This window comes from Pezoporus occidentalis, unplaced genomic scaffold (assembly GCF_034315485.1).
Source record: "Pezoporus occidentalis ecotype Australia unplaced genomic scaffold, CSIRO_AGI_Poc_V1 ctg59, whole genome shotgun sequence".
In the NCBI taxonomy this organism is placed as follows: Eukaryota; Metazoa; Chordata; class Aves; order Psittaciformes; family Psittacidae; genus Pezoporus; species Pezoporus occidentalis.
Genome location: NW_026915932.1, coordinates 4,023,033 through 4,541,596, shown reverse-complemented (window position 1 = coordinate 4,541,596; position 518,564 = coordinate 4,023,033). Strand labels below are relative to the sequence as shown.

General features: G+C 38.5%; 8 protein-coding genes and 6 long non-coding RNA genes across 43 annotated transcripts in view; 5 read left to right on the top strand and 9 right to left on the bottom strand.

Annotated features, from left to right (window-relative positions):
- Positions 1-6,307, top strand: part of LOC134174225 (uncharacterized) — a 16,288-nt gene extending 9,981 nt beyond the window's left edge. The window contains exons 2-3 of the long non-coding RNA XR_009968560.1: positions 4,232-4,350; positions 5,383-6,307. This is a non-coding gene — a long non-coding RNA (uncharacterized LOC134174225). The remainder of the gene's footprint in view (positions 1-4,231; positions 4,351-5,382) is intronic.
- A 49,330-nt stretch (positions 6,308-55,637) lies between these two features.
- Positions 55,638-57,419, bottom strand: LOC134174226 (uncharacterized). Its single transcript, XR_009968561.1, has 2 exons — positions 57,285-57,419; positions 55,638-56,131 (listed from the first exon to the last, which is right to left on the bottom strand). It is a non-coding gene; the product is annotated as an uncharacterized LOC134174226 (long non-coding RNA).
- Positions 57,363-294,253, top strand: SPHKAP (SPHK1 interactor, AKAP domain containing). 4 transcript variants are annotated; one of them, XM_062638983.1, is made up of 13 exons: positions 223,011-223,142; positions 242,227-242,329; positions 248,050-248,160; positions 271,584-271,643; positions 274,804-274,938; positions 277,629-277,884; positions 278,169-281,907; positions 282,156-282,158; positions 285,108-285,284; positions 287,192-287,278; positions 289,286-289,338; positions 289,423-289,607; positions 292,066-294,253. In XM_062638983.1, the coding sequence occupies exons 2-13, from the start codon at positions 242,246-242,248 to the stop codon at positions 292,207-292,209; spliced, it is 5,034 nt and encodes a 1,677-aa protein (XP_062494967.1). In that variant the 5' UTR covers positions 223,011-223,142; positions 242,227-242,245; the 3' UTR covers positions 292,210-294,253. The 4 variants fall into 4 exon arrangements, with proteins under 4 accessions (XP_062494964.1, XP_062494967.1, XP_062494965.1 ...); XM_062638980.1 differs by lacking the exons at positions 223,011-223,142; positions 285,108-285,284; positions 287,192-287,278; ... (1 more) ...; positions 289,423-289,607; positions 292,066-294,253 and adding exons at positions 57,363-57,387; positions 223,401-223,532 and having other exon boundaries at positions 278,169-282,344; XM_062638981.1 differs by lacking the exons at positions 223,011-223,142; positions 285,108-285,284; positions 287,192-287,278; ... (1 more) ...; positions 289,423-289,607; positions 292,066-294,253 and adding an exon at positions 223,237-223,532 and having other exon boundaries at positions 278,169-282,344.
- On the bottom strand, positions 80,932-161,870 carry LOC134174245 (uncharacterized). The gene is made up of 3 exons (XR_009968573.1): positions 161,825-161,870; positions 158,231-158,300; positions 80,932-80,963 (listed from the first exon to the last, which is right to left on the bottom strand). It is a non-coding gene; the product is annotated as an uncharacterized LOC134174245 (long non-coding RNA).
- A 4,106-nt stretch (positions 294,254-298,359) lies between the features above and the next one.
- Positions 298,360-301,553, bottom strand: LOC134174244 (uncharacterized). Its single transcript, XR_009968572.1, has 3 exons — positions 300,965-301,553; positions 299,385-299,464; positions 298,360-298,811 (listed from the first exon to the last, which is right to left on the bottom strand). It is a non-coding gene; the product is annotated as an uncharacterized LOC134174244 (long non-coding RNA).
- A 19,760-nt stretch (positions 301,554-321,313) lies between these two features.
- On the bottom strand, positions 321,314-350,516 carry CCL20 (C-C motif chemokine ligand 20). 7 transcript variants are annotated; one of them, XM_062638940.1, is made up of 6 exons: positions 327,366-327,772; positions 323,762-323,896; positions 323,292-323,559; positions 322,929-323,043; positions 322,129-322,206; positions 321,314-321,832 (listed from the first exon to the last, which is right to left on the bottom strand). In XM_062638940.1, the coding sequence occupies exons 3-6, from the start codon at positions 323,371-323,373 to the stop codon at positions 321,805-321,807; spliced, it is 303 nt and encodes a 100-aa protein (XP_062494924.1). In that variant the 5' UTR covers positions 323,374-323,559; positions 323,762-323,896; positions 327,366-327,772; the 3' UTR covers positions 321,314-321,804. The 7 variants fall into 7 exon arrangements, with proteins under 7 accessions (XP_062494924.1, XP_062494928.1, XP_062494929.1 ...); XM_062638944.1 differs by having other exon boundaries at positions 323,292-323,491; positions 323,778-323,896; XM_062638945.1 differs by lacking the exon at positions 327,366-327,772 and adding an exon at positions 327,099-327,114.
- On the top strand, positions 338,246-348,156 carry LOC134174209 (thiamine transporter 2-like). Of its 2 annotated transcripts, none has more exons than XM_062638939.1 (6): positions 338,246-338,808; positions 341,294-341,491; positions 341,839-342,655; positions 344,198-344,390; positions 345,402-345,543; positions 346,785-348,156. In XM_062638939.1, the coding sequence occupies exons 2-6, from the start codon at positions 341,342-341,344 to the stop codon at positions 346,869-346,871; spliced, it is 1,389 nt and encodes a 462-aa protein (XP_062494923.1). In that variant the 5' UTR covers positions 338,246-338,808; positions 341,294-341,341; the 3' UTR covers positions 346,872-348,156. The 2 variants fall into 2 exon arrangements, with proteins under 2 accessions (XP_062494923.1, XP_062494922.1); XM_062638938.1 differs by having other exon boundaries at positions 338,247-338,808; positions 341,326-341,491.
- On the top strand, positions 345,421-358,155 carry LOC134174208 (thiamine transporter 2-like). Of its 4 annotated transcripts, none has more exons than XM_062638935.1 (7): positions 345,421-345,543; positions 351,760-351,836; positions 352,948-353,101; positions 354,260-355,076; positions 356,279-356,471; positions 356,949-357,090; positions 357,903-358,155. In XM_062638935.1, exons 2-7 carry the CDS (start codon positions 351,814-351,816, stop codon positions 358,023-358,025), a joined length of 1,452 nt encoding a protein of 483 aa, XP_062494919.1. In that variant the 5' UTR covers positions 345,421-345,543; positions 351,760-351,813; the 3' UTR covers positions 358,026-358,155. The 4 variants fall into 4 exon arrangements, with proteins under 4 accessions (XP_062494919.1, XP_062494918.1, XP_062494917.1 ...); XM_062638934.1 differs by lacking the exon at positions 345,421-345,543 and adding an exon at positions 350,549-350,829; XM_062638933.1 differs by lacking the exons at positions 345,421-345,543; positions 351,760-351,836 and adding an exon at positions 350,549-350,829.
- A 2,692-nt stretch (positions 358,156-360,847) lies between these two features.
- AGFG1 (ArfGAP with FG repeats 1) lies at positions 360,848-397,379 on the bottom strand. 9 transcript variants are annotated; one of them, XM_062638923.1, is made up of 15 exons: positions 396,726-397,126; positions 387,755-387,848; positions 378,017-378,132; positions 377,330-377,492; positions 376,153-376,309; positions 370,317-370,433; positions 369,600-369,671; positions 368,490-368,699; positions 367,476-367,659; positions 366,687-366,766; positions 366,304-366,396; positions 364,792-364,839; positions 363,198-363,359; positions 362,507-362,598; positions 360,848-362,067 (listed from the first exon to the last, which is right to left on the bottom strand). In XM_062638923.1, exons 1-15 carry the CDS (start codon positions 396,890-396,892, stop codon positions 362,008-362,010), a joined length of 1,815 nt encoding a protein of 604 aa, XP_062494907.1. In that variant the 5' UTR covers positions 396,893-397,126; the 3' UTR covers positions 360,848-362,007. The 9 variants fall into 9 exon arrangements, with proteins under 9 accessions (XP_062494907.1, XP_062494908.1, XP_062494913.1 ...); XM_062638924.1 differs by having other exon boundaries at positions 363,198-363,356; XM_062638929.1 differs by lacking the exon at positions 362,507-362,598 and having other exon boundaries at positions 396,726-397,379.
- A 16-nt stretch (positions 397,380-397,395) lies between these two features.
- On the top strand, positions 397,396-399,209 carry LOC134174207 (uncharacterized). The gene is made up of 2 exons (XR_009968553.1): positions 397,396-398,452; positions 398,498-399,209. It is a non-coding gene; the product is annotated as an uncharacterized LOC134174207 (long non-coding RNA).
- Positions 399,210-399,333: 124 nt separating this feature from the next.
- LOC134174206 (uncharacterized) lies at positions 399,334-404,943 on the bottom strand. The gene is made up of 3 exons (XR_009968552.1): positions 402,765-404,943; positions 401,708-401,760; positions 399,334-401,026 (listed from the first exon to the last, which is right to left on the bottom strand). It is a non-coding gene; the product is annotated as an uncharacterized LOC134174206 (long non-coding RNA).
- A 10,833-nt stretch (positions 404,944-415,776) lies between these two features.
- Positions 415,777-419,943, bottom strand: MRPL44 (mitochondrial ribosomal protein L44). Its single transcript, XM_062638986.1, has 4 exons — positions 419,714-419,943; positions 418,884-419,352; positions 417,342-417,520; positions 415,777-416,099 (listed from the first exon to the last, which is right to left on the bottom strand). Exons 1-4 carry the CDS (start codon positions 419,896-419,898, stop codon positions 415,928-415,930), a joined length of 1,005 nt encoding a protein of 334 aa, XP_062494970.1. The 5' UTR covers positions 419,899-419,943; the 3' UTR covers positions 415,777-415,927.
- Positions 419,944-420,609: 666 nt separating this feature from the next.
- On the bottom strand, positions 420,610-444,432 carry MFF (mitochondrial fission factor). Of its 9 annotated transcripts, XM_062638914.1 has the most exons (10): positions 444,238-444,432; positions 439,667-439,884; positions 438,628-438,800; positions 437,738-437,826; positions 433,671-433,745; positions 430,238-430,396; positions 427,937-427,954; positions 424,634-424,696; positions 421,798-421,882; positions 420,610-421,459 (listed from the first exon to the last, which is right to left on the bottom strand). In XM_062638914.1, the coding sequence occupies exons 2-10, from the start codon at positions 439,881-439,883 to the stop codon at positions 421,328-421,330; spliced, it is 1,011 nt and encodes a 336-aa protein (XP_062494898.1). In that variant the 5' UTR covers position 439,884; positions 444,238-444,432; the 3' UTR covers positions 420,610-421,327. The 9 variants fall into 9 exon arrangements, with proteins under 9 accessions (XP_062494898.1, XP_062494899.1, XP_062494900.1 ...); XM_062638915.1 differs by lacking the exon at positions 427,937-427,954 and having other exon boundaries at positions 444,238-444,430; XM_062638916.1 differs by lacking the exons at positions 424,634-424,696; positions 427,937-427,954 and having other exon boundaries at positions 444,238-444,430.
- Positions 444,433-450,288: 5,856 nt separating this feature from the next.
- COL4A3 (collagen type IV alpha 3 chain) lies at positions 450,289-516,555 on the bottom strand. The gene is made up of 52 exons (XM_062638912.1): positions 516,246-516,555; positions 501,710-501,766; positions 499,668-499,757; positions 498,733-498,777; positions 498,208-498,252; positions 497,852-497,914; positions 497,044-497,097; positions 496,206-496,232; positions 495,891-495,968; positions 494,776-494,838; positions 494,263-494,298; positions 494,103-494,144; positions 492,593-492,670; positions 491,142-491,204; positions 490,898-490,954; positions 488,492-488,536; positions 487,092-487,145; positions 486,677-486,718; positions 485,274-485,361; positions 484,220-484,255; positions 483,731-483,895; positions 482,558-482,650; positions 481,724-481,819; positions 481,306-481,376; positions 479,543-479,731; positions 478,356-478,524; positions 477,381-477,473; positions 476,163-476,267; positions 475,561-475,658; positions 474,054-474,204; positions 473,810-473,923; positions 473,276-473,443; positions 472,092-472,181; positions 471,347-471,481; positions 468,802-468,900; positions 467,177-467,266; positions 466,660-466,799; positions 465,495-465,621; positions 465,141-465,221; positions 464,067-464,165; positions 463,059-463,109; positions 461,902-462,087; positions 461,106-461,236; positions 460,591-460,663; positions 459,225-459,296; positions 458,994-459,113; positions 457,414-457,512; positions 456,621-456,833; positions 455,794-455,971; positions 454,657-454,771; positions 452,529-452,701; positions 450,289-452,197 (listed from the first exon to the last, which is right to left on the bottom strand). Exons 1-52 carry the CDS (start codon positions 516,333-516,335, stop codon positions 452,113-452,115), a joined length of 5,022 nt encoding a protein of 1,673 aa, XP_062494896.1. The 5' UTR covers positions 516,336-516,555; the 3' UTR covers positions 450,289-452,112.
- Positions 516,556-518,564: the final 2,009 nt, after the last annotated feature.

The window sequence follows — 518,564 nt, the reverse complement described above, 5'->3', positions numbered from 1 at the left end:
TGCCTGGGATTGCTCCGACTCAGGTATAGGACCTTGCACTTGGCATGGTTAAACTTCATGAGGTTGGCATCAGCCCACCTCACAAGCGTGTCAAGGTCTCTCTGGATGGCATTCCTTCCCTCCAGAGTATCAACCAAACCACACAGCTTGGTGTCATCGGCAAACTTGCTGAGGGCACACTCAATCCCACTGTCCTTGTCAGTGACGAAGATGTTGAACAAGACCGGTCCCAACACCGATCCCTGAGGGACACCACTCGTTGCTGGTCTCCAGCTGGACATTGAGCCGTTGACCACAACTCTTTGTGTGCGGCCATCCAGCCAGTTCTTTATCCACCGAGTGGTCCATCCATCAAATTGATGTCTCTCCAATTTAGAGACAAGGATGTCGTGTGGGACAGTGTCGAACGCTTTACACAAGTCCAGGTGGATGATGTCAACTGCTCTACACCATTCATCAGTTCTGTAGCCCCATCATAGAAGGCCATTAAATTGGTGAGGCAGGATTTCCCCTTAGTGAAGCCATGCTGGCTGTCACCAAGCGCCTTGTTGATTTTCATGTGCCTTAGCATGCCTTCCAGGAGAATCTGCTCCAAGATTTTGCCAGGCACAGAGGTGAGACTGACTGGTCTGTAATTCCCTGGGTCATCCATTTTCCCCTTCTTGAAAATGGGGGTTATATTTTCTTTTTTCCAGTCATTGGGAACTTCACCTGACTGCCATGATTTCTCAAATATGATGGCCAGTGGCTTCCCAACTTCATTTGCCAGCTCCTTCAGGACCCACGGATGGATTTCATCAGGTCCCATGGACTTGTGCACGTTCAGGTTTTTAAGATGGTCTCAAACCAGTTCCTCTCCTACAGTGAGCCCAAGGTCTTCATTCTCACAGTCCCTGCATCTGCCTTCCAAGACTTGGGTGGTTTGGTGAGAGCCTTTGGCAGTGAAGACTGAGGCAAAGAAGTCATTCAGAACCTCAGCCTTCTCCGAATCCTGTGTAGCCAGTTCTCCCAAGAGCTTCCTGAGGGGGCCTACATTCTCCCTAGTCTGTTTTTTATTTGCTATGTACCTGCAGAATCCCTTCCTGTTATCCTTAATACCCCTAGCCAAGTTTAATTCTAACTGGGCCGTAGCTTTCCTAACCTGGTCCCTGGCTTCCCAGACAACATCCCTGTACTCTTCCCAGGCCACCTGTCCTTGCTTCCACTTACTATAAGCCTCTTTTTTCATTTGAATTTTCCTCAGGAGCTCCTTATCCACCCAAGGAGGTCTCCTGGCCCTCCTGCTGCACTTCCTGCTGGTTGGGATGCAACACTCCTGAGCTTGCAGCAGGTGATCCTTGAATATCAACCAAGAGTCTTGGGCCCCCCTGCCCTCTAGGGCTGTATCCCATGGAACCTTCTGAAGCAGGTTCCTGAAGAGGCCAAAGTCTGCTCTTTTGAAGTCCAGGGCAGTGAGCTTGCTGCACGCTCTTCTCACTGTCCTGAGGATCTCAAATTTGAGCATCTCGTGATCCCTGCATCCAAGGGTGCCCTGGAGCATCACATTTCCAACGAGCCCTCCCCTGTCAAGGTCAAGCACGGCACCTCTCCTTGTCGGCTCCTCTATTACTTGCAGAAGGAAGTTGTCTTCCACACAATGGAGGAACCTCTTGGATTGCTTGTGCCGCGCCCTACCGTCCTTCCAACAGATGTCAGGGTGCTTGAAGTCACCCATGAGAACAAGGGCCTGCGAGCATGAGGCTTTTCCTGTCTGCCTATGGAGTGCTTCATCCGCAGGTTCTCCTTGATCAGGCGGTCTGTAACAGATCCCCACAGTAATGTCTCCCATAGCTATATTCCTTTTAACCCTGACCCACAAACTCTCTGTTGACTGCTCAGTCCAATAGCCTATTTTGGGGACTATAAAACTATAGGAATTTGGCTTTGGTGACAGTGACATGTGTACATGCCGCTGACAAGAGACCTTAATTATTTTAGTCTGAATCCAGAAAGCTCACCCTGTAACCCCAGTGCTACCTTGGGCCTGGCTTCCCTCTGGCAGCAGTTCAGATTCAATGTGAGGTTGAGCCCAAAGCCAGGGGCTTTCAGGGTTGGGCTGTGAGGAGGGATGCCACATACTTCATTTCTTCCTAATACGGTGCTGGTGATGCAGAGGGTTGACCAATGTACAGGGAGGTCGTACAAGGGGGTTGTACAAGGGGGTCAAACAAGGGGGGATAAAGGAATTTTGCTGTTTAACAGAAAGCATTGTTTGCAAATACCTGTCGAGCTTGCCATGCAGTACCAGGACAATAGGCTATTGATAAGGGGAAGAAACAGATTGATAAGGGGAAGGAACAGTTAGTTCCAGTGAAGACCAGCTTTGTGGTTTGGACTTTGACCAGACTCCTAAAGAACATGAGTGACAGCTAGAAGTGAAAAGTTCAGGCTCGAGGAAGACTCATTTACTTCATCTTGAAGACCCCTACTCACAAGAGGAAGACTCATTTACTTCATCTTGAAACCCTTGCCCATGACCACTGCACAGGCACAAAGGACTTTCTAGCTCATTATAATACGAAGCGGGGATAGGACATGAATATGTATAAGCGTATTGTGCAAGCGTATGAATATGTATAACTTTAGAGAATAAATGTAGAGGGAAACAACACTGAGCCACGCATGCCTTTGGAGGAGCTATCCCCCATGAGCCTCAGAGCTGAATAAAAGCATACCTACTTTACAACTTTAACGAGTTGTGGAGTCTATCTGCGTATCACTGGGACCTTCAGCATGGACTGATTTTTTGTTCAGATGAATGTCTGAATATTGCTCATGTTGCCTGAAGAAATAAGCATGGCTGTTTTCTTAAAGGCTGTGCAAATAGAAATCCTTGGTGCTACTCATCTGCTCAGCTACAGTTCTGATACACGTTTCTAGCAGGGAGGCCTATAAATCATTAGCTTTTTAATAAATAAACAAACGAATAAATAAACAAATAAATACTATGAACTACCAAAAGTTGCTGACAACCTTTTTAGTGGAGTTACAACTGAATTACAACAGGATATGAAAGGCAAACTCTGACTACCTTTTGTGCCATTTAACTACTTAATAAATTTCAAGGGAAGTGGGCATTCAGGGCTGTAAACAAGTCCTTTACAGCCATTACTTCCCATATAGGCTGTAATCACTGTTTAGACATTCTGACATTAGAAATAATGTTTTGGAATGATCAGCTTCTCCTCCTGTGCCACGTGGAGGGGTTAGGTGAAGCCCCTGCATGGCCAAATCAATGGTTGAAGGACAAGGATACAAGGAAAGCCACAAGTCCTTCATCCAATTACAGCCAGTGTGTTAAGGCTGCCTTCTCCTGTTCTTACTGGTAATATCTAGATGGTAAATTATCATATCAAAATATAAATTTAAAGTAATAAACTGATAATCATCTCCAATTCCCAGTGGATAAACAACTTAATGTACTACAAATGCAGGAGATAACAAAATAATTGCAAAATGGTCAACTGTTGAGGATGTTTAGGAAGAAGCACAAGGCGAAAAACATTTTTCAAGTAGCTCTTGTTATAAGGAAAACATGTTATCAACAGAACATACCTTTGAACAGATACATTAGGGAAATTATACCCAAGCATATTCACTTGGTGTGTTTCCCTGTTCTGCATGTTCCTTAAATTGTGTTCCAGAAAGAGATTGTCACCTTTTTTGGTTTTACAGCAAAGCTCATTTCTCTGGTTGCAGGAAATTAGTCTGATTTGTCTGTTGATGGTTTGGGATGCTTAGAGTGCATACAGTGAATAGGTAATAGTGCAGGCACCCAGGAAGACTCTCAGCCCAAAAGGGCTGAAAATACCTGTTGCAAGAGGTTGAGTCAAAGCAAAAGAGCTGAATAGGGAAGAATCACAGGTTTCTGTCTGTGAAGCTGCAATGTGTCTGCCTGGAGCTGAGAATAGGTGAATGATGAGGCAGTTGGAGGTGACTAGGTTTTGCCCTGGGAGGAGGAGGGGAGTGGATGACATGCAGCAGTCTACAAAAGGTTTCTGAAAGGGGATAAGCAACAAGATCGAGTTTGTTGAGGCAAAATTGTATAAGATGGGAAATGTATTTTTGGTGAAGGTTTTCTTTGGTTTTTTTTTTGTTTGTTTGTTTTTTGGGTGGTTTTTTTTTTGGTTGGTTGGTTGGTTGGTTTATCACTGAATACATAGGAAAATTACATCTTACATATATTGTACAGCAGAAATTTGCAAAATGAGGACATGCCCTGAACCTGCAGTGGGAAGATGGAGACTGTTCTCAGGTACCAGGTCTATCTGCCAGAGGTGACCAAGCAGACTGCAGTGGAGGCTGAGGCAGGTAAGGGAGGTCTGGAAAGGGGTTGGAAGGTGGACTTGGGCTCTCTTTGGCAAGGTTGTGCCTGTAGTGAGGAGAAGGCACCAGGAGCCACTGAAACAGCTGAGAGTTTAATCTGAAAAGCAACAGCTGAGGAACAACAGAAGGGAATTAGGAGTTGAGTTGTGCTGTACCAGTGAATGAGACTTTATGGTGGGTCACAGCTTGAGAACTACAAAACTGTTCTTGGGGACAAAAAAACCCCCACTATTTTACATTTTTGTGAAGCCATCATTTGTCTCCTGATGAGTGCAGGCACAAAGGCTGATCTGTCAAGTCTCTGTCTGTTTTCCAAGCTCTGAAAACAATGATCCTAGTTCTAAAAAGCTTGCAGTCAAAACCAAAAGACAAAGACTAGTTCAAAAGAAACAAGGACAAAACATTTAAGAGTGTACACCTTCAAAACACCATTAATCATAAATAATGGTTTGCCTGACCTTGGCATTGCTCCCAGGAAGTCACACCAAGCTCAAGAATGCAACATAATGATGCACAACTTAAAAATATTGTATCAAGGACCACCTGGTTTCTTCTAGCTGAATGCCCTGCTGCCATTGTTCATTCATTCTTCACTTGACTGAAAACTCATGGGCTCATTGATGGATAGATCTTGATGGAACTGCTTGGCAAACTTGGGTGGTTTAAAGATGTTTAATAAATTAATAATTGAAGGAGGGGAAAAAAACACAGCTCAGAAAACCAGAACCATGCAAAGCTGGATTTTAACTTCTTGCATGAGAAACTTTGATGTGAACATAGGGCAGATTCCCAAGTGGAAGACTTCACCTCACAAATTCATGTGTCTTTTTTTTCCCCTGTTAAAAATGTAGTATTAATTTCCTAATTAATAGTGGGATGATTTTTGTTTTTATTTCCTTTCTCTATCAGAAGAGATTTTGACTTTTATAATATTATGTATGTTTGTAGTGTGTCTGTGCTCATGCAAGTCATGCACATGTAGGTATTTATGTCTATGGATTTGTCTTTCTGTCACAGATTGCCATGATTGCTACCTACTTATGGTTGAAAGAAATCAGGGCTAAAATGCAGCTTGATGGGGTATGGGAAGCTGGTTTTTATTACCTGGTGGTAATAAAAAGTGTCTCTTGAGTAACGACTCCATGTTCCTGAGGTGACCCCCAGGAAGAAAATCTCTACTGTAGATGGCACATTTTGATAGAAATCCTCTGATTCAAGCTTGTCTTCTGCTGTTGTGCAAATGAACATTCATAATGAAGCACTTGTAATCTTTAAGACTGAGATCAATGCATCTAATGAGCATCTGTTCGGTCAAATTTGTACTGAACAGCTTTTTCATGTAACTCCAAGTGAGTAAGAGAAACATGGTTCATCAAGTGTCTTTCCCCCATCCCGTTTCCTGATAATATAAATAAATCTTGCCAAGTTACTTTTTTTGAGAGAAAATACTATATACTCTCTGGCTCTCATTAAGCAATTGTGAAATTAACTGTTTCTCCTGTTCTTTAAAAATACCATTTGTATCTAATTATTCAAATCAGAAATACAAGGAGGACCACATAGTTCCTTATTGAGGCCTGAAGAGAACTTGCTGTGATTTCAAAACCCCAGCAAACTTAACAAAATCAAAACAATCTTAAATATTGACAGAGAAGAGGAATGTGGGTTTTCTTCTTCTTCTGAAAGTCTGCGGTTCTGCAAGTATTGATGTTTCTTAATCATCTAAGATTCCATATTGGTAAGCAAAATAACAAAATGGAGAAAATGTCTAGAATACCATCCGTAAGAAAACCAATTACCAGTAACTTTGCCAAGATGTAACTCAGGCAGACAGTCAAATGGGGAAAACAATCCTGCCTTAATCTTGTCGAGTGTTTATTTGTTGGTCTTAAGCTAGAATTAGGACTTGTAGATTTATGTACTGTATATAAAATGAAACAAATCTCTGCTAGAACACTTCTTTGCAAAGCAATGTTTGACAGAGGTGATTCTACACTGTAAGATTTGACTTTCAGATATTACCCAAATTATAGCAATTTCTCGATGAACCAGTTTAGCTATTCTGAGCACTGCAGAAAAGCACCCACAGGTGATACAAACTGAAGCCCTAACCTGAACATCTGCAGGCTTAAACCACAGCACTGCCAAAGTCCTATTTCTGTTGACAGCTGGAATCCCTTGAGACAGGTCAAGAGTTGCAATGTTAGCAAGGCTATATAGAAACATAAATACCTTAAACCCAAGCCAATCCTTCCCTCCTCCTACCCTATGTGTCCCTTCCATCTAAATTAGTGTTTCTTCTTTAGGTTCAAAACTGTCTATTACCTGTAGGATTTCTCCTGAGCCAGCTCCTACCCCAATTGTTTTACATTTTGAAAGCTTGATTTGCCTTTTGCTACTGAAACTCTGTCATTCTTCCAGGGAGAGACTGACAGAGCCTGGGCTATAAAGATTTTGTTCAGTTCATAATATTTACTGACTTTTCACAGGTGCTTTGCACCCAGGTGAGGGTATTTCAATCTGCTGAATGAGCCAGAACCTGCCCATGAAAGAAAGGGATGGGTAGCAAAGTGGAAGGGCATTACTGATGCCTCTGTGAGGCTCTCCTAGGTTCGATGGTTGGTTGCCCTGGAATTGGTTTCTGTATAGGTGGAACTGTGGGAAGGCTGAAGGGCAAGGACTATACATGGTATGAGATAACAACATGCTGTTGTAAATGGCTCATTTCAATTCTGCATGCCATGATGTATGTCATGTTTCAATGCTGCTAAGGCAAAGAAAACATTGCTGCTGGTAGAGAAGAAACTTTCCAGTTTTGCCAGCCCCAAATATATGCCATTAAGAGAGGGAATCAGAAGTATTGAACATTGCACTGAGAGTCTTTGATGCATCTGCTTGCTCCTAAACCATGGGGATTGTCAGGGCTTAGCAGGGATGTGGACTGAAGGAAAATCCCTGGTGATGCTCAAGGCCAGGTTGGACAGAGCCTTGGGTGACATGGTTTAGTGTGAGGTGTCCCTGCCCATGCAGGGGGTTTGAACTAGATGATTTTAAGGCCCTTTCCAACCCTAACTATTCTATGATTCTATGAAATGTGAGCTGGTAAATGACCTTCTACTTCCAAACTTCTACATTTTCATGTGAAAATAACAAAAAACACAGTAAATATGGGATCACAGAAGGCTCTGTTTCTAAAGGCACTTTTCAGAAGAACCTAATTTTAGGGCAAAACTAGCCCTGGAAATAACTTATTACACTTATTTATAAGATGCTCATGAATAATTTATGCTACATTGGCTTGTAGATGTGATAGCTTTTGAAATCATTAAGCTTCAGTAGCTTGCTTTGGAAATCCATTGGCTGGGTTTCATTATTAAAAGCTAATTAGCTCATTCAACTGGAACATATTTTGTAAAACAGCTATGCTAGTATTCTCTTTTATATTACAACAGATTATATTGATTCTAAAAATATTTCAGCAATGTCATAATGGAAATATTTAACAATAACATTGTAAAATTCTATACAAATAGGTAATTTCATTACAGCTTTAGCAAGTTTTCCAAAACCTTATGAGTTATCAGGAATATGACTTTTTAATGAAAATATGATACTAGAAATCTCTCATATGTGTGTTATTTATTTAAATATTAAAGATTATACTCTATAAATGGGAGGGAAAGTTTCAAAGTATTAATTTGGATGTGTGAGAGGCTTAAAAAGTTATACTCCTAAAGTTAAATTCTTAAGCCATGCTTGGAAAGGATGCAGGCAAATGAGTGTGAACAGTGTACCCATGACAGCAGGGGCAAGCGGAGGGGCAATGTGTGAGGCTGCTCCTGCCCCCACTCATGGGGAAATATTGTGGGTGTCAGTTATAAAGTCTTTTTTTCCATGAAAAGTTTTTTTATTAAACTCTCATATTGAGATAACACTGCATATTTTTTCCTGAACTTTTCTTCCTAAAGGTTTTACTAATGCCACTGCAAAAAGAAATAAGAGGAGAGGAAGAAAAACAAACAGACACTGAACACATTTTACCCCCACTGCTGGACCCAGCACAGCTCCACAAGCACCAAACCCAGGTAATAAATACCTCTCTGAGCCCCCAAGCACCTGACTGGGCTGTACCGATGGGGAAGTTTATCTTTGCATGAATACTTGTTCCTAGGTCAAAATAATCATAGTATACCTGTCCAGCACAATACCAGAGCAGCTATTTTGTAGGATGCTTTTCTTTCGCTATAAAGTAAAATGCCATTTAGATTCATTTGTGCTAGGGCCCTGGGTTTTGGGAGAAGAAGGGAGGAATAGGAAAATCACTGACACTAGGCATTAAAAAAAAAAAAAAGTCTAGCTAGATAGTAATCATCTGTGTTGCATTTGAAAAGTATTTGCTATGTAAATTATCCAAACATTCTTCTTTTCTCCCAAATATTTTGGGTTTATGTTTGTCTCTACTTCAAATTTAAACATGTTTAGACTTCAGTACATTTAAATCCCTATTACCAGCTTTTAAAAGGATTAGGGTAAATGGCTTTTATTCTGCAGTCACAATGCTATTGCTTTCAAATACATCTTCTTGGATTTCCTGTTCAGAAGTTTAAAAAAAGGGAAGGAATTTAAATAATTCACAGCAAAGCTACAATGTCTGCTTCTGCACTGATGAATGTTTCCCTTTAGGAAAGGCACTTCTCTTATTAATACAACATCTGGCTTTCATCTTGAGTAAACACAACAACTCAAATGTAGGAGAAAAAGAGTAGAAAAATGTGATTTTTTTCTGGTATATCAAGTAGCCAAAAGGCCTAATTAGCAAATCTAATAACTGGCAAGCAGTGCTGTTCAAGGAACTGCCATAAATGCATGTTCTGGGACAAAGTGTTTCAGAGGGACTACTTGGTCACCCAGAGAGCCAAGAGGAGTGAGATGGCGGGAACAGAAACTAGCATGGATTTATGATTCTGCACATCATAAGGGCAGTTATCAGTGCGCACTTCAGGGAATCTTAGCTGTATTAGCTGCAGCAAGAAAGCAGTATAGTCTCACTAACTGCTTTGTATCCTAGCCACATGCAATTTGGTGTGCAGCCACCCTTCACTGCCCTGTCCCCTTGTCAGGCAATGTGCCTCATTCCTGCAGGACCCATCTTGAGGTTCTCATGCTTTTAAACTGTATTTTTTTCAGAAGTAGCATTTGTGCTTAGAGAAAAAACAAAGACAATGTTTAGCCATTTTAGACTTTTATCATTAAAAAAAAAAAAAGCCAAGCCCCAAAATACCCATCAAAAAATTCCTCCAGAAAACCACGGAGGAGGGCAGAGGTTTGACACGCATTCCAGACATTTTTGTCTCTGTGGCTGCAAAGTGGGGCTGTGGGCATACACACATACTCCTGTGGAGATTCGAGCGCAGAACAGCATCTGCCAGTGAGGAAGGTTCTCTCTGAATCGTATTTCCTGTCCCTCTCCACTCCTATTGAGACTGCATAGATTTTCCCTTGTCCACCAATGAGCTGACCAGCCTGGCAAGTTGGTAATTTCTGTGCTGACAGTGTCAGTTATTATTCCTGCAGGATGCGAGTGGTCCGGGATGCTACGTATTGGGCAGGGTCTGCTGCTCTACTGGGATGATGGCACAGATGCAGCATGGGGCTGATACCACAGGGACATTCCTGAGCAGAGTTTGTTGCAACTTAAAAAATCATCATGTTCGCTGCAGCTGTTACCTGGAAGGTGAGCTCAGCCTGCAAAGGAGTAGTTGGCAGGAAGGCAGTTGGTTATAAATGCTTCTATAGTTCTGCTCCATTTGAGCTACAGTGTAGTGCTTGGATAGGAAAGCTCTCATAATTTAGAAGTTTTAAATCTAATTTTATGACTTTGGGAGGTAGCTTAAAACCTCATGTGTAATTTTTAGTAAGACTTTTTTTTTTTTTTTTTTTTAATTAAATCCTTCTGGTCTTGTTTGTAGGATGCACTGTAAGGGCGAAATCCTGAGAAATGCACCTAAGAGCTGTATCTTCCACAGGGACTTGTATCTTCTCCTTTTATTAGGTCTGCTCCTGTCAGCCTTAAAACTCTGCAGCTTCACAGCATGTCCCTATAACGTAAAATTCAATTCCCTCTTTCTGTAGAAGGCAAAACTGATACACAGACCAGATAAATTACCTGCCCAAGGTCAGAGAATCGCTGAGGAAACAGTAGCAGACTGATAAAACCATCTTTATCCCATTTTGATAAGCCTGAAAGTGGTCTTTGGAAAAAAGCATTAGCATGGGATATATGTAGCAATGGAAGAAAATATGCTTTTTTCCCTTTTCCATGTTATCTTGTTTTTTGGTTTTGGGGTCTTTTTGTATTTTTTTTTTCCTTTATCTTTCTGTGGCAAACCTTCACATAAATCTTTGTATATTTTGTACTTGAGGGATAACTATGCTACTAGTGGGCAAGTGTAAATGAGCCAAAAGTAAGTTTATGGGGAGCAGGCAAAATGTTCCAAATAAATTTGTAAGAATGCACCATCTCCTGTCTTGCAAAATGACAGGGATGAGGTCTGGCCCCAGACAGCCATGCTCAATTCCCACTCACCCCAGTTACCATCTTTCAGCAGTTTCTGAGGTGGATTAGTCTAGGAGGGTGCAGTCAAGTACTATTGTGAGGGCCTATTTTTATTAACTGAAAGCCAAGCCCTTATATGTTAAGACCTTAAGTTTCAAGAAGCTATTATTTGTTCACTTGACTTTTGCTTGGCAGATACAATATTGTCAATGAAAAGAGAGGAGTCGATTTTTCATTTTGGTGAAAATATAGAGAAAGATTTCTGTTGTGGGTTAGACTTCTCTTTCTTGTTGAGAAAAAAATCAGTATTTTAATTATTTTATGTCTCTCCTGTTCCTAAACATATAAACACCAGTTGCCCAGAACAATGGCATCGAAATTAAGTAGACATTTTGGTCATCCTTGCCCACAGGTTGAGGAAGTTGAATTTTCAGTACTCTCTTTTATTCTCCTGAACCCAGTTGCTGAAGGTTTTATCCCTGGTCCCTGAGAGCCAGTCAAGTCACTCACTCATCTACATTTTCACAAGCGCTTTCCTTCCCCGTCAGTTCTTAAAGGAACTCTGGCACTTCAGTGAATTTTTCTGATAATATTCATCAGTTTTTAGTGCTCTGAAGTGCTACAAAGAACTCTTGGGGAAATATAATATGACTAAAACAGTGATTATTTGAAAACTTTGTAGGAAAGGAAATCAGCTTAACAGAGATTCATGACTCCTTCCAGAGCCTATTCCAGTTCTTACCAACATCTAAGGGGATGCTGTCACCGAACCTGAAGGGAAAATGGCGAGGTGCTGAATGTGTTTTGATACCAAATGCTGCTGAATGCTTAGGTGGAACTAAATAAAGACAGACGGTCTCAATAGCTACTTGCAGCTATGGAGGTCTTGTGAAATTAGTAGGGAAATGCATTCCTGAATTCAGATACAGGAACTCTGAGATCTATTTATTCATCTTGAAAAGCATAAGATCAAGACAGCATTTTTAATTGAAACATGTAGAAGTTGTTCTTCTCCACTCTTCCTTTTATGACTGCAGGAAATTGCAACCTGGAAATAGCTAAGCCATGATTAACTCCTTCACCACAAGGGTCCCTCTCCTGCTGCCTTTAGTTCTCTGTTCCAATGGGTTTGTCTTAACCTTCTCTTCTCTTTCCAGTTAAGGTGCTGGACCTGGAGCTGGGAACATCAGAGCTGGCTCCTGCAGCATCAGCCAGCCCTGCAGGTGTTACAGCAAGATCAAATAGCTGAAATAATGATGGTGAAAGCAGCAGCAGGAGATGTGAGGAATTTTCCCCAGTCACGGGACTTTCTCAGCAGCACATATTATTCAGTCTTTCCACTTGTAATCATCACAGAGTGACTTTCTTTACAAGTAATAGAGGCACAGTCCTGCTGATATTGAAAGCACTGGCAAACAGCCGTAGATATCAGTGGGAAAAGACCTTGCTGAGTTTTGCCTCTTAAGTAAAACTTTAAATTGAATTCTTTTCCTCTTGCATATAACCCTCTCAGTAACATGAAAACATTTATTTCTGTCACCGTTGTTCTGGAAAACAAATCATTTTTTTCCCTTTGTTGGGGAGAGAATCGATGTTCATAGTCTGTAGAGGTACCATTTTTCTGGGGAAAGGGAATTTAAGGCGTTTTTCTATGTGTAGTTTTTCCAGGTGCTTAGTAAGTCCTGGGTAGCCCAACTGCACTCAGGTGTCACCTCTACCAAGTGCTGCCCCACCACTGTCATTAAAAACTAGCTCAGCACTTATGTGTAGCTTGGTCATAACTCATCTGTTGTGAAATAGTGTGGTTTGCTTGCTTTGCATGATGCTCTTCTGTGGGTTTTGGGGCTTTACAGAAAAATATAGACACAGATATTCTCATTGCATTTTAAATACTGTTGTAATATACCAAGAAGTCTCCCCCATCAGCATCCTGGTGTGATGGACTCTGAAAAGAGGTGCTGGCAGATTACCTTCACTGGGCCACTATATAGGCAAACCCCTTGTATTGCCCTGGTATCATTGCTTTCTTTTAGTGCAACCAGCACTACTTGGTAGTACAAGTATTGCAGCTCCATCAGTAGCAAAATGGAGCAGAAAGGTTGCAAAGAGTCTGACTTTTGAGCTCTGGCACCAACCAGATATTTTTGGTAAGGTTGGGTGTGGTGGAGGAGGAGGTCCAGACATGTGCAGTGCTTCATTGCTCCTTGGCTACACGTGGGGATGTTGTGCTTGCTGTTACAGATCAGCCCTGAAGGTTTCCAATTTGTTATGAACTCTAGGCTGAAAGAACTCAAGTCTCCAAGGAAATAATCTACACGTGTGTTATCTGCTAAAGAATGCTACTGCCCTTTAAATAAATTAAAGAATAATTGAATATTCTGTACGTGACTGGATCTGTAGTTCTCCAAAAACTGGTCATAGCACGCATTATTAAAAGACCCACAATTCAGAATTATTACTGAAATTAATTATGCAAAAGGCTGTGTGATTATTTCTTTATTATTTTTTGACTGTGTAATTTACTGTACATTAATAAAGAGAGGCAGGTGGGCAAAAAGAAATCTTTAATAGTCTTCTTTGCTGCAGTAGTAGAAACTGCTTTGTAATAGTGATTGTTCTGTGCTTGGTTAGTGGCTCTGTCTTCACTTGGACAAGGATTATCAAAGGCTTCTTTAAAAACAGTATGTACTAATCTTAATTTTATTGACAAATTTCTTAGGACAGGAGGCATAGTCTCTTGGTCTTTGTAGTAACTTCCTCTTCAATATTCTGGGGAAGGTAGAGAGCACAAGATGGAGCAAAGTCAAGAGCTGAGAAGTTTCAGATGAAGATCAGCTGAAGATCCAAACTCCTCCAGCAGAGAACTGTTGCAGTCGTGGGCAGTGGGACTGCCACCACCTCAGATGTTTTCTCCAGCTCCAAAGGCATCCATTAGAGAAAAATCTCTTGCTCTTGCTTTGCACATGGTTTGGAATACCATGGAATCGCTTTCCACTGAACAGGAACAGATGCACTATATCAGTGGTTGTGTCCTCTTTGGAACTCATTTGTTTCAGGTATCTTTAAATGGGAGTAAAAACGATAAAGGTGAGACCAATCAAGGCAATGGAACAGTTTTCAGTGAACATTCAGACACTGGCCATTTAGTATTTTTCCCACTCTTTTAAATAACAATTCTTTGCATAACATTGTCTATTTCTGTCATTTATTAAAATCTGTGATTGGGGGGGAAGAAAAAAAAAGCAATATATTTGAGCCTCAAAGAGTTCCAGCAGGGTTAAGTTTGTTTAAATTGTCAAATGTTTATTATTTTCTTTCAGAAGAAAATCTTTATGCTTTGTTGCAGAAGGATATTTTATTAAGTTCAGACAAACCAAACTGGCTTTCAGCAAATAGCATTTGGCTTTTGAATCAGGAGGAAATAAAACAGCTTGGTATGGTGTCATCATATTACAAAAGCCGTATTATGGCTACAGGTCAGAAATTCTGGTGTTTGTTTATTTGTATTGTGATACATATTGAATTTGTATTCAATGATACTGAATTTGTGATACATTATTTGACAGTACATTATTTGAGTCCCTGTAGTGTTTATTTCAGTCATAATTTCACCCCAGTCCAGAATGAAATGCAACTAATAGATGGTCCCTGTTCCTAGAAGCAAGCTACTTCTTAAAACGTCAGCATCCCCATGCGTGGGTACTGGCCAGGCAAGCTGCCCTGGGTGTGCTGAGCACATGGTCAGCCCCAGGCCTGCCTTCGGAACAGTGGTTTGTATGTCGTAAATGCAGGCAGCTGCTGGCCGCTTCCAAACGGGTGAGAGACATGGCTTGCAGGAATTACAGACATGCCCGTCACTTTGGGAAAGCCTCTTGCACAGCCTCCCAGGAGAGTCTGTGTTTCCCTATGGTTAGCATTTGCCTGTAACAAAACCAGACCTCTAGTCAGCCACACTGGTAAACATGCTGGCTAGCTTTTCCTTGTCACGGCTGTTAGGCTGCTGAAACCCTTGATGCCATAGCTGCATGTCCCACTAAGGCCGTTTTGCTGCTCCTTATCTTCCTGACTCTTTTAGGTCTGGAGGTTGTGGGTGGCCTGCGTGCATGGCCCTGGCTGGGTGCCACACGGTGGGAGGGCTGTGGCTGCTGCATGTGCAATAATTAATGGTTTCTCTGTCGGAGACTCCTTCCAGGTCAAGGAGAGCATGGCACGCACTTGCTTCCTGCAAAATGGTGTCACTAGCCCACGAAATTCAAACACCTTGCTCAGCTTCTCAAGCCTGAAATTGTCTCTCCTCATGTGGCAGAAAGCTTCTTGTGTGATGTCTCCCTACAGGATTGCTGGCAGAGGTGAGAATAACTGCTTCTGCTTCCCATTCTTAAACACCACTCTATGATGAGGCTGGCTCAGCCAGTGGTATTTTCATGCATTTATACTCATTCCTTCATTAATGACAGAACAATCTCATGGACAGGGACAAAGCAAGGGGAACAGAAGATAACTGAATAATTTGGGCTAGTGATATTCTATTTTCTTATATAATTATTATTTCTCTAGGAGTTGCAACTGATTGCAAATTTATTGGATTTTTATTTTTTTTTAACCGTATTAACAGAACCACAAGTGAGGGAATCTCTGTGACAACTGTGACCAACAGAAAATTAATTAGGATTCTGAGTCTCTAGTGCTTGTGTCTTAGGGCTCTTTGCTTCTTTGGATTAAATTGCATTAAATTCTATTAAATAGAGCAGGCAGCTTGGTACTGGAATCAAGCCCGCATCTGCACCTGGATTTTCCTATTAAAAGTGGATTCAAGACATATTAGGCAAGACATGGAAAACATATTTTCTTTTTAAGGTTTATAATTTTGGGCATTTACCTACCTTTGGTTTACAGTGAGGGTTTTCCTGTTTGTTTTGGAGGGCATTGTGTGGGGTTTTTTAATGCTTAGAAGACATCCTTCTGTACCAGTTGCCGGTCTGGGATACCAGGATGAATGTTTTTCTTGTATTTTTAATGAGGCTGAAATTAACATGGGCATGTTTGTTTAACAACAACATACACAGCTCTTTGCATGTGAAGGCGCCTTTGTGTACAACCATCATCAGCTCTTTCAGCAGGATCAGGGAATAAAGCTGTTAGTTAACTTCTCATGAGGAAGGAAAATGGAGCATTGAGCCTGAATCTCCTCTCATTTATGTCTTTGTAACTCCCTCTAAGTCAGTTGAATTATATCAGAAAGAGGAACTTTGGCTAACATTATTCAAGATCTTGCACACAAATAAGAGATACTTGAGCCTAGTCTAAGGACCAGGTCTTGAGAGCTGAAATTAATGAACATATAGCAGTAAGTCCTCAGGGAGCAGTAATAACATGGTAATTAAAAAAAGAAGAAAAAGAGTGTTCTTCAAGTTCTAGAAGGGGCTGGAGGGCACATGGCCACATAATTCTTTCTCTATATTCAATAGCAAATTTCTTCATGATAGCAATTTCAGATTTTGAAAATAAATGCAGTGGTGTATCAAAAGCATTGGCATTTCTAGAAGATGAGCGGTGGTTTCTGTTCCTTTGTGCTCGCTTGTGAAAGACAGACCTTGAGGGTGGCTACTTCAGTCTCAGGATGGAGATTTCAGAGATTTTGAGCTCTGTCACACATTTCTCTCCTGTAAACCTCGGTAGCTCACTCTGTTTCAGTTTTGCAGGTAGAAGAGTTTGCCATCACCTTTTCTCTGTCTCAGTTCCTCGGTGAGAGGGTGTTTGTTGGTCAAGGGTGGTAATAATTTGATTTGCACTGCCTGCTTCCACTCATACCTAATCTAGCAACATTTCAGGCTAGGTTTGCATTATATCTAGTGTGCTGGCTCTTGATGACACCTGGGGCTTTGGGGAACTACCTTCATGTAGATTAATTTCATGGCAAGAACTATTTTTTATATAACTCAGCAGACAGAGCCTGAGCTTTCTCCAGCCCTGCCCGAAGCACTGGGGAGCCTTTCTGTGTGTTGTGTCCCATGTTTCTTGATGCTGTGTGCACTTCTGAAAAATATTTCTGTGACAGAAAGACTGTCAGCTTTTCTTTTAAAACATGAATATCAAAACAATATTTCCAAGACACATGCCTGAGAAGTGGTTATATAGTTATTGTTAATATTTGGATGTTAAAGTGTTTGTCTGAGAACTGTCTTCATTCTTCTGCAAAAGTAGCTGGATGAACATCCTGCTTTCTCACTGCACAACTATGCATCCTGCTGTAAAAAAGAAAGGGGACAGAGCACTGGCAACTCCTATGCCTGCTGAAGCTCTGCAGCTGCTCTAGGCTGCTCTTCCTAAACTATCGCCACAGCACAAGGACAGCTTGAGAGACACAGGGTGTAAGGACACAGAGAGAAAACTACCGTATTCCCATGGTGTTCAATAATGGCTCTTCTCTTTAGACTAATGTCTTTCAAATATAACCCATGGTTTTCTATTGCCACGTAGAGTGGTATGAAGATGCTATGTGGTACTGAGTGTCAGGCATCAAGCAGTGTGTTTATCAGAAAGTGGGCACAGTGCCTCCAGTTGACTATTTCTAAATATTAAGAAGAATAATATATGGTTTGCTGAGGCTTCCAAACCTCCTAAAATCATTTCAGCTAGTGCAGGGGCAGATATGAAACAAGAGGCTTCAAAATGTATCTACAGACAATGAACCTCTTGGAGTCCAGATGAAGGAGTTTGAGAGGTGCCAGTCCCCTCCCTAGCAGCAGCCTCTGCAGAGCCACCACATGTGTGTCATTGCCTGAGGTGTCTTCTGCAGGACTCCAGCTGATTTTAGAACTGGTTTTACCTTCAGAAAACAACAATGTTTTTGCATCCCATGGGTGAGCTCTGCCTTTCCATTGAGCTGGGCTTTTGTTCCCTGTGCAGTGAAAAGACAGGAGGGCAGTTGAGTGTTCCCAGCTGCTTCTGGCCTTCTTCGTATTTTCTTTCCTGCTGCTATTTATTCTGCTGTACTGCAGAGGAGCATGCTGACTTGTACCTCTCAGGTTTAGGGAGATGCACACTCAGCACCCATGTGTGTGCCACAGGGCCTGACCCTGTCTGGCACTTGCTGCTGCAGCAGACGCTATAACTGGAGGTTGTATAAGTCTGACATATGCTCCCACCTAGCCCTCGTTAGCAAAGCATATGCTGATCACGTACCTTGCACTTGCCTACAGAGAAGGTGAAGTAACAAAATGGTTTGAATTTGGGGACACTTTGTAGTGTCCTTGAAAATATTTCTGAGGTGTAAGTGACTCTATAAACTAACGGGAGTGCAAAGCCTGCATTAAGATCTAAACCCCACAGATCTGAACATCACAATTAATTAAAGCCAAAAAAAACATGTGGTACATTTCATCAAACAAGGACTTTGTCAAGGAAAGCTTTGATTCTGCCTCTATAGCTTTTTCTGCATTTTCTTTAAATATGCTCTGGCCACAATCTGCCTCTCATTGGTACAGTGTGATGTACCCTTTGGAAAGACTTTTGATGTTTTTTGGAGGCATTTTTGTATTTCTACTTCTAGTTCTACAATTCAATACATATTTTAATTGATTCACTTAAATCTGGCTCTAACCCAACCTGAAAGTCTCTAGGCCTCAGGAATGACATTCAATTTTGAAAGCATCCCAGACTTGGCGAGGTAAGAAAAACTATTCTCTCATTAAACATAGGAAGGCAACATGTTTTTGGTTTGTAGTTTAATAGTCTTTCCAAACAGCTTCTCAACAAGTGGCTTTGGTCTTGTACAACAAAAGCATTCTTGGTTCTAACCATAGTAAAGGTTCTCATGAGTAAAGCAAGAAATGTTGTTTACAGTAAGCTGGAAGCCCCAAAAACCTATATAGGAGAAATTTGCATGATTTACTAATATAATGCAAGTTCTGAACACCTTAAGAGATCTGGTTGAATTGTTGGTTCCACTGAGTCTCAGATAACACACCAGGCACTTTGGGCATCCTGGAGTAGCACTGAGATTGTTCTCTTTCTTTGTCCTGCTGGGTGGTGGTGCGATCAGTAAGATATAGCAAATCCCTGATGTTTTATTTTCTGTCAGAAAATATTACTTATTGCAAATATTACCAACTTAATGAGAGCAGACGGTTTACTCTCTTAGCTGCATAATCCCAACGCCAACAGTCCCCAGTTCTGCAGCAGTTTCAAAACCATCCCAGAGAGCAACCTCCAGTAAGTGAGCAGGATTGGTGCAGGGTTTTTCTTTCAGGTAGCATCAGTAAGGTACCTTCAAATTTGATGGACCATAAAGAAAAACAGTGAGCCTTTATTACAACAGAGCAGTGACACAAGCTCAAGGGTGTTTGTGACGGATAGGGGTTTAAGCATTCACAGCTAGTGAGCAGGTTGAATGTTGTGAGATAAGTATCTATAAAGCTGCATATCTGACAACATGGCCAGTATTTCTGGGTTTCAACTCTCTGTGTAAACTATATTTCTGCTGCCTAAAATTACTATTACGAATGGAATTTATTTTTTTTTTTTTTAGATAAAAGAAGCTAAGAACAAAGATATGCAAATATGCAGATCTTCTAATGCACATGAATCCCCAGCAGAGCATTTTATTCTTTGGATGACTCTGCAAAGGACAAAAATGTTTTAATTGGATTATAGCCTGTCAGAACAATATTTCTACATAAATATGAAAAGAAAGAAAAAAAAATCCAAAAAGACTTTACATTGTTACAACTCTTTACTAGGAATGGATACAGACAAGAAACCGGTGCTGCATTATTAGCAGAATTATTTGTTCTTTCCTGATGGCCATTAACATAATCAGCAATTTGCGTACAAAAGAAAACTCAGCTTCCTCTCCTGCAGAGATTACAAACTGAATCATCACTGGCAGCACGCCTCAGATGTTACACACTAAATTCAACATTGCAGTAGGTAAACATCCAAAGAGTTAAAAGGTTTAGTTAGGATTTGTCTGCAGCACATATAAGCCTTTTTAACACCAGATGCCTTTTAACGTAAACAGGCAGACTGGAGTACTAGCCCAATAGAAGTAATACCTCAGAAATATCCTCAGAGTGGTCTTGTTTCCTCTCCTGCAGACAGCTTAAACCAGATACAGGAACCAAAAAACCTCAAAAGAAAAGACAACTTACTGACAACAGAAGAAATTTGACAAAGCTTCAGTCTCAGCTTGGGAATTCAAATAAGGTCTTATTTTCTCTTAATTAGGTTGACATTTGTGGCTAAAATGATCTACAGCAGGATTAAAAATTCTGGAAGACAAGATGGAAACACATGTTTTCCTTCTCTCTCCCTTTTAGCATAGCCTATCCTATGGTATTTCTACCCACTGTTGCCCATATTTCTTCCTATATTTTCTTCAGCTCCATTTTAATTTTTAATCACATTCAATGAATGACCTGCTTAATTTATGGATTGCCCATCTTCCATAGCATTTTTTTACACCATCATGACATCCACATAGAAAGCTTACTTCACCCTGATGCTTGTGTGTAAGTTTGTAAGAATTTTTCTGTATGAAAATATCATTAAGTTTGTTATATATCTCTCTTTTAAAAATAATCCTTTATTAACAGACATTCGTAAGGACAGGTAAATGTCATTGGTACTCATCTGTTCACTTTGTAACACAGTATTGTAGCTACCTTTTAATAATAATTTTAAAATAGGCATAAACTCAGGAAAACTGTATTTTTTTTTCATCTCAGTTCATCTTTTATTGTGGAAACCAGCTGGCATTTGCAGCAGCACATCAGTTGTGGCTTCATTAAACTCTGCAGCCACTCTGGTGAGTTTTGAATGTCTAATCCATTTTTCATAGCGTAACACAGATATACAATACAAATTAGGCACACAGATGATTTAAATTCTTACAGAAGATATGAACTTATTAAAAAAAAAAAAAAAAAAGCATTCAGAATAACATCTGCAGACTCAGTAGAAGTAAGAAACCAAGTCTGGATTTTCAAAGAATTACATGTCCCACATGAGTAGCGTTTTCCCATCTTTAACTTCATGCACATAAATGCCTTCTGAAATCTCTCTTGGCTGCTCTCTCCCTCCCCCAGTAATATTCAAGCTTTTAAGTTCTTTGTTTAGCACCTAAATCTGAAATACCTGATTTTTAACAGTGCAGCTGTGCTGGTACAATGGCCACTGCCAGTGCTCCAAGAAAATAGATGACATTGAAATGCTTGGCTCAACTTTTTAAGAGCTACCTTTGAGTACATTGCTCCTAGTGTTTATCTATCTGAATGGAGACTTCGTGGTCTCAGATATTTCCTACTATGAAAAAGAGGAAATTCTGTAGAACATGCCAGCAGGCAACATTTGTTCCACGGGGATGGGGCTGTCTTAGAAGCATCTTATGCATGCCAACAGTTCACAGAGGTTCTGGTGTCCTAGTGAAGACTGGTGCATGCCTGAGGGGTTTGGGTAAACTGTATGTGGCTGCTCTCAGGTGTCAGCACCTCAGGTGATTTCTTTTGACAAGTTCTTGAAGTGTGAAGGAGACCCTGCTACTGCAGATTTTTACTGTTGTTCGGTAATGGCTGCTGGTAGAAAGGTCTTGTGGAGACATTTAGAAACCAGGAGGAGATATTGCCTTGGAGGCTGGCCCTGCTCCTCCATCCAAAGTACTATATACTTGTCTACTCACAGGAAGAGGAGACAACGCCAAATTCCCTCAATTTCTGCAGTATATGAAGGACTGGCTTTGGACAGAAAGATTGGAGGTCTTTCTTAATATTGAAAACTTTGGTGGGCTGTGTGTGGAGGATGATGACTGATGGCACTGGTGTAAGGTAGCAGGAAATGTGCTCTAGTATGAGATCTCCCATTTGCTTGTCTTTGTTTTGCAAGATGGAGCAAAATGGGAGTGGGATTAAAGTAAGGATTTCGTGACTTCATTACTAGAGGTAGTATTAAAAAAAAAAGTATAAAACTGCTTTCTGCAAATCTTACAGAATCTCATGTGATAACTCAGTATTTATTACTCCAATATGTGTCAAGCAAATGTGGAGGTCTGCTCCATGGGACAGTAATAGAGGTGGGAGGACTTTAATCAACTCATTCAGATGTGTTCCCAAAGTCTTATATCCATCCTATGGCTTTATTTCCTTAGTTGTGGATGCAGCTTTGTATGCTAGAGGCCCTATATCAGATCTGTGGTGGAAGCAGTTGTACATCAAAAGGCAATCTTCACTGCTCTCCAAAAGCAAAACTGAAGTGGTCTGTGCTCCCCAGCCCAGAGGCTTTTCTTTGCAACTTTTGTCAGAAACAAGCCAGCCAGTGTTTCCGCTGTTGGCCCAGATCAGGACATTAACGAGTAGCCTGCTGATTAATACTTCAGCTGTAACAGCATCAGAGGTTTTCAAAGCAACAGTAAATTGAGAAGTAAAGTAGAAAACCGGCAACAAACCCAAAAGGGGGACAATCATTTAGAAGTTTGCATTTCCCTCTGCTCTCTACTCTAGCTGCATTTTTTTGGAGTTGCTTTCTTGTCAGCCCTGCTTTAATGGTTGGTTACGTGATTACTGCAGCCTGCCAACAGCAGCAAAAGATATAAATGTATAGATGAGTTTGTGGCATTTTCCCCTTAGTTCTGCAGTGCTCTTGTGGGCTTCGGGGGGTAGTGCTGTTGATTTTTAATAGAAGAATTGCTGCTGCTGTCCTGTACACTAAACTAGTAATTGCTTAGTATTGGCAAGCTCACAAACAGCACTATTTTTGGAAATGCAATGAAAAAAATACTCCAACATGCAGTCTGCCATGCTCTTAACTTCAAAGGGAGCTGGAAGCAGCGTTCATCCATGCATAACCCTCCTATACTTCCACAGCACTCCCGCAAAAACAAGACAAATATCATGCCAGCAAGAGTAGAAGTCTTTAGAGACATGAAGAAGAAGGAATGAAAGCCAGGACTTGATTATGAAAAGGTTGTACAGGGCTGGCAAGACTGTAACACTGTGTTCAATTGTGAGTTTTCCAGGTTCAAGTATCTCTGAGGGTTGATCAGCCTGGGGTGTGCAGAAGAAAAGTCCGTGATTCATCCACTGTTAACTAATTTATTTCTGGAAACTAGTTACAGAAGATTATTAAAGTATTCTGTAATATTATGATGGGCTTCTTTGTAAGTAAAAGAAGTTTAAACAGCCTGGTTAATGACTGAGTATAATTCTTACATTACTTTTCTTTATCCTGAGCAAAGTATGGCTGGCAGCTGTCCACAGATATATATTACTTTTAAAGACACGGTACTTTTCAGACTGGGGAAAATTCATTCAAGTAGTTCAATACAAAAGACCACACTTATAAAAGTGGGGGGTTTGTTTAGTGTTTTTTGGTGTTTGTGGTTTTTTTTTTTTTGTTTTGTTCTGTTTTTTTAAATTTCCTATTTCAGAATGCAGTTCTTAGGTTTTGCTTGTAGCGGCTGCATGGTCTGGCACTCCTACAACTCAGGCTTGTTTCAGGATAGATAATGTTGCTTAGCATCTGTGGTACTTTCTAATAAATAGTCACCTGATTCAACCTCTTATCAAATATATACTTCACACACTGTAGAGCTCAAATTCACTTTCCTTTCCTAAAGACTGTTTCAATGAGCAGAAATGAACAATAATATTGAGTTGAACTTAGTTCAGCGTTTTTCCTCAGGCTGGCTCTTTCTTGGACTTCTAGACTCTTTTCCAGAAAGAGCCTGTAATACGTATTACCTTGCTGTGGACAGCTCTACTAGTCTGTCTTCAATCTGTGAGGGCTCAGGAAGCTGGAAAAAAGTACTTCATATTCCTCAGTATCAGCACATGCCAAGGGGTCATTTTTTTTCAGCCAAACCCTGTCTCTTACATTCCTTGATATAGCACAGAAATATGGCAGTTAATATACAGGTTTTTATCTTAGCTGAAGCCCTCGTAAAAATGACACTGTTATCTGTAATCATCAAGGAGTGTCAGCAGCCAGATCCAAAATAACCAGATTTCTATGGTTTGCCTTCTTTCCGTCCAGAAGTGATACAGGGCTTGAGGACATGCCAGACAATACATTAGTATTTAGTTTTAAAAAATTTACAGTTTTTATATATGCATACAGATATATAAAATGCAAACATAATGTGTATATATTTTACATGTGTTACATAAACAAATATGAAATAATTAGACATGAAAGCATTTCCTTTTTTAACAGCCGTGCAGTTCTTTTGAATATGTATTTATTTTTATGAGGGTACTGAAGAACTCCTTTTTTCCATTAGGTATTTCTCCTAACAGAAGCAGATTTATTTTATTTGTCCAGCTATTGTCTGGTACAGTTATATGACTCATCCCCAGAACCCTGCGATATAAAGTAAATCATCTGCAATCCACATTTACAGCCGTTCATTCTCAATAGCACAGTCCCAAAGAGAGCTAATCTGGTTTGTTGGTTTTTTTTTCTTTTTTTTTTTCAGGAGAAAGTCAGTGTTTTCCTTTGGAAATGTTTTCACTGGTCATTGAATGCCTTTCCTGTTCCCTTTAGCAAGAGCACAATTAAGTATCTGATTAGATCTGTCAATGCAGTCAAAAGAGTAGGATGAGAATGGTTGTTCAGAAATACCTTTCTGCAGCAAATGGCTCATTTACTGCATGGATCCATCAGCCACATGACACTGTTATAACAATCAACCTAAACAAAGGTGGAATGGTCTTTTAAATATTCTTTAATTAATGATATTTTACTTTTTTCCAAAAAAGGAAAAATAAAAGGTTGCCAGCTGGGATGATTGGGATATTTTCCTCTGCCTGTGCGGCTGGCCTCTGTAAGAACAGTTCAAGGAACAGAGTTTGCTGGCCCGGACAAACACTCACTCCTGGCTTTTCTTTGCCTCCTGCCCAGCTGTGAGCCCTCAGGACACCCTTAAATGGTGATGATGGATGTCCAAGGACTGTGGCATGAGATCCCATGTATGGCTGCTGCACAGATCTCCTTAGCTCAGAGCCGTATTTCAGGATTGAGCTGGAAGGGGTGGGTTGGGTTTTGTCTGACATCCCTTGGCTTACATGCCAGTGAATTTGGCCCATCTCTTCCTTCCAGTACAACAACAGCTATACAGCAATCATATTGAAAATGATATCAGCAGTGGCTACCTCTAGGGAGCTCTGGAACTGAGGCCACGAGTACCAGTGGGATAGTAACCTGCAATCCTCCCAGTGTCCAACTGGGATTGTTGGCTGCAGCTTCCAAGCCAGCTGGTGAGAATGTGAAGTTTGGTAAGGAAAGAGGCCTAAAGGGGACTTTAATTATGCTAGAATACTTTGCCGAATAACAAAACTAATGAGCTGGTTTGCAGCATTGAGGTCCTATGTGATCCATTAGAAAAATCCCACTCATTTTCTTTAGGGTCAGGATGGAAACGTGACCCTACAGAAAATCTCATATTGAATTTCTGTTTATTTAATTACTGCAACTCAGCTGTAAGGCTGAGATTACGTGTCCAAAGACGTACTAATGTGAGCTCTTATTTTCAGGTTCTTCCTTTCACTTCATAGTTAAATGACATTCCTGTCCATCACAATCCAAAACAAAAAGGATAAGCTTTGCATGAGGCTACTTTCTGCTGTTTGCTTCAGAAGACAACAAAGCAGTCTTATCATCCACATTTTGGGGTTTGCTGGGTTGGGGTTCTTTATTTAGTTGGTTTTTTGATTTTCATTTTTTTTCTCGCTTTTGGAAGCAATGATCTGTAACAGCTTGGGAAGTATTGAAGTACATAGTCACCCTGCAGCAGTCTTGTCAATGCAGATTCTTTGTACCAGGCCTGTGGATAAAAATGTCTTTTCTAAATAAGGAACTGAAAAAATATTATCCTGTCCATTCTCCTAGATTCAGTAATATATTAAATATCCCAATAAAAGTTACATGATTCAGGCAAGAGCCTGTTGTTTTTCTGGTGTTGCTGAAGGAAGAAGAGTGACAATAAAAATGTATAACAGAGTTGCAGAGTGGCTTTCTAAGTGTTTTGGGGCTTGTAGCAAACCACTGCTAACACTCAGTATCTATAAATGACCTTATTTCTTGATTTATTTTGTATCCTGTTGTGTCTCCCTTTAATATCTTCATTAATTGCTTTAGCTATTCTACAGTGCTTACATACCTACATGGGCAATTATTTCATTAGTTCATTAGTTTCAATGTTTTTCATTTATACACTACTGTAAAATTAGTTCATTGAAGTTGTAAAACATTGATGGCAATTACATAATCTAAAGGCCAAAAGGCACTAATTTGTTCATAGGAATATTTAATTCACTCACATTTAAATTTATTTAACCTCTAAAAGAATGTTTTGCTTTTTTGATATTTTTTGCTGTTCTTACAGTTAATTATTTCAACCTGTATTTCAGCCATTAAAGTCACCTTTTATTGAGTGTTTTCACAGACTACTGCTTTTCATAGTATCTGTCTTTGGGTATTCAATTACAAAAACCTCAACTAGTTCCAGGAATCTAAGAAACTGTGTTTATCATATACTTGCTGTTTCACTGTTGTGTATCCCCCTTACCCCAAGTATTTTGCAGAGACAGATGCCACAAGTGTCACTCAAGCTGAAGCACTGACCCATCAGCCTGTCCAGAGGACAGATGGAGATAGATGGGTACAAAGTCCTGCAGGGAAAGCTTGATGGAAAAGCTCTGAGCCAGCCAGGGCACCACCTTCAGGGGTCTGAAGTTAACCTGATGCCAGGACACCACAGTGAAGGGTGGAAATGGGTCTGAATGACCAGGCTGTCTTCCTCTGTGTTGCGACACTTGGACACTGACCCAGTGGAAAAGGGTAACGGGGTGTCTGCTTGATATCACTGATGCCAGGAGCAGCTGATCATTTTTCGACAGGGAGCTGCCAATGATAGTCACTGTGGCTATGAAGACCAATTGACTGCTGTTCAGGGAGTCAGCTCTGGGACAGCAGCAACCATGAATTTTGCACCTGGAATTCTCCATGTGAATACAAATAAGGCTGTTATAAATCACCATAAGCTATTGAAGGACAGTTGGATGATAATTGCAGGTATTTAAAGTCTTTGGAGAAGAAAATTTTAAAAAGTGCTTACTTGTGACTTCTGTGCATTGAAGCCCATGGAGGCTTTATTGCTTTATGAGCTTTTACCACAGTAGTGGGTGTATTTCTGTGTATTGCTGGTTAATTGTGTATGTTATCCTCACTGCATATTTGGGTTTAAATTACACTAGATGTGTGTTTGACGTCTCTGCAGCGTGAGACATGGAGGAGGAATTGGCCCATAGCAAGGTACTTTTTGAAGGCGCCGATCATCACAATGATTTGTAAGCATACTTCAGACAAATATGCAGACACTAAATAGATTACTGCATCTTCCTCGGATAATGTTGCAGCTGTTTGGAAACACGCAACAGCTGTATGTGATCTTTGAGAAAAGGAAGTGCAGAACATTTATTTTCTTTGACTTTCCAGGGCATTTAAGGCAGGCTGCATTAAATTACCCATGTTGTGCTGTCATCATTGCACAGACATCACTAATCTTCCCTGCCCAAAAATGTTTGGAGACTTTTTTTGACAATAAAGTCAATAGTCTTTGTTCTTTTCAAGCACTGCAACATTAGCAACCTTATAACCTTTCTTGCTCTGTTGTTGTATTGACAGTAAAGATTATCTCCCTAGTTATTAAGTGATTCTGAACTGTGCAAGTTAACATTTGTCAGATCTTAACTGTGCAAGTATGAAACCCACATTTCACCTGTTGAATACTTAAAGTCCCACCAAAAAAGATACTTGGGCATCTCAATTTCTCCCTTAGACTGGGCACATTATTACTCGAGTCCAGAGAGTATCCTGCTGATAAGGTAGTTTCTCCCATCTCCCACATTGCAGAAAACTTCATTTATTCTTTAGTTGTATTTTTCTTCACAACTCTGAGAGTATTTAATATTGGGAAAAGTGGAGCAGCTTCAAGAGAAGTGTGTTTCCTTGCAAGTGATCTTGGGGTACCCATTCTCCTGCTGAAGTTGCTCCTTTTTTCCCAGTACAGTCAGATTAGTCCTATACAAACCATAGTAAGCAACTTCACCACTCAAACTCTCTGGCAAATGCACAAGATAGATAAAGTAATTCCCCTGGGAAATACCAGTCCAGATGCCCATGCCAAATTCTGTATCAAAAGTACTCAGAATGGGATTTTCCACATCCTACTTAAAGGGTCTGATCAGTGGGCTGAGAAATGGAAAGAACAAAATTTTCACTGCCTCTTCCTATGAAAGAGTCTGATTCATGCTCTCATATTTAGGAGTGGTTTTGTAGATTTAGATCTTCCACGGAAGGTCATGTTTCTCTCTGGCCTCGATGTAGGTCCCAGGTAGGTGTTTCCTTTGCTACTTCAAACAGAAGCTGACGTAGGTTGTTGCTTTTTTGTGGACCATGCTGCGAGCATGTTGTTGTTCCTATGTCTGGAAACTCCCTCAAGTCCATTGTAGCAAGGTAGCAAGATGGCAAGATATGAGTACTGCGAGGCTGAGATAAAATTTCACTCATGGATCTAGAGTGTCCTTTCACATTATTTTCATGTTTCTGATATCAAAGACAAGCTGTGTGTTGTGAGGAACATCTTCTTATGATTGAGTAAATGAAGCATAGTGAATTTTGATAAGATTTCATTATTTTGGGGAGACAAATGCTCATCATCAGCTTTAGATAGTTCAAGGGACAAGGAAATTAACAGGACAATTTATGAGGAGTACTAAATGTACCCATCAGAAATTATTTTTTTCCTTTATTATGGTGTGTGCACAGATTCTCAGGGCTTTGATGATATCTGTATCTATTACTCAGTTTAACATTAACGCAAGGTGAATTGAAGGAGGAAAGTAGGAGCCATTTCTGATTTAATATTAGTCACAAGTTGAATGCTAAGGTCTGATACCTGTTTGAATGGGACCTCCATTTGCTAGCTAGTCAGGAAACAATGAATTCCATTAAATAAGATTATTGGGTCATGACATCCACTATATTGTGAATTGCTTTTGATCAAGGAGTATACAATGGAATAACCTTCAAACAAGGTTGTCAACAAAGACAAAGGTGAAAACCACTTTACTATGAAGCAAACTGAACAACTTTCAGGTAAAATTTCCTTTGTCTGTGAAAGAAAGATTTTTAACTACAGACCTACAGACTGGGTTCAGAACTCAAAAAAAAAGACTTAAATTTTTTGTACATCAAATAGACTGCTCCACATGGGCTCAATATAGTGAACAGGCAGAGGAGTGCTCTGCCTATTAGGGTGAACAGACAGTCAGCTTTGACTGCTAACTCCCAATGTGTTTTTTTCTAAGGAAGCTATGGGCACTTCCAGCTTTGCAGGGGGACTTTCAGAAATCTGGTAAAGGGACAAATATACCACTGCAAAAAGGATAGCATATTTTTTACTGCCAGAAATGCCTGCTGCTTTAGACTGAACTACTTCATCTTCTTCCCAGCTGGAAAGGAGCCACAAACCACTGGTAAATTCATCAGTGAGTGAGTTCATAAGTGTTAAGCAGAAGATTAAGTTGAAAGCCATTTGCTAGAGATCACAAATTCAGTTATGAATGATAAACTGCAGCGAGTGCTCACATGACTGTCATATAACCCAAGCCACCATTTAATCCAAGTGTTTTAGGGTTCCTGACTATTCCTGAAGAAACAGTGCCCAGTGTAGGCTCACCATTCCCATCTTGCAAACAGCTTGAATACAGTTAATGAAACATGAAAGCAGCTCCTATTGCCTCCTCTGATCCTATATAGCAGCTGCTTGTTACACAGCTAGGTACCTTGTCTGCGCCTTTCTCCTGGCTTACTTCTAATAATGTGGAGGTCAAACTATCTGAGAACAGGGAAGAGCTGGCATCTTGTCAACTGAAGTCCTGATGGACTACATACAAACACTCTGACCATGTCTCAGTACAAGAAGCTGGAATTAGACGAGGCCATAAAAAGTGCAGGCATATTGCTACCACTGACACAGGCACAATTTTCATTACCTGATGTATTATTTAATGTAATGCTCAAGCTTTGCTATCACTGCAGTTTTGGAGTAATAACAAAGTGGGTTGCTAGAAAGGTAGTGGTGCTGGAGGGAAGGCTGTGCCTCAATGAAAATTGCAATATGGACTGTGAGAAAAGATTAGGCGGTGTAATTTAATCATCTTCCAGTGACTGTATGCAGCAGGGTATGGCTGATTTTATTGATAGAAGTGGTCAGGGCAGTGTGTCAAATGGGTGCATTTCAACCACGTGTGTCTCAAAACCCAGAAGGTCACAGGATGTTCTAAGCATGTGTGAGGGGAAATAATTTGAAACAATGTAAAATGGACAGTGATTAAATGAGGGATAGTAAAAATACATAATGTGAAATGTTAAAAGCCTTTTGCAAAAGATAAAGTGGCCCATTTAACAGTTCTGCTGATGCACACGGGAGAACAGAGTGTGTGTAAGGAAGACTAAAGTGAGTCACCTGGATGAAACATTTATGGGACCCAAAACCCCAATTGATTATGAAAAGGGTTCCTTATGCAATGCTTTTAATGGCAAAATACTCAGGGAGCAGATAATTTTTCCTGTCGATGGTAGTTCCAGTTCACTGGAAAATGGTGAGCATGATGCTAAATGCTCTTTTATCACAGTAGCAGTAGGAAAGATGTCATTAATAGTTATAATTATGCATATGCAAGCTGGAGCTAGTTTATTGCATATGATTTTTTTTTTTTTTTTAAAGAACTTATCAAGGCATCCAAGGGTTTTTGAAAATTAAAGAAAAGAAAGCAAAATCCTAACCAAGCAAAGCAGTCAGATGACCTGAATGTTCAGTGTGTCTGGACTTGGTCGCATTTAAGTTCAAGCGTCTGGTCATCATCTTAGAAAAAAATACTGGCAGAAGAGTATTAATTAGGACATCTATTTATATCTATCACTTCTTTACTTTTCATCCATGCAGGCTCAGAGCAAACTGAGAAAAATGTGTAACAAAGGTTGCTGGGCCTCTCAAAGACGCACAACTGCTACTGCTTATTCCATGCAAATTTCTCGGAACTTATGAGGAAACCCTTTAGTAAGTAGAAACCACAATGTTAAACACAGCTGCTCCATGTCACTTTTTAGTGTTCAGTATCAGTCTCAATTCAGAATGAATGTAGTTATCTCATTAGCAACTCAGAAGGTTAAATCGCTCTTTCAAACCTAAGCCTTTAGAATAAAAACATTTTCAGTTCACTGAAACCCAAAAGGCAAGACAGCAATAGTGAAGCCCTCTGTGTGACATCCTTCCTCCTCCACTGTGCTTGGAAAACCTGAAACCATTTCTGTAAATAATCTGTTATTGAACTTGGTTATAAAATTCATTGGAGGGAAATGCAAATGGCTGCTAATTTGCAGGAACAGAAAGAGAAAAGACCCATTCATTTCTATGAGACGCAGTGATGGATCATGGTGTGACCTACTATTGGGACTGGAAAGAAATAAGCTCCTCTTAGCATGGATTCGGTGATTATTTATGACCACTAACATCCATCACCAAAAGGGCAGGGTAGTGTTTTTGGTACTGCATCATTACTGTGCCTATTAGAAATGCACAAGAGGAGAGTGAGTGGAGAGCTGTCTGAGAGCAGATTAGCATACTGGCTTTTTGGACTGAATCTTCTTTCATAGACTGGAAAAGCATTGCATAAGAAAATTACTGTTCATTTCTTTAAACTTTTAGAGGGAGAGTTGTGATATGTGAGAAACAGATCCACCTGGCTTTATAGCATATCTTAGGAAATACACAAAGGAAGCAAATATGCTGCATAGCCCACATTTCTTCCCGTGTATGTCACCTGGCCCCTTTTCCAAAGCACATGCATATAAAAGGGCTATGCCAGGGCTGGCAAGAGGCATACTAAGAGAGGAACAGAATAGCGCAGCTAACGTATGAGAAGGCTGCATATGCTCTGTCACAGCTTGAGGTTAGGAGACAGGAAGCACAGCCAAAACAACTCTTTTTCATTTGTAATCTCTAGTAAGTGCTAGCAAACCTTCAGAATGGCAGCAGGTATGTGATGAGGGGCCTCAGTATCTGTAGTTCAGTGTAACATTAGATAAGTCAGTGTTTACTGTGGCCAAAGATTTAGCTTCTGGTAATGAATGTTGAAAACTGAAAAGAGAAAAAAAACACCTCAAAACCACCTTCATCAAGAGTGCCAAATTAAAAGACTTATTATTAGCACTGCAGTAACCTCATAATCTTTTACATCAAGTCAAAATAACTTCTTTCTTCTACAGCAGTGGATTATCTGTCCTTTCTGGTATTACTGTTCTTGCTGTGTGCTCCCTGTCACTTGGGACTAGGATACGGTGAGTGGAAAGATGATGGCTTTGGAAAAATGACTCAGCCAGTGCTCATTTGTAAACTGACAATTGTATACTGGAAAACATGAAGAGGAAACCAAGCCTGCTTTGTAAACAGTGGGAAATATCAGCAATATCTGATGCAACTCTTATGTAATGCCTGAGTGAGACACTGATTTCTGGGCAATGCCTGCAACGCTGTTAATAGAAACATTAAAAAACAGAATGTCAAAGAGAAAAAGCAATGTGAGTAAGGGGAAAAACAAGTAAAGCCCTATAAACTTGAGAATGCAGAGGCTCCTATAACAACTCACTGAAGAGAATTACATAGGTATTGAACACAAGAAACACAAGAAGCAAGTATCATGCATCGAGAAAAAACAATTCTCCATGCTCCCAGTTCCTTTGTATGAGAACTTTGGTAGACTCTTAAACATGGGCTAGCTATAAGACTGGGCCAAAGCCTGCCTTGCTCCCCTCACTGCCTCCCACAATCCAGGGTGGAAACATGGAGCAGTCACACACATCTGCTTTGGGTGGTCACTTCCCTGACCCTGTCACCCAACAATTCTGTCTCTCTTAGAGGTGTGAAATGCAGCTGCCCCTCAGTTAGGTCCCCATAGGGACTGCACAGACTGATTGGCTATTGCACAGAGTGGATAGTTATTAAACAGAGTGGGATAAGTTTGTCGCTGGGGTTACTTGGGAAGGCTCAGGCTTGGGCGAGTGTGAGCACACAGCACCATGGGGATGCTGGTCCCTAGCTGGGATATTGCTAGTGATCCCTGTTCAATGCTTTCTTTTGCATAAGATAAGAAAATAAACGTGTTAAAATTGAGGCATGAGCAGAGATTTTTGTGGGGTGACTCATGAGCAATTAGAAGTGATAAGATGCTTCTATCCTTTCAGTACCTACTAGGCAACTGTCTTTGACTTTGACATGCAAAACATGTGACAGATACCCTACAGAGCTAAGGTATTCCAATGTACCACAGAGAAGGTAAATCAAGTCAAAGGTTTGCTTTCACATTGTTGTATACTTTCAATACAGTTTCACCTTACTTGTTTTTTCGTTTGGTGTTTTTTTTTATATTGCGCTCATGTGCAATGATTATCTGCGCAGCTAAGCTACAATAGTGGTAGAAATCAGGCAAAGGTAAGTCTGAAATGATCCCATTAGGGGAGAGAAAATGCCTAGATCTGTGCAATATTAGTGGTGTCAGTCAAAACCAGCAAACCATCCAGTATCTGAAGCATGCAATAAATAGCCTTTTCTGGTATGCTTCTAAAATAGAATGAGGCTCTATTTCTGTCCTGCTAGGCTAAAAAAAAAAAGAAAAAAAAAAGTTTAAGCAAAGCAGAAATGAATTATTGATGAATTGCTGCATTGTTGATGAGTCCACAGTTCACCAAAGCAGATCTACTCTGCCAATACAGGGGTATTTGAAAGGTAAAGCAAGAGAATTTTGGAAAAACACCTTCTCAGCTTTTATTTCATTTGGAAATTTTCCCAAATTTAGGACCTGAAGAGCATCTGTGAAAGGTCATTTCAACCAGAGCTGAATTTTTTGGGATATTTAACTGTCTGTGTATAGTAATTATTATTACTGTAATAATTAATGGCATGTAGAAAACAGCTCCATCAGCCCACAGGTGGGTCTATGTAGAGCAGCCTTCCCTCTGGCTGTACGGCTTCTAGGCTATGAGAAGTAAATTGCAGTCATTGTCTTGAAACTAGATTTTTATTAGTAATAGTGCCAGTTCCATGCATCTAATCTGCTAGGAAATGAGTACATGTTTATATTACTTTTTCTGGATGCAGCCTTCGTATTGAGAATATTTCTATGTCAAAATCCTGCTTTGATTCAACCTTTCTATTTGCCAATAAGAAATCTCTTATAATTCTCAGACTATGTTCAACCTCAGCGCTCCCTTAAGGACTTCCTGGAATGACCTCTTCTAGAAAGCACCTCTTGAGGTGATCATCAGCAGTAAATCAAATTACATTTGAGCTCCCTTTTTTTTATCTGAATCAGAACTAAGTGACATTTGCAGCACTGATTTATCCTGTTTAAGGACAGCTTGAACCAACTACTGAGTCACAACACAGGCTTCATTCCTGAAGAAATTTATGACACTGATTTCTCAAGATGGAAATTGCAGCAGACGGTAACAGATGTTTAAATTGCTTTTCTTCTGTGAGGACCTGCACATCCAGATTAAGCGCTGAAAATTTCTATCGCTTTCTTTTTCATTTGCTTGGCTTCCACTTGCCTTTAATGACCAGAATAATTTTCAGAGGTGATCCATCAATGACTATGTATACATCTTGATTGAGCAGCACTATGCTATTGCTTTCAACAACATTTCTGTGATCCCTGTCTTGCAATTAATCTGAGTAAATAGACAGGGCTAGTCATGGCTAAAATCTACTCTTTTTGTGGCTTTTCAGGTGATTCTTAACGGACTGATAGCCTTCCCAAGTTGATGACTTTAAAACAATAGTACTCTGTTACACACTATGAATCCTGTGCAAGGTTCCTCTGACTCATGCCGTTCCACGATGAAGCACAGGAGTACAATTTAAGCAGAAACAAATTATGTTTGGTGCCTATTTTATAAGACTCTTGGTAAAGTCAAATCATAAAATTATTTATTTTTCCACATTGCCAGTGGTCTACTATTAGATTTTTGACGACTGCTGATTCTGATAACTGTGTGGTGTGGCCATCGAGCTAGACTAGGTTAGATTTTCTTCTATACCATGCAGAAACATAAGGGACCATTCATGTTTAAAGGTTTGGTGCCATTTTCACTAAACCTGATAGTAGTATCTCTAAACTATTCTGTTTTACAAGTAACTAAAACCAAAAGCTGGAACTTCACAAGGCCTGGGGGGAACAGATGAGTAGGAGAAGTGTGGAAAGGAAGAGAGAAACACTTGTCATGTTGTCTTTCTCCTAGCGGCACTGTGATGTGTGTATCCCTGAAGTGGGTGCTGTGGGTTAGGAAGTGCTGCTGCACCTGCAGGTTCCCCCCATTGCTGTGCACATTTGGCTAGGTCACAGGCTTTCCCAATGTCTCAGTTTACTCCTTTGTAGACCAGTTTAATACTGCTATGTAACAAGGACATTTGGCAGTTAAGTAATTCATTAACAGATCTCTTAAAGCTCATCAGTGAAACGCATTACAGAAATTACAAAGCATTACTTCTGAAGATGAAGAATGCTCTGCCTGGCTGCATCTCTTGCTATTTGATGTCTGTTCTTGACTCCTTTCCAGTTTTACTCTATTTGTGCTGTAATGCACTTTGAAGGGAGCACAAGAGTTGGCCTCTCTCTGGTTAGATCTTGTGTGCGGCCAGTTCACTTCCTGCATTTATCAGTGTCCATGGGTTATCACACACGCTGTCACCAAAGGAGTTCACTGAGAAAAGGTAATAGTAAAGATTGTGAGGGGTGCTTGAACTGATGTTGGGTCAGTTGTAGAATTTACTTCTTGTGAATTTAGATGCTTTGCTTTTCCACCAAACAACTCTGGTCAGAGCACGCTGTTTTCTTTGCTATTTTGTAGCAGTGAAGTTGTACTACAACCCTAGTGGCTCAGGCTTGGACCTCTCTTGTCCCACAACTGCCAACTGTGCTAGATGTTGTGTGGTGCATTCCCCTAACCACCAGGGACCAAGAAGAGACCACCAAGCTTGTTGCACTTATAGTTGTTTCAAAATTAAACTCTGGTTTTGAAATAAGAGCTTAGTACTTAACTTACTCAGCCCTGATTTGTTTGGGTTCTTTTTCCTTTGAGCACGGCTTATCACCTGGACTGCTCTGCAGCGCATGTCCCTGGAAAACTTGGATACTTGCTCCCCTACATGCACAGATTTTTCTCCAAGACAGCTTTTCATAGAAGTTTTCAAAGAAGCTTGTTTTGCTGTTGCTATAATGATTTTACAGTCTGTACCAGTTTTGTCTTTTGGACTTGACTCTGTGAATTCTTGCACAGCATCAACAACATCCCATAAGTGTCCAGAACTGGAATTACTCAGCATGTCAGGCATTAGTACTATAGGTATTCAATGTAAGAAGATTGGACAAAAAAATCCCCTAGAATTAATCAAAAGAAAGAGCAAGAGAAGCTGGTGCCAGATTAATGCAGGCAGAATTATCACTGCTAGACATCCCTGTTACCAGCTTTTATATTTTATCTAGACTGTGGTGATAAAGGCAGACTATCATTGTGTGTGCCAGATCTTATGCATGTCTTCCTTTAAAGTGTAAGTTTATACTGGATGGATCCTGAAGGTGCCTGATGCTTAAACTTAGTAATTCAACGGAAATAAAGTGCTCAGGAAACAAAAGACAAATGAGCTTTCCAAAACATTTTTTTTGTAATTTGATCCTCCCATGTAAACAAGAGACAATAAAACCTTCTGGGAGTCTTGTTAGCCAGCAGTCTCCAAACTGCAATGAAAGAAGGATTTCAAAACTATTTCACAATTGTGTTTGGATGAAACATGTGTTTACTGTATGTAAATGAACAAGACATTCTGTTCTTTTAGGGTTCATCAGATCTTCACTGTGTTAATCGGTTTGGTGTATGCAGGGAAGTGGTCTTCAGAAGACGCTGGACAGAAAAATAATAGTTTTTCACTGGAGGTTTCCAGACTTTACACAAAAAATATACTTAACTGCAAATTTTTGGCTCAGAAGGGGTTTAACTTGGTGCTCGCTTATTTTGCTAGCTAGAAATAATGACAAAATAAGTTATTTAATGAAAGAGATGTGAACTCAGAATTTCCTGTGACAGTAAATCACTGTTACATTGTTCACATTAACAAGCAGTATGTACTCAAAATGTGACTAATCCCAACATCTTGAAGCTGTTGATTTCTCTGTATGAGAATTCACTTTAATAGGTTGGATGCCTGTATATTGCCAGTCCATGGCATAGAATGTGTACCAGCAACCCTTTCCAATTAGCTAAGGGAAAACCCAAGATCAACTGCAGATTGGTAAACTGCTCTTTTACCCGGCTTTTTGTGTAAGGAAGCTGTGTAGTTACACACTTCATTTCTTTCTTTTTCTGTTCACAGTTAGGATATCACTTGCTGAGTTAGGGTGGTTTCACTATTGTGGTGGGAGTTTGCATCTTGGACATTTTATCTGGGTGCAACCAGAGAAGAAACATCTAAATGGGCATGCAAGTCTACTTGGGCCAAAAACTACTGTGGATCAGAGTCTGAGACATTAGTAGGGTGGTGAAATAAATCATTTTATTGTTCTTCAGCCTACTCTGCATTGCTGTGCAAACACCTTTGCTGTTGATAGAACTCCAGCTCAGGCACAGGAGTTCACCTCAGCTGGAACAGAGGATGTGCCTCATGAAAACTGCTGATGGATCTGTTTATCCAGGCTAGCAAGGGCCTTGTATAGTGTTGAGGAGCAAATGTGAAGCTGCGTAGTGATTTATTGTTCCCAGGTCAGCAAGTAACAACAGTTATTATGTGCTTAGACTGCTGACACTACATTATAACCTGCAAAATTCCTCAGTCTATGTTGGCTTTTGTTCTCACTGCCATTTCATGCAGGTACTCTGGCCAACCTGGCTATGCTTGGCTGATGGCCACAAGAAGCAGGGCGGGACAATGGCACAAGTCATCCTCTGTCTCTGGTCAGATGGGTCTTCATAATCCTACTACTTACTGTCTTAGTGATAACTCTTTTTATTGCTCTTTCATCTTCATAACATGAATCTTATGACTTCAAATAAATTAAAGATTATATAAGCATATAGCTTGTCATGAAATTTTGCTCCATGTCATGAAAGTATTTTTTTTCTTTTTTTCTGTTCTGTGTAAATATTGAACACGTTGTTTAGTTTCTTGCTCTGCTCCAGTCCCTTGCTACTGCTGTTTATAGTGAAGGGGAAAAAATGCAATCTTTGTTTTTCTTTTCATAGCTTTATTGCTGGGATGCTGTTCTGCTCAGTGATCACAGTTTGAACTACATGGGCATCTTTTTCTGTTTGATGTCTCTGAATCTAAATCTCATCTAAATCCATCAAAATAGTGCATAGTCACCAGTCCAGCAGTTTTAGAGTGAGTAAATCTCAATTCAAATATTGCACTAAGTAAGAGTCTTACAAATATACTGACTCCCTAGCACAGTCCACTGTTACCATTTATGATGTTAAGAGTATTATGGTACTGCATCATTTTTCTCTCCAGGCTTAAAGAAACTGGGTTTGTGGGATACTATCAATTCTTGCTGGAATCAGTGGGAGCTGAGAGTCCTCAGAACCGCAGAGTAAAAACTATGCCATTTAGGAGTAAAAACTATGGGACAGGTTTACCATGTGTAAATGCAAACTAGAATGGTCAAAGCAAAGATGTTCCAAGTTCTGAAAAGTCTGAAAAAATCTCAAATTTACAGTTAGGCCAGCTTCTCAGAGATATTAGATGTATCTACAAAATATTTCTATTTGGATCAAGAATGCTCTTGAATCAGGTCTTCTGATCACCTTGACCTACTGTGCTCTGGTTCTATTTGCATAGTGGTCTTGGAGTGCATGACCTGGGCTCTTTCAGAGCACAGATAAAGCAGAAAGCAGCTCCAGGAGGGCACCTGATGTTTTCCAACAGGTATTTGGCATTCAGTCCACGGGACCAGGCTGCAGTTAAGTAAAAGCCCTGAGACATGTAGAACGTGGTGTTAGGTCCTCAGCACTAATTGTTTTGGTCTGAGTATCCACAGCTATTACTTCCCACTGGTGCTGCTACAGTTATCACTAACTTCAGCTTGAGTTTGAGAGATGCAGAATATTCCTATTTGACACTAAAATCAACTGCAAATGCTCATCACTTTTGTGAAAATGAAAAGGATGTTCACATTCTTGAAATTATGTGTCCTGTGAAAGATGCCCAGCTTTTAAACCTGCATAGAATTTCCATTCTCTTTCTGTTAATACAGGAACAAAGTCTGGAGAGAGGGGGGAAAAAAATCTCTTTTCTTTTTTTGTGATGCATCTGAAATTACAGTATCACAGTATCACAGTATGCTAGAGATTGGAAGGGACCTCAAAAGATCATCTAGTCCAATCCGCCTGCCGGAGCAGGAACACCTAGATAAGGTTACACAGGAATGTGTCCAGGCAGGTTTTGAATGTCTCCAGGGAAGGAGACTCCACAACCTCCCTGGGCAGCCTGTTCCAGTGTTCCGTCACCCTCACTGAGAAGAAGTTTCTTCTCAAGTTGAAGTGGAACCTCTTGTGTTCCAGTTTGTACCCATTACCCCTTGTCCTATCATTGTTTGCCACTGAGTAGAGCCTGGTTCCATCCTTGTGACACTCCCCCTTTATATATTTATAGACACTAATAAGGTCACCCCTCAGTCTCCTCCAAACTATAGAGACCCAGCTCCCTCAGTCTTTCCTCATAAGGGAGATGCTCCACTCCCTTAATCATCTTAGTTGCCCTGCGCTGGACTCTCTCCAGCAGCTCCCTGTCCTTCTTGAACTGAGGGGCCCAGAACTGGACACAATATTCCAGATGGGGTCTCACCAGGGCAGAGTAGAGGGGAAGGAGGACCTCTCTCGACCTACTAACCACCGCCCTTCTAATACACCCCAGGATGCCATTGGCCTTCTTGACCACAAGGGCACAGTGTTGGCTCATGGTCATCCTGTCGTCCACTAGGACCCCCAGGTCCCTCTCCCCTACACTGCTCTCTAACAGGTCGTTCCCCAACCTATACTGGAACCTGGGGTTGTTCCTGCCCAGATGCAGGACTCTACACTTTCCCTTGTTATATTTCATCAAGTTATTCCCTGCCCAACTCTCCAGCCTGTCCAGGTCTCGCTGGATGGCAGCACAGCCTTCTGGCGTGTCAGCCACTCCTCCCAGCTTAGTGTCATCAGCAAACTTGCTGATAGTACACTCGATTCCCTCATCTAAATCGTTGATGAATATATTAAATAATACCGGTCCCAGTACTGACCCTTGAGGCACTCCACTAGTTACAGGCCTCCAACTAGACTCCGCCCCATAGACTACAACTCTCTGGCTTCTTTCCTTCAGCCAGTTCACAGTCCACCTCACTACCTGATCATCCAGACCACACTTCCTCAATTTAGCTGTGAGGATGCTGTGGGAGACTGTGTCAAATGCTTTGCTGAAGTCAAGGTAGACCACATCCACCACTCTGCCATCATCCATCCACCGTGTTATTTCCTCAGAAAAGGCTATGAGGTTGGTCAAGCATGATTTCCCCTTGGTGAAGCCATGTTGACTGCCCCTCATAACCCTCTTATCCTTGATATGCCTTAAGATGGCACCAAGGATAAGGTGTTCCATCACTTTCCCAGGGATGGAGGTGAGGTTGACTGGTCTATAGTTACCCGAGTCCTCCTTCTTGCCCTTTTTGAAGACCGGAGTGACATTTGCTTTCCTCCAGTCCTCAGGCACCTCTCCCGTTTCCCAAGACTTGGTAAAGATGATGGAGAGTGGTCTAGCAATGACTTCCGCCAGTTCCCTCAGCACCCGCGGGTGCATCCCATCTGGACCCATGGATTTATGGATGTCCAGATTGCTCAACTGGTCTCTAACCCAGTCCTCATCGACTAAGGCAAACCGCTCCGTTGACCTGACTTCATCTAAGGTCTCAGGGGTACGGGGCTCTTCAGGACTGCCTGCAGCAGAGTAGACAGAGACAAAGAAGGCATTCAGTAACTCTGCCATCTCTGCATCTTCTGTCACCAGGGCACCCATCCCGTTCATCAGTGGGCCTACATTGCCTCTGGTGTTAGTTTTATCTGCCATGTATTTGAAAAAGCTCTTTTTGCTGTCCTTGACCCTTCTCGCCAGGTTTAATTCTAAGGAGGCCTTAGTCATCCTAGCTGCCTTCCTACATCCTCTAGCAGCAGCCTTATATTCCTTCCAAGTGGCCAGCCCCTCCTTCCATGACCTGTAAACTCTCCTCTTCCACTTGAGCATACCCAGCAATTCCCTATTTAGCCACGCAGGTCTCCCGGCCCTCTTCCTTGACTTCCTATGTGTCGGGATGCTCCGATCTTGAGCTCGGAAAAAGCAATCCTTGAATGCCAACCAACTGTCTTGGGCCCCTTTACCTTCAAACAGCCTTGCCCATGGGATTTCCCCTAGCAATTGCTTGAAAAGGCCAAAGTTTGCCCTGCTAAAGTACAGGGTTGCAATTCTACTTGCTATTCTACTGCTCCTACCACACAAGATCCTGAATTCCACCATCTCGTGGTCTCTGCAACCAAGGCAGCCCTCAACCCTTACTGCTTCAACCAGATCCTCCTTGTTAGTGAGGATGAGATCCAGCAGCACTCCTCTCCTGGTTGGCTCATCCACCATTTGCAGGAGGAAGTTATCATCCATACACTGGAGGAATCTCCTGGACTGTGGCTGGGTTGCCGAGTGGTCCTTCCAGCAAACATCAGGGAAGTTAAAATCCCCCACGATGACCACGGCCTGTGACTGTGAGGCCGCTCTCAGCTGCCTGTAGAAGGCCTCGTCTACGTCCTCACCCTGATCCGGTGGTCTGTAACAGACACCCACAACAGTATCGCCCCTGCCAGCCTGCCCCTTAATTCTCACCCACAGACTCTCAACTCGCTCGTCATCTGTCCCTGGACAGAACTCGGTGCATTGTAGTTGCTCCCGCACATAAAGAGCAACCCCACCACCCCTCCTGGCTGGCCTGTCTTTCCTGAAAAGGACATAGCCCTCCATGACTATATTCCAGTCATGTGAGCTGTCCCACCACGTCTCTGTAATTGCCACCAGATCATAGTCTCCTGACTTAACACAGGTTTCTAACTCCTCCTGCTTATTTCCCATGCTGTGCGCATTGGTGTACAGACATTCCAAGGAGCGAGCTGAGCACACCGATTTCATATATTTGTTTGATAGGTTACAGTATTTTAAAGTCTCAGGTGTTCAGTGTTATTTTTTTTCAAACTGCTTTTGTTGCTTATTTATTTGGCTACCTAGAAATTCAACACAACAATGAAAATCTGAAAATAGTAACCATAACTAAATACATAACAAATGCATCATTAGGAATGTCTAAGAAACTCTTTTCCAATAGATCACAATGTCAGCTGTTTTATATTCATATGGTAATACAGGTCACAGACTACCCAAGAGAGTAAAATTATTTTCAAACAACATGTGAATACTTACTTAGCCGTGCATCACGCAGATGCTGTGAGTCTCGGTATAAAACTTATGCAGCTTGAAAAAAATCTGTTTAGACATTATGATGCAGGAATTAATGCCAACAGCTAAACATAGATCCTTTCCATATCTTATGGCATTCGAGTAGCTCTCAAATCACACAGTGCATCTTTCAGAACAATTCGGTCTTGTTTTAGGTATGGTTTTTATTGCTCTGTACTTTCCACTGGTTTCCTTCCATCTCTCTATTCTTATCAATCTGCCTCTTCTGTGTATTAGTCACACTGATATATGGAATTTGCAGCATCTGGTTGTTCCTGGATGTTTCCTGCTGTCCTGGCATCTGTTCTGTTCCTTTACCTCCTCTAGATGTTTTGTAATGTTTTACTCATGAGCTACAAGCCAGATAAGGGATTTTCATCCCTGGCTGCTCAGCCTGCTTTGTAGAATTGAAGGATGAGCTCCACAGCTTCCAAGCAGCTTGAAGTATCTCTGCTGGAATTCTGGCACATCACCTCCTTCATGGCCTGAACTACCAGAGTAAATAATCTGAAATTGCTTTTAATTAAATGCTCAGCATAAATGATAGCACAGTTAGTTATTAGACTGGCTAACAGAGGTTAAACCACAAAAGTGCTAAAATTAGCTTTGCATTGGATATACTTTTCAAATGTCCTATCTAGGCTGAATTTCTCAGGACAGAAAGAGAAGACTACTACAAAGCTTTTATTTGAGGGGCTAATGGGTCTACATCAGCACAGCTTCTCATTTCATTAGGCTCATTTGCCCTTGCTGGCCCCCCCACTAATGGCAGAAAAGGATTTGGCAGATATTCGGTAAGGCCTATTGTAGCTAGTAACATTAGCTCATTTTATGGCAAAAATTTAATTTCATGTATATTCTGTTTCATCTTTTCATGCAATATAAGACTCAAAATACAGTGTCTTTACTGATGCATAGAAGGAAACTGTAATTGTAGAACAGACCTCTGCATCTGTTGATCAGGGCAATGCTAACTCAAGCAGCCAGTTTGGGTGCCATACCTAATTGAGTTTTATAGGCATGAATAGGACATACAGCCCCTAACGTTTAGTAATTTGCAACAATACAGTACTTTGTGGTTGCCATGGGCTGTGTCTCAGAGGAGTCCAGAGCCACTGTAATGTACCTGCTGTTGACTCCAGGGCAGAAGTGAGTTGCTCTTTATCCAGTCAAAACAGTTCTGCTTTCCCAGAAATGCCCCAGCAAGTCACTGTCTCATGACTGGCTCCGGTTAGTCATCATTCTGAGACAGTGAACCTGAAAAAGTAACTGAGATGCAGGACTGGATGAATAAATACCTCAGGAAGGCAACCTGAACGTATCTGCAATGTCAATCACAGCAAGAAAAAAATGTTTTAAAGTAAACAATTAAGATTATATGACCTTCCTAGTCTTCTTCCATTGAAAGCTGGCTCAGTAGTTCTCCATTATATGGCTGAAAAACGAACTAAATCCATTTATCAATGTGCAGCCATCAAGACTCTGCTCAGGTATCAAAAGCCTGGAGATGTTTTAACAGCGAAATTCACTTTTTCAGTGCTATTTGGCAATTAGAGAAAACTGTGGTGTGACATTTTAGCTTTTAGTTGTTTTCATTACTTATTTTTATAATCTTACTTACTCAGCTGTTATTTTTCTTTAACCTGGAACCTTTTTTGCATTTTAGAATTTGTTCAAAGTCCATTGCTTCTAAAGCTATAATTAAGTAAAATTGCCAAGTAGAAAACTGATGCAAAAGCAAATAGTTCTGAAATATCAATGACTGTAGCCTACAATAGCAAAAGCACTATGCACTTTAGTCAACCAGTCACTTTTAATTGATAGTTGCTAGGCTGTATTTCAAAAATTCAGTGAAATGAATAGCATGCAGTTACTTTGACCTTGAAAAATAAATAGCAATTCTCTGAAGACACACTAAAAACATATAAGGAAGTAGAACTGTTGTCTCTGTCTTAAACAACATTTCATTCAATGGAAAAAAAGCCAAGATGATTTAAGATGTAGTATGCTGATATTTTCTTCCAATGGCAACACTTAAAATAGCTTGCTTGTGTAACCAAGCTGTAGACATTATTTTCACTATTAGCTCATGCTTCTTTAAACAGTATTAGTTGCTAAAGAAAAGAACTGCAGTTCCTTCTGAAAAGGATTTGTGTGGGGATTTCTCCCCACTTCCTTTCCAAAACCTACTACCAGGGTGGTTATTAGTGATATGCCCACACAAGAAAGTTCAGAACTCAATACATAAGTCTCCAAACCTGAAAAAGCAAACTTTGGTACTGATGTCTTCTCAGAGTGTTTTCAAGAAGCAGGGTCTGACAAGATATAACATCTTAGGTCTTGAGTCAAGGCTGTCCTAAAAGCCAGAATCATGCTCAGGTCTAATTTTTAAGTTTGTACCTTTTTATCATAGCACTGTTTAAAAAAAATTCCTTAACAAATCATTAAAACCCTGTTGCTTAAACACAAATGAAAGCTTGTTTTGATTAAGGACTGCTTTGCAGGCTCTAGATCAGTATTTGATCCTCTCAGTTTAATTCTACCAGTCATTTGTGAATATATATAAATAAATAAGAATCTGAATAAATATGAATATCTTCTGTCATGCAGATGAAAACAATTGTATTGCTTTAGTGCAGGCGGCTGTGTTCACACTCAAAGAATGAATGATGATGCTGCTTGGATGAATAAACAGATGATAGTCATTTCAGCCTTTGCTGCATTAGGAACAGTGGAAAAGAGATGCTCACCAAATCTGAAAATGCAGAAATAAGAAAAACTATATAATTTTCCCTCAGCATTTCAGTTTTTCAATAGAAAGATATAAAGGGGTCTTTGTAGAATGATGACAGAATTCCCTTCAGGGAATGGGACTGAACCTCCATGCAGATGATCAGAGAAACTTCCTGAACACTCATGACACCTGCCCTACTGAGGCAAAAGTGGTCATGTAAAAACCAGTCAAACAAGACAATGTCTTAATGGCAGGTGGCCACTATTAAAAAGGCTATTTGCCAGCGTGTACCACTCAGTAGTATGAAGTTCTTAGCCTACATCTTTATCCAACTTTATTGTGCAGTTAATGCACTGTGGTGGTTCTTCAGTTGTTCTTGGCTACTTATAATGTCTAAGGGATCATGGAGAACTGTACCGGGGCCACTCTACATTATATCACTAATGAACTGCTCAGCTCCAGAATTTCAAAAAGACAATCATAATGTTAAGGAAACTTTTCCTCCTGTTACAGGCACCATGGTCCTGTGCATCTGAGCCACTGTTTCTAAAAGTACTGTCTTTTTACTAGGGACTGTGTTTCCTTAGAGAGTAGCTGAGACCCACAATTCCAGTAGTAATCAGCTCCACCTTTAGTCATCACCTCTTGAATTAATTAGCTCTCTTGGGCTTCTCTGATTTGCTTGGTAGTTTTATGTAAAGAATGCCTTGTTAGACTGGGTTAAATAAACGTGGTATTATTTTTTACCAGTCCCCAAATCACGAAAATGCAGCAGTTAATACAGCTCCCATTAAAAATGCTACCATGTCTCTTCATTTTGTCAAAAAGAATTATTAAGGAGAGCAGGGGTCATGTACATTGCAAATGGGCTTCTGATATAGCAGAGTATTCCTGGAGGAATAAACACAGACAGCACTGAATTACTTTGTCATCATTAGAAATTGTCAGAGTCACATAATATTCCGGAGAGCAGACAGGTTGGCAGCTGCACAGAACCAGAAAAAAATGCTCACACTGAAAAATGAACTTTTTAGTCCAGCGCACATAGCTTGCTTCAGCTGTTAGTAATGAATAAGATAGGCTGCTGGGAAGGAGTACAGTATTCAGCTATTTCAGTGGCTAATGTGGAAGAATGTTTGCTGGCAAAAAGATTCTTCTTGGTGGACTCTTCTTTTGCACCTCAGTGAACTGCTAAGGAACTTCATTTGAGAAAAACTGATAATTAAGATAAATAATTTTCAAAAAAAAAAATGGAAAACCAGACTCATAATTATTAACAGCCCATTTAAGTGCTGTAAAATAAAAGCTTCTATGATTCATATTTTTTTTAAATTTAAAAATGGCATGGGCTAATGACAGTCATTTTTAAAGAAGTGTGAATTAAAATGATCCATTTGGCAAATGTGTATTGAAGAAATGCTGATACGCATTGTTGCTTCCTTTTCCTCATCTAATAAAATGCTAGGTATAAATTTTAGCTTGAAAAGTTTGCTTTCCTCCTGTAAGATTCATAGCTAAAAGATTTTGCTTAGCCACTGCCTTACACTTGAATGATGGTCACTAATATTCTGTTGAGACAGACAATCTTGAGGCTGCAATGCTTGCTGGGGAGATGACTGCACTGCTCTGTTGGATCATTTGGCTTCCTATTCCCTCTGAAAAATATATGTAACAGAGTGGAACTACTGTTGCCAAGTACTGTAGCATTAATACCATGGCTGGAAAGTTTTAATGGGCAATTATAGACTGCAATTAAAAAAAATGTAATTAAAAATAATAATAAAAAGATCCTTCCCAGCTCCTCGACTGAAACAATTAACTTTACTGATCTCAGCAATAATTTAGATGAGAGGGTTATTTTATCTATAACTGTTGCCTCGCAGCACAAACACTTGCAGTTGTGCCTGCCTCCAGGATTTCCTTTGCTGATCAGTCACATCCAAATCTTATTGGCTTCATTAATGCTGCAGTAATCCTCTATCCCTGCCAGTCTGACATCTTCACTGAGTCACATACCTCTTTGGAAGTTGCTCACTGTATTCACCTTTTCTTTCAAGACAGAAATATCTTCCATTGTCCTTTCCTGTCTGATTTCCATTAGCCAGCTAGAAAGTGGGTTTGACTGTCCAGGCCATGTGAAGTATAGCTCCTTATTTGTTTCTGCCTGCTTGTGTGGACAACATTTCTGTCTGTCTCCAAAGCAACTGAATTTTAATTGACCCTAGTGCAATATACCCTCAGGCAGGGCAGGTAAGGAAAATACCTCGTGAGTTTGTCTTCAGCCTCCCTAATAATCACTATACAAAGAGATCTCCTTTCTCAGAGTTGCCATGAGCCATGACAAATGCTAAAGGACTGTAAAAGTTTGACTGACCAGCTAGTAAAATAATTTGTTATACCCTCTTCCAGTTTGAAGGGACCTACAAAGATCATCTAGTCCAACTGAATCTGTTTCCTATGTAATTTCCCCTCAGTAAAAATTCAGGTATTTAATTTTATTTTGCTGGACTCAAAACTTTCACCTATATTTTTGGGATATATTAATGGGGAGGAGGGGAAAAAAATGCAAAACCCAAAACAAACAAACAAAACCAGCCAAGCAAACAAACAAAAAAAAACCAAACCCCAACAAACCCAAAACCAAGAAAAAAAGAAAAATCATAGCTTCTTCACAGTTTGCTAGCAATAATATAATATGTGGGACATAGCAGAGTACCATGGTACTGTACAACTGATTGTACATGCTCGCTCCTTTAGATCTTTTAAGTGATTTTGGAATTTGGACACAAACATCATTTCCATCTAGCCATAAGATGAAATATCAAGCCTCTTTCTTTAACTGCCCCTGGTAATATTTTCTTCACTCCTATAGTAAACTTCCACAGCAAATGTATTATTGTCCAAGTCACAATCACTCAGGAAATGGCAGGTAATTCATTGTTTCAAGAATTCTGGAATCTTTGAAATATATGTGTGTGTATGCATGTACATCTTATATACAGTAGAGATGAACTTACTGAATCTTATCTGTAAGTAACTGCTATCAGTGACTTGCAGATAAGTTTCCCTTAGCCTCTCACAACGGCATTGTCTTGATAAAGGGACAATATCAGTTCTCCATTTCTATTCTCACAGTTCATGGGGAGGGGAGCTTATGAAGATATGACATGCAAGGACTACATGAGGCCAACTACTCAGATCGCTCCCATCTGAGCATTTAGCAGATTTCTTGGTAACTAGTGTGCCGTCATGAAGATGAGCACAGGTAACATTGAGCCCATCTTTGCCAATGGCTAGGATCAGTATAAGAAATTGGAACCATGTGAGCATTTAACAGGGTAGAATGTAATGCAAGAGGGACAAAAGGGAGAGACTGGAATTACTAACATATGCAACTATGAATTTTGATAGTTTCTTGAAAGTTTCTTTGTCCTAGAATCTGCCGGCACTCTTTCAAGGCTTATTCTATAACTGCACTGATCCAAAGTAGCAAAGAATGCAACATTTGAAACATTTGGCTCATAGGAATAGCTTGTTGGAGCATGAGGCAGCTCTCTTGTGTACGCTTTCACGTCCTGCTACGAAAAGATCAAAACATTGTGAAGGATGTGTATTCAGCTGAGAAAGGTTAAAAATGCCACTTCTAGCTTAAGACATACTTTTGATATTAAATCTACTGCACATCTAAAACTGTCAGGTTACAATGAAATTTGTCACCTATATTTTACACTTCTATTAAGTGAGAACATGAAAATTGACCTCTAGTAAGTTTGACGATTCTTGTACGTATAATTGTTACCAGAATGATTTTATAAACCAAGGCTGTCAAACATGTCCTGCTGTAATCTTCTGGGAGACAGAAACCTACACTGTATTTTTTAAAGACGTTTTTACTGTCTTACAATGTTCTCTCAGGTCATATTAAATCATTTGCAGTGAATTATTTTGTTAGGCAGAAGAGCTTGTCAAAATGCTGAAACTGAGAATTGCTCTGTCAAGTTAAAGGTGCAAAACAAATATCTAATTTGTAATTGAATCTATGTATCCTTTGAAATGAAGCAGCTAATCTAAAAGTAAGCAAAGTGGAATGTTTAAAATTGCAAGAGACAAGTGATATCCCACCTGGCTAGTTTCTAACTTCAAAAGCCACAACAGCATAGCTCAGATTTGTGCATGAAATGCTGCAGTTAAGTTTTTCTTTTTTGTGCATTTTGTATCGCTGCATGGCTTTTGCCTTGGCACCACCTGAGCCAATACTTAACATTTGCTTAACTCTGTCTTGATAGCCTGAGCTTAATCCTCTCTTTAAAATTAGGCATATGCCAGAGAGTGAAGCTGAGCTACAGGCTTTTGCTTATGTTACACCAGAACAGATTGTAAATATTGAAAATAGCTATTTGGGATTCTGTGCCTCATTCCTAATACTTTTGGGAAGGCACAGAAAAATGTCTAGGTCAAATGCAAGTTAACTGAAAGCCTGTTACACCACTGAAAATGAGAAACCCAAGGATAAAAATTCCTACCCTTTGTATACTGATATGAACTTTGGATGATATTTAAGAAAATATTCTGTATAATACAAGATATTTTCCCTAGAACCTCTTCTCAGAAAAATAATGTGGATTAATTCAAGTGAGAAAGCAAATTAATTAAGATGAGGTGGGAGAGGAACTCCATGGTGTGCAGGACCTTACTGGGTGCCGACCACCATTAATGGAAAGGAATCAGCTGCATTGTGTTAGATCTTAAATGGAACTTTGCTTGACATTGGTGTGCTTTCTGCTGCTACCATCAGTTGATGCGAGCTTATTATCAATACTTTCTGTATTTCCCAGATTTCTCTCAGTACTGGTGCTAGGTTTTCAAGAGTTTACTATAATCCATTCCATCTAGGTACTACAGTACCTAGGTCATGACATGGCAATTAGTCACCCACCTCATGCTGAAACCTCTTGTTATGCAGATCTTCTGGCAATTCCATTATCTCTGTAGTTTTTCACAAAACACTGTATCTGGTAGGAGCTCAGCACCTACTGTGATGATACATGCTGTAACCAGGGCATTTCAGTCAGAGACTGACAGATTGTTCTGTCTGTAGTAGTTCAAAAGCAAATGTATTCAGGTTTTTCTTTCTACACTGCTTTGATGCTGACACCTATGCATTTGTTTACTCCTTGTTAATAAATACTATAAACTTTTATTGCATCTTTACTTCCAGGTTTAAAATGATCAAAAATTATATGTACTTTGATAACATGAAATGTGGCAGTTGGCCAAAATGTAATTTTGTTTTAAGCAGTTCTCCCTATTAATCTTCATGTTGTGTTTTGGAGATGTTTATTAGGTTTATTTAATTTTTTTTTTATTTTTTTAAATTGTGGTTAATGTTTGCTATGCTTCACTCTCCATTCATATTCACACGTGAAAATTCAGAGTAAATATTGTAAAGCCAGTGAAATTATACCTTAGATTCAGCTGTAAAAGGGAAAGATTAATAGCAGCTGCAAAATTTAGTCTTCAATCACATTCACATACAGTGGATTTGGCTCTTTGTATCAATTGCTACATTTTATTAATGGGTATTAATAACCAATTAAAACAACACAATGATGCAACAAGATGCACAGCACAGATTAAAAATAGTAGTCACAGAATTAAAGTGTAAATCTTTCTTTACTTCACAACCGAGCTCCCCCATGATCTTGCTCAGATTTCTTCTAATTTCTATAATTATATGTAGTATTAGATTATGATCAAAATCAATGTCTGAGTCTAAAAAAAACCCCATATTGTTTTAATGCAACCAAAAAAACCCATATTGTTTTAATGCAACAGCACTGAGGGCACTTCAAACAACTCTGCAGCTGTCACAGTTGGAGTATTATGTGTTCAGAAGTGTGAATCTCTGATCTCAAGTAATGTCTTCTTCATGGCTTACTGAATTTTCTTTTTTACTTATTAGTATGTACAGGTGACCTTATTTCTGATGTGAGTGTACACCTTTAACATTTGGACCTTCTGCTTGTTTGCTCTTTGATAAATGAGTCCTCTGTAAAAAGGACGCATTGCAATTAATGAAATGCTTGTACTCTGCATCTGTGTACAAGGTTGAGTGACTGGGAGTCATTACTGGAAGTGTTAAAAGAGGAAAGAGCAATATGGGGATCTATGTCCTGAGGGTATACAGTGCTCTGAGAATCTATTGAAAATAAACAACTTTGAATAAAAGTTACACAATGCACAAGAACTGCACGGAGTAGATACAAATACTTTGTAACCAGCAGATGGTATTCACTCACAGTGGCAAACTCAATAGGCCATGATTTTTTGTTTATCTATTGTTGAACAAAGACCCAAAAGTTTTTGAACTTTAGTAGGAGATTATCCGTTCAAAATGATGGTTGTACCAACTTCAAAACATGAATAACAGAGTGTGCTGTTGTGCACTGATAAGGTAAACTTGGAAACATTGCATCTGATGGGCAGTTGTTGCTTTCCAGCAAATAGTATATTACTCCCAAGAGATGAAGACAGTAATTTGACCCCATATATATTCAGTGTGCTCCATCAGATCTGCTCTGGAGAAGTCCTCTTTTCTTCAGGTGAGGAATGTTCTTTTTGGAGCAGATGTGGGGCAGATCCCTTGCATTCTGTCATACACTTTGCCACGAGCACAGTTATCCTCAGGTTGTACCTTAAGAAATGAAGTCTTACCACATTTGTTAAATGAAATCTGTAAAGTCACTTTACCTCTCTTTGCCTGAAACAGAGCTAACCCCTCTGGAGGTGCTGAAAAATTCATTTTAGCATCCTCAAACCAAAATAGGAAGAGCTGAGGGGGAGCAGTATATACTAGAATATTTATTATTGTCCTTGCCAAAGAAGCTAAAGCATGATCTTTCTGGACTCTATTAGTGGTTGAAGCAAACTGAATTTATGGGCCTTAGTCACTTGTTTATTTTGGAAGGGTATCTGAATACATATATAAGTATGTACCAGAATAGAGTCCAGGACACCACTTACGGCATTTAAATCCCATAATGAATCACAAGTTGAGGATATGATTCAATACCTTAAATTGCATTATCAGATTTGTGACTCATGGTCAATGACACCAAGTCTGGCAGTGTTCTGAATGATGCCTTCAGGAACAACGTTTGATCATTTTTCTTATGGTTGTAAGGTTAAGGTGCTACGCATTCAGGTCACAGTGCTATGTTATTGCAGTACAACCAGCATGTTGCAAAGAATGGTTTGTGTTTCAAAAGCACTTGCAAAGAGCTATTCTCCCTAACTTTCACCGGCTGTTCCAAACTGCAGCATAATTTCAAAGTGAGATACCCTCAAAATACTGAATGTTATATTGCATATATATATAGTTGCAGGTAAGAGTAAAAATGCTTTTTATCCCTCTGACTCCTCATAGTGTATATAGCTGCTGAGAGGCAGCAGTAGTTAGAGCTCTCCTAGCCTTCATAGCAGCATCTTGGCCTATACCCCTTCTTGCAAGACTGGCTTATATCCCTAATGTGCTTCAATGCTGTGTGACTGGCAGGAACAGCAACACTTGCGAAATGACAATGTTTCAGATCTATGTTTTACAGCTAGCAATTGCTGCATTAGCAGCAAGGCTCTAGGGATTCAGGCTTCTTAAAGCAAAGACTTTTTTAACAAGAAAAAGAAATAAGAGCAAGAAAAATGGCATTTTTAAGCAAGAAGATTAAGGAATAATCAGTTCTCACTGTAGTTACTCAGAATACACACTGGAGGAACCTTGGGCTAAGAGGAAGAAAGTAAGTAAATGAACTGATTATTCGTGATATAACCAAATTAAGTAAGTCTTTGGTTTACCTTCACAGTCCTGTTGCCAATTTGAGAGGAATTATGCTATGCCCAGTGGTATCAAAGGCTGTGCTGACATCGAGCCAACAGCAAATACTCATTCCCTGTTTCTGGTGGTCTATACGTTATCTTTACAACACTAGCCACAGGAATGATTCATAACTTTCTCTAAGGACTACTCCACACTGAAACTATAAACAATGCTGTAAGTCAAGCATTGAGGAAAATGTCTGTGAAAGAGTATGAACAGAAAGAAATCATAAGCAGCCTCTTTCTCATGAAGCTTGTCCACAGATGCTGACAGACACAGAATCATACAAGTGGCTTTGTTGCAAGAAAACCTCTGAGATCTTAAGGTTACAATTTGGATAACGTCATTAAGCGAAGACAATGAGCTTCTAAACCTCCTTCTGTGATTCATACAGTGAGTAGTGCCACCTACATCTAATCTGTGTCTGGCTGAAGTGCCAAAACATTAAGGTATGTGAAGAAATCAACCTACTGAATTTAGAGTGGGTGTCTTGCTTTGAGAGCAAGTAAGTTCTTAGGACAAACATTCCAAGCTGGGAGAAGCCTAGGATGACTAGAAGCAGAGTTGCTAGTCATGGTGGAAGTTAAACCAGATCCTCATTGCTGACTCCTTTTAAATACTAAAAGACACAAAGTTAGTTGCTGTAGTAGCGGTGGACACAAGTTGGGAAATTCTCCACTTAATCTATTTTTTCAGTAGAAAGTCTGTTCTTTCAAGATGGAGCAGACCTGGGTCCTGAGCCAGCAAAGCAGTAACACACCTCATCCTACCTGGATGGTAGATCCAGTGTGCTTTCTGATAACTTAGCTGTGAGTTTTTGTAACAAGTATCCTTGTGCTTTGCTTGCACATAGCTGATGTAGCTCAACAAAGTGACAAAGCCATAACATCATCTTCCTTCAAGTCGTTCCCTAAAGCTCTGCTTTCCTTACTAGAGGTTTGATGGCTTGCCAATGCACTAGGGCTGTTGCTATCAATGCTGATCAAATATTGGCCCATAATTTCAATGTGATTCTCCAGCTGCATGGACACGTGTTATCTCTGAGACTGTAAATGCAGCATGGCAGGAACTCCTGCTTTCTGTTCACAGCCAAGAAAATAAAATCTTTGCCCAGGAAATGGCTCCCAGGCTTAACGATAACAAAACTAGTAGTGTTCATGTAGTGACATTAAGAACATAATGAGCAGCCCTGGGAGACCTGGATGAGACTGATCGACATCCTGCAGGATAAACCTTTTTTTTTAGACAAGCGTGTATATTTTATCTATGCCTCAAGCTAGCAGGAAGCAGACCAGGTTGGGTACAACAGGTAATTAAGCTGTATCACTAGTTTCTTAGGTTTTGTTGTTTTTTTTTTTTTGTCAGAAACTGTTCTTATTTATTTCTGCTGCGTTGTAAACTCCTTACCAATGTTCAGGTAACACAGTTTCTGTGTCTTGGGCATGTTACAGTCTTAGTGTAAAAGAAGGAAGTTTAGCCTCATCATCTTACAAAATGGCTTTGTTATTCCAGGCTGGATAAAACTTGTTAAAACCCAAACAAGCGGTGCTGTGTACTCAGTGCTTTCTCTGCTGTGAAGTAGTGCTCATTTTTCAGAGGCAGACAGAACAGATGGGGTTGGTGATGTGTTGACTAGAATACACACAGTGAAACCTGTGCATCTGTCAGGAGAGGAATATATTGGTTTTGTACAGACAATCATTTTGCATTTACACAGATTTAAGCCTTTGATTTGGGCTCTTGTCTAGGAACAAGCACTTCAGTCATAGTAACCTGTTACTATGGATGGGTTATTGTAGGACTGAAATCTTTCTTTTATTAAAAAAACCCTCAACCTTTTGCTATTTACACCAGGAGTAACGGTGAAAATTATTCCCCGGGACTCTCTTACATCCCAGCTCTGGTAAGTGGGACTTGTTCAACATGTATTCTCCCATTCTTAAAATGAGCTGCCAATCTATCACACATCTTTACTTAAATAGTTCTAACAGTACACCTATTTATCTTCTCTTCAGCATAACAGCAATTAAAAAAACCAACACCCAAACACTGTATGATAAAATTAATTCTACCACATCACTGGTAATTTGTGTTAGTGTTTACCCAGTTTATACCAAGAAAGAAAGAAAATGTTCATGTTTGTTTTCTTTTGAGGAAAGGTAAAATAAAAAGAGTATTTAAACCCCACAGTGTCACTAGGCCACCAGAAGGGAGCAAGGATATTCTCTCATCTCCACCTGAATATCAAGTCTGTGACAGTAAGGCCTCATATGGGAATCGCACTTGTATTTCTCTGCTGACTTTTCCATCACTTCTAGATTTTACCATTGATATGCAAAACCACCTTTTCAATGTATTTTCAGTCTGAAGAGCTTAAAGCTGTTCTGTAGCATGTTATTCACTCTTACACAAGTATCCCTTATAGGTCTTTTCTCACATTAAGATACACAATATCAAAAAGAAATGCAAAAGAGAGAAGCACAAGAACAGCAAGAATTTTATTCCCACAGACTTTGCAGTTTTTCTAATTATTGTCCCAACCTGCCCCCAGGGAACCCCAGGGAACATGATACATCTATTGCTGTTGCTCTTTTGACCTCCAACACTGATCTGTTGCCCAATAAAATATCTCTCAAAGGACAGCATGGTGTCACAGCTGGTTTAGAACCTGAAAAAAACAGCTCTTTGCATAAACAGGCTCCTTTTAAGAAATGTAGCCAATGGTATGTATTTTTTATGGTATTATCTGCTAGCCAATGCCCTCCACTTTGTGCAAAGTACAGAGTCATTAACACAAGTGAACGATGTCATATAATGTAATATCCTCCTCTCAACCACATTTTAGATATACTTTTGTACTTGACAGAGTAGATTAAGTATAATAATTTATAAAGAATGACTGTAATACAAAAAATATTATTTTCTTTTGTAGCTTCTCTTTTCTTCTCTGTATCATGGATCTGCTCCCTCATACTGCAATAGAAAGGATACATTAAAATTAATATTGTAAGATGGGGTTTTCAAAGCAGACTATGGCAGTGAAGTGTACAAAAGCCACTGACATTCAATAGTAGCTAAGTCCTTAACCTCTTTGAAAATTCTCAGCCAAAACCTATTAATGCATACATCAAAGAGATAATACCCACAAATCTAAGAGTTATTTTCCTATCAGCCATTCATTCTCATTTCTAACAGGCCCTTCTTCCACAGATCCTAACCTCCTCTTAGGGTAAAAACCCAAATTGCTTCCATGTCCTTTGTAACTCAGAACTCGTCTTTAGCTTTGACTCTTTTGAGGTGTTTTTATATTTATATAGATCAGTGTCTAAAAGAGACAAACTAGAACTCTTTAATATTGCTTTTTCATCTTTGTCTTGTCTCATCGTTCACTAAGCGTCTTAAAATGAGCACAGTTCATCTAGATATGTTGACTCCTTCCTGTGAAGAGTTAATTAATTCACATGTTGTATCTCTTGCTTAAGCTCACATCTCATATTTTGACAAAAAATAATTCACCCCCACTAGTCTAGCATCCCACTTTGTCAGTCTTTCCTTCTAAAACACAGTGCTACATTATTTGTAGCACATAGCTTGTGGCTTGTCATGTTTTTTACTTCAGTCATTTGTACTAGTTTTTATCCCTCTTGCCCAATCATAGCATGAGGACTTCATTGATTAAATAAATCAGGTATAAAAATTGTGATCTGACCTGCATTTTTGCAATTAGCTATTCAAATAACCCACCAGAAGGCAGGGTTTAATTGTATTCACAGCCAAATGGTGCTGTAGCATCAAAACCTTACTAAGAATCTCCTTCGCTATATTGACACCTTGTGGCTGGTTCATCATAATGCAAAGTATTCATCCAGAGTAGTTTAAATAAGAGGGATTATAATATAAAACCTGTGGGGAAAATATTTTCATTTTAAGTACTCACAGTGGATGGAAGCCTGATAAAGAGTGTGTAGATCAAAATCCATTTTAACTTTTAGTCTGATCTCAGTCCAAATTCAAATATGTATGTCCTTCAGTGCTGAACATAGGGCCAAGAACTATACATTTCCCACTTTCACTACAATTCAGATCTCTGTGGAATCCAACTTTAAATAGTGTGCCCTGAGCTTACCTCAGTTTGCAGCATTTCCAGGTGATATGTTGTACTTCATCCTCCACACTAAATATAGTGGGATAAAGAAGGAACAGCTTTTGTTTCAATGGCACCATATGCAGTAATAGAATGAGATTCAAGTTATATTTGCAGAAGGAAATGAAAACTTTGAAGTATGCCTGGCAAATAATATTCTGGAAAGGTCAGATGGAATGAAGATGCTACATTCGAGCAGTATTTTTACTGCCTAGCTGATGAAGAGCAAATGGCACAGTACAGGAAGTCTTTTTTAAACAGGCAGATAGGCTGTGACATGAACCCGAAAGAGCTCATCTTCTCAATATGTAATCATTGTGTTTGAAACCACTTTCATGTAATCATCCTGAGTAACACATAACTACCATGAATTTACAAAGGAAAGGAATTGCTGAGAGGTTAATAGAGGGGAAGAATTTGAAAAGGATTCAGCTTAATCAGTTACAAACAGTGCTCTGGCCAGCAGTCAGTGAATCACTGAACAACATGTAATGATCTCCCAGGAAGACTTTGGTTTGTTCCTTCACAAAGCTGGAGACTCCCTGTATCAATCACATGAAACTCTGAAGTTAATGATTTCAGTGAAGAACGGTACTTGAATTATGACTTTGGTCTCCTGTGCTCAAATACTGTCCCACAAATTAAGTTATACAGTTTTTGGGAAAGAGAGAATTGGGCGTCAGGTAGTCCCACCTTTCTCCTGCTCGTTTTCAGTTTGGGTTAAGAGGAGGAGGCTGCTTATTGGCCTTGCTGCCCACCTGCAGATGAGTTAGTGTGAGCCACTGCTGGAGATGGCATTCACACCAGGAGAAGAGGTCCACAGTGACCTCAGGCAAATCTTGAATGGCTTTGGGCAAGACTGGATTGTTGCTGCATCTGAAGGAGCTGGGAAGGAAGAGAGCAGGATTGTAACACACAGTGATATCTCTCAAGTTCAGAAGAGGAGACTGTGACAGTGCCTCCACAGTCCTCCACAAGTATAACACTATCATGCGAGACTGGCCCCAAGATCTGGCAAAATCAAGGATGTGAAATGGTGGAGGATGGCAGGAAGGACTGACTGGATCTGCACCCTGTGCAGTTCTATCTCCATCTGGAACTGCACAACAGTTGTTTTGAGGTTTAGACAGTTTAAGAGTTATTATTTTCCTTTGTCTGTTTATTCATTGAGAAAAATCTGTGGTCCCTGACGGTCTTTTGACTATGTGGGAGTTTCTAGCAATACAACTCTACCCGGAAGCAAGTAGGAACTGAGTGATGTGTGGCTCTGCCCATGACAGAGCTTCCAGCAAGCCCAAGTCTTGCTGGGGAAGCCCCGTCCCTCACAATAGGTTTCAGCCAAATAACCTCAGCATGATGACAGCCATTAACACTAAACCTGCAAAACTTTATTAGTTCAAAGTTTGGTAGAGTTAAATGATAATTCTTTGAAAAGAATTACAATAATCTATTCATTGTCATGGAACAAAATACGACTGAAGAAATTCCTCTAAAAATAACTCACTGATACATATTTTTTGTTCTAAACTGGCTTTTTTTTAGAGATTCCTTAACTGAAAATTAATTTACTGACCACATAACAGTAGCTCAATGCCATAATAAGTACCCTCAGTATTGCCATGAAAGGAATTGCTAGAGAAGACACCAGTCTTTGAGGAGAGGTATAAAGGCAGCATGTCTTAAACATAAACTGAAACCTTGTGTCATTACTGATGGAAGTAAATTGATTGTGAACTTCCCTCAGCTCTCCATACATACTTATTCTCATTATTCAGAAAACAAAAAAACAGCTCTGTGAAATTACAGAACTTTTCTGAGTCAAAAGAGAACTGGCTTTTGAAGGAAGGTGGAAAAGACATGGAAAACATTCATGGGAAGTCCAGCACCGTGAAATACAGCAAAATGAGCTGCAGCTACCCTTCAAAGCTTGTGTGAGGACACATCTCAGCAGCAGGATGCCTTTCTATGCTTCTATAGGAGTAACGTATACAACCAGCTATCATGCAGATCAACCCAGAACTGTGGCCATTCCACATGTTCTTTGCGTTAAAGAGGCTTTCTGTCTTAGCAAGCTCTTCAATACCCAGAATTCAGCTTGCAACATACACAGCCCTCTTCACTATGGTACACCATACCCAATAACCAGTTTGCAGAAATGCATTGTATTTTGGAGACTGAGATAAATTCACTAACACACATGAGCTATTCTATGCCTGTTTTCCCCAGTGACAATGAAATTTCCCAAGGATTCTAAGTTTTAAATTTACTAAACCAGAATGACCAAGAAACACACTCTAGACCACACAGAAAGTCTGTGGTATTAGCAGAGAACTGAAACAGATATCAAAGTAATGCTCTGAACACTACACAAGTTTCCTTTCTTTCTTATTCCTCTCTTCCTCTTTCAGTCTAATGAAGACCTATAAAATCTCTTCACCCTTTTAAATCCCCACCCTCCTACCCTTTGGGATCCTGCCCAAACCCCTTCCTGTCTACTACATATTCTCACATCTCCTCTACTTTACTCTTCAGATAGATAACTACAGGAGTGAGCACAGCGGCTGTCTGGGTGACAGCCATCAACCCATATCTCTGCTCTGTGGTTTACGTAGCTTTTGCAATGAATACATACTGACTCACGAAAACTGTAACAGATGTGAGAAAACTACAGCTTCACCACCTGTTGCTAATGTAATGGATTTAATTACTGGCAGACAGCTTGAATTATTTTGAGGTCTGTTACAAAAGGAAGATTCTTCCCCTGTGTGGGAGACCCTTGTCAAGAAAGTTGTGCTTCCATAGAGGTAAATAGCTAAGGCAACAACCATGTGCAGTGAAACCCTCTGGCTCATTACAGACTCCTCCCTGACAGGAATTTCCCCTTGCACCATTCTTTGATGTGTTGATTATTTCTTTGCCTAATTGACCTGACTAATTTATCTCAGGCATATATTTTAAAAGTGTCCACAAACTGACCATAATTTCGTCTACTGCTTTTCCCACCATGCCGATATTCACCCCTGTACTAAGCAGTGCTTTTGCCACCATCATTCACACCAAAGGGCAATAAAACTCAGGCCATATTCACTCGAGGTACTTATTGCAACCTTGAGAGATATCTGTGAATATATCCTGCATGGGCATTTTTTCATTCCAGGAATGGCCTTGTTCAGTGAAATTATTTCTACACATCTATGTGTATATCTGAAAATTTTTGTTTTGATACCAAGAAATGTGAGACAATGAATTTGATTGAGCACTAGTGTGTTTGAGCTAGATTATAGCCTCAGTATGTGCTTCAGGCTGGGAGAATGGTAATTAATATTCTTGTTTATAGCATGATGTCTGCTGAGTGGCCATTAAGCTCAAGAGGTTAAACTGAGCATCTTGATTAGGTATTGACCTGGTAGTATTCAGTTGGAGAAGATAGTGGGCAAGCAGGAAAAGGAGGAATCTTGTGATATTGACTCTATTTACTGGCAAGAGAGCTTGATCTAAGATGTGAAACTGTTTATAAAAAATTTTGACAGAGTCCTTAGTTATTCGCATCAACTTAAGACATGAGTGTGGACCCTACTCATGGGAAAGAAAGCAAAGACCCTCTTCTTGCTCATGGTTCCTATCTGTTTAGAAAAAAAGAAAAAGGCAAGCCCTGTGCCCACAAGAAACCTCTGCTTTCTTCATGTCATAGCAAGGAAGCTTCAAGGAGGCATCTAGTAAAAGCGCATAGCAGCCAATGTGGGACACATAACAGTAGATACATTTCTCACACTGTGGAATACCACCGCATAAATAACTGGCTCAAGACACACTATAGATACACTGTTAATTTAAAATATACTTGCTTTGTAAAGTGAGAATTGTTGGAAGAGCAGTCAATGGCAGAAACCTGTAACCCTAGAGACAACGAGTAAGCAAAACAGAGAACCAGTTAAAAGGCAGCACTAATGACCTTATCTTGGCAAGCAACTAAAGCAGGTGCCACAGATTCCCTTTGAATGCAGCAGGATAACTTATATGTTGAACCACAATACATATGCTGTTGAGTTGTTGCCAATTAAGAGCTGGAAGAAAGAGAAAATAAAACCAAATGGAAGATCAGGAACAGGAAGGTGTAATGTAAAGAAATTGTGACCTTTCTCCCAGGTTTCTCTCACTTCTAGTCTTAAATCCTGATTTTCTGTATAGAGTGGTGTATTTAATTGTCATTATCATCTTTGTCAGCTGTGTTTGGAATGTCATTTGTGCCACTGTTATCAGCATTGCCTCATTGACTGCAGTGTGCAGCTCAGCTTTTGCTGGTCTTTTTTCTAGTCAGCTCTTGCCAGTCCCAATTTTTATTATTACAGGGCCATCATTAGTTGTTTTCTGTAGTAGAAACAAGCAAAGAAACAAACAAAAAATGCCCAAACACACACACAACCCAGGAAAAAAAAAAGAGAAGAGAAAAAAAAATGGAAAGAAATCCATAAGGAAAACAAGGCCTCTTTAAATTCAGCTCTCTGCTCTTCAGGAAGCTAACCAGTCCTCCTGAAAAGAGGCATCGGGGTTGCTTAGGAATAGGGAATAGAAATATGGCATACCACCTGTCAGATGGCTCTTTTCAGGTTATTTCCTAGATAAGTACAATAATTGCAGGGAAGCATCTTTTGTGGCTCTCTGCCCCCTTGCAGTGTCTAGCTTAGCACAAGGGGAAATGCTATGCTTCAGCTTTTGTGTTTTGGCTGTTGGCACCTCTTCTTACGGAGTTAAAATGCAACAATTTATAATTTTGCTTTACCTTGTATTATCTTCATCTAACATTATTTTTAAAATATTACTTTTAGTACTGTAAAGACAGATTTAGGAATGGCTGCCATCGGTCCAGACATAACAATAAAAAAAGTTTCACTAATGATATAGAACAAAAGTTAATACTCCTTATGAAAGAGATTTAGGTTATTAAAAGTCTAATTTCCCTAAGCAAGAGCGTATCACAATACAAGATTGTAATGGGAGGACCTGCACACACCTGTAAGTACATGTGTGAGTTTAAAAATCTTTATAACTCAATTCAAGTGAAATTATATAATTTTGCTGTCACAGTTACAGCCTGCTTCTTGATAATTTTTTTTTCCTGGAGGTTATCATAAGCGAAGAGCAAAGACATTAATCCTCAGACCTGCATTTCTTCTTGCGGCCATGAGGTGGCACAGGAGACCAGAAATCGCTGTAGGATTGCACTATGCGCTGTGATTTTGAGGCAGGGCTTTGCTCAGGTGAGACGGTTAGGAGATTGACGGACTGACAAACGAACTACCATGAGCCTTGATGCTTGGACTGGCGCATATTACCCCAGCATCCCGTGATGCCTGCTGTTTACCTTGACGCGATGCACCCTGAGGCTCTGACCTGCCACAGAAGCCCGGTTCCAGCAGATCACTGGCCTGGTGTGTTATCCTCACTGGGGTGAGAGGCAGAGGGGTGTGTGGCTGTCAAAGCCACTGCCCCTCATCTTTCTTTCTCTACGCATAGCTGATAGGCAGCATTATTTATGGTACACTTCTCTATGGCTCCTATATGAACTATCTGCTCTGAGCTGCTGATATTTACTATAAGCCCCTGGCAAGACAGCAACTGTTCATGCAGGTATACCTGTCTGACTCGCGTGAATGAGTGCATCTACTAATGGGTTTCTTGCTGGGTTAGTGAGTGGTACACTGCAACAGTTTTGGCATGCCTACAATGCCTAATGTGTGCTCTGGGACACAGCAGTAATTCCTTTCCTTGACCGGGAAAGGTAGCGTGGGTAAAAGTAAGAGTGCGCCGTGTATTTCATTTATAAGCTTTTCAGGTATTGCCTCTGTTAACCAGGGTCCTGGACTCAAAAAACCCATTTCAGACCTGGTAAGGAGAGGATATCTACAAGTATTCACCTGTTGTCCTTGGTGATCAGTGAAACCATCCTCAGGGCAGACCTGAGGTGTCAGAGGAATGGAAAAAGCTGTTTTATTCAGGTGGGAGGGCAGTGTGAGAAGGCCTGTCCCCATTACAGACATCTTGGACACTGCAGCAGGGCAACTCTGCTGAGGTCCCTGTAAGTATATGACTGAAATATGAGTCCATAGTGTGCAGCCTATGCTGGGGTGATCATACTCCAGGGAATATTACACCCTACTCTTGGATCATTTCTACTGCAGAACCCATTTCTTCACTTGGGCATTCCGTGGCAGCAGGGAGAAGGGTGAAGAGCTGTCAGCCTGAGTGAGGATACTTAATGGCTTTGGTTCGTTTTTATTGAAGGTTTTTCTAGTTTCTCAGGGTGAATGAAACAGGTCTAATTTTAGAATTATTTTTTGGTTTTAAGATTGAGCTTCCTTTCCATTTCCCTAACTCTGTGCCCTTGAAGGGTCCTAAAACTGCAGGCCAAAATTAATGGGAAAAAGCTGAAAAGAAACTTTGAATTCTGACTGCCAAGATCAGCTCTTCCTTAAGCAAGAGAAAACAAGGAATTTCTTCTGAAGGCACAGATATGTCATCTGTAGAGCATAGTACTAAACAAATAAACATCCAGGCTTTGGAGTTGTTTATTCGGGCCCAATGACTAAAAAAAAAAAGCATAACTATATAACTAGCCGGTTTAAATTATCCCTAATGATAACCTCAATGTCAAAGACTTCATGCTTCTACATTTGAATTTTTCTCTGGACACCATACATGCCCTGTATCACGGACCCCAGAATAACTACAAGAAGGTAACGAAACACTTGCCCTCCAGATGGCGATATATCTGTATTTGTCTGTATTTTTACCTGCGAATTTGACATAAAAGCTGTTGTTTTAGTTTCTGGATAGCAAGAGCTTATGATTTAAAATCTATATGCAAACAGTGCATTTCCTTGCAGTGTTTATTTATAGTAACAGCTATTCAGTGTATATATATGTATATACGTATATTTAAAAACATACATCTTTCTGTATGTACATAGATAACTCACAATCTATTCCTCACTGTAGTCTTGCATGTGTCTGCATTCTGTTCTGCTCTGCCAAGGCAGAAATCTTTTGCAAATGAATAGTGAAGATGTCTTGTTGGGAAGGAAGGAAGAGTGATGACAGCAGTTTAACTTTTAATTAATTAATCCATCATTATTAACTCCTGAGATTAAAACAGTTGGGTTTAGTTTCCACTGACTTTCTGATCCAAAGACAACTGCAGCCAGTGTGGCAAGGAAGGATGGATTCAGACAGGGCAGAGATGGTGCTCAGGTGTTTTTGCAGTGGGGATTCCCGTGGGTGCATGGGGTGGCCTTCCTTCTCTTACCATTCTCTGTGCCGGTTTCTAGCAAGCTCTGGAGTAGGAAAGCAAGGAGACATCCCTGGCAGTGTTCAAGGCCAGGCTGGACAGAGCCTTGGGCAATATGGTCTAGGGTGAGCTGTCCCTGCCCATGGCAGGGGGGTTGGAGCTGGGTGGTCTTAAGGTCCTTTCCAACCCTAACTATTCTATGATTCTATGACGTGCTGAAGGGAAATCTAGTTTTGGCAATAAATTACAAGGAGGCTCCTCCTTGCCTCTTGTTACTTGTAAAATATAAAAGGGTGAACTGAAAGCAAATATATCTCTACTAGACTCAAAGAATTGTAAAGCTTAAGTTGCTCCTCTACAGTGAACAGTTTGACTTGGCTGTACTCACACTGAAGTGGAGCTGATTTTTTCCAATGCATTCCACATTCTATAGCAATGCAAGATACATCATCTGCAGTTTAGATTTGGAAAAATGACTGACTGACAAAGCATTATTCTTATGAGTTTACTTCTTCATATAAACTGAAGTGGCATAGTTAACAGCATGCATTTTTGCCTCAGGATGCCATTTGGACTTTCACAAATGGCAAAGTTGGTTGACTGTCTGGTTGACTGTCACCCACAGTGCACCAGGGTTTATATTTGCCTTTCTGAATCTTAGATTTCTGCAGCCCCCTTGGAATTGTTCTGATTCACTGTCCCTGTGGCGCTTGTTAGTCAGTGAGCTGACAACACGAGACAATACAATACTTTTGGTAAAATATGGTGTTTACTTTGATGAATTAATGAATTATACAGTTGACCTAATATCTCTGAATATTTGAAGTGTAATTTTATCTTGTGTTTGAAATGTAAATCAATGATTGAAAAAATACACAACAGCACCACAGATACAAGATGAAATGAGTTAATGTATAATTCAAACAGTATAGCTAGGAGGAACATTTCTATTTTAATGCTATGAATGTTTCTAAATCAAAACCAGTTTCTGATGTCTGATTTTTTTTTCTTTGAGACTTTATATTGTTGTTATAGATAGGAATGGTAATTAAAAGCAACAGTGAATTATGAGTTTATTAAAAGCTGAGATTAAAAATTAAATAATGGAAGTACTATGATTTATGTACTGAGATATTAAGGCACATGCAAAGCAAATTTACTAAGAAATTCAAGCTGCTTCCATGTCAGCCATTTTATTCAATACAAACTTCATTTGCTGAACATTGCTTTCCAGGTTCCAGTTAATACTAAGTTAAAAATTCAGTTTGTGGTTCAGGTCAATATATTAATTTTTAAGAGTGACTGTTACTGGCCTGAGGTAAAAACCTGTGTTAGAGTTTGGCTAAAGGATTTTATTCTGCAGAATAGTAAAGATTGTTTTGGGTGGGCTTTCTGAAGTCAGAGGCTATTTTTGTCAGAAGTAGCATAGTCCATTTGGAAGCCACTTGCCTGACTATCATAAACTCAGATTTAATGCACATAAGAAATTATGAGCAGCAGTGCCTTTTGGAGCTGGACTTGCCCTTAGGGCTGCAGAGCACCCAAACCCCCCATCTTTCCTTAGGAGATCATTACTACAGCTTATATGTATTACACATATGTACATAATACAGGTGGTCAGTACTACAGCTAATGACCTCTGCCTAAGCAAGTTGCTTAGTCTGGCTTGGTTTGAGGTTCCTGCCTTTGTAGCCCAGGATAGAGCATTTACTTTGGGCACCTAAATGATCGTTTGCTTTTGGTTATGAATTGGACTTGTTTTAGGTTGTGTGCTGTGGCTGTTAGGTTTCAATATCTCATGAATTACATGACAGTAGCTCTGAAATGCTCCAAGATTTTGATTCATGCTCTGCACATAGAGTAAGGCTACTAGTATCTAGCCAGTATCTCATGTTATGTTTAATTTTGTAAGCCTTCTTTTTAATCTGGAGAGTACCATGATTATTCTGTTGTTGAAATACAGCTGAGGTCCTTGTACTTTCACTCAAAATGTAATAAGATACCAGTGAGCAAACTAGAAATAAGAGTGAAAGGATCTCTTTGTATTTTTCTTTTTTTTAAAACTCTTGGTTTTTTTTAATACCATCATGAAGATGAGATATGATGAATGCTCCCCCCTTCTAAAGTGCATTTAACAGGATCTAATAGAAGAGAGTAATTAAATAGCTAATTACTGTTGCATAAATGTTCTGAAACCCTACCATGTTTCAACTTTATGTAAACCATTTGGGAAAGAGCCCTAAACCTTCCGTGAATTTCTTAGGGATCTAAAAGAACTTTAGAGATGACTGTCCCACAGTGTTTCATTATTTTAATTGATGTAATTGCTATAAGAAACACTATCATTAGCCCACTTTCTGTTATTTATTTATAAAAAATCAGGTGTAGCACATGATATTTTTCTCAGGCCTTGACATCATCAATCAATAAAGAAAGATTTTCTTACTGAACAGCATGGTGACAAGGGCAATTGCTAAATATCATCTCACCTCAATAGGCAATCAGATAATTTTCTGTGCATTGGTACAAATGACGTGGATACTGTTCTTTTTGAGATATTATGATGCACAAAGAATATATTTGTTCTATTTTGTTGTTTGTTTGTTTGTTTTCTGGAAATCTACACAATCGACATAAAAACAAATGCATGTTCTCTTTTGGTTAACATTCAAACCCTAGGGGACAGGTTCATAAACTGTTGGAGAGCATTCAGCAGAGGCTCCATTTCTCACCTTTAAGGAATTACAAAAAATAAAGTTAAAAACAAGTCTTTGTACTGTCACTGCTTCCCACTGGGGCAGACAGACCAAGGTGGTCTGAAACTATGAAGGGGCCAATATTTAGCTTGCATCAAATGAACCAAAAAACCACAGGAGCAGAAAACCCTGCTCCATTCCTTTACCTACAACATTCTCCCTTATCTACAACAAAAGCAACATCTCAAGGACTGGCTAATCAAGTATGGGTTGCAAATTATCACCATCACAATCACTTTATTCCCTTTTCATTCTTTCTACTTTAAAACCTAAATTAGGTCAATCTGCAGCTAGATAACAAAATCTAGATAAGGAGACTTATGCAGAGAACGCAATGCATACCAAAGCTGATGTTGCTGTTATTGGAACTGATTACACCTTATCAGACATACTATTATACAGCTATTTTCATGGAGGGGATATTTTATCTGAGAGTACTTTGCAGCTAATGTTTCGAGGTTTTCACATAAACATCTATTGAAAGAAGAAGCTAATGGGTCAAACTGCTCCTTATTGTGGAAGAGAAAGCATTGAGGACTAACAATAAAACAGAGGATGTATGTTCACCCAGGCAAGAAATCGGTGAAAATTAGAGTCAGAGCTAAATAAAGAAGGTAACCATGGCTAACCCTGTGCATCTGCTAGCTCATATGTCCCTCAGCTTCTGTCCCCGGGCACCTTAAGAAGAGGAAATACGATCTGACGTAGAGTGGCTGGAGTATTTAATACAAAGAAATATTTGTGGTAAAGCACTGCTGCTCTTATTTAACAAAGCACTCACTTGGCTGTGACTGCTGCTTACTATATGAAAGACAATCTCCCTACTACTTAGCACTCTATTTACCTGTTTATTATATTTTTCACCCTACTGTTGTTTCAGCTACAAGCAGTTTGAAGCAAGCTTGTCAACTTTGGTTATTGTTTATAATGTTGTGAATCCTAGGTGCACAAAAGAAATGTTTATGCAAAAATAAAATGAAATGAAAAACCATAGAACTGCAGTCACGAAATGTTAAGGACAAATGCAACTGCTTCAACTGTTCCCTTCCTGTTTCCTAGTTTTGATACTCCTGACTACATCATTGTTCTCTATGAGATTGGTGAAATGATCCTAAGACAGTTACTTGTAGCTCTTTAGGAAGTTTGTCTTACACAGATTCAAGGTAGTGCAATAATACATAAACTTTTATTTTTCTTAATTGAGTCAGAGTCCTGGAGGTTCATACTCTTGAGTTGCAGGATTAAAATCCTGCTATAGGATTTGCCTAGATCTACTCTTGGTTATAATATCTTACTGACTTCACTGTGATTCAGCTTACTGAGTGCATTCCTGTTGACAAAATGGAGTTGTAGCTGATAACCTGAAATCAGAGAAGGTAAAAAAAAACAGCAGAGAGGCAACATGTAGGCAGAAGTATGCCTCTTTCATAATGCATGCAATGCTTGGAGTTTTAGCCCAGAGAATTAGGATTGCTGGAGATGGAGTGATAAAGCTTCCTTTCAAATGCCTATGAAAATACTAATCTGCCAGAAGGTGACAATCATGCCTAGAAAGGAAAAAGCAGTATTCTCATGACTGTGATTATCTGAAAGGAGTGTGAATACTAGGAATTAAACGTGTTCTGAACAAATATATCTTTAAAAGTCTGAAGCCTGCACCAACCCTGAGGATACATGTTATTGCTTTTATTGTTATTTCTAATAACATTACTGGAGAAGTAAATAGTCTAAGATGATATTTATAAAAAACTATAGAGGAGATTGTGGGTCCAGAAAGTAATCCTGTCATATAGGATCTATGCTGTGTATGTAAAAAGCATCAAAACTTTTTCTAAAAGCATTGGCTTGATTATTGTTTCATTTTGCTCACAATACCATACCTTTTTGTTTTTTTTAAGAATATTTTGTTTCCTTTTCTTAATTTTTCTCCTTTTCCTCAGGCCTTGTTTATTGACAGCCTTTGCACTAGCTGTTCTGTGTCCATTCATACTCTCAATTACATTTCATGAACTGCCCTTCAAAGGAAAGCATCTTTGTATGTCAGGCCAACCTGACTGCTGTACTTTCTTTGCCCATCTCTGCCATAGTTTCATACCTGTTTAGGATATCGTTTCTCCACCTGAGCAAATTTTAATGACAGGCTGCTACTCACAAGGCAGATGAGACTTAGCTCATGGGTGAAGTGTAAATTTTGATAATGTTCTCTTGTTATCTCCCACCGTGTCCGAGCAGAGCAAAGGCACAGGGCTGAAGGATCATGGATTTGCTCAAAAAATCTTGATAAAGTAAAAATAAGGAAAGTTTATGGTGCTTCATTTGGAAATGGAAGACATTGGGAGCTTTGATCTCCTGCACAAATGACTCTATTATTGCAAGTGGCTTTCAGTAGCAGCAAACTGCCATTCTGCTTGTAAAGACGTTCTGGGATTATGCAATAGATGCTGCTGGATAGCTGGAAATCCTGCTGAAGTGTTGACCACGCCATGCAAACCTTTCTAAATCACATACACGTGAAGTTTGACACAACCTGTCTGCAATTTATTGCCGATCTAGGCATCAATCTGCATTAACAACTCGAGTACAGGTTGTTTTGCAGGTTTCTTTGTTTAACCTAAATGTTAATAGTTACAGAATGGGAATATTTGTCATTGTAATAACTCTTTTCACAATCTTAAGAAGAAACAGTGTTATAAACAAGGCAGCTCCCATGGTTAATTCATCACATTTAGATGACTATTTTTTTGTATTATAGTTACAGATAGAGTTGTCTAATGTTTACAGGTAGCCCAAAGATCACTGAAAGTATTTCTTTGAATCAATATATCACTTTTAAAAGTAAGTGTTGTAGAACCTATTCATAAATAATAAACACTAACCCAAATATAGTTCATGGTCATGTTGTTGTGTTGGAGATGATCATTAAAATAACATTCATATAAATAGCTAAATTAGTAAAACTGAAAACAAAAAAATCACAAAATCAACATAAACATAACTGTAGATAATTCTATGTATATAATCCAAACATGTTGTAACCATCCCACTCATGTCTTCTGCTCATTGTCTTCACAAGTTGTGAACCCAGCCTTATGGTGTTTAAACTGTAGAACATTATTATTTCAAGATGCTCATAAACTGCCTTAAGATGGGTCTGTTCTAGACTTGGCAGGGTTCTGTCTTGTCTAAACTAACTGACTGGTAAAAATCACAACTTTGATTCATTATTTCCTCAGTTATAATACAGAGTATGGAATACAGCTCTGCTGAAATGACAGTAAAGTACAGTTGTTTCTCTTAAAGGCTTTGGCAGGGTAGATGGTGGCATAACTCATATAAAGATAAAGCTAATGATAATGACACAATATAAGAATACAGGGAACATGTCTTTGGCTTCACTCGGATTCACTTAGGAGGGGTGAGAACAGTAAAACAGGACCCATCTGTTAATGCTTGCAAATGGGACTCCACTTTTGAGGCAGTTGTCATAAATGACCAAACTGAAGGGCAGTAATACTAGAGAAAAAGATTGAAACAGCAATTGCAACTATTCTGATACTGCATTTTCAGTGAAATGTGGTATGGAACGTATTATCCTACAAACCTAGAATAAGAGCGTGTGCCCATTCTCAGAACTAGAAATACTCAGATCTGTCATTCTTTTATGAAACTAGTAATTATTATTCTCATACTGCATAGTTTGATAGTACACAGGGACAGGCTTGGAACAGTTGCTCGTACTGCAAATTACAGTAACACAATTGTACACTTTAAAGGAGTGTTTCTATTCTATGTAACCATGAAATTAATGTGATACAAAAATGTTAAGTTGCATTCTTTTCTAGAACTCAGCAATAGATTCCTTCCAAGAGTAGTACCCTGTACATCCATAAAAACTGCCATTGTTACAATTAATGTTCAAGAATTTTAGCATCACAACTGATTCTGGAAGAGAGTTACCAAATGTAATTTCCTGTAAAGAAAATGACTGTGATTTCTAGCTGTCTAATTAGCTTCACACTTTAGACCAGTAGTTTGCTTTACATCCTGCTGTGTTATTAAATGATCCTTAACTAAAGTAATCTTAGTGTATAGTGCTAAATTAAGATGACAATGGTTCTCTCAAGTGAAGTTCAAGAAACATCAGCTCTTCCGCACTGACACATTTGCCTAAGTAATGAACTGACTCCTTCTTAGAAAGAAGGATGTAATCACTAGAAGTACCACAAAGTAGAAGTTAGTTGGAAACCAGATATCATGTCCAAATATTCTAAGCTGTGGGGAGACAATTAACGGCATTTTATTTTCCAATCAGTGAAGAAACACAGTAGAACAAAGAAGAGTGGTCACAATTTAAGATTTAAGGTGTTACCCAAAGCAGAAGAATTATATGATGAAAATTCCAAGAATATCTGCAAGTGCAAGGCCTCTGAAGAATATAAGGATGTGCCCCCTATGAGTCAGTTGCTGTTTACCTGTTTCACTTTATATGCATTATTCCCTAAGATGGATGATCAGGAAAATGACCATTAGTATTTCAAAAAGTCCTTGAAGAGACTGGAATCATAGAATAACAGGTTAGAAGGAACCTCAAGGATCACCTGGTCCAGCCATTCTTGGCAAAAGCACAGTCTAGACAAGATGTCCCAGCAGCTTGTCTAGGGATCCCCCAACACTGGTGAATCCACCACTTCCATGGAGAGATTATCCCAATGGCTGATTGTTCTCCTTGTGAAAAGATTTCCTCTTGTGCCCAATTGGAATCTCCCTGGGAATAACTTGTACCCACTACCCCTCACCTTTTCCATGTGACTCCTTGTAAAAAGAGTTTCATCTTCCTTACAGCCATCTAAATACTGGAACATGGGAACTCCTTACAGATGAGTGTCCTTCCCCATGCAATGTTCAGAAATACTTAGAGGTACACCACAGCTGTTTGGAGGAATATGGAAGAAACACTGCGTATCACAGTATACATCAACCTGATGGTACAGAGCACCTGAAGAGAAGACTGTCAGAGAAAACAGCCTTCAGAAATTCTGACATGTCTCTCATTCCCTCTCTACACTGCTGCAGAAATTACATTGCCAACAGATGTACAGGGCCAGGCTCTTGCAAAAGTCTAGATGATCTTTAAAGTTCCCTTCCAACCCAAACCATTCTGTGATTCTACAGTAAAATAGGGGGTGGGGTTTAAATTACAAATATAGATTTTGTACCAAAGTTTGTGTCAAAACTGTTCCCTCTCCATAATTGTAGGGTCTGTATCAACTCTTTAACTGCTATATGTTATGCCAGCTGGGTATGGGTACTGTGCAGGAAAGGCATAGCATTTAGTCCTCATAAGATTGACAACAGTCGTGATTATTGAATTAAGCTTTAAGATATTTTCTGGGTAGGTGTTGCATTTTTATGCTTACACAGCCCCTACCAAGCTGTGACAAAGAGCTGTGCTACAGAAACAGTATTTTTTCAATTACTTTTACCAGTGTGGTGATAACAGTCTGACTGCAGAGCTTCAGCTCCTATAACCTAGTATCTCTGCAGGGACTTCAGTGATTTAAAAAGAACTTTGACCTGCTGCAAATCTAGCATTGCAACATCATGACCTGTAAGATATAAAGTTACATTTTAATTTTCTGTGTAAAAGTCTCTTTTAAAATTCACTTCTTATCACACAAAACAGTACAAGGATTGAGAACAAAATGCATAATTTGTTTAGAAATATTAACATTACTGTAAAGAAAATTGTTACTCTGTGACAATAGGTACTGCTTCTTTCCCTAGGAAGTAATCTGAAATCCTGTGTTATAGTTATGGCTTTTCCCCTTCCCCTTTATTTAGCTGCTTAATATCTGGAACATCATGAAATATATGCATCTTACAAAATGGCTGTTGCTATGGAGACTTCATATATTTAACTTGAGAAGAAACAGCTAAGCTTTCACTTAAAGGTGCTTGGCAGCCTTAACTCAGGGAATGCCTTCTCATTTACTGTCTTTAGACTTCCTAATTTAGTTTTGTTATGTATTCACAAAACAAATGCTCCCACTTTCATTTTTCTACCACATTCTGTCTGTATTTGTACAGAACAGATTTTTAGGAAATACAGAACGAGTACTTTCGGCTGAGGTAGAAATGGTGGCCTTTTTATATTTCTTGTTAAAAATAGTGCTGAATGTGCTTTAACCAGAAGAAATTGGTGCCCTGAGCATACATAGCAATATTACAACTGGGAAAAAAGTCTGTACTCCTCAGCTACGACCAATTATTCTCCCTTACAAATGCCTTCAATGTTTAGGACTGATCTGATGAGTTTGGGATGAGTGAAGACACCACTTTTTAAAGATAGCCTAACAGCTATTCATGATTTACACACAGACTGGGATAGAATAGCCAGGCTGAAGTTAAATGGGGTTCTTTAAAACTCTCAACACCAACCATTCAACACACTCAACTTTTGCAAGAGTAATTGTGCAAATCACCCAGAATCATCAGCTATGTTTATGCTTTCATGAGATTCAAATTTTTCTTTTATACTTGGGATGACTGAACCCTCCCATTTACACTTCTTCCTTTCAGAAGTGTCAAATGTACTCCCATATATGATGTTTCTTCAACAGGCTTCAGAAGAAATCGTGTTTACTGACAACGTCTACATATTAGGCTAGGTGGAATTCTGCTTCTTCTCTCACCAGCAGTTTTCTCTACTAGAACAGCTTATAATTGCAGCACAGCTGGGGCAGGAGATCAATTTCAGTTCAACAATTGTTGAATGATGTAAGGAGGTCTAGACTGGATAGAAATTACCTAACACAAAGCATGGCAAGTTATTCAGCCCTGTTTCAGGTTCTGGATAGACAGCTAATAGAGTAAAGTCAGGGCTCAGCCATATGAAGTCTGATGGCTCTGTGTTCTACCATATGCTTTAATATTGCTTGTGTATTTCTTTAATAAATTATTACAAAATTAATAGTATATCTTGCTCTATCTAAACACAGAATTAATCAGTGGTTTGGTTGATTTGCCTCAATGCTATTTACACTTTCTGGAATTTTTTTTCATAGTAATTCTGTCAGTAATTCTAAAGAATAAAATAGCAGTATTCATACAAAACACACAGAACTTGAGATTACTGAATTTCAGTGTGCTTAAAAATACTCAAGAGTATCTAAAAGGTTTCACAAAGCAGAATATTCACTGGGTAATTCCTGAATACCTGGGATACTTCTAATGTTTATTCCTCCATTATCTTTTCTATTTGAATTTGAACTATTTACTTAATTGCTTAATGTTTAATATAGAAGAAAAAACTTGTATGAAATTTAACTAATGTGTATTCTATCAGAAGGTGGATCATAGCTTTTAGATGTGATGTTATGTCCTGGGAAAAAAACAACTTTCTTAATAGAGCAAGTGACAATTCTAGAACTGATGCCTCAAGGTAGGTGAAGCTCCAGCAAATACTGAAATTAACAGAGAGACACAGAAGCAATTGCAAGGATGTAGAAGAAATGTTGAAAGCCTTTACATGGCTTTACTCGTAAAGGACTGCAACTAAGTGAATTTGGTGGCTGCTCTGGTGGTGTATCCATGGCAATGAAGTTTTAAACCCTCAGAAAATGAATATCGATGTAGCTTCATGGCTGCACCCTTAGAGGGACCCTTAACAATGATTAAAATCGTTGCCTTATCCACCGAGATCAGGTTTCCACATGACATGCAGAGGCCTAAATCAGTTTGGGAATGGAAGAAAAAAATCACAGCACAAGAACTTGCCTAGGGAAAACCAGGTTTGAGGTACTGACCACATGCTAAGACTTCCCAATCACAGGAAACATGCTTTCAGAATGGAAAAGTGCCCTTTGAATTTTTAAGGCTTTTGAGAGCTGCATACATTCAGTGTGGATGCAGTCGCACCACTGTGTTGAATAGTTGAAGACTGTGTTAGATTCTCAATTCTTCTGGATTCCCTCATGGTGTGTTGGAAAGAGTAATATTTTTTTCTTTTTTAATGAAATCAGTTCAAACAAGTGGGAATTATGCTTTCCACTGTACCATCATGAGAACTCTTGATGTGCATAGACAAACACTGATAAAGGATAATTCATGTAAATAAGCCATGAATTGAATAAAAGAATCCATCAGCTATTCTGCACAGATTTCATAACCAGTTTCATTTGTCTTTCATGAATGGTCCCTAGTGTCCAATTGGGTTCATTCATATATAAGAAGGTTTAAACTGTGCTGTGTAAACACTGGAGACTCCTATTGTTGTTCTCCACTAATTTCCCAAGGCAGATAGACTCCAAATGGGGTTATAGAAAAAGGAAAACTTAAAAATAAGTCCAACTTCTCAGCAGTGTTTCAGATTTACAGGAAGGGAAAGACTTCTTTTTTTCAGGTTAAAACCAACAAATAAAATATTCTAAATCTATTCTAGTATTATGTTATCTCTTTCTACAAACATACAATTTCTTAACAAGCCTTACCCTTTTTGAGTTTATAAGTTGTCCATTCTAGGGATTCTGAGGGACAAAAAATGAGTAATATTTGGGTCATTTACCCTCTTAAAGTAATTTGCAATTTTATTGAAAATGAGTATAAACAAACACCGTATGTTCTGCACCTTGAATTCCTCTGCATGGTCAGTGGGTCTTTGCTTTGCCCTTTTGCCTAGGCTCTGTGTGGTTGGCAATGGGAGACAGGTGCTGAGATGCCATTTCCTCTACCTAAAATTTGATTTTGATTTGCATTTTAAAACATGCATAGCAAAAGCTGTAAAAAAAAAAAACAACAAACAAACTGAACAAACAAAAAACAAAAACCAAAGAAAAAACTCAAAACACTCCCCCCCCCCCCCCAACAAACAAAAAACCCACCGAAAAACCCCAAAACCTACCACAGAAAAAAAACAACAAAACCCAACCAATAAACCAAAACACCTCAGGACAACTAAACATTCTAAGCTTCAAATAGCAATGTTAATTCCTAATTAAGGCAAATTTTAATGGTATAGCAAACAGGTTTAAAGGGCTGCAGTTACAGATCTATTTCCAGATTCCCATGTTAGGTCTCAATCTCAGATGTTAAGTACTTTGCTTTATTTTAACAATTTAGATAGTCCTGCTGGCTTCAAATAAGATTATGTTTGTGTTTAAATCACTGACAAATCAGGCCCTTAATCTGTGTATATTAAATAAACTGCATTATGTATAAAGAAACTCTCATGACTTGAACTATTACCTCCTGTGACAACATCTGAGTTAAGTCAATGCCAATGAGATCCACAGCTTAGTGTATTTGTAAAACACAGAGCTTTATGATTCATGCAGGGCAGCACAAAAACACGTTTCTGTAGCAACAGAAATTAATTTAATGTGCAGATGTGATAATATCCTGGAATAAGAGTTCCAAATGATTATCAATGTGTGCTGTTTAACTGATTTTCCTGTAAAACTGCCACTAAGATCTGCATTAATAGTTTCACAGTATTTTATGCCACCAGATAAAATTAGTTTCAATGGGCTGTTACTGTTTAAATTGTACTTGCTTACAATGTTTCAAAAAGCCTCCTGTAATTTGCGAACACACAAGGTGCAGCTATTTTTTGTTATTTTGTTTTAGGATTCATTTTGTGGGTTATCTGAACTTTTGTCACAAATTGCAGGGTTTGGCTATAATGTTAATCTGAAAGGCTGGGCGTTTCATTTGTCTCTTGCATGGTGCAAACGGATTTTTGTGCAAGTCTTAGAATAATTTTTATCTGATCTCAGTGACAAAAGTTTTGTTTTAGAATTGTTTCATTTTACAGAAGAGTTCAGCTCCAAGAAAACATAAGCCATATTTTTCCTTAGCTTTACATAGACCCACATATTTCAGTCCCTTGACCAGAAACTCAGAATCTGAGCAACAATTTTTACATGGATAATATCCAAAGAGACTCAATTTCCTTTACTCCTTAACAGCTGAAAAAAAAGAAAAAACAAAAACCACCAGAAGTTATTCTAAATCAAAGAGATTTAATCTTGGGCTAGTCAAAACTCTCCCTACTGTGAATTATATAGGTTCACTGAGGTCTTTGAAACTGTCACAATCTTCCTATCATCACTGAGGTTTGGAACTTAGAATAACAATGATAGTGGTAGGTTAGGAGGAAATTTATGTTTCTATATCAAGAAGTGTTTTTTTTCTGCTAAAATTTAATACTGCTGGTTTGAATAAAGATCCCTGCAGCTGACCTCTGCAAATATACCACAACTACAAAGCAATTAACAAAGCATTAAGACTACACAGATTTTTTACAGTCTGTTGTTATTTGGGTATGCTTTTATCCACTACTGAACAGCCACAAACAAATAAAATCTGACAATATTAAAAAAAAAAAAAAAATACTGAAATATTTCATTTCTGCTCCATTTAATTGTGCTCATTTTTCCTTCTGTTTTTTGGTAAAACTGGGTTGATATCAGTTGTTGCTCAAGAACCCAAAATTTGTATTTGGAAAGTTTCTGCTTCCGGAATTGCAGTTGGCAGAGTTCCTGTTGTGGTGGTAAATGACAGTTCAAATAGCAGTAGTTTCTATCTTATATCCATTTGCAAAGAGGACATTCCATTTCAAAGCTATTTCTTAATAACTAAAAGTCAAGAAATGAGATATTGCAAATCCCAAGAAAATACACAAGCATAATTGAGGACCTCAATTACTGTGAAAGAGAAGATGGTACTGGAAATTCAATCACACAACAAAACAGGTATCTCTTTAGTTCCACTCTAAGGTCAGACCACCATGACCTCAGTTGCTGAAGTTTGCTAAGCTTGTAGCAAGCAGCATCTTTCAAATTATATGGCCCTTTCCTTGTGTCAGTAGAATCTATATTGCCTTTCTAAATGAAACTCTAGTCAAATTACTTCTCCTTATCCTTATAGACTCTGTTTTGTTTTTAACTCTGCAAACACATTACTGGAAGCCTGTAGACTGCTAAACCAGAAAAAGTTTCTAACCAATGGAAGTCAAAATGAAAGTGCTTGGTCCTAAGCAACGAGAAAAAACAGGGAACAGAAAGGTTGATTATCACCTATACACACTTACTATCATGTTTAAATTGAATTTAGGATGAAGGATTTTATTTTTCTTTCTTGGAAGAATAAGGGGAAAGCGAATAATGTTTACATCCAATTTTTTTTGTTTGCTTATCTTTCACACCTTGATTTTTCTTTGTAGTCCTTGCGAGTTGGGTAGGGACAGATATTTCCTTTCACTTTAATATTACTTTCACAGTCTAAAGATACTTGCTACAGTAATTAAAGATAATTTTAGACTGCATACAAAAGAGCATTAATGTATTTCTCCAATATAGGCCCTGAACACACTGTGTGTTTGCATAAAGTCACAGGTTCCAGGTGGTATTTCTATCAGATATTTCAATGGAAACTGTTCACCCCAAAATTAATCTGACATTGCTCAGATAATGACTTTACAGTAAGACTCAAGAGCAGACTGCAACAAAAGGAACACAGTATCAATCTTCGGGCTATTTGGTGCTGCAGGATTCAAAGCATGGCAAGTTCAGCATGGTGTTTTACACAGGCCCAGTTTTACCCCACTGTTTCCAGTGCAGAGTCCTAGCAGTATCCTCTGCTAGAAAAAAAAAAAAAGGAGCCCAACTATTAACAGCAATGATAATTCATTCAAATAAGACAGATCCTTCCCTTTGCCTACCAGGAAACCCTTCTCATCATCTGACTTTTGTTGAATTTTGTTAATTTTGAAATAAAAAAGTCTGTACAGCAGGGAGACGCATAAGCAACTTCGAAAGAAAGGTTTATATTGAATGCCTGCAGATTACACCAACAGGAGATACTCCCTCTCTATATAGCTGAATGTCTTTCTTGCTCTGTATTTTTCTACTACTATTCTGCCCAAGATAATATGCTCAATATATGGGCAAGTATTCAGAAATCTATATTTAGAAACCTATAACCGAACCCTTAATTTTTTTTTTTTGGAGCTTCAGGAGCAATATGGTTTAGGAGTAACTTTGCATGTGGAATATTAATGTTTTTGAGCGAATTCATGCAGAAAAGGACCAATGACTTCAAAAAACATCCACAAAAACCTGTGTAAGTGAACTATGGATTGCCATAATAATAACTGTGCAACAGAGCTGGATGATGAGCTGCAAATCCATGAGGAATGATAGCTGGAAATGCGGTGCTTCAGTTTCCATTATTGTTGGCTTTAATCTACTATGTGGTTGTTTTAGGCTAATTTCTATACCACTTTTTTTATTTGAGAGTCAGAATAGTAGAAAAAAAAATTAATGTTTAAGATGTAGCATTACAAAATTGCTATGACATGAAATCCACATATTAAGACCAAAATGGGAAAAGCTAGTTACTTTTAGGTATGCTGTCTTTTACTGGGTTTCCTTTTCACAAGAGAAAGGAAACACAAAGAAACTTATCACAAAACTACATTGCAGGCCTGAAAAGTATTACAGATCTTTGAGCTGCATAAAACCACATATGTGGTATTGAGTATAAAGAATGTAGTTACAGCTATTTAATATCATCACCATCTTTCAGCTGAATTCAAAGAAACAATACCTAACAAAATACTGTATTGCATCAGCAAAGGTCTAATCTAACATATCTTTCCTTTGCCATTAGATATGGTCTTTTAACATAATTTTCTAAAGGGTGCATATTAAAGTTTTGCTGAGTACTTCAAAGCGCTTAGGGAGTAGATTTTCTTGCAGCAACTGGACTTGAAAAGGGCAAATTCATAACATTTCACTACATAGCTGAGCAAAACCAGATACTCGGGTTGTTTCTCTTCAGCAAGGTTAACTTCAGTAAAAGGCCATACAGTGAAGTGACATAAGGGTGAGTGATAGAAGGAGATTACTTATGCCTCTTGTGACAATTCAAGTGCTACATCTCTCTTTCTACACTAGTAAAGTTGCTATTATATACCCTTTCCCCTTTAGTTAAGAGAAATGACTGCTGCTTCATGGGAATGGCAGAAGAGCGGTAGGAAACAGTAAATGTTTAAAGACATTCAGCTAGTGTCTGTCTTTGGTTAGTCATAGCTGACGGTGCTGATTCAAGATCCAGCCTTTCCTGTAGTAGGGAAAACAAAAAATGTCACTGAATTACACAGATTAATGGCTTTGCATATAGAAAGACCTCAAGTTAGGAGACTGCAACACCACTCAAGGCAACCTTGCAGTAAAGACAAACCTCTACTATCAAACAAAATTGCAAACATTTCATATCTCCAAAGGTACCTCTATTAATTGGTTTTGTTCTTGGTGCATCTACTGCATGTTTTTATTGATTCCTGATGAAAAACATTCCAATTGAGGCAGATGTTTCTTCTCAGAACTCAGGTATGATGGACCTACAGCAGCATATTGAATCTTGATTATCTTCAAAACGGTGGAAAAGAACAAACTGATGAAAATATTTCCCTATAATTCTGTAAGCTACCAAACATCAGCAGTTCTTGGCTTTTGCTAAGATCAATGACTCTTAATGAGTAAAGTCTAAGTGAGATAAACTGAAGTTAAGTATTTACATTTGGGGTGATACATTCTCCTCACAGTTTGGCAGCCATGCCTGCAATGAAGAGTACTTTTGAAATAAAGATAAAGCACTGCACTCTTTTCACTAGATGCAGTAAGATTTGACAGGACTTCAGAAGAAGAGGAGAATCTTTAAGTTCAGAGAAAAAATAAGTATGTAAGGGTGCACTGTGAATCCAAGCTGGTTTAGAGCCAGTCAGCCCTGTGTGAAATTTTTATAGAATAGTGTGCTCCTATCCATGTTCTAAGCCAATATATATTAGAGAACTAACAATGCCAGCAAGTCCTGTCTTCCCTCCATCAGTGTCCTATTCCAGTTAAAATACATAGTAACAAAGGTGCTGCTCATCATTTATCTCAGCTCTCCATAGCTGAGATAGCTTTTGCAAATTTATTATGACAGTAGTCAGCAGAGCCTCTGGCTGTAAGTTTAAAGACAATGGGCATGATTTGAAAAGATTTTATACTTCTTGAGTTCGTATCTAAAACAGAGCTTGTTTTCAGTTTTGCTTTGTACTTCTCAGGACTCAAGCCTCTTGAATAGCCAAGTGAAATAACTGTCATAGAAAGAAAAGTTTTGATGTAAGAAAACATGAAATTTGTGCTTCTAGAACATCAAGGAATATGCTTCAACCTTCTACTCACTTTTGGATTTCAAGGTTGCTTTGCACACTTCACAGCAGCTTGCTTTGCACAAGTCTGGCTATTACTTCAAGGATTGTCTCAGTCAAAATAGCTTACCAATAACATGTATTGTTAGTTTAATCCTTTCTTCTCTTGACAAACTACTTGAAAGTCACCATAAATGAGCTTGCTCTTCACCACTGCCACAGAAAAATCTTTTTCAGAGTTTTCTGGTTCTTAACAGTGTTTGTTTAGGCACTCTTCAGCTTGTTGGTTCACTGGCTTGTGCTGTTATTTTTATGGGCTTATGTGGATATACAACTATTTTTGCTCAAGGATGCTGAGTGGACATATCATGTATTCAAAGCAGGAAACTAGTTACATTTCTGTCTCTTTGTTTCCTGAGGTTGAGGAGGAGATGAGGTTAATAGGATATGAGGAAAATGGCTATACTTGCAGCCTGCCATGTTTTAAACAAATTTTAATCATGGAAACACTTTTGATTTGACAAGCAAGATGGCTTGGAAATAGATTAAAACTGTCACTATTATCCTTTGTTTCTTTCATCTGGCTTTTGTTTGAGTTCAAGTGGCAGTTCTAGTAGAGCTGAGGGGCTTAGTGTGCATCACTCAAAAATGTTAAACAGAACATTTTGTGTGTCCTCTCCATAGTAGAAAATAAGAGTTTAAAAACAAAAGCAACCTAATAGAAGCAGAAGCTGATTAGTCTTTAATTCTCTAACATAAAACTACTTTTTTACAGCTTTCTATATAATGCAGAAGATTGTGAATGGTTTTATAAGACATCATTTCTTACAAATTGTTATAATTCAATAAGGTTTTTTAAATGGTTTTGTCGGAGTTTTTTGTTTGTTTGTGGGCTTTTTGTTTTTCCTTTTTTTTTTTTTTTGTATTTTCCAGAAGTGCAGACATTGCCAGTTAAAAGAAAAAACATTTCATGTAATAAGATTTATTTAGTACACATCATTTCTTCCTGCTGTCAACTGGAATTGACTGCCACAGGAAAGCACTGAAAGGAAAATATGCTCTATACGGACTTCTAAATTTGGAAAATCTGCATCCTCCCTTCAGTACAGATGCTCTGAGTCTTAACAATTCAGAGTGCTCTCCTGAAACAGCCTGTTCTCTCATCCTTTTCACAAACACAAAGGGAGACTCAAACCCACCAATTACCCGAGATGCCCTCTTGTTTGTTTCTCATTCCGTGTTCTCCAAAATCTCAAGAACATATTAGTCACTTAATAAATGGGCATCAGTGGTCTTTACATGAAATGGCAGCAAGACTGGATTAGTAGCAGTTTTCATTTTTTTGATGGAATTAGCAGTGCAAGATCCTTCATTACTAAATGCTGGGTATGTGAGTGTCAATGGTACAGTGACAGTGTTTCAAGATACAGTGCCTTCAGTTATTTTTCAAACTGCTCCAAGCTGTATTCTCATCCTCTCCCATTCTCCTGTGCAAAAGAGTTGTTACCCACTATAGTCTAAACCTTGGATACAAAATAACTGAGTAGTACTGTATTTGAGGGGCGGTGAGTGCTGCCATAGGCTCTGTCCAGGGCATTGACACCATCAACACACAGTAAGTGCCAATGTTGTCAAACACTTTATCTATAATCATGCTCTTCCATATGGCATGCGAGTCTCTACAGTGACAGCACAGTTGGTGCAGGAAAACCTTGACACTGTGTAAATACTGTTCAGCAATACACAAAACACCGGTGTTTTAGCAATATTTCTAACCGTAAATCCAAACCAGAGCACTGTACAGGCCATTACGGAGAAAGGTAGCTCAATCCCAGCTACTCCCAATATACTCGAGTTGCTTGGCTTTTTTAGTGGCGGCTCAGATACACAATTTCTGTGCTTAGAGGAAGGCCAGTGTCACTACTTCTACTATAGCAAAGTATACACATTAAAAACTTTTTCAGTACATCAAAACCACTGCTACAGCTCCATTCCAAAGAGAAAGAGCAAGCAGAGTTAATTTTCTCTAAGGACATAAGAATACTAACAGTTTGCAAGCAGAAGCTTCCCCAAGCACTTCTAAACTCGGAGTGTAAGAAGAGTAAGCAATAGTTGCAACTGTATGTATTAATGTAGATTAGTTTCCTGCAGTTATTCAGAAAAGGAATTAAGGCTGACAAGCTGCCACCCAACACTGAGAGACTATCCACAGGGAAGTTTTAGCAGAAATGGATTTCTAGAAACACAGGGCCTCCCACCAGCTTTTGGCCTCCCACCCGCTGACTTTAGCCTCTATCCACAGCCTCCAACCCCTTTTGTCCTCTAGTTTATTTCTGTCTGTGACCCGCTTCTTTCCCCCACCCTTTTTCAGCCTCTATTTTATTTTGGGACTCCAATGACTTTTACCTTCTACTTTATTTCCAGCTTCACACAAACTTTCACCCCTTTTGCTACTCTTTTCTAGTCTTCCTCCTCCTCTGAGCCTCTGCTTTATTTTGTGCCTCCTTTGGACCCCCACTTTAAGACCTCTTACCCTTTTTGACCTTGACTTTTTTTCTGACCTCTCACATCCTTTCAGTCTTCCAAACCTTTCAGCCTGTATTTTACTACTAGGGTCCAATCCCATTTTGACCTACCAAACACTTCAACCTTTATTTCTAGATCTCCTACCCACCTTAATTTATTTCTGGTCTCGCATGACCTTTCTTCTTCCCACCCTCTTTCAGTCACAGGCTGAAAGGTGGTGGGAGGCCTGAATTAAAGGCTAAGAGGCATGGGAGGCTCTAAGTGAGTGGGATGACAGAAATTTTTCATACCAGTAATATTAGCTTTAAAAAGCCATTTAGTCCATAGGTAGTTTTCTGAATATGGAAAAGCACACCAGTGGTTGGCATAAACAAAACAATGTCACTGGTACCTTTCTCATGGCAAGAACAGCCTGAAACCTCCTGACCAACACAGACCTACTAATACCTTATTCCAGACATAAATCAGAAGCCTAACAACAGCAGGAACTAGCAACTAGCACCTTTCTCTTCTGCTAAAAGGCCCCTGTCTGCACTCATATTAGTCAGTCCAGATTTTTAGCAGCGGGAATAGCAAATGTTAGCAGTGACCCATGTTCTGTGCTGACCGTTCAGTTGCAAATGTTTTGTTTTAACATTCATTTATTCAATATGCTGACTCTCAAACATACTGGAATTTCTGCTGTAGCTTCAAGGGATCTTGAAAATAGCATTCCTCTTCTTTAGATCAGTACGGCAATAAATAAAAAATGACTGATAGAAGTAGCACAAGGCTTATTTTCATTTCATCTTAAAAAAAAACAAAACAAAAAAATCCCTATTTTTCAAAAGCCCCAGGTAAAAAATAGTCACTTAAAAAAAGCAGATGAAAAAAAAACCCTCAAAACAGAACCAAAATCAACATATAAACATATGCAAGATTATCACGCTATGATCAAGTTTCTATAACTACAGAGTCTGAGATGCTTTCTGCAATTTTCTCAAAATGATATTGTCTCTTGCAACTAAATAACTTATAAACCCTATTTTTATTTAAATAGACTGCAGGTAAATGAGTAGGAGCTTCTTTGTTTTAGTCATTAAATTTAATTTATCTAATGTTTTTATGAACCTGTTTCTGTCAGTACAAGGTACTGACAATTTAAAAGGGGGACACAGACCTTTCTTCCTTTTGAGGACTAATTTATATCGCCAAGGGCAATTGCAGTCCACCTTTAAAAATGGTTTGTACTCCCAGTATTGATGAAAAAGCCATATATCAGATACACATTGGATTTCTCATTTCACTGCTCTCTCAGAATAGTCAAAAATCAATTTGTCTTACTAGGTCAAATTCTACTGTTTTGAATGAATTTGCATTTATCTTAAAGGGAATGCTATGTGCTAAAGACCAAAATTTAACCTTATTTATTACCTATTTCTCACTCTCTCATCCCCAGTGCTATGAATAGTAAACTTTCTGTTAGTGTTAACTTGTTTAGGAATTACTACATCAGTTTGCAATACATTATTTTTCATGGAGGAAATTTGAAAGACTGATTTTATACCACTGGAGTAAAAAAGAAACTTTGTTATTAAAAGCAACAAGTGCAAGAGCAAGGCTAAAGTCTCCTCTGAGGTACACTAGGGCTGGGAGTCCAGGGACGTGCTTTCTCCCTTAAAGATGCTTGAATGAGTAGCATCTACTAAGCATGTGTGACTGGGTTGTAAGAATTTGATCATCCCCTCAGCCTTTATCAAAGTTGTATTACTTTACAGTTAGAATTAAACTTGGCTAGGGATGTTAAGGATAACAGGAAGAGATTCTATAGGTATGTAGTGAATAAAAAACAGACTAGGGATAACATAGGCCCCCTCAGGAAGCTCTCGGGAGAACTGGCTACACAGGATTTGGAGAAGGCTGAGGTTCTGAATGACTTCTTTGCCCCAGTCTTCACTGGCAAAGCTCTGACCAAACCACCCAAGTCTTGGAAGGCAGACACAGGGACTGTGAGAATGAAGACCTCGCACCCACTGTAGGAGAGGATCTGGCTCGAGACCATCCTAAAAACCTGAACATGCACAAGTCCATGGGACCTGATGAAATCCATCTGCGGGTCCTGAAGGAGCTGGTGAATGAAGTTGCTAAGCCGCTGGCCATCATATTTGAGAAATCATGGCAGCCAGGTGAAATTCCCAACGACTGGAAAAAATGAAATATAACCCCCATTTTCAAGAAGGGGAAAATGGATGACCTGGGGAATTACAGACCAGTCAGTCTCACTTCTGTGCCTGGCAAAATCTTGGAGCAGATTCCCCTGGAAGGCATGCTAAGGCACATGAAAATCAACAAGGTGCTTGGTGACAGCCAGCATGGCTTCACTAAGGGGAAATCCTGCCTGACCAATTTGGTGGCCTTCTATGATGGGGCTACAGAACTGATGGACAGGGGTAGAGCAGTTGATGTCATCCACCTGGACTTTGCAAAGTGTTCGACACTGTCCCACACGACATCCTTGTCTCCAAATTAAAGAGACATCAATTTGATGGATGGACCACTTGGTGAATAAAGAACTGGCTGGATGGCCGCACACAAAGAGTTGTGGTCAACGGCTCAATGTCCAGCTGGAGACCAGTAACGAGTGGTGTCCCTCAGGGATTGGTGTTGGGACCGGTCTTGTTCAACATCTTTGTCGGTGACATGGACAGTGGGATTGAGTGTGCCCTCAGCAAGTTTGCCGATGACACCAAGCTGTGTGGTTCGGTTGATACGCTGGAGGGAAGGAATGCCATCCAGAGGGACCTTGACACGCTTGTGAGGTGGGCTGATGCCAACCTCATGAGGTTTAACCATGCCAAGTGCAAGGTCCTACAGCTGGGTCGGAGCAATCCCAGGCACAGCTACAGGCTGGGTAAAGAAGAGATTCAGAGCAGCCCTGTGGAGAAGGACTTGGGGGTGTTGGTCGATGAGAAAATGAACAGGAGCCAGCTTCAGTGTGTGCTTGCAGCCCAGAAAGCGAACCGTATCCTGGGCTGCATCAAAAGGAGCGTGACCAGCAGGTCGAAGGACGTGATCCTGCCCCTCTACTCTGCTCTTGTGAGACCTCACCTGGAGTATTGTGTGCAGTTCTGGTGTCCTCAACATAAAAAGGACATGGAACTGTTGGAACAAGTTCAGAGGAGGGCCACGAGGATGATCAGGGGACTGGAGCACCTCCTGTATGAAGACAGGCTGAGAAAGTTGGGGCTGTTCAGCCTGGAGAAGAGAAGGCTGCGTGGAGACCTCATAGCAGCCTTCCAGTATCTGAAGGGGGCCTATAGGGATGCTGGAGAGGGACTCTTCATTAGGGACTGTAGTGACAGGACAAGGGGTAATGGGTTAAAACATAAACGGGAAGTTTAGATTGGATATAAGGAAGAAAATCTTTCCTGTTAAGGTGGTGAGGCACTGGAATAGGTTTCCCAGGGACGTTGTGAATGCTCCATCCCTGGCAGTGTTCAAGGCCAGGTTGTACGAAGCATTGGGTGAGATGGTTTAGTGTGAGGTGTCCCTGCCCATGGCAGGGGGGTTGGAACTAGATGATCTTAAGATCCTTTCCAACTCTAACTATTCTATGATTCCATGATTCTACTGAAGTGAAAGAATTTTTCTACCCATTTACTTTTTTTTTTCACATTCACAAGCAGAAAAACTTAGTGGATTGAATGCTTACAACAGCCCTGCAAAACTGCGGTGCGCAATGTCGCAGCATTCTCACTCTAGAAAAGAAACATGAACAGAAATGGCAGGAAATGGCAATGAGTGTAACAGGGAAACTTCCCTTTTTGCTTGCTTTGTCCACTCCTCCTCCCCAACAGGAGTAACCCTCATGTGCCACCTACTTTTACTTCTCTTCAAATATACTCCTTAAAGATTTTGACCTTTCTCATCGCTCCATAGAGAGGAGACATTAACAGGAGAGGCATAACAACTGAAAAGTCTCACAAGAACTCCAACAGACCTATGCCAACATTACTGAACAGACTTCTCTGGACGTCAACTCTCATCCTCCAGGTTGCAATGCCCATGATTCAAAAGCACACTGAAAGTCATCAGTGCCTTTTAAAAAGCAACTGGTTTGCTCTTCACTAATTTGTTTGGCATTTTGAGGGGTTTAGCAAGTTTGTAATTAGCTTGTCAGGTATTTAGAATCATAGAATCGTTAGGGTTGGAAAGGACCTTAAGATCATCTAGTTCCAACCCCCCTGCCGTGGGCAGGGACACCTTACACTAAATCATATCACCCAAGGCCTTGAGGACTTGTGTCTCATTTTGTTAAAAGTCTGCTTACAAGAACAGTGTCCTGGCACACAGATAGACAAGACTGGGTAGAGAGGGGGTACCAGACACCTGAGAAAAGGTGCTGGCTTTACAAATATGAAAATTATAGGTAGAATAACAGCTTGTCTTTATTTTTTTTTACTCTGCTGAATTCATAGTGAAAGGAAAAATGTACCCTTAATTTTGACTTGACATTACAGGTAAATATTTATGTCCCTTGATGCAGCACATATAAAATCTATTTAAAATCTGTCATAGGAGGCTACTGTCTGGACAAGAAAATGGCATGGGTGCAGTAATGTGACACCAAGGAATTTATCAACACAGTCAATAGCATTTGGAAATGACAAAGCATCCTGGTAAATGCCTCAATATGAAGTGTTACTTTTTTACTGAAAAAAAATAGAATGCAATATGCAATTAGTATGTTTTGTTGGTGCTAATGTATGTCATATTTTTATTTGATCTAAACATTTATTATTATGCTGCACATTATTATAACATATCCTGGGCTGCATCAAAAGAAACATGACTAGCAGGTCGAAGAAGGTGATTCTCCCCCTCTACTCTGTTTTTGTGAGACTGCACCTGGAGTATTATATTCAGCTGTGAGGTCCCTAAAGTAAGAAGGATATCAACCTCCATGAAGATGATCAGAGGAGGGCTGGAGCATCTCTCCTGTGAAGACAAGATTGTTCAGCTTGGAGAAGAGAACGGTCTGGAGAGACCTTAGAGCAACTTCCAGTGCCTAAATGGGCCTACAAGAAAGCTGCAGGGGGACTTTTTACATGGGCATGTAGTGACAGGACAAGAAGCAACAGCTTTCAACTGAAAGAGGGTAGATTTAGATTAGATATAAGGAAGAAGTTCTTTACTGTGAGCATGGTGAGGCACTGGCACAGGTTGCCCAGAGAAGCCTGGAAGTGTTTATGGCCAGGTTGGTTGGGGCTTTGAGCAACCTGGTCCATTGGAAGGTGTCCCTGCCCATGGCAGGATATTGAAACTGGGTGGGCTTTAAGGTTTCTTTCAACCCAAACCATTCAATGATTATCAGAATTCATCATATGAATTTATTTGCCTTAGTAAACTAAGCAGAATCAAGACGTAGAAATAAATACACATCTCATTTTCTTCAGAGTGCAGCAGTGAATTAAAGAAAGATTGGTCATAACAAAAACTAAGCTTGATGAAAAAAAAAGGAAAAAAAGAAATTTTAAACTCTTGTAGACCATTTTCTAGCTTGATTTCTATATATAGCAATGACATTCTCCTGTTGCCTTTACATTTTTGCTTTCACTGTAACATCTCATTTCATGCTGTGCCTTTCTTACGCCTTAGTCTTGATGACATGTAAAAACAAAATAACGAATAATAGTAATTTTGACAGGGATACTAAACTACATGCCTCAGCCTTAAGCCAATCTCTAGTGATCAAAGTCTCACAGCATAATGGGAAAAAAAAATCTTTTATATTGAGAAAAAAAAGAATCTTCTGAAAATCACTATGAATTTCTTTTTATGGGAGTGACCAAGGAGCAATAAAGGATCTCTGTTTTTATCAATTACAGCTGTTCATTCCTATGATGTTCCTTACCAACTGGCAGATGGGAGAGATTTATGAGACAGAGACAGGCAGAAAGAAAGGCAGGCAAAGAAAGACAAAGGAAAAGATGTTTTAAAAGAAACAGGTTTAGGAAGCTTCACATTACAGATAGGGAAAAGGAAGTGTACTACTCAGTTACCTGCAAATGGAAGCTTCTACCCTGTAACTGCTGGTAAGAACCCAAATGTTCCACAGAGTCACAGCCTCAGCAGTAAATTGAATAATTCTCCTGTAAACCAGAGATGTTTCCACTAGCATTAACACTGTCATGTTTTATGCAAGTCAAAATTTAGGGCTGTAAACTTACTCTGCAACTTAGCTTTCATCAAATAGTTTCATACTTAGTACAAGAAAAACAAAAGTATATCTTTAGTTTAATCATATAACTTATTAATCATATAACTTTGGGGTTTAAAAAAGTGGTTAGCCCACATGTTTATGGCATAGCTATTATATGTTTTGGCTGTACCATAAATAAGGCGGGTAATAACTCAATAACAAAATAATTCAACATTAAAAGAAACAAAATGCTGTTCTGCTACATTTTCTATGTTATCTTCCTTTCTGTAATAATAAAATGGGAAAGGGTTTCTAGAAGTGAAATGAGAAATTTGGAAGATTTAAAGATTTTTAGTAGACAAGTAAAATTGCACAGAATGTTCACTCAGTAATGTAATCATTCAAAAAATATCATTAAAAGACAGCACTGAACACTTTCACAGTGCCCAAGGAGACACAAACGTTCTTTTGGAACTGCTGGGTTAAAAGAATATTGTTATCCTCAGCAATTACTAGAGGCAATAATTTAATACCCTTAATAAATTCCTTAATGGTATAAAGCACTCTGTCAATGGAGTTATCTCATGCCAAAATGATTAAAGTAAAATTCTTCACTGTTATTTACTACAGTAAACCAAAACTTCAGCATCAGAAAAATATCCCCATGTAAAAAGCTAATTTCAAGGAAATTAAAAAATTAGCCAAAATTATTAAACATATTATGGTCTAAAATGAGATTGGAAAGTCAGAAAAATCTCATATTCAAAACCCCTACAGCCATCACAAAGGCATGAAGCACTTTATTAGTAATGAGATCATTATACATTCCTAAAATCTACATACATTCACTTTAAGCTGTTTGAAGAAGGCTATCTTACTCTTTAATGTTCATAGGAATAAAGAGTTGAAGGCCTGTGTCTTGTCAAAAATCAACATTGAAAGTAAATAAGAAATCATTTTCTGCATCTGCAGATTTTCTTTCTCCTTTAGATTCTTAAATATTATTCTTGCTCATTTTAGTCTCTCAGTGTTAGGGATTTTGACATTTCTTGGAAATGGTGGTGTTGATTTTAGTGATAGTTTATGTTACTAATATTTCAGCAGAATCTACAAGATCTCACTGAATATCAGAATCTATATTTTGTTGAATAAACCAAATGAATAGCTAGCTCATAAATATTCACCAAGTGACTTGTTTGAATGACTTTCAAGCAATGAGCTTATAATGAACCATTCCCTTCCTTGACTTAGTCCTCATTAGGCTCAATAGCTAACCTGAGCAGGTCCGATTTTGAATGACTGCAACACTAATCAGAATATAAAAACATAAAACTAAAATGACTTCCAAGATTAGGTATAAAACTACAGAGGTTACAGTTAGTAGGATATAGAAAACAGTACAACCAACAACTATTGTACATTGCAACTTCTACAAAGATAGGTGGATAAAGTTTCTACCCATGTATTTATGCAGTTTCTCTCCTGGAAACTCTGTATAAAGCCCTTTGGAGAGAAACCTATTTAGGACATTTCAATTAAATAGTCTGTCTTACTCCCATCCTGCAGACACTTGTGGGGTTTCTTTTCTTTTAATACACACAGAAAACACCCAATACCTTGTTCTCACTGTGTGCTTGGGAAGGTTGCATGAGGTTTTACCTGTGGGGCTAAACTGGGAGGAGAATAAAAGATAAACTGTGCTGATAAAACAGAAAAAAAAAGAATAAAAAAGAAAAAAAAGTCCTCATTCTTTTCGTTGTGTCAGAGTTACCACATAACCAGCTTTCCATGTGACAATTCACTATATTCACTTTAGCCCTATCCTTAACTTTACCACAGAAAAGATATATCAGAACCAAAACCGACTCTCCATTTAGTTTAACTCTTAAGCAGGTGGGATTGAGTTCAAATACAATGAGTAATGTTCCTTTTACCAGCATGAAATTTAAAGATTTATATGACATTCACCACCCTGTCCTCCAGTCTTTCACGTATATAGGCATTTTTAAAATAACATGAGCTATTTGAAAATCTCTTGTAAAGACAAAGCATATTAAAATAGATACATCAACACCAGTTCACTTCCATGAATATCATCCTCTCGTGGAACCTGTTGTTTTACTCTGTGTCTAAAAGAAACCCACTTCAGGAGTTTCAGTTCAAGTACAGATCCATCCCACTTAAAACTAGCCAGTGATCACTCCATTTGTTTTTTTCAAATACATCTATTTCAAGTAGGAAAATTTATAACATGAGGAACTTATGTGAGAAATACTGACTTGTACATCTTCAGAGAACACTGATCATATTCCAAGCATCTCCGACACCAAATGCACTACTAAATATAAAGCAAATGTTCTACACTCACCAAAACAAGAAAAAAACTAAGTTGTGAATTAATTTAAAATTAATAGGTATCAGATAGCTAGACAGATAGCTATAGACATGGAAAAAATACTTAAAATTGTAATTTAACAATAGAAAAAGTTCTTATATAAAAAGCAGCAGAGACAGGTCTGAAGATTTTTTTCCCTTACTACTGGTGGTTACATTTCTTTTGCCTTTATCATTTTACTTTCAGAGGAAGTTGGCATAACAAATTTGGAATACGTTTTTGAGTATGTAATGTATTAGTTCAATACATTTGTCCAGCTGCAGATGCCAATTAGCGTTTCTTTGTTATTTCCTACTTCTGATAATCTCCTTTTACTGTCATTGCAAATAATGGCCAACGTATAATGGAACAAATTCTCAGACTATTAAGTCCCAGATGAAATGGGGAAAAAAAAAGAAGGTGTAACTGAATACAAACCACATAGAATTAAGTTAATGGGAATGGGCATCTTCTGAAAACTTGCAAAACTTTATTGTTGATTCAGTTTCAGCTTTTCCTTCAATAACTGTATGTAAGGAAGAAATAAACTGATCTGACATTTAAAGACACAAAAAAACAAAATTCCAAGGTCTGAAGTTCTACTGGCTCAGTAAGCAAGATTAGTTCAAGATAATTAAATGTGCAATTTTCTACAACTACCATGAGGAACGACAGTATTTTGAAATTACCATTTGCAGTGGTTTCTGATCCTGCAACATTGCTTCTCAGTAGGTAAGAAATTAATTCTTCCTTCTCTCTTTTACTTAACTACTTCTGTTCACCTAATGTAAAAAAAAAAACCAACCACCCCCCCCAAAAAAACTGAAAAAGAAAGCAACCACCCCACAACCAGATAAAGAACAAAAAATCCTAATGACAGAATACCCTCTAACTTTTCTGATGAAAATATTCTAAAGTGTCAACATGAGTCCATTAAAAATTGAACAAAGCAAAAATCATTTCAGTAACATTCTTGATGGCATGAAAATTAAAGTAATTGAGAAAAGACTATAGAAACAAAAAAGGCTTTAAACCATTTAGAATAGAAATACAGTCAAAGCAAAGGTTTAATTTTAGCACTCATAATTACGGTAAAAAGATACAATACTCTGTAATAAAATATTTTGTAGGAAGTTTCTCCCCTTACTTACCACTAAAACCCCTGTATCTTCCTTCCTTCATTCACCCGGCTTTCAAAAGTATCAAGCCAAGCATTGCCAAACTTCTATGAGGTTCAGCCATCTATCTTTTGTTAAGTCCCTTGGAACCAGCAGGTTACTGGGAAAAACTTCATCAGACTGGGACAAAAGCCATACAGTGCTGCACATGTTTACAGATATTTTAGTCCCAGAAGCTTTCTCACAAGTGACATTGGGATAATTGGAGGTATTTGTCAGCATATCCTAAATAAACTGGTTTGCTACATCTTAAATATTCTAATATCTTACAGCCTGTGATAATGAAATAAAACAGAATATAAAGCTGAAGATATGAAAGATATTTTAACCTGGGACTCAACTTCTATTGTTAGGTATAACCAGGACTGAGATATGAGCTTCTACCACCTCTGCAGGCAGTAGATTAAAGCAGACCCTGGTGTTGGGTTGTGCAGCTGGAGAGCTGTCAGCACCAACTGCAAGGCAGCCAAAGACATTCAAACTATTTCCACTGATGCTGAACCAAGTGGCACTCCGTTATCCAGCTCTCTAGTTCCAATATAAAAGGAACCACTTAGCTAAAGGTGTGATTTATAATATGGCCAGCAGTGAAATTGTAACCATGACATTAAAGTTCTCTGACATCTGTACCTGTTGAAATAATGAGATGGACTCTACAGACGTGTAGTGAAGAGGCACTTACTGTCATGCCAAGCAGTTGATTAGTTGGCTGAACTCAGTGAAAAAGCCTTCTGTCCCTGAGCTCCAAGTGATTGCTGCCCATCCTACTCCAACATGTTAAAATCCAGTAGAAACCATTAAACAAGAGACACTGGAGACATTTTATTTATTTATTTATTTATTTATTTTAACCTCACAAAAATGAATGATAGAAGGTTTTACTTTATAGAAGAGGAACAGACAAGCTGGAACAGTGAGCTGCCATCCCCCATCGGTGTGAGAGCTCCCTGTCTGGAAAAGCAGCTGTGATTCTGCTCACAGCTCTCTGCACCAAAATTATCAGAAAACAAGAAAAAGGAATGACAACTTAAGGAAACTTAAGGAAAGATGCAGGCTCACACCAAGTGGCTTAGTGATTATGCAGATGATCTGCATTTATTTTCCCTTTTTACTTTACAGTTCAGATGTAAACAAGAGCAGTTACTGAGCAGGGCTCTTGTCAAAGCATTCTCCCTAGCTCAATTTCCATCTTCTGTGTCTATTTCCGGTGTGCATTAAAATAACTTGCAGCATCAGCTCTGATCTGTAGCTACTGTTATTTTCATATCTAAAAATAATTCAATTTTATTTATAGCGTTGTTTTGACTATCAAACTGCTGACATAAACCAAAATCATAGAAACAGAATCAACGACCAGGCTTAGATTATTTTCAACCACAGAAAAGAAAGTTTGACAAAAGTGATGATAAATCAGGATGACTCTGCAAGAAAGCTTCTGCAAGGTACTGGCATTTTGATTTCATTAAGAAACAATAAACAGCCTCTAGCAATAATATGCTTCCACCTGACAGTTGTGCTATAACAAGTGTGTGTGTGCCGGTGATAAGAGTTATTTTCACACCAACTTGCTTTGGATGTGAAGCATTCAGACCTTGCACTGACACACCTGAAATGGCATGGATGTGGAAAGCTACATAGCCATCCCAGACTAGACAAAGACTAGGTTTGTGCTATGCCTTCATCTTTGTGTAGCCATTAAAATCTGTGAGAATTTATTTTTTTTTAGGATACAAGTATGTCTCAAGAATTCAGTAGCTGCATTTGGGAACTGCTTCTGGAAATTCGTAATATCATTTTCTGTGGAAAGTACTTTTTATTCTACTTTTAAAATTTTTATTATTTTAATTTTAATAGCTTAGTTTAAATGTGGAACTTTTGTCATTGTGTGTCATAGCTGGAACTGTAGAGCATTTTTCCCATTAAATCAGTGAATTGTGTCTGATTCATCCCTGACTCATTTTGCTAAAGTTCTTAAATATATCCAGGGAACCAGGCCTCACTTCAAGTAATTTCTTTCTTTTTTTTCATGTTGGTAGAAATCCCTTTAATATTGGCATTGCACACTTTAGGCTGAAAATAAAACACAATAAAATTCAGCCACTCAGTTCATTTTGAGAGTTTGAGTAAAGCCAAATATTGGAATTATCCAAGTGTGTAAGCATAAAGCTGAGGTGTTTGTCCTGAAGGCCCTACAACAGTGATTTCCATTTTTGCCTTCATGATCCATTACACTGTTCTGGCACTTCTGAATTGTCTCTAACACAGAAAAAAAACAACAAACAAAACAAAACAACCCAAAATCAGAAAGCCTCAGCATTTACCTTACTAGAATTTTTCTCAAGATTTAAATTTTGAGCTAGTTTGAAAATACTGCCATTTTAAGTTTTTGAATGAGAACCTCTGAAGGCATAATCTGAACCACAGTATCTCCAGACATGACAGCAAACTGAAGTCTCCATCACGGGAATATATTCACATCTGTAAAATTGCTGTTCAGTTCCTCTGTGTCATGCTTTTGAAACAGTCTGACTGGAAAAACAAGAAAGCTCCGTCATAGTTGAATATAACGATTTTGTATTTAATCTAATGCTGTGAAACGTTTATACAAAAGTTTGTGTTCTGCAGAATAGACTCCGCCTCTAGTATCAGATCTTTAAACATTAATAGAAAACTTTTCCAAACAAACCCCAAATCTCTCCTAGTAAAAAAATGTCTAATACGAGACTTTGCTGGGGATGACGTTTGCACAAGTGCCTACAAAAGGATGCTGGATACTGATGCATTTATAGGATTCTTTTTTTTTTCTTACTACTTCCCCATTTCTTCACATCTGCACATCAATGGGTGATCCTTTGCTACTAAAATATCCTTGAAAACATGTATAGCCGTAAGCTAAACAAGAGTAAATCTATATTGAGGGTGAGGAAACGTAACAGTTCATCAACTTATTATATGAGAAATTATCATATCAGTGAGAAATCCTTTAATAACACTGAGCAAACTTAATTATTAAGCAGGCACGAAAGGGTAGGGTAATGCTTATCTACAATTTTAAATGGATTTGCTGTCTTTAACCCAAAGCTCTCAAACAGTGTAGAGTAACAGAAAGAGTATCCACAGATTTGTTATTTATCAAGTATTTTTACAAAGCTGACTCTTTTATGACTAAAATCTGCTATTAGTTCATTTTTTAAATTCACCAATTCTGAAGGAGCAGCTCAATTTACATGAAAATACTTATTTTTAATGTGCTTCTTATGAAATGCTTATCAAGGTCAAGCACTATAATCTGAAGAGTGGAATATGTTATATCATTATAATAAGTTTGATTTTATGCTATTCAGAGACATTATTTAAAAAAAAAACTCCATAAATGTGCATTAGTTGCACTGAATTTTCAATTACTTCGGCTAACAATTCCATGTTAGCACATAACCTCTGGAAGTTTCAACCTGCCACTCCTATCCAGCACATATGAGATTATTGTCATTCCCTGCTGTTAACAGAAGCCTTCAGTAACATCTGCTTCTCCAGAAACAGGTGCCTTGTGCTTTACAGGCATCTTTACCACTGCAGAGCAAGTAAGGTAAGGGCAGAGTTGCCAGGCAAAGCAGCCGAGCTGCTGTGCTGGCACTGGTGCAATGGCTTCATTGCTCTCTTCTGCTCTGCTGGCTATGGTTTTCCAGCATAGGCACTTTTAAATGACATTTGATGAAACAGAAGCAAAAACAAGAGCATTTTTTGTGTGGAATGTGCTCACAGCTCCTTAACATGTAATTTCATGCCACTTGTTTGTATCATGCACATGCTGGAAGCTTGTTGCTTAGTAGCTCTTCACTCAACAAAGGCATGTTGCTAGAGAGCAAGACAGAAGCCACATTCATCCCACAGCTTCTGACCAGCACACAAATTGCAGGGTCCCCCCAACCACCCCTTCTTGCAGGGTGACAGAGCCATAACTCCACTCTTCAGATCTATTTGACCTGAAGCAGAAGCCATTCAGAGAGAAAAGAGTAAAAAAGAATTACTGATATTTTTTCCTCATGGTCAAAATGGTTTTACTTTTTCCCCTAGTCCAAGCCCTACCTGAGACTGTACATCCAGCAGGAGAGACAGCTATCCGAACATGCCAACAAAGACCTGACTCCAGTTAAAAGCAAACCTGCACTCCTCAGAGAGAAAGTCTAAAACACTAACACTGCTTTTCGCATTGTCTGACCCCAACTGTTACTGCTTTAGAAAGGACATAAGAAACCTGCTCAGAGAAGCCTACTATTGTGCAGGGTTGACAGACTTCTCCAGCCCTGTCTGTAGTCCTTCATGGGCTTTGAATGTGTGTTAGGGGTACACCTTACAAGGAGAGTGAGGCTTCCACCCTAAGTCAGGCTCAAAACAGGGGCAGAAAGAAAAACTGAAAGAGAGGTCACAGGTCAAAAGTAATGAGGACAGGAAACTTTGTGTATCTGACACTTAAACCGTAAGACCAACAACTTAGTTCTGGTACCACGGAGTAACATTTCATTACATTCATACCTAGCTCATACACACACAGGAGAAGAAGCTGATGTGTAAATTCTTAGTAAACTTCTGTTAATAAAACTTTTAGAATGAGTAGAACTCAGCCAGAGCAAGGGTACTGTCCACAACAGAATTTCTTGTTCAATTGCAGCCACTAGAAAGTGGTTACCCCACAGTGCAGGAACTGCGTGTAAATCACATTTCCCTTCTCAGTTTCAAGTATTCTAGCTGAGGGATACTCTGCAGTCACTATGAATTTAGCAACCCTCAGACCTTTTCTGTGAAATTATTTTGAGGGCAGAAACTCACAGCTTATTATCTAGCCTTTCTTGCATGAAGACTCAGCCTTTTTTAGTTGTTCTGACGTTGGTTGCTACCAGTTTCATGCCAAACTCCTTATTTTTTCATATAAGTGAGAGATGATAGTTTATCCTTTTGCAGTGTCCTCAGGCCAGTCCTGCCTTATTTAGTTGTTTCTCATGCAGAAGCCATTTTATAAATTTAATTAATCATCTTCCATTTTATCTGGGCTTTCTCCAGTTCTGATCAATCTTTTTTTAGATAAGCAGTGTTCAAGATGCAGACAAACCTTGGTTTCATAGAGTGGGGAAAGAGATTCTCTATTCCTGTCTCAAGATCCTCAATATTTGGTTACATTTTGAACACTGCTGAGCAATAGGATTTCTTTAGTGAATAATCACAGCCTGAAGATCTCATTCCACCATGGGGAACTTCTGATTTGTTAAACAATGAAAACAGAGGAGTCATTTAGCTTCTCTGCAGTGACTTTATCTTCTCTAAGTACTGCCTTTCTGCCATGATCATCTGTTGGCCTTACAGACTTTCTGGCTGGCTTCCTGTGCTGATGTGCTGGAAGGTTTATTCTTATTCTGGATTAATGATTTTTTGGTGGTGGTGGTTTTGCTTTTTTGGTTTGGTTTGGTTTTGGTTTGTTTGGGGTTTTTTTACCTACATTTCTGGATTAAGGTGAGGTAATAAAACAGTGGTGCTATAAGTCAGTATTCCTCTAGTACTGAATTTCCTGAATGCATACACCATGAAACCATTACTCCTTTGCAGTGTCACATTTAAGGCTTGAGTAAAATGTGTCTCTGAGTACGTTTACGTTATACAGCCAGGCACCTGCTAGAGAGCCTTACTCTTGCACAGCATGTACACTTATGAATTAAGGCTCTTTTTCCACCCCCCCCCCCTTTTTTCTTTTTCTTCATGGCTCGTAGTAGATACAGTTCTTTAGCAGTAGATTTAGAAATATATATTTATTTTTCATGCAGTGTTTGTATTTTCAGTGCATTGTTCTAAATTCACATGTTGCATTCCATGAATATTATTGTCAGTAATGATCATCAATTTCTGGTTTCTACAGTCTTTTCTTGACCCCAGATCACTGCTTGCTCAGCACAAGGAAGGCAAATATGGGGAGTTCAGGGAAGATTAGGAGCTGATTAGGCTGGTCCCCAGCTCTTGTCCTGAAGCTGTAGCAGGGTTGTGCTGCCTCTCTCCAAGCTGCTGCTCTGACCTGCTGTCTAGCCTACTCCAGCTATATGCTGCATCTTGCTTCCCAGCCCTCTCCCACTCACCACTTAGCCTCTTTTGTTCAAAAAAAGAAAAAAAAAAGAAAAGAAAGAAAAGAGAAAGAAAAAAAAAAGAAAGAGAAACCCCCCTGCAGTTATAGTTTTCCTGCACTGAACACCTTACAAAAAGGAGTAGATATATTTTTTCATGTTTAATGCATGCACTTAATTGCCTACAATACTAAAACACAGTCCTGCAAACAAAAAGCAGAGATTCTGCCAGTAATGAATGATTGCCCTCCAGTTCAACAAATGATTGATCAATCCTTACATTCATTTATTTCCTGGGCTCCTCCTTAGTGGACTTTCTGCAATAAAAATAACAACAGTTTTTTTCTAAATAGTTACTAAACACTGCATGCACAAATGTTCTTTACCATCTTAGTGCAACCTCCTGCTGCTACTTGGAAAGCTGTTCTGTGCCTGTAGCAGAAACATCATGTGCAATACATTAATCATCAGGAGAGATGGTGCCAATTAACTAGGTAATAGCTTTGCTAACATTTGTGCCTTTAAAGACTGGGAAACTGCTGAACTTCAAAAATCTTGTTAAAATATATTTTTCTTAAGAGAGTTCACTATGTCAATGTGTGACAGCACATCAACTGAAAATGTACAGGTTACCACAAAATACGCAAAATTAAGGCTACTGGAAACTCACAAGTGTCCCCACATCAATTTAGGGTTATTCACTACAGAAAAGGGAGCACATGCAGAGGTTTCACATAGGTGTACATCCTGGAAAAAGTCTAGTCTGGGGCCAGACCCATGAGCAGATGGAAGAAAGGCCAGGGGGTTGGTGTAGTTATGAATCACATGAGGCTGGACCCAACTGCTGAACAGGGTTGTGTTTTCACTGCACAACAAGACAGAGACACCTCCACGTGGAAAAGTAGCACCTAGCAGAGGCTGTTCTACCCTGTTGTATGTATTTTCTGATAGGAAACGCAAGTCTTTCACACACTGCTACTTTCTCCTCATTTTATCAAATGTATTTTTTCAGCTCCATAGTTTCTTGCTGCTGCCTTATGCTATATCGTGCCTGTCTTTCTTTATGGATATGTTACTCTGGGTTTTTTGTTTGGGTTTTTTTTTCTGTAAATTTGTGATATATTTGGAAAATATGGAAATGTCTATTATGTTCTTCTGCATCATCATCTTTAATGTCATTGACTGAAGAAACAATTTCCATTTCATTAACTAACATCTTCATCACAGAAAATTAATGGAATTTTTTGTCCATTTATCATTTGATGATTTGATGTTAGACTTAATGGTAAACTGCTACACAAATAATACAAATTTTACCTATAAATACAGTAATCCATAATTAACTAAGACTGGCTGCATATGAAAGAAAGGTGTAGGTGGATGGGAGGGAAATTCATAAGAAAACTGTAATTTCTTTTGAAAAAAAGTCACAATTTGTTTTTCGTATTTTGGCCATTTAGATTCATGGCAAGAATGATCTAAAGTTTTCAAATTTCCTTTTCATGCGCTATGACTTCAGACAGTCACTTCTCTTGTCTCGTTACTAAAAATAAAAGGGAAATAAATTTTGAGCCATAAAGCTGTTATCCTCTAGCTGAGCCCACATAAAGGAGAATAAAGAATCAATGACACTCCATCATTAGAACACTAGTGACAGCAGAGCTATTCCTTTTCAAAAAAGAATTACTTCAGCATTTTTTTTTGTTCAATGAACTGAATTACAGTGTTGAGCAGTTACAGTTCAGACATTGAGAGCTTGGAGATAATCCTAAAGAGGCCACATGATAAATATTGCACTCACAATGGTAAACACTGAATTGTTGCCTTCAATCCCACTAAAAAACTGCCTAAAACTCTCAAGACTTTTATGCTTGTTTCAGCATCAAGATTTGAAAGTACCAAAATTTAAAGCATGTAGATTTAAGTAATTTCTTGAAGACAAAAAAAGATACATGCTTTTTTTTACAAGTTAGTATAGTTTGTGGGGAAGATGCCTACAACACTACAGTATTTCAGCCACAGAAAGTTATTTGTGACAAAGAAAGAAGAAGGAGATTTTGTTTAGTCCAGTTGTCCTGGTTTCGGCTGAGATGATGGTGGTATCAAGTTGCTGACTGGGCTTAAACCAATGCAGCAGAATATATATAAAAGCAAGCCTGATATCATGACAAGCTCAAAAATCTAGACGCACAACACAGTTTTTGAACAGATGGTACTTAAATACAAGGGTAAACTATTGTTTATGTACTCTACAGTTCTTATGTCATTGATGTTTTTCCACCATGCCTTACGTTCCATTCAGGGAACTGCTGCCCCAGGCCCATCTCCAAAGTCTTTATTCTTATTCTGAATTATTCTTCTGATACATTTTGTGATACTGATATTTGCTTTTGATACAGCAAAAAGAATAAATAATGAAGAAAAAATAAGGCATCTGAGTTTTCAAAACTCTTTCATCCTAGCTGTTGTAAGATTCCCTGACCTTCTGAGATTTCTGTCCTGAGTATGCTCATTATAGCTCTAATGCTTCTTTTAACAAAATCAGCCAGGAAATGACCTGAAATCCTGCTCTGGTCCTTTTCTGTGAATAAAATATAAATCCAGTTCTAAGCTGTTTGAACAAAATACGCAGAAACTTGAGGAAGCTTATTATTTCAAGAAAAAAAAAAGTTGTATTCCCCCATCTCTTGGAAGAAAGAATTCCACTGGTTTAGAAATTATTTGACTCCTCCCGCAAAACATATGTAATTTCAAAACTGTTTTTCCATGGTTAAAATATAAGTTGATTTTCTTGAGCTACCCTTCCCTGCCAAGTTTTATTTGTCATTGCTTAGTACTGATCATCATCAGAAGTTTATGAGCATGTACAGCATTGTCATTGATGATATTGGATATTACATCAATTTCTGGCCATAACAAACGTAGCTTAGAATAGTTGTTTTGTTCATTTTCTCACAAAACAAACTGTTCCTTCCATTTCCTTCCTGATGATTCTCAGAATATCAAATATTATTTCACTTTTCTGGCTGAAAAGTAGTTTTCAGAGAGAGAAAGGAGCAGTATGACATGAAATTTCCCTGTGTCACCATCCCCCCTCCCCATGGTGGTGTTCTGACAGCAACCTATTAGTCTATCAAGTCTATCAAAAATATCGGCTCTTGATTTGCACAGCAACATCATTCTATCAAGAGAAATAGCGTGATATGGTCATCACAATAAACACAATATGAACAAACACAGCCGAGGAAGAAAACTTGGGTCAGTGTTCGTGTGTCCTGTGTGGGCAGATGATGGACTTGGCAGGCTGCCTTTGGTTCTGGGAGAGCTCTGTACCTGTTGCGACACCCAGTGGGAGCCTTCAGCAGGAGGGATTTTGTGAGAACTGTAGCATGAGTTTCTCACCTAAAATTCTAAGCGTCCTGCACAGTTCTGTGCCCTTCAGAACTGTTTAGAGGGCTTAGACTCTGTCATTCAGAGTTTGTCTTATCATGTGATCATATTAAATTGATTTATTCCATGTTCCTCAAATTTCTTTGACAGAAACTCACAAAAGCCCAGGGTTGCAGCCTTCTTTACACTGGAAGCACAGAAACCTGGACTTGCAAGATTTGGGAAGCAAAAAATCCAGATGTCCTGCCTCTGAAATCTGTGTCAATATACTACATAAACAGGGTTTTTCAAAAGCACCATCCTGGTTAGCATTCAAACACAGCAATAATCTTTCAGTTGCAGTTTGCTTTCTTGGTTATTTGAGAAAGAGATAAATTAATTTAGGTAATTTTGTATGGCCTAGCAGAAGTGACAACATAAGCCACTTCTCTAGGCTAACTACAAAAGCATGTTATGAAGATGTCTGAAAAGCACGAATCTGACACAATATCTCAAATCTACAAAAAAGTCTGATAATGACATAACTGAAACCTCAGATCTCACAGTCCTTCTTATGTTGAGAAACTGAAGTAACCCAAGGCTGTATGAACGAAGTTCCCAGCTGGCAAGCTGTTCAAAACCATGTGATACTGAATCATCCTCTCTTGCCCATGGAGTTGACTAACAACCATTGCCCATGACAAGCTCACATAAAATAGTTCCTGTATCACTTCTCTGCTCCTCTAGTATCAATTGATTTTATTGCCAAATGATATATTCTTCCAAAACAATACTTAATCTTCCTGCTTTACAAATATGGCAAACTGCATTTATACTGTTTCTTTGTAGGATCTTTTTCTTTTCTTAGAAATAATGCAAAATATAATACAAGGCTGAAATATTTTAACATCTTGCCTTGTTCTCTGAATTAGGGACTATCATCAAACTGCCTGTGCCAGTATATCCTTCTGTTCATGTGACACATATGTGGATATTTTGCATTATATGGATATATTGAATATCCTGGAACAAAATGCCTTTGCTAAGGAAGATATCTGGGGTAAAAAAAAAAATCCTCAATCTGACCCTATTGCAAATATTTTATCCTAAATGATCTTTTTTTTTTAAAAAAAATAAACTCTTCTGTGCCTCTGTAAAGCCAAGCCTCTCCGCATTAAAGTGGTGGTAAGTGCAATAATCAACACAGGGAAAACTACCCTCTTAAAATAGACTAGTCCATTATCTCACTTATTCAAGTGTATTACTCAGATTGCTCTCTGCAGACACCTACACCTTGCTGAAAAAAAGATCAGAGATAAACATCCTTTTTGCAATTTATCGCAATTGCATGTGCCCATGCCTCCACTGCTGCTCTCTTGTGAGTCTTCCATGTTACAGGTCGGATTGGCTACTTCTCTGGTTGGATCAGTGGCTGGGGAGATGGAAGCTTTTTCTGATAAGTCACTGGATATTCCAATAATAATGATTAATAATTTTGTCATCCTCTTGTCTAAAGCTGTAGGCTGGCGTGAGTTGAGGCATTGCTGCTCTGTGACCATTCTGTCCTACCCACCCCTGAGAGGTCACCAGCTTTCCTCAGATGGGCAGCTGTGTGGTCTCTCCCTAGCTCCTTTCGTGCAAAGCAACCAGCAGCAATTAGTATAATAGCATGAATTAGTATAATAATATAAACAATTTAATCAGCCTACTTGAATTAGACCCATACTTTCATTTAAAATGGATTACTAGATACCACACTGCCATGGGACCCTGTGCCTTCTGCAGCAGGACACCATGAGGAAACCAGCAATCTTGACCTAGCCAGCCTATCACAGTAAATTTCTGTCCACAGCCTCATGCTTCTTCTGCACTTCTACTTCCTGCTTCCTTGTGTTTTCCTTCTGCTTCAGTTACCTGACATCCTGATACTGAGCCTCAAAACAGGATTGCATATTTTTGTAGGTATTTCTGCACAAAACCACCTTGTCTCTTGTGCTCCACCTGTGTCCATGGTAACAAATCCCATCTTCCCCTTCTGAGAGGAATAAATTTGCTCCATTTGCAGTTTACATTTTTCACTGTTATCAGACCCATTAGCATTTTCTTAAAAAAATGAGTTTCAAATGCAAAACAAACTTTCCTTGTTCATGGGAAAGGGCTCAACTCAAATGGCTGACATTTGTTGAAAGCATAATGAATTATTACTCAGATCTGCATATCTCTTGAATAGCATAAAAAGCAGTCGTCAAAACAGACCTGATTCCAAAAGTCCAAATATAACTGCTGGTACATTCACATCCCAATAAAACTAGAAGTACTCCTCATTACTGAAGCTAACTTTAAAGAGAGCAATTGTGTTAAAATTGTAAGTCAACTGTCAGGCACAACTGAGGGAATAAGGAATTTTCGTGAATGCTATGTGCACATGGTGACTGATTCAGTATTCCTTTTCCAAATAGCTTTCACTACAATTCAGCAACGCATTCTTCCCTCTCAATGGCTAGATTGAAATCAGACAGTGATTGCACTTCACTAAACAGAAGCTCAAGTTTTTAAGAGCTGTGTGTAAAGAAAAGTGGATAATTCTCAATTATAAAGGGGAAGCTTCTTAAAAGGCTGATAGGAGAAGAAATTAAAGGAATGGAAAACAAGACAGAAAAAACTCCTATTCAAACAATCCGCCTTAAGATGTAAGCACATCACTTTTATGATATATAGCAGCAGCCCAAAGCTGCTCCCATGGGCCAGTACCTGAGCAGACCTTTGTCTCCAGGACCACACACAGGGATGGGCTGAGATCTAGCCTGGGAAACCAATTGCCAGGAAAATGGAGAGCATATAAAGAGACAAAACTCAGGATGGTCACAACTTCTTTTCCAGGATACTCCACCTCCTCAGACCCTGTGTCCTGGAAACACCTGGCTTTATGTCTCTACCGCACATTCCACATTGTCAGCTTAAAGCAGTAGCAATGCTACTGCTCAATGCTCCAGTAGCAATGAGCAGTATAACAAAGACAGAAAGTATCAGCTAATTGAACTGAGTAGTTACTACTTGTGCCTGCCTAGGCAGACCTTATGTTACATGAGCATTCATTGTTCTTGGCTGGTTAACTTGTAAAATATTTCACTTTGAAGGCTAATGTTCTTTTCCACCTCTAGTAAGTCTCAGGGCAATGTTCTTTTCACTTTGTTTGCACACTTGTGTTTTACAGCAACTTCAGGATTAATATTTGCCCATCTTTGATGCACAGGCTACCTTGCTAGAAATAAAACTTCTGATTTTCTTCTCCTCTGGATTTTATGCGGATGATCCTACAAGATCATAAATTATTTAGCTGTTACCTAACAGTGTTATATAGGCAAAAGAGTTTTTCCGCTATTTGCATTCATTTTTCTCCTAGATCATTTGACTATGCAAAGTAAAGCTTTAACAGCATGTGCTTTACATGATATATTAAAATGTTTGCAGTTATGTAATTCTGTAGATATCATGGCATAACCATATGCTTTCTCTGAGTTCAGAAATGTAATGCACAGGAGAACAACAAAATTCTTTGTTTTGGAGCCTGTCAACAGAGACAGGCTCCAACTGTCAAAACTGAAATAAACAGAGGAAAAAGAATTATAAAAAGCAGTTTAGATTTCTGATTGCCTTTAGCCCAAAAGGATCTTTTGAATTCAAAGGAAATGGTTATTGTACTTCTGCTCAATTAAAAACAATTAAGCTTTTGCACATTGCACTGAGTACCAATATCATAAACTTCTGAAAATCCCAATTATTCACTCTGGTATTCCAGATGAGTTAATAAAAGATAAATGGTGCACAATCTATGTGTGACTCATCCCAAAGATTCTCTTTGAAACACACATCCAATAAAAGCTATTGGGAAACGCAGCATTTTGTCATATTAATAGATTCCTTCCAACTGTAGGAAATCAGACTATCGTTGGTTGACAGATAAACAGTTCTTGTAATGTTACTGGTGCTCCTCTCTTCAAGCATACTAAATAACCTCAAGCCTAAAAGTAATTTAATCAGAATGCAAAATGTTATGCATTTTGCACAGGCAGATGAAGGCTGATAAAGATTACCAGGAAGGAACCTGTCAGTAGCACAGCATTAAAATGTGTTGATATAAGGCTGAAACAATAAATTGAAGCTATGTGAATGGATTATCTGATCCTTTAATTGTTTTGGTGAGAAAAGGTAAAAAGAGGTATATTATCAGATGTCTAAAAAGTCCCATTTATTTTTATGACAATAGTTAAATATAATTACATTAGTCTTTTTGTTGCCCATTTTCAGACAATACAACTATCAGGATGAAGGCATTGTTAGATTCACTGATTTCTATACACTCAGAGCTGATGCATATTTATAACCCTAATTGTCTAGAAAACTATAGTTAAATATTGTAAATAAACTTTTCCCCAAAAAAAACAACAAATGAAAAGGGTAAATAAGTAAGCCCCATAAAAACTAAGAAACAATCATTTCTACTCCATCCTGCAGCTTTTTTCACAAACAAGACTACCACTTTATACAGGGTTCTTTAGCTACCCCTTAGCTAATGACCCATCCATTTTCTCTGTTTTTGCCACTTCTGCAGCATGTTCAGTAAAGAAGAGGAAGTGTTTTCAGAATACAGCTATGAGTCCACTATTTCAGCCTGTCCGAAGAAGCTCTCATTTAGAAATTCTGAAAAGATACCTAGTAAACAGAGTAGCCACTGGTGATTCACTGGAAGCCAAAGTGCTGACAGGGATTAAAACAAAGCAATAGGAAGATTACACCTGAATTAATAAATTGGGGGATGCTCTCAGGTGGAGGCTTCTAAAAGCATCAAGAAAGTAGGAAAAGTTCCTTTTCCAAGCCATCTCTCCTACCTTTAACAATGACTTACGCTGAGAAACTGAAAACAGATCAGAGATCTCACCTCCCTAACAACAGATAATATTTATTGTTCTGAAATACTACAGGAGAAAAGGGTAAAGTTTGATGAGGAGCTCGTGAAATGTCACTGACACAGCAACACAAAGACTCTGCTTTCATTATTACTTATGCTGGCTGCTCCTCTCTTAAAACTGTAAACCATGGCCCCATCCTGGCTGCTGTAGCATAACTAAGCATAACTATAGTTCCACAGGATGTTGTGTACAGGGAAATGTCACATCAAACTATTCTAGCAGCTGCCCCGCACATCACTTGACTACCAGGTGTGGCATTTCTGCTTCCTTGGCCACCTGCTCACTCTGTTCATGTTGCTAATCTGCCATTCATCTGGTCCATGCTAGGCAGGGGCTTTTCCTGCCATCTCCTGGCTAATGAGTGCTTGATTTTGACCTGTAGTGTCATCAGCCAACCAAGAGCTTGCGCAGGGTTGCAACGTACATGTTTGTACCTCCTTCCTCAAATATATCATTATTGCTCAAAATGCCCTGGAGAAAATTTTTAGTTGGGTTGCTTACTGAAGAAACTTTCCATCAGATTGAGGCAAAAGCATTACAACCTATGATCTTTGGAAACAGGGACCTAATTACATAGAAGACATTTCACTGTGGCTTTCATTACTAAGGAAAAACTTATAAAAACTTATTGTGTGCCAAAAAGCTTGTATTTTCTTTCTTTCTTTTCTTTAAACTCTATATAATATAAGATACTGTCTGTCCACAAAACCCTATTTTGCTATACCTTATATGGCCTCATTATGGCAACACTATTTCTGAGAAAGGTGACAACTTTCTTGAAAGAAACAGCTGGGATTACTTTGGAGATGTAAAACTTCTGCACTCTGAAGAGGGTGCTTCTAAATATGACAAATTACACACCTTCATAAGCTCAGGGTGCAATGTGCTCTTAAAGAGTAAATTTGTATTTTCAAGGCTCATACACTATTAAAACACTGAATTTCAGAATTGTAGCAATATAAAACTACAGATAAAGAAGCAGCTCTGAGTTGTTAAATCCAAAGATACTCCATAAAGGACTTTAAAACAATTTTTCACCACACTCATTTTTAGCATTTTTTTATCATCTGACCCTATATAAATATATTTTACATGGTTTTACATGTATTACACATACCTAGAGAAAACCTATATGGCAAGCTAACTGAGCATGCATAGCAGGTTTTAAAAGAAAAAAAATCTAACCAGAATAAATCAGGCCATTCTGATTTTCCATTATTACTGTGTGCTTGCTGCACATCCCCTTGCTATATGCCTTTATAACTCTGACTAGACACCACATTGAAAATTCTGAGTGAGCATCCCTGAATTCTAATAAATGATTATTAGCAAAAATGCTGCCTATAGAAGACTTTGATTATTCTTTTCACAAGGAATTTGTAATCCAGACAAACATCCAGGAACTACAAAGCAGAAACATCAAGGGCATGTTTCTTCCTAGTTTTTCTTTAATTCATTTCAAGAGCTCTTTCTATGAGTTTTTCTGGGAAACAGGGAAGGAAGTAGTCGTACATCACAGGAAGATGTGCTAGACAAAAAGTTTAAGTTTTTTAAATATAGAAAATAGTGTGAAGTGTGAATATAATTTCTTTTTGGTTCTGGTTTTTTTTTTTTACTTAATTCTACAACTGCACATGTACTTTCTCTTGTAAGAATCCACCACACTAAATATACTGCATGAAAGTAACGTCTGTAGCTCAGAAAGGGAGAATATGCTGGAAGTGGTAGAGTGAAAAGTGCATCCTTCATTGTATTGGCAAAGCAGGCACTGCAGGCTCAACAGCTCTCAGATATATCCTGCTCCTACTGGATTTACAATGCATCCCCCCTTTGCTTCAGAGGACCCCCAGGTAAAAAACAGTCAAAAGGTCAACAAACAGGGCAAATCTCTCTATCCACAATGGCTTTTAAGGATGAACTAGAATAACATCCCAGTTTCTTACAGCAAGATGACTCCCAACCAGAAACCACATATCATTAACAGATTGAAACAATTATCAAATAGTTCATAGAAAAAGCAGCTTACAAAAAAAGTAAATAATGGGTGGACTTTTCTGAATAATATCCTTATTCTAGAACAGTGAAGCACTTAAATCCTATTTAATTTTTAAAAAGTGTTTAGGACCTTAGTCCTTCCTCTCTTTAGGGTGTGGAATACCACTAAACTGGTAAACAAAGCCTTCAGTAAATGAAAGAAACACTTAAAACTATATGGGTTAAAAGCATTAAGCATCTCATCCTGTACTCTCTGTGCCAATCTGCTGCTAACAACTGCAACATAAGTAACAGGGGACCTACAACATTAAAAATATTGGTCCCCTATGTGTTGTTTCCTTCTGCTTACAGCTTGGGTGTGTAATCTTGATGACATTTTAGTTTTCATTGTTCAGACAGTTGTAACATTAACTTAGACTGCTTTTTTGAAGAATGAGAGGAATGAATTTAAAGGATCTCCTTCCTCTTCCAGCTTTCCTGGATAACAAGTTACTATCAGGCAGATTTTTTTCTCAGTATCTATGAGAATTTTTTACTAACTTTGTGACAGCTTAGCAATTAAAATATCATTGTTTCCACCATCGGGAAACTACATCATATTACCCAAGATATTGCTTCTCCATTATTGCAACTTCTTGGAAGAATCTTTGATACGTGGTTTATGGAAAGAGCTCAAGATCTTACTGGAGTTAACTCCTAACCTTTTGTGCAGACATTGGATATCCCCATTAACCTTGGGAGAAACAAGGGTTAAAATGGCCTAGCTGCCACTGCAATGTTAAGAGTCACAAAAAAATGGATAACAGGAAAAAGAGAATACAAGTCACTCTCACCTCCTATAGGGCTCATCAGGTTTTCAGTGATGAGCTTATTTACCCTGCAATGTAAGACTGTTAAAAAGCTCCACATGAATTTGAGTGGAGAGATCAAATAATACCTCTCTGTACCAAGAGCCAAATGCAAAGCGGGAAGGAGGTTGCTCTGCTAGGTAGGTGACAAAGTGTCACGGCCTCTGTAGTCAGCTAAGACTCAAAGATATAAATATGCCCTTTCAATAGCATGTGCAAATCCCTATTGATTCCAAAGCAGCAGGAAAACGAAACGGGAGGCTGCCAAAAATAACAACCAAAAGTCACAAGAGACACAAATTCCAGTCTCCTAACAGCTACATCTCATTCTCTTTTTTTATTTTTTTTATTTATTTTAAGTTATATGAAGTAATGCTTATTTTACTGTGTAACTTTCAGGGTACTTTCAAAATTCTGATAGTTAAGTGGTCCTCAACCACTGTATAAGCTATGACACTAAGGGTGAAAAAAAGAGAGACTCAGTTAAACAACTTGAGCTGCACTATATTCCTCACATCAAATCTAAGTGTCAAGAAAATACATTAAAGCTTTGGTCTTTCTAATACCTGTGTGTAATAATATCACAAGTGCAGAAAAAGAAACACTTGATTTTTGTGTTCCAACAGCCTTTTGAGTCAGAAGTGAATTCATCCACAAGATTTCCAAAATATACACCAACAAGCTGAACTTTAGTAGGCATTCACACCCAGAGTTTACAGTTAATATAAAGTAGTAGAAAAACATCTTAAAATTTGCATCTCTATTTCCTTAGGAATTTGCACATATTAAAATATGTAGTTCAGTCTAGGTGCCAGCTATAGATGATAATGGGAAATTCTGTATTCCCTTGGGCCTATACCATTTCACTGGTTACACACACACAAAAGTATTTTATTCACAGTACACATGGCAAATTGTATTATCCAAATCAGCATTAAAACAATTAAACTGGTCTTTCCTCACGTTTGGAGAATCTCATGCAGATATATTTCAATAAAAAGGTGTTTCAACTTAAAACGCATAGGAGAGCTCCTCTAATAGACAAAACACACATTAGTCAGGACTAGATTCACTGAAATCAGCTCCATTTACTCTAAGCACTGAATAAATGGCATGCCTAATTTGTTCAAATAGCAAGTTGGAGGGTAAGCAAGAGACTAGGCACAGCTATTTCCAGTTGGAATGATTATTAGTGGAAATCTTTCATTGCGCAATTGTTTTTCTGTCCCATATAGGGTTCCAGAAGTAGCCTGACGACCTCTCTTTTACAAATCATATAATAAAAAAAAAAAAAAATTAATATTATATAGCACCTGCTCTTGTGGATTTCCCAAGGCTGGACTAAGCCTCATATTAAAATGTGGTGAGTTTTCACTGGAGTGTATCAAACTGACAGATCACAGTAAACCAAATCAAGCATAATTTTGTCAGCTGCATTGTAAAATAGGATATCAGGCACTTTGGTTAACTTGAAATCACACAACTGTAGCACAACATAGGTCAGAAGTCTTCTAGACTGACCCACTGCTCTAAGTGGGACCAATACAGAGCAGGTTACAGCAACTTACAGTGTCTTTGAGCAACTTTTTTTAATTAATTTAATACAAGTAACTAAAAAAAGGGGTAGGGGAAGAGTGAGTCTGAAAGCTACCTACATTTTAGTAAATAATTATGGCTGTCAATAGAAAATGAATTTTCAGTGGGTATCATTCACAAATACTACTGTATCGAGGTGAAAAAAAGAAAGATACTAATGGCTAGTAAAAATGTAATCAGAGCTATAAGGAAACCAGTAAACATCATTATTAGTTCTCAGATGGAGCTGGTGATACTGTGATATCATCCCCTTCCATTTGAACCAGACATGCCCTGTACTTCATTATAAAGTACGTAAAGTCAGGCAGAGGCTCATAGGATATGCACAGTAAAGGTAAAACTGTTTCTGATCCACATTTGTGCCACTCTCACAGAGAGTCCCAAAAGACTCATTCAGAAACTTGAAGACAGAATTCAACCATGCAGTTTTTAAACCAGTTTGCATTAACTTGTATATATTAAACCTCAGAATTTGAGAGGAGTTTAATTTCATTCATACTCTTTACAAAAACCTTAGGGAAATCTATCATCTAGAAATGATTCTCAGTTAAAGGAGTAAAACAAAACTGCTGAATGAAATGCAAGAAAATAAAAAAATCTCAATGTTTCAAGAAGGAATTACGGTTTTCTGTGCCATTATCCATTTGTTTGATGGCATTATTCTTAGATCTGTACCCCTGGCACACAGCTTTCAGGAATACTGCAAAGCTCCTTACAACCTTGGGCTACTTACGCTGTGGTTTTGATTACTGTGTGCTTGGCTAGTGCAGTTGAAGAATGGAGAAACAGACCTTTTGAGCCCATAAGAAGTTAGAGATAACAATAATAACAATAATTGCCTGGAAAAACGCAAAAAGCTTAGAGATTTAGCTTCAAAAAGAACCCAGCATGGAAGTAATGATGCAAAAAATATCTAGCTACCATCGCTATCATGTTTTGGAATCTTCTTTACTCATTCTTCTTCATTTAAAGGTCTAGTGTGATATTCAAGACCCCATTCCTATCCTTCACAGATTATTTTGAAAGATATTTGTTTTTGTTAATTGTCTGCACAGTGATATTCAGGCCAAATCATTATTATTTACAATGCTGTTAAAACCACTATTACAAATATTCTTATCTTACTTGGACCTTAGGGCAGTGTGCAAAACTGTACTCTGTAAAAGCAAAATTACTACTGCTTCTTTCAAGTAAATGGGCAAATCTAATTTCTACCTTGGGGTACAGCTATATGAAGAATTTGCCATACTAATGGCTACAGGTCCAAGTAAGATTATGAAGGCAAAATTTATCCCTGGCAACTGAAAATATTAGGTTCATCTGCAACACAACTAAGCCTGAGCAAAATGTGGCCCAAAGTCATCTAACAAATTTCACATGCATTTTCTTCTTGAATTAAAAATTAATCTAAATTTCAGGTGCACTTGATAAACTCTGTGCTAGTTGAAGTACAGAAAACCACAGGCAAGAGATGTGAACAGCCTAGGAATGCAGGATGCTTCTCATTTTCAGGCTTTCCTGTCATCAGCTGTCACACAAGGAATGGATTGAAGCTAGTGCCAGTGAATCTGCTGTCATTGTGACAGAAAATCTGGCTTTTAGGACAGCCTAACAGCCCTCCTCTGTTATCTGTGACCTAAATATTACTATTTACCTAGAGCAAAAACTTTGATCTGTTAAATCTTCAAACTCATCAAACCAAAACCCAGATCTCAGTTACATTCAGGAGTTAGTTTTTATGGAAACGTATACACGCACACACACTATGCCTCCGATTTCTACATGGAAACTAAAGCAGTCCTCTCAAGAGTTCCCTACCTATCTGTTCTCAGGGATTAGGCTAGCTCATTGTGGTTTTAAACAGAAGTTAAATTTCAGATTCCTTCCTCCTCAGCAGCAAATACTTTATACTGGCTTATAACCCACTCTAGTAAAACAGACCTCTTCCAAGAAAGGGGAGGGAATTTTAGAATAAGATAAAGTGAATATGCCACTCCACAAGAGGTTTAAAAGATGTAAGTTCTCATGTTCTTCTCCTAATGTTATATTTACTGAGTAAATGCATTGCACCCATAATGCACTTACAAAAAGTAGGCAACATGATTATCAAAAAAAGCTACTGTTTCCTCATATCAACTATCAATCTTGTTTCTTCCTCCTAACTTGCAACCTGGTGAAGTTGCACCATTGCCATTCTGATCTGATCTGCCATAAGGTGGAACCTCAATAACATGGTCCTAAACTGCTTAATGATCTGAGTTCCGTTCTGCCAGATCAGCAGACATGAAGGCGTTTTTGTCCATCAGAGGGAGAAAAAATGTCTGTGGGTGGATTTAAGAAAATCAATATATACTAATATAATACAGGAAATGTCACATCTGAGCTGGGGGACAACTAAATTAGACACAGAATGACAGATAAAAAGGAATCAAACACCGATCTAAAATTAGAAGTGACTTCTGGGAGAAAACAAAGCAAACCAAAACCAAACATATTAAGAGAAAACAACCAAAAAAGTTTTTCATACCCCCCACAACAGCTGAACTACCTGGGTGAAAAGTAAGAAAAAATTAAGAAAATTGTAACTTAGAAATAGAAATTAAGCTTGTACACTTACTGCAAACAAGCAGTAGCTAAAAGAGCTACTTTTGCAAAATTGTTTTCAAGCCTTTCATTTTATGTATTTTTTTTTTTTTTTTTACCTTTTCACTTTTTAGCTAAGGCAGAACAGTGTAAAGAAAATACATAGGAAACCTATCAGGAATCTCTGCTATTCATAAGCATGAAAAGTAGATTGGAAGCGGAGAAAAGGCTTCCTTTCTTAGCTCCACCTCTGACGCTTTTTTAGTATCTTCCAAATCTTACCAAATCTTTCATTGCACAATGGCCATTAAAAGCCCACTGAAAACAACGGAATTTCACTTAATCTATGCAGTTGTCTTGACTATCAGAATATGACTTTCCAAGGAGCAGGATGAAACAATTGACCTGATTTGTAAGAAAGACAATATTCTCTATGCTTTGACACCTGCCACTGCAGCCATAGACTTGTAACTAGTGCACGATTCCTCTGAAGAATGCCTACAACACCCATTTTTTGATTTGGGTTATACTGAACCCTGTGGGTCCTGAGAAAAAAATATGAGGGGCAAGTAAACATACAGCAACAGAGAAGTATGCTACTTCTTAAACAACACTCCAGCTGACGTGCACTGGATTTTGTTGGATAAAACCTCCTAATGCCTGATTCTTTGTTCCTACCAAAAATCCACTAGAACATCTGCAGACAAAGAGGCTCTAGTGCCAGCTCTGAGGAATTTACCTAGAGGCAATCTATATGTTATAAACCACCAATATGTGCAGTGGTCGTGCTCTCCTTAAGCATTTGCAAAGTTCTCTGCAGCAAGACGCTTCTTGCACTAACATTTAACTGTCTTTAAATTTAACAAGGTTGTTATTTTTAGTTACAGTCTGTAGAACCCTGTGACATATTTCTGCAGCAACTTAATCTTTCATTAGTCATGGAGATTAAAGCACTCAATTAGCTGTTTTGACACTTTTGACTGTGCTAAATAAAATCTTAAAGTATTTCCCAAAGATAATGCCTCCTACCTAAGAGATCTTTTAGAAAAATTGCACATTACAAAGAAGAATGGAGCCCTAATCTGTTTCATGGATAGTCCACCAAATGAAAGAATAATGCCAGAGGAAGAGACTCCATAGAAAATTAACAGTTGTGCATTAATTCGTGCTTAGAGTGCTCCTGAGTCTCAGTTCTGTGGAGATCTTTTCTAACATGAAAAACACCCACCATAGCTAGTGCAGAGAAATCCCTCAGAAATACGCTTGAGTATCTCTGCACATTATAAAATGCACTTGGAACACAAACAGGAAAAAAACAGCTTCCTCCTTTAAATGTCCCTACCTGACACACAGCAGCACCTTCTTCCATCCTGGCTAGACCCATAGTTCAGATAAATCTAGTATCCTTCTTTGAGTAGTAGCAGGTATGAACTGGGCAAAAGAAGGTGCATAAGACAGTCGATGGTGAATATATGAAACCATGCAGTCATGGAAGGACAGTATTTGCCAGGTTTTCACAATTGGATCACTGTGGCTTTCAGTGCAGAGAAGAAAGCTATTCAATCAAAGCCCTTCACACAGTTCAGCTGCTATTCTAGGACTAGAAGAGCATCTCCAGAGCTTGATTAAATCAATTTTACTATAATTAAAAACTTCCTATCACTGAGACTAGCTGGTAATATCACTCTGAATGAGTCACTAAGATTAGCCTGGATTGTTTGCTAATATGGGGAAACAGTGTATTTGACTCTGCTCTCATTCATGCATAGTCATATTGGGATGCATTATAGGTTGCATTGTCCTTAGGCTCATTTCACAGAAAATGAGAAAGGTTTTTAATGGTAGACATGGGAACATAAGGGCTAATGTGTTTATGGGGAGACAAACTGCTAGTGTCTTTAACAGGAAAATCCCTAGGAGAGGAACTATCATTTTTGGTTAGTGTAGAGACTCTAGCTCAGAGATACTGATTATTTTTTTTATTAGTTTCTTATTTTATTTAAAATTTTCCATCTGCTTCTGAGTGGAATTTTGGGTTTTGTGATAAATGCTTTGGGATTTTGATGGGGTGTTTTTTGTGGTGTTTGGTTTTTTTGGGTTTTTGGGTGTTGTTTTGTGGGTTGGGTTTGGTTTTTTTTTAGGTGGGGGAGGTTGGCTGATTGTTTTTTTAAGCTGACATTTTCTTTCTTATAAGGATTTTTTTGGTGACTGACAGCTGTTAGCCAGGTAAAGGCAAATTTGGGAAATATTGGTCAGGAAAGTTCTTCAGAAAGTCTTAAGTGTTGCCTTTGGTTGTGATTTTATAAAAAGCAAAATGCAGAAGATTTGAAAATGCACATCAATAATCATACTGTATTTTATGTTATATTCTGTTTTGCTTTTCTTTTTGATGTTGAAAATTGCTAAGATTCTTTTCATCAAAAGCTATGCCTGTACAGCTTAAACTGAAGAGATTTTCGGTTGAAAGGATGTGAAGATTTCAACTTAAAAGATGAAACAAGTTAGTTCTTCAAGGATCTAACCCTGCTGCTCAGGCTGATATTCTCAAGTCAGCAGAACTCAAGGTAGGAATAGATATTTTTACATAAGTAAAAGTCTGTGGTTTTGCTTATCAACAGCTACCTTTCTACTTTATCTGCCTTCTCACACCTTCTGGCTATTCAGCCATCATCCCTATGCTCTCCATTTTGTACATTAGATTTTGGAGACAAAAAAAAAATCACTTTGTCCCTAGAACTGCTCAACCAGCTATTCTAGCTAAAAATACTAATTTTCAAAAAGAATTTGAATTTGTTGTAGAGAAATGTGGTGTAATGTATAGCACAGCTGGTTAGTGCAAGCTTTAACAAGTTTTTATTCATTTTCAGATCAGTCATAAATAAATATAGAAGATTAAAAAAAAAAATCCTAGTTTTCAAATAGATGCATTTTGACAGAAATCAGCAATTGCTCTTTTTCTGTCAAAATTACAAAACAATTTAGCTGATACTATTTTAAATCTAACTGTGTGGAAGAAGATAATCAGTGCCATTTTTTTTAGTTTGGGTTTTTCTGGGGGCGTCGTTTTTGGTTTTGTTTTTTTTTTTTTTTTTTTCTGTTTCATTTCAAATATCATACATATATGAGAGAGACATTCCAGGCTAAAAGAGACTTGGCTGCTAGATACACATAGAAATGTTCAAATAAAAGTCTGAGTTGAAGAACGCTGAAGTCTTTGGGCAAGCTCTGAATAAAAACCAAACTGGCCATAAGAACACAGTTCATACCAAAAAAGACCTTCTCAATCAGTAATATTAGATGTAGTTGAATATGGTAATGAAATATTAATTTTTCCCTTTGAAAATATTTTATAAGACTGATGCAAAAAAATTATATTATCAAAAAGGAAATGCAAACATAGCAGCCACAAATTTAGCAACTCTGTTGAATTTTGCATAAGGAACTACAAACAAGTACTAGAGACCGAATAATACAGATAAATCAGAGAAATGAGTAAGCCTGGTTTTGAAAGCAGCTGTTACATCAGATCTGAAATGAGGCTGGGAAAAAAAAGTCCTTTGTCCCATTTCCTTCCCAAGGCACTCATGCTGCCCATTATGTAATGTAAATATGTGTCCTTCATCAGGGTGGGCTGATTTCAGAGGGCCTCTAATCTGCATATGGACATGTGTTTCCATGAATGCCATCGCGTATTTGCAACCTAGAGCAGAAAACTCCCCTATCTCTTGAAACAGGATAGTAATTCACAGAGAACATTCAAGGGATGAAGATACATATATAGCTCTTAGTTTTTCTCTTATCTGGTGAGTGGGCTAATTCCAGGTTCTTCATTATTAAATAAAGAGTGTGACAAAGAAAATTCAAACCACAGGGAGCTCAACCTGACAGGGTTGCTATTTTAACCAGTTTCTTCTCTCCCAAAGGAAGGTGTACACTCTTATGTAATCTCCCCTGGGTTGCCAAATAAATGCAAAGGAGATAACTGGAAAAAGTATGGCAAATGTTAGTGCTGTCATCTCTGGTTTGTGAAACCTGTGTGGCTGATAAGATGAAAATACAGTGAATACTTCTTAAGAGATAGTACTTTAAACAATCTTGCGACAGCTTAGAGAAGCCCCCAAGAAGAGGAAAATGTCCTCTTGTGTACACATGCATTTTGTAACAACCCCTTAAAGCAAATGAGCTAGATAAATGGTGAGGGGAGACTGATCATCACAGATATGTTTGGTAAAACTGATCTCTGTTCCTAAAATTGCAGCCCTGTTAGATAAGAGATCAGGAAGTAAGGACTGCAATAAAAAAAGTGAGGTACGATGCACATCCCACATCCCAGGGACACAAACCACAGACTTAGAAGTTTTCAAGATGGATGCAAGCATGAAGTGAGGATATCAGATCTTCAAGACATGTAGTATGACCAAAGGAGTCACTTTTCCACTTTTCATCCAGTATATCTCCTACATTATTGTTTAAATATTTTAATAAGGGGATTCTTTCAAAACTGAAAAGGCAAGATTTTAGTGAATGGAAGGTGAAGGTTATACTAGCTGATTATGGAAGGATTCCTATGAGCTTAGGGAGGGACACTTGCAGAGTCTGTGCTTGAAGCAGCTCTTTCACTCATTGATGTTACTGTTCATCAGTAAGCTGTAGCAAAGCTACAAAAGCCTGGCTTCCAATGGAAGAACTACTAGTAAGTTGTCCAGATACAGACTGGTGATAAGGAAAAGTTAAGCTGTTACTAAAAAAATGAAGCAGACTCCCTGAGTAATATGTAGCAATCTCACATTTGAGTGAGCACAGAAATGAAATACAGAGGAACTGGAAGTACATGTTTATGTTTGTGTGTTCACTTTATACTCTTCCATGTAAGGAATCATGAGGTTCATTCAAGGGGTTGCCAAGGATTTTACAGAATCTTTGGAGAAGAGAAGCAGATGGCCTCAGAAAGATAAGCGCTTCATACATTGCAGTAGATTTGTGAAACAGACCTGGGGATATGCTTCAGAATTTTAAAAGGTTATTAACTGAGCTACCACAAGCTGGGAAAATAATTCAAAAGTAGATGCAATCACTAATTGCTCACTTGAACTTTGCCTATGAAGTTGTTTCAGCAGGAAGAATATTTTTATGCTGACTGACTCTAAACAAAAGTTAAAAAAGGACATAATTTTGTAAGATCAACAAGGCAATTAGAGCTGGTGCTGCTTGAAATTCTCTCTGAGTGTTGTACATTTGAGTACATTAGGTGACAGCAACTGCACAGATACATCATACATGGAACATTTTTGTCTGAGGATTGATAATGACAAACACGACTGTTCATTTTTATTGTTTCACATACAGTTAGGAGGAACCATAAATAACAAAGCGGCTTTCAAATACTCCATAGAAGCTGAACTTTAGTTCTCCCAGTGGACAGAATGAGTCTTCATGCATATAAAAGCTACACAAGTAGTGTGAAAACTATAACCTACCACAGATAATAAAAGACTGCATCTTAACAAGGTATAGTAAAGCCATCTCTGGTCCATATCTCCAAATTAAAACAGAAAAAATAAATCTAAGCAAAACAAAGTCATCACTAGGTTCTGACAGATAAACAAACCAAACCTTTAGTCTCTAAGAGAACTTAAGTATTTGTAATGGAAAAGTAACTGGATAGAACAGGCTGAAATGTTAGTCATGCCAGTTGAGAATGCACAAAAGTGTCAAAAAATATTAGTGTAATCAACTACAGTGTAAAAGTCAATCAAATGGATTTCAGATCTATTCTGCTGAAATATTTAAAGAGGAAAAAAAAAAAGATGAAAAGTGAAGTTAAGAACTTTACATTTTCTACCACTGCAAGAGCTGTAAAACTAAAAGAAATCTGTTACTATGAGGCAACATCAGCACATATGAGGCATTACATATCCCTCAAAGCAGATACATAGGAACACACAGAATAAACATTTTGTAGGCTGCCAGCAGTGTTAAAATACAAAGCAGACAAGTGTCTCATTGCTTAAGCAAAACTGTGTGTTGGTTGTAAAGAGGAGTATACACATGCATACTTTGCAGCCAACACACAGCTGCTCAGAAACACCAGCAATAGAAGATTCTCTGAAAAATGGATTTGTTGCCAAGTTGTTCAGAACCATCCTATGGCTGGTAACACGAAGAGTTAGCTTCATGGGATGAAAAGAGAACTGCATTTTTTTCTCCTGCAGGAAGTTCATGTTCTGTGCAGCTACTAAAGCAAGATTTGCTCTAGAGGACTATTAAGTGGACAAAAATAAAAATGCCTACACTTTAGCAGGAATGCCACGTCATTCAGACTAGAAATGAACTGCTTACCTTTCGTTAATCTGCTGCTTAGAAGTTCCATGAATTCTCACATCAAGAGGCTATTAAGCAGTGTGTGATGATTATGATTATCCAAATATGAATTGAAAAATATTTTCCAAAGTAAGTTTATAAATACATGTAAATAGCAGAAAATATAACCAGAAAATACAGAAAATCAGGAATTTTGTTATAAAACATTTAGAGAACTTTGAAAATTATTCTAAGTGAAAATTCAGCTAGTTGCCATAGACATTATGCCACAGTTCCAAGATTTATATCAGAACATTTTTGATATATTAGGGAATTTATTTCCTTTTACCATGCAAAAATACATGCAGAGAAAAGCTCCAGGATCACACTGTTCTTGTTTATATTTCCAAAAATACTCTAAAATCTGCAAGTTAAGACTACTAATTTAAGCACATGGAGCTTTCCCCACTGTGAGTACTAAAATGTGTGCCATTCCCACTAATTTCCTTTTCAGCCTGAGATGAAACATTTGTAGGTACTGTATGTACCTAGAGGATTTTCCTGGCTGTACTTATTCCCCTGCCCAGGACTCCCAGGCTTTCCTAAGGAATATTTAAAAAAAATCCAGTATTTCTATTTACCCTTCATAATGTCTATTTGTCTCCAGATGGAATTACAGATGTGTGTTCATCTTGCCACATTATGATGATAATTTTTACTATATAGCCCAATCTTCTAATCATCGCTGACAGCCCTTTCCCCCACCCCCCATTTTACACACTAAACAGATTGATCTGTATTTCAAGCAGAAAAATTAGAATTATGCTCCCCATTAAAGTCACCCTGATTGTTTCTGTTTGCAGTGAGGTACCTACATAAACAGCTGAGCTCTATTTTGTGTTGAGGTTTTACAAAATAATACTTTACAAATTATGAAACTTTAGTATTTTTGATCTCCACCCAGCTAGTTTCCTTGCTTACCACCTGAATCAGTATAAGTATTAAGTTATGTGTGCATGCATCTCACGCAACACATTTATGCATTCCACAAAGCAAAAATATCTCCCTTCAGTGTTTCCCTTTCTGTGGCAGCCTTGTTCCTTCTGTCAATGTGGTCTAAGAATCTTTATAACACCTTTAACAGGAAGATCTAACAAAAGAAATGTTCCAGTACTTCCACTTTTGATAAGCTGGCCAAGACTCTAGGCTGTTGCTGGCACAGGTGTAATCCCTGACTGAGCATTACAAGTACACTAAGCAATTTTTCCTCCAGGATCAGATGAGTCAACTGCTGTTTGGCCTGACAGGAGCTCAGCATTGGCAGCTTCATAAAGAACTAGCAAACACACTCTTCAGCACAATTTATATTCCAAATAGGAACATAAATACAGCAGAAAACCCCAAAAGGCTTTTTGTCTTTCATGAAATCATCTTATTTGTGATGATGAGATTATGCATAAAGATTAAGTGCCATATTTTGCAGACTCTTGCTCACCCAAATAGCTTTTAGATGCATGTTTCCATTGGTCAGGGATGACATGCCATTGGGGGTTCACCAAACCAGGGCATTATTTTATTAAATGCTGAAAGCAACGCATATTTATGATGTTTATGTAAGCAAATGATAATTTACATTTTTAGAGCAAAAGACCTACATAGTACGCCATGGCTCTGCCTCTGTTATTCTTCAATTTCACTTATTTAAAAAGAAAACAGAGAAAAACAACTGAAATCCTAGATGCTGTTCTGATACTGACTGGTTATGCTGCAAAAGGGAAAACATTTATTTTCTGGAGTTTGAAGCCATTGGGGGTCCTCAATTCTATGCCTCACAAACAGCCCTGCCAAGTGTTGGGTTGGGCTGTGCCCAGTGTAGTCAGCCATTAACATCATTTGCCTTCCGTACCATCAGATCAAAATAAAAAGAGAAACAAAACTTCCTACATAAAAATTTAGGTAAACACTCACAGTTTTGGGTTGTCTGACCATACTCTTAGCCTATTTCTTTACATCCTTTAAAGCACATACTTAATACTGTGCTGTAAACATTGAGCACACCAGAATCTGTACTAATAAATACACCAAAGATATATACTAAAAAGAGTCAGTTCCTGTGTAAGAAATGGATGATTTGTATTCAGAACTGCATACTTCATATGAACTAAATTCTGCTCACTAATTTCGTTTTAAAACACTCTTCAAAGCAAAACTAGTTTTTTACAGTCAACTCCATTTAACCAAATGGATACAAATATTGGAAACCTGTGTCACTGAATCTATTCAAGGCTCACTGTGTTTCCTTTGAAACAATGTATTTTCAAAAATGTGACATAATACAAGTGACAAAAATTAGTAATGCAAAGATTTATGTGCTATTTATGCTAAATCTATTTTCAGACTGAAGAGTTGTTGCCGATATTTTTCTCAGCTGACCAACTGCCAATTTATTTTTCATCTGTATATTTTCTTTTTCACTGAAATGCCAAGTAACAGGTAACAAATATACCCACCCGACTATAGTCCCTCACCACACCACTGCCAGTATCATTACACTGTACAAGTACATGTATCTGAAGGTCAGAACTTGCACAACAATTCACTGAAATACAACTTTGCTGAAAATGTTGATAATTTCCATCCCTCCATTTTCCCGTCACCAGCAGCAAGACCGCAATAGCTTTATATATTGTTTTATTAAAAAGTCATTACCAACCATATTATGCAATGATGTTTTGCTTCACATTTAAATGTGACATACTAATACCTATATAAACAAGCTACTATTATGAATCTACCATAATAGAATAGAGCTCTGTGCAGTGTATTTTGGTATAAACTTTGGAAAATATAGGAAAACTAATATCAGAAATATCTCTGCACCTGCAGTACCTCAGGAACTCAGGCAACGGAGGGCAATAAGAGACACTTACAGTTGCCTTGCTCCCTAAGGAGACTTGGAGCAGAGGTGGCAGTTGCTCTGGGTCAAATTCTGATTTTTTCTAGGAATAAGCTATCCATGTTAGGACTACAGTAGGTATAGACTGCTCCATCTTCTATGCAGGTTTAATTGAGAGGGCTTCCAAAGAATGAGTCACCAAATACAGACCCTGTGCTGTTCTTCCTAAGCATCTTGGAACTGCTGGGAGTAGCTGGTGTAGGAGGCAGCACACAAGGCTACAGGTACATCTGACTTGACTTTGTAATACCTTCTAACATCCCTGATAAATGGAGAGCCAGAGCTGGTGCACTACCCCAAACAGCCTCCTGTGCCTGCACAGTGCTGCAGACAGCTGCACAGCTCGAAGGAGCCACATCCCTCTACATGGGGACTGTGTTGGGGCAGCTGGTATCAGCACACCACACCATAGTCTAACCACATGCTGCTCCCAGACCTCCAAATGCTGAGCAGCATTAGTAGTGCTCATCATGGGTTGGTATCACTCTGCACATCAGTTATTAAACCTTCCTAACACTCCTGTTCTTGTAGCTTACTAGTATCAGGTTACTGGGCTGCTATTGGGTTAAATCTATGCTAATAGGCCCATCTGGAATGGAGCAGATTGTGCCCATCTGGAGCATTGAGAATACGCTTACACTTAGCCCCATCAGCACAGCAGAGGTATTTCAGAATATATGAGTCCATCAGCAAGGCTGATTAGTCATACGCTGCACCATAACAAGATGGCTGCATTGCTTCTAGAGCCCTGGCAGCTGCAATGATGTATTCAGTGTGCTGTATCTCAGGCATGAAAAATCTGAAATCCATCTAATTGAAGAATGGCCTTGTAAATTCTGCTGTTCCTTATTCTTTCAGCCTTCAAAGAAAATATTTTACGGCAATATTCCATGATGCTCCCATCTTGCTACCACTTAACACACACTAAACCACTGCTGATGGTGTAAAATATAATGAATGTGTCTGATAACTCTTTAATAAACAATATGAGACAAAAGAAAACCTCAAAGTATTACTGGTTTCACAGTAACATTTAAATACAATGCAAGTGTCAATGTCATGTTTCCATTAGGTCTTTCCAAACTCCTACTAGCCTGCACAGAAAGACGATAAGAGACATAGCAAAGCAGCAACAGTATGCTGCATTCAGCACAAACCACACTTCAGCTTATAGAGAGGTAACAAGAAAACCAAAGCTTGGCTATGAGTTAGTATGGACTCTCTGAGCATTGTGTCTTGTGGACCCATTAGGTGATTTCAGTTTCCTTGCTTTTTTCTTATGGTGGTCCTTGCACTAGGTCTCTCAGACTCTCTGAATTCCTTCTCCCTCAAAACACCCTTCACAATGGCAATAGCTCTGAGCTGCTCAGGATCTTACTGTCTAAAATAAACCAGTCATTTAAAAGCAATTCCATTTGAGAGGTATTCTGTTCTGAGACAGAAACTCTAAATGATTAAACAGATTTTTGCAAATACATGTTTAATTTCTTGGAGTTCAGTTATTTTACAAGACAACTTATATTGTTTTGTTTGCTCTTGAAGTAAAAGAAGTCCAAGTAGGAGATGCTGCATCTTCAAATTAACATGGATGATGGACAGCAGACTGTGGTAACAATTTAGTGCTAATGTCAGAAACAAGCTACCAACAGATAAATAACGATGCTCATGTAACAGCCAGGCAGCTGAAATATGCCCTGCTCACTGCACTACAAAGATAGATTTTCTGAACTGTCCCATTCAATTATTCTTCCCTTGTTTCTTGTTTCCCAGCAGATAATTGGATTTTAAGAGAAGGCATCTCCGATTTCCAGGGCTTCATTTCTCTTCTCTTTTCCTCCAATTTCATATAAGCACTTCTCCCAGTCCTACACAGAATCGGCCAAAGTCTCCCTAAACCTCTAAAACCTTAACAAGAGTGAGGGACTTTTCCTGCTAGGTGCTGAGAGATGTTTCTGGTGTGCTGAAGGCATCACTGCTACCAGTGCTGAACAATTTGCAGGAAGATAGGACTAGCCATAATCAGTCTTTCAATAAGAATAAAACAGGATTTAGCTGAGGGAAAGGAATTTAAATATTACTGAAACACATATTCAAAGTGAGAGCAAACTTGTGACTCTTTCTATCCCAATATTAAGACTATTATTCAGAATGCATTCCTGTTAACAGCCTTCCTTCTGTAACAAAAGAAGGTATTATCACACACTGTAGAACAGTATATACATTTTATTAAAAACTGCTGGAGAAATTTCTCTCCTCAAGACTCATAAAGTGCATATTGCTTGGCAGTTTTCAGTGACTTTTTATTGTTGTTTGCTCAGTTTTTCTCTTCTTAGTAGAAAATAACTGCTTGTAACAAATTAAAGAAAGGTCTGAGTTGACTATGATGCCTTACTACCTCTTGGGTGGAGAGGAAGTACTCATTTAACCACCTTCTGAAAGACTGAACTATCAATTATTCCTCATTTGAAGACAAAGTCTTGCTTTCAGCTGAGAAAAACAATACTAACAAAACATTCTGGGCAATTCTCTCTCAGCATGTGCTTCCCCCTCAACTGAACAAACTGAGCACACTCTAGTTACTTATGTGTGCTTTCACCTCCCACACCAAGCCGGGTCGTGATTTCGACGTTTTGCTGATTCTTGGAGTGACGTGCCTACAAATCCCCAGGAAGACAGGGTGGGAATGGAGTCATAAACTGAAGAGCATGAACCCAGTACTAGCAGCAAAACACCATCAATGTGATGTAAGACAGCACATCAGCAAGTTCTGTGGAACATCATTATATCATTTTAAGTCCATTCAAGCTACTTTTGAAAAGCAAAGTCCGCAGTTGCAGACTGTACGGATATGTAATAACCCAAATAGTCTCAATAGAGCATACATAGTTGTCGGGCCACTGAGAACGATGTCAGAAAAAGCACTGCAAAAACAGATGATATTCTACACACAAGGTTTATTACCTTGAGAAATGAGTAGCACCTTCCATGAGTAGCCCATGGAAGGATCAGAATGGTTTTCACTTCATTCTCCCCTGAAGAGCTTACCAGATCTTTCTTTTTCAGAAACAGGCAGCTTCAGGCTGCTGAAGGAGCTCCCAGGAGCTGCTCTGGACTGCTCAAGAGTGAAGCAAGAAACCATAAACAGCAGCCTGTCTCTTCAGTTTATCTCTGTAGCTTGCTTGCCCTTCTGCAACACTGGCAAAGGAGCCCCCACTAGCAAAGGATGGTGCACACCAATATCAATCTGTTATGGGCATAGGCCCCAGTGCCTATGCCTATTTTTACCAAAAAATTATGCATCATGCTTTGACACACTGTCCACACACAGACATTATCCAGCTCTTCATAGACCCTCAGAATAGTGCCCTACTTTAAAAGTAGTAAAGCAGTGCATAAGTATGTACTACATAAAATCTCAAATATGGTCAGTAATTGCAGCATTACAGCCACAACAGTGACTTACTAATAAACCTTAATGAGATAGACCAGAAGAAAACATCATAGTATGTTGCCTGATCTGGTTGTTTGTTGTTTTTTTTTCAAATTAAAATACCCTTGCACATTTTGACAGGTTCAAAGCCAACCCAGGGCACAGCCATCTGGCTACAGGCCGGCAATGAATGTGGTTTCTGTCTGAAGAAAATGCCACCTTCAAGCTGATAGTAAACACATGTAAGCCAAGGCACTCCAGGAGAATTCAGGTATTTTCAAATCATCCTTATTCCTCAAACATCACTCTTTTCAGCTTTGGAAAGTGTCTTTCAGCAAAGCTATTCTCATCATCTTTGCACTTTATTTTCTATGAGTTGGCTAATTCCCTTTCTTAGTAGCATTGTACTGACTAAATAGAAAAAATACCTTGTTTTCCACAAGTGACTAAGGTCACATTATCCTTTAAAGGGCAATTTATATGAAGGTTATGGCAGCACTCTTATTATTGCCTAAAGGTATCTCTAATTCTGGCTATGCCCTTTGCTAGCATTATGCAATTGCCATAAGATAGGCTGAAAGAATTAAAAATAAAAATATACTGTGCTCATGTAGTCAAGACTGATACTCAATGATCTATCAAGTTTTTGTGACTCAAGGCTGTGTAGAACAAGTATCTCTAACCAGGATTACCTTAGGTAATCTTAAGGGACACATCTTAATTCAGTAAATTATTACAGCACATCTATTAAGTATTAGAAATACATTTTTTCCTTTTAAAATCTATGGTGGTTTTATTAAAAATATAGCCTGACCAGCTGCTATTCAGAGAAGTAGAAAGGTTAATAATGGGATAGATCTACACCCAAAATGGAGATGGTGCACACCACTATCAATCTGTTAGCTTAGATTGGCAGAAATTACGTGGAAAAAAAGAATCTCCATAGCAGGGAACGATGTACAAGTTTCTTCTGCAACAGCAAGCAGAAACTTAGGTAAAAGTGGTCTGCTGTCCCCACTGAAAAGGAGCATAATTAGAAATGTTAATATACATGACACCAAAAATAAAGATCATTCTTTCATACTACCAAAATTCCTTCAAAGAGCTCCTGGTGCTTTGACTTTTTTCTTGTGACATTAAGATAAAAGCAGGAAGAATCATAGCATAGTCTCTCTATGAAGTAAGCTGCCCTGCTAAAACTAAAATGGAGCCTACAGGAGACAGATCAGTAGGGAGGCCTGCATTCATCTGGACACAACTGAGATTACTTCAGAGTAGTATTGGAAAACTTCTGTTTAGAACCCAGCCTGGACATGATGCCCTTTAATTCCAGATTGAGATGTTGGAAAAGCACACAGAGCAATTCCATGTATCTGCAATGTGGATGTCATAACAGCCAACAAATTTAGGTGTGTACTTAAACACTTTAGGTTACACTATTTATTTAGACTTTAAGACATTCTTTAACTATTCCATTGCTTTCCTTTCATCAATGCAGGATGGATATATTAGAATATATAGAGGTTTAGGTGTGCTGGATTTCTCTTTATGCTTTTTCAGGGAGAATTTTCAAATGCCCTTTCTCGGTCTTTAATCTGCTGAATGATGGGTAAATTGTACAAATAGTTTCATCCATATCAAATCAGGTCGTTGTCACATGCTAATGCAAATAAGAAGAAATGACATTACTGTATCCCAGAGGTACTCTTTGAGAATGAGCTAAATCCAAAAGGTCTAATAGTCTACTTACATAAGCTAAAAAACTTCAGCTTTTGCCAGTGCCTTGAATTTAATTAAAGAATTCTCATTCAAAAGAGAATTTAATTGCTACACATTGGCACACAACCATCAAAGTTCTCTACCTACCTCATATCTATAGCACAGGAGTGTTACAACACAGATTCCTGGCATAAACAAGGAGGTTGCACCATTCTCAACATATAAGTGATCATCTATTTTCACATCAGTTCTGTTTCACCCTGCAAGGCAGCTAATGTGTTGTATTCATGTAGATCTCTTTCGTAGTATTTCCCCTACCACCCCCCCCCTTGTTTTCTTATGTACCATGTGTGTTCAACCACTCTGTATGGTTCCTAAGTGTACCAAATAGCCTATATCACTGACATTCTAACATTCTAAAGCCTGTGGACTTTTCCTTGAGATCTCACCTTTACCTTAGAACTAATGACACATAAATATTGCTTCAAACTTCATAGATCAAGAAAACCAAAGTACCCTGACGGCAAATGTAGGTATAAAGAAAAACCATTTATGCCTGCAGTCTGTTGAACTCATGTAACAAGACTATGCCTCAGGCATTTTATCTGTCATTTTAATGTGTTAACTGAATGGATTATTGGCTTATTTCAGAGAGTGAGCTGTCTCATTGTGAGAGGACATCTTGACTTTTATGTGACCTGGCTTTCTGCCTGAATAGCCAGACTTTGATTCAAATGCAAATATCTTCAGGGCAGCTTTCAACACAATCAGTGTGTAAAAGCCATCAATAAAAGGAACAAAAAATTACTAAAAATAATAAATGACAAGCATGTGCGATGTCTGTTAATGTCTTCCTGACCCACTTAAATAAAATAGAGAGCAAACAGCAGGTGTCTGGCAAATTGATCTTCAGGAGTGCTTACAAAGCATAACCTTCTCACACATAGTCATCTGCATCACTCCATTGCATGTTCAGCCCACTGAATAGTTCAGCTCTCTGTGCATTTCACCTTACTTTTTATTTATGAAAAGGAGTGTATCATTGACCCAACCCTGCTCTGTGATTCTCATTATTCAAGCTCTGTTTGTCAGGAGAGGGATGCAGGAAAATAAAAAACTAGGCAAGAATTTTCTTTCATCTTCTGCAGTGGAAATATATCCAAGTTAGAACTGGCTGCTGAGACAATTTTTCAGGCAAGCTCATACTAGAAAACCTTGAAAAGGTATTTTTGATGTGAGGAATGGTCCAGGTGGGAGCCGAAATCCTTGGCCTTGTATGGAGTGTCCCAAAATGACCAGGGACACAATGCATCCACACACCGTCCCTATCCCTTAAGGACTTGAAAGTTATAAATAATCTGCAGGATACACTTTACATAAAGAGGGACTGCACTGTCCAGTATGTAGCCTTCACTTACCTTCCTGTTTCAATGAAAGGATTAAAGATCTATCAATTTACAATCCCTAGGTAAATCTGCACAGGCAGAGTGAAATCTCATCTTCTTGATGAACTATTTTAGAGACACAATTATATACAGGCCTGGTTGTAGAACACAAATGTTTTCCCTGTCAGAGGGAAGACAGGCGCAGAGCCAGCATGAAAGCTTGTGACAGTGGGGACAGAGTGGCACACAGAAGCATTCAGGAAAAGCCCTTCTCCATTTACAGTGTTACTACAAACAGAATCTGACCACCCCTTCCCCAGTTACTTATCAAGTGAGATGAGCAGAGATTATCTAAACATCTTCTTGCTGTGTACCCTCCACTACCAAATTTCTCCGGAATAAACTGGTTAAGCACATGCACTCCATAACTAATACCAAATTATGCACAAAAAGCTGTTTATTTGGTTCACAGTATCAAAGATGAACTTTTTCTGTAATGCTGATCGAACAAGGGACTTTCAAGTGCTTTTCTTTACACAAAGTCCAGGAAGGTTTTTCTTATGCTTAAATGGAATTTCTTTTATTTCAGTTTGGGCCTATTGCTTCTTGTCCTGTCTCTGGATACTCCAAAGATGAGTTTGGCTCCATGCTTTTTACACCCACCCAGACATTTGTATACATTGATAGAACACTCCTTGCAAAGCTCCTGTTCTTCAGACTAAACAAACCCAGTTCTCTCAGCCTCTCCTTAATGAGAGATGAGCCAAGCCTTTAGTCACCCTCATAGGCCTTCACTGGACTCGTTTCAGTGGGTTTGTGTCTATCCCGAACTGGGGAACACAGAATTGGACCCAGTAATCCAGATGTGCCTCAGCAATGCTGAGTGGAGGAATAAGAATCAGTTCTTCTGACCTGCTGGAAATACTCTTCCTAATGTAGCCCAGGAGGCCACAAGGTCACATTACTGGCTCGTGGTCAATTTGGTGTTCCACCAAGACCTCCAGGAACTTGCATGCCAAACCTCTTTATAGCCAGCCAGCCACCGGTGCATACCGTACATAATACATGCATAAACAGATACAGGAAAACGATACACAATCCATCCTTTTTGAAGAATGTTAATGAATTGGGTAAGAGCAAAAAAAAAAAAAAAACAAAAACAAAACCAGCCACAGAGATAATCCAAGGGTTATAGCAAATGTTAACCTAAAAATGTTAGTCAGAAAAAAAGATGCAAGTCACCACACCAATGAACAGAGCTCTCTCAGGAAGGAAATATTAGGCACAAAAGGGGTCTCTACACCAGCTGGCAGCATGGCAGCATCATAGTAAAATGCAGTGTTTAGAAGCCAAAAAAGCAAAACCTGAAATTAGAATTTATGCCACTGAAGACAGAAAAAGAAGATTCATCTGTCGACAGATTCATCTTATCTGTTGATGAAGATACAGACACTTTATGTCCTTGAAGATAAAAGGTACAAATACTCTATCCTATCTACTTTCTTAATTTCATTTCATGCTCTGATCCTCTCTGATCATGTACATTTTACATGTATTATGTGCTTGGACCCTATTTTTGGGTTGGGTGAACCAGTTTCCTTTCAGAGCTGTAATTGTTCCAAGGAGTATGCAAAAGACCCTCAGTCTGATGGAACACCATTTGCTCTGTGGAGTAGTTCATCAGCATCTGAGCATCTTGCACCCTTAAACACTGCTTATACTCACTCAGGCCATGCCCTACCCCATTTAAGTCTCAAGCTCTGCTGCACCAGTTCTGAGGCCATGAAGAGCTGGAAGATAAAAAGACTCATCTCTCTGTTGACGTGTGAAAAAGCAGGCTCTTGTAATGCTAGGTATCATGCCAATAACACACAGCATGAGCACATTCTGCATGACATTAACAGAAAATAAATGATACTATGGATGTGTAAAGCCTACCTACCATAATGGAGAACGACAAAGGAAAGCAAGGAAAAGAGTAAGCATACAGCCCTGAAGGAAAGCGAGGAAAACAGTAAGCACACGGCCCTGCACTCTTTAAGTGCAACCTCCATACCCCACTCCACAAGCTCTGCAAGGAAATCAAAGGACACCATTGTTAACATAATAAGGGAGGCAGTAATCTCCTTGGAGATAGTCTTTTTAGAAGACAAAGGGAAACAGACACTGTTCTCCCCAGGGAGAATCCTGGCTTATTCTAACTTCATCTAACCTCATAAAGACAAGGAATAAACTTTGCCAGTTAGTAACAGAGGAAATTAACAACTACTTGGGACTTGATTTGTGCAAGAATTTATTGTATAAAAATTATATAAAATGGTATATTTTACCATTTATATGTTGATGGCTCTCATAAAAACGTAGGGACACAGACACGATGTTCTAACACTGGCAGCAACAGTATCTTTCTCCTTAACTGTTTCCTACATTATACTCAGGAATTTTCACACATGATCAGCGCTCAACCACCTCTGCCACTGAAGTCACACACGACCTGGCACAGTCGCTGTGCCTCAAGTAAGGCCGTGCGATTAATAGCCTTAAAGTAAATAGTTCCCATAGCTGATATATTCATAAAAAGTGAAATAAGGCATATGTTCACAACTCTATTTTTGCTTTGCTGCAGGTTGGATTTCCTAACCTTTGAGTAATTATGAAATAGAAAAAGAAAGTTTTGCAAGGTGTACCCAAGGGGAATGCATTGCAGACTCATAGAATTCTCAATGAAACTTCCAATTACAAAGCAATGCATAAAAAATACATGTAGATGTACACTGCCAAAGGCATTACAAATCTAAACGTGAAGATTAAGATCAAAGTTTATTTCCCTGGAAGAACATTTATTCAAGCAATCAAAAAAATTTTGCATAAATCCCATCAACAATCTATAGCAAAAAACAAAACACCCAAATGTAACTTCCTAACCAAATTATCATCTTGGCTCTTGAACAGAGAAATAAGAATTATCACTTAAAAGGAATGACAGGTTTATGGGTGGAAAGTTATGTTCAGAAAGCTGTGTGAAGCAGCATCATTTTTAAGCAGTCATCTTTCTTGATCTGAACCAAATGAATATTTTAAACTATCTTTCTTTCAATACACTGATCAAGCTTCCCTCTGAACAAAGCAAGGAAAAAATGTCTAAAAGTCAATATTTCTCTGGCACTATATCCCAAGGGCACATCCTCCAACATCACTGCCTGTCACTGAACTGTGGAAAAGTAGGAATGACCTGTGGTAAATGAACAGCATGATGCCTGGTCTAGTAAAACTGAATTTTTTTTTCCCCATAAAAGGATGACATTCCCACGACACTGAATACTACGTTCCAAAGTTCATTTCTTAGTGTTAAAACAGAGGTTTTGTTCATACGCCTGAACTGATGGGTGACAGCTCAGGATGGTGGGAGTTACCATCAGTTCTTCCATATTCAGTCAACAAATGGCTGGGCAAGAAGAACATGCAGCTGACAAAGTATATATGTGAAACCTCAAAGTTTGCTTCAATTCTGTCAATACAATTCAGATAATGTTAATCAAGATGTGCTTTTTTTAAAAATGCCTATGTAATTTTCAAGAAAAAATTCCCACCGACTTTTAAGGAAACTTCCTTTCATGATTGAAAACCTTCTTCTGAATTTTTCCACAGAAGTTTTGACCCTTCCTGTCAGATAAGAGGTTTGCTTATGTGATTGATTTCATTCATCTGTTACTTGCATTAACACACTTCTCCAAAATGCTGCTTTTATGGAGTACTTATAGCTTTGAGCATACCTTCCTTCCCTAAACTCTTTGTAAAACTAATGTTCCAGAATGACATACCTACTGATATATATGATTCAGTTACAGACGCACACAAAGATATCAGACTGAACTAAACCATCTCTCGGGACGGGATAACATCAGAACTGGCTTCGTGCTGCTTACTGGTACTCAGTAAGCCTTTCCTTAGTAAGTGCCAGAAGCCTGTCAGGGAGCAGAAAAACATGGGTTCCATACTGCACAAGTTAAAAACACAGACTTTGTCAGAAGCATTGTACTTCCCAATCATGAACATTCTGCAAACTGCAATGATGTTGCACCATCCCTGGAGACATCCAAAGGCCGGGATGGATGCGGTTCTGGGCTACCTGATCTAGTTGTAGATGTCCCTGCTCATTGCAGGGGGGTTGGACTAGATGACCTTTGAAGGTCCTTTCCAACCCAAACTATTCTATGATTCTACGTGTGCTCATTATTCAGATTCTGATGAGCAAAATAAGCCTTCCCCTCTTAAGACTCCATTCTGCCTATGGGTTACAAATAAAATAAGAAAGTTTCCTTATTGGAAGGAAATACCCAAATAGTTTATAAACTGCCTTATAAAAGAGTTTGGGGAATTTTAAGTAGGGAGATCATTAGGTACTATTTACCTCCAAGATTTTGAATGATTTTTGGGAGATGCTGAAAACTTGTTTTCATTTCCACCTTCAAAGCACATGAGAATTTAGCCTTAAAAAGAACCCCAACCAACCAACCAACCAACCAACCAATAAATAAATAAATAAATAAACCAAAGAAAAGCTTACTGGAAAAATATTTGCTAATGGAAATGTCTCAGTCCCTGCAAAAGGTCATTTTCATGGGGGAAAAATGAATACATCCGTTTCTTCATTTCTGTCTTCAAAGGCTATTTGGAAAGACTTTCATGTATGTCTGATTAGCAAAGGTGCAATATAATACTCAAGGCACTAACAGGGATTTCTAGCTTGCTATTTCTTTAGAGGCTTTTTTAAACCAAAGCAGAAATTCAAGTTGCCTGTTTCAATTTCAGTATTTTGGACAGAGACTGAAAAAGTTCCAGACCAACAAATCAAAAAGGAATTAAGCATTATTGTAACATACTCTTATCAGTTTGGGATATTTACTTTCAAGAAACTTCCTAGGCACAAACAGAAAAACATTACTAGTTTCTTGTGCATATATGAATTTAGAAATGGGAAGAAGTGGGAGCTGGCTCAGTATGATGCAAAATAGAAGAAATACCCAAAGGCTAGAAGTCTTTGGGCTGCCCCACCCCACTCTGCTGAGCTCTCCCATAGCTCCAGCAGCTCTCAGGATGATCAGGCATAACTGTAGGAGATAAAGACCAGGAACGGGAGGAATTAAAACTGAAGCAGGTAACTTTCCTATCACCCTGTTCAACTGATTTTTTTCCAGGCAGCTCAGCAAATAAGTTTCAGGATAGCAGATTGCAAGTCTAAGTCAAGTCCTTCCACTGATTGTGTTGCATTTCCCTTCAGGACATATCTGGACATAACAATTATCATGCTCCAATTGTATTATCTTGTTGAATATAAAACTCACGAAAGTTTTTTCCTGTCTTCTAGAATTAGACTTGTTTGGACCAGCAGCCAAAATGTCCCTGCTCACCGCAGGGGTATTGGACAAGATAACCTTTGAAGGTCTCTTCTAACACAAACAATTCTATGATTCTATAAGGTTATGATATTCACATGGCTTAAATGATGATCCAGTCTGGAAAACCCCACATCTATACAGTAATACCTGTAGTATTAGTTCTTGACAGTAGCTAAATTCTGTGTTACAGGGATAATATACCTCAATAGTGCTGAAAGTGGAGCACAAAATTACTTCTGGAAATGAAGAGCTATAGACAGTAATGAAGCTTTGGGCCCACCAGCACAAGACTTTATTAAGCAGGAGTGAGTTCAGTGGAGGGCCAGCCAAGATGTTATGGGCTCGAGCATTAGCCCTGTGAGGTGAGGCTGAAGGAACTTGGCTTGTTACTCCTGAAGAAGAGAAGGCTTCAAGCAGGGTGGGTTTAAGAGCATCCTTCCAAATAATCTTAACAAGAACGCAGAGACAGGCTTTTCACAATGGTGCATGATTGAAGAATGAGACAAGAGACACAAATTGAAACAAGAGTATCTCAGACTTAATACAAGGAGAGGAGTAGCCTTTTCACTTCAAGGACAATCAAGCAGTGGAACAGGCTGCCCAGGGAGGCTGTGTTGTCTCCATATTAGTTGTTTTTCATTAACAGACTGAATAAATCCCTGAGTAATCTAGTCTAATCTCAAATCTGACTGAGAAGGAGGTGGGACAAAAGACCTCCTGACATCTCTTTCAATCTTAATTAACCCATTATCCTATAATGGTAGGTTCATATGTCAAGATTTATAGTATTTTCCAAGAAACAAAAAAAAAAAAAAAATCAGCTACTTAGGCTGCAGTACTTATAGGAAATGAAATTGTATGTAACAGAGTAGCACTGAAAACCAAATTATAACCTTCTAGAAAAAATTATAATTTAGAATTTCATTTAGATGCTAATTCTACGAACTAGCATCATTATTTTCAAGAGGAAGGCTGTTCCCTTAGCTTATTAGTAGCACATTTGCATGAAAATGTGATCTAAGGTTCTTTAGCACTCATCTGCTCTTTCAGCTTATGCCTCATTTGAAGCCACAGTTGGTTTCTGCAAATGACTGTTGTGCTACAGAGAAGATGTTGAGTTCAAGTCATGAGGAGTTGCAGGAGGAGATAGGATACTTAGAAAAAAAATCCTGTTTCCATGAACATCTGTTGATCCATAAAAACTTGAAAGAGTAAAGGAAAATACAATTCAGAATAAAAAAATCCTGCACAGTCAAATAAGAACTTTCCCATGAGGCAAAAGTAGCTGGACCAACCAACTTTCAACCAAGGAGGGAGGGAACAGTCTTCAAAGAGAACTGAATACACTTACATCAAAAATATTTACTCCAGAAATACAGGCATAAGCCAAACTATTGGAGAGATACTGATTTTGGTGGAAAAAGACTTTTATCAAGGCCTGTAGTAACAGGACAAGGATCAATGGTTTTAATCTGAAAGAGGGTAGATTTTGGTTGGATATAAAGAAGAGTTTTTTTTACAGTGAGAGTGCTGAGATACCAGAACAGGTTGCTCACAGCAGATGTGGATGCCACATCATTGGAAGTATTCAAAGTCAGGTTGGACGGGGTTTTGAGCAACATGATATAGTGAAAGATATCTCTGCTCTTGGTAAAGGTCCCTTGCAACCCAAACAATTCTATTATTCTATGAATAGGTAGGATTAGAATGAACCCTGTCTTCCACAAAGAAATCTCTTTGCAAATGCATTTGCATTGTGTCCACTGACATGGGTTTACCTAAAGCAAATACTTTCTAAAATTATTACTTGAAGGAAAGAAAATTCTAACCTCAAAGGAAAAGATATACTTTCCTGGGAGACATATCCCAATAGTACATTAAACTGCGTGATTTGAGTAAATACAATCAAGAGTAAAATAGCTTTGATATGGTAGAATTTAGAGCTACTGAATAATACTGTTCCTCCCGATCTGCAAAGTTTTTGGAGCACTCAGAGTCATAGTAAGTTTGGCTACCACTTTTACAAAAGCTTTTCCCTTTTCCTACTATTCTGTTTATTGCAGATTATATACAGTAAGAGGACAAAAAAGTGAAAGATGAAAAATTCTTAAACATTATGGAATACAGTGTCTTTTCTGTTCCACAGATGATGTCTGCATTAACAGTCATGAATTTCTGAGAATACTGTCTTTCACATGGTCCTTTCCACCAGCTCAATTTTTTCATACAAATAAATTCCTATGGAAATATTTTTTCAGTATTTTCTAATACAAAGAATAAGTGAAGAATTTACATTATTAATAAAAAATATTTTCAATTGAGACATACCACTACCAAATTATTGTCTTTCTAGTAATAACATACAAATCCTAAATGCTTTCAAAGGTTTCTGGTATTGCTAGTGTTAAAAAGGCAATTTTTTTGTCTGTAGGAATGACACCTTTTTATTCAAACAGCATATCCTTCTTACTAGATTGCCAAGCAAGCTGACCTAGATTTTGAAAAAAAACAGGATCTAAAAATAGATTATTTGCTAAAATAAGTGTTGCAGAGAGTCCTCTACAGTCAGCAAGACTATAAATCTAATAAAAAAGGGCATTCTGCTGTAAAAACATGGCATTTCTGTTATGTGGCAAACTTCAACTCTATGTATTTAATGTAAGTCTCTTTATTTCAGTGTGGCAAAGTTACTAAAGCCCCAAAATACACCAAGAAAGTTGTGACATTTATATTAAAAATTTATTAGAATATATACAATGAAATTTTGTCTCTGATGAAAATCACAGAAAAGTTGCCATCAACATCAAAAAAAGCAAAGCTTTCACCCAAAGAATTCATGCCTACAGACAGATTCTGGACACTGGCCCTAAAAGCCAGAAACAGACTCTGGGACCTTTTTTTTTTTTTAGAAGTGGGCTCTTACCTGCTGCATAAGACTTTGATTTTATCTCCCACATTAAGATAAGACTTTCCCCTACGGAATTCAACCAAGTGACTCTATGGCCAGTTATAGCTAGGGACAGAATCAGCAGGGTTTAGCCTAGTGTTTGTTTCCAACAGATACACATGACAGCAATGAAGTGGACTGAGCTAAAGCATGCAAGCAATCCAGTCTATGTCAGTGACCACCATCACAATTTCACTGTAATGTCTAATAGCTGAATGATGTCATATTAAGCTAGCAGTAGTTTAAAATAGGAACTTTCTTCTGTCAACTCATGCCACCATTCAGGAAAAAGAATAGCCTGAACTGTGTCAGTGACAATAAATACACAAAAATAGAAAAGTACTGTTTGTCCGCTTTGGCTCCTCCCCAGAAGGCCCTGCTTTGGAAATCACCAGAGATGCCCACAAACCTGTAGCCTGGGCAATTTGCTGCCAAATCCAAATTATTTCATACTAGCTGGAGGTCTGACCTAAGAGCTAAACTGCATTTTAAGAAATTTCAGATTAAAATGTCATACCAACTGTCACATAGCCTCCGAAGAGTGTGGTGAAAGAGTTGCATAGAAGATATACGCATGCATTACTGCACTCACATTTTCATACATTCATGCAGACACTCTAAGGACAAACAGATGCCTGCAAACAAAGTGATGTGCCATTGAGCAGCTCAGCCTGTGAATAAGTAATAAAGGGTTCAGGTGGGGCCCAAATAAACCTGCTCTCATATTTGCCTATAGATTGTAGGAAATTTTCCTTACCAGTACAGAAAAGCACAGGAAAACAAAAGAGTGCTGTCAAAGCAAGACACAAAACCCCAAACAAACCACAATTACTCCTTATTTCACAGTCAGTCTTCCTAATGTGAAACTACAGGCCTACCTCCATACGAGCACAGGCATCCAGTTCTTTGCAACTCTTCCTGATTTTCCCAGGTGGAATTACAGACTGCGCTGTGTTTAGACCTGTGATGAATAGCAATGCTGACAAGGATCTTACCCCATCATTCAACCCAGCTGCCTGGGAACTTTGTAAGCATTGAAAGAGGATATTCAAAAGCCTACCACCATTTGAAAGGAAGATGATCCAATAAATTGTACCTGGAGAAGAGTAGTAGCATCTTTAACTGTCTGCCAGAATTAAAGAGTTGAGAAGATGAAAGAGTTGAGCCCTGACTTCTGGGTGCTAAGATCCTATTCAGCAGGTTTGGGGATGAATTTTTCTTGAATGCTAACCCTGCGTACTAGTTTGTCTTTTTTTGAGATTTTTCACATATATTTCAAGTAATGACTGTACCTATTATGAACAGACCAGTAGATGCTAGCTAGAGATAATGAATTGCTGAAGCCAGCTCAGGAAATGTAGTGGGCCCAGAAGGTTAGGAGAAGGGCAGCAGTGCCACAGGAGAAAAAGAAGATGCAGAAGATGGCCAAAATTCCAACAGGTAAGGAATATAGGCCAAAAAAGGGAGCAGGGGATTTTATTTATGGGTGAGAGGTGCCTTTCGGCTACTCTTTGTGTCCCAGACAATACATGACATTTGCTAGGAGAGAAAGGATCCAAGATCTACTCAATCAGTAGATGGATGTTAACAGCAGCTGGAAATAAACATCTCACTGGTTTTAAACATAAGCCAGTTCTTAAATTGTGTGTTTCCTGGGAGATAACAATTCCATGTTCTTTTAAGGACATAATTGCTTCAGCTGGAACAGTTTCAGAAAGCAATATCTTTTCTTTTTACAAGTGTCTTCCTTGACAATCTATCATTTTAATGAATGCAATTAAGATGAGAAAAGATCTGAGTATTTTCTAGGTTCAGTTTCAAAACAAGTTCTAAGTAGGCCATGTGAATCATGGTGTCTGCCAAAAGGTCAGCTTAGTATGATTTAATCAAATGTGTCCAGTGGGGACAGTTTACAGAAGTCACATACAAACACTTCCCAGACTCAGCACATAAATAGGCTTATTCAAAAATATGCATCCTCTTTGCAGCACATTAAGAAAAATAACAAAACCAAAAAAGTCAAGACAATAGCATGAATTTTTAAAGAATCAAATACTGCTTGTTACATGGTGTTACTGGCCAATTAGAAACCATCTAAATCCTCCTCATACATCTACATCTGCAAGCTGATCCTGACAAATGGCCAGAACCAGCCACAAATGAAGAAGCATTGTAATAGATGTTATCAGAGTCAGTACAGTCATTTATTTTAAGATATTTTAAATAATGTTTTAGCATAATATAAGTAACTGTAGGTTTCTCATTAGATATTTCAAAAATCTGAAAGATAAAACAAATGAGGATTTAATATCCACCAAAAAAAAAAAAAGTCACAAAAAATCCTTCATGGATAGTAAAACTGATGCTTTGCAAACATGCTAATTTAGAAGAACCAATTATCTAAATGTGTTTCACAAATTATAACTTAAATTAATTTACAGTATGATATACCAGCTGCAGTGCTCAATTAGTTTCTATAGGGAAAATTCTCTAAGCACCATCAATATGCACTATACTTTAGAGCCACATGAAAGTTTTTCTTACCATAATTAATTTCACATTACAATTACACTCAACGTATCTCTGCACTTGCCAGTTCCTCACCTACTATCAAATTAAGTATTTACCTGAAACAAGGAAAGCTGTTGACCCTGGAATTACAAGTGACTACAAAAAATTTTAAACTCATCCTGCTGATGGCAACAGCTGTAACAATGCCTTGTTTATCTCCTTTAGTTAAAAAAAAAAACACACACAAAAAGAAAAAGCAAAAAAACCCCTAAAATTAAAAAAAAATTAAAAAAAATCCTACTTTCAAGAAATATGCAAAGCCATATCCTGATGTTCATATTCAAATCATTTTTTCACATCACTGAAGACTTGAAGGAGATGGAAGGCTCTCACACAACTGTAATGTTCAATGAAAGTCAAAACACTTCTTCTTCACCCTGTGGATTTGCTGTTGATATTCAAAAAATCAATAGCTAAAATAACCTTAAAATGAGGGACCTTGTCATCAAGTGTAATCTGAGGAAAGAACTAATTAATATGCTCTAGATGTTAATCCCAACATGTATCAATGAATGGGAAGAGTAGTAAATCAATGGATTATGAACCAGGGTGTCTGAAAATGAAAGATTCATTCTGAGGTGCAACAAGAATATTCCTCTGCAGAAAGCCTGTTTTCTATGAAGCAAGACTAAACATTAAATCTTTTCATGAAAGCTAATATACCTCAGTTCTAAGATTTTGACTTTGAACCAACTGGCAGTTCTGTATATTTGCTGTTTCACATCTCCTGAAACTCATTGCAACATATCCCGTTCTGAGCTCAGTATAGTCACATCACCGCTTTCAGAATAAATGTGATTGAATCCTTCAGGCTTGTTTCAGAGACTGGATCCAAGTAATAAATTCTTTACATCAGTTAAAAAGATCGATTTGGGGAACACTAATTTAACAGCTCGGAGCGACTAATATAATTTTACAGCTAGCACTTTTTTAATAATTAAGAAGCTCAGTGTCCAGTTCAGTGCTGGTGGGAGGGCAACAATTCTGAAGACTAAGACTAAGTACACAATTACTGCATTCCATTCCATGTATCTTTTCATCACATATTTAAAATTAAGTTTCCATGCACATAACTGCAGGACATGTTATACACATGCAAACAGGTGAAATTGTAATTCATATCAGGTCTGGGGGAACAAATATATCTCCTAGGATTTTCTGACCTTGATATTTACCATTGAATTTTGTATATTTACTAAGCTGTTTTGATTCAGAAATTCTACAGAAAGTCTGACATCTAATTGGCATATTTAAACAATAAATGTAATGTACATATAATAAAGACATCCATTTTATTCAAATCAGTAAAACCACAATTCAAAATATGTTAAATAAAAATAGCAACAAATGTGTCCCACAGAGGAGTCTCAGCACAGTCTAAAAACCTGTAACTGCCTCTTTTATATATTTATTATTCTGGCAGTTCCATTTCAGCTTTAGAGAGAGAAAATAACTTACCAAAGTTTAGAAAGTTTAGTCTGTCAGCAGACAAAAAATTTTCTGTATTCACCCTATTAGGAGAATAGCAGTAACAGTGGTTTATATGATTCTTATCATTACATAGCATTAAGGGAAAAAAAAAGTTCATTGTTTTTCCTTGCAATAAACAAAAAATAAATTATTTGTATGATTTATCCAATACTATCAGAAGAGGTATTTCATGGTAGCGCAATAAAATATTCCCAGGATCAAAGCATGTACCAAAACCTACACAGATACTAAACACAGCATTTTTTGCAACATTGACCTCCCCCACCTAGTAGGTGTGTGGAGACCGGTGGAGAGATTCAAAAGAGACTGGGCTTCACTGGTATGAGCACATGGAGGAAACTCCTGTTAACACCAGCTGTGAATAAACATTGCCCTCACACACACATTCCATTTTAAATCTATGCATTTTAAAGCTTTCCAGTTAACGGAGTAGATTTGCATCCATTTTCTCCCCCCTCCTCCTTTCCCTACACACACCCATACCTGCACACCAGTAGATTCTGTTTTTCTGCACTATGAACCACAGACTAGACTATGGGACAATTGTTGTTTTTTTTAATTTTTGCATGGGAGGGAGGAATCAGGCAATTGATTTAAGCTACATCCCTGCTTCTGGTGAAATATTGAGGTTTACCTCATTGACTTCACTGGTTACGTGCTGCACAGTGCACAGGTTTCTTCATGCCTGGGAACTCTCGGGGGCAAATAAAGTATCCCTAGCTCAGCTACTAACACTGCTGCTAACAACCATATGGGCTAAGGTCACGGACCTAGATCTTGTCTGAAATCCGATTTTAATAGTAGTGCAAAGAGGCTTCAAGAAAGATACAAAACGTTAACACTGTAGTTTATGAAGCCCTTTCTGCATAGAAATATTTGTTTGTCAAAACCCCTAAGGAAAATTTTAGCAATAAAATGAAAACTGAAGAGGCAGGTTAGTTATTTTTTTCACCCTATATATGCAACATGGTATACATAAAGAGTAAATGGCATCCTTGACTTTGCAAGACTGTTCCCAGAGTATTTGCAGCTTCTAAGCAGCTCAGGCTACGTGGGAAATCTCAGACTTTTGTCTGGTTGTGTTGGAGTTTTTTGTTTTGTTTGGTTTGGGGTTTTTTGTTCTTCTTGTTGTTGGGGTTTTTTTGGTTGGTTTGGGGGTTTGGTTTTTTTTTTTGTTGGGTTTGGTTTGGTTTTTTACTATTTCCATATTTCTATACATTTCTATACAGCTGCCTTGGTCTTACAATTACTCTGGCCTGTACTTCATCCTAAAAACACAAATATTTGCACTGAAGCCAATCACATTAGTCATATGTTTATTGCTAAATACAGCTGGCATCGGCTCCGACACTGGAAAGTAAAATGGAACAGTATTTTCACTAACATTACAGTAATCCACATGCAGCCCACTTACACTTCCCCAAAGCTTTCTTCAATGGGGGAACTACTGAGCATGAGTTTCTTTGACCAATCTAGGCAGCCAGATTATAGATTTCCAAGTGTGTAGATGTGATCTCTGCGCCTCTTCTATTAATTTGCAATGTGACCCAAGATTGCTCATTTAGCCTCTCTTGTTGGTAGACAAGTCCTATGATACTTTTGTTCTCAAGACTAGAGGGCCTAAAACTGCTCCTAAACTCAAAGACTAAGTAAGAAACACACACACAAAAAAATATTCTGTTTCACAAGCTGCACTTTTCCTGAAAGACTTCTGAATTACTAATGTGACATTATATGGTAATTTATTTCATAAGATACTTTAAAAAGCCATCATGAGTGAGTCTACAGAAGAGAACAACTGCCAACAGAAGCAACATAGAGCATTTTCCAGAATCTGGTGAGATCAGACTGTAACTCATAGTACTGATAGCAGCAATAATAAAACTCACAGAGTTTCTGTAAAACTGCCTAGAAGCATATTGGATCCAATTTTCAACTATTCTGCTGTACATTTGTTCTAAGACAAGAAATATGGACAAATAGGAAACATTTTAAGCATGGATTCATTGTAATATTTTTTTTTTTTCAGAAAAACCTTGTCTTAAAATTGTTTTAGCTCCCTAGAATTTTACATTTATTTACTGCTTTCTGCAGACTATAGATAATTAATTCCATTTTATTCAGGAAGAAAATCATTACAGAGTCAGACACTACTTTCCAGAGCAACCTGATATGAAGAACATTGTAATTATTATGATCTGAGGTGAGCTGGTGCACATTATTTCTGAAAATAATCAGGTTTTTGCATAGCTAAGTAATTATTTCATTTGTTTGGCAACATTTGCATGTCACTCTGCCTTGCAGCATTATTGCATAATTAGAACATTGTGAACTTTGTAGTTAATTGTTTATAACTCAATTGACAATATTGTCTAGAAGATTTACTGCTCCACTGATACAAGAATTATTTCCCCTTCATGGCTATCAGTGACTGTCAGGTCAACTGATAAACAAGGTCAAATACACACAACTATCACCTATCTTGTCTGACTATTGAGAAAAATAGAAGCAAACTTGGGAGCCTGAGGGTGGTGGCTGTTTTGTTTGTTTTCGCGCTTGCCTTTTTTGAAATACCAAAGACCACCAATGAAGTTCACGTGCTATTTCTTTTGCCATCTGTGCTTTCTGAAATGTTTTGGAAAATATAGTTAAAAAAGGAAGAATTATAACAGCTTTCTATTTGGAAGAGTCAAATGGCAAAAGCTCAGGAGTGTCTGTTTAGGAAACCCAAGAATTTATCTCCTCTCAAGCAGTATTTTACTTATTTTTCCACTGCATTAACAGTTTACCATAGACTTTGGTTCTACAAAGCAGGCTGGGAGACATTTGACAGGATTATTTTTTGTTGTCACAGACATAATTACGAAATAGAAGCACGAAAATAGAAGCAATTATTTCAGGTAAATTCCAGTTTCGTACCAAACCAAAACCAAACTGCATTGCCTTTCCAGAGCTGTATCATCCATACTATATAAGCAAAGGGGGATAACAGTATATATGCTGTATTGTATATATGCTGTATTTTTTTATGCAGAAGAAAAGTACATCCTACCATGATAAAAAACCAAAACCAGGAAAGCCTTCAAAGTACAGCTAGTCTTTTGTCAGAACATCAGTAAACATGAACAGCAACAACTTCATGCTAGATCTAGCAACAGGGTGGAAACGTGCTGTTTGTGTTGAAAACATTGTAGCAGTCTCTGTTCAAGGCATATTAACAGGAACTCTTTGCTCTCAACAAAGAACACTGCAGTGTGACTAATAAATGTTATGCTCCAAAAAAACACTCCTATAGTCAAAATGCTTGTAAAATTACTGAAGAATGACAGAAAAACATTTTTAATCTACCCTTATAGTTACTCTGTGAAGCAGGAAAAGACTATTACATCTATTTCTAAGCAACTAGAAATAGAATGGGCAGCTAGGTGGGTAATTAAGGACCTGACTTGCAAAGATACAGAGGTATCTAAAGTATCTTGCTAAACTATCTAAGCAGTTCAGGTATCTTTTTACCATTTAAATTATAGCAGTAGGGCAATCCTTAGTAGTTCTATATATAAAGGTTTGGGGTTATTGCCTTTTTAATGTAATTGCTCTGCATTTTTCTTTTCTGTGACTGGAAAGGAAGATTTATAAGCTGCATCTTCTGAGCTTTATCTGACTGGATGATCCATTGTATCCTTTTATTATTGAGGAAATGACATTCTACAATATTCTTGAACCCTTCTGATGTCTGCAAGGTTGCAGGCACAGTGTAGTTCTAGCACTAAAATAGATGGGGTATTCAGAGGGTCTGCCTGACTAACAATCTCCGTGAACACAGGAGCTCTGCTCACATGGTTGCACCTGTGGTTTAGTAGACAAAAGAAACAGGAGGCAAGGGGAAAGACATGCAAATCTTCTTGCTTACCTGGAAATTTTCAGATGCAAGAAAGCATACACAAGGAGCGGTAACTCCTGCGGTGATTGGTACAGATCAGTTCCTCCACATTTAGAAAGAATTCCTGACCCTCAACTTCTGAAATCCTCTATATCAAGCTAAGCTATTTAGGGTTGACAGCAGAAACAGCATTTATTCCTCTGTGCTCACTTGGCTTTTCTTAAAGGCTTTGAGTTAAACTCCCCTCTAATCTAACTACCATGACATAGTAGAGATGAGTGGCATCTCTATACTTAGCACTAGCACACACGCAGATTGCAAATCAGATGGGCCTACTTTGCTATAGTACTGCATATGCTTAACAATAAACAGACTTTGTGTTTTGGTCTAGAGGAATAAAGAAAATGGTGAAGACAAGCAGGATATTCAAATCAGATCTGTGAAGGAATACAGGTGCCACCTTGAAGATTACTGTCCAAGTGTTAAGAGTGTTTGGCCATTCACAGGACACACTAAGAAAGCTAGTAATTCCTGAGGGATATCCAGGAGGACTGTAAAGGGAACAACTCAGAGTGGTGCAGCTGAACCACAGTATTCAGGATTTTTGTTCAAATGAATTGTGGTATTTAAGACATCAGGATGCCTACTACCTACAAATGGCCTTTTGCCTTTAACGCGTAACACTACTGTGGCCATGCCATGCCATCCAAAGCTGTACTAGTGGTGAGCAGCTTCTGTAATATTTGTGATTAAAAAAAGAGAAGGAGCCATTCCAAACCTTTCAATACAGAAACTTGCCACTCAAAGCATTATTTAGGGAAATAATAAAAGGATCTCCAATGAAAACTTTACCTCAGAATCTATATGGTTTATCTGCATAACATATCTTTCTATATCAGAGCCACAGATTTTGTGATGGGTGCAGCACCTTGGATTCCAGTGGAGCTGCTCCATGAATATATAGCAAACCATCTTGTCCCTGTGTGTACCACATGGAAGAGATCTTCTCTGGATATTAACATTAATAAAATTAGCATCCTAAATTTCAAAAAGATAGACCTTTCTGAAGGTAAAGGAAAAGGGAAAAGTCTATTTGACAGAAGAAAGTCACTGTTCTTCTGGCTAAATCTGCACTACTCAGATAAGGGAGTTACACTTCACTAACCACATGCATAAACAGAGTTGAGGATTTCCACAGTGTAAGGCATGCCAATGCTAATAACTTGGCACAAGTGAGTATCTGTTATCAGAAAAAAACATCCAATTGATTTACCCATAAGTTTCTGGTTTCAATATGTCTCATCCACATTACATGCAAAACAATATTGCAGCAAAATTGTACAAAAATACCAGCATATACAGAGAAGTATTAGTGGCAATGATAAACATAGTACCACAGAAATTAAAAGTGTATCCATGTAATTTAGGGGTCCAATTAATTTCTGTACTTATGAGAGGCTTTAACCTCCTCTTTTTTTCCATATACACTGAAAAAATTCAGCACCAAGAAAACTGTCTATAAGCTTCTCCCAGCTGTCTTTCTCAATGGATTTTCATCAAAAGAATAAAAAGGATTGCTCCATTGTAAATTGTTACCCAGATACTAACCCTGAATTACCAGTCAGAAGAATGCCCCAAACCAATGAAAAGTAGCACTTTGCTATGTTTAAAATGGTAACCTGAGATTCAGTACTTCTAAACTCTATCCCTGACACTGTCACCACTAAAATTCACCATGTGACACATATTTGTTCACCCTTTTCAAAGTCTGCTTATACCTTCTAGAAACAGAATAAATGATTGATTACCAATTGCAACACACATTTCCTTCCTTGTTCTTATTCTAGCCTTGAGTAATAAAAGAGAAGTATTAATCCCTTCTTACCAAGAAAAGTACTAATCCCTTCTTGCCAGTTTTAGGGTTACATAGGTTAATTTATATGCCCATTGTCTGAGATAGCCAAATAGAGAGCCTGGATAAATGCAAAAAACTGGATCAGCAGGAATACTTTAAATAAACCACAGTCTCAACATAAAACTCAATAAAGCTAATCAAAGCAAGAAACTGGTACAATAGTCAAAAAACATTTATATAAGTTTTATATCTTACAGAAAAAAAAAAAAATCAGTATTTACCTACATTTACATATAAAGTGATAAATATTTTCTTTATAATTTGGCAGTCATTTTGCTGAATTTATTTGTTCAATTTTAAAGCCACACTTCCTCCTAGCTAGGCAAACTTGAAATAACTGAGAACACAAACTTTACTGTTCAGTATTCACCAAAAAGTTTATTGCAATCTACAAACCAATTGAAACTTTTTGCCTGAAGAGCAAACTCTGATTTCAAGGGTGTTTGTAAGCATAGAAAGGTTATTGAAACATCTGTCTGTATAAAAGTATAAGAGAAGGAAGGGGAAGATTTAGGCTTCTCACTCTCATTGAAATTAATGATTGCTAGGTAACCAGTTAAACACATGGCAGAAGAAAAGTCAGAAAATAGCAACAGGAGTGTTCTCTACTCCAATGCTCTTTCATTAAACAGACACACCACAAAACACAGGAGGAAGAAGGCTGCAGGTACAGGAATGATGCAGTGAAATACAATCTTTTAAAAAAAAAAATCCTTCAGGAGTATATGTGATAGATCTTGTTGAAAACATGAATCCATTGTTAGATAGTGTGTTATATACAAAGTCAGCTGTGTTGTGGGCAGAAATAATTCCCATCCTTCTCTCAATATGTTTTAAATCTTCTGGTGTTTGACTTACTTGAATAGCAACAGAAATTAAGCCTCAGCCTACACTTCCATGCACAGCTGAGTTTTGAGCATGCTACCTGATACAGAGAGATGTATTTTAACTGATGTAGAATGCCTTCAGGAACAACAGAGGACTCTTATAAGTCCTTTGTACTGTTCTTAGCTCCCTGCTGAGGCTCTCAGCAGATGTGCAGTGACTAGTCAACACCAGGAGAGCTTTGTGTTGAGCAGGGTGATGCTGAAGCACTGCACAGAGGCAGGAAGCTTGGGTTCAGCTCCAGCCTAGACAGTCCCAAAAAGCAGTGAGCATGGCCAGTCCAGTTTTGCTTTCACTTCCATGTGAGCTCTACAGGGCAGCTCCACTTTACATGAGAGCCATTTCTTCCTCCTATTTGTGTTTGGAAAATATCCCTTTGGGCTTCTAAAAAAATTGTTTACAGAACTAATTAAGTGGAAACCACTGCTGACCTTTTAATACTAATTATTTCTGACAGTGATCTAGAATAATTAACAGGAAGAATCGAGCTATTAAAGGAAACAGCTGTAGTGTGCTGAAATGCTGTTCCTACCACAGTTGCCTCTCCTACCTGCTAAGAACTTTCTCATCCAGGAATCCCTGTGCAGAGCAAAGTCACAACAGTGGTCTCTATTCCTGCCATTGTCTCATTTTCTGACCTGGGAAATTAATCCAGAATGTCTCTTTGCTCTGCTGACAGCCTTACTGATTGCAAGGAAAATTAGGCTTGATCTGACTTGCACCAAGCACTGCCTCATCTTGCAACATGGGCAAGAGAGAATTAGATTTACCCTGTACTTTGGAAAACAAGTTATTCCAGCAGCATCCCTGCCCCCACCAAACAAACTCTCCAGTCCACAGTACAGTCACATCAAGGAAACTAGGTCTAAAGCAGAGAAACTGAACAAAGCAGTGAAACGTCATTTTTGTAATTATGCACAGCAATTACGCAGGAACCCAAGTTTTTTTGTGTCAGTAGACTGAGTAAAAGCCAAAAGGTTCACTTATTCATTAGTATTTTCCAGCCATTTCATACTTTGTTGAGCAACTTGAAAGCCTTGAGAGAACAAACCACTGGAAATTTTGCTTTAAAAGGTTAAGCCCAAATAGAATTGGTGGCTTAGGAAAGAATTTTACTTTCTGTAAAAAGCATGTATTCCGTGAAGTGTAATTAGAGCTGTGGGAATAACTGATTTGTCGGCCCACTGAGTGAAAGAAAAGAAGGGAAAAGAATTCATATTATGTTGTCAACACTGCTTCTCTTTCAAGAGCATATCAGAGCAGAAATGACCACAGTCAGGGACAACAGCCCCACTTCTACAGGTGGGTAATCCTAGACCAACAGTGCTACCCTTGCAGAAATGTTCTGCATATGCTAAGCTAGGTGCAGAGAAGTGGGTTGTTTCACTATGCTGACAGGTATTTCTAACTAAATTGAAGCCAAAATTGTTTCATTGCTCAGTGACCAACAGTGGCAATGCACAGCAAACTGCACGTCTCAAGTCTTCAATTGCTCTTATTCCCTATTCTTTTCCCTGAATTTTTCTGATGGAGAAGATACTACATAATGCAACCAATCTGAAGACACTAGTTACCTGTTCAAATCAAGCCACTGCATATCTCTCAGAAAATAATCATAATTAAAAAAAAAGTATGAAAAATCTATTTTTCACAGAAAAAGAAGAAATGTAAATGAAAATGACTTCTAAATATACTAATAACATCTTAAAATGTAACCACGCTGCTCAAAATGTAAGCAATGTTTTTCAAATGTTTAACATTTAAACAGAAAAGTGACTCTTTTACATCTGTGAAGGTACTTATTAATTGGTTATGAGATAATAATGCAGTAAAAAAAAATCCTTTTATCAGGATCTTTATGTAAGCATGTATATTTCTAATTTTGGATTCTTAATTGCATCAGGCCCATGAATATAAAAAAGTTCAACAGCGTTCTGAGTCTCATAGCTGCTATATACTTAAAAGTAACTCATCAAGTTGCCCCAGTTAGTTTTTATTGTTAACAAGATAACCAAGATACGCAACATTACTAAGACACACAGTTCACTCAATACAACTAGTGTCCACTTAATCCTACTTTTTACACACAGGCAGATGCTGTTTGGATTAAAAAAGGGAATGGCATCTAAAATTTTGCATGAACTCTCTTTTCAGTGGTAAGGTAATATGTTCACTGATCAGGCTGGAAAGACCACATCAATCACACACAATAATTTCATACCATCATATCAGGCTGTGTTGAGTGTGATTCAAGAAAGGATGAAGATCTGTAAGGGTGGTGAGGCACTGGAATGTGTTGCCCAATAAAGCTGTGAATGCTCCATCCCTGGAGGTGTTCAAGGCCAGGTTGGCCAGAGCCTTGGGTGGCATGGTTTAGTGTGAGGTGTCCCTGCCCATGGCAGGAAGGTTGGAACAAGATGATCTTAAGGTCCTTTCCAACCCTAACTATTCTATGATTTCTGATCCAGAGGGGCTAAGTTCCCTGCCCAGAACTCAGTACAGCTGATCTCACTATTACTTTGTCCCTCGCATTTTAACAGTATTTCTGCTGATGTCCCTGAACTTCATAGGAAAGAACACATCTCCTTATCCAAGTACTATTTTGTTTTAGCACAGGGATTCTCAAGAACATCCTCAGAGTTACAGACTGGGTACTTCTGCCATGTAACAGGAAATAATAACTGTTTTCAGCAAGGTGCTGCAACCATTAAGTGAACTAGATTCCCACCTAACTCTGTGTGTGTGTGTGTATGTGTGTAAAATAACAGTGAATCTACCTAAAGAGTCAAGACTAATAGTGCTGCTGGGAATCAAAGATATGCAAAAGCTCTCCTAAAATATGAATTAAAAGTATTAATTTTTAAGCGTGAGAACTCAGGGCAGGAAAGTATTAAGAACAGTCCTAAAAGCAATTAGGATTTATTTGGTGCCATTCAAAGGAGGAAAAGCAGAGGCAGAGTTGCAGAAATGGGTACTTGTTCAGAGCCTGTTCAAGAAGATACCTGTTGCTGCTTTGTCTAAGTCATGGACTGCTACGAGCGGAGGATGAAGAGGAAAGAAAAGGACCATGGGAGGCTCAAGAAACAAATATTTGCTCCATCATGGAAGAATTTCATGCTTCCCAAGTTTTTCTCATGCCAATGTAAGCTGGAGACAAAGAGTCTAAAGTATCCTAACACATTCCTGATTATTTTTGCAGAGGTCAGACTCACACCAGACCTCTGAACAACATCCCTTTTCTGGTGATACGAAAAGTACAATGTTGTCTCACTCTTCAGATTGCTATGTAAAATATTTTTAACCACACTGACAAAAATTCCCTACCACTCCCATGCCTACTTCCACATCCTAGGTAGGTGGTAATGTTCTCAATCAGTGTTTTGGTACTCTGACTTCTTCAATAGCTTCCTCATTTTTTGACTAGGAGTGCTACGTGCTGTGACAGGATAGTAATAACCCTAGTCTGGGCAAACCTTTGGTTGACTAAAAATACAGCCTGCTATTAGAGAATGCTGAGGAAACCCATTTGGTGTGCACCTACACCAGTACTCTCTATGAAAGGTAAGAGCAAAGCTCATTAATACAGGGTGAAATATGCAGACATATGCGGATTTATTCACAGAAATATATCATAAAATGGTTAGGGTTTGAAAAAATCTTAAAATCATCTAAAGTTCCAACACCCTACCATGGGCAGGGTCACCTTCCAGTAGACTAGGTTGATGAGACCCCTGTCCACCTTGGCCTTGAACACTTCTAGGATTATGCTCTCCTGCCACATTGAGCCTAGCCTGCATACCACTACAACTTTAAATGAGAAACTAAATATACACCATACCCATAAATGTCATTGATTCCTGCAAGTCCATAATCATATGGTAACCATGAGCAAAAATGCAGCGTGCTTTGAACTGCAAATATCTTTTACCTTCTTCTACCTCACAATATTAATCCCTTAGCATAGAAGTGTGCAGAGAATTCAAGATATTATTTGTTCATCTCCAAAGCTTTCTTGCCACTGGTATAAAGATAAATAAATCAATCACACCTGCCTTTGTCAGCCAACTCTGAAATACTAAAGTCACTGAAATTAGAAATGAAATGCAGCTGGGTTCTGATCTCCCAAAATCAACTGGCCAACTTTACTGGGTTTTAGCTCAAGCTCATGTTGATCAAGAAATTGAACACAGCAGCTATCTTTCCATTTTGTTTCACAGAAAGGCAAAAATATATTTAAAGATTAGGATGCAGACTGGCTAAAAATAATTAAGACATTTCTCAGGGGAAAAGATAGCAATTGTTCGGAAAATTCAATGAAGCTCAAAATGGCTCAGTGATATAATATTACATTTTATAATCTGGTAAAGGAGTCTTTCTGAAGGTCTTGGTTTTTGTTATCTGTGTCAGAAAACACCCAGGTTCCTGAGGAAGTCATGACTAAAGCATTTTAATATGTGCATATGATTGTTTTCCACTTCACTATTCATTTGCTCTCTTCCAATTTGTCACACCTTTCCTCTTACAACAGCAGCTGCTCCCCAGCCTACTAACTGGGTTTCTTGCACCTCACCTTTTAAATCAATACAGCCTGCAGTTTGAAACATGGGCAGAGATGCAAGTTATTCATTGGGTTGAACATATGCAACGACTAGTAGTTCCCACAGTGTGTAAAATTATAAAATGACTGTCATTATTAAAGAATTTTATTTTACTTCAGGTTTCTTCTTTTCCTTCTCCTTCTTGCTGTTAGTCCAGCAAGATAATTTCATTTTACTGGTTTTATTAGGAGCAAAGATTTATCTCAAACATTTTAATATGTGGGGTTTATATTTCAATACGTGCTTTTACATACATGGTTTTCAATGCATGTATCACTAAATAGCACAGTTATTTTTCCTGATTCTTTATTTCTACTGTTTGAAAGCCAGTATAATCCAAAGCCTGCTAACAGAAGGAAAGAGCATAGGAGAAGTTTTGCAGGAACTATGGTCTTACATTGAACATTGTTGAAAACTGTGGACTCTATTTTGCCTGCATGTTCATTAATCCCAATAGCTGTTCCTGGAAAAATTCTTGAAACCCTGCTTTTAAATACTGCATTAGAGATTCCAAATTTAAAATCTAGAGATTTTAAATACTGCATGAGATATTTGAGAAAGCTTTGTTTTGCCAGTGACATACATCTTCATTTTTCATCCCTCCACTAGGGCGTAATACAGGTGTAACTTATTCTTTACGCTTGTCTTTCAATTGAGAGAGTGTTCTTCTGAAAAGAGTTATTCTGATTGGTATTTGAGTGGGATGAGAGGAACAGTGAAGTGTTGTGTAACTCATAGCAAGAGTACTGTTCCACAATTGAAGACCAAGTTTATTCAACTACAAAAAAAATAACAAAAGGTTTTTCTGTGGGGCAACCACAGGTGCAAATCAATTTCATACAGACATCTTGAGTTTGAAACTCATCAAATTTTGGTTCTCTCTCAAGTTTTGACCTGTTTTGCTGCTGCTGTTGTGCTGTGGTGGTGTTTTTTTTTTAAATCCAGAGCCTGTAAAGCTAAGTGTCATTTCTATGTGGTGCCATATCCTCCTAGATGCTCTTAGTGTTTCAGCCTCCAGCACTCCTAAGGATATATAATTTACTCTGTTGACAAAATACAGTATATGTAAGCAGTTACTTATTAGTAGAGAATTTTGTTATTTAGCCGTTGGAAAAACACTGTTTATCAAGGAGATGGCAGCTCAACAAAGTTGAAGTTGTTTGACTCCATTTTTAAAAAGCTTTTAAATAGACCTCACAGTGTGGTAAGTAATTTGTGGACATTTGATCCAGCTTTTATATAAAATACTGTAAAATATATACTTTTATGATATAGACTACTGTACATAATCTAATCAGTTTTTCATGCTATTAAACTACAAGGTAATTAAATATGAAACAGAGATGGCAATTTTGTTTCAAGCCCCTGACCTGTTATCCTCAATCAGCAACAAACATGTCTGAACAGTTATTTGGTTTACATAAACATAGGTACTTATGAATAGTAAGATCTTGCACATTTACTTCAATTATGATAAGCTTCTGAATATATTTCTAAAGCAAAATCAAGGTCCCACTTTCTTTGCAACTGATATATTTCCATTACATATTTTATTACCTTGGTTTTGCTAGTTTGTTTCTTTGTATCTCAAATTCTTCTCCTACGTAACTCAAATAGGATGGATGCCCCTGGCAGCAAGCTCCTGTAGCTTGGGAAAACAGTAGAATACAAGAGTTCTAAATTAATTTGTACCAATATTTCTGAGTACAGTTGTTCCAAGTTAAATCCTTAATCCTAGTAGGCATTCTGAGGAATGCACACACCTCATTTAATCTGATGAGCCTTACTCTCTTCAGAAAAAAAACACCTGGTATACACTGCAGGATCACCTCATAACAGGCAGCAATAAGGTTATCTTAAAACATTCTAAAGTTATCTAAGCAGTCAAAGATTTCAAAACAGATAATATACCATCCTGGAATGGCATAGAGTTGAGTGTGAGTTGGCAGGGACAAGACCAAAAGTCAATCACAGCGACAAGTGTAACATGGTACAGCAGCATTCTGAATCAGTATCTGATTCATCCCGTATGGTTTCTTGGTGTGATTCAGTAATAATTGACGAGATTCCTAATACAAGATTAAATGAAAAAGATAACTAAACAAGCAAACAGTTTCAAAAATGAGAATTATACTTTGAGAAGAAATGTACTGTGATATTACATGTCCTCCTATCTGATCTCACAATACTTTATTTCCCTGACCTTTAAGCCTTAAATTAAATAAGAAAAATCTTCCTATTACAACAATGAAGAAAAATTACCCCAGCGACATTAAAAAGAAATTCCCTCTCCACTTAATTCAGCCAACTTTTTCACCTCTATGACAAAGCTGAAAGCCATTGCAGCTTTCATTGTCCTTTTGCATAGCTGAAGCAATAAAAAAGTTTTGACCAAGAAAAAAAACTTTTTTGAATTCAGATCTGTGGTTCAGTCCTATCTCTTATTATATGCTCACAAGTAATCACGATCATATGAAGAGGAAATCAGCAAGTATCCTAAAGTGATAGGATTTCCTTCTTTAATCTTTAGTACTGAGGCAAGAACAATTCTATCCTGCAGTGTCCCCAGGTATAACAATCTCACAGCTAAATCTTCTAAACTTGTCACAGTAAGCACTAATCTCACATTTTTCTATTGATAATTTTCTGTGATTGTTATCTAGTAGACATTTTAACACTTCCAGTGAAATTAAAAGAGTCAGAAATTAATTAAAGAGCTATAAAAACAAATTAAAGACTACCAATTCATAAACTTTGCTGATTTATCATTAACCTGAATTAAGCTTTTAATTTCATTTGCAATATTACTTGATACACTTACTTCACTTTCAATACAGAACAGTGCATTATCATGAATTTTCATAAAAAATTATTGAACAGAAACACTATAATACAGCAACAGCCTTATTAACTCACTCCAGAGACCCTTAGAAAGTGAAAAACTATGGTGATCAAATCACATGCCCCACACTGATACTATTTAAATGCTTCTTGATGAAAATACAACAAGAATAGCTAGTTGAAAGCTTGCAAGCATCACTTGTCACACCAGGCAGTCATTCTACTAACATGGAAAGTACTTCAGCCTTTCAGGAGTAGGAAACAAAGTCTTCCAAGATGTAAAGTATCTTTCTTACAAGTTTTAAATCACTTTAACAGGACAATAAGTACAGTTGAGGCATACACATATATAAATATCCTTAATAGCAAGGCCTTAATTTTTACCTCAGGTTCTGTCTGGCAAATGCTGAAAGATGATTTGCAGAAGTTCACTACTGAAATAATTAACAATGTTTTTTATTTCTACTTTATTTCCTGACACCCCATTTTAAGGACAAAAAAGAAATGACAGTTTAACTAAAACATTATCTCAAAAAGGTATGTGTAATTAATAGTGCCCTTGGTTATTTAAGAATTGGCTTGTAAGCATATGGTTCAACATTAACTTAGACTTATAATGTTGTGTACAAGCTAAACAGTGATGCCTTACCTTATTTAGGCCTGAATTTCACTTCTGCCCTGTCTTGACTGAAGCATAGCACTTGTAGCTTTAAGGATACCTGCAGTGCCCATTTAATAGATTCTGTTAGCAGAACAGATAATTGGCATGGTCCTAGAATTTTTAAATACTTTGCTGAATTAAGAATTGATTATTACATTTTGCAAAGTTCAAAGTTACATACATAAAACATAGCATAAAATCCTACTTTTAGCACAAGTGCCCTACTGAAAAACCCTTCTTACTCTCAGATGTGAGGACAGGCAATAATTTTCTAGAAGTAGTAGAAGTAGGCACTGAGTAGCTCTCTCTGGTCGTGAAGTGGGATGAACTGGGGCAGCAGCAGTGGGTTCCTACAAGCTTACTTAGCACTTCTTTATTTGGCAGCACAGCTGATTTTTCCCACCTTAAGGGTGCTCTGCAGAATAGGCTCTGATGGGGAGAAGTGGGAAGCCTTGCAGATCCGCAGCACTCTAGGGAGCAAACAGCACTTTGGGGAAATAGGAGAGGGCAGCAAGTGTCTCTTGCCTTACTTCTGTCCCTCTCCCTTCCAAAGGCTGACCTCTCATTGTAACTTCTATCCCTCTTTTGAAGAAATAGGACATCTACTGCCACCTTAAAGATCCAGCTCCTAAAAAGAGCTTATCCCTCTTTCCTTACTATCTTCTGTGACTCCTTACACCTGCCATTTCTCTTATGCCTGTGTGTTCCTAATTGTATCAGTTAGAGAACATATTAGGGGCTTGGAGCACCTACAGTTCCTATCATATACCTTCTCTGCTCTTCTTGCCCTATTCAGTTAGATTTAAGGTGAAGCCCATTTAATACTGTCATCACTTTCTTGTTCAAGCATCTACAGATTAGCAGTACACTGGCAGACACTATGAAGCTTTAATCCCATAAGCACCTTCCTCTAGCTAGTATACTAACAAAAATACCTTCTGTATCTACCTGGAGCTTGTCTTCAACACATTTTTAGCAGCAGAGTTCATCAGACAAATGCTACATGCCCTGGGTGTCACAGAGAGTATGTGCCAACAGACAAATAGAACGATGGCTCCCCATCAATAGACATATTAATTTGCTTCCATATCAGACAAAATACCAAAATATTTACATGCCACCTGTATTTCAAAGCACCTGGGACAGAAAAATTTCTAGAAGTTGTGCAAGTCTTTCTTTGAGATGCCACAGTTTAGTCTTCAGAGAGAACATCAGACCAAATACCTCTTCTGCAGCTACTCTTGTATGAAGACAGGTTAGAGCCTTAATTATTCCCTGCAACACTACCTGTTTTTTTTTTATCTGCCTTTCTCCCATTCTATTGTAAGTAGTGTTTGGCTTTTTTGGGTTTTGGGTGGGTTGGGACCTAGCATATTCCCCCCTTTACCTCAGGGACAACTTGGAATAATGGTGATGGGAGGATTTTTCCGAGTATGCTCATTATTTCCACAGCTGAAGCCTTCTGTCGGGGCTATCTACAGCTACAGGTATCATATTCAGCTACTTAAATCTAGGTTGCTCAAATTTGCAAATCAGAGGTTCAAGAAGTTGAATTGCCCAATTTGACCATAGAATTAGTATATGAGAAAATGAAGGTCTAATTAACACTAGGATAATCAGTTGGACCAATGCAAGTTCATTAACAACCTTTTTGCGTTTGTCTGGGATATTGGGTAGCACGTTGTAAGACCTACAGCATTCTTGTACTCCATCAGGATTAAAAAAAAATAAAAAATAAAAAATTAAAGCAAAACCCTAGAAAATCCACCCATACAGGTTTGGGGTTTCTTATTATTACTACTTTCACCATATGGAGTACATGGTATTAGCTAAATTGTCAATGTATGTGCCTAACAAACCTGATAATGTTGCAAAGCAAACTATGTCTGGGAAAACTGGCACCAGCTAACACCACTTTCTTAACTTCTTACAGCAACTGTGATACTAGATGCCAGCACAGCCTAAACATCAGACCTGCTTGCTGTATGTTCAGAAGATTAACACCATGAAGGGGATAGTGTTTAGCTCACACAGACAAAAAAGCAATCCCATTTGACCTGCTTTAACTTTACAGCTTTAGCGGAACTTTTCACTCTCATTTTATGCACAATAAAAGCTAAAAAGAATGTAGGTGTGATGGTTTCAGGTACCCAGAACCATTTTTCCTAGAAAAGATCACTTGACTTACTGCCAGTTCAGATGCTACCACCGGTATGCTAGATGTAGTGGGTATCTTCTTTAAAAAGAAGCAGCTCCTGCAGCCCTGGCCCAGCAGGCAGTACCTCAGTTGTTCTGAACTGATTTATATAACCAGGTGTCAGAAGCTGAATATCAGATCTAAGCTTCTTCCCTAGCTAACTAGGACGACAGCATTACTCATTCCCCTATTCAAAACAATGAGGTATCAGTGGAGGAACGTGATTCAGACCATCAGAACATATAGGTCCAAAGAGCAGAAATGATGTCTTTATAACTGGACATGACCAAGTCCTAATGAGGAGCAGAACAATTCCCAAAGAACACCCATATTTGCAGTATCAGAAAGCCAGATTCATGTTGCACCACGTAAAGAGACCTATCAACCCATTTCTTTCTCCCCCAACTAGCGGTGAAAAAAAAAGCCACACACAAGGATTCTGCCATAGTCACATGGAAGAACAAGCCTTCTGTTTCCATTAAGGGATAGCCTCTACTGGAGGAGTCTTATTCAATAAAAAACACTTCAACTCCTTTAACTGACCTAGAGGTGGAGAAAAGTGACTAAAAACATGGGTAAAAAAGTTAAAAAGGAAAGGTGAATCAATGACATGTATTCTTTGACTACCTGAAATGCCTATTCTTTTGCAATTGTGCAAAAATAAATAGCAAACACTGGTGCTCTAATACGCCTCTGTTCTGGAGCTTTATCAGTTCCTTTCTTCTGGGGCTTTTAGTAATTGTCTGATTCACAGAGATCCAGAATACTGGTTTAGTACTAGACATGCAAAAAAATGCAAGGTAAGTGTAATTCCTAGTCATTTATTGCTATTGCTTTGTATGTTCTTTACTGTTACTAGTCATTAAAATATTTGTTGTTTTTTTTTAAATATATTTCTCTCTATAAACAAATCCATCAGTGATATTGTGGAAACGAAGGTAAATGTATTCCTGATCCTTCTCAATAACATGAAATAAAGAATCAGCAAGAAAATCAAACGACAAAAGGGTGTTAGAAGTGAAGGCAGAGAAACAGCAAGCTCTTCACAGCCTATTCAGTTGTGTGTTTCTCTGAGACTGGTAGCCAGCAACAAAAGTGCTAAATATCAAGAAAAATAATAGCAGAAGAAATCATGTATCAGAAAAAGCCTGAAGCAAGCAAGGGCCTTTCTTAAAAGGCTTATATTCACACATGAATTCTATCCTCCAAGCTCAGGCTGAACTTGTAGGCTCCTCATCGCAACTGGTAAGAAGACTGTACTCTAACACAAAGTCCAGAGCAGTCAGCAGGTTTCCTTATGACAAACACACCAACCAGCACAGCAATAACAGTCTTTATGCACCCCTGTTATCCTTGCTCTTACCCTGAAGCTCTCAATTTCTCACCTTCCATATCAGCAGGTACTGAGTACTTCAGTTAAATTATCTGATTACTTTGATGGCATTTACTAAGACACACTCTGCCACCCTTTAAAAGTGGTCTCTCTCTTCCACTATTGAAATAGTAGATAACAGATTCTGAAGACTGTCACAGAAAAACTTCTCCTGAGTTCTTACCCTTAATACATCACATTTCCCTTTCCCAGCCAGAGCTCCCAGCAGACAGGCTTAATTCAACTCCCCCTAATTGCACTGGCAGTTCAATTAGATTCATTGACTTCAGCTGGAGCAGAATTAAGAGAATAGTGGGTAATTCAAAGCTTAGAATTATTTTTTTCTAAAATCCGTGCAATGAATCTGCTCAACCTAACTTATAAACTTACCTTTTTTTCATTTTTTTTCTTTTTTATTGCTATTTCTATTATGCATACAAGAAAGATGTTAGTATTGATGTTAAATACCTTTTAAGATTTTCCTTCTAAAATATTTATCAGTACAACTCTATGGAGAAATGCACATTATTGTGTAGGTTTAGAATCAGTTTCTGTAAAATCAGTTTGGGAAAATCATAGCTAGTTCATATGAATAGTGAATTTATTCTCATATTCAGTCAGGTGCAAAATTGTAATCTTCATTTAATATGAACACACTCTGATGATTTCTCCAACAGAGAGCAAATTCAGGGTGTTTCCCAAAGAGCTTTAACTGATGAGATGAAGGATGAATGTTTGAAATAGCTAAAAAAAAAAAAAAAAGAGAGAGGGGAGAAAAAAGTGTGTGTGTGTGGGGGGGAATAAGAGGGGAAAAAAGAGAAGGAAAGCAAAAGTTTTCCTTTTTTCCCCCAAATTCTGATGTTTGCAGCAAGATATTAAATTCTTCCAAGATACAAACTATGAGTAATTAAGGCAATTCTCATACCTTTCTTGCACACATACAACATTTATGAAAAAAAGGCAAGAGGTCTGTGTCAGAACATGGAGCCCCTCTGCTTCATCAAAACAAATAAGTCCCCAGTGCTCTTTGGGGACTGCATCTCTCTTGTATGAACTCCAGTTACCTACTCTGCTCATTTTTAGGCAAATGAATGCAGGTAGCAACCACATGTAGAAGATAATTCCAGAACATGGGAAATGCACAAGAGAAGTTCAAAACTAGTAAGTACACATTCACTTAAAGGCTGTGTTAAAAAAGCTTGTTACAATTAATAATATTATTAGTAATAATATTATTAATAACATTGCTTTGGTCAAAACCTAAATTTCCTATTCATTTCTTTTCCAGACAAATCTGCTGTTGAATTTCATAAAAGTTTACCACATGGAGAAACCCTATGGACTTCCTTACTTTAGTTATTGCGCACAGCTTTCAAATTGAACACTAGGGCTTTTTTTATTCTTTTTATTCATTCACTTGCATAAGAAAAAAACAAACCCAAACCAAACAACAACAAAAAGTGTTTTGAGACAAGATCCACTCATTCTCCCAAGGAACAAGTGAAGTTTGCTTCTATAATTTTAGCCCCATATTTGAAGTACAAGACACCGTAATATTATTTTCAACAACAAACAAAGCATGCAGGTATACAGAACAACAGAGGTGAAACTGCAACAGAATATAGCTAGTCTAACTCAGATAACCCAGCACTGCAATGCTGCAGCCTAAACTGCAGAACAAGCAGTCACACAAGAGAGTACTGAACAGACCTGCCAGCTTCATTACAGCACCAAACACCAAGCTGCCACCGCCACTTGTTGGCAGGGGCATGTGAAGCAGCCCACTTTGGGCTAGCTCAGGTAGGCCTTTTGCACATTTTCTCTTTGCAGCCGCGGCTGCAAAACATCACTTTCCCCAGTGCTGGACAGCCTCCAGAGCACAACCTGAATGCATCCACACATGAGGTGGCTGCAGCTTTTGGCTCTAAAGGGCTGAGGCATGTCGCTTTGTTTAAAACTCTCTGCACATATGTATCTCAGCACTGATAGTGCTGTTGCAGGTACCAAATGTTTTGACAGACTGACTTTGGGAAATGCTTGTTTTCAGCAGGGGTGTCAGAGATGTTCAGGGAGTGAAGCAGAGGGGGAGTGATTTAATGTAAAATGCTGACTAACTAACAGCCCTGCTTTGCACCTGTTATTTCCTTCTTTGTTTACATTAGCAAACAAAAATAAGGGGTTTGTGTATATTTAAGTCTTTGCTCAACCACTCTTTTCAGAGAAAAAGAAATAAACCTGCTCTTCATCTGTAAAACCCACTGGCTGATGAGAAGTATGCTAATGATATAATGTGGCTTGCTGTGAAGATGAACAGCAGGATTCACTTCAACACACATATTTGGTAAAGAAGGGATCCTTCTCCCTTTTTTTTTTTATTTATTACCAACCAGTGGCAAGCCCACATTTCTGTCTCCAGCCCAGTTCAGAAGGCCTTTGACTCAACCAAAAGTAGTTGAGAATCCCATTTGGCTTTTCTCAAGCTTTCAGAAAATATAGTAAAGAGGATTTCTGCTTTTCCTCCTCCATAAATTTATAGAATCAGCACTACCTCATTTTTCTTCAGTCTCATCAAATAGGAATGCAGCTGGATTTCTTCTGGAAAATTCTTTCCTTGAAGTATTTTGCAAAGGTTTTTGACCCTTTAGGAAAAAAAAAATATTTACAGTATAGTATTCTAAATTTATTTTTTTTTTTCCCATCTCATTCCTGTTCCAGCAAACATATGAGGTATTCTTAGATGATACATATACACAAACTATAATTTAGATATTTACATGTCTCAACATGCTGGCCATAGGAAATGGTGAAATTTGTTCATCTTGTATCAGACAAGATTCTGCTACTCTTATAGCAAGAAAATTTTCTTTAGCTACAGAAATATGCCTGCATGTTCTTGTATTGAAACAAGTGGAATGTGTGAACAGGAATGATATTTTTTGAGCATTTCCATTTTTTGTAACTGAACAAATAAAAACTAATAAAGGAAATTAGCTTAACATTAGCTTAGTGAAGTGTATAGGATCCTAGGCTACTGTGATTTTTTCAATTATAACCAAATAAAAATCTGAATGCATAGTTTAAAACCCATTAATGTTTGTGTCTCCCATGCATAAATGCATGTAAACTTACACACATCCTGAAAACAGAACCTAAAATCTTCTCAGTTGGTCCCAGCCTTGTCATATACAAAGAAATCTTACTCAAGTTGTAAACTATCACTACACCTACATAGTACTCATAGACATCACTTGTGATTTCTGTGGGAAAATATCACAGATACCTCCCTGATAAGAATTTCTCTTTCAAGCTAATTTATCTTTCATAAAGGGAATCTGGTAAAAACTAATTTTTTTTCCCCTTTTGCTTCATATCACATTTCATACTGAAACCCTAATCTAATTTTCATGATGTTAACACTACTGAAGTTGAGTTTTTCCGTTGTCCAAATGAGACTCAACTCATAAAAGGGTGTAGGGGGAATAAAATCAAAATCCACAAAACCAAAACCCACTAAGAAACCCTAAACTACTAGGACTTCAGGCAACTAAGTGTTTTGCTTTCTACCTTTACATAGGGTTTTACTTCAAAAGGGGACAAACTGTTCTTAACTGTATGAGAGCATGGAATTAGAGATAAGTCTTGAGGTGACTTTCGGTGTAACACAGCATAATGTCTATAGCCTGGCTTTAGAACAAAGTACATCTAGTTTGCAGATCTCAGTGTTATCTTTTATATAACTGACTGCAGATTTTAAAAATGTAATTGAACAGAACTAATATTTTTATTAAGTAAAAGATACCCAGATTGACTTTCCACTAAGAATTAAGAAATCACAACCTCTAATTTAGAACCGTTAGTAGCATGCTAAAACTTTTAGTTAAAGAAATTTTCTCTTTGTTTCTCCTGCTAATAGAATAGGCACCAGTAATCACAGTGTTTCCAAAAGTTCTCTTAAGGACGTCCCAGTAGAGCTTCCATGTGCTGTGATGACCAGGAGAGAGCTAAGGTGGAAACCTCAACACAGAATAATTTAGCTGTGGTTATATGGAAGTGCAGTGAAAGCTCTGGACATAGATGCTATAACAGACAGAAAAAAGAAAAAAACAAAGCACCCCAAACCAGAAATTTTTGTTTTTTTTTAGTGACTTTTTCCTCAGATGCAGATTTCCGTTTCCTTCAACAAATACTTTAAGAAATCTTATTTCAACACTTTTCTAAAGTGACACTTTAATAGCCAAATCCATTCATTTAGAGTTCTTCAATATTTCGTTCAAAATAAACCCTGAAAATGTTTTTGCTTCCTTCTGACTCATTTTGACATTGTGCTTTGGAAATGAAGTGCATTTCTGAGGACTATAGTAGAACCTCATCCTAAGATCTATGTCTGGCTGGTCACTCAGGGACAGCACTTTGCATTCTGTCTAGCTCAATGCACTAAGGTCTATCCAGTGAGAAGGATTTTCTTAGCTAAACTAGTCTTCTGAAAAAAAAAAAAGAAAAAAAAAGTATATGAAATAGTTTCTCTATTCTCAAAAGCAAATTAAGAGGGTTAGAACATTATACTCTTGCATGAAATTGTCCAACAACTTGGAAACCAACCCACTTCACAATGGAAATGGTTACAAGGGCAGAAATCACCTTTAGAAATACGAAATCAAGCTGTTAGAAATCACCTTTAGAAATATGAAATCAAACTGTTAGATGTTCATGACAGAGACACAAATTAGCTAAACACGTGCATATTTCTCTTCCTATGCAGTAAATATAGATCACGTAGACACTCACTTCAGCACACAGTAGGATTCTTGAATGATTTCCCTAACACTTATGTTGTCAGTCAGTTCTATTTGATTTTATCCAGGGAACTGGAATGTCAGCTTTCGAAATACTTTAAATGATAAAGACTCCCCAGAATCAACTTCTTTATTGGCATTATTACAAGAAAAAACTCCAAACCCCAAACCAAAACCAACTCTTTCACCTAAATGCACACTGTCACTTTCCAATGAACAGTTCAAAAGGATTAAAACCTCATTTGTTTTCTCCACAGTTAAGATAGCTGAAAGGCAATGTAGAAGCTGGCTTCTCTACATGTCAGCTTTCCACACAACATATGCAAAACATCCCTGTAGCAACAGGACAACCGGGATGAAAGCAGAATGCCATCCTTCTAGCTAAAAGCAAATCTTGCTGGAAAATTAGCTATAAGGGACACCACAGTTACTATGGGTGTCATTGTTTATCACATGGCACTCTATTAATTTGTTACTTTTCAGTATGTGTTTATTTACCTGTAAAGAGGAGAAATGCATGTATTAAAATCTTTTGTTTTAATAGACAGACAATTGGTAGCTTGAAAGACGGCACCCATCATTTTCATTTAGAGGAGTCTTTCAAATTATAATGACATAATAACTTGCATGTATATTATTTATCTGAGTATGTACAGGGCAAGGACAGCAGAGACAGCAACCCTTCAGTCTTCAAAATTCCAGCCCATGTTCAGGTAGAAGGAAATTACCTTAAAATATTTCTCAGACACATACATAACTCTTAGTCCCCTTAGAAGAAAAAGACAGGATGTGTTTTGTGTTACAGTTTTTCAGTTATGTAGCTTAAAATGTCAATGCTGGACATATTTACGTTATGTTTAATACCAAGGCTGGAGGCCTTATAGAGAAGCTGTGGGTCTGTACCATCAGCCCATGAATTCTTTGGGTATTATGATGAGTGCTTTGTGACAATACAGACAGTTAAAATAATAACCCATCATTCTGCCCTTTGGAAAGGTAAATATTTCACTTTTACATTCCTGTTTATAATTGCAAAGAAAATAATAGCAAGCTATTCAGACCTGCTACTCTGTGTTCAAATTTCCCATGTAAGGAACAAACCAGCCTTCTCCCATCTCTTATTTCTGTAAGTTTATAAACTGTTCCATTCTAATCTGTGAGATTCACAATAAATATATGGCTTTATAAGAGCTACTTTTTTTCTTTGATGGCAACTGAAAATCTATCAGGATTTTCTGATGTACTGCAAACATGGTAAGATGCTTGCACTGCAAACAGTTTTCCTGATTGTTAACAGACTTTAGTAAGAAATTCTCCAGCTAACACAAAAATACTCTTAGGTCTATAAGCTAGCCAAGAATGACTGTGAACCATGCTACTAAGAGAATGATTGTATCATTCCATGCTAGGCATTCTTGTCTAGTCTAATGCTATTCCATTTCGTGGTTTCTGAGCTTGGTACACAATGTTTCTTTAAGTAAAATTTATTGTAGTACTCCTCTGAAAACATTAAGAATATGGTGAAATGTGGAGCACAATTTATTGGGGAAATATAGTAAAGTGAAATGGTCTAATATTTTTACACATGAATGACATAACTGAATTTAACCATGCACTTGTTAGGCAAACAAGAAAAGTTGCCTTTATGATATAGGTTTGGGCCTTTAATTTTGCTCTAAATTTACTATTTCTAGGTATAAGAATATGCAGGAAATGTGGATTTTTTTTTGCATAAAGTAATAAAAGATAATAGAATAAATTGGGGGGAGGGTGTAAAATGAAATTAAAAGGCTATTTTCACTTTCTTTCATAAGAGGAAAATCTTCTGAATTCAGTTCTGATCAGACACCAATTTCATGCTACTAAAGCCAAACAAAGCCTACAAACTTAAATTATCACCAGGTTTCACCTTTTTTTTTCTCTGAAAAATTACATTAACAGCTAGGTTTCACCTAAATTATTAATTTGCTTATACTTATGGGTTAGTTTATGTTTCCAACACATAGAACCATAAAGATTTAACCATACATGGAACAAATTTAAATTATTATGTATTCCTAAGATACAGCATCAAAGGTGAGAAAACATATTAGTTATTACACTTACATTTTCTACTGTAGCTAAAGAAAGATCACTGAGTTGTTCTGTTGCTGTGATGTTACCACATTCAGTCACATGCCTACACCTTACAAATAATCCATTCCTTTTGCAAGGGCTCCTTTTCAGTTACTGAGAAATTCAGCCAGTTAGTCTTGACAAGTTACTTTCTAGTCTATTCTCAAAATAAAGATACAATTAAACAGTGGGGAGTTCCTCAAAATACAAAAAATACAAAACAAGTTAGATTTAGTGGTACAGTTAATGATTTTGAAGCAAATCACATTTTCTCAAAGTGAATCTAATGTCCTAAGAGTGGGTGGAAGGTGTGAAATAGTCTTTCCATGGGACATCTCTGTATGACAGATTAAAAACATCAGGCTCTTTTCTGCCTTCCATAATGGTTTCCATTTCTGCTTTTATTTGTAAAACTGACATTGCAACTGGGGCCACCCTATGTTAGGTTTTTCATATATGGGATGCTAAAGAAAATTTTCCTTCAATGTACTGTTACCACAGTGCTTGAGACTATAATCACAGCCATTGGAGAAAAATTAAGGCTCCTTCCAGAGCTTTATCTGGCAAGGTGCTCTTTGGGAAACCAAGAGCTTGTAAAGTTATGTAAGCCCTACCCCATGGTAACCCACCACACATACAAGTTTATGACAAAAAGTAAACAACTCTGATTCTTTTAGAAAATACATCATTTTGGAGGAAGCAGCCTCCATGCATGTTGTCAGGAAACATCAAAAGGAATAAAGGCACCAGAATAGATCAAACATCCAGCTAGGTCTTGCTGAGAGTTATATATACTTCAGAGATGGTTATGACTTAATGAGACTGGTCAGAAGAGCAGCATAAGGCAACACAGGGTAGGTCAGCACACAAGTTAGGCTTTTCAGCATGTGTTCTAAAGATTTCTCTAAACATCCAGGCTAGAGTACATTTCTGGCAGCCTCTATAAAGAATAAGTTCCCACTAACCCTGTCAAAATAGGAAGCAGTAGAACTGAATAAATGAACTAAAATTGTTATGAGTGTTTTAATTTATTATTTTGATCTTGTGTAAGTCAGGAGCCACAGCTTCTACCTCACACACGGCTCTTTCTTCCCTCCTCACACTATTTTTTAAAGCACAGGTGCTTTCCCAGCAGTGTGTTGTTCTGCTGCCAGTTCCTTTGTCTTTCTTGCATTGCCACCAACTGTACTCTTCTGGGGGTAGCTTTTCCTGCTTCTAACAAGATGTATTTCACAAGTCACGAATTAAAACACTCCAACAGGTCTGCTGACATGTATAGAAAAATTGGTTTTGTTAGAGCACGAGCAGAAAGCAGGAAAAGACTCATGGCCACCAGACAACTAGAAACAGAACAACTGTTGAACATTATTTTTTAAAAACAATTATTTGGCAGTTCTAGAAGCAATTTAATATAGATTGACTTAATGTACAGTTAAAGACACTGCAGTGGTCAGAGTATAAATGCTACTTCATGTCACTGTGTAAACCAGATAAATCTCTAAGCTGGGTATGACGGGCCTCATTATGCCAATTTGGAACACTCTGCGGTTACATACAAAACCCCTATTCAGTGTAGGGAGTAGATTAAATTCTAAACAGTTAATGTTTTGGGATAATTTTATCTTTTAGAAAATTTAAGGTCTGCTCCTACTAGGAGAGACGGTCCCATTTCACTCAAAGTATTTTGAAAAACATGTTAAAACATTTAAACACTCCCGAGTCCTGTTAAATGGGAAGTACTCTTCCAAGTGACCAAGTTACTTCTAAGGATGAGAAGCTTCACATAGTCCCACCTTAAAATGTTAACAGTAAATTAATCTCTAGCTAGAATATATTAATACTACAGTTTATTAAATGTAAATCTAAATGAGCAACTATGTTCACATCAATTCAAGGAAAGAGTAATTCAGTGCATGTATTTTGGGATCTATGCTAACTTTCCAAAGCGTATTGTAAAAGTTATCCCAGATTCTTTATTAGCAAATTTAAGTGCAGCAGCATGAATGCTTTTCCTGTGAAGATCGTTTTCCATCTGCATGCTCTATAATGATATTTTCCATATGATATATTTGCCATTCATAAATATTCATACATCTAGAATAGCATTCCAAGACCAAAGCCAAGAGAAAATAGAACCAAAAAAAAATCAGTCATAAAAATTCCTCTTGCTTCATAATATAATTAAAAATAGGGGAACAAGAAAGAGAATAAGCACAGCTAGTTCTACAATAATGTGATTAGATTAAGCAAGTAATAATTAATAATACATTGTGATTTTATGTTCTACAGTTGTTGATTGTTGTTAGAGAAGTAATTGAAGGAGCTTTGTTAACATATTTACAAACAGATATGCAGTGTACAGATAAGCACTTGTTTGCTGCCTAAGTCAACCGACATATACTTATGTAGGTTGACTTATCTCAGGCAACACAAGGTTGCTGAGAGCTGTTTTGGGTTCTGCCACAAATCAAAAACAAGTGGATATGCACACAATAATTTCTTTAGCCCCCCTACTGTTTTCAGATTCAGTAATTGGCTTAGTTACTCTTCATGGCACTGAATCTCCATGAATATAATTTTGTGCAGATTATATCCATTCCTATTAGATTCAATCATACAGATGTTTTGATGTCAATATGAAGTATTTGAAGCCATAGATACTTTCCATACATTCCCTAATGCTGTGTCCTGAATATCATCAGTTGTGCTAAAGCATGCAGAAGTATTTGTAGAGCTGTTAATTTGACCTAAATCCTGGGACACAGCCATTCTTAGAGACAGAACTTTTAAACCTCTCTCACATGTCCCTAATCTTTGGAAGCACCAACTTCCTAAGCAAATTCTGACAGCACCTTATGATGACAGTCCCCGTTTCAGTGTTGGCAGAGGCAGAGATCTTGCTCCTTTCTCTTCCAATTTGCCTTTCTGTTTCATTTCCATATGTGCATGTGACACTGTGTATTTTAACTGTTTCAAAATTAAAAATCCAGAAGGCAGAGGTCTCCTACATATCTGAGTTACATGAGATCCACTTCTTGCTAGAGTTGCCTTTTAATACTATTTCACACAAATCCAGTGACAGCACATTTAATCAAACACAGCGCTTCTTCATACAGCTTGGATTTCTTGTTTATTTGATTTGTTGTGTTTGTTTATTTTGTTTCAATTTGGTTTGTTTTTTTTTTTTTTGAAAAGTTCACTTGTATTCTCCATATCCAAAGTGTACATTTTCTCCAACTGCATTTTGAGCTTCCCAGATGACAGTGCAACAGACACCAGTAGTACTACATAGATTTATGTAAAGCTTAACTGAATGGTAGGAGTGAAGAGTATTCCCTAAAATTAGACTGACTGTTTCCATAGAAACAAGAGAGTACAAACAGAATTGTATTAACTTGACTCTATGAAGTCAAAAGGAAGGGCATTTTTATATGCTTTTTTGACAAAAAGACAAAAGCTAGCTGTTTCTTACTTATGGGATTTCACCTTTAGGCATAATTCCGAACCTTATTTTGTTTAGATGAAATGAGTTGCTGGTTTTGATATTGGGGTGGCTCACATCGATATAAAAGATAGAGTGTACCACTCTTAGTGCACAGTTTGCTCTCCCAGATAACACAAATGAGAGTTTGAATACAGAAACATAGTTTGGTGACATTTAGGCTAACATTCAACATTAAGAAAAAAAAATAATTCTTATTTCAAAATTGCCAGCAGTAGAAGACCAACCTCAACCCACACGTTGTTAAGAGTGATATGTTATCTTCTCTATTAAAGTGAAAGAAAAAAAAGAGGAGGGGGAGACGAGTGTTAGCAGAAAGTTTTAGAGTGATTTGCTAAACTGAACTACCTGATTTTGTGAAACGACTCTAGTCCTTTTCCCCCATTAGATGGACATTCCCTTTTGAGATTCTCCTGGAATTATCACCCCAGGATTTGACACAGGGCTCCACGTACAAAGAGAGTCATGAAGGATGACCACAATTCCTACTGGAAAAGCCCTCTCTTTCTACAGCTAATTATTGTGTAAGTCCTTCTTTTCACTGCAACCCACTAAAAGCCTCAGTTCTGAACATATGACTTCACATCATCCTGTTGCATTGATTGCTCACTTGTGTCACATGCAAGTTTTAACAATTACTTTCTATTAACTACAGTGAAAACAACATCAAGTATCACAGCCTGTAAGAACCAACAAGGCAGCCCCCTGACAGTGATTCCTACTTGAAAATTATCCAGGTTTTAATCCTAGTTGAATTCCATATCATTCTAATTTCATAATCAAAATGTTGACTTACATCAGCTTATATTTTCTAAAAAAACACTTAGATCAAGAGTATAGCCTGCATCAGCTAAATTTGCAGCCCAGAAGACGAGACAGACCCTTTCAAACTAACTCTATTTTCTGGTTGTTTAGCAGTACAATTATTTCTTCTTTTACAAACACCTTCTTTTAATACTTCACCACTGAATCCTATATCAAATATTCAAAAACTATACAAGGGATCAATGACTGATTGTTCCTCTCTACCTTCAGCCACCATACAAATACACAGCTTTAGTTTTCCTCACTTTGAAGCAATCCTTTGAGTGCTCTGAAATGTGCTATACAGATCAAGAGCCAGTAGGTTGAACAGTTCCTCAGGCAACCCTTTTTTATGTGAAATTTTTATTGAATTTTATGCACCATACTAGGATGCAAATTCTGGTACTTTTAGTTGCTATATTGATAAAATATTTTTTTTTCAGCCAGATAAGGGTAAAAAAAAAAAATAAACACACTTTCCTTTAGACCAGACTGAACGCATAGCTGGAATTCTTTTTGTTCCTCGTATGCTCAGATTCCATATCATTTATCATCATTCACTCTTTGTCCACATATTTCGTTTCATGACAGTTGGTGTACCTAATCAATCGTCTATATTTTGGAGACTAATTCAAGACTCCATTGCTTGTTTTCTTCTTTTTATTTAACCATCTATTCTTTCATATTTTTGTAGTTCCTTTCGCTCTTTCTCTGAGTGAAATTGTTTAGTGCAAGCTAGTAGCTTATGCATAATCCAATAAAATACTCTTATTTTGCAGTTATCTTTCACGTTTTGTTAATTTAATTTCCAGTAAATTCACCTCTATCCTTATTAATTTATCTTTGCGTGTCCTTCTGTGATGCGTATACATGCACTGTAACACAAGCAACTTGTTAATTTAGATTCCTGTGTACAAGAAGAATAAACTCAATTATCTGTGTCAGAGCTACCTTTCCATTACAGCTCTTCATTCTCTGTCAAATGTAAGGTGAAATATAACTTTTGCTATGTTTGAGGCACTCCATATCACATCCTTCAAGGATACTACAATTTCAGCAGTATAATACTACTATTATCCAAACTCTCAACTGACTTTCCCCAGAAGACAGCTTTTTATTCTTCAGCACATACTAGAAAGGCACTTTATAAGCTTGCTATTGTAATTTTACATGTGATTTGATAACCCTGTAACAATATCAGTCTACTTTATCAGTTTGGATAAAAAGTCACAGGTATTCAAGATTCCATGGCTTGGATAAAGTTGATTTATCATTTATGCAAGTGCCACTCCATCAACCCCTAGCCCACTACACTCTCTAGTCATACCAACTCTATCAGATATCAGAAATACCAAAAGTAAAACTTATGCTTATAAAGAATGAATGTTAATATTTCTCAGCATCAACATTCAGGCAAAAGAAAACTTTTCTTTTCGTGGCATTTCTCACCATCAATTTTGGAAAAACACCTCTTTTGCATACATGCAACTGAGCTAATACGTCTTGGAAGAACAAAAAATTTGACCTACTGACAGAATGCAGTCTTCAAACTTGCACCACAGAAAAGATATCTGGTCTGGGCCAATAGGGGCTTTTTTACTTCAAGTAATGAGCTGTATCTAGTCAAAGAGGCTGGAAATAATGCTTGTTAGGGTACACCTCCTTTATCTCTAGGACCTGACAGTGTCATTGAAACAGACTGATGGGAAGCATGAACTCCAAGAACTCCTGATGGATTGCTTTCAACCCCGCTGTATTTAGATTTGCCACCAAAGTGAAAAACATTCCTGACTGGGCAGCTGTTGCATAATTTATTTTAAAATTCTAGCAGAGCCTAAAATTAAAGATACTAGTTTTATTCTAGTAAAGCAAAGTGGTGTGAAGTTGATTATAGTACTGTAAGGCTACTAACAAAGGAGAAACAATAAAAAGCAGAAAGCATAATTCCTGAAAATTCTATTGATTCCCCCTATCCCAGACAGTATGACTGTAAAACTTGTTCGTAATTTCTTAACAAGTTATAAACTACATATAGGAAAAATATGTTCTGCACAACATTTTGAATTTACCAGAGTTCACATTACATAGTTCTGAATAACAGACACACATAACAATGCTACACAAGACTGGCTGGTATTTAGGGAGTCCAACTTCTCTTTTGCCTTTTTTTTTGTTAGTTTTTCAAGTCCAACCCATTAAACAAGAGTATATCTGTTGATAAGCAGATGAGCTTATCATCACAAAGATGAGCAACAAAACTGATTCTCACTGAACATCAAAAGTACTTCAGCTCAAATTACTTAAGAATACTTTTAATTGTGCTTTGAAAATTGTCTACAAAGACAAAGTACTTAAGTAATGAAGAACAAGGATTTAGGTTTAAAAAAAGCAAAGAGGGAGAGACCAACCAAATAATCAGGGTACCATATCATGTAGCTGTAATACTCAGTAATTTATTGCACTTCACATTTTCACACACAGTACTCCTGCCTGATAGTAATGCATTCATTAAGATCATTTATAGAATTAGGAAGCAAAAGAATCTAGGGATTTTTGAAGATCATACAAAAAGTAGAGCAGCAAAGCCAGTGTTTGGACACCTTGCAGACTTGCCAAACCAATTTAACAGCAGTGGCTTTCAATTCTCTTACTTGGAAGGGGATGGGTGAAAGCCAGGTATTAGCTTGTATTTGCTAGCTATCTGAAAATATAAGCTATCTGCAATACAAATACACTGTGCTTCAGTGACAGTGCTGGAAACTGGTATGTGGAAAACTTGAGCAGATAAGATCATTAGAAATCACTTACTTTAAAATTTGTTTGTGTCTTCTTTCCCTTATAAGGATCTCTTCTCATTTCACATTCAGCAAAGGACATCTGCCCCATCACCCACATCTCTGCCTCTGTTTTCAGCAGTTTTGATAATGCTGATTATGCAAACTCTAGCCTGCCACTTTTGCAACTGCTTTTGTGTTGGACCATGCTCTGGACCTGCGCTCTTCTTGCTTTCACATCAAAGAATTTTTAGTAGCATCTAGTGGTCTGCCATATGGACACAGTTTGGAGCTAGCAATACAAAAAATAGATCCTGTGCACACGGAACAATATATATGGAAGAATAGAGGAAGTAGGCAAAAGTCACATGCACAGACTGAAAAACTAAAGTGAAGGAACAAATAAAAGTGGACAAGAACACTTCCAGGGAACTCTGGCCAATTCCAGTCTTCTTTTTTCAGAACTACTGTAAAAGCTACTATATTAATTTTAAGGGTGAATACCTGAATACAAAACAACATAAATACTGAGGAACGGAAGAGAGTATTGCAAAAATTGCTCTTGATGAGTTACTAACAAGACATCAAACATTTGTTTTTTGGATTTACATGCATGCATATAGGCACACACACACGTTACTCCCACTATTTCCCCCCTCAGGCAACACATATGTTAAGAGAGAAGCACAAGCTTTGCCTTTTCCCTGTCTTCCTACTGCATTTCATCATTTGTGCCTTTTCCATGCAGACTAACAATTTCTTCCAACAATGCATTTCCATGTTACATGGAACATGTTTCCCAGCCTGCATTTGGAACCAAGGTGGCTTTAAAACAAAGAGCACCTATTGCAAGATTGAAAGGAGCAAGTTTTGTAATAGCCACTACATTACATTATCTAGCTTTTGCATTTTTCAAGGCATAAATATTCAATGTTCCATCACATTAAAAATGGCCTGATCAATTCAATGAAATTTCTCACGGAACAATTCTTCAAATACATAATGCTTTAATACTGAGTGCTGACAGTAAGCACAGCATGGGGCAGAACAACATCAGAGACACCATCTGAATGAGTTGAGCTGTACTGATGACTAGAGGTAACAATTCAAAGAGAGATATTTTTAGTTACTCAAAAGCAATCTTAGGAATGCAAAAAGACTACTGGGATTACTATATGCAAGGGCCTGTGGTGTTTTGTGTCTTCCATATTAAGTAGATTGTGCCCACTGAAGTCAGCAGACTTCATTTAGAAAGGTAAATTGTATTGAATCTTAGGCAGGTAGACTGGCATAAATCTATTGACGTAATCTGAAATATTGCCACTTGACTAAGTTAAATTTTATTAGATACTTGTTTAAAGTAAAGTTTTTGTCTGCCTAATGATTTGCTTATTCTTAATTGGGGAGATAAGTGACTCTGTAAATAGATCCAAAAACATATTGACAGCTGGTGGTACTGATACAAGTATTTGTACGGTAGCTTTTCCCTATAAGGTTCCATCTGCTGTGACTTCTCCCCTTAAAATTTATGTCATTAAACTTCACAGCTTTATAAACACAACCTGTATATTTAACTTCTTTATGTACTTCCCTGTAGCATGTCCAAATATACCAATAAACTAACATCTTTTGTATGAACACTTCTAAGGTATACTTTCTGTTAGAACTGTGTTTTCACTTTCCCACTGTAACTGGCTCAGTATTTTATGGGTTTTCAATGCTATTTTCATTGGCAAGGATTATACTCTGTGACACAGATCAGGAAAGAAACCAAAAAAAGAAAAAAACCTTGTGAAACTGAACCTGTGAAAAGGGAGAACTTAACACACATCTACTAATGTAAGAATGAAAATACTGAACTGAAAAGCAGATGCCCATTCTTCTTCCACTGCAAATTGTAACAACAATGAATATAGATTAAAAGGTGTTTGAGAGTGTCTTCAGAAAAAGCCACAGTTCAAGACACAAGATTAGAGTTCATCTTCCAGATCTTTCACAAACAAAAAAAAAAAAAAATGCAGCCTTGGACATAGTTTATTTGTGTATGTTAGGAAAGAATTTAGTGTCTTAACAAAACTGCAATATTGCATGTAATAGGCCTTTATGTCTTCCTCTCAATATCTGGTGTTTGTAACTTTTCTAATCAACACACAACATTGAGGTCAAACATACTTCCGTGATGGTCCTGCATGCCAATATAACAAGACTAATATCATAGAATGTTTTCTAACCTCACACAACACAAATATTTTAAGAAATATGACCTAAGTAATCACATGTACCTGTGAGCATCATATTAAAAGATAATTTCTGGTGAACCCATAGGGTTTTCAGACCTGTTAGTATCCATAATATTTCATAGGTAAAAGTACATTTCAGAGGAAAAATATAAGCAATATGTGAAGCTGTATAAATGCAACAAAAAGATGTGGATTACTACTATGTCTAACAAAAGATTAATACACTTGGAGTTCAAGATTTAGACAGTGAAATCTCAGATTCCCTAGCTCTTTTCATTGTGGCCTTGTAAGTGTGCTGCACAGCCTCTTATGTCAAGAACTGCATGGCACAGGGCTCCCAACCATGTCTCCTACTTCAGGGCACCTGCAGAGTAAGATCAGGCAGCACTGGAATTAGAAAGGATGCAGGGATGCTCTTTTACAAATGTAGATGCGAATTTTCAATTCCATTTTGTGGTCTGCAGGGAAGCAGGGGAATCAAATGTGACAGAACATTGCAGGAGGGTATTTCTTTTCACAGGATTTTAAAGGAAGAACAATGCATAATGCTGATGCTTTATAACTGTAGGCATGTTTTTCCACAAATAAGCTGTTTACAGTAAGCAGTCAAATGTACTTAGGCTTCCTCAGGGTGAGGAAAATGCAGAAAGAAACACATGGTTACAGAAATATACTCTTACGTCCAACATTGACTATGCCATTAATACACCAAATTACAGCAGATTTCTTGTAACACTTCAGGTTTGCCACATTTTGCAGAACATCAACCCTTCACCTACTCATTCTGACAATGTAATAAAATTAAAGGATAGGTAAGAGTCTCATATTAGTAGGAAGGTCTCTCCTGCATTTGTCCTTATTAAAATTAAAACTTCCTGCAAAACCAGACCTCTACTTAGCAAATTTTTGACATTTGTTTCCTGTATGCACCATAACAAAAGCACGTAACATAACACAGCAGGCAAACTTCAGCATTCGCCTGCAACACAGAAAATGCTGTTGAGTTCCAGGTACCAGGGTCACTAGAGTTCCAAATGAAAACTGCAAATAAAGGGTAATATGAGGCTATTCAGGCACAGGAAATGGATAGTACCTCCATGCTAGAATTTAAAAGATCCTTTTAATAAAAGTTTTGCCAAAATAGACCCATTGCCACAGAAAGATTTGTTTCTATGAACTTGTGTCTACTTGGAGTGAAACATGTTGAAAAAGTCCAGGATTTATTGATTGTCTCTAACTAGGATTGTATACTATGGGAAAATAGAGTTAAAAGCCAAAGCATAAACTAGGATGTCAATATTTTGTGTTTGTTAGAACTTGGCAATTAAATGTATAACACCACCATAAATAGAAAGGCATATTTCCTGCTCTCCCTGTGGGAGCTTTCATGGGTTTGGAGTCTGTTATTTTTTCTCTACGGGGTTTGTTGTTGCTGTTTGCTTGGGGTTTTTTTGAAGGGAGGAGGGTATGTGGTTGGATTTCTTAACATAAAAGTAATTCCAACTTGAAGCCTAATTATCCTTGTATAATAAACCCAGAAATTTCAAAAGACAGACTGGTGATGTTATCAGTCTAACTTGAAAGAGAAAGTTACAGTGATAAGGTGAATAAGATATAAACCAAAAAACTTTATCCTCCAGATTTTATGCAGGCAGCTGCCACCTATATTGCTTTCAGAGATAAATTTAGCATAGTCTCATTAGCAATAAGATTTAAGTTTGCAGTCTTATGTCTGTGGTTTCCAGGAGGCAAATTAAGGAGTTAAAATAATTTCAGGAAGTGGACAGTAGGAAATACTATATTCTATAATCTAAATACTCATAATTAACAAGAACTGTGTTGGAATAGTTGTGCTTCAATATTCCTGACCTGCAGAAAATCTTTAACAACGTCTGAGTACAGTGAAGAAGCCGCAACAGCTAGTCAAGCCAGGAAAATTCCTATCTCCACCTTTCTTATGTGCAAGAGAAACTGAATAATTTACCAGCTGTTTGTGCTGTTGTTTACAATTTGGGCAATGCAACATGACAAGAAAATTAATTATGCTAGCACCACAGGCTCATTCCCTGAATTCATTTGCTATGCACATTACACTTTGTGAGATCCATGTCAGCCTTGCCCAGACAAAATGAAAAATGCATGGGCAAGAAAAACCCATCCTACAGCCCCGCTGCGGGTAAGAATGCAGAACAATCAACCAGCACCAATTTTCATCTCTCCACCTCTTACTTCCTTTACTCCCACAAGTAGGCAATAGCCATCTCTCCCTGGAAATGCCCAAGTGCCCTCAGATGTGACTACACTCAAAATAAAGCAGTCATGATTTCACACCCAGGATCCCTCAGGCTCTCATGCTTCTCTATGTTGTCTTTCACCCCAAAACACTTTTGTTTCCTGGGCCTGCTTGCAGCACCATTGTGACTTCCTAAGCAACTTGCAGAAAAGCCACTAGCTCTCTAGTGCCAAACTTGTGCCAAAAAGTGCTTGACCAGAGTCTTTGCAATTGAATGAATCTCATTCCTGGCATAAGCCCCAAAGGGCTGGAAGGAACACGGAGAGTAAAGATATCAGCACAGTATTTCTGCATATTTAGGTTTAAAGCCACCCTAAGCCACCTCAGCAAAATTACTCACCTCTTGGAAGTGAAAAGAATATTTAAATGTTTTCTTCTGCTAGAACACAAGTCCCCAGTGCTTCACAACTAGCATTAAGAAACAGGGAAATTAGCATAGTCCAAATTCTCTAGGGTTCTAGGCTGCTGAAAATGTGCATTTTGTTGTTTCATATTAGTTTTAAGCAAGGACAGCAGCTCTTAAGTGACAGTTTGCTCATCCAAGAGCTGGAATTGCTTCGTTTTCTCTTTTGCTGATTTTGGAGCAGTTTGTGATACCAACAATTTTTTCACTTCAGTCACATCACAAAGCCTGTGTATCTCGGCTAAACGACAAATATGTCAAAGCAATTAAATTTCTTCATTGGCCTTCCTGAGTTTGCCAGGTACCTGGCCGAGAAGGGGCTGGGGCAGTACATACAGAATGAGGCAGGGATGTCTAAGCTTTAAGGATTTGTTTGTATGGATTTTTATAGACAATATGCATTTCAGAGATTATTGTAAACACAAATCAAAATTAAATTCTTAAATTAACATTATACTTTAACAGTATTCTGGCATCTCTCATTTTGGACAGTGTTGCCACGTTTTGATCAATGGCCCAATTTGACTCTTTGTCCACAAGTTAAACAAATTCTGGGAGTTACTGGGGGGAGAAACACCAGAAGGTGGCAGAGGCTCCCATCTATTTTTGTTCAAAGCCTTTCCTCCAATAGTAATTTTGTCTTTAATACTGGAAGACTCTCTCTGTAGAAGAATTACAAAGGATAAGATTCAGATAACAGAAAGTCAACCTATATTTTACAAAACATTTTTATATTTTTTTCCTCATGCATTCCATTCCTCATACATCTGCTAACATAAAACCTCTAGTTTAGCTCTGCCTTCACTCCTACACATTGCAGATAACATCCTGTCTAATGGAGACCTGTGTGGAGTTAATCACTGACCTATAAAAATAAGGAGAGTTTAGTCAGGTCTCTTAATGTCTGCATTCCAAAATATGTTCAAATGTTATCCAATTCCTACTGTATAGCCTTGAAATTTGGACTGTTTTAAGAAATGCTTTGGGGACCTCTTATTTATTTGCAATTATTTAATGTAAATTTGGCAAGTCATTTATCAATATTTATTCATAAAGAATTAACAGTTGAAGTATCGGTATATCACAGACACTTTTAAGGACATTATCTGAAGACTAACAATTTCACAACTACCACCTTAACAAAATGGTGAAGATAACAGCAGTTAAATGATAACCCATGCACACAAAAGCTTGAAGGTTCTGTATTTTCCAATATTTCATAATCAGTCACCAAAAAAGCATAAACCCAGCTTGTTCAATAACAAAAAAACATTCTACAACTTCAGCTTCCATTAATAAGCTAAAGAAGAAGAGTTAAAATTTTCCAAATGGAAAATCATAAAATCACCAGAGGGGCAAAAAAATTATAATTTCCAACTTTTGAAAGGATACAGCAGAGAAGCAATTTTATAGAATCCTGGGCTTGCAAAAGCTTCAATTACTTGTTGAGTCAGTAGCATTTGTTTTATTTTTTCCTTCTTGAAGATTTGTTGCTAGTCCTATTGCAGTCACTAACAGCACTGCTAATGAGTAAGGGTTCAGAGCTGAACTGCAGTTGCACTCAGAAAATAATGGCTAATGCAGAAGCACATTAAATTACATTATCAAGTTTACGTTTACTGCTCTTGATGAATTTCATATGACATTTTCTCTGTTTACAACTCAAGAATTTTTCTCACAGCTAGCTAAAGGATAAAATAAAAGGTAAAACTTCAAGAATGATGCCTCTCAAAAATATAATCATCCAAATTCAAAAAAAAAGATTAAAGACTGCAATCAGCCCTTGCAGACAATCATGTACCAAAGAACATAAAAGCACATATGCCCTACCAGGATATCTGCTACATGAGCAGTGTGTGCTCACTAGGATTCCCAATCAAGAAAGCAGTATTGTCTGCAAGTCAAAAAACTTGGCCAGCAGAGGCTCGACCTGCAGGACCAAGAGTACTAAAGAGTCCAACAGCAGATAGGGTGCAAAAGGAAGTTATTTCAAATAGTTCTTTTTTTTTTGGTAAAATCAAACTTTTCATACCATTCCAGTTAGTTTCAAGTTCAAAGCAGTCTTCCAACCACCACATTTGATTTTAGTTTGAAAGACGTCCATCTGCAAATAGCCTGCTGTGCTGCACAGAAGCAAATCTTCATTAGAATGAACTCAACAATATCAGATAGTTCCTTCCAGTCCAGTTTGTGCACAAACTAAGTGCTGTGGAAATAGGTTGCTGGAAAGATAACTAACTATAAAGTACATCACATTAATACTAACATTATTATGTTAGTATTTAGATAGATTGATAGGTAATAAAACTGGCCTTATAAATTCTTTCTGCCTTCATTTGCAATGCAACTGCATATATAAGAACTCTGAAAAACTGAGGCTTTAAGCCAGTGTAGGAAGTCTTACTATCACACCTTCCTCTTTTTATCAATACGTGGATAAGGATATGCTGTATCCATTAAAAGTCAGTATAAAGCTTTTCTGCTGCATTTTATTTTATCTATATGGATAGGCATTCAGCACTGTGGGAAGCAAAGTGCCTACCCAGAAAAACATGGCTGAGTTGTGACATTTTCGGTGTGAAAATCTCTCTCTCAATTCACAAAATCCATTCAGAAATCTTCTATCTTGTTTATGGCTAAATTATTAAAAAACAAAAAACAAAACAAACAAAAAATCCCAACCGATACTATATGAACAATATGCTCTTGCCACTCATTTTGAGCCCAAATTCTCCAGAATTTGGCTGCATTTGGCAACAAAGCTTTTTCAGTGAACACTTGAATGCGTGTGGTTAGACCATATTTTTACTATGTTATTCATGTCACACAACTGCTTTTTTAAAAGATTTTGTTTCCCTTGGCAAAAAAAAAAAAAAAATCTACAGAATATTGGTACAGCATAGCATATTTTTATATAATATGTAACAGCTATTCCATAACTTTATTTTCATGACCGGTATAGAAAATTTTAGCCTTTCAACATTTTTTAAGGGAGAAAAAGAGAACTCATACTACAAAATATGGACAATAAGAGATGCCTAAGTAATTGGGGCATATTAGCTACAATCCTGTGACGTGATAACCATGTTCAAATACTTTAAGTGAGAGCTCTGAATGATTTGTAAGTGTATGGATTTACAGAGAGTGTTTCTTTTTTTCTTTTTTTTTTTAATAGAAACTCTTTTCCAGCATTAAATTAACACGAACACATAGTATTCTCAGAACTATCATTCTTGAGCAGCTACTAGAATATTATCTCAGAGTTCAAGCAACAAAGTTAGGCAACAGAAATTCACAAGTCTTAATTCTATTATCATGGAAGAGGAAAACCAACTTAATGTAAAAATGTACAGTATTTTCCCACATTTAAGAAAAGCAAGGTTGCCAGGAAAATATGCTACCTATTCCTTATTGCAAAACCACCAACACAAAATTAAATAATTCCATTGCCAACAGAAGAAAGAAGAAAAACAAAACAAAAAAAAAAAAGGCAAACTTCCTAAAGAGACCTTAGAGACTTAAATACAAAAACTTTTTGTGTTTGTGCTCTTCAGCATTTCATTTCCTAATACTTCAGGCTGTATTGAGAGTGTTTCTAATGTTTCACATCCTTTTTCATTTTGCAATGAAACCATTCCCAGTCTCATGTTTGCGTATGATAGAAATAGGCATAATAAACACATAAAGAAAGTTTACATTATTTCTGAGCTGGCCTTCATCTCAGGGTAGGTGTTCTGGAAAGCTGAACAGAAATGTTACTACCCAGTTTTCTCTAATGTTTTAAAGTAATGAGAGGAAGATCCAGTTAGTCATTCACAAGCAGGAGGTCAGTTCCCGTTACCTCCTCTTCAAAATGGGCGTCCCCGCAAATGCAGGGTGAGGAAGTGAGCCCCAAGGCAGCTCATGCCTTGGCCCTGGACATGAGTGTGGGACTAAGACCCCAGGAGGGAGGTGATACAAGAGGCTGCAGAACAGGAGCTGCATAAAGAGTCAAGATAGGACACAAATACATGTTCAGCATGTTGGTGGTACTTGAACATCTTCTGCTTAACTGTCTTTCTGAGTCTTCCTTGAATGACCTGGGGCTAAAATTTTGTCTCCCTGCACCGTGTTCCTGCCTATTCCAGATGGGCTGTGGAGCTGTGAGGGGGAGATGGAAGAAATAAACTACTAATAGTCCACCTGTTCTGATATTACACAGGGAGCCAAACTTCAATGGGAAAATGGTTAAAAATGTATTTCCCTCTTCCCATACCGGTGAAATTGGAACTGTTATTAAACCCTGAGTCTGTATTAAACCCAAACCAACCACAATAAAAAGTTCTGCTCTTTTAGAACTGTCTGAAATTAATGTGTGCTGAATAGTTCCACTTTTGCCACAGCAGGCATCCTACTCTACAGGCATGAGAGGGGCATGGAAGCCCTGCCTTGCAGGGCACACTTCCCACATCTCTCGCTCACCTATAACACTGTGCAGGAGGAGCACCAGCACCTGGCTGTTCCCTCTTGAAGTCATGCTTAGCAAGTGAAGCCAATCTGCAGAATCACTGAAGTCAAAAACAAATGTATATGGACCATATGTATATATAAACCATATCTGGCTGCATATACCAGATAGAAAAAGGCAGAATTCCTTATAACAGTTCTTTTTAGGACACAGACTGCACAGATCCATTTTTAACATCATCTTTTAGACTGTTTGGCAGAAGACAGTACCTCCTTCCCTCCAGAATTCTGATGTGGACTAACCTTTCTCATGAACTTCTCTTCAGTAGCGCAATTAGCAGCAACAGAATATTTTAACAATAAATGAGAAATGGAAGAAGGATTTTATTCTTTTTAATGTTGCTAAACAAAAATGAGTTTGCTGTGACTCCACACATTTTATGTCTGACCCCTGTGGCAAAACAAGAAAAAGTAACAAAGTGTATTTTTCGGTTCCACCAGTGAAATGGACTTTCACTGCAGTTATTTGCACAAGTGCGCATAAGAGCTTCATCCAATTAGGAACAAAACCCAAACAACCGGACATGACTTGTCTGGCAATCAGGTACTTGCAGTCAGCCTCCAGATTATGCACACACATACAGAGGCACTTGACAAGTAATCAGTCTGGTAATCATATACTGTTATTATACAATAAATTTGACTAAAAGGCATAGGGAACTTGATGTTTTTTTTTCTGCTGCTGCTACTACTACCCAAACCTTATTAGCAAAGAAAAGTTAAGGTGTTTTTTTCTTCCATTTCTGTAACTTGTTATAATGGTGACATTAGGATCCCTGTTCTGATCATATTATTTTTAAGCTGTGTGTGCAGACACTTTCATGAACACATCAGGCTTGTCAAACCTACTATTCTAAGCATCTCCATCTTCTTTCTTAGCTGAACTATTTATGCAACCAATATTAAGTAAAGTATGCTTTACATATAAGTGTTTCATATCAGCTTAATCAAATGTTCCCAATTCTCAGTCACTCGGTACTGGCCCAGGTAACTTCCCTAATTTCTGTCTTCAGAGTTTGCTTCTATGAGTAATCTAACCACACTGAACCTGTTATAAAAAAAACAGTTTATTGAAGTGATATGTGGTTCCTCCCTTCCCTCCCCCGCAGTTGCATTTTGGTGACTAAATTGCGAATCTTCATTGTAGGCTGGATGAAACGAGTCTCTTGTTGCAAGAGACAAACAGTATTTCTCCCCTGAAAGGTAAGTTAATGAAGTGTGGAAATAAAAGACCTGTGCCAAAACCTTCCTTTCAAATAAAACTTCCACTCTTATAGCTGATGTAAACTCTCAGCCCACATCGAGCAACAGGGTATGTTGTCAAGGAAAGAATTTTGATTAGTTAAGGTCTGTGAATAAAGTGTGGGTGGGTGATTGATTTTTTTAATACAGTCCAAAACCTGGAAAGATGGCTTTTTTTTTTTCTCAGTAGTGAAGAAACTGAAACTGACATGTTGAAAACACATTGCACTTACCAGTTTAAGATGTCATTTTAGATAAATTTGGCACTGATATGCTGTTCAGTGGATACACCATCTGAGTACTACTGTTAATTCTTTTTGGAAGATTCAAGGGCAAAATATAGCAGCATCCTAAACGTCTATTTAGAACAATGGAAACATCAGTGGAATTAACTGGCAAATGCTGTAAATAAAGGGGATTCCACTTTATATATATATACTTGTGTGTATATATATATATATACATTATATATATACTTGTGTGTATATATATATACTTTTATGTACCTGACAGTATATATATTTATACCTGACAGTACACACGTCAGGCATTTGGTGGTTAGCAAAGTTAGCTTTGAACCAAGAAAGAGTCACCTAGTCACATATACAGTATTCTATCGCTAAATTTGAAATTTTCATTAACATAGCATAGACCTTTGTTCCAACTCTCATTTTTTTCCCAGTAAACTCAGTCTGAAATCTGTACCAGTTATTTTAAGACAAGTAGACATTTGTTAATGAAGTAATAGATAAAACACTATTTTGTTTTTTCCAGAAACTTATTAATTGTACCTCTAAACCTGTTTAACTTAGTTATGCATTTCTTTGAGCTAATAGCTACTGCATGTTTTCAGACTTTACTGCTGGCCTCTTTAAATGTTTTACCTAATGTTTCCAAGCAAAATCTATGCTTCATCTTAATTTTACTATCTGACTTTGGCAGGGGAAGGGGAGCAGGGAAGGAGGAATATTAACACATACCTTACTTTCAGCACAGATTGAAGAGAGACTATTTTAGTGTTTTAAGAACTTGTAAAGTAGCTTTCTCTCACATATACTGTCTATATGGCCAAAGCTTCAAGACCCATTATTTACCTCCTATTGTGGAATGGACTGTACTTGGCTTATTACGAGGTATGAATAAGTACTCAGGGGTTATAATCCTGCCTCGCATATGTCCAGTAGTACTCTGCCTCCACATAACTTATATGGCAGCTTGTCAAGTGGCTATAGCTAAGAATATTCTGTATAGCATTGCAAAGGAAGAGAAAAACTAGAAAGGGAATTCACCTGCACAATGTTGCTCGTAGTTGATAAAAAAAAAAAGGTTTTAAATTATAGCTAAGGAAGCAGTTCCTAAATGTATCCAATTAATTTTAGTTCCCTTTTCTTTCTCCTCTCAAATATTTAAAAGTAGATTGCATATCTCATAAACACACATCTTATTTAAATGTCATTAATGAAGGCAGACTTCTAAACACAAAAAGACTAAAAGCCAACAAAGATGTATTTAAAGAAAAATAACTTAGTGTGCAACCACCTTTTGCTACTAAAACTAGCCCACAGGGTATAGAAGGAAGAAATGCAGCTCCTTGTAACATGCTTCTCAAATTTTACCCAGTGAAGTTAGCTTTGAGAAAGGAAGTGAAGCAAAAGCAACAGAGTTGGAAGGAAGTAGCAGTTAGTCTCTGTGCAGAAAGAGGCCACAAAAATCAATGGCATTCACCCATGTGGATGCTTATTGCCTCTATTTGAGCATCACCCCAACACTTACCTATAACTGATCAGCTGAAAGAAAATTTACAGGAAGGGATATGAAACCAATAACAGATATCGGAAATGGTGCTGACTTTAATGACAAAAAAGTAACCATGGGTGCAGGAAACAGTACTCCTGTCCCAGGCTAGGAGAAGAAGGAAACACACAAACTCTAATTTGCTTGTTACAAAACAGTGTGAGAATCACCAAACAATATTTGCTTGGACACCTCTGAAAAAGCAGCACATGTTACTTTCCTGTTGAATTACCTTCATTTCTTTTTTTTTTACTTCTTTTACTTTTTTTACTTCTCAACAGTTGTTTTGAAAATACAATCTCAAATTCTAACTGGAAGCTTAAAAACATTCCAATATTAGGGTGCAATTTGCTTTGAAAATTATAACTACGTCAAGTTTAAAAGTACTAGGGAAAGACTTAGTTATCAGAAGCAAGAGGAAATTTCTTACAACAAAAAAAAAAGCTTCTTCTCACATAGTATCTTTAAATCTCAGCAGGAATTCCTCCCTGCCCCCCCCCCCCAAGATCCAGAGTAGCAGTTTTCTTTACGAGTAATAAGAAACTTCCATTTGGTTGGTTTTTTCTAGATCAGGTTTAATTAGAATACTGAGTTTTGTTTGGATGGGACTGGATTTTATGTGGGAGAAATGTAGATAACCAGAGGCTGTTCAAGAAGTCTGATTATTACTTATTTTGAGTCACTTGTTTTAGTTGCATTGGTGTTTCAATGAATTAAGCAAAGGTTTGAAAATTCTGGCTCAAATTATTCTTTTTAGTATGCATATTGCCTCTTACTTTGGCCCCAGTGAGAGTGCTCTAAAGAAAGATACGGCTTCACATCAGCCTCTTGCTACGTTCATCACCCTTTAGAGTGCTGTAGAAGAAAATAGTAGTGTCATAACTAGAAACTGAGTTACTTGATTTATTCCTCTTTTCTGTTTTCTCAGGCTTTTTGAATTTATCATTTTACATTTGTTCCTACTAATGATGTGCTCTCAAGCTATTTCCCATTACATACTTACTTTATTGTTTCAATATTGAACTATAGTGACTTAATTCCACCCACACTACACAATTTCCCTAAGGCCCCGTCTTTGTTATGACCAAATATATGGTAGTTTTTACCTCTAGGAAGTTAGTACTTTACAAATTTAAGAATAAATTAAAGAATAAGGAAGATATTAAGACACTATGCAAGTTCTTTGGAAAAACGAGAAAAATGACATTTGGAGAAAAGAGAAATACTACTTACCACTGTAGTTTATACTCTTGAATGGGAAAGTGCAGAAGCTTTCAGTTGTGATGAGCACCAGTCTGTCTCATCTGCATAAAAGCCTCCAATGTACATTCTTTGCAAGGATCCTAAAAAGCTTCTGCAAGCCAGCAATGACTGTTTCTTCTTTATTATGGGATACAGACAGGAGGGATGCACAACCCAGCCACACTGACTGTGCACCTCAGGGCCCTCTTATGCCTATGGAAGGTCACCACCACAACGCCAGAGAAGCATAAAAAGGCTAGCACCCAGGACAACCCCTGGTAACTCTTTCAAGGTGATTATTCCTTTTAAATGTATAGATCTTGCAAGTGAAGCATCCAAGGTTATTATGTCCGAGAAGTACCTCTTATGAGAGCAGCTATCATTTCAGTCAAGAAAACATTTAAAACAGGAAAGGAAGAAACAACATTCAACAAGGTAATTCAGCATATACCACTACTGCCCAAACTATTTCCTCTACAAACTGTTTTTTAAACCAGTCATTCATACTCAAGAGATAGGTTTGTGACCTACTTAATTTTCTGAAATAAGCCTCTGAAGATAAAGACAGTTCTTATGAACCTGTCCTCTAAATCAAAGCATTTGAAGCAGCTGGCAACATCCTGAGTCCAGATTAGGAAGGTACTTTGTAATAGACTTTGCTAAGCTCACAGACATGTGCCCACACCCCATATCTCAAAGATTTTAAGTTTGCCCTGCAGAGAAGGACTTGGAGGTGTTGGTTGATGAGAAAATGAACATGAGCCAGTAATGTGTGCTCACAGCCAGAAAGCCAAACATAACCTGGGCTGCATCAAAAGGAGCATGACCAGCAGGTCGAAGGACGTGATCCTGCCCCTCTACTCTGCTCTTGTCAGACCTCACCTGGAGTATTGTGTGCAGTTCTGGTGTCCTCAACATAAAAAGAACATGGAACTGTTGGAACAAGTCCAGAGGAGGGCCACGAGGATGATCAGGGGACTGGAGCACCTCCTGTATGAAGACAGGCTGAGGAAGTTTGGGCTGTTCAGCCTGGAGAAGAGAAGGCTACGTGGAGACCTCATAGCAGCCTTCCAGTATCTGAAGGGGGCCTATAAGGATGCTGGGGATGGACTCTTCATTAGGAACTGCAGTGACAGGACAAGGGGTAACGGGTTCAAACTTAAACAGGGAAAGTTTAGATTGGATATAAGGAAGAAGTTCTTTCCTGTTAGGGTGGTGAGGCACTGGAATAGGTTGCCCAAGAAAGTTGTGAATGCTCCGTCCCTGTTGGTGTTCAAGGCCAGGTTGGACAGACCCTCAGGTGATATGGTTTAGTGTGAGGTGTCCCTGCCCAGGCAGGGGGGTTGGAACTAGATAATCTTGATGTCCTTTCCAGCCCTCACTATTCTATGATTCTATGTGCTGCTAGGGTTCACACCAAACAAAACAGTTTTCTGGGGCATCACCATGTCCTTTTCCATCAGACACATATTGAGAAAGAGCTTCGCAGTGGCAGAGCTATGCAGGTACACACAGCTCCTTCTGCACTGCTTCCAGGTGGGTGGCAGCAGTGCCACATGGGCCTCCAACTGTGGTAGCATCTGACCAACCAGTCTTGATGTACAGAGAGCACAGAGAGGAAGCAGAAAAAGGCACAAATTAGTGAGTTCTCCTAAGGCTGCTTGGACTGCTCAACATCCAAGTAACAAGGAATGGATATTCAGACCTGTGTAAGCAGCCTAGCTCCTGGGCTTTTCTATTCATCTTTCCTTCCCTGAAACTGTTAACCTGCTTCTTCACAGCTCCTTTTGTCCTGGATTTGGCTGGGATGGAGTTAATTTGCTTCTCAGAAGCTGGTACAGTGCTGAGTTATGGCTTTAGTCGGAGAATGATGCTTATAACACATTGTTTTAGTTGTTCAGTAGCCCTTACCTTAATCAAGGACTTTTCAGTCTCTCATGCTCTGCCAGTGAAGCAGGGCACAGGAAGCAGGGAGGAAGCAAAGACAGGACACCTGACCCAAACTAGCCAAAGGGGTATTCCATACCACAGCACATCATGCCCAATATATGGACTGGGGGAAATTAGCTGGGAGGGGCCGGCTGCTGCGGAGGGTCAGGGCTGGGCATCGGTCAGCAGGTGGCGTATTGCTCATCACTTGTCTTTCTGGAGTTTTAATCCTCTCTTTGTAATTATTACTAGCATTATTGATGTTGTTATTATTATTTTAGTTTATTTCAATTATTAAACTGTTTTTATCTTAATCCACAAGATTTTTATCTTTTGGGTTTTTTTCCGGTTCTCCGTCTCCCACTGGGGCGGAGGTGAGTGAGTAAGCAGCTGCGGGGCACTTAGTTGTTGCCTGGGCTTAAACCATGCACCTTTCAGTAGTTTTCTCCACTGTAACATTCTGGATATATTCCAATGTAACTGAGCACAGAATTTTCACTTCACACCCAGTTCAACATTGTTTGTTTGAGTTTGGTTTTTTTTGGTTTGGGTTTTTTGTTTGTTTGTTTGTGGTTTGATGAGAGGGTTTGTGTGGTTTGTGGTTTTCTTTGCTGTTTTTTTATTATTATTATAGAAGACAATTTAAAAGTCACCTTCAAGTGATTTCAGTCATGTATAGACCAGACCTGCTGAGACTAAACACGATGTAAACCAAATTACATCTGAAATAGGAACACACTGTTCTAAACGACATATGGCTGCTGTACGGAACATTGTGTAGAACTTTAAAGGCTAGAAGCTGGGGAATTAACTCTGCATCTAACAATACAGGTTGCTATGGTTGCTCCATTTATTTGAGTATTTTTTAAAAACAAGAATGAAACAAGGTTTATGCTACATTTATACTGGCATCATATATTTTAGGTGAGCCATTTACAAAGTATGCAGAGAGATATGGCATTTTAACCTCAGAAAAAAATGTTTTAAAAACCAGACACATCTTTGCTGGCCCAAGCTGCTACAGTTTACATCAAGTGCAGAATCACATAAAGTGATTATCAAAACTCTTAACAGCACTTTTTCCTCTAAATTCAATCCAAACTAATAAATTTGCTGTGCCTCTGCCTTCTTTGTTCACTTCGCCTCTTACCTAAATGACAAGTCATGCCCATGTGCCGTGGATAAGTATAGCATAATGTCAGAAAAATGACAGAAGCATTCAAAGTTCTGACAGACAAATCATGGTAGATGGAACATTATTTTTTCTTTGGTTATTTGACAGTGTCATCTGTAACTCTAGCCAATTTTTGTGTGCTACTCAGAGTGACTGCTTTCCTTTTGTTGAGAAGATAACAAGAGCTAACCATCATCAAGTAAACAGTTAAGGCGCCCATTTTTGTGCAACTTTTCGAACACTCCTCCCTGCAAAACGATAGACAAAATGACAAACTGTCTGAGTAAACAGACAGACAGACAAACGCAAGTTAAGAAAAAGATTTGTGCTCAATGTTTTGTGATTCGGGAAAGTGCTATAATTACACTTCACTTGCTTTGCTCTTAAGGGCAAGAGTAGGCACTTGATTGGAGTTTCAGTATAGGGAACACCAGGCTTATGTGGCTGAATGCGCACAATCTAATATAGAAACAGCCTGCTGCATTACATATGACTGCAACCATTTCTCCCTTCTTTCTGGAAAAATAACATAAACTTTGTCCATGACATTTATCCCACATTGAGGCACAAGACTATGGTAGTCCAGTAGACTGGAGAAACTTATAAGAGTAAATACCTAGATTATGTATGTCTTCATATCATTAACTGTAGTGACACTAGCTGAGCAGTTCCAGTACCTTATAGATTGCAAGAAAAGGGAAAAATTGAAGGAATCTTCTATAACAGTAGCATTATCAAGGTATAAAAGATAGTCTTCTTTATCAATGTTACAATTACCAAAAGGTGGACTTGGTCTCAAAATTATTAAACACATTAATAAGGTTCATTTTGTATGTGCAAGATCACTGTAGGAGGACTGAAGGACTAAAGTGTTCCAGACGCATAGTCACATGCAGCATTTCTACCTGACTTTTCCTGTGATGCTGATTAAACCAAAATAACTTTTTGTTTAAAAGTGTCTCCCACAGTTCAGCATAGATTTCTGCATTCAATGGCTTTTTCTACCTTCCTCTGCTCAAATAAGGTATTAGTCCTTGATATACATTTTGCAACTATATCAGAGCCGCAGTACTCTTTGTCTCAGCGGTGGTAGGACGTGACACAGGGAACCCATATGTTTCTAACGCTAATTCAGCAACTAGCTTTCTGTATGAATTGGAGTACACTTTGCAAACTGGATGCTTAAAATCAGGTAGGTACATATCTAGAACTAGCATTAGCTGCATATGCCTAACAACTCTAAGAGAAAAAAGGGACTTCAATACCCAAAAGATGCTTAGTCATGACTTCCAAGGACATACATAGGAGACTGGATACTTTCTAAAGACAAAACGGAAGTCAAGTGCAATTATAGTGCTTTCCTGAAACATAAAACATTGAGCACAAACCTTTTTCTTAACTTGTGTTTGTTTGTCAGTCTGTTTACTCAGACATTGTTTGGCATTTTGTCTCTCATTCGTGTTGCAGTCTAAATTTGAGAGTGTGTTTACATTAAAGCATGCATGTTTGAACTTCTTAGCCTTTTTTTTTCTCTGCAAACTTTTTTTGGACTAGTCAAAGTGAAAAAAGCTCAAATCTTTCTCATGCAAGCTATGATGGATGGTATCCCTTTGGATTCTCTCTCTCCACTGCATAGAACGCTTCAGAAAGAGATCACTCTGCTGCAGCAATTCACCACAAAAAGTCTTATGCCTTAATGGAAGAGGAGTGCATTTTTAGCTTTCTTTCTTATGAATTAAAAGTTGCACTTAAAGTAAAAGAATAAGTTCCTCAATGGTCTTTCAGAGCATGTTATAGTCCTTGAGCTGGGAATAACATGCAAAATACTGCAGAAAATCTAACCTGCCACTTTCTGTCCTAATGCCAATGATGTAATCATCATTTTCTTGTCAGAAATGTTATTGTGTCATACAGTAAAATTTGAGAATATTAAAATACCAGAGCAGAGATTTGATATTAAAGACATTGTTCATGAAATTACTTGCTGCACATTGACAAAATCTGGAAGCCCTGTGGGGTTGTTCCTTTGAAGTGATAATTTGATTCTGAAAGGAAGAAATTTAAAGACATTATATACAGACTAATTTCCAAGTAATAGCAGAAACACAAGTCATGCTCAAAAACCAAAAATCCAAGTACCATAGCCTTTGAGAATTACACTGAACATGCTGATAAATGAAGTGTGAGTAGATGAAATTCCTTGTATGAAAAAATAAATATAGGGATTACAGAAGTCACAGAAAATTCTGCACAATCAACTCTCTAGTGCATTAATATTTTCATTTATATCAACTTGTAGAATCTTGTTTCTTTGAAGCTGCAACAAGAACCATACAAATTCTTCTGAAGCCATTAGGCACAGAGAGATACTAAGATGCACCTGTAAGTGCAGTTAAGCCAGAAGTCAGTGTGTAAATTAAATTAACTAAATTAGGAAAAAAAAATTAAAGTTTTAATATGGAGAAGCAAATGATGACTCAACAGCTGCTAAGGGCTAAATAGATCACTTCCTTTTTGATGGAGTTCTTAAACAGGATAGCATAGTAAGCTGAGAGAAGCTTAAAAGGTCACCTCCCTCTGCACTGCGTTCTTAAAAATTAGAATAGAAATACTGAGAGAAGCATTGTAACACACAGGTCCTCCTTCTCAAATCACACAAGCCAGCTTCCATGTAAGGAACTTACACGTGCTTCTATAGAGAAAAAGCACCAAACATATTTTAGTCTCCTCTCATCACACCATTGCTCCAAAGAGAGGCACATGTTTAAATTAATCTCTCCAAGGCTGTTTGTCAGATCCTTTAAAATCCTTTCTCTGTTTAGTCTCAGAGTGCTCTTCATGCACATAAAGGCCTTTCTGACAAAGGACCACACTGGCCACATCTAATCAAAAAACAAAAAAATAGGGGATGCCTAACTGCCATGAAGAATTCTGCACCCAGATTCCTTTCCATCCTTCCAGGATGGCCCAAAACCATGGCTTCAGCCTGTTGTTAAGAGATCTTTTTTTTTTCCCAGTCCTCTTTTTCTGCTCTTTAATAGTACTTCCCCTTGAGTAAATGAGAACATTTTTAGATAAATAAAGCATGAAAAGCTGGAATTATTATTTTGACGTTTCTTTTTGGTGCTGCTAAACCCATTTCTATAGTACATGCCAAAATCCAATTCTCATATGATAAAGCAACAAGATGTGTCTTATTCTTAACATCACGCATTGCATAAAGCTAGAGAGCTTCATATTGAGGTTATTTTTTTCATTATGTTAGAGATCATGCATCCTTAGCATTGTCACTGTTTCCTCAATCCATAGCTGTCAAACCTCTGATAAAAAAAAGTTGTAGGCTTTTTGCTGGGCAAACCTTTTATTAATGACATATTCCTCTATTTTGATTCTCTGATAAAAGTTTCTTGTTAAAGGACATGACTAATCTTCACTGTATCTGACCTCCACTTCACCTGCTTGTTGAAGATCACCCAGCGTGCCTAACAACTGTGTGATCAGACTGAATACACAAATGTGCAAACACTGAGATGCTGCACCAAAATAAGCATCAAACTGGAAGAACACTTAGGTAATCGTGGAATATTAGCTTGTTTCATTAAAAGTATGGGCAGCACCAAAATAAAGAAATTGTGCTTTTATGTAAACAGAATTTAAAGGGTAGGTATTTTTAGAGCAGCTGACTGGGAACATTTCATCTGAGATGTACTCTGAACACAGGGACAGGTCAATCATTTACAGTAATGAAAAGTCATAAATGTCTCTATCAAAGACTCATTTCCTGCATAATGAGGAGTAAGGGACTGAGGGGTCTCATAGGTGAATGCAGAAGGAATAGGTAAGCTATTTTTCATAAAATAGTTCCAAACCAAGCACTGAACAAGAGGTCAGGTTTGAAACCCCTATCTGACATTGATGCAGATGCTAGCTTGAAGCCATGCTGTGAATAAGTGTAGCATCACTCTCTGTATGGAGCAGAGCAGGTTCAACTACAACAGCAACAACAAAATTGCATAAAAAAAAAAATTAAAGCCTGACTATTGAGCTCTTCTGAGGTTGTAAAATCATGTGACTTTGTGCCAAAACAGCCACTAAAAATAACCCAAACAGAAAAACCCAACAGATCTATTTTGTCATTATTTCCTCTGGTAAGATTTCAACATGTTTAAGAGCAGGATCTTAATGGAAGATGATATTTTATAAGTAAAAACAAACAAACAAACAAAACCCAACAACTAAACAAACAAAAAAACTCAAACAAAGCGAAAAACCACCCAAACTCAACATCCTACAGCACCACTTCCCATGAGCACCACAAGGCTGGTAACTGATGGGCCTGATCCTTAGATGGTTTAGAGCCTAACCTGCACCAGATAACTTCTACTTCTAAATATAAGACTTATTCTTCATATATTCTTCCATATTCTTCTAAATATAAGACTTATAAGTAAATATGCTCAATGATGGGAAGGGGAGGCAATAAGAGATATAAAAATCTCCCTTGAGCTTTAAGGGAATTGAATACACAAGATTTTTGGATTGTTCTCAGATTTTTCAGAGTTAACTTTAAGTCACCAATTTATTATTGCCATCTGCCAGGGTTTATATGTAGATCTCTAAGGTATTCTGAAGTAGAAAAGAAGAGCTTTTACCTCACAGCGATATTGCTAATCTGCCTTCATGGCTCTTGAAATTAACTGAGTTTTACACAAACTGCAGTCGTCAGCAGGTGTTCTTTACTCTGGGACATATTTTACAGCTTAAAGTCCTTTAGCTGTGTGCTGTGATGTTATCCCATCTGTTGACTCTGTATTCATATTCACAGGACATAGAATGGTTAGGGCTGGAAGGGATGTCAAGGATTGTATAGTTCCAACCCCCCTGCCATGGGCAGGGACACCTTCCATTAGACCAGGTTGCTCAATGCTTGGCCCAGTCTAGCCTTGAAACCCTCACTGCTGAGAAGCTCATCATAGCTGCTTCCATGTCAGTACATAACTAACTGCCCACTATTTGCAAGTTTTATATAAAAAAGGATAAGAGCAAAGAATTAATATCTCTAATGAGAGGCATTTTAATGCCCTTCCTACCATTACATTTTCATGTTCCTTTAGTTGTATTAAAATCTCACAATGATTTAAAGACTTTTCTGATAGTGTTACACATTTTTGCCCTTGATTATTTACAAAAGAAACACACTTTCCCTCTTGTAATTGCTCAAGATAATATCAGGGCCAGGCAGGCTGGGGGCAGGCAGGGGCCAGTGCTGCGGGAATGGAAGTGCTGAGAATCCCCAGGGCCACAGCCACTTGCTGACGTCTTTAGCCTTCATTTGTCCAATACAGTCTCTGCATAACCTGCTTTCTGCTACCACAGACTCAGAATGGAAACTCTCTCATAAGAAATGTTTTTTTGCCTAATGTATTTTGGATATCAGGCGAGCACTGGCCTCAAAGTATTCAGTAAATTTCCCATATATTTTCTGCATTATTGTAATGAATTAATTTTAATTATTCTGATGGAAGTAGTCTTTCCAGCCTGGACAAGCACAGGTTATTTTTCACCTTCAAAGAAAAGCATAGTCTTGCACACAACAAATATCCAAAGGGTTCTCACATGCACTTTTTTATATGCAGGGGTGGACACAGCTCCAAAGTGAAAGGGAAACCTGCTGGGAAGTTGAAGTCTGTCCCATGGACATGTTTTAGAACATATTTAAAATGACACAGGTCAAATCTATCGCTGACTGCAAACCATGGGTTTCTTCCACTGGATCCAGAAGCTCTTATAGTAATTAGTCCATCTTTAGCACTACAGAGCTCCAGCCATCAGGAGGCTCTGAAAAGAATAATTTTAATTTAATCCTTCTCTAAACCACCCTTTCCTGGTTTATCAGGAATATGCTTCATAGTAGGGTAGCCATCAGACTGCTGCAAAGTGAACACAACAAGCATGTTTCACACACCTTAATGATGGGGGCAGGGGATGAAGTGTTATTGTTTGCTATAAGTAGGCCTTGATCCTTGCAATACAGCCACTTCCAAACTCTAAGATATAACCAGAGAAGTAGTAAGGGGATTTTGGCACTAGAGTTGAGATGAGCAGTGCTAGAGATTATGACTCTCTAGATGTCGTGGATCCCAGCTGGAGCTTTGCACAGATGACGCACTTGGCCCCATGCTCTTGATCATTCTGAAAGTGCCACACTAAAATGACAATTAAGAGCTGAACACTACTGGAGCTATTTTAAAGTGTTTGTTAATTCAGGTGCCACAGTAACACTAAAAATAAATTACAGCATTCATGCTAGCACTGTCAGAGTCAGGCAGTTTGAAGAGTACTCGGCAAACAAAACCTACCTTCAGCTCCCATCTTACTCTATCTGCCGCATCACTGGTAGGCCAGCTGGCTATGCCTGACACTCACTTAGCTCTCAGGCTCTTGTTATCTTAGCTTAAAAAAAAAAAATAAAATCCTATTATTCACTGTTCTGTTTTGAAGAGAAACGCAGCTATTTTCAGTCTGGCTATTTATAAGGATCTTACTATTGGCTGTAGCAGATGCTGGTTCTGATTCTGTAAGTTTACACACCCAAAAAGACTATGAAAACTGCAGTTGGGTCAAGAATTCATAAAAGGGTCACAGAAGAAATATCTAAACATCTAAAAGCACTAAGTTAATTTACAATCAAGCACCAAAACCAGGCAAGGTTGCAAGCAGATGAGACATGAAATCTACCGTTTCAACATTTCCCCTGGAATGTTCCATAAAACTGGAGGGGACTAAAGCTCAGCCTGGCAGGATCTGGATCTTTGTAAAACCTATCTAGATAGTAAAATAAATACTGTGTGTGAGGGTATTCTGAGGAGGGGGACAGTTATCTAAAGATAAAGCTTAGAATTTGAATTGTCGTTTGGTAGAATTCTGCACTTACAGAGGAAAGCCTCAGCTGGGGAAAACACAAGAAAAAGGGACCTTTGTTAAAATATCTTTATTTCCTTCACATCTGATCTTGCAATCCTAAATCCGTACTTCAGTCATTTAATGCAAGCAAGCTTCTTCTATTTCTATGAAAGGTAAACATACATACAGCTGAACTGCTAAAAACTTGAGGTCTTAAACACTACCACTAATTTAGGAGTGTAGAGCAAGGCAGGAAACATGAGTTGTTTAATAAACACTTCTGTGCAACGTCAAGACAGAGTTACTTATTCTCTATTCTGCTTCAAGTTTTGTGCTATTTGGTTTGCTTCCAAAAGGTGCAGCTTCTGACAGGAGGCATTGAGAGCTTCAGCTTTCATTAAAAACAAAAAAAAAACCACTAATATTCATGACTGAGAGAAAAAGTAAACTTCAAAGAAAAAAAGATCTAGAGGTGAATATAGCACTTTTTTTTTTTTCTCCTAGTTGTTTACAAAATCTGATAGAATTGGATGGGGTTTTCTTAATCCTTTAAGTAGCTAATACTGAAATTTGTACTTGGCAATTTTATCGCAGATCCATTCCAACAGAACTAGTATGAATACAGTTCAATTCACTTGTTACTGTGGATGACCACATCCCACGAACTGGAGAGATCCATTCCACTTCAAAAGTTTTGTTATTTTGCGCTGTTCTGCATATTACAAACCCAGCAAACTCCAGCAGTTACTCAAAGAAAGGTTCATAGAGTAGTTTAACTCCCCCAAAACAACAGCTTGCCACTAAAAACAAACAAGACTCTACACACAGTCACATATTGGTTATTTTTATCTTGCTAGTCATGAGTGTTAGCAAATAAAACTTGCTTTCTTTCAACAAATAGCTTCACATACAGACATATGTACAGAGAAATCTGGATACTTAAACCCCCACAAAAAATGGAACATAACAATATTCATTTTCTAATGCCAAAATTCTTGATTATAAGCAAATCACTAAATAGCAGTAAGCAAATAATTGCTGTTAAGCATCTATTTAATTTATTCTAAGGTCTTATTTGTAGTACTGTACTACACAATATTCTCAAGCAATGCTCAGACAAATGGCAAAGTCATAGATATTCCCATCAGTAGAGATAATTTCAACAGGAAAAAACAGGGCCGCCTGAGAATAGGTGAAAGAGGGGCTATTCGTGCAGCTGAAAAACTTTGGGAAAGCCCATGAGCTAAATTGCAGCAGAGAGATATAAATGAAAATCATGAGAGCAAGCAATGCTGCCTGCAGGTAGCATTACAGTGTCTAGCATTATAAGGCATAATGTCATAACGGAAGTATCAGGCAATTTTTAAACTTTGTCATATTGCAAGAAATGGAGCTGAAGATTTCCCACATTATCGGTCCCACACTAGCAATTTGGACTAGGTATTTTTTGAGACATTGCATCAGAAGTATTCCTGTCATTTGTAAAAATTAGCATTAGTGGAAACTTCTCTTTTCCCCTTTAACAGAATTCACTACGAAACTATTTTCTCAAGCAGCTTGCTATGCATGAGTGTTCCTTGTCATCAGGAACTTGTTTTTCACCATTTCTATGAAAAATACTACTTAACTGTTTCCATGCAGCTCAAATGCTTAGTCTCCTGGCACTGAGCAGCTCAAGCCTAGGCTGTTGAGGCAATAGGCACAGAAATGCAAGCAGAAACACTCTCTTGCTTCTGGGTTTCAGTGCTTCTGCTCCTCTCAGCCAGGCAACACAGTGAGGAAGGCAGACTGGCAGGTGGGACAAGAGCCAGGATGAAAGGGTGGAAGGAAGTACAGACTGAAACAAGGATGCTGCAGGTGGAATACTAAAAGCACAAAGTAACTTTAATATTATTTCTTTTGTTTTGACTTTATTTGACTGGTAAGTTTGTAACCTTACTGTCCCCCTAGATAGCTTTTGTGATATGAATTCAAATGTTTTATGGATTTTTTTTTGTGGTCTATATTTATCTGTGCACTGTCTGACTTAAAGAACAACATGACCATTTAAATAGTCATGTCTTCATCTGCCACTGTGAACCTGTACAAACCTCCACATATGTAGGAGTCTGCATCTCTGCAGTGTTTTCAGTAAAAAAATATTATGTTTGTGTTCATACTCAATACAACTTTTCAATATAAAGTGGCAACATATAAACAATGCTAGTTTAAAAGTATGACTAGGTATTCCTAATAGTACTGTTACTTAGATGTAAACATCTTTTATGGGATAACCAAGTATTCAGTGGCTTCCTAATAGCTGGAACAACAAATCATATGGGCATATCAAGACTGAAGAATTAAATGATGCTTCTACACTAAAATCCTTTTTAGACCTTGACATCACTAACCCATTGGAAATGCACATGCACCCCAGGTATCTGACTGACATGGTTGACATTTGTGATGTTGAAGCAGCAGATTGTTAACCTCTGCTATAACTAGATTTAGTCTGCAATATAAACCCACTATTCCTTCTGCTCGCAAAAATAGCTTTAAAGAGGCCTGTGCCAACACAAGTAACTAGGATGTAAATATCATGTAAAATTGGTTTTAGAATCATGTTTTGGCACAGCTTCTCATTTCTCCCAAGACCTGTGAACTCTACAGAGATACTCTTCATTACACCTCACTCACTGTAACTGCTTTTTTGGGTGCTATATCACATGCATTGATCTTCTCTATCTTCATGCATTTACAATGAAAAATGAGTGCATCAAAAACAGTGAGTCAATTCAATTATACAAATGACTAGCAGCACTATATATACACACTTGATACATCATCCCATCAATCCCCCAAAAAATGAGAAACCAAAAAAGGACCAGTGCCCCCATACCCACACTCTTTGTTCTTGACCAGGATTTGCTATCTTTTGCCTCATTCAGTCTTTCCCTTGGGTTTGATACTGGCCTAAATAAAAGGATAATGACCCTGGATATGAAACCTTCTTGCTGTCACACAAACAATAATCCAACAAATCTTCTGTAGATTCAAATTTTCTTTCTGACAACTCTATTTATACTACTAGCAGTAGCTGCTGCTTTCTCTGAGCCACATCATCATTGCAAGCACCAAGCCAGCTTTAAGCACCTGGGAACTGCTGCTAAGGACTTGCCTAGTACTGTTGCATATCACCTATAGCTTCTAGGAAACAGCCCTTTTTCATTAACCCTTAGCACTCCCATTTTCAAAATTACAGGGTCATGATTCTTTTAGAAGTTTATGCTTGCATTTCTGCAGCTTGTATAGCCACTGTGATCTAATAAATGACCGTTCAAATTCATAGGCAAGGAATGGAAAGCCAGTGGAGTAAAACTTGGAGAGAAACCTGTTAATAGATCACTTGGATCTCAGCACGTGCATCCCAAGCAGTGGTTGTTCTGACTTGAATGAAGTTGGCTTTCACGCAGGTAATTAGCACCAAAACATGACCAGTCAGGGCCTCTGCTACCTCACCACTGAACATCTGATTGACAGAGCAATTAAGATGCTTGAAGCCATCTTATGCTAAAACTGGCCATGTGAACACAATTAGCTGCTGTATGCTTTGTGTGGCAATTACAATTAGAACAGTAGCTACACATCTCCCAGGTATTTTTCACATAGACCCTCTGCAGGAAGATAACTGAATGAAGTCCTTTGGGAGATCCCTATTCAATCTAATCACAGGATAAAGCAAGATATGTGAGTGTAACAGAACTGTGAAGTCACTGTGCACCTCTCTCATGTCCATCACCAAGAGATGACACATAATTTCACTGCAGTGAAACACAGAAAAGCACAAAGTGTATCCATGTTCAGCACTGATTTGCATGAGGTCATATGAACATGATCATTATTCCTATAAAGAGCACATGTGTTGTAGCAAATTCAAACTGCACTGCAGGAGGATGATGAAAGGGGACATCTAATGGAGTCCTGGATTGCATAACCTTCTATTTCTTACTCTTCCTAAACACCAGTCTGTTCTTTGTTCCTTATATATACATTCCAGAGTCCCAAGAACAATAAGGAGGAAAGGAGAAGCATGGTATGAAGTGTGTCAGCTTACATCCAGAGTGGTTGCATTAAATCAAGAGGGAAAAATTACTCTGCCTGACTTTCAGCTGTTACATAAAGGTGTCAACTTGCCAAAAAAAAAAAAAAAAAATTTAAAAAGTAGGAAAAAAAAAAGAAGCTTCAATAGGCTCTGGCTCTCCCAGACAGTGATTCAGAGTTCAACACCTACTCAGAAATCCTCTGAAGGTATTTCCATTCCTCCTAGGCAGACTAAGAAACAAGCTGGCAAACACAGAAATGCAAGCAAAACGGCAGATAAATATCCCTTCTTTGGCAGATTGGAAATAAAGACAAAGCCTAAAGAGAAAGCCATCTGATAAATTGCTAGTGATTGCTTTTAAACTGCCCAGGAATGATGGCATTTTATCACAGCATCACGTTAATAAATGGAAAATGCAATTGAGTCAGACAGTGGGCAATTTGATTTTTCATTTCTCTTTGATGCTTATAATTCTATCTCATATTAGCAGCAGAGAGTGTTGGGCTATGACAGCAATAACAGATAATCTACTATTTTTGCCTACAACATCATGAAAGTAGCAAGTCGTGATAACCCCTAGCAGCAGCAAGGACTGAAATGGACACTTTCACATGGGGGCTTTTGCACCATTACTGACATCATTACACTGACACTCTGCAGAAATCAGATGGCATTTTTCAGCATAATAGAGCAACATCACTTCAGCAAAATGCTGAACTACTCTGCAGCTCTGGAAAGCCAGGAGGGGCTCATTTTTACAGAGGTAAATGAACTGAATTCTGCACTTGTATCCCAAAATCCAAGCCTTCGTGCAGATATTCTCCCAGTTTTACTACCACTCAGCAGTCTTTGCCTTCTGTCCTGACCAAATATAAATTGTGTGGATTAGCTGTTTTAATACCTGTACGAGCTACTTGAGCTAATGGCTACCCAACTTCCACAAGCATAACAGCACTCATATCACAACCCAGGCACATACTTCACACATTTCCACTTCTAGAAGTTCTTGAATTAATGTAGGTTCATAATTATCCAAGCATACGCTTGATTGTTTTCAGAGCAGTCATTTTATTTATTTATTTTTTTTGTCCAATTTCCCTCAATTAGGTCAATTTAAAAGTTTCCAGCTGAAACATTCAAAGACAAATACTCTTGTGACTGCTACAACAACAGACAGTTCGGAGCACAGCATAAGCGCAGGAGAATTTACCTGTCTGGGAACACAAAATAAGAGAGTGTCTTGAACTTCATAGTTTGATAAATTAATTTATGCCTACTTGTCTCCTGCTGGCTTCATACAGTGAGTACTCTGTATTTCTGAATTGTGGTACAAAGGCAACTGCTGTAATACTGAAGGGCATTGCCTATCCAATGCTCTAAAACACAGGAAGAGATTACCTGCAGTAGTAGTGGAAATGTCTAGCAGTGAGAATTTTTAAGACTACAGTGGACAAACTGCTTCTGACAGTTGTGTAAGTATAGTTGACATTCCTTTCAGAAAAGTGCATTATCTTTCACGGGTTTCCCCAGACCCGTTATTGTAGAATGTCACGGCATAGCAACATTTAAACTACAGTACAAATTTGTAAAACAGCAGCAGTTTGGATACTTTTTAATTTGATGTGACTATATGGCCTTCTGAAATTCCTTCCAGCCTGAATTATCCTCTGATCCTCTGCACAGCTATATAGATTGCCATATATCAAACTGTCTCCCTCTGTACTCCACTGATTTTAGAGGTCAAAGCATCAAATATGGAGGACTACACAGGAGACTGGTAACACATGCCTGCATCTAAACATGTTTTTTCTACTGTACATTTTATACCCTTAATCTTCGTGTGTATGTATACATCCCCCCGCTTTTTCTTCTGACTTCACTGCAGTCTGCTTATACTCCCCTTCTATTTTTCTCATCTGTTCTCTTTTCCACTCGAAAGCACCATATTCTAAGAATTTCAGTGGATGTTTTGAATTTGCCCCAAATTTTTTATCATTCTGAAAGATCTTCACATCTGACTGAACTGTATTTAAAGATGAACACTCAGAACAATGAAAAAAAATAATTGAAATTTAATTTGTGGTAAAAGTAACATCTTGGCTGTTATAGCAATAAGCTTTTATGTAACTTTGTGAGGCAGTAAACACTTTTCCCTGTACAGAGTAGTTATGAGTACGTGATACATACAGTTGGCTCTAAGATAACACAGAAATAAAGAAAAAAAAAAACAAAGAAATTATCACTTTGGAAAAATGCAACAATTCTTGAGTTCAATCTTCAGTGTAAGTAGCTTCATAATCTCACTAGTATAAACGAGCTTTTGATAAATGGTGTAATTTACATGTACTTATAGCATGTTATAAACCCACACAATATTTTTATTTCTTTCTCTAGAATTTGCTTCTTAGCAAGTGTTTTCTGACAAGAAAAACAGCTTCATAACTCCATAAGAATGAGAACATTTGGGGATTGCTTCTGGTGACAGACAAAATTTAGCTATGCCCGAAGCACCATTAAAACTGTAAAACAAGCCTATTTCTTTTTCTAAAATTTAATGATTCACATAGCTGCTATCTTAAAGACAATTTTATTTTTTCCTCATTATAATTATTCTTAGGTTAAGAAGGATGCTGAGAACTGAATTGAGATGTAAAAACCATGCAAAACACTATACTTCATGCAAAAGAGATCTCGGTTAAGTTTAAGAGGTTCATGTGATTTGCCCTTGTCCATACAAGCCAGGGAGGAGAGGAGTTTCTTCTAAATCACATGGCATCAATAACTGTATTCCAATCACAAATCAACCAAGTCTGATCAATATAAATCTTAGTTCAGTCCTATGTTTATTTCCTGCTGTTTTCCTTTAAATTAAACATAAATTAAAAACAAAAGCAGAGGTTGCTTTTAGATGTTAAATAAAAAATTAACAAAACTCCCAATTAAAACCAAACAGAAACCCCTCACTCCCTTCCCCCAAAAATCCCAGCCACTACACACCACAAACACACAAAACAAATTTGTAAGACAAAATTCCTGTATTGCACACAAAGCTGAACCCTCTTCAGATCCCACTGGCATGCATGACATGTATATCAGCACTACTTTTTGGTTCACTGAAAGCAGGATCTAGGCACCTGTGTAGTTGGGTGGTGTTACATGAATTTAAGTTATTAGAAAATGAAACCAAGGTTACTGAATTAAAGAATTTTAGTGCAAAAGCTCTACTATTGCCATTTTCCTGTGTATTATCATTTTAAAGAAATATGCCAAAACAATTATTTCCTAATTCCACCCACAAGAATGAATAAAAGCCAGCTGATAAAGACTTTAAAGACTTTTAATGTGAGCATTTTAACAAGCTTTAAATTACTTTATTAAGGCAGAACAGAGAAATTTCGTTTTTCAGAGTTATTTCATAAAAGGAATTAAATTCTCAGTTTAAAATCATGACCACATTTTAAAGGAAAAAAAAACTGATTCTTTTAGGTTAAAACAGCAAAAAGAATTTTTAAGAACCAACTGAATTAGAAATGCAAACCTTGAAACTGGTGGTTCCACTGCTTTCGTAAATTTGCATTTGCTCCTGGATTATTCCACATGTAGAGCTATGCTAATCCTTCAGAATACCTTTACTGACATCAGGATAACCTTACTAACCAGGCTTGCGGACATCCTTCCCAAACACTAGTCACTTGGAAAGTCAATCTAACCTGAAAGGACTGAGAATTATGATCATATTACTTGAGTCTTTAAAAGCATTTTTATAACATGTTGAAAAACAAAAATAAAAGAACAAGGTTATTCCTGAAGAAACTGTAAGTAATGTTCATATTTCACCATGAGGAACACAGTTTAAAACCTACATTATGAGTCCTGAAAAACACTCATTAAAGCCACTGACTTACTCCTTTAATATAAGGGGGACTTCCCCCCAGTGGTTGTTTTTTGATGAAAAAACCTAAATGTGCTCTGATTAATATCTCCTCATTTTACATCCCATCAGAGTCAAAGATCAGTCACTTGTGTACATAAACATGTAGCGAGAGACCCTCTTCACAAGGACTTCCAAACATTTTGATACATGACATCTGACACAGAAGAGTTCAGGTAACATACAAAACATTTTGATGTTCCACTGAGAAACATCAATAAACTACAATCAAACTGAACATATTTGCCTCAACAAACATGATAAAATCATTGCATAAATGTTGGATTTGAAGATAATTATACAAGATACCAGATAGCAGATATGCAGGTATATATTAAAATATTTCTGTTTTATCCAAAACCATACATATATACCACTGTTTGACCTTCAGATTAGGCACCACATACTAATGTGCATTTTTTAACAGTGTTTGAAGGTACTGGAGTAACACTTATTTCCCTATGCACCCTCTTGCCCACCCTTCTCCCTAACCCCATGTGTTTAAATGCAGCCTATGAAGTATAAATAGCATGGCTGTCCCAATAATTTCATAAAGCAGTCTCATATATCCAAGCAAGCAGTATTTATTTGAGTCTTATAAGACACAAACTGTGCTAGGGAAATTCAAGAGTTCTGTCATTGGCACTGGAATGTGCAAAACTGGATGTTAAAATGGATTCAACAACAGAAATATAATCCTGATAACCACAGGGCTTAGTAACATTACCCGGTGTTCAGCTTTATACAAAAAGAATAGGGGAATGGATTTTGGCTTGGAGAAATTTCAACATGTACTATGGAGCAGTGCATAAATGCATACTCCTTAGGTCTACTCCAAATATTTTGTAATATGTATATACAAAGCTCAACCAAAAAGATCTTCAATGTGGCATAAAGTAAGAAAGTAAACCATTCAGAGAAGCAAGACATAATTCAGTTACCATCACCTTAGTCTTTCTGCAATATTTATGAACCTGTAATTGAGAGTCATGGAAAAAAAAACCAAAACAACAAAGTAGGTTTAATTTTATCAAGCTTTAATTAAACTACTGAACTACTAACTCAGTTTAACAAAGCTGGGTTTTGGCAGCAGTACTATTACTCCATTTTGACTGTTTGTATAATAAGTGAAATTCAAGTCCTACATTCAGGAAATAATTTAAACGTAACTTAGTTGTAATGAGGGACTACCCTTAATGAGATCTATACATGCTTTATAGTATTTCACAGAAGATGCTTAAGGATAGATGTTTAAAACAGTATAAAAATAAAATACGAAGAAGAAAAAAAGCACCAAGTCAGAAATTTAAAGCCCAAATTTGAGCCTACTCCCACTTGGGCTATGCTGCTGCTGTGCTATAGATTTGAGCTGCTTGTTGGGTATTCAGGTTGCCTGAATTGCATCCAAAAATATGCTGAGCTATTAACATGGCAGATGTCAGAGAGTTGCACAGGTGGAATCTCTGGTGTGTTTAGCAGGAAATTTTAAGTTTAAAATTGGCTATGAATTTTAGGAATGTAAAAGCAGGTTTGTATGCTCCAATTTGAATCCCTGTAAAGGCACAATGAAACAATCCACTCATTTCTGAAGTATAAATATTTTGGCAAGCCAAAAAGCTGCAAAAGTCAAATAGAAGTTCTGCCCTACTGTATATGCAGCTCACAAGCAGGAGTTGTGAATGGCACTAAAAATTAGAGGAAAGGAACAGTCTCTATCCCTAATCAGCCACTCCCAGGAAGAGATGCATTCGAAAAGACTGTACAGATGCTTCTGAGAGCTGGAAATTGAGCTATTAGTGCAAAACTTTCAGGTAACACCATCACAATTTAAAACACAAAAGTCATACATGATAATTAATATCAAGAGTTATACAAAGACTTTGGCCAAAATATCCCCAGTAGGTGGCATGATCACTAAACACAAAATGTCCAAAATCAGCGTTAGCATGTCTATGTACACACACCCAGCCCCAGAACATAGCTGCTATATGGATGGGTTTAAAGGGCAATAAGAAGTTAGTGCAAAAGGAGTCTGTCTGCTAGCTGTTCTCTTTTCTAAGAACATTTCAAGAGCACCCAAGGAAAAAGGTATGGGCTGGATTAATTACATTTGTAATACCTGTCTCCGCCTCTAAAAAAAGCCCCCAGAATCTTATGGCAAATGTAGAGTGCAAAAAGGTAGAATTTTCTGTAGAGTGCAAAAAGGTAGGTATTTTTTTGTAGAGCACAAAAAAAATGTGCCAGGGTAACACAGCACATAAGGAATGAGCTCAAGATTCGGGAAGAGTTACATTTCCCATGTATGTGCATACAGACACACACACACAGGGCAGTTTTGTTGTTCAGGAGATGCAATTAGAAGAGAGAATTCACAAGGAAGAAAAACTTTAATCCTGCAGAGGACCAAAATTAGCCTGCTGTGCCTATAAAATGTCTTGTATAGAATAAGGCATTTTCCAGATTCAAAACCAATTGGCAATTCCAGTTTAGAAGGTTATAATTATAGTCCAGCTTCACTCTGCAAATAGCGGAGCTGGCACAGTATTTTTCATGCTGTTAGATGATCAGGAGAGCAAATATGATAGAATGACAAAGAAAAATCTATGGAGAAAGGTGAGACAATTTTTAAGATTACTGAATTATCAATTACTGACAGCTGAACTCCTAAAAATCACACTGGGATGGGGAAGGGTGGGTAATGCTGTCTGCTTTTGAAAAATCTTGACCATTGAAAATGTCATACAGGAAATGGAGGAAAAGCCACCAGGCACATCATAAAAGCCAAAGTTACATGTGATAAAGACTCAAAATGCGAATGTGGTAGAATTGTGAGGTTTTGTATGGGATTTTTAAACAACTCTTCACAGCAATTAAATCTGGAATAACTTAGGTTTTTGCAGTAGTTTTTAAATTTAAATTGTCATAATTTTCAAATGAATTATGCAGTAACTTGGTACAAACTTCAGTAAGTAGCAATACTGCACCATTTTAAGTTTAATTCTTAAATCAAATTAACAAAAGTTCCTGATTTTAATGCTAAAAATGGGATGTGCATGACAGATATTTTTACAAATTCATTCTATTATCATTTGTGGTCTTGATTTCTGCTGCAAAATACTTGACCCTAGACGTAATATTTTCAAAATCAAATACCTACTAATTAATGTTTTGGGGTTTGAGGTTTTTTGCTTAAAAAACCAAACCAAACCAATCCACCAATCTTTCCTATTCCAAAAATAAAAGAATATAACTATCCATTGCTTATCTACTTGATAATAAATACAGCTCAGCTTTGGAAAACTGAAAGGTTAGTAACAGGCACTAACTAATCCTCATAAGTCATCTTTATCAGTATTATAAAACATTTCCATTTTTGTCAGACCTTTTGCCATATTGCTGCATACTTTCACCATCAGAATATCAACATGCAAGAATGAACTTCTTAATAGTAATCTTCATTTTATCTATAGGTCTTTAAACAGAGATAATTTTTTTCAGACTGAAAGCTTATTCTTACTTTAACACACATCTTTACTGTCACTAAACTACTGCGGCCTGATTAAAGTTTAATGACATGTCTACTCTGGTGATGAGTCTCTAGAGACTACCACCTACTGACAGACCTATCTAAGTTTCGAAGACAGCAGAAGTGCTTAAAGTATATAAAAACAGTAACTGTACAGTGACAAATTTGAAGCACTGCCTTCTTTAAAGCCTGTGATGTTATTGCACGCTTCTTAGGTGGGGAGGTGGGGGAAATAAACAAAAATAAACAACCTCAACCAACCAACCAAACCCACACAACACCACACACACACCCACCAGGGTAGATTAAAAATTACACAGACCTCGATTATGAGTAACTAGAATTTCTAGAGGACCACTAAGAGCTTTGCCTTTCAGAGGTCTGTTTCATCAATTTGAATAGCATCTTTGTCACATAACCAGTTTAAACTGTACTGCAAAAATCTCCAAAGTGCAATAAAAAAGCATTCAACATTTGCAATAGCTTTCTTCAATCTTGTTTGTTCATACTACAGCAAACTAGTGACAAACTAGCTTTTCCAAAACTGGCAGAGCCACTTCTACAGCAACTAAAAACACTAAGAATCTCCTTGCATCGGAGAGATAACAATGGTATTAGCAGTACTGTATTCTTAAAAAACTAGAAAAGAAAGTGGATTCTTGAATAGATATGTAGATTAAATTAATAGCATATAAAGAAGAGATCAACCTCAGAAATTCATTTTCTATTGAAGGTCTTTGACATTAAACAGTATGTTCATTTTTAAAAACTTACTATGTCTATAATGTCCAGATGAAAATTCATTCTGGACAACAACCAAAAAGCACTAGCTTTCGCAAAACAAACTTTCATACAAAGCTTATTTTCTCACCTCTGAGCAACAGTCATTTTACTACTTCTGTAATAATTTCTTCATGGTTGGGGCCAAAGATGCTATTACCTTGTTATACCACGTTAGAAATGCATTGGTGCAACTGTGAGCAGGATCTAATCCAAAGTGTTAAAATAGTTTTAAAAAAGCTTTCAAGATACAATAATTACTTTGCATGGACAACAAATAAGCAGCTAGTAAGAGTCAGTGAAAAGTCAGTAACATCTTCAACTATTAGAAAGAATTTACCCATAAGCCAAAAGGATGTATTCTGCTATTTTTAACATTACAACTTCAAAAACAAAAATAAGGCTACATATTAGCTATAAATCCTACAATTGTCATTCCTGAAGTAGGAGAGCCTGTGACAACATGTTCTTTCTTCATATTCTCTGGAAACTGAAGGCTAGATGAGGCTTGTCATGCTTCCAGCTGAAATTTCTTGGTGCAGGCAGTAGAAATACAACCCTTCCAGTAAGAACCGGACATACTGTGCATACGCCATGCACCTAGTCTGTGCTTACACTTGTACATCCAAAGCTGCCACACATTAAATAGATACTTCACATGTAATAGTACATTTTCTATAAGTTAAACATTTCTGCACACGGTGCGTTTTCTCAGCATATGCACTGAAGTTTTCAGCAGGCAGCAGCCCAGGGGAAGCTCAGTACAGCAGTTCTTGTTGGACTGCCCAACATACAGAAATGCTGGACAAATTGTGAATCCACACAGACAAAAATGAACAGCCTGAGGAGACTCCAAGGCAAAAATCAGTGCACACACATCTAGAAGCAAAATCAAAAGCCCTAACAACTCTCTGAGGGAAACAACCACCCATTAGACTAGCTTCATATTCACCTCCTGCCCTGATCTATTTATGCATTTTCACACTCCTCTGACAAAAGACTCAGAAGAAACTGTTCACTCAGCTATATAGTTAGTGGATGAAGCCTGTAAAACTAGTGTAATCCTGGAATATATTATAGCCTGCCAATCAGAACAGTAATCCAAAAATTAACAACCTGGGTCTAATATCCTTCAGAAAGTTTACAGCCGTATAAGCAAACTGTCAGGAGGATTCTCTAGTCAGCCCAGACAATCCAAGATGGCAAAAAAATCTTCTTTGCTGAAGCTATGCCATTGTATGAAAAGGTTTTGAGAATCAGTGGGTTAGAAAAGTACCAGAATGGGAACAAAACTCACGTGGGAAAAAGTACACCCTTGACTCCATTCCATACTCCAAAGCTAATTATGCATTTTGAATAAGAGCTACGATGTCCCTTTGAGCCTGCAGTCATGAGTCTGAGGCCAAACAACTAATTTTCAGTTCAATTTCAATTCAACTTTCCAGATGTAAATAGTTGAGTGCTGCACAAATATACACAAACATATCCCAAAGCCAAAACAACCTGCAAATGCTTAGAGCTTTGTGGAGTAGTTTTTTCTTATATCAGATCATATACATTGCTGATGACATTTTACAACTCAAAAAGGTGAACTATAGTTTACAGCAAAAAATGCCACATTTACTCCAATCTCATTATTTTCACATAAGAATATCATACTCTTGCATTTTAAAACAGTATCAGCACTATATTTGCATAACTTAATAGTTAGTAACACAGATCTTTTTACCATAATGAAAATTTAATGGCAATACTTATCTAGAACAATTTTTAATGTAACATCTAAACTGTAAGGGCCAGATCCTTCTATCATGTTAGTTTACTGTATATTAAGTCAATATCAGACCCAAACATCATTTATAGCAGCATTAGAGGATAATCTCATAGGAGGGGTCACTAAAGTGTGACTCCTTTTCTTACTATACTGTTGGGTTTGCAGTCTGCAGGGTTTTTTTTAACCAATCAAACAAAATCCATTATGGGTTTTCTCACTTTTCATATAGGAAGCGGTACCAGAAAGAAGCTAAAGAAGTCATCCATTTCATATTGTAACATCGTTGTTGATACAGAGAAAACTCCGGGAACAATCTTGCCAACAAAGTTTTCAAGCTGACAAGCAGGTATTCTTTATTGCAGCGCCAGGAGACACGGGGGATAGCTCCTCCTAACGTGTGTCTCCCCATTGCCACACAAGCCGTCCCTTTATAGCCACTGGGCATACATACATATTCATGAGGCTACGTATGGATTACATAATTTTCCAGAAAGTTCCCCGCATGCGTACAGAATTGTGGTGGTGGTCTCTGAGGGTCGTTTACTTCTTCCAACGATCTTCATCACTTCCGGCAGCCTTTGAAGCATGTGCAGTAGATGTTCATAGCAGTTTAATTGGTTCGTTAGCACCAGAGACATAATAATCCTCCTATCCTCCTACTTATCAGTTAGTTTAACTGTAGCCCATCCTGGACACCTGCAGTTCCCAAATACTCCTTATCCCTGTGTCCTGTTCTTCTAGACTGTTTTTCTTAAACTATGGCACAACTATAATGATTTATCTTGTGAGAATTCTCAGTATGTTCTCTAGCTGTACTCTATCTTTTTTCTCTATGTATCAGCAAATCAGTCATTTTCCATTGCTACTGTTACAAAGCCATCAAACTTAACATTACTTAAATCTAATTCTAAAGGTTTCTATATTCCATTTTGTGATTTTGTGCCCCCTTGTTTCATTGTGCATCTTATTCCTTTATCCTCCATAAATGCACGACATAAAATGCAATCAAGACTTCTGGTAAACAAGTACAATTAACATTCTGAAAGTTCTCTGAATTTAATGCAGTCCAAAAGTTTCTACAGGCAAAAATCTTGATTTACCATTTTCCTTCATATCACTCTCTTTCTCTTTGCTGAAAATGAGAGGAGGAGGAATAAGGTGTTTCAAAATTTTACATGAAAAGACAAAGTTTGTTTCACCCTTTCCTCTTACAGTCATAAGCAGCTCATCTAATTAAAGCAAAGTTGCATTGAACATCCATATGAATCACTCATTTCTCAAACACACCATTCCCTAGATGAGTCTTCAATTATATTTTTAAATGAAGCATCTTTCTGGTTCCAGCTAATGGTGTGATTAGCAACTGGAAATCAGATACACAGAGATACACGTGCCTTGCTTAATTTTTGTTAGTTTCCTACATCAAATGGAACTTAAACACTGAAGTGCAAATTCACTGACAGAATCAAAAGGCATATATTCAAAAGCAGAGGTTTGTGAAATTAAATGCCTGCCTTCACACACAGTTATGCGATCTTAATTTTGATTTTTCCTCATTTTATTTCAATTTTAATTGTTTCAGGACCTTATCAAGCTCTAAACACTCCCTCCTTCTAACCAAGTCTAGATAAATTCTTTCTATTCAGAGCCGTAAATGAAATTTCCTTTACCTTCTTGAAATCTTCCCAAAGGGTACCTTATTGTTGAAGTTCTACATCTGTTTTATTTCTAGATCGTCCTACAAAGAAATTTTCATTCAAAAGTGTTTAAGCTCTTGCAAGTTTAGGCTCTGATGCAATCCTGGTTTTCGTGGATATCTCAAAAAGTTATCCTGTAACTAACAATTTTACAAGGTTCCTGAGAAAATACAGGGGATTACTGATGCAGGGACAGTATTATTTGAATTTGTCTAAGAAAACAATAGGTCTAAGCTACATGATAGGGCTGTGCAGAGAGGCTTTCATGCCTGTGGCTCAGCTGTACCTGTTACAGTGGAAATACGCGTTTTGGTTTAACAACTGGTATTTATGATACTGGAAATAACATTAGCTACTATGGTGATGCAAATTGATTTTATAGCAATTCTGAAGCAAACTTTCAACTCTATAGGATTTTGTACATGACTGTCGGCATCTACATACGATCTCCCCTCCCACAGCTACTTAAACAACTGTACATGGTAATTTAGCTTCCAAAAGTATCAAAATCAAGAAAGGTCACAGTTAGCAGGTTTAAGTCCTTCTGGATTGCACAAAGGTTGCTAGCTTTTTGTTATTCTCTTGAGATTTCAGCCAGGGATGTCCAAAATGCAATTGAAAGACAGCATACACTCAAGAAGAATTTTTGTATTGTTTTTCAGTAGTAGCAGCTGCCCTACTCTTTTCATACTTTAATGTCAGTATAACCTGTCACTTATTCAAATATATTGCATAAAAAAATTCTCACATTGCATCTCACAAACATATAATCCACCCAGAACATTAATACAGAGCAGTTAGTATATGCTTACCTGAAAAATCTACCAAAAAAAGCAAACCATTTCCTTCATATTTTAATTGCATGTTCTCACCACCTATGCAATTTTAATACCTAGTAGACACTAGGTCTTGCAGAGCACTATATAGCTACAGAGAACCCTATAAAATTAGACTTTATCCATTATCCACTGCATTGGTCTTTGAATTTCTTTTGTCAACCTCTTTTTCTGAGCATTTCCAATTTTTCTTGTTTTCGCTTGCCTGTCCACATGAGGAAAGAAGGATAGTTCTTATTCATAGCTGCTGCGAGACCTTTTCAGTATGTCTCATAGTTTCAACTCTTCTTCTAGGAGCATACAAAATATAATTCTTATTTAAAAAGTAACTACTCCCAGCACTGGAAAATTTCACCCAAGAGAACAGTCAAAAATATGAAGCCAGAGGGGAACACTACGCTGGAGTATAAAACTTCCAAAACAGTTTAGTAATGAAAAATTCTGAGATATTTTTCTGAGAAAAAGACTGAGAATTCCAGATTCCATTTTTGGTAATTGTTCAGAGAATTTTAAAATTCTGCATGTATTCTCAAAACAAAGCTGACCCATATAGTCACAGCCTTTTAAGCACCAGCACTGAATGACCTCTGGAATTGTAGGAAGGGACAAGAGCAAGCACACAACAATGCAAAATATATTCTCACAGCTCATATGACATAAATTTTAGATGCTCAGAGAGCAGGGAGAAGCCAAGAGCATTTTTTCATCTTTATCCAAAAACCCAGAACAACATAGATGAACCTGAAGTGTGTATTTGTAAATATGTCTCCTTCTGTCTGCTGTATATGTATCATCACCTTTAGATGCCTAAAAGATTTCAGTTAATGCTACAGATGATGGCTCATTGCCTGCCAGCTGGTTATTATTATCAGCTTCTAGCCCAATTCTGAATAAAAGTGAGTGCATTAGCTTTGACCTAAAAGGAACTGAATGCCTCCGTTTGAGTTTATTGCAAACACCAGCTTCTTTCTCTGTGGAATGATAGCAGTTGAAACACTCAATTTCAGGAGCTCTGGCTACGATTGTTTACTGGCATGATAATGACAATAAACCATTCAGAATTTCAAAAATCTGGGAACAACTTAATGTTCTTGATTTATCTTCCATAATTTAAATACAATCTCCTATCCCCTTCTCTTCCCCCTATCTTTTCTGGGAATGCAGATTGGCTGAAAATAGAGTGTAGGTTTGGGAGTTAGAGAAGATTGAATATTTAAACTTGTATAGTAACTCAAAAATTTTGAGGTTATATTAGAGAAATATCTCTTTGTAATTACAAATACGTATACGGATGAAAAATAAATACATCTACCACCCATGTTCTACAGCAATGGTCTACCTTTATTAAATGGGGAGCCATGTCATACAGTCTGGAGGTGATAAATGACACTGATCCTTTTCTTACAACTACATCAACGGCTATCTTTGTCAGACTCATTTTCTTCTCAAGCTTCTGGCCATTGCTAGGGAGAACCGTGTGACCTAGATCTGTTCTAACGTAAATTGAAATAAGTAAAGCTACTTCTTTGTTGCAACATGTTACAACATCTCTCCAACACTAGCTGAAGGAAAAGGACTTTGATCAACAGAACAAGATTTTGTAATTAGATCACCAAAGCAGTAAAAAAGAAGAAAAAAATGTATTTGACAAGAAGCTCTTCATCTGCAACATACTAACAGAATAAAACTACCTACCTAATCTTCAATGTGAACAGTTTAACAAGTGTACCTTTACAAGCAAAAACACTTGAAAACACTTGATATTTTGGGTAAAAGATATGTGTCTGTCAAGTACCAGAACTCAATATATTTAACAACTACATAAAGAGAATTATGCAACCTCATCAATAACCTGATAGCAAATGAGGTAAAAAATTATGTATTGTAATCAACTGCACAATAACACAGCAAACTGTAATATGCATTTTGGTAAATAAACTGTTTGTAGACAAATATAAACCATGTTAAATGATCTCTATTTTAAAAAACTTTAAGTAACTACACAAAACCTACGAAGCACTCCTTTTACATTCACTGGGAAAGGGAGTTACTTTAATTGTAAGGGAATAACTACACATTCAAGACAAGAATCTGTGTGCACACAACAACTGCACAGCAAGCATGGACAAGGAGGATAAATAGAGGTGCATAAAAAATAATGTTTGATTAACACTAGTGCCAAAGGTCTCTGTTAGGATCTAGTTGTCCCAAGTGGATTAACTTTTCTTGTTACATAAGAGAGGTGGCGCTGTACTAGGGATTTGACAATATCTCATTTATTCTGGAAACATTATGCCTCCATCCAGAAAATGCTCAGATGTTGAGAGCTTTTCTTGATCCTGTTTTCATACCCATGCACTGCACGCTAAGCTTTCCACCTCTGTATTTCTAATCAGGAGAGCTGTGTAAAAAGCAGTTCATAGAACAAGAAAAGCCAAAATACCATTATTCCCAGCCCACTACAACATTTATCTATCCCTCAAAATACCATCCAGTTACAGAATCAGTATAGACTGGATAGATTTCTGGGGGCAAGCCAACTCATGCATAAGCCCAGTTTTCAAGGACCGCTTTTTGCTTGAAGAAAAATTTGAAGCCACAGAAGCACAGAATTGCTCAGTTTGCAAAGGTTCTCCAGGACCATGTGCAGAGGAGCTTTGATTATCTCCAAGAATGACTGGAACCAAATCAGTCTTTGTTTAAGTTTGGCTCCCTCTGACTTTTCAGGAATGATTGGCATATTTTCTCAGGTGACAGTCAACTCTGGTGCTATTGTTTCAGTTTCTGTCATCCCAAATTAACGACTCTGCAGCAGTTTACTCTGCCTGTCTTTCCAACAGAAGGGCTGATAAATCATTTTTAAGTTGCTCTTTAGATTTTTATAAAAGTCTAAACCAGCAAAATCTTAAGGCAAACAACTGAAATGGTCTGTATCCTTAAAATATCAGAATATTGCATTCTCTGGCTGTGATTTTCTGTTACCCAGTATGGGAACAGTGTCCTAGGCTGACATGTAAAAGACAGACAGCTAACTAAAATGGCACAGGATGCTCTTCCTGTTGCCAATTCGTATCTAAAAACTGACAGAAAAATATACTCCCAGTGACAGCTCTGAAGTAAGTCAATGTGTGACAGCAATCAGTTCTCTTCTGTCAAGTCAGGTTCCAGGAAGAAGTATAGCTTTTTTTAGGCTATGTGCCAACACTGTCAAGGAAGAAGAACAACGGTGCAAAGTAGCACTTGGCTATTTCCCTCAGAAATGAAGATTATGGGCTTTCAGCAAAGAGAAGAGCTGGCTACCTGAAATCAAAAAAAAATTCTGGTAGATTGTGAGGAAGTCAATCATAATGGCTGGCCCAAAGATATGCTCTGGAATGGTGAGAAGAAGCAATAGAAGAGCCTGTGTCTGTACAAGACAGGTTTGAGGAGTTATTAATGCAAAAATATAGAGAGAAGGAATCAAACTACAAGAATCAGAGGGCTTCACATCAACTATAAGGATGTGATAAAAATCAAAGCAAGAACCAGTATGTGTGCAATCTCAGTTTTACCTGCTGGAGTAAGGGACAGATGAGTGGCAGCACCTGTGATGGAAAAATAATGGTTCAGAACCATATCACACCAGGGAACAAAGACCAAATGTAAAGGTGAGACAGATATTCTCACCTCTCATGAGGAAAAAAAACTCTCTGTCTCCTTTTCTTTCACAGAGCTCTTTCTTCTGACAACTCACAAGAGCAGACAATCTGATATTAGGGAGTAGAAAACCTGTTATAAACTTCTGGAGTACTAACATCACTGATAGAAAATAGTTATTTCCTCTCTCTGGACTGTCCCTAGAGAAAGGTGTCTCTGTCCTTGTCTTTCACAACAGAAGCAAAACGTTTCAACAATACTGAAGAAGCTATTATGAAACCCAGAAACAGGAATGTGAAAACATTATAAATTTAAAAGGACTTATAGCAGAATAGTAATAGAGCACAAAAGTAAAACGAGTAAAAAGAAAAAAAAAAAGAAAACACCAAACTTAAAGGAATAGAAGTAAGGGAGAAAATGGAACAGAAAAAGAGGGAAAGAATTGTGCTCTACTAGAGAAAAGAAGAGTAACACAAGAGTTAAGGATGGAAGATGGTGTGAGATAGTCAAACAGAACATCTGTAGGCAAGTTAATGTGTTGAGCCTCTTCAAAATCCACAAAGATGATAAGTAAAATATAATATAACAAGGAAAAGTTTACCCACCTTACCCCTCGTGGTGACAAGGTTTAAGTAAGTACGTACATAAACCCTCAAAACTAAACAGGAGATATACAGAATGGAGAGAGTGTGTGATGCCTGGGATGTGTCCAAAAGGAGGCATCAGAAAAGTCAGATAAGAAATCTGAGCTCATTAATGACTGAAATAGCCATGTTACATGACTGGTAGTGTCTGTTTGTGCTGTCTATGTGTGTCTAGTCTAGCACAGCCCCATGATCAATTGTACTCTTTAATTATTAATTATTTTCTGTTCAGAAAAACAACCAACCAACCACAACCAGTTTGGATGAGATTAAACTGCTTTAAAAACTAAAGGATTTTAGGCATCAGCCATGCTCTACCCTCTGTCCATGGGACTAGCAAACAGGTCTTGACCAGCTTTAATTAACATCCTAAATGCAAGCTAAGAGAAAACTTGGTAGAGTCACATGTGAACTCAGTCTGAGGTAACTAAGTATCTGGGGCAGAAGAAATGCTTGAACATTGACAGTGACAGAAAGAGGATAAAATAATGATGGCAAAGGAGGAGCAGGCAAGCTAATGAATGAGAAGAACATGAAAAATTAGAAGTTTGATGTCATCAGAATTGGATTTATCAGAAACTGAATGCCATGACAAGGAAGAGAAAATAGGACACTTGAAATACAGAGCTTGAGATGTAAAGTCAGTAAAAACAACTTAAAGCTGATAGATGAAATTAAAGTAACTGATCAAATGGAAGCTGATAGAAAATCTTAAGTACTGCATGAGTAGGGCAGTGGTGTCTGTGAGAGAAGAGCTAATGATTCAACAGGGTTGAGGGACATGAAAGACCTAGGAGTCTGAGTGATGCCAAAATATGCAATATGCATGGTGAGAACTGAGAAGAAAAAAAGAATATTACAACATGTTTCCAAGAACAGAGGGGTGCAAGAGCATTAGAAGAGCATGAGAAAGTTATAGCACAGTGCTGAGGGAGTCATGTCAGACAGGCTGACATTCAAGTATTAAACAGAGTAATGTTTCATGTAGACAACCAGTTTCAACTCTAACTTGGGCTTGCATTTAAGATAAATGCTATGGTTTACCTGGCTCTGGATTTCAGAACTTTTCACTCATTCAGAGCCTTGGAAGATCCCTCAAGTTTCTATGCCGTTACATGGGCTGCCTTTCAGCATAATTCAAATGCACCACTAAGAGGCTGCTATTTCTCTAAGTTTTCTCAGCTTCTCCACTTTCAGTATAAAACCCAGTATTTCCTTTTGGTTTGATTCCCATTTACCCTTAACCATGACAATGTAGCTATCAGCCTTGCCATCTCTCATTTGTCACTTTACAACTTGACAGGTGACTGCTATGACAGTGGGGATGATCCATATCTATAGCATAAAATCTTAAGAAATATTTAAAAATTAACAACAAACTGTCACCTCTTGGTTATGCAAATCAAGAACAAACCCTTCAGGTGGCCTTTTCAACAATGAAAAGTTTTGGTTCAGTAGTTAAATGATACCATGCCTCTGGCTGCAAAGTTGATTAAAGAAATTTCTGCACTGTAAATTGGAAGAGAAAAAAAAAAGTTTATATATAAAATAATTCCTTCTACATGCCCTAAGCCCTTCCAAACCTCAGTGAACTTCACAATTTCATAGCACTGTGGCAACTAAAGAGAATAGCAAAGTGTAGCAAAGACACAGGAATTACACATTTCAATAAGAGAAATACTGAATCTTTATTGCAAATTAAAAAGATGGTTGTCAAAGCTCAACTTTAGTTGCCCTTGCCACCTGCCCTTTGTCTTTGAATTCACTCAGACAATCCTGGAACACTACAATGACTAAAGAAGAGGGCTCACCATACCCAAGTCAAGGTTCTAGCAGTATTTCTGGAAATGTCTAAGTTCTTGCAATGGGTTTACTCAATTCCTCTGTCGAGCATGGTGCCTGCTAACTAACAGAAGCACAACATGCTTGATAAAGCAGACCTTGGGCTCTGACCTAGATCATAAACGTACTGAAAACAAATCTCAGCAAAAGCGGTCCTTGACAGCAACTTCGGAGTTATGACAGTTGTCTCCAGTCCTGCAAATTCACACCTGAGCCAAAGAACTCCTACTGTACCCAGGAGGTTCTGCATACTCTCCACCTTGGATTTCACAAACAACTTGTTTGGACCGTGCATCAGTTGTGACTCAGATGCTTTTAATCTCACCTCTGCACGACTACAAACCGATTCTAATAATTTGTACTGCACAGATTCTCAGATGCGGGTGTGCAAACACAACAAAATCAAGCCACAAGGCATTCAGTATTTTCTTGGGGAAAAAAAAACAAAACAAACTGCTTCAATTGACAAATAAGTGTAAAAGAGCTCAAAACCGGATAGAAGTTGCAGTTAACTAAGTAGGCTCCTTTTCTAAATCCCTAAGTCTTGCATCTAAGACAGACAGAAAGAAAACCCCGTCATTTAAACCACGTGGTTTACGGGGCTGGGGCTCTAAGAACATCATGACATTCATAACGAGGAGTCAGCAACGATCGCCTATTTCTCGCTGGAGTCACCCAGCACCTCGCTGTCACGTCCCAGTTCCCATACCACAAACACAGCACAACCCCAGCAACTTCTTCAGGCGTCCTGAACTCCGTGCAGCCCTCTACATCACTTCAGCGAAACCGAAGTGACCCCGACCAGCCGCCTCCAGCATCTCTCCCTCCGACTCTCCGACTGGGCATCAGCAGCCCGGCGGCGGGTCGCAGGTGCGAAGGGTCTCAGGGGCGGCGCTGCGACGGGTGGCAGCTCTCGCCTGGGCAAGCCGTGCCTGAGGTGCCGTTTCGGACCCGCCGCGGTCCGTACCACCCCGCGCAGGGGTCCAAGCTGACCGATGCCCCGCGGAGAGCAGCCCCCGGCCCGCCGCCACCGGAGGGCCCTACCGTGAGGGAGGGACAGGGGAGGCGGCCGGAGCGGGTAGGGGAGGAGTGAGGCAGAGGGCAGGGCCGGGAGTCGCCGCACCGCAGAGAGCCGGGGCAGCGCTCTTGCTGGCCCGACACCGCCGGAGCGGAGGGTCCCGCCGCCGCCGAGCCCGCTATGTCCGGCCGCTCCGAACCGGCCGCCGCCGAGCCCGGTCGCTCCCACCACGCCGCGCCCAGGTAGGGCCCGCGCCCGCGCCCCTCCCCGCGAGCAGCCGCCTGCGCGCTTGGGGCTGCGCCGCGTCGCAAGGGGCTGCCGCCGCCTGTGGCGAGGAACAGCTCCGGTGCCTTCTGCCCGGCGAGTAACGGCTGCCTGCGGACCCCGCTCGGGTGCCCGCTGCCTGCCCGGCGAGTGACGGCTGCCGCCGGTGCCTGCCCGCTAGAGAGCGGCTCCAGGCGTCCGCGGGTCCCGGCTGCCTACCCGGTGAGTAACAGCGCTGAGCGCTGGCGGGTCCCCTCCCGGTAAGGAGCCGCGCCGGGCGCCCTCCGCCGCGGACCCCTGCCAGTGCTTACCACGGCAGACCGCAGGGAAGCGGTGTCCCCCGTCTGAGAGCGGTCGAGAAGGAGCGAGGACACAGCGGCGGCGCGCCCGCGGAGGCTCCGAGCTTCGCTCCTGCGGTACCTAAGGGGGAACGCGGCCGAATGACCGCTGGGAAGGCGGGGGGCGGCCGGGTGTGCGGAGCCGCTGCCGGAGAGAGAGGCCGGGCTGGAGCTTGGGGAGGAAGAGAGCAGCCGGAACGGACACTGCAAATTCGTGTCCAGCTGCAGAGGGGATGGGGATGTGCAGCTACTCGCCAGAAGGTGGTCAACCGCCATGGCTTTACTCCTACACGAAAAGCAGAAACTAAAGGGCTTTTCTTAAAAGAATTAAAAAAAAAAAAAAAAGAAGGGGGGGGGGGTATTTGTCATCTAGTCTTCCTACAACAGCTGGTTTCCATACCGCAGCTTCTTAAGAGTTAGTGTTTAATAAAATACCCTTAGGATATTGTGCTTAAGCCACTTCGATGCACGTACGCTACCTAGTGAATCAGAGGATTTGACAATGGAAGAAAAAAACTAAAAAAAATCACTGTACTTTTCTTATCCCAGCTTATGTATTTATAGCCCTTATGAACAGCAGATTAGAGCAAAACTTCCTTCAAGACGGAAATTGATGCACAGATAGAAGTAGCCTACCGGAGATGCAAGATGTGGTTGAGCATAATTTTCAACAATCACAAGTAAATTGCATTTTGATGATAGCAGACAGAAAGCGTTATAGAAATTGTACCATTCAAGTATGATACAGACTATCAGAGATAAAAAGCATATGTTGCAAATTATTACAATTTGTTTTGGTTTCGTTGCTTCCAGTGCAGGGTCCCAATGGGAAATGAAGGGTACAAATAATAAAGTTCAGAGAAAACACAGCCATAAAAACAAGGTAGTGAAACCTGAATACTCACGAGGAACTGGCCTGGGGACAGAGGGTCGACAGCACTTAAATGGGTGATAACTACTTGCAGGAGAGATTGCTTTTGTTTATTTGGAAGAAACAAAATGCTTGAAATCAATCCCCCAAAAGAGAGTTGACTGAGTAATGTTTCATATCAATAAACATTTACGGACTAAAGCTTAATAATGTTTTTGCACTTTGATCTGAATTGCCTGATGCAGAAGTAGCCCTTCTCGATTTTTGCCTTGGCTTTTCAGGGGTGGTGAGAAGGATTTAGTTTGTTAATTGTGGCTAGTAATTTTATATGCAACTTTTACACACCAAATACCAAGGTGATTGTACAAAGTTTAGGATTTTATGGGAAGCCACAATTTGAAAGTCAGGGACTCAGAGTGTAAGACCAGAGAGACTCTTAAGTTACCTGATCTGACATTTCACACTCCACAACAAAAAATGGGTAGAGTGTGATCTTGACCCCAGTAACCTGGGTCAGGATAAAACAGATATTCCAAAGAGACAGTCTTAAAGATATTAAGAAACAGAAAAGCTACCACTTCCCTTGCTTATGATCTTGCTTTCATTGTTACATGTTTACCTCCTCATAGGCATACAAACATCTGCCAACTCCACAGTTATTGCTAGGCTTTTCATCACTGTGTAAAGCTGAGGAAACCAGTTCTACTCCACTCCAGAACTCTGCCATCAGAGATCTGCCATCTCTTCACTTCAGCTAGGCCTATTACCCAAAAACCATAATCTATTTCTGTAGTAAGGCCAAGGCTTATCTTACTCCTGTGAACAGCATACATGTTTCTTCTTTCTAAAGAGTGATTTTTTTTCTTCCTTCCATAGTTTAAGCAAGTCAGACTTCCTTTATCAAGAACCACAGTTATCTTTGTCATCTCTTTTATCTCCTGCAGCTGCTATGTTGACAGCTGCTTGTTATTTGTTAATCAAGGCAGCCATTTCTTTGCTGAACAACTATGTAAACTTCATGCTTACTGTGAATAAGGGTCAGAGGACTCTAGGAAAAAAGCTGACCAGAACAGCAAGTAATTTATTTACACCATTTCTCTATTCACCAGGAAACCCTGGGGAAAAAAGCACACCTGAGAGTCCAGGGGACAGATAACTTGTCCTCACACATCTTCAGCTCATCATGTCCACAATATTTGGGTAACTTTAATTGGGAAATAGTTACAGCAGCTGTGAAGAAATACAAAGAGTGTTAGCATTTAGGACTTAACTTTACATACCTTACCAAAGAAAGTTTTCACTACTGAACTGTTATAAATCAAATAGTATTTTGCATCTTCCCTACAGATTCAATTTGGGCATTGGACTGTTTTTGTGGCTACTCACACCTGGTCTCACCGATGCTGCAGCTCTGCCCATGTTGCTTACTCTCCTATCACACACATCACTACCTGAGTTCAGCATAAACCAAAAGTGCATATTAGTTCCAGCTCAATACCTTCCCTTGTTTTGGCTTCCATATCTGAGGCAAAACATAAGCCCCAGGTCTGGATGCCTTGCAGCCACTGTGGAGCACAGCAGAGCAGGCTAGTGGCCTTTGGGCATCTACTGGCAGTAGCTTCTTGCAATGAATGCTTATCCTGAGGATCAAACAAGCAGCTGCAGAGAACTGCACAGAACTGGTAGCTATCACTTTTTCTTCAAGCAGCTAAAAGACATATTTGGTGCACATCACACTCTGGAAGCTGGAACTGTGGTCGATAATGATTTTTATTGGGTTTTTTTATGGTGGAGAAACAAAACCACGTTAAGACCATACATCTCACACTTTGCCTCTTCAGGTAAGAGGCAGGAAGAAAACCACTTGAATTTCTTATGTATGAGCCAGGAACTTTTGTCCTTCTGTCCCTTGTGTAAGCCAGTGACTATTTGGGATGCTGTTGAACAGCTGCCTAAGGAGATAGAGCCACTAGTTTTGGTAAAAACTGCAGTTTTTCTGCTCAAGCTTATGAAATTAAGTGTATATACATATGCAATTTTTGACCAACGCTGTATATCTGAAAGTAGTCTTACCTGACCTTCCAACATGTCTTTTGGACTGGCATATGTTTTCAGCACACATTTTGTGTGAATACTAGAAAGAGAAGGCAGGATAATCAGTGTTCTTCAGTTCATAATGAGAAACAGTACTGGAGCTTAGAAGCAATATTAGACTGAACACTAATTCAGAAGAATTAAAATGCTTATCCATTTCCCCAAACAAAGTTGAGAAGTATAGACTGTATATTTTAAACCATGAGAAGACAAGCCCAAAGAATGTTGGCTAAAAGTTTTGTATCACCAACACAGAATGAAATATCTTTGCTACCTATCAGTGGTACCTGGCATGGCAGAAAACTTTTGCACATAGAGCTCAGAGAATGGTTAAGAAAAGCCTTTCTAGTTTTATATGGTTGTATTGAAAACCAAGCATTTTTTAATATTGATGAATATGCTAGGGTCTACCACAGATGCAAAGAGGTAAGTTAAGATATTCAAAGAAGAGATCAAAAAGCTGCTGCTGTATTAGACCTTTCTTACAGACAGTAAGCATGTGGCACCCACTCACTGCCATTTGTAACTTATACGGTAACACTAATGTCACAGACTTCAGCTGACAGCTGTGCTTGTGGTCCAGCAAAGCACACATCTTGTATAACAGAGAAAACAGATTTGGTGGCTTACTAAGATGCTTTTAGAAACAAGTTAAATATAGCTTTGATCCTTTAAGGAGAAAAAATTTTAGGCAAAGACTCAAATTATGAAGTTCAACAGTCACAGGTGTAAGCTAGAGATAACAGTTTCTTATAAAAAATCATAAATAAATAAGAACTACAACAACAAAAAGAAAAGCAGCACATAAACCAACAGGAATCAGTACTAAGAATTTATTTTGAAACAACTGTCAGTGATGAGTGGAATGAAATTAGCAAAGAGACAGAGGATGATGGGTAGTATTTGGTGAGACTGGTGAGACATAGCTTACCGGTCTGGTCTCCATATTTTCCACCCGTATGAGTAGAAGAGAAACAAATTTATTACAGATCTTCTTTTAAATAAGAGAAGGGAAATAAAGAAATTCCCTGAACAAGAGTGTAATGTCAGAACTTCATTATCAAGAGAACTGCATGCATTACAACAGTAGATGATATCACATATGAGGATGAAATTTGCTTTTCTGCACTTGTGTAGAACCAGTACTGCAGCCCAACCAGAGAAATTAGTTTAATACTTGCTGGGTATGCTTTTCATTTGCAAATTAACAATTAATTTACCAGATGCTTTGAGTGAAGTGGCCAGAAAATTTATCTAATGCTATGTGATCATTTTGGATTTCACTATCTTCTTACAATGTCAGTTTGATTGTCAGTGGTGGGAATTCTTGAAATGACATGCTGCATCCTGTTTTCATGGGGAATTACTTTAAACAGTTCATTAACCTAGCTAACCTATGTTGTCAAACATAGGCAACAATTATCAGATATGTTTTCCTTCAGTGAGGTCAGGGGAGAAAAATTTCAGCTGAACCAAGAAGGAACTTAAATTGTTGAAGGTCATAAGTCTGTGGATGAGGAATCTTATCCTTTCAGAGTGGGTGACAAGAGGAGGGAGCCTTAAGATCATGGAATCAGCTAGGTTGGAAAAGACCTTTAAGATCAAGTCCAACCATTATCCCAGGACTGCCAAGACCACTACTAAACAGTATCAGTGAGGGATTTCTTTACTACTTCACTTACAGAAGTAGTAAATAAATGATCTGTATAATTTCCATTCTTTGTTTTACTAACCCAGTAGGTACTGCAGTGACAAAACCAGATTACTTATTTCCAGACTTGCATCTCCACTTCTTCCTTTATTTTACCAATTTCATCTATTCTGAATTCTTTAATCAAGGCTACCCTAGCCTCCTACCTGAACTTCACACTTCTTTTCCTGAACACATCCATTAATGTCTTTCAGTTCCTGCTCTACTCCCATACATCACTTCTCCCCTTTCTGACTGCAGCATCAGTCACTCTGTTCGCAGTTCTGTCTACATATATCAACCCATTTTTCTCCATCATTCAGTCCCCTCCTCTTTGAAGTGTCTTTCCCCCAGGAATGAGTGGAGAAATCCTAAAAGGTATCAGTGACAGTTTGATATGTCCATAATTTGTTGCTATGCTGTTCACTTTGTAAATGATTTAGACTATGACCTCCTTCCACTAATCACTGTAAACACACTCATCAAGTTAGCAGATCTGCCATCTCCTTCCTCAGTCCTATGTTAATTACTCTTTCTTGTTACATTTCTTCAGTTACACCGTGAGTAGAAGGGAGGGAGGCATAGTTAAACTGGTGGAAGCCTTTATTGTACTGTGGATGACAATAAAACCTGCTTCAGGTCACTTCCTCATGCAGCTGTCATTCCCTGACAAAGAAAGTTGTAAACCAAAGCAGCCTCTAAAGAACAATATTTTAAGCCATGATTGGCACCTTAACAGCCAGAAGTCAGAACAGTAACTACCACATTCAGACAGCAGCGCGTCTTGTTGTGCTAGAGGTCTTGAGGAGCAGGAACAGGCTGATAGAAGAGCTCTCTCCATTGAGGGTACCAACTTGGGATCACAGGGATTCTGGCAGTGTTTTCTCCAGGTACACTGCTCTATATTATGCTTGTTCAGGCTTGGCTGGAATGCTGCTGCTGCCTTTCAGAGAGGATGCAGAAACAGCTTCAACATGCAGAACCAGGAACTAAAGCACTAATAGCCAAGTAGTTTGGAGCATCCACACAGAAGTGGAATAGGCAAGTTTATTTTTCTCTCAGAAGGAAAAACATGAATAAAACTTCTACATCAAAACAGTAGCTTTAATTACCAACCCATTGGGTAAAATACAGCAGCAACTCCACCTCTCCCTGCATGTTGTGCCAGCTGCTGGCCAGGGCTGGCTGTGCTCTCTAGGGAGGAGCAGGAAAGGAAAGCCAGCCTACCACTGGTAGTGACAATGCACTTTGAAACTGTTCACGTATATCAAGAGCTCAGTGTCAGGAACTTGTGGGAGTTCCTTCCTTATTTTTTTACCACATCTTTGCTTATTAGTGTATTGCGTAGTGCTTCAGACTGCACGTACAATGCACCTTCCCTTCTTTCTGCTTCACTGAAAACAGGGAAAAAAATATACTGGATATTTCTGGGTTTTATTTTAATGGCAAGTACAAATTTATTATGTGCAATTTAATGCTATGATTGCTAGGATTTATTTGGTGCCCAATATGAATTTTAAACCTTCTTTTTCAGTCTTGTCAACCTTGGATCATTTTCATTAATCTCTTTAGTTTCCCTCATTATATTTCTTCACTTCAAGACTTGCCTGATTATTATTAAATATGTCTGCTGCCAACACCCATGACACATAACAGGTTGTCAGTGTCTTTTTGTCAAAGATATGTTTCTTTTTGATTGTGGCACCACAATTTATTATATATCTAATTATTCTTGACTGCTCCATAAGAAAGTTTGCTTTGTAAATTGTGGTTCAATTTAATTTATAGCTGAAAGAAAAAGGGCTTTAAAAAAAGTCTAACATAGAACCTCATTCTGCAGTGCACATGCCCCTGATAGTGAAATTCAGAACTAGTCAACAAGTATAACTGTGTAACTCTTGTGGTCACTTCTAAGACTGGGACCTACCCTCTATGCTGTATTCTGAGCTGGCTGCATGCACTTGTAATAACCAGTTTCTAAGTATTACAGGAGTTTTATTGTTTTCTGGAAAAGTTTTAATTTATTGTGTGAAGTGATGAAAATCTGGAATTCATTGAAGACTTCTTTGTGTTACAGTTAAAATTTTTCAAACAGAAAAATGCATGGAGTTTTGGAGCCTAGACTTGGATAATAGTTTAATTTCACTGGCTGCCCCAAGGATACATCAGAGGAGCATGTGGTTGGATATGGAATAGAATTAGTTACTTAGTGGCAACTATGTAACCAATTAGATTTGTAGGTTTTTTTTGTTGTTTTGGTTTTTTTTTTTTTTTGCATGGAGGTTAATTTTCTTCTGTATTGGCAGTACAGGGTCTCTGGGTTAGGCGAGTCGGGGAAGCTTGAGTGTAACCGCTCAGCCCAGGGACCCATTTGTTGGAAAATCAGCTTTCAGCAGGCCAAAGGGAACGGCAGTGTTGTTTGTGTAGTAATCAGAACTTACTTGGATACTGAAGTTTTACTTCAGCAAAGGCTCAGTTTACTTAGAACATTACATAGGAGTGGACTTGTATTTTCTTTCAGCAATGAAAAACTTAGATAGTTCTCTTGTAGTCCTTGCAAGATTGCATAGTTATCAGAATTCCATATACAAGGCACAGCACATCACCAGCAATGGAGCTGTTCATCACATGCAGTGGCTCTTAAGAATATTAAAGGGAGAAAGAAAAAGTGTCTCTCAGTTTTCTGAGCTGTGTTTAAATTCAGTTCAAATCCTTTCCCCCTAAGATTCATTTATAACTGTCTATGCTATTTCAATTTGAAAAGTGAAGAGATCAAATCAGCAAAGTAACATTTCAACAATGTACTTAGAGATTGTTCTTCCTCTATGTTATCAAGGCAGTGTCTTCCTTCTCCATGAAAAATGTGCAATACCATTGTATACATTCAATAAAAAAGAACAGCTCATTTATTTTGAAGAGGAAAAGATTTGCATGCTGTGATACTGAAATGAAAAACCCATCATCCTCACACAAATTCTGGAATAAGGCCCTCCCATCAACTAGAAAAAATAATTGTTCCTTGAATATGTAGAACTACAGAAGTAACAGCACAGCTGTTAAGGAGTTTAGTTAAATGGTCACACTGTATCTGCCAATAAATTCAATCCTGAGCACAATATATGCCATAAATACAGTGGAAACCCATGGTCACAGTATTCACATTCTTCAAAGTAAGTACCATATATGAACTGTATCAGTGGCATGCATGATATGATTAAAATATTAATATAATTACCAAATACAAATTTTTGACACTTTAAAAATTACATATATGTAATTTTTTCATTACATAAATTACATTACATAAATTAGAAAGAAAAAGACTGTGGAAAGCAATACTATACATTGTGGAATAGCTATATCTAAGTATAAGAGAGAGGTGTCTTTGGGTACTACCATTGGTAGCAGGTTTTTATTTCATACAAGTAAAATTAATTCATAGATAAGTACATACTTGCTGAGTGCAACAAATAATTTCCTGATTCAGAAGACATGGCTTTTAAGGTACTCTTTATTAGAAAAATAATTGAGTTGCCACTTCAAAAGTAGAGATGGATCATCAACAAATAATACAAATAATAATCCAAGTTGACTAATTAAAATAAACAAACCAACCAAACTAAACAAACAAACAAGAGGTCACAGGATGGGGTTTACTTTGGCATGCATTGCTTTTGGAGACACAAGAACTAGAACTATTGGACTGCATCTAAAAGTAACTTTGCAAAACCTGGATTTAGAGTTTATACCGTTTTGTTTTTTTTTTGTTCCTTTGAATCAAAGGAACTTGGACTTTGCAGTGCTGATCAGAGTAAAACCTAAACACACACAAAGACATGAAACAAGAGGCAAACTTTGCTCATAATGAAGCTAATATGAACAGCATGCCAGCTGCTGGGCTCTGCTGAAGCAGTGTAACATCGCTGCCCCAGAGTAAGCACCTTCATCTTTCTTAGTATTGTGAGTTACGGTCATTTGGGGTTTTAGGATGCATTACAAAATACTAAAATTTCATGCTGCAATATTTTTATTTTTTATAAAAGAAACCTGGACAAGATAATGGTTGTGATGCACATGGTCAATTTAGATATCCTTTTTGCTGTACAGTCCAGCTACATGGTCAGCTTCACTGCAGATATTGTAGGATCATTCCTGGATTGTGGTGAGAATGAGCTTGTCTGTATCTGAACTAACATCTAATTGAAACACTTTTATCTGCAAGGACCAAGCGTGAAAAGAACTAGTAACATCAAAGAGCAATTTAATCTTTCTCAGATTCCCTGCAACCAAATTGCCTCTTGATTTCTCAGTGGATAACTGAAAACCCATGTCTACACTTGGTCTGGGTTATATTTTTGCATTAGGTGTAAACGCAATACTAATGTAATACTAATTAAGCAAGTACTCATTACACACTGCAGGTCACGATAAGGACATGATAAAGACAATATTTGTAGTATCTTGACAGAATTATACGAAATCATTTTGTATCATATTAGAAGCCAAGATAATTAGACGTATTTTCATTTTGTTCACATCTCGAACAATGTTATTTTGCTTTTTAAAATATTCCATGCTTTTCAAAAAGTGGGTTTTGAGGCCTTGTTTTCTATCTTACCGTAGATTGCTATTTACTGACATATTAGCATCAAAATTGTTAAGATTTTAGTTCCTTTGTGATATTAGTAGTGTATCGGAATTGTTCAGGAATATTTCAGGCATCTAAAATAAAATAAGCAATGTTTTGAATAAGCAATGACAGAATGTATTCTTTGGCATTAAAATAACTTCAGAATATATCCTGATATTTTAACTAAATAGTTTACATATATGACTGCAGGTGGTCATAGAAACAATACTGTATTAAAGAGAATAGGAAATTTCTGTGACTATTTTAGATGAAGACACTTATTTTTAGCCTATTGTCTTACTTATCATTAATTAATGCAAAAACATACTGTTTCCTGAACACTACTATAATCCTAAAATTTTGAAAGATTTCGCAGGAATCTAAACCAGTTTGGCTTTCTTTCAGATAAAAAGGGCTGAAAACCAGAATGGAGTTGAGGAAATAATACATTTACTAGTTAGGTACTTTTGAAAGTTCTTTAAATACTCTTAAAGTAAAATATTTACCATAATCAAATTGAGTTTAGTGGGCACCACCATCACAGTTACATAGAGTAGGTTTGAACAATTGTTTTTTGAATATAGAGATATGTGGGTGAAGCTGCCTGCTCAAGCAAGTAAATGACAGTAGACTATGAACTTCCTTATTTTTTACAGCTGTAGAAATGATTTTGAGATTGGTTAATGTTATTTCTGAGAACTGAGGAAAGAGCATAGACTCTCCATGGAAGAATATCTACCAAAGCTTCCAGATTTACTTACAGCAGAAAAAAAAAAAAAGAAAAAAAGAAAGAGAAAAGAGAGAGTAAGAAAAAAGAAAGAAAAAGGAAAGAAAAAAGAGGGAAAGGAAAAGGAAAAACCCTGTAATGGTTTTATGATGAGTTCTGTAGCTTACTGGTGGCTGGGGAGTCTTCGGGCAGTTGTAATAAATATTTTATTATAATTTCCTTTAGTATTCAGTAGCATTAACTTCTGTGATATGGAACACTGCATCTTCAACTACACTAAGCTGAAGTCAATTCTAAGATCTCATGATTTGTAATGAAGAACACTATGCAGCATGATAGCCTCTTGACTGATCATACACACACTTTTCTTCCAAGAGCTCAATCTGTTGTATAATTCAGATTCAGAGTTTGTTGAATCAGTTTGTTTTCACCATCCCTTTTCAGTGACAGTTTTGCTCTTTACCTTTTTTTTTAATTGGTTGAAAGTGATTTTGTGACAGTAGAAAATTTTCAAGCTTTTCCCTAAAATACCTGGGGACAAGTCAGTCCTCTGTTAATCTCAGATTTCCAAAAACAGATTTATTATTTCGCAGGAAATCTGGTACAAAGGATTTCAGAACCCGACAAACATTAGAAACACACTGTTCAAAACATGAAAGCAATGTTCACCTTCCTATCACACACAAAATCCTGAGTACCTACCAAATTTCAATTACACTTTTACAGTCTATTTGATTTGTAATCAATCTAAATAGGAAAACGGTGGAACAGCGAGCAATTTTTGATTAGCTACATGTATTTTCTATCCAAATAAAATCATGACATGCATTTACTTTTAAGTAATGAACATCTTTGTCACATATACTTTCAGTATCTGTCTTGAATTTAAAGAATGAAAAGCTTTTATAGAGTAGATCTGAATATTTGAAAGGTAAACTTTAAGGAAAGGTGTCAGTGAAATACTTGATTGAACACTCTGCCTCTTGTTGCTTTAATGCTCAGAATCAGAAATGCACTGCATGGGTCAATGGCAAAAGCAGGTTTAGAAGCTTGACTGTGAGGTTTGGCTATATAATATAAACAAGATGCCGGAAAATACTCAGCAAATCAGTTAAACCAAGATTAACATCCTCCACATGAAATCACTCATTTCTTCCTATGTCACGTTCTACTGGTTCCCCTGGAATGCCAACCTGACAGTTTGTGCATAGCAAAAGGATGAGAGGAACAGTCAAAGGACACAAGCTCTTTGTTAGATACAAGAGACATTTAAAACAGACTAAAAAATTACTTGGTGGTTTATGGCATGAAAGCCTAATTTGCAATATCTTTGACTTCATCTTGAAAAATGCTGAGAATTTCCATTTCTAGTTGAAATCTGTGGGAGCTTCTTGCACATTTGTCATGTATTTAATTTGGACCAAATTTCACCAGATTCCAGCTACGTCACAATGTTTTTTCTATTATCTTTAAAAGAAGTAAGATCAAATAACGTCACACCCTTGGCATACTACACTGTGCTGCACTAATAATCTATATTAAGAATAGACTGTGGCATCAAAAGTGTAGTAATAATGTAAGTTGCTTAATAAATACACAGTCATGAACTGTCTTGCTTGAGGTGAAAACCAAGCATTTTCTCTTTGACCTCCTTTCTATAGCACAAGCAAAAGTGCTGTTGTATGATACACCTGCATATGCTAAGTGAATAAGGAATTTTTTGTGGGACAACTTTTTAAGAATATTTTCTTATATTACATTTCTTCTTGCTGACTTAGTAGGCTTAAATAGTAGCAAACCTATTGCTTTGCTGTAGGGACAATGAAACTGTTATTTCTGTAATATTTCTGCCTGTATATAGTGCGTTCAGTCTTTATGTCTCTAAAACCATCCTCCTGATCAGCACTGCAGTCAAACCTCAACAGCGTCTTAGTTTCCCACCTAGCTGGAACTCCAGAAGTGAGTATAAATCTCAGATCTACACTCCTTGCTTTAAGGCAGAAAAGCAGTCTTGACTATCTTTCAGTCCACTTCTGTAAGATGCAGTCCTTTAGCCCTCTGAGAATCTAAGGGTCCGTTCCTTAATCTCTCCCAGGTTCAGTTATTCTTCCTCATCAGACCTTGTCGAGCCCCTAGTTGTTGATCCAGGGCTTCTTTTTATACCTTCTAAAAATCCTCAAAATTAGGAACTTTTCAAAAATTATTGTTACCAACAGTGCACCCTACATATCATTCTAGGCATTTTCTTTCATTGCCTTGTGCACCCTGCCAGGAAGAAATCTCATGGTTCCTCATGTGCTTTTTCTGTAGTCTCTTCTGACCAAGGTCCAAACCTGTCCTTTCTAGAAGGCTTTCTTAGTAAGTAGCCGTTCTACCAGCATAACAAAGGTCCACCTGGAATTGTCCTTAAGTCATGTCAAAACCAGGGATAGGTGGGAAAAAGGCAGGATGGCTATCAGCTATATGCAAAAGCCCAGTTGACACTGGGTTGTTTCTCTGTCAGCAAACTACTGTAATATAGCTAAACATCAAAAAAACCTCAACACGGTCAAAACCTCAGCACCTGTCATTCAGGTGCTGGTTGCCAACTCTACGATTTGATTGTCATCTCTCTCATCTGAGTATGCCCTGCCATAACTATTGAATGTGGGGACATTTGTCAGACTTGTGCATAAAACCTTGGTTTTTTCCTTTGATAATTCAACCAGTAAATAAGGGAAGGAAGGACTAAATAGATCATATAAAATTTAGTTAGTTTGGTTTACATTCATTCTTCAGTAAAACATGTCTGTTCATTTATAGTATTTTTAAAACATGATTTGAAAGAAGGTTGATCATTGCTAATGCTTGCAGAGGCTTTCAGATTTTTTTATTTTTTATTTTTCTTTATTTAGAGCAGAATAAAGCCATTCAGGGCTCTATGAACATATGAAGATGGAAGGGAAAGGCTTTTTTGTTGTGTGGTGTACCATGGTATGGGTTATCTTTTCTCTGCCCCTGTTTTTCATTAAAACATAGCTAATGACCTGGCTTTTTGCATCTGTGTCACAGATAAAAATTAAATGTAAATCAAGAGTACCCAACAGACATTAAGAAATGAGCAATCTGAATATAGAACACTTAAACTTCTACTCTTTTTAGTGCAGATGTGTAAAACTACCAACCCAATCCCATACCTGTTAGACACTCAGATCTGATAACGATGGAAAGTATTCAGTATTTTAAGTTCCCTGTGAAGTACCTTGCAAGATCAGACCCTGATATTGCCAGTGATTATATTCTGCATAAGGGTTCTAAATCCATAACAAGAAAGACATTTGTTTGAGGTATTTATAGAACTTCTGTTTGACTAACCATCTGTGCTATGATGGAAGTATACACATGGTTCAGACTGAATAAAAAACTATTATATGGATTAAAATAGTAACTTTGACACTGCTACATCCGAAGATTTTACTGCTAGTAACTGTTGACCTGTTTACATGTAAAGGTGAAACTTTAAATTGCAAAATCTGAAAGGTAGCATGAAGAAAGAGTGTGACTAGTCTGTCCACTTCAAAAAGGCTTTGAAGTTAAGGGATGCTCTTTGAATGTTGCACGCCTTTTAGAATTGCTGCTTGCTTAGTGTCTGGATTAACGTAGCTGCCTTCCTCAGTTTCCGAGAAGCTTTCAGATACATTTGTGAGTGCAAAGGTAAGAATATGCTAGGGTGTTTTGCCATGTTTTCACTTGTCTCAAAGTTCTATTCCAAAATGAAATTAATTCCCTTTTTTGTTGTTCATGGTATTCAGTACAAATATTAGCAAAACATTTACAGATGTAGACAACTATAGCTCGGAGTAAACTGCACTGACAAACCTTGCAGTGTTCATTCAGTTTTGCTTCTTTCATCAAGATTATCTTTTGCATGGATCAGTATGTTTTATATGTTCAAAATGCTGAGATTAGGAATCATAATGAAACGATGAAAAGCACTAGGCTATGATAGGATTGGTTCAAAAATTATATGTAATGGTCACTTATTATTTATTGAAATTGCTCCTTAGGAAAGATTATTGCACAGCAAATTTTTGGAAGCTGGTTATGCTTGTGCAAGATGGTAGGAAATTGAAGTTTCTGATATTGCTTCACAAGATTAATTTTCTTTAGGGATAACCTGGGGAATTCTTCAAATTGCCTTATCTTAGCTGATGTAGCACCATCTGCCACATCTGCAAAGAAGCTAATTATTTTTAGGAGAAGATGTGGTGTTTTGGGCTTTTCTTTTATTGAGTCTTGAGTCATCAAGGTCAGTATTTTTTAATTATTTAGTAGGAAAATAGAGGCAACTGTTTTGCATTTTGCTCAATAATAAAGGATATATTATTGCAGTTAGTGCCATAAACCCTGTAACTATTTGCTACCATCCTCTAATTTAAAAAAAAAAAAATTGTATTTTTCATGAGAGCATTTAGCTTTGTAAGAGAAAAGTATCCGTCAAATTCATGAATCAGTAAGGCAGCACCTGGTGGCAAATAAGAGACTGTGGAGACTTTTCTGGTAAAGGAAATATTAATGTGAAAATGCTGTATTTTTGAACACGGGGTCATAGGTCCAGGTTCCCATCTTCAGTTTCAAAAACTAAATTGTAAATTAGGATCTCTCACATGAGCCATCCTTTAACAGAGATTGCTTCTTATGCCCGCGGCCTGCCGTGATAGTTCCAAATCAGATGAGCCCATCCAAGTCAGATAAGCATTCTCCTTCACATAACAAGGGAATCCAATGCAAGGTGAGAATTAGGACCTAAAGCCTTAATCAGCTTCCTTTATCTTATACTGAAAAGGCTCAGATCTTTACCATATGCCTTACAAGTCTCAAAAAGACTAGAGCTTTGTATAAACTCTTAGCATGAAGTAATGAACATAGTAGGTGAATACAGAGCTATCATTTGATGATGAGATAACTACATCTCCACAGCAGTTTCTTTCAGCCTCCTGCTGTCGAGAAACTAATGAGAGCAGGCAGCTTCTCAAAGACAGAATAGTTTTTCTCTGGGGAGTTAATGAAAAGTAGGTTTATCTTACTGGATTTGCTACAGAGCGAAGGTGGCAGAGCTGTATGGCCTGAAGAGGGTCTCTTGAAAAATCACATACGTTTTGAAAAATAAAGCTTAGAAGGGGATAAAGAAAGAGAAGAAGAAACCTTGATCTGGGATAATTGAAAAAGACATGTTGCAAAGCAAAACCTATGTTCCATGTTGAAAGAAAGACCCATGAATCTAAAGGTATCTAGACAGAACCTCATATCCTGCACCTTCCTGAGTTATGGAAGACTGGGGTGTGTAACGTTTATTTCACTCATCATGCGCTTTTAACAAACTTTTCTATATTTACAAGTGAAGAGTGGTCTTATTTTGGAAACAACACAGATTTTGAATGATTAAGAAGATTTTAAAGATCTTTTTCATTTTCCATGTGACTAGGAAGACAACTTCTGTATGGAACACATAATGTGTTACCCTTTACTGAAGCACCATCCAGAGATAGCACAAATTTATTTATACTCCAGAACATGACTCCTCAACCATATTTTCCAGCTACTCTTTAATTTACAAATATTCTATTTGCACTGCTTCATTAAGGTCCAAAAAAGACCTTCAGTTAGTGGCCATGCTATCATCTTTGTTGCTTTTAGACTCAGCAACACTTGATGCACTAGAAGTTCCTTTCCCTGCACACGGTGTAACAGAACCAACAGACATTACCAGCATATCAACTCCCTGTAGGGCAAAGCAATGGCAAAACCACTCAGTCTTTTTCTCAGTGAAGAGCAGGAGAAAACAATGGCTCTTGTACTTCAACCTTCAGACTTCATTTGTAATTTACTATTAGATTGCAGAAGTGATACATCTTATAAAAAGAGGCAGTGCACAGCTGCTTCTGTGAGTACTGAGTTGTACTTAGTACAGAGGCTAGACTTACCAAGGAGAGTACTTTACTTACTTATACAATATCTGACCCTCTGAATATGTCAGTTTATTTGTAATGAAGGTAGAAAATCAGAACAACTTCATATGTTTAATGAACCTTATTTTGTTAAAGAGTTGTGTATAAGGCCTATAAAATGCTATTTTGCTTTGTCAAATGCCGGAAAAATTACTGCCCAGAAAAGTTACCATTTATCTACATAGTATGAGCATTACAGCAGAATTTTGTAAACAGGCAACAGTCTGCCTCTTAGATAAAAATGTTGCTGGTATCTTAGAAAGTGTTAAGTGATATCACACTTTTCAAGTGAAGTCAATTAACCTACATGTCTCACTTCTGCATCTGTATTCAATCCTCCCAAGCAATTCAGGAAGCTTTTTCCCAATTAGTAATTAATAAGTGCTAAGTTAGTTTTATGTTTTTCATTCACTGCTCTAGATCTAGCACATACAGATACTTTTTTAAAAAGTAATAATTACAGAATAACACCACATATATCAACAAAATTCTTATTGACAAAGTTACTTATCAGCGAGAGTTCACAGGTGGTCCTATATTCGTAACTGGTCCTATATTCATAACTGGTCCTAAGCAGTATCAGGTGAAATATACATATACAATCTTTAAGAGAAGGGTAGCCTTACTGATGGATTGGGGCTAAAAGTAGAAGCAGCCTACTCTTAACATACTGGCTTAAGCTCCAGCAAAGGTGACTTATGAAAATGCGTTTTATTTTTTAATTGAGCATACAAGGAAATTGCACATGGTCTGTTAGCCTGTTGGAACTGATGAAAGATTATTTATTAAGCCATGGTTGGTTGTTACAGTCTATCACAATGTGTTCCATATCTTCTCATAGATGGCTTGCAATAAATTAAAAGCACTCTAGCGACCCAATTTGGGAAGCAGAACTTGAATGTGTAGGGCATTCTTTCCCTAGTACATTTCTGGAGAAATATCCCTTTAGCACTGAGTCTTCTTTAACTGTAAGCACATCATGTCCAGAAAGAAAAGCTTTGGAAAGGTTACAACAATATGACTGTGTCATGGTTTAAACCCAGTCTGCAACTCAACCACGCAGATGCTCACTCACCTCCAACCCCCTTCCTCCCCCCAGCTCCTGAAGGGATGGGGAGGAGAATCGAAAGAATGTAACTCCCACAGGTTGAGATAAGAACAGTTCAGTAACTAAGGTATAACACAAACCACTGCTGCTACCACCAATAATAATAATAATGATAACGGAAATAACAAGGGAACAGAATACAACAGCTCACCACCTGCCGACCTATACCTAGTCCAACCCAAGCAGTGATCTAACCCTTCCGGGTAACTGCCCCCAGTTTATATACTGGGCATGATGTGCTGTGGTATGGAATACCTCTTTGGCTAGTTTGGGTCAGGTGTGCTGTTTCTGCTTCCTCCTGGCTTTCCCTCCTCCCTGGCAGAGCATGAGACTCAGGAAGGCCTTGGTCAGAATAAACATTGCTGAGCAGCAACTAAAAACATCAGTGTTATCAGCGCTGTTCCCAGGCTGAAAGTCAAAAACACAGCACTGCACCAGCTACTAAGAAGGAGAGAAATGACTGCTACTGCTGAACCCAGGACAGACTGTTACATGGAAGGAAATCTTACAAGACTAACCTGAGCTATTCCAAAATAAGTGTGAAGGGTGGTACCAGCTGTACATGCAAATGACTTGGCTGGGGGAACTTGTTTCTATGATTTTGTATTTCACATCTGCACAGTCCCAAAGCAAATATTGTCACCTCTGTTGTAAGTTAACTGATTCTCAAAACAGAGAATGTGCATGGCTTACCTTTGCTCTAAACCTGCTATGTATCAAGCTATTCCATCTAGATTACAGAATTCAACCACTCCTGTTGTGGTTTTTACAGTTTAATTACTACCCCTCTACCTCTATCCAGGCAGATAAAAATGCAGCAAACATTTCTTTTTTCTACCGAGCTAATTAATGCAGAGAGGATTTTATTTGCTGCTCCAAGATGCCTGCTTGTAAAAACAAGCTAGTACCACTTTTTACAGTGTCATTCAAGAGAGGCAGATATGATTATAGGTAGCCATATGCTATCCTCTAATCTTCAAAAGACATTGGTCTGCTATTTTATATCCAAAGTATGTAGCTCAGGAGAGTCTTCCAAAATGAAAAAAAAAAAAACAACAAACAAAAAGTAATAAATAGGCTAGTGACATCAGCAAGGAGAGTATAGACAGCTTCTTATAACCTAGGTTACATCTCTTTACTGAACTGCATTTTGCTATCAGTTGAGGTATCTATGTAGCTGAGTCACTGGAAAGGTTTTGGGGTATCTGTTTCTTTTCTATTCTTCAGCAACTTTGAATCTCCACTGATGCATGAAGTTCCAGAGCACCAAGGCAGCAGCACAAACAGTTCGGCAAGCAGTTTGGGAAGCTCTGTCACAGCATGTAAGAAGGTAACGTCTACGTTTATGTTATATTCAAAGGAAGATACATCCCAAGTTATAGTTTTGCTTTTTAGTTTTTGTCATTATTGGAGAACACAAAAATTAACCAATACCTAAGAAAGAAAGAATGATACAGAAAAATAAATTTGGGGGCTGTTATAGTATCTTGCAGTTTTGTCCTACCGGTCTATCCTGGTCTGGTCCTAAAGTATGTTACACATATATGGGAGATAATCTCCCCCTGCAGATTTCTGTTTTCCCTCATTAACTGGGTATATGAAATAAAAGCAGTGCATGGAAAGAATACCTTCAGGACTGTTCTTCAATAGGTGGCAAGTTTCTGGGACCTAGTCTGAGGGTCCAGAGCTTTGCTTCTCTCAGGCCAATACAATGGAGGGGTCCTTCATGAAACAGCTTTTCTGCCTTCCCTCGTATCTGACTGGGAAGGTTTTCAGCAAACCAGGAGGTCATATAGATTTGACTGATGCTGGCTTTGTTGCCTCAAAACAGGTTTATATGTAGTTATGTAATTTGGGGGGGGAAGATGCCTATTTGTATGTAATTAGAAGGAGGCAGAAATGACTGACATTATTTTGTGTATGTAGGTAATTTCAGTACAACTGGAAAGACACAGGTGAAGACCATGGATGACTGCTTTTATTCCTTCTCTGCAGCGCCAGATTATGGCTGTATAGTCTGAGGGAAAGAGGCACTACCAAAGACCTACCAAGGAGGGCAGGACATCTTTGATCTCTCACTTTGCAATAATCCTCAGAGACTTATTGTCTCCCACAGGCATAATTCTAGAACTGATGAGAAAGCATTTGTTCTCACAGAAATGTTATAAAAATTCACATTTCATTCAGTTTTCCCACAATCCTTTCTTTCTCTTTTCCTTCCACTAGTAACAATAACATTTTCCATTTGTGGTTTGTTAGGTGGTTTTGTCTGTTTGCTTGTTTGTTTAAAGAACAACTACATATATTTATATATGTAAGCAGAGAGAGAGAGAAAGATAAAACATGTAGAAGGTAAAGATTTATCTTCATCATCCTGAAGAACCACACTGTGGCTGTGGGGTGTGAGTATAAATTTTGTTAAATGTAAAATCATGATATAAAAAAGAACTCAACAGAGTGATGTGTACACTGGGACTGAGCTTCTCTGAGTCCCCCCAACATGGGAAAAAGACAAAGTGTCAATATTTCATTTGGTCAAAGGGTTTGTTTCTTTGCAAAAAATACCTGATTTTTAAAAAAGTGCTGCTGACTGTAACTGGAATCTTCATATAGGCAGAAAAAGGCAGTAAATCCACTGTGTGGGAGGAGATCTTAGATTTTAATTTAGTTTCAGAGTTGTCTATTCTATGTAAGACTGAAGGACAGTGGCCCAGCACTGAAGTGCTACACCACTGTGTTTACAAATGCTTCCAGCTTGGTCACCTTCAGAAACACCTCTCTTTTAAAGTCTAGCCTTTACCACAAGATTTTGAGTGGCTTCACGTGTCTGACCCCTTAGATTTTGACTTTTTATTGTAACACAAGTCAATTTGATGATTGTTGGCAAAAGTAAAAGAAGTGATTCGCTTCTACCAGTTCTTCTGACAAACAGCAGGATGTTTTGGGCTTCTTTACAGCATTGTCACAGAATATGTTATCATAGCCTTTTTTCTTTTGTGTGTGTGTGTGTGTGGAAAAGGATGAAAAATTATGAAAAATAGCCCATTACCCTCTTTTTTAGTTTCTGCTAGTTTTAGTGATTTTTTAAGTTAGATGTGTAATTGGTGGTGGAGTGGAACACTATGGGTTGCTGCTGCAAGGGAACAGTTTACACAGTTGACTTGCAGGTTTGAGTAATTGTATTTGACATGAACGGCTCCTGTCAGAAACCATATGAGATGCGGCCTACTAGAATACAGACCAATCTGAAAAACTGCAGAAGATGCGCCCCTTGATATCTCATCTTATTCTCTATGTCCCACTTTCATATCTTTTTTTGATGAGTAGTAATTAACCAAAGCAATTAAGCTGATAAGCCATGAAGGCGCAGATGTTTCATTTGTGGAGCAGAGCCTTTCTAATGTTGTCTCGGTTATAGATATTTACTGTATTTTAATGTCTTATGATCTAAATCAGGGAGCAGGAAGCTGTTACACTAAACTCGTATGCAATATTTTCCTCTGGGAAAGAATGACTTTTCTAATCCACACTGCTAGAGGCTGATTTAGTTCATTGATTCACAACACACTGAGTAATGCTGACGGCTGAGTCTCTAGATAATAATGGAAAACTTTTTTTTTGGAACCATGAATTACTGCTGATTTCATATTTAGTGCATGATGCAAATTCATCCTGAATTATTTGCCAAGTGTGATGATCCTGCTCTGAACCAGATATACAGCAGTATAGTGTGTGCAGCTGTTACACATAAGTATGGTCAATGAATACAGTTCTGCTTTCAATTGTACTTTTGCAAATCAGAAGCAACCTTGCTGAATTCAGCAAAATTGCTAAAATGTATGTCAGTGAGATTGGCCCAGAACTTGTCTCAATTAGAAAAGAATGAAATATAAGATAGGAGGGGAAATTTTGGCCAGTGATACTGTTTGCCTTAAAAGTGCAGGCTACATAAAGAAGGATGCTGACTGACAGCTGAAGTAGTACGGGTTTAGGTTTCTTACCCTTGGTACAGACCAGCTCAGTATATTTTGAAAATATGCTTATATGCAAAAATGGCAATCTGAATGTACTGATAAAGTTACATCTCTGAGGGATACCAGTTCTCACATTGTATTTGATTAATTAGCCCTATTAATTTAGACCAGCTCCTTCAACTTTCGATCATTACAGTCATACATTAGTTTACTATAAGGACTTCAGCATAAGGACTTTAAAAACATGAATATTTCACCAAGATTTAATACATATGCAAACTCTCATTTTATATAAACACATGCATCTCATCAACAGGAAAAATTGCCTCACAATAGCAAGATGCAATATTACATTCATTCTTACTGTATGTTTGTCTTTGACTGTGATAACGTTGGTGTCTTACCAAAGAAATATGCCCTAAAGTTCACATAGCTTCTATGCCCAGCTCATTTTGTGGGTTTATCATCTACAATATACATCTGCTATGATCTAGCTATTCCGAAACATTGAGTGTGTGCAGCAAGTCCTTATGAGACAGGAAGTTTGTTTCTACATGATAATTTCTGGTTTCTCAGAAACTGACTGAGATTTGGGAATAAAAGATCTAAAGTGATTAAGGCTGAAGACAAATGCACTCTGATTTTTAAGGAAGTGAAACAAGACTGCTTGTAACAGCAAAAGCTATTTGAGCTAAAGAGAACTATTTCCTATGTATGCAAAATTATGTTTTAACAGGTAATTAGAACTTCAGCCCTTGAGGATGAGAAGATCTAAAATCAGATTAAATCTGAAATCAAATGTGCAGATATATCATAGAATAGTTTGGTCTGGAAGACACCTTAAAAATCATCTAGTTCCAATACCCCTTCCACTAGACCAAGTTGGTCAAAGCCCCATCCAGCCTGGCCTTGAACATTTCTAAGGATGGAGCACCAACAACCTGTTCCATTGTCTCACCACCCTCACAGTAAAGAACTTCTTCCTAATATCTAGTCTAAATCTACCCTTTTTCAGTGTAAAGCCATTCCCCTTGTCCTGTCACTACACACCCTTGTAAAAAACCCCTCTCCAGATTTCCTGTAGTCCCGCTTTAGGTACTGGAAGACTGCTCTAAAGTCTCCCCAGAACAAGTCTTCTTAAAAAATCCATTTTTTTAATGAAAAACTCATATTTAAAAAAAGAAAACCCATAAATATTTGCCAGAGGATGGTAATTTTTGGATGATAAATTTTGGAAAAAATGCTTGATTCTAGATTTTAAAAACCAACTTGCAAAGGCTCAGTATTTCCACATTTGAAAACATTCCTTAAAAAAAAAAAGAAAAAGATGTATATCATTTGTAACACTAATAGAAAATTGTTTCTTTGGGAGATGAGATATATTATTTTCCATATGAGCATTAGTTATGGTGGCAGGAATCTTTTTCACTGAGACAGGAGGTTATAAAATTTATTGAGTGCAGAGTCACTTAACTGGTAAACAAGATTAGCTAGCAGTCTCTCTGAAGAGACTGGTGTTGATGTGAAGCGTTCATGAGCCTTTGTCATTCTCAGAACAAAGTCTTTGGGAACAGTACTTCTTCTGAGTACTTTATGAACCCTCAATTTATAATCAGAGGCTCTTTAGAAGAAATCCCATAGCAAGGCTGGAGTATCAAGGATCATGGTGGAGGGCACTGAAGAAGGGTACTGAAGCAGGCCAAGCTTACAGACTATGGTGTTCCCCATTACCTCCTTATCCATCCTCTGCTGACTTTAATTCAGAAATCAATATAGAATAACACAGAGAGTGCAGTATTAATTATCTAACTGGCTTGCTGTCAGAAAGATAAAAATTGGAGTGGGTGTTAGACTGAGCGTGGCAATAAGCTTACTTCTGGATTGCCCCTGAGTATTAGAAAATTGTGTCAACTGGCCTGATCAGCTTTCCACAGTCATTTATCTTCCCTGAGAGATGAAGAGGCCTCGCAAGTTCTCACTTCTCTTTCTGAGGAATGGATCAAGGCTTATGAGTCAAGTGTTCTAGAGTAGGACAAATGCATGTCAAAGCAAAATGTGCAGCAATGTAAAGGAAAGTACTTAGCATAGATTATTTTTTTTTTCAGGTAGAGCAACTAATTCATATTTTAAAATAACATTATTAAAATTAAAGGCTAGAGAGCTAGAGTACAGCCTATTTCCATGCAACGCAAGAACTGCAAGAAGCACAAATAACATATACAACCATTTCACAAACATAATTCTTAACTTTGCTGCCCAAAGATGACAATAAGCCGCATGAAATGTTCTATGAGTTGCATCATTGTTACAGCTCTTGTTTACCCGCTGTTACCTAGCTGTTTTAAAAATACTAAGAGTCACACTTTTTGATCAAAGACAGTACAGATTCAGCAAGTAAGGAATTCAGTTCAATCTAAACATCAGACTTGCAAAACTGGCTTTCCCTTTTTAGAGTCCACAGATACCTGTAAGCCCCTTTTGGTGTTTGAGCAAAGCTTGTGGCATAAGCCATAGGACTGAGTCAATACAGAGTGATTAAAAGCAAGCTGACTTGCTCAGTACTCATTACAGCAGGTCTTAAGTACTTTACCTCCTCACAAAGGAGAAAAATAAAGAGTTTGTAGCATAGGCAGTCCCAGAAAGGAGGCTGCTGGTAAAATGGACACTACTGATCTATCATGGAAAGAGACATAGTAAATCATAAAGGTGCAAGTTTGCACACTCTGGTATAGTTAATTAGTTTTCCCAGCGTCTATGTTTATCACTTTAACACAGAACAAAACTCCTAGCAGTATTTTCCAATTAAAATATTTGGTTTGGGTATCTCCTTCAAGTATGTCCAAGGGCTTTCAGTTCTGAAAGAAAATAGGCTGATTCTTTAGGGGATACATATATCCCTTTATTTAAGGTGCATTAACTGTACATGTCCAAAAGGAACAGGAGTCCCAGTCTTGCCCCCCAAAATTCTGTAGGCAAGATTTCCTTTGAGTTACAACAATAGAGTTCAGGGCCCCAAAACAAAGTAGGAATGAATATTTTTTTAAATTATTTTAATTATTTTTAACTATTTTAACAGATTCTCTGCAGTAACAGTCTGCTAGAATCAACAGACTACTGGCTGCAGAATCAGAGGACACCATGCCAAATTGGCTTTCTGGAAGACAAGTCAGAAAGCAACTGTGCCTCAGTAAGTACTCACACCTCTTCTGGGGAAAAGTCTGTTGAGAGTTATTTGGGTATGGTGTGGGGCCGATTACAGTACATGTTAACTTAAAGTCAGTGACTAAGTAATACTGAAATTATAGCAATCTATCTCTAGTTTCTGTAATTTCTAGCTTTCTGTTAAAAGCAAACCTATAAAGCAAAAATACATACAGATTTCTATACAGAGCACATTAGTAAAGATTATTGGTTTCCCCACGTTTGGCCTTCAGACTTTGTGGCCCTCCTTACTTTTTTACATTCATAATCTCAACTAACAAGAGAGAAAAATAAGCCAAAGAGAAAATTAGTCCAAACCGTAACTTGTTAAGAGGCAAGTTGGAAAAAGCAGATGTTTTAAAGCCTGCTCAACATTCTTGAAGGCAGAGAGACACAATTAAAGAGAAAACTCTTTCCATATTAGATGAGGAGAAGCAGCTAAAGAACTCAAACAGAATTATTTTACATCTGAAATAAAATTTTAATTTCACTGTTGTGGGTTATAATGCAATTAAGAACAGCTTTTAGTTAAGAGCATACATGAAGAAATAGGAGTTATTTTGCTTCATGTACTGTCTACATGAAACTGGATGGAATAGTTTTTTATTTGATGAAGGACTTGGGAGAGCAGATCCTTACTCAGAAACTCATTTGATTGATAATTCCTGGCCCCAGCTGAGCCAACAAGTACTTCAGAAGAGAGCAGTTTTATCTCAGACAAGATGTTCCCAGCACTGCTTGTGCTGTGCACAACCTAAGAACTGAAGGCTCTCATGGAGTCTGCTGGGATTCCCTCAAGGACATGAGCATTTCAGTTGTAGCTGATGAACCCTGACGCCTGCTGTCAAGAAACTGAATCTTCATCCCATGGTGGTGATGACTGGAACCTGTGTGTCTTGCTTGGGGGTGAGGCAGCATGCTTGAGAACAGCAGGAGCAAAACAGTCTAACTGCTGCAGTTAAAAGTTGGGAATATGGCCAAAGGTTATAGTGCTCAGTGCACTGTCATGCTGTCCACTGCACTGTTTTCACAAGACAAAGTGACCATAATACACAATCTAATCAGAGTGTGCTAGTAAGCAACTATACAAGGTATAAGCAGAAAAACTAAACAGACCCCTGTGTGTCTGTGTCTGTTTTGAATGCTGGGTTAAACAAGGAAGGGGATATTAAGGAGTAATGTTTGATGTACTATTTTCCTAAATTCCAAAAACTAGACAAGAGTTTCCTGTTCTTCGACCATTCACTCTCAAAAGAGTCACAATATTAGAAACATATTGTTCAACTGCAGCTGAAATGCTGTCACTTGAACAGTATCCTGAATACACTCACAACCAGAATGGGATCACCACTATCCTTGTTTGATACAAGGAAAAGATTGCTTTTAATGCAAAAACACTGACCACAGTCACTTGGTTTTACTGTTTAGCTAGCTGCTTCATACACATTTTTTCTCATGAAAGCACAGATAAGGTTTTATCTAGCGCTGGTCAGTCCCCCTGTAGGGAAAATAAGCATTACTCTTACCATTCTGCAGATGTGAGAGAAGAGGTAAAAGTAGAGAAATTACTTTTCATTAGAATCCCAAAAAGAGATTCTGAGAAGAGAGGTTTCAGCAAGTCACAGACCCAAATCCCATATGTGTTGAATGCCTACAATTTTCCCTGGCAAAGTTATGCAAGGTGAAAATTTTCTCTTAATCCCCTCTTTGTTTAAGAAAAGACAAAGACAACAAAGATCTTTCCTACGGGTAAAGGTGCTTCTTGAAGCTTTCAGTTCCCTCACAGTTCTTAATGACATTCTAAATTACAAGACCCTGACCGCTTTCTCACATGGGAGAAATATTAGGATACGCTTTGCAACAGGGATCAGCCAAGTTGTCTCCCATTGCCTACTCCTTGCGTGTGCATATAGGACAGGCAGCTTTCCCTGTATAGCTTTCTGAACACAGTGCCAAATCTACACACACAAAAACTTTTGCAATCTTCAAAGCAAAATTTTGTACCTAGTTGTTTCTGCAATTTACGGTTACCACTACAGAAGAAAAGAGATTATGTTGAAAGAATTTTGTATTAATGAGCTTGAAGTGGAAGGTACAATAAAGCATTGACTTAGAAGCAATGAAGTTAAATATTATTTGGAACATTGCTGTTCAAATCAAGAGAATTTTGGTGGCCTGAAAGCTTAGTTCTTGATCTGTCCATGGAAATTATGCTTCTGCATTACTGTTAAATAGTTACTCATAAACTGTTACAAGCATAGCTGGTTTTGTTCGTATTCCTTGTTAATTTCTTCTGAGCAGTAGTACAGTACAGAATTTTTATTTTGATGCCTAAAAGGTTGCACAACTAATGTAAATGCAAGCAGTAAATTAGGAAACTTTGAAATTGGTCATTAAAGATGATATGTGGTAAGAGTGTAAACACTTCCACCCCACCTCACCCCAACCACCACTGAATCGCTCACCTCACCTTAGGTACATGGGTGGTTCATTTGGCTATGCACAGTACATGAGCAAACCAGGAACACAGAATAATTAACTGTGCAAGGATTAAGCATTAGTTCAGTATCATACTCAGAATGACCAAAACATTTCATTCTGAGTCCTTTCCAATAAGTGAGACTAAATGAGCAGAACTGCAGGAATGAGGGAGTAAGAAGGATGTGAACATGGAATAGTTTCACCAGCTTCTCAATTAGCAGGCAAACCAGACTTCCCTTAGCAGAAAATATGTTTTATCTTCTCTTTCATGTGTAAGACTTATAAATTGCTGTTGCTAATGGTGCCAGGGATGTTTTAATAAAACCGCCTCTGAAAGTCGTCATCAGGTTTGCAGAAGGAAAAGAGAAATCTCAAATGTACTATATCATTAACAGTTGCTTTTCCCAGAGATAGTTGGTAATACATTTAGCTACAGTGTTCAGTTTTCATTTGGAAGAGTTCATGTTTAGTTATAAGGGGTCTAATCTTACTGTAACTATAAATGCAACAAGACCATATGAACATAGCTTTCATAAATGTTATATTCATTATGTCCCATTACAGATTAGCACAGTTTGTACAAGTAAAAATAAACTCACAGTTGTCCTACATATGCTCACCAAATATACTGACATCAATTTACTAAAACACTAAGCATTTAACTCAATTATAGCAAACTACTTTTCAAAGAAGCTTTTTTTTTTTTTTTTTAAGCAGAATGGGCATTCTGATATGTGTAATAGTCCATTAATTTCCAAGCTAATTAATGAAAATTTAGCCATTATTATATGAAAATAATAAATTGTATCAGAGGAACAAACAGGATTTCACATTTGCTTAAGTTTGGAATCTCCTGAGCTCTGAAATTTGTTATTTCAAAATCTGATTTGAAAATTACCCCACCATAATAGAAGGAATACTAGTGTGATCATATTTAACCCAGTGTTTCTGGTCGTCTGCAAAGATGAACAATAGAAATCATATGGAGAAATAATAGTGAGTGGTAGTGTCTGTTCTCCATTTTTATGCCAATTTAGCGGTAGGTTGATGAGTTGTCTTTGACAAGAAGTGTTATATATATAAGGAGTATGATGTGAACAGAGTTTGAAAGATTGTCTTCTCCTGACTTTGTTTTTCTGCTTTTGGTACATGATATTTTTGTCCAGTTCTGTGCTTATATTTAGGAAATCAGATTAGATGCACTGAGGTTGAGTCCAGGGGGACAGGGTTAACCTGATTATTAGGGCTTTCTACAGAGACCAGTCAGAAAAAGTCAGCTGAAAGAGATTTCTGTGTTCTTGAAGTGAAGGTTCAGTGTGAGAGAATGAAGGTAAATCCCAGGTAGCAGTGCTGTTTGTTTTCATTTCTGTATTGGAATGAAATGTCCTACCAGCTCTCTTTAAAATGTCCCTGGGTTGAAGTGTGCTACTCTTCTTTTTTCAGTAGAGACTATCTCATTTTGCCATGCTCTTGGCTTAAAGTTTAAATGCCCTCAAAGAACTTCAGTGACGTTATGCGTATTTTTCCTCCTCAGAGACTAATTGCTAACCATTAAGCTTAGTTCAATTAACAATGATAGTTTAGCAGCAGTTTACTGCTGTACATTAAATACATAATTTGATGCTAATATAATTAGATACAAATTTTAAAGCTAGTTTAATTATGGAAGTTTTATTTGTTGCCACTGAATGAGAACTTAATCAAAATCCACCTAATAAAATAAAATACATGGATTCATGAGACATAATCATTCATAACCTACACATAATCACTTATAAATGTAATTAAAATATCTGTAATGTGAAATTATTATAACTCTATGGAGAGACCTTATAAATTTCACATAAATATATATATACCTTTGTCCACTCCACTATTGCCAAATATCTTTCTCTGGGCATTCATCAAATGTTCCCTGCTTTGACCATGCTTTTAAGCAAACCTGATTTAAAAATAAAAAGCCTAGAGGTACTTTGTCTTTACTTCCTAGATCTGATTATTTCATTACCAGTGCTGAATATTTGTAGTTGACTTATGTTAGTACAAGTTAAGAAATTTAAATTCTTCCTAAATCATAGAATCATAGAATAGTTAGGATGGAAAGGAACTTAAGATCATCTAGTTCCAACCCCCCTGCCATGGGCAGGAACACCTCACACTAAACCATATCAACCAAGGCCTTGTCCAACCTGGTCTTGAACACTGCCGGGGACTGAGCATTCACAACCTCCCTGGGCAACCCATTCCAGTGCCTCACCACCCTAACAGGAAAGAATTTCCTCCTTATATCCAGTCTAAGCTTCCCCTGTTAAAGTTTTAACCCGTTACCCCTTGTCCTATCACTACAGTCCCAGCATCCCTATAGGCCCCCTTCAGATACTGGAAGGCTGCTATGAGGTCTCCACGCAGCCTTCTCTTCTCCAGGCTGAACAGCCCAAAAATGACATGATTTACAGTTTATTCTACCATTGGATTCTCCTAAAGTGCAAAGTTTTAATCTTGCACACAGAAAAGTAATTTATGATTCTTCTTAGCACTTTCTAGGATTTGATTTTTTCTTTTTGATGCCTGTGCAGTGAACATGATTAAGGTGGTATTGCCACAGTGCTAGACATGTATCTTAATCATCTTTAGGAATTTTTGATGTAAAGAGTTATTTAGAAAATAAGTAGGATACAAACCAAACCAAACAAAAAAAAAAAAAAAAAGTTCATATTAGTCCTGCAAGACATTTGGCATTTATTTATTTACCTCACGATACACAAATCATAACAGTAAATTTTCCAGAAATTCTCTGGATTTTCAGAGTCTGGGCCAGCAACAGATAGAAAAGCCATTAGAAATTATATTTGCACTGAATAAATATCTTCTTCCAAAATGGACTGAGCTTCCAATAATCTCCCTACAAAATGTGACATCGTGCCCTTTCCCTCTTCACATAACTGTTGTGTCCCAGCACAGAGGCTGGGAAGCAAGCCTTCCCGCTCCACACAACCTTACAAGGAACTGCACTTGAGAGCCACTGATCTAGGAAAATACACCCTTCTCTTCCCAGGCAGTGTGTGTCCTTGTGATGGGTAATGGCTTTTCCAGACTGGCAGAAATGCTGAAAACTTTTTGTCAAGTAGCCTGGAGAAGCAGAGACACAAACTTTACGCCATTAAATGGCACTGATAGGTAGGGAAGGGGGAAAAAATCTCTACTTTTAAATTAAAACAAAGCAGTAAAAACCAGTGCTCGTTTCTTACTTAGCAGCAAGATACCAGTTTTTAAAGAATCAGTATGTCAAGGACTCCAAAGCTCATTTTAAAATAATTTTATGCCTCCTTAGAGCTGAAAAGCAAAAAAAGAAATAAATATGTCTTTGCAGGCAGATGGGTGAGAAAACAGTTTCAACAGAGTTTAAAGATTTCAATCATTCTTGAAATAGTCCAGCAACTTTGCTGCTTGCAAGTACTCCTACTCTGTAACAACATAAATGCTTACACCAGAATATTCCGCACAATTATACGTATAATGTAGGCTATACGCATAGACATACACAGTTGCATTATTGGTTAGATCCAGTCCAAAGGAGCAACAAGAACACATGGCCAGAGTAGAGGGAAAGGGAAAGGACAGCAGCCCAAACTTCGACAAAATTCAGTCTAGTTAAAGTACCTTCTCATTTAATTGTTGGCAGGTTTTGTCTGACTCCATGCTATTTGCATTTTTTCTCCAAGTGGTCTGATGAGTGCTGGTGGTAGTACAAAGGAAAGTAGAAGACAACATAACTAGGGAAGTGGGGATGTTGGAGACAGTAACCAGCCACTCTGTGCTCTTAGGCCACATGGAAGAACCCTCATCCATTGAAAGAATGGAAGGAAGAAGGAGGGATAATTGCATCTTAGGTTGTTTAATAGTTAGTTGGGTACAGAACATACCCAGTCTAGGAGTCAGAAACTGGCTTCTCAAGGAAAGGAAGTGATGCTTATATTAGTGAAGAGTGGCAAGGCTGTTTTCTTGGTGAGAAATAAAAGATTGTTAAGAAAGCAAACAGGTGATGTAATTAGGGATCACATATTCTATGGTCTGTTTACTGAGATAAAGGATGTCATTTTGCCATCATAGCAGCTGGATTTTTAGAACTGGCGGGTTACCTTGCTACTACACAGCTTTGCTATCCTAAGCAGGTACCAAAGCATTGCTAATTTCATTGCAGTTTAGCCATCGGGCCTTTAACAGGTTCAGGAAGAGGTTAAGGATGTCATTATGCACTAATTTAACCTCATCCAAATCAGGGCTTCTGTGGTCTTACCTCCGCCTCTATCCCCTACTTCATCTTTTTCCCTGCCCCAGCATTTGTACGGAGATTTAGTAAGTCAATTCAGAAAGAAAACTAACTATGAAATTAAGAAATTAGTTTTTCTGGCCAATTCTTTCTTGAATCATATCACCATATTGTCACAGCCAAATGCCAGTGCTCACTCAAGTGATAGAACAAAAACATCCAGGAAACAGCTCTCACAAATTAATTCAAACTGAATGATAACATATGCAGAAAGGGAAAATCCTTGGCAAGTTATATTTTAAGCAGAAAAAAAAAGAGAGAGCAGTTTTCAGTTGAATTAAGGTGGATTATGAGTGGTTTTCATTCATTTCTTCACCTAAGTATTTTTAAAGATTTGGTGCTACATATCTTTATATGTTTATGTGCAAATATACAAATTTATATTTTACATCAGTCTTTGATACTACAACTACTTCTAAGTAACTTTCTAACAGTAGTGCAGACTCTGGATCAGGGTGTTGAAATCTAAGCACCGTGACATTGTGTATCTCTTAGTCAGGGTCCCTACCTCCAGTGTGTTCTCCAGAGTCTCCAACGAGTGAAAGCATACCTTACTGAAGGGTGGAGTGTGAGTCTTACATGAGTTCATAATGGAGACTATGTCTTCACAGGATTGGTAGAAGTCTGTTAACAAGGTTCTTTATAGCCAACTATGGAAGTGCAATCTTGAATCCCAAAAGAGGGGTTTCTGGGGGGTGGTTGTTTTTCATAAAATCAAAACCATATGCATGCTCCTGAATAATGACCGTACACAGCTGAAACAACCGTTTTGTTTTATTATGTTTCAATGAAGTTTTACATTTCCTAGTAAACATGGCAAAGTCCTATTTGCCTGCATAAAATAGACAGACCTATATACTGAGATGTTTGCTGTCCCTCACAAGGTTGCATGCATGCCCTCAACAGTATGTCATATAAATAGGGGATTACAAGAGTATTTATTTTACCTTTCACTCAGTAATTACTCAACCATCTTCAAGAACAGTATTGTCTCTTTCAGAAATCAAATCTATCCATTGATTTCCAGATCTAAGCCATAATTACTAGAAGTATTTTTAGTTTTAAGTCCCATCTTCCTATTCAGCCTGACAATACCTTAATTGTATCCTGACAAGGAGCAGGAATCAACAGCTGCAGGCTAAATTGTGGCACTGAGTCTTAGTCCTTTCTCAGGCGTGCGTGGGTGTTCATGCTACTGTGGTAAGGAATTGTACCTTCCTGAGAGCCCCTCTCTTGCTTGCACAAAGAAATAACCCTCCTCTTCACCAAGTACTTCCTGCCTTATGGAGCCCAGTGCTGGCAGACTGAGCACTAACCTAAAAGACCACTGAAAGGAGTACTTGTGTAATCTGTAAAATGTGTTTCTTTTTTTGCTTTTGTAGATACTTGGTTCTGAAAAATATATCTTCACATAGGAGCTAATATTAAGGGAGAAATTAAATATACCCTTAAAGGCTTGTATTTCCACATTTTCAGTACCATACATGTATTTTATACAGCATCTGAAAGCTGCCTCGTGAATTTTGTGGCAGGAAAGATTGGTAATAGATTTTCTTCCCTTTCCTTCTAACTTCAGACTTGAACACTCTTTACACTTCTGTCTAGATCTGCTACCTCCTTTCATGTCCCTCTGTGATACTCATACAGCAGAATTTTCCTATCTGTATTTAAGAGAACAGGATGCTTAGCCTCACTCTGACTAAGCTATAAATAAACACCAGGAGGACCAAGTGTGGTATTGCAGCTGTATCCTCTTAAGCATTTCACACTAGCATATTCTCAGTGCCTCCATGGTCTGCTTTATCAAAAAACTGGGTTCTTTTGGTTCCTCTGGAGTGGACATCTATAACTACTTGCTGCTCTTATAACCACAGGCTCCCTCTAACATGAATTGCAATGTGAGGCTTATAGAAATTTGTTCAACATTAAGTATACAGGCCACCAGAGAAAGCAGATGGTGCATGTGGCATAAATATTTATTGGCATATTTTCTTTAAGTCATAAATGACAACTAATTACATCAAACCCAAAGGAATAAGCCTTAATGGGAAGAAAATATTCACAGTTGGTTTTGAAGCAACCGATTATGAAGAGATGGGATGATCCATTAATGCAGTCCAGCTATTGAGATAGGGATAGTCATTAAAATATCAAGAACAATCCACCAAGTCTTTTGAGATATGCACCTTCTGAATAGGAATTTGGGCTAAATTTCATGTACATTGCTGCTAAAAATGCTGGAGAGAAAGCAGTATAACACATCCTTCTGACAACATATGCTGTGTACTTAAAAAAAGAATGGGGCTGGACTGGGGAGACACTGGAAAGTGACCTCAGGACCTTATTTAGGTCAACTTGGGTGACTCATAGAAGATAGTTTATAGCAGGTTGTCTGCTTTTGGAAACACTGCCTTAGGGTTTGCAAGGAGAGCAGTTGAAAACCTCATCTGCATATTAGATAGCAGTTGTGCAGCTCATGGGAGATATTTTTACATAAAATCTGAAAGGAGCAGTTTGATTTTTGTGGTCAAGTGGGGGAAAGGGGGAAAATATCTACTCACAGCTAGAGGGAAATTGTCAATCACTAATCACGTAAAGCAGTGTACAACAAAAGGAAGACCCAGACTTGGCTTCAAGTTGATGTTTCCTTATCCTGCCCTACATTCTGCAGAAGTTCTGGGCAGAGAAACTGTCAGTAGCATGACTTGATCCTACTTCGACAAGGAAGGATATTTTTGATGGTCTGCAGTAGCTTCACTTGGTGACATGAGAAAGGTACCACTGAATAGCTGAGGGATACCTGTCACAAAGCCTTTTGAATTAGATTACGGTGTGGAATGTGTGCAATGAGCTGCTTCAAACTCTGGGACAATTTATAATTTTGCAGTTGTAAATTCTCCTACCTGTGTAATGCTACTGCCTCACACTTCCATTCATGTACATCCTTTTGCAAGCAGCGACATGGTATATCCAGTACTTTCAAACCCATGTTTTTATTTCTACATTTCTCAGCTGGTTCCTCTGCCAGAATCATTTTGGCAAGCGTGGAAATTAATGCGAGACAAGCATTGCATCCAAATGTTAATGGATAATTAGCTCTGTTTTCCAGAAGACGCTTTTTTATTCTGAGTCACTATCAGGGTATTCCAAACACCCGATAAAAGACGTATTCCAACTCAAGACCTTCTTTAACCATTTAAATGTAAAAGATCAAATTGTACTGTGTAGAGGAGGGAGCTGCATCTTTTATACCATTTGCAGTCTTCTATCTTTCACAAAGTTAAGCTATGCATATTGGTTATAACTGTTAAGGACTCCAAAAAAGAAGTGATGATAGCCAGTGTCAGGGAAATAAGTCGCCAAAATTTAGTCAGTAGAGGAAAGGAATTTGTAATCTAAAAGCAAATAACTGCAACATAAAAGCAACAACTGGTAATTTTCAGTTTCCTTATTTCCTTTGAAATAGCTCAGATCTCCACAAAAAGGAGATGTCAATCCTTATAACACATACTCCCTCAATAGGCATTTATCTCTATGCTCAGGGAAGGGAAACACTTGGAAATTACCTCATTATGTTCTTCCGTCCCATGACAGCACATCAATTCAATAGCAAGGCAGGAAAAAAAAATCATGCCTGCTTCTACCCAGAGGTGGATTAATAGGAGGCTAAATAACAGTAAATGACCAAAAAAATAAAATAGTGGGAGAACACTCTATAGAATATGACCTGACACTTGCCATATTTCAGCTAGCGGTTTGTGAACAGGTGAGATCTCTCTCTCTCCCCAAAACCACAGGAAAGTGTCTTTTCCTTTACATGCTTTTTGATGTAGGTGTCACAAGTCCCACTGCTCTGAGTGAAGACATTATGAAGCAGCACAGTACAAAACGAGAAGGAAGCTGAATGAAGATCACACATTAGGCATTCTGAAACTGTATGCAGAAGAAAGCCGCACACACACTCCTACTTCAGATAATCCTCATTTCCTCTTAATTAGAGGGTGTGTGACTGAACAGTTATATATTTAAACAGATGAGAAATTTGTGAGTGGGCCCAAGTTAGTGCAAAGACCATCTGCCCCCCAGGCAGCCTGTCTAACTGCTTCTGTTCCAGTTCAGTCTGCTGATGGCTGCAACAGTAAAGTTTCCATCAAGTAAAATGAGCAGTTGTTTATTACACAGATAAACTCACGTACCCAATGACAATGTGAGAACTTGAAAAACATACTAGGTTTGGAAGCTCTTCTGTGTAGCTTTGTGCTTTTAGTATTCAGAGCATGAACCCTAATTTCTACTGTAAGTTACACCTAATTGCAGTTGAGTGTTTTGCCGTAAGTGTTTTCTTCTCTAGAACTCAAGGCCTTGTTCAGACAAAGTGATTGTTCATGTGCCCTTTGAACTGAAAGATCACCTACAGCTGTCCATACAACATCCTGAGCTACACTAAGAAAAAGTTACCAGGGGTAAGCAAAAACAGGGATAGGGGGTTCTGTTTTGTAGATGTTTACCTTCTCAGAGTATCAGCATAAGTTAAAGAACAATCAGGATCACTGTTACTGACATTACAGAAAACACCAGTCCTGACAGCATTTGCAGGAAACTTGCTTAGGCTGAGGTTTCTAGCTCCTTTTCTAAAAAGATACAATCCAATCCCCAGTTGGGTGCCAGTATTTCTCATCCCTTTGTTATTCTGCAAAGAAACTGGGAGCTACAAAAGCCCTCACATTAATCATCACTATAGGAGCTTCCAGACCCCCTTCTGTAATATGAGACCAACGTAGGAATGATGCCACAAAAAAGCACACACAAATGGGACTGTGAGGCAGCCTTGCTCCCATTTGCGCCACTGCTCTGGACGTGAAGAAGGACATGAAGAAAGCTGATGTTGTCCTGGTGGGAGCTTGTTAAGAGGAAAAAGAAAGTTTGGACTAGAAAATAATTTTAACTTCGAGCTTTATCATTTCAGATATGAAAAATTGAAAGCTAGGAGATTCCTGCTTTATTTAAGGGGTTTGTTCTAAACCCCTCTAAAACATTGCCCAGGTATTTTTTTTCTCCAGCCACATGCAAATAAGCATGTGGAATGAAGCCTTTTTTTTTTCGTTCTGTTTTTTTTTAAGATACAGAGCTTAAAAGTGGGAATGACAACACTGATAATCCAACTCACACATGGACAGAAAGTTCTTGAGTGCTGCTATTTAACATACTAGAAGAACGTCCTCCATGGTTTAAACAGCTCTGTGGTCTGGCTCTGGAAATACAGAGCTTGTGAGAATGGGCGAGTGCACTGATTTACAGGTACTTCTGCCTAACACACAGAGATAAGGATTGTTTTATAATTCTGATACAGTAGCCACCGCCTCCACATTCCAGCAGACTTTTAGCAGAGATATTCCATGTTCTTTTTAACTTATGGTATGCAAATGTGGGCAGAATCACGTTTTTCTAAGTAATTTTTCTATGCATTCAGGAAAGGTCAGTATCAAACCCACCAAAATGAGGTTTCTCTGTTAAAATCACTTCATTACTAAGTTTAAAGAATTTCCCAGCTTGCTTTTTAAACAGTGGATTTGGCTAAGACAAGGCCTTCCAGATCTATACATCCCTCCCCCCTACCCTGCTCTTTTTTTAACCCTGAAAGTTGCTTAGAGAACTCTGTGAGATGAAATTACTTATCTTTACTACTTTATATTGGATTCCGGAAATCAGACATAAATCTGTCAAAAATTACATGCAAATAGGCAAAACATTATCCTAAAGCAGCTGTGGGTCTGTGTGCATAAAAATATTTTGACAAACTAGTTGAATTAGATTTAAATTATTCTGACTGTTTTCTCTTGGGTTTTTTTAAAGAATCAAGAGAATACCAAGGATTACAGCTTGAGTAAAGAAGCATAATTATGGTTTCTGGTTGCCTGTTTACCAACACAAATAATTTGAGACTCAACTGAGAGCAATCAAAGAGTAAATTCAAGTTGAGGAGAGAGCAAATAAAGGAGAAGTGGGGGAAAAAGGAAATTTCAAAGTTCAGTTAAGGTTTTCTTTCTACTTATGCAGTGGCATTTAGGGTTTCGAGAGCGTATATTTAAGATGTCAAATTAACTGATTTGAAGAATCTTTTTAATGCGACTGAACAACACATTCTGCAAGCATGGTGATTCATGATTTCATTTTCCAAAAACTGTGAGATTCAAGATTATACTATCATAGAAGACTTTTTTTTTTAATGGATGCTAACACAAAGCAGTCCTCTAAATATAGGCAGAGACAAAGGAGAGCAGCACCAAATTAAACCCCTACTCATGCAAAAGCAGACACACCTCCAGGCCCCCTCCTTTCAGGGACACATTTAGCAACATAACCTTCCCTGACGGCTCTGAAAGGCTCACATAAAGACAGAGGAGTCCGGTGTCTTGATGAAGTCATGTCAAACAACCTCCCACAGCAACAGACTCCATCAGTGGAAGTTGAGCACTGGCTTCAGCTTTTTTCTGACCAAATTTTAAGCCCTGATGGTCTGTGGGAGGCAGGTGAGAAGAACAAAGATGGCTGAAGGGTGGGTAGCTTTGATAAGGAGACAGACTGTGCTGACAGTGGGAGGAGGAGGAACTAGTTTTTCTGCCCCGCAACTTTTCTTCTTGTAACTCCTCTGCAGTTTGCAGGATCTGGTATCTGAAGTGCTTGGCATGCCACATAAAGCTACCACTCTGTAGGCTAGAGATTAAATCTTCATTTCCAATCAAGGCATAATTTACAAGAGCAAGTAGTCAAGGCCTCCATGTGACAACCAGTAGTCACTTTCAAACTTGCTGGATGATACCTAATATGACAATAGGCCAAAGATCCCAGAGGTAAATGTTCCACAGGTTACAGGAATAGAGATGAAACTGGGAAATTGTGAGTGCATCAGCTGGGTCCGAACCCAAACCTGGCTTATACAACAGAGAAACAAGACAAAGCCACACCTTCACACACACTCTACTGAAGGGGAAATGACAGTGAGAGCTTACACCTCAAGATGCTGAAAAGTTAACTGTGAAATGTTAATAGGAGGCTTTTCTAATCCCAGCACTCACATAACCAATCAGAAAATCATTCCAGACCACTTCATAAGAGCAAGCATATGTAATATTTCTCATTTTTCAAGTAGTCTTGCTGCTTCAGAGCTCTATGCATTTATAATCTGTCTAACAGCTGGGGCAGAGCTGCCCTGCAATTTGTAAAGCACGTGTGAGCGGACAGATGCTGTGCAAGTCTCCTTCGGCAGAAACAGAGGTCAGCCCCTGAAGGTTTAGTTTAAAATAACTGAAGCTTTTGGCAACCATATGCTGTCTTTACTATAGAACTTAAGTCAGAAATGATGAAAAGAGAGGCTGGTGAGCCACAGCAGGAACAAAGCCCACAATGAAAGACTGAGCTGTGAGGCTGGGCGATTAGCCTTTTGTTTGAAGTGTGAAGCGTACCATTGTGAGGGGACACAAAGTAGATGGCATCACTGTTCTGGGCTAATCCTTGATTCTGACAAGCCCTGCACTGGTGGTTCTGGTTTTCTGCTTTCATGTTAGTGTTTTCCTGTTATTTTTGTCTTATCTTCATCGGCCTTTGTGTAACTGAACTAATGTAGGTTAGTAGATTTAGGGCTGTACAGAGACGATGTGTTCCTGAATTTAGAACGTGTGTTGTGAACTCAGTGTCCAGAACAGGGTATGCTATCTTCTAAATTGCAATGGAAACCACTATTTGCTAAGAGTTTGTTTCACGTGAAAGATGTCTCTAAAGAATTGCTTCAGTCACAAAGTGGATATTTTATTTTGTACGTAATCTAGAGATTTCTACAGGATGACTGTTAGATATGCACAATAACCTGCATGGAGCTAAGAATACTGTCACAAAACAATATCCATTATAAAGCTGTAATTTCCATTGCTTGTAACATTGGTCAGCTTGTAATATCACTTGTGTGCTGAATGCAAATACTGTTAAGGGAAGGATGAAGAGTTCCTTTTCAGAGGGGAGCAAACATGATGATCATCTTATGACCCAGAAAGCCAGAAGCAGCACTGGGGCCAGGATATGCATGGTGGGGAGAAAGAAGAGTTTAAGGCATTATCCTGATCAGTTAGATTTTACAAACCTGATTTTTGTTCTTAATCATTGAATCGACTATGTATGAAAAGACCTTTAAGATCATCAGGTCCAACCTTTATCCCAGGACTTCCAAGTCCACTGCTACACCATGTCACTAAGGGCCTGTTAATGTGTATCCTGATAAATATTTATCATACAACCAAGCTCAGTCAAAACCCATACTCAGACCTGTGTGTTTTTTTCCTTAATTCCCACATCATTTTCTCAAAAGCAGAGAGAACTTGCAGAATGGTATTGGGTATAATAATAAGGAGCTGAGCATTATTGAGTAGTAAAGGCAAGTAAGAAAGAACTAGCTCATTCAATTTAAAAATACCCAAATACACTTTCCAGCTATTGCTGCTTTAGCTTCTGATCTAAGAGCCTTGTACATAGTTGTATAATTTACAATTCTTCTTTCTATCCAGCTCATAGATACACACATGCTTTTGTAATGCCTGCCTAGTCATACACCCCAGAGACCTAGATCAGGTGGAACTTGAGTCTGATCATTCTCTCATAGTCTTTGCTATGGAATATTTTCACTTGACATCTTTGCCTAGCAAAATCATATGCATTTTTAAATTAGGCCTACATCATTTACTTACTCTTTCTCAAGTACTGAAAATGCCTGTAGACTACCATAGAATGGTTTGACATGCACAGATAAGCAGTATGGATTTATGTACTTATAACTTTTTAATCTCCTTTTTTTGCTTTTAGATGACCTACAAGTGTCTTTGCGAAAAATAATTGGTTTTTATAGTAGTTTAGAGTGTACCAAATAAGACTGACTACATGTTAAAAAAAAGTAGTAGGCAAATACTCAACTGTCCCAGAAATCTGAACATTCATTTAATAATGCACCAATGTTATTTTCTGTATATATCCAATAACATAATTATTCCCTGCTTCAGTTGCTTGTAGGATTAAAGAATGAATCTGTTTGGCTTTGTAGACTATAGGCAGTTACGTTTCCTGGCTTATCAAGACTGGCCTGGGCAAAGACTGCCAAGACACTCATAATTTAGGATTGCAGGGAATTAGTCTTTCACCTCCTTTTCATTGTTAAATAACTCTTTTTTTCCAAAGCACTACATATTTTTTTGGTGCAGTTACTTAGCAGAGCCTGGTCTACAGTTAACTGCAACAGTTAAAACATTGCGGTGTTTTAACAACTGAAAATTTCAATGCTTTGTATGAAATCTTTTCCCTGGAGGCATCAAAACTTCAGAACTACTATTTTACGAAGATTTAACTTTGTCTTTCTGGAGCAGCCTAGTCATTGCGTACTGTTCCAGACTGGGCTGGTATCTGGGTAGCCTGTTCTGCTGAGCAGGAGATCAGAGGAAGCTGGAAAAGCGGAAGGAGCAGGACAGGCTTCTGTGCAACCCACAAACTGGTCTCAGGTTCTTACTTACCGTTTTACTTAGGAGCTAATCCTCCTTGAAAATAGCATCCCCTGTAATGGTCTGATGGAACCATAGTTTTGCCCTACCAACAATCTTCAAATGCAGGAAGTGGAAAAAAGACAAGATCAACTTGAACAAAGCTCAGTGATGGTATCAATTGTGATTTATTGGTTTATATTTACCATTGTTTTATTGGGACTGGCCTTGAAATCAGATTTCTTAGCTTTAACTTCCACAGTTACATTGTCTAGTCCTCTGAGATTTTACTTTACATTTAAATGAGTACAGAAAGAAAGAGAAGTAAGCATGAGACACAGCAAAAAAGCAATAAGACAACTAACAAAGACACATGAATTGCTTTTTTTTTTTTTACAGAAATGTACATTAACTGTAGTTCTGCACAACCAGTACTACTTTCTATTCATTCTGCAGCAAGAACTACTTTTGACTCCAGTCTGTAACTTAAAATGGTGACAGAGAAACATAAACTTTTTAATGGTAATGAGAGAAAGCAAAGGGTAGAAATATTAGGCACAATATTGCTTTTGGCCCCAATGGATGGCAGAGTCATTTTTGTGAAGTAATTTTCACACCCAATATGTGCATATTCATTGGACAGTCATGAAGTTATTGGTACCAAGATTTCCATCAAACACAGGGACTTTGCTCAAGACCTCAAATTTCTGAAGCTACAATGTAGAAAGACTTCTACTCTCCAAAGCCTCAGTCACAGTGAGCTGCTAATAGCAGCTTTTCAGCTCATGAACCAGAATTACAGTGTACAAAATGTACTGAGAGGTGCAGACATTGGCCTCGGGTGTCAGTTATGAAAATTTTCTTTTTAGTAGATATGATGAAATGACCAAAGACCCAAGCTTCCAAAACAAATTCACACAAGCAGCCTCCTTTCACACAAGTCCTACAAAACCTAGATGCTAAAAAATGCCTAGGCTCTCCAAAGTTATGAGGTTAACTGTTAGCTAAAGGGTAATCTCATGTGATATATTAGAAGATTTATGTAGAAATCATCATTTTACAGCTACTTTTTTTGTCTCCCTAAAAAAATAAATAAACCATGCTTGAAAATCTGTTGAGATTTAAAGACTCAAGAAGCTGCAAGGTTAAAGAACAGTGGTCAGTAATTAGGGGTCTTTAGAGACAGGCTATACAGATATATACATGTACGTGTGTGTGTGTATGTGTGTGTATAAGTATACGTATCTCACAAGAAATCCAAGAAGTTTTATGTAACCACATTAGCATAAATAATTCAAATGAAAAATAAATGCAAGGGTCTTTGGGGGAGCTCTACATATCAGCATTTCTATAACCATCAAAACAAACCACCTTGTTGTACAGACAGAAAAAAAAAACAGTGTCTGCATTGCTACAGTCTGCTGGAAAAGGCATTTTTTGCCTGTTACAGCTGAAACCAAGACACTAATATAAGTAAAAAATACGTGAATGTTCTGGTCATTTTCAAAAAGACAAAGCTCACAGAATATTTCTGGACAGAGACGGCCTGTTGCCACTCCTGTGATATTTTCTGTGGCTTACAGTTTGCCTTGCCGCAGATGCATGAAGTAAAACAATATTTTTTCCTAGGGTTTTTGCTGACTTCAGCTTCTAAAGGAGTAAATGTGCAGTGGTACATTCAATGAAATAGACACTACTCCAGTGAATGATGTGTTACACAATAACTGTATTTGGTTATTGTGCTGGGAGCAAATTAGGGTGATCTAAACTAACTTTGTAAACCCAGAAGACTCTGACTTTGGTCTAATAAAAGTTTAGCGCAACCGTATTGTTTTTCTACTTCTGCACAGATGAAATTAGGATGAGAACAGAGCTCATAATTCCAAAAATGCCATTACAGACTTATTGTTAAGAGCAGAAATGAAGGAGGTCAGACACTCCATTAAATTCTTAAAAACAACTGTCACAGCAATCATGGTTCCTGTAAAATTTCACAAGCCTCTTCAAAAACTGTATCTCCATGGTTCTACATTTAAAAAAAGATAAAGTGTTCAGTGATACAATACTGTGTAAGAAACAATACACATCTTGAGAACATCAATACCTGCTCATAATTTAGAGGGGAAACAATGTGGAAATGAGGTACAAGCCTTTAATTTCTCAAAGGATAATGCTAAATAATCAGAACGTCATTGCATTAATCTAAGATGCATGTTACTTACATTGGGCATGTTACTTATATTACAGAGATGCATGTTACTTACATTGGGCACAAGGAGCAAAGGAAGATACAAACAACCACAGTCAGATGCATGTTAATTTAAAATTCACATTGTGAGTTTCATACCTCATCACCAAAAAGAGAGGAGACAGCCAACTGCCCTGACATACAGCTGTCTTCCAGCTCCCACCACTGGACTCCAGTCAGCAACATATGATAACATTTAAAGTGAACAAAATAGCTACCGAGTGTCACTGGGGAAAGCTTAAAGTGCAGGAACAGCGCAGTTTGAATTCACCTTTCCTATTGTGGAGTTACTGTCGCTGCTTCAGTTCAAAGCTAGCCTGCTAGTAATACCTAGGCCAAACCTGAGGAGGATCAGCTGTATGGATGCAGTGGTAGAGTTACAGGGGCAAAATGGTTTGTACCACCTGAATGCTGTCCTACCATCATTTTGGCATTTTGATGCCGTCTTTAACCGCATGGTTGTAATCCACTAACATACAGATTAGAAATGAAGAAACCATGCTTAAGTGTGTCCTTTAGGTCACAAAGTCATAAACTCAGGTGTTAGAAAATGGCAGATATGTAGTTCTCTGCTTCTTCATAATTCTGTGCCTTTTTGCAGTCAGCATTAATCAGACAGATACTGCGCTGCACGAATGTGGGCATACGAGATAGAATTAAGGTTGCACAAGCCATCTGTTCTAACTTTCAAGCCTTTTCTTGTCTCTTCAGTTTAAATTCCTTTCTTTTAAAATAGATACTGAAATTTATTTGGGAGGGTGGTATATGATTTATATGCATTTAGATTTTATGGGGGGAAATAAGCACCTCCTTCAGCACTTCAAACAAATGTTGTTCCTTTACAGTGCAGAGCATAAGACTATGGCTGTCACTTTTTTTACCAGAGTAACTGTACCACTTTGGTGCAAGGGACAGCTATTATCCCAGTGAAAGGAAGGAATATTCAGTACAACCTCTTCCCTAAGAAGAACCTGGAAGAACTCATGCTTTGTGGGAGAGAGCTATTTCTCTTTTCATAAACTGCTAGCAGCATTTAGCCATTGCAGCACTTTGCAAGAAGCTACTACTGTTGTGGCAGGATAAGCCTGGTTTTCAAACATCTCTGCTGAATTAGTATATTTGACACAGAAGAAGATTCGAAAACAGGCAGATTTTCTTCTTAAAAAAAATATATATATGTACTAGTTTAATAAAAAAACAAAACAAAAAAAAAAACAAAACAAAAAACCCCCAAACTGGGGATTGTTTTAATCTCACCAAAGATGATATTTCAAAGACAAACCCTTCTTTCCATACTGTTGATACAGACAATAGGAAGAGGCATTAGCATTTCTCAAAACAGAAAATAGTATGGAAATCTTGTATTGGGGGAATCTGCATAGCAAAAAGTTTACTATTAGCAAATATTTTATGGATATGTAGCATACCTCTTTCTGCCAGTATAGATGCTCCAGATTCAAGTTCAGTGGTACCTGTTCACCAAAAGAAAAACAGTGTTCTCACTTGAGCAAACAGGTAGATATTAGCACCTAAGAGGGAAGTTGTTGGGTCACTATCTTACTACATAAAGCCAGAATTCGGGTGTTTTTGTTTTTTTTTTAATTTGTTGGGGTTTTTGGGAGGTGGGGGGGGTTCTTGGTTTTGTGGTGTGTTTTTTTTTAATTACATAATACCATTTAAATTTTGTTGTTTTCTCCCCAAAAAATAAGTATTTCCTAAGCCAGAAAAAAGGCAATATCTTGACAGTTCTGCATGTTTCCAGACAGTAGCTCAGTATGAGTGGAGAGCAGACACATTTTGGAAGTGAAAAGACGTGACATTCAAAGATACTGTGATTAGGACAAGGTTAGATTCTAGTTAAACTAAACTAAAATGCATTAACTTGCACCTGTTCCAAAGGAAAAAGTTAGAATTAAGTTGAGGTTAACAAATGCTGACCTGATTGACCTTGGCTCTTTCTTCATAGTCTATGTAATATTTCCTCCCTACAGATTATGAACTAATCTGCAGTGTTTTTTTGCCTTGTTTTGATGGAAGTGTCTCTGATAATTACTAGAAGCTCATCAAGCAATGCAAGCTAGTGAGAATTTAAATTTTATATTACATAAGCAGAAAACAGCGAGAGATTTTTCAGATGGATATTTTATCTTTGAGGATCTCTAGTGAAGTATCTCTAAGAAAAATACCCTCCCTGTGGACTTTCCAGAAGGTACTAGTAGTGCAGAGCCTGTCAGGATGGAGCTGTAGAGTTAATGTACGATTACAGTAGCCATTTAGTCCCGTCTCCTGCTCAAAGCAGGGCTAATCTCAAAGCAAACAACAAAACGGAAAAAGTAAATGAGCTCTTCAGTGTCTTTCACCAGTGCAAAACTATTTTTGTGTAAAAATTGTCTATAATTAAAACTGCAAAATCCACGGAATAGGAAAATGCTAAGAGACAGCATTTGCAGTATAATAAATCAATGTCAATGGAATTTGATAAGTGTATTTGCAAACTGGATTTGGTACTGCCATATGTTTTATTACAAGTTCATTGGGTTCTGAGGTTCTGAAAACAAAAAATATATGAAAGAAAGAAAATATTACTTTAAATAATAGGTATTCTTGCTTATACTGTTATTTCTTCTACTGAAGCATTAGTGAGTTATATGCCATCCACACCTCATGAAATAGAGATGATGAATTTTTTTGCTGTTCGGAAAAGGCATACCTTTAGGATGGTAGACACTGTCACTAGTAAGAATGCTAGTGTATACCACAGCAAAAACATATACCATTGTACCAACACATAGATAGTAAATGACAAAGCGAGGTTTACCAGAGAGTTAAGTGTTTAGTTGGAAAGTACATGCAGACACGGCTGCTTCTGCACAGCTTTTTCATAAAGTTTTCGCGCTGAGTCCAGTACAAGAACCTTACTACTCTGGCACGTGTGCTTTGAAACAAAGTTCCTAAATAACAGCCCTGGACCCATACCTTTCAGCATTCCTACCCTGGGTGCTAATTTAATGATTCCCTAAGCAAATGCATCCATGTGTACATGTGGCTTCAGAACCATGCATCATTGCATGCACTGAGGAAGTACATGCGCAAATCAATAGTGTAATTTTCTAATTCTTTGTAATAATTACCTATTGCTGACATGTAAAATGCCTACATGTAAAATACCAGTGGAAAGTAAGACAATTTTTTTGTCTTTATAATTAACTAACATATTTAGGACATTACATAGCTACCACATGACGTTGCTAGGGGGCATTTTCAATACTTTAGCTTAGAAATTTTTATAACTATTTATTAAAATTTAGCCAGCCACAAAATGTAGATGCTTATCCTGATTCCTGACATTGTCAGGTGGAGAAATATTTTTTTCTAAAATTGTAAAAATTTGGGAAAGTATATTTTTTAGTTCATATAAAGATGCCATTAAACTCTATAAAAGTATAAAAAGATTTCTTTTTCAGTGGTTTTTTTTTGTTGTTTCGAATGAGAGGTCTGGCTGGATCTTTCCATCTGGCGTGCTGGCTGTTACTGCAGATGGTCATAATCTGTACATATGGTATGTGCATATATAAACTGAAATCAGTGTTGTCTTGAGGTAAAAGCAGGCACACAAGAAGAACGTGGATGCCTAACACAAGAATATTTGTGAGAGGGATAATTTAGAGCATTTTATTTTTCTAGGGGAAATTTACATAAAATTAGGGAAAAATCATTTACTGTCTGCTGGAAAAGAAATAAAAAATAAATCACTCCACTGTTAAAAGGTAAATTCTGGATCTGCAGTTTATTTGAAATTGAGTGTTAGCTTCAGCTCAGCCCTGAATCTGTGCCACGTTTGGGGTTAAATCAAGACAACACCAAACTTTCACAAACTTCTGAAGATATATCTGCAGTGCTCAGAAGTAGGACAGGCAGCCTGGGTTTCAAGACCCTACTTCTGACTTGGAAACAAAGCTGGAAGAGAGATTTTCTTACCTCTGAAGATTAGAAAATGACCTTCCAATCATGTAAAAAAAAAAAAAAAAAAAAAAAAAAAATAGAAAAATCAGTAAGAGAAGCCTTCAGAAATTAAATCGTCTTTAAATCTGAAGTTTCTGTTGAAGTCAATCTGACTATCATCAAATGGTAGCTGAAACTCATAATGATCAAAGAAGGGGCAGAAGACCTTGTCATTAAAAATAGTAATTTGCAGTGAATCACAGGTAAACTTGTAAGATGTTCTGCTACCTATTGTAGTGTGCAGTTAGCCCAGCTAAAAACTTCTGCTTGCATGTTGGCTAGCGAACCAGGTTAAAAAAGTTATATCCATAAAGTCTTCTACGTAGGAAGTTTAGAAAATTAGGGAAAATACTAAATGATGATGTAGGGAAAACTCTAAAAGCAACTCACAATTGGACTTACAAAATATTTAACAAGAAGTGCCTGAAAATCAGAAATGATTGGAAAAGCAAGACATGAAGAATTTATCTGATACACAACCAAATGCATTTTTAAACATTTCCTCTATCTTTTCTAATATCCTCTGTATTAAAGCTAGTTGGTGCATTTGCCCATTTATCAGACAAGCTGGCAATGTCACAATTTTTTTGTCACAAATTTTTTTGTTCCTTTGTTCTGCTTTCCTAGTATCTACTCTGCTATTCTCTTTGCTAACCTTTCAACCTTTTTTGTGCTGGGAGAAGGCTTCATGTATTCAGCTACATGTATTCATGTATTCAGCTTCATGTATTCAGCTACAAGGCTAGAAAAGGAAAATACATTGACTTTAAAAGGGTTGCTGCCATTCCAATATGACTTTAAAAGCTACTGATTCTTTTTCTCTCTTATTACAGGTTTGTTTTGTGAATTTGGATGCAAACACAGATGATTGCAGCGATGAGCAAGTGAAACAGGTAACAGATTTTAATAACATGCACAATGTGCCTAGTCAGGATCTCCAGGACTCTGTGGTACAAACCCAGATCAAAATTCTATGGACAAATGGAAGCCAGCCCTAGATTTTTAACCCTTACAGAGAGCAATGCATCAGGAGTCTGAAATTATCTCAATGCCAGGCCATATTTTTTAGCTTTTCGTACTTCGATCCCAGAAATATCTAATGGATTTTTGCAGCCTGTGAATTTACAGCTGTTATCATGCGAGTAGACTTCTTGCTTAGCCTTGATTTTATCAGAGAAGGTATCAGAGAAGAGCGTGGATATGTCATGCATCCAATTTTTCAATTTGACATAATATTACATAAAAATAATTTCTGATGTTGCTCTTTCTTACTGCCAAAAAACCTTTGAGAAACTTCTAGTCATTAGGTCATGTTCAGCTGATCATTCTTACTCAGTCCAACTTCAAATAGTTTGATTATGTGGCCTTGAGGAGGGTTCTAGGTAAAACAGAACTAACTAAAGGTGCGTTTTACCCATTTAACTGAAAGTTTGGAGGGTAAAAAAAAAAGGATTAAAAAAAAAAATAAAAAGCTCTGTTATTTTACAAGCATTAAGACAAAGTACATCATGGTATGCTATTTAAAATATATGCCATTAAAAAAGAAAATTCTAAGTCACATTTTAAAGATACGATGGCCTGGTCTCAGTTTTGAGTTTACATCATCCTTCACCAATTCATTTTTCATTTGGTGTCTATGATCAATACAGTGATACGATTGCAGTATAGGGTAAGAGAACAAAGGTAGACTCTCCTCACAATATCCAGGGAGCTCCTCAGCAAAGCATTACAGTTAGTTTGCTGATACCACTTTTAACTCACAGGGGAACGATCAATGCTGGGACCTTGTCACCTCCTGCAAGTCATTCATTAACAGGAACTGTTTTTCTATGCAGTTTTCTGAATCCTAGATTTATAAAAATTCAGATGGCAAAAATAAATGCAGCTTCTTCCAGCAAAATTACTTTTCTGTTGAATCAGCCGGTTAACTGTGCAGAACAGCTTGAGAGATTTAACTTCACTAAATCCACAGAAGCACTGGTTGTTTTCTAATAAGCAATGGTTTTGTTTGGTTTTTTTTTACAGTGTTTATTAAGGAACAAAAGGTATAGCAAGTGATAAGAAAATACCAGGAGTTTCTCTCTCAGTCTTAGAGCTGGATATCTGCAAAAGCCAACTTAAACTAGCTTTATGCAGCTAGCCTTTACAATGCCTGGAGATTAGATTACTCCCTCACAAGCAGAAATCATCTGCAGCTGCATAATTTTTACTTATCAGCCCTACAGCAGTGGTCCACTCACTGCCTGTGCACTCCGCACAGCCCTAAGCTTTTCCGTGACAGCAGAGCCCAGTCAGGTCCCTGCAGTGCTCCACACCAGCATGCCTACAGCTGCTGCTCCTCACCTGGCACACGGGGGCTACATAGTGTAGGTAATAAAAATTCACTGCTAGCACAGATACTGTGTATTCTTCTCTAAGAGGAAACTTGATCATCAGAGTTTTTGTGTATAATATGCAGTTTGTGTAAGTTCGCCTTGGGTTGAATGGATTTTTATACAACACACTGATGTGATGAAAGCATTTCATAGAATTTTAAAGATGTTAGCATAGCTGTTGTTCATATGAAATATAACTATTTCCTAATATGTACTGTTAGGATTTTGCATTACCCATTGCAATGGGTTAAACTGGGGCATTTTGCTTTGTAAAGTAATAATCCTTCCAGACTTCGCCTTTTTTTTTTCTGAACAAAAGTTATGGAACTGAAGTAAGAGATAAACAAAATGCTATGATTTCCTACATAAGAAATCTCATAAATTTGGCAATTTAGGCAATAGAAAAATAGAGATATGTATAGAACTGTGTATGATAGAAGAAAGGCTATCATTTGAAGAAAGAGAATTATGAGAACTTCGTACTATACTGAAACATCAGTGAATTGAAGCACTGAATTTAGTCATGTCAAATACAAATACTTAGTCTCATCTGAAGATCACTCTACTGAAAAGTGAATTGTTCCCCAAAACTGAGTTAGCTTTGCTAAGCCAGAAATTTTTATTATATCTAATTCACTCTGAGGAAAAATAACAGTACTGCTTATTATTTTTGGCTTATTATTTTGAAGATGAAAAGGAAAAAGTGGGATATCATTGAACTGCACAGTAACTAAATCATATGGCTGGGTGCCAGAGATCTGTAATCCCCTGAACGGCTTTGCCATTTTATGCACTTTTCTAGTGCATAAAATGGATATGGCGTTTACTTCTCTGTAAGGCATCATCTTTGATTCCTTGTTCATAAAGCAAGCACAGCTAGATCCGTGGCAGCAAAGAACTGCAAGTACTCTTAGGGTAGGTATTGTACTTTTGGTCTGGTCTTTGTACAGGAATGAGCAGATGTCTCCTACACACACAGGGGACTCCCAGCAGTATCATAATATGAATCTCCTGTTACATAGCATCATTGATGTTGTGACTATTACCACTTCCGGCTCTAACAAATACATAAGAGGTAGAAAATTACTGTATCATTACAAATGAAAGGTCATGAAGGTGTCCACTGGAACAGCAAAGAAATGAGTATTTCATCTCTGTATTAAATACCTCCATTATTCCAGGTCTAATATTGCATCAGTTTGATCAGCAATTTCCAGCTAACTTTCCCTTTGGTTCCTTGCTTGTCATACACTTGGAGGAAAACTGGAAGATCTGCCCTTTTCTCTTTGCCATGCTTACTAAATCTTTTTTGGTTTAAATAGTAACAGGCAGTGTATTTTCAGTCTCTTAGGAACTCACTTGTAGCAGAAAGGCCAAGCATTTAGATGCATAAATACAATCAAGCTGTTTAGCACATGACAGTGTAAGGGATGAAAGACTGTCCTGCTGGACAGTTGTGCAGAAGTTTATACTATCACCATTGTCTTGCTTGGTAGCTCAAAAGAAAAAATGTGCATTTTAATGCTGCCAGTTCCATTTTTAATCAACTCAAAGAAATAAGTTCCACCAAGCTTTCTAAAGGGATGCCTGTAACTGGTATTTCATTTTGACATTTATGAATAGAACTGTGCAACTCAGATTTCATTACCTGAAAGAAAATTTATCTTTCACACTACAGCGGTTGATCAGTGTCTCTCCAAATCTCCCCAAACTCATCAGTTCAATGAATGTACAGCCACCAAAGGAAAATGAAATAGTCCTGCTGAGTGGATTAACATCAGGAAACATTCAGGCCGATTATGAAGTTCCCCAGGTAGGAATCAAATTCATCTTTAAAGTTATATCACCCCTGTGAAGGATGGATTTGGAAAATGGAAAAGAGGAAGCTGAGTGTGAAGAGATGAGTGTGAGTTTGCAAACATAAAAATGTAAATCTAACAAAATCTTAAGTGTGTGTGTCAAGGCAGTGGATGGTGGGGGTGTGTATGACACAAATATAGGAAAGAAACCCTGCTATTGCCTTCTAGATCCTTCGGATGTCTGGATTGCAGCTGGTAATGCTTTACACCATTAGTGGCTGATCCTTCAGTGAATGCAGGCACTGGTGGCAGAGGTGATTGATTCATAAGCCCACATTTCAAGAGTGGCAGGAGTCAGGAAGACAGCACAGAACAGGGAAAGGAGAAATATAACTTTTCCTGTGCACATAACCAGATTGAGGCACAGCTCCTACAGGCTCCCTTTCAAGTGAAGTCTTGCTACTTCCCACTTTTGTTCCCAATCCATCTTCTCCCACACATGCACCTCAGAAAAGAGCTGACGATAGGACTTGAAAATCCTACTGGCTACTGTAAACCTGAATGTGACAGTGGAAAATACCAAGCTACTTTAACCATGTCAGAGCTAATACCTCATTTAGATTCTGTCAACTTAAAAAGTAATTAACACATTAATTAAAGCTTAACATTTAAAGGAGCTAAAGGCAAAATTCTCATGCTAACTCTTTCATTCCTGTTATTGCCAATTAAATGTTCCCCTTCTGTGATCTGGAGGCTGAGAATTCCTCTTACTGGCACCACATAGAGAAAGGAAGGAAACATAGCATTTGCTGTAGGAAAAAAAATAAATAACAGGCACTGAAATTAACTTGTGTACAAAAGTCTTTCATGAAGCAGGTCCTGAAACAGCTGTACGTAAACATCATTGCATTTTGTGTTATACCAGGAAGCTGATCTTTAAAAGGAGAGGCTGCCCATTCATTGAGTTTTCTTGCCCCTTTTGACTATTGGCCGAATTTGGAATGACTAAAAAGAAATAAGTGCACAAGCCTGTGGCAGGAGCAGTGGAGCTCCAAACCCCACTTCCCTAGAGGGGAGCCACTGCAGTACACACAAGGGTGTTTTGAGGCCCGAACAAAATGACTCAAGTTCTCAAGTCACCCCCACTTCCAAAAGACTGCAGCCATTGAGACTGGCAGCCTTCCCAGAGAGACTGCAGGCAAGACACAAATGGGAACTAACCGACATCTTGATCTTGTAAGATGAAGAAAGCTTTGCATTGAGACTGGGTGAGATTTATCGGTTAGATAAGTAGACGCTATATTCGTCCTTACATCTGTTTGGCTTTCCAGAGAATTTGTTTGTAAAGAGACTCGCATAGTTTTCATACAATAATTATTCTGCTCCCCATCAGCCCTTTTCACAAGTAGAACCCTGCAAACTGTGGACTGGAGCAACAGCAGGGGAACATTTGATCTAAGGCTGCATCTGCTTTTAATAACATTTTTCACAATATGGTGTATGCTGAAGTCTGATTCAGCAACAATTTCTTAGCTATCTAATCTGCCTTTTCTGTTTTAACACACTAATTTATCTGCTTTTCTGTTCAGACACATTTTTTAGGTGGCAAGAAAGTGCAGGCCAACAAAACTTGTTATTCCAACACAATACTCATCCCACTCCCTTTATTACTGATACTTGCTTTGCATTCATTTTCAAAGACAAAAGGTCTAGGATGGGGTCACATTATGCTAGATATTTTGCAAATGCACAGGGGGTCTAGGACATCTTTTGCACAGCTTAAAATCTACTGCCTCAATCCAGAGTTGGTTTGGATGGCTCCTTCCTGGGGGCCTGCAGCTAAAGCATAAAGTCACAAGCTGCAAAAGCTAGGCTTTGCTTCAGAGTACATCCATACCACAAACGTAGCCCCATGCAGAGGTATCAGCTTAGCTCTGTGGTTGTATAAATATCCAACATTTTTTAAATTAGTCAAATGAGAATAACAAGAGTTCCTTTCTCTTAGTTTTTGTTCAACTTTCAATTTAATTGTACAGCATCTCTGGGTAAGACAGTTTTATTTAAAGGCTTAACACAGGGCCCAGTGAAGGCCCATTTCCAGTGGGAGGTTCTACTGATCTAAAACAACAGAGCTTTGGGCAAATAAGGAGAGGAAGAAGAGCAGAGAAACAAAATAAAACGCCATTTGAAAACAGTCTGTAGGAACATCTAAAGGCGACTTGCTCTTAACAATCTCACCAGACAGTACTTACCAGGGTGCCTTTAAACAAGTGTTGCTACGGAAACTACCCTGAAAAGGAATTCATGCCCACAAACAATTCCCTCAAGGGATAGGTAATACCAGGTGGTATGAGGCCATTAATAACAGTATGTCAGGTGGATAAATCTGACATGACTAAAAGCAAGTAAGTCTGTCATTAAAACACAAAGCTGACTGAAAACAATTTGATAATTTCAACAAAATAAAGATGCCCCTGTGATACAGCTGGGTTCTATACTAAAATGCTTGCATAATAAAAGCTATGAAGTCCAAGCAGTCTTATTTTGGCATATATGTAACTGCACACTGTGTTATAAACACCTAAATGGCAAATTGCATTGCATCTTTGCAACAGAACATTCCCAAGATATTTACAGAGAGGGAAGCTTAAAATAAGTTTTATTTTATAATTAAATAACTATTTGAAATTCTTTTCCCCTCCAGTGTCCTTGGCTGGCAGATGTCTGCTTGGTTCAGTGTGCACGGGGGGACAGGAGAAACAGCACAAGCTGCATCATTTTTGAAATAAACAAGTTTCTGATTGGACTTGAGCTTGTTCAGGAGAGACAGCTGCAGGTAGAAGCTCATGTCTTAAAGCCTGAGGATGACACAAACTGCTCCGTGTCCTCAATAGAAGAAGATTTTCTCACAGCATCTGAGCACCTAGAGGATGACAACGAGGCTGATGAATGTAAAACGGGTAAAACCAATGTGACTGAGCATAAATCTGCTATTGTTTCTACTCCAAAACAGCCATGACAATGCTCACATAAATTGCACTTCATGTTAATTCATGCATATATTTGTTTGTAATTTAGAAAATGAATGGCCATTCATATTTTTAAATTGTTATTCAAAGACAAAGATATATGTTCCTGCAGTAGTTTTAGAGAGCAGTAATGCATTACACAGTTGTGCAGCCGTTTTCATTTTAAAGTTATGGGGTACTCTGCAAAAACCAATTTCTTGTTTTCCTTTTAATAGGTCATGAAAAGTTAAGTGTTTCAGAAGCATCCTCAGATGTCAAAAAAAGTAAAGGAAAGGGATTTGAAAATAGCCACTACAGAAAAACCAGGTTGCCATCTATTCTTGAAGGGAACTGCATTAATGAAGATAATGCAGCTACTGGAGTCTCTGAAGCTGTGACTGTTGTGCCTGAAGATGCTGTCTTACAACCTGACAATAAGGCAGATCAGGAAACACTGTGGCAGAAGGAATTAGCTGGAAGAGCTACTTCATCCTTTAGTACTAATAATTTGACCAGTGAGGTTGAAAATTCCAATTCAGCACAGGTGCTGGAAGATGTATCTTTAACCAAAATGGTTAAAGAGGAGCTAGGGTCTCTTTGTGACTCAACAGGAAAACACACCAGTAAGACAGAGAGAGATGACTGTGCAGGTATCAGGAAAACTGATCCTCTCCCACAGGATGAGCGGGCAACTACAGGTCAGTATGCCACAAATTTAGCAGAATCTGTTCTACAAGATGCATTCATTAGACTGTCACAGTCTCAACCCAGTTTTAGTGAGGAGGCTGCCGTCAGCATCTCTGTAGGAAGCTCCTGTAAGTCGGAAGACGCACCTGCTTCCCGATCATGGAATGAACTTCCAAAGATTGTCATAGTGCAAAGTCCAGACAGTTCTGAGAATATGTCTGACTGGCCAGGGTCTGCCTTCCCCAGCCTGTGTCACTGGACTGAATCAGAAAGTTCTGCTGAAGTTTCAGATTACTTTGAGGAAGGACATTCAAACGGACACAGCCAGAGTGCACTGGAAGTGGCTCTGGCTTGTGCAGCTAGTGTTATTGGAACCATCTCTAGTCCCCAAGCTGCAGAAAAATTCAGATGGGATCAAGAAGCCACACAGCCTAACAGTGGAGCAGTTGATAGTGAAGAACACACAGCATCTTCACAGCTACTTGACTGTGCTGGCACAGAATATTCATTTCCATCTGCACTGTGTGGCATGACTCAGGTAGCAAGTGCTGTAGCTGTTTGTGGTCTGGGGGAAACAAAGGAAGAGAAGTACCCTGCTACTTCGAGCGGACTTCTGTCTGCTGCTCAGACTTCTGCAGCCATTACTCTACATTGCAGCATAGCTTTAGGAAGCAGCATGGAGAAACTAAATTATAGCATTGCAGAGGCACTTCTCAAAGAGGCGTCAATAATTTTGACAAAACCCAACATATACAAAAATGTAGGGCATTTTATGGAATCCATAAATGGAAAAATTATTGAAACAGCAGCAAGACCACAGATTCCACACACTAATGAAGTAATCAGGGATGAACTTGCACAAAACTTATCCAATATTATTCTACGACATTCTATGGAGGAGGCTAGGAAAAGGAGGCAGCTACACCCCTGTTCAGAAAACTGCTCAAGTTCACAAGACATGTTCATGGAGACTGCAAATGAGTTGCTTTTTAACATAGTATATTTCACTTTCAAGAAGATGAATGACATAAGACAAATTGAAGAGTGTTCTCCTCTCTTTTCCGGGGGGACAAAGACAGAGAAAGTAACAAGAGCAGAAGGATGGTCAACACAAGCAAAAGAACATGAAACTTCACACAGCCCCATGGATAGCTCTGCTGTTAAAACATTTGGTACATCCTACAGCACTAGTTCTAGCAAAAATCTTGTAAATGTCACAAATACTAGGAAAAGTAATATGAAAGACGTAAATAGCAAGGAAACTGCTCCACTAGATTCAGAACCAACAAGTAGAGCTACAGGGCATAATGCACTTGTTGCAAAAACATCTCCCAAGAAAAAATACCTGAAAAGAGCCACACGAGACTGTTACAAATCCCCAAATCAGAGTAATAATAATCATCAGAAGAAAGACTACAGATCATTTTCAGATAGAGAAAATACCTTTGCAAACAATGAATGCAAGCATGGTGTTCAAGAACAGTTGTCTTACAGTACTGTCATGAACGTAGAAAACCAGGCCAAGCATAAGTCTAATGCTGTGCTAAATGATGATGTCCAGGTTAGCTTGTCTTTATTAGGAAATCATGTCTTGCTTCCTTCACAGCCTGTGCTACAGGTGAAACATTCAAGGGACAAATATTGTATAACGGATTTTGCAGAAGAATTGGCAGAAACAGTTGTCTCTATGGCAACAGAAATAGCTGCCATTTGTCTTGAAAATTCAAATGGAAAGCAACCTTGGTTCTGTGCGTGGAAGAGAGGTAACGAATATCTGGTGACCCAGAGTTTATCTTGCAGAACCATGAAAAGGAAAAAGGAAACCCATGGTAATGGTTCAGTTGTTCGGAAGAACAGGGCACCTAGACTTAGTGAGATCAAAAGAAAAACAGATGAGCATCCTGAGCTAAAGGAAAGATTGATGAATCGGGTAGTAGATGAATCTATAAGCCTTGAGGACACACCAGATTCAGTCAATATCTTTGCTAATGAAGTGGCTGCCAAGATCATGAACCTCACTGAGCTCTCCATGGTTGATGGCATCTGGCAAGGTCCGAACCACCCCAGGAACAGGCTGCACTGTGAAAGATGGAGCCGAGCCAAAGCCTCAAGCTGTGAGAGCATACCTGAGGAGGACTCAGATTCCAAAGCCTCTTTCAGTACCCTAGGCCTAATGAACGCCTTTGGCCAACCTGTCAGCCAGACAAGTTCTGTCTCAAAGCAATCTAGTTGTGAAAGCATTACAGATGAATTTTCAAGATTTATGGTGAACCAGATGGAAAGTGAAGGAAGAGGTTTTGATTTACTACTAGATTACTATGCAGGAAAAAATGCAAACAACATCTTAACTTCTGCTTTGCAACAGGTAGCCAAGAAAAATGGCCATCTTAATGTGAGACCAAGTTGCCCATCCAAACAGTCCAGCACAGAAAGCATAACAGAAGAATTTTATAGATATATGCTAAGAGAAATAGAAAAAGAAAATAAAGATAACTTATCTTCCCCTCGGAATTCAAAAGACTGGTGTGGCAGTTTGCTATCACCTTCTGTACGATCACCTTTTTGCTTTAGGCAATCATCAATGCCTGACAGCAGATCATCAGGTTCTAGACTAACGGTTAGTGTCCCAGTTAAGGCAAATTCATTAGATGGATTTGCCCACCATCACCAAGATTCCTTAAGTGTACAGACAGTTAATACAGTGGCTTCCTCCAGTCTTTGCAAGTCTGACTCATGCCTGTACCAAAGATGCAAGACTGACCAGATAACAGATATGTTGATTCACGATACATGGGCAAGTTCTATTGAATCTCTAATGCGCAAGAACAAAATCATAGCAGATGAGGCAGAGGCTGCAGAGGCAGACCAGTTTCACAGTGATTCCCCACCACATGTGGAACAATATGCAAACAGACTGGCTGCAAATATTGTTGAAAGTGGTAAAAATTTAATTGTTGTCCAGCAGGATTCTTTTGATTATACAAGCCAAGAACGAGTGCTGGAAAGCAAACATCCTCAAAGCACAACTCAGACTCAATCAAAACCCAAAAGGGATGGAGTAAATTTTGATGAGAAAAAACAGCATATGAAGAACCCTGGATGCCTCCCTGCAAGTCAGCATAGGGAAGTGCCTTTAATTCAGATAGAAACTGATCAACGAGATGAGCCAGATAAAGGCTCAGAGTCCTTCATTTCATGTAGCCCTTCTGGAAAGGAGCATCAAAGCAAAGAAAAGCCTCCAGAAGCTTTTGATGGCAAACACACAGTTTCCAGTTCCCTACTAAATAGGTAAGTGACAAAATAGTAAAATCAGCACATTGCTTTTGTGTTTGTTTTAATTTCCCAGTAAAAATCATTTTGCTAAACAAAGATAAGAGGAGAAGCACTTTCAAAGAAATAAAAGAAAGTTATGCCTACAGGTTTCTCATGGCATAAAAATCACCCAATCATATATCACAGTGCCAGTTTCTGGAGCAAAGTTACATTGTACGTGACAACGTGCTTCCAAGATTCAAATCTAATACTTCAGAGACAAGTAAGTTTTCTCTCTACAGTTGTTTAAGTCTTACATAGTTAAGACAGGAAAGATGGACAAAGTTTGAACGTCGATTTAGCACTGACAGAAGACAGCAGAATTTGACCTCTGCTGTAGTTCTCTGCTATGCTTGTTCATATAACTAATGCTTTGTATACATGGAAACAAGACTAGATTTTTGAGACCTTGAAGTTCGTCTTTGTGTTTACAGTCTGGAGATACAAGTAATAAAAATTCTTTAGTGGAAGAAATAAAATAGTAATTAAAAACACCCCTCACCTCTGTTAGTTCAAGACTTCTCTGGTAGAACTTAGAGAAAATAATAAAATTTCATTTTACTACATAATGCAAATGTAGAGGATTGCTGTGGATGCTGAGGTTAAGAGCAAGACTCTCAAGACCTCGCTTGTTTTTAACTATACTTGGTCATGTGTGTTACTTTAATGGTATCTAAATTGCCAATCACTTGGATCACTGCGGCAACTATTATCTCAGAGTGCTTGACATAGTGAATGCTAGTGCTAGAAACCATTTTGCAGCTCATTTTATTCTAGGAAGTGCTCCGTTTTGGCTTTTGACAAAGCTCTGCTTGAAGTGTGTATGGTAGCCATTAGGTGGACAATTATCACAATGTCACTGTTCTTTCATACTGGCTGTCCCCCACTAACCTTTCTCTTCCTTTAAATGCAAATTGCTTTTAGTAGGATACATTTAGAAATGTACATATCTGGAATCTTGACTTTTATTTTTGCACAGTTTAAGAGCCCTTTAATAGCTTCTCCTCTGCCTTTGATGAAGAGTTCCTAAAGCAACTATGGGAAGTTTGAAGCATTAGGACTGGTAGGGCAGAATTAGTAACCAGAGGCTACACCTACATGAGTATTTTGGTTCAGCAATGCAGTGCAGGTCTGAATCAGCTTCTCTTCATTTCCATGCATTGGCTTTCTTTGCCACATGCAATGCAGATTTCTTATAAAGGATTCTCAACTAGAAGCTGCACAAGCGTGTACCAGATGTTCTCATAACCCTACCAGGAAGGCAAAGCTTCCAGTGTTTCTTCACAGGGATTTGAACTGCTTGTGGCATAGATGTCTGGACCAAGTCTAGACTAAAGTAAAAACCTAAAGATATATAAATAACATAGATAGCATGAGCACCAGTTGTTTTGATCCACTCCTACCGCGTGAAATTACTTGCTAGTGTAGATATAGGCACATAGGGCTCCAGGCAAAACATCAAGCAGACATACAGGCAACTAGAAAAAAAAGAAGGGGGAAGGGAGGGAAAGCTGTGCAGGCCTTAGGAAAAGGTCTTCAGCAAGTTAAAAAAAAGAAAATAAAATAGTTGTTTCTTGTATGCAGGCAGCGCAACAGACCCAGTCCTGTCACAGTTACACAGAAACTGTTCCAACTGACTGTTCAGAAGTAGGGAACTGTCAGTTCAAAGTATTGCTAGTCTGAGATGTAATTGCATAATGAATCAAACACAACCCAAAATGCCATGTAACGACGCCCACAAAAATCTCTCATATTTTGGAACGAGCAATAGGTGCTACATGCCCTGGATTAAAAATCTGAGTAGCACCTGAAGCCTGGCTGCTCAGTTACCACAGATGCCTAGTTTTGTACCCGAGGGCTCAGGGATGACAGGCATAGTTATTTGACAGATGCTGACTGCCTGGAAGAGCAGAGGCCTTCAGGCAAACAGGCCCTTTTCTCCCCGTACAGGAGGCTGCCTCTCTCTCTAGCATCCAGCATTAATGCAGCAACTTCTCAGTTGTAGCTAGAGTGAGGGCAGGACAAAATGAACATATCCTCAATGATATTGTCTCAGTATATTCTTAAACAAATTAATTACTTGGGAGCAGTAGAATTTTGGGGGTCACCTCTTGCTCCAATTGCAGACAGGGTGCCTCAGCCATTACTGTAAATAAATGTTGGAAGGTAAGAACTCTGGAGGGATCCTGAAGTGGGTTGCCAGTACACATTATATTGTCTCAATCACACAGCTGCAAATGCAGACCATCCAGTAAACTTAACAAAACTACAGTTTTGTACTAACTGCTATTCTGGTGCTGCAGTTATATAACTATTTTTTTCCTAGCATCCAAAAAAGGGAGTTTGGATTATAATATACCTTCTGATCTACATATCAAAAGTCTTACAGCAAGTATCACAAAGTCCAGTTTGGCTCTGAAAAGTTACCATAAATATAGTTTTTATTTTTTCTTCGTGTGTTTGTGGGAATGTACAGAATTGTAAAGCATTAAGCCACAATATCTCTTAACCCTGTATTTTCTAAACTCAGTCTAGACCTATGTATGCAGTCTGGTTTCTGACTACCTGCTGCACACCTATCTAGAAAAAGAATACTTCGTCCTTCCCCAGTCTAAACGCTGGATCCTAAGGAATACAGAAGCCTAAGAATCATTAGTGATTCACAACCCCCACCACCTTCATACTTTTACTTCTAGACGTCTTTTGGATCTGCAATGTTAACAGGGTAGAAAACCCTGTCAAGAACCCTGTCAAGAAACCTATTCACCCATTAGTAAGACAGGGAATTAGTGCCAAGATATATTTCCAAGAAATGCTCATACTGTGCTAACATATACCAATATTTCTATCACTGAAATGACTGAAGTGCACTAAGCAACAGGCCTGTTCAGTGAGCAGCTCTTCTCTGCAGGTTGAAACTTTTCTATGCATATTTCAGCATAAGGTTTACTATGTTTTGTGTTTGCTTATAGCAGTCATAAGATCTTTTTTTTAGGAGCATCTCAGACCATATGCTCAACTGGAGTTTATGCATAAATTATAAGCCTGTCCAACCTCTTGCACCTGTATAATGTTGTGGCTTGGTTGATTTTAATGAGCAGCATTGCCTGAAGATTGGTGGTACCACTTTGTTTGCCTATATTAACAATGTGCCTTCCTTATCACCCTACCGGCAGCAGTCCTCAGAGCAAACCAGATGCTGAAATCATAGGAGAGACAAAAACAGCCGAAGAATTTCCAGTCCACCTCAGCAGCAGTGAAGAAAGCACTGGCAGCTGGTCCCAGCTAGCTAACGATGAGGACAATCCTGATGACACAAGCAGCTACTTACAACTCAGCGAGCCATCCCTAAGGTACCCATATTGTCTGTTCTCAGTATAAAATATGAGCTAATCAACCAGACCAATGATCTGGCTACCACATATCAGGAATGAGGTTCAACAGCTTCAGATTTATTCAGAATACTGTAAAGAAAACCTAATAACTGAGTTCATCTCCTTAAAAAAAAAGAAAAAAAAAAGAGAGAAAAATTAGCCACATTCTGGTTCTCAGCAAGATTTCTTTTTTTTAGTGTAAGCAGCTAGATTCAGACAAAGAGAAAATTTCCTGGCACCACTCCAATGCCTCAGTCCTACAGTGAAAGGGCCATCAGACAAGCTAATTGTTGCAGTCTTTCCTTTGATGTATTTGCTATTTGCATAATGTTTATTTTGTCATTTCCTTAGCTGAGATTGATGACACTAATATTCCCACCAGTTATCTGTACACCAAGAAGAGCAGAGACAGAGCCTTGATATGCTTAGGATGGCACGGGGAAGCAGATTAACAGAGGATGACAGAGTTCTCCTTGGGTAGGCATAAATTCCAGAGCTCCCATCACAGTGTGCTGCTTTTTGTTCCTATTCAAGTCAGGACATGCATTTACAAATGTTATCTAGTCCTTAGAGTTTGTATAAAGTGATGTTAGTGTGACTTCAGCCCTTTCATGACTTCAGATTGAGCAAGTTCTTAACATGCTTTTAGATTAGGTTTTAAAATACTGTAAAGTATTTACATCTTTCTCTTGTGTATCAAAATGACAAGGAAGGAAGTCACTATAGTAATGAGCAAAGAAAAGAAAAAGCCTCTGTCAGAGAGCACTGTTGGATAGCTGAAAAAATAGTGAGCAAAACCTGCCTGTCAGTGTGGGTGAACATTCATCATCCATCATTATAGTATCAACCTTTAACAAAGTTCTTGGTCTGAGAGAGCTAAAGTATTGTGCCTCTTGGCTCTGCACTTAAACAGAAATTGCTACAGCAAGTCTGAATGCATGGCATTCTGACACCGACTCAGAAAGACCTGATGGGGAAAAGAGCTAATCGATCTTTCTAATGTAAGGAAAAAAGACTATTAGTTCTGTTGGGGTTTTTTTGATAAAAATTAAGCGGTTCATGTTCACTTGCTCACAGAACTGGCTTGTGCTAATTCACTTGCAGCCGGCAAATTCACAACCTGTTCACAAGATTAACACAATATCTGCATACACATTCACTATCAATTTTATAATGATGTTATAAAGCGAACTGGTACTACTTTCTCCAAATATTCTCAGATGTCATACTTCATCCTTATGAAAAAGCCAAGGAGAATACTTTTTCTTGTTACTGGTCCCAGTGGGCACTGGTTATAATCAAAACCTGTCTTTCAGAGTAGTCAGAAACATAAAGGGCTGTCACTGTACCTGTGGGTTCCATCAGATCCCCGATAGTATTTGAGGTATGATATAATACACTGAAACTGTTGCTGGTTACAGGCATGGAGTCACCCAACAGGTAAGTAGTATGATGGGCAACCAAATGCCTTGCTATAACTCACCATGTTCAGAGGTATCTCAATCTCTGCAGGTTCTTCCAGGGCATCTCCGTACCTGGTAATCCTTTTCAAGGACTCACACAGACTGCTTTTTTTGTAAGAGGCCAAATGATCATTGCATAAGGCATTCACAAGAAGATAGTCCACTTTTTTTATTTCCTCCAGTTTAAAGCATCACTTGATACATGCTCTATCTAGAACTATTTTTATAAAAGCCTCATTATTTTGAGCAGATTAGTGTGCTTCATTCTGGGAACCGCTTGCTGAGTGGAATGGATTTTGTGGAACTCTGCATAACAGAGGGCACCTCTTCACTTTGCTTTGTACATAAGTAAATTACAAAAAAGATGTATGGGAACATATTCAGGGCAGCTTGGCACTAATATCTAAACTTTTGCTTTGTCAGCAATGGTAACAGCAGTACTACTAGCAGTCTTGGCATTATGGACCTGGAAATTTATCAGGAGAACGTGCCATCTTCTCCTACGATTAAGTAAGTAGTCACTGAAGTGAGATTTGATGTTTAGTCCAACTTGAACTGCAAATCATTTACACCATCTAAAATGAGCCAAGCCCTGCTTTGCACCTGCTGCTGAGCCTGCTGTTAGCTTCAGAAAAAGCACATGAAGGTTTCTGTGCAGAGTTACAACACTAGAGAGTGAAAGATTACCCAGGAAAGTTAACCCAGGCAGATCTCTCAAAAGAGCATGGATCCACCAACTGCTCTGACTAAAAGACAGTTTTCTGTGGTATGGGTTTCTCATTGTGTTAACTTTCTTCTCCCAGTAACTTCAAATATTGTCAAAACTACTGTAACAGCAAGCAAGGTCAAGCAAATAAGAATCTGTTAAAATAAAAGGAAAAAATCTGATAGCATTCTTTCAAATAAAAATAATAATTTGGCCCAAAGTACATCTTACCTATTGTTTCTGGGCATGTTTCTACTTAGCATGCAATTAACTTATCAAGAGACGTGTAAGTACCTACTTAAAAGGTTCTGGCACCCTGAAACCTGGTGTAAACTGCCAGCTGGTGAATGTCACAATGTAGTCAGGGCATGGTCATTGCAGAAGTGTACAAACCATATATCAAACATTGAACATGGGATCTTTGTGAAGTCAGTGACATCAGAAAATCTTCGCAGCTTGCTACCAGATTGTACTACAACTGCCCTGCTTTTTCTGTAAAAGGCTCTTTCTTTTTGTAAGAAATCTGGGCTTTCATATTTCTGTAGTTATGTACATTCTCTCTCAGCTGCCGATTCGTAGACTAACCTTGTTAAAACATTCCAAACTTCACAGTAGACAGTGATACCTCCTGCACATATTCCTAAAGGTGACCCCTTTCCCTAAAATTTCTGAGGAGCAAAGGGATACATTTTTGACTCCCCTCGTTAGCTTTCAGGAGCTATTCTCAGCTGTTAGCTGATAGGCATGAGAAGCTTGTACTTCCACAAATCAAAATCAAGGCACAGAACGCATCTGCTTTTCAAACAGAAAACTGAAAAAAGCCTGATGGGAATTAAGCACCTATGATTCTAAGTCATGACAAACCATACTGCCCTTTTATTCTTTCCTCTCACATCTTGCAGTAACCACTACATGAGAATATATAATCTTGATTCTTTGAAGCTCTGGGGGAGGTTCTGAAATCTCATGAATGAAGGTGGCAAAGAAGTCGATAAAGAGTAATGTCCTATGCTAGAAACAAAATCTTATACCTGCAGCATTCCCCCTGATTGAGGGCAGGATGGGACAGTTTGGAAATGTGTACTGCAAATGCTATCCCTCCACAAATGATGAAACAAATGCAAGAGCTGTGGCAGCAATAGTGAATTTGCAGCCCCTTGCTATATATATATAAGCATGGATATTGTGTTCAGAAATGGAAGCTGAAGCAGTGACTACATGCCTGGAGTTTGTTTCCTGTAGTTTAGGAAAGAGATGATACACAAGAAATTTAACATCTTTGGAAATTTTTACAAGGTGTAAACAGAATTTGTTTATCCAAACAGCAAATACATTTAAAAACAGCAGTAGTTGAAGTAATTCATAGTTATGATCGTGTTTAATTATGAAAGATAAAAGTAGAGAGCAAAGCTGGAGAGGATTCAGCCACGGAGTATAGCACTGCAAAATGTAGACACTGGAAGTTCAGTATTTCCGCCCAGGTTCTGAGGTCTGCTGTATCTTATCATAATGTCATTTACGTGTCATGAAAAATGTAAAGATCTGCAGATCCTGGTGAAACATAATACACAGCACAACCATTACAAGTACTCTATCCTATTACAGTAAGAATGATGAAATTCCCATAGCTTTTCCTGATTTACAGATAAAAATAAATACATTCAGCATTTCATTATTCCATCCTATGTAACCTTTTTCTTGCAGTTTTCTAGGTTTTACATTGAGGGAGAAGTTTATCCATCATGAAGCAATGTTGTAGACTGTTCCTAAATATCACTAATAAGCTTTGTTGTTGTTTGTTTGTTTCTAAGTGAATTAATAGAAGAAAAGGTTTTCCTTAAAGAACAGACAGAAAATACAGAGGGTAAGTTGAACCGTATCGATTGAAGCATACAGGCTGAAGTTAACATGAGTAATTGCACAGTAACTGCTGGGATTATTTTTCCAGAAAGTACTTCTGGGCTTTCAGTGGGAACAGCTAATTGTCAAAAGGACCTACTGGTGATAAACTTTGATCTGGAACCAGAGTGCCCCGATGCGGAGCTGCGAGCCACCCTGCAGTGGATAGCCGCTTCTGAACTTGGAATTCCAACCATCTATTTTAAGAAATCTCAGGAAAACAGAATTGAAAAGGTAGTATTTACAGAAGTGGGCATGCTATTAATTCATTTTGATCACAATAGTTACTATGACTTCTTGAAGTTAGTGAGCTTAATGGGAGATGCAAAAACATCTTCATTACAGCAAGATGGCAATGCTATTGTCTATTATAGAAAGGGAAGAATGGATTAAATGTGTCAGAATTGAAGGTATGTGAACTAGTAGATTGTCCATGGCACAAGAAATAGTAGCACCATGAGACCTTCTCCAAAGCCTCTCTAACATGCTTTGATGAATCTGTTCATTTTTTCAGTGGTGTTAAGTATCAACATCCAAGTCAGAATTAACAGAGAGCCCTTTATGTGGCTGCACTTGAAGAGTTGCAGATGGCTTACGCAGAGTTTGAGCATGTAGCTTAAAAATCACTAGCGTGTGGGCAAGGTTCTGCCTTGCCTGCAACACGGATTAGGGCAGCCTCAGGCAGGTCTGAACTTGTGCCTGACAGTCCTTAGATTGTTACAGCTGGGGATACAGCAAGGCATCGCAGGGGCCTGTGGCCAAAGGCACTGGCTTTATAGTCACTTTGGGCTCATAGAAAAGGATTGCTTGTCACCAGGGAATGGACCCACTGCACAAATGTACAGAAGAGGCTAACTGCAAAATACAGAAAGCTAACTTGTGTTAGCTCAGGTCCACTGTCTAAAATAACGAGATTATGAGGCTTCTGCACCAGAGCTGATGGAAAGTTCAGAGAATAGGTAGGATGGACTTAGCTGTGTACGCATATCCTTGTAGTATCCACTACCTTGAGAGAGACAGTTTTAGCTCAGGCAGTGACCAACCAGTGTTTCCAGTGGAGCTGTATTTGCAATCACATCTATTACTTGGAAAATTTGGCTGAAAATTAAAATATTTTGCATCATTGTATGAAAATTATGAAGTACCTCCCCTGGCTTAATAATAAAGTATTATGTGTGCCAGTATCCTTTTGCTCCTACTCATGCGTAGCTCAGCCTCTGCCATTTTGAAAGCAGACGTCTGATTCCAGAGAGAGGCAGACAGACACAGCCTACTAGAACCAAGAAATCTCTGAGGTATTAGTCCAAGCCAGAGCAACAAGAGCAACACTGAAGTCCAAAATGGTAACAAGAAGTGCAGACTGTTCCTATTCCTGAATGATTCATTAAGTGCTCCATTGTGGATAACCCCAAATGACACCCACAGTATTTCAGGAATAACCAGAACAGCCCCATTTCCAAGGTCAGTAAGAATAGCTCAAGCTTTGGGCTTTCAAAAAGTGTCTTAGAATTCCAAGCAATTAATAAAATTAAAAAAAAGTATTACAAATCACTATTTTGGTCTCTTATGGGAAGATCATTTTGAGTAGCAGAGATATTGTTTGATTTTCTTGAGTACATGCATTTGGGAATCATAAACATAATTTAAAATGCATTCAGCAGCAACAGTCCAAATTGCATCTAATTAAAGAAACAGCTGTCAGCTTTACCCATGTGCTTTGGCAAACAGCTAATTCAATTGCAAAAATACACTAGAGAATAATGAAGCACATCCTGCCTACAACAGTGCTTTTGGAAGTCACGTGCCTATTAAATATCATTAAAATACATATTAAAAGTTTAGGCTTCAGTATGTAAATAGCAAACAGCTACACTAACTAGAGACACAATATTTTCTTGTGTTGTTTAAAACTGGAATCACAGAAGGATCAAGCCAATTAGATATTGAGTGTGAATTTCAAAGAAATTAAAAGCTTTGATTTTCATTTATGTGCTTCAGAAAAAAAATGGGACCAGATGTATGACACTGTGAAGCCCTTGCTTGTATAAAGTGGACAAAATTCAGGATTTTTTTTGCAGCTGCGTAAGAATATATATTTAATCTCTGATTGATCTGAAAGTTAAAAATCAAATACCGGTACTTTCTGTGATTCAACCACAATTGTAGCAAATGTCTTCTTGTGACAGAAGTTTACCTAGAATTTCCTCTCACCAGTACTATGTGAATATTTAATACACTATTGGATGGATATGTGGAAATCCAGAAAATTAAATACAAAGTAATATTAGCAAATGGTAAAGAAGTGGGATTTTTTTTGTTTTGTTTTTTTTTTAATTCTTCAGACTGGATAGTCACACTTCCATTCTTTTCACAGTGAGTTGTTGGTAACAAGGAAAGTTGTGATCCTTTACCAAGCTCACTTTCACTGTTCTTAATTTCATTGCAATAAATAAGAAATAATTGCAGCTCATCTAGAAAACATTGAGATGTGGCCAGTCTTTGGGGAGCTATAGGACTTCAGCAATGAAATTTTATAAATAGAAAGAAACTGTATGTTACTGTGTAATGAACTGTGCCCACTCCCACTCACAGCGGTGCATTTTCAAAGGATGGTTTGTGTGTATTAATTTCACAAAACATTAGCAAAGCATTAAGCAAATCCTGAGTGTGTTTTGTTTTGGTTTTTTATTAGTTTTCAGATGTTGTGCAATTAGTTCAACGGAAGTCCTGGAAAGTGGGGGATATCTTTCATGCCGTGGTGCAGTACTGCAAGCTCAGTGAGGAAGGCCAAGTGGTGACACCAAGCCTGTTTGATTGGCTTCTCGAACTGGGTTAAGAAAGTTCAACCTGTTCAGCATTTTTGTTTTACTCCAGTTTAAATAAGCAGTGGTTTGTGTAATGCTCTGATTTCTGAATGCCACTGAATAAAATGAGCAAAAATATACAAACTCTAGAGAAACAGCACATGGCTGTTCCAGAACTGAAGAAGCTAAGTGAAACCAAGGTGTATTGTATCTTTCTGTATCATGAGGGGCTCGTGACATATTGTGCTATAGGGTGTACTGTACCAGAAGGGGATGGATTTTTTTAGTCTTCTGAATTAATGGAATATACAGTAAAGGCTTAATTAAATGTCCAATGTGTTCCACTTTCATCAGTTGGTTTAAATCGATCAGCCAAAATGGGATAGTACACAAACATTCAGTTTTTAATTGCCAATATTTTTACAGCTTAACTATTAGAACCAGAGTGTGTTCCAAGATGCCTAGAGATGCACATATCCCTAGACAAATAATTCTTTTTTTTATCCCTATAATCTAGAGGGGTAAAAACTTTTGAACACTTAACTTGCCATTAGTCAACACAATAAAAAGCTGCTGAAAGCACATTTTAGTTTCTTTCCATGTGATTCTTTTCCATAACCATTCCCAATTCCTGTCTTCTTCTCAAGGAAAGAAAATCTAGACTCTCAGTTTCTACCCTTAAAAAAACTGTCTCCTTTTCACTTGGACGCAGTGCAGTTCAGCATAGCTAGGCATAGTATGTCCCTGAACACAGCTCTGTGAGCCAAGGCAGCAGGTTTCTAAGCCCTGTCCTGCCACAGACCATGTCCTCTCATGACCTTGGGCAAGTCATTTCACCTCTGTGCCTCAGTGTCTCTACCTGGTAAAAGGGAGTAACGATAGTACAATTGTTATGTGAAGTGCTTCTATTTAAAGCACTATGTAACATGCTACATATCAGTTAAAATCAGTGAAAAAATCCTATTTTAATTTTAATTTTACCAAATAAATTGTTACTAAGTTGAAAAAAATGCATATTTGAATATAGTACCATCTCATAAAAATCTTAGTGTTATTTTTTGTAACTTCCAAGAAAGCAAAATGATTGTTAGAATTTCAGCAGACATACTTGTTCGGTTTGGATATAAGTGTTTGGACTATATGTGATAGTTCACATTACTATAAGATTTATATAACTGTTTGATAAAATAATCTATGGTATCGTCTTGAGATGTTCTGTTAGTATCATGCACTTAATGATGCATTCTCTTGATTCTGCCAAAGAGATTGGTTTTGAATTTAAAGGTAATTGTATTTATCACATCAGAGCTCTTCTATTATTTGTTTCTTTGAAAATATTTATCTTTCCTCTCTCTCTCTACCTAAATAGCATAATAGAAAACATGCCTGCTTTTCCCAGTAAAATATTTAAGAGATGTTTTATTTTTTCCATATAACAGTATATGCTTCTGTAATATTTCTTGGGAAAATGGGAAAAAAAAAAAAACAACATCCTTTTGCACTAAATATTTTTGAAAATTTTAAAATAGTTTAAAATAATTTATGAAAGAGCCATATTCTCAATTTTATCTTTAAAACCATTCCTAAACTTGCATGATTGCATCACTCATGAAACACAAATTGTTAGTGAATCAAAATCTAATGTGGAACATTAAACAACAAGACTAATCTACATCTACTCTGCAGCATACACAAAACAGTGAAGGTTGCTTTACTGTGAGATAAAGGTCATTTTATTGCATACACTGAACACTACTGTGCAGTCACTGGGTAGTAATTCCCACTAACATGAGTGGCAACTCTGAATGCTCAGCATTTCTGAGGCTGAAAGTTAATAAAAAGCACCAAGTATTATAGACTTAAAGTGCTTTGAGTCAATAAATGAGAAAGTGTTTTTATTTTTAAACCAAATACAGTTAGTGTCAGTATACAAGTTTTTTCTGTGATAGAATAAATGTTTACTTATCCTACAAAGCACAAATATAATGACGGAGTTGTACCAGTGTGATGCGGTTTCTCTGTACAATAGTTCTTAATGTTGCAATTTATTCAGAAATAAATTTGTGTTATAACATGTGTTTTCTTTGCCTTCCTAGAAAGTTCATCATGTACTATGGGGTTTTTGACTTATTAAATAACATTTGCCTGCCATCCATGTAGCATCTCAAGGCTGTCATTCTGAATGAAAATCTTGACCCATGGCCCTGACCAAAAGAAGTCAGGGCAAGTTCCATGTCTTACCTCAGCATCAAAGCTACGGCTTTACATAGGTTCCACAATTCGTTCAAGAGATACAAGGCAAATCATAGCGGTCTAAATATCACAGTAGAATAAAAAGGAAGTACGTGTTCATTGCTGTGAACTAACCCTCAAATAACTCCCAACATAGGAAAATCTCTCCAGCTGCTTTCAGTACCTGCAAAAGCAGGCAGGTGGGTCAGAGACAGAAGTTCAGCAGTTTCTTCTGCTTGTTTAAGTTTGTACAGGTATTTACTGCCTAGGTATAAGGGAATTTATTTCTACTTCTAAACAGAAAAGGAAACCAAGACTTAGCTGGGTAAATCAGAGCATGACTTATCCACCACTAAAACAGGCTGAAAAAAAATAAAGTCAAAATTAAATACACATAAATAAGAACATCATACTACATGCAATTTTAGGTGAAAAATCACAGAGCAAGTTATCTACAGTTCAGCCTCTGTGTACACATAAGCATGATGCAGGTTGTTAATATCACCAGGGTGCAAAGGGAACGGCTACTCACTATCTTTCCCAATACAAACTAGGACCCAACAAATGGAACTCACACAAGCCTCATGCAATGCAAAGCAAATAAAAAGGGTTGACACAGATGAGAGGTTACAATACTTGTGCTTAAGTTCAAGTGGGAGCATATAGGTACTTGAAAAAGATGCACCACAATTTACTAAAGAAGTCAAACCCCACGCCCCTTGTGAGACATCCTGGCCATCAGAGACCACTTTGGGAACAGCAGAGATGCTTGCCTCAGCACCTAACTCAGCCAGACCTGCCCCACTCCCCTTCTCACCCTGCAAGGCGGTTTCAGGACAAGGTGCCTTCCACCCTGGAGCTAACTTTACCACACACCTAATGAAGAGCAGAATTTGGCTTGCAGACACATTAATTCAAACTCAGGAGAAATTACCTATTGAAAAATAAGTATTTAAAAACTTCATTTTTAGTTTGGCTTTGTTCAGGGTGCTTTTAAAGGTGAGATCACTAGAAGCTGAAAAACTATAACCTGCTTCAATTTTGTCATTCCACCAAAGACTTTCATAGTGTCTTTAAGGAAATTAACCATTTTATTGGTGTCTGATTAAAATGGTCACCTGTTTACAGGCCATCCTATCAAATTCAGCAGGTAACTTCTGGACAGGCCAATTTTACTATTTCTCCAGTTTCATGCAGAGCTATGTGACAGACAAGCATAGGAATGTCACCATGAATCCTGAACTCTTACTTTCAAAACTTAGAGAATACAAACCCAACCAAAAACCAACAACAGCAAAAAAACCCAACCAAAAAACCAAACATTGACATATAGAGCCCACATGGTCTACTTAATAAACAACAAAAATTTCAGCTGAGAAAGAAAGCACATCCATACTAGCCAATTTAATAATTTTAATTCAAGGCAGAACCATTCCTAAGTGAAGGTTAAAGCAAACTCATAATGCTACTATTTCAGTTTTTCAGATCCACTCATCACATCAAACAGGCCCTCAGAAAACAACTAACAGCTGTACAACATTCCTCAGGACAGACACTTGAATTAGGCAGCTGGACTATCAAACTAATTAAAACAATTTGCCATGAAGACAGATCTGACTGATGGATACTCCCCCCCAGCATCTGCTGAAATTTAGGCAGTAAAGTGCAGCAAACTGGAAAATATAACCAAGCTATATAATGGTGGACAACAAATATAATCAAGGACTTATTTCATATCCTTTCACTAACTACCCAGGAACTGCAAATTCTAACAGCAGAAGGAGGCAAAAGAGAGATTCTCACAAGATGCCACTTTAAAAAAAATGAGTATGAGTATTATCCTCACTTATTCAGAAAAGAATTTGAATCTCAGGAGATACAGAAAGTATACATCAACAGTCCAACTACATATTGTGCGCTTACATGGATATCTGTCCTGGTGACATTACATGATACAGGCTAAGGGCTTCTTTCCCAGAAAAACACACTCACATATTTATAGAGGTATATGATGGAAGGATTCAGAGGTCTAAAGGACAGAAACAGTACATTAAATATGATTTCTATCACATTTATCATATGTCCTTACTAAAGCACATTTCAGGAGTCTCCAGAGGTCATCCTTTTCAATGAGGTCACAGTGGATCCAGTTTGCCAGCATTTCAGGATAATGTTGAAAGCCACATCCCAATCCAAACACCCAACAATTAAAGTAACCTCTTGGAGATTGTAAGGTATGTACAAGGCAAATGTTTTTATAAGATTAAAAAGGCACCAGACAATACAGTTAAAGCATGCACATACACTAGTTTGATAGTGCAGACTGAAGTGGAACTAGAGAAAAGGATCAAACTGCTACCAGAGACAAAGAATGGTTTCAAGGTGATATATCTATACAATGCACTCCCAATGTATACCTCTATAATATATTAAATCTTCATATGGGTAAACCAAGGTGCAGAAAGCCTAACATCAAAACATTTGTATGATGGTACCTAGATTACTACTGAAGTTCTTATGAGGTGCCAAGCCAGAGCACTTCTCAGCAGTGCCGTGAGCCATGAATCACACCAGATGTGAAAGTATTTCATATCTGAGCAGGAAACCTGGATAACTCGGCCTGAAAAGCAATTTTACTCAGTGCATCCAGGGAAATGCAGAAATAGAACCCAGATGGCCTCCCAGTCCAACTCTTAGTCTCTGAAACCTCGTCACTCACAATTTCATATAAAAATAGGACAAGAGCTCAAGGCCAAAATCTACTTCAGATGTTTGATTCACTGGGTCACTAGCATACTATGAGAGACAAAGCATAAAGGAAAAGACAAAAGAAAGTAAATAATCTAGCCTGAAAGACTGAGGAAAAAAAAATAAAAATCAAACCTCTACTTTCTAATCACAGTCCAGATTTTTTTTTTTTTTTTTTTTTTGCTTTTTGATGGTTACACAACAAGTCAAATTTCAAACTATGTAGCAGTATTTGTACACATTTCATTACACATTTTCCTCCACCTATAAGCGCAGGTGCAAACTGATCCAGGGACACTGGACAATTTTCAAGTAACAGAGAACTGCCTTGCCCTTCCTGCCCCTTTCAGTTCGGGATTACTGAGATACACTTCTGATGTCATAAATCTTTGCACAAGACACCAGGAAACACCACAAGCATTACTGTAACATTAATATCAGCCACTTTGCTTACTGGTAAAGGTTTAATTTTAAACTATCTGCAGCACACTGCTTAGTTCTCCCCCAACATGTCACTACTTGAAACAACCAGGGTATTTGCCAAGTGATAACAGGCACATTTGTTTCTTCATTTGCACACAAGGATGCAGGCAAGCGTAAGCACTCAGAGATAGTCAGAACACATCAGCATTAGTAACTTCCTATTAAACATGACATCTAGAAGTCAAGTCCATAACCACCCAGAGATATACAACATAAAGCACTGCACACTTTGCTTCTTCCTTTTTTTTCTCAATCAACACACATACTTTCTTTGATCCTACCTTCTTTTCATCCTTGTTCCAAGACTGCTGTAAGACACTGGTCAGCTCTGCTCCTTTGCTAGTCCCCCGCAAAGACCAGCTGCGGTTTCAGGTGCTCTGTTAGGAAGTGGGGAGAGCTCTATACAGGTGAGACCTGTTGGCAATTGCTAGCAAGAGGTCAGCCTAGGTGAGAGCTCATTGAATAGTGATAATTAACTTACAGAAATTCCTCATATACTCCTCAGATTATGTCATGATCCTTGGGTCCAAATCTTTGGTGCATAGAGTTTTTTCATGTTGGCCATAATCTTTGGCCTAGGATTCAGGGTTGGAGTCACAAACCTATTACTTTTTTTACCTCAGATGCAAATGGGAGAATGAAGGCTGAGCAGAAAGGAATGGAATGAATGGAAAGATATGCCCAAGTGTGAAGGGAGGGGTGAGTGGGAGTTGCAGCATGCATGAAATAGTTAATAGCAATGCAAACCACAAATGGTTACTGGTTTTCTCTGGAAATAGTGAGAGGGACATTGCATTACAAGCAGCAAAAGTAGCATTTTTACTCAATTATTTATTACACACACAAAAAAGAAACCACCAAGAACCCAAAAGCACTCAGAGAAAGTGCATAACAACACCCCTTTCACAGGTGAGAGTATTTATGTTTCACATGTGATGTATTTTGTTTTATTAAAAGGGGTACAAGTTAAAAATTATACACAAAAGGATGGGGCCATCATACTGAGTTCATTAACACTAATCATTTCTCTGAGGTGATTGAGGTAACCAAGCCACTCTTCTTGGCAGTACACAATAAAAAGGCAACATGCACAAACTGAAATACAAGAAAACATTTCATTTTATCTTAAAAGAAAACAGATCTGAAAGACTGAGTTTGTTGACTATGTGTCCTGGGTTCAGCAGCAGCAGTCATTTTTCTCCTTCTTGGTAGCTGGTGCAGTGCTGTGTTTTGACTTTTGGCCTGGGAACAGAGCTGAGAACACTGACATTTTGGTCTGGCCAAGGACTTTGTGAGCCTCATGCTCTGCCAGGGAGGAGGGGAAGCCAGGAGGAAGCAGAGACAGGACACCTGACCCAAACTGACCAAAGAGGTATTCCATACCACAGCACGTCATGCCCAGGATGTAACTGAAGAGTTACCTGGAAGGGCTGGGAGTCTGCAGGGTTGGAGGAGGCATCGGTCGGTGCTTGCTCGGGCTGGGGGGGGGGCGAGTTATTGGTCAGCTGGTGGTGAGATGATGTATTCTCTTCCCTTGTTATTTCCTTTCTCATTGTTATTATTGGTGGTAGCAGTAGTGATCTGTGTTATACCTTAGTTACTAAACTGTTCTTATCTCAACCTGTGGCAGTTGCATTCTTTTCAATTCTCCTCTCCGTCCCTCCAGGAGTAGGGGGAGGGCAAGAAGGGGGGGAAGTGAGTGAACGAGCTGTCTAGCTGGGTTTAAACCACTACACTATGAAACTCAAAAAGTAGGCATATACCAAACTGGATCTTTCATTCACTTTAGTCAGGCTCATATTCTGCAGGAGTTATCTTTGCTGCCTAGTAATAAAAGCAATTGCAAAGGAATCATATAGGTGTATCATAAAATTATCCATTTTTGTTAATACCTACATCAACATACTACACAGAATGCCAAGGCACCAGGGAAATATTTTTCTGTCCATGACTAGCAAGAGACACTAGGACCTACAGCAATTTATTTATCTGAGGTCATCCTGCATCCCATATTTTGGTAGTTCCATCAAAAGATCAAAGCAATCACAAATATTCTGTACCATTCTTTTCCCTACTCCCACAACTTTTTGTCTGAAATGAGGGAAACCTGAACAGAGTTTGGTGCCAAATACACAAAAGGTGTGCTCCCTTAAAAAACTTTGCCTTTTGCTCATCTAAACCTCCTTCACTTCAATGCATTGAGAGAAATGGCTTAGTCACTGGTTTGGTGCTGGTATATGCCCGTAGCAGAGATGGTAGGGTAAGACCCTGCCTTTATACAAATTTGTTCATGGCCCTATTGAGTATGTACTAAAACCAGTGTAATAACAGAAATATCATCAACTTTCTTCTGCTTGGAACAAAGATTTGATTTTGTCTTGTGCAGCAAAAGTGGTAATCATAGAATAGTTAGGGTTAGAAAGGACTTTAAGATCATTTAGTTCCAATCCCCCTGCCATGGGCACGGACACCTTGCACTAAATCGGGCTGCTCAAAGCCCTGTCCGATCTGTCCTTGAACACTGCAGGGATGGAGCATTTACAATTTCCTTGGGTAACCCATTCCAAAGCCTCACCACTCTCACAGTAAAGAACTTCTTCCTTATATCTAACCTAAATCTCCCCCATTTAAATATGAATCCATTACCCCTTGTCCTACCACTACAGTCCCTGATGAAAAGTCCCTCTTCAGTATCCTTGTAGGCCCCCTTCAGATACTGGAAGGCTGCTATGAGGTCTCCATGCAGCCTTCTCTTCTCCAGGCTGAACAGCCCAAACTTTCTCAGCCTGTCTTTGTATGAAAGGTCCTCCAGGCCCCTGATCATCCTTATAGCCTTCCTCTGGACTTTCTCCAGCAGTTCCATGTCCTTCTTATGTTGGGGACACCAGAACTGTACACAGAGACCTAATCTATATAGTGTTTCAGAAAAAGGAAAGAGATAAGAAAAACCAAACATTTCAATGTTAACGAAGTCAGGTATTCATCCCTGGGAGGATGGACTTCTTAAGTAGCTTGCTGACTGCCACAATTCTAAGGGATCAAATAGTCAATAACATGACAATATGGAGAGGTGGCTTTTGGTGAAACCTATAGGTGTAGCACACCTAGATTATCTAAGCTCAAACTGGAATCATTGACTGATAGTTTTTAGTTGAAAGGAATGTTCTTTTAGTAAAGGTATCTTCTTAGCCAGACTTCTCAATCTTAAATATTAATGATTTTACCACCACATTCTTTAACAGTATTTCTGTGTCATGGAACAACTGGTGGACTGGATGTCACACATAATCAAATAAGAAAAGGTGCAAACCACAAACAACTTACCTTTGAAATTTCGCCTCTGTGCCCTTCTAGTTTTGCAACGCACTTTTTTGTTTCTGCATTATAGATTTGCTGATCCTGTTGTAGTAGATTAGGAGCCATTCGCGATTGTCATGCTTAAGCATGCATTTCAATAAGAACATTTTAATAAGGTCAGAAAGGCCTCATCCTCAGGCTTGATTTCAATAGACATAGGAGACAGTTTCCCCCAAGGATAAAGTATCTCAAAAAAGATCTGTAATGCAATTGGAAAAGGTTGTTTTCTTAATGGCTTCAGCTTGAAATCTTATAAAATGTAAAAACAAATATCCACATAGAACATGGACTACTGAAGTAGATGCATGTACAATATGTTCGGAAAGCCTTCATTAGATTTCAGATATTCATTCTATTTAACAAGCTATTAATTATATTTAATAAGCTACATTTCAGCATTAATTGATTACATTTCAGCAAATTTTTTTACATTGTCCTATGTCTTAATTCAGCAACTACAGCAAATCAGATCCAAGTAGTTCCACCCATTTAGTGTATCCTGTTTCTGAAACTGCAAATCAAAACAGTTAAGTATGTAAAAATAATATGGTATTGTCACTGTGCACTACAATATAACACTATGCAGGTGAATATTAAAAGCTATTTATTGTAATTCCTAGAAAAATAATAAGCATATAAAACTGCTTATTTCTTATTTCACTACTTCTTTATTATGTATTCTCCTGCTGTGCGTTTAGAAAGCCTAGGAGCAAATACACCTTTACATTTCCAACTACCTTTTTCATTTAAGAACGTAAGAAAGTGAACCTGTTGAAGCAAGTCCAGAGGAGGCCACAAGGATGATCAGAGGGCTGGAGCACCTCTCCTGTGAAAAGTTGGGCTTGTTCAGCCTGGAGAAGAGAAGGATGCGGGGAGAACTTAGAGCAGACTTCCAGTGTCTAAAGGGAGCCTACAAGAAATCTGGAGAGGGACTTTTTACAAAGGCATGTCGTGACAGGACAAGGGGGAATGGCTGAAATTGTAAAGCTGAAAGAGGGTTGGGTTTAGATTAGATATTAGGAACAAATACTTTACTATGAGGGTGGTGCAACACTAGAACAGGTTGCCCAGAGATGCTATGGCTAGCCCATCCCTGTAAGTGTTCAAGGCCAGGCTGGATGGGGCTTTGGGCAACATGTTCTAGTGGAAGGCCTCTACCCATGACAGGGAAGTTGGAACTAGATGTTCTTTAAGGTTCCTTCCAACCGAGACCACTCTGATCCTGTGATTTATGCACTTCACTTACCATCAGTGGAGGCAGTTGCAATAACTGGCCCATGTAATCAAAGCAGACATCTAATATTTCCTCATTGAGATCTCTTACAGTTGCTATATGTGTCCCAATCATAGCATTTCACATCTGCATAGATAAGCAATAAGCAAGGGTAGCATTTTTGTATATTTTGACTAATTTACTTGACAGACATCTAGCTGATCCATAAAGTAATATGTACAGGCCCTTTCTGATGTCTGACAATGTATAAACTTGAAACCTGGATATAAATCAATAAGGTGTCACTGTTTAATCAGTTTAAGGAAGTCCTATGTATTTTTTATTTCATTGTAATGATTAAAAAAATCCTTAAAATGTATATTGTTCTCTGACTGGACTTCACTGAAATGATTAAGCTTATAGGTTTTGCATTTAGTTGTCAGTTCTTTAATTAATTGTGTTTACTGGTTTAAAATAACACTCTTCCCTTTATTAAATATTTATTTTTATATATAAAGTAGCTGTATTCAATACCTACTGAACTTTCTTACCATGCATGTTTTATCCATTGATCCAGTGACAATGAGAGAACAGTCCCAATTGACCTGCTCACTGCTAATTTCTCCTTGGCAACCTTTTAAAGTATATAACATCCTACAAAAAAAGAGAATTTAAATTTTTAGTGTGTATCTTGATATACACATATAAATTATAAGCAAGTTTATAAAATAGTACAGTTAAGGTGTCAAGTCTTCATTCACCATTTTATCCATTAAAGCAATTATATGAAGCTGTACAGCTCATTTTGGATTCCTGTACTATATCAATTCCATTTTTTAACTTTGAGACAGAGTCAGTAAGGAGTAAAATGGAAAAGTTTCCTTGTCTTTTTTGAAAATATTTTAGTGAACATATTTCCAGTGAAATGTGGTGACTTTACAATGCCACAGACAAAATTCTTGTATTCATCTACATACAAAGCTCACACAGCAAGTTTTTCCACATTACTCTCCTATTCTCCTACTTCAACAAACTGCAAACAGTACACCTTTAGAACTCTATGTAATCTAAACTTTTTATAAAATCCACAGAAGATCAAATGGAACTTATTCAGTCACTTAACATGAGCATGTTCCCAAGTAACAGGCAAATGACAGCCAAACTGAAATATGATTCTTAATCCTCATTAATCCTATACTTTTTCCTGCACAAGACTGGCAATACTAGTTCCACTAAATTTTTCAGCTTTAACTGAATAGAGGGTACAATTGCCATTATTGCTCCCTATGAAATAATGGCTTATAAGGCAATGATCCCTTAAAAAGATGGATATATATATTAAAGGATTAGTAAATTAGGTTATTATCACAATGCTAGCATCATTGTATAAGTAATAGAAAACTGTGTTAACAAATGGGTAAATTAATGACTAGAAAAACAACTAAACGGGTGACTGAAATGTTTTTATTCATTGCAGAAGATATATAAGGGTAGCTAAATTAATGTATGTGCTAAATGAACAGCAAAGCAAATCTCTCGAGCAATTGAATTTTCTATTTATGATAACAAAAACTGGATTATACTCATGTCATCTGATAGAACTACTCCTTTTACTTTCTTCACAGCATGAGTCCTGCACTGTTGTAATTGTGTACACCTTTTTACAATAAAACCAAAAATGAGCAAGCAGAAAACAACAATGGAAAACTTCTTAATTTTGTGAATTTGGCCATTTTAATATTTAAAAGCTTTAATTTCTGGAGGTCATAAAGGTAGTACAGGCTTCAAACTTCAGTGTGAGCATCCAATCAATAAGCAGAATAAATAGCAACATGTGGGTATTCCAACAACTGCAAAAAATCAGATGCATCACTTAAGCAGTGAGCAACTGTTCAATGATGTCATCAGTGCATATTTTTCATATTTGATTTAAACAGAATCACATTTGTTTACCAACGCATACTGAACTCAGATGATTCATTTACAGTAAATTGAAGTATAGCTTGTCACTGGTGTTGGTGAATAGGGTTGGAAAAATGAATGTGAGCATACTTACAAGCTAAAGCTTCACACATTCCACAACTCTTTTGTGTTATCAGGGCTCTGAGGAAGAGGAAGTCAAGTAAGAGAAAATGCTTTCCTCAAACTATAGGCCCAGGCTGCATATACTAAAGGAAACTTTTGCACTACCTATTACTTAGGATTTATGTAAGAGAAATGCTTTGAAACAGCAAAAACAGTCAATCTGAGCCTGTGGAATCCCAGCGAACCACACAGAGCAAACAGGCATCACAATACAGAGGTCATTGTATGGCTGTCCTCTGCTGATGTTTGCAGGAAGAAGATCCATACAGATGTAGTATACAATATTAATGTTCTCAGCGTTACTTTATGTTGGTGTAGAAGAAGTCATAATTTACAGTATAGCCATGTGTTTTCACAGTATCACAGTATCACAGTATGCTAGAGATTGGAAGGGACCTCAAAAGATATTAATGTTCACAGGAATGTGTCCAGCGGGTTTTGACTTTCCCTGGGCAGCCTGTTGGTGTAGAAAGAAGTTTCTTCTCATAATTTTGTGTTCCACAGTATAGTTTGCCATGTGTTTTAATGAACAATGGAAGGTATTCTAGCCTATAGCAGTAGCTTCATTAAAACGAGAAAATCTGTCTTTTGATAAGTAAGACTTTTTATAAAATACTATAGCTTTATCATTCTCTTCACATTTCCTTAATCTGTTTTGTAACTGCAGTCACTGTGAGATCACCTTGTGAGATAAACTCTGGAAGTTTTGAAATTATTGTAAGGGTTATACTGTTATTTATTTCAGTTAGAAAACTAAGAAAACAAGGAACACCTTCAAAAACATAAGAAAGGCAAATATACACTTAAAGTGACTATTTCTTCTCCTTTCTCTATATGCCATAGTTTGGCGGTGGTATCCATGCTTCCGGTTTCCACCAATGTGCTCTGAAGGTTAAATGATACACATAGCAAGAAATGTTGGCTTGAAAAAGGAGATTGTTTATATGTTTTTTCTCAAAAAGAACAGGTCAGAATTAATATTTTTAAATAAGACAAAAGTCGGACTTAATATTTTATGGCATACAGGAAAATTGCAGGGTTCTTCCAACAGCTCACTAGAAGAGCAGCAAATCCTTATCATGTAGCTCTGGATGCCTACTCAAATCAAATGGACTAATTGGCTGCTTTGCAGTGGCAATGTGTTAAGAAGACTGGAAGATTTCCTGTATTGTTTTCTAAGCCTGGATTAAAAATCACGTTGCTTCATTATGTGTCACAGGGAGAAATTATTTAGTTCACAAAGTTTTAATGAAAATCAGGACTGAACTAGTTTGTTAATGTTTTAACAGTGCATAGTTAACTGGCGGAGAACTATGTATTCATATCAGTAACTGTAATACCATAAAGCTTGCAATCTTAATTAACAACTACACACTTCTAAACCTCCTTCTCTAACTCCAAGAAGTTTTACTCATACACACATTTGCACACACCTGCCTGAGCACTCATCCTCTCTCATAGGATGAGTGGGTTACAAGCACACCCCCCTTTTCTATGTGTTCCGCTACTTGCTCACACCACCCCTAGGAAACTTGAGTGCTCTAGCTTTAGTTGAATGCATGCCACTTCCTTCAATCTGCTGATCCACATGCTAGGGAGAAGGCATCCAAATTCAGATATGTACATACTAGGAGGGGGACAACAGGGCCTTTTTGTTGAACCCCATACTGACAATCTGCTAGCTGGACACAGACTAGTGTATCTCCAAAAGGAAGACTATGCTTTCTGTTCTAGGCAGAGACTATGATGTCTGGGATAACTTCTGGAAATACCAAAGCAGGATTTGACAACAGCTCCTTCCAGCCTAATATCTGCACACACACCCACACCCCACACACACACCCCCCACGCCCCACGTTGTAAATTGTCTTTTTTTATTTTCATCTGCTTCTTTCTTTTTTCTTTATTTAAAAAATCTACTTCTTTATTTCAAAATTCTCTTTTTGATTCTTCAGTTATTGTTCAATCCAATTGGCTGTCCTCCCTAACATTATAATTTACAGGCTTCCTCTCTAACTTGATCAGTTTGAGGCAAAGACCCTCCAGACAGCTTAGTGTACCCACATTTTCTGTACACTCATACTCTTATTTTAACAGGGGTCATTACCCATGTTGTTTGTCAAAGGCATCACCACAACATCATATTTATTTATGAAAAGGCAAGAAGAAAATCTCAATAACTTCCTCAATTCATTCTTCATATTAAAAAAATAAAATAAAAATCATGCAGTCATCTTCCAATTCTCTATAATTATTCAGTATGACTATTCTGCTTATAAATAGGGAGTGCCATGTAAAAAGTGAAACAATAGCCGAGGTCTCTGGTGCATTATCACTATGCCTCTTTCATATTTTTTTTCCTTCTTTTTTTACTGAATAGCTATGGATGTGCCCTTGCCAGCAATTTATTTTGTAATAATGGCCTTTCAGAAACAGGTCCTATTCAGAGAAACACACAATTTGCTGCTGGCTATTATCTTCTACTAATTACTCTCTGGCACTACTCATACCACTTGGGTCTAATCTAACCCCTACTGAAGTCAGAAGAAATTGAGAGGCTTTTAAATATTTAGCTAACTGATAGATGGAAACAAAATCACTGCAGCCTGTCTCAGTAAGCAAACATTTTCTCCATTATAACGGATAACTGTCTCAAAGTATCCAGAGAATCAAAAACCCACTGAAACAAACCTCACCTTCCACCAAGGTGAGCCACCATTTCCACACTAGTTATAGGCCTTGCAATCTATAAATTTAAAAAAAAATATAGTTTCCAGAAATGGTCTGTTAAATAATGGTTATATAGATTTTTGCATTAAAAAGTATATTCTGGATTGAACTTAAGAGTTCCGGTGGATTTGCCCTGATCTTTTAAACCAGAATTCTGTGCCTATTGCCAACAGCCTCCTAATACATTGGAAAGGAAACTAACCATTTTTAACTGTTAACATTTTATATTGTTTTCATTTCATGTATCTTTGACATTTCAGTTTACCAGTTAAACCCTAAAATTTCAGAAATTCATTCTTCTATGGTTTCATTTAGTTCTATACATGAAGTACAGATGTCAGCATGAAAGACAGCAATACAAGGAATGATGTCCTTCTGCACTGAGTTCTCAAACATGAAAGGCAATTCATGACAGCTAGAAAAAAAATTCTATGTAAAAAGATCAAGAATAAACTGAAAATTCTGATTGTTATAGTATTTTTTTAAAAATATTTGAACATTAAGCCAAACAAGGGAAATTGTATACAGATTGAAATTGTTTTCTTTTTTTAGTTTGTTCTGATGTTTTATTCTGTTTCTTAAGAACTGTCAGACTATCATTTCTTGCAGTGCAGAAATGTTCACAGTATCTGAATGTGTGAAAAGATGCAGCAGAATAGCTGCTCCTTCAAATGTCAGCTCACAGGGACTTGGAACCCACAGCCATCAGTGATGGTGTCAGGAAACATAAAGGGTAAGAAACATCCATCAGTAGTCATTATAGTTGCCTTACGTCCTCTGAAAAAGTATGATAGCGTTTTCCTGTTTCCATACCCCAGTTTTTAGGTTTTATCAATAGATCCAGTGAAAATCTTGTCACTAAATAAAAACAAAAAATCAACCCTCTGGTATCCAAGACAGTAGATCTCACAGAAATAATACCTAGTTGATGAAGCTTGCATACATTTTGGTATATTTTGCTGCACTACAAGATCCTGGAGCAGGATTCCCGTAACAGAAGTTATGTTAAGGGCAAAAAAAGACATAATTAGTTTCTAAACAAGACACTCTGCCTGTCTGTTAGCACAGAAGTGTTTGTAACTGATGAATAACCTACATTAGGGACAGGTTATCTGCTGTACTTCCAGATGTATCTAGAAGTTATGTCATTTTCTCAGATAATATCTGTTTATCAACAGTTTACAAGCAGTTTACCCAAATTTCAGTTGAACCCCACTCCCACTGAAGTCAATGGAAGTGACCAACTGCAGTCAGAAGTGAGGTACCCAGAAAATGTGGCAGGGGACACTACATTGAAACCTAAAGGTTAGCAGGAAAAAAGGTCTTTTCTTACTGAATTTTGAATGTAAAAGTAGCTCAAGGTTGTTATCAGGTTTTCATTTGCTATATATTAGAATCATAGAACAAATTGCTTCTCCATTTTTATGTTACAGTTTAGTTATTGATCTTCACAGGGATTTTTGTCATACATTAGGTTTTTTGACATATAGAAAAGGATTTTATTAATTGCTCTTTTAAAAGTAAAGATTAATACCAGACTATAAAAACATATATTCACATAAGACACGTAGCAGGTTTTAGGGTAAGGTCTTTTCATTTAGAAGGGAAACATAATGCTCCAAATAGCATAACAAGTCTTTAACATTTATCTCCTGATGTTAACTGTGTATTGCTTAATGATAAACAGGACATCTGACAGTGAATAAAGCAACATAATTCAATATAAAAACAGGAGTTCATTTCTCCTGCTTGCAGAAAAGTAAAAATGGTTCACCTACACACGATCTCTTCTCCAGGAAACAAATGACAGTGAAACTTCAGAGGCTAATGTATTATTCCTTTCACCTAACAAATGGCAATTCTAATCTAGGGCAAACAGTTACTGCAAAAAAAGACGCACAGGTTTACATTTGACATTCATACAGCGGCACCCTGTGGATTTTATAGAAATTACTCAATAGCTGTGACTTCCAAATCATAGACTGGTTTGGGTTGGAACGGACCTTATGATCATCTAGCTCCAACCCCCTGGCGTGTGCAGGGATCATGTGCCAAATAATAATGGACATGTAATACCAAATGGAGAAATCCACTCCTGTTATGACAGAAGTGTTGTTTCTCCTTAACTGAAGCTGCCACTGTTTTTCTAACATTGTTCCTAAGATCCTTTAATCAGACCTTATATATGTTTCATGTAAATGATATTATAGCCGTGATAATACATATTAAGGTTTATTAAACATTACTGAAAAGGGTTTCAAGTATTTCCAATGAAAGTCAGCTTGCTATGATACTTTGGAAATGACAAAAAAAATCATAATCTGGTATGTTTTTATATACACTGGCTAGTGTATCATAGGGTTTGCATTTGAGCAACTTGCATCTGTTATAAGATGGCTTCTGCTAAAGTCAAGCATAACAAAATCATAACCTGGGAAATCACAGTTGCTGACAATGGAGAGATGTTGAAATACAGCAGTAGTCCACTAAGTCTTCCATAGTGTAGTGTAGGTCTTCTCTGTAGTGTAAGAATGAAGAAGAAATGATTTATGAGCAATACCACTTCATCACTGCCATATTACCAGAGCTTCAACTTTTTGTCCTTACGTCTAGCTTTCTTAGCTGCCTGTCTCCAAAAGGAAAATGAAAGATGTTTAGGGATCATCTACTCAGAAAAGTAGGGACTGATCCAAATGGAAATAACAATGGTCAAATAAAGGATGGCGAAAAGGTAAAGAAAAACAGAAAATGTGCTTTACATTAAGGAAACAGCAATTTCTGTTCTCTAGAGAAAGTAAGACAAGCTGTACTTTCAGCTACAGCAGTGGGAATGGGCAATCAAGTCACAGAAACAACAAAAATATTTTGCCACACTATACAAGTGTCTGCATATGAGAATGGATAATTATGGAAATTTATGGAAATTAGATCCATGGCATTTTTACAGCTCCATGCAGGCAGCTCTGAACAACAGATATATTTAACAGCTATGAAAAAAGGGAGGGAAACAAGATGTGTTTATGTTAAATTTCAGAACATGGGACTAATTCTGTTCTTCCATTGCCCAGTGCTGCAGTTGCTTCATCCACAGAACCCTAAGCCAGCAAGAATTACTTGCACAAATGAAACAATAATCAAACCCTAAGGCAACATTAAAAAAAGTACCCTTGTGGTGCAAAATCTGCTACAGCAGTTCCTGAGATAAAAATCCACAAGTCACTACAGCATACTATTGCTAGCTAATAGTTTAAAGCCTGAGAAGCTGTTACAAAGCTTGTTTCTTTGCAGGGTGCCTAACACACCACCATCACCACAATTACTGGAAGTAACAAAAAGATGGGCTTATACACTTATTTGATGTTATGCTCCAGTGCAACAGGAAAAAAAAAAACCTCATTTCCAAAAAATGCAAACACAGGGAAGGTTTTTTTTTAGCAAAAAAATAAAACTCTCACTCCCACCCACCTCTTGTAATTTATTAGTACCTCAGAAGCACCTGACTCACGTTTCATTTACAAGCTTTAAATGGAACTGAAACATAAAACAAGTTCTTTTCACATACTTCTAACTACTCTTGAGTGACAGAAAAAAGCCAGCATTGATTGGATTTGCCTGCCCCTAGTATTTCCAAATACAGAATCTCAAACATGCCACTTTACCCAACAAAGAACAAAAACATTATTTACACAGGAATTTGAACAAGTATTTAATGATTTGTCAGCCTCTGTGACCAATAAACAATTTTAAAATCTTGTGAAAAGCAAGGCACTATCTCAGTTAAGAGCATACCTTAAAAGGGAACAAACTTTTTAAATTTAAGATGCCTTATTACATACCTCTGGTTTCAAGGTTAAATACATAGATCTTCGCAGAATTCACCCAGATATGTATTGCTGATCATGCAGAGAAGGACTTGGGGTGTTGGTGGATGAGAAAATGAACATGAGCCAGCTTCAGTGTGCGCTCACAGCCCAGAAAGCCAACTGTATCCTAGGCTGCATCAAAAGGAGCGTGACCAGCAAGTCGAAGGAGGTGATCCTGCCCCTCTGCTCTGCTCTTGTGAGACCTCACCTGGAGTATTGTGTGCAGTTCTGGTGTCCTCAACATAAAAAGGACATGGAACTGTTGGAACAAGTCCAGAGGAGGGCCACGAGGATGATCAGGGGTCTGGAGCACCTCCCATATGAAGATAGGCTGAGAAAGTTGGGGCTGTTCAGCCTGGAGACCTCATAGCAGCCTTCCAATATCTGAAGGGGGGCTATAGGGATGCTGGGGAGGGACTCTTCATTAGGGACTGTAGTGACAAGACAAGGGGTAATGGGTTAAAACTGAAACAGGGGAAGTTTAGATTGGATAGAAGGAAGAAATTCTTTCCTGTTAGGGTGGTGAAGCACTGGAATGGGTTGCCCAATAAAGCTGTGAATGCTCCATCCCTGGCAGTGTTCAAGGCCATGTTGGACAAAGCCTTGGATGGCATGGTTTGGTGTGAAGTGTCCCTGCCCATGGCAAGGGGGTTGGAACTAGATGATCTTAAGGTCCTTTCCAACCCTAACTATTCTATGATTCTATACCAAGCAATAGGTAAGGGGTTAAAGCCAAAGCAACCAACACAAAACATCTCCCTTTTCTCTGTAAATATAAGATAATTGCGTAGCACTAACAATTTTAAACAGCTACACATTGCCATCTGCTGACACAATAAAGATACAACGATTATTTCATACTGCAACATACAATCTCTGGAAGTGATTTTATTTTAATTTCCACAGTTACATACAATTAAACTTATTCTTTTCTGATAGACTGAACCCTGGATTTGAAGTCCTGAAGGGTGTCTCTAATAATTATTCTTAAAAAGCTTACTTATTTAAAAATTAATTAAAGTGCTGTTTGTAAGCTGAAAATCAACCCACCAAAATTCAACTTCATAATAATGGCAGAAAGTAACGATGAGGAATACTACTGTATGTAGCAGAATACATAAAACCCCAATAATTTTCACAACATGAAGAACAAGTAGACAAGGGTATGAGAATATTTTGGGCCTTTCCCAACAATGAATTTACTTGGGGTCTATTTACAGGTTTTGCTTAAACATAACTATGGGTGTTGCTGGTCCATGAAGTCTTCTTTGACAAGTAAAAGAATTATTTGTCTACATTTAAAACACATCCTTGTACATAAGGCTGTGTAAACAGGAAAAGTTATACCTCCCAGCCTTTTCAGAGAATTCCTGACAGACATAACCAGACCAGACTCGGTCACTCTGAACAGTGCAGAGGTAATTGAAAAGAGCCAAGAATTTGGTCACAAAGATCAAATTTTTTTCTCAGGCACAAAATATAGCCATAAAAACATACAACATCACAACTGAAGAAACCCAAAGTGGGTTTTATAACAAATAAATGAAAACTATTTGAAAAGCAAACAGTCACTTAATTACTAAGGAAAATAAGGAAAGAGGGAAAAAAATTAAAAAACCTAATCAGCTTAATTTTTTTAAAGAGAAACTCAGGACAGCTACTTGAGTATAAAAATACTGTTTCATAAAATGCAGAAGAAAAATATGTATCTGAAAAGAGATAACCAACATGGAATCATTAAAAGAGACTATATTAATAGAAGTAAAAATTTGAGTCAACTGGAGTGAGTCCAGAGGCGGCCATGAAGATGACCAGATGCTGGAGCAACTTCCCTATGAAGACTAGCTTAGAGTTGGTGATGTTCAGCCTGGGGAAGACAAGGCCCTGGGGAGAACTTTGAGCAGCCCTCCAATAACTAAAGGAGCCTACAAGAAAGCTGGAGAGGGAAGAAGGCATGTAGTGACAGGACAAGGGATAATGGCTTTAAACTGAAAGAGGGTAAATTTAGATTAAAAGAAGGAATTCCTTACTAATTTGGGCACAGGTTGCCCAAAGAAGATGTGGTGTCACATCCCTGGCAGTGTTCAAGGCCAGGTTAGATAGGTCTTGAGTAACCTGATCTAGTTCCAACCCCATGGCAGGGGGGTTGGAACTAGATGATCTTTAAGGCCCCTTCCAACACAAACCATTTTGTTTCTGTGATTTATGCAGAAATTACTGTAGAGCATCAACAGGGGGAAGCAGTGAACACATTTTCATTTGCTAAATTTCCTCATAGCGCACACTGCTGACATGGGTCAACAGAAGACAGTTATGCTCAGTGTTTAACAATATGTGACTTTTCCAGAAACACCCATATGGCTCCCCACAGCTTCACTTTGAAGACATTCCTTTGGTTTTTGAAAGCCAGGAAGTAAAATACAATGGCTATTCCCAGATTTACTTTGGGACATGAAGGGGGGAAAAAGTGGTCTATTGGTTTTTCATTCCCATTTGTTTGTTTAAATTTTTTGTCTTATTTGTATGTGGAAAGTCCTGAAGCTGATAAGAAATACTTTCATTGAAACAATCTGAACAGTTTTCCAAGTGAATTGACTTCCTTGGACCAGCCCTATTCAAAAATAACTTTTTCAACAATCCCTAATCTTGGAGGTCAGTTTCTTAACAGTTTTTTGTATTTGTTTAACATAATATGTATCCACCCAGATTATAATTTCAGAATATAAATATTTTTCTGTTCTTTTAACACAAGTGACATAAATAGTGAACATGGCATGGGTACTGCTTCCTACATTAACACCTTCTTTGTTCTTTGTAAACACACATTCATGCAGCCTTTTTGGTACCTTCAATATTACTTGACACCAAATAGAAACGCTACTTTTTTCATCAGATTTAAAGGCTTCATCCTTCTAAACAGCATAAATGAGTATCTGCAGTTCAACTAGAACTTATGTAGTAAGCAGCTCTTCAATTCTGTACTTCAGGGTTGCATTTGCATCATTTAATCAATTATTGTGATATTCTTAGGCAATTTTCTTTTTACAGTTTTGCATATCATAAAACAACAGGCTTTATTTTTGTTGTTTGCTTTTCACAAGACACAGAAATGGACAATGCAGCCCCAATCTAAACAGGGGAGAGGGAAGTAGGAATGCTGCAAAGCTCCATGACATTATTACCTGGCAGTTCAGCACATTCTGTCCTCACTTTTTTGCTGTAAATCTCCATCTGAACATGCATGCTTCACAGTTCATCATCATTATTGCATTAAGAGGCAATAAAGATACTGGAAGATAAATCAAAAAACATTTTCACTTTGTTTCCTAGCTTCTGTAAGCAGAAGATTCAAGACCAGTGGAGTCACAAGAGAAGTCGGTTCCTCTCCACTCTGTGACAGCTATCCAGACTGTCCCAAAGAGGCACTGGTGTAATGGCCTTGTTTGCTTATTCCTATATAGTAACTAGAAAAAATTGCTGACCTCCTGAACAGGGGACAAAGAGCTAACACTATACTGAAATGAAGGTTTTTCACAGAGTGCCACCCAGGACAGGCATGTCTGAAAATAAATACATACTAACTAACAGTATGAGTTTCTGACCAAACAGAACCAGAGTTGTATCATGGGTAGGATTACCAAAGAAGACTTTAGGCACCAAAGGTAAAAACTGTAATGACAGAGCAAAGGAAAGGGCTTAAACACAGCTGATTACTTGAGGACTAGTCAAGCAGAAAGTCTGATGATACAGCACTGAGAAACCTGTATCACCAATCCTTGACTGTCAAGCAGAAATGCAATTATTTTTGACGTTCAGGGAAGTGAGCAAATAGTGTATACTTTAACAAGGAAATTTTTTAGACAGTAGTAAAATTGTTGCCCTGAAATTTTTTAACATCCCAAGAGTGTTCGCATCCTCTAAGCCATGAAAAGCCAGCTTCAAAGAATCTGCACACACACCATAGAAAATTCAAAAAAAATATCTACTCTGGAAAGAAAAATGATACTCTGAGACATTCATACAAGATGAAATAATCAGGTTTTACATAGAGAGATGAGAAGTATTGATGTCATCAGCCCGAAGAGATAACTTATACATCAGTTGCTCCCTGTGCATTTTTGCTTATGTCAGCATTTTGCAGGAATGGCAGAAAGTTAAGATACTGTAAACCTCAGTATCAGTCAATATTCCAAAGCCTGTGAAAAGCTGCAATATACAGTTATCTAGAGCACTGGAGACAACCGTGTTGGCCACTATAAAGCAAAATTAATCCAGTCAATGAAGAGCTTCCTTTTGAGAAGCCTGGGTTCTTCCTGCCAACACAGGTTCTGAAAATCTCTTTCTTGAGCCAATGTACTGCCCTGAGAAGGATAACAAGAAGCAAGTGTTTCTGACTCAAACACACTCTTGCTTTCAAAGAAGAGTGGGTTTTAGGCTTCCTGATTTAAAGTTGTATCATGACCCACTTGTTCTGAAGTAGGTCAGTCTGTGGTATGTTGAAATAAATGAGAAAGGCCAGCCCAAGAGTAGTCTGAGTGAAGGGAAAGACACAGAAAGCCACTTCCTATTTCTGTTATGCTAGTAATGGGTACAATGAATTTTTACTAAAGGGGAGTTTTTGCATGCTGCCCTTTCTCATAATTGTCAGGTCTGTCAGGTGCAGAAGGACTATGCTCTGATATTTCCTTGTTTCTACTTTGAATTGGGAAGGTTTAGGTAATTTTTTTCAAGGTTTTGTTCTGGAATAGATAACCTGCTTTCTCTTACCCAAACCAACACCACTATGCACATGTACTTCCCTGTGCATTGTTAGAGCTCCTTCTCACTTCTGCTCTGCTATTTCCAATGCTAATCACGACACCACAGCCATTAAAAATATAAAACTATATTACTTGTGTAAGGAATATGATCTTTTGGGAGTCTGCTGTTTGCTAGGTAAGAGCTATTCTGGGAGAAAGAGCTGACTATGTTAACAGAACAAGAAACGTGTTCCCTTTCTCAAAGATTGTTTTTCATCTTTGCATGGCTGTTTTCATCATTTTTTAAGTTATCTCAAATTAAAAGGAAAAAATACTATTTGCCTAGAAAGTCTGTCACCTACAAGTTTCTGTTCGCATGAATGGACGCATGTGTTTTTTACCTACAGTGAGTTAAAAACAAATACCACAAAGGAACTGTAGTTCTCTTCTTAGCTTTTTCTTAAATCTTTTATTTCTGGCAAACTGCCCACATATCACAGGCAGTCAGGCAAATTCCATACATTCTTACTTGTTTCATTCAAGTTTCACTTAGTTGAAAAACTTTTTCTTTGTTGTCTGCTTTTTAGAGGAGATCCTTTCCACAATATATTCATCTTTTTTCCATGGTCCAGACTGTAGGAGCCTGAAGATGCTTTGGATAAGCAAAGCTGACAGTATCAGTATTCTGCAGTCAGATTGTCTGACCTTCAAGATGAAAGTGAGTTATTTGGATGCACCTAGTGAGGAAAATAAATAAGCACTTCTATACATATCTAACATGCAACTGAGTCAAGCCATTTTGAGTTGGGAGGAAGCAAAAAGCTCCTAAAAAATAACAGAATTTCTAGTAAGGCTGCAATAGAATTGCAAAATATAAATAACTACTTTTAAAAAAAAAACACATCTTTGTTAAAGTGCAATTATTTTTATCTCACTGTTGTTTTTCAATAAAAAAGTTGAAATAACTCATTTGAATTTCTATATTTCATTTTTATTATGCCAGTAATTCATTAAGAATTTCACATAAACATCATGCTTCCTATATATCTATATGCCTCCACTATTGCATTCTCTGTTTCTTGTTTTCTAAGTTTCTTTACCATCATTTTGAAGTACTTCGTATGGATGTGCAATATATATGCATATCATCCATTCATTCTAATTAGCGTTAAAACAGTACTACCCACTTTCAAATTCATAAAACATTTATGCTTACTTTTGTACCAATTTGGAGCGTGCTATAGAGTGAGCAACCCTTAGATTTGCAGTATCTCAGATATCTTTTAGATTTGGCTTGTCTCTGCAAGACATTTTGACCATTTATTCCTAGTCATTATAATACGAAACATTCAGATGCCCACTGGAACACATAAACATATTTTTAAACCAGCTCTAGTGAACATACATTTGAAAGAAGAAATCAAGTAATAAATTATATAGCTAAGATATAATTATTTTTCAGATCTGCATGACAAACTTTTAAATGAACATTTTGATTGGTATTCCTTAAGTACAGCTATATAACAACGGTTATTCATATATGAAGAGATGGACACATCTGAGTGAACAGTTGAAGTAAGCACACTGACCACTCTACAGCTCTCATTTATCTGTCACATTAAATCTATCATTCTCAAATTGCCATTTACCTACTTTGTAAGTTTGTAGTGTTCTCACTAGCTTTGTGCCTGATGACTGATGTGGCAAGCATACTAAACTACCAGTTTAATCTTGACACTGTAATTGACAATTTCACTGCAAATTGGACCACTTACTTTAACCCATCTCCACTGACACAAGTCTAATCAGATGGCTGGACTGGTCTTATCTGCTTCTTACAGATTTGTAATATTTCTTTGCCCGTGATACCTAATGATGCTATCTGCTGTTACCTCAGTATTTGTTACATGAACTCTTGGTACAGAGTTTATCCCCTTGCAAGCCATATTCCTTCAAGAAAAATCTGTGTTTTGATTAAATTTTATCACCCAGAAGATATAGGAAGAGTCTAATGCAATTTTGTTGTACTTGACCAATTTTGTGGTATTTGACCATCCCACACATAATATTTTTGTATAGACATAAATGTTTTGCTTTGGCTTATGAGCACATGCCCAGAAGAGAAGATAGGTATATTTGTGGTGCAAATTGTAACTGAAGTTTGACTCAGAAATCAAAACTACTCTAGGATCTGTTTCATACACTTTAATACATGTCTTCACTAATTGTGGTGCCCCCAGTTTCACTATCTCAGTGTTTCTTGTTTCCCAATTCACTTTATTCTTTAGCTATTTAGATATTAAATTGATCCTACCATTCAGGCTTTCCCACCGGGGAGCCCAAGTGCTGGGCTACACTGTTCCTGTTTCTAGAAGCTGATTTGTCTCACTCTTACTGTAAGCATGTCTTACCAAGAGAGAAATTCTTCGCAGGCTGAGAAGCACCAAACTAACAGAAAAGCATATCTGATATCTTAATAAAACTATTTATGTGTGTCTTCTCAGTCACCATAGCACAGGAAACAGTTAATGTTAGCCCCTGAGCAAGCTAAATCAGCTCTGAAGCCCGTGGGACATTACATCCATTTCCAGAAGAAAGAAGTGAAGAAGGAAAAAAAAATATAAACCAGATAAAGAACAGACACATCTTCAGATTCAGCTAGAACGGCAATCTTTTCAGTGAAAAAGTGGCACAAGATTAGAATTTCTGATAACAGAAAGCAGTGTTCACTGCAAGAAACCTTCCCTTTAAATTTCACTACAGCTGCTACTCAAAAACACATGCAACTAGCTTTGCTTCCTCGTCTTTTGTTTTCCAAGGCTTTCTCTGTAATTTTGAGGGCTAGAAAAAAGAATCACCGTGAAGCTTAGATTTTTTAGGTAAATCAAGACAGATGAGGAGATGGAGTATTGTGAAAACCTAGTACACTGAAATGAACTGGATCCAAAGGTCATACAACAGTTTTAACAAAGAGATTAGGGTGCAAACCCTCTTTTCCTCACTTTTGTATGTGCAGCTCTTTGGTCATGACGGTAGGTGAAATCCCTCTACTATAGGACATGCATTGTAAGTGTATCCACCAAAATTCTATATACAGAACACTATATAGAGCATATTGTTTTTTTTCAAGAGATCTCAACCCAGACTATCAATTGTCTCCTTGATACAAGGTAGGGGAAAGAAGGGGAGAAGAAGAGTTTTCAATTTAAGTTTATGAAGTAGCAAAATTTCAGGAACGCAGACGTAGATAGAAAAGCTTTTGGAGGTATAACTGAAGTCATATAAGCAAAACTATATAAATCCTGTTTAAAATTTAATAATAGCCATTAACAATAGTATTTAGTCTCTACTTTTCCCGTGACATATTTCCTTTTTAAGCATAGAATATTCTAAATTTCAAATGACGTTTTTAAATTAAATATGTATTTTGGATCACATAATCTGAATAATGATATAAATTCAAAGAAGCTAAAAGACTATTAAACAAGTGTTTGGGTTTTTTTTTTTTAATGTTAGTAGCTAAATGAGCGGTACACTATGCTTAATACATAATAACAGCCACAGTACCATTTTTCTTGTATATCGTATCTACATGTTCAAGTGCCTGCAAGTCTTGGTGAGCTTTGAGTGAAAGCTAACTGTACTTGATAATGCAGAAGGAACAAACACAGCAATTTAAAAACTTTTAACAGAGTTAGGGCTGCAACACTGGACAGTTAAGGCTGACATTTCCCATTACAGAGTTATTACAAGATCATAGGAAAACAGATCATAGTTTTCCATTTATGTACCATCATACCACTAAAATTATTTAGTAAACTTAGCATAGACAATGCACTAGTTTTAGTCTGAAGACTAAAAACTTCCTTTATGATTCATATTTTGGCAAAGGATGTTGCCTGTAGCCTGCTATTTTGAGTAAGACTGTCAGGGTGTAACAGCCGAGCTCAGCATACAGAAGGCTTGTTACAATTGATCGTCTGTATTGTTCCAATGTTTGTCCAGCTGGGTGTATGCCCTTAAAATCAAGTGACAGTGTCATAAGCCTAAAGCCCTTCTTGGTGCATGAATTCCCCGATTCATTTCTCAACTAAATTACAGCTGAACAATGCACTCCAGTTCATCAGAAGCGCAGTTTAGTTACATGTGGGCTCATGGGTACTGATAACTGAAAATAACTGACCAATTATCAACACCCCTATGACAGAGCTAAAAGTGTCATTGTCACTAAGCACACCCAGTAATGCTTGGTTTTCAGATATATTTGAAAATATACATACTGCAAACAAAGAAGGCCCTTCATCCATTTTTCTCTTTGATTTGTGCATGGCTTTACAACCCACTTTTGTGTGGAAGATGGAAAAAACAAGAGATGAGGAACGAAAAAATAGTCTTCAACTGATTGAAGGTACCATTAAGTGAACAGTAATTCAACAAATAATTTGTTAGTACTCGCCCAGCAGATGAGATGTAGCATGTTTATGTTTTAACAACAATATTAAATCAGCAGAAGGTTTGCTATTCCTTACAAAAAAAGTCACTTTCTATACAATGCTAAGTTATTTTGTTGCTTTGTGCTGGAGTGAGAGAGAAAAAAAAAAAAAAATTAAGAAATGAGTAAATCTAATTATGATTCCATATAAAAAAAATGTCTGTGAAATATCCCAAGCTAATGAAATGCTGCAATGTCCTGGCTGGGAATGCCGTGAGATTGCTTTAGGAAAAAAATTAAAAAAGGAATTAAAAAAGAAGAAAATAAATAACACAAAACAAACAAAGAATTGCACAAATAGGATTTAAAAATAATACTACAGCAGACACAGGAATGACTGCTCTCAATGCAGTGAGAACAGGTGGCTTTGGAGCTGGAGCATGAAGTTCTGCTGAGACTTTGAAGGGAAAGCTCTCACATCCATTATTCAAATGATATCCAAGCAGTAGGAAAAAGCCTTGTTGGCAATTTGCAATTTAAAAAAAAAAGAAAAAAGTTTTTTTTTTTAATTATATAAATGAAAGGGGAATAGACCCCATATGACCATCTAATATTGCATCTCACATTATTCAACAGAATTCCACATGCTGAATTAGGAGTTAAGGGCCAAAGATACAGATGAAAAAGAAACTTACCTACACAAATGCAGAACAGCCCCACCAAAGTTAGCAGGTGTTCCTGGAAACTGGAACAGAGCTGTCAGAATTTTTAATAAGCCACTGAAGGTTACTTACAAAAAACATGCCTCTGATATGATGATTTTGGTAATGCAGCACTTGCTTTTAATACCTATTTGTATCCTCAGGAATGTATGGCTAGACATGTTAGTTTTACATTAAATTTCCTACCAATAATATAACAACCTTATTGATCCATGTTAATGAGCATAGAAACCAACTTTCCATATTTTCTTTTTCCTCCAATAAGGCAGGTTACAAAAAAATATTCAATCATCAGAATAAGAGGAACTAAAAAAGTCCCATGAGTCATAGGTCTCTGGGTAAAGCATCTGGGGTTTGATGGCAACAGAGCCATGTCTGACAAGAGGAAGGATGAGCTACAGAAGCAATAGAAAACTTTTAACAGGTGTGAATGCTCTTGTGTAATGGTTTCAGCTGGTGGCTCATAAGCAAAAGAATTCATTTCAAGGGGAAGTTACCATTTTCAATTAAAAAATAAACATATCACAGAAAGCAGATTTTAACATTTATTTTTTCAACTCCAATTTTCATTTTTTCACAAGCAGTTTTGTTTAACAATAGTTCAAGAAGTACTATAACGCTAACTACAGTTAAAAGAAAATATTTTGGCACAAGACAGTGCCAAAAAAGTAACAAAATAAAAACAATAAATAACCCACTTTACACATGCTGAACAAAACAAAAATTACATGCAATAAACTTAAAATTCATACTCTGTACAAACACTTAGGGTAGCCCTTTCTAAATAGTACTCATACCATACTAGTGACATACACATATTCATAAAAATAGAAACTTTAACAAAATGCTTAATTCAAGCAACACAGTGATGCAATATGAATCAATTCAAGAAGTTAAATGGTCCCAGGGAAGCCAGAGATAGTGGTAAGCACACAACAGTGTACAAGATGACGATCTCAAACAAGATGTTGAGCGAAGGAGTTCCTTAGCCATGCTTGTTTAATTTCCCTGCTAGAAACCGTATCACATTGACATCTTCTTGAGCTTATGGCTGTTAAAAGAATGAGAGAACACACATAAATAATGACCTCAGCCACAGGTCAGTTATAGATTTCTGTCTCCAAGGTATAGCACCATCTGAGAGTACAACTCAGGCAGAAAAAGGGACGTGTGACATAACTGTCCCCAAGAAGACTCTAAAAAAGAGTAACTATGTTTGACCAGAGATGGAAAGACAAATATTGTCTGCATTGCCATCAGAACTGGTATTCAGAAGATGTAAGAAACAGGCTTTCATACATGCTCTGTTTTCATAGGATGGTAGTATTTAGATTTTTAGATTCCTACCTCAGGAAAAGAAGATGCTTCTTCACCCACCCCTCTTTAGGATTTACACAGGCGTTCAACCCACTGTAGGTGTGGAAACTGGAAAAGAAACAATGATAAAGAGATCAGTAAGCCATTAGACACCCCTGCTGTTAAATACTGCGAAGATGCATTTGGTCTAAAACATGCCTCATAATTACTCTATATAATAAATAATAGCAACTGCTTTTGTAAATGCCAGTTAGATATGGGATGCTCTACAACCCCTCCAACACTATATGAACAAAAAGAAACAAACCTAAACGTAACAGCTGCTTCAGTCATTTTTTGCATCATAAAGTTGTGCTCAATTTATTGGAAGTCTTAGGACAAAGAGCTTTTCTGGATGCCAAAAGTAATTTGCGAGACTAAGGAAAATAGTTGTTATCAACTATTAGGAAGGCTAAAACCTTGTGGGAAAAAAAAAATAGATCTCCATGAATTAAGCAAACTCTTGTCATTTATGTGTCTGTTAAGAGGTTTTGGCAAGGGAATACTCTCTGTTGGCTAGAGATGAAGTGTGTCTTTGTTTGCACAGCTGAATCCTAAAATGTCAGATTTATTATTTACACTGTACGGCTGTCCTAAGAGTTAATAGTCCTTATCAAATAGAGGGTTTGTTTACAGGAATTACATATAATTTATTCGGTTAATTTAACCTTTTGAAAAAGCAAGAAAAATTGTGCTTATATTGTTGAAATTACTGTGTCTGCCCAAACAGACATCTTAAGACTAATACATGTCAGAAAAAAAAAACCCAGATCTACTAAAAAGTAACTTACATGATTGCATGGATATCGCAGACTTCACTGGAGAGCTGTTCAGTATAACCCTTTAGGGCCCACCGAGGTAGACGCACCTTGGTGTAAGACAGGCAGCAATCCTGGTTGCTTTGTGCTGAAATGAAGCAAAATAAACCCCATTTGGACCATGCTGCCTAGAGCACTCACTGCTCAGCTCGCTGACTATCCAACTCCTCATCGACAGAAGAGGAGGATTAGGCAGCATATTTGGCTGAAAAAAATCCCTTCCTTCTCACCCTCATATTGCTGCCAGCTGCGAGCATGCACACCCCGACATGGCTGGTGTGCTGCAGGGTGGCACGCAGAACCATTTCATGGGGCTGAATGCCCAAGCTCACTTACCTTCAGAGGTGCCACACAGGAGTAGTGCCAGGAGCCCCAGCATGGAAACCAGGACCAAGCTCTTGCTGCTAAAGCCAGCCATTTCCACTCCACACAGCAGCTATGCTCTAGTGAGTGCTCAGCTGCTGCCTGCTCGTCTTGCCAGCCTTGCCGCACCTCCACCTGCTTATAAAGGGGTGGCAGAAGCCACGGGAATTCACCTGCGGGCGGGTTCCTCTGTCATCAGTGGGTTTTCCCATGTCAATTTCCATCATGCCTAATTTGGCCCCTTCCTGGGGGGAAGTTATAACTGGAGATAACAGTGTGCTGGGGAGTATTTTTTTTCTTTTTTTGTTGACGTAGGTTAGAAAATTCAGCCAAAAAGAAAAGGAAATATAAGGCTGTGAGGTAATGGTTCTGTGGGTGAAGCATTTGTGTTTTTAGGGGTAGGAGTGTGGGTTGTGAAATGAGGAAAGTCAAATGTAGGTAACTCTCAGTGTTACCTACAGAAACTGCAGATCTGCTGTGGTCTAGTTTATTAAACCGAAGTTGGGGTGAGAGGGAGGTGGGCCTAACCCATCCAGTTTCATTTCAGTATGGCATGCTCACAGGAGCTGGGTAAGTATCTGCAATCATACCAAAGCCCTACATTAACATTTACTGGTTGGCCAATACAGTAAAGACAGACTTCCCATATTACTGCTTTCTGAGCTCTAGACTGTAATATTTATGAGGACATGTGACCAATATTGAGTACTCATGGAAATGGGTTTCTGTACCCATATATTCACTGCTATCGCTTTCTACCTGTTTGTAACACATCTGAACTATTTCGTCTGGAAACAGAATTAGCTTAAAGCCAACTTGAAACGGGGTCTGTATTTTCCACCGAATCTATACTGTCCAGAATGTATTAATGTTGCTTTATAAGCAATAGCTGTGCCTTGTTACTTTCCCATGCCAATCTGTACCTGACAATTGTGACTCCTGAACATTCAATTAAAACACACACAATCTTAAAACTGTCTCACACAGTTCATGAGAAACCCCCAGGGAGAGGCTCTGTCATCACAGCAAGTACACTGTTTGAGCTGGTACTTTCCAGTGATGTTTAGCGACCTGTGTGAAATGAATGTGATGGCTACAGGCCATGTCCTGGTCAGCTGGTATACACAAGAGGTGCTGCCAGTTTCAGGTGATTATAGAGTAACCTGAGCTGTAAGTAGCTTTTCTTAAGGTAGAGCTCAGGGATACGGTCATTAGTTTTGAACTAGACACCTCCTGTTTTTCACAGACTACCAGCACCTTTCATGAAGGGTGCATTCCCATTATTTCTTCCTAGAAATGTAAAAAATCTGAACTCTGGAATAGACTATTATTCAAAGACACTAATCTTTCAACATAACAGCCAGAATTTAAGGAAGATCATATGGCTAGGGTACATATGAGCAGTCTTGCAGCATGCATGGTGTCACATATGTTGGAGATGCTTCTCCTTAGGGCCACTGGCACTGGCCAAGGGTCATAGAAAGAGGCAACAAAGATTCCATGCCCTGAAGTTTTGTAACTTCTTTATGGATCATAGCGAAATCTCATAAATGTACATAAACATCAGCGCTCTCTATATGCAGCTATTTCTGGACTGCTTTAAGGATTATCTGTCAGCATAGGCAATGCTACAAAATAGCTAACTAGAAAGGTAATGCTTGAAATAACGGAAGTTTAGCTTGATAGCTTTTTCCTTCCCGTAAAGATAGGAGTAATTAAACACGAATCACAACTATTTCTAGTTTGACAGGTATCAAGAAGCATCAGGTTTGAAATATGCAATTCTCTATCTTTTCCCCATCAAGCACCACTTTCTTTAAAAAAAAAAAAAAAATAAATAAAAATCCTGGCTGTCCAGTAACAACCTTGGATTTTTTTGCTACTTCTTATTTTTAAGCAGGAGTTCACACCATCCAATCTGTATCAAGTAAGTGCCTTTAAGAAGATTTGAAAATTAGGCATTGCGTTATCAGCCTGCATTCCTCTACTTCCACTCTCCCATTTCTCTCTAGTGTTGATACTTGAAAAGTCTCCAGCTACTTTAGACAGAGAACTTTCTAAGATTGTCAAGACAGTAACCACATCTTCTTATCCATGGATTAGTATCAAGAGCATCAAAAACACTAGGCAAACAATGATTTTTAAAATTGCTAAAAAGTTTTCCAGGAAAAGATATGTTTGTCTCCTGTCTTGCTAAGGCACTTGTTGCTCCTTAAGTTCATGTCTCCTTTGTTAGTTTGGAGACTTGAGACATAACTGATTAGGATGATTATAATGCTTATTGATTAGGCAGCACATTTTTAAAAAGCTAAAATATTTTAATTGGCTAATAAAAATACCACTGTTATTAGGAATATTACTTCACAATTACAAAATCATATTGAGTTACAATGCTGTTGTTTACTGTTAGCACAAATATAGTGGTTAAATCTATTGATTAAATTACTATAAAGAAAAATTAAAATATCATAGTAAGTGCTATTAAATTGCAATTATGCTGCCTTGTCTCATGCATTGAGTATTAAGGTACAAATCTATCCTTCCTTACAAGTTTATGTGTTCTTGCTCCCACCTCTTGTACTGTTTTTCAGCCATAGAGCTGGTGAAGATTCTGGTGGGTTATCCACAGGGATTGCATCCACAGGCTGGCTTAACCACTGCCTGGAGGCAGCCACACTTTTCCTGTCAGAAGGTCCTTCCATTTCTTGCTCTCCTTAATTTTATACCTTATTCCCCAGTTTTTCTTTTCCTTGAACCCACCGTTTCACCACCCCTGCATCTCTTTTCCTGTGCCATCTCACACGTAACTCACACCTAACTAATTTTCCTCATTGATCCCAGATCTATTACACCCATTCCAAACTTTGCTGTTTCTTATGCCATTTACTAGACAAATACAGCTGAACATGTGATTACCAATGCTGTTATCTAGTTGTAGGCAGCCTTGTATCTCAAGTCTCCCTTCTCACTCTACAGCTCTATTTCTTCCCCATTCAGAAGACAGAATCTTCTCACTTGAGCTTTGACACCCCTACCTATTCCTAATTGAGCACAAGCAGTTTGGATACCAAAGCAATGACACCACTCAGTTAATGCTCAGCCCATACTTCTGTCCTCAGGCAATTTTCATTGCACCTCTGGTAGGAACCAGAGGCCAGACCGGTGTCCTGTGTTACAGCAGAACTCTTCCTCATGGTACATCTTTTATCTCGTTGGTTTGACTTAGGAAATCAGGTTAAAATTTAGATTTTAAACAAAAGCCATGAGGAGGGCCTCAGCTTCAGGAACCCTGTGTACAAAGTCCCTTCAGTTTATTTGCACAAAGTAGTTTAAAAAAAAAATAATCAAGAAAGGTTTTTGAAGTTGCCTGCTAGGTCCTACTATGACTCATAACCATATCTTATCAGTCTTTACAAGTCCATAATGCAAACAGAAGGCAAAAAAAGGTTAACACTTATGTGTTCAAGGGAAGTGATTGTTCCCTGTGGATGAGGGGACGGTGACTGTTGTCCACCCTGACCCAGTGAGACTTTCAGCCTGGTTTCCCTTAGCATCTGCATGACCAAATAGTGCTGTATGGACTGGCCAGAGGACAGGTGAAAGACTGGTACATTGGTGTCCAGCGTGGCCACCAGCACCTCAGAGACTGTTCATGGGCATTGTGGATCGTCATTGCTGGGCCAATACATTGTGTTTGGTGTTCTGGTACTGATGCAATTAGGAGGCTGCACGTGGACCAGGGGTCAGGGAGGAGGCCACAAGGTCAAGGGAGACCGTTACTTCCCTGCACTGGGGCCTGCAAGGCTGTGTGCAGAGGCCTGTGCCCAGGGCCTCCTCAGAGGGGCACAGCCAAAGCACAAGAAGCTGCAGACACCAGTTGCGGAAAGGGAAATTCTCATCAGACGTAATGAAAACCCCTCTTCACAGCAAGGTAGGTGAACTTCTGGGACAGGTTGCCCCAGAAGGGGATGTGAAAGCCCGGTTTGAATACCCTTGGAAGTACTCAAGCCTCAGCTGGACCTGGACCTTCCCTGAGCATGATCTTACAATTGTGTTCCTTCCCAAGCCACAGTCAAGCCCACATTTTTTTCTGTTTCTGTCATGTCTGTCTTTTCTTCTCTTTTTAGTTTCTGAACGTGTTTCTTCCCGACTTTCCTTTGCTGTAAGTTTCTCAACTTCCCTCACTCCTGTCAGACCTCCTCAGATCCCCTCACAAACCCTGCTCACTCTCCCTCCCTGTGGCTGCACTCCCAGTAAGACAAAGCACTAAAACACAGATCAATTAAGTTTTCAGCCTCTCCTAAACCTCCCTTCCTGTTGTTCCAGAGGCCAGAGGGAACATGGCAAACCACTCCTGTGTGTACTATAAAAGATAAGGTAAAGATAGCCTAGGTTCCTGTGCTATGGAGCCATTCAGAGTTGTGAAATGAGAAGAAATGTATCAGGGAAACCAGAGCATTTTCCAAGGCAATACTGGGAAACCAATAATTCTGAGCAGTTTGGGGATGTTAAAGAGGAGATCTGGGGAGTCAGACTGCTCTTGGACAGCAGCTGCAGAGGTATAGCCTCTCTGTCCCTGCTTTCCATGATCATCGGTCTGCTGTCTCCAAGCAATATGTTTCTTTTCTTTTAGCAGAAGGCTTTTACTCACAGAAATACCTGATGAAAGTCTGAAGTTCTGAAGGGACTTCATAGTTCAGCCATGGTAAACACCACTGTACCAGTGGAAAAATGGGCATTATTTCTGAGGGATGGGCCTGCCCCATCACTCTCACCATTGCAGAACAGTACAGAACCAGACCACCTCGTTTCTAGGTACATGTAGAGTTGTGACAATAAAGCTATGCCTCTTTCTATTCCAAATCTTGCATATGAGAATATGCCTCTTTTCATTCCAAATCTTGCATATGAGAAACCATATGAACTGCACATGACTGGGAAAGCAGTTTGAAATGCTTTGAAACTGTGGCCCCACAATAGTAATCTATCTAACTATGCAGCTCTGCTGTGAGATCCTAAAAGCCATACAGTGCAAGGCTTAAAACACTCTTCTGAAGAGAGACAGAGAAGGAATTTTATAATCATTAACTATTTGACTGATAAGCTACAGCTTATAATGACTTCTTTATGGGTTTAGGTCTAATATTTAAAACAAAAGCTTAAAAAAAAAGAAACAAAACAAACCATAAAAACATCCCTCACCTAACCTGATGTCAGATGCTGTCTACAATATCTTTACCTGTCCACTACAGTAAGACAAGAAACACACTGACAGTTTCTGACTAGCACATTAATGAAATTTCCATTTCTATTCATCCTTGCAAAAGATGTTATTTTATTATATATTACTGCTCTTGTCTGGACTGCTGGAAATAAAACAGTATAGCAATACAGCTGATGAAAAAGGAAGAAAAGAACCAAAGAGAGAAAATTCCCTTCTGTAATTTCAAATGGTTTAGAAGACTTTTGACAGAGCAGAGCATGAAAAGGCACTAGATCAAAGGAACAGGGCCAAATGCGGGGTTTAAAACATTGCATAATCCCCAGTGATGAAATACATACTAATCCCAAGCACAAAAGTTCCACAGGTAACTTGCCCAATATCTCTGGAGCCTTAGAGGCTATGATGCAATACAGTATTTTCATGCAGTTCATTTTCATGACTGACAAAAATCCTTATCTGAAGGAAGAAACCAATTTTCACTAATTATACATTGCACTTCATAAGAAATAGATCTAGAAATACTATTGAATGGCGTTTGTTTGATGCAATTATGGACAAACTATATGCCTGTTGGGAGAAATTAATCTCTGATGTATCAAAAGTGCAGGTTATGAGAAGGCTGGTGCATCCGCTGTGAACAGCCCAGCACCCCTCCTAGCTTGTTGCTTGCCACAATGTACATACAGGAGATGAATACTTGGTGTTCTGAGGGCAGGTTTCCCTCTTTCAAAATTAACCCTCCATTGTAGCCAATCACCTTTTCACAGAAATGTACCTCTCAAAGTTGAAGGCAAAACCCATAGTTGGAAAGAAGCATGGAAAAAAATACACTACTGGATTTCTGTGGGTTTTGGTAGCAGGGCTTCTAACGGAGTGGCTTCTGTGAAAAGCTGCCAGAAGCTGCCCCTAGGTCTGGTAGAGCCAATGCCAGCCAGCTCCAAGCTGAACCCGCCACTGGCCAAGGCCAAACCCATCAGTGACAGGGGTAACACCTCTGGGATAACATATTTAAGAAAGTGGAGAAAAAACAAACACCCGGGCAGAGCAACAGCAGCTGAGAGAGAATAGTGAGAATTGGTGAAACAAGCCTCAGACACCGAGGTTGGTGAAAGTCAGGAAGGAGATGCTCCACACCCCAGAGCAGAGATCCCCCTCCAGTCCTTGGTGAAGACCATGTGAGGCAGGCTGTTACCATGGAAGGCCACAGTGGAACAGATACCCACCTGCAGCCCATGGAGGACCCCATGCCAGAACAGGTGAATGCCCAAAGGAAGCTGTGACCCCATGGGAAGCCCGCAGAAAAGTGTTTCAGAGCAGCCCTGTGGAGAAGGACTTGGGGGCGTTGGTCAATAAGAAACTGAACATGAGCCAGCACTGTGCCCTTACAGCCCAAAAAGCCAGCCTTATACTGGACTGCATCAAAAGGAACATGACCAGCAGGTCAAAGGAGGTGATTCTGCCCCTCTGCTCTCGTGAGATCCCACTTGGAGTACTGTGTGCAGCCTTTGTGTCCTCAACATAAGGACATCGAGCTGTTGGAACAAGTCCGGAGGAGGGCCATGAGGATAATAAGGGGGCTGGAGTACCTCCCATAAAAAGGCAGGCCAAGAAAATTGGGTCTGTTCAGCCTGGAGAAGAGAAGTCTGCATGGAGACCTCATCCAATATCTGAAGGGGGCCTACAGGGATGCTGAAGAGGCACTCTTTATTAGGGACTGTATCGACAGGACAAGGGGAAATGGATTCAAACTTAAACAGGGGAAGTTCAGGCTAGATATAAGGAAGAAGTTCTTTTGGGGGTGGTGAGGCACTGGCACAGGTTGCCCAGGGAAGCTGTGAATGCTCCATACCTGCCAGTGCTCACAGGCAGCTTGGACAGGGCCTTGAGCAATCTGGTCTAGAGGGAGGGGTCCCAGCCCATGGCAGGGGACTTGGAGCTAGGTGTTCTAAGGTCCTTTCCAGCCCTAACCATTCTATGAAGGTTTTACTCATCCACACTTGACATAGAAAGCTTGATCTCTCTGGAGTACTTAGTTCATGATTAACACAGCTGGCATTTTGTCATGTGTTACTAGAAGTTTAAAAATACCCAGTAACATCTGCTTATTTTTGATTGCTAAACAAAAAAAAACAAACAAGTTTTATTTTAATAGATATTAGTTAACACTATTGAGTGGCTTTGTCATGAACATTGGCAGAGTAGCTATGGGCACAGATCTTCTCCAGACAAATGTTGCAATCACTGTGGATTTTCAGTACTACACAGTTACATTAGAGGGACTTTCCTCTGTGGAGATTTAAACCAGGGTTTCGCAAACCAGCTGGTTCAAACTTCCCTCTGTCCAGGAGTCCTGCTCTTTATCCATAGGAAACCAAAGCCCTAGATCCTTCCATCCCAACTTTTTCAGGTTCTTTTGCATAACACCACTGAGATACTGCCCTTCTTATCTTCCTATGCCCTTAAAACTTTCTGGACCTTAGTCTCAACCTCTTGATTTCTGCAAGAGGTATTTGGGGCCCTAACAAAAGACAGCCTTGCCCCAGCTGCCATTAAGGAAGTGCCTGCTTTTCCTCTTTCTAAAGGTTCCCCTTGGCTGCTTTAAGCGTGTATTTCTTGTTCTCATTTTCAATCCCTCTCACCTTATTGCTGGCCTGGACAACTCCAGCCAGCCTCAGCAGTACCCTGATGGTTAGGCCCTTGGCCAGCACCTTAAGTATGGTGCTGTTCCCAATCATGCAAGACTGCTCACAGGCTCCAGGGCCTCCTGTAAACAAGGGCTTATTCTGCAAGAGCAAGAGCCAGAGCCAGAAAAGCTGCTGAAATGCAAGATGTTCTAAGACAAGCAATCTGGGCTTGACAGAAATCTCCTATTCCAAAATGAATTGTTTTACAAGAACATCTTTGCCTCTAGTAAGTAGACTTAGCCTTCCTCAGATCAAAGAACGGTCCTTTTTTAATTCATGTTTGTACACAGTGAGCACCAAGGGACCTGGGAAACAGGGCCACGGCTTCAGGGTATGACACATACACTGTAACTGCTGCTTTGGAAGGGACTAACAGGAAGATGAAGGCACATGGAGAAAAACTAGGACCATGTAGAAAAAAATATATATATTCTTCATGAAAGGGGCAAAATGCAACACACTCTGCAGGCATTAAAACCAAACAAATTTTAAAATCAGCCAACCAGAGCAAACCCCTGCAAGTGTTTGGTTATCCAAATTCTTCTTAGCTGGCAAGAAATTAATCTATTAGAAGAATTGTTATTTTCAAACAAACACTAGCAACATGATGCATTTAAGACTCTCTCAAATATCATTAGAAATTTAGCATTAAATGAGGCACCCTGCTATGTATGTGAACTTGTCAAGATGTGACAAATATTCTTCTCGCAAGTCTTTACACTACCTGGGCTGTTGCAATGATTCAAAGTCTCCCACAGTGTCTGTAATGAAACACACCTTGAGGGGGGGAAAATACAAAAAAGGTGGAGCGGAGATGCTGAGGTGAAACTTCCTACACAAGTTGTGCAAATGCAAATGTTCATCTCTGAAATGAGACGTCCATCTATGACGACAGGGCAAAATCTGCCACTATTGGGAGGTTTGTAGGGTAAGCGTTCATGGGGCCATGCCTCAAAGTGATCTTTCAACATGGAAAGTTGCTTAGAAATCCTTTCAGGTTTTTCCTCTCATCTCTCTTTGGCAATCCATTAGTCACTAAAAGAATTAACTAATTTACATGAGATTTCTTTGACCTATATATAATTTCCTTTTTGTTACTTAACTGGAGATGAAGAAAACATGCAATCAAAGGAAGGCTAAAACACAAGCTAAGACTACACGTTGAATTAGACTATGTAGCATCATTACTAAAAATACAAAAAGGATAGCAGAGTTACCAGGTCCAATCATCAAATAGCAAACTTGGAGATACAGCAGCGGTTTGGTGCTAGGATATCATATACAAACATCCATCTGTGACTGGACTGCCTTCCAAATTCTAAAGGTGAAGCTTAATAGATTATTTTATTCTCTTCCTCATGTCTGAAAAGTGTAATTTTTACCAGTTTTTTGTTACAGTGTTGAACAGTGATTATGCTGAATTAAGAGATTTTTTTTTCATTTCTAGCCCCCTAGAAAAAAAAACAAACCCAAAACAACCAAAAAAAAAAAACCCAACAACAAAACAAGCAAACAAAACCAGCTAGAGTTGGCTCAAACTCCATTTTCAAAACCTTGGCTGTTTCGTTGGCCATGTGGAGCTCACAGCTGTCATGGGAGTGATCTGTGGTTGTCACTGATGAGAAAATAGGCCACAGCTTTTAGAGCATTTGGTACTTTATGACAGCAATTGTTTCATTCTTGCATGTAAGATGTAACTCGTGTCAAGGAAGTATTAAGCAAAATTAGCCACAAAAAAAATAGATGTATTTCCCTCCACCACAATTTGCAGAAGTTCAGAGCTCAAAGCCAACTTGTGAACCATAATGATAACCTCAAAAAGATGGTGAAAGACACCTTTGCAGTCATAAGAATTCAGCCACTTCTTTCTCCCCTTCATCCTGAAATACCAAACAGCTTTTCTCCCTTTAAACGCTGATGGCTTCTGTGCCATTAGAAGAGCTGACAGACAAACTGTCTGGGGGCACAGGGAAGCCAGATCCCAGTACACCCACCCATGGCCAGCCCTTGCACAGAAGTCAGCTGCAGACCTACTGACACCACGTAAAATTTTAAGTAAATTAAAATCCCCAGAGAATCCCACTGACAAAAGTAGTAGCTCCTGTCCTCTGATGATGATCTGGAAGGAAAATGTAAGGAATACAAAAGGAACTACATAAGGTATACCCTATTCTCCTGTAAGCCTTTCTGTCCTGCTGTAACATTAATTGAATGCAACAGGAAGACTTTCTCCAATTTCCAGTAAACTTTGGATCACACTATTTGTAGGATTTCCATTCTCTGTTTTAAAAGTTTCAAGATAGTATTTTGTTATTGGCATATTGCAACAGAAATAAATTTGGCTGTTAGGGCCACGGCAAGAGACCAATGAAATATGATCTGTCTGCTCAATCCTAGAAATTTCATCAACTGTTCAATCAACTAATCAACTTGCTTGATTTTTTTTGTTGCTGCTGTTGCTCAAAAAGTAGTTTTGAGCCAGAAAAACCATTAAACTGATAACATTTAATTTGCTATCATGGTCAGACCTAAAAATCAAAGAAGATACCTCAAAGCTCACAAACATCTTCAGCTTGAACAATGAATTTTTTATCAGAACAGTATCAGTAGATACTTTCCCATGCTGAATTGTTTTCTGGCTCAGCTCTGTGGCTCCTCTGGACCACCCTGCTTTGCATCCCTCAGCTGCAAGAGCAGAGTGTACGTTGTGCCTATCAGAACAAGAAAGTCAAGGGGGATCTTGCTCAACTAATGAACCCAGTCCTCAGACAACATGAAATGCCTTTATTTGGAAACCTACCAAAGCCTTGGACAGGATTTTGCAAGAGACATGGAGCATATCAGAAAGCTGCAATGCAGGTCACTGAGATGCAAATAAGGATGCCATATATTCCTTTTACAAAGACTTTACAAAGTCTTGGCAATGCTCCCAGGGGGATTCCCAGTGTAAACTGAATACTACTTCCCCAGCCTCTCACAATTATGGAGATGTTGACCAGACACATTTAATTCAACAATGAAACTGTAACCAAAAGAGAAGGAAATCCAACCATGACTTGTATTGCAGAAACTTAAAGATACTGAACTTAACTTTCCCTGGCCAATAACAAGGGATTAAGAAGGTAAAGCACTCCTTTCAACCCAGCACTGGCCCAGAGTCAGTAGTGTACAAAAGGGGACATAAAGCATGTCTCTGCAAGCAAAGTAGGTCTGACCAGTCTTCATAAACTCATCACGAAAATTCTGCATGTTCCATGCTATGTTTGTAGCTCCAGGCCTTATCTGTGAAAACACTCAAGTATGTCACCACTAAAATTTGACATGTAAGAAAAAAAGAATTAACCTCCCAGGTGTTCCAGGGTGATAATTAATGACACACTCCAGATCCTGCCCTGCTACCAGAAGCTACTACCCTGTATGATGCAAATGGCAACGCACACTCTAGTGACATGAATAAGAGTGGCTGGATAAAAAGAAAACGGCAGTAGTCTTATGTAAGTCACAGTGTAGTGAAATATACCCTTATGTCATTACTTTTAAGTAAGGAATCACTTGTAAGTTTACTTTTCAATTAAGTACCTGAAATGTTAGTTTGGTGGAATATATTCTCTATCTTGCCCCTTGGAGTAATGCACTTTCTATCAAATATTCTAAACTAGACTTCGCAGAAGCATTTAAGCGTCGTGATGAAAAACATTTGAACTCAGCATGTGAACATCTCTCCACCTTGGGAACCAGGCATGAGATTCAATGAGAAGCAAGTTATGAAAATCATCACCCATTCATTGCAGGATTGACTCAGGCTGCACACAGCAACTTGTTCCCAAAATGGGCATGTAGTGCATGAAAAGAGATTAAGATCTGCTTTTCCATAAATCAAAAAGTGAACTTGCCCTGTGAATACTCCTGGGTCTGAGGAATACAACAAAAAGGAAGTTTAATCTTCATAACTGCCATTACAGCCTTTATGTGCATGGGCTCTATTTGACCACCAATTGAGAAAAATCTTCAGTATTAGCCACAGTAAATTTTCTTTGCTATCACTCTTTCTTTAAAGGAGTATAGGACACATTCTTTAAAAAGTATAATCCTTCAGTGTGATTTTCAAGATCTCTTCTCCCGAGTTAAGCTGGTTTCAAGAAACTGATGTGATTTGGGAGCTAAAAGTCAGTGTCTAAGTCAGCACTCAACCAGACCATTTGAGAGAGGAATGTACCTCACAGAGCTGAGATGAAGCTCTCAGCTTTGGTGCCATCCTGTGAAGCATCAGGGACAGCAGAGGGAGGAGAAGGTACCAGAGTGACAAATGTTTGCAGTCTCCTTCTATTATTGCCTTTCTTTTCCCTTCTATCCTTGGAATTTTCCTGTCTCCTTGATACACTAGAGATCATATCATATTAACTCTTTAGGATACACTGCTGCTAGAAAACTCACCTGTTCTCCAGATCTTAGTCTTTTCTTTCCCAGTTGAAGAGAATTGTGATGCCACCTATAAACAGATCTCCTAGCCCACCGCCCCAAGCAAAGGACACTCCTGCTTCCAAACAGACTACATTCAAACTCAGCATGAAAAGCAGTTTTCTTCAAACCCAACAACCAAGCCCTGCTGCAGGCAACTTATGACAAAGGGCTCAAATTGACCAAAAATTTGTATAAGCCCATCACAGTTTTACTGTCTTCCATTTGGCATTCAGATGTGAATCAGTGAAAAAGGATGAAATTTTAAGAAAATACAATATAGACTAAGTAGTATGGAAAGAACAGCTAGTAGAGGATAAAAGAGGATCTGAAAGCACAAAACAAATGTGCATCAATGGCTGGAAGTTACTTAATTCTTTCTCATTACTACATTACACAAAAAAAGAGAATTTTAGTGTGGGTTTTTGTTTTTTTTTTCACAGCGCTGAGAAATTCAAGTTGAATTCTTATCTCAGTAAGTCATTGCAAACCCAGAGTAGTGCTACTCAATTCAACAGAAGTTCCCTGCATTTTAGCAAGAACCCTTGAGAATAGAAGTGAATGCTCCTTTCAGCTGCACTGTCACCTCCTATAACTACAGGTTCAGTTAGAGGCAGAACCAAAATAGCTCTGAAGTTGGTGTCAGACAGTGAGAGGGAAAATGGTAAAAAGAATTATGTCCCTTTCAGGCATTCGAAGGAGGTGATCCTGCCCCTCTGCTCTTGTGAGACCTCACCTGGAGTGCTGTGTGCAGTTCTGGTGTCCTCAACATAAAAAGGACATGGAACTGTTGGAACAAGTCCAGAGGAGGGCCACAAGGGTGATCAGGGGACTGGAGCACCTCTCATATGAAGACAGGCTGAGAAAGTTGGGGCTGTTCAGCCTGGAGAAGAGAAGGCTGTGTGGAGACCTCATAGCAGCCTTTCAATATCTGAAGGGGGCCTATAAGGATGCTGGGGAGGGACTCTTCATTAGGGACTGTAGTGATAGGACAAGAGGTAACAGGTTAAAACTTAAACAGAGGAAGTTTAGATTGGATATAAGAAGGAAATTCTTTCCTGTTAGGGTGGTGAGGCACTGGAATGGGCTGCCCAGGGAGGTTGTGAATGCTCCATCCCTGGCCGTGTTCAAGACCAGGTTGGACGAGGCCTTGGTTGATATGGTTTAGTGTGAGGTTTCCCTGCCCATGGCAGGGGGGTTGGAACTAGATGATCTTAAGGTCCTTTCCAACCCTAACGATTCTATGATTCTATGATTAGTTTCCCAGACCTCAGAAAAGATTCCAAGTATACAGCAGCATCTCAGGCAGGATTAGATGGATTCATGGACAACGGGGGCAACACACAGATGATAAAGGCAATAGGCAGGGGTGGCCCCTCTAACACCACTAGTCCCATAACTTTGATTGTTGAGGAGTAGGAGGCAAAAAGGCTGCAAAATGTGGCCGAGGTTGAAGAAAGCCTAGCTGGGCTGCATATCTGACCTATCAGGGAATTTAAAGTTTTTCATAGTTACTGTATCTCCCTGGAATTACCATACCATTTTACTGTGTATACACTAAGAAGCTGGCTTCCTCTGAAATTATTGGATAATTCACTGTTAATTGCAAATTTATCATTTTCCTACTGAATTGGTTGCATTCCTAAGTAATTATTATATCATAGAACACCAGGTTGGAAGGGATCTTAAGGATCATCTGGTCCAACCTTTCTTAGTGAAGTGTTACCTAGACTAGATGACCCAGCACCCTGCCCAGGCAAATCTAGTGTCCAGTGTTGGGGAATCCACCACTTCCCTGTAAGATTATTCCAACGACTGATTGTTTTCATTGTGAAAAATTTCCCTCTTTTGTCCAATCGGAATCCCCCCAGGAGTACCTTGTACCCAATTACTGCTAATCTTTTCCATGTGACTCCTTGTAAAAAGGGAATCTCCATCTTCTTTATAGCTACCCTTGAAGTACTGGAACATGGCATAAGATCTTCCTGAAACATTCTTTTTGCAAGGCTGAGCAAACCCAGCTCTCTCAGGCTTTCCTCATGTGGCAGGCTTCCCAGTCTTCTGATCATCTTTGTGGCGCACTAGGGCATATCATCTTCTCTGGACTTACTCCAGCCCATCTATATCTTTTTTTATAGTGGGGACCAAAGTTGAACACACTGTCCCAGGTGTGGCCTGAAAGGTGGTGAGTAGAGTGGAATAATGGCATCTTTATCACTGCTGGTGATGCCTTGTTGATGTAACTGAGCATCCTGTTGGCTTTCTTTGCCACAGCTGCATGCTGCTCATACATCTTGAGCGCATTGCCCAAACATGTATTATATCCCTTATTCCAGACCTAAATGTTGTAGGACCAGGGTGGGAGTGGATCTAGATTTGTAGGTACACACTTAGACTTGATTATCTTAAAGGCCTTTTCCAACCTAGTTGATTCAATGATTCTACTTTTTGTGCAAATCTATACATTTAAGATAGTATACTTAACTGTTGTGAGTCCCACAGGCTCTTCTGCAGGTGAGTATAGGGCCATCTCCATCTTCAGTAGAAAGATCTGAGAAATTTGCTAACAAAAAACAGTCCTTGGGAAGGAGAGCAGAGGGTTTTACTTTTAAAACCTGCCAGAATGGTATGAAAACCCATATATTTAGTGGGGAAACATTTATATCTTACAACACTGGTAGTTGTTCTCCCTCATCTGTCATTGCCCACACATAACTACTGTTCTGCTTTAATACAGACCAATTTGAAGCACAGGTGGGTCTCAAGCCACTTACCCTATGTCAGATAGATCCAAAATTATTTGTGAACAGGATGAGCTTTCTTGGTTTTCTGCCAGCCAAACAACAAACAGTACTGTGGGTTTCAATCTACTGCTGCCTTTGGGCCAGGACAGGGCAGGATTATCTGGCTGTTCCTTTAAGGATGCTGAAAGCAAGCCAGCTGGAAATGTTTTCAAAGGAGGTGTCATCAGAGCAAGGTGGAATTCCAGTAGAACAGGAAAGGCACAAAAACCAAGTAGAGTCCAGTAGCTGTAATACACACAGGACAGCCAGGAGAAAAGCTGGAAATACTAAAAGGGAACCTCTCCCTTGGAAGTAAGAAAGGAAGAGCTTCAGCAGACAAGGTATGACTATATATGAACTTCAAAAATCAAAAATCCTGCAACAATAAGGGAAAGAGGGAGGAAAGAAGAGAGCAGTCTGGTGGGGAACTGGGGGGCTGGGTCAGGCTGTGTGGGGAAAGAGCTGACAGCTCTAATACTACCCAAAAATTGGTGGGGGGAAAAAGAAACAGAGGACTGTTTTGCTGCTGAATGACACCAAGACATCCCATCATCTCTCCAAAAGTTAAGAAAAATCTAGATTTATAAAAGACAAATCAACTATAAGGGGTAGCTGACTGGGAGCAAGTTGGATTCCTCCACCTTAAGCACTGAGGTACAGTTCTTGTTGTCAGAGATTTTTAGTTATGAATGCAGAAAGCATCAACTATACCAGCAGCTGGTAGAGGCGAGTCTGCAATAGAGCCCTTCATTGATGGCAAAGGGCTGGGATCTAAGGCAAGAACTCACCTTGCTGTGGATGAAGCAGCACGCACCTCCCACTCCCCAAGACAGCCCTCAGCCCACCTCATTTCCGAGCTCAACACCAGCGGCAGGTTTTTTCCTGCACAGCTGCTTAAATTGAGTGGCAAACTTCTCATCTGACTTACCTTGCAACCTAACACAGCTGCCTCGGACTCTATCTACAGGCTAGAGTTACATGTCTAGCAGAAAACCCCAAACAACACATGCTGGGACTGGAGGGTTGCAGTGACCAGGGCACACCTTGAGTTTTTCCCTATATAGCTCAAAACAGAAATTACTATATGCAATGACACAGCCCTGGCACAGATGGACAGAATCAGAGGTGCAGCACACAGCACCCTGTGAGCCCTGGGAATACAGCAGTATGCCACACTCACCTCCCAGGGCTCAAGACATTTTGAAAGGATCCATGAGACCTGCTGCCTTTGAGTCACACAGACTAGCAGGGGGAGAGCAAACATGGCAAGATCCAAGACTGGAGTGGAGAATCTAGGCTGGGAAGGACAAAATATAACCTGGATAGGTCACAGAGCTAACTTGTACAAATATTCTTCATTACAGTGCTAGAGATGCACTTCATCCCCCCTCTTCTTGATGCCTTTCTCAGAACCTGTCAGTACCACATGAAGCATTCACATGATGTGTTAGGGTACTGTAACACTTTAATGATTATCATGTGAAAGAGGATGTTACGATGACTAAGTGAGTATTATCCTGGGCAGGGCCAAAACTGGTCCTGCCAAAGCCATGCTTGCAGCAGAAGCTATTACAACTGGGGAGGAAAGAGGAACATAAACACTTCTTTCTTTGAGCGCTCTGTGTCTCACATTCTTCTCATACACGTTTTTCCTTCTCTGGGATCAGTTTGCCCTCTAGTGGTTCACACTGCAGAAATGCATTAAGTTTACTGCTGCTGTAAATCATGACATGTCAGTGATTTCAGCCGTTATGCGTAAAATTAAATAATTCAAATTCCCTTTGATCTGCACCCATTTCTTAGTACATCAGGCCATTAGAAAAATATGCACCATGGAGTGAAGTTAGAAAAGAAGATGCATAATGCCTGCTGTCTTATACATTATGTATCACAACCTATAAAATGATCCTCTGCCCATCCAATCTGGAGTGACATAGCCAACAGATATGGGATTTTTTGGGACTGTTTTTGGAGAGATCTTTCTTCAGCTTTTACAGAAACTAAAGAAAAGGAAAAAAAAAAAAAACAAAAAAAATTTGGAGAAAAACAAGCAACCTCCAGACCACTCCAAAAGCTAAATTGTACACATTTAGACTCTTGACATTGCCTATACAAACATGAATATGGAGTATAACTTACTGGTTCCTTTGCATACCCCCAATTACACTCATTTTGACTTCTCTTTGGGCTCTGTACAGCAGAATTGCAAAGTTTAATTTATTCCATCAGTCTTGGCTAGATACAAGAACAAAATATCTGCTTCATTTGCTTTTAGAGTGAACTATTATCTTCAATGACTTCTTTTATAGATAGATTGAAAATAGAATGTCTGTATCAAACTGCACTTCTGACACAGTTAATTCCACCTTAGGATGTGGCTTGACATCCTTTCTATATTTATTAGTGACTCTCATCTGTTAGGCTGCAAAGTTACCAGCTATCCATAACAGCAAAACAATACACATCTAGGGGGTGAAAGAGAAGACACAGCAATTGTGAACTAGTTACTTGGCATTCAACAAGGTACTTGTCATGGTGCCAAGTGAAATTTCAGTGCTCAGCTGTCTTCAGCAACTTTTGTCTAGAAAGGCTTTTCCTGTGGTTAGCTTAGTCAGTGCAGGTTGAATGACAGCAAGGTTTATCTCCCAGTTAAAGATATCCCAAACCATTCTTTATACTCTACCTACAAAGACAAAGTAGACAAATGTAAGGAAAAGCTGTACACTTTAACATCATGAAGAAAAATGTTTTCCAAATTCCAGCCTCTAAAGAGCATCCCTGAGCATTAGAGACCACAAAATCAAAATCAGTTACAAGATTGCATAGGCAGCATCATCCTTCTAAAACTTCCTCCTCAGCTTCCCTGCAGAGGCCATGGACTGCTGGAAGCAGGAGGAAAGCAACACCTGGACTTTTCCCACCCTGATTCTCTGCCTCTACGGATTCCTCTCCATGCTGAAACCATCAGAACCTTTCCTAACACCGTATCTAACAGGACCAGAGAAAAACCTGACCACAGATGAGGTATGGTTTTACTCTCATGTACGGAGCAGAAAAATAGAAAAGTAAAACTTGAAACAATTTTTTATAAGATTAAGAAAAAAAAAGAGAAGAAGAAGAACCCAAACAACAAAAAAAACCCACAACTGCAACCAGTTTTGGTAGGTTACAGCTTGCAGCAGATAACATAAATAAAAAATCCATTTAAGAGATTTAAGATCCATTTGCCCGCTCAACAATCACATGTTGCTTTAGGGCGGATATATGTTTTATTAATCCCTTCAGAGCAAAAGCTTCCTCCTACATAATCTTTTAAAGATAAATGAGTTTCATTTCCTCAAGAATAACAAAACATATATTCCCTCTTCTAGGTTACAAACCAGGTTTTCCCAGTTTGGACATACTCCTATCTTGCACTCCTTCTCCCAGTCTTCCTCATTACAGACTATATGCGCTACAAGCCTGTCCTCCTCCTCCAAGGCATCAGCTTCATCGTCACGTGGCTTTTGCTCCTCTTTGCACGTGGAGTGGTGGCCATGCAGATAGTGGAATTCTTCTACGGGATGGTGACAGCCACCGAGGTCGCCTATTACGCCTACATCTACAGTGTTGTCAGCACTGATCACTATCAGAGAGTGACGAGCTATTGCAGAAGTATCACTCTGGTTGCAGCCACCACTGGTGCTGTGCTGGGACAGCTGCTGGTTTCCTTAGCAGATGTATCCTACTTTCACCTTAACGCCATTACTCTGGCTTCTGTGTCCCTGGCATTCCTGTGTTCGTTCTTCCTCCCAATGCCCCAGAAGAGTATGTTCTTCCACAGGAAATGCATTGCAGAAGCTCTCCCAGGAACACACAAAACAGTGGCTACGGTCAGCTCCAACAAGCCACTGAGCTGTCAAGAGGACAAGAGCTCTCCATCTGCTGACGTGGGACCAGCCCCTGAACAGCAGGCTGGTAATGCCAAGCCACAGAATCATGTGCTCAGGGTTCTGGTGCAGCTGAGCAAGGACTTGAGGGATTGCTACAGCTCTAGGAAACTTCTCTACTGGTCCCTGTGGTGGGCTCTGGCTACAGCAGGCTTTAACCAGGTCCTGAATTATATCCAAGTGCTGTGGGACTTCAGAGCCCCCTCTCACAGCTCTGCGGTGTACAACGGAGCTGTTGAAGCAATTGCAACTTTTCTGAGTAAGTCAGTGTCTAAGCATCTATCATAAAACCAGTCTCTAACATTTTACTTCAGAACACTTTTAAAGGACATTCCATCACTTACACTCCAGGAAGTCAGGGTATGCATTCTGCATTCAAGACCTAGGTCGTTGAGGTACAAAATCGTTCAAATGAAAGTTATGCTTGTTTTTTTGGTTGGTTCAGTTTGGGTTTTGGGGTGTTTTTTTTCAGTTTTAGGACTGGGACAAACTGGAACACCCAACTTTATCCTACCAGTATGAAGAACATGTACAAGTCACACAGACTCACATTCAGGTGCTAAATCCACTCAGGGACACCCATCTTTCTTTGAATGAGGTTGTTGGGTGTTTCTTTGCTCCCAGACAAAGTATCACACAGCTTTTATAACAATGGTACCAGTTTATACAGATGAGAATTTTTTCATTTTTAATTTTTTTTTGCAGAAAAAACAACATAACCGTTTCACGCTAAGATCTTTTTCTAGTTAAATACTCTTATGCAGCATGACCAAAAAAAGGAATTTTCATTATTCCAGGATACAGAGATTTGCAGGAAAAGAATTTATTGAATTCATTATGCTACTGACATTAATCATTACACTTTTGCTCTGGAAGCAGATGCCCACACCAGGCAAGCAAAGTGATGTTATTGAAAGGTAACATCAGAATATACCACCCTGAATTGGCAGTGTTTCTCATATTCTATTGTGCTGCTGTAAAGAACTTGCACAAGACAATGGGGTGTGATCCACCAGGCAAAAAAATAAACACATCTATATCATAACTCATCATTACAGTTATCAAGGAGAAACAGATACTTCAAAGATTAAAAATTACTCTTGTCTTGAAGTAGGCAACAAAATAGACCAACTGAATCATGAATTAGAAGCACTTAACTCCTGAAGTGTCTGCTCCTTGATGAATTCCTTTCTCTCATGGAATCATTTATTTCTCATTGCAGAGGTGCAGAAGTTTTCAAATTCCAAGAGGCTCCTAAGATGAACAGTCAGGTGCTTCCTTTCTCAACAGATGCATCTTTATCGCAGGCCCACCAAAAGCAAACTGTCAATCCTCAGTTCCCTGAATAAACTCAGTTGGTATCACACAAAACTCCCTTTTCTGACCACTTAGCCCCTTTATGAGCTGCACAGAGCTAAACTATTAAACAAGAAGGTTTACTAGCTTACTTATAAAGTACAAGCTGGAAGAATTGTTCTTCTTGAGCTCCAAACTGTGTCCCTGATTCTCTCTCTAGAAATATAGGCTGGGTAGAGACAGCTAAATAATGAATCCTTCTACATAACAGTTTATCATGTGAAATGGAATAAAATATAAAGAATGGAATGGCAAAGACTTAATTTATGCAGTTATCTAAAAATGACCAGTCACCTGCATGACTTCAGAAGTAATTAGAAGTGCTTTCAAAACACTTCAGAACTACTCTATTATTCAGCATCGCCTTTTGGCATGAGTGGCAAGATTTGGAGATATATACTATAGAACAGATACAACATTTACATGTTTTCTTCTCTTTTTCTAGGCTCAGTAACATCTTTCACAGTACAATACGTGAAAATTAATTGGAACCTTTTCGGAGAACTGGCCTTAGGGGTCTTCTCTACAATAGATGCTGTTTCTCTGCTTCTCATGCACTTCACTACCAACATTTGGGCATGTTACGCTGGCTATCTCATTTTCAAAGCATGCTATATGCTCCTCATAACAATAGCAACGTAAGTATAAAACCTTACAGTGCTGCCGTCGCACACAGAATACTAACAGTGCTTCAGATTTGCTTTGGGCATCCCTCCTTTTACTCAGAGGTAGCTGATCTAATGCTGGACATAACTGATTAGGTAAAGACAAGGACACTTAAATGTCTAGTTATGTAGATTTTGTTTTTCTAAATACCCATGAAAGAAAAACTACCAAAAGGACATTGAACATTTACCAGGTAGAAACTAAACAAGGTACAACATATCTTTATTACTAAAGGCAATAGTAACAGCAAAACATATACACTATTTTCCTCCTTCCTGACATGAAAGATGCAAATTGAACAGTAGAGACAAGAATTCTTTGACAACCATCCTTTAAGATCCCCTGATATCTCAACGACCTTGCTGATAGACTTTTACCATGCTGCAAACAAGAATGCAAGAAAGTGTTTGGCATAGTGTTTCCCAGCGTAGGTTTACACATAGAATCCTTAATAGTATTATGATGTAAAGCAGGAATAAAAGGAGAATATTAGATAAACTCAGACAGTATCTCTTAGGAGAGCAAGCTATTTTGTTGTCAGAAATATGAAAATAGAATAACAAATATTATATTTAATCTGTGTAATAAATATAACACATTTTTATTACACCAGTTATTTTTTTGATTGGAACATCTTTAGACATACCATACTATTTTAGTAACAAAAATGCCAGATGCATATGTCAAAACCCCAAATTATTCAGATAACTTTTGAAAAACCTGCTATACTGAAATGCATTACAAGATTATGCCTATCTATCTTGAATGAAACCAAGTGAATCTTCTATTTTCATTTTGGTGGTTCTTAGTACATTATAGTGGATCACACCTGAACCATTTCAGTCCATTCTACAAACAAATGAAACATCATTTACTCCATCCTCCATATATCATCTGCTTGAATCGTTTCCCTTCATCAAGTAAATGGAAGGCAACAGCTTTCCACCCAGTGTGAAGTAATTGATATGCCAGTCTCATATTAGGTTCCAGATCGCAGTCAACCTGAGCATGGAACGTTATGCCTTGGTGTTTGGATTCAACAACTTTATTGCACTGGTGATTCAGACCATTCTTACAGTAGTTATTGTGGATTCAAGAGGCCTGGGACTGGACATAGTGATTCAGGTAAGTGTTATTAACTTACTTCCTGTTTACTTAATTAAAAATTAATTTACTTAATTTTGATTAAGTAAACAGGAAGTAAGTTAATAGTAATTTAATTAATTTAAATTAATTTACTTAATTTTCAAAAGCTTACCAAGAAAGAAATTGCTATTCCAAAGGACAATTTAATTCCCTCTTTCTTCTATAGAAATCTATACATCTTGCTTTTCCCTCATGCCTACCATAATTATTCCCTTTCAACTTTTAGTGCAATATTTAGGATTACAGATACTGGTCTTTAACTATTCAAAGGCAAATACAGCAGAGCATAAATAATGAGGCACTGCTATCTGATCAGATTGTTAATTAATAGGACACTGAATAGCATCCTCTGATTTTCTTAGATGTAGAATCAACATGGCTACATGTTGTTAGGAAAGTTCAAGGCTGTGAAACACAGCCTAGATTAATGAATTAATTTCAGCTCATGTGAAAAGGAAGGACACCTGCCTTCTCGTTCCAGAGCAGAAGCAAACCTGGTCTGTATCTCAATGTGAATAATAAAGTGTCTTGCCCATAGCTTGCGCACTTAAGTTGGGGTGGGATATGGTATCTCAAAAGTGTCCCTAACTTCAGTCAGCCCAATTCCACTCATGTCAGAATGAAGTGAAATGTACCGACTTCAGCACTTTCTTAAATGCGATCTCAGCTGAGGCAGCTTCCTACTCTGTGGAAGAAGACTAAAGCTATTCAGATATTCCACACAGTGAAGGCAGAAGTAATTTTAAAAAATTAAAGATTGAATTAAACACTAAAACCAAAACTTTGAAATTAAGGACAGGAATATGAAGACTTCATAAATAGCCTTGCCTCTGTTGTTGGAAATACTGATCAAAAGTCACTTGCAATATTCATGACCACAGGTAATGAAGCTACTTCTATATTTTGCACAAATAGTAAAAAATCCTGTTCCTATCCTTTACCCCCTGATGTTAATTAAGAGGCATAAGAATGGAAGCAAGGGGCAGTTCTCTATGCCTCAAAGATCTGCTGTTTGCTGGAAAAGCTAAGATTTTGCTTAATCACAAAGTAAAAACTTGAGCATAAAGAAAGTGTGCCAGAACACAGGTAAACAAAAGAGTGCTTGACATCTCAAAAAAACCAAAACAAAACAACAACAAAAAAACAAATAAAAAAAAGCAGCACTGTTTCCCTAATGTGTTTTTCATTAATTCCTTTGTCTTTTTCTCTCCCCCTCCCAGTTTTTAATTTATGGCAGCTACTTTGCAGTCATAAGTGGAATTTTCTTGATCAGAAGCATTTGCACACTTGTCTCAAGCAAATGCTAAAGGAAAATAGCAAGATCTTACGAAGAGCAACTGTAGCTGGCTATATAACATGGCTGTATGAGTCAGGCAGACAACCTCACATGGCCAGGCCCTAGCAGGAGAAGAGTTTCTACTGCAGCATGCAGGGAACAGCAGTGCAATCTGAATGTACAACACAGCCCTGAAAAGCTATGCTGAATCATTACAGCATTCCATTACAACATATGCCAGCTAAGAGATCATCATAATAGCACTGTGCCAAGAAGAAAAAGATAAGTTGCTTTAGGTTCTTATTTACTTACTTACAAATAGCTTGATAGAAGTTATTTACATACAAGGATAGAGCAACCATTTTGGCATTCCACTGTACACAATGGCAGAGATTAGAGTTAACCCTGCCTTGCTTATTCTAGCTCTTGTATATGGTGTTGACAAGCTGCTTCCATGCACCTTTGCTTATGCACAAAAGTTAAGGGGTCTATCTCCCCACCAAGGAACCAAGGAAGAAGGGGCTGTATTTGCATCATTATAGTCTTTCCTAACTACAGGCAATTTGATGACAGGCTCCTCCCTTCTAATTTAAAAGCCCATGTCAGAAGCAGGCATTTTGCACACAAGGGTTCAGAAAAGCAGGGTTTGCACAACCTACCTGAGAAGTTTCACTAAAACACTGCTAAGCCACACTTGTTGCTCAGCCCACACTTGAAAGCCACGACCTAAACACTGCTATGGACTCAGTACAATCTCAACCCAGAATGAAAAAACTTCAGAGTCAAAACAAAATGAAACCCCTTCCTCCTTTCCTTGTGCTTCCAGTAAAATTAAATTCAGGACTGAGTGTCTTCCCATTTCAACAGCAAAAGAAAAAAAAAATATCAAAAAAGGACTGAGTAATACAGACTAAAACCAGAGAACTACATTGTGGAGAAATTTAGCTTATTCTGCACAGGAAAACTCCAGATTAACACAAACATCAAAAGAAAATTTATAACTGAAGCGAAAAGCTAGCATCATGTGTGCTTTTGAGTGCCAAATGAAGGAGGTCCATTGATTTTGTCCAAGGATTTGGCAGGATCAGCATCTCAGAATTTATCAAGAAGCTTCAAGTCCTACAGCTAATTTAGTCCAGCACAAAGGACAGTTAGTCCAGGAGAAGAAAAAAGGGGCTATAAATGAGTTTGTATAGTGAATACCTAATATAAATTATATCCATATGTTGAAGTTATTTCTGTACTGCTATTTGCTTCTAGCTTCCAATACCTACTTCTAATAAAAATAGATGCTACTTGACATTTAAAGAATATTATTCCTGTAGACACACAAGCTATCATTTCTACAGACCTATGTGCTTTTCATACAGTTGTCATATACTGCAACTAGACAAACTGTCCAGAGGTGAAAACAGGCAGGAGAGAATCAATTTGTTTCAAGTAATAAGAACAATCAGTATGACTTGACAAAATGAACCCAGCTAATTTTCTAGGCTTTTAGTTTACTATCGTGTTTTGCGTGGGCACTCTCTGTTATAAACTGCTTCTAAGCAGAACAGCTGTAAAAGCAGATTTACTTAGTCTCCACTAAGTAGTAAGTATCTTTTATTACTGCAAAATCAAGGGCATGATATTCCTGATTGAAGAAATGAGGACAAAGTCCAGTAGAGCAAAGACTGTTTTATTTCACTTTTTCTTGTGAGTAGGAATCTTCTCTTAGAATCATAGAGTCATAGAATAGTTAGGGTTGGAAAGGACCTCGAGATATCTAGTTCCAACCCTCCTGCCATGGGCAGGGACATCTACCACTAAACCATGTCACCCAGACTACTACTACTAAATGCTCTTGAGGCATTTAGTTCAAGAACTAGGTACTAGTCCTGGACTAGAATCTAATTAGACTTTGTTTCAATGAAAAAGAACATGTTATGTCCAGCTCCACAAACTGCCTTTGGTACAGAAAGTTAACAAATATTTCTGTGTCACATCTCATAAAAGAAAAAAAAAAAGGCAATAATAAGCTGCAGGAACGAATCTAGAAAAGTTGGTAGAAATAACAATAAAAATTCCTCCATTCTGAACTGGTCAGAACTCACTGCCTTCCATGTACATGGGATGCCAGTAAGGAGCAAAGCAACCAAGTAGACACAATGTATGTGTTTTGCAGATGTAGAAAGTACTTTTTGTAAAACAGATAAGACTTAAAAAAAAAAAAAAAAAGAAGAAAAGAAAAGAAAAAAACTCTATTCCTATTCTCTTGAATTTCCAAAAGAAAGATTCCTAGGTTGGGACTTTGGAGCACTGGGGGAATAGAAAAGGAAGATGACAGCTCTTCAAATTGTTATGAAGGACATAACACATTGGAAGCAGAAGAGAACGGTAAGACCTTATGTTACCCCATGTTTTCAGCTGTGAATCAGTGTTAACCCAGGAACCAGAGACTTCATCCAAAACGGTAAGATGCACACATCTACCTGTGTATTCTTGTACTTACACACTTTGAAGTGGAAGTAGTTGAGGCTAAGCAGGTTATAAGGCTGGAACCACAGGCCCTAGTTCTGTAGGAAAAGGAAACTGAACCAATCCACCTGTCCTTGAAGGTTTTAGCATTCACTCTTTATCTTTCTCTCAGCATACTAATGGACTCCACGCAAATATGAAAAACCAAAGCCAAGCACATCGCTCCCCATAGCTACACCCCCCTTTCAACACAACACTACCTACCTTTGAAACACTGGTAGGTTTGGGCACTAGTCTTCTATGAAGGTACAGTCCAGCGAGCTGATAAGGCCCAGTTCTGGCCAACAAGGCAGCAAACAAATTGTATCTTTGCATTCAAAGCAAGAAGGTATTAACCCAGCACTGCACAGCTTACCAGAGAAATGCTAGTCAGCAGCCACCTTTCAGCAGTCCAGTAGACCTACCCAGCAGCATCTTCCCACTGGTTCTTTCCCTTTCTCTGTAATCACTGGTAAAGAAATGCAGAGGCAAGCCTGGCTTCTCTGAACACTGCCTGCCTGGTTGCACTACCCACTCCAAGCGGTGTGAGAGCTTTCCACACCTGTAGAACAAGACCAGGCTCTGTTCAGCTCACAGAGCTGCTCTGAATAGTATACAGAGCCCCTTGTGCCACAGCATGCTCCCACTGTCAATACCCACTCCAACAACAGGCTTCACAGTTAACTCTGCCCTCTGACAAACAGCGGAAGGTGTAGGGAGCCCAGCCTAAAAAAACAATTAAAAAAATACAATAGAATAATTAAATTAAAAATAAATAATCACTGAGTTAAGGAAAGCAAAGCAGCAGCATTTCTCTGAAGTACTTCAGGTTTGACTTTTTTAGCCTAGAGGATAGACTTAGAAGCTCATCTTCTTGTCAATTTACTCTTAAATGACAGATTGGTCCTTATACGGAACCAATTCCTGGGCAACTAATAGTATGAGTTGTTGGATGTCCTACCTCCCCTCATCCCCAGCAAAGCCAGGACAGATAGAAAAGACCCCATGAGCCCAGAGGCCACCACACTATGCACAGGAGTAGGTCAGGGTGAGTCCAAACTGTAAAATGGATGCTGTGTTTTACCCATGAATCAGAGTCCAAAGCTTTCAAAGGTATTCAGTAACACAGAAATGCAATCATGATTGCATTCCTGCTATGTCAGTTTGTATTAATCATTAGCCACTGTGAGTCTTAAAGCTTTATCTAAAAATTAGATTAGTTTGCTGACAAAACCTGTAAAGGAAAAAGCTTCCCCTGCAATCTTCATGGATAAATTCTGCAAGCAAGAACTCTGTTGAATTATTATTACATAAAGTCTGTTAACATTTTATGAAGTCTAGAATGAACTTCTAAGAAACAGGCAGAAATTTCTTACTACCTGCAATCCTGAAGGGTGGTTTCTGACTTCTCTTTCAAAAGACAGAAGTCATCCTAGGAAGAAACTGCACATGAATCCACAGGAAATGCACCACAGCCGCAGCTTTGACAGGTAATTCGTTACTTTTGGAGTTATTTGGAAGCATGCTGGCCACTCATTTTCTCAGTGCATTTGCAAGTAATGCAAGATTATGCTGATGTTACTGATAAGTCCAGGTTTTAATGTAGTCTTATTTTGAAAAGGTAGCATATCAAAATATTTCAAAGCAGATCTAAAGATAGTATAGGCTGTATTCATTAGGGACTGTAGTGACAGGACAAGGGGTAATGGGTTAAAACAGGGAAAGTTTAAATTGGCTATAAGTAAGAAGTTCTTTACTGTAAGGGCACTGGAATGGGTTGCCCAGGGAAGCTGTGAATGCTTCATCCCTGGCAGCGTTCAAGGCCAGGTTGGACAGAGCTTTGGGTAACATAGTTTAATGTGAGGTGTCCCTGGCCATGGCAGGGGGATTGGAACTAGATGATCTTAAGGTCCTTTCCAACCCTAACTATTCTGTGATTCTATGATTTTATATGCAGCAATTTGTAAGAGAAAGATGGCAATTAGAGGCAATCATTTAAAATAAAGTTTTAAGGTTCAGACTGGTTTTTGTAACATTCCTCTGAGGTCACAGAAATACTGCCTTAACAACATACTATTTATGCTAAGTTTTAATAAATACAATCACACAGTGCAAGTATAAGCATTTATGAAAGTGCCTGATGTAAAAAATTCTGCTATTTAAAAGGAATAGCTTGTATCAGCTTGATTAAATATCAATGTGTTGCTTTCATTCTGTTATGTTTCAGAACATTGTTTTGCTTGCTTTCCAGGAACAGTGGAATTGACTTTCTAAGGCAAAACAAGCAAAATAAGCTTCAGAAACCCCAACCCCTAATCTCTTTAGACTTCTTTTTGCAGCCAACTACTGTGAAGAAACAAATCCCACTTTTCCTTTTGATCATTACTTTCAAAAATGAAGTCAATATTCTTTTTTTCTAGGACTGAGCAGGTACCATGAGCAGATAGTTTCTGTATCTTTCTTTCCCCACTAAAATGACTAAAGTGCAAGAAATATGGTAAGTATTAAAGCATTTTGAAGAAACTGAGCTTAAAATGGGTTGCAAGCTGACTGGTGGCTTTTTATTGTCTGCAGAAAGGCTTGTACTTCTATTGTTCCACTTGGCTCTCAGGCTGCAAATTAACCAAAAAAAAAAAGAAAAAGCCTTCTTGAGCATGCTGACATAGAACCTTAATCTCACAGTTTCACTCATTCAGAAGTGAGATTGTAATGGAACTTCATCCTTTCACTACGATACATCCACTCAATTCTGTCACTAAAAACAACCTTTGGTAGACAATACAAAGGCTGGAGCTTACTGCCACCAATGCACTTGGATCAAAGTTGTTCATTTACAAGCTGCATCTGTAATCACTGGCAGGTTTAGCGAGAGAAACATTAGCAGAACTGGGTGTCACAGACGGAGTCATGCACTTCACTCACAAGAGGCAAGAACATACTTTAATTTCAATGGTAAATGTGACAGTGGTTTTACAAGACTCACTAGCAAGGTACGTTTGATTATTTACTGCGTAAGAGGGCATGGTAGAACAAAACCGTCAGTGATACCTCCCACTGAGGTGCAAGATTCAGGAAGGACCCTCTTGCTTTATCAATTCCTTCTTAGAAAGAGGCTAAGTGCAGCTAGATTCAATCCTAGTCCCAGATTTGGTCAACAGCTATGTCTAAAGGATTATATATTCACAATCAAGCCTTTATATCACTTCATTTAGATTTCAAAGTTAACGTGCTATTAATCATTTATCCATAATTTGTTGCGGCAAGGAATTTCTTAACCTCAAGGCATCCCTACCTGAGATGAGATCCCCATGTGCAGCCTGCTGCTGTGCAGGAGAGCTGGACATGGTCCAGGCTGCCCACTATTTAGAAAGCAAGATAACTGGATTATGGTCATGTTTGCATACCAGCAAGAACTCTGGGTCACCATTCCCGACAGCCCCCACCATTGCCAGCCATCTGCCAAGCCCAGAGTAAGCTGCTGGTTATGGCTTCAGCAGGGCTGTGGGTAAGGACAGTTTAAAAGTAAACTTGCAAATGAGTTTTTAACAACTGTGAAGAGAATCTTTATAAAATTCCTGTTGTGCTCTATTTTTTCTTTCTTTGTTTAGGACTATGTATTGCTGGAAGGGAGCCGTAGGCCGCAGCTGGATTTATCCCACACTGATCATATGTGCAAATGGATTCTTCTCCACGATGAGGCCATCAGAATCTTTTCTCACTCCTTATCTAACTGGACCAGACAAAAACCTAACAATTGAAGAAGTAACTATTCTTTTAAGTAATAATTAAATGCTTAAAGCATTAACTCTTACTTGCATACCAATAACTGAAGGCAAGATGAAGTGTTCAGTAATACATGTATATTTTATGTGGAAACTCATATGTAAGATGCTTCTGGAAAAGATTAAGGAGTCCCCTCTTTTGCAGAAAGTCAAAACTGAAGTCCCTACATTCTTAAGACTTTGAAACCACTATTATGGTTGTTCAAGAAACTGATATTTTCAGCAAAGTCAGGTCAACTGGTTCCTCTCAGCCTAGAACCTCAGAAGAGGGGCAACACTAAGACTTATTTATATTTACCACAGAATGGATTACACTGACAATGACACAGTGATTGCAAATGATAACCAAGGGGACTTCCCCAGATGAGCTGTTGGATTGCTACCTACATTACAGGGCTGCCCTATACATTCATTAGCCTGTGGGGCCAGATTCATACTTTAAAAAGCTGTAGGGTTTGGGGTTTTTTTGTCTGTTTACCTGCTGGGGTGTTTTGTTGTTTTTTTTTTTGGGGGGGAGGTTTATTGTTGGTGGTGGGTTTTTGTTTTGGTGGGTTTTGTTGTTTGTGGGGGGTTTTGGGGTTTTTTTTTTTTTTTTTTTTGACGAGACCATGTGCTTCAAGTTGCCTTGCTCTGTTCCTCTGTTCAGCACTGACTGCCTTGGGTGTACACTTCCCCACAACAGTGGGCATCGTTAACAAGTAGCTGAGTCATGGAGCTATGGTATAATTAGGAAAGACAAGATTGGTTCACCCACATACAGCTAATATGAAGAACAGTAATTCCTGATGTGCAGTAGCAAATATTAAGGCAGAAAATAGGCTTTTACTGGAATTATTTTTCAGCCAATCTACCTATTTAGTGGAGCCTAGCATTACTGTGTTTGCCTCCTGAAGGAGCTCATTTACAGTTTCATAATTTGCTTACAGATTCAAAGACTCACAGAATCATTAGGGTTGGAAGGGACCTCTGGAGATCCCCTAGTCCAACCCCAAGGCAATTTAAGCCTGCGCAATTCACACAATCCAGTGTTTCCTGTTACAACTGTGATCCTTCAACACCATGATCAAAAAGCCTCAGAAACATTTCAAATTAATTTAGTAGAAAAAAGAAAGAAAAGTCTTCTTTTGTTATCTTCTAGGTTACAAACCAGGTTTTCCCAGTTTGGACATACTCCTATCTTGCACTCCTTCTCCCAGTCTTCCTCATTACAGACTATATGCGCTACAAGCCTGTCCTCCTCCTCCAAGGCATCAGCTTCATCGTCACGTGGCTTTTGCTCCTCTTCGCACGTGGAGTGGTGGCCATGCAGATAGTGGAATTCTTCTACGGGATGGTGACAGCCACCGAGGTCGCCTATTACGCCTACATCTACAGTGTTGTCAGCACTGATCACTATCAGAGAGTGACGAGCTATTGCAGAAGTATCACTCTGGTTGCAGCCACCACTGGTGCTGTGCTGGGACAGCTGCTGGTTTCCTTAGCAGATGTATCCTACTTTCACCTTAACGCCATTACTCTGGCTTCTGTGTCCCTGGCATTCCTGTGTTCGTTCTTCCTCCCAATGCCCCAGAAGAGTATGTTCTTCCACAGGAAACGCATCGCAGAAGCTCTCCCAGGAACACACAAAACAGTGGCTACGGTCAGCTCCGACAGGCCACTGAGCTGTCAAGAGGACAAGAGCTCTCCATCTGCTGACGTGGGACCAGCCCCTGAACAGCAGGCTGGTAATGCCAAGCCACAGAATCATGTGCTCAGGGTTCTGGTGCAGCTGAGCAAGGACTTGAGGGATTGCTACAGCTCTAGGAAACTTCTCTACTGGTCCCTGTGGTGGGCTCTGGCTACAGCAGGCTTTAACCAGGTCCTGAATTATATCCAAGTGCTGTGGGACTTCAGAGCCCCCTCTCACAGCTCTGCGGTGTACAACGGAGCTGTTGAAGCAATTGCAACTTTTCTAGGTAAGTAAAGATCATTACCAATTACTTCTAACCTGTCCTGTGCTGATGGTATTCTTCAGCAATGTCATTCATACCTTTCTATCTCTTCTAATAGGGCCAAGGTCAACAGCAACAACCTCCAATATATAATACCCAAAACAGTGTGCACATTATGCTTTTGGTCTACAACTTTATCAGTGGAGTCTTCGAAACTCATCTTAAATATATAGAGATAAGCTTCCCTTTCTTAAGGGAGCCTCATTCCGCCAAAGCATTTTAAGTGTTTAAGATCACAGCTGTTTAGACCATGAATTTAACCCAAAGTAAACACTTCAAAAACCCTGTGCAATGACACCTTTCATATGCCTCCCTCAAATATAATTTAAGCTGGGTGGTTTAAGAATTATAAGAGCATATTAACAGCTACTCTGCTCTAGATAGTCTGTTTAAGACTGTCAACTAAAGATCACTTCAGGGTAAGTGCTCCTGAACAAATAAATATACTGTGACTGCATCTGTATCCTGATCAATGCCTCAGGATTGGAGACACTGGGAAAGCAGAGATTACAAAAATCCCAGCAAACCCAAAAACTCACAAACCACAAAAACCACAACTGAAAACAAAACAAAAAAAAGCCCCATGAAAAACTAGAAAATGATTCAAGGCCTGGAGTTCTTTTATACCATATTACAGTCAAGTTTTTTACTATATGTGAAGGTCAATAAGGCATTGAGAAATGCAGTTCATAAATTTATCAAAAACTACAATTACATTTTCATTGAAAAATAATAAAAATATATAGATTAAAAAAAAAAAAAACAAGCATGGAGTGCAACAGATTTTCTTTTCATAAAGATCTTTCCATGAAGGAAAAAGTCCATTTATATTTTGGCAGAAAATGGTTGGTAGGATTGTTCTCTCTGCTCACAGTTGTCAAAAAACAAAGCAATAATAGACTGTGCACTGCTGCCCCCAGCCTTAGGCATGAGGCACTTTCTCAAGAGGACTACAGTTTGTGCAGGCTCTGTAAGCAAGGAGAAAAACACCCAAACCAACAGAAGTCTCCCACACCACTAGCAGAAAATACAGACCACACCATTACCAAAGCCCATTGCAACTGTAACAGTCACCAGAGCTCCTGGTGTGATCCATTTACACAGTTATGCAATGGTTTTAGAAGGATAAAGTTTCAGAGTTCCAATTACTACTTTTACATTTTTAGGTTCAGCAACATCCATGGCAGTTGGATATGTCAAAGTAAACTGGGATCTTTATGGAGAACTGGCTTTGGGAATTTTCTCTGCAATGGATGCTGGTTCTCTGTTTCTCATGCACTTTACTGATAACATCTGGGCATGTTATGCTGGTTACCTTGTCTTTAAAGTATGTTATATACTCCTTATAACAATAGCAACGTAAGTATAATACACAACTGTTTTAATTAATTTAAATCAGTGTCACACTTTCAAATTTACCTGTATTGAAAGCTTTCATAGAAATAAATTTTTTAAATGGGTCATGACAGCAGCACATATTTCTAGCTTATAAAAATTATGCTTATATTTATGACCTATTACAACAGGTTATTCCAAGTCAGAAACAATCTTATCCTACGCCTAGTTCTCTAATGATCTATGTACAAGTACTCTCTAAATGATCAAATGATCATGCACAAGTCTTAAACTAAAATATCCACTCAAGATAAGTAGGATGCACAAAAGCACCGAAGCCAGGCTTCTGCCAAAATGGTGCTGTTGAAGCTTAATAGCTAAGGCTTTGTCCTTTGAAGAATTCACCGTGCACATTAAATTATTCCCAAACTTCCCCCCATAAGTAAAACTGCAGATGTATTTGTTCTCCATGATTTTGTTCTCCTGCACATTCATTTTCAGGTTTCAGATTGCCGTCAATCTAAGCATGGAGCGTTATGCTTTGATGTTTGGCTTTAACAACTTCGTTGCACTGGTGATTCAGACAATTTTAACTGTTCTTGTAGTAGATTCAAAAGGTCTGGGACTCGGTATCAGCACCCAGGTAAGCTACATTACTTGTGCTGCTCAGTTCCTCTCCCTTCTTCCAAAAGAGGGTTCTACTCCACGATTAGCCTTTGGTAATATACTGGGTTATGTCCTAGCTTAGGGCAGTTACTCACTTGAAAAACAGGTTCATCTGAAGTGCACTGGCAGTAGCTACTGCGACCTAGTTGTCCCCCAGTCCTGCTAATTTTGCTTTTCTCTAATAATTTCAAGAGTGTTTTCATAGAGCAGAAGGGAAAGACCACCACCTATTACTCACTATTGTTTTTGTTTTGTTCATTTCTTCAAAGGCTTCAAATTCACAAATTTACTGTCAGAATATCCCAACAGAAGCAGGAAGCAAGCTGAAAGGCAACCTACAGATTTATTACTAGGGTAATTCTAAGATACATTGTTTCCATGGATGCACATTTAAGTTACTGTAATTCTGAGAAGTTAGTGATCCCACAATTTCCCATTCAATTTCTAAATATGAAGTTTAAACTTGTGTACAGAATGAGGTTCAAATCTTTAGCTTCCATCTTTTCAGAGAAGAGCCAAGAAGTGCAGGATAGCTGTCCTCCTCCCTTAACTGACGTGGGGAGAGGAAGCACATAGTACAGTATCCTCCTCTCATTTTACAGCCACAGACTTCCTAAAGTATGAAGTCAAGCATCCAGACTTCTTGAATCCTTTCAAGATGGGATCATTTTGGGGTGTGGGTAGCATGGAAGGGAAGGCAGCAGCAGAGGGACACTCTTAAGTTACTACCTAAGAGTAGAAGTAGTTTTTAATTTTTCCTTATCTTTCTTCCCCACTGCCATTGCTCAGTTTCTCATTTATGGCAGCTACTTCACATTCATAGCTGGAATTTTCCTAATCAGAAGCATATACACCATGATTGCCCTCAACTGCAGAAATACCAATGTGGTTGGTGAAAGCAGTGATCATTAACAGAGACAAAAGGAATGGCTGCAAGCTACAGTGCAGAAGGTGGCATCATCTGAACTTTTTCAGCTGGAAGTTGTGACACACATTTTTAAAGCAAGTTAAATAGCAATAAACCAGTTGGTTTTGTTTGTTTTTCCAAAAGATGCTACTTCTGTGTGTTCCAAGGTGGATTACTGCAACACCGCATAGCATAGCAATACTGCCACTTCAGTTTACAGCCAAATGCAGTCATTTCAGATTGCACAGAGACACTGCACTCCTCAGAAATGTGAAGTTACAAGAACGTAAGGAAAACATAGAACCATAGAATAGTTAGGGTTGGAAAGGACCTTAAGATCATCAAGTTCCAACCCCCCTGCCATGGGCAGGGACACCTCACACTATATCATATCACCCAAGGCCTCGTCAAACATGCCACTACATACAGATATACTGCTACTGATGCAGTAACAGCTGTACTATAACTTTGTTGGGGATGCACAAATACAAAACACTAACCTTCCTTTTTAGTGTCTGTCCTGATAGGCCTATGTGTTAATTAGGTCTGATAAATGCCATGACCAACCCACACTTACCTTCAGAAACAAAACCCCTCCCAAACTAGCTTATTATTTTATACCATGGAGAGACATTTCAATTTCTTTCCAAGGCAGTCTTATATCTAAACTTCTAGTTGTGTTATTTAACTAAAGCTAGTTAGGTACTATTTTTCCTACTGATTCAATAATGCCCACTTTGGAGTCAACTGTATCAGACAGCAGCAAATTACATTGTCTTTACCACAACTTACAGATTTGCCAAGAGTCAGAAGTAAACCAATGTTTCCCCAAAGTCATTAATTCCTGTAAAAACATAATTTTAAAAGCTGCTTGAGCTTGCCTTTATGCCCCAGTAAGTTTTTCCTTCAAAAGAGCAAAATACTTGCATCTTATTCACAATTCTTTTTCAGGAATTCTGACTAAATTTGGTCCTTTGCAAATTTATCTCTTGCCTTAGCATTTGTTTCAACATGGTGCTTGGGGGTCTGCAGCCATTAAATAAGTCCAACCTGCAGCACCTGAGCATCACATCTGCCTTGTAGAACTCAGGATGCACCTCTTACAGCATTGTCTTATACACATAAGAGCTGACATAATAGGATTGAAAGTATTAATCTAGGTGGTCTACAAATGAATTTCTGTAGAAGGGCTAAAGTTAAATGCTTTGATTCTAAAACAGAGGATACTGAAAAGCTAGTGAAAGTATAGCTTTTTAGCAACCATGCTAGTTGCATGAGCAATTGTGAGACCAACTGCAGAGGTTTCAAAGACAAAACACAATCACAGGAAAAGAATTAATTTTGTAAATATAGCTATTTTCAAAATGTAATCAACAAAACAGCTATGGTGTCAGTTTCTGCTCAACATAAAGGAGACTCAAAACAATTCAAGATCTTCAGCTACTTATCTGGAGCTTGGAAAACTTAGCGAACAAACATTAAACAGACATGGTTGTGTATAATGAAAGTTGCCAACCTTTTACCTGTATTCAAGCTACTTACGAAAAATAAGGTATTCTACTATTTCTGCAGCATAATCTAAAACTACATGACTTGCATGCTTAAATGCATTTCAGTATCTCTTAGCAGTAATCATCTTCATTCCTCAGCAGTAATTTCAATAGATGCTGATGAATGAAGCCTTACCCAAAGCTTCATTTATATTAAAGTGCAGATCACAGGATTGTTTCCCTTCCATAAGTCTGTTCATCTTGATGAGACATTTGGTAGATTTTATCCAGTTCCCTGCAATAAGCATAGTTAAGTGTTTAACACATCCTTCTGAATCCTTGCAGTTCCCCTGTATTTCATAATTCAGTTCTCTACTGAATTTACGCATTAGTATTCCAAAACAAGGAAGATAAACAACAGGGAAGCACTACAAGCTACTTATACTTTGCTAAAAAACAGTGGCGAGAGCAAGGGCATCACTAGCATCCCGGAAACCCTCAATTGCTGAGGATTTATTTAGTGAATTTCACAGAGAACCTTGGGAATTAAGCTATACATCATACTCTCATATATATCTCATATACTCTCATATACTATCATATATACATACAGCACTCCACATCAGAAGGAAAAGACATACATCAAGTCTGTTTTAACTCTAAATACGCCAACAGAGCAAACCCATACACTTCAATAACAAATGCTGCTTTAAGCAGATTATTGCACAAGCTGCCTGTCCCCTTTGGGATCTCCAAAGCTTAAATAAAAAGAAAAATAAAAAATAAAAATACACACACACACAGAGAAACTACTACCTCCCCACAGACAGGCAACAGAAATCAAAAGCACTGGCATAAGAAGGGTTTTTACAAGCAGCAGTCAAGTCTTTCAGCTCCCCTACAAATAAGCAGACCTACCAATCAGCCAGAAAATGACAAGTGAAAATGTCTTACCTTTGAGAGTTTACCTCACATGGACTTACACATCCTTTCCTCAAAACTATATCTGATCTTATTTATTCCTGTTATCTTGAAGGGTATTATGATTTTATTCCCCAGTAGTCTGAAACCTTTAAGCTTGCAGTCGATGTATTCATCGTATATTTACATTATTTGTTTAGTTCCAGTATTACACTTGACTTTAAGCCAAGTTCTCCCTTAGTTTAACACACCATCACCAACTAATCTGATGCAGAGTTATATTTTTCTTGAACCTTATTAGTGTTACAGAATAAACAAGCCAGACATTTCTTCCTTGTCTACAAATTCCATGCTAGTAAGGCAGGAAATATTCCAGTAAATAAAAAAAATAATCAATTAATATTACACAGGAGGCATTACTTATATCAATTTTTAATCAAAAGAGTGCTATTACAGCTGTGGTACCTTGGCCTGCAAATACACACTGTTGTGATCACAACTACGTCTTGTTCAAAGACTATCATTAGCTACATGTAAGTATGTGCCTTTTCCAGCTAACCACTTCCCCAGTAACTACCCTCCTTACTGCTTTCAGTGTCCTTCATTACAGAGCTACTCTGTCAAAATAATCCAAGTTCACTTAAGAGTTTCCTGTTTGATATGTCACTTTACTTGGGCTAGAACAGCAAGCTTAATCACAAGGACACAAAGAAACATATCCAGAGTGAGGCATGTGAAAATTTTAAGCTTAACTCAACCTTTAAGCATTTTGCTTTTGATAATTCCTCTGTGTAAAAGTCTCACAGTAAATACATTTTAACCCAATAAAATGTTACTGCACAGAAATAATGCTACATGGGTTTTTTTTTTCTAATATTTATTTTTTTCACCTGCAAACTGTAGCAAAACATGATCAGCTTTATTATGCAGACAGGTATCCCTCTAACATTAGAGATTTAGGCATGTATAAATAGAAGAGCTCTTAGGAAAGGAAAACATTGAGAAATGAACAAACCTTCAATTTAACTTCATGACTTCCAATACCAATGGTTAAAATGATGTAGCTCATTCATTCCAAGAGATACAACAGCACCTTAAGTGGCTGATCTATTCCCCAGTAACATTTTTCACATAACAATGTGTTAAAGTTACAAATACTGATATGCACAAATAGCTATTTTCTAAGAAAAATATGTACAGTACTGCAGCATAATGAATGTGGTATCTGCAATAACTTATTAGCCAATTTTAATATACATGATACCGCTACTTTTTACCTGCCAGCTCATAGGATCAAGGATGTTACCATAGCCCTCCATTTTGCACATTATTACCTGGGGGGGGGGGGGTTGATTTTCTTGGGGGTTTTTGTGGCTTTTGTGGTGGTGTTTGTTTTGGGATTTTTTATTAATATTTTTCATTTTCTTAAAGGTACACAATGCAGGCTTTTATTTTTACTTCTTAAAGACTTCTTTTGTGTTTAAAGCTAATATCAGTGAAACAAGACAACAGTGCAAGAGGCGCAGAGATGTTATGTGACCATGTAAGAGTTCTTTTGGGTAAAGTGTCTATAAGGCTATAAGAAAGGATTGGTTGATGGGCTTCCTGTTGGGAATTGTCCTGTTGGTGCACCAGCCTAGGGGGGAATAAAAGAAGAAAATTAAGATGAATATTTAAGTTTTTTGGTTTTGGATTGTAAACCATTAATGCAAGATACATTAAAAAAAACCACACCCTATTAGGATAAATTTTTCTTATGTTGCAGTCTTTTTCCCCCGGTACTTCTCAAATTATACTCCTATAAGAGGAAGGTATACAAGTACCTCTGTTTTGATCTGACTAGCCTTACAAATGCCATGTCATTGTCATACTGAATTGCATGTAGGAGATTCATGTGCTACCTTCCCTTACTTGAAGAAAAACAAAAACAAACAAAAGAAAAAAATAATCCAAAACCAAACAAACAAAACCCAGAAAAAAACCAAGCCACAAACCCAAAATCTTTGTGTGTCTCTAATTGAACTGTTACACATTATGTCTCTTCAGACAGAACTTAATATCATGCAACAACTCACCATAAAAGGGTTACTAGGTACTCCAACAGCTGCAACTTGTCCAAAAGAAGTTACTAGAGGCTTTGCCTGTCCAAATGCAGCAAAACTTGCTCCTTGGAAAGACAAATGAAAAATATTAATACTAGTAGAGTACAAAGAGTTCTTTGAGGCAGCTCCTACACAAAAATAAGTGGAAGCTTGGCACGACTGATCCTACTGAAACACTATCAGGAATCTGAAGTGTAAAAAATATAGCTGGGCTTTGTTTGTTTTCAAACTTTTTGTTTGTTTGGAACTAATCAATTTCGATTTCTACACATGCACTTTTTTCAATGTAATTTTATCATTTAAATAAACAAGTACTTCCTAATCTTCTCTTGCCTGTGTTCCGTGAAGTTAGAGAAAATGTTACAATCAGTTGCAGAAACTCCAAAAATGAAGGCAAAGCAATCCAATCCAGCCTGCTTAAAATCCCTTCTAAGCCAAGGAATACTTTTAATTTTAGTATCAGATTAGGGTAAAATTTCAGTTACGTCATTGCACACAGACAAGTCAGAAAGCACAACATGGAGCCAAAACACAGTGTGGGAACACCTCAAAGTTATCAAGTTCACAAAGAAATAAATATGCAGCCATTTTTGCTAACTTACAGAAAAATAATTTTCTCTGTGCTTCCAATTTAAACAACATTATCTAAAATGTATCGACCTACCATTTGGCTGCTGAGCAAAAGCAGTCTGTTGAGAGAAAGCTGCCTGGGTTGGGAACGTGGGCTGCTGGAAGTTGCCACTAAGACTAGTAGGAAGAAGACTGTAGGAGGCAGGAGTTCCAAATCCTGCAGGCATGCTCACGGATGCAGTACCAAATGTTGCTGCTGGTAGGCAAAAAATAACAGTCAATTATTTGTAAGAAATCACTTTTTTTCCATGAGACAAATTACTATAACGTCATGTTAGGAAAAGCTTCCTAATGCCTCAGTGACCATACAGTAAGTTAGGTTCAACTTCTACAGCCACTGAACTGATTTGTTAGCTTGGATCATCACCAACTAAGTGCATAATTTACTCCTGCACTTTAAAAATGGAATCATTTAAGATTTGCTAGATTCAGCACACCCAGATATACCTTCTGACAAGGAATTACTTTTGATGCTGTCTGCATTATCATACACTTCCCCCACAGCTTTTCTGGTAAATGCATGTATCAGAAGCAAGCACTTTCAGGCAGCATAAGCCTCTCTGGTTTTCTGCATCTGAGAAAAGCATGAAAGGATCTTCCTACTCAAGCTGCATTACAGGAAGTTACAAATGAAGAATAACAAAAAAGTACTAAGGGATACATGCATCCCCTCTCTCTTCATCCCATCCTCATTTCATAGGAAATTCTCACCATGCAGATTATTTGAACACAAAGTTCCATGTGCAAATGCTCTTACTGTGGAGGTAAGACTTCAAACAAAAAAAAAAAAACCACCACCCCAAACTTCTCATCTGATTCTCTGCTAAACATTTCAAGTAAAGAACATTCAGCTCATATGCAATTGCACATGCCTTCAGCAAATAAAGAGGAGTACATCAAGTGCGAAAATGTAGTAACAAAACCATTATTCACTCTTTTGGGAGTTATTCTTGAAAGGAGAAGTGTAAAGACGGGAGTTTTTTTTGGTGCAAATACAGACATCAAGCATTTTATTCTAGTTAAACACTGGATAGGACTTGGTTTTTTTTGATGGTGCAAGTTAGATTTTATGCAAGCTCAACTGTTTAATAAAAAAAAAAGACAACCAAAAAAACCCAAACATGTATTAAACTAATACAGTTTAACTATCTGTTGAAAAATTTACCCTAACAGTATTCAAGGTCAAGACATTATACATAAGCTGTTGACAAAGTACATGCAAAACTAATGTACTAACATTGTTCAAGTTACAGTCAGCAGAGAAGCTATTCAGCAGGAAAACTTGCTAAAAAAGGCAAATGAAAGCACAACAAAATGAGCAGTGACTTGGGATATCCCAAAAGGCATCAAGCTGCTGTTGGTAGAAACCTGAATCACTCAACTTGTTAGCATTATATTGTGACCATGGAGGATATCAATAATGGTTTTGTTTTAGTTGCTTAATAGGATGTTCAGGTATGCTCTTCTCTCCCCTTACCCAGTTGCCAAATGATCACACCCATTCCATTTTTAACAAAACGGAAGGTCTTCCAAAATTCCACGTGCAGAGAACCAGATAGCTACCAATAAGCTTTTACAAGCAAGAACAATTAGCCACAAGAAACTCAATACCAAATGTGGCCACCTACCAAAATGAGCCTGAGGAAATATGTGAGAGTGCATTGCTCCCGAGAGGCCTTATGGAAGCCACAAAGAGACCAGACAATGTCAAATCATTTACACACTCTTGAACAGTCATTTCTTAGTTATATATAGAAATATACACATATATGTACCAAAAAATTCATCTATAGCACGACTAGCAATAGATTAATCTGGAAAACCATTAGAAACAAATGCTACAAAGCAGATCTCCCATGTAATAAATAGCAAAGTTCATGCAGAAAGAAAGCTTAGCATAAAAATACAAGCTACAAGTTTACACCTAACACTGAAAGGATAGAAAATTATCTTTACATACAGCCACTATCTCTGTCACCCAGTACCTAACATTGGTATAGCTGCCACAGGGTTAGAACCTCTGCAAGCCAGGGATAGCAGTTTAGAAGGTGGAAGGTCAGAGTTACCATATTCAAACAAATTCATCTAAAGAGGCTACAAGTTCTTAACCATGATCCAAATCAGAAAGACATTCTGGACATTAAACAGCTCAACAAGTTTAACTGCATAATAACGCAAAAGGCACTGAAACAGAATTCTATTTCAGCAGAGAACAGGAATTTGAGCAATTCAGTTTTAACTCAGCCTGATCAGTTTAGTTCAACCTGTGTAAAGCTCTGAGCAAAGCCTAACTCAGTGTTAAAACTCATACATCAGCAGATTTAAAACTGTGAAAGTCCAGTTAATAGATAAAAGTGCCAAAACTTAGCAGTGCCTTTGAAAAGGAAAATTAGGATAACCTAGCAGTCATCTAAATCCAAGTTCAGCTTTTTAAAGAAAAGCACAAGTTTGTTTTTTTTTTTATAAAGCATTTCAGGTTTTGTTTATGAAATTATGATTCTACAGAATCCTCCCCAGAAAATTAATGTAATTCATGAGTGTAAAGATTATATTTAAACATATGTTTTACTGTTACAAGACAGAAAAACAAAGGATACTAATGTACTGAATAAGCAGACTGGTGAAGAGCTAACACCCCAAAAGTCATGATTCTCCTGGTTTTAGCTCAAGCTCTCTGATTTTGAGAGCTTTAAGGACTTTGAACTAAAGAAAAAACGCAAGTGTACAGCTTAGCAGCAAGGCTTTCAAGATTCACGATGTAAGGGCAACCTGCTATGAAGCATGCCTCAAAACCAAGGTTATAGTCTAAGAAGGCACCCAAGTAGTAATACACAGATGCAAACAGGCTAGGTAGATCTTAAAAAACATGGCCACCTTTTGAAACAGAAAAATAACATCCTCTGCTCAATTAAAAAAATTTTTTTTTATCAAGAAAAAGTTGATTTCTGCAGCCTGTTCATAAATATTGTACTCTACATTGAACACACACACACACACCACAGCAAATAGACTAGAGATAGATAATACAGAAAAACGTTCAGAAACAAGTTACCCAGCTATGAAAAAAAGAGAAAAAAAAAAGAATCAATGCAAGTCTTGAAAGAAAGTTTCTCAAACAGTTAAGTGTCTTTTTTCCTAACCTGTTGCTCCTCGGCTATTGGTCTGGAATGGATTTGTTGAAGGTACCACTGGGGCAACAGGGGCAGCTACAAATGGATTTGTGGAAGGTGTTGCTGAAAGATTAAAGACAACTTATTTAATAACATCTTTTAAAAATAGCCAATCTGACTCAATATATTAAGTTTATACAGCTTTTATAAAGATACATATCTAAAATTATATGAAAAATAGGAAATGATAATAAAATGCTTAATATAAAAAGCATCATAACAACTGTACTTTTTTTGCATCTTTTAGTAACTGCAACATCACTTGTGTCGAAGTATAACACTATCAACAAAAAAATTAATAAGATGCTTTGTTTGCTAACAGTCCATAGAAGATTTTAGTAACACTTCTATACCTCCAAATGGAGCAGGCACACTCGAAGATGCAGGCTGTGTCTGCGCAGTAGCAGCCACGGGTACTGTTCCAAAAGCATTGCTGAAAATAATTCATACGTCACTGATGTCAGAATTGCTTGTTTAACACTTAAATACTATTTACAATTACTGCTGGCATATTAAAAAAAAAAAAAAAAAAAAGAAATGCTTAAGTGCAGTTTGCAAACTGCTACACAATTCACTGATGCACAGAACTGAGCCCCTGCTGCCAGGGTCAAAGATTGTAACTACTGCTAAGCAATGAAAAGTCATCTTCACCAACAGCAGGACAAAGTATTAAACAGAGGCCAGTAACAGAAAAGTTGCAAAGCAGAGGCTATGGGGCACCTGCAATACCAAATGGAGCTTTAACAGGCACTTGGTATTTATTACTTTTATGATATAAAAAAAAGTGGTGGCACCATTTACATTATAAATAGCTGAATAATTCTTTTGCCAGGGATGATGCTATGATTTTCACTCTGCATGCAATCTGTACAGGAAAGCGTTACCATCCAACAGGTTTACCATGCAATGACTAGAAAAGCGCAGAGAACATTAAGCTGACAGAAAGTATTCTTATTTTTATAATATCTCATCAAACAGTACTGCTGCTATTTAAAACACAGGACAGTTTCAGAAGTACCTCTAAACTCATTCAGTATTTCCCTATTTAGGTAAGAAATAATAGATTCAAGAGACAACTTTGAGTTATTTTTGTGCATACTGCTGGAATCCACAAAGAAAGTCAGCTACTTCTAACAAAGTACCTGCTAACTTTACTGGTGGAAGTATATGCGTTACTAGAGGTTGCTGTAGAGCTGAACACGCTGTCTAATTCTGCTAAAGCAGCATACTTGTCTGAAGATGCACTTGACTGATTTGGGGCTGACAACGCAGGACCTGCTGATGCTGACACTACTGTACTGAAGCCACTTCCTTGCTCACTACCACCTAGAAAGAAAGAAACCGGATTAGAAGTAATGAAGAAAGTTTCATATTTTGTGCTCCCAATGTTGAGAACAGAATGAAAGTTTATGGAGAGTTTACGTTTCAGACTCAAAAATGAAATATGCTCCATACAGGAGAAAAAACTGTATATAACCAGCCATTAGCTATTTGCAAAGTGTCATGCTTTTATAGATATTCTGTAGCTTCAAAGAGCTTTTGGTTTCCCTGAAAAATATTAACTCAATGCTACCATCATCTTCAACAGGAAAATTTCATAAAAGACATACCCTCAAATAATCCATTTCAGAAAAAAGCTCTACACTGCAAACCAACACATTTGTTTACACACCATTTGAGAAGAAAAAGGTTACAGAATAACTAGGATTTTTTTCCTCCTTAAAATCAACTAAATCCAAGTATCACTGCTATTTGATAAAAAACTTTAAGCAAAGTCTTTAAGGCAGAGAGGTAAGAAAGCTACTTGGGCAGTTCTCTACAACTGTAGCTCTCCATTCAAGAGCCTTTGCTATATGAAATATAGCACGAATATAAAAAATATATTTATACATTTATATATTTTCATCATTGCGGTAATAATTATTTAGATATTTCCACTTGGGTTCCCAAAGAGCAGACTTCTGATGCAGACTTTTGAAGGAAACTTTAGTCTTAAAACTTCCATCTTATGCATAAAGGGTTCACTGATATGAAATTCTACCGATAATTTAAAGATAAGACATTTTGAAATACAGTTACTACTTTAACAAACACAGCCGTCCCTGTGGTACACATACAGATGTAGAATAAGCACATCAAATAACAGAATTCAATACCTTGCCCTGCGCTGAAGATATTATCTAAATTAGCAAGAGCTGCATATTTGTCAGCTGACTGTAGACTGAGTTTATTCACTGCAGCTTTACTGGCTGCAGTTGCTGTTGTGTTGCTCTGAGAATCATTGAAGGCTCCAAAATCAGCACTGGGGGATTTGGGGAAGTTATCAAAGTGAGCAAAGTTAGCATTCACTGATCCAGCACTTCCACCTGCAACAAATGAAATTAAACATGATCAACACTCCAAAGCTAGAGAAAGTTTTTCTAACTGTAACTGAAGGCACAATAATCCCACCTCTTTCTGGTTGCATGAGGCAGCATTTCCTCACCCCACCCCACCTGTATAACCCCTGCCCATTTCCTTCAAAGTTACATCGGATCATCAGAATTTTTTTTTCTGTTTTTCAGTCTGCAGATCGGGGACAAAATAGGCCCAGACAGCTTATATCAGTCATAATTTGATCTGGAAAAACTATATGCTGTTAGCTGTTAAAAGTAATTTCAACAATAGTATTTCGTTAAAGGAAAAAAAAGTGCATTTGCTTGAATGCTTAATATTCAAAATGCAGAAGCTTCATTTTCCTGACATACATTTAATGAATACCTACTATTTGCATTTACTTCCTAGTACAATGTTTAACCATTTCAGATGTCAGTCATCATTCTAAGCAAAAAAAAACAGTGCCTAGAAGTCCAGAAGTAGTATGATTTCATGCCAAGGATTAGAGAGTTTGGGAAGAGATGAGGGGGAAGACACAACACAGCTCTTTTTATACCAAGTCCCCACTAACATCAGATGCATAAATTAATTTTAAAAATCTGATTTAGGTCCACACAGCTGAACTTCAGTTCAAACTTTAAACTATGAACTTCCATCTCTTCAGTGTCCAGACAATTTGATCTGGACAGGTCACATAAGTTTCAGTAAGGTGTTCCATTATGTGTATCACATTTTATAACAGTTGGCTGAGGATTCCACTCATACTGCAGAACACACAATTTTAATAGCATAATCAACAAGTTAAAACATATGCAACAGTAAGAATGAAAATGCTATACTACAATGGCACAAAATGAAGCAAGCTGAGTTTTCCACTGCGTGGAACTTACTGTGTACAGCCTGGAGAGGAAAAGCTGAAGTAAATTCACCAAAACTGCAGCTAGATGAAAGCGTTCTGAACGCTGGAGAGCCAGAAATTGTGTGTGGGTTAAAGTTAACATAAGGAGGGAGAAAGAAAATTTTAAAAAAAGTTTAAAACAACACCACACTCAAAAGAAGGAACAAAAAAAAAAAAAAGGAAAAGAAAGTCAGTCAGCCAAAGATCTAGACAAACAGCAAACGTAAGCTCAAGCAGAAGTTCTAAAGCATGATCAAATTAAAGGAAAGCAAAATGAATCTTAGCAATAGGCTCTACACATGAAGCCAGGCATACTGAAGTGTGCGCATATGTTATACATACACATAGGTACACACTTTTTTCGGTACTGTGATGTGCTTTTGGGTCCACTGAAACACTTCTCTTACAAGATGGTCAATTTAATATTTATCAGAAGCAGTGTGGTTTAGTCTTTCCGTAGTTATTTCAGATGTAGAGCTAACAAACACATAGTGCCATAAATCAGACTTCTGCGCAGCATTGGGTAGGTGGGTGGGTGGGGGAAATAAAAATCAACACCAAATAGAAGGAATTCATTTTGAGTTTCCCCAGAGCTTCAGATTGCTTGATTATATTAAAGCAGGCAGATGCAAGAAAACTTAAGTACCTTCCAACATAAAGGTAAGGATTATTTCAATTAAGTATTAATCAAAAGTGCTAGGAGTTCTACCTGTATTTTGGGGCTGAAAAGACTGCCTTGCTGTGGGGAAACCTCCAAAATTACTCGAGCCATTAGACTGTCCAAATGCATCAAAGTTTGCAAAACCTGCATTTGCAGAGTTCTGCGCTGTAAATTGCAAAGGAACAAAACATGTTAATGGATATGGGAAATAAACACAAGAACAGATGTATCAACTGAATTCATGGTCATGACAGCCTCCAAGGGTTACGTCCTACCTTGCAATTTTTTTTACATGAAAAAAAATTATACATGGTATTCAACAATTGAATGTGGTCTTTGAACAAGTTTTCACAAATCACCTTCACACAGCTGTACCAGTTAATGCTACTTCTCACACATGCTACTATTCACAACTGCATGATCCAAGAGTCCATTTCAGCTTAACCCTAGTGTTTGCAGTGGTGGCTGGTCAGGGAAAAATAGCCTAGAAGTACAAAATACCAGATGTACACCTGTAAAACCCCCAAAAGGTATCGTTCTAGTTTATAAAACTAGAATTTGTGGACTCACTGAACATTTATTTGTGTATAAAAATTAGAACAAATTCTTACGACATACTGACAATTTGAATTCCTCTTACACAAAGTGCTTCTTCCTTGGGTGAATTTAGTTTGGCACCACTTGAATAGTCTTGGCTATGTTTATAAAATTCATTTCACTGGAAAATTCAGTTTTTAAAAAACAGTACAGAAATGTGGAAAAATCAATACCACTGTTAAGACAGCATTCATGAGAGTGTATCCACAAAATTTCAGGTTTGGTGGATACAGAATTTCAAGTTTTGCCTACCTTTCATGCCTTACTATAGAAGAAAATAAAAGTGAACAGCCATCTAATTTCAAACAGCTGGACATTCAACATCTATAGATTCAATAGTAATTGCATGCCTAACTGATAAGCCCCACAGAAAGTCTGAAATTCTCTTATTAGCAAGGAGTAAGGAAAAAAAAACTGGTTTTAATCAGAGGCAAACCAAACCCTTATATATAAGTAACTTCAATTACTACATAAAGGAAGCCTACAAAACACCTTCTAGAGTAACAGATAGTAAAATGTCCTATCTTGGGGTCAAGATTTGTTTATTCTGGACAGATCTTGCACATTAAGCATATACAGAACCAAGAAATTATGCTGATCATTTGAGTACTATTAGGAAAAAGCCAGATAATGCTAATAAAAAGATTATTTCACTTAATTTCTATTAAAAAAAAATCTGTACTACAGATTTATAAGCTAAAAGGACATTTTTATACAGATTACTGTTATTTCTCAATGCTGCAAATATAAATGAAAATGCAACTATTTCCCTTCACAGCGGATACAGGGAGCAAGGGTGATGGCCGACTCGATACCACTTTTTACTAGAAGTGTGCACGCACATTGGGTTTACATGGCATAGCTTTGGTAGCAGGGAGTTGCAGGGATGGCCCCTGTGAGAACTGATCAGAAGCTTCCCCCACTTCTGACAGTTTCAGCTGGCTCCAAAACAAGCCTGTTGCTGCCCAAAGCTGAGCCCATCAGCAATACTGATGGCACCTCTGTGACAGCATATTTAGGAAAGTATAAAAACCACTGTGTGGCAGCAGTGAGAGAGGAGTGAGAAAAATGTGAGAGAAACAAAACTGCAGACACAAAGGTCAGTGAAGGAGGGGAGGAGGTACTCCAGGCCCCAGAGCAGAGATTCCCCTGGAGCCCATGGTGAGGCAGGCTGTCCCCTGCAGTCCATGGGGGTTCATGCATATGGAGTAGATATCCACCTGCAGCACAGGGAGGACCCCACACTAGAGAAGGCAGAGATGGCCTGTAAGAAGTTGGAGCCTGTGGAAAGCTTATGCTGGAGCAGGCTCTTGGCAGAAGCTGTGGCTAATGCAGTGGATCCCACACAGCAGCAGGATTTCTGGCAGGAGCTGTGATCCTGTGGGGAGCCCACCCTGGAGCAGTCCATGCCTGAAGGACTGTACCCAATGGAAACGAACCATGCTGGAGCAGTTCTGTAGAACAGTAGCCCACAGGAAGGGTCCACATTGGAGAAGTGTGTGACTGTTTCCCACTGGGGGGGAAGGGACCCCACAATGGAGCAGGGAAACAGCATGAGGAGATAAAAATGGTACAGATGAGATGTTATAGACTGACTGCAACCCTCATTCCTCACCTCCCTCAGCAGGAGAAGGCAGCAGAGTCAGAAGTGAAATTGAGCCTGGAAAGGCAGCATAAACCACCTTTTTCAGTTGTATTTTTCACTATCCTACTCTATTATTAATTGACAATAAATTAAGTAATTTTCCTCAAGTGAAGTCTGAGGGAAGGGAAGGGAAGGGAAGGGAAGGGAAGGGAAGGGAAGGGAAGGGAAGGGAAGGGAAGGGAAGGGAAGGGAAGGGAAGGGAAGGGAAGGGAAGGGAAGGGAAGGGAAGGGAAGGGAAGGGAGGGAAGGGAAGGGAAGGGAAGGGAAGGGAAGGGAAGGGAAGGGAAGGGAAGGGAAGGGAAGGGAAGGGAAGGGAAGGGAAGGGAAGGGAAGGGAAGGGAAGGGAAGGGAAGGGAAGGGAAGGGAAGGGAAGGGAAGGGAAGGGAAGGGAAGGGAAGGGAAGGGAAGGGAAGGGAAGGGAAGGGGTCTTGTGCAAGTTCTGTCCAAAAATATTCACCTTTAAAGTGTGCTCAGAGAAAAACTTGACACAGAGGAAAAAAAGTTTCAATTATACTGTCTGTATTTCAAACACTTAGACTCCAAATTCCACAGTTACTTTTTTTAACTTTCAACCAGTAGCTTTTTAAAAGGAATAGATTACTGCACCTTGTTTTAAAATCAAGGTGATGTTTTCATCCTGATACATCAATTGGATAAGGGCTACTGAGACTGGTTAACCAAATAAAGATTAAGCAAATATAGGTTGCCCCTAGAATTTACAATTTTTTTTTCCTTTTAACCACTCACATGAACAGAATACTATGTCAAGAATCTTAAGTATCTTTTGGGTCTAGTTTAAGAACTGGAATGTATTACATTACAGGCTACTTTTAAGAATTTTATTGCATCAGCTGACACAAAGTAGAGTTGAAACAGTAGAGCTGTAAAGATATTAATCTTGCTTTATGTTATGCTGTAAAGTTTAAACCTATGTAAAAGTGGCATAAAGGTAAAGACCAGGTAAGATCTGTACTTTCCTGTACCTGAACAACATGTAGATTGGCAATTCCAAAATTCAGTTCTCCATGCAGAAACACAAGAACCACCACAAGCAAGTTAAGGAACTGCAGCAGATTGCAGAGTGGCATACATTTACAACTGCTGTTGTGACTGCAGATCACTGAGGCTGTACAAGAGCTAGCTGGTTAAAGCTAGCTCAAGTATGACAGCACCAGTAATTGCAATGCACGCTGCCTCTACAATCTTTGCATAGTTTCCTCTGCAAGGTTTGCACTAGGATGGAAGAAAGGCATGAAACATTGCAAAACCAACCTAAATAAAGTCCATATATATTAAATTACAGAACTGAAACTATGTCATACTCCTGTTCTTTCTTCTGGGTAAAGCCCCTTCCTTTATACCAATGATAGAGTTATGTTGTGTCACTATGCCTCTTAAATCTTTCGTGCAAATATTCCATTAGCTTATAGAAAGTTTACATGCCAAAAATTTTTATCTTGTTTTTATCACATTTTTATAACAATTTTTATCATAGAGAACAATTATCTACCATCATCTTCAAAATCTCATAATTTTGCAGTAGTTATGAAACCTCATTAATTAAATACAGACAGTAAAGAGAAGGTCAGCAGGTTTTCATTTCAACATGGAACAGTGTCCTGAGACAGCTCAGTACATTAGAAAAGTCTGAGGTGGGGCAGGGAAACAGGCAGAAAAAAAAAAAAGGAACATATGTCTTAATTGCAGAAACAGTAACTTTTACAGGAAGACCTTAAATTTGCTGGTGCTCTTTAATGATTTTTTTAGTTACTCCATAGTGTACATGAAGGGAAAGACAGAAGTCCATTCCCTGTCAACAAGCCCTAAAACAAGAACACGGAGCCATAAAACAAGAAAGCCGTGCCAGGCTAAGTGCAAGTTCTTTCATTCTCTGATGTAGCATGTGATTACTAACAAAAATTACATGCTTATAAGCTCCTTAAATGAGCCTTTAAAACCCATTTTTGCCAAAGCTGGCAGACTGATCAACCCTCCTTCTGTTCCAAAGAGAAGAGTCTGTAACATTTCATTATTAGTTTCAGTTGACATTACCGCGTGGTAGCACACACAGAACAACCCTCACAAATGTTTTACCCCAGCAAATCAGAAAACACCCTAGGATAAACTGCAGTACACATTCCATTAACGCATGCTCAGAATTAGATTACTGTCTTTCAGAAATTGATTTACCAGCCCTAAAACTGGTTTGGGTTCTAAAACTTATGGAAGAGAGTCATGGGAATGAGCAAAATGGTTAATTACTGAAACAGAAAACTAGTCAGTAAAGTTGAGTATTCCTCTCAATTTTGATTGTTCATCACTTATTTCAAATTGAAATTAACATCATCTGTCATAAGATTATACAGAAGCGTTTATATTGCTTTTAATCTCTTTAAAAATTACCCAGGTAGATTTGGAACAAAGTACTGAAATACTGTTTTAATGGAATTTTCATCTCCTGAAACCCACAAAAAGTAATTAAGTGTATATAAATATAAAAATCATTGAGCAATTAGTTTGGAAAGAAAAAGTCATTAGAAAAAACTAAGTATCTGCAGCCTCTTTAGTAACACTAGCCAGTCACTGAAAGTTGTCCCAGTTAAACATACCTCCAAAAAGATGATTAACATGAAATACTAATTTTAAGGATTTTACAAATTACACTGCAGTTGCAATTCTTATCCTGTATACTGAATTCAGCCAGTTATTCCACTTTTTTAAAAGGTAACTTTGAGAAATCCTTGATACTTTGCTCAGTTCTTCAGGTGTGCCTTAAGACCCCTCCATTACAACTCATCTCAACTGTTAATAATTTCAGGATTGATTTACAAGAAATATCTCCCACTCTTGTTGGCTCAGCAGCATCGGTTTCTCTCAGAAGAAAAGCTCATTCAGGCAATGCAGGCAAAGTTACTTTCCCACAATTACAATGCAAGTTAGCAACAACATACTTCAGTGACCGCAGAATCAACTTTTTCTTTAGGACAGACTTCTATGGCTCAAGATCTTTGGCTAAAAATAAAGCCTGAGGGCTCAATATATTTTACTGAAGTCATTCTTTAAGAATACAAGGACTACTCCCATTCTCAGTCAATACATGTGCCCAAAACTTGTTTATTCTTCTTGAAACTGCAGAATGCTACCCAGATGGGTAGTATTTGGTTTTCAAATAGACACAAACAAAAGAGGAGGTTATCCTTTAAACTGAGGAAAGCCTTTGTTTTGCTTTTAAGAAATTGTCAATGTGAACTCCCTTTAAAGCCTCTGTATCAGCAGTCTTTCCATGAATACTTTTACTAATAATTTTCAGAAACAAAATTGGAGATCTAATACCAGCTTCTCCCTACATTCTGTTACTCATCTCTCACTCTCTCTCCCACAAAGAATCTTAAGTTCTAGTAGTAGGCAGAAACAGTGCAATTGTACATATAGAAAACAGCTTCAGCAACTCCCACTTAACAAAACAGGATTATCAGCCTTTAAATCTTCAACCTGTCTATAAAGATCTAAAGGAAAATCTTGTGCAATACAACATTCGCAAAGCACAGAAATTATACACCTCAGGAATTTTAGACTGAACTAATCAAAAATTAAAACTACATTTTATACATTTAAAAGGGATGCACTGCTCAGAATTCTTACCTGTATGACTGTTGAAGTGTGCAAAATTAGCAAAATTTGCTGTAGCAGTTGACTGGGGAGCAGCAGCAGCAAAGATATCCGAGCCAAGGTCACTGAGGAGGTCAAATTGTTTCTTTTCTTGTTGCTGCTGTCCTTGAGATCGAGCTACAACAGGAGACTACAAACAAGTTTTTGATTAGCTAATACAAAAAAGCTGATATTTTACCATACTGATTTTTGCAAAATACTAGAAGGATGGAGTAAGCATATTCCTTTAACAAGCCATTTATTCCTGAAGTTTAAGATGCTGTGTACCGCACAGATCCTCCTCCCACAATATAAGGGAGACAATCTATTTATGCTTCTACAGTAGCTTTTAAAGGAACTTTGCAGCAGATTCCCATGGATTAATAGGGCCTAGAAGAATAAAGTAGCAGCATACAAGCAGCTTCAAAATTATGTATTTGAAACTGCAAATACTGCACAAATACAAGCAATAAAACTTAATTTTACAAGGGAATATAGTTATTCACTGCATTCTGAAAAAAATCCTTAGAATTCAGTGTAGGGAGAGAAAAATGAAGGACTTCATAGCAAGGCTGCAAGCTGCTGATTTCTAAAGAGGTCCATTCAAGAATTGTCTGTTACCCTAAAGGTAAAAGAGATTTTCAAGCAAAACTGTTTTCCCTCCAAAACATATGTAAAGCCAAACACTATGTTGCTTGGCTTTACATAACAACATACAGACACTCCCCCAAAGCCACTCAACACAGTTACAAAATGCACAGGAAATAATGACAAACATCACACTTTTCACCCACATATTCACTACTAATCTCATGGTTAAGAGTATCAGGCATTCTACTGTTTTCAAATTAAAAAAAAACAAATATGAAAATATATCACATTAGCTTCAAACTTCAGAGATATTTAAGTAAAAGTCTACGATAATTAAACTTGTCAATCACACTAGAAAATTATGCTTTCTGCAAATAGCCATTCTTAAAAAAAATAAATCAATTTGGCCAATAGAAACAAGCTTAATTTAGAACCTGATCTGCAAACAGTTCAACAGAATGCATAAAGCTGTCTTTAGTCATCATATCATTAGGTAACAGTTACAATTGCGAGAATTCTGCCACTAAAAGAGAAAAAGGACTGCTTAACAGTTCTGTGCTTTTCAGCTGCCATTACTCACTTGGCTAGGTGTGCCCTTGTTTAAGTGCAGTGCAGGTGCAGCTTCTCCCAAGAGAGATTTGAGTGGCTTCACCTCAGGTGTGCTGCTTGTACTACTAGCAGAAGACCCCGATATGGATGCATGCACTGATGCCACCACCTTTGCTTGCTCTGGAGGAACATACCTACATTCAAAAAGAGCAATGGTTTTTACAAGTTTAACATGAAAAGTTCTGCTTAACACTGATAAGACTAAAGCATGGGAACTGGTATATCTAAGCTCTGCTATATTAACCACTGACTCCAAAACAAGTATTAGCAGTAGCCTACAAAATACCCATTATTTAATTATGCCAGATCTTTTTAAAATGGACTAGAATTCCAAGTCATCAATATTTTGTAGCACTTATTTAATACAAGCCAGGTGTCTTCCACCCCTAATAAAAGCCTGCAAAATTCTTTACTTTACCCTGTTGTTCACATCCCCTTAAGCCATTTCTGTACCGCCAACACATGCTACACACCAAGAAACTGCTGTACTTTTTTCTGCTTACTGTAGAAGCTCTGAATAAAGTCCAGAAATCATTTTACTTTAGACAGCTATGCAAAGAGCACACAAGAAGGAAAGCACACTCAAAAATACAAGGATAACTGTCCACCTTCACTTCTTGCTATACAGGCAACATTTATAATTGTAAATCTATCTTACCATCTTTTCTTTTCATATTTTTCCTGTAGAAATTCCTTTACTTTCTGTGGATCCCTGAAGTCTGGAATTGCTGATGATCTATCATCGAATAGGCCTAGCCAAATCTGTTTGCACACCTTATAAAAACAAACAACAAGAAAATAACACAACCACAGATTAATCAAAGAAAAATAAATTAAAGCCTATTTAGGTTTACCATTGTTAATACATCATTAAAAACTGCACGGCTGCATATTTTTTGTTACAGACTGAGCTGCTTTAACAACCAAGTGGTGCACCATGTACTGGTCTAAATACTTAAAGTTGAAAGACCATCTGTCACAGCCAGGCAAGCAACTCCTAGCATAAAATTTCACCCCCAAATACTGCTTTTACAAAATATTTGTATCAGGCATTCATGAAGGGGCAAAGCACTCGATTTCTGCTTATGATATTTAAGACTCTTCTCCTTCACCTAATGCTATACATTCCCTTACCTGTACTCCAGGATTTAAACTATTTCAACAGATTCCATATGCCCTAAGCCCCATATAGTAGCTCCCAAAGGATCAGTATTTATACTTATTACTATTTGAGTATAGGAACATTGTTTTTAAAGCAGCCTTTCTTACCATGATGTATACTATACCATAGAAACTGCATTTAATTTACTAAGGCTGACAGAAAGGGAAAGTACTTTTGCTCTGCTTTAATTTTCTAAACGTAGTTGTAAGTAAGCAAAAGCTGAGCCAGTTGCAAAATTCTCAGTCTGCTCAGCTTCAATTCTTGAGCAAAACAAGAGGAAAGGTGACTTCTCAAAATTAAGACACGGGAATTGTCGCATTTCAAATGTTTTCTTTAAGCACTTAAGACTACTCTGAAAGTTACCTGAGTATGCACCCAAATGATACAGCAAACATCAGCTACCCTCTAAAATAAGACTACTGTTTTAGAACAGGTTTCTTTCAGAGAAGCTGAGTCAAGAAAACTTTGCTTTTATGATGCATACCCCTTCTTCCCACACCCTTTCTGAAACAGTCCTCATCATTCCTCTCCACATGCTTCCTACAAACATTGCCCTCTATTGCTGCAACAGTGTCAGGTTTTCAGCATGGTCCCTCATGACCTTCAGATGAGGCATTCTCTAACAAGCAAGAGCTGCAAAAGCTGACAGCCCTGGAAGTTAGCAAATCAAGGCAGAAGCTGTGATACTGCCACTACATCTTCCCCAGTTGTCTTCTTCTTTACCAAGCTAGCTAACTTCACCAAAATTGCAGCAAATTAGCATCTTCTAGAGCAGTAGCTGTCAGACATGACAAAACTTATAGGTCAGGTTCAAAGATTGCTCAGGATTAGAAAGATTTAGACAGCCTAAGTAGATATTTCATACCTGATGTCTTGAACGCCTGCATTTCCAACACTACACAGTCCTTATTGTCGTCTACTGGATAGAGATAACAATGGGAAGCAGACCTAACTAATGACCAAATGATAGCCCTAAATTTGTGAATTAGACACTCATTTAAAAATAAGATCAGTAGTTCCTACTTCAAATAAGCTCAGCTATTTAACATTCATTCAGCAACTGTACTCCATAAAAGGTTTAACTTCAATAGACTGATTTGAGTTAGCAAATTTAAAATCATTATTTGCAGTATGGTAACAGGCGAAATGAAATGCTTTTCACCTTTTTCCCTCTCCCAGTTTTCTGCTTCATCTTCGCCCTGGAGGGCCTAAGTATTCAGAGTGGAACCACAGTCAAAAAAAAACCACAACAAACACATCTCCATGTCAAACAGTCTCAAGCCTTCCTGACCACTAGAGACCATTTCGAGGAGAAATGAGACAAGGCCCTGTGTGAATTGAGATCATTACCAGCTATAGCAGATAACAGTTCTGTGAATATGCAAACAGATATGAAGGAGGACTATGCTGTCCCAGACACACTGTTGGTTTAAAATGAAGCAAGCTTAATAAAGGCTGCATTGCACTGCAATTTTTGCCAACCTTCAGAAAGCATGCTTCCAAAAGCGTTTCCTGGAACAACAGATTTCTTCTAAACACAAAAGCAGCACCAACTGAAATATGCCTTAAGTTACTATTATAATTTATTTAATTAAACCTGTCAGGCACTCGTTACTGATTCTCTGTTACTTGTAGCAGAAAGAACATTACTACTAATGGCCAACACACAATACACAACTAACAAGCAAAAGAACCTAGGCTTAGTAACACACTCTTGATCAAGAAGTTGACAATTTAACAGAGTTTGACAGCAGTAACTATGCAAATACAAGTTAAAATATTTACCACACCAGAAATGCAAATTAAATTTCACATAAGTTTCTTTACCTCAAGAGTTCTTCAAGAAAGTAGTTTCTCAGAAGTCTTAAATACAGACAAGTTCTTTTAGAAAGACGAATTTTATGAAGTTTTAGAATCACACAAGAAACTACTAAAAAGGCAGTTTTGTCTATTTCTGTGTGATGAACCACACAATGCTTTGAACATCAGCAACCATTCCAAGCAAGCATTCAGAACACAATAAAAGGCCCCTTGTCTTTCCTTATTTGCTGGTGACCTGTATGCTCTACTTTTGTTACCATCATCTGACTTGACAGGGATCCACAATACTTCACTGATTATGCTTCAAGTGAGTCATAACACACAATTTTCAGCTACCTACAAAAAAGTAAACGGCAGTGTGATGTGCACTACCACAGGATGAAATTAAAACTGGAAATTAAACTAAGAAATATTATTGTCAGAACTTGCATCGCCATAAGTTTTTTTTTTAAATAGTTACCTTTAGTTTAATCTTAAAAGTTGCTAACAGTACTGTGTCGTGGGCAAGGAAAAGGCTGCTGTGAAAAATGTATTTTTTACTGATGAGGCCATTGTCATTTTTATTTCTAAGCTATTTAAAAGTTACTCTTATTATAAAGATCAAGGATATTTATGCCATATAACTTGCTGTTGAGTTATGGTGGGGAATGATCATTCAGCATTTACATCTTGGGTACCCTGATTACTCCTCACTAATCACAGCTTTTACATCCACTATCTGAATTTGAAAGTGCTTGAGATACTAGAAAGATTGATTTTTCTACATTTCCACAATGTGGTTGGTTGGTAGGGTTTTTGCTGTTTTGGTTTTGGGTTGTTTTATTTTTTTGTTATTTGGGGTTCGGTTTTTTTTTTGTTACAATTAGAATGGTTTGAACTTCAGTTCTATGTTCTGTCTTGCCTGACAGCTGGCTAGACATGACACCTGAACAAATTAGCAGAGTTATTCGCAGCATGTGCTGACTCTAGCTCAGTCACTTCTTGCAGGACATGGGGAAAAAAGGTGCAAAAAGGCAGTAAAGGATATACAAATCTGCACAAATCTGAGCTTTAAATTACCATTCTTCATGGTCAAAGTTCTCTTCTGTTTCGATACAAACTTACTATTCGAGAGAAGGAAAAAACACCACACACAAAACAAACACACAAACAAACAAAAAAAACAAAACACCACCAAACAGCCAAGGAAGCAATTTTCAAGGAAAAATTCAGAACAATATGTTTTGAGAAATTTGAATTGCTATCCCAAAGAGCACATTTCAAAACATTTCTCTATTTCAATATGGGCTACTGCCCAAGTTTCACGATGCATCTTAAACTCCATTTTGACAGAATTACTTATTCCTTTGCTTTTACAGGTAACACGTGAAGAAGCATCTCAACTCACCACAAAGTTATACAACATTACTGTTAAGTTACTGTGCCCAAAAATTCTATGGCTTTCCAAAATCCTTCTACATCACACCGTTTCTGGTGATATCATATTCCAGTTCAGCTGTTTAATACCAATATTATTCTTTTTGCAACAGCAGCAAAAGTAAGCCTCCGCTCAAAAGCTTTGTTATTCACCAAGAGTCTTGCTATGCTCCTCCTTTTGATAATCAAAGCTTTATTAAACAGAATGCTCTGCTTGGAGGAGAAGAGCCTGACAAGCTGAAGCCAAGAGTAAACATTCAAGTTATGTGGAAACCCCTAGAAACAGTGGAACATATCCAACAATCCATAACCATTGTCCACTGTCCCTGAAAAGTATAATTAGTCCATGTCCCACTGGTTCACCAATGCAGCAAGGAAAAAGAAAAAAAAAGGCAGCATTGAAGTTGTAATAATTAAGTGTATGCAGCATTTGAAAGTCTACTTGTGTTGAAGGGTTGACAGAAGCAAGACTGAAGTTTTGCTTGCCTCTACTACACAAAGTAGTAACAAAACAAAGTAAAGCGTTATCTTGACAGGTAATAAGAAGTAGAAAACAAGACTTGGTAGTTATCTTCATTAAATTTAAAAGTTCATGAGAATACTTTTACAACTGGTTTGGGAAGAACAGTACCTGTTCTCTGCCAACAATCTCTAATGCTGCAAGGGATGTCATTAGATATTTGGCAACTACATACCAGGAAGTTCAGAATTAGATCAGTAAGTACAGCATGAAGCAAAGAGGGAAAGAGAATCACAACCAGCTTCAACCTACTCACCCTGACCTGGATAAAAACCCAGGAGGAAGCAAAGCAAAAACTGCGAGTTGCCATAACTTAACTATATCACTGAAAGGAAAAACTGGGCCAAGCACATGTCGTATGTTATAATGAAGTCTTTATATTTCTCTTCATACCTTTGGGTTCCCCGCATCTGCACTCAACAGCTATTCTATTTGAGAGAAGTTGTTTTCTACACTACTTTCTAGCTTTGACAGAAAGGAATAAAGAAGTCATCCCATTCAATGCACATCCAGTACTCTGCAAGATTAAGTTAAACCAGAAAGGCTTCTGGTTTAAAACCCAGCCTCCTAGTAACATTTCATGCTTTCAGGAGTTCCAAGCAGGGCTCAAGGGCTAAGAGGAACATAAACATACCTGTTTCCACAAGAATTTTGCTTTTGGTTTTGCTCCTAGTTTTGTTGTCATGTTTTGGGGTGAGGGGGTTGTGTGTTTTTACAGAGCTGGGAAGGTGGGGAAGGACAGGCACATTAAAAAGCTGCTACAAAAGAAAAAAAAACGAAACAAAACCAAAAAAAAAAACCAACAAAGCAAACCCTCAAAACAGCAGTATCCATCAAATTTTGGAGAAAGGCTGAGATAATCTGAGATTTCAGTTATTTCTATTCCAGTGCTACATATTTCAAACAATCCACACTACCATAACCACTTTGTCATAACTATGTCACTGATACACATCCTCCAGTGTGTGTGGGAAGGCAGATAAGGGAGCAACAAAGACTTTCTGCCTGCACAACACATTGAGCCACCACACTTTAGAAACTTCTCTTAGCATAGTTGTGCTCGTTAGGAGTAATAGGAATTCAGTTCGGCCAGCAAAAATAAGTTTGTGCTCATGAAGCTGCCTTCTCTTATGTGCAGTTAAGGCAGCATGGCAAGGAAAAGCTATGACAGGACAAGTACTGCTGCTGGTAGAAGCTGCATTTCAACTAGACAAAGCACACCGTCAGACCTACAGCACTTCTTGTTTAGATTCAGACATACCATTGCAGGAAGATTACACATGTCAGTCTAGTTTTAAAAGCTCTAATGAGATATTACATTTCATGAGGCTGGTAAATGCCAAATTAGATTTTTTCCTTCCCCCCTCCCCACCCAATAAAATATCCTCCATTATGCACCATACATAAAGCTGTCAGTGCAAAGAATTACAGATTACCACACAAGAAAGCTATGTTCCAAAACATAACACTCACCACAGGAAGAAATATTTGGAAACAGTTCCCTTATGTAAGCACATTATAGCTTTGTTTAGTAATTCAGCACTTCTGATACGAATATTATTCAGTAATCTCTGTAGGCTGAAAGAATTTTATACTGCCAGTATACCGATTTCAAAGTCAGTCTGGGTCCAGAAGTTACAGCTGCTTTCATAAGCACGTACTGCAAGGTAATAAATCCTGCTAACAAAGACATTGTTCTATACACAATCGGCTCTTGTACCTCTATATCGTATTAGCAGAACCAGGGATGTACTACAAGGACACCTGACTGCACAGCTCATGCTGTCAGGACTCATCAGCTCCAACTCAGTCCTGCTCTTTCCAATTCAGGGTTTCTAGGCCATATACCACAGTAAAGTTGACTCTAGCAAGGCATTTTGCTAAGGCCAGACACCAGCTCTGAACCAGCCTCATACTGCTACGAGTTCTGCAAAAGTGTGGGAAACTGGCACTTGCCCAGGTGCTATCAAGAGTTAGGAAGACCTGCACCAAAACAAAATTCAGCACTGTTAAACTAGTTCCAAGCAGCTGAGCATACCTGCATAGTGCTCTGCTTAATACCTCAGGTAAATATACATGGCCTTTCCTCCCAAAGATACACAGACTTTCCAAATACAAGACCAATACTATCTAAATAATTTTCTTCCACCATATACATACCAGATTAGGCTATTTGGAGATGTTAGAAAATACCTGGCACTTCTGAAAAATGTAGTAGAAAAATTAATTATGTAACTGATTTGCCTCATAATACTATTTTTCAGCTTCAGGGGAAAGTGTCTGAATATTCATTAACAGCTCTATTGGCAACATGAGATTAGTACCACCTCCACTTTCTGCTAACAGCGAGTTCACTTTCTACTACCATTGCTCTACTGAATCAGATGGCTAAGCAACATTATCATTTGATTATGAGTATTCAAACAGATTCATCCCCATACCACTCTCTCATTATTCTTAACATGAGAATACAGTGTGAAAATACATCACACTGTTCTTCATGAAGAGGAGGAGAAGGAGAAAAATCCTACCCAGAAAGCCAGAATTGCTTTATCCTTCAAAAAGGCTTCAGAAGGCACTTGAGTAATATCAGCTCGAAGCTGTCTCCACTCTTGCTGCAAAAGTGAGCTAATCCAAACACTAGCAAAACCAGAATTCAGACATGTTTTACAACAGCAGATGAGCAAGCAACACTAAAACATAGATGTATTCTCACACAGTAAAAATCCTTAAATCTGTATTTGAAGCAGTTAAAAACATCAAAAAAAAGTTCATGTTATGTATGCCAGAAAGGCATTCATTGAAGATGTATATACAGGGAAGAAGATAGTGGTGCACACCTGAACAGCTGCTCTGAATAATCTCTTCCCAAAGCAGTGGCTGCGAGGAAGCCTTTAGGAACAATGTTTTACAAAGGTGTCAATTTGTGACAACTAGAGAAAAGTTACTATTTCAGATATTAGGATTATTTCTACCCTTTTCTTAAAAAAAAAAGAAAAAAAAAGCCAAAAAAACCCCTTCACCATTATATACAATATATTGACCTTATAAGTACTCTTGGAAGGAGAGTGGAAAAACTACATCTAAGAACAACTCACTACTTTATCTCAGGGAAGCTTTCTTGCTCTTTTCCTTTCTATTCAGAAACAGATCCCTATTGTCAACCAATCATCTGGAAGCCAAAAAGCTTACCACAGAGGCCTTGGCCATGTTGGAGAAAGAATGGCAGGTTAAAGTGGGACAAAAAGTATTTTACAAGCTACAGAAAAATAAAAGAAAAATAGAATACTAGATTGCAAAAACTAGAGCTTTATATATATAACCTGCAGAACTAAACCAACTGTTACAACACCTAAGCCATTCACTGACTGTACTTTGTTTCACATGTCCATATTCTAAAATGATGGACAGTTCCACATTTGAACAAGTTTATCCTAGAAAATTTCACCTTTTACATACATAAGAGCCACCTATGCTGCATATAGCAAGCTAAGCAAAGAAGGTTTGTTGTTTTTTTTTTGTGAGTTTTTTCTGTGAAGTCAGATGAACTTCATCTCAATACTTTGGAATATTCACCTGCATATAAGATAAACTGCAATACCAACAAGAGAAATCAAAATGTTTACTGCAACACACAGTGTGACAAAGTGAAAATTTGTTTAAATTGGGTTTTAAACTTCTAACAGTGTTTAAAACATCATTTCTGATCAGCGTAAGCACTTGTTAAATCTACCATCTGCAACTACAAATAACTATTTAATGTTACTTTGGAATTAAGGTAATGCACTGCTATCCAAAAACCCAAAATTAAACTCTGGATGGCATTTTCATTTATCAGGTAGCTCACTGAAATCATTGCAATACTTCAATTAGAGGAACAAGCACTACAAACAGAAATACCCCCGCTTTTGAAACATCATATAGCATTGCAGAGATCAGTGAACGTTTTTTATGTCAGTAACAAATTTCAGATCAAGTAAGTCTTCATGATTGGCAGACTAGTCAGATCTATAATGAGAAGGACAACTACACTAATTAGCCAAGTACGATCACTTAAAGTTCCAGATCAATGAAAACTGGAAGTGGTAGCAATCTCTAACTGTTGCAGAAACTAAAATAGGTGTGGAGGAGGAGAGAGGAAAGAAGGGAGGCACACATAGACACACATTTTCCTGCGAAGCCTTAAGTGAAGCTGAAGTTCACAAGCTAATCTTGCGGAAAAAGACTCCAACATACTATATCTATACCCATAAAAGATTATTATTCTCCCTCTGCAAAAAGTCATCAATATCATACACATATATACACACACACGTGACATTATACAGCTTAAACATGCCAAAACAATTTAAAAAAACCCTAGTCAAAACTATTATAAGTATTTTATAATGACAAGAGTTTAAACCCTGTTCCAGCTCTGTCTAGAGGAATCATCCACTAACGGTCATTTCAACAAGTAACACATATTTACCAGGACAGAAAAAGAAATAGCTGCTTCTATTTTCATTCTTCAACCTGACAGTTACGAATGAGCCAAGTTTAAGGAAAGTTAAGTATCAGCATTTTGTCTAATGATGGGATTTATGCCCACAAAGCTCTACAAGAACGTGTTCACAAGACACTCTGCAGCCTACAATCAATAGTTTTACTAAAACAGAATACAGATACAGCAAATGTGAAATAGAACTTTTTCTAATTCAGAACAGCAGCAAAAGCTGACTCTAAAATCATCAGTGCTATAGCAGGTATGAAAACACAAACTCCATCCTCAAATTAAAGACAGCAATAGCCACATTCAGGGTCTACGTGCCCCACACATCCCCATAGAGCCAATGCACATTTACCTCCCAGATTTTGTTAAAAAATTATTAAAAAAGAATAAAAAGGTAGTACATTAGAACTTCTCCTTCAGAGCTGCCCCAAGCCAGTCCTAACCTATAGACATTTATTAGGTAACAATCCTTAGAAAAGAAAAAATAAAATTTCATGTTCCTCCCTCTCCAAGAGCCTTCAATGCTGATACACTTTCATTAAAGAAAGAGGCTACTGAAACAACTAGAAGACTTTCTGACACCTACTCTGAAGAAATACAGCTACAAGCAACAAATGTATTTTTGTCACAGTGTGCTCTTTCAGGAAACACTGCTGCAGTCAGTCTCAAGGTCTGGGCTCGCAGGAAGAAAAAAAGAAAATGCATATTGCCTTAAGCAAAAGCAAAAGAAAACCCAATTCAGAAATACTGATCATATGAATCTAGATTGTCTGAGTGGGGCAATAACACGTAACACTGATGATCAGCAACCCAACTGAAACAGCCTCACTTCAAATGAAGCTGGCTTCAGACTTCAGGCTACATTTTGCTATGAACAACAACAACAAAAAAAAAAAAGAAAAAAAAAGACATTTTCCTTAAGTACTGTTTTAAAGTTTATCATGTGGTTTTCACGCTTTCACATTAATCCCCAAATGATACTTACTTCATTTCCATGTTTCTGCAGAAACTCTATTTCCTGTTGTGTGAAAGTAGTCATTGAAATTGACTTCACTCTGTGGGGTGGATTCAAGCCCCGTCTAAAAGAAGAAGCAAGTAGTAATTTAGTCAGTATTCAGGAAGTTTGGCATCATACGATCACTTTTAACATTACAACCAAAAGTCAGTTTGAAACTCAGGAGCCATCTCTGTAAAATGCACCCATTTTGGTACTGCCATGTAACCCAAGGCTGTATAAGATCATCTTAAAATAACATTCATCATGCAAAGTCGAATAATTGAGCTTTAGGGAAGACCAATGTTTACAACTGCAGATGCAAACTCACTCTGATCTTTCTATGCAGACTTAAGAAAACAGAATTAGACTTTTCTGTTTACAACCTAATCTGTTTCCCAGAACTTGTTCACCCTTGCTTCTACCTTCCACCTCCCATTCTTCTGCCCTTCTGTTGTAGTTTTCTCTCCCTCCAACTCCTCCCTCACTTCAGCCTATTCTTAGTACAACTTCTACCCAATCACTAGATTTCTTCAAGCTAAACTCCCCAGCTCAGGTTCTTTTTCTCTTGCTTTAACCTATACTTCCTGTTCCCTGACAGCATCTCTTTCTAGTTCACTTTTGGCCTTCCATCCACAGGTCTGTCTCCCTCCTCCTGAAACTGCACAAGTCACAACAGCAAAAGAAAAAAAACAATGTTTTTATTGTGTTCTCAAATGAGAGATACCATTACTCATGTAATAGCTCAAAACTTCAGCAGCTCTGCCTTAAGCAAAGATTGGCACTATTCTCATACCCATGCCAGAGACTGCTGAAGCAAGGCTAACAGAAACTCAAATAATTTGTGCTGCCAAAGCCTGACATTGTCAAACCCAGTTCAGTCAAAATCTGCAAGCATAGAGAAAAAAAACCTGCTGAGCAACAGTGCCAGTATAAGAAAAAGCTGTCTTTCTTTTCAAACTCTTTCTTTAAATACATGCGAAATACTGCTTTTGCCCACAAATACTTAAAATCAAGCCGTGTTCTGCTCAGTGGAAACAACATTACGTCCTACATACGCCAAACAATGGAGACACTAACTTAGGCAATACAACGGGGCTAGTTTAACAGTCAGGCCTGGATTTTTGTAACAAAAAGAGAAGATAAATTAAAAGGAAAAAAAGACTATACATTAACTATGAGACATCAAAGAACACAAAATTCTGTGGTTATATATATGAACAGAAAGTTTCCAGAAAGGAAGCTGGGGGAAACTTGCAGAATGTAATATGGACCTAACAAACAACTAACAAATCATCAGATAAGAGTTAGCTTTATTGCTCATATTTTTGACTACGCTTTAATTATAAATTTGGTTCACATTGCTTTTAGGAATAAAAAACCATCCCACCACTGGCATCCAATTTAAGACTACTAGTAGTTTTCTTTAAACTCCATGATTGTTTCAAGAACACTATAAGTTAAATTGTGATAAATCAAAACACTGTATGACAAAAATCTGATGACCCACATAGTAACATTTTACACTCGAGTCTTACAGAAAAATTTTAGCCAGGTGGTTGGCATCCACTTGGTATTTCACAGAAATACATTCCATCAAGTTCTGTATTACAATCACTTGCTTTCAGATTAAGTATAAAATTGGTTCCATCTACCTTAGCCTGTTCAATTTACTCTCCTCCTACTAAGGAGGATGTACAATTAGTTGTAAACTATTTCATGACTATTTTAAAAGCTAGGGTTATTCATTAACACATTCACATGTTTTTCAGCACAGGTAGTATATCTAAACTTTCATGCTAGGTTCTGCTAGAAATTGATTTTTTCAATAAGTATAGTTTAAGTGCTATTATTGTACCTGTGTTTGCAATTGAAAGGCACTGCACAAGTTTAAGCAGTACCTACTCTACGCTGATCTGCTACAGCTCTTCAAAACATTTACACCAGCAAACACTTATACTCAGTTCTGTTAAGCAGTAATATCAAATGTACTTAAAGCTTGGACAAGATTTTGTTTAGACTCACTAGAAACTTCCTACATGCCTCTTGCATTCCAGTGAGGACTGCTCTAGAGTTTTAAGGTTCAGGTTATAAAGTTTCCTGATTTACATATTATAACCATGATGTGCAATAAGATGATGATTTTTATTTTTTTTTAATACCCTCTAGCTAAAGGAAGACACTCCCATTCCTAAAGCTCAGATCACAACATGGAAGCATTAGGTGTCTTGCATGATGAAAAAGACCATGTTGCTACATCCATGGTCCAGGAGGACTGGAAAACCTGAACATAACTTTAATAGCCATAAATGCAAAGTTAACAAGCAAGCTGCAGTATTATACATACAAGTGTTCATGTTTATTTAACATGGCAAGGGGTGGGAAGAAGCCTGTGAAAAGCCTCCTCTTATGAAAGCAGTGCAAGCAGTCAGAGTGGAACACAGAATTCAAGACAAGAGGGTGCATTTTTCAGCATACAAATATAGCCCACAACATATGTATTATTTTCTTTAGATAAATTACTTTGATTCTACCATTAGAACAGCTAAACCTCAACTTCTTTTATTATTTCTAACTAGGATGAGCCACTTTCAATAACATTATACCCATGAACTGACTAGAATGTCCCTAAAACAGAGCAGTTGTGAGATTTATGAAGCAGAACTCAAGAACTAAGCCAAGGTACCAAAGGTACTCTTACTTGAAAAACCTAAGATATTTTATATGCTTCCTTACCTACAAAGATTACTTGATGACCCAAATGATTCACAAACAAGTCATCTACATATGGGGGAAGCTTACTGGTAGACAGCCAAGTATGATTATCCCTTCTGAGGAATTCACAAGCCTTTCTTTTTGTATTAAAAAGAAAAAAAAAAACAAAAAACATAAACCTCAAGAAAGCAAAGCAGCATCTACCACGTGGTTTGTTTCCTCACATGTATTTTCAAACTTAAACAGAGAAGATTTAGGTTAGATATAAGGAAGAAATACCTTACTGTGAGTGTGGTGAGGCACTGGAACAGGTTGCTCAAGGAAGATGTGGATGCTCCATCCCTGGCAGTGTTCAAGGCCAGGTTGGACAGGGCTTTGAGCAACCTGGTCTAGTGGGAGGGGTGTTGAAACTAGATGATCTTAAGATCCTTTCCAACCCTAACTATTCTATGATTTGACAAGACCTTTGCATAGTTGTAATGCTTTACAATTTTCCATATTTACCAGAAGATAAAATGGATTATAGTCCCTTAGTCCAAATTAATAATACCCAAGTTTAAACTGACCCGGAACAAATATTTGCAACCTGCACCCATGAAGCAGTACCATTTACTCCTTTCTCTAGCACAGAGTTCCTGAAGATGACAGCAACCAAACACTCCCTCAGCACTTGATCCAGGTCACAGTTACCTCCTAAGAGACCCTCAGGGAAGATGACAGAGTAAGACTATTCCGTCATCTGCACTCATCCAGTACACCATAGCCAGAATATTCCACATGTAGATCCCACTCATCACTGCCACTTTCTACATGCTCAGTGGCTATTTCTGTGGAATAGCACTGTGACCAGAACTTCCTGCTATGAGATTATACTCCACTGCTCCTGCATTTAGTCCAGGCTTCCACTGACACAGCCTATCATAGGGGCAGCTACAGAGAACACGAGTTCTCTGTTCCTCAGAGAGCATTGTTAAAACTGGTGCTCTCACAAACAAAGGAAGCTTTAGACCACTGATACAAGATTCTGAAGTCCGGCAATTGAAGCATTAAACATTTAAAATGCTGTCAATGAGCACTGAACATTTGTTATTAGCATAATTTAGTAGCAAATTATGGTTGAACTTGTAATTGTTGGCAGAGTGGCCATTCCAGATGTCATCAAATCTGTCTGCAAAGGCCAGGGCTGGGAGGGGAAAAAAAACTTAAAGATTGGGCTCTGCTGGAACAGAGGGTCACTTCCAAGGAGAAACAGTGGGCCGACAGCTACACAACACCTCTCATGTACCCCTGTATCACATTCTAACATGATCTTAAATCTAAGCCAGTAAAATCCAATTCCCTAAGAAGCAGGAAGTTACTGATTCAAATTCAATTGCCAAAGCATCAGAGCACCCTGTGTCCCAAGGCGTCTGGAAAAAAAAGCTTTACAATACCCATGTTACAGCATCTGTTATTATTTCTATGCTACTGCTATCAGCAAAGAGAATATAAGCAGTACTGGCCACTCCTTATAGCTGTAGACCTCTCTGGAGACCCTCCCACCATCTCACAAGCTCATTTATTTTTAACAGCAAAAGGCTCACACACACATTTAGAAGCATAGTCAAGGTTAGATTAACCTTATTCTTAAAAAAAAAAAAAAACCAACAAAAAACAACAACAACAAAGAAAGACACCACAAAAAAAAACAACATCCTTTCTGAACTGTGAGGTATTCACAGTGGTATAGACAATCCCTTTGCTCTCCGGCCATGAAACTAAGAAACACAGTAACATTGGAAATACCCTTAATATATATATATGCACATGTAAAATACACAGAGCCATTTTCCAAACATGCTCCAAAATACATATATATGTGTGTGTGTAGAACTAGAAAGTCATACCAACATAACCAGAGTCACCTTCACTCTAACAGTTTATTTAAAGCATTTTAATTTTTGCAAAACTTCTTTTGGGAAAAGGGACAATAAATCACCATCATTGCACATACTTTTTTCTTTTTTTTTTTTTTGGGGGGGGGTATTACTTTGTTTCTAGTATCTGCCATCAAATACTCCTATCCCAGAATTAAAATTTCAGCTAGGAATATTATAAGCAGCTAAAAGACCACATGATCCAATAATTGTAAGAAATAGCATTAAAGAGCTTCAACATCCCCCACAGTAACCATAACACTCTAAACATTCTTTGTTGCTCCTTCCTGACACAAGCCCAAAGTGCAAACATCTGAACAAGAGACTTCCTCAGTAAGTTGGGAGGAAGCAAAAGCTAGGAGTGTCCCAATAAACACATTAGGAGATATATATTAAAAAAAAAAAATAAAAAAAAAAATCAAGGTTAAATAAAACATTTCTACAGTACAGAACTTGTGGAAGTGTACACCTACTCAAACAGGAATATTTTCCATTTGAGAATTTAAGAACATGTTCTTTTCATGAAAGTTAGGAGCAGGCTGAGCAGTACAGAAGTGCTTAAAAGCACAGATATGCAGAGACAGCTGAGAAGCAAGGCAAAGAGGCATTTGATAAGACAAAAGGAAGGCTGCCACTGTCAGCAGGACACATGGTAGTACCCAGAAACACAACAGACACAGCTACCAACATAATCCTTTGAACCAAAGGACTTCTGTCAAACCAATAGAACCCCTCTGCCAACATTACAGTGGTTTTGCTGTAACAAAGAGAAGTCTTGTGGTTTTGTATTACCGTAATCCTTAAGCCAAGAAGACTGCTCCTCTAGAGCATTTCCTCCTACTCTCAGGGAAGAAATGTTCATGCATACATTTCTACACATCCTATATTCTTGCCAAACACCAAAAAGTTTAATGAGGCGCAGCTTCTGTAATGCTAGCGTGCTTGCTTCCCACTCCCCCCCCCCGGAAGAGAATTTAAACAGCAGACAAGCAGAGGTATTTTGAGAGGAAGCCACTATGAATATCACTGTCCATGAACTTTCTCCTGCATATACAATTTTGCACAGGAAAACTTCTGCTCTGGTAAACCCAATCTGATGAGAAAACTTAAACCCGAAGTATTACAGAAAAGGACCTGCTCTGTGTTACTCATACTTTTAACTTGACAAGACTCACGTTCAACATCTGTCAGAAACAGATCTTTTCAGCAAAGTCACCATTTCTCTCATCATTTTTAGCAGTACTTGGAACAAGCCAGACTTTTTTTTTTAAATAGTGAAGAAAAATTGTTTTTTTTTTTAAAGCAAAATCTGGTAAGAAATAGCATTGCTCTCTTTCTACACACAGAATCCTTGATGGAAACTAAGGATGGATCCAAAATGAAGGTTTGGAGTTTGAATAGACTGTCCTTGCAAGACAGTGAAGAAACACTTCAGAAAACTTAGGGGGAAAAGGAAAAAAAAAGCTATACTTTAGATTTAAAAAGTTTGGAGTTAGCTCATGGAGAACAACATGCCTAAGATGATACCAATGTTAGCAACCACTTTTAATCAATTAAGAAACCTTTCTGAAGGAGACTTGTTAATGTACCAGTATTTTAACTTTTCATTGAGCACTTCATACTTAAAAAAAAATAAAATTAAAAAGTCTACTGGACTCAACTCTAAGAATACTTCTTGTACTAGATCAGAAAAAAATAATTAAAACAAGAAGCAATGCAAGTCATTCACATAGCATACAAACAAGACTGAGTAATAAGATTATTAAAGCCTTACAGTAAAGCAAGTATTATGAGGCAGAATGCAAGCAGCCATTAAGAACTACAGAAGAAATTGTACTTTTATGTTTGCTTGTTTTTTTTTTTACAATTTGCCATTATGTGGTTTCTTCCCAAGTCATTTCTCTCCACTGTGGACTTCTACAGTGAAGAGAATTTGGAAATAAATAAGTTGTACAAAGGACTTCTCCGATAGAAGTGTTAAAAATAACAGTTTCTAGTTATGAAACAGGCATGGCATAGCTCTACAACTAGTCTCATCCCTAACAAAAATATCCCACTGGCTAGGTTCTAAGGTGTTAAAGGATCACATGTAATCATGCACACAATTTATGAAAGCATTTCCAAGTCAACATGAAAGAATTAGCCTAATTTTATTTCAGAAGAATGCTTTAAGTCCTCTTGACAATCCTTTACTCCAGCTGTAAGCATAGGTGTTACTAGCTGTATCAACTAAAAATGTTGTTTGTGGTTTCTTTTTCATAGCAACACACAAAACCACTGCATATTCAGAATGAGTTATTTGCATTTTATTATAATACCAATACATTAACAACTTTTCTTCATAAGGAGTCTTTCTTCCTTTAAGTATGGTAGCATCCAAATAATGGCAAACTTAACAGCACGTGACAGCTGTCCTCTGCTTGCTAGCTGTTTCACTGCATGCATATCCTTTTGGTTACTATGGACTATGGACTTCAGTAGTCCATACCAACACAGCCGAGATAAAAGGAACAAGTCCTACTAAAAGCATGCAAAATATCTCAGCAGTACTCATCACATATCTCTCTACTAATGTCAAAAAGCCTGAAAAATAAAGAAAAAAAAAATCTTACGGAGCAGTTTTATTATGCTGTCAGTTTAACTGGTAAGAACATGTGCAACCATTAAATAAGCTCTGTGCAGTAGCTTAAAATAGTTTCACATGCCAGCACAAATAACAGTTTGCTAACAGAGCAAACAATAGCCAGAGCTGGTTAAGTAGCATGTATATGTCAAAAACTAGAGTCTCTTTTCAATATCACAACCTGAATACGTTTTCGGTATTTGCGTCAAGCCTGTCCAAAAGTCTACAAAAAAACAGAAGGAAAAATACCCCAAGACTAATTAGCTGTCTAGTAGTATAAAAGGCAGTTTGTTCCATGTAAATTCAGCAGAGAACTAACATGTTTGCTTTGTCCTGAATCTCAATATAATTACCAACTTTGTTCTAAAACACCAGACCTTTTACTTGGAAGACCTATGTGGGGTAGTCAGTCCCTCTCAGTAAGGGGACAGAAACTTATTTAGGCTCCTGAATGCCTTTTCTTAAGTCAAATACAAATCTGTATCCTTTGACATCCTATTTATTACTTACACCACTCTTTGATTCTGCTCAATTTCATAAGCACAATGTCACAGTAACATAAACTAGCAAACAGATTTAACTATGGAAACAGTAACACTGAAGATAGTAGAGGTTTTCTCTTCCCCCATGTTATGCATTACAGAAATTCAGAACTGACTGATCTCAGCTCTTGGTTTCATACATGCTATGTCAGAGGAGGAAGGGTGGAAAAGGAAGGAGGAGTGGGGAGGCCCATAAAGGAATGAGGAACAGGAAAAATGCAGTCCACTTTATCAGAGCTAATCCCTTTCCAAGGTTTACTTTTATAGTTTTTAGGAAGTAACAGAGGCAAGAGCAAAGCCTTCTACTACTTTTCTGATCAAGTATATGAAACTATTAAAGCAAGAGTTTATCTTCCAAGGTAGAGTTTAGTGAGTTGTCCTACAAACTACTATCGGGCATAATTTGATCTGTAAAAGGCTAGGCTAGCGGTTTAACTTAATATTATACTTTAAAGTTAAACGTTAGGTTAATTAATTTTTAAAACGTTACACTAGGTATTCACAATAGGATTACTCTCCCTATGTCTTCAAGACTGTCATGAAATGGAACTGTTAACCACGTGCCCCCTTCTCTTTCCAAAAGTATTCTCCTCACACATACTTTATTAACTACATCTTTAATGATACCTTGGGATGGGGGGGGAGGGGGGCGGGAAGGAGAGAGGACGGACACGGTCTCCCCTTCACTTGCGTGCCGTGGGCACGCGCTTACACTCCCTACGTGCAGGAAAACACCTCCTCGAGAGCAGCGATAGGCTAAACTCCGGACTGCTGCTGCCCGCCGGCCACGAAGGCTGCCGTGCTGCCCGGCCCCGAACTCATACACCCGGCTAACAACCGCCATCTCCCGGACTGGGGCTCCGGTGGAGATTTTTAAGCGAATACCCTGGGGAAAGCCTCCCGACTGCTCTCCTCCGACGCGGCTGAACCACCAGTCCAGTGCTGTCGGGCGGCAGGGAGGAAGGGCGAACCCAAGAGGGAAACGGCCGCCGCAGCGAAGCCAAAGGCGAGGCGCTACACCCCACGTAGCGGCTCGCTGCGCCGCCGCCCCAGCAGAGCCCGGAGGCCGGCCAGGGGCGGAGGTCACCCCGCCGGCGCAAGGGCTGTCCTCCCCCACCCTGGCCGGCTTGGGGGATGGAGCCGAAGGTCCCCCTGCCCACACTCACAGGATGCCGGAGCAGGAGGTGCACACGAAACTGCCCACCGTCATGTCGGTGTAGGTGGGGCCGCGCTGGTCGCAGTCGAAGCACTTGCGGTTGGGCGGGAGGCTGCTCATCTCCCGCAGCAGCTTCAGGTGCTTCTCCTCCTGCTTCCGCTTGGCGCTCGCGGCCATGGCCCCGCCGGCGAGGGGACGGCCCGGCAAGGCGCCGGGCCCTACTCACACCCCAACGGCGGCGGCGCTCCGGGGCCCGGCCGGAGGGAGAGGGGGCCGGGGTGGGGGGAAGGAGGAGGAAAGGAAGGGGCGGGCAGGGCACCAGCGCCCGCCGATCAGCCGGGGCGGCAGCGCGGTTGCCGCTTACGCCGGCCAGCGGCCCCGCGAGGGAGGGAGAGGGAGGGCGGGCGGGAAGGGGGCGGGCCGAGGGCCGCGGTCCGCGGCGAGGAGCAGGCCGGCGACGGCTGCGCCAGGCCCGGGGCGGCTGAATGACGAGCCCAGGCGGAACCTGCGCGACACCTTTATGAGATCAGAGAAGGAGATGGCGGCGGCGGAGCCAAACGCGCTCTCCGGCGACAGCGCCCTCTCTCGCGCGGGAGGACGCACTCCCCTCTCGCCGAGACCCCAGCCCGGGGGCGGTGCCTCTAGCGGGGTCGTGTCACCTGCCGTGACTCGCCGCGACGGGCAGGGGCTGGTCCTGCCGGGAACCCAAGCGGGCAGATCTGAGCACAATGTCTGGCTCGCCCCTGTCCGCCGTGTGCTCGTGGAAGGCTGCCCGCGACGCCCCCCACCTTCGGGGTGAGCGCGAGGCGCGGCCATTTGCCGCCGGTCCCCCACAATCCCCTCAGAGCCAGGAGGTGCGGGCGGGCTAGGGCCAGAGGGGCTGTTCGTAAAGCAGATAACACCGGCCCCGCCTCGGCGCTCCCAGTGAGCCTCTGCCGTGCCCTCTTCTCCCAAAAGTCCTAAAATCCGGCCATGGAGGCTGAGGTGAAGGCGGTCCTTTCAGGAAGCGTTTCCCAGAGGGGGCAGCCAGGGAGTCCCTGCCGGCGGCCGTGGGACTGCCGCGGGGGCGGACCGGAGGGTGTAGCGCTGCACAGAGGGGCTCGTCAGTGCGATTTTCGCAAGGCAGCAGGGTTTGTGAGGAGGACGTTGACATGGGTCTGTCTTTTTTGCCACTAAGATGGGAAGTGCGCATTTTCCCCTTGGGAATTTGGCTGTCGGTGGCCGACTGGACATTTACTCATGAAAGGAAAGAGAACAGAGCCAGCAGTCACGTATATCTGCTGATATCCTTGAGGAACCCTTGACTGCGGCTGGAACTCGGATCTGCTGCTGATGTATAAAATGTGGTTTTGTTCTTTACAACGGTGCCTAAAGGAATTCTTTTAAACAGTGTGCAAAATCAACGTAAAAAATATATATATAAAAAAGAATCATGTACTTATAATTTCACGATTTAAGTTGCAAAACTGCCTGGCAACTCTATGTGTGATTAAAATCTCCTTACGGTTTAAAGATTCCCAACGCAACGTACTTAGGGCCGGGTTTTGCAGCTCTGACGTCAGTACATGTGTTAGCTCTAGCTTCTGTGGGAGCAAGATGTTCCGTTTCCTCATAGGTTTAGTTAAGAAAATCTAGGACTAGGTGTTCAGCATCAGTAGTTTGACATTCCTCCTCTGATCTTGCTGGATGTGCTGATTTACGTGAGCTGATCAACCAGACCTAAGTTTTAAACCCAAAGTATAATGCACTTATCTCAAAGTTTTCTATTATGGATGGCAGGAGCTGTTCACATTGAAAGATAGACGCTGCTAAACCATTAAATACTGCTTACATAGCATTCTTAAAAGTAAACACACAAATATTTCCAGTGTTGTAATGACCAAATTCTCACTACTTCCTCTGATTTTTCACTTCTCTCTGAAATGCTGATATTATTCTTATGCACAAGGTTTCCTTTCTTTTTCTTTGCCTACTACAAAACATACTAACATTGGAGATTTTCCAATGACCTAAATGACCTAAAGTAGATGACCTACATTTAGGGGAAAAGAAGGTTAAAGGCTGAAAAACAAGTTGTTTGGGTTTGTTTTTTTTCCTGGAAGATACTTTGGAGAGCAATGATTGGCCACAAGGCCTGCTGTAGGGAAGAGTTGGGCTTTGTTTCAACCAGAGGCAAAGGGCCTTGTAACTGAAGCAAGAATGTCCCACTTCCACTGCTTGTGTCCCAAGGTACTTAACATGAATGTCACACAGGAACAGTTGTCAATAAAAACAGTACCTTTGTCATGGTCATTAAAAGGTGGAACTGAGCTCCCAGGGAAAATCCAGGTCCTGAGGCTTAAGTCACTCACAAAGCTCCATAGGAGTCCTGCAGATTTTGTGTTACACTAGAGCAGGCTCTACTTTGTTTCATGAAGAAACAGTTCTGAAGTTATTTATGGTCAGCATCAGTGTGGGCTTATGCTAGCAAATAAATGACCTCTATTAACATTAATTTGGTTTAGAAATCACCTTTTAAAAATACCAAAACTTTCCATTCTGTATCTCAGTACAAAGTTGACTTACGCCAGGAAACCATATGATGAGACTTCAGAGGCTTGTGAGGATACACCATTTTACAAATACCCAGAAACTCTGTTGGATTTGGGTACTTCTAGAGACTGTGAGCATATCTGTTCCAAACCTTGAGTTCCTACAGTCAAGCATCTAAATCTTGTTTCCCACAGGAATCGGTGCAGGAGAAATACAACCACCTATGTATAAACGTATGTGTTATGCTGTTGACACATATAGGTGTGAAAGCTAGCTACATTAGCTTCCAGCCCTGTTTCACCTCCTCACAAGCAACACTGTAACTTGCATCACTATTCTGCTCCCTGCTTTTCTATTTCTTGCTGCTCGCAGCTAGCACAAGTTCCCTCAAAGCAGATGGCTTGTGTTTTCTCTAAATTACTAAGGGAAAAAACTCACAAATAATACACATGAATAAAAACTCCGTTCTTCAGCATTACTCTTTGGTTTTCTTCTTCCTGATAGATTTTGCTATTTCTCTACCCCAGAATCTGCTTTTCCTTTCCTACAGTTTCTCTGTCCAAATTTGTTCTTCGTTCTCTCTTCCTGATGACCAGACTTCTGTGGTTGGAAAGATACTGGCCAGCTGTTTATTCCAAAAGTGCTTAATCCCTGCTGCACCTGCTACAGCTTTTAGCATTAAAAATAATTTTTAACAAGAGATAAAGCAATGATTTCTTATGCTTGCAACATTTCACAGAAAAAAAAAAAAAACAAAAATTAAATCTTAGCCAAGTCATGGGTAATAGCAGAGAGATGTTGCTTTAGTAAGCCCAAAAATATGAGCCTATAGAGTATAAATTATAATATTCAGGCACATAATGTATGGGATTTATTGTCAGTCAAGACCAAAAGAAACAAGAGTCTAAGAATGTACATTTGGAAAATGGATAAGACATTCTCTATTTGTCACTAGGACTGAGGTCAATAATATCCATTTTAAAACAATTAGCCCAGCAGGCTAAGTGATGTGAAAATTATCATGCTGAAAAGCTAATGGGCTATTAAATCCACCCTGCTTCAGTACTGATGGGCATACAAAATTAATCCTGGGATTAGGTATATCGTATCTGTGGTAAACTGCTCCTGCAATATTTGAAGCGATTTCTGAGAATGCTAAGGACACAGCAAGTGTAGCTGGCAAGAAAGTTCACTGATATGCCCTATTAAAGATTCAGTCAACCGAGCATAAACCGGTGTGTCTGTGCCTGGCCTTATCTAAGCCAGAGCTTTTTGTTAATGAATAGACACATTTTAGTAAGAGATCAAACCGAAAGAAAATCATGTTTATATAATTCATTATTGATTGTTGACAGTTATTTAAATCTAGAGAATTTAACTGCAGGAAATGGTCAGTCAAATATGATTGAATTACAAAATTGTTTTTATTTGAAAAGCCATTTTCCTTTGACATTTCCCACTCACTGCTATGACATTAACACAGCAGAAAAGGTAAATGATTGATAGCCCTGCCTTTACCCATAACAGCTGTTCACAGGAAACAGACCTCACCATAAAGACACAGTCACATCAGCTTGGTTTCTTTGTAATGCACAAATTATTGGTCTTTTTTATCTTTAATTAGTGTGACATACAGGTACTCCATTTTGAGTAATGTAGGGTAGGACGCGATTTTTCAGGTTCCACAGCAATGAAAGTCTGAGAATCAAAGCCGAATTTGGCTCTGAAGATGATGTGGAAGAGGCTGAGGGTATGGGGTGAGAGACACAAAGCCAAGAGCTAGCCCAAAAGCAGGAAGTAACAACCCCACCACCACCACCAAAAAAAAAAAAAAAAAGCACAATTATTCTTTAGATTCCTCTCTCAACAGTTTATGACCTATCTTCTATAGCTGTGTTGATACAACAGCTTTTGCACTTTCCAAGTGAGATAGATTGAAGCTGTGTAGAGCCAGGTATCAGGCATTAATAGCAAAACACGTGATGTCCTTGCTGCAAAGTAAACTAGAATTTTCCTCTTCATCTGAACAAACAAGACAGGTTTCAAGAAGAGGGCCATAAAGGTGCAGAATGCCTCTCCAAAGATAACACAACAGATCAACATCAGAGGTGGTTAAAAAGTCTTAAGTATCTTTTCTCTTAGCTTGATGTTCTGCTCTTGGTGATAATTGCTAAGAATGAAAGCTCCATCATAAATGAAAATTTAGATGAGCTTCTTGCAGTTGTTAATTTTTCTGAATTGTTTGAGTGGGAAATCTGAGTTGAAATTAATCAAATCAGTAACATCCTAAAGTTAGCATTGCAAAAAACATGGTTCATTTTGTCTGAGTTAAATCTATTACCCTGTAGTCCAGTTGAATCTACTTGAAATTTTTCAGTGGGAAGGACTGAGATTACCTGGATGGACTCCCATCCTGTACCCCTGTCTTCAGTTTTTCGAGTTAACTAAACTATTAATTACCTCTGTCATTGAAATACTCTCCTTTGGCTTTCTTCATCTTCTTCTTTCATTTTCTTCCCATAAAACTAATATATATATATATATATATATATACACACACACATATACCCATCGATAACATAAAAAAAAAAAAACAAATTCTGTTGATTTTTAGCTATTTAGAAAGTTGTTCAGAAGAATAAGCAGCTTCTGTGTTACTTAATTTGTGCTTATGGTTGTTAACAAAACAATGTGCTCTCCTAGCTGGACTGGAACTACTAGGGGACCTTGTGAGCCCGTCTTGCCTAAGATTACAATTGTTTTACTGCAAGATTTACAAGTCCCTTCAGGAACTGTGTTCAGTAACAGATTATATTTTTTTTTTCAGTTGGAAAATTTTGAGTGCAGGATTGCTTCAGCTCATAGTGTAATCCAGTCTAATTAACAGGAGGTTTTCATATCCAAGGAAGACATTTCAGCAGATTTACTTGTTCCAAAGTTACAGAATTTTTTAGTATTTTAACTGTAGTGAGCAATTTTGATAGCTGAGGAGGCATTATTCTCTTCCTGCTTTCTAGCTTGGTCAGTGATGTCGAAAGGTTATCAATATTTCAACCTTGCCCCTTTATTTGACACAGTTCTTGAATTTCCATCATGCCTTAAGTGTACAAGATCATATTTCAGTTTGTAATCACAGACTAGTTAGTGGAAAGAACATGCCTATATACAGTTGCAGTGAAGGCAAGGCATCTGTCATAGGAATATCTTCTACGTGAGGTGAATGTGTTTTATTTTTAAGTGCATCTTTACAGTACCTTTATTTTTTAGGGTATGTGCCAATGCTTCTGTTGCTAATTTTGATTTGTATTGGTTTATCATTATTCTATAAGATCCTGTAGTTGTATGAAGCTCTATAAACTGTATCACAAATCACAGGACTTATTGTAAAATGATTGTTTCATGTAGCCTTCTGAGGAACATGGCGGAAGAGAGTGGAACCCTTTAAACTGAAAAGGGAGTATATTCATATTTCACCCTATAAACAGCAATAGAAAAATAATGGTAAGCCATATCATACTTTACATTTGCTGGAACTGCCCATGGGAATGTTAGCAATACACAAGAAAGCCAAGAGCCTAAAGGCCCAAGTGAGATGTTGTGGAACCAATATGAATAAAGTGAGAAGGAAGCAAACAAATTACCTTAGGAAACAAAGAGCTGAAAGACAGACCTTGATGGTGGAAAGACAGTGTAAATCTGTGTAATTTATGGTTATAAATTAGAAGAGGGAGGGACAGAATCTAAATAGATATCTAAACCACCAGTAATTTCTGTAGTATTTTGCTACATAAAGTACTAAACCAGGAAATACTTAGTCCCAGCTCTCTGAACAGGAACAACTTAATTTTCACAATAAGGTTTCTATAACAACTTCTTTCTTGACCTATGAATGAGATTTGTATCCAAAGCCCGGTGTATTTTCAAGTTCAAATCTTCCATACCTTTTCCACTTGATGATGAGCATTTCCTGCTTGTTTTCTGTGTAACTCCCATGGGATTGAAGAGGCCTTTGTTCCTTTTCACTAAGGAATATAAATTATTGATTAGGCAATTTAATTTGTGGAAACTATGATTGGTTAGTGTTGTCTTAGAACTGCCTTCAACTTTGCAAAAAGAAATACAGGTAGTTTCACAAGCATCTGCAGTGAGGAAAACACAGTATTAAAATAGAAATAGTATTTTCAGCCAGTGTTCTATTATTTCCCCATACTTTACAAACCTCACATATTCTCCTTCAGACTTTCCTAAAATTTTAATTCTTTTAATAAACATCACCTGAGGGCTGATTTGGGGAACATTAGAGAAGAATTAGCTGTTCTGAGCAGGCATCCTTCAGGGCTCACGGTAACCTTGAAGCAGCGTTTACAAGTAGAATCTAAACACAGAAAACATCCTAAACTTTCTAATTCTCTAAGTCAACCTGAATATATAAAGAATGAAAAATGTCAAAAGGGAAGAAAACAGAAGGAGCCTAAGATGCCAAGACAAGCCACAAAGTAGCTGTCATGCACTCTGTTGTCTGCAACACTGAAATGGTAAGTCAGTGACTCCAATGTGTTTCAATCTTGCCTGATAAGCAGTGTTTTATACACTGCACCGAACCGATCAATAAACAGAAGAAGTATCAGAATAACTAAAAATCATGAAAATATCCATTTAGATTTTAAGTGGAATGAAAATGAACAGTATCATAGACTAAAGCAATGAAGATGGACATAACAAAATAGGCAAATTTGGGAAATAGAACTTTCAGATGTCAGATATTCAAATAGGAGAATAAAGAAAATTAGGTATGTAATGTGAATAAGGGAAAATTAAGTTCTTCAGTCACTCTGTTTCTGAAATAAAATATTTTAGAAGTGGACTACAAAAGGAAACCTAATCCTTCAAATTTAGTGTAACGTTTCTCATTACTGTAATTTTAAAATCTGAGATATTGCCACAAAGTTTTTTTTCATGAATCCCCGAGAATTTGTCTTGTCCAAACTTCAGAGTAGAGGGCTTTACAACTGGCAGCATCAACAAGTTAAAAGTAAGAGTAATAACAAGATGCACAACAAACAAAAATCCTCCAGAGAATGTAGCACAGGCTAGTGCAGTTGCAGTGAATAGATATGGATAATCCCTGGTAGCTGGCAAATATCCTCTTAAGGGAGGTTTTCTGCAAGAGAAGCCTAACCTCAACCCATACATGGGAAAAATACTGCTAAAACTAGTAATGTTTTAGCACTTTTTCTCCATGTAATTTAATTTAGGAAGTAAATGAACAAACCTTCAATATTTTATTTGGAATCATTAATTTAAGAAGTGAAGTGAACCCGTGATATTAAGGCCTCTTGTACATTCTGCTGTACAGCAAGAGCCCCTGCAATTTCTTGCCTTGAACTGAATGTGTTCAACAACGCATGCCAGAGTTGTAGATACAAACAGCTTAAAAATGAAACAAAATTAAGATTTCTTTCAAGAATGCATTCTCTGGTTACGTGGCAATGACGAGGATGTCTCTTTGAAACAACATGTGTGAATTTCAACTGAGAATGTAGAATATGAAAGTATTTATGAATAAGAAAAACTCTTTCTTAACCAAAAGGCAAAAGAGAAATGCTCATCACATGTGGCTTATTCAAAATGAGTTGACATAAAAAAGAAGCTTCTTTCTTAACATGACAGCAGTATTTAATATTTACTTGCTACATGCTTAAATAATAAATTAAATAATATAAAATAATTTCAATATTATATATTTTTATATATTTATATATATTGTATAATTTTTTAAATTTTAAATAATTGAATAATTAAAACCAATAACAACAGGAAAAAAAACAACATCTAAAACCAAACGCAAAACCCAAACTCCATTAACAGTTAAGATGGTGGGCATAGTAATATTCCACATATTGTGTTTTGGCAGCTGACAAAGTGTTCAGAACATTATTGCAGCCTGGCTAGAACAAAACTTTGGTTTCGTTTGCAGGGGTTTTTTTCAGTTTGGTTTGGGGAAAAGGGAGTTAATGGAAGAGAATGAATCAATAATATTTGGGATAATGTCTGCTCAGAGCAACACCCTAGTTATTAAAAAGCAGCATCTGACTGACAGAAACACAGGAATTTGAGAAATGCTGCCCCTGATGTGCAAGAGATTTTTAAACAAATGAAAAACACTAAAACAAGTTTCTCCAGACTACCATGGATGAGGAAAATTGCAGAGAAAAAGAACCTGACCATTAGACATGGCAGACAAAACTAACACCAGAGGCAATGTAGGCCCACTGATGAACGGGATGGGTGCCCTGGTGACAGAAGATGCAGAGATGGCAGAGTTACTGAATGCCTTCTTTGTCTCTGTCTACTCTGCTGCAGGCAGTCCTGAAGAGCCCCGTACCCCTGAGACCTTAGATGAAGTCAGGTTGACAGAGTGGTTTGCCTTAGTCGATGGGGAATGGGTTAGAGACCAGTTGAGCAATCTGGACATCCATAAATCCATGGGTCCAGATGGGATGCACCCGCGGGTGCTGAGGGAACTGTCGGAAGTCATTGCTAGACCACTCTCCATCATCTTTACCAAGTCTTGGGAAACGGGAGAGGTGCCTGAGGACTGGAGGAAAGCAAATGTCACTCCAGTCTTCAAAAAGGGCAAGAAGGAGGACCCAGGTAACTATAGACCGGTCAGCCTCACCTCCATCCCTGGGAAAGTGATGGAACACCTTGTCCTTGGTGCCATCTTAAGGCATATCAAGGATAAGAGGGTTATGAGGGGCAGTCAACATGGCTTCACCAAGGGGAAGTCATGCTTGACCAATCTCTTAGCCTTTTATGAGGAAATAACACAGTGGATGGATGATGGCAGAGCGGTGGATGTGGTCTACCTTGACTTCAGCAAAGCATTTGACACAGTCTCCCACAGCATCCTCACAGCTAAATTGAGGAAGTGTGGTCTGGATGATCAGGTAGTGAGGTGGACTGTGAACTGGCTGAAGGAGAGAAGCCAGAGAGTTGTAGTCTATGGGGCGGAGTCTAGTTGGAGGCCTGTAACTAGTGGAGTGCCTCAAGGGTCAGTACTGGGACCAGTATTATTTAATATATTCATCAATGATTTAGATGAGGGAATTGAGTGTACTATCAGCAAGTTTGCTGATGACACTAAGCTGGGAGGAGTGGCTGACACGCCAGAAGGCTGTGCTGCCATCCAGCGAGACCTGGACAGGCTGGAGAGTTGGGCAGGGAATAACTGGATGAAATATAACAAGGGAAAGTGTAGAGTCCTGCATCTGGGCAGGAACAACCCCAGGTTCCAGTATAGGTTGGGGAACGACCTGTTAGAGAGCAGTGTAGGGGAGAGGGACCTGGGGGTCCTAGTGGATGACAGGATGACCATGAGCCAACACTGTGCCCTTGTAGCTAAGAAGGCCAATGGCATCCTGGGGTGTATTAGAAGGGCGGTGGTTAGTAGGTCGAGAGAGGTCCTCCTTCCCCTCTACTCTGCCCTGGTGAGACCGCATCTGGAATATTGTGTCCAGTTCTGGGCCCCTCAGTTCAAGAAGGACAGGGAGCTGCTGGAGAGAGTCCAGCGCAGGGCAACCAAGATGATTAAGGGAGTGGAGCATCTCCCTTATGAGGAAAGACTGAGGGAGCTGGGTCTCTATAGTTTAGAGAAGAGGAGACTGAGGGGTGACCTTATAAGTGTCTATAAATATATAAAGGGGGAGTGTCACGAGGATGGAGCCAGGCTCTACTCAGTGGCAAACAATGACAGGACAAGGGGTAATGGGTACAAACTGGAACACAAGAGGTTCCACTTAAACTTGAGAAGAAACTTCTTTTCAGTGAGGGTGACGGAGCACTGGAACAGGCTGCCCAGGGAGGTTGTGGAGTCTCCTTCCCTGGAGACATTCAAAACCCGCCTGGACACATTCCTGTGTAACCTTATCTAGGTGTTCCTGCTCAGGCAGGGGGATTGGACTAGATGATCTTTCGAGGTCCCTTCCAATCTCTAGCATACTGTGATACTGTGATTAATAAATCATCACAAACATGGAAACAAAATTATTACAGGTGCTATTATGGAAGCATAGTGTTTCCTACAACCTACGTCTTTTAATCAATTCTCTTGTAATTGTTAGAATTTGTGTCACAGTCTAATTTCCTTGGAATCATAGAATACAAGGTTGAAGGGACCTCAAAGATCATTTGGTCCAACCTTTCTTTGCAAAGTATGGCCTAGAACTAGATGTCCTTGCACCCTGTCCAGACCAATCTTAAATGTGTCCAACCTTGGAGAATCCACCACTTCCCTGGGAACATTATTCCTGGCTGATTGCTCTTGTGAAAAATTTTCCTCTAGTATCCAGTTGGAATCTCCCCATAAGTAACTTGCACCCATTACCCCCGTCTTTTTCATTGTAAAAAGGGAGCCACCCTTTAAATACTGGAACAGGGTGATATGGTCTCCTCTGAGCCTTCTGTTCTCAAAGCTGAACTCAGTTCTCTCAGCTTTTCCTCATATGGCAGGCTTCCCATACTTTGATCCTTTTTGTGGCCCTTCTCTGGATCCTCTCCAGCCTCTCCAGAACTTAGAGCTCCCTAACTTTACCCTGACTTTCCTAAATTATCAAGATCTACTTTCTGAATACACAGGGGTTTTGCATCCTGCTCCCCATTGTGTGGGGTTGTTTCAGATCTCAGTATTTTACTATTTAAGGTCTAGCTTTTAATTTTTTGAGGTTCTATATGTCCATTGACAGCTTATAAATATTTCCCTGATGCCAGAACAAGCACCCTTCTGCTAATTTTTCCCCCCGCATGCACCTTTGTGCACACAGATAACTGCCCAACTGAAATGCTGACACATGCAGGCAAGAGATAGAGGAGTGTGCCCAGCTGTGCTGATTAGCTAACAGCTGCTATTCAGTGCTCGCCACCTAGCTCTAGGTGCAGACCATAACTTTGGTGATTCAGAGTTAGTATTATGAGTGGAATCTTTCAAAAATAAAACAATTTAGGCAAAGCAATGATTAACAGAAAAAGGCTTCACAGTAATTAACAAAAAGTTTCCATTTTTACTGACCTAGATGTTTTACATCCTACTCTCTCCACCATTGATAGAGATAACTACGGATTTACCTGTCAAAGGGTTTAATTCTTTTTATTTAATCCTCATTATAAACAGAGCAGTTAACAACAGACAATGAATTTCCAGAGTATTATCCACAATCTCCACTTTACTCCGAGGTACCATGTGTTTTATTTCTTTGCTAGAGCCTCTTAGCATGGCCAGGCAATGGCCACATTTGCTCTGTCTTCTCTACAGCCACTTTCATCCCCTTGTATAACAAAATCCAAATAACCATTTGTCAATGCGAACTCTTTGAAACAACATCTTCCTGTTTGAAGGATGTATTGTTATTCTTCAAAAATGGAAATTATGTTGAAGTACGAAAGGCATTCATTGCAAAAGTCAGATAATTCAGCAGTGGATTCTGTCACTTAGCAGCAAATCTCTTTGCAATAGGGGGATATTTTTCTCTTGAAAATTTTGAAGAATTAGAATTTTATCATACCTTTCTATTATTATTATCATTATCATCCTCATCCTCATCTAGTCCCTGATGTTTTTGGTTACTGGGAAATGATGAGTATAATACTCCATTCAAGAAACAAATGTTCAAACTCGTTATTTTTAAATCATCTGTTTTTATCTCTCACGAGGTAATGAGATCAACCAAATTCAGTCTGATCCATGATCATCTCCTGAACACTTGATCTGGCAGCCAAGCTTGCAGTAGGCAGTTGAAATAACCAATTAAGAATTGACAAGTTCAACATGAATCTTTCAAAGAACTAAACCATTAAATAAATTACCTACCTCTGACACCAGGGATCAATCAATAGTTTTGCTGCTGGTCTAGATTTCCATGAGCTTCAGCAGCCAGCCTGCCTGCCATTGATGTGGCACACAGAGAGAGAAATTATCACAAACCCCACTTTGACACCATGCACTGAGTGTCAGTATGGATTCCCAGCAGCTGGGAGACAAACATGCAGTGCCATAGGTCTTGAAATGAAACTATCTAGGGAAGGTTCACCCTAAAGTAATAAGAGCAGCAACAGAAGCAATAATTAATTGCCATGTGGGGATCTGCCAATGTTAATGTTGGCTTTTCTTTTCATTTTTTTTTCTCTCCAAAGTGCTGTCTCATTGCCTGGTGGATACAGGTTGTTGAACATGTCTGCTTGACTGAAAACAGCTGAGACAACATCATATGACATTTGAGAGAGAAATTAAACATTTAACATGCATTTCTACTGCAAAATGAAAATAAAAGCAAAACCTGTCTGTACTCAGATATTATAAACAGCAAATGATAGGTAAATCACTCCAACCTAAAACCATTAGCCCTCTAGTGATGAAAAACCAAACAAATTACAAAATAGTTGTCCTAAGCTCATTGCCACAGTCATTACTTGATGTAGGAGGTCTGTGTAATGGAATAGGCAACTTTCAGATACACACTTTAAGGTTAGGCAACCATTTTTCTTCCAATGGACTATAATAAAAGTTACTTTGTAAATTGCATATCATATCTATCACTTGAAATTTGAGGGAATAATTTCCATTGGTATTCAACTAGCACTCAACAAGTGAAACAATTTCCTCTTCGGACTCTTTTCCTCTCTAAATATTCTCTGATGTTGGAATTATTTCTCCAAACCATTTTGTTACATTATCATCCAAAGCACTGATATTTTTTGCCAATAACTTTGAGAATAAAGCTGTGGACCAAGCCACAACTTTATGACAAATTACTGAGCTCTGGTACTTGGAATCCTTCCCCCTGATTAATCCTCCTCTTACAGAACTAACTCTGTAGCACTTCTCCAGTTTCATTAGTATTTTCTTGATTACCTAGGGCTCCTCCATGAAGGAGCAGACTGCAGAATGGTATCTTTAAACTTAAATTACTCTGAATTTTCTCTTACAGGTTTAGGTCGAATGTAGGACAGGGGTGCTCCACTAGCATGCTTCCTTCAGCTTCAAGGAACACATAGTGATTTTTCATTTAACTTGACTTAATTATTTATTTGATCTGACAATATCCCCTGCACTACCTCAGAGATATTAACCGCAAGTCTAGATACATCCCCACAAACTGTCAGCTCAGTGTGGGACTGGGTCTATTATCACCTACTGCGTACTACGTAAATGGTGGCATCATTCTCTACAAACGGTTAAATAAACAAGAGCAGAACACTGAGAAACTTCCAAACCTAGAAACTTCAGAAACTGATCTCCCACGTCAGTCAAAAATAATCCTTTTCTCACTTCCATGAGGTGGAAAAATCGCCAGCAGCACTTCCCCTCCCACCATGTAAGTGCTAGCCACAGCCTACATAAAGAGACAAACACACTGGCATTGACAAGCCAAAGATTTGATTCAATACTTACCTAAACACATGTGAATCATAGAACTATAAATCTGTTGCCAAAAGTGAAAGACTCTACCTAACTGTTGTCTCTCTCTACTGAAACATCTTGCATTAAATATCGTCAAAAACTTTATTTGAAGCTGGACAGCAAATATTCTTTCAGAACTTTATTTCTGCAAGTATGCATGTTTTTAAGAATTAGAAATGCTGCATAAATATTGGTTGAGCCATTTGAATTACTATTACATTTTAATAGCTGCACCTAACTATTGATACAATTAATTTTCATTGCCTACATAAAGTACCAAAATTAAGTACTTTAAGCCAAAATCATACCTTCAGGACAAACAGTATTAAACTACAAATGTCAGATAATGATTAGTCTAAAATGTGTTACTCAGATTATAAAAACAAATGTTGCTCTGATTTATGTAAGCATCCCAGACAAATTAGGAGAAAGCACAGGACTGCAGAGCTACTGAGATGCCCTATAAAGGGGAACTCTCAAGTACATTTGAAACTCAATGAAATATTTATCTCATTATGATTAAATGCAAAATTCTCCCACCATCAATAAAATCAGGATTTGTTCTGATAAAGAACATTGCACAACTGGCAGTGAATACTTACAGAGGTAAGGCATAAATTTTAATTTCCATATCAGAACAGCGAGGTTCTGTAACTGTCCCCCGCTGGAGCAACAAGAGCAAAAGACCTAATACTTCTAAAATGGAGTTCTCTGTTTAGGAAAAGGACAATATGACATAGCTATGACAGTGATGATTGCTTTGATGATTCAGAAAGTCCCTGATAGTCATACACAACCTGTACTGTAGTAATTCATGTAACATATGCGAACATAGAACTGGAAGATCAAGAGCGTAGCCACAGACTGACAGAAACATTGTACTTGACATAGAAAAATAGAAAGGGATGATAACATTTACCTCCTTCCCAGAGCTACCCTTTTCCCAAAGACCAGCCCCAGTTTTTAGGTGCACCACGAAGAGCTGCACTGCAGTAAGCCCCATGATTTAAAGAATCACCGTCAGTTTTCAGTGCTCTGATTCTGTAATGCAGATGAGCTGTGTTCCCACTATGCAACTTTGCACCATGACAGTGGCTGTTTACTTACTGATCAACTAGTGACCATTTTATCTTCCCGATCCATCAACAGTTTCTCAATCAAGCTGAAATGGCAAATGCAAACCTATTAGATCAGTGGAACCAATTTGAAAAAATGAAAACAATCTGTCCTTAGATGTTTGCTTCTCTACACTAAATGCGTCTCTTATATTAAAGTTCAGAGCTCAGATGTAAAAGAAACCAAATAGTTAGAGCCTGTTTAAAGTTTACCACAGCAATAGTAAAGTTAAAAAAGAGTAGGGCTCTTCTAGTGTTTCTGTACTGCATCATCTCTCTCCCCCTGCCTTTTGATGTTTTGAATTCTTCATGTTTTTTTATAGCAACATAACCCCAAAGCAGCTTATTTAAATTTCTGATCTATTATGAAAAACAAAAGAGTTTGGTATAGGAAATTTCAATAAAAGCTTTGTTTTTTTCACCAGCAATTTCAAACTCTGAACTGAACTTTTGATAACTGTAAAGTGATTGTATTTTAATCACCTGCCTTTAAGTCACAAGAGCAATCAGCACAAGAATTATTCCTGGACAAAATTACAGTAAAATTTCTGGTTATTGTAACCAGAGAAGCTGCAGTTGAAAACAAGGAGATAATACAGTGTTCAGTCACATTTCTGAACAGCTCGAGACACAGGAGCAAAAGCACATACTGAGAACAGATATAATGTAATAAAAGTGCATGAACGCGTACTAAGAAGTTTTCACCAATTACTTAGCTGAGACCAATACAGTAGAACTTCTCTTACCTTTCTCAAAATCGCTTTTAAAAAAAAGAGAAAGGATGTAGATGACAGAAACAGAATAATCCAAGACTGTTCACACATTGAGTTTCTTCAACGTTTGGAGTAAAACCAAGTTTAGACCAAAATCAACAGCACAACTGATACTGCTTTTAATGGATTAACAGCTAGTAGTCCATCTAATTGCACTTATACCTATGTCTAAGTATATTAGCATACTTATAAAAATTAATACAAAGATTAAATGGAAAAGAAAGCTAAAAGGAAGGGTTATCATATAGTATTGTGCTTTTGTCAAAACGTAGCTGTTAGCACACACATTAAATCGTATTTCAAGTTAGTGCAGAAATATTGTTGTTATGGTTTCCCAATGATAATTTTCACTTAACAAAAAAATCCTGATCATGACATAAGATTTGAACAAGCTAAAGGAACAATAAATGCAAATGCAGTAACAAATATCTGCATCAGATAAGGTTAAAAGGTAGCATACAGAAAAGCATCAACAAGCTGACACCTGAGATGATGTTAATCTATTCAAAAACTCCATAAATACTGAAGAACATAGCCTTTTCTACTGTTCAGTAAGTTTACAAATAATGACATTCATAACCATAATCAATAACTTGTTCAGTGGGTTGCAAAAATAAACTGTCCTCATTCCTTTCTGTGAGTCAATTACTGACATGCTGCTTGATCAATTGTCTTCTCTGAAAGAGAAATAAAATATGATTTAAGAAAGGAACAAGAACAGGGAGACATGAATGCTCTTTTATGCAGCAACCATGTCAGAACCAATCCATCTTACAAATTCAGACAACAAAATTATCATGGAATTTTATGAACGTTTCTAGTAGAAGAAAAGTTGCTGTTTTCACCTGACTTTGTAGATACTGATTTCTGTATGTCTAAGCATTTAATGCCACTTAGCTACTGTTTATGGCTACTGATTCAGAAAAAAAGAAATATAAAAGAAGTTACTAATCTGAAGTATGCAAATGACCCCACTACTGCAATGGTAAATCCTTAAATATATGCATGAGTGTCTGAAATTAAAGCACAGAGACCACATAAAATGCTTTTCTGAGCTTTGGAAGCTTGAAAATAGGACATGTTTTTTTATAAAAACTCCCTTTTCGCTCACACCTCTATAAAAATCCAGTTCTTTCTTTCCATGTCCCCAAAATGTCTATTTGAGCTTAAGAAATTCCATACCTGTACAACACAATAAATTGGCTTATCTTTGCATTACTCAGGTTTTTTTGCCACACCTTATTCTGTGATACACTTCTCCTAAGACTTATGGCCATATTGCAAACCATAAAGCCACAGCAAACAGACCTTAAATATTCCTTTAAAGTAAACTGCCAGAAAACTGCTTTTCTCTCTCTGAAAATAAATAAATATACATGTAAAAATAGTAGGTAGATCAAACTTCGGCAGTAAAAACATCCACCTTCACAACTGTCCTTTTAAAATAGGTAAAGGTAAGAGAAATACCTCATCTAGAAACTAAAAATAGCATGAGTAAGTTCTAACCTCTTTTCAGGTTTTGCTATTATTCCCCCTGGTATATAGTGACCTTATTGGCTTTGCTTATATAAGTGATAATAAATTACCTAGCTGGAATTTTTCACTTAACACAAGCAATTTATGCATGTTTTATGCTAGACTGATCCTTCCAATCTTTTTTTTTATATTCAAGCTTTCACACAGAGAGTCACCCATGCCAGAATGCAGAAAAAAGTTTTCCCTGCTATCCAGCACATAAGCTTTTTGTACATGCTTAAGATGCAGGTCACACCAAATACCAAAGACACACATGAGTTGCAGACAACCACTGAATTAGTGAATACATTAATACATCAGTTTCCATTGAGTAAACCAGAGTCAGAAGTTATTCTCAGGCCAGCGGCAGCAGGGAATGCACCACTTGTGCTGTACCACAGATGTGCTTAGTAGCTGCAGCTGCAGCCTGGGACCTTCTGACTGCCAAGCGTCTTCCACATAAACCCATCCTGGGGGACCAACACAAGCGATGCACGTTGTTAGGGACAGCAACATCAAACCTGTCTGAATGGGCACCTCCTTGTTTCTCCCATCCCCAGTCAGTGCAGGCACATTTACCTGTTGTTATTTTTCACAACCAGTTCTCACAATGGGACAGGGCAGGAAAAGCTTCTTTAGCCACTGTCCTACACTGAGCTTCTTCCTTTGGAGGCTCAGTCCCAGCGTGTAAGTAGACTCTCACTCAATTTTAAAGGAAATTATTCCAAGAGTCACAGTCCTCATGCACCTGTTGTCTTCTGGTATACACTGAGTTGTCTGTGACATTTAACAGGAACACCATGCAAGTACCCAAGTTACTTCTAAGTGACTTTCCACTTACTTGGAGTTACATTAGAACAGCAACAGATGGTGCAAACAAAAGACACACTAATTTCACAGAATCCAGTACTTTAGTTACTTGACTGCTTAAATTTAGTGGCCAAATGACAGGAGAAAATGGAAGTACTTGGACTAAACAGGAAAAGTACCAAAAAGAGGGGGGAAAAAAGAGGAAAAAGAAATAAGAAGGCTGTAGCTTATCTTATAGCCTGTCATTAAGTCATGATCTCCACTTTGGGTTTAGGCCTTCACAATCCTTATTTACACTTACTGCTAGTTTTACAAAAGAGAAATTTTAAAAATTTTTAAAATGAAAAATACTCTTTCAGAGCAAACTCCAACAACAGAAATCCACGTGTGCCTCAAAAAAAACTTGTGTACAAGCAGCAAGATCTCAAAAGTGCCATTTGCACCTTCCTTGTCTTTTTTTAAATTAGGTCAGTTTATCACCAACGTCATATTTGATATTTTCACAAGGTCAAGGACAAATGAATTTAGATTCAATCCAAAGACTGCTGCTGCATATGTCATGAGACTTTGAGCAACCTGGTCCATTGGAAGGTGTCCCTGCTCCGGGCAGGAAGGGTTGGAACTAGATGATCTTTAAGGTTCCTTCCAAACCATTCTGTGATTCTGCAATTCTATAATTAATACCCTCAAAACAATCTCCAAGGAAGCATTTATGAAACTTTTCTTTCTATGCAGTGAGATTTTGTCACACAATATTAAACATCATTAAAACTGGTCCTCCATGATGTATGGAAAAGCTTCTCAGCCAAAAGCCAAAAAAATAAGAATAAGAGTACTTATATTTAGGAAAATGAGTAAATATTAAACATTGTGCAAAAGACTTTATTTTAATACCATATTTGATTTGAAAGTTTCAAGCACAGAAATCAGAAAGCCAAACTGCATTTTCCTTTCCTAAATACATCTATATTCAACACGGAAGCCATCAATTCTTAAGAGAAACAGTTATCATCTAGCTACTGCTAATAGCCTTTTCAGCTGCCAGTCCTTGTTTGGGTTTTGAGTAATCCCAAGGCCTCCTGTTCTCTGTATACCCATAGAGCTTCCGCAGAGCCACGCGGGCAGCTTCTTCCTCTGCTGCAAGCAGTGTTTCACCAGGACCTTCAGCTATAATCTTCTTATCGCTTGGGGGGAAAAGAAATAGAATTAAAAACATTTTCTTCATGAAATCCTGAGCACTACTGCCTACCTCGAATAAGGGCTGCTAGATTTTTCCTTTCTCTAATGTCTGTGAATACTGAAGGGAATTTCTATTTACACACAAATGTAAACATTTCCTTTGGTCTTTCCTGCAAAGATAAGTGACTGTGTATTCAACAATGGAAACTCAAATCAGAAATGCATCCATTTCCTGGAAGAACACTACTCTGTTCCTTCAGATTTCCAACAAATCACTGCTTCTTTACAGTTGTCAATTTGTTAGCCCTGTTAAAATTATGCAAACTCATGACCCTGGTTAACTTAAACAAAGAAGTGAAATGCTGCTGTCTTTTCTCCTCTCCTGGTAGGACAGCATTTTAAAACTTCTTTAAAAGGATTCACAGAGAAGTTCCCTATGTTATGAAGTAGGTACTTAGCTCTATTTAATCAACATTCATGGCCATTGAATAAGAACAGTTTCTGAAGAGATAACATGGGTTTCAAAGAAAAACAATCAAAGTTCCTTTCATTTATGTAATAAATCTTAGAAGGCACATAAACCAAAGCACAATAAATCAGAACAAGTTAAGACATGCGTTTATCTGCAGCTCATTAAGCAAAGCAACAATGATGTGGGTTTTGGTGGAAGAAGGTCCTGCTCTGGTTCAGAGGAACAAAATCACCCCTGGGCAAGACACAAGGACAAGCACTGACAATGCCCGACACAAGCACACCAGAGCTGACTGGCTTTTTCCAAGTCTTGTCTGGATACAGACACTCCTCTTGCCTAGTTTATAGTGCCAATGATTTGAAAACTAGAAAGTTTATCTGGAATATAAAATAAGGCTCTCTTCAATCCCACCTCTTTTGATGTCTGTGTCTCTTTACCCTTCCCCAAGCCCTGGATACAGCTGTGGTACCTCCAAAGCCATTCAGTTACGCCATTCCGAAAGTTCCTCTGCAGGTTACTCAGAACATATACCCAGACTCTTTTTGTATGCCCAATTTAGACTCTGAAGCCCTTTAGTCAGAGACTGTCTGTTTATGCATCATTACAGCATGTAATGATAAAGGCCAGTGCTTTCATGCCTGATTTCATATGGAAGTCACTTTAAGATTTTTTTTCTGTAACAATTTGACCAAAGAGCACAAGTAGAAAAGAAAAAGACACTCCTCCCTCCTCCCCAGCTTAAATCCATTTCACTTTATATTAATATTGTACTAACCAGTACAACCCAACAAAGTACACCGGCAGAACCGTGCTGACTCCCAACTGTCTGGTAATTCTTGGTTCTGGAGAAGAGATATTCCTCTTGGTCAGTTCTTCCACTAGTAAGCCCATAGGATTTACAACTTGCCAGATCTCAAACAGGTCTTTTCCAATAAGTTGTGGGATAAAAAAGTCCTAAACAAGAATATTTGGAAGTTGCAATTAATGTGAAAGGTAACAAAGGCTCTAGCTTCTGGTGTATCCTAATAAAAATACAATATGAAGATTGTACTTTTATTAACATTAATACAGTTGACAATAAATTGCTGACATGAAAGGTGAAATTGCCTTAGTGCTCCACACAGCTAAGCACAGGTAACCAGTGCTCCTATGCTCAGCAGCTCTGGGTCTGATTTAGCCACTGATGTGCACCTTGGGCAAAGTCAACCGCCCACATGCAGAGAAGGAACAGCACCAGCATGAGAGAGGAGCTCCAACAACACTTACACACAGCTCTGAGCACCAGCAACTCAGTGCTGCTTACAGGCTAGAAGCTATACATCAGAAGAGTGCTGCAAACAGGTTGAAGGGAACTTGCAAACCCACCTGTTCGGATCGCTCTCCTGCCTGTTACAAACTACTTGCTCTTACAGAGACCTCTCAAGGGTCTTGTATCAGAAATAAGATTTTAACAGACATTTATCCATTGCAGATGAGAAGTAAGTAAAAAGGACAACTGAAAGGACAGTAGCTTCTAGAACTATTTTGTTGCACTGCATTTTAATTGAACCTTTTTGTATGAAATATCTTTAGGTGCTTGCACTCCTCCATGCAATATGAACGCAGCCCCTGCTTATTTTGTTTGGGGTTTTTTGTTTGGTTGTTTTGGTTCTTTTGGGGTTTTGTTTTTATTTATTTTTTTTTTAATTGAAGAGATACGTGATCCTATATGGAATAATTCCAATATTTGATAGTACAGTGCATGGAATATAATGCCTTCCCCTCACAAGTGTCAGCAAATACAAGAATATTATTATTCTACATATCAGAAGCATATGATTTTATCTACGTGACCAGCCCGTGCTTCTTAAAGAAAAATGAAAACAAACAACAGAAAACAGGAAAAAAAAAGAAACACAACCCCAACCAAAACCCTACCCAACCACCACCACCGCCCAACAGATCTCAGTGTTCAGTTGTTTTGTTACAGGTATGGTCAAACTTCTGGCAATCTCCCTTAATCTCTGGCCATCAAGGTTCAAGAAATTTATTCTTTTTTTTTTCCTTTTTAATCCCCTGTAATTTCTGATATCCTTTGATGTTATTGTTGTCAGCACAAATTACAGAATTGTAGAACGGGCTGGGTTGAAAGGGACCTTAAAGCTCATCCAGTTCCAATCCCCTGCCATGGGCAGGAGCACCTTGAACTAGAGCAGGTTGCCCCAAACCCCATCCAACCTGGCCTTGAACGTTGCCAGAGACGGGGCAGCCACAGCTTCTCTGGGCAACCTATGCCAGTGTGTAAATCTACCCATTTTGAGTTTAAAACCAGACTCACCCTGACAAAGATCCCAGTTTTCTCAGGCCCGCTGCTGCCAAGCAAGGCTCCTATTACAGCAAAGAATGTCCTCTGCAGCACATCTGGGGGGGCAGGAAACTCTTTGCAAAGCGTCAGGTCCTGTATAGACAGGTTTTGAGCCACATAAGAAACAAGTTCCTGACTGGTAAGAAAATCAACAAGTGCTCCTATCCCCTCTGCAGGTAACTCTGGGTAGGCACCTTCAAAGCACTGCATCAGGTAAGAACGTGAAAAAGACATCCCTTCTTCAGCAAGTTTACTGTTATCTTGGAGATTAAGAGCAATCGTTTCCTTATCTAGCCCAAGCTCCTGGCGCCTTGCCTCTTCGCTTTCAATGTAACAGGAGTTAACAAAGGCAGTCTTGAGAAGATCCAAGGAAAAATTTTCATGCAGCCGGTGGCTAAAAGCTTGTATCTCTGCGTGGTAATCCCAGTTGGGCTTCTCTGACCTACACACGTGGAAAACGAAGCAAATTCAGGAACAGAACAAGAAGTTACCCGCACTGCCAGCATCAGGGCTTTCAGACAGTTAAAGACTGAAGACTAAAACCAGTACTTAAACCTCTCGTGTCAAACGCCATTCGTTCGCATCTGTCTTTGCCTGCCAGGACGGGCCCCTTGCCACGTTCAAACCGGGAACCAAGCCGACTTGTGGAGCTTAAATCACCCTGCTCCAGAGCCTGACGAGAAGGTGCTTAAATGGTTCTATCTTGCCTGTTTCCCGGCCGCTGCCCTCCCTTCCCCCGGCCCCGTGTCCCGCCCTGCCCCGCTCCGCCGCCCGCCCTCTCTTGCGGGCCGGGCCGGTCTCACCGCCGCTGGGGGGGCGCATTCAGCCGCTCCTGCTCCAGGTAGGCGCGGAGCCACCGCTTCTTTACTTGGCGCGGCGCAGTCTTGAACGTGACCCGCCCGGTCCCGGTCCCGGTCCCGGCCCCAACTGCGGCCCCGACCCCAGCCAGCAGCTGCCGCGAAGCCCGCACGAGCAACCGGGCGGCCATGACGGCGGCTGCGTCTAGCGCAGAGATCCGTCTCCTCCGCGAAACACGGCCCCGCCCCGCTAGTTCCGGGCAGAAGCGTTCCTAGCAGGGGACATCACGGAGCGGGCCAGCAGCGGCGGCGGCGGAAGCAGCCCTCGGAGCACAGCTCCCGACGGGTCATGTGACCGCGCTGCGCGGTGGGAGCGAACGAACGCCGCGAGGCACCGAAGGCAGCAGCGGGACAGCGGCAGCGTGGGGGACCTGCGGCTGTGATGCGGGGCCGGGGACCCGCCAGCCCTCGGGTACAGAGCATCCGGGAAGCTTCGAGCAAAGCCGCGTCGCCGTGCACGGGCCCGCAGCTCCTGCAGTTGCAGCGGGGCGCAGGCTGGCGGCACCCGCCCAGCGCGGCCGAGGCCAGCGGTGTCGGGGGTCCTTCTGCGGGGAGAGTTTCCACGCAGAGTCCGATGGGCGCCGTTTTCTTGAGAAACAAGAACATGGGATGTTTAAACAGACCGCAGTACATGGGGACACCTGGCTAGCTTCCGCTGCTTGTGTCCCCACCACACACACCAGGAACAGCGCCACAACACGCAAGAGATGGCAGCCCTGCAGCTGACTTCTGTATGCGCACCTGCTGCTGTTGGGTTGTTCGGACCATCGCTACTACTTACGTCAAAGACTCATAGTTTAGACGAACCCTCAAATTTTTCTTAAAATTATATCAAACAATGGTTTTGATGGGGTTTGATAATTTTATTAAATATACTACATCAGTATCTTGTACTCCATAATCTTGATCGCTCACACACTGACCTGCTTAAAAATGTATTTTATAGAAAAACATCTGCAAAGTTAACACTAAAAAAAATACATATTACACACCTCTGGACAATCTGCATGTTAGCAAAAAATTCCTCTTATTACCTGACCTGAACATGTGCTTAAACAAGTAACACACTCATGAAACGACACACCCCTTGGAATATGGCACACCTCAAACTACTCAGACTAAAGGAAAACTAGTGCAATCATGTTTAATTGCATCTAACAACAGAACAATAAAGCCTACACTTTTTACTCCTTTGTTTTTATATTTTTTTTCCAAATCCATTCCATTTGTTCTGTTCCCACCACAAAAAAAAAAAAAAATCCAGTGATTATTCCTGTAAATCACTGTCCTTACACTGCATGAAGCAAGCTTTGTATCAGATGATCCATATTTACACAGAAGCATGCAAAGAGGGATACTGCAAGTATTTGCAATGCAAATCTGTTAAATACATTATAACTGAACAACAAGGTGTTCCTTTAACACTGCAAGTCTATAGCCTTTATCTGTGGTGGAAGTTTCTAGTGTATGAATTATAAAACAACATACAGTTCAGAAACAGAAACAAAGAATTTTGTGAATTTTCTGTATTTTCAACAACTAAATCTTTCCGAGCTGTCTCTAGCGCCGAAACAAAAGCCAGCTGTTGAGTAGACAGAAAGCTACAGTTATTGAATACATGATCATTTCCCTCTTAGCACGCTCTTTGTTTTCTTCTTCCAGAAGTTGTAGGCGGCGATTAAGTTTGATTATCTAAAAATAAATAAAGGTTTTTAATAGTTCATTAAAAGTTGTCAGACTTTCTAGAAGCTTCTGAATAGTCATGTAAAATTAGTATCTCAGACAGAAGGATTTTTAAACACTTGATAATTTGACTTTCTGCCTTCAATCAGTGATCAGATATTGCTGTCCCTAATAAGTAGGAACAGAAACACAGCTGCGCTCTCAAGATTCCCAGAACAATATAGGATATGTGAGGGCAGTCCAGCAGGGCTACAGAGAGGATTCCTCATTGTATCCATTATGGATACCTTTGCAGCCACACAGAAAACATGTTTCCCCGTTTTATTATCAACTAGTGCTTTACATACCTGTCGTCTTAAGGAAGCAGCATCTACAACTGTCATGTCATCTGGTGTTCCCTCAAGCATAGTATCAAAGCTGGAAAGACCAGATCTATTAAATAAGGGAGATAGTAGACACAAAGATTAGAAAGTACCAGATTTTATCAGCATTGTAGTAGATGCATTTTTTGGTGATGACAGACAGAAGAATGATAAAACTTTTTTTCCAGCTTTTACAGAATTGTCTATTTCAATAGGATCCTAACCGAATAAAGCACAAACACACATGAATCAAGTTCTTGACTGAATCTAGGTATATCGCTCCCCATGTTTAGATATTTTTGAAGGTTCTCCATGCAGACAGACTTCTTCTGTCACGTGGTCTCTCAAAAGACTCTTTCTAGTCATTTAACTGATTAATGAAGCCTAAAAATTGTCTGAGCTAAAATGCCAACATTGCAAGAAGCCTGGCAACAGATTAGAAATAACCAAATGAAGACTTGGAGAGAACTGGGTGTCTTATGCTCGGTACCTACTTAAATATCCCAAGTGGACACCTAGTGAGGTTAATGATCTCAGTCACATTAATCTCAGTATTTTAGGCACAGAACTTTGCAAATAAAGAGTCTAGTGCCAAGCCACTGCTTGCTCCACTTTGCATAGTTTGTTCCTAGAGCACCTCTCAGTTTTCTTAATGTAGCAATTCAGAGAAAGCATTACTCTAACCCCAGGGTTAGTTAACTAAGTACAGCACATTTATTATTGGTTGGGGAGTGGCAGAAGGTCTGCATAAAGTATGTATTTGATCACCTAAACTGAATAAAATAATGTCACAGCTACCAAATTCTCAACAAAATACACCTAAAAGAATCTTTAGCATTTAATGACAGTTATTGGTCAACTTCAACTAATATGAATACAAGTAGAATTCCTGAAGCTTGCAGAAAGCACTTATGGGCAGATACTACTGTTACACTGCATGTTCTTTCATCACTTTCAGCAAACTTCTATGGAACACCCTCAGCTCAGGCAAGATTTCTGACAAACTGTCAAGTTTCCCTGTATCATTAACTTTGTTCATTAATATCACTGTTCATTAATATATTGTTTCTAAATAGCAATTGCTGTTTCTAAATGAGAGCTGCATTTGTCTGGAGTTAGACAACAAGAACCTTGAGCAACACTGTATAAAAGATAGGAAGTTAATTTTAGAATCATAGAATCAGTTAGGTTGGAAAAGACAAAAGGTCATCTTAAAGAGATGATCAAGTCCAACCGTTACCCCAGGACTGCCAAGGCCACCACTACACCATGTCATTAAGGGCCTCATCTACACAGTTTTTTACCACTTCCAGGGATGGCGACTCCACCACTGCCCTAGGAAGCCTGTTCCAATGCCTGATTACCCTCTCTGTGAAGAGATTTGATCTGTGTTTTTTTACTTTGAAGGGTATACAGTGAGAGGGAAAACTTCTCCAGGTGGGATCAGGCTAGAGACAGCTTTTAAGTAAAGGACAAGTCAAATAACTAATTCTCTGTCTATAGAGTCATGGCTGTTTTAAAAAACACACTATGGGACAAAAAGGAAAAAAGAGTTCTGGCAACTCCTTTTGTTAGAAAAATATTTCCTCATTAAGACTATTATTAATTTCATTCTAAGAAGACTTCAAACATTCACTTCATTTATGCTACTTATACTACTTGTAGTTCTTTCAGTTTGGGCAATATTAAAAAGAACAAAACTGCTGAGGTTTGGTTTTTCATTTCCTCAGTGTTGTGGAGCTCACATTGCTAACTCAGCAAAGTTATTTTAAAGTAAACTAAAGTTAATTATTATGAACATTCCTACTGTTAAAGAAAGCCTGCAGCTTTGCGTGCGCGCGCACACACACACACACACACACAAATAGAGGTTTTCCTTACTACTACAGCTCCTCTGAAAGCCAAAGAGATGTCTGAGGAGGGTCTTTTTGCAGCCATTTTCTAATTTGTAGTAGATGGTAAAAAAAATTAGAAAATTCCACCATATCCAGGCTGCAGTTGTCCCTCACCATCTCTTGGGAAAAACAGAGAGGTTCATCATTCCAGTGAGATGGGCACACCTCCTTCCCAGGTCATATAAATTTAATATAAAGTCACTATATATCACTACTGCTCTAGCAGCTTCCAAACCATTCCAGGTATTACATTGGGAGGGTTATCAGCAAGAAATCCCTCGAGATAATCTCTTGGACTGTTACAAAAACTTAATTCCTGAGTTAGAGAAGAATCGCCTGCTTGAATCTAGTGTCTACTTAAGCACAAAAGCAATCTCCATTTCAATGAAGACACAGAAGCAGTGACAAATGGGAACAATAGATGTGGGACTCTTTTTTTTTTTTTTCCCTTCATCCTGAACTATGTGTCAATCTTGCATCCAGTTTCACTGAAACAGTGTCAATCCACCAAGACAATGGCAATGAAAAGGCATCCAGCTCCAACTAACAATCACAGGCATATCATCTGAGAACACCTGGAAAAAATAAGGTGACCAATTCATTCATCAAGACCAATTTTTCTAGCAATAACAATATGAAATTCACTGCTAAATAGCAAATACTGGCAGTGTACTGCTGATGTAATTTAAGAGCCTCCCCTGACACACTGAGTCAGAATTCTGCAGCTCACTGTATCTAATAGGCAAGTGAGGTCTTTGCAGGTGACTTTGGGTGAGTAAGGAATAAAGGCCTGAAGAATCTAAAGTTGAGGGGGCAGACAGAAATAAGCAGTGTTTTAAAATAAGGACACTAGACACAAGGGAAGCAGAAGTTTGAATTTTAGAATCTAAATCAGTGGACCATGACTAACAAAAAATACTCTTTACCTGGTGTTGTCATGATGAGGGTTAGAGGAAGTGGTAGCAGCTGACCCACCACGTAACACTGGCCTACAGCAGGTTTTTGTAGATAGAAAGCACAGGACAGAAACAGGAAATGACAAAGAGAGATAAGAGGTAAACCACATAGAACAAAGGAACATCAAAATTCTTCCACTCTAGATCGTATGATGTTTAAACACAATATATCTATTTATTTTGTTGTATATTACACTCTTATTTCCCTGAAATTTAATCAACACTGAATGTTTAGCTAAAACATGCAGGCAAAGTTTTTGATGATACTGCTTCATTCATGGAAGACAAACTGTTGGAACAGAGGTTTGGGAGGAGGTTATCAGCCTTATAAAATAACCCTGGGAAACTTCAGGTTAAACCTCACCTCCAGATCAAAACCCCATGCAACAACAATAAAAAAAAATAGCCTTGTATCTACACATAAAAAACTTTTTAATCATCCTCTCTTTCCTCTAGGGAAATGGGAGATTTGTCGTTTCTTTATTCACCTATGCTAGATGTAATTCAGAAAACGTGAGCTAGTGTCCAGGAAGAGGTGATTAAATGCTTCAAGTAGACTGTATGAATATCCTTGCAAATGTTGCTCTTTCAATTTATTTTCCTTTTCTTTCTAGGCAGATAGGAAGAAAAGGTAGAGCATTTTATGTTGCTGAAACTATGTAATATACATTCACTTTCCAATAAGAAGTTACCGTGTTTACAGAATACCAGCAGTACCTTCTATGGATGAAGGTACTGGACAAAGCCAGTACTATGTGGTTTTCAGTGCCCCTGGTAAGAGGCATTAGTGTGCCACATCTATGCTGTGTAACAAACCATTCAAGAGCCTGGAATCTTTTTTTCAGTTTCCTTCATTTTCCCAAAGCCAATAAGAGGTATTTGTACTATGCATTTAACCCATGTATACTCCAGGCTATGAAATAAAAAGAATCTAGGTAGGTGAAGATACAGCAGGTACATGTAGAAGGAAGAGGCTTGGTGCTGAGGTGGCTGGGAGAACACCATGGCCTGGCCTGAAAACAGGCAAAGAACCATGCAAAAATATCACAACCCCTAGTTTCATTTACAAGGACTGGAATCTAGGAGCCTTAGTAAACTCTGCTATCTGAGACAATACTTACTGGGACTGGGACCTACTCTAATCAGCACCAAAAAATGCACGCCACAATGTTTTTCCATCTTGTACGTAAGATAAACCAGTATGATGTGTTTTACCAAACGGAAACCCCCATTCCCAATATGTACAATAGAAGAATATCTTTACCTAAATGCATGAGGTCTTGTAGAAAGGTATTGAAAAGGTACTCCTATTCTTTAATCAGAGAAATAATTCAGCTAGCCTCAAGCCGTGTCTGATGCATGCTAAAACTAAATACTCTGAGAAAAGAGTAAGAAATTCAGCAAACAGCAGCTATAGAAAAGGTAGCAGAATTTCTCTGCAAACAGAAGTCACCTGTAATTGGTGGATACATGAATGCCAGCTTGTCAGTATCCAGCAGGCACTTCCCACACCATCTGACATAGGACAGTATTTGTGTAATTAGAAAAATAAGCCTCAAATGCTCTCTTAACTCTTGGCTTCTGTGGTATTTTGTGGCAAAGTTTTACAACTGTTGCAGAACTAATCAATACTTATTCACACTACCCATCCCCAGGAGAGCCACAGGCCTGAAAGTAGCTGAAGGCTATAACAAGAAACAAAACTAGAGCACACTCTGGAATCTGTGCAAATCAGAAATTTTAAATACAAATCTTCAATCCCACTTCCCAACACAGCCAGCCTGTTAAGAAGCTGCCCTGATTTCTTCCTTTTCTTTGCAGTTACCATTTTATTTCTTTACAGGGGGACCCAAACAGATCACCAGAATATTCTCCTGCCTCTCCCACATTTTTTACTTGCTTGGTTTTATATATCAACAATAAAAAAAAAACATTCTGTAGATCACAGTGGCCTCATAACTGAGATCAGCAGCAAGTTTTTTGGTAAATACAGAATGCACAAGTATAATACAGTCAAGATATTAAATACATGGCCTTCTTGTTAAAAAGGGAATAAGAGTATATTAAAACAGAACTTTCTGGCTACTTCTTTCAATTCCATTCTAAACATTAAGACATGATCAGAAGAAGCCATAAGTCCAAGGCCATGTATACTCAACACTTCACTATTTCACTGCAAATACATCAGCAGCCTGTAACGTGAATGGAATGCACAGTAATATAACTTGATCACAGTGGGGGAAAAAAGGCAATAAGGCAATAACCAAATAAATCTGGTCTGTCTTCCACTGCTTAGAGTGGAGCATGCAGTGGAAATACCACACTAATGATGCAATCATAAACACATGGTCTGAGAGGAAAATAACAAGGTGTGTACAATCTAGGTACCTGCTTCCAACTTCCATAATTTCTGTGCAGGACAGGGGACTTAGACCACCATATTCTCTTTGTTCAGCAGAGGTAGCAGCTATGTCCACCTATTGCTGTAATTTAAAACCCCTCTGAAAATCTCAGAAAGGCTGTAAGAATGGGCACTAGGGCTTTACAGAGATGCTCTGGACATTAACTGGGTAAAATGCTCAGCTTCTGAAGTACAGAAAAGATTGGTGGACTGAAGAATCGAAGACTGGATGAAACTGCTCTCCTCGCTTGGTGCTTTATGCCTTTACTTCAACATAGCAAAGGGCTACTGCTTTTCCCAGGCTCCTACAGATTTGCAGACCATTTCATTTTAGTTTTGAACTGTATTACCACACTCCCAAGTCACATGTAGCCCTCTTCGATGGTGTTAACTCACATCCTATTTTACTTCTACCATGAAAAATATCATTAACTTGCTCAGGATAAAGAGTGATCTCATAACACCTCAGGATATGATTATGTGCTTGAAGTCTGACATCTAAGGACAGTCTTTTTAGAAACAGCTATCCTGAAGAAAGCCAATAGAAAAATAGAAAAGCTATTGATCCAAAAGATGAAGAATACAGTATAGATTTCAACACAGCTCTATTCAGATAGGAAATTGCCTTTCCTCCTGCATTTAAGACATCACTAAAAACCCCTTAAATGCATTTTTTTGTGTGTTTGCTTTTTGTTTGTTTGGGTTTCATTCGTGGTTTTGTTTGGGATTTTTCTTTTTTTCCTTTGTTTTGGTTTTGTTGCCTGGAGCATGAAAGATCAGTCTTTAAGAGACTGACACTGGCCATAGGGCCTTCCAGTCATTCAACAGAAACTGAAACAGAAAAATGGTTAGAACTGGAAAACAAAACTGACCTATTGCCCTTGTCCAAGCTGAAGGAAATGCAAGAGTAAACAGACAGTGTAAACAGTGATCATTAAATTGTTGCCCATTTAAACAGCCTACTATACAAGCAGTGCCAGCTAAGCTAGGCATAATTCATTATCTGCAGCCATACAATCAGCACCTACCATTAGCAGTTTTAGTAGATTAGAAAATAATTTTGTAAAAAAACAAAACAAAACCAAACAAACAAAAAAAAAGCAAGCCATGAAACAGGTTAAAAATATTTCCAGCGAATAACATAGATCTTGTTCATTTCAAAAGATCTCTTCTAGTATTAAGCATAAAATGTTTAAATAGATAAGTTTTTGAGATAGAAAGCACATTACACAGAGCAAAAGAACAGAGTGCAGGTTTGGAGCAATTTAAAATGAATACTATTTTGCAACCATGCAAGTGGATCATCCAAATTTCACATTCCTAAGCCAGCTGTACAATAGCAGTGGGTATCTAAACACCCAATCACAGAGAATACACTTTCACCTTATTGAAAACTTCATTATTTTGGCACCTATTTGTTCACAGGTGACTAGAAACAGGTTTCCTGGTTCTTCTAGGAAGGTTAGTAAGAACATATCAAAAATTAACCCAAACCAGGAAGAGTAATGCTGGTTTTGAATGATTCAGAACCCTAGAAATTTTCTGATAATTGAAGTAAGTTGAAAGTGTATGCTTTCCATGTATACGTGTATGTTTTCCAGAATCCAAGAAAACATGGGGAAGATCATGCCTAATGGAAGCCAGGAATAAAACCTATTGGTTTGAGCTGCAGACTAGGGGAAGGGTTAGAATTTCAGTCTCTATGTTAACAAGAACTCCTGGCACAGTATCCGTAAGTGCTATTATTCACGGACAGTTGGATGCCTCCTTTTCTGGTACTTCTAATTTTGTAAAACAAAGCAAACTTGTAATTCTATCTTTTTAATACTCACAAAGAGAAAAGGTATTACTGCTGTTCAACTGCTGACAAGCATCAAAGTTTTTTAAGTCCCAGTTTAAGAACATAAAGGCCAATAACAGTGGAGTTCTATACAAAATGTTAATGCAGGCATTTATATACCGTCAGGTCAGCAAACATGGTGAGCTACAGGAGGTGCTTGTTTGGAAAGCAATTGCAAACACACAGACATTCACAATAAGATTGGCTTGATAGTCACATTTTATTAGCAAAACAACTAGAAGATCACTTAACTTCACACTACTAGCTATGAGGAGTGCTGCTGGGATATTAGCAACCAGAGGCAGAAGGCAAATTTCAAAAGAGCTTCCTAGCACAGGCCACACTGATGGGCTGCAGGAGGAATGAGCTGCTCCTCACACTGTTCTTTCCAATTACCTCCTCTAATTCAATGTCTTGGCAAGCTATAGAGGTCTCAGCTAGCCCTACGCTAGAGACTGTGTGCCATTTTTACCTGACCCTCTGTGCTAGCACAGTATTGAAATGAAAATTGGTTTTTGTAAATGAATTTTGCCACTGTTAGTCTTTATAGATGTTTCTGTATTGTTAAACATACCATTCTTGTAACACTTCAAAGTGGCAAAACAGTCCAAGTGGGCAAAACTCCCCTGAAGAGAATAGAAATATTGCACAATTATTGTCTTGAGTCTTGTTTTGGCTCATTACCTCATGTTAACTTACCCATAAAACCAGAGGCAGCATTAATCAGAAGAGCAAACAGCTTCTTAGTATACATTGCCTTTCGTGCTCTCAGCACCCAGCAAAGAGGTCACCATCAGTTGTACATCAACCAGATATAACTATTCCAAATACAAACTGAAACAGCCTAAAGCCTTGACACATTATCAAGAGCAGGGTCTACAATGCCTTGCATAATATTCTACCCTGTTTCTGCATATTAGTTTTAATGCTTTATGACAACATCAACCCAATCTTACTGATTTGCACCATTGCTCACCAACAGAAAAGCAGAAGACAAGGCTAACTAATTTGCAGGGTTAGGGTCAAGTATAAATTGCAGAAAACAGCTGACAATCTGGGAACAACAAAACTATTTGCAGTCACAGACTAACACTTCCTCTTTTGATTTTTATTTGGAAGAAAACCAAAACAATGCTATATTTGACTGAAACAGAAGCATTTTGAAATGTGAATTTTGGACAATTAAGTTGCTTATGGATAGTGGAAGCAAAGGAAAGCAAACCCAAATAATTTCATCTCATTATTTTGTCAACAAAAACCAAACTCCACTAAAAAGGAGAAAAGAAAAAACAAAAAGCAGCAAAAGCTGGCAGAATCAGTGACAACCAATCACCTGCGGTTTTCATCCAGCACATCCAACACCTGCTGGTAAGCCCTACGAGTGGAAGACTGGATAAACGACAAAATGCCACGAGCAGAGTAAAGATTAGTTCCATCTTCAGGTAACATATTGGGAGGACAGATACGAGCCTGTTGCAGTGATGGTGTCACACTGTTTGTACAAGCATAGTAAATGGAGAGAGAAATACTGTAGTCAGATTTTAAATTAATAAAAGCTTTTCAGATACACCCCATTCCAAAATGCTTATTGCTTGCTTTTGGTTTACCCTTCTCCCACCACAATAAGGCAACAGTCCCAAATTCTAGTAGCACTGGGATCATGAGCTACATTCATATATATTCTTCAAACGCAAATAATAGTCCAAGGACACAGTTTTGCTTTGTTATATAAGTTAGTTTTAGAAAGTCCTTGATCAACTACATCTGTACCTGTTGAAGTCAGTATTCAAGTCCTCACTGATATCAGAGAGGAAAGTGTTTTAAAAGCACTGCCATTTAAAAAAATAAACCTTACACATCTCTTTTCAAAACACAAGCCTTTTTCAAATGAGGAGAATCTCACACAGCCTCTTCAACAAAATTTTTCTTCAAGAGGCGACTAAAGATCAAGACCGTATTTTGTTTTGCACTTTGATGTGCATTGAACACAGTTTAAAGGCAACTGCAAGAAATTCCAAAGCAAGCACAGAATTCGTATGCCCAAGACAACAAATGAAATGATCTGGCTTTTTGACTAGGATGCAAAAGTAAGAGTTAAAATACACAGGACTGAAATTCAAACATGACCACTTGGATTATGCAAACCTCATCTCTGTCAGACAGAAATTAGTTCTGATAAACTGCTTTTGATTTGCTCATGCTTCTTTACATTCAACCTGACTTTACCCACACTTTCCCTCATACATCAAGAGAAATTTCTAATATATTTTATTCCAAGAATAAGCATTCATAATTCAACACATTTCCTTGCTACTTGTGATTTGCTTTAGCAGTTTTTGGATTTAGAATGGCAATATCTTCCCGCTTTTGGAGTTTTAAAGAAATTAAGCAAAGCATTAGTGGCCCAGTGCTTGAAAGCTGGTTTAATATTTGGATAATCTCTGGATGGGTCATGACTCTATAGATACTCTTACTCTGAAGAGAGCTGCTATGCAACTGGCTGGCACCAAGATCATAAAATAGAGTAAGAAAGAAAAATCAATTGAAAAAAGGCAGATTCAAAGCATGTTATGTCACCCACAGGAGAGTTCAGCGATCCCATGCTTCAGGACACATGCAAAGACAGCAGTGGCTGGTGCTTGACTTATTACCTAAGCTGCAAATATCTTTTCATGCTCCTGTAGAGTACATTTGGACAACAGAAAGTAAAAAGAAGGAGACATCAATCCACATCTGTGTCTTCTTTACAATTTTTATCACTCTCCAGGATTTGTAGAATCCATCTTTCTTCTGTATCTATGATGACTTCTAGTTTGCAATCAATGGCAATGGTCTCATCCCCACATTATACTTTTGAAATGCATTAGAAATGCCAGTATTCACTAGAAAAATACTAAGAAGCAGGGGCAAGTATGGAAATATTGCCATTAAAGTGAGTTTGTAAAATTTCTACTCCTTTGTGGATTTGCTGGCTTGAGGCAAATGATGGTAGAGTTGCAGGCTTGAACTCACAGCATATTTCACATTAAAAGTAATTTTTCCTATTCATCATTTCAGAGATCTACAGAATAGGTGGAAAGACAGCTTAAGAAAAAAAAAAAGGTTAACAAACAGTATTTAGACATACTGCAAATTAGAAGATGTTGTGGAATTCCTGTTGTCCAGAATGGCATTGCTGTAAATACCACAGTAATGTTATTAGCATACAAAGTTTTCTCTAGCTACTGACCCCCCCCCCCCAACTATTTAACTAAAATTGCACAAAATTCTCTAGAAGAAAGTTAAAGTTACATGTTGGATTCAATGGTCTTACAGGTCCTTTCCACCCTAAATGATTCTATGTGCTGATTAAATAGAAACTGTGTATTACAGGGAAAATTCAAGGCAGGCTTCAGAACTGGATAATTCCTAACCTCATGGTCTAGTCCCTGCATTACTTTATGCTTATTGTTGATAGGTAGCTTGTAAGAAAAGGCAGTTTCAAGAGTTTACTTCATTTTAAGATATTATTTAATTCTTACTTACAAGAATATTTAGTTTGTTAAATGATTTAATTATTTAAAAGATTTAAAGCTATTTGCTCCTGGATATGAGCTAAACTGTACAGCTACATGAAATTACTCTTATCTTCTCCATAAAGAGAATTGGTAATTTTTAAATCCTTCTAAATGTGCATAGTTTGAGAAAGACCTCTCTCTTCCTTTCTGTTTGAAAGAAGGAATAATTCTATGAAGGTCTCAAATGTCAGGATTAAGGAATATAGAGGAAAAGAATACTAGTACAAGGAAAATCCTGTAACATTTAGTATGACTGCTTATCCTAAGACCTTGTGGCTATCCCACTTCTCTCTTCTGTTTCTAGCTAAATGGTTGTACTCCTAGGTATATTCCAGGTTCTGAAAAAGAATTCTTATATACAGCTCCAGACACTTATTTTAGCACTCCCTGGTTACAAACACTAGTCGACTCCAGAGTCTGGAACCTAAACAAACATGGAATTGCAGAAATTACTATGGAAGAGCACAGTAACATTCTACTTTATAGTTTTTAGTTTAGTAATCTCCCCTAAACCTTCTTAAAGCATGTGTGATGTAAAGAGGGTTTAATTTAGGTATTTCTCAGACTTACAGTTCTGGAAGTACTAAATGAGAGGAAAACAGATTAAACTAATTAAGGTTACTTTAAATTCAACCACACACACTGTACTCTTGTTACAGAGAGGCACACCATCACCTTTTCCCCCTCAGCTTGCATGAAGAACAGAATTTCTCAAACTGTGAAGCTGAATGCTCTAGAGATGTGTTTTCCTGAGGGAAAGGCCAGAGCAGAAAAAAAAAGTTCAATGCCATCCCCTTTTCCATGCACTCTTGGTAGTTTATCGATTTCCAGTGTGCAAGTGGAATCCTTGCTTTCACCACTGGCTGACAATGGCCACCAAAAAACGTTGATTCTCCAGCTGTTCAAAAACAGCCAAAGAATCAAGAAAACGTAAAGAAAAATGAAATTTCAAAATAGCTTTAAAATCAGTTCTTAGTTAAAGCTGCCCCATTCACTTGCTGTCAGGTATTTTTCCCTATGCTCTTTACACAGGAAAACTATTTGGCCAAGTTTGAGAAACCCTGTAGCAAAATTAGATACAGTGTAGCAAAGGCGTTTCAAATTTTATATTCTAAGCTACAGATACTTAGTCAGAAGATTAGTATTGCGCAGAGCAACATAATTAAACACATTCTTGATTTTCATATACTAAGTAACATTTAGGCTTACGTGCAATCCTTAGTCGAAAGAGGTGACTGGAACCGTGGCATTTTATTTCTTGAGACAGTATCTGATCTGTGCCACCTTGAATAATAATTGTAATCTCTTAAGTAAGCATCCTTATAAAGGGATTGTAATTTAGAGAGCTAGATAGTTACTGTAAAGAAGGTGCCTACTTGTTAGTCTCAGGGTTTTTAAAAGCATTTGAGAATTACTGTCTTTGGTGAAACTCAACTTCCAAAAAATTCCCAGATCTGTCTCTGCATGCAACTGAATGACAAGGAGAGAAAGACAATAGAAGAGAAACTGTTTGTACCATATAAAGAACACTGTGATAGACAGCAGCCAACTTTTTCACTTCAACATGACAAATAATTCCAGAACATTTCATCCTGTCACTTTGTAGATCATGCACTGGAATGTGCACAGTAGGTCTGAACATTCTTTCCAAGGAGGACAACAGTGTCCTTGATTAAAACTGGAGTATTATAGTCCCGTTTAGAAAGTAAAGTTTTTAAAAGGCAATGCCTCATGTACCTTTTCAATGGAGTCCTCATCATGGCATCCAAGTAGACTATCATGTCTATCAAGGAAGTTGAATCGAGGTGAGATACAAGCATTAAAAAAAAAAAAACACACCAATAAACCAAAAGGGTTTGGTGTTTGTTTTTTTTTCATAGGAATTAAATATTTCAAGTAAAATATGGACTCTCTTTCCTATCTGAAGATGTGAACCAGGCACCAACAAGCACAGGAAGAAGGAACTGATCTTTGTCAAAGACATTATATGAACTTATAAGTCAAGCCAGTTTTGATGAAGCAGCTACGTATCATGACAATAATTAGAACAAAGATTATTTCTTTTAGCCAACAACTGGAAGTAACTTTACAAGCAGATGGTTTCTTGTGTTTTTGTACCACTGGAAAAAAATAGTACTTCTAGATGACAGAGAAATTGCAAGGTGATCTAAGTAACAGGTGTACAATTACATTTCCTGTGGTGTAAAGAATACATCTGTAGTAGAATTTACCTACTTAAATCTGTCTAATCTGTCAACAAGAAAGCTAAACTTAGAAGACATGCACCACATTTACTGTGAATCTCTTATTAGAGATAGTAGTCCATGAATTAGGTGATACCTATTACTATCTAAGGTAGCATAACTTACATCAAGCAGGTAGGCTTTCTTGTAATACCTATTTTGAGCCATACAATAACACATCTGCATGGGCAGCTTCTCTCAGCAGCTACCACAGTGAAAGCAGAATGCCTCCTTACTAATTTTGTTTGCAGAATCACTACTTCTGGTTTTATTTACATGAAACTCACAGAATTAGGTGGGGTTTTTTTTTTGGGGGGTGGGTGTTTTTTTTTTTGTTTTTTTCCGTATACAGCATATGTCCTGTGGCCCAAATTGTGAGGAAACAAGAGCCAAGAGATATCTTTTTCATCAAGCACAAAAGGCCGAATTTGTGTGAGCCATATAAACTCCACCATGAACACTGTGAGTTTTGTAATCTGAATTCACGGAATATTCTCCTGAGAGTTAGCCAGGTACATAGTCACATTCTCCACTTGGAGACTGACAAAACCTGGGTGAGGAAGAAATGCCAGACTTGGCATCATTGACGGTTCCACAGCATGTTCAAAGTGATTTCTTTTTTTGGATCATATTGGTTCAGAAGGTTAGAAGCAGCAACGATGACAGAAAAAGCAGCAATTTCTAGGAACCTCAACGATTTCAAAGCAGATGGTCTACAAATTAGGCACAGCATATCTTCTGTCATAAGAAAACAAGTACTTGGGAGGCCAAGAGATAAATGAAGTTCTGCTAAAATACATTATCTGCAGGTCAGCAAGCGTGGATGCTGCATTGAAGATTGTTAGCTTCTTCCACATGGGCAGAAGAGAGTGCAGATACAGAAGGCTCAATATTAACTAGCTGTTATTTTTCATATAAACAAAGAGAAAAGAACCTGGATCAATCTAAAACTTATATAATTTTCCTAAAAGACACTGATAATGGAAACTGCTTGGCATCAGAAGTTTGACATTATTTGACAGACTATGCATGCGCTAGCATGGACACCAAGAGAAGTAAACTAATCTCCAGATCTGTCATAATTCCCTGGCTTTTGTAAATGATAAACTGAGTCACAGATCCCATCCTTTTTAAATTTAAAGGATTCTGGGTGCATATTGTATTGCTAAGCCTCTGAAGGACTGCTAGTAGGCTCATAAACTGGGACAGCAAATAATATTCAGACCATTTAAAAACAGTAACTCTAAATATAGCTACTGAGCAACAGCAAAGCACACAGGTGAGTTTTACAGAATTAGGATTTTCAGATTCAAGAAGTCCAAACATATGTGAAAAATCTGACAGCAACTGGATGCATCCAGTCAGAGCTGATCTTGACAGTTTCTCAGATGTCTGACTGAGCAGACACAGCCCATGACTTTCAGAATACTAAGCTAACCTGGGAAGCAAGGATAATGGAATTTCAAAAAATCCAAGAATTCATATACCATCTGTTTTTCCTTTAAATGCAATACATGAAAGAGTGGCAAAGCAGAGCTGGTAACATGGCAAGGGGTAACCTTTTTCACAAGGAACTTCCATCACACATGAAGGCTATTCCAGCAGGCACCATGTGCAAACTATCAGACAGGCAAGTTAAGGCCATTCCTACAGTGAAATTCTAGTATGTCCGGTCCAACAGGCCGTAACTGGATGACCACAGGATACCATAGAGAACTTGGGCACTTAGTTGGCTGATAGAACATTTGGAGACAGAGTTGATCAGGAGCTTAAGGATATGAATCTAGTTTTGCCAGGTCAGCAAATAGATATGACTCAGCAGACTTGAGTACCTAGACATGTGCAATCTGTAAGCTTTTATGAAACAGAAGTCTGATTAAGAAAGAAGATATGCAACAATATTCCCATGAAGATGTGGAGGAAGAGAAGGAGAATAATAACATGTCTGGAACATGCATCAGAGTGCATGTACCAGTTTTAGACTAACAACTAGACAAATATGAAGTACATATGATACCTCCTCGCGCTTCTGCTGTAAACAGAAAACACATTTCTGGGGCATAACTCTATTTTAGACTAAAAATAGGTAGACCCTAAGTAGGCCATGCACTTACTTCCCTCTAGTTGTTGAAAATGAAGTTTATGGTGATTTAACAATAGTGTTATACAGTTTACATTGGGACAGATGAATCCCATGTTTTAGATCTTAGATTTAAGATACTTCCAACAAGGGAAAGTATTATTTATGGTAGCTATATTAAAAAAAAATAAATCCCAAATCTTTGTTCGCAAAGTCAAGCCATGATGATGATAATATTAAAATTCATATATAAAAGATTCCTAAGCATTACATTGCAAAAACAGTTATTGCCAGATGGAAAGATGCTATCTCTCAGAATAAATGGTGAATAATCAAGGATCATCATATCTAATAAAAAAAGTACAGATATTCATTACTTCACAAAGCACCATAAGAATTGCTACCCCAGATGGTAACAATAGATGAAGTTTCCAATTCTAAATGCTACTTGACATTTTGGTCTCAAAAAATTAAGCTATATACTTACAGATTCTAATATATTAAGTACAGAGAATAAGTAGTTTTTATTTGGTTTCAAATATTTATGAATACATATATATATTCCTTCTTCTATGAAGGAAAACTGTTACAATATGAACAAGGAGAGAACCAGGAACATGTTGATGCACAAAGAACTCAAATTCCTGAATATCTGGGGGATGGGACAGAGAATTACACCAGTTCAGAATCTGAAGTAACAATTCATAGTAACTGGTGAAACCAGCTGTGAGCCCACAAACACTGCAAGAAAATATTTCATAAACGAGTCATCTCCCTAAACAAAAAGCATAAAAATTAAGAAAAATGCTGGCCTTCTGATCTTTAAAATTATGTACTTGCCACAACATACAAAATATTAGTTGGAAAAAAACCCAAATAACAAGGAGATAAGGAACAACAAAAATATGCAATAAGGCTGTAGTTGTGCCCCTGCACCCTGCTGCTCTACTCACATGGAATCATTTCGGGCCAGCTGGCCGTTCTGTCGAGTGGCATTTTCGCTCATGGAACGTTCTCTCTTCAGTCTTCCCACTGCACGGATCTGTGTAAAAAGAGAGAAAGGAGAAGATAAAAGACAGGGAATTCCAGGAGGCACTTAATAACTTGCATTGGAGATTTGCAAGTTAGATCTGCCTGCAGATACAAAGGCATGTTTTCGTATTTCACGGTGATTAAGAGGAAGACAATTGGTGACAGGATCTGATGCTGGTAACATGTAAAACCAAGATACAAACTTGTTGCAATTCTGTTTTCTATCCATGTGATCTACTTCCTATCACCAGAGAGAAATCTAGTTCTACTGTACGAGTCTACAGAATATGTAGCTTCCTAAATATTTTTCAGTTTTAAACATGTCAGTTACCATCATCCACCTAGATGCTAATGTCATACCATTCTTTGAAGTCATTTTTCAGTTTTTTTTAAAACTCACTAACTCTATGTGTTGTCATCTGGTCATGAATCCAGAGGTTAACTATACATGTTAAAAGAATCTTGTTTTCTGATAACCTGCAAATAGAAAAAAATCTGCAGCTTTCTCTTTAATCAAAAGGATTTTTTTTTTGTAAAAGTATTTTAAGTAGTTCTAATTATGAACTTGTAAGGACTCTGGAAGTACTCTGTAAGCTTACTGAGCATGGCAATCCCTAGCATCTGCCAGTTAAATATGGAACTTCAGAGTCATAATTAGAACTACTACAATGCTAATAAAAATATATTTTACATTTTCCTAACTTATGTTAGCAGAAAGTAGATCTGCACCACAGTAAAAAAATCACCAGTTATTTCACTTTCTTTAGTAGAATGCTTCTCAAGTAATTTAAAAAGCAAAATAAGTACTCGCCTCTTCATTCTGAGGTGTCTGCTGTAGAGGTTTTTCTAGGTCCAAAAAATCTAGTGGTCGATCACTAAGCGAAATAACACGGGGAGGAGTTTTCAATGCCAGTGGTTTGAATGGAGTAGACTGAAGAAGGTCAAGGTCTGGTGGTCTGGAAAATGGAATGTCTTCGCTATTACCTGCAAGAACATTAGTTGTCAACAGAAAGCAAGCTGTTCTGAGGCATGAGGGCTAATGTTCAAAAAGGTATCACATCAGTTACTTCCCCTGACTATGCTATATAATTAAGCATACCTTTAACAGGGCTTGTCTGTTAAAAACTACTGTTAAGGTCTCATAAAGACCATATTAATTAGCACTTATCTGAGCAGTTTCTCTGAGAACAGTGATTCTGAATAATCCAGAGCAACATCAATTGTTACCGCAAGTGAGGGCACTTTTGATCTCAAGACATACTCCTGTTAATAGCATATTTGGTTAGAAACAAGGTGACTGGGGATGTGAATATGTCACTCTTTCAATGTGTAAAATATACACACGTCACACACTTTGCAAATTATAAGCAATCCCAGATCTGTCACTGTAAATCCCATGACCATAAATCCTAAAGAAGTATTAATAGATTCCACCAAATAATAGACAGATCCTTAAAATAATTAACATTCTCATTATAATCAAACACATTTTGTATGTTTAACAGGTACATCCCCAGAACTTCTCATAGTTACTTTAGCTTTTAGTAAATTAAAAAACATCAGGTGTAAATAAATAAACATTTTTTTCTGCAGTAAGATAAAAAGTCAGCAATTAAACTTCCTGTCCATATTTTGCTAAATGTCTCCACCACAAGCTATACCAAAACTATCCATGTAACATTTTCAAAGTTTAAGAAACTTCCCAAGTCAAAGTTGATGAGCAATAAAAGTTTGAAAACCACAAGGTTTTTATTTAAAAAATGTATCTATAAATATTTTTGTCCATGCAGAAATTTAGGAAACTAATTTAAATTCTCACCTATTGTTCTTTTATCGAGATGGAGACATACCTGCCACTACAATCCGCTCTGGAACCTGCATAGTTACACTGGCATTTGGAAATCCTTCCTCGTCGCTCTTCTCAAGGTCAGCATTTTGAGGAGCTACTTTGAGTTTTTCTGGGACCCTCATGCGCTGACTGATTCCTTCGGTATATTCCATTTCATACTGAAGGCGATTAATTTCCGCCATCTCAGCAGCTGGAGATGGGAATGCAGCCCCACTCATTCTGACAAAAGAAAAGCAAAAGCTGTAATAGCAATACAGGAAACCAGCAGAAAGTATGCAAAGGAAGCTCTTCATTCATTCCCATTACAGGGCAAGTGGTAGGTGATCCTACATAAACAGGCTTATTTTGAGAAACAAGTTATACGACAAATTTCATTGGAAGTGTGGTCAGAAGGAGTTGAGAGGTGAGGGCAATGACAGAAGAACAAAGTGATGCTGTAGGCAATGCTCAAAGCTGTACTGAGGGTCTTCAAATTGAGTTGTGACAAAACAACCCACAGAAATTCTGCACAGAATGTACAACTCCTGCACTGGCTGGCAGAAAAAGAAACACAAACCAACAAACCAGAAATAATTGGTAGGATCAGTATTTACACAGATTCAGTGTACAGAGATTTGAGAAAATGAAGTCTTACAAAACTGCATGTTAAAATAGGGGAACAAAACAAAAGGTTAGGGTTGGGCGGCAGCTTTCTGCTAGATGCGAGTCACCCAGATCTCACTCCACCTTACGAGGATAAAGCTCCTTGTCAACAGCCTGTCATATCAGCTTGTAAACCTAGCATATTCATAACCCATTCCCAATCATAGGCAACCCTGTAAACTTCTCACTTCTGATTTTTTTCTGAAAATTGATAACGTTTGCAGAGCAGATATAAGATGCACAGAGAAAGAACAAGACTTTATTTAAAATCAGAAGGGTTTGCCAATACTTTATGTATACATTTTCCTAGAAAAATAAGGGCATTTCATATGAAACAGCAGGGGAATTTCCTAGAAACTGGGCTGTGAGAAACCCTAATATGGTAATTGCTGGGAGCTGTATCAAAGACGAACATAACTGGGTTTTCTGAGGTTTAAGGTAGAGAGAAAAATCCTGGAGCTGCACTTGGAGGTGGGCTGGAAAGAGGCTGCTGATGGAAGCCATGGGCTGGAAAGGGAACTCAGGTAGCTGGAAGAAGTAGTTCACCTGGGCAGTGACCTAGCTGATGGCTCAGACTGAGATTATGGTTATGGCCTCCATTCAGAGAGGGACATCCTGGAGCTGCAGTTGGAGCAGGGCTAGAAAAGGGCTCCCAGCAGAAACTATGAGCTGCAAGGAATACAGGGTTGCAAGAATCTTCTCATCTAGGCAATGGCTGAGGGGCCTTGTCAACAGCTCAAACTGAGACAACAGTTATTTTTAGGGTTAGGATTGAGAGAAATACATACTTCTATTCATACATTTATACACATAATATGTGAATATAGTTTAGCAAAAAAATCTTCTAGTGCTTGCAGTAGTTCCCTAAATGAAGTAATCTGTCTTGGCAAAAAGGCAGGCTTTGCCATGATAATTGCAACTACATTATTTTACTGGTTTTGGCAACAAGGCCACGTCTGCTGCTGCGTGTGTGCTTTTATACGCTGAGCATGCAGAACTTAACAAACAAAATGCCTCAGTGCAGACCATTATCTGGCAGATGAGACATACCAAAGCTGTTCCTCATACAGAAGCAATACTTCCCATGTTTATCAGTAAAACCTCAAACTAATAACAACCTTCAGACAACAGAAAGAAGCACACAGAAGGATCTGGATTGTGTAACACTGTATTAAATGCACACATTTAGTATATTCAAGATGTGATCCATTTGCCAATCCATCCTGCGATCCTCAGTGTTATTTTCAGGACATTCTACCACTAGAGATCAAGTGAAAGAAACTCATTCACCTCAAAGTCTCACTGTAATACAGTAGGTGAACTAGGGGTCAGGCAGAAGGCAAGAAAGTCACTGTTCTATGTAAACTTTAAAATAAATAAATAAATAAATATTTAGAAAGGAAATACCTGAAGTGATGCAGATTTAATCCACCTGTATTAACTTTTACTGTTTGTATGTATCTAGTAAAAGAAACTGGAAAGACGCATTCAGTTAAAACTTTACAGGAGTTTAAGAGGTGCTTAAGCAGCTCTGTCACTTCAAATTTCTTAACATTTTACTTTGAGGGATTTCTGTTTCTACCTTTTAGTACTGCAAACTCTTGCAAGACACTGGCTAGAGCAGCCAGTGACATGAACAAAGTACACAGTCTTCTGACATTTCCACATTCCAAAAGGTGCTTTTCATTTCAAAACATAGTCTATGATCAGTAAATCATTCCCAGTTCCACAGGAGTAAAAATCATAATGTCAATAAAGAGACTGCATTTTAAGAACTTAGAGTACTCAGAATATCTACGGGCAGCAGCTTAAAGCACAGTTATTGCTCACAAGAGTTGACAAAAGGTGTTTCACCACCGCTTGTTCACTTTCTCATTTGGAAATACCTGTATGGGTCTAATTTTCATCATCAAGTACCACTACACTGCAGCAGTGTTTACACCAGTTTTCCTAAAGCCTGACACTGCTTTGTACGTAAGCGACAACTGCTTTCCAGCTCCAAGGTAAAACACGCACAAAAAGAGGACAGCATTAGAATGGTTGCTTTACAAACTATTTATAAACTAAATAGCACTGTGTGGGTTTAGCTGTACTTGCCAAGGACCTATAGATACAATACCTCCATGTTTTCCTACTCTTGCCTACTTCTCATCTACTTTGCATATTTGTATTGCAGAATTGTATTTGCTTTCAAAGTGATTTCAATTTTTACCCCTTTTACAAAGGAACAGCAAAACGGGAAACAGTGAGATTTCAGCAACAGAAAACTTAAAATATTTAAATAGAGCTTGCAAAGAAAACCCCAAGCTATTTAAAGATAACAGAAATCAAACTTACATTTTCTGTAATGTTCCTGTTACACAAAGGCATTTGATAGAATTCATGAATAATAAATTGGGGAGAAGGAGGGTTTTAAAATTGATATTTACAGAACTAAGTAGCTCTAAAGAAGCATGAAGATAGAAAAGAAGTCTAAGAATGATGAGACAATAAAAATACTATTACAATCACAGGATAAAGGACAGAGAGCAGCTGAAGTGCAAATCACCATCAGAGGCTAGGATAAGGGAAGAGGGAGCAAGAGAAGTTACATAGGATGAATTATATGTGTTCAGAAAGACAGAAGGGTACCTCCCTCTGCTAAAAAAGAACATCAGCAGAAGAGACAGGGATGAAGCAATGCATAAGAGCCTGAAGGAGTTCATCAGCATTCTGGCAATAATCAGACATCAGCCGTATCTGTGCTGCAACTGGGAATGTTATGCATGCTGTGGATGACCAAGTTCATCAGAGATATGTGAAACCAAGTACTGGTAACAGGACAGCTGTGACAGCACTGAGACAGGACAGGCTTTACAACCTACACCTAATTGTAACTTCTCCAGCTACCATGCTGCTTGTTCCTGATGCGGATACTTAACAGCTAGTCTGTTCAGGCACACGTAAGCTACAAAGTGCTCCTGTGGCAAGTGTCTAAGATATCCTTTGACAAGTAAAACGGAAGAGGAGGACACACACTATAGCACCCAAAGGACCCTAAAATAGTCAGAACATGTACCACAGAAGCATATGATTGGAGGCTGTGAAATAAACAGAACAATTGGAGGGAAGGGAGAGCTGGGTATAGGCTAAATGCCAAAAGTTCTGCACAGTTCAGTTGCATGTGCTGAAACTTGGAAACTCATCACCCCCTCTCCTTAGCACAAGGATGGCGAGAAACAAAACATGTATCTATTCCACAGGAACAAGGCAGCAGAATCCCAAGAACATCAAAGGCTGCATTCCTTCAAGTTTGTTTTACTACAGTTGGAGGTTTTAACACAAAACATCTTTTATTTTTCTCTCAACATTAAAAATACCGGAAATGTTAGGAGGAAAGCCATGTCCAAGTCTGACAACCATTCATCTGAAAAAAAAAATCACATATTCACTGGGTTGCAGCACCAGTAAAAGCATTCAGCCCAGACTGGCTGGCCCGGTTATCTAAACGTTTCCAGTAACAAGCTGGGAGCACAAGACTGGGAAAGCCGGGAACAGTGGGCGTGCGGGACCGTGCACCGAGAGGGATGGGGCGGCCACCAACGGGGCGACAGGAGGAAGCGTTCGGGGAGATGAAGAGTGCCCCGGAATCGGGTGAAGGGATTAGGGGGGTAGGTTGGCAGCGGCGAAGAGCCGGACTGGGACACGAGCAGGACGGGACCTGCGTCCCAGGGGCACGGCTGAGATGGGACACGGTCGCAGGGGGATGACACGGGCTAAGGAGGGCAGATCGTTCTGAGAGATCAGGGAAAGAGCAGGCTAGCCCGCCGCAGCTCCGCGGCCAGGCCAAGGCCCCCCCGGGACGACCTGGAGACGCTGCCGCCAGGCCCCGGCAGCCCGTACTCACCCAGAGCGGCAGGAAGTCGGCTGGCGAACCCAGCCCTGCCCTACCCTGCCGGGCCGTTCGTGCTGCGCTCCGGACTCGCGGGCGGATGAGGAGGGGTGGTCGTTAAGCGGTACGACACGCCTTCCCCCCACCGCTCAGGTAAGACGCAAACCCCGGCCTGCTTGTCCCCATCGGGCTCCCGTAAGCACTGCCGGGCCCGAGACCTCGCGTCATGTGACCGGCAGAGGGCGGAAGCCACTCTCTCTGCCGCCTCGCGTGCGCGGGAGCCGGAGGGCATCCATTTTTAGTGAGGGAAGGCGGGAGCCGCGCAGGCGCTCTGGGGCGCGTCCCTGGGCGGCAGCGCAAGGGCACAGCGGCGGAGGGAGGCCTGTGTCTGGCCGGTGGTGTCATGCGTTTCGCCGCACAGGCCTCTGCACGGAGAGACTGCTCAGCAAACCCGTCCCCGCAGCTGCTTGTCGCCATCTCCCTGTCTGCGCGACGCGTGCGCAGCGCAGCCCTGGAGCGGGGGGGCCGTGTGCCTTTGTAGTTCCTCGGTTGAGCATGGCTGTAACTAGTGGTGCCCAGGGGGAAGGAACTTCCTTAGGGCAATGCTCGCTTCAGAGCTGGGCCACCACGTGTGCTGCTCCTGTGCCCAACAGCCCGCTCCTGCCAAAACTGCGCCTTGCAGCCCAGCCATCTCCAGAGTGTTGACTGTTAAGAAACGTTTGCTGTCAAGAAGCAGAGCTGCTCAGTGTCTGTGCTGTGGTGGATTAACATACTGTGTAATATGCAAACATAAAGCCTAATTATGTGTTAAGTGGGTGGAAAATCTAGCTTGGCGTGTGATGAACCTTGCACACCACCCATCTGTGCAAGGGCAAAAGGCCAGTTGCTTTAGGGAACATTTTCCAAGAGCGAGGTAGTTGCCTAGCTACCGCTCAGAGGCAACTGCACACTTCACAAACCCCAGGCGCTAGTTCAGCTGCACGCCAGACAGGCTGGTAACCTTCACAGCAGCTGTCCTGTAAAACGGTGGCTTTCTTATATCAATCGCCATGGCACTAGCATGACTTAAAATGTGTCAGCAAATGTGGCTGATGGAACCATTCATTTCCTGCCCCACTTAATAATCCTGACCAGCCAGGTGCATCTCCTTATGTCAGCAAAACACTTCCAAGGGCCCTAGGTGACCCTTACTGAAACTGACATAGCAGCATTGGCTGCCTATGAGCAGCTGTTCTCTTGAGGTGCAGGTTATGTGAATTTCCTATTCCTTAAAGAAAAATAAACCTCTAGATTAGCAGATCATATTTTTAAAGAAAGTAGTCTCTGAGCTTTCCCTCTGTTCTCCTTTATGGTCACAGTAACATTTTGGAGGTCAAAATGAGCAGCCAAAAGCATTGAAGCATGTGTCGATCCAAGGCTCACAACTTGCTAATTCAGTTCTTTACAAATACCAACAGCACTGGTTTACAGAGGGAAGTGGTCTGAAACATGATCTCTCATTAGATGAAAAGTTGTATAGCACGGAGAATTACACATTAGTTGCCTTTCAATATATGGTCTTACATTTGACCTCCTGAAACACAAATTGCTGGCCTAAAGCACAGTTTACCAGGTAATCCCCATCATTCTGTACAAGAGTCCTCTCCTCAGTTTTACCTCTTCTCCAGGCTCTGAGATTTATGAAAAAAAAACCAACCAAACCGAAACCCAAACCAACCAACTCCCCCAAAACCAACACAAAAACTCAAACCAAAAAAAAAAACACTCTAAGAATTGGTTCTTGAAGCACACGAGAAGTATGGTCTGTCTCCCATGCTTGCCTGTATATACTTTTGTGTTGAGATCAATTACATAACTATTTTTATTCCATTCAATGTATGACTGTTGTTCATACATTGGCTTCACAATAAAAGTGGCCACAGACTAGTCATTTGAGTAGCTCCACAGGAAGTTCTCCATAGGAGACCTGGTGGTGATCTCTAATGCATCAGATTATGAATAACCAGTAGTAGGTCACAATTATGTAAGCCTGTTCAAGCCCCACATATTCTGTCAAATCTCAGAAAGAATCGCATCAGGCTGTATTTACTGTACCCTTATTCCTTTCAGGTTGTTCTTTCCATTTTTGCGTTGTGTAGAAGCCCTAGCACAAATAATTTTCTTTGACAGTTTTCAAATCTCTCTGCAGATATCCTTAATTTTCTTGTTCAGTGATTTAAAAGGCCATCCTTAAGAATGTTGCATACAACACTGTTGCATCAGTTTGATTCTCAGAGACGTCTTCCTTAGTTTCATACTGAAATTTTTAATAATGTTAGGTGTATCCTTTTCTTTCTTCTGCACACAATCTGCTTGTTTGTCTGCATGCACTTACAGAATGCCTCTGGGTACTGTCTTCTGCCTGAGGAAACACTACAAGTCCTACTTTTTTCTAGTTTTTAAAGGTTTTGTCTTCCTTGGTGACCAGTCTCTTCCCTTCTTGAACCTGGTGTTAGAGTAGTTCTCTGTCAGCAGACTGCAAGAGTGGCTTCCTTCCAAAGAGGAAGACAACCCCAGCCTAGCAGGGCAGCAACCTTTCCAGCAAAGGCACAGTCCCACCATACTGTGCACAGCAGCATAGGGCTGGGGTGATGACATTAAAAGGTTCTTTTGACTGTCCAGCAACCATCAAGCAAATGCAGGGTGAGAAGTCAGATCCTAAGTCAAAGACAAGTGAAACAGGTACAGCAGGTGAGAGGACCGGGCACAAGCCTGCCGACAGCAGAGTTCAGGCAAGGGCTGGGATAGAGCCAGCTTTTCTCATCTTCCTAGTTCTTCCTCAGTGTAATCAGAACCCTTTCTCTCATACTATTCCTATTAACAGCAACTTGCCACCCAAGAACACAGACAGCATGCAGACATGCAGCTTGAGTACCTACACTGAAGCACTAGACTTCTAGCATAGTCCAAGGAGGAGAGGGGGAGTATCTTTTTGAGGGCAAACTCCACGTACTGTCAGATGACACTATTTTCTTTATTCATAGAATCATAGAATAGTTAGGGTTGGAAAGGACCTTAAGATCATCTAGTTCCAACCCCCCTGCCATGGGCAGGGACACCTCACACTAAACCATCTCACCCAAGGCTTCGTCCAACCTGGTCTTGAACACTGCCAGGGACTGAGCATTCACAACCCCCCTTGGCAACCTGTTCCAGTGCCTCACCACCCTAAAGAATTTCCTACTTATATCCAATCTAAACTTCCCCTGTTTAAGTTTGAACCTGTTACCCCTTGTCCTGTCACTACATTTCCTAATGAAGAGTCCCTCCCCAGTATCCCTATAGGCCCCCTTCAGATACTGGAAGGCTGCTATGAGGTCTCCACGCAGCCTTCTCTTCTCCAGGCTGAACAGCCCCAACTTCCTCAGCCTGTCTTCATACAGGAGGTGCTCCAGTCCCCTGATCATCCTCGTGGCCCTCCTCTGGACTTGTTCCAACAGTTCCATGTCCTTTTTATGTTGAGGACACCAGAACTGCACACAATGCTCCAGGTGAGGTCTTACAAGAGCAGAGTAGAGGGGCAGGATCACCTCCTTCGACCTGCTGGTCACGCTCCTTGTGATGCAGCCCAGGATACGGTTGGCTTTCTGGGCTGCGAGCACACACTGCCGGCTCACGTTCATTTTCTCATCTACCAGCACCCCCAAGACCTTCTCCACAGGGCTGCTCTCAATCTCTTCTCTGCCCAACCTGTAGCTGTGCCTGGGATTGCTCTGACCCAGGTGTAGGACCTTGCACTTTGCATGGTTAAACCTCATGAGGTTGGCATCAGCCCACCTCACAAGCGTGTCAAGGTCCCTCTGGATGGCATTCCTTCCCTCCAGCATATCAACCGAACCACACAGCTTGGTGTCATCAGCAAACTTGCTGAGGGCACACTCAATCCCACTGTCCATGTCAGCAATGAAGATGTTAAATGAGACCGGTCCCAACACTGATCCCTGAGGGACACCACTCGTTACTGGTCTCCAGCTGGACATTGAGCCATTGACCACAACTCTTTGTGTGCGGCCATCCAGCCAGTTCTTTATCCACCGAGTGGTCCATCCATCAAATTGATGTCTCTCCAATTTAGAGACAAGGTTGTCATGCAGGACAGTGTCGAATGCTTTGTGCAAGTCCAGGTAGATGACATCAACTGCTCTACCCCTGTCCATCAGGTTTGTAGCCCCATCATAGAAGGCCACCAAATTGATCAGGCAGGATTTCCCCTTGGCTGTCACCAAGCACCTTGTTGATTGTCATGTGCCTTAGCATGCCTTCCAGGAGAATCTGCTCCAAGATTTTGCCAGGCACAGAGGTGAGACTGACTGGTCTGTAATTCCCCAGGTCATCCATTTTCCCCTTCTTGAAAATGGGGGTTATATTTCCCTTTTTCCAGTCATCGGGAACTTCACTTGACTTCCATGATTTCTCAAATATGATGGCCAGCGGCTTAGCAACTTCATTCACCAGCTCCTTCAGGACGCGTGGATGGATTTCATCAGGTCCCATGGACTTGTGCGCGTTCAGGTTTTTAAGATGGTCTCGAACCAGTTCCTCTCCTACAGTGGGCCCAAGGTCTTCATTGTCGCAGTCCCTGCGTCTGCCTTCCAAGACTTGGGTGGTGTGGTTAGAGGCTTTGCCAGTGAGGACCGAGGCAAAGAAGTCATTCAGAACCTCAGCCTTCTCCAAATCCTGTGTAGCCAGTTCTCCCAAGAGCTTCCTGAGGGGACCTACGTTCTCCCTAGTCTGTTTTTCATTTGCTATGTACCTGTAGAATCCCTTCCTGTCACCCTTAATACCCCTAGCCAAGTTTAATTCTAACTGGGCCGTAGCTTTCCTAACCTGGTCTGTAGCTTCTCGGACAACATCCCTGTACTCTTCCCAGGCCTCCTGTCCTTGCTTCCACTTACTATAAGCCTCTTTTTTCCTTTGAATTTTCCTCAGGAGCTCCTTATCCATCCAAGGAGGTCTCCTGGCCCTGCTGCTGCACTTCCTGCTGGTTGGGATGCAACACTCCTGAGCTTGTAGCAGGTGATCCTCGAATATCATCCAACAGTCTTGGGCCCCCCTGCCCTCTAGGGCTGTATCCCATGGAACCTTACTAAGCAGGTTCCTGAAGAGGCCAGAGTCTGCTCTTTTGAAGCCCAGGGCAGTGAGCTTGCTGCACGCTCTTCTCACTGTCCTGAGGATCTCAAATTCAACAATCTCATGATTCTTGTTGTGTTTTTTTTTCCTTTTGGTGTAAATACTATCATGCATGGGTAGTGGAAAAGATCATTAGCACTGTGAAGAACCAAAAAAAAAAAAAATTAAAAAATAGGTCTTTCATTTAGTGAAAATATTTTTATTTGGCTGTATTTAGCAGAAGGTTTGCTCTCCCTCCCCCCACCCCCCACCCCATTTGTTTCCTCATTATATCTGATTTCTTATGCTTCCATTTTCTCAGTACAATATATTAACACCTTGCACCTCATCAACATTTACCAGTTGAGGCTTTGGGAGCATTTACAGACATGAGTTAACTAATCCTCACAACAATCATTAGCAGTGGTAAGGTGGTCTGCATTTTCGGAGAGAAGATCAACTTTTTTCAAGTTTCTCTTTGATTTTCAGTGTCCAGTTTTTATTATGCTAGGCTTGATGAACAGATGTGTCTCCGCAGTTGCGTTCCATGCTTTTCAAAGGAAGGCTGGTCGAGCACTCAAAATCTAAAGCTATTTATGAAAATCTTTAATACCTTGTTGAAGGCCACACAAAAAGTGAGCAGCAGAATCCAAAACTGGGAAGAAGGCACAACTTTCAGCTACGTGCTGTAACTTGAGACAGAACTCTTTGTAACTTACCTTTGGAATTGAAAACCACAATCTATTCCCTTCTCCTTACACATTATCCCCCACTGACCATTTCCAGCAGGCTTCAACCTCAGGTACTTACATTCTGCTTTTTACTAGCAAGTTTTACATTTTACTTGAGTGTCTCCACAGTCATCAATTGTGTATCAATCACATACAATGTCTTTGGGTGACTGTGATGGCCTTAATGGGAAAAGAAAACAAACCCCCACAATAAACCCACAAAAAAACAACAAGCAACAAGCATGATTTTATCTTTGAGTATTTAAAGCAAGCTTCATGGAAAAATCTAGTATGTGACTGTTATAAGGAAAACACCCTCAAGTCCAAACTGGTCCAAACAGAAGACTAAATATGAGCTTGACATTAATACCTTCTTATCAGTAGTGCATTTGCATAGAGATTCTTCATAAACACCTGCAAATTCACAATTATACCTTGCAAACTGTTCAAGCAAACAATAATTTTACAACATCCGTTCAGTTCATGTAAATGATATCTTCACCATTGGAAGATACTGGCATGAAACACAGACAAAACCTTTTCTTAGTTCGGTTAACACTGAAAATTGAACAGACAATCACAATGCAAGTATTTTAACAAACAATATAAAATTTCACTGGCTTTAAAAACATCTAAATGAGAAATCTTGGTTATTTCAAATGAATTAATTACTAGACCCTATATTTAAAATGATGCATTTACAGAAATTCAGATGAATTAGGCTTCTTCTATAACACGAAATACTGGAATTCTGATAGATTGTGCAAGTATTAAAAAATATTAACATCTTAAATGTTAACATTACAATTTTAAATAGCCTTGCAAGTGCAATGTTATAAATATTAAAAAAAAAAAAAACAACAAAAAAATAAACTCATAGCTACAACTTTATATATGGGTAAATGAAAGTGCTTTTCAAGTATTTATGTTCATTTACAGTTGGATTCTCTAGTATATGTCAGTGCTTAGATGGTACAATTTAAATATCAATCTTTTTAAATTTTGAATGCATGCATTTAACTGAATGGAATGAATGGTCCATTTGCAGAAATTTGTGATAAATATTTCAATATAGAATATAATTTGTGATAAATATTTAAGTAGGACTGTTATAAAATGTGAATAATATTATTTTTGTTATCTATAAAATAACTTGAGCCAAACAGTAATTTTTAATTCCATCAAAATCCCAAATTATGATATGGTAAACAGTTGTTCTTCAGTAGAGACAAAGGCGTGTGAGCATAACAGAGGCCAAATAGTGTTAACTTCTGAAGAATTTAAAAGATTTCATGATCTGTGCCAAAAGCCATGGAATATAATGGAAACTTGCCAACACTTTCAATTAGTCAGCCCTTAGCCACAGTCACTGTGGAGAACACAGCCTGTGCCTATCACCACTGTACTGTCTGCCTAGTGTGTGGTGTACCTACTTTTCTGGCTAGTCAAGAGCCATTATTATTGCAGTGATACAAAAAAAGACTGTATTCCTGTTTGACAGTCAGAGGAAGGGTGAGGTAAGTGGGGAGATACTTGTTTATTAGACAGGAAACCAAACCAAAACAACCCAAATGAATCATTATATTTTTAAAAGTGCACTGAAAATATTTCCTATTGAACCCTATCTTTCATAAGTGCCAGATTTTAATCTTAAATTAGACCCACTTGAACACTGAACATATGTAAGTCAATATTAGAGCATTTAGTTTGTCCTGTGGTTTGAAAAGCACATGACACAAGGCAACATTAACATCTTCCATTAAAGATGGGGTGATGCCACAGTTTTATCATGAAGATGCAGCTCAGAAATGACAATAATTCAGCAGAAGCCCCTGCAGACTGCCATTACAAGCCTTCTCCATCAAAGTGCTTTGCATTTGCCAAAGACAGAAGTCCAAAAGTCAAACTGTTGCCCTACCTCAACACAGTGCTGCACTGGCAATTTATAATTTCTTTTCAGGTACAGTTGGACTATAATAAATTATAGCTCTTCTGAGTTAGGCAAATCTTTGTAATAAAAACAGAGTTTCATGTTCAATCAAGAGTGGCCACTGTTTAGACTGGTCTCTTCATGCAGACCTGACATCGGCTGATAATATTTTCTAGTTCTCCCGCTTTCAAAGTCTGTGGCAGAGGTTTCCTAAATGAAAGAAAACAAACATTTACTTAAAAAAAAAACAAACCCCAAGTGAACAATCAAAAAGCAACCGAACACCAACACACCAACAAACAAAAAACCAAACAAGGAGAGATGATGAAACGTGGGATAGAGAATTCTTGACAACACTGAAATCCTTGCCTCACTTAACACATCTTTGTGTTACAGAATGACTCAGAACCTGACAAAGAGGGATGTCTAAACTGAGGGAAATTAGTAGCGGAACCCCTACATGTTGTGCAGACAGTTATTATCTCCTTGGACACTTGCAGCATGGATGCGATGCATGTGGATGCAGCGAAATACAGTTTACCTGAACATTCTTCTTGGATTTAACGATGCCAACCAGAAACTGTAGGAATTTGTATAGTAGTTGCACGTCCCCCTGCCATGGCACTCTATGAATGGAATGGCTCTAAATTCTTCCAAACAAGATCCAGGAGATGCCAATGCTTGGCCAGAAGCTTCTGAGCCGGCACTTGTGTACTGTAACCACCAACACATTTTTTTATGAGATCTGGTCTGTCAGATTTTAGTAAACTGCAGGTAAAAAAAAAAATCTCTTTCTAAAACATACCATATGTTCTGCGGTATATCTTGGACAAAACAAAATGAACACAGATTAATTTTATTAAACTTATGATGAAGCACAGAAGCTTTATGAAAATTCAAGCAGTTATGGCATTTCCTAAGTGCCTGCAAAGACCTTTCTCTGCTCCATGAAAAGGCATGATACTAACTAGTACAAAGACTAGAATTTATCTGGCTTCTGTCCACTTGAGGACTAAAGTAAGCCAAACGCCCTGTTTTGAGTGTGTTCACCTTTTTGGTTGCATTGATTACTTCTCCAAACACTAAAAGTGAAGATGGCATTTTCCTTCTTTGATCACAGAATCATAGAATAGTTAGGGTTGGAAAGGACCTTAAGATCATCTAGTTCCAACCCCCTGTGCCATGGGCAGGGACACCTCCCACTAAATCATATCACCCAAGGCTCTGTCCAACCTGGCCCTGAATACTGCCAGGGATGGAGCATTCACAACTTCCCTGGGCAACACAATTCCAGTGCCTCACCATGCTTACAGTAAAGAACTTCTTCCTTATATCCAGTCTAAACTTCCCCTGTGTAAATTTTGACCTGTTACCCCTTGTCCTGTCACTACAGTCCCTAATGAAGAGTCCCTCCCCAGCATCCTTATAAGCCCCCTTCAGATACTGGAAGGCTGCTATGAGGTCTCCACGCAGCCTTCTCTTCTCCATGCTGAACAGCCCCAACTTTCTCAGCCTATCTTCATACGGCAGGTGCTCCAGTTCCCTGGTCATCCTCGTGGCCCTTCTCTGGACTTGTTCCAACAGTTCCATGTCCTTTTTATGTTGAGGATACCAGAACTGCACACAATACTCCAAGTGAGGTCTCATGAGAGCAGAGTAGAGGGATCATGCTCTGCTGGTCACACTCCTTTTGATGCAGCCCAGGGTACGGTTGGCTTTCTGGGCTGCAAGTGCGCACTGCTGGCTCATGTTAAGTTTCTCATTGACCAACACCCCCAAGTCCTTCTCTTCAGGGCTGCTCTTTGATGTTGGTAAATGCTTGTAGAAATAGCTCTAAAATAATTTACAACAGTAGAAAATTGGCTAGAAAATAACATTTAGGTTTGCTGATACTGGAAATAAGCAAATTATTTTAACCAGATGCTGTAAAAATTCTCTTATTTTTTTTGAAGTTTACTATTATTACTACTTAGGGCCAAATCCCAGGAGAGACAACACTTTTCACACTAGACCTGAAAGGACTTTAAAGCAGAAAGCAGGAGGGTTTAATTCTCTCTTTTACTCTCATTTGCTGGCAGGCATGGATAACAAAGATGAAGTGCTACATTCCCTACTATAGATACACCCTTATTCCCATAATGAGTTCTCAGTTTGCAGTCACATTATGAACTTTCTTCACTTGTATCTTCTTGTGGCACCAAAATTGCTGAGGTAGTTTTTCAAAACAGCGTTCTGTATTTGTTTTCATTTTAGCTTTCTGTGGAGTTCATCCCCAAGATATGATTTATAAAAGAATGGCCTGGCATGGAAACGTGTCAGTTATTTCTGTGTATTTGTGTTTAGGACGAGTTTGACCACTCCACTTCCTTAACCCCTTTCCTAGATTTCAGCATGACCATGCACTTACTTTTGTTATACTAAAATCCTGTGGTTCTCTTTTCATCTTTTTCCCTTTTTTCTCTTGCCACCTATTTTCGAGGTCAGATTAGAATAGATTTTCATATGTTTCTGGCACTGAATAAGAGCTAATAAAATGATTCTCTACTTGGCAAAGGAAAAAAAAAATCCAACCAACCAATTATTAAGAAGCAAATGAGGTGTGAGAAGATGAAAATGGCAATGAAAGCAAGATGAGGTAAAATTAATAATTCAAGTCTTTCTATCCTTACCATAACAAAAGAAAAACCCTTCCAGAGAGATACCCAGCCTTCTGGACATGCAGGAACTACAGTTGTTTGGCTGTGAACTGCTATTACCATTGCAGCTCCTTCACAGACAACACACCTGCAAGAAGAAAGGCACATGCATTCAGTGCAGATATTAGGGAAAACATGAAACCAGACAAAAATTGTACCTTCTAGGATAGTAGCTACCTAATGGCAGGGCTTAGTATAAATGTTGCAACTCACACAGATTTTCCTGTTCAGTAAACAGATAAGTAAATTGAAGGCAATCCAAATGCTTTGCTTTGCAATTGCTTTACAGTCTCTACTATTAACACCAGACAAAAACTGGTAGAAAATGGGAATTAGTCCCACAACATTTGAGCTTCCTGATTTTGCCTTTACTGAAGTAACAAGCTAAATTTACCTTCTTCTTGTGCTCACTACTATAGGTTATTACAGTTTAGATCAAAGTTCTGTACCTTTATTTGCTAAGATCAGAAAAAGTAATCTTTATTTCCTAGAAAAACTACTAGATTGCAACAACTGGGTAGGGCAGGCTAGAAGACAGAGTCCAAAGCTTGCCTTCCCATGTTTGATTTTGGTACACTTGGTCTTTCATGCTTTTAGAGCTTTTCCTCTTGAGATGCTCTTCATCCTTCTCAGCTGTTCTAAAGCAACTAAAAAGAGACACATTTGCACAAGGGTATTTCATTTCAGAGAACCTTCAGCCCCAATTTACAATGCTCTTCACCAATTACAGTAAACATGACACATAATTGAAGGCAGAACATGATTCGTACTGCATTCTAAATAATGAAACTGTCTTTATTTCATTTTAGTCTTCCTCCAATTACAACAATAGATTTTGACAAAAATCATTCCTATCAGTAGGCTTGTGTGCCATCTTCTCAAGTCAGCTATGCATATTAATCCCTGTGGCATACCCTAGCTTTACTTTAACCTTTCTTAGAGTACTACTGAATGCATGACATAATCAGGTGAGTAATCAAAAATCAAGTGGTTAAAAACAGCGCTTGTATTGGCTGAGATGGGCAGGCTTGCCTAAGATTTGCCATTCAGAACAGTTTATGATGTCTCTGTGGTTACAAGCCAGAACAGCTAAAATTCTTCCACTCTTACCTGCTTATATGGGGCTCTAGTGCCCTGCCAGAAATTGGTGCCATGTCTACTGGCATTACTGTTGCAGTTGAGAGCCAGTATGAGTAGTCATTGCGAGAAGCAAAACTGCAAACATCATTGGTGTTACAGAATAAGAATGGCATGGTGGTAAATCTCTGCAAGCAGCTACCAGCTGTTCCTGAAAGACAAAAGAGGAGTGTTTTGTGACAGGTAGGATATTAGTGCAGTGAACAGAAGACACATGTGATGGTATACAGTCTACAGTGAGAAATAAAACTGTTGGTAACTATAAAGAGAGAAGTGTCTGTATAGTGGAATTATCTGAAAGCAAAATGTTTATGGTATATATAAAAAATAAAGGCTAAGAACAAAATATGTTAAAATAATAATATATTCTTGAACAGTATTGGTCCTTGATGCAGTAACAGGGATTCGGCTGCTTAAACAAAAGCTTCTGGTGCTGTTTTTGACACCCTAAAGCATCCCATTTGGTGTCCAAAAAGGCAAGATTCTCTCTGAGACCTCATGTGATTACTGTCAGACCCGTGCAGATGTTGTGAACATTTATACTAGACATCTGTCCATAAGTAACTGAATTCCTCCTCAGAAATATCTAGGGACAGCAAAAAGGGAATATAGGAGTGCAGGAAAGAATGTTGTATTTCAAGCCATGATCCCTGAATTGACTCAGAGCAGCGGACCACTCTGGAGACTGATGGTTGAAACCAGTGTGCAACTCGGACACTTAGTGTGAGTTTGGTTGCATGACAACTTAGCATGATGGGACTCTAAAGAACATGATCTGAAACTTTTTACCAATACAGTACCAAGATCTTGTCCATGTGCTCGTTCATTTCCTTGTACAAAAAGCAGTGAATAACCAACATAGAGCTGCGATGTCCCATGTGGGCATGAAGGAATCCTTGTTGATTGACTATGCCGGGTAAAGATAAAACCTCTTCTTGTTGGACCAGCAATGATAGTACCTGGTGATCCAGGTAACCCCTGTAGACCTGGAAAGCCAACCAGTCCAGGCTGTCCTGTGAAGGGGAAAGAAATAAGACTACAAATATTATAATTTTATTTGAAATTTTAGTTCATTTGAATTATTGGAACTACTTGAAAACTAACAAAAAATTATCAGTAAGAAGACACAACTTGTAAATTGGTCATATTTATTGCTAGATGTATTAACTCTGTCAGACCTAGTTCAGGTAGCTTTACATTGCATAGCTTCATCGAATAGCAACGTATTTTAAAGAACCGTGGCCATTTTTAGAAAAAAAAATTGTATAAACATTTTATAGTGACTAAATATTTAATTGTATTTTGATGTCATTAAAAGGCACACTGATACCTAGCGATTTCAGATGGATAAATAAATATGATTAATTAGAGAGGAGCACAGTTAAAGCATTTTTTTTTAAATTACTATTCCAGTTGTGGACATGCGTCTGTTAAAAGCTAAGAATGTGTTTGCATGTGCTTGTGGCCCTAAAGTGACTGTAAATGTCACAGAATCTCAATACATCAAAGAGAAAGGATTTACAGAAATCAGGAATACAGTTTATCTGTAAATTCAGGAGCAGCAGTCAAACATAGATGTCTGCCTTCCTGTACCTCTTTCTCCTGGAAATCCCCTGTGTCCTTTTGGACCAGGCAGTCCTGGTTGACCTGGATGACCAAATCTTCCTGGTAGACCTTTTACTCCTTTAGGTCCTAATTGTAATCGAGAAAAAAAACAGAATCATATAGCCTTAGTTATTCTAGATTGTAATAACTGTTAATGAATAAAGTTAAAATCCTCATGTAAATGTAGCTGTGTTAGAATAAAAACAGCATGAATTTGCTAAGTTTTGAGACTGTAGCATTACTGTCACTATATTTTCTATCAGAAAGATTACAAGGAAATATTGACTGTATTTCAGAAAAATAGTATTCTCATAAGAAATGTTTTCAGAAACCAAAGCAAACAGCTTTATCTTTTAGCATGTGTCATGCAATATAGGTATTTAAAAAATACAGTAACAGGCCATAATCGTAGAATCATAGACTCATAGAATGGTTAAGAGTTGGAAGAGACCTTAAAGGTCACCCAGGTTCACTCCCCCTGCCATGGGCAATTCCACTAGACCAGGTTGTACAAAGCTGAGTCCAACCTGGGCTTGAACATTGCCAGGGATTGGGCAGCCGCGGCTTCTCTGGACAGCCTGTTACAGTGCCTCACCACCCTCGCAGTAAAGAACTTCTATCTTAATTTACCCTCTTTCAATTTAAAACCATTACCTGTTGTCCTGTCCCTATACTGAACTTGTGCAAAGTCCCTTTCCAGCTTTCTTTAGGTACTGGAAGGATGCTATAAGGTCTCCCCAGAGCCTCCTCCTCTCCTGGCTGATCAAGCCCAACTCTCTCAGTCTTCCTTCATAGGAGAGGTGCTCCAGCCCTCTTATCTTTGTGGCCCTCCTCTCAACTCACTCCAATAGGTTCATGTTATATGGACCATGGTTTGTGATTCTATAAACATTGCAGCTTCTCTGTAAAACAATTTTAAGGCAAGTATAAAAGAGCAATTCTTTAGTGCCTGCTTTGTTATGCTAGAGGCAACTGTCATTCTGGATTGGGGCATGCCTTCTGGTAAGCCTGCTTCCTGGAGGAGTTCCTTTCCTGTGGTGGAAAGTTGTGGTGGCCAGGCACCCACTGCATATTCCCCTCATCCTACCTTCACTTTGCTTTCCCATTCCTCACATCCATGGCAGGCTTCACTTCCAGTGCCAGTGGAGAAGTAGCCAGCTTCTGCTTTCCCTTTTCCCATCCCCAGAGTATGGTGGACACAATAACTTTGTAGCACATCTAGAGTACTTCTATTATGCACGGTAATTTCCCCGTGCATAATGGCATCCTGAGCATGTTTCTGGTTGTATTAAAATGGTGGAAGTTTTGATCCAAGTTTACTTTTTATTCCATTACTTTGCTTAGGCTCATGTTGAGGGAGAACTTACTCGCTGACTGCGAGGTTGGAGGGCAGATGGAAAGGACAGATTATAAATACAAGGTTGTTAACAAGGTACAAAGTTGTTTTTAAATATGGAGAGGTATTTTTAAAGATGCATCCGTTTCCTATGCAGAAGCGTGTTTTCCCACCAACCCAAACTGTTCCACTAAGCAGCACAAATGTGTACAGAGATAAAAGTATAAACCACCTGGAAGTCCAGGAATCCCTTGAATTCCTTGGTCACCTAGTGTTCCTGGTATTCCTGGCAGTCCAGGAGGACCCTTGCTTCCTGGGATGGAGAATATTTTCCCAGGGACTCCAGGTGGACCTAGCAACAAAAACATAATGAAGAGCTTTGCTTTGTATTAAAAGAAAGCAAACAATCTACAAAACAAATCAACCTAAGTCAGCTGGTATTAGAATGAGAACGATTGGTTACCATGCTTGCCCTTTGGTCCCCTTGGCCCTTCTGCACCTTGTGGTCCAGGGGGTCCCCGATTACCCTTTTCTCCTAAAAAGGAAGATTGAAGATATGTCTGTTAATTTAAGATGTCAAAATCACTGCCGAAGTTTCAGACTCTTATTAAGGAGTCCTGCATGATCCATTCAAACTTCCCAAAGAGTAATACAGCCTGTAGACTCATTTGAAATGCGGAAGCGGACTTCTACATCTCTGTCATTACTGTAGAATTTATAGTCCAAGTGCACTCAGTTTATAAGATGTTTCCTAGTCTATATAATGGCTGGTTCCACAAACCTGACTTAAAATCTCAACTTTAGACTATGTCCCTTTTATCTTAGGTGTTTTTGTCACTGAGTTTGCAGGTCAAGTGTTGCCTTCAGTGATGCTGTGCAGTTCAACTTCTTTTAAGTCCTACTGTCAGTTATACTGATGGCTGTTAGGAGGGTCATATAGTTTTGCAAGTGTTGGAAGCTTAATAAGTATTTCTTTTCGTTGTGCAAAACATGAAGTTACACTCAGATTTTTTCAGACCAGTATTTCTGTCATCAAGTCAAGCATTTTGACTGACTATGACATTAAATTAGAACTTTTTGCTTAAGAAAAAGCATAATTACTGTCTGTACGGTGACTTCTCAAATTACAACAAATTTAAAATACACAATAATTAACATTGAGCACAAAGCAGTAGGCTAAGCATGTAATGACAATTCTTTGCCTCTGTAAGTCGTGCAATTGAAAAATGAGAATACTGGAGCGATGTAGACCTGTATTAGATTTAAATCACTGGAAAAAAACTAAATTAAAAGGAATTTTAGCCACCTACTGATCCAAATGTCAGGAATATGGAATTAATGAAGCCCATCCATTTAACAGTTCATTTCCTGATAAACTGGTAAAATAAATTGTAATTGGGACTATTCTTATGGCAAACAGAGGACCCAGTGCTCTGTGTTCTAATTATGATTAAATGCTCTTGAGTTCTATAGCTAGGAGGTTGCCAAAAGCATCTAGCAGAGGTATGGCATTTCTAATTAGCAGAGTCAGTCCCAAAGTCCTTATACATTACTAGTCACTAAGGACAAACTTGTTTTGAATTTGCCTGGAATGGAGGCTATTGCAGTTTCAGCCCTTTCTCACTTAACATCAGTTTGGATATACCCATAGCATCTAACACAAAAAAAATGCTCTCATAGTGAAAGCTTTCTCTTATAGCTGACCTATACCCTGCTGTTGATGCAGCAAACTCTAGGATGAGGTACTGTAACACAAATACTATTATAACACAACATGTAAACAATTTTTTTTTAGGACTCAGAAGTGTATGTAGAGAATATGCATATACCTTTTACACCTGGGAATCCAAGGAATCCTGGGGCCCCTCTAGCGCCAGGATAACCTGATCGACCTTCTATTCCCTGGAAATCAGATAACACCAATAATAAACAAGAAGCAGACTCTGCAGGCTATGATATACGTTTTGTTCAGAATATTCAAAGTATTATATTCATAGAATATGCTACAACTAGAATTATCTGCTTCATTTGTGAGCATGTTATAAATAATAATTTAATTGTTAATATTACTCTGTAATACAGAATGGCTAGGGAAATATCATGCCAGAAATTCATGATAATTTCATTCTGGTCCGCTTAACTCCATAAAAACTACTTTTCATAACCATTTTAATATCTTTCAGCTATCACAAAGGGTTTGGGGGAGGATGAGGGTTTTTTTGTTTGTTTGTTTTGGTTTATTGTTTGTTTGGTGTTGTTTATTTTAGATTGCCCTGGGTGTTATTTTCATGGTAAGAACAAATTAACAATGGACTAAGAAACAAGCAATATTCCTTTCACTGACTTTTGGACCTGGAGGACCAATGTCACCAGCTGGGCCTGTTGGCCCTGGTATGCCATCTGCGCCTCTAACTCCTTTGCTTCCTTTCATGCTGAGAGTAGAAAGACCAGGAGGCCCTGGAAAACCAGGAGCACCTGTACAGAAACATCAGAGTAAGTAAAGACTACTGCCAACAGCATTTCACATATATTACATACAATGTAGTACAACATTCAACAACTCTATAATGGCACTCATGTTTACCACCTCAGTGATTACCAAGGGAATATACCCATTAAGAAAAAAAAAAACAAAAAAAGGCCACTCATTTTTCCCAGCCTGCTAATTTAATCTGAAATCAGAGCTGAGTTATTGCAGTACTCTATAGCAGTACCACTTTTGGAGTAACCTCCAGTTGTAGTTATGCCTGTAATCATTGAATCACAGAATCATTTAGATTGCAAGAGACCTGTAAGATTATCGTGTCCAGCCATTAAACCTAACACTGCCAAGTCTACCACTAAGTGCCATATTCACTTTTTGGATCTCAGCTGCCCTACAGACTACATGGACAGAAAGCAAAATAATGAAAATCCAGTGGACTGCAAAGCTTGGTGTTATTTTAATTTACATCACACTGCATAGACCATCATGGTATTTCCAATGATAACACTACGTTAATTGGTAAAGAAACTGCATATTTAATTATGAATTTCTCTTGAGGAAAGACCCCCTTCCACCTTAAGTTCTGGACAGGCTGAATTCTACTTGCAATTATCAGTATATCATCTCAGATAAATAAGGAGTTACAACAACACACCTGGTCTTCCATTTGCACCAGCAATACCTCTGTTCCCTTTCTGACCGGTAATTGCCATGCCTGTTGAGCCTTGAAATCCAGGTAACCCCACTAAGCCAGGTGGTCCAACAGGTCCTTGGTCACCCTGATGACCTTTCATACCTGGTGGCCCAGGAAAACCAGGCAGTCCCATGTCCCCTTTGATTCCTGCAAAGAGTAAGTATTACATTTGGTGAGAGCTGTCAAGATGATCTGACAACACACAATATTTACTGTACTGCAAAGGTGGGAATTCAGCCTTTGGTTTTAATATGGAGAAGTCCTCAAAGCCACCTTGCTACTGTAAGGCAAAATGGTTGTGAGAAGACAGGACTCACAGCAAGATAGCAGTACACACCACTCTTTTTTCTCAAAAAAAAACCTCCATTTCAGAAATTGCTCATACAAGAGAATAAACTTGGGAGGAAGGTAAAAAGACCACAGCAGGGACTATTTCTTGATGTATAAGTAGAAGAAATGCTTCTTTGAACATCAGAACTGGCAAATCCTTTTAAACTACACTTCAATTAAAAGCATCAATGTGAGTACCACAAAATAAGAGACTACCTTAAAAGGATATTTTTGTAAGGCTGATCTTCAAGTGCAAAATCTATATATGGAGGATATGAAGATTTATTCTTTTTTAAGTAAAGCAAATCACTGCAATTCAACTAGTACTAGAAATAGATGCAAAACCTAAAAAATCGGAAGAGTCCCCTCAACTTTCATCAATATAAAAAGCAAGATGAACAAATTTAAATTGCAGTTGATGCAGCTTTCTTATAGTATGCTTAACATTCAGCAGCATCATCTGTTTTCATTAGAACATCCTCTGTTAATCAAATTATATTTCAAAATAAAATTTCAAAAGCTCTAGAATGTGTTACATTCACAAAACCATAGAAGTTTGCTTCTTCATTTCCCTTTTATAATAATCCTAACTTTTATATATAACACCAAATATAACCAAATGTAACACCCAATCATTGATCAGAAGCACAGAATTACTCTTTGTTTTCTCTGACACTCTTAGTGCCATTCCAAGCATCCAAAAGCAGGAGGTAGCTTAAAGATGATGATGATGATGATGATTCTGGTATGTAAAAATTAAGCTTTTGCTTTCTGCAAAGATAACTTACCTCTCCGACCAGGAATACCTCGAAGGCCAGGGATTCCTCTCCCTGGTGCTCCTATAAAATATTAGGTCACATTATGCTCAAAGTCCTGAATAATTGTTAGAAAACATCATCGTTATCTAATATTTTACACATTTCTTCAGAATTCACTGCATCAAGATGTAGATTTTAGTTATAGGTAAAATATAATTTAAATTATTATTTCCATTTCTTCTATACAGAAATAGAAATTAAATTTGTTTTTCTTCATAGTAGAAACTCTTCAGTCAATCACATTTGAAGTACATTCTGCAATAATAAGTTTTGTCTATTTTCAGAGGAAAAAAAAAAGAAGAAAAATCTGCATTTGAGTTAGTTACTAAGAAAAATAGAAGAAATGTAAATACTAAAAAAAGAAAATACGTTAACAGTGATTACTTCACACATACTGTGTACTATGCCTGCCTCCTCAGTACCCTCTTTATACTAATATGGAAGTATTATCACTGTAAAATATGAAAACACTTTCTGTCGGGATTCAGTGGAGGACTAAATCTATCTGTAGACATTGATGACATCAGGAGTGACATTTAAATGACGGAATGAAAGGGTTTACAATCCAAAGGCTAGGTCATGGAAACCTTCATGCAAGTAAACACTGTGATGTCTTTTATGTTATTTCCATGTAAGAGAGGAGACTCCTTTAAAAACATTTTGGTTCTTTTCTTTCAGATTAAACATGTAAGTACTGTTAACAGCAATCCTTTGGCTCTTGCAGACATTAACATTATTAGGTGATGTTATGACAAATCGCATAATAGAGCAGTGACATATGCATTTGGGTTGTTGACAGCATATAAAAGTTCCTAGGAAAAAACCTGTGAATTATGTGAAAGTGAAAACCCTTCTACTTATAAACTTATCTGTGGCTCCACAGAAGCTCCATATTAATCCTTCTCAATTAATTCATGTCAGTTTAACTAGGGAAAAAAACAACTGTAAACCAGAATGAAAGTATTTCACTGGTGTTACCTGGTTCTCCCTTTACTCCTGGGGGACCAGGCATACCATCCTGACCTTGATTACCTCTTTCACCTACAGGTCCATTTTTTCCAGGCTCTCCAATGGCACCTGTGAATTACAATGGACCACAATATCATTTTCACTACTATTATTTTGCATTTCAAAGGGAGAAGATATGAGTCCCCTTTATTAAGATTTAGTTAGTTCAGCTACTTTAGATAGATATAACTGTGTTGGTATTTAAACATTTGTAAAGAGTAGCACATAATTTTTATTGAACTCACTAGACTTAAATGGATTTAATACCCCCGCTATTTTCACAGGCAATGGCTTTGTCTTTCAAAGACATTTTAGGACTCTTCCTTTGACTTAACCCACCCTAACTGGAATCCGTAGAGGCAGTGTGGTTTCTCTCCCAGGCTTTATTACAAATTCAAGTTTTTCTAAACAGGGAGTAGATTCTGATCTTTGCTAACTCTGTTGGTAAGTCAGTGCAAGTTCACTGAAGTCTACAAAACCACAATATTGTAATTCTGATTCAGATCTCCAAATGTAAGAGCATCCAATGTTCTTTTTGAAGACAATGACTGGCGCTCACTTTATTAAAATCTGCATTGCATAACTGTTGCATTTTACACACTCCCCTTTAGGTATATTTTGAATATTTTAAACTTTTCTGTTGCTTTAACAAGCAACTATAACTCTGTCCCCTCCTTCCATTTCATTTTGTTCTCCTCATCTAGCTACATCTTATTTTAACGTTCCTTCCTTACAATTGTGCGGAGATCACATCTTAAAACCACCAGATTTAAAAAAATAAATAAGTAGAAAAGAAGGTGAAGTTTATAGTAGTGAAATAAAATTAAAACCTGTTGCCTCAGCTGAACTCGTAACATTGAAAACTGTCTGCTGAAGACCTTCACTGCAACCAGAGAAGGTAAACAAAGCCTTGAACTAACATAAACAGAGACTGCAACTGCATCAGTTACATTCTAAAAAGCTCAAAAGAACATCAACTGCCTCGTTCCAAAGAAAATAAAAAAAACAGGGGCAGTGATCTGGGAGAGATGCACTACACCATACCTGGAGGGCCTCTAATACCCTGTTGGCCTGGGCGGCCCTGCTGTCCTTTAACACCAGTATTTCCAGGAGGGCCAAGCTTTCCTGTAGGAAGAGTGTGGGAGAGGAGAAAAAGGCATTATCACTAGATCCAGATTCAGTCTGAGAATTTTGCTATCATTTCTGCTTCAGACTGCTGCAAAAGATCTCTAGCTGATGTAAGGCAGTATGGCTGCACTGACTACAAAGGAGCTCTTAAAGTTTACAGCAGTTGAATATAAATATGCCAAAGCATAGGCACTTTGTGTAGTTTACTGACAAATTATCTTCTTTTAAAGGTATGTTAACATCTCACCAGCCCGCCAAAACAAAACATACCTGGGATTCCTGCACCTCCAGTTTCCCCTCTGGTCCCATGTGGTCCTGGTATTCCTTTATGTCCTGGATGACCTTGGGATCCTTTTTCCCCTTTGCTGCCCAAAATTCCTGGGGGCCCTGGATTTCCCTGAGAAATAGCAGTTGCACACAAACAGGTGAAGAATCATATTACATTAAATACATTAGATTCCATATTTGAACAATAGAAAAAATCACATGTAATTTTACGGGTTAACTATGTGTAATCATAGTTCACCATGATTTTCAGACAAAAATCAAAGTAGACCAACATGAAGTCTTGTCATAATACCACTGATCTTTTAAACATAGCTAGAAGATCTTTAACCTGTACAAACCAGCTTCAGTCTTGAGATGTTTTCACTGGCACACAGACTTCTCTTCAATTTTATTTTAACAGCTCCTCTTTGATCCAAATATGCATTCCTTATATGATATGCAGCTATACAAAATACTGAATTGCATATTTTTCCTTAATTCCTACTGATTTTCATGACAGTAACATTGTCCTACCCAGTTAATACAGAAAATAAACAGCTAATTTAGACAGATTACAGGAGTTATAGTTTAGTTTACAACCTCAGCAATGTACTTCAGATAAATTCATATGTAAAACGACTCCTAGTTGTTAACCAGAATATGTGGAGTAAAACTGTAATCGGTTGACCTAAAAAATATTGTTTATTTCTTAGCAATATATATTGGTAAGAAGAAAAAACACAATTCATCTTAGGTAATGATATTACTAGTCTGTCAAAGCCCAATAGTACAATTTTAGATTACAAAACTTTTGTATTTGCTAAGATTATGTTTTTCTATACTTTTTAATGTACAAGTATTCCTACTGCTGACCGTTTAAGTGCAAGTCCTTGTTCTTGCTGGATTAGCAGCTTTTACATAAGCAAAGTTATTTGTAAACATGGACCACCTTGCAAACATGAAATTCTTGCACCAAGAAAAAAATGAAATATAACAAACTCAAAAAATTTCTCACAAGTAATGACCCAATAGAATTTTCATATTTCTTATCACTAACAAATCATCTACTTCTGCAAGTTCTGCAGCTCTTGCTTACATGTTCTTGTGTTGCTATAGTCAAAGACTCTGCTTATTGCCTAATATGACAGTATTTCCATTGCCTTTATACCTTTGGACCAGGTTCTCCTGGAGGCCCAGCAGATGGGTACCCAGGATCTCCTTTGTCACCTGTAAAGCCATCACAGCCTGGTGGACCAGGGTCTCCTGATGGTCCTGGAAAGCCTGGAGATCCTTTCTGTCCTTTTGCACCTGGAAAAATAGATACTGATACCATTCTTAAAAGGATCATAACTGCATACCTCATCTTGTGTTTAGTGAACTACTGCTTATATATTCAAATATTAATTCTTCATTAAAGTAATTTACATAGCCAGGGATTTTATTTCTAAACACATTTAAAAGAGGTTCTTACATGTAATAATATATACATTAAGGTAGTTATATTTCATTTACAGAGAGGGGCAGGTGCATTCTGCAAGCCAAGCAAATGCTGGGGTGGTAAGATTATAGGTACTGCAAAGAATAAATCCCAAGGTTGTGTAGTGCTTTTACAGTAACTGCTCAGATCTTTGCAAATGCTTCTATACAGCTCTATGAATTTGCAATAGGGCTTGACAGAAAATGACCTGGAAATCCCATGTCCCCTTTGTTTCCTGGTCCACCTGGGATTCCTGGTTCTCCAGTAACCCCTGGAAGACCCATAAATCCTTTGACACCTGCAAGATGAAGAAAAAAGTGTCATCTACACGTTTGCTTCAGACAGTGGCTGGCTGGCAGAGCTTTCATGAATACAGAATCCTGTACTGCACACCTTGTGATATTATTTCATAAATCAACATGCAGCCTCTTGCCCCCTCACACAGATAAAATTATCATTATTGTTGTCAAAAAGTCAAGGAAATAACAAGCATCTTATGTATCGACACTAAAATTAAGGTTTGTGACCACAGCACTTAGGGGCAGCAACAAAAACATACTTTTGCAAATTTTGATCAAGATAATGAACTTGTATTTACAGAGTGGACCCTCCTTTCATTGAACCCCTGGGTTCAGTCTGGTTCCTGCACACGTCAGAAGCACATTATTATATTATTAATCACATTACTCATTATGCACTTCTCATGACTAGTATATTCATGAGCTTTTTCTTATATGGCTTAGGCACCTTTCCCCCCACTCACTTATCTTCAGCTTAATTTAGCTAAATTAGCTTTCAGTTTAATGACTGCAAGATCTAGTTGCATTTGGAATGTCCAGATGTATAAATTCCAGGGTAATAGCCATGCCTGACCATTTAGGCAGGTAAGGTGTTATTCATTATTCCATTAAAAGTTAGGGACTAGTGGAGCGTTTTTCCTGTGCTGGCTACATTGCAATCACTGCAAAGGATATTAATGACAGAGTATAGCAGTAATGTTATAAGGTTGTATAGCATGGATAATTGCAATTGTGAAAAGAACCATTTAGATTACAAGTTTAAATTACTCCTGTCACTATTTTTATGTATTATAGTATAATATGATTTTCAAGGAATAGGTTATCTCAAAGAATCAAAAATACAGAATACAGAGAAATAAAAATGTTTTATTAGCATTAATTTGAGAGATGCACTGTCTCTCAAGGACCAACATGTATCATTATGTGTGCGGTTATGGTAATGGCAGAGAAAACCTTAGTCATAACTTAGGTAGGTTTATAATTTATGCAGGTACTTTTTAAACCTGCCTTTCACTGAACATCTGGTGATGTTCAAAATAAAGTTCTGGTAACTTTCAAAATATAAGCCCAACATCCAGGCTTTGAAAATGGAAATAAAATCCACTCAAAATTAAAAAAAAAAAGCTTCTAAAATATTTTTGTAATTGTAATATTCCTATTTTAGAATTCTTACTTTTCTTTGCAATATTGGGAAGTTCAACTTCACTTTTATAAATACCAATTTTTATTCACTGGCCTTATCAGCTTTTAGAGTTTGAAGTCTTCATTATTCAGGATTTAATACTGTTTTCTATTTCTCATCCCAAAAAATGGTCTATATTTGGAACAAAACAAAGAATTATTTGGTGGTAGCTGCTATGACTTTCGAATAGCAGCTTTTGAAATTGCTGGTTTAGAATTCTCAGAAAAGTTTCAAAGTTAATACAGAGAATGTAGTGCTGCTGCTGGAGCCGAGTTAAGTTCTAAGCACTGAGGTAATATTATCTTTACTGTTGATGTGATATTGTTAATTTTCAATATACATATTCCATACCTGGTAGACCAGGTATTCCTTCAGATCCATCAAGACCTGGGGGACCCTGCACACCAGCATCTCCTTTTTCTCCTTTTAGACCCATTCTTCCATGAACTCCTAAAACAAAGTTTCATTTTAAAAAATACTACATAACATCTTAGAATACAAAGTTTTATAAAATTTATAAAATCTATAAAATTTGAAGTATAACTCTTAGAGCTAATTAGGTGGAGCATAGGATTTTCACTCTATGAATACACATAAGCAAGAAACAAGCTCACAGTTAATGCCTCTGTATTTTTCATATGGAGACAAAAGGAAGTTTTCTGAAAGCTTACATAAGAAAATGTGTACACAAAAGACCAGACAACATTAGTTTAGCATGTACGACTCATAGACAATCTATATTAGTATTGCAGACAATATTTTGCAATATTGTAAAAAATATTCTTCTGGCTATCAAGTATTTCTGAGCATACTCAACTTCTTTGAAATCCAGCATCTAGTTGGTAAGCACACCCATTTCTGTGCTCATGGGCTACTAAATGTATTAACACTTGAATGCATAGTGTATGTATATAAGCCTTCTAGTACTACTGACATATTATTACTGGTTTAACATTACAATAGTAGGTTTTCAAGGAATATGGATTTGTTGAAGTGAAAATATATATTCAGTGTATTATTGAACTATCCCATAAATAAAAAGGCAGTTACAGTATTCAGTAATACTAATTTCAAAGCCACGCAAATACTCTCAGCAGTACAGTCAGTTTCTTCCATGTTATAGAGTTCATAGAATCATAGAATCAGAATGGTTAGGCTTGGAAAGGACCTTAAGATCATCTAGTTCCAGCCCCCCTGCCATGGGCAGGGACACCTCGCACTAAACCATCTCACCCAAGGCTTCGTCCAACCTGGTCTTGAACACTGCCAGGGACTGAGCATTCACAACCCCCCTTGGCAACCTATTCCAGTGCCTCACCACCCTAACAGGAAAGAATTTCCTTCTTATATCCAATCTAAACTTCCCCTGTTTAAGTTTTAACCTGTTACCCCTTGTCCTATCACTACAGTCCCTAATGAAGAGTCCCTCCCCAGCATCCCTATAGGCCCCCTTCAGATACTGGAAGGCTGCTATGAGGTCTCCACTCAGCCTTCTCTTCAGGCTGAACAGCCCCAACTTCCTCAGCCTGTCTTCATATGAGAGGTGCTCCAGTCCCCTGATCATCCTCGTGGCCCTCCTCTGGACTTGTTCCAACAGTTCCATGTCCTTTTTATGTTGAGGACACCAGAACTGCACACAATACTCCAGGTGAGGTCTCACAAGAGCAGAGTAGAGGGGCAGGATCACCTCCTTTCACCTGCTGGTCATGCTCCCTTTGATGCCGCCCAGGATATGGTTGGCTTTCTGGGCTGCAAGCACACACTGCTGGCTCATGTTCATTTTCTCATCAACCAGCACCCCCAAGACCTTCTCCACAGGGCTGCTCTGAATCTCTTCTCTGCCCAACCTGTAGCTGTGCCAGGGATTGCTCCGACCCAGGTGTAGGACCTTGCACTTCTCATGGTTAAAATTCATGAGGTTGGCATCAGCCCACCTCACAAGCGTGTCAAGGTCCCTCTGGATGGCATTCCTTCCCTCCAGGGTATCAACCGAACCACACAGCTTGGTGTCATCGGCAAACTTGCTGAGGGCGCACTCAATCCCACTGTCCATCTCAGCGACGAAGATGTTAAACAAGACCGGTCCCAACACCGATCCCTGAGGGACACCACTCGTTACTGGTCTCCAGCTGGACATTGAGCCATTGACCACAACTCTTTGTGTGCGGCCATCCAGCCAGTTCTTTATCCACCGAGTGGTCCATCCATCAAATTGATGTCTCTCCAATTTAGAGACAAGGTTGTCATGCAGGACAGTGTCGAATGCTTTGTGCAAGTCCAGGTAGATGGCATCAACTAATCTACCCCTGTCCATCAGGTTTGTAGCCCCATCATAGAAGGCCACCAAATTGGTCAGGCAGGATTTCCCCTTAGTGAAGGCATGCTGGCTGTCACCAAGCACCTTGTTGATTTTCATGTGCCTTAGCATGCCTTCCAGGAGAATCTGCTCCAAGATCTTGCCAGGCACAGAAGTGAGACTGGCTGGTCTGTAATTCCCCGGGTCATCCGTTTTCCCCTTCTTGAAAATGGGGGTTATATTTCCCTTTTTCCAGTCATCGGGAACTTCACTTGACTGCTATGATTTTTCAAATATGATGGCCAGCGGCTTAGCAACTTCATTCACCAGCTCCTTCAGGACGCGTGGATGGATTTCATCAGGTCCCATGGACTTGTGCACGTTCAGGTTTTTAAGATGGTCTCGAACCAGATCCTCTCCTACAGTGGGCCCAAGGTCTTCATTGTCACAGTCCCTGCGTCTGCCTTCCAAGACTTGGGTGGTGTGGTCAGAGCTTTTGCCAGTGAGGACCAAGGCAAAGAAGTCATTCAGAACCTAATGGAACTGTAACATAGGTGACAACCCTAATTAGTTTTGAATTACAGAACAATAAATGTGTACCTTTTAAACCTCGTTCTCCTTTATTCCCAATATCAACCAAGGTCTCAGATGGTCCAGGAAAACCTTTATCACCTTGTTCGCCTTTTGCTCCAAGAAATCCTTTTCTTCCCTTTAGTCCTGGGAAGCCAGAAGAACCTACAAGAAAATATAATTAAATTTTCTAAAGAAACCTGGCTGGATGCTAGCATAAGTGAAGCAATGAAACTCCTGTCTTCAAGGGCAGCTACATATGCAAATATACATCCCCACTGTACATTCCAATTACTCCAGTGATTGGTGTCATTGAGAAGCCTAAACAAGCTTATTAATTACTCCAATCATCAATAAAACAACTACGAGCACAGATTATGGCAAGAAACAGTAATTATTTCTTATACTGAATATATGTATAATCTTATATCTGTTGAATATATAATACTGATATTAGATGAATGGGATGCAAAAAAAATTAAGCAAAAAAGCTCTCTGCTCTTTATTTATCAGATTACCAGCCACTTTTACACATACCAAAGAAATAGAAAAGGTGGCAATTCAAAACTGCTAAAAAAAATTAAATAATGTAGTAATTCAGCCTGCAGACTGCATATATACAGAAGCCAAAGACTTACCAAGACTCAAAGAAATTCTAGGATGACACGTGTACTCAAGCATGAAAACATACATCAAGAAGAATCACAAGACTAACTTTAGCATGGAAGTTTCTATAATCTAAATAATAATGAAGGCAAATGCTATGGCCACTTGCCTCTAATACCCGGGTTGCCTGGTCTTCCAATAATGCCAGGGGGTCCAGGAATTCCTAACAGGCCCATTATACCTGGCTCTCCCCTTGAGCCTGTGGAATTGAAGCAACAGCAACATATTTGCTAGTATTTGATCAGTGAAACAGAACATTACTTCAGAAAACTACACATCTGCCTATCATTTAAATATTTAATTGCTTATATTTTCTTATATGTATTGATCTCTGAAGCATGCTGTCCAAGCCAGCTTTCCAGTCGTTAACCACATGAACAGCATTTATACACACAGTAAACTCCAGACTACCTTAGATTAGTAGCTGCAACAGCTTCTATCAATGAATGGAATAACTGTTAGGGAGGACAATATATCTGAGATACCCACACAGGGATGGGAGATCTGTTATGGGTTGTATGGGAAAGACATTCCTTTCTGGCTCAGGAGTTGAAGACCAGCTAGGACGTGACAACTCCCCTCAAATGACATCAGAAGTGTCGGCTTGCATGACTGAGTCAAGTGGTACATGTTTATCATTTAGTTTATAGCTTTATAAAAATTATGTACCATCTCCTTCCTACAGAATAATGAAGGATTTGATACTAATGAAGAATCTGTGAGAGATAGGGAGCATTACATAATAGATTTTATTCTACAAATCAAATCTGAACACATATCTGAAAAACAGACAAACAAACCAACCAACCAATCCCTACAGGGATTAACTGCATTATTTAAAGTTAGCTCTAATTAAGGTGACAGAGTTTGATCTGACTTAACTCTGTTAGCCTCAAGATCTGAACTTTCTTTTTAAGAAAAAAAAGACAGCATTAACAAGCTATTTGTTTGAAAATGGATGCTGAGAAAGAACTAAATACCCTTCCATTATGCTGGGGAGTTGCTTTGAATGTCAATCATCTAATTTCCTACTGCAAGGACATTACTGTACAACAACCAATGTAAGGTACCCCTCTATTCTCAGAAGACTTACAGAAAAATCAGTACTGTGTCATAACAGCTTCAAGATATGCTTGTCATTTAAGGAATGATGATTTGTTTTATAGATAGATCTTAATATATACGAAAGCTGTTGATGGAAAAATATGTTGGCATATTCATTTTGGAAAAGCATGACTGACATTTTTGCAGAGACTGAATTTCTATGTCAAAACGTACTTGGGAAATCCTTACCTGGCACACCAGAGATTCCTGGCCTTCCAGACTGTCCCTTGGGGCCAGGTAATCCTGTATTTCCATGAAGACCTATTAATCCAGGTTCCCCAGGCAGTCCGTAGATTCCTGGGATACTCAAGCCAGGAGGACCTGGTTTTCCTTTTGAGCCTTGCGAACCTCTTCCTCCTAGGAAAAACGCGTGATGGTGTAGTATGGTACAACTGTCTGAAAACTAAGCCTTCACCTCTATCTTGCCATCATGAGCATGAAACTCTTGTTGAACTCCGTATGTTTGAAGGCTAAACATTAGATCTGTGAGACAACATACATGTTCAGGAAATGTAGGACAGTTGTGGGTTGTTTGGGCTTTCTTAAAGGGCTGTTTTCTTCCCATCTGAGGGAAGCACATCTCTTGAATGGGCTCACGGTTTTTCACATACTATCCTATAACCAATATCTAGGAACAGCTTCAGCTCCCTCAGGCTATTGGAAAGCAGAAACAAACCCCAGACCCACCCAGTCGAATTGCACAGTTGATTCAGAAGGTCCTACCTTGTGGGCCTGTAGCTCCCCGGCCACCTGGCAAACCTGGCAGGCCAATAAGACATTCAGCAGGTTTCCCTGGAAAACCTGGATCTCCAGGAACTCCAGGTGAGCCACGCTCTCCTAAAAGAGAGGAAATTGGATTCACAATCATTTAACTAGAAGTTTCAGACTTTGAGTGAGCATTGTTTGACTTGGTTTCCCTTTCCTTAAACAACTTGCTGTGCTCCTTGAGCTTGTTTGACAACAGTACCTCTTAGGCCATCATCACCATCATGTCCGGCACGCCCTGGTAGGCCTGGAAGTCCTGGAAATCCAGTATCACCTTTTAAGCCAGGAATGCCATGACTTCCTGGTGAACCCAGTCTACCTGGCTCTCCAGGAATAACCATGCCTGGGTCACCCTGCAACACAGAGAGAAATCCACTATGTTTTGCATGTCTGCCAAAATATTTCTCCGCTGTGTGGTCAGTTAACTTCTTTTATTAGGGTAATTTTCGCCATTCCCTGGGGATCTTCCACGTTATAACTTTTAGTGGCTCCAGTTCAGGAGACTGCTGGATGTTCCTTACAGACCAGCTGCAGGTTCCATACCAGAGTAATTCCTCTAGACAGCTATTGAACTCTGACTCCAAACTCTAAGAAATTGCTACTAAGCAATGCAAGATACTTTTCTCCATTTGGCCTTTACTGCATTGTTGATGCTTGCTGTAGTTGTGAAAAGCTTTGGATCTGTATCTAAAAATTTGGCTTAAGTTTGTGGAAACATAACTTTTCCTTTATTTTTATATGATAGTCATATTTTTATCAAAGCATTTATTTAAATAATCAAGGTCAACACCCAGATCTGTCTCAGAATACTCAGTCAGTTACTGGTGTTTTTTTAATCATTCTTCTGACTGTTGTTTTCACTGAAGACTGTTTTTATTGCAAATGTCCCATGTCTATTCCCTGAATCAAAAGTTTGAATTAGTTTATTGGCTGACTAATCTGCTGGTTGCTTTGAGTACCAGCAAATCAGTATGTCCATAAAGCAGGTCACTAGAGATGAGCTTATGCCTGTCAGTGATGATATACTTGGACCACAAAGGCCACTCCATATCCAGCTGTTCTGTGACATCAAATACAGATTAAATAATAATTAAAAAAAAATAAAATCCACAACCTCAAACCACACACTTCGCCATGTCAAATGACATTTGAGGACGCACACAAAAAAGAAATGCCATATCTTCAAAACACTTAGGTGCTACCATTTTTTTTTCAAATTTGAATCCTGATTACACAGTAGTCAATAATCCTATGTTTACATATGCCATCAGTAGAGTAGCTTCGGTTAATCAGCGAGAGTGGCTGCAGTATTACTTCCAACCTACTTCCTTTATGTTTCAATTCAGTGGAGCACTTAAATTAAATGCATGCATAATTGTCACCTCCATCAATTATGTGCTTAATTGCAATTTCTGAATAGCCATCTTTTCAGAAGCTATGGCGTTGCTTTTTTCTGTGAGGAATGTAATATTCTCCTAAAAACTGAGTACCGAAAGCATCCCCAACACTTGGACCTCTGAAGTCCAGTATCTGAATTTAAAATTTTGGCTTGAGCCCCGTTTTATATAAAGAATTTAATTTCATAGCTTGTGCGTCACTGATCAAGAAACATGAAAACTCCTGTATTCCTTACACTTAATTTATTTGCTCAGTGTCACATTTAATGAATGGGACCTATGGAAAAGTCTGTACTATGTTTCTAACCAAACCTTTTCTCCTTGTTGTCCTAGGTTTCCAGCTCGGCCTGTATCTCCAATCTTTCCTTCACAACCCGGTGACCCTTTGCCTCCTGCAAGTCCTTTATCTCCTGCAAAAGGAATTAAATGGCAGTACAGATGCTGTAGTTATCACCTTATTTTACAAATGGATATTCGTATGGATGCAGTTACAAGCCTCTTACACTAAAGTAGCTGACATGAGCTGAGGACAGCATCCTGATTTCAGAGTTGATATGACACACTGTATCTTGTTCTTTACCTAATCACTCAACATTGACTATAACACTTGGAAGTAAGTTAGCCCTCAGATGAGCTGCACCTGTTTGGGCTGTATTCCAGGAAACATCAATGTCTTAAAATATTTTCCTCCTGCCAGCTTTGATACTTGATTCTCTGAAATACTTTGAAATATTTCAAACTTCCAATTTATAAGCTTCAAAGCAGTAAATCACAAGAGGGCTAAAAACACTTGTCTGTCTGACTAATAATTATTGAATTTTAGTTTATTTTATATGTTGATTGCTTTTAATGTGGACTAAAACCAAAAGTAAATGTTTCCCATTTTTGCCATTTTTTTTTTTTTTTTTTTTTACCTTTTGGACCTGGGTTTCCTGGAAACCCAAGTCCTGGGAAGCCTGTGTCACCTGTTGGCCCTGGATGTCCTGGATCACCTGGCTGACCTCTTGCTCCAGCCTTACCTGTACAAAAAAAGTAAGTGAACTGTAATGTACCTTACCACAGAACATCAGCTTGTAAGATTAGGTGGTTTATAGTTTATCGTTATCAATTAGGATACCACTGTAGATTGTATTAGAACTTAGACACTAGTTCTCCTCCACAGCAAGTTTTTACAGTTAAAATGCTAATTGTGTTCACACTATCAAAGCAGGGATGAGCCTGTGAGTTAAGTTTTTATGCAATCTGACCAAATTCCAGACTTCTAAGAACAACTACTTGCAAATACAAGTCTTCCACTTGTTGAGAAGATACAAACACATATTACAGGGGTAAGGCTTGGAAAAGAAACCACTGTAAGAACAGAAGCTACCATAAAGCTGCCAAGAATTTTTCTTGTGCTATCCATGGCAGCTTTAAGGACTATTGTTCTACAAAATCAAAACAAAGATGCTTTATGGTTAGCCTGAATGTCAGTTAGTGTCCTTCAGTGCATTAAAAAAACTTCTGCAAAATTTAAAATCATCAGCAAACAATAAAATCTCACCTAGAAGCCAAGCCCAAAACCCACCCCAAAAAGGAAACTCACATTCTTAACATCATAGAGCAATGGTTAGCAACAGTCACGTCAAAAAGGAAGCAGGAAACTTCATACAGCTACTTTTTTGATTGTGGCCATGCAAAGCATGAGAAGGAGCAAGGGGTTCAGGACAATTAAAAGTACTTTAACCTAATTTTGTTCATTGTGTTTTGAAGGTTGCAGCAGTCCCAGCATATTTTAGGATATACTTTTGTCAGAATTATGCCAAAGGTGTCCTTCTGGATACACAAGCTGCAGCATATGCTCCAGATGTTTCTGGTTCCTGGAGGAACCAAGTCATAGCATAGGACTTCTTGGAATCTCTACCATACTGCACACCAGGGACATAGCCCTGTGTGCCCTTCCTATTCACATCCATCTCCCTTAGTTTTCTTGAAAGGGAATGTTACAACTAATTTCATAGTTTCTGTAACCCATAACTCCTTTTAATAGTTATTTCAAAGTAGCACTAACAGTTTTATCTGGCCAGAGCAGGGAAACAAATCCCCATCAGATTATCTCTGAGTTTTAGTGTATTAGGTGCATATGTACTTACCAGGCACTCCTGGGGGTCCAGGTAAACCACCTGGTCCCTGAGGTCCTGGCAGCCCAGGTAATGGTGCTATCCTAGTAGCCTCTCCTTTCAGACCTTCAGTAAATATATAATCAAGATTACAAGATTTATAGTTTGGCAGTATGAAATCTTAAACATTCAAAATTATTAGTGATCAATCTACTTGGTTAAAAATGCAGACTTCTTAAGTTTTCGTATTTCTGAAACTCCAACAGATTTCTAAAAGCCTTCAGATCCTGGCTTCATAAAGCAAAAGAATTCTATTGACACCAAGCCCATCTGCTTCCTTATCAGCCCTCCTGCAGTCTAGTGGAGACCCAGAAGAGGCAGCACATAGTCAGCAGGAAAATGATGCAATTGAGAAATGCTTAATCTGCAAATCCATTTCTTAAAGATTTAACGGGTATTCTCCTGGAGAAAACTTGATTGTACCTGCCATCCAACTTTGAGTTCTTTCAGATTATGCTTGCCTATAAATACATACACTGGTATGTTTTCAGCGGTCAAAAATGATCAAGTCCTTCATATTTCCCCTGATGACTCAGCTCACACAAGTGATGACTGGATGCATATTTAAAGACTTTTTTATCTTTTCATGATGAGGACAGTCAAGCACCAGAAGAGGTTACACAGAGATGATGTACTGTGTTTGTCCTTGGAGGCTTTCAAGGCTCAACCGGATAACGCCTTGAGTAACTTGGTCTCACAGCTGACACTGCTCCTAGCAGAAATTTGGACTGAAGACCTCATAAGGGTCCCTTCCAACCTCAATTGTGTTATGACCCTTGGACTTTCACTATTATCTTGAGTGTGACCAAACTTGGACCAACGCTATGGAAATCTCATAGCAAGGAAAAGCTTCCCATGTTTCACTGTTTTTGACTTCATCACTGTCTGAAATTTCAATCAAGTACCCTGTAACATAGGTAAAACATGGTAATATAGGAAGTTACAAACCAGCTTCTCCAGGTAATCCAGGTGGACCAGGTATTCCTTTAGAGCCTTTGAAACCTCTTATTCCTTGTGGTCCATATCCTGGCAGTCCAGGAAACCCCATCTCTCCAGGAAGCCCAGGAATGCCAGGCAATCCAGGTAGTCCTCTGTCTCCTTTTGAACCAGCCAGTCCCTATTAATGATTACACATGTGCGTATACCAAGCACTACATGGTTTCTACACCAGCTTTCATAACAAAATGCTGATTCTCTGACTATAGTCTTGTATTACTTTAGTAACAGAGTGGATCTGCTAAATAAAGAGGAATTTTTTCTCTGATTTACTTGTGATTAAAAGGATATAAATTTTAATATCAAAGGTTAAAAATAGATGGTTAGTAAGAGGGAAATAGTACAAATAAATAAAGCAGCTTGATTTTTCAGTCACTGTGGCATTATACCATTATACACTTTTTAAAACAAGTCTGGTAAAAAACCCAAACAAAACAAAAACCAACAAAACAAACAGCACCTCAGCTCTGATCCTCTTTGAATACTGTGGAGTCAGGTTTAGAGACAGTTATAGCTGAATCACTTTAACAGTTTTTCAGCAAACACACACAACAATAATTGTTAGGTTTTGTTTCTGCTGAACAAAGAGCTCTGCCCTAACTCTTTTTATGGTCAGCCCTCCTAGCTTTTGTGGTTTCTTCCAGCCCTGACTCAAGATTAACTCCTACAGACTGAACAGGAGCTATTTGAAATATCATCTCCTTTTAAGCATTATAAGTAGTCAGGAAAACTGGTTTGGCTTTTTATTTTGGGGGTTTTTTGGTTGGTGGGTTTTTTTGCCCCCCCTCCTTTTTTTTTTTTTGCTTATTCTTTTGTTTATCTTATTCATCACAGGAATCCAAGATAATGCTCCAATGTAAATATCCAGGCTGACACCACAAAAGACTGCTGAGGTTTTTCAGCAACATGTACCTATAATAGCCTCATCTTTCTCTGATATTGTAAGACTATTTACTCTTATTCTTTCATACATGTTGGTTCTGCATATTGGTTGCTACAGTTGAGCATAGTACTCCTAAGTCAGGTAAAGGATTTTCACTTAAAGTATCTGAACAGATAAAACAGGCTGTTGTACAAGATATAAATACTGATTTAGGCTTTCATGAATTCTGTATTAATTGTAAACAGTGCATACCCACCTCTTCACCTTTGGAACCTTTTGATCCTTTAGAGCCAGGTCTTCCCACAAATCCACTTGAACCTTTTCTTCCTTTGTCTCCCCTGGGCCCTGGATCTCCTTGCTCACCTTTTGGCCCTTCTGGATACACGTATCCAGGCTCACCTTTTGATCCTTTATATCCTTGATGTCCCTTAAAACCTGGAGGTCCCTGCAACAGTAATCAAAAGATTTTCAGTGCTAGACATGTCAGCTGTTTTCAAGCTCTTTCTTTTTTTTCTTTATTAAATACTTAAGAGTAATTTTCTTAATCTTCATCTTATTCACTGTAATGGCACACTTCAATATACAAGGTTTTTAGTGTTTTTTCTTTCCCTCCTGCCTTAACTCATGATTATCATTCCATTTATGCTATTATAAGCAGAAATAATGCAGGATCATTTAATGGATCAGACTGTTATCTACCTTGTAGTGTTTTGGTGGCAGAAGAATATACCTTAAAATCACAGAATCACACAATATTTTGGGTTTGAAGGGACCTCTGGAGATCATCTAGTCTAACTCTCCTGCAGGTTTACTTACAGCAGGTTGAACAGGATGGTGTCCAGTTGGGTTTTGTGTATCTCCAGGGAAGGAGACACCACAAACTCTTTGGGAAGCCTGTCCCAGTGCTCTGCCACACTCAAAAGAAAGAAGTGCTTCCTCATATTCAGATGGATCTTCCTGTGTTTTAGTTTGTGCCCACTGCCCCTTATCCTGTTGCTGGGTAGCACTGAAAAGAGTCTGGCCTCATCCTTTTGACACGCACCCGTAAGATACTTGTATGCATTGAGAAGATTCCCTCTCAGTCTTTCTCTTCTCCAGGCTAAACAGGCCCAGCTCTCTCAACCTCCAGAGATTTCTGCTACACAGTATCTCCCCAGGCAATTAGGTGACTATAATTGCCATAGTTGGCTCTATTCATAGTTAACTTCTCCTCTCCCTGCTTTCCCCCTTAGAGGGTTACCCTCATGGGTACTCTGTTCCAGCCAAAACCAGTACAAGCTGAAAGCACACTAGGCTTTAGGGATCTTGGGCTCATGAACTCCTGGAAGCCTTCTGGAAAAGCCTGTTAACAGACTCATTCTGCACCTGTACAGCAACCACCACAATGAATACACAATTGTGCGTGACATTTTTTTATTAGACAGCACCAACTATAATTTCCCATAAATAATTGCTCCTACAGGCACAAGTCAGAACAACCAAATGGTATGTCTGTGACAGCAGCTGTCAGCCTTCCCTCTTCATAATGTTTCCCCAGAGGGAATGTCCTTTGCAGCCCTGAAGAAGGTATTATGAGAAGCAAGTTTCTCTGCACCGCTGGAACTTTAGCAAATCCTGAGTATGCTGGGAACAAGGTAAGTAAGAAGTCTGATGAAGATCACAGCATACAAAACTCTATATGCTTTACAGCCACTGCCATGATCACAGAATTACGTAGATGAACTGAAGCAAACTGCCCATACCAGGCAGAAGCACAGATTAATCACAAAGGTATTTACCTCCCTCACTGCCTGGGCTGTACTTCTTGCTGCCCTGAGCAAAACAAGTTCATATAAAGCTAGATCAGCCATACTTCATAGTAGAGATCTCCCTAGGTCTCCTATGCAGACACATCCATTACTAAAGAACTCAAACTATTGAGATCACTCAGTATGACAATGCAAGTAAAACCAGCCATGAGGTTTCTCTGAAATAATTCTTATGGGATCTGACAAATAACCCGAAAAACCAAAGCCTTACTTGAGCTCCTGGAAACCCTGGTGCTCCTGGAGAACCTGGAGAACCTTTTGGACCTGTTGTTCCTTCTCTGCCTGCAAAAGAGCATATTTTATGAAGAAAAATGAAAAAAAGGACATGGATCTTGACAAGCTCTGATAATCACACACAGCATTGAATGATTTTACTTGTTACATCTACTGTTCCATCATAGACTGACCTGGCTCTACGCTGCACCTAATCCCATTAGCATTTTGACTTCACCTCTTTTAGGGCTTGTGCTCCCATTGGTGGATGGAGCTGCATCAGGCTCCCACACTCATCACAATGTCAGGGCTAGTTTAAGTACTGAAAGCTGTGAACATGCCCATACTGGCTCTTATTCTAAAAGCAAAATCACTGGCCTTTTCTACTATCCTGCTAGGAAAAGCAAGATAATTACCAGGAATGCCGTCTTGGCCACGTGGCCCAGGAGAACCGCGAAGACCAGGAATTCCCGGAATATAGCTGCAATCAGTACACACGTGAGCTTCATCACCTAAAACAAAATTCATTCATTAGTTGTTCCACACCAGTCATGCCCAAGCTTAATTAATGTGTTACATAGTTTGTTACAGAGGATGGCTAACACTTTTTGGCCAGAGAGCAATAGAATCATAGCCTTAATTTTGTTGGAAGATCAATTCCAACACATTACAAAATTACCTGTGGTCAGACAGTGAATCAGAACTTATTACAGTAAATTGAAAATGAAGGAACATCCCTTGATTTTTTAGTGAACCATTTGGATACAGTCACTCCACTGATAAGACAGATTCTATCAAAAGATGACAGGGGACAAAGGCTTCAGATTAACATGGCTCCATAACAGCCTGGGTGACTTCAATGACTAGCAAGTGGAAAAGAGATTCGGCAGCTTCTGTAGTGAAATGTGCAGAAGGAACCTGCTCTCGGAGAACAACTGCTAGTGTTGAACTTACCAACAGGAGAATAAAATAACCCTACCAATCTGTAATAACTGTTTCTACAGTTATTACAGATCTACATCCTGCTGCAGTGCTGTACAGCTGGTGTGCAGCACTGGCACATGCACTGCTCTTTCACCCGCTGTTTACTGTAAGGGAAGGAAGACATTTGCTATCCCTAATGAATTTTGTTAAATCTCTAAACTCACCAAATGGCTTAAGAGGCAAATGAAATTCAAAATTTCATGAGGATCCACAAAGATTACTGGATTGCACCATCTACTTGTGAGCAGCAGCATCCTGGAACTGACCTTTCATGCCAATATCTCCTGGAGGTCCCGGAGGTCCTGCACACCCTGGTTCTCCAGGAAGTCCTGGTAGGCCTGTTCTAAATGTTACCCTACCTGTTAATGAAATGAGCACAGCAACATTGTATCAGCAGATTATTCACACAATTCTCTTGTTGCAAAGAGAGAAAAAAGTTGCAGGGATGAGCTGGAGGCTGTACTCTGATCCTTATGGGTCCCTTCCAACTTGAGACATTCTGATTCATTTAAAAGAGAGAACTACCTGGACAAATCCAAACCACTTGTAACTAGAAGTACTTGAGGATAAATATGGTAATATTGAAATAAATCTCAGCAGACTGTTGGATCAATTTGCCTAGCCTTTAAAAAGCATAGGCCCTTCTGGGAAAGTATTCGCAGTTTACCTGAATCAACAGAAATATAATTCTGTCTTTTATCATGAATAGGGCTAATTTATTATTGCTGTTGATGTATCTTTGACAGAATTATTCTGCTGTATTTACTATTACTGTGGAAAAACAGAGCATGCATCAAGCTCTTCCTAAGGTAATACATTTGTGAGACAGACATACTTTTCAGAGTGAGAAGCACTACATTGGTACTGGTTCAGAAAAACTTGTTTTGGCGATACCCCATTTAAAAGAAACATGATGCTATTGTTAGCCCTAGATAAAGACACATTCCTAGTTAATACAGTTTCTAGAACTTTTACAAATGGCTACTGCTTTATTTTCATGCTGCCAGAACTTCAAACCTGCCCTAAGGGCCACTAAGACCTATGGATCGAGAAAGTGATCTCTCTAGCTTTCAAATTAGACCCTTCTGAATTTAGTCTTATATATTTAGTACAACTTTTGGAAGAATTAAATAACAGATTTTCTCTCATTAGTCTTTCCTGGTTTAAAGTAGCACATTTTAGAGTCGCAGTTACACAAAAAAGGTGAGAAATTTTTATTTTGAGAAGACCTTGTATCTTCCCCACAGACTCTCATTAGCAATGGAGCACAGATATTCACTACATATGTGTGTTCATGAATATCCTAAAACAAAACTTCCAAAAAGAAATTATGTTCAACCGTATTACTCAAATATACTCTGTAAGTAATGTATTTATATAATCTCATACATTAGTTATTGAGTTGACTCTGGATTTGTTCTTATTATATATAACGTCACCTGGTTCTCCTGGAGGACCTGGTAATCCAACAGAACCAGGTCTACCAGTCATACCAGGTAGTCCTGGAGGGCCTACAATACACAAGCCAGTTTGTCCTTTCTCTCCTTTTGCTCCTTTTGGCCCAGGAAAACCTGGGGGACCTCTCAGACCAGGTCTTGACACACCTAGCAAAAGAGGAAAAAATACAGAAGAAATGGAATTTCAAAACAAAGTAAGTACTCGATAGGATGAGCAAGAGACAAACATACTGACTTCATCCCACAAAACTTTTTTATCTTGTAATGTATTAATCATAATGAGAATGTAAAAAAAAATAAAAATCTTTAACCCCTCTTTAAATACCTGTCCCATCAAAGCTTTTGTGTGACAACTTTTTACCACTTAAAAGATATGTTTAAAGTCCTCTGAAATTAAGATTTCACTAAGCTGATTCAGTATAACAGGCAGAATAATGTATTTTATTGTTGGTACTGGATCATGACACATACCTGGTCTACCAGCATCTCCAGGAGGACCCTGTGGCCCTGCAAAAGCAATGTATTTAAAACTTGAGTTAAACCACTCTATACTCTGCAAAGTCACTACTCAGTAATATTGACTGCAAACTTTGGGCTTCTGCATTTTGAGCTTATTTTATCTTTTAAGAATTCAGTTTTACCCATGTAGGCATCTACTACTTACCTAACTGTTGCAATACTGACAATTCTTGCTGAAATCTGGCAAGATATGGATGTTTAAAACAGGTACGAATAGGATCCAACATATTTGTCTTCGGTGAAGATACACTCAATTACTTCAGAACAACTTAGAAGCCTACAAACTTGCTTCTTTTTGCCACTATTATTTGCTCTACTAAATGTATTACCTCTTAGCAATGTATGAATACCTTTTCCAAGCTTAACTTCCCTGTTGCCATCCCTTGGAAGTATGAAAATATATTTATAACAGCAAAGTGTATTCACTGAATGCAACACAGTCACTTGGATACCTAAATATTCATAAAGTTAGAACATCAAAACATGAAAGGCAAGGACTTGCTGGATGGGTATAAGATACAGCCTACAAGATGCTGCCTCAGAGTTCAGCCTGCAAATCCTTGTTATACTGTGATACAGCTCAAATAACAAATCAGTACATTTTCATTTTACATCATGGCCAAAATACAAACTTGCAGATCACTATTTTGGAAAAGGCAATAAAAATGGCATAAGATAAACTATGAAAGAAAAGAAAAAAATAGTGCATTACATTTAACAGGAAACATACAGCCCTGATGGTCATTAGAGAGGATGTTAGTGAGCTTAGTGATCAACTCAATTATTTGTGCAAAGAAATGTGCTAACTTCATTATTTTTAAGAGGAAATACAGCCATAAATCAAAGCCTCAGGACACTTCTCAATTCTGCAATTTGATGGGAGTAATTTGGAAATACTCTTGTAAAGGCAGAAGCAGGTTGTTAGGTGCTCAAAAACCTAACCTGCAACAAGCACTTTGAGTGGAGAGCTCTTGCTAAAAGATTCTGGGTTTGATGTCCCACTCACCAGGCATGCCACGTTGACCTTTTGGTCCTGGAGGTCCAGGGAGTCCTTCATCTCCTTTTTCACCAACCACACTATCATAATATTCAGTCTTAAGAGAAAAACGTTAAGAAAAGAAATAGTAAGAATGAAGAGAGAAGCACAGTACCTCATTGTGACCATTCCATCTAGTTAGAACAATGTTATGATCTCATCATTCAGATGTTATGACACCACAAGACCTTCCTAATCGCATGTTAATTACAAGCAGCCAGAAATGAAATCATAATTGTTACACACAGGTAAATGCCAAGAGACCTGTACAAATAGGGATTTCAGCTGAATTCCTCAACTCCCAAAGAACTGCTTGTAAATGCAATTATACAGGCAAGGTTTAAGTTGGAAACTCAGTCATGAATATTATAGTAGCATGAAACAGAAAATACTCTTGAAGGAAACCTCTAGGAATCACTTAGACTATTCCATTGGCTCAAAGCATCGGCAGTTATATCCATAACACCCTTTTAAATAATCATACATGAAAACTGATAAAAATCAGCTACTTAAATCGCATGTGCATTAAACATTAATTCCTATAAAAAGTAACGCTTAGTTTATTGAAGTTTAATTTTACGATGTTTCAAAGTCTGTACAAATGATAGGCAAAATCTAAAAGCAATTGGCTGTAACTATTTTTCTTGTAACTACAAATTTTTGTTCTTTTCTAGATTATTTTTCATGGGCACCATTACTGGCAAATCAGCATTATAATAATTCTTGTGCCTTGATATGTAAACATCACACTGAAATTTAAAATGACTACTAATGCACAAATTTTAAAATTAATAAAAAACTACTTAAAACTAAAAATTTTTACTTTGTTCCTATAGAGTACTAAAAAATCATTGCTTTTCAAAAAATCAATACCACAAATGATACAGCTGTTTACTGTATCATTTATTTTGAACAATTTGGGCAGAAGGTTTCCTTTTGGTGTGCCTGGGGCCTTTAAGAAAGCCACTAGTGAGATAGTATGACTGGACAGAGAAATTTTACTCATAGTATGTCTTGCTTTCTTTAAAAAGTCTCCTTAGGATTTTAAAATTAACACCTCCTATTTTGGAGCTGATCAGAGATTGGTTTAAAAATTAACTCCTGTGAATTTCTGCAAATGTTCTGTGACTGTTCAATCTCCTGGCAAAACTGCTGGAACTGACTGAGGTCTAAATGAGGCCCAGTCATGCTGCCAGCTCCACATGAAGGAAGATGCCATCTCTGTGAGACTCCTTGCGACATCAGTATTTTAAGAAAGCCATGGCTCAGTTAGAGCATCATGGAACATCTGTTATTGCCTCTTACAGTCAGTTTGGCTTATTCTTTTTCGAATAGTTTTAAAAAAGTATATTATTAAGATAATTTACACTTACTCGACCACAAGCTCCAGGTGGACCAGTGTTTCCTTTCCTCCCCTTCATGAGAGAACAGAGAGGGTTTTTTTTAATAAAAAACAACACATGGCATTTGGTACCCACTGTTACTTCAGTACATTACTCATAACATTAAAGAAGAACTGCTCCTGACAGTCCTTCACTACCCCCGTCTGTTCCTTGCACAACTATTCAGCCGCATACACCAAAAACTCAGCAGGCATAGATGGACACTAGTTCAAACACATGATGTATTTCAGCTGATCTATTCCCCATTCCATGAAAACATTACTTGTCATCTGTTAGGTAAAGAATAACATATTGTATACACAGTGATAAGAAAACCTGATATAATAATCTCAAAACACACCTTATTTGCATTCTCAAAAACAACAATAAAACCATTAGATGATACCTTAGCTCCTTGCCTGCCAGCCAGTCCTTGTTTGCCCTGTTCACCATTTTGTCCCTGCAGGTGACAGTACACAATTTCATGAGGATTACTCTTTTAGCACTGTCATCAGTAAGATATAAAATGGAAAGCTTTAATCTTTCATGGTGATAGCAAGGTGAATGTGGCTTGCTCAGGGGAAGAAATCTCAGGGAAAGACTCAGTTTGGGGTACAGTTCCATTGTCTGTAGGAAATACTGCAGGTCCCTTCTCTAAACCTGCCTTTGTAAGAGCACACTCCACCAATCCCAGGGTAGAGCTGCTGCAGACAGCACATGTATAGGAGGCTTTGGTTTGTTCTCCTTCTGCAAACTATTTCTAAAAGGGGAGAAATGGAACACAATGAGAGACTTGCATTCAGCAACTCCCTCTCCCAGAGCGTGGTCAGTCTGCATGATGGTGGTGATCTCAAGAGGTGTCAGCAAGACTAGGTGGGAAAATAGTGCACACTGCTGCTAAGGCTTTCTGTAAACATATACATGCAAGGTCTTATGCAGTTGAATGCACTAATAGTATAGTTGAAATAGGAACAGAGCATGACTTTTGTCATGTCTTTGTCATGACAGAAAGTTTTTTGTTAGCTGATGCAGTAGACCTTTGTGGTCTCTCATTCCACATTCTTTTTCAGACTGGAATGTGTTTAGACTGCCTGTGAAGGTCATGAAGAAGATGATGCCTCAGTACGATATACGTAAAATGTACTATTCTGATAATAAAAATTTTGATAAGATATTTGTAAGGTCACTGTGACCCTAATGATGTTGTTAAAGTGGAAGTGAATATTAAAGACTGGACATTTAACCAATTGAATACAGTATTCCAAATACATTTGAACAACTTTTGCTTTTAAATTAGTACACAAATGAGATAATTTTGGTTATAAGTTGCACATTTATGATGACAAGATGGTAGTTTTAATTTCTATCAGTCATCTAATTTCAGGCCAAGGCAGATGTGACGCTGACAGAATATCTTTCTTTCTAGTGATTAAAAACTATTCATTTTGCTTCTGGATTTATGCTGAAGTGAAAGTATAAGCCTTTTGCAAAAATTTCAATTTGACTAAACAGAATGAAAGTCAGTAAAATTAATTTGTCATAACTTGGACTGTGTCTCATACTCATTAGGTAGCAGCAAGCAATAGGTCTTTTTATTTAACACAGAAGAGACACCTATGAACTGAGTCTCTCTCTCTTGCATACATCTCTGACAACATGGTATGTCCCAACACCAGCTGTGTAAAAGGAAATGTTTCACAGTGTATGCAAATCAACATTTTCAAACGGGAAAAAGCTATGACAGGAAGATATGACCATGATAAATAGATGACTATTAGAAAACTTTTAAAAGCTTTTCTTCTTTACCGGTAAGCCAGGTGGACCTGGAGCACCATCTTTTCCCGGTATACCCTACAACAGAAAAACATAACAAAAAGTAAAAATAAACTAAGAAGATCCTAAGAGGGGTTATTGTATTCAAAGAGTACAACAACTAAATGCTGTGCAGGTAGCTGTATTTTAGGTCTTTACAGATTTTGAAATGCTATTAAGATTATTCTAAAAATATTATTTCTAATCATAATTGATGCTCTTAAAACTCATATTATCATATAATATCCCCCTGGATGTTTCTTTTCCTGTGGAGGGTTAGTTGAGGCAGACACTTCACTAGCACAAAGTGCCAGGCAAGTGCAGAAAGCTTGGTGCAAAATCAGGTCCTTGCAGAAGCAAGACAAATGATAATACAGGAGCTAGCAGCCCTTCTAATGGTAAGCAAAGAAAGACACTAAAAGGAAATTGTTCTCTTGCAGGAAATGGGTTTAAGAGGTGACTTGAAGAGAAATTATTTATTGAAAAAGAATAGGGAGCACACTTCAAAGGGATTGGAAGGAGGGCAGTAGATGGAAAAGTGAAAACTGGAGGCAGCATGCCAGAGGTAACTCCAGTTTCCTATGGCACTCAGCACATCAGACAGCCTTCCACTGAGGTCCTGATATCTAGTGTGGCAACAATACATGTCAAGCAATACACAACAATAAAAAAAAAAAAAAAAAAAAAAAAAAAAGAAGACAAACTGAAGGGAGAGAAGGGGGAAAAATGGGGAGAGAAACAGAATGAAATGTAAACCTAATTATGAATATGGATACCCTGCTTGCCACCTTGAAGGCAGAAGTGAGGAAATCCGATCCATTAAAATCCACAGGAGGAAGGCAGTGATAACATAAAAGGGGGGTGGAAGATTACAATCTCAGAACAGCGGGGGAAAGTAAGTCTTAGAAATTTTTTTTGCACAGAATAAATCAATGAAACTTTATTTTTGAAATGATGACCAGGCCATGAATTATAATGTAAACCTCACGAAAAAACAGCAATACTCAAAAGATGGCAGACCTTATAAAACATGATACTCTTTTATAAGAGAAGAAGGGGAGCTGGAATGATGGTGACCAGTTTCCAAACTTCCTTGCAAAAATAATGTTTTCTCCTAGAATATAAAATCTGCATCATTTGATATATTGTTCTCACTGATGTAATTTCAATAGCAAAGGAAATATTTTGTTTTCATTTTAGAGTAGCCAGTCAGTCAATATCTTAACACAATTTGTGTTTTCTTAGCATTCTTCAAGATCAATAGGCAGAAGAGTGCTCTACTATTTCCTCCACAAAGGAGGAAGGGAGAGGTCAACTAAGAAGAGTTCTAAAAAACACTGCATGACAGGACTGGGCTTATGCAAGAAGAAGACATAAGAAACACAGAAGATGGAGGAAGAATACCATACATTGGTTAGCAATAACTTTTATTACTGTACACCAGTAACTCAAATCAAAATTAAAATTTTCATAATGTATAGGAATAATAAAAATAACAATCAAGTTAGCATAATCATTGCTATAGTACCATGCAATTGAAAAAAGAGCAACCTAAAGGTAGTACTGGTCTGTCTTGCTACCTTTCCTTGCAAAATAAATTTATTGCAACCACAAGAAGTATGGGAAAAGTTTCAAAATATGCATGTTTGGACTGAATGAAATATTTCATTTGAAAATTAATTTTCTTACTATTGCTATCAAAATGCGTCTGGTATTAAAGTGCTTTGTTCTGAAAATGTTACAAGAAAAATGTAATTTATTTGGGTATTTTAGGGTTCTTCCCTAATTAAATATTATTGAACTGTTATAAATTCATTTAATTTTAGTTACTAAGAACTTGCATCTTTCATTGATTAGTCTTTATCTGAAACTTTGAAAGCCATTTGAATGTGAAATGGTAATTTTCTATTTAATTCCCTTCAAAATGTAGATATACTCCAATAAATTATCTCTTAATGTATATGCTTTTTAAAATAAACATATGATTTTTTTCTCATATTATACCCTTAAGAGAATAATTCCCTTATAACAACTTTCTTCACATCCCCACATACTTGCTGGTTGAGCATGCTAATTTAACTCTACTGCTTTAAGTAAACCCAGGGGTTTTAATTCTCTTCTATGAATACTCTGGCACTATAAAGCCAGTCCATGTTCAAAGACCACTTCTTTTTTTTTTTTTTTAAATTAAGTTTCAACAGTAGAAACTTTACAGCAAAACAAATAGAAGTGCATCCACCATCACCTGACCTTTACTTCATGTACTCATGGTATGTGAACCTGTAAGAAGAGTGATTTGACTTTCAGCTCTCTGGTCAGGTTTACTGGATGAAAGAGCTTTTGAGTGCAAAACTGCTCTTCAGAAAAGACTAACATATGTATTCAATTGTTTATACATACCTGTACTCCGGGTTCTCCTCGGTCACCCTTTTCACTTTGAGAATCACCAACTGGCCCCTGTAATAAAACCATACTCAAGATACATACATATTGAGACTCACCTTTTCTAAATTAAATGTATCTTTTATACTTTTGTTATCTTTAAAAAATAGTCTAAAAATTAAGTACAGTTAGAATGTTATTAATTTATATTCTATTCTAGAATAGAACATCTGAACATCTGGATTTACTTCTGGTCACTTACTGTAAACCCCATTGGCCCTGGAAGTCCTCTTGATCCTTTATCTCCTTTCTCTCCTTTCAAGTCCTATTATACAGAAAGTAAAATTTTAATATGGTCTCTTGGATCTTTTAACACTCAAGTTTTAAAAATAGGAAATCCTTATGTTACCATCAAACTTCTTTAAGCAAAGATGGTTCTACTTAAATTACTAAGAAACAGAATCTTCATATCAGCACTTCTGCCAAAATCTACAATGCTTGAAAAAGAAACTGGCTCTACAGATATGTCTGAACATGGCAAGTTCAAAATAATCTACTTCTGGTTGCATGAAGAGGGACTGGAGTAAGTATTCCCACAGATGGAAACAAATTCCAAGTGAAAAATATACACCTCAGTTGCTTCACTGAAGCTAGTTACCTACAATATGTAAATGCAGTTGTTACCCACGCAATCCTTGCCACTGTGGGCTCAGGATTAAATTACCCTACTGTGTAGTACTATTATGTATTGGGCCACACCCTAAGGTCACTGTAAAGTCAAAGTTCATAGACTGCCTAGTTATTACCTGGTTAGACTCATGGCCCAAACTATATATGTAAGAGGTTTTTGAACCTTAACACTGAGTGTCTCTGAAGAAACCACCATTCCCCCATGATAAACTTCTACAACTGTGATGGGGAAGTACTCCAAGTGGTTTTGATTTTATTTAAACAGAGAACAGTTGCTCTGTCTAAAAGTTGAATCTTGCTTCTGCAATCATTCTCTGCCCTCCTCAATACAGCCTTGATGCAAAATTAACTTTTTATTTTAGCACATAATGGAGAGAGAATTTTGATAACTCCATGGATTAGATGCAAATTAAATAAGGAAAACAGTAAATAAGATGTTATAGACTTGTTCTGTTAATATGTGAAGACTTAAAACTGTATGAACTACTGCTGTTTAAGTTCTATATAAGGACAAAATGCAAGAATTTTAATTCACAAAACAATAATTAAAATGCAAGCTTAATCAGAGTATTTCCTTTCTCCAGTTCTCACTGTTTTTCCAACCCTTTCTGTGATTATTCATGTTGCAGTAAAACCAATGAGAAAACCTATGAAATGTACATGAACTTACACGCTTTTGTGAAACTCTGGTAGCTCAATGTCCGGATATTTTCAGTGGCAAGGCCCAGAGTTCAAAGCATCTGTGGCTCTGATAGCCATTCCGAAAATGTGTGTTGATTTGGTGAGGCTAAGAGTGGTTTACCTTTTGTGTACCCAGAGATCCACAGCAAGTGTGTTACTAATAAGCTGAGTTGGCTGTACAGACATACTCTAATAAGAGCATGGTATCTAACTGAACAAGTCTGAGAAATGTCAGGATGGGTAAAAGAAAATGCTATTGGAACAATGAAGATGAAAAAGTGCTCTCAAAGTACAACCTAGTAAGATGGCTTATCTGAATGTAATGTTTAATAATTTTACTACCGTCATGTTGTCTGGTCCACTTAATGTCACAATAACAGTTCCTGGGGGTCCAGGGGGTCCAGTTAAACCAATGTCACCCTTGAAATAAAAATAGAGCAATTATAACAGTGTTTTTTTTATTGTTTCAAATTACTATCACTATACTTTTGAATTTATGATAATTTTTCTGTCATTACACTTTGCTGTTAACACAGGTAACATTTCTATTTCCTTGCTATTTATCTTCCAATAAAAAGGACATATGGGAGATTTAAGACTACTACAAAAACATTGTCCTAGCTGGGAAATATAAAAATGCATATGTTGATTTCTGTTAAAGTATCTAGAATTAGCTTGAATTTTTAATACTCTTTGTTTAAATGTCACACAATCATTTTAACTCTATATAAAATAAAATTATCTCCTTAATTAAAGCTTTTGTCTCAAACTGACTAAGTCAAACAATAAAATACGTTAACTGCCTTAGATGACATGCTCAAAACTAAAGTCTGTGAACTACAGGGAGATGACTAACAGTCCTGACTGATACAATTACATTCCATATGTGCTTAACTGAAAACATTAATATTGAAGTACACTTTTTCATTAAGGATCTTTTAGAACAGGGAAAGTCCTAAATGTGGTCTTTCCTGTGGAGCTCAACAAAACCACATCTATAATTCCCAGTGATTTTAAGCCAGTGGCATGTCTTTGCATGCAACTGCAGAGTAACACTAAAGAATGCATCACTCTTTCATAAGAAAGCCACATGCTCCATGTTCACCTGAGCTAATCCTGATGAATAATCAATTCTATTTACAGAAATTTTCCCAGGAAACTTCTAGCACATGTCCAGTAGTAATTACAAAGTTATAAACAATCCCACTGTCAGATAGTGTTGTTTCTGTTCACAGCTGAATCTGTGCAGACCAGCTAGCTTGTGAGACGCATCAAGGTCTTGAAAGGACCTTTAGACAGATTACACTGGTTCTCCAGCTGCAGCTGAAGTCCAGAGAGTCAATATATGTATTCGCAGTCATTTCTAGCTTAACATCAATTATATGGGATACAAGTAAGAATATGGATGACAAGTCATCCAATTTCTATTCAGAATGTGGGTTTTCTAGCAACATAAAGGGTGACACCAAAAAGATGTTGGACATAAGAAGCTGTGAGTCTAAGATGCTATGTATTTACCAATGTTTACATGCTTAGATAAGCATTTAGGAACACTGTGCAAATAATACCTAAATGGATTTAATGCTATTTGTTAGTAAATATTAACTACTGGCTCCTCTTGGGTTTCTACTGTTCTATCAGGAAGTTTATATCATTGGCTCTTGCATGAAAACAGTTTGTCCTTAGGTATGAATGGCCATGTTTCCATGTTCCAATAAAAGACTTCACATATACACTGAAAATTTTTATCTCACAGTACTTACTCTCCCCAAACACTTCACCATAGTATATCAGAAAAAGCAGAAAACAGAAACAAAACTTAAAAAAAAATGTAGGCATTTTATACAATTACCTTTCTTCCTTTGGCTCCTATTACTTTCAGTCCCATAAGACCCTGTAAAAAAAACAACAAATGTTACAATTTTTTTAGATTTTAAAAACACCTATAAAATGAGTTAATTGGTGTTACACATAATAGAAAGTTTTCATTTTTATTACCAATCTCAGACTACCTTAGGTCCAGGAGGTCCTGCTTTCCCTGGCATACCCTATAAAAAAGGAAAAAAAGAATTACAATCTTCAGCACCAATGTAGGTGGTTTTTAAGTATCCAATTTTTGTGTGAGTTACATCACTAGTTTTATTCTTTCATCTTTATAGCCACAATTTGTTGTGACAGAATGTCTGTACAGCCTATTTGCAAATATATACATCTCTCTCACAGTTACACACATTAGTACTTAAACTGACCTTATGGGTAATTTTTTATAAATTAAAATTTATGTCTACATGGACATGGATTCTTCTGAAAATGCAGAAATTATCATGGATAAAATGAATCAAAAGAAACTGGGGAAAAAAAACCCGTAACAAACCCCGGATATGTTCAGAGGGATATGGATTTTGCATGCATGTCTCTAGATCTCAAACATGTCTGTGAGAGTCCAGTACTTTTATCTGTGTAATTCCACAGATTCCTGGGAAGATCAAAGGTTAAAGTAACAGGTAAGACAAATTCATACTCACTGGAGCTCCTGGAGGGCCCTGTGGTCCGATTTCTCCAGGATATCCTTGAGCACCCTGGGCACCCTGCATGTTAAAAGAAGAGACTAAATCTCCTGGCAAGATGATGAGCAAAACACAGTGATAAATTCAATGAACTGAGTAACAAACAGAGGAGCAGCACTGTCTCTGGATTTCCTTTCTATGTCTCAGGATAACACAGAAATATAATTTCTTTTCACTGCTTCATTGGTTTGCATATGTTTTGAAACATGAGAAAACTGCTCTAAAAACTACTCAAGTGAGCACATACATCCTATTTAATTGTGGATATTCTCATGGTCCATGTAGTCCTATTGCTAGCTCTAACAAGCTTTTAATTTTTCAAATATTCTATGCAATAAAATCTATACCTCAAAGCCTCATTTTCAAAGAAATTGTTAATTTTTTATTTTCCTTCATTTTTCTATATTTTCCTTTATTTTCCTACTGTCCTCTAATTATTTTACAACAGTCAAGAGAAATGTCTGCTCTTCCTTCTCCCATTGACCTCAGTTTTTTAATATGGATCATACAGTCCTTTCTAGTACTCTGTAAGTTGAGCTGCTATAAATCTTACTTCATGGGGAATTTTACAGTTGAACTAGATGGTTGTTGTAGATCCCTTTCAACTGACCTATTCTATATGTAGGAGTAAACCCCTAAATTTATGACCATTTTGTCTTCATTTCTGAAGTATTGTTGTTTGTTTGAAACCTGACTTTCCCATCTTGCTTCACTGACACATAATGGACACTATTGCTTCTGATGGCCAAATTGAATACTATTGTCTTGGTGTACTCTGGTTTGTAAAGTCAGCAGGAAGACTTTGAATACATAGTATTAATTGGATTATATAAAGTTAAAATTTACCTTTAAGACACAGAATTATTTTCTGGTTTATAAATTAGTGAAATAATTGTAAAAAAAATACTGTATCTGTATAAAATATGTAATACATTTAAATTACGTGTAATATCCAAAACCTAACATACACACATTATGTATAATGTGTTTTAAATATTTATATATATACATGCATACATATATTTTCACATGTAGATATATATCTCTCACAGTCTGAATTAAACCTGAATTACCTGAAGTCCAGGCATTCCTGGCAATCCAGGATCACCTTTTGCATCATACTCTTGGTTATATCCATCTGCAGGGCATCCCTGGACAATTAGATAATAAGGAAGATTTAAAGTTATGCTGCAGAACTTTGCAATGGAATAGATCTTCTAATGCAACTAGTATGGATAAAGCACCCAAACTTTTTGCTTGTTTATTCTTGATGGTAAACCTTCTGTTTCCCATGAATGGAGATATTAAGAACTCTTCTATCAGTGAACATAGACACAAATTGTTAATCACCAATAAATATTTCACATTATATGGTGTAAATAACTGACCTTCTCTCCTTTGATGCCAGCAACACCCTAGAGAGAAGAACAATTATATTATTAAAACAGAGAAGTAAAAGAGACAGTGGTGAAAAGACACATGAATATTCTCTAAGCTCACTGATCCTAAACTGATTTATTTTCATGGACGTTGTATACAGCCAGATACATGTTTAATGTACCAGACTTCAATTTAAGAAGAAAGGGCATATTGTTGAAAAATAGTCTTGTCTCACAGTAACAACTCTACAAGTGAAGGCAGAGCAGTTTTGAAGCCTGACCTTAATAAAAAAAAGGAGAGCCGGTAAAGATAATGTTTAGAAGTTATTAGATTTGAAGTCACTGGAACTTGACAGACAGCATTCCTTTTCTATTTGTTTAGAAGCTTTAAAAACTACTTTTAAAGACACATTTCTACAGAGAAAAACCAAATCTAGCATTAAAGCAAAGTACCCAGAAAGAGAGGTTCTGCATTTAATTCCTGGTTCTTAATTAACTGAATTGGGCCATATCCTCAAAGATATTTAGGCATGAACTGAAACTGCAATCTATTAAATGCATATTGGACAGCCTTAGAGATCCGAGTGGTAAATTTTCATGAGCGTCCCTTGAGACACTAAAGAGCGAATCTGCATGCACTTATTAACTAAGAAGTTGAGGCCCAACATGCAGTCAATAAAACATTACTTTTAACTTCAGCTTCTTTACCACAGTTTTCATATCAGTAGAATGGGGATACCTATACATTTCAACTGTTGTAAATACCAGCTAATGTGAGGCTTTACGCTCCCTCAGTGAATATCTTTATGTGGTGAAAATATACACAAACAATTTCACAAACACCTACTGGAACACCTGGAGCACCTCTTCTACCTGGAAGACCTGGAAAACCTTGATCGCCCTGAAAGTAGTAACAGTGACTGTTAATGCATATTAGTGTTTATTATGTGGTCTGGTTTTAGCAAATGTGATTACAAAAGAAGTTTCTTATGTTACCATACTAAAATTGTGAGTTGCATTACCACCATATTTGCTAGAATTGGCACAGCTTCACTGTATGGGTCCTGATACATATCCTAGACAGTAGGATTTATTACCTAGGTCAGATCAGTTTACTGTTTCACTAGAAAGGTATGATTTTCTGTTGTAGGCATTCTTCTGACTCCCTCTTTCAGAATGCTGGAAGCATTTGTCATAGAGCAAAGAAAAACTAGTAAATCTGTAACTTAACATTAAGCCTTTTCTTTTAATTGCTTTCAGGATTTATAAATTATCAACTGCAAGCTAGATACTGATGAAATAAAATTAATGAACCATTTATCTCTTCTCTAACACATTTCAACAGAAGGACAGGTGGGACAAAGCTGATTAGGTCTTCTGGATTTAATGAAAAAGCTTTTATCTGTCAAAATATCAAACATTATTCTTAACTTTTTAGAAAAAAACATTAACATGCATTATTTAATTATCTGTCTTACACAAAAAGGCTACATTTTTCTTCCTTTGGCCTCGTGAGTCAAATTTTTCCCAGTGATAAAGTCACAAACCATAACAAATCAAACCTTTTGTATATCAGGGTTAAAAATCAGAATGCTTTTCGGCCGTTCCCAAGCATAGTCAAACACAATCTCCATGACATTTAGCTTGGTTTGTACCTTTGTGCCATTGCATCCTGGAACACCTGAATGCCCAGGAGGTCCAACACTACCCGGTTTACCCTAAAAAGAAATGCAAAATTGATACAAGTTCTGGTTTTGTACATCCACATTACCTTACAACAACACTGAAGGAGTTTATTGTGGAGCAGTGTTTCACAAAACCTGAGAGACTACAATGTGTTCTTAAATTATTACAAGGAGTAAGAATTAATGATGCTAAGATTTTTATCTCTAGACTAATTGACAGAGAAAATGCTGATGTTAAGACTAGAGTGAGCATGCTGGGCTTAGGAAAACTGTACTAAAGACTGTAGTAAGAGAGAAATAGTTAAATCAGTTTAATTTTTACTTACTGGAAGGCCTGGGGGACCTGAAAATCCAGGTATTCCTGGGACTCCCTAATGACATAAAAACAGAATAATAATATTACAAATATTAAGCAAAAGCTCATGATGCAATTTTTCTTTTGATTGCATTCATAAGAACAATGAATGCAAGTATGATTCTATCAAAAGATCATTATTTCCTTACCCCTCTGATGGTGACCCAAGTAGAATGGTAGCTTATGCACTGTTAACATAGGTTGGTTTTGCCGACAGAAAAAAAAACCCAAAACAAATCTTCAGGGAATTCTGGTCTGACTTTTTCATAACACACCCCACTACTAAATACATACAATTTGAACCTTGTCCATAAGATGTAGCAAAAAAAACCCAAAAGTTCTAAAAAATAGATAATGCATGTGCATACTGTATGTCGTAAATGTTAAAAATACTTTAAAATTATATGTAATGTTTTGGTTTTACTTTTTGCAAATTATTGAACCAAGATGGCATTTAGCATGATGTTTAATACAAACTAGTTTGTTTAATACTTACTCGTATACCTTTGGGTCCAACTAAGCCTGTGAGCCCTGGAGAACCCTAGATCACAAATGGAAAACAATGTGTTTTAATACAATTGAGAAAAAAGCACGTACATGTCAACTGGTCGTGTGACATTTTTAATACCAACACATGCACACAAAACTATATAAATAAGTGATCTGCCTATTACAGACAAGCATTTAATACAACTTGCATAAATCATGGCATCTTGCCCTCCCATTCAGTGTGTACAGGGGATATATCATAGAATCATAGAATGGTTTGAGTTGGAAGGGACCTTGAAGATTATACAGTTCCAACCCTCCTGCTGTGCACCTGGACACCTTCCACTCAGTCACGCTGCTCAAAGCCTCATCCAACCTGGCCTTGAACACTGCCAGGGATGGGCAACCTGTTCCAGTGCCTCACCACCCCCGTAATAAAAAAAATATATGATATATCTCACCATAGGCAAAAAAAACCCAACAGGGTATGTTGAGAAAGCATATACATATGTTATGTATCTATCCAAACTGTGAGACCTGGAAGTGCTCCCCTGTGAGGAAATAGATGGAAGGCTCCCACATATGAGTGATATCCATGTAATGATCAGGTACACGCATGTAACAGCCACTCTCACCAGTACTGTTTTGGATGGAAAGAAAAGCCAAGAGCAGGCTGAAAAGGGGCTAAGCAGGATGAGAGAGCAAGGCTGAAAGAAGGCATCAAGCATGACACAGCACAGTCTAGACAGAACCTGCTAGAATTGTTTCAAGCTTTACTGATAATGAGAATTTTTTCTCAGAATGAAAATGGGGAATGTACAGAACTGCATGGACTCTGAAAGAGGTTTTGGTTTAGTTTTGTTTCTTAAAACAGAATTCTCTAGCCAGTCATAGCTCACTATGCAGCACAGTAGTTTATCTGTCTCTCTCTCATACACTTACCTTTGGTCCCTGTGGCCCTGGAGGCCCTTCTGGACCAGGAAAGCCTCTATGACCAGGTGGACCTGGAATACCAGGATAGCCTTTCTCACCCTGTAAATATTAAGAGAATGAAATTCTTAAAATATCAATGAATTCTCCTTTTGATAGCTTATTTCTAAGGCATTCATTACTTTCAGTAACTCTTAACTTTGACATACCTGTCTGCTACTGTGGCAGATACATTAGCCTTGCCCATACTGACCTGTTTTTGTGGCCCTGCCTCTGTGGTATAAGTATGGTTGAAGATATCAGAACACAACAGTACTCAAGATTTTGCAGAGTACAGAAGTTAATTGCCAACATGAAAAGTTTAAGAAAGCATCTGATACATACTCCTTGTTAGTATTTTGTGTTTAGTCACTACAAGCAACACAAATCCAAATCCACCACAGCAGCCTAATTTGTAGCTGGCAAACTTAATGGCCGCTTCTGTACAGGAAGGTCAGTTCCAAATCATCGTGTAAAGAAAACACAGAAGAGTAAAGCTATGCAATATAATACAGCAGGCTAAGTTACAGTGGAAAGGGTGTTTCAAGTTTTTTGTTTAAATATAATGAAAATGCAAGTCATATTTTGGTTAAAATAAAGTGCTTCAAGCCTGGAAACTCACAGAAAAGGTGTTTCAGCTCTTTAGATAGCAGCAATTTAGTATGCCCAATTTTACACCAGTGAAAAGTGGCCTATCCATAACCTTTTACATCACAACATGACAAGGAAGAGAGAGCATGGGGTTATCAATTCTCAGAGTCAATTTTCTTATTGCTTTATCAGAGGAGAGTTATACAAAAAAAATTTTGCTGCGCAGAAGTTCTGGTATCTTATTATTCAATGTACAAGGTAGGATCCTAAAGAAGTCCCAGGGAAGCCAAATACCTTGGCTTGTCCTATCACCAATTCTTGCCCTTCAAAATCCCACAAACTGACCAGACCTTATATAGCTTCCGAATTATTGAAAAAAAAAAAATTATAATCACAGACTATTTTAACAGAAATCAAAATAAGAATTGCATCGTAAAGTGTCTGTCAGATCTGTATCCTAAACCGGCATAGTTTTTTTTTTGTAACAAATCGTTTATTTCGTTCACCAGCATCCCGAGAAAGGCAAATAAGGATGATGTTATACCAAGACGTGCCACTGGAGGGGGTGTGGTACTAACTCACAGAAAAAAGAAAGTCCATGATGTTCCTCCACTGAACTTGCTACCCCCTCACTGACCAAGCCATGGGCTGCCCTCAAGATACAGAGCAGCACTGCGCTCTCCTGACAGTTTCACTCCCCTTCATACAGTACAGGCAATTTTATCCACAGATTCTTCTTGAGAGATCAACAAGATCAGAGGATTCTTGGGTTGGAAAGTTTCTTAACATCAAACAGTTATCAAAGCATACTGATTAATGAAGTTGTCCTGACTTTCCAATGCTGCCTGAAAAACATCAGTGTAAACAATGATTAACTCTTACCTACTAATTTCTCAGTTGCTTTAACATGGAACTGATTAAGCTGGCAAGCTGTTCTATACAATGCCTGCACATGTAACTTTCCTTCAGGAGCTGGAAAAGGGTGTGCAGGGGGTGGGGAGAGGTGGACAAGGCCCAAAGATGGAAAGAGGGAAGCACTGAACATGACACTCTTGATGGTATTATAAAGTTTCTAACAGCAGAGCTGCTGCCAGGGTAATGGCATCTGTGGGCATTTGTTAGGAGCTTGTGAAAGGGACCTAGTGCTTCAGACAGCTGTTCTTGTATTGGTGTTCAAATGTCATGCAATGCTGTAAACAGAGTAATGCATTTAAAAAAAAATAATCTAAAAGTCTTCTTAGATAAACAGTGTCCACAGAGTTATTTTAACAGAATTTTGTAAGGTAGTGTATTCCTTTTACGATTTTCTCTATACTCTCAACAGAGTACCATCACACATTATCTTACTATGTCAAAACAACTATGTGTTAGCAATTCCCAGAATTAAGCTAATGTTAAAAGAGGAAAAATGTTTTTGTTCTTACCTTATTACCTTTCATGCTATCACAAAAGCAGGGACTTTTACCTTTGCATACACAGCTCTGAAAAACAAAAAAGGCAAGCTTTATAATAAGATTGGTTTTCTCATTGTATTGTTTGGTGTGGGGCAACTGAGATCTCAGTGGCTTTAGTAAGGTAATTATTTCACAGATAATAAAACTTGAGACAAAAATGTTCTCAACAGTGGAAAAGAGCTCATTATTCCTCTGTGCTATCTTTTGAGACAGGTAAGAGCACTAATTTAATTTTGTAGTTGGGGTGAAGGCCAAGAAGCCATGCTTAACACCACCAAGGTTATAGTATCAGTATGAAGTGAAGAATTCAAGAGTTTCGGCTCACAGCACTAAAAGCTGGTGATTCTTAAAAAAAAAATAGTAACAAACAAATACACTGATATTGGTTTCTATTACAATTATATTCTTTATATTTTAATCTATTAACCAATAATTTTCTGACTTTTTGCAGCCATGTTCACTTCCTGACCCTGGCTCATGGTACCTAATACTATTACAAAGGACCCTCAATATTGTTGGTTCTTAATTCTGGAGGTTTCCTGAGCCAAGCTGTGTGACAGTTGGTGCCCTCATACACGATGTCTCCATTTGGGCAGCAAGTCCTGGGATGTAACTGCTACCAGCATGTCTGTGTCTTCAGGTGAGGCTGGAGTTCAAAGTCTTCCTTGGAGGGCTGAGTGTTGAACTGTAGCATTCAAACCTCTCTGAGCCTCTACTGATGGAATATGGCATGGCTATCTAGGAGCAACTACAATTTGGAAAATTCAAAAATTAATCAAGTATGAAGAGATATTCAGTTTTTTATTGTTCACACCTAAGTGAAAAAACCAAACTAACAACCCAGACAAGGATAGTCAGTATGTAACTGGATTGACATGATGACTAAATTAGCTGTCTCATGCACTAGGTAGTGGTGGTAGCAGGTTGCTCAGCAGAGCTGCAAAGCGTATGTGAGATCCTGGGTGAGCACGGAAACACTTAACCCTTCTGTGCCCTGTCCCAGCTACGGCTATCATGCACTCAATACCTGTGCTAGCCCAGTCTGTCTGGGATAACTCTGCGAAGGACTTCTCTATCCAATGTCAGTGGCATATTCTATTTCAGTGGAGTGGAAGAGAAGAAAAATAATCTATTGTTAACATAAGTATTATACATACTAAAATATAATTGGTTATCTAAGCCATGCATTTCATAGAAATGTGGAGTCAACTGCATTTATTGTCCTTCCTTGTACACTTAAGTTCTTTGGTTTTTAAGTTCCTGCTGAATGACTTTTTCAATTGTACTGCTGTAGAAAGACAGTTATTTTTCAGTTTATCCTCCATCTTAGTACATACGTTTAACACAATGCCCATATACTATGTTATAGTTAAAGACAATAAGAAAAGGACAACTAATATGTGTTGATTATGAAGGTATTTTTCTAAATTGCATAAAATTCAGAAAAGAAGAACTGTATTTTTTCTTACGAGAGTAAAGCTTTTAAGATGGTACGATATGAAATTTATACATAGATCTTGAAGACAGAATTAATTAACCCCTACAGCTGGTCATAATACAACAGCAGCACTGTTCCAAATTTATAACTTTTCTAGTGGTGTTCTCAAAAAACAGAAAACAAAAGACAGAGAAAAAAAAAAGTTCTCCATTACATCTTAAAATTATAAAGTCGTATTGTCATTCAAGTTAAATTTGCCTGTAGCAATATGTTCAGGTAAACAATTTAAAGAATTTTCTTCCCACAAGCTGGGATCAATTTCTTCTATTATTATCTTCCAAAACTGAGGTATGTGGTATCAGCTAGCTGCCTTCATTTCTTAAACAATTCATGGTGTTCATCTCTTTCCTTTAACTACACAAGGAAACTTGACATCCTAGTTTGGAACAAGTCATCCAGTCTCCTTAGGTGCCTCTTTTAGGATGGATGAAAGATACTGCAAGTATTTGCTGTTCAATATGGACTAGACAACTACTGACAGTAGCTGTCTGTCTGTTAGGTGGCTGAAGTTAGGTGAGATGATGCCACCTATTCATTTAAAAATAGATGCAGGGGGCATTCCTCAAGTGAACAGCTGTTTAAACATTAATTTACAAAATAAAACAGAAATTAGAATCAGTTGCCCTTGAAAAATAAATCCTGCAACAAATGATTGTGTCTGCCTTTGTTCTGTGGACAGATCAATAGTTGATTACTTGATGTTTCAAGCTAGACGTTTTAAGAGTTGCAAACATTAAATACTTAATTCTTTAGCATATTTAAAGAAGACACTTTCTTCCCCTGATCTGACATCTAGAATTCAAGTGGAAAACAAAGGCGTCATGTAAAACAGAACCACGTGACCATGCTACCTTTACTATTATTTTAATCAATATGATTATACCACCAGAGACACAAGAATAAGCACTAGTGCAGAACTAACAACAAACAGTATCCTGATTTCTTCTTGGTAAGGTCAATCAGTTTGGCACTGGATAATCTAAATTTGCCAAGTTACATGGCAGGGACCTTAAGCCTTTAAGCATAAATACCAGAAGATAAAATTACATATATCTCAAAATATATTTGGAATAGTCTAAAAGATAATAAATTTTCTTCTTCCCTATTGAATAATGGTACCTTCAATCCCAAATAGGTGACACAGATATTGGTACATGTCTGCTAGGCAGTATAAAAATGGTAACTGTTCAGTGTTCAGTATTCCAAGGAAAGCTGTAGACACAGTATGCAACAAAAGTAGTCTTAAATTTCAGGTACCATGTTTTCCTGCTGTACAGGGGTGGTGTCTCAAGCTACTGCATTCTCAATGCTACTGCATTTCAGTTTGCATCTGAAAACTGCAAAGTAACTACAAGACCCATGAAACCCTTTTACATGTCAACTCCCAAAGCAAAGACTTAGCTTGCAGATTAAGCGGGCACGTATCTGAGTCCAGGGAAGGTATTGTTTACTGAGGCAAAAAATGCTTACAGTGTTCCAGATTCTCTGAATTTCTCCGGTATAACTGAGAGCATATCCTGGCTGACCATCGAGAGCTTTCCTGAGAAACAGCCATAGCTGTCTTGTCATCTTCCTAGTACCAATTATTTACCATTATAATTCTACAGACCTTTGTTGAGTTGCACCTTATTCCTACCTGTAAAAGCAAAGCTAAATGCTGATTCTTTACAGTATTTGTACATGAAGCACAGTTTTCAGGACATGTAGAAGAAATCACCAAATGAAGTGACTCTTCTGTAACAGGTATAATCTGCAGAAGACTTGATATGTGCAGATACAGAAGAAATTTTCTTTTGCAATAAAAGATAATCCAGGTGAAGTTAAATGCATGAACATGAAGAAACTTCTGATGCTACACAACTAATCAAGGTTATTTAGCTACTTAAAGAAAAAGAGCCTTTGCTCTGCAAGAAGTCAGAATGCTTTGAATGTGTTTAATTGGCCATTGGTAAGCTTTCAGAACAATTAAGGTCTTTTTTGTGTATGCCTATCACTTTAAACTAAAGTGAAAAGACTAAATATGATTTTACATTACACAGTCAGCTGGATAATACTAAACGTTTTGGCATATGACTTTTACATATGATTAGATTATGCCTTTAATAAAGGAGCTTTGTACCAAAATAAATAAATAAATAAATCATTGCTCACACTAGTGGATGTTTCCACATCACTGCAAGATGCCTATGGCTCCTTTATCAAAGGATCATAAGAAAACAATAGTACACTGCCAGGTTATAAGGTAAGGAAATTGAATATTAGTTATTATGGCTTATTCGAGATCATCACAATAACATATACATAAGTAAATGTATTAATTTACTGCATACTTTTCAGTGTTGTGATTTTTATAATAATCACCTACATTCATTTCAAATATTTAGATATGATAGATGGCACTAGATTCTTGATCTAAAAATCAAAGCCAAAGCATAAAGCAATATCATTCATTACATGATTAACAAATTAAGTTACCCCAGGTTCCAGTAGAGGTTGGGAAACGACCTGTTAGAGAGCAGTGTAGGGGAGAGGGACCTGGGGGTCCTAGTGGACGACAGGATGACCATGAGCCAACACTGTGCCCTTGTGGCTAAGAAGGCCAATGGCATCCTGCGGTGTATTAGAAGGGGGGTGGTTAGTAGGTCGAGAGAGGTCCTCCTTCCCCTCTACTCTGCCCTGGTGAGACCCCATCTGGAATATTGTGTCCAGTTCTGGGCCCCTCAGTTCAAGAAGGACAGGGAGCTGCTGGAGAGAGTCCAGTGCAGGGCAACTAAGATGATTAAGGGAGTGGAGCATCTCCCTTATGAGGAAAGACTGAGGGAGCTGGGTCTCTATAGTTTAGAGAAGAGGAGACTGAGGGGTGACCTTATTAGTGTTTATAAATATATAAAGGGGGAGTGTCACGAGGATGGAGCCAGGCTCTACTCAGTGGCAGACAATGATAGGACAAGGGGTAATGGGTACAAGCTGGAACACAAGAGGTTCCACTTAAACTTGAGAAGAAACTTCTTCTCAGTGAGGGTGACGGAACACTGGAACAGGCTGCCCAGGGAGGTTGTGGAGTCTCCTTCCCTGGAGACATTCAAAACCCGCCTGGACACATTCTTGTGTAACATTATCTAGGTGTTCCTGCTCCAGCAGGGGGATTGGACTAGATGATCTTTTGAGGTCCCTTCCAATCTCTAGCATACTGTGATACTGTGATACTGTGAAGTCACCAATGAAACAAATTTTAAAAAAACCCACCAAACAACAGTTTCATGGAGTAATTTATAGGAGCTCTTTTCAGAAGTGTTTTAAGAGACAGTAATAGTATCATACGTTCTTTAAATAATTATAGCTGTACATGCTGAACCACATTTACTGCTGTGGTTAATGTTTTGTTCAGTAGGTGCGACCTTATCTATAACACTGAATTGTCCTTCTTACACTATGGGATTGGGTTAAAAGAGCTCTGTCCTCTTCCTGCCCCAACTCAGAAACTGACTTATGCATCAGCTTAACAAGTGTTACAGTCCCCTCCTTCACTGAATCCATCAAAGAAATGACAAAGAAAGAAGGAAGAAATAACATACTAAAGACTATACTGTCATCTATTCAAAGCTTAATGTAGATTCAGCATGGCGCTGCTACCCATACCATTGCAGTCATGGCAATTTCATGTGGAGTATCAGAGAGAATCTTACACAGCTCACAGCATTTTGCCAATACAGCTGGTTATATGGAGGATATCAGAGAATGTATTTAGGGATGTTAGCAAATGTGAATATGTCAAAGAATTAATGTAAAGGAAAAAAGAAAAACAATGGTAGTCATTTCTATCAATAGCACAGGCTTTGAGTCACATCACTCGTATTTTGGGGCAACACAGTCATATTGGTAATGGTTTAAAGGCAGGTTGATGGGGAACAAACTAAATGAGCCAGTGAGGGCGATGAGACAATATTTTTCCATGGATCTCTTTTTGGAATGACATATATGATGATGGAACAGTCAAAAGTATTTGTTTGCTTTTCCAGATACAGCCAATATCAGAGTAGGTCAGCTATGATTTCAAAATACAGATTTGTATTAAAAATACTGCACACAGGACAGAGAAGCAGAAGTGTTGCTGCAGGCAACAGGTACTGTATTCTTTAAGTGTGTTTCAGATGAAGACCACACAGCATGAGTAATAAAGACATTCAGATGAAAGCTGAGATGAAATTAAATGTATTCTGTAGGACTACAGTAACCTGGCTGCAGTGGGGCTTAATTTTACACTTTTGGCCTAATTGGTCTTTAATTTCATGGGTGAGCTCCACTGATTCTGGAGGTATATCCAGGTTAACATAAATGAAAGATGACTGTGCAATGTAAGGAATTTTAAGATGAATTAAAAACAGTGCAAGTGATATCCATTAATTACTCTGGATGGTAAAAATAGCCCAGGTGTCTTCTCTCAAGTGGGTGGGGAGGCTGTCACTTTCATTCACTGGTGGTTCTAACAGATGATCAGGCTCATTTTTTCAAATGCAAGCCTGATTTTTCATTTAAACTTGTTTTTCATTAGTATCTCACCTATCCTGCCAGCTAGGTCTTTATCTTCTAACTTCGAGGACCACTAAATTAGAACATGGAATAAGACTTATTGGGTAAGATCTATTTTTGTATTTCTGTATGATGCCACTTTAGGGGGGGGTTTCCCTATCTTTCTGCTCATTGAAGGTATCCTGAGCAGCCTACAAATATGCAAGTCATTTCAGTGCTCCTTTCTAAGTGGAAGTAAATTATCAGCTAATTGCAAATTTCCTCTAATTTCTCTTAAATTCCAATACTTATGAAAAATTATGTATCAGTGAGCCAGCTCCTTTAAGAGTCTTGATTATGGATCTTCAAGGGCTGCTGACACACTAAGATTTCTGAATTCTTCCTGAGCTGTGTCAGTGGAGGATAATCACTTTACACATTCCAGCTGCGTCTATAAACCACAACTGAGCACATAGAATAATACCGCTCGCATAGTTGATGTTAATATAATGACTAAAATGACAAAGGGCTCATTTCTCTAATGTTCTCTACTACATGATTTGCATTATGTCTAATAAAAGTGCGGGTAAAGTATCATGAATACAGCATGTGGAAAGTTTTGCTTTAATGTTTATCTACACTATAGACTTGCATTGACATAGGCATGCTGCATAGAAGTGTGAAATGCTGCACTTTTCCGGACACTGTGGTGTTAACTAAAGCACCTTCTAGCTTGGACAAAGGTATGTTTTTGAAAATTTACCCTAAACTGCTCATCTCAGAGGGTATGAGAGCAGAGCTGTATAGAAAAAAGTTCCTACTGTGGAAAAGGCATATAAGGAAAATATTTTTCGGAGTGTGATGCACCTGTGTTAGGATACTTAGCTAGACTAGGACAGTCAGTAATTCTATCTAGACACGGTCAGTAGATACGTGACCCTGGCAGCATATTCCTCATGTTGTACAACTGTAAATCACCATGTAGCATACAAGACACTGGAGAATGAAGTCCCCTCACTCCAAAACACTGCTATCAAAACAAAATACCAGTCTCACAATTACAATCTGTATACTACAAGCTTTTCATGCATTCTAAGCATCAAACATGAATTCATTAAAATTATCAAAGACCACGAAGAACTTTGTGTTTTTTCAGTGACTGCTGGACCAGTAAAACAAAACCAAATTATTAAGCCTTCAATAAGTATAGACAACATAGAACAGAAATAGGAGATGATGTGATGAAGGAAAATATGTCAGTTCCCAAACCCCGAAATATTGTGTAGTCACTTGTGAACTGGAAGGCAGCCAGACATTCCTACCTCAGAAGACTCCCGTTAACAGCCACGTGTGCTATTGGAATTCACAGCATTTTGCCTACCAGCTGAATACCTAGCTCTTGACAAAAATTATTTCATTTTGACTTTCCATTATAAACAAATACCTCTTTAAGTAACGAACAACTTGGTCAATAATGTCTAATGTAGGGTGACCAGATCTCAAAGGACACAGTGGAAGGCAACTGTTACGCTACAGACAAGTGGTGTTGTTGAAAAAGCTCCATTAAACACTTGTAATGGGAACCTTGCTTAGGGAATAGCTACTGAATCAATATCCCTCCTTGGTGACATAGGCCTTACATTACTGGCTATGTGCTGCTTTCAGTGTGAGGTGCAGAAGAGAAGTCCTAAGTACTTCTGATCATAGGGAAAAAAATTCGTAACACTTCACAAAAGCAGTATTTTGTATCTAACTTACAGCTACACAATTTGTGATCACACAATGTGCACACACAACATGTGTCTATGTGAACTTCATGAGAATTTCCTTACTTTATATCCCTAATTTTAAACTGTCAGAACATCTTTTGGAAGTATTTGCAAACCAACTATGGTAAATGACTGGTATGGAGAAACAGAAGCAGCTGCTGCAGATTAACATTTAATCAACTTTCTATTATTCCAAGGGAATATGTGACTGAAAACCCCATTTCTCTTCAGAGACTGAAACTGGTTTGAAAATCTCTGAGGTTTTAAAGAAAAAACGTGTTCAGTAAGTTGGTATAATAACAATTTTGTAGTGTTAGAAAAATCTCTCCATTATAACTATTTATATTTATCACAATAAAAAACCTAACATAAACCTTTAGTAAAACACTCTAACTCGGAGGAAAAAAAAAAAAAGAATTTCTGCTATCTCTTGCTTATGTTCAAATGGAATAAATTATGTCCTAAACCCAACCCCAAACCCCCATAAACAACAAAAATAACCCAACCAAACTACCCCCAATACAAAATCAAAACACACCACCCTACAGTTCCTTTTGTTATATTGTATATAGCAATACAATACAACACAACAATATTTGTATATTTACTTTACAGTATATCTTTCTTGCTGTGAATGAGCCTGTTTATATGCAAGTTCCAAGAAACTACCATAACAGCTGTTCATACTGTTCTCACAAATGCTCACCGTTCTGTCATCATGCTCACAGTTCCACAACTTCCATAGTGCCAACCATATTCTTCCCCAAGCAGATAGAGTATAATTAATTACATGGACCTTCTCCCTTCTCTCCAACTCACTGACAAAGATTTAGGAAGTGAGAGAATTGCAGGCCTTAACAATCTTCACTTTGCCTGCATGTTATCATCACTGTGTTAATATAAAACAGGTAAAATGTAATTCAGAAAAAAATCTAACACCTTTATTTTTCCCAAACTCAAATTGTTTGTGAGCTCTGTAGTGCTGACCACTAAGGCCTGTGTTGTAGAAGCTCCCTAAAATTACTTAATGTCTGTGTAAGAAGTACTGGCATGTTGTAAGCAGATCTGGAAAACTCTAAATTGAGGCTCTCAATTAAATCTCTGTTTTCAGGGGATTTTAAATTGCATTTGGTCTATAAAGGGAAAATACAGAATTACCCCCTCTTTTAAAGACAGAGAATGATGTTTTTCTGAACCACAGAAAATTTTGACACATATTTAAAATGACCGATATCTTGCTCTACAAACGATCTCACTAGGGTGAAAGTCACTGTGCTGAGGGTTGTCAGAAACTGGACCAAACTGTTCATGATATAATAAGATGGGTAATATCTCAAAAGGCAGACCCATAAACCCCATCCTTGTGGGTTTCTTCTCCTGACCTTGAACAGGACATGGGGTCAACAGAAAAAAAATGTTTCCCTTTTTCACAAGGAAAAACAATAAATAATAGATTAGGTAATTCAGGCCACAGAATTTTGTGTAGCTAACTCGAAAGGGTGTTTAATCAGCTTATTCATCCGTGTTCTTACTTCCTAACAGGCAGTCATCTTAAAAGAGCAATCTAATAACAAAGAATACACATCATTTAGGTAGTGAATATTTGCTAACCTACCATAATATAATTAGCATTACATCACACAGATGTACTTGGTCCCAACTGTTGAGTGTGGGAATGGTATTCACTATAATTGTTGTCTCCTCAGGCCTGTGTATTTGTATGTTCATAAGATTCCTGGTGTGCATCTTCTGTTAAGTGGTGCAAACAGCACTGAAAGCAATAGGAGCTTGCTCAGAGAAAGCTTATTGCATATGCTTTGATTTCTCCTTTTTTGAAAGGTGATTTCACAGATTAAAAAAAATAAAAGGAAAAAAGAAAGGTTACTTTTCCTTGCAGCTTCCTCCAAAATGATTTGTGGAAAAATGTAGCATAAAGTTGTAGTTAAAAAGCCTTCACTGAACTAGGCCAAATGGAAAGCCTGTAAATTTGAGACTTGTACGCTATCACAAAACTACTAAGTTAAAAAAAAAACCAAACTATAAACAATGAAAATATAATTAAAAACATACCAGGTATGGCAAAAGGGAACTTTTTCAGTGTGTGTATGACAGACTGGGGCTCTAAACAGTTAAGAAGAAAAAAGCCTTTTTGTATTTAACCTTCCTCCTAGGCTCCTGTAACCCATGCCAACATACTGAGCCTTCTAGTATTACTTTGTTAGGCAGTAGGGTGAGAATGTGACAGTAAAACAGATGACCGGATATCCCATGCTAGTTGCACTTAATAGCAAAGTATTTTGTTTCAAATGCATGTTATGGTAAATCAGCTCTAGGTATTGCAGAACAGATCTAGCATAGATCTAGAAATAAAATGCTGTTATATAGATATGAAATGCAAGGCAATGAAGAAAGAACCAGTGTCTGCCTGTCTGCTTTGATTATTTTAATATTATTCAGCCATCAAAATAACTTGTATTAGAGAGCTTTGCTTAGATGTGTACTTACCTTTTAGATATGTTAGAAAAAGGATATACATAAATTGCTAGCTGTTCTACAGGTGTTTCCTAAAATAAGCTAAGGAGGCTCATCTCCTTTCAGCTGTATGATGCACCATACACATAAGCATACTTAACATTTTTTGGCCATCAGAGAAAGCCTCCACGTGGTATGAAAGAGCAAAACTCCATAAATTTTGATGCACAAATATTAGGGCAACTCTGCTTCTTTATGTTAACCCTCTTGGCCCAGTAGGAAAAGCATTGCTGTGCAGCACTCTGACATTGGCCTGTTTCTCTGTGGAGATGATGGAGGAATTACGACTAATTATAGAGGCAATCAAGATCAGAAAAGCCCAGTATAAATTGGGCCCAATTATCAGAGTAACACCCCCACTAACTTCAGGGCTGGGATCATATTAACCAAATCAAAGAGAGTACTTCACAAAGGACTTGTTTTTCTAACACACTCAGTGAACTCTCTTTTGTACATTCAGGTGCACATCTTCTCTTAGCTGCCTCATGTGACAAAGAACCTGGGCGCTTCCAAAGGCCAGCAGAGAAGGAACATTCTCACTGTGACTCACCTGTGTTCCTCCAACATTTTGATTCCTAGCTAAACAAAGTGATTCAGCCTAGATTCCGTTCTTACCAGCCTTGGAGATGGTCATGGCTAAGCTACAACACTGCCATTTTTCTTTACAGAGCTAGGTATTAAGATCTGTTTGTGATAAAGTATAGTTTGCTTTTAGTTTGTGACAAAGTACAGTTTGCTTTTAGTTAGGAAAACAATCCTGCATGAAGAAGAAAAGACTAGTTTGTAAATATTTGCATGCAAATTCTAACATTTGTAAAATATGAAATTAATTGGAAAACATGAGCATTTGCATCTAGTCACCATGAGAAGGAGGATTTCCAAAAAAGATATTTCCAAGTTTTATAGCCACAAAGTTTGCTACCTCTACTCCTCTGCCAGCAGAACAAGATGAAAATATGAAAAAGTAATGATGGAAGCAACTAGAGGATAGAGAGCACTTAATTTTATCCTGTGTATACAATATTGCAATTGTACTACAATGCAAATTGAAATATGGTAGTTACAGGAGGTTCAGCTTACTTGCAATCAAGTAATCCTGCTCAAGTAGAAACTCTCTTTTATCCTGTTCTGAACACCTGCTAACACAATGCCATCATAAAAATGATCAATGCCACTAAGAAGTAGTATTGATTCAGCAAACATGAACTTGAAGAAGGTATTTTTCTTATTAGTGTCCTTTGAAACAGCAGATTTCAGGGAATATTTTTAGATTAGTGTTTAATTTCAAGACATACAAGAAGTACATGGATGGTATCACAAGACAGCACACACTCAGGAGAATTAATTGGATTGTATGTGTGCATCAAGACAGTACCAGTTCTAGGTACTGTTAAACAAAATGAAACAATGAGAAAGCAAACCATTTTATTCTTTTTCTTTCAGAAAAAGAATAATAAAAAAATATGATGAATGAGAAGGATCTTATTCCCTGCAGAAACATCTTGATATTTTTTAAATTATGATTCTTCTTCTAAAGTATTTAAATGAACAGTGGAAAAATCCAAAGAATTATAACGTCAGTATCTGGAGTGAAGGAATACATCAAGCAAGCTGTAAAGCCTTTGACATGGGAAGATGCTACTTCTGCTGAGTTTTCAGAAGATGTGATTAGAGCATGCCAGTGGCCAAGAATGCAGATAATAATACTCCCTAGCAGGTGCCAGAAAGTTCAGCCTCCTAAGGGCAGAGAAGTTTGGTTCTCTGTGAATGGCTGTGAGGACCAAAATTTCTTGTATAAACAGCAGAAGGCACAAATTCATAATTTTCTTTCTTCAAAACTAAACTACTTATTAAAAGACATATACTTAAAATTTTTCTATGGGAAAACATTTGTTAATTTAGGCAAACAGCAAAACATTACTTGCTGGTCAGATATAAACTCATTTGCATATGAAAGTCCATTCTTTGCAATGCACAGTCCAGCCAAGATGCAATGATTTATTCGTCAATCATTTCACATCAATTATCATTACCCACTAATATTTAATTAGTTTAGATAAAACTGAGAAAAATCTGCTAGACTCTTTTGAAAATAACAGCATTTTTATAGGAGAATAGAATTACGCCATTTAAATTTTAAACTGAATAATCTGTTGCAAATCTAGTTTAAACTAATCTCAGACAACATTTGAGATCTGCTGAATTTTCAGAGTACCACTGAATTGATTCATCATGTTCAAACTCTGCCTAAACAGCAAGATTTCTGTAGAAGACACCTGCTACCATCACAAATCCTGTCTTTAAGACCTAAGTGTAAAGGAGGATCTAGTAGTGACAATGCTCTAGAAAACTGGTATCTTGGAGCTTTGTGATTTTTCTTAAGCAGAAAGCCTGCTAATAAAATACAGTACATGAGTCTGCTCTAGAAATCCTACTGAAGTTGCTAAAAAGGTGGTGGGTGGCATGGTCTAGTGTGAAGCATCCCTGCCCATGGCAGGGGTGTTGGAACTAAATTATGTTAAGGTCCTTTCCAACCCTAACTGTTCTATGATTCTAAATGCTTTATTGGGCCATACATGGGGTCTTACTTGTCAATATTCCTTCTTTTCCCTTCCTTTGCAAATGAAAACATGAAACAGGATGACAAGATCAAGAGAGACAGACTAGAGGCTTAGAAAAAGTGTGTGTGTGTTGTGGGAGGGTAGGCATTCCTGGTGCACACCCTGTGCTTGAGAAGCATATATGATGATGTGCAACATCAGGGGCAATGGATGGGGAGGTAACAGCAGAGGAAGAGTGGAATAAAGAACAGCAGAATGGGTAGAAGAGAGGCAGATCTTGAGTTCATTTATCTTCCACATCTTGCTTTAGAGTAAGGATCAGATTTAGTCAGCCTGAAACAACTCTGCAGAAAATATGTACTTTGCAAATAGATCTGTTTCCTCTGTTCTACATAAGAACCATGAGGTATTTTAATTCCATTACAAATAAAACAAGTAGATCTTTGTTAAATGACTAAACTTGACTGCAAGTTAGAGTGCCATGAAAGAAAACGTTTGGTGAGACGCTTATACTGCTTCTAGATGCTTAACCCGAAATGGGTGTGTGAAGGAGCTGTAATATTCGAGAAGAAACATTATTACTAATTAGTCTGCTTCAGAGTATTACAGCAGAATGTGTCTCTCTTTTAGGGATAACAAAGTAGGTGGTCAGATTTTGTCCTTATAAAGGTCAACTGCGAAATGTTTTGATACACAGTAAAGGATTTTCATGTACTGGGTTACAGCTTTACACACACATGCAAGGAGAAAGTAACACTGTTGACCATTACTGGAGAAACAGAACTTGAAATTGACTGAAACTGAAAGTTTCCCGTGTTTGATGTCTGTCCAAAATTTACTGAAAGTGGCAGTTTTCTGCGTGGTTACTGTCAGAAATGTTGAGAACTACACTGACCCACCCATTCACCCGCACAACTGACTGCTCTTTTCCCAGTTCAGAACGTACAATCTAAACGTTATAACCAGACAGAGGAGACAGGAACGGCAGAGACTACAGTACGATCTAGAAGTATTTATCTACCAAACGGTGATGCACGCTCATCATTAAACCTGAAAGACAAACGTTTTTTTGTAATAAGGTCCAGACGGTAAGTGATGCTCTGGCTGTCTGTTTATCTCAGACACCACCCACACACGGCACCGCTATGTCCTTGCCGTCCGCACACACCGCCTCCCGCGGAGAGACGCGCTGCCCTCGGGTCAGGCATCCGCGGCGGCTTTTCCTGCCGGCGGCGGGGCTGAGCCCTGCTCCCCTCACTGGAGCCCTTCGCTGGCAGAACGCGGTGCTTCTCCCTCGCACCTGAGACCTGCGGCGGCGAAGCGCCCGGTCCGGGGGCCACCCCTTCTCATCCCCGCCTGGCAGCGGAGCAGGGGTAACGGGACCTCACCGCTGGGCGAGCGCACCGCGCAGCGCCCGATTGCCATGTACCTGAGGAGGGTGAGGCACATAATTTTAAACAGAAGGAATTCACCTTTTCTTTCTCGTAAGCTGCCAACGCCGGAATGCAGTGCACTGGCAGAAAAGGGAGAGTCGCTAGGCCCCGCTCTGTCCCAGCTGACTGCAGTACCCGCGGGGCACCCCTCCACCCCGGGACACCCCGCCAGCGCCTCAGCCCCGCCGCCCCGCGTTCACTCACCTCAGCTGCCGCGGCGCGGCCCAGCCAGAGCAGGGCAAGTAGCAGCAGAAGCGGCGGCGCCAGGTGGCCGGGGCAGTCCCCGCCGGCCATCCCGCGCCCAGCGCTGCCTGCGCGGCGTTCCGCGGAGCACGGCCCGGGGCGCTGGGACTCTGCCCCCCGCCCGCCCCCGGCTTTTGGCCTGGGGGCTGCTGCTTCGCACCCTCCTCGGTGCTCCCAGCGACCTGGGGTGGGGACAGAGGCTGGGGATGGCCGGGGCGGGGCCGGCTGGGCCACCCCCCTCCTCCCCTCTCGTCTTCTCTCCTGTCCTGAACTCTTGGCTCTGTGCGCCTTTTTCCTTGGGCAACACCGGCAAGCCGCTGTCCGTCCGTCCGTCCGTTCTCAGTGGGTGTGGAGTGAGAGAGGAGCCGGGGGCTTTCCCGCCTGGGAGCTGAGGTGAGCGCTGCGGAGGGGCAGCCCCGGGCGGCGGTACCTGGCGCTCATGACAGGCCGTCCTCGCCTGGCCTCGGCGCCTGCCGGGGCCGGGCAGCTTGCTGAGGGGCCAGCCCCGTCCCAGGACAGCTGGAGGCGTCCCAGGTTACTAGGCTGTCTCCGTGCTGCGCTTGCTTCTGCCGCGTCGCCGTGACCGTGAAGGCGCAGGTAGTGGGCGCCATCCGAGAGACCGCGGGGCTGCGCGGTGGGAGCTGGGACCCGTCCGGGCCAGCCACGGACACCGGCCAAGACAGGGCATGGCCTGTGCCAGCCCGAAGCGGGATCATCTGCAGCGCCCCGGCGGGAGAAGGGGCCGGTTAAACCGGGGAGGGAGCGAGGCGGCACCGGGGAAAGGCGGCGGCATCCAGGGCCCTCAGCGCCATCCCGCCTCTGCCCGGGGCGAGCCCGGGCACTGACAAGAGTGTTTTCTTTTCAGCAGCGCTCTCTCCATCAAGTTTTTCTTGATGAGACTGCAGAGACCAAGAAGTCCCAGAAGGGACAAAGTGCTGTCCACTACATAAATGTAAATCAGTGAGAAATGTTTCTGCCCGGGCTTTCCACATAGTTTAGCATGATATAAAAGTTTTGTGAATGAAAGTGTGATTTGCAAATTGTTGGCAGTATGTAAAGTTTAGCACATTTATGTTACTGACAAAAGCACTGCATGGTCAAGGTAACACCGCACCAAATAAAGAGCTGCTCTGAGATGGTGCAAACTTAAAAAGTATGTTGGCCAGTCTGGCCGCAGTGATCTTACCTTATCTGCAGCGTTTGTGAGTGCTGGACCGGAAATCCTACGTTACAGGTTTATATTAAGCACTAGTAGCAATACGGAAAAAACAACAATATACAATAATATATGTATAGAAATCTATCCAGGACTACTCATGTGGTACAGACCTAAAGCCTTTAGCAGGTATAAAGCTAACCACAGAACTTTGTAAAACAGCTTGTCTTACAGGCATGAGAGCAGTGCTGGATCTCTACTAGTTTAGTACTAGCAACAGGAACACATCTCTGGAAGAGCAGAACAATGTGTTCAGCATCAAAGATCCTGTACATCATCACAGATGTTATCACCTTGTCTCTAAAATCTCAAGTATAAGTGAGAGAAAGTTGGGGTAGACAGCAATGTACAAAAGGTGAAAAATATCCCGTTTTCAAGCCAGATTGATGGTGAGCATATAGAATAGTGTCTTAGGGTTACTGCTCAACAGATGGATTTTATTTGTCAGATTCCTAAACCTGTTGACTATAACAGTGCTACATTTTTTTACACAGGAATACTGTAATGAGGACAAAAATGAGGTCTACAGTTGTTGTATAAGCCGTAACACCTATAAATTACAAGTACCTAAATCCACCTCTGAAATTTAACATTAGAAGAACTGGAGATAGACAGAAGGTAGCAGACACTCATTTATACAAAAGTGAAAACAAAAGGTGCAGGCTTCTATGAGAAAAGGTCAGAGGAAGCAAGACTACAGTGGAAGAAAGTGGTCAGTCCTCAGAAATAATTCAAATTTAGATGCCGAATTAACAATGAGTCTCAATAAAGAAGACAGAACTTAAAAGGAGAGCTCTTGAATACTAGGCAAAAAAAAAAATATTGGAAGAAAGCAGGCAGACCACTGTTAGGAGACAGAATGAATTAGTGAATGAACAGTTAGTGAATGGACTACTGCTGTAATAGAAATATATTGAGTCAGTTTCAAATGGTGAAAACTCTGTACAGAAATTTCAAAATAAAAAGAAGCCATCAAGCTCGAAACAAATACCAGAAAATGCTAACAAGGGGGATGACACAGAAAGACACATCTTCTAAAGGAAGACCTCTTTGAGCCCAGTTTT

What these genes read in the sequence shown, in the direction of transcription:
- SPHKAP (XM_062638983.1), top strand. Translation starts at nt 242,246, where the DNA reads ATGCATGAAGTTCCAGAGCACCAAGGCAGCAGCACAAACAGTTCGGCA. An exon ending in CCATCTTCTCCTACGATTAA is followed by an intron (nt 287,279 to 289,285) that starts GTAAGTAGTCAC and finishes TTTGTTTCTAAG; the next exon opens with TGAATTAATAGAAGAAAAGG. An exon ending in AGGAAAACAGAATTGAAAAG is followed by an intron (nt 289,608 to 292,065) that starts GTAGTATTTACA and finishes GTTTTTTATTAG; the next exon opens with TTTTCAGATGTTGTGCAATT.
- CCL20 (XM_062638940.1), bottom strand. Translation starts at nt 323,373, where the DNA reads ATGGCTGGCTTTAGCAGCAAGAGCTTGGTCCTGGTTTCCATGCTGGGG. An exon ending in TGCGATATCCATGCAATCAT is followed by an intron (nt 322,207 to 322,928) that starts GTAAGTTACTTT and finishes TTTCTTTTCCAG; the next exon opens with TTTCCACACCTACAGTGGGT. An exon ending in AAGCATCTTCTTTTCCTGAG is followed by an intron (nt 321,833 to 322,128) that starts GTAGGAATCTAA and finishes TTCTTTTAACAG; the next exon opens with CCATAAGCTCAAGAAGATGT.
- LOC134174209 (XM_062638939.1), top strand. Translation starts at nt 341,342, where the DNA reads ATGGACTGCTGGAAGCAGGAGGAAAGCAACACCTGGACTTTTCCCACC. An exon ending in AAAACCTGACCACAGATGAG is followed by an intron (nt 341,492 to 341,838) that starts GTATGGTTTTAC and finishes TCCCTCTTCTAG; the next exon opens with GTTACAAACCAGGTTTTCCC. An exon ending in AGCAATTGCAACTTTTCTGA is followed by an intron (nt 342,656 to 344,197) that starts GTAAGTCAGTGT and finishes CTCTTTTTCTAG; the next exon opens with GCTCAGTAACATCTTTCACA.
- LOC134174208 (XM_062638933.1), top strand. Translation starts at nt 350,789, where the DNA reads ATGAATCCACAGGAAATGCACCACAGCCGCAGCTTTGACAG. An exon ending in AGCAATTGCAACTTTTCTAG is followed by an intron (nt 355,077 to 356,278) that starts GTAAGTAAAGAT and finishes TTACATTTTTAG; the next exon opens with GTTCAGCAACATCCATGGCA. An exon ending in CTCCTTATAACAATAGCAAC is followed by an intron (nt 356,472 to 356,948) that starts GTAAGTATAATA and finishes ATTCATTTTCAG; the next exon opens with GTTTCAGATTGCCGTCAATC.
- AGFG1 (XM_062638923.1), bottom strand. Translation starts at nt 396,892, where the DNA reads ATGGCCGCGAGCGCCAAGCGGAAGCAGGAGGAGAAGCACCTGAAGCTG. An exon ending in TCCACCAGTAAAGTTAGCAG is followed by an intron (nt 366,767 to 367,475) that starts GTACTTTGTTAG and finishes AATTATTTTCAG; the next exon opens with CAATGCTTTTGGAACAGTAC. An exon ending in TTTTGCTCAGCAGCCAAATG is followed by an intron (nt 362,599 to 363,197) that starts GTAGGTCGATAC and finishes TGTCTTTCCAAG; the next exon opens with GAGCAAGTTTTGCTGCATTT.
- MRPL44 (XM_062638986.1), bottom strand. Translation starts at nt 419,898, where the DNA reads ATGGCCGCCCGGTTGCTCGTGCGGGCTTCGCGGCAGCTGCTGGCTGGG. An exon ending in AAACTGGGATCTTTGTCAGG is followed by an intron (nt 417,521 to 418,883) that starts GTGAGTCTGGTT and finishes ATTCTTGTTTAG; the next exon opens with GACTTTTTTATCCCACAACT. An exon ending in TACTTTGTTGGGTTGTACTG is followed by an intron (nt 416,100 to 417,341) that starts GTTAGTACAATA and finishes TTTCCCCCCAAG; the next exon opens with CGATAAGAAGATTATAGCTG.
- MFF (XM_062638914.1), bottom strand. Translation starts at nt 439,883, where the DNA reads ATGAGTGGGGCTGCATTCCCATCTCCAGCTGCTGAGATGGCGGAAATT. An exon ending in AGAGCGGATTGTAGTGGCAG is followed by an intron (nt 438,801 to 439,666) that starts GTATGTCTCCAT and finishes ATGTTCTTGCAG; the next exon opens with GTAATAGCGAAGACATTCCA. An exon ending in CTGCTTCCTTAAGACGACAG is followed by an intron (nt 421,460 to 421,797) that starts GTATGTAAAGCA and finishes ATTTATTTTTAG; the next exon opens with ATAATCAAACTTAATCGCCG.
- COL4A3 (XM_062638912.1), bottom strand. Translation starts at nt 516,335, where the DNA reads ATGGCCGGCGGGGACTGCCCCGGCCACCTGGCGCCGCCGCTTCTGCTG. An exon ending in CAGGACCTCCTGGACCTAAG is followed by an intron (nt 494,145 to 494,262) that starts GTAGTCTGAGAT and finishes TTTTTTTTACAG; the next exon opens with GGTCTTATGGGACTGAAAGT. An exon ending in AGGAGAACGAGGTTTAAAAG is followed by an intron (nt 468,901 to 471,346) that starts GTACACATTTAT and finishes ACTTTGTTTTAG; the next exon opens with GAGTTCATGGAAGAATGGGT.